Source organism: Mesocricetus auratus, unplaced genomic scaffold, assembly GCF_017639785.1.
Source record: "Mesocricetus auratus isolate SY011 unplaced genomic scaffold, BCM_Maur_2.0 Super-Scaffold_100022, whole genome shotgun sequence".
Taxonomy (NCBI): domain Eukaryota; kingdom Metazoa; phylum Chordata; class Mammalia; order Rodentia; family Cricetidae; genus Mesocricetus; species Mesocricetus auratus.
Genome location: NW_024429203.1, coordinates 24,453,556 through 24,923,555, shown reverse-complemented (window position 1 = coordinate 24,923,555; position 470,000 = coordinate 24,453,556). Strand labels below are relative to the sequence as shown.

At 45.2% G+C, this 470,000-nt stretch overlaps 11 protein-coding genes and 1 pseudogene across 29 annotated transcripts in view; 6 read left to right on the top strand and 6 right to left on the bottom strand.

The window, feature by feature from the left end:
• Positions 1 to 5,536: 5,536 nt before the first annotated feature.
• Positions 5,537 to 7,914, bottom strand: Apoa4 (apolipoprotein A4). Its single transcript, XM_005069280.4, has 3 exons — positions 7,759 to 7,914; positions 7,384 to 7,510; positions 5,537 to 6,687 (listed from the first exon to the last, which is right to left on the bottom strand). Exons 1-3 carry the CDS (start codon positions 7,805 to 7,807, stop codon positions 5,700 to 5,702), a joined length of 1,164 nt encoding a protein of 387 aa, XP_005069337.2. The 5' UTR covers positions 7,808 to 7,914; the 3' UTR covers positions 5,537 to 5,699.
• Positions 7,915 to 9,629: 1,715 nt separating this feature from the next.
• On the top strand, positions 9,630 to 15,588 carry Apoc3 (apolipoprotein C3). Of its 3 annotated transcripts, none has more exons than XM_040729730.1 (4): positions 9,630 to 9,706; positions 14,071 to 14,138; positions 14,261 to 14,384; positions 15,303 to 15,588. In XM_040729730.1, exons 2-4 carry the CDS (start codon positions 14,084 to 14,086, stop codon positions 15,421 to 15,423), a joined length of 300 nt encoding a protein of 99 aa, XP_040585664.1. In that variant the 5' UTR covers positions 9,630 to 9,706; positions 14,071 to 14,083; the 3' UTR covers positions 15,424 to 15,588. The 3 variants fall into 3 exon arrangements, with proteins under 3 accessions (XP_040585664.1, XP_040585663.1, XP_005069336.1); XM_040729729.1 differs by lacking the exon at positions 9,630 to 9,706 and adding an exon at positions 12,924 to 12,984; XM_005069279.4 differs by lacking the exon at positions 9,630 to 9,706 and adding an exon at positions 13,396 to 13,515.
• A 2,626-nt stretch (positions 15,589 to 18,214) lies between these two features.
• Positions 18,215 to 19,926, bottom strand: Apoa1 (apolipoprotein A1). Its single transcript, NM_001281657.1, has 4 exons — positions 19,897 to 19,926; positions 19,659 to 19,720; positions 19,318 to 19,471; positions 18,215 to 18,873 (listed from the first exon to the last, which is right to left on the bottom strand). Exons 2-4 carry the CDS (start codon positions 19,699 to 19,701, stop codon positions 18,276 to 18,278), a joined length of 795 nt encoding a protein of 264 aa, NP_001268586.1. The 5' UTR covers positions 19,702 to 19,720; positions 19,897 to 19,926; the 3' UTR covers positions 18,215 to 18,275.
• A 4,617-nt stretch (positions 19,927 to 24,543) lies between these two features.
• Positions 24,544 to 250,028, bottom strand: Sik3 (SIK family kinase 3). Its single transcript, XM_013112888.3, is given in 26 exon segments — positions 24,544 to 26,593; positions 27,417 to 27,587; positions 28,948 to 29,080; positions 29,662 to 29,825; positions 37,904 to 38,799; positions 39,581 to 39,920; positions 40,639 to 40,748; positions 41,161 to 41,243; positions 41,530 to 41,655; positions 42,266 to 42,416; positions 45,952 to 46,095; positions 48,282 to 48,352; positions 51,507 to 51,662; positions 51,905 to 52,058; positions 54,394 to 54,503; positions 54,618 to 54,695; positions 54,945 to 55,088; positions 55,330 to 55,440; positions 55,922 to 56,040; positions 73,075 to 73,198; positions 73,756 to 73,880; positions 101,540 to 101,701; positions 130,899 to 130,911; positions 130,913 to 130,963; positions 133,977 to 134,093; positions 249,741 to 250,028. Coding segments are annotated over 25 exon segments (4,113 nt in total). The 5' UTR covers positions 250,014 to 250,028; the 3' UTR covers positions 24,544 to 26,593; positions 27,417 to 27,429.
• Positions 93,871 to 95,390, bottom strand: LOC106021076 (annotated as a pseudogene).
• Positions 250,029 to 288,786: 38,758 nt separating the features above from the next.
• Pafah1b2 (platelet activating factor acetylhydrolase 1b catalytic subunit 2) lies at positions 288,787 to 307,098 on the top strand. 2 transcript variants are annotated; one of them, XR_005870242.1, is made up of 7 exons: positions 288,787 to 288,938; positions 296,169 to 296,256; positions 297,744 to 297,833; positions 299,374 to 299,490; positions 300,873 to 300,995; positions 303,346 to 305,477; positions 306,473 to 307,098. XR_005870242.1 is itself a non-coding variant. In XM_040729732.1 (6 exons), exons 2-6 carry the CDS (start codon positions 296,176 to 296,178, stop codon positions 303,622 to 303,624), a joined length of 690 nt encoding a protein of 229 aa, XP_040585666.1. In that variant the 5' UTR covers positions 288,787 to 288,938; positions 296,169 to 296,175; the 3' UTR covers positions 303,625 to 307,098. The 2 variants fall into 2 exon arrangements, 1 of the variants encoding a protein (XP_040585666.1); XM_040729732.1 differs by having other exon boundaries at positions 303,346 to 307,098.
• A 9,545-nt stretch (positions 307,099 to 316,643) lies between these two features.
• Sidt2 (SID1 transmembrane family member 2) lies at positions 316,644 to 334,320 on the top strand. 4 transcript variants are annotated; one of them, XM_013112943.3, is made up of 28 exons: positions 316,644 to 317,143; positions 318,544 to 318,665; positions 318,899 to 319,063; positions 319,150 to 319,195; positions 319,948 to 320,049; positions 320,158 to 320,241; positions 322,153 to 322,252; positions 322,389 to 322,454; positions 324,277 to 324,370; positions 324,711 to 324,763; positions 325,080 to 325,091; positions 325,521 to 325,592; positions 325,758 to 325,829; positions 326,007 to 326,069; positions 326,838 to 326,956; positions 327,309 to 327,382; positions 327,472 to 327,538; positions 328,075 to 328,148; positions 328,284 to 328,407; positions 329,000 to 329,117; positions 329,626 to 329,762; positions 329,990 to 330,098; positions 330,272 to 330,348; positions 330,520 to 330,566; positions 330,794 to 330,899; positions 331,359 to 331,469; positions 332,780 to 332,893; positions 332,978 to 334,320. In XM_013112943.3, exons 1-28 carry the CDS (start codon positions 316,961 to 316,963, stop codon positions 333,038 to 333,040), a joined length of 2,574 nt encoding a protein of 857 aa, XP_012968397.1. In that variant the 5' UTR covers positions 316,644 to 316,960; the 3' UTR covers positions 333,041 to 334,320. The 4 variants fall into 4 exon arrangements, with proteins under 4 accessions (XP_012968397.1, XP_005069526.1, XP_012968399.1 ...); XM_005069469.4 differs by lacking the exon at positions 325,080 to 325,091; XM_013112945.3 differs by lacking the exon at positions 326,007 to 326,069 and having other exon boundaries at positions 316,645 to 317,143.
• A 1,661-nt stretch (positions 334,321 to 335,981) lies between these two features.
• Positions 335,982 to 341,686, top strand: Tagln (transgelin). 2 transcript variants are annotated; one of them, XM_013112934.3, is made up of 5 exons: positions 335,982 to 336,129; positions 339,834 to 340,035; positions 340,145 to 340,322; positions 340,694 to 340,796; positions 341,133 to 341,686. In XM_013112934.3, the coding sequence occupies exons 2-5, from the start codon at positions 339,856 to 339,858 to the stop codon at positions 341,275 to 341,277; spliced, it is 606 nt and encodes a 201-aa protein (XP_012968388.1). In that variant the 5' UTR covers positions 335,982 to 336,129; positions 339,834 to 339,855; the 3' UTR covers positions 341,278 to 341,686. The 2 variants fall into 2 exon arrangements, with proteins under 2 accessions (XP_012968388.1, XP_012968389.1); XM_013112935.3 differs by lacking the exon at positions 335,982 to 336,129 and adding an exon at positions 338,482 to 338,585.
• A 229-nt stretch (positions 341,687 to 341,915) lies between these two features.
• On the bottom strand, positions 341,916 to 366,264 carry Pcsk7 (proprotein convertase subtilisin/kexin type 7). The gene is given in 18 exon segments (XM_005069466.4): positions 341,916 to 343,171; positions 343,433 to 343,550; positions 343,808 to 343,901; positions 344,679 to 344,773; positions 345,465 to 345,621; positions 352,539 to 352,641; positions 353,241 to 353,348; positions 353,782 to 353,949; positions 356,315 to 356,415; positions 357,175 to 357,313; positions 358,175 to 358,229; positions 359,553 to 359,643; positions 361,477 to 361,642; positions 362,236 to 362,370; positions 362,997 to 363,425; positions 363,427 to 363,477; positions 364,055 to 364,176; positions 366,148 to 366,264. Coding segments are annotated over 16 exon segments (2,364 nt in total). The 5' UTR covers positions 363,466 to 363,477; positions 364,055 to 364,176; positions 366,148 to 366,264; the 3' UTR covers positions 341,916 to 342,805.
• Positions 366,265 to 366,381: 117 nt separating this feature from the next.
• Positions 366,382 to 399,070, top strand: Rnf214 (ring finger protein 214). Of its 5 annotated transcripts, none has more exons than XM_040730099.1 (15): positions 366,382 to 366,579; positions 368,306 to 368,419; positions 372,465 to 372,975; positions 373,728 to 373,787; positions 378,439 to 378,579; positions 382,563 to 382,702; positions 390,515 to 390,611; positions 390,848 to 390,936; positions 393,372 to 393,462; positions 393,664 to 393,762; positions 394,705 to 395,081; positions 395,207 to 395,339; positions 395,762 to 395,866; positions 396,152 to 396,247; positions 397,173 to 399,070. In XM_040730099.1, exons 1-15 carry the CDS (start codon positions 366,527 to 366,529, stop codon positions 397,236 to 397,238), a joined length of 2,172 nt encoding a protein of 723 aa, XP_040586033.1. In that variant the 5' UTR covers positions 366,382 to 366,526; the 3' UTR covers positions 397,239 to 399,070. The 5 variants fall into 5 exon arrangements, with proteins under 5 accessions (XP_040586033.1, XP_040586034.1, XP_040586035.1 ...); XM_040730100.1 differs by lacking the exon at positions 366,382 to 366,579 and adding an exon at positions 366,749 to 366,848; XM_040730101.1 differs by lacking the exon at positions 366,382 to 366,579 and having other exon boundaries at positions 372,465 to 372,510.
• A 1,018-nt stretch (positions 399,071 to 400,088) lies between these two features.
• On the bottom strand, positions 400,089 to 425,239 carry Bace1 (beta-secretase 1). Its single transcript, XM_040730103.1, has 9 exons — positions 424,509 to 425,239; positions 409,540 to 409,628; positions 407,481 to 407,697; positions 406,134 to 406,271; positions 405,107 to 405,241; positions 403,639 to 403,740; positions 403,038 to 403,187; positions 402,631 to 402,802; positions 400,089 to 402,026 (listed from the first exon to the last, which is right to left on the bottom strand). Exons 1-9 carry the CDS (start codon positions 424,767 to 424,769, stop codon positions 401,785 to 401,787), a joined length of 1,506 nt encoding a protein of 501 aa, XP_040586037.1. The 5' UTR covers positions 424,770 to 425,239; the 3' UTR covers positions 400,089 to 401,784.
• A 9,003-nt stretch (positions 425,240 to 434,242) lies between these two features.
• Cep164 (centrosomal protein 164) overlaps positions 434,243 to 470,000 on the top strand; it is a 66,763-nt gene continuing 31,005 nt past the window's right edge. For 5 of the 8 annotated variants that reach the window (XM_040729843.1, XM_040729845.1, XM_040729842.1 and 2 more), the window contains exons 1-8: positions 434,243 to 434,355; positions 439,246 to 439,364; positions 444,629 to 444,740; positions 454,746 to 454,950; positions 456,976 to 458,637; positions 461,630 to 461,785; positions 462,144 to 462,278; positions 463,606 to 463,683. In XM_040729843.1, the coding sequence (XP_040585777.1) occupies positions 439,283 to 439,364; positions 444,629 to 444,740; positions 454,746 to 454,950; positions 456,976 to 458,637; positions 461,630 to 461,785; positions 462,144 to 462,278; positions 463,606 to 463,683 (2,430 nt within the window). In that variant the 5' untranslated portion in view covers positions 434,243 to 434,355; positions 439,246 to 439,282. Of the gene's footprint in view, positions 434,447 to 439,245; positions 439,365 to 444,628; positions 444,741 to 454,745; positions 454,951 to 456,975; positions 458,638 to 461,629; positions 461,786 to 462,143; positions 462,279 to 463,605; positions 463,684 to 470,000 lie in introns of all 8 variants that reach the window. The other 3 variants (XM_040729847.1, XM_040729846.1, XM_040729840.1) reach the window with 2 other exon arrangements.

Below are 470,000 nucleotides of genomic sequence, written 5' to 3'. Positions count from 1 at the left end.
TTACAGATGGTTGTGAGCCACCATGTGGTTGCTGGGAATTGAACTCAGGACCTGTGGAAGAGCAGCCAGTGCTCTTAACCTCTGAACCATCTCTCCAGCCCTAGAAATTTATAAAATAAAAATGGGAACCCCACCATTCTCACAGGAGTCCTGGGACTCCTTTGGTTTCTGGACTCCTTTCTCCTATGGAAGCCTGATTCTGGACTCAGAAAATGACAAGGCAGAGCCCAAGCCTGCAGGAGCATCCCTGCTCATCTGTGGCTATTTTGCCATCACAGCTCAGTAGCTAACAGAAAAATTGTCAAGCTGGATATCCCATGTTCAAATCCCAATTCCACCCCTTGTGGAACTAACTGCCTTTGCCTCCTCTCTTCATCATTGATGTCACAGTCTGCTATAAGGATTACACAATCCATTTAGTGTATACTGTACTCCATTTAGTACAGATAATTGTCTTTCAAAAGCACCTCACATTAGTGAGCAATGAGCATTAGCTTCATCACCAAAGAAAGTCCCACAGCCCTTGCCACTGGACATTTCTTATTGGCCATCGTGGAAGGGCGGTTGGTTTTCTCTTTTTATCCATTTTTCCTTCTTCAACCCCTTCCCAAGGCCTGTTCAGGGGATTCAGGGAACAGTTCTTTCAAATCTCTTTCCTGCCACTTTCCAGGGTCTTCTGTTCAGCACCCAGCATGCACTATTTAATGATGCCCTTGACTGATGGATGCCAAGGTCCAGCAGTTCCGAGAGACTCTTCACCGCATTGGGCTGTCACATACAACTACACACAGTGTTCATCAGCTTTCCAAACACACAAGAGAAATCAGCCTAGCAAGAAAAAAGATTGATTCTGGTTAAGGGTCTCAGAGGTTTCAAGACCAGTTAGCCTGCTGCTTCTGGACCTGTGCGAGGTAGTGCATCTTAACGAGAGTGTGTGTTTAAAGGAAGTTGCTTACCTTGTATTGGCAGGGAAGCAAAGGAGAGCAGAAGGGGCCGGGTACTTATGTCCCTTCCAAGAACTGTGGCTCCTCCAGTGAATCTCCGCCTAAGTCCCAGCCCCTAAAGATCCCACCACCCCCAATAGTGCCATGGCCTAGTGGTCACACTAGATAGTTGTTTGAGGAACATCTCAAATCCAAACTGCAGCAATAGAGTTGTGTAGTGAGCAATTGTCAACATATTTTTAGCTTAAAATCCTTGGGATATATTAAGAAACCTAATTTGAGCCAGGCGGTGGTGGAACATACCTTTTGTCCCAGCACTTGGGAAGCAGAAGCAGGCAGATGTCTTTGAGTTCAAGGCCAACCTAATCTACAGAGTAAGTTCCAGGACAGGCTCAAAGGCTACACAGAGAAACCCTGTCTTAAAAAACAACAAAAAATTAATTTGCGTATTGTGATATATTCTTATAATCCCAGCCTTTAGGGCTGCCACAAGAAGGTCAGGAACTCAAGGCTAACCTGAGCTATGTGGCCAGATCATTACACCATTCCAAAATGTAATAACAGGGCTTGGAATATGGCTCAGTTGGTTGAGTGATTGCTTGGCATACACAGGGCTCTGAGTTCAGTGTTCAGCACTGGGTGGCTCAAATCTGTAATCCCAGAACTTGGAAGGTCTGAGTCACTCTCAGCTGTATGGTAAGTTCAAGGTCAGCCTGGGCTACAGAAGACTCTCTGTCTCTCTCTCTGTCTCTGTCTCTCTGTCTCTCTCTCTCTCTCACACACACACACACACACACATGCACAAAATAAATAAGCAAAAAGAAAATTAGTAAAACTAACCAGAGAGTCAGTGGTGTTGGTGCACATTTACAATTCTAGCATTTGGCACATGAAGCCAGAAGGAACAGGCATTCAAGGTCATGTTTGACTACATATCACACTTGCAACCAGCCTGGGATACATGAGACTCTGTTTCAAAAAACCAGAAACAAAAGCTTCCCCAGAGGGAAATCCCCAGCCACATCGAGGAACATTCAGAAATTGGGTAGCTGTTGTAGGAGACCCATTCAGACTACTCTAACAAAACACCATAGATAAGAACACAAGTTTCACAATAATAATAAGCAAATAAACCAAGTTTTCTTTTTTCCCCTTAAACCCACACATTTATCTCCCACAGTCCTAGAAATTAGGTACTCCAAAATACAGGCTCCTGAGATCCGGTGTCTGGTGAGGGCCACTTCCTGGCTTATAGATGGCGCTGTCTAGCTAAGTCTGACATCTTGAAGGAAGGAGGACTCTCCATGGGACCCCAGTCATAAGTAAGAATTCCAATCCTATTTTGTTGTTATGTTTTCTCTGTGTAGCTCTGACTGTCCTGGAACTTGCTCTGTAGACCAGGCTGACCTTGAACTCATAGAGATACACCTACCTCTACTGGGATTACAGACATGCACCACCACCACCACCCAGCTCTCTTATTTTTTTCTAAATTAATACAAATTATGTTTTGTTGCAAATTTCTAAAAACCATGGGAAATTTTTTAATGTAATATAATCTAACTACCCAAAATTCTATTTATAATTTTGAAGTTATTATATCTAATTTAATACCTGAGGCTTCTAAAGCACATGGGAATAACTGAGACTCATTAATTAGAGTTTCTATGGGTCAAATCAAAGCATAAAGGTATAGAGAAGTCATTCATATACATTCAAACCATACACACTCTGTGTAGATCACCAGTGAGAGGTTTGGGAGCGATTCACAGCACTCGTGCAAGCACATGCACACCCACGAACGTGCACACACCGCGCGCGAGCACACACACATACACACTAAACGTAGTTTAAAAATTAGAAGATGAGAATGTAAGATGTAGGCCTAAACTGGCTCTTGGAGATGATTGTTTTCTATTCTAGTGTCCTCAGAAGGACACAGACCCTATAGAAACTGTAGGTCTATTGAAGTCACATGCTTCCTGCTTCTCTCTGACCTTGTGTATGATGGCACTATTTTCTCAAATGTGCTTGCGTGTCTTTGCACCGATAGTGATATCTGGGCCCCTTTTCACCTGAGGAAGCCACAGATAGTCTTCTACAAGACACTTTCACTCTTGTGCTGGATCTGGGGCCCCACCTACTGGTTATTGGGGAGGGAAACTTGGTACTAGGTTGAAGATCAAGTTGCAGAAGTCCTTTATTGTCATTTCTGGCTGTGAGCCAGCTGAATCTTTGTGGGTATTTTCTTCATAGGACATTTGAAAAGACCTAGGAGTCACAGTTGACTTAACCATTTGTGATGGTCTCGTGGCAATGGGCAGAAAACTAAAAAACTAACTCCAAATAAAACCATTTAATCCTGGAGAGACCCAACCCCAAACTGCATTACAGGGGATGAAATAAACCAACCTAATATCGTCGTCGTCGTCGTCTTTTTGTTTATTTGTTTTTGTTTGAGACAGGTCTCACTGTGTAGCTCTGGCTGGTCTGGAATTTACTATGTAAACCAGGCTGGCCTGGAACTCACAGAGATCCATTTGCCTTTGTCTTCCGGGTGCTGGAATTAAAGGCGTGTTCCACCATACTTGGCCTAACATCATTGCATTGATGGTTGAAACACATTCTTTTCAGGGAGTTGCTGGGGTTCACCATCCAGTCTGCCCACCTAATCGGTGAGCTCCAGGCTAATGAGAGAGGAAGCACAGTTCTTGAGAGTAATACCAGAGGTTACCCTCTGACCTTTACACACACACACACACACACACACACACACACACACATACACACACACCCAAACACACACACACATGCATGTGTGCACACAGTGTGTGTGTGCGTTCATTACTACACATGCGTTTGAGGGGACAGGAGCACACAGCGTATTAAAGCAGCCAAAAGCAACGCTGTGACCAGGAAGCATTTGCCAGGTCAGGGACCTGTGAGACTGAAGGCCAAGAGTGACAACTTGCCTCAGGAGAAAGCAAGTGAGTGCATCTCATTCAGGGTAACTAGGACTGTGGTAGGACCTGGGAGTGTGTGGGACAGGCCTGTAGACAACAAGAAAACACTCAGGGGTTCCACTCAGTATTTGATAGTACAGGGTCTGGGAGAGGCAGAGCTCATCTAGATGACCTACAGGGCAGATCAGAAACTTTCAAAACAGCACAGAACACCAACTAGCCTTTGTTCTGGCTCCTTTTAGAGCCTCGCTGCTCCAAGAAAGCCTCTCATACAGGTCAGCAAGCCTCCTGGTGCTAGTCATCTGGTGTCTTCTCTAGTGCTCGTAGGTGGAAGCAGCTGTGACAGTTACCTGGGTAACAGGTTAGCAGGGGCCTGGGGAGCTTGAAGGGTCTGCCCATGCGTGGGTTTTGTGGCCTGGATCTGGAGGCTGGGGGGGTGTGTAGGAGAAGAGAACATTCCCTGGGGGTCCTCTACACTGGGGCAGCACGGCACACACCATTGCACGGAGGTTGTGTTAAGTACCTGACCCCGTGCACCTTCAGACTTTCTGAACAACTCCGGCCCAAGCATCCTTATTTCTCCTTTCCAAAAAAAGATTTTGTTACTTTCCCCCAAATCACCCAGCAGGCACCTAGGAAGCCAGGATTCAAACCCAGGCCTGGGTTTAAGACACACTGAGGAAACCTTGGGATGGAGGGATGGAGGGACGGAGGGGTGGAGGGAGAGGTCCAGGGCAGCTAGGGCTACCCATAGCATGTCCCAGGGCATTCCAGAACATCCTAAGGGAACTTTCCCCATTCTGAGGAGGAGGGGTGTGACTTGGAGACCCGAGTCAGAAGCTACAGCCAGTATATGAAACACTTTGGGAGGAATCCCTGGCCTAGCTCTACTCTGAGACTCCTTCCTTGGGTCTCCAAGGGCAGGGGAGAATCCATCCCATACACTGCAGCTGTCTATGACTGGCTGTGCCCATGAAACCGCTTAGCTCCTCTGAGCTCTCCATCTCTGGCCAGCAGTCACAAACTCTGTGCACAGACAGGCAGGCCATCCATCTGGAGACTCCTCCAGCACCTGTCCCAGACTCTCGCGTCCTGTGGTGTCTGTTACAGAGCTCTGGCATCAACAGGTTTAGCCAATAGGTGGAGAAATTTCCCTAGCATTTGCAGTGAGATAGAGCAGGGTGGCTTACTTTTATATAAATAAGTTCAAAGACACAAGCACGTACAAGAAGGGACTTGCTGTGCGGTGAACTCTTCAAAGGCAGGGACTGTCTTGCTGCCCTCCAGCTGTCCCTGTCAACATGAAACCCTGTCTCCGGGCACACAGTGCCACAAAAGCTGTTTGGACTTGTCTGGTGCTCTGAACTTTGACTAGAAACTCGAGGGCATTTGCTAACCGCTTGGTGGCTAAATGTCTGTAAGTGGGGCGTGTGTTGTGTTGTTTTGCTTTCTGATAGAGTGACAGTCCATTCTGTCGCTCACCAACCCCTGAGCTTCCAGCAAGTTCATTGCCTCCCATCCCCACAGTGTCACCCAGTCTCTACCAGATGCTGCCCTGCTTTGACTAGCTTTGTTCTCCTCCCCACCTCAGGCGGGCTCCCAAGGAATCACACAGCAACCGGATGGAGCTAATTTCTCAGTAGCTTTATTGAGTAGCGAGATGAGGCATCATCTTCTGCGGGACACGTGTCCTCAAGCATGTACAAGGAGTGCTTCGGGACAGATTGGCAGACAGGTGGTGGGGCAGGGCAGGTGTCTGCCGCTCTGACGGGTTGAGGGCACCAGGGACAGCTCAGCTCTCCACGGGGTTGGGCTGCATCTGCTCCTGGACTTGCTCGGGGAGGGGGAGGGCCAGGGGCTGGTCTGGGCTCTCCTTCTTCCCTAGGCTGCCCATAAAGGAGCTGACTTTTTCCCTCAGGTTCTTCTCCAGGAAGCTCAAGTGGCCTTGCACGTCCCCCGGATTGGAGCCCAGCTGCTGCCTGAACTGCTCCATCTGCTGCACCAGAGCCTTGTTGAACATCTCCCCCAAGGGCTCCACGGTGCGCCGGAACTCCTCCACCTGCTGGTCCAGCTGGCTGTTCAGGTCTTCCAGAGACTTCTGCAGCCCCTCGGTGTTGCCTCTCAGCTTGCTGTGCACGTCTTCCACCAGCGGGGCCAGTTTCTTCTGCAGCTGGTCGACCTTGGCGGAGACCTTGGTCTGAAGCTCCTCGGCGTTCTTCTTCATCTGGAAGGCCAGGCCCTCCAGCTGGTGGTTGAGTTTCTCCTGCGCACCTTCCGCGAGAGGGGCCAGGCTGCTGCGCAGATCCTCCAGGTTCTGGTCGATGGTGGCCTTCAGCTCGGTCACACGGGGGGTCAGGTGCCCCTTGAGCTCTTCCACATTCTGGTTAAACTTGTCCTTGAACTCGTTGGCATAGGGTGTCATTGAGGCCTGCAGGTTGTCCATGTTCTCCTGGACTGTGGTCTGCATGCGCTGCATGTAGGGGGTCAGCTGGTCCTTCAGTTCCTGGACCTGTGTGTTGACCTTGGCTTGCAGCCCTGTAGCATAGGGCATCAGGTGCTGCTGCAGCTTCTGCACGCTGTCCCCGAATGTCTGGCTCACTGTGTTGGCGTGGGGCATCATGCGGGTACGCAGGTCCTCTAGCTCCCTTTGAATCTCTTCCTTTACCTTTACTGCATCCTTGGTCAGGCGCTCGTTCATTTCTATGGCAAAGGGCAGCAGCTTCTTCTGCAGGTCATCTGCATATGTATTCATGTCCCCAAGTTTGTCCTGGAAGAGGGTGCTTCGGGGAAATGGTGGGGAGAATCGCCATTACACTTGGCATCAGAGACACTTGTAGCACACTCAGCTTTACAAACCTGCCTACGTCAGGAGTGTGTCTGTGGGAACCGAGACCTCCATCTCGTCCCTTTGGCCCTTCCTGGGGTGGGCCATGCTTTCAGGAAATCTACTAGGATTTATGTTACTTTGGGTTTTTATCTGCGAGGTTCCGGCTGAGCCTCAGCACCCTTATCTACCCATCATGTGACTCTTTTCCTTGTGGGTAAAGACTAGGACTGGACTTTAGCTCCCCCCTCCCCAAGCCCGGGGTCACATTGTGCAACTGTACGTCTTCCAGTGGCACAGGGTCTGATGTCCTTGCATGTGCTCGGAGGATCCCCAGACATCTTAACCTCCCTTCCTCTGATTGTGCAGGCACCTGTGCTTCTGGAAATCCCACTTCGTGGGATGTTGTCTCCTTTCTCTTTCTACCACAGACTTATAATGGGATTTGCCTATTTACCAAACTCTACACGAAAATAGGAAGAGACTACAGGATGGATCCCTGGGTTCAACTTCCCTGTGTACAGGAAGGGTCCAGATCCAGAGAAGCCAGATTCCCCTACTGAGGAAGGAAGGATCCTGAGTGCTGGTGTCCCATCTCTAAAGTCAGCTTTGGCTTCAGGAAAGCCTAGCTCTGCAGACCAAGCCCACTTACTTGAGCTGCTGGGTGATGTCTGACTTCTGGACTTGCTCCATAGCCTCCTTGGCGTTGTTGCTCAGCTGAGTGAAGAATTGCCACATCACAGTGGAAACCTGGTCCGCACTGACCTCAGCCCGGGTGCCTGGGCAGAGAACAGCAAGCAAGTCATGAACACGCACCTCTCTCCTGGCCCCTCAGCCTCAGCTATCAGCTCGATGATGCCGGAGTTGGGATAGCGCAACCCATTTCTCCGTCTCTGGGATAGCTCAGGGAGCACAGGAGCCAACAAAGGCAAACCCAAGGCCATCCTGAGTTGCCCACTAGTTCTAAAGCCGGCTTTCCATGCTGCCTTTCATATGTGGCAACAGCTGGAGAGCTGTGTCTACTTACTGGTGATAGCCACCAGGGCCAGGGTCACCACCACAGCCTTCAGGAACATCCTGGGCTCCTCACTGGGCTGCGACAGTCTCGGCTACACTGGATGCTTCCTGGAGTGAGAAGAAACGGTTCGCCTGTGTCGCTGTGGAACTGAGTGCAGGCAGAGCCAGCCCCACATTTAAAGCCCCTCCAGCTCCGTCTCCCCGCCTCCTCCCCAGTGTGACTCCACGTTGGAAGGTGACACACTCCCAGAAGTCTTCTTGGACTTTGGTGACCCTAAGACAACGTGGAAGCTGACGGCACACAGGCAGCAGGGGAAACAGCTTTGTTGGGCTGGCCCCACCCTGTACAGGAGGCTGGGACAGGTAGCCGGGATCTCCAGGAGGAACCAGCCTGGCAGTCAAGGGGAGTCCCTGAGGAGTACTAGGGCCTCGGGGCCCTGCTGGCAGCCCTGGGTCTGTGCCAGGCTGGGGGAACAAACTCCAGGTCTCCTCTACCTCAGTGAGACAGCCCCATCTCTGACAGCTGTCACCAACCCAAACTGTCTCAGAATGCCAGCACCAGGCCCATTCTGGGCTGCATCAAGCAGTGAGCTGCAGCTTAGGTGTCTGGGACCACTCTTGGGCAGGGAAGGATCAGAACCCGGGATTGAAGAGGCTAATCATAAGTGTGCTTTATGTCTCCTGCCTGTCAAGCTGAGTCGCCTCAGTCTAGTTATCTGAAGTCCCAAGCCTCAGTTTCTCCTTTGTATAATTTGTTACATTAAGTTATACAGTCCCTGTGAGATGGGCAGGGTAACCAAGAGTAAGTGCTGGAATAGTAACAAGGACTTTACCTGTGGATCAGAGCTAGGAAGATAGGAGAGAACGGCAGAGGGAGGTCTTTTCCTCAGAGGGTCACCAAGTGGGCTAAAGGTACCACTGAGAGAGTGAGACTGGCTGAGGCTTGATTGCTACCCACTGTCCCCAGTCACAGGCACGAGCCATGCGGAATGGCCACCCTCTCTCTGATAGAAGGTGACAGGCACAGCTGGGGAAAGTGAGTTTTTGATCTCCTACCAAGATTCCAAATGTGTCCACACATTCAGTTGCAGAAGACATCCAGAGAAAAGGTGCCAGACTATGGCCAGTGCGGGGCCTCTGTGGACCACATCAGGGACGTATGATGATGCCCATCATATTGTCCCATTCACTGCCATCCACAAGATATTTGTGAAACAAGAGCCATCAGAATAGACCACAATTGTGCCAGGTCTGATTTGTTGTGTTGCCATCCTTTCTTATTTTTATTTTTGGGTTTTTTTTTGAAACAGGTTTTCTTCTGTGAATTCAACGCTATGTAGGCAGAGACCATGTTATGCTCTTGTTTTTATTCGTTTGATTGTTCTTATATGACCCTGACTGTCCTGGAACTCACTTTGTAGACCAGGCTGACCTCGAACTTACAGAGATCTGCCTGCCTCAGCCTCCCAAGTTCTGGGAATAAAGACGTGCACCACCACTGTCTGGTCACCATCCATTTTTTTAATGTGCCCAAATTGGCTTGTCTCATGGACTGAAGACAGCTAGGTTCCCTCTATACTGCAATGCCCCACATGGTGTCCCCAAGTAGCCAGGAGTGAGGCTTTTTAAAACTTAACTTGTTTATTTACTAATATTTGGTGAGGTAGGTATGCGTGCATCACAGCACACCTGTGGACGTCAGAGGACGACTGAGGATTCCTATTCTCTCCTCCTGCCATGTGGGTTCCAGGGAACTGAATTGATGTCATCAGGCTTCGTGACTTTACCCACTGAGTCATCATGTTGGCCTCTCAGTGTTTTCTGAGTTCCAGCTCTGGAGTCTGACTCTCGAGGCTTGCGTCTGAGCTCTACCTAGTATGTAGTGCGTGGCCTTGGATGAGTCTCATGACCTCTCCGAGTCTCAGCTGTGAAGATTCTGGGAGATAATCTAGCACACAGTAGGTGCTCATTGAATATTAACCATGTTTTTCCTCTAAAGGCTTATCTCTCTGTACCACTGACTCGTTGGTCCCCATCTTGCTCTGCCAAATCAGGCCTGGTCCAGCTTGTGCTGGGCCCAAAGGTCAGAACTGATGGGGGTGAGTCACGTGGGATACCTCAGCTGCAGCTCCACCTCCTTCCTGGACCAGGTGCCACCAGCATGGGACAGGTCCAGAGGTGGTTGCCCGTTTGTACCCTCTCTGAGAAGACTATGTTACCTAAGCTCGTTCAAGAGTGGCTGCCAGTGATTGATTGACAGATATGCGTAGATATCCAAGTTGTCCATGGACACAGAACTTGGCTCTGAGCTAAGAGACTGGGACAGCATGTATACATGTGTGCCCAGCATTCATGTATGCATCAGCCGCAGCATGGAGGGTGTACTGCCTCCTGGCATGCCATAAATGAGTATATTGAGTTCTCCAAGACTGGGACATATGTCATATGCATCTGCAAGTAATCTGCATAGGGAGGGGGGCGGGCAAAGTGAGAACCCTCTGTCTCAGCTGTTGGTGAAGAGACCGCCTTATAGCCAGCTTCAACAGTTAGGGTATGTTGGACACAGAGGGTCAAGTGGTGTTGGCACTCACATCTCTGTCCTACCCTCAGTCCCTTTGCTTGTGTTCATTCAGAGCTCATGGCTGGTGAGACTGACAGTTATACACCATCTATAGCCACCCTTTATATCTGCCCAAACAGGAGCAGAGCAGAGCCCTGCACTTAGCCAAACAGAAGGGGAATGGCAGCCAAGCCTTCAAGATTTCTTCCCCACTGTGATGGTTAATTTTAACTGTCAATTTGACAGACCCTTGAATCACCTGAGAGAGGGGTCATTGGGTGAAGGGTCCTAGACTATACAGAATGGAGCTGAGAACTAGTATTTCATGGCTCTTGCCTTTTAATTGTAAATGTGACGTGACCAGCTGCTTCAAATTCCTGCCACCAAGGCTTTCCCAGGGTAAACCCTCGATGTGTGTTTGTCAGGATATTGCATCATAGCAACAGGAAAAGAAACTAAGATACTCATCCACTGCTGGTTCTTCCCTAGGCCTGGGTCTATAAGTCAAGGACAGTCTTCTCCCCGGAGGATTCTAGGCCAGAAAGTCACCAAATGGCCTCCTGAGGCCCAAGCTAGATGGCTGAGAGGGCACAAGTACTTTGGAAGGGGCGAAGTCCCAGGCCCCAGGTCCCAAGGCATCCTGCAGGTCAGCTCTGTGGGGTCCACACACCTAAGTTCTCCATGCAGCTCAGTATCACGTGGCTGGGGCTCTCTGCCAGCACATTTAGACTTTCCTTGGTTCAGTGGCCATGTCCTATAGAGGGACACTGGCAGGCTTCCCAGACCCTCCCTACTGGTGGAAAAGGACCCAGTTAGCCTGTCAGAGCATTCTCAGGCCAAGGACCAGGTACCACACCCCAGGTTGGGATCTGATTTCCATTGTGCCCTTTGCCTTGGAGCAAGAAGCAAGAGGAGGAAGGGCAGAGAAACCCCTGCCACCACACAGTGCCCAATCCGGGTACCTCTCCTCACCTTCCTTCCCTCCCTGGCTGTCACCAAGGGCTTTTCTCAGAGGAAGCTGAGGTAGAGATGGTGGCCAAAGACCAGCTCAGGTGCTGGGAACCAGTTTTTCCAAGGTGGGTTGTGTGTACTGAGTAGGCCTCTAGCTGACTGGGCCTTTGGTATTTAGCCATAAAATGGAGTTAGCAATGTCTACATCACAGGATTTGGACAACTTACATCTTAGCAGAAAACAAACTATTTTTTTTTGTTTTGAGACAGGGTCAGAGTATGTAGTCCAGGTTGATCCCAACACATGATTGCCCTACCCGTCCCAACACATGATTGTCCTACCTGTCTCCTGAGCACTGGACTCATAAGTAAACACTACCCCAGCCACCCCAGAAAACGGTCAAAAGAATGAATTTCTGATAGATGAGTTTCAAGTCTCAGGCAAAGATAAGGATTAAGAATTCAGATGGCAAAGCCAGGCTCCTTCCTGAGGCCACTCTTTCATACAGACAGGACACTGCCTGCTAAAAGCCCCATGTTTGCATGGGTACCTCTTCCTGTCTCTGGCTGGGCTGTCCATGTTCAGGAGATAGGGAGATTGTGAGTCAGTCCTTCTTTCCTGAGCCAGCTGCCGTAGGTTTCTCCACACTGGGAGATCAGTATTCTGTCCCCATTAACAGGGTAAACAAAGGCTCCTAGAGGTGCTACACTTCTGAGCACAGACTATGTGAGACAGTGTGTGTGTGTGTGTGTGTGTGTGTATCTTTCTCTCTGTCTCTGTCTCTGTCTGTCTGTCTGTCTGTCTGTCTGTCTGTCTGTCTCTCTCTGTGTGTGTGTGTGTGTGTGTGTGTGTGCAGGTAGCAGGTGGTGTGCACATGTGATATGTATGACTGTGGAAGCCAGGTATCAGTCTCAGGCATTCTTCAAGAGCTGTTCACCTTGCTTTATGAGACCGGGTTTCTCATTGGTATCTGGGGCTCACTAAAGAGGTTAGGCTGGATGGCCATCAGCTCTAGGTAGCTGGCTACCTGTCTGCCACCTATCTCCCTGTCCCCAGTGCCGGGATTATAAGTGAACCTTTTTTTTTTTTTCCGAGACAGGGTTTCTCTGTATTGTTTTGGAGCCTGTCCTGGAACTTGCTCTGTAGTCCAGGCTGGTCTCAAACTCACAGAGATCTGCCTGCCTCTGCCTCCCGAGTTCTGGAATTAAAGGTGTGCACCACCAACGCCCGGCTGTTACTAAGGTCTTTGCGCTTGCAAGATGAGCATTTTGCCCAGATGGCCTATTTCCCCAGTCCCAAAGGTATCATTTAAACCCAGGATTTCTTGACTCCAAAGTCTTTGCATCCAAAAGACAATGTCCTCCAGTGCTGCCTGTCTGGGCTGTGGCTCTCAGTACTAGTTCAGGGGACATCTTAGTTTCAAGAAATCTGAGGTCCCTCCTGGGAAGCTGTCTGCCCCACGGTACCCCTTCACCTTCTGTGTGAATGGCCTTTCTACACCTTGCTGCTTGCTCCCAGGTACTCAAGCCATAGGTTGTGTTGGGGTCAGATGTCATCCAGCCATGAGCCCTGTTCCCATCTCAGAATACTATCAGTGGGTCCAGAGGGCAAGACAAGGCACATGGAGGAGGGAGGAGCAAAGGCCTTGGGCTTAGCCTGATCTTTGTCCGTCTCTCACGAACGCCTGTCCAGGCACAGCAGAGGAGACTGCTGGGAGCACAGTGGTGGGTGGACGTCTGAGGTGGCGGTCTAGGGGGGCCATGTGACCTTCACTCTGCCACTGCCCATCTATGACCGCACCAGACTCCCCATTCCATTCTACACTTTCAAGAGGCCTCTGCCAAGAGCCTGTCACTGGCTCCAGGCTATTGTCTGGGCTTGGGGGTGAGGGGTGGGGGGCGGGGAGTCTGGAAGGTCAGTGTGAAGGGCTAAAACATGTCTTAGGCCTGAGGCTTGTCCCCTGAGCCTTTTCCCATCTTACCAGCCTCGTCTAGGGAAGCCAGTAGCTGAGCCCTTGGCTGTGGAGCTGGAGGTGAATACCATGGGCAATCTCAGAGGGATTTCTCAATTCCTCTGGCAGCTGGCTGCATGGCCTCCCTGCCTCAGGCTCTGGTCTGAACTGCTCATCAGGTGACCTTTGCCCAGCTCACTGGGCCTTCTGTGCCCGCTGTCCCATCCTGGGGCCCATATAAAACGGGTCAGGGCCCTCCCGAGTGCCTGCTCAGTTTATCCCTAGAAGCAGCTAGCTTCTCCAGGTAATGCCCCTGGGGAGGACAGGAAGGGAGGGAGGGAGGGAGGGGACAGAGAGCCAGAGGAAGCCTTTGCCACCCAGCTAGCTAGCGGATGGAAGTCTTGGGATCCATGAATAGCCTCCACCCTTGGGTTCCTGGTGGGTGAGGGAAGGCTAAAGGCTGAGGAAGGGGAGGCCAAAAGCCCCGCACTGGGTATTGTCAGAGCTGAAGGAATGGGTCACGCTGTCTCTTGGTTAGCATGCTTAGAGCTATTGGAAGCCTTTGTTATCGATGTCTACTTTAGACAGAAACAATGAGGTCTAGAGCGGAACAGAAACCTGATGTCAGCTAACACGTCGGGGGCCGAGGGTCGGTAGATGTCCCATTCTAAGAAGGGTTTCTACACGCCACCTTTCACCCTGCCTTGGGACCTGGATTTCCTATAGTTCCCTGTCTGAAAGCTGATATCAGTAGGAGAAAGGCTCGGGATTCATCCAAGAGCCCATGGCATTCTCCAGGGAAAGACCTCCGTGTGGCAGGTCCTCCCACAGCATCCCCTCACAAGACAATTTCCTTCAGGTGCGTTGGTGCCATGCAGCCCCGGACGCTCCTCATTGTTGCCCTCTTGGCACTCCTGGCATCTGCCCGTGAGTTTTTTGGGGGGTTGGGCCTGGGGTTTCTGTGGGAGCTGGTCTGGGGACCCTGCCCTGGTAAGTAGTGCCCGGGTAGGAGCTGAGAGCTGCCATGGCTCAACTCTGCTCTTTTGCAGGAGCTAATGAGGTAGAGGGGTCCTTGCTGCTGGGCTCTGTGCAGGGCTACATGGAACAGGCCACCAAGAAGGTCCAGGATGCGCTAACCAGCATGCAAAAGTCTGAGGTGGCTGTGCGGGCCAGGTATGCTCACTGGTCCTCTTTTCTGGTTCCCTCTCCCCTCACCCCTGCCCTAGTCCTGAGACTCCCACACAGGGACTGCGGCTCCCCAAGTTTACTCAGGTTCTAGGCCTGTCTCAGCCTCCGCTCTGTTATGGGGCCTTTGCTGGGTACTGTGACTGAGGTGAGAAGCAGAGCCTTTTTCTGTCTCCTCCACTTCTCAGAGCAGCCTGAGGTGCATAGAGTCCTTGCTGCAAGTTTTCTTCTCTAGAGGCTTGCTTGGGGAGGCCTACCTGCTCTAGTCTCAGCCCTGTGTTTCAGGGCTCCGCCCCAGGCCCGATCTGAGTTAGACATCTGCCCACTATGGGCTGTCACCCCTGCCCCCCCCAATGGCTTTGGCTGACATTTGATATTGACCTATGTAGCAAAAGATGTTGACAAATGTTCTTTGTCCCCAGGGCAGGATGTGGAGAGGGTATTATTTCTCCAACTTTGCAGATGAGAAACCTGGCTCAGAACAGTTAGGTGACCTGGCCTAGGTCATGCAACTCATGGGTCCTCCAGTAATTTTTCCAGTGAGAGGCTGCCCCCCTCTGCCCCACACATTCAGAGTCACCAAATGGGACACCTCCAGGATACTATTTTTATGGACTACAAAGGCAGACCTTAAGAATCAGCCCCCCAGTGCCCAGTGCCTCAGGCGTGAAAGGGAGTTTATTGGGGGGCAGCCATAAAGGTCTGTCTGATCCCACCTGGATGAAGGTGGGGTTTCTTAGGCTGCCCCTGTACCTCCTTTGCCATCTTGTCTGCGCAGGCGATTCTAGGGTGGTGCTAGGCGAAGTGGTTCTGATGACTTGGAGAGCTAGGAGGGCCCTGGGTGCGGGTACAGGGGAGCTTTTCACACACACCTCTATGGATGCCTCTTACTGCTTTAACCTCCAGGGACTGGATGGACGGTGGCTTCACCTCCCTGAAAAGCTACTGGAGCACATTTACTGACACGGTCTCCAGCCTCTGGGATTCTTCCCCCAAGGCCCTACCAGCCCCAGCTACTGAGCCTTGAGACCTCTACGTTCCAAATGTGCTTGTGTGTCCATCCTGCTGGCCTCTGGGCCTGGGTGGCCCCTGAAGGTTGTTTGAAAGGGAAAGTATTGTCATGTTTTCATCCCTCCCCAGAAGTCACCTAAACATGCTGCACCTAATAAAGCTGGACAAGAAGATGCCATGAGTGGGGGTGTCCCATGTACCATGATGTCTGGGCATGGGGATGTGTAGACCTGGGGCTGTATCTCCCCCCATCTCTTTACTTGTCTCTGGGACATTTCTTTCTTTGTAAGCAGAACTAGCTCTGCTTCCCTGCTTTGCCTTGATGTGTTTATGTAAGAGACCGAATCAGATAACAGTCTTGCAATCACAGTCTGTGGCTAACTGTCAAGTGTAGGACAGTGTGGACAATGGAGGACAATGAGTGTGGATTCTGACCAGCTAGTACTTTTATGTCATCTTCAGTGTTGAGGTCAGATGTGATCACAAAACCTGCGCAGCTGGCTCGCATGGTCCAGGCTGCCTGGTCCCTTGAAACATACTGGAAGGAAGGAGGGGAGATGGGAGCCTGGTTGGCTAAGTCTTGACCTCACTGTGGGTACCGTCTGCCCTTCCACAGCAAAAAGTGGGTACTGTCTGCCCTTCCACAGCAGGTTTGCTGTGGCCATGAAACAGCAGTGTTCAAAAGCATGTGACATGCACCTGCACAGCCCAGGAGCCTGATGAACAGTCTTCTTTGTGATAGCTAAACTAGCTAACCTTGTAGATGGAAATGGAGACCCAGTGTCCTCAGAATCCCAACAGGGTTGTTGACTGTGTTCCCACCATCCAGAAGCACTCACTTCAGAGAAATCCAGGGTCACAAAACAGGTCTCCCACACTAGCGAATAAAAGACCTATTCTGAAGGAGGTGGCGGGAATCCCTTGGTTTAAGAGCAAGCACACTGCAGGGCCAGCTGTCCATTTTCTCCTTTGTTGTCACGGGGAAAGGCTCCGCCAGGCATCAGAGGCTCTTTTCTGGACGTCACTGGTGTAACCAGCCACCTAGACTGTGTTCTCTCGGGAAACCCATCAGGGGCTTCTCTTCCTGACCACCCAGAGCCTGCAGTGCCAGTGTCCGAATCTGGAAAGCTTCCCACCCAAACCTGGCTCGATACCTGTCATAGCTCTGTGGGATTAGGGATTTAAAAGCCCACCCCCTCATCCAGGGGCTGATGGAGATGCATCGGGAAGACCACATGCATATGGGCTTGAGGAAGAGCCAGCCGAGTGAGAGGAAGGCGGTTGGTGTGCATACATCCTCACCCGTGTAGACATTACTGGTTGGTTACATTAATTTTTTTAAGTAATTGTGTGTGCCCGTGGCATGCTGGTCTAAATATCTGGGGCTTGGTACGTGGATTGCTTGCCTGGCATGCACAGAGCTCTGGGTTTGAGCCCCAGCACTGAATGAAGTTGGTGTGGTGCTACATCCTTGTAACTTGGGAGATGGAGGCTGGAAGAAGATGAAAAGTTAAAGATTTGCTGCACAATGAGTTTGAGGCCAGCCTTGGCCATCAGAGACACTGTCTTAAAATAAAATGAATAAGTAACTAAATAAGGACTGGGAGGATGGTTCAGGTGGTAAAGGCATTTGCTATACTAATCCCGGAGGCCTGAGTGCAGTCTTTGGGACTCACATGGAGAAAGAGAACTGACTCCTGCAAGATGTCCTCTGATCTCTGCATGTGTTCTGCAGCACACGAAAATCCACACATATTTAAAATAAATGTACTGACACTTTAAATTGTGTGTGTGTGTGTGTGTGTGTGCCTCCCAAGTACTGAATTCAGGTCATCTGGCTTGGTGGAAATTGCCTCTACCTAATGAGTCACCTTACCAGCCCAATGTAATAAAAGTTTTGTTTTGTGTTTCAAGACAGGGTTTCTCTATGTAGCCCTGGCTGTCCTGGCTCTGTAGACCATGCTGGCCTCAAACTCACTGAGATCCACTTGCCTCTGCCTCCCGAGTGCTGGGACTAAAGTCCTGTGACAGCACCGCTGGTAAAAAAAATTTTGTTTTGTTTTAAAGAACAACACATCCTGTCCCACCTTTCTTCGCTAAGTTCAGCGTCAGCTTCCCAGGCTGACACAGACCTAAGGACCATCATTCGCCATTTGGAGATGGATATGAAGGCCTCTCTAATAACTGTGGGGATCAGCATCATGAAGTGTTTTTTGCCCATCTGGCAGGTAGAGTGACTACAGCCAGTTGCCTTTCACAGTGGGCCAGTCTTTGGGTGGGGAGATGACTGTGTGGGAATCTTGCCGAGGGAAAAGGAGAAGTGTTTGCTGAGGGGTTTGGGATTTGTAAATGAGAGAGGATTAGGCTCCAGTCATTTTATCAGCACTTGGCCAATAATTCAAGTCTCTGCATCCTTAAGGTATCCTGGCTCTAGGGAGTGGAAGATGCCTGCAACCGTGGCCCAGGTGGACCCCACGTGGGAACACTTCCAGCACAGGAAACCTGTCCGCTCAAAGCCAGTTCTTTCCCCAGCCACTCCCAATCTGGGCTACAGCACTGGTGGTTTGAGCCTCTGTGGGGTACTTTTCAAGGGGCTCTCTGTTACTTTGCCTGGTCATCTATTTCCCTCCGAACCTTCTTAGGACAGGGATTCTGTCTCACACTCGTAACCATATGTGCCCAGCTTGAGTGAGTTTGGAGAGCTGAGGAGTCCTGTATGAAGGAATCCCCACTGCAACACCGAGTTCCCGAGTCCCTGGATGTTCCTTTAGTGCTCTCCCTGTGCTCCCCAAAGAAAGAAGCCATCCCACTTTGGAAAGGTTTATTCTAAGAAAGCCAATGTAGGGGTGGGGTATGAAGATGGGAGCCTCACTGGGCATTCAGCTTCTTGCTGGCTTCCTCGACCATACTCATTATTCTGGTCTTAAAGCTCTCAAACACGGGCATCAGGCCCTGGCGCAGGTCCTCCAGAGCGGGTTTGGCCTTCTCGCCGAACGCCTTCAGATGGTCAGCGGCCTTGGTGTGGTACTCAGCCAGGGTGGGGCTGTCCTTGAGTTGGGCCAGGCGCTCAGCCAGGCGGTCGCGCATTTGGTCGCTGTAGGGCGTCATCTTTGTGCGCAGAGCGTCAACGTGGTGGCGCATGCGGTCACGAAGATCCTCGCCCAGAGGGGTTAGCTTCTCCTGCAGCTCCTGCAGCTTCTGGCGCGCACCATCGCGCAGCTCGGCGCCCAGAGGCTCCATCTTCTGGCGGTAAAGAGCCACTTCCTCCTGCCACTTGGTCTGGAATTGGTCCAGATAGGGCTGCACCTTCGCCTTCACCTCCTCCAGGTCCTTGTTCATCTCCCGCCTCAGCCATTCTGTCTCCTTTTCCAGGTTATCCCAGAACTCCTGAGTCACTGGGCCCAGCTGTTCCTGCAGGCGACCAACGGTTGAGCCCAGGGTGTCCCAGTTCTCCAGGAGATTCAGGCTGAAGGAGGAGAGAGCAGCTGAGAACCGGCCCCAGGCATCCTGCACTGCCCCAGGTCTAGGTGCAGTCCTGGGTACCACCCATCTCCGAACATAGTTTCCTCGAACACGCACCCCTCTAACGCCCTACCCTTCCTCCACATCCCTCTGTACACATGGCCTGGGGTACCAAGGATGCCTGCCTGGCCAGTTCCCTTTCTGTGCTGGCTGACCGGTTACTAGAGGTAACCCAGGGGAAGGGACTTGCACACTCATAGGCAGAAAGAGGGGTTGTGGTTACCCACCACCCAGGTGAGTCCCGTCCCTGTTCCTCCATTGGACCCTGCCATGGTGCCCAGATGGTAGGAGAGCAGGTCAGTTACATCATCTTTTCACAGGCCTCTTTGCCCACCCGGGATGGACAACCCTTGCCCGGCTCCAGGCCCCAGGCTGGCTTCTCCCTTACTTCAGCTGCTTGCCCAGGGCGGAGGTTTCAAACTGAGACACATATTCTCTGCCGCTGTCTTTCACCGCATCCACATACACAGTGGCGAAATCCTTCACTCTGTCCCATGGGGTCTGGGGGTCATCTCGCTGCCAGAAGTGCCGAGCCTGGCTTCCTGGGGACGGAGGGGGAGACCCGAGTCAGGCCAGCTCTGGGCTGGGGTCTGAGCTGCAGTCGGGCTTGGAATCGGGGAGGAGACCAGAGAGAATTCTGTTCTCTGTGCCCAGGAAGGTAGGCCATGGAGGCGGAAGCAGAAGCCCACCGCTCCCGGATTGTTGCCTCCCCAGACTGGAGGCACCTACCGGTCAGGAAGAGCACAGCCACGGCCAGCACTACAGTTTTCATCCTGAACGGTGTGGGTGACCTGAGGGTTAGAATTGCCGAGCTGAAGGGGGGCTCTGTCACGGAGAAGTCCCACACTTGCACCCCACCTTTAAGCCATGGAAGGAGGAGGATCTAGAGCGGGAAAAGGTCCCAGAAACCCAGAGTGGGTGAGGCATTAGGGAGCCAGAGTAGCTTAGGGCAGGTAGCAGCACTTACCTCCCTGGAGTTCTCCAATAGTCTCTGAGTGCCCCACTCTTGTTCCCTGGCCTATTTATGTCTGGAGGCAGGGGCTGGGCAGGAAGGCTGATAAGCCCAACCCTGGCCCTGTCCCTGCTTACTAGTCCTGACGATGTGGAACTTAGAGTTCAAGGATCAGCTGTGTTCCTGAGGCTGGGCAAACAGAGTGGGCAAACAGGAAGCTGCGGGGGCTGCGGAGCTGGGATCAAGGGTTCAGGAGGAGGAAGCAGGGGAGTGGCGGCAGACTCAGGGGGTCCCCAGGGTTAAGACCTCTGCTCCATCCTCCTTCCTGTACGCCTGTGTTGCTGTTGTCCTCTGAGCCTGGAGTAGGGTTGGGGTAGGAACTTTGGGCTAGTACGCTCACATTCCGCCCCAAAGTTTTCTTGCATTACAAGAAGTTGGTCCTGGTTCCCCGGGTAGGGTATGCCTGTCTCAAGACGCCACATGCCTGATTGGCTTCCCATTCCTAAATCCAAGAACAGCCGAGGTACCAGGAAATTGCCTGGGAGAAATGCAGAGGGGCTCAGGATGAAGACCTGTTTGACACTTCAGAAGACATGAGGCCAGTATGGAGTAGTCAGCTCCTTCCTCCTCCCTCCCTCCCCCTCCCTTTCTTCCTTTTGGAGCCAAGGTCTTTCTGTGTAGCTCAAGCCTACCTCCCACTCAAGACATCCTGCTACATCCTTCCAAGCGCTAGAATATGGCACGAAGCCTAGATTTAAACTGTGTGTGAGGCTGGGCAGTGGTGGCACTCTCCCAGCACTTGGGAGGCAGAGGCAGGTGGATCTCTGTGAGTTCGAGGCCAGCCTGGTCTACAAATCAAGTTCCAGGACAGCCAGGACTGTTACCCTGTCTCAAAAAAAAAAAAAAAAAAAAGAAAGAAAGAAAGAAAGAAAGAAAGAAAGAAAGAAAAAAACGTGTGTATGTGTAAAAATTGCTGGGGATGGAAACCAAGGCCTGCACATGCTAGTCCAGGAGTCTATTATTGTTTCATCACAGACCTTAGCACTGCCAAGGTTTTTGTTATGTGTAGATGTTACACAGCCTCCTCTCCAAAGACAACCTCACCATCTGCCATGGCCACCAAAAGGGCTGGTGTAGTTCAACTATGCTACATCTCCCCAGAGTGCTAAGGGTCTAGGCTCAATTCCCAGTATGGATGATTTGGGGAGCTGAGTATGGTGGTCCATGTCTTCAATTCTTGCAAGAGGGTTCAAAACCAGCTATGGCTACATAGCAAGTTTGAGGTCAGCCTGGGCTACATGGGACTATCTTAAAACAACAAAAAACCCAGATCATCCAGGAAACTTCATCATGGAACCTGTGAATTTCTAAGCTAAAAGGAACTTTTGAGACCATCTGCTGGGGCCTCACCTGTGAAGTTGTTTCGAGATGGGGAGCTGGCGAATGTGAAAGGAATTTGCTGTGTCCCACATCTCCCAGCCTTGGAGGCAGGGCAGGGATGGACCTTGAGCCCAGGTCTCTGCACTTTGGATCCAGGGCAGGCATGTGCTCTGCCCATCTTCCTAGGAAACTCCCCAACTCTCTAGAAACCAGCCAGGAGTCTCTACCAGTTCTGGGAGTTTCTGGGTTCCAGGCCACTCCCATCCCAGGAGGCTTTGGAACCAGAGAGAACCTTGGTTTGAACCTGGGCTCTGCTACTATTCTCAGGGTGACCTGGGTGAGTTACATAACCTCCTACCCCTGGGTTCTTATCTGCTAGGTGAAGATAATGACAGGACACACCATGCCTTCGTTATGATCCCAGTCACTGTGTGAGAAGCAGAACGACAGGATGGAGAAGATGAGTGTACATTTCCTCATGCCAGGAACCCATGCCTGTTGGCTGACATGGAAAAATGCGATTAAGGGACTTGAGCCTGGGGTATCCATCCAGAGGGCACAGTAATCACAGAGGTTCTTTAACACGCAAGAGGAGGCTGGAGAACAGGAACAGGGTAGACGCTGTGAGTGCTGGCCACAGTGATGAGTCAAGGGGCATTGGATGCTGGCAGAGGTGAAGGCGCACATTTTTCTGAATGAAAACTCAGAAGCTTTCAGAGGGAACACCACTCTGCCATGTTTTTAGGCATGGTTTAAACTTCTCAACTCCGGAGCTCTAAGATACTTGTGCTAACCATGAAACTCGAACATGTGTACAAAACTGTTGAAAGGTAACCAGCATGTGTTCTGTGTCCCAGAATCCTCATTTTACTGCCATGGACACATTTGCATTACTAAGCCACATCCTGTGACCCTGGCTGCTGGCAACAGAAATGGGGCAAGGCAGGTGCCTGGCTTGCAGGCGCTGTGATGCAGGACATCTTTTCCAGGACGAAACCAGTCCCATATGTCTGTGGGAGCATGCAGAGGGAGGTGGCCTGCTTGAGAGAACGATGAAGGCTGCCCCAACAGGAGCAGCTTCCTAGATCTTTTCGGGGTTGGGGCAGGAATCTGAGCAGCTGACCTGTTGGCTTCCAGCCTGCTCTCCAGTATTACCTTTCCCTTTGGCTCATTACTGAAATCATGGTGGCTAACTGCTCAAGCCTAACATTTGCTCAGGTTGTCAACTGGATTTCAGCTAACTTGAGACATCTCGTAACTCTGGAGGCCAGGTTTTCTCCCTTGGTATTTTGCCTGTCAGAAAACTGCAGCTCAGAGCTGCTAAGGGCATTCTTGCCCCTCAGCCTTGAGATGGTGCCCCTGGGGCTGGAAGTCAGGTCTGGCTTCTAGTTCTCTCTGATGGTGGCTTCTTGACTTCTGAAGCCTTCATCTTCTTTTCAGGGACATGCCTGGCTCAGGGATTAGAATCCACAACATCAGAGTAGAGAACTCTGGAAAAACCTGTTACTGAGCAGTGTGTTCCTGTCTTGGTATGTAGCCCAGGCTGGTCTCAAACTTGGGGTGATCCTGCCTTGGCTTTCTGTGCTGAAGTTACAAGTGTATATCATCATGCCCACTTTCCTCCCCCACCCCCTCCATACTAACCTGCTAGTGTCAGTCACTTTATCACAAGACACAATTGGATTAAAGTAGTCTAAATAGTGCCTCACTATTCTGGACAGGAAGTCCTTCTGGGCAGATCAACAATAAAATGGGGTCATCATAAATTGAGACCTGGGTTGGCCACTGTTAGGTGTTGGGTGGCCAGGGTTGGTCCAGGGAGTGGAGACAATGCCCGACATTATGGTTTCTACCACCACCCTCACTCCCTCATCTTGGGAGTCTCCAAACTGACTTCTGAATTGGGCAAGTGCTGGCTTGGGATCCCCTAACACTCGTGGGAGTGTTGGCAGCTTCAGGAGCCATGAATGTAGCCCATTTCACAATGTCTGTCTCAACACAGCAGATCATCTGCACAGGGCAATGTAGGTACTCTGTCCTTGGCTGGGCCTGGCACCAGAGACTTGCCAAACATTCACTGGATGAATGGCACTGGTACACTAAAGGTTCTCAGACTGGCAAAGGGTCACAGGAAGGCACAGGCCTTCACTGGTGGCAGCCCCTTCTGGAATATGTACCCAGTAAGAAATGGTGTTGGCAGGAACGGGGAGCTGGGTCTGGGGTCTCCCTAAGCAGCTGAATTCCCAAGGTTTCTTGATTGACAGCCCTGTTACAGAGAGGGCACTGTCACCAACTCTGCATATTGCTCCTGCCTCCTGCTCAGGAGACTAAGGATTTTGTGGTTGAGTGGGTGGGGCCTGGCATCAGCACACAGTCAGTCAGAAAGTCTTCTTCCCTGAGCCCAGAGACGTCCAGGTTTACTTCCAGGAGAGTGAATCCTGTTGCCCTGGATACCCACCCTACCTCTAGCTGAAGGCACCTGGTGACTTTGCCAAGGCAGCACCTGTGGCCAAAGGTGTACTGACTACTTGGGAGTCCTTAGAGCCCATCACTGGCTCCAAGCACAGCTCACCTCAAGCAGCAGTGTGTACTTCAGGCTCTTGGGGGCTCGCCTGAGATGGCATCCTCTGCTCTCAACAATCCCATCGCCAACTCCTAAGTGCCCGCCTCAAAACATTTTTATCTGTAGGAGTGTATGGCGTCTGGATACGGACACCTGAGGAGTTGTCGGGTCCCTGGAACTGGAGCTCTGGGTGGTGTGAGCTGCAGGAAGTTGTGTTCTTTACCAGTCAACCATCCCCCAGCCTCCTCACCCTTTCTGAATGCTCCGTATCCCCAAAGTCAGAGCTGTCTTCTCACAGGACTTTAGCCCTCCCTGCTGTGCCCGGGACCTGCTGGGAATTCTGCCCTTTACTGGAACCCAGGAGCAGACAGAGGGAAACAGTAGGAAAAGCCCCTTTCTGGCCTGTGCTTGAGTAGCTCATGATTCCGCTGACTGAGGTCACCTCAACTATGTTCCATTCAGGGTCAACTCAAGGTTCTCCCTCCTGGAGACCCAACTCTGCAAACACAAATGTGTCCCTTCTGAGGGGTCAGAGTCCACGTGAATGTCTGGGGCACAGTGTGAGGCTGACTTGCAGGCTCAGAAGGCAAGGTGAGGGAGGACCATCACAGCCCCAACCCACAGCTGGGGATTTCTCCAGATAACTGTGTCCCTCCATCCCCACCCCATCTGCTTCCCTCAGCTAGACTCTCAACTGTAAGGCAAACAACATATCAGTGTTAGAACATAATAAGTTTTTATTTCCACAACCTCCTACTGTCCAACCAAGTTACTAAGTTGTAAATGTCCCACACAAACAAGGACAAAATGTCTTAGCAACTTGAACCTGGAGATTTTTGTTAAGCCTTTTTTTTTAAGTTTAACAGAAATGAAAAAGAAAAAATACTTCTTACATTTTCAAAGAACAGAAATAGCAAAGTATATTCATATACATTCAACATATTGCGCATATTGGTTACTACAATATAAAGCAATGGTGATCTTGAAAATAGATTGCAAGATGGCACGGTTAATAGGCTCACTGGTTTTCATTCTGGGTGGCTCTGGAGGGTGGCATCTGCTCTTCCATCAATCCAGTACCATGTAAACAGGTCAGGCTGAGCATTCGGAGCAGCAGGGCACGCCCAGGATATCAGAGTTGGACTGAAATTAGAAGCCAACAACGGTTCTTCAAGCTTTCTTGGGAAGTCAGACTTCTGGTGAGTAATTGATGACCCCATGTAGTGGATATTGGAGGATATGGGACCATGGAACAGGCCCCTAGCAAAGCTCTTGCATTGAAAACAAACCCACTCAAGGGACAGTGGGCTGAGAAGCAGGCTGCGGGTGTCAGTGGAGAAGGATAAGCTGGGTGGGGACCCTACTGGCAACATCCGGATGCCATGCTAGGCAACTGCTTCCTTCTGTGCAAATGCAGAGGCTGGAGACCTCTGGCTCTCAGAAATGAGGGCTAAGAGTCAGAACAGAGACCACTTCTCGCTGGCTTTGAGGACCAGGAGAGAACAAGACTTCGCTCAGCCCCCAGGCTGCAGAGGAGACTTTGGTTTCTATCAGCAGAGAGAGGAAGGTAAGGACGTAAACACTAGCTATTGCGTATGCACTGCTTCAGGTGGGGGGGGGGGCCACTGCATCCGTCGATGGCACAGAGGAGAGTGGCTCACAATGCCAATGCCAAGGAGAACGCTTCAAACAGAAGGCGCAAGCCACAGTTCAATAGCACAGAATCTGGTTAAACAATTCTCTTTTAAACAAAAATTATTTTGTCTTTATTAATAATAACAATAATAACAATAATATCAACATTTACCAAAAACAATTCCTACATGATCAAGAATTAAAATGTAGGGGCCGAAGATGCTAGGGAGAGGAGGAAGTTAAGGGACTCCATACAACCTCCTATTCTTGTCTGTGACAGAGGCTGAAAGGGAAGGGCATATATACACGCTCATATATATGCACACATGACTTTTTACCACGCAGCCGAGAGTAAGAATGGAGGCCACACAGACAGCACAGTGCACCACTGCGGGTGTTCACTCATAAGGGGGACCAGTTGGACGGTGGCTGGAGGGGAGCTGAGCCACACGCAGAGGGGCCCACACTGAGCTACGCTGGTTGGAACCTTCAGCATCAGGACCATTCATCCACACTGGGCTCTGATGGAATTTTGCTGGGCCAGATACAGTTCTGGTAGCGCCCAGCAGGAGACTGTGTCAGATTCCAGGTTTGGGTTTTTCTTTCTTTTCCTCTCCCTTTCTTAGCCACTGAGCTCCGGTCTAGCATTTGTTCCTGGCAGACTAGAGCAGAGGGAGAGAGGCTGCGGAAGAGAGGGTCCTGAGGTTCAGCCCCTGAGTACTAACCGCTGGCTCCTCTGCCTCAGAAATGGAAATGAGAAAACAAAATCAAGAGAAAGAGAGAGAGAGAGAGAGAGAGAGCTGAAGAAAGGAGGGGTGGGGGAGGAGAAGAAAATCATCCCCAAAGAAAAATTTCCAAAACAAAATACAAGCAAACCTCCAACACCAGAAACTCAAGCACACCAGATGCCGGTTCCCAGAAGGTGGAGAACATGGATTTCCTGTTTATTTCCTTGGTGCCTTGGTCATACAAACATAGCAAAAGTCCCTCCCAACCTAAGCGTCGGCCTCCTGGTGCCCAGGGTGGGGAAAGAAGCTGTACTGTTCTGGTGGAGACGCAGATGGCAAAGGGGCGCATCGCTGCTGGACACTGTTGGCTTAGGTCGGTCGCCTCCTCCTCAAGCTGCACACACACCTGGGAAGCAGACACAGGACTTTTTTGAAGAAGCGGGGCTCGAGTCTTCACGCGCACTCCCTACGGCTTTCTAATGGTACTGGAGCTGGAACTCAAGGTCCTGCGTGTGCCATGTGTGGCTCTACCAGCAACCCACATGCCCGAAGACCCTCAGTGAAGTCTTAGGTGTCACTGTATGAGCCTTGCCACACTGAGCCCTGCCATGCCCCTATCTGTGGCTTCACTTTCCTGGAGTCTTCCTATCTCCACAGAGACAGAACTACTAGGACCCTCCACACCTTTGTTAAGCCAGTCAGTCCACCTTTTCAGCATGGGTCTCAGACTACAGATCCTTTGTTTACTCCTAACGAAGTCCAGCTGGGGCAGTTCTGTGGCAGAGCGCTTGCCTAGCCCTGGGTTCTATGGTCAGCACCAAAAACGCCAACACACACAACAACAAAAACAATGAGCGAGGGAGCATGGCTGGATCTGTTCTTTGGATGGGTTTCACCCTTCAGGATAGAGTGTAAAGATTACTCCCTTTCTTAGTGTGCTGTCCAAAGGTCACTGGCCTCTGTCCTTTGCAGCTGTAGCTCACTGGATCTCATAAGAGACATACTATCTATAGCATGAGGTAGGCCACGTACCTTTTCTCTATAATAAAAACCTTAGCCCATCTCAAAACTAACTTAGAACTTAATGAAAAAACGAGGCAGATGGGAAGGCTGCAGGTTAAGAGTGACACTCAGGCTCGACCAGGTGCCACACAGGCAATGCACATGCTGAAGGGATCAGGGGCTGGCACTGGGCCACAGGGCTGGGTCCTGACCAGGGTGGCACTCACTCTCCGTATCCTGCTACACGCCGGCCTGCTCCATGCTGAAGGAGACCTCAGGGTGCTTGTGGCTGAGCAGGATGTCTGTAACACACGTAGATGGATAGCGAGAGGAGTTTACATGCTGGCTGCCATCACTCAGGCCTGGATGCTCGTGGCCTCCCAGACTCACCCCACACTCTGCAAGACCAAAAAGAACAAGTGAGACAGGAGAGGGGGGAGGGGGAGTGAGACAGGAGAGGGGGGAGGGGGAGTGAGACAGGAGAAGGGGGAGGGGGAGTGAGACAGGAGAGGGGGAGGGGGAGTGACACAGGAGAGGGGGAGGGGAGTGACACAGGAGAAGGGGGAGGGGGAGTGACACAGGAGAGGGGGAGGGGGAGTGAGACAGGAGAGGGGGAGGGGGAGTGAGACAGGAGAAGGGGGAGGGGGAGTGAGACAGGAGAGGGGGAGGGGGAGTGACACAGGAGAGGGGGAGGGGGAGTGACACAGGAGAAGGGGGAGGGGGAGTGACACAGGAGAAGGGAGAGGGGAGTGACACAGGAGAAGGGGGAGGGGGAGTGAGACAGGAGAAGGGGGAGGGGGAGTGAGACAGGAGAAGGGGGAGGGGGAGTGAGACAGGAGAAGGGGGAGGGGAGTGACACAGGAGAAGGGGGAGGGGGAGTGAGACAGGAGAAGGGGGAGGGGAGTGACACAGGAGAAGGGGGAGGGGGAGTGACACAGGAGAAGGGGGAGGGGGAGTGACACAGGAGAAGGGGGAGGGGGAGTGACACAGGAGAAGGGGGAGGGGGAGTGACACAGGAGAAGGGGGAGGGGGAGTGACACAGGAGAAGGGGGAGGGGGAGTGACACAGGAGAGGGAGGTACTTGTCTAGCAAACCCAGTCAGACTCCTGCTCTGACTCCACAGCAGGCCCTTCAGACTTGAGGGACACTTCCTGACCACCTTCCCCCTTTCCTTTCACAACCTTCATAAGCAGCTGGCATAAGAGGGAGAAGAGGAGAAACCCCTCAGAAGCCTTTTCTTGAGGCTGGTGGGAGGAAAACTAGTGAGTACCCAGAAGGAGCCAGGCCAGGACACTTTTTCCTGGGCATTGCACTCATAAACAAACCCGCGGGAGACCAGCATCCCTCAAGACACAAGTCAGGCTATGCATGCTACTCTCTTGATGTCTCCACAGATAAGAACTTGGGATCAGGAAGGTCAAGGCTCTGCCTGCAAAGCTTAGGAAGGGTGAACCTATCTATTACCAGGCCTCTATTTATGGTCTCTTGCCCTGGCTCTATAGAGACACAGAAATGTTCTACTAGGGTAAGAGGCCCTCTAGATGTGGAAAGAGCTGTGGTTGAAGGTGCCTCCTGTTGCAGCTTGGACTGGGGTGACTCTGTGCTGACAGAAGCCAGAGTCCCGTATACATGCACTCTCAGGGAGATGAGTGGTGAGTGACACTGTGTGTAGCACTTCACACGGTGAACCGTTTCCACAGAAGCCTGGAGCAGTCCCTCTGGGGAACTACCCAGGAGTATCGATGGGCAAGGCCTTACCTTCATCTTCGCCATCCTGAAACTGCTGGCTGCCCATGAGTGAAGACTGACTGAGAACGGCGTCTGCCATGCGGGCAGAGCTCAGTGCCTTTCCTGCCACCAGGCTCATTCCTGGCAAGGTATCCAGCTGCACCTGCAGAAAACAGCCAGGAGTGAGGTTGCCAGACAATCCCCTGCACGGCAGCTCAGGCCCTCAGGCACAGAGCTGCTGACTGCTTTCTGAGGGGCCAGCCCCGTTCTCGAGTGCCCTGTGTAACAAGGTGGCTGCTGGGCATGTGAAACATGCATGGCAGAAGAAGCAAATTCGCTATCTTGTGTGACTTCAACACTGTCACATCTCAACAGCCACAAACGGCTGGCTGATGGCTGATGGCATCTAGGCACCACTGTGGCTGGGTGTGTCCCCGCTGACTGGCTTTGCTGTGACAGGTCAATTCTCAAGAAAGCCAGAGACAGGGAAACAAGAAAAGGACCAAGAATTAAGGGTTCATAGGTTGAGGCATGGCTTTAAATTTCTGGGAGAGGTTAAGACCCCAGATATTAGCTTATTTGATTCCAAAGTCTAACATTTGGATGAAAGATTACTCTGGGATGCCACCAGAGCTAAGGCTTGTCTGTTAGGGAAAATCAAGAGATGCAGAAGGGGAAGTTCTGCTTGCAAATTAAGATTGGTACCACCATCCCACCTCTAAGCAGCAGGAGGGGCCAACATACATATGCATCATCACTGTTCTGGATCGTGTGGTGTCTCTGGAGGGTCCGAGACCTGAGAGGCTCACTGACTGAGGGCCGAGTTGGATACCCCAGCCCGTTGTGATCCGGCAGCTCCATTGCTTGTCCTGGAGAACTTCCATCCATGCGGCTCCCTATGATAGACTCTAGGAAACGGAGCACAACAGGGTGAGCAGGCCCATGGCTTTTCTCAGTGATGCCAACTCTCACGCAGCCCCTCGCAAGAGACAATAAATGTGAGGAAGACCATAACTGCCCAATTGTCAGCCAGCCAGCACCAGTGTTAGAGGAGCTGGGGCCAGCTTGACCATACCAGGTCCTACAGCAAATATGAGTTTCTTTAGGGTACTCCCTGCCCTAGGGGAAAACCCAGCTCTTTGGTATGAGCTGGGCCACACTCATCCTCTTTCCCTGCCTCTCTGCTGGCTGAGCTTGTGTTTGCTCCCCAATCGGCATACAGAGAGAACTCTTGAGTTGCCAGGGCTTCCAGCCTGAACTCCATGGATGCGGCTTCTGCCTTAGCACCACCCCGGGTCTCTCCTCCTGTTCCCACCGCCACTTCTAATGCTGCCCATGGTTCCTTCACCTTCCAGAAAAGCGCTAGCGCAGAGCTGTGCTTGACCTCACCCCCGTGGCTACTTTGACAACATCTAAGTCCATGGCTTCAGCTACACTGAGTCTATGTAAAGACATCCTATAACGGGACCAGCAAGATGCTCAGCGAAGAGGGAGACTTGCCAGCAAACTTGGTGATCTGAGTTCAATCCCCAGAACCCACCTAGTAAGACACATGATTCCACATGTGTGCTCATGCATATGCACACACACTAAATAAATGTGAAAAGAATTACTGAAATGCTTTCTTATGTTCCAGATCCATAGACCCAACTATTTTCTTGGATAGCTAACCAGTATGTAACACTTACGTCAAATTCCAAACTCGTCAACTTACCCAGAACCTGTTACTCCTTTAGACACCCTTGTTTGAGCCCCTTATTTCCCTCATCTTTAAGGGATAAGCTCTTGGAGTCACACTGGATTCCTTTTTTCCGGTCCCACAGTAGCCAGCGGTGGACACTTCAGTCCCCAGACTTTCTGCTTTCTGTCAAGGCCCATTACCTGTCGCCTAGATCGTTTTCTAACCACCACCCGTTACTACTCTATAAAGACTACGCTAATCTTTTTGTTTTTATCCCTACTCCTAATTTTATATGTGTGCACTTGTGTTATATGTATATAGTACATGCAAATGAGTCTAGGTGTGCATGTGTCTGTTACATGTATGTGGTGCATGCATTGTATATATGTAGTGCTACATCCTAGCTCTTGTTCAAAGATTTAAAACATTAGATTGAATTAGTTGTGTGCACATGGGTTTGCACATGCTATGGCTTGTATGAGGAGGTGAGAGGACAACTTTCAGGAGTTGATTCTCTCCTTCCATTGTAGGTTGCAGGGCTCAAACTCACGCCATCAGGATTTTACCCACTGAGCTATTTCACTGCTATCAATCAGGAGCAGGCAGCAAAGCCAGACAGTCCTGGCTCTTGGAATTTGGCATCCTTCTCCTTCTTCCAGACGCCTCTGTGTGTGTGTTTCCTGTCTGTTCTTTCCCACTTTGAACTGTTTAGATCTAAGAAATGAGGCCTCTCCAAACCCAAGCACCCGCCCAGCCTTTTTGAAGTCTTTCAGGCTCTGCTTTCCTGCTCTTAGCTCTCCTGCCTGGCTTCCTGAGTGATGCTCACAGCCTGAGAATGCCACCAGGACATTAAGAGCTATCACTTGGCAAATCAGGTGACCAGCTTTCTTGGGTGCCCGGTTTAGCGCTCCCTCCTCCTCCAAGTGGAGGTGGCACAGTGGCCATGAGCACAAGTCTGGGAGGGGGAGGGGAAGACTCAGCTTGACTCTGGCTTCATTGCTTCCAGCAGAGGTGGGAGGAGGAGGAGGAGCCAGGGAGTTGATCCTTCTAGACCTCTGCTTCTGCTAACAGGGCAAGGGACACTGGACAAGTTAGTTATCCAAACTTTAATTGTCCGAGTGATGATCATGAACCAGATCCAAGGATGAGAACACAGCTCAGCAGCAAAATGCTTGCTTAGTATATGTAGGACCTGTGTGTGATCCTTTAGCATCATAAAAAAATAAACCCACAACAGATGAAAATGAAGCATACTGATAGGAGTTGGAGAGCAGGTTTTTACTGGAAGGGTCGGCACCTCACATTCAGAAGCTGTGCTGGGAAGGGGTAGAGTGGGAACAGGGAGCTGCTGGGGTAAGGGTCTTGGCTGTGTGTTGAAGACCGGTCACTAGCATGTGGCACTAATAGGGAAAGTCAATAGAATGAAGTCAGGCTATGGCTGGTGAGATGGTTCAGCAGGTGAAGCACTTGCCATTAAGTCTCATGATCTGAGTTCAATCCCCAGGACCCCAGGTGGGAGAAGAGAACTGACCCTCCTCAATTGTTCAGAGCTGTATGCAAATTCTCTCTCTCTCTCTCTCTCTCTCTCTCTCTCTCTCTCTCTCTCTCTCTCTCTCTCTCTCTCTCTCTCTCTCTCTCTCTCTCTCTCTCTCTCTCTCTCCCCTCCCTTCTTCTGCACTCCCTCTCAGGGTGGCAAGATGGCTCTGTGGGTAAAAGGTACTTGCAATAACCCTGATGACCCGAGTTCCATCCCATCCCTGGAACCACAGCGTGAAAAGGGGAGAACAGATTCCCACATGTTGTCCTCTGACCTCCACATGAAGGCTATGGAACATAACCCACCTACCTGCAGTACACAAAACAAACAATAAAAAAATGTTCTTTAAAACATCAGGACACACCGGGCGGTGGTAGCGCACGCCTTTAATCCCAGCACTTGGGAGGCAGAGGCCAGTCTGATCTACAAGAGCTAGTTCCAGGACAGACTCCAAAGCCAGAGTAATCCTGTCTTGGAAAACCACACACACACACACACACACACACACACACAAAACCAAAAACAAAACAACAACAACAACAAAAACATTAGGACACTGGGATGTGTCCTTGACTGGGACTTGGGAGCCAGGTCCCCCTTTGTTCCCTCTCTGTTTCCCAGCCAGAATGAGGTGTAGCTTTGTTCCAACGCGTCATGCCTTGCCATGAAGTGTTGCCTCACCACAGGCCCCAAAGCAACGAGGACAAATTATAGTTGAAACCTGACAGATCTTTCCTCCTTATTAGCTGGTCTCTTCAGAGATTTGTCACAATGACAGGAAGCTACCACAGGCATAAAGGAAAGAATACAAGGGCCAAGAGTGAGGCAGCATAAGCAGGGTCCAGGACTATCACCACTAAAGTACACAAAGTGTGGCAGTCAGGGAGCCTCTCCTTTACCCTTAAGGCCCCTTATCTGACAGGTTAAGGGCTCCAAAACCCTGACACAAGTGGAACGTCTACGGTAAACATTAAGGGCTCCACAGGTAAAGGAATGAGTCTAGGAAGAGTGCTGAGCCTCAAAGTCCACAGATGAGACCTGCTGACCAGGGGCTGTAAAAAGACCAGCCCGCTGTCCAAGGGACAAGAGTCTCTGGCGGCCTTTATGCCATTTCAGGAGCTGGAAGAACAAGCAGGCTCACAGGGGTATATAAATAAAGCAGGACCATGCATTCCAATAACCAGGGGGATATAGAGGGGAGGGTGACTGTCTGAACAAGGAACAAAATGCACAAAGGGATCCAATGCACACCCCCACCCCTGGGGGGACTCTGGGGCAGTTTGCGTAACTGTTGAATCTGTCAATGTTGACTCGTCCTTACTATTTACTGGGTTTTAAGAGTAAATGAGAAACGGCATGTTTGCCTACCTCTAAAAGGCTCTAAGGGTTAACATCTTAATCCCTCCAAGGCTGTCAGCACGTTACCCTTCAGGCCTGAAGCTGACTGGGCTCGGAGAAGAGGATGTGGTTTTCTGAGTCTAAGTTGGTAACCTCGTTGTATAAGCTGGTTGTGCTATTGCATTTATTTACTTATGTAGTAAAAGCTGCAGGCCCCTGAAACAGTGCAGCAAGAGGGTGCACCCTATTTTCACTCCTCAGAGTAGAAGACAATGAGACTGTAGGCAGTAGAGGGCAGAGTTAGCCCTGAAACCTGTAACATTTGGAAGAAATTTCTGGCAAAGTGTGTGTGTGCTCAGTGCTCTGCCCAGGCTGGCCTCCTACTGACTGGTGGCAAACAGACATACAGGAAACAGGAAACCATGGACACAGGACAAGGGCATCTAAGTTCCCTAGACTAACATCAGTAAGCTTTGCTCATCCACCCTTAAGAAACACTAGTATTTCCAGAGTTCTGTGCCTGTGAACTATAGCACATTCCAGACCACTTCTGATACAGCTCTTCATGACTAGGGCCCGAGGACAGGCCCTCCAGCTTTTCCTCCCACACCCCCAAACCCCACAACACAGGCTCAGTAACTTGTATTCAATTTCTCTCCTACAACTCCATTGAGACATTCGAGAACCATCAGGTTCCTCTATCCAAACAGGGTGGCAAGGGTAAGGGTCTTGCCCTTCCTGTGGTCTCATGGAACACATTGTTAGAACCCTTTCTTTGCAAACGTCATGGTAAACGATCTGCAAAACTTCTCTATTCTTACTATGATTGTGCATGTATATAATATGTATGTCGGTGCCATGGAACATATGTGGAGGCCAGAAGATACATTTTTGGAGCTATTTCTCTTCTTCTGCTCTTACATGGGTTCTGGGATCACACACAAGTTGTTAGGCTTGCATGGTGAGTGCTTCCCCCACTGATCCCTCTCCCCAGCCCACTCTAAAGTCTGATAAAAACTGAAAATGTAGATGGGTGTGGTGGCATAAACCTGTAATGTCAGTACTTGGAAAGCTGAGTTAGGAGGATCATGAGTTTAAGGCCAGCCTGGGTTACACAGTGACACCCTGTCTTTAAAAAGAGGGGATGGGGAGGGAGAGAGAGGAAAAAGAAAAGACTGAGAAATTATAGGACAAGACAACTCCTACTGAAATGGGATTTTTCTTTTTGAAGGGAGGGTGTTTGTTTTTTGAGACATAGCTTCTCTGGGTAACCTTGGCTGCAATGGACCTCATTCTGTAGACCAATCAGAGATCCTCTGCCTCCTAAGTGCTGGGATTCAAAGTGTGTGCCACCACAGCCTGGCTTCTGAAATGGGATCTTAACACACCCTCTCAGGTGGGTGTGAGAGGGAAGCATGAACTGAGTCAAAAGCACCAAGCACAGAGCAGGGGTTCTACAAGGTTTCATTTAGCTTAGTATCCCTCACTACCGGAAGAACAAACAGAAGCGTGTTTACCGAGCAGACCCCAGTCAACTAGTGGCAGCAGCAGGACAGTGGATCTCCTCCAGAGAGGATTGCTTTGAACACACAGGCGGACCCCAACATGCACACTCAAAGGGGTTCTGAAGCAACGGCAGCAGCGTGCACTGGGCTTCACTAATTCATGAATGTCCTCCCTGCACCACTTCACTCTTCCGGGCCTAAACTCACATAACCACACATACCTGTGTGGCTTTGCTGGGGGCAGACATTAGAAAGGAGACCATAACATCTCTGATACAACAGCAGACAGGTGGGAGTAAAGGAAGCTTCTACAAAACTAATGTCAAAGGTCAGGGGTAAAGGTCAATGATAAATACTACCCAATAGGGTGAGAGCCACCCAGAGAAAAACTGGGGATAAGACTGTAGGGACAGGGCAACTTTGAACTTTGGGGCCAACAAGATATTTGTAGGGGACAGTGGCAGTGATGGTGGTGGCTGTGGACAGGGAGGAAGGAAAGGGGAGTCACAGTGGTTGGCTAGCTAGGAAGGGCAGATCTGACGATGAAGTAACTATAACATGCAGCATGGATGTGAAATGAAGCCTTTGACCAGGAAGAGATCTGGCCGGGACCAGTTGGCAGCCTGGAAATCACTTGGAAGTTGTTCTAACTGCCAGGAGAATGAAGCGGTGTGCCATGATTCTCATGGCAATATGAAGCTGGACCTAAACAAAACTCTGCCTCTTAGAAAAACTTTCCCCTTAGCTTCTCCTAACTCTTCCCTGTGCTACACCAAGCAAGCCTGGGTGCAGATGGGTCTGAGACAGTCACCTGGCTCTTTCCTGTGCTTCTTCCCCAAGCCCAAAGGGCAGAATCCTCTCTGTCCATGTGCTACTAAGCTTCTAAAAACCTTCCCATTCTTCTACACAGCCAGCCTCACCCTATTCTGGTGTTGCCATAGCATGTGCACTGACCATGCTCAGCCTCCTGTGGAAAGGAAGCAGCTAAAGAGGCATTGCTGACAATAGAGGACAGTGGGGGTGAGGCCTCTCCATCCTTCATGCACACAGGCATCGCAGAGGAAAAAAGCTGAAAAGAAGTCAGAGAAAGCGTCCTTGGAAGAACACGTCTATGCATTTAAACACATGGCAAGTGGGGGCTGGGGAGAGGGGCACTGTTCCCTCCAGTCTTACTCCTTCTTCAGTAACCCGTATATCAGAACATGTTCAGGAATTTGTTAGGGCGGTGACAGTAACAGTGCCACTTGTCCCAGGGGTAAGTTACACATCTCTTAAGTCTTGGCTGCTTCACTGGTAAAATGAGGACAATGGGCCATTGCACTGACTGAAATATGGGCCAGGTGAGGCTGAGTGGCATTGCTGGCTCACTCAGCACGTGTGAGGCCCTGGGTCTTGCTCCAGCATCACAGAGAGAAAGAATGACACAATGAACTGCATGTGAGCATGGGTGCATGGTGCAGGGGCAGCATGCTGACTCCTCACACAGACTCCTTCCCAGCGTGTCCACCAAGGCCATCCACTGCATCTACAACTACCCAGCAATAGGGAGTTTCCAGGCTTCTCAGACAGCCTAGGCTGTCAGTTTCCTGTAACAGTCTTCTACAGGGAGCTAAGCTTTGCTGTGATTTCTACCCCAATCTAGGTTCTGCTCCATAACACACATTTAACTAAGTGGAGTCTCTCCTTCCATCTGACAGGTCTGTTCCATCCCAACACTGCCAGGTGTCTCTCATCGTACATATGACCTGTTCAGAAAGTCCCACCCCAAATACGGCCACCAAAGAATACAACGTACATGTGAGAGCAGACCTCTAGGCTGGGTGACATAATCTTCTCCAGAGGCTAGGATTTTCTTTTGTTTGTTTTTTTGTGTTTCGAGACAGGGTTTCTCTGTGTAGTGTTGTAGACCAGGCTGGCCTGGAACTCAGAGATCTGCCTGCCTCTGCCCCGAGTGCTGGAATTAAAGGCGTGCACTACCACTGTCCAGCTCAGAGGTTAGGATTTAATTGTCATTTTATGCAACATATCTCCCTCTTCTCTGAGCATATGACAAATACATCTGAAGCCACAAAGTCTTCACATAACCTGCTCTGCACCACAGGGTTTAACTAGCCTCAGAGCTGAGTTGTGTGTGTTGCCTTTAAAAGACAGGGCAGAGATGCAGGCAGCTCCAGGGAGGGAATGAGGGAAGACATGCTCAGAGCTGCAACCCTGGATAAGTCCATCTTTCCCGTCTTTATTCCCTGCATGGTTGTGGTGAGGACGGGTGAAATGAAAGGCTGCCATGGGCAGGGGGGCGCGCCACGATAGTGTTCCTGGTTTTGCTAGGCAAACATGAGCATGCTAACAAAACTCCCTGATGAAAGCCCTCATCTTCAGATGACAATGAAGGCAGTCCTGATAGAGTTTACACTACACTGTCAGTTATCTGGTGCTCTATTTCTCATGAGCAGCATGTATAAACATATGCTTGAATCATCACAAATGCTACAGAGGGTGGGTGTTCATCATGCTTCCCTTTCACAGAAGAGAACGGCCAGAACCAAGAGTCTAGGGTTCTCACAGTGAGGCCAGGGCTGGGGGCTCTGACTCCCAGCCCCACAGTTTACACATTTTCTTAGTGCTGCTGGTCGTCTCTCCTGCGGCTTTCTGATGACAACAGGGCAAATCTGGATTCCAAGACACTTTGGTGTGAGCAGGCATGTCCTGGCCACTGGCCACTTTTATCACTTTATTTTATAAGCGGCCTCTTACCCACCAACAGCCACTTCCTACATGCTTCACTTCTCCTCGAAGTGGACCTGAGGGTCCTCTCAGGGCTCCTCCCACCCCGAGCACACAGTACTAGTGGAACCAAGCTAATGCCCCTACACACTTAAATTAGGGTAGACTTGCCCAAGACTTTCACTTTGAGAGGACTCTTACCTCGGCTGGGCACCTTATTTCTACTGAATGTGGCAGCTGGCTGGTGTCCGTAGGGATGAATCCCCAGCTCCCGGGCCTGACTCACAGTTCCCAGCAAAGACTCAGGGTCCCCAGGTCCACTGGTACTCAAGAGCAGAGGGCTATTGTGGCAACCTTTGGTCAGCGTGCTTGAGCTCTTGTCTGGGAAGCCTGCCTTGGCCCCCTCACACAAGCAGTCCTCTTCCATGCTCTCTGAATGCATTAGTGGCGGCTGATGGGCATACCCATGGGTGGGGGTGGGCGAGGGACCCTGTGAGATACATTCCTGTGCCCTGATCTGTAGGAGATGCTGAGGGCTGGCGTGGTGGTGATGGTGGTACGAGTCAGCATTTTGATAAGATAAAGCCTGGCGCTCTGTCATACTCTGTCCCCCAATACTAGGAGCTAGGCTCCCAGCATCCCCTTGGTTCATGTGCCTGAACAATTCATGGTATTCTTGTTGCTGCTGCTGCTGCTGTTGCTGTTGCTGTCGATGTTGTTGCTGCCTTTTAATGAGCTGTGCAAACTCTGCTGGAGGCAGCCGAATGTCCGAGTGGCCGGTGAGCGAATGACGGGGAGAAAGCAGTCCTTGAAGGATGTGGGGAACCTGCTGGTGTCTGGTATAGTCTGGCGGTGTAGGGGAGAGCAGGGCCTGCTGTAGTGCTGACGTGGTATAGTGTGGTGGCTGCTGATGTGCACTGGGAGGGAAAGTGGGGAACTGGTCAAGTGGAGGGACTTTCAGGGCTTGAGTTGCAGGAAACCCCACTCCTGTTGAAGGGCTGTAGCTGCTGGGGGATCCCCGGGACTGGTCCGAAAACAGATGAGGGTGTAAATGCGCCTGGTCGTAGTTAGCAGGAGAGAACCGATTCATGTTCAAGCTGCAGACACAAAAGGATGTGAGTACCAGGCATTGGAGTAATAACTACACCACCTTCCCTGGGGATAGTCACTAGCCTTCACTAGCATGAAGCTCCCATGGTACAGACCTGTGCTGTGACGGGGGGGGTTGTGCAGTCACCGCTATTTGTCCCCTTATTTGCTTACTCAAGTCTTTAAAGAGCCCTACGGCACTGGGCATGTAAACTGCAGTCTTGAAAGCAATAATCCAGCCTTGGTTTGTTTCTTGAATAGGGTCTCATGTAGCTCAGGCTAGCCTCTAACTTGCCACACAGTTGAAGAGGACCTTCAATTCCTCATCTTCCCGCCTTGACCTCTTGATGCTGGCGTTCTGGGTATGGGCTAGCACGGGTTTGTGTGGTGCTGAGGACGGAAGCCAGGGCTTTGTGTATGACAACCCACATTCTATCCGCAGAGCTGTACCCTCAGTCTAATCTAGCCTTTCTTAAACATAATCTGTCTCCCAGAGAACGACAGAGAAGAAAAGGGAGGGGAACTGCACCTCCCTACCTACATTCCTCTAACAGACCTTCCCTTCTTTGCAGGCCACCAGGAAGGCACACTGCCATTTTCTTCCCGTCTCACTAACAGTTTGGTTCATGAACAGTTTCCAAGCTCATCTCCAGCCCACCATGCTGCTTCTACAAAGGGTGACACAAGAGCACAGGCTCCTCACACATGTTCCTTCTCACTCACTCTGCTAAGGGGCTTCTTCCTCTCCAGATCACCTACACAGGGGCTGGGCAACACCTAGGAGCTTACCTGTGGGCCTCTGCGCTGTCCGCACTCAGCTGCTTGGACAAGGGCCGGTGCCCATAGCTGAAGGTAGCCATTAAGTTGTTACGGTGCTGCATCTGAATCTGACTGGCGCTGGGGTTGATGGCAATGCCCCGCCCAGCAGAGCCTGCAGTCGTCCCTGCCATGTTGCTGAGCATGTCAACTGGCTCTTGTAGCTGGATAGTTACCGGCTGTGACTGGCTAGGCTGCTGTATGCCCAAGCAGGTTAGTGCCACACTGGGAGGTGGGGAACAGTTCTCAGGCTGCTGCTGGAAGATTGCACCATGGGAGGGTAAGCCTTGAAACGGGGAGGGAGATGTAGCACCTGCAGAGAAAGGGATGGCAGGCCGCCCAGGTTACCTGCCAGCTGCAAGGAGGGAGCCCAGGAGGAGACTCACAGCACATGGCATCTAGATCAGCCTTCTTAAACCTCACTTTATAAGACAATACCAAGAACTGGCAGAAAAGCGATCTTACTCACCGGGTCCTTCCCATAGAACAATGACTCATAGGTCAGGTGGGTTCCCAATGAATTTGTATTTCTAACTATAGCTGCTCTACAGCTGGGTTTTGAGTAGCAGGGGCACATGCAGTGCTTCCCAAACATGAACACACACGAATGACCCTGGACATTGGTTAAATTGCACATTCTGATTTCAAAGACTCCCCCTTGATTAGAAGAACCTAGGGACAATACTAAAGCTTTTCCAGAATGCCAAGGATACTGACAAGGAACTGACTACGTGCTAGTCTCTAAAGAATCACACCCAGTAGGAGGACTGGAGAGGGTTTTAGGAGCTATATTAATAATGGTTACCCTGTATTTAAGGACTATTACATTAGTTACTGTCCCAGCTGATTAACAGCTGTTGTTACAGTTGTTACTGAGAAAGCACAGGAACACAGAAGTTAAGGAATTTACCAAGGTTTCCCAAACAAGAAACAAAACAAACAAACAAAAAACCCAACACACCAAGGCAAAAACCCAAGTCTTTTTCTGCATGGCATGTAATGGACCTATCTCCATGGCCAACGGCACTCACCGTGAGACGAGATCATGGCACTGCTGACAGGCGGAGGACTATTACTTGGCTGCCTGAAGAGATGGTTGTTGGGCTGGTTGGGGGGTGGGCTTGAAGGTTGAATCCTTAACCTTAAAAAATGGCAGAACAGATACATAAGCTTCCTGAGGTGACACAGCCATCTGGAGTTAACATTTAGCCATATGCTGCACACAAGTAGACTTTTAGTTTGGGGAATCCAACTGTGGTAGCAGGCCACCGCAAGCCTGCCCGCACTTCATTTGATTAGTCATCCTCTGCCACAAAGGCAGGGCTCCCTGACCTGGCCTGGCCTACAATGGATGTTAGCTTACTTTGTTCATGCTAAGGAAATAGCCAGGATTTTAGGAAGCCTCTTCAACTCTAAATCCGCTGTTCTGTTTTCCCAGAAGACTCTCCCAAAATGAATGCTCAGGTCAGTCCATTTTCCCCATGAGTCCTGCCTGCCCAGGGGGCCATGAGGTGCAGCCAATGACTTAGGAAGAGTAGGAGTGATTCATTTACCTCTGGAGCTGGGTGAGCAGGGCTGGCTGATTTTCACATGCAGCTTGAAGAGGTGGGGAAGGCTGAGGAGGACAAATAGAATCCTAAAATAGAAAGGGGGTGGGGGAGGAAGGCAGCATCATTAGCTGCAAAGTTCATCAGAGCTCTTCTTGATGAAGGGAAGGGAGGACATGCAAGGCACCATCTGTGATTCTGACTCTGGCTCCTCTGCTCTATCAAAGGCTTTAGCAGCTTTTACTCAAACATGTCACCCATAAACATACCTCACACTCCACTCTGCCCTGAGCCCTTTTCACAATGCGCAGGCTAATGAGCCCGAAAGCAAACTCCAAACACACCAGAGACAGCAAAGAGTCAGTGAGGACCTACTTGGATTTGCTGCTGGAGAATCTGATGGTGCTGCTCCTGCTGGTACAGCATATGCTGCTGCTGGGTCTTCTCCAGGGTTCTCTCATCCATCTGTCCCCCGTACATCTTCTGCAGCTGCTCACACTCCTGAAGGGAAAGCAGTGGGTATAGATGGGGCACAGCCAGCCCTACCCCATGCAGTGATCTCAGCAGAGGCAGCTCTGTCCCAAGGTCTCCTGGGCACAATGAGCCACAGAAGAACAGTGTCCTTGATGAGCGTGAACAGGGATCCTCACACTTGGCTCTATGGGAATGAGTGGGAACCACCAAGGACCAAATGCAAATACAAAGCACATGCCACTTGAGCTCTTGGTCCTTCATAGCAGTCTGGAAGCACGTTTCCTACCTCTGGGAGCCACACCTGATGTTAACACGGTACAGCAGCAGGGTCCACTGTGACCCAGTGCCCTGTGTAGCAAAGGAATACCAAGATTGCTTAGAAGTACCTTCCCTGTTGCTTCCCAGTGAAACCCAAACCAGAAATGCCTTTCCAATGAACTACAGAGACTAGAAACATTTTAGTCTCATTATGAGGGAAACAACTTTGACCCTGGGGAGGGCGGTCTATGAGGAACGTGCATTAGAAAGCTATACTGCTTTACACTAGAACACTTCAGTGCTGCTGACATGCAGGGCACAGAGAGTCACTGCCCTGGTCCTGGACACAGCTTTGTAACCCTGACCCTCCATAGATTACCTGCTGTAACTGTTTGATGCTGCTGTTGGTGCCCATTTTTTCCAGGTGAGCTTTGAAGGCCTGGATGCTCGCAGCCCCATCTGAGAACCGGCGCACGGGAGAGAAACGCTCCGTAGGGAGGTGCAGGGTGTTGGAGTCCTTGTAGGTGGAGCTGAATATATGGGAAGAGACAGTTAGCAGCTAGGACTCAGGTTGGAGGGCTTTGACCAATCACATAGGGACCACGTTCCAGATTAATAGAGACAGCAGTCTGCATGAGGAGTTCCACACATGGCACTCCCATGTCATTTCCTAAGGTGGCTGTTCCTCTTTAGAGGACTATGGACATTCATTTTCTACCTCTACTTACCTTAGGTCAGTGAGGTCCTAGGATCAATTACATCCAGTTCTTATAAACATACTAGAGCAGGGAACAATTCAGCAATATATCCAGGATTGGATATACCAGAGCTCTGGGTTTCAAAGTCATTCATTTATTTTCTATTATAGTTACATTTTGGGGGGCATATTTTGTACAAGCTTGGGTTTTAAAAACCAGATGCCTGTCTGGTATCTTCAGAAACTCAGAATTCACGATTTGATCCAGAGTTTCCTCCAGCAGTAACCTATGTATGGCTAGACTGAATCAAAGCCAATTCTGTGGTCAAAGGTCTGGTCTGGGACTCACAGTTCTGTTCTAGAAAGGGGAGGGTGGAGGCTGGGGCGGGGGAAGATAGAGACTTCTGATCCCAGGATAGAGACAGCACATTCCTCAGGAATGTGGGCCTCAAGATCCTGCACGTACCTTATGGACACACAGGAGACCTGCTACGGTGAGGAGCCCTCACACAGCAGCACCTGCCCAACCTCCTTGTCACAGAGGGGTCCCCACTGTTCAACCAGAACACAGCCAGTGTCTTATGGGGAGAAAGAAGAGTCATTGATGAGGAGCCAAAGGCAGCACTAGGCTGGCTAATACCTATGCTTGTTGCCTAGCCAGAAAGAGATGTTTATGAGCTGAGATAAGCAGGTTAAAGACTGCAGAGGCAGCGTCCCCACAGCTGATGGAAAGGGTCAGGGTGGCAGGTCTAGGGCAGAGATGACATTACACTGAGCTATGGGTGAGGTGACTGGTCACCTTGCCAGTTAGGACTGAAGCAGAGCCAAAGCCAAGAAAGCAGGTGAACAAGCAAGTTCAAATACAGCACAGACAGGGAAGGGCTGAGGAGAAACGATGACGGCAGCGAAGCCAAGAGAGTTCTGATGACAGGTGAAAGCCCTCGGTCTCCTTACTAATGGCGCCTCTGCTTCAGATTCCCCCAAAGCTTTAAGCAGTAGTGAGCTAGTGAAATGAGCATGAGCATCTATTTGTTTTAGTAACATGACAGACAAGTTAATCAGGGGTGGGGGATGAGCATCACAATCCGGAAGCTGCACTCGGGAAGGCAGCTTTTGGAAGCATGTTGTGTCTGTACTTCAGGCCTTTGGAATAAAAGAAAGCATCGGTATCACTCCTCCTAACATTTGACTCCTACACTTTCAGTATCTTCAGGCAACAGACAGGTTTCTGTCGCCAAGAGCTGTTCTTCAAGCAGTCTTTCTACACAAAATCATCCTTTCCCATTACAGCAAGAACATCCCAGGTTCCAGGTGTGGCACGGCTTTCTGGAAACTCAGGCTGTGAAGAGACTGGCCCCAGCTCATCCTGGCTCAGTAACTTCAGGGGAGTGGTTCCAAGAACCTGCCCTTGGCAGAGGCATGGGCAGTGTCAAGCACACTTGACTTTATTTTCATTAGCAACCACGTTCACTCAGGACAGCCTCACATAGGCTGCTATTTCCATTGTACCCTTCAAACAGAGATGCTGCCCCCAACTGGACAATCTGTCTTGTGTTAACTTTTAAATCACACACTTCCAGGGGTGAAAATGTTGACCAGCCCCTCTTCTGTCTCCATGGTGGACTTCACCTGGTATAACACAAAGAATAGATATATATTCTGTTCTTTTAATCATTTTCCAAAAAATGAAAGTATTTCAGTGACACAGACAGGCCACCCATATCATATCGTGCATTTTATGGCCTTAGAAGGCTTCTCTTTTCCCCTGAACTAACTTCAATCTCTTCTGTGTTTATACGGTGACTCCATCAAGACATGCTTGGTTTACACAAGTGCCCCACAGTACACAATCAGCCATTCAAACATTCAATTGTTTCCAACTCAGACCGTCTTGGCCCCAGAAATCCATGTAACACTACCAAGAGTGTGCTCATGGGAACAGACACAGAATTGTAGGAGGCCAGGACCTGGCAGTGACTGCAGTCACAATGCTCATCATACAGATGGACCTGCAGGCTGCTGTGATCTTCTTTTAAGAACAAATGTCAACAGAGCAGGGAGTCTGTGAGGACGGCTGGCTGGAAAGTGATCACAGTGTTTTCCTGGGGAGCACCGAGGATTAAAGCTAGACACTCAACGGCTAAAATCTACAAAACAGGCCTGGGGAGGACTGACAAATCAAGTACCAGAATAGAAGAGGAGGTGAGGAGCAAAAAAGGCATTTTTAGAACAAATGCAAGTGCAGAGTTATGAGCTGCCGAAGGGTGGGTCAGCTCACTAGCCAGCAAGCACTGAGGAGCTCTCCATGAGTGATGCGCAGTACCCAAGAGGTTTCCATCGGAGGGAATGTGCCATCACAATCGTACAAGAGAACCTTCATTTCTTCTGCTCCTAGTAGGACTTTTTCTTTCTAAATTGTTCATGGTCATTTATGGAAGTTGATTTTTGTTCTTCCAGAGTGCCAACGTGGCAGTAATGATGTTCTTGTCTGCTCAAATTCACCTGATGATGCCCAGTGAGTGAGAAGTACAATGAAAACACTGTATGGAGCTGACCAGTGTGAATAGTCACAAGTGTTCATTCATACTGGCATACACATATACCCAGTTTCCTCAGAACCCATGGTTGATAGCCTTCCCCACAGGGAGACTGCATTGCATGACCCCCACAAGAAGACTGGAAGGAACAGATCAAGTGATGGTTGCTAACCTAGGAAGTGTGGCCTGTGAGCTTGAGGACAGCATCAGAATGCTAAGACTGTCAGTCACCAAGGGAATCATGGAAGACAATCACCTCAGCTCTCTTGCTGCCAGGCTACCTTAGATGTGGAGATGTTTCCCTGGTCAGGATGGTGAAAGCTTGTTTTCCCTTCTTCAAGGGAATGATCTTAATAACAAAAGCCCAGTGAAGACCCTGTTGTCTTCAAATAATGATGTCCCACTCCTGTTCTACCATTCATTAGGGATGCACCTCCCTCTACAGCCAGCCTGATGTTCAGGGCTAACACCTTATGAAGTACCCTTTCTTTTGAAGGTGATGAATATTAGTCAGGTCTGTGGATGTTGCTACAAAGCCCTCATCTCTAGAGTTGCCTTCTGAGAGCATCACTCCCATGAAGGCCTACAGGAATCAGCTGCAGATGACAAATAGGTCTGCAAGGACATAGGATGGAAGGACCTTGGATTGCTCCAGAATCTGAGAGAAAACATTTGCCCTGTGCATTGCTTAGAGCCAGGAGCTGAGAAGATGTGAGTTAGGGATGGCAGGTGGCTTCTAGTTAAAGCCAGTCACCATGACCTGGAAACTAGTCATAAGGGTGCTGGTCCAATGAGCCTCAAGGAAGCTCACACTGCCATGTGGCTACTCACCGATGCTGGTCAGGTACCAGGTGAGGAGGCCAGACCCGGGAACGGAAAGATTGCTGTCCTAGCTGCCGTTGTAGGTCCGGAGGGATCTCAGCTGTCGGGCTGGTCATGGCCAGTGTGTGTCTTTTGGACCTATTTGCCAAGTACCTGCAACAAGCAGGGAGGACATTTCATAGTAAAAAAGACAAGAATGTTCCTGAGTAAGGAAGCAACAGAAGTTAGTCCGAGACACTCGGTAGGACAGTGCTGGGCACCAGAAGGGCTCCATGTCAAGCGGCCCCAGACAGGATGGAGGTGAAGTTTGTCTAACTGGACAACAGAAGTCAGCTTACCCCTGAGATGGCTGGCTTTTGAGGTTAAGAGTAGCCATTTAAGAGAAGAAAAGTGGATCTAGCTCACAAAGGCAACAGGATCAATTTCCTTACTTCATTCCAATTCAACAGAAGTTACTTTTTTTACATATTAATTTTTCTCCAAATGTCTAAACTACAAGTTAGAGGAAATGAACCCAAGGCCTGTTTCAAGGGAGGTAGTCACAAAGAGCCAGCTACATCTCTTGGTGTCAGAGGCCTCGGGTTCTGTGCTGTCTTCACTGCACGCCAAAGAAAATAGACTTATTTGAAGACATCTGAGTTCTTCCCTCATGTCTTGTGACCAAAACTCAATCACTGGAGAAGAAAAACTGATGTGGTCCATAGAGGACTAACTTAAGAGGATGAAGAAATAAAACCACTTGGGATATTCAGAGCTATTTTTCAGGAGGTAAAGAAGCAAGGTAAGGAAACAGAAGAGTCAGGCGCCAAAGAGTCAGGCTCAGTGATGCCTTTTGCTCTAAAGAGCTTCCAGACCTACATGGGTCAGCACTGTACGAGATCCAGGCCCTATGTCAGGCTGAGCTTCCACAGCCCTTCTACTCATCTTGGGCACACATAAGAGAAGCATGATTCCCTTCTGTCCATCAAAATGATGGACATTCTAGCCTTTCAATGTTGGTCTGAAGAGAAGGTGGGGACAGAGGAAGTGAGATCTAAGACAAGGAAGATAAAACAGGACTGTGTCTTTTCAAGGAGGAAGGCAGTACATAGTATAGTTCTTACTTTCTCCTTTCGTCAACACCAGCAGGGCTCACTTGCAACTCATATATCCTTGTATCAGCAAACCATACAAACAAGAGCTTCAGAGTGAGGCAGGGTCACCAGTTTTTCTTCTACTGGCTAGGCTGTGGAGGGAGCTGGAAACCCCTGTTCACTAGGGAACTTTGTTTTGTTTTGTTTTCTGCATAAGACAGCTTCTTTGAACAGGGGCTCTGATATGGACCTCATGAGCGTAGGAAGAGAGTCCTGGACAGCAACCATGAGATGAGGCTCTTGGCTTATTCCTGACTATATTGCCTATGTAAGCTAAAAGTCATTATCAGACTGTAATTCACTGTATGCAAACTTGCTAGAGATAGCCATCAGTGGTTAATGTCCATTGATTAAAACACCCAAAGTTTCCCCAAGAGCCCATGAAAACCATTTTATTTCAACTTTCCCTCAAGGGAAAACATATAATCTTGAAGAACACCCATATTTCTGGGAAAATACATGCTGGATTCTGGTGAAAACCCCTCCCCAGAAAATAAGAAAGACAACTCCACAAGGGGACATGCATGGAGCTGAAGACCATAGCTACTGGAACTGAGGTCAACGGACAGCACGACATGCCTGATGGTCACTGTTGTTCTCTGTGAATTAGGCATCGCTCAACAAGGTTCTACAAACAATGGATATTTACATCTGTCTCTGGCCCACATCCCACCCCACCCCGTTTTTTTTCCCTTTTCCAATTTCTCTTTGTTGGTACAACAAGGGAGTGGAAGAAACACACAGCAAACAACAGTACAGGAGGTATTCATTCATTCTCCTGGGAAGGAGGAGTCCATGCCAGAGGTCCATGGCCAGACTAGCTAGGATCACTGTCATCTCAAATCTCCAATTCCTTTTCAGTAAACAGTTCGTGGCAGGTAGGAGCAGGCTTTATGCCTTCTGAACACTATCAGAGCTGCGATATGAAGGCGGGGGACAAGGAAGGGAGGAGGGAGGAGAGAAAATGTTCTTAAGGTTATTGCTGTCACTTAAGGGGCTTCCAATGGCGCTTATAGAAATGAGATTTTCTGGGCAGTCTTCTGTTACTTCCGTGTGGGGAAGAACATGCCATCTGGCTTGAGCAAAGAGACCACACAAGTGTTGAAGCTGCACTGCACCACCTCCTTGGGCAGAAGTGACCTTTCGCTGGTTGCAGGGGGAGCCTGCCCAAGGACGTTCTGCAAGCACTGCCAGATGCCACATTACCTCTGCACAGCTTCCTGGTCTGGCTCCCCATCCGAACTCTCCTCATCCACAGGGGTAACTGCTGGCACTGCCTGCAGAGACAGGAGGGAAAGCTCAGGGTGGTAGCGTACTCTGGGATGCCTTCAATTCTCATAACTGGCCTGAGGCCAAGGCCTTGTTAATGTTCTTATTTCAAAGACTTTTCTAGAACCAATGGGTTAGAGAGAATTTTCATACATCTTATTTTCCAGTTCCATCATACTCAGGTGATATAAATTTGGATTTCTTCCCTTATCATCTCTGTTTGGTTGTTCATCTAATACTTGGATGCCTACTATAAGATGAACTGTGTTTTTGCATCTACAGTCTCTGCCTTTGTTTTATAGAGACAAGTGAACGACAACTCTAAGAGCATGATTGAGGTCTCTCAAGTCTTCTGTGGGGTGCTTGGGAATTAAAGAAGGTGCTTTGGAGGAAATAATGCCTGACCTGAGACCTGAGGAGTATACAGGAGCTAGTAGCCAGACAAAGAGCAAAAGGGTCATGAGCTGAGGAAGTGTCCAAGGGCCTGGGATACAGAGAAAACTGCCTACCTAAGTGCTGAGGAATTGACTGTGGCTCCATATTAGTGTCAATCCCAGAGTTTGGATGTCTGAACTCAAGAAAGCAGCGTGGTGTTTGAAAGTACACTGTCACATACCATATAATCAAATGCTTTAAAATACTCACCACCCTCCAAAACATACATGAAATGAGAAGCACCACACACACGTCACTGGAGCTGTCGGCTCCTCTGCATGAAGACAGGAAGGCTGTGCGCCTTTAAAAACTATTCTTGGCCCAGAGGCACATGTAAGCATCATCCATACCCTGGGCACTATATCAGCAATGGCTTTAATGACCAAACAGGGCATTTTAAAAACACTGCCTTCTGGGGCTGCAGAGATGGCTCAGTGGTTAAGAACACATACTGCTCTTCAGAGAGCCTAAATTTGGTTCCCAGCACCCACACTGGGTGGCTCACAACAACTTGTAACTCAAATTCCAGAGGCTCCTACACCTCTGACCTCTGGTGCCCCCCCCCATAATTAAAAACAAATATTTTTTAAAACTGGGTTAATTATAAAACAAAACAAAAAAACTTTTTGAAATAATCCCAACGTTTGAAGTTTCACACCATTTTCTTTAGTTCTAAGGGCAGAGTAAGGAGCTGGACAGGAAGTGGCTATAGCTGAGGCATAGGAAGGATGCTTAAAATGGCCTTGGATAGCACACAAATTTATTTTGGGACAGGCAGTGGTGAATCACTACAGGAATTTAAGCAGGGGCGCAGTGTTATAGGGTCTGTGTTTGGAAAGGTGAGGTCTCTTCAGGGTGGAAGAGGCAGTCAGTGGAAACCAGGAAGCCAGCCAGGTTCCACCTGGGAGTCCACTGTGTTAATCCAGGTGACTGGTGACTCACCATGACTTAAGACAAGCAGGGCAGAGATGGAGAGATGCAAGCTATTTAATCCATAGACATTAGATAACAGACAGCAGGGATAACAACTGTATAAAGATTTGTTAAAAAAATCCATGTTCCTAGCCTGTGTCGTCACCAGGACAGTAACAGTGCTGCTCTCTGTCACTGTAGGAGAAGACAAGTGTTACCGCATTAAGGTAAGCTTTGGAGCAGTTGCACTCAGATTGTGAGTACTTGTGCGGCAGTCATTAAACCTGTGGGGGAGACAACCCATACGCACATGTGTAGAACTCAGAAGAACACTCTGGGAGGAGAACTGGATGGCAAGTGGAATTATGGGAGTGGAGAGGCTCATTCAAAGAGAAGACACGAATGAGAAAGGGGCCTCAGGTCAGTCAACTCTGAGCAGAAAGGAAACCTAAAGAGAAGACTAGAAAGCAGAAGGTAAATCCAGGGTGGCCTTGCTTACAGGAGCCAAAAAAAAAAAAAAAAGTATTACAAAGAAGGGGGAAGAAAAGGTCACCAATGACTAATAGAATTGGGACATCCAAAAGCTAAAGATTAAAAATGCCCACTGGATTTATCAACAAGTGCCTGTAAGTGACCTTGGCAGCAACAACTCCAGTGGACAGAGTAAGTCACCCCACTTCCCACACTGCTGATCCTGATCCCTTCTAACCAATACTGGCCTTGCCCATTGAAAACCTCTGCCACCTAAGAGCCACGCCACTCACTCTGGCATTTAATCCTGCAGCCTCTTCTTCTTTTTTTTTAAGGCTGTGTCTTGGCCCTGGTTAGCCCGGGACTCACTACTTACACCAGGTTGACTGCAAACTCGCAGCGACCTTCATGTGCCCGCCTCCCAAGTGCTGGGATTACTAGCTTTGCACACTTTTTTATATTTCATGTGGGCTAGACTTACCTTTGATATCATAAACAATATGCTAACAGCCCTGATGCAGAACTATTTTCTGAACTGCAGTGCTACTGAAAGTGAGACCCACAGGCTCGCACAGCGCTCTGTGACCAAAAACACAATAAGGAAAGCACAGAGATCCAGAGTGAGCGTCAGTGTGCGTTCATGACAAGTTAGTATTTTATAAATTATTGATCCACAATGAATCACACAAGAACAAAAGTCACCAACTACTGTGATTTTAGGCAGTACTGCGCTAAACAGCTCATGAGGGCTGTGAAGATAATATTCAATCTGATGGAACTATGACAAGAAGATCACCAGAAATAAACAGAAACCAATGTGCTGAGTAAAACCTTTGTGTGTCACCGTCATACAAAAATGATGTGACTGAGACACTAATCATGTCATATGCCAATAAAAGTTAGGTGGTGGTGCTCAAAGCAGAGCTGGTGAGATGGTAATTTGAAAACTCATCTAAAAAGTGATTAATTCCATAGGCTGGTGAGCTGGCTTGGCGGGTGAGCACCTGCTGTGCAAGCCTGAAGACAGAAGTTTGATCCCTGGACCCCATGTGAAGGCCCAAGGAGAGAACTGACTCCCAAAAGTGCACTGCAGCACGTGCATACACCCTGCCAACTATTCTTCTTAAGACAGAATTCAAAAAGCAATTCATTCTAGAAAGCACTGTCACTTGAACTGCCTTCTGCTGGGGAAAGTCCTCTGAGATGTCTTTATGTGGTCCACTAGGGAAGAGGAGGTAAATCAGTGAAAAACACAGAACACTGGGAATTCAGGTACTTCAGCTGGGACTCACAGCATTCTTATGAGAAGCCTCCGAAAACGTCAGGCTATGTGTTGCTACTCACTGGTGTCATGGTGACAAGTGGGGAGGGTCCCCGTGGGCGTTTCAGCAGCTGCTGAGCATGCAGCTGGATGTTGGCTCCTCCATCTGATGCTCTCCGACCAAGAGGCCCCATTCCATTCAGCAGCTGTAGTGTAGGCGGCTGTAATAGAGACTGCTCCTGCCAGAAGAGTAGGCAGGACAGTGGTGAGATAGTAAAATATGGGAGCAAATAGCACCACCCTCATCTACTACAGTTAGATGGTGAATGGAACTGAAGAAATCTTCCATGGCCAGAGCTGTTTGCAAAAGGGAATTCCCCTCACTAAGGAAACACTCCGATATTAGGGATAGTCTTTTAAAGCCTCCCAAGAGAAGATCAAGTTTGTTTCCTGTGGGCAGGCTCTTTCCACAGCCAGGTACCTTGTACTCAAGCTGCCCAGTGGGCTGCAGACTCTGCATGGGCAACAGATTGTGCATGAAGTTCATGTTAGGGGCCACCTGCAGGAATGGAGCCTGTGGGTTCACTCCAGGAAAGCCAGGCAGGAGCTTCTGCAAATCTTCCATAACCTCCGTGCTGACAGGAAACAGGAAAAGAGAAGTGTGGTTATTCAAGTACTTAAGTCTCTGAAGTGATGCTATTACTATACCCAGCACAATTATTTTGTCTCTCTGTCTGTCTATTTAACTTTTCAATACCCCTCTCACAGGATTTCTTTGTGTAGCCCTGGCTGTCCTGGAACTCACTCGGTAGACCAGGCTGTCTTCAAACTCACAGAGCTCCATCTGCCTCTTTCTCCAGAGTGCTGGGATCAAATGTGTGCACAACCACCACCCAGCCTTTTCTATCTTTTTTGCATGTATACAAGCATATACATGCCTATTGTGTACTACAGTAAACATGTGTGCAGGTGTCCAAACATACGTATGTACATGAGTATGGAGGCAAAGGTGGGTTGTCTTCGACTACCATGCCCCACTTTTGTTTATTTTAAAGACAGGGTCTCTCACTGAACCTGGAACTCACTGACTTACTAGCCAGGCTGGCCATGAGATCTCCACCCTACAGAGCTGAAGTTACAACTGAGGCTGAACAGCTGGCTTCCCCATGGGTGCTGGGGTTCTGAATTTAGGTCTTGATGTTTGCCGGGCAAGCACCTTCCCCACCACTCACCAGGCTAAATAAAGCCCCCCACTTTACTTTTCTCCTAAATTTCTATTTCTGTCTCAGATCCTAAAGAACAGCAGAAGTCTGCTGTGTGGACTTTTACTCTGTCATTTTACTGGGGATTGCTACTCTTCATTGATCCTCTCAAAAACCAACAGAGGAGACAAAGGCCCAGCTCCCGCCCAGGCTTTTAAAGCCTGGAGGCAAACAGAAACTTTCTAGAGAGCACAGGTCATCCACTAAGACAATGGCTGCCTGAAGTAGCAACTGATTCACCAGGGAAAGAATGCAATTACTACTGTCAATGCTGACAGGACAGATAAGTACTGGATGTTCGGGGCTGTCATGCAGCAGACTTTAAATAAGAGATCTTTCCACTAATCACGACTCAGGACTCCACCCCTCAGTGGTGACACATTCTGTGGAACCAAAATGTTCCTTCTATTGCTTGTTTGATTGCAAGAACAAGGAACATAAAAGAAGCAAACCACCAGGATAGGCGTTGCTTCTGGAGATCCACTCAAGAGAGACATTTGTAAGAAAGTCAGCTGTGCCCTGAGCTGAACTCCCAGGAGAAGGCTTGCCACAACCTTCTCTTCCCTGCTCAGTGAAGAAAACATTCATCAGTGACACAGGCAATTGTTCATGCTGACAGGCCTCAATTGCAGAGTAGAAATGGGATGAGTTGCCCTGAGTCCATCTCCCCAACATAAGGGCCTCAGGGAACATTGTGACAGGAGGCTGTTGGGGAACACTTTGGGGAATGTGTTTTGGGGTTCTTGCTCATTTTGGGAACAGAGCAAGAGACTGAACCCTGGACTTTGCCTCTACTGCTGAGCTGTATCCCCACCACTGATGAGTTCTTTTTTTTTTTTTTTTCTTTTCCCCAGAGACAGGGTTTCTCTGTATAGCTTTGGAGCCTGTCATGGAACTCACTCTGTAGACCAGGCTGGCCTGGAACTCACAGAGATCCACCTGCCTCTGCTCCTAAGTGCTGGGATTAAAGACGTGTATCACCAATGCCCGTCGATCAGTTAAATTTTTTTTTTGTTTTTGGTTTTACGAGACAGGGTTTCTCTGAATTATTTTGGAGGCTGTCGGTCCAGCCTAGCCTCGAACTCACAGAGATCCGCCTGCCTCTGCCTCCTGAGTGCTGGGATTAAAGGCGTGCGCCACCACTGCCCGGCTGATCAGTTAATTTTTTAACTGTCCACATATATAAATTATGCCACATCACTTGTCTTCCCTTTGTAGGAGAGTCCTGATATAGAACATGAGGCAGACAACATCTCTAAAAGCTGGGCGACTGATTTATTTATTTATTTATTGAGACAGGGTCTCTTCATGTATTCTGACTGTCTTGGAACTTGATATATAGACCAGGCTGGCCTTGAACTCAGAGATCCTCCTACCTCTGCCTCCTGAGGGCTGGGACTAAAGGCATGCACTGCATTTTGCTAAATTTGCCTGAATTTTAAGGAATGTTTCTGGGTGACTTAGATCAGAAGAAGTCCACCAGCATCGGTAAATATTCTATCATACTCTTCCCCATGGCAACATGGCTGCTAAGAGTGACTTCAACTAATCAAATTGGCTGTGATCTACATGGTCCCTGATGTGTTAAAAATATGTCTTGACCACTTATTTAGACCATGAAGTAGGAGAAAATGTGTGACAGAGGCACTCAAAGCCGGATGGGACCTTTGTACCTTAGTACTGGACAGGATGTTGACCAGGTACTTACCGTGGGTCAGCCACTCCCACCGTGTGCCTCCTCATTGACAAATAACGAACCAAGGCTTCGGGAGAAGGCTCTTCACCCTCATCGCTGTCCAAGTTCACTGTCCCATCAGGCTGAGGTGGAAGGAAACACAAGTGATCAAAAATAAGAAGTAACTAGAAATAAGGAATTGTGGCTATGGGAAGGAAAGTGGTTTCAACTGACAGTCATCAGGCGTGGCTACTTGCCTCTATAATTTGGTTCTCTGGATTGATCAGCTGAACTTGGGGAACACTAATGTTCATAGCAGTGCCTGTCTGCTCCGTCTGAAAAGCAGTACATATGGATAAACAAACAATTGAGACACTAGAAGAAATAACAGCTTTTCAAATTAGTCTCTCCCCTTGCCCATCTTTCTAAGACACAGCTTTACTGTGTAGCTCAGGCTAGACTTGAATCCATCATTCTTCTGCCTTGAATTCCCAAGGGCTAGGGCTATGTTCAAAGCAGTCCTGATTGCTACCCATACCCTGGTATAACTTGTCCTCACCTAGGTCACTGGAGTCATTGCCCACCTGGATATTGACTGGTGCTTGAAATGTCATGGCTCTGGGCATGCTAGGAAGAGCTCCGAGGCGCAGAGTTTTATGTCTCTTGTGTCGATCGCACAACAGGCTGTAGATTGCACTATAGTGATCATAGGCATCTGATCTTAATGACTACCAAAGAGAAGGGAAAGAGTGAAAACTCCAATGAGATGTCACATCAGTGACCAGATGCCCCAGCAACACCAGCAGGGTGCAGAGCAGCTTCTTCCTTCCTTCCCAGACCCAGGAAGGACAGAGGAAGAGAACAAATGAAGGTGGAAAAGCCCAAGTGCTCAGGAAGGAGACAACGCAGGACAGGCAGGCAAGAGGAAAGGCCGCTTGTCTTACTTGCTCTCCACTCCCTCCTAGGTACCTGAATTGTGCGCTCCTTGTCCAGTCCCATGTCTTCCATGGCCAAGAGGACATCATCATTGAGGGGATCCATCTGCCTTTCTTCCTTCAGTTGCTGGCATTCAGCTATTAACTGTAACAGGGAACGATGCAAGCTGTCAAGTCCCCAGTTAACTACATCAACACGGTGTGAGATACATATTGACCAAGATGTTTTGTGCCCCCTTGCTGAGGATCCTCAGCGTCTCATACAAAAATCTAAACAAGATAGCTGACAAGAACCTCCTGTCTCCTTGAGCTCCTGGGGTATGTGTAATGATCATAATGGCGAGCAGCAGTATGCTACAGAAGCTGTTGAAACAAACACACTCAGACAAGAGAGGCATTGCGGTAGCAGGAACTGGGGCTGTACTGCCCCAGAAGTCAAAAGCAAGCTATGATTTAGGGACAAATGGTAAGGAATTAGTGCCGCCAGTTTCCACAGCCCAGCGGGCTCTTGCAGCTCCCTGCTGAATTCATATACCACTTCAGTTTTGCACAGGGGCTGGTTCCCAGTGCTCATCTCTTCAGGTCTTGGGCAGATTAAGTTCACTGAAGCAAGGGGCCCAGCTCACCCTGTCAAAGTTGGGATCTGCATCCCCCAGCTTCATCCACTTGTGCCTGCAGATCTGCTCCATTGACAGGCGCTTGTTCGGATCTAACACCAGCATGTGGCGGATCAAGTGCTCGCATTCTGCAACAGACAAACAGCCTGCCTTCAGACTCGTGAGGGGGCACTGGTGGAACTGAGGAGCTAGAAGCAAGAGCAGCTGGGAGATTCTCAGGTTCTCTGCTTCTAGTTATGCTTCTCTTCTGTCCCGATCCTTACCTATTTCATTGCTTACTCCAGAAGGAAACAGGTAAAGCAGAGAGAGAGAGAGATGGAGAAGAAAAAGAAATTCAAATGAAGCAGTATGGTCAATGCCTCCATTTACTCTGACGGGAAAAACATGGGCTGATGCACGAACTCTACTTACAACGTATGACTCCCTTTAATAGACTGAAAAATAGAACACTCTCTATAGAGATTCAATGTCTTAGAAGTTCTCAAATTGGTCAGCTCTAGCCTCCTATACATATTATCAGGTGCATATTAGTAACTTTGGGTTAGGTGTGCAATGTGACTCTTCAAAAGTCAGGGGATCTGGAGTTTCTCATGGCACAGGGGACATGGAGAGGGGGCATGGAAAGGAGGACATGCATAGGCCACCTCTGTCGCAAGCTGTGACACAGCTAGCCTTATATAGAACTTTCTTGATGTGAACTAACCATTACAGGAACATGAAGTGGAACTTACAATGATTGGGCCGGTGGATGGGTGTTTCTTTCTGGGAACTCATACTCCAGGTTATACTGGAGAGAGAACGAAGGGTTCAAAATCAGAAACCTATATTCTGATTTCAGAGTCACCCTCTTTGAGAAGTTTTTCATCTGTAAGCTGGAAGCTCTGATGACAACGTGGGAGCAGCATTATGGGGAAGATGGAGGGCACTGATAAGGCCAGGGTATTCATGCATTCTTCACAGCACTTTACAATGATTATCTCGGCCTCGCCGTAATCCTCAGAGCTTGTGCTATCATCCTTTCCACTTGGGAAATGGCCAAAATTAACAGGGTCCACAGTCACGTGGCTTTCAGATCAAACCAATAGTCTGGCTGTCCATCTGCATATATGCATGTGTACATGGGTACGTTTGCCTATGTGAGCACGCATGCAGGTCAGAGAGTAATTCTAGGATGTTTTCCTCAATTGTTTCCACCTTATTTTTTGAGACAGAGTCTCTCATAAACTCGAAGAACAGCAATTCAGCTAAACTAGCTGGCCAGTGCACTCCTGAGATCTTCATATCTCCACTCCCAGTGTTGGGGTTACAGATGTGTACCACCATGCTCATTTTTATGTGGTTGCTAGGGATCTAAACTAAGGTCTAATGCTCGCACAGCAAGCATTTTACCCAATGTATCATCTCCCCAGCCCTTTACCTGGTGCCCTTAACCACAACTGCTATGTTGCCTCAATTCCACAGAGCCAATGGGGTCCATTTACCTGAACCACCACTAATCCTTCACCCAAGCCACCACTGCTTTCTTAGACAGTCAGAAAAGGTTCCTAAGTGGTCACTCTGTTCCTGCTCTTCCTTCAGTCATAGCCTACTCTCCACTGGGATGATTTTAAAGCTAAGGCTAGACGGGCACCACCTTAGTAACTTGACAATTTCTTCCCATAGTCCTCAGAACAGATACCCACAGTCCTGTGCCTCCAAGGCTTGCATCTGATTTCCCACGTATGCAGCTCTCTCCACTGTTGAGTCTCCACGCCTGCTCCTCCTTAGGTGAAGACACACTCCTCAGGCCTTCTCATGGCAGCTCCCTTTCATACAGGTAAGAGCTGTCATTCCTCAGAAACTCTTCCCTGACCCCTGACACAGGCTCAGTTTCACTTTTCTTGACATGAATGATTTAAGGACTCATCTTGTTCATATTTGTACTTGCTTACTGTCTCTGTCACAATGCAAGGCAGGTGTCTTTTCTACTGCTATATGCAATATGGAATCTCCAGTACCAAAAGTGATTATTATAACAGGAGTAGAATATCTACTGAATATATGAATAAACATTTATTGAATATTCACCTTAGTCAGACAAGACTTTATCATGAAAATGCTTTTATATTTCATTTAATCTTCACAACAACCCTAAGTTAGGTACTATAAAGAGCCCCGTTTATAAATGACAAAATGAGATTTTGAAAAGTTAATGCACCCAACTACCACAAGGCTATGTTCTTGACTAACTTTAATGCATCTTCAGGTGGATGTAAATTCTATTTCATCGATTTTTCCAGATGAAATTCAACTCTGCAATTTCTATAGCATTTTTGGTATCATTATTGTCATGAAAGATATACTAAAAGTAATTTAAAAGAATTACTCTTAATTTTTAATGTATTATAACTTCAAAAATCCAATAAAGATGCTAAATAAAAATGTCAATTTATTTTTACTTTATGAGCAAAGGTATATTCATTCAAACACAGTTCAGATCAGAAATACTATGGTATCTACATTCTAAAATATGTCCAGAGTAGCAAGGCTAGGGCCCACAATGTAGCATCTATTACTGCAGACCATAAACCTTAATAGGTCATATAAGAGAAAAAAAAAAGGTGTTCTTAATTCACAAAGTTGCGTTAAGCTAAAGAGCTCGGTGAAGAGAGGCAAAGGCATGCCTTGGAAGGCATGAAGGCGTTGCTCAAGCCTCTAGATGGCAGTCTACGATCTTCCTTTGGTCATTCCACACAAACTTTGGTGCAAGACATCAAGGGACTAAGGCCAAATAATGTTTATAACAGGTTTGCTTTAAAACAGAGATTCCTTTTCTAGGCAATTTCCTTAAACAACATCAAACCAAAACAGAGCCTGTCATAAGTCCCAATGCAAACCTCAATTCCAGGATTTTGAAACTTCTTTTCAGTCATCCTTAACCTTATTTATTCAAAGAGACCATGAAGACTCACCAGAAAAAAATTCACAAAAATTTATGTACATAAACTTGCATAAATTTTTGATTGTTCAAGGAGCCAAAAAATGTTTGCATAGATTCCCTAGATGTCTGTAGGTCTCAGATTTGGGACCACTGTGGTTTTGTGTCAACGGCACAAGGTCAAGGGCGCAGGCAGCTTCTGTCTGTTACACGGAACAGACACTGGCAGAGGATCAGAAGCCTAACGCTTTTCATCTGTTGCAGAGGGAGAAACATAGCTGAACTCAGCATCAAGCCACATTTTCTTGGTGTCATATAACTCATGAAATTGAATTCAGATGAGATGTGAACACACTATTCTACACAGACTATGGAGAGAGGGCAAAATGAAGGCAATGGATGCTCTGGAATCAAATCTACAACCACAAGACGCTCAAATGAGCAGCCGGAGAATGAACCAGAGCACAGGGGTGAGCCGTCAGCCCTTCGAGATGCCAGCAAGTGCTCCACTGTGCAAATTGGCTCATCACTTGTCCCCTCTCAGAGGGCACAGCCTTTGCTGCTAAGACCCAGGCACTGGGGGAACACAGTGATAGAGCTGCTCGCACTAGAGAAGTGGCATCCTAACCTCTGCTGAGAATGCTCTTGGCTGCTCCACATACAACTCCAAGTGGTCTCTTCAGAAAAATCACTGCCTGTCCACGAAACTCAATCCTCCCGTGGAATGTTAACTAGAGAGTGCACAGTGCAGTCCTGGCAGTGCAGACAGACATTTGGATGACTGAAGAATGGACTTCCAAATGGCCCTCAAACCAGAATGGAGGCTGTCTGTAACTTTATCTGAGATGGCAACAAACATTTTTGTATTGAGAACTTTCTCAAGGAGACTTGAGAGAGCAAGAGAGTATGTGTGTAAAAAAAACCCTCTATATTCATTATAGACAAAATTCATTAAAGATTAATCTAATTTCCATGATAGAAGAATAAATGAAATAATTTAAGAATTTATGAGAAAGGCAGACATGGGCAGGAAGGGACATTTTGGGCTGTTTAAGTATCTGAGGGATGTTCCACAGACAAAGCTGGGGATAGATTCTGCTGTCTAATGATCTGAACGTGGAGTAATTAGTAGGTCACAATCCAATGCAGGAAGGGTTCCCAGCTGTACAGACAAGTGATCTAAGAAGCAGGGGTGGGGGTGAATGTGGTACAGTGCAGACAAGGCCACACCAAGGTCACAGCTACTTTTACTCATTTTACAGATCACTAATTCTGGGTAGCAAGGGTACAATGATGAATTCCTTAGTCACCTAACCATAACTCTGAAAACTCCTTAATGATGATAAAGGAGTGTTCTGTCTATGATGTAGAAACCCAGTTTTCACTGGAAACATGTATGAGGAGGTTGGCCTTTAAGATGTGGTTGAAAGACTCAAAGGCTTATGTTTAAGGAAGAATGGGAACCACTGAAGTGGTCAACTGTACCTTCCAGAATTGTATTTCACCAGTGTCATCAAAGTACCCAACAAGAATTGGGTCCCCAAAGTAGCAGGTGTAAGAAACACAGCTCAAGTGACTGTGACAAACCTTGCTAACAATTGTAATGCCCTAAGAAGCTCGCTATGGTGGTACAGACTTACAATCCCAGCCCATGGTATATAGTGTATATTGTCTCCAAACCAAAAACAACAAACTTGGAAGACAATGACTTATGCCTGTAATTCCAACATTTGGAGTCTCACAACCGCACATTCGAGGTCAGCCCGGGTTATTAGACAGTTCTGGAAGTTCTAGGACAAATGAGGCTACAGAGTGAGACTGTCTCAAAACAAACCAACAAAAATCCAAAATAAACAAAAATGAAAATAGCAAACACCTTAAAAAGTCACAACAGAATAGTAACCCCATGCTTCAAGCTGGAATGGGTAGAAAACCTTCATTTTACTAAAGATTTAGGTGTGCTGTGCAGGGTAAAAACAGGAAAGAGGTGAATGAAAAGTCAACAGGGCGATTCATTTAGAAATATTATCTGACAATATTAGCATATGCTGAATATTTATGATAGGCAAAGCCCTAAATTCCTTAAGCACTCAGTCTGAACTTCAACACCTAATATTATTATCTCTATTTTACAAGAAGCTGAAAATCAGAGAAATTAAGAAGCTTGGCCAAATAATAAAAGGGACGTCTGTTCATTTTTGTTGTTGCTGTTTTGTCTTTTATAAGTCAGATCCAGGCTAATCTTGAATTCATGATCCTCCTGCCTCAATTCCCCAAGCATGTGAATTTCTGGGGTTGTATATATTTTATTATTATTGTGTATGCAAGCATGCATGAACACCATGTCCTATGTGTAGAGGTCAGAGGAAATGGTAGGTTGAATGTAACTGGCTCCCATAATCTCATAGGGAATGGCACTATTAAGAGGTGTGGCTTTGTTGGAGTGGGAATGGCCTTGTTGGAGGAAGTGTGTCACTGTGGGGACAGGCTTTGAGGTTTCCTATGCTCAGGATGCCACCCAGAGTCTCAGTTGAGTTCCTGTTGCCTGCAAGATATAGGACTCTCAGCTATCAATCTGCCTACATGCTGCCATGCTCCTGTAATTATGATAATGAACTGAACCTCTGAAACTGTAAGCTACCCCAATTAAATGTTTTCCTGCTGGGCGGCGGTGGTGCATGCCTTTAATACCAGCACTTGGGAGGCAGAGGCAGGCGGATCTCTGTGAGTTTCAGACCAGCTTGGTCTACAAGAGCTAGTTCCAGGACAGCCTCCAAAGCCCCAGAGAAACCAGGTCTTGGACAACAAACAAAAAAAAGCCAATTAAATGTTTTACTTTATAAGAGTTTCTGTGGTCATGGTGTCTCTTCACAGCAACTAAGACAGAGGGAAATTTGTGAATTCAGTTCTCTTTTGCCTTTAAAGGAAGGAAGGTAGTTCAGGAAACAAACGAGTTACTAAGCTTGTGTTGCAAGGGCTAAACCTTTATCCACTGAACCACCTAGAGAATTCTTAATCTAAATACTACTTTTAAAAAACACATTATTAGTAACCAGGCAGTGATGATGCATGCCTTTAATCCTATTACTAGGCAGAGGCAAAGTGATCTCTGTGTTCAAGGCTAGCCTGGTCTACAGACTGAGTTCCAGGATAGCCTGAGCTATACAGAGACACCCTACCTCAAAAAGCTAACCAACCAACCAACCAACCAACCAACCAACCAACCAAAACCCATTATTAGTGTTTGAGGTAGCAGCCTGAATATCTTTAGTAAAACAAATCAAAACAATTGTCTTATCCAACAGATGATTTGCTGTGTGGTCCCCAAAGGCTGCATCACCACAGTCAGTCTCAAGCAGGCTCCAGATAGAGCAGTTGAAATCATGGTTGGAAAACTATGAATTAGATGAAAAAGAGCATGATGTGAGGGATGACAAGTGCATGAGTGAGATGTTGGAAACATCTCACACAAAAAGGGGTGAGGGTGGGGGGCTCAACCTGCTAATGATTTCAGTATTAGGATTAAAGGTGCTACTGAAGACTGGATTCTGGCAGACTCTGGGAGACCATGGCAGAGGGCTATGGTAACAGGTATTTGCCAATCATGGAGTCAGATGAAGAGAAGAAGCTCTGTGGGACTGGAGCATCAGAGTCTCTGGGCTGACCCATGAAGGAAACCTCTCACGTGGTGCCAATGTAGGGGCCTGGCAAAGTGCCGTTCTCTGCCTACAGCAGAGGGACACTCTCAAAGAAACAAAGTCTCGTAAGAGAAGACATCCGGGTGTCGGTGGGCATCGTATGAATGCAAGACACACCTAACCCAGGAAAGCCATGCTTCCTCCAAGCGTGTGCAAGGTGTCTTTCCAGTCAACAGTGCACACCCTCAAAGGTGATTCTCGAGTGTTTGCCCCAAAGTCTGTATTTTTGATAATTTTAGCACGCTTCTTAGCAATGTCTACTTCTTAGTGACAGAAAGCTCTATTTTTCTAAATCTCAAAATTTGCTCCAAAATAGGAACAAAAACTAATTGGCAGTAAAACTTCTAAAACATCCATTTCCGTGGACAATGAACAACTTTCAGAACTTGAACAGTTAAACTGCATTCCAGAGTCAGCATCTGAGTTGGCACACCGTTACTCATGCCCTCTGGCCCTCTGTCTGGACCAGGGATCAGAACAGGGAGAGCCAAGAAGAGGGCTGTGGGGCCTTGGCACAGAGCTACGTGACTGTCACAGGACTCCAGGGTACTTTATATGTTCTGCACTTACAGATGTTTGTGACTCAGAGGGATTCAGTAAAGATGACTGCCTTTTCAGAAAGGAAAACCACAAATAAAACATTCTCATATTCTCTCATAATCCCTCCCCCTCTTTCTCTCTGTCTCTTCCCCTCCACCTTGTCCTGTCTTTGAGACAATTTCTCACAATGAAGCCCAGGCTGGCACTGAACTTGCTAGGTTCCTGTCTCTGTCCTCCATGTGGTGGGACTACAGACATGTACCATCATACCTGGGTTTATAATTTTTCCTCTATGAACAGAAAATAAAGTCTTTAGAAAAAACTAAAAAGATTCTATCAATTTTTAAAAATAGCTTTGGGTTTTGGTTTTACCAAGATACCTTTTGGTAAGAACTTGGCTAGAGCTAGAAATCCCCACTCTGCTGTGGTCTGAGCCCTAGACGTGACTTTTATTACTCTGTTGAGGACATTCTGTCACTGCCAACTGCCAGGAGCAATGAAATCTATTTGACATGGTCCCCCTTTTAAAATCTAAGCAGAGAAGGAAAACAGTCTTCAAACAAGACATTTTTATGTATAAAACATTCATTCAATGTGCCAGCCACAGATCGGTCAGAGGTGTGTGAGATGAAGCCTTATCCAAGGTAGGAGCTATGTGGTTGCAATGGATAAAAGTACCTAATCCAAGCTGGGTATGGTGGCGCATGCCTTTAATCCCAGCACTTGGGAGATAGAGACAGGTAGACCTCTGTGAGTTCCAGGACAGTCATGGCAACAGAATAAGGCTACCTCGAAAAACAAACAAACAAACAAAAAAAAACAAAGTGTCTGATATCTAAAAGCCTGAGGGTGTGAATTCAATCCCCCAAAGCCCACAGTGGAAGGACAGAACCCCCAAAAGTTGTTCATTGAATACACATATGCATGCTCTCACACACACTCATACACACACAAATTGTAAAGATTCTGAATACTTTTACTTTATTATTAACCATTGTTACTGTTTTTAAAAATTTACTATTTTATGTCTGCAGAAGCTTTGTCTGCATGTATGTCTGCACACTTTGTACATGAAGTGCCTGTGGAAGCCAGGGGAAGGAGCTGGATCCCCTCTAGCTGGAGTTACAGATGGTAGTGAGTCATCTTTAGCTGTCTGAAATCAAACCTGGGTCCTCTGAAGTAGCAGCCAGTGTTCCTAACTGGAGTCATCTCTTCTGCCTCTTATTGTTTTGTGTTGCTTTTAATATGTACAAATTTTCACTATGGAGCAAAGGCTGACCTTGACTTCATAATCCTCCTGCCCCCACCTTCCCCCAAACCTGAGATTACAGACAGGCATGTGTCACCATAACAAGTTTATAATTTAAATTTTGATTTACTATTGCCCAAATAGAAATGCACACACATTTCTAAACCCAAAGATAAAAGGCTGGTCATTTAAAATAGTCTTTGGAATCTTGGAATTTCTGTAGTGACCTTACTACCAGCAGTAATTGTACTAAAATTTGATTAATTAAAAACAGAGATAGTTTAGCAGTTGAGAGCACTGGCTGCTCATGCAAAGGACCTAGGCTCTGTTCCCAGCACACACATGGCAGCTCACAATTACCCATAACTCCCCAGTTCCAGGGATTTGATGCTCTCATCTGGCCTCCAAGGGCTCCATGCATGCATGTAGTGCATATACATACATGCAGGCAAAAACCCACATAAAAAACAAAATAAAATATTCTAAAGGGATAGTACAGTATTAAGACAGTGTGTGGAGTTCTTTTTATCTCCTTTCATTTTTTTTGAAAAGTCAGGGACTATCTTCATTGTTTTCACTTCAATAAGCATTTATTAATTCCCAACTGTACATAGCAGCATTTAGGCTGCATAAAAAAATACTGCGTTAAATATAAATCTCATCAGCACTGGTTTCTGTAAGTGTAAACACAGTATTCTACAAAAAGAGAGTTCATGAAATTGTGATATCACTTTAAACACTTTAGTGGCTGAAGACAGAGCCAGAGGGAAATAGCTAAGAAGAACTGAAGGTGGAGACATCTGCCATCCTGAGGAGACAACAAGGAGGGCCTTGACTAATGAATCTCAACTTGTTAGACACACACCTATCTCTTCAGCCCCCCCCCCATGTCTTCAGTTTGTCCAGGTAGTTGGGCTGTTGATAGAGCTAAGATTTGGAAATTGGGAGATTCTGGTTAAGGGCTAAATATGCCCCAATTTAGCTGCAACACTATCTCTGAGAAGATCCCGGCTGGCCACACTGCTTGCTAGAGGTTGTCCATGTCTTAGCTCATGTGTGGAAGGGGACACTGTTCTTATCATTCAGGTGGGGCAGAATCCTGACTCGGTTTCACCCCAGAGCCTAACACCCAGTGCAGTAATTAAGTAGTTAAAGCTCGATCTCCCCCTCATCTGTGTGTGTGTGTGGTAAATAAGAGGACAGCTGGTGGTGGCAGCTCCCACGACATAGGTCTTGGAGAGTGACCTCAGGTCATCAGGACTGATCACAAGTGCCTTTACCCGCAGAGCCATCTCCTGGCCTGTCCTCAGTCCTTTCTTTGACAGTCACAGCCAGGTATGCATTTACTGAGAACTAAACAGACCTGAGAATACCTAGGTGCTCTCTGAAGCCAGACTGTTCAAAGCTTAGGTCTGGCACTTATTAAATGAGAACATCCCTTAGTTTTGCTAAGCCTTCATTTTTGTACCAATCAAATGACCCATCACTCAGCAAGCATATCTCATGGGATACAGTGAACCTGCTGAGACTTAGGTAGTTAAATAAACAGTGTATATAGTATACAGAAACCCAGTGTTAGTTATTACCCAACTCTGGAGTCAAGCTTCTACTTAGAATTTTCTTTCTTTGTTTTATTCTGTGTAGGATTCCTGTAATCCAGAAAACAGTTAATACTAAGCACAACACTATCAATTTTGCCCCTTGTTTTCTAGAAAGTTAGGTGGACTCTGGGAATGGTGCGAATACTGGTTTCCTCTGAAAGCAGGTCTAGTTCTGTTCTGTGTTTGAAACTACTCTCAAGCAATCACAGGTTGGCTCTGAAACTGGCATATAGATGAGGGTGACTTGTGATTTTCCTGCCTCTGCCTTCCAAGTGCGGGATCACAGGTATGTGGCACCACACCAAGCTCTCTGGCATGAGATGTGTTTCCTGTGTGAATGGAAACCAAAGCACCACAGTTTTTCCTCCCTAGAGAAAGCAGACCTCCAAAGATGCCCCTCTGCACTCACAGCCTGCCGGGCAATGACATCCATTCCCAGTCCCATTTCTCTCCATAAAGTGCTTTTCACCAAGGGAGATACTGTGTGGTTCTTGATGAGTAGGCTGGTGAGGCAGAGCTACTTTCCTCTAAGTGGAAGCTTGCTGAAGTAGCTGCAGGCCATATTCTCCATCAGAAGTGTTATGTAAGTGGGGTCTTGCATTCCCAGTGATGGAATGCTTATGCAATATTACAGTTAATTAAGTCCCAATGAAGTCTAATCAATAAGGACTCAAAGATATTGCCCACAAGAGATCTTGATGCACTCAGCATTGGTACAGTTTCTTCATAGTAAATTAATTTTCCTTCCGTTAAGTAAATGATCTGACTACATTTGCTCATAGGTGGTATTTAACAGGAGAATCAGGCAAAGCACAAAGCCATGGTTTTAAAATGTAGTTTTAGGGAGTGAATCTAGTCATCAAACGCTTAAGTTGTTGGCTTCCATCAGGGGGAAGAGTCAAATGAAGCCTCTGCTGACACTGGCCAAACCAGACCTCATCTTATATAAGCTCAGGAAACTGAGCTTCCCCCTCTAACCCGCATGTGGCTAAGGCTGAGATGTTACCCGAATGGCAAACTTTGGGTTAATCCAGGAAACTTCACTCAAAACAAAAAAACAAAAAACAAAAAAAACCACTGGCCCGCACTAAACGTGACTTAACAGAAACTCAGAGCCAACTTTATAGAACAGCAAAATAGGTTTGTTTTTCCTCCTGTGAGATGGTCTTGTTAGGTATCCCAGTCTAGCCTCCAACTTACTATATATAGCTCATGTGGCTTCAAACTCATTTGTGCTCCTCCTGTTTCAGCCTCCTGTGTGCTGCGATGACAGGCCTGAGCCAGCTGGCTCAAAACACCTTTTTCAAACTAAGCATCTAGTCATCTACACAATAACAAAAGAATATAAAACCACTCAATTTACTGAGTGAGTCAGACCACCAGTGAGCTACTTATCACTTTAATAATACAACCAAGTCTAAGGAAGATTCTATAGTTAAATTGTAAGATCATATTTCTTTCTTAACTTTTCTTTTGGGAGTGTGGGACATTGAGACAGGGTCTCTATTATGTAGCTCTGCCTGTCTTGGAACTTATAATGTAGAGCAGGTTGACTTTGAACACACAAAGATCTGTCTGCCTCTGTCTCCTAAGTACTGGATTAAAGGTGTGTACCATTGCTGGGGACATTGTGATTTCTTCTGTATTTCTTTCAAAACAGTCACTGAAAATGTATGTATGTCCTGCCAGATGCTGCTAGACTGTGGCTGTATAAAATGCAATCCTGCTTACTGTCCTAGAACTTGGGAAGAAGATATGTTCATGATATCCAAGGCAGTATCTAGAACAAATGACACTTAACAGTATATGATCTTAGCTGATCTTAGGATACCCAGGGAAGAATACTTGTGTCTAACTGACTTTGACCCACTGTGTGAAGACAACTTCATCCCACAGTTACTGGCAGAAAAGAGGCTTCAAATACTTGAACTAACAGTATCCATCTGCAGAGCCTGCTCTCCCACACAGCTGGAGACACTCTGAAACCCAACTGGGCCAGAAAAGGACAGTGGAGAGGGCCTTCTCAGTGTTTTGCATGCTAATGCAGAAAACTATGGCAGCCCTGTTGGAGTTCCATGTCTTTCCATAGACATCAGTAAGCGCAGCTGGAGACCGCAGGAAATGAGAAAGTCTTTGCTCAGAAGACAAGAACATCTATGATTCCATTTTCTTCTGTGACTCATCATATGGACAGCAAGTACCAGCCTCTGATGGGGCTTGGGATTCAGGTCTACGGTACAGGACAAGCCAAGCACACGCACATTGTCGAGGACAAGAATGATCGCATAGTAAGACAGCAATTGTCAAAAAAAAAAAAAAAAAAAAGACAGCAATTGTCAACTCCTTTCCGACATTGGTTCATTTCTCACTTTCAGTACTTAATCTTACAGAGCCTTTTATTCTGCTCAGGGAACTTTCTCTCTGGGATAAAGAGTGACAACATTTAGGACAACCACATTGCCGTTTCCAGTCTTTCAGCCTTCATGATAACTTACTGAGTGTGGTCTCAGCAGTTACTTGCCAGGAGCTACTCTCAGCAAGCTACTTGGGGAGATCTGATTGAGCAAGAACATTTGCCACGGCGTGAGAGGCTGGCTGGGGTAGAGGACGGAGGGAATCCAAACCTCTCACAGGAAATACTCTGGACACTGGAAAAACAGAGGAAGTGGTTTATTGATCCGCCCTTTTCTGCAACTGTGAGGCTGAGCACTACAGCAATGAGCAGTGGCTATGCTATGATGACCTGTGCAGCTTTAACAAGGCAACTCTTTCCTCTAAACTTCACCAGCAAGCAATAAAACAATACATGGTGACAACTCCACAGTATAGTTGCACACTATAAAGCAGAGGAAATACAGGAATACTGTACCTACTTCCACCTCCCAAGTGCTTGGGCTATAGACATGTACAATGTAATTTCTTGATACTGTCTGAGTGAGAGTATGCCCTCTGGAAAGGTTTTGTAGGCTGTATTTAATAAACCTGTGCATTAATTCCTTCCCTCTATATGTCTTTATGTATGCCTTCTAGACCTCAGACACAATCCCAAGGTCTGGGAGGACAGCAGTGAACAAAATCTAAACACTTGTCCCTGTCAACTGGCGGTGGAGTGGGAGGTGGGAAGAAGGCAAACGGCTTGTGGGGTTGTGACAAGCCTCAGACAGACAGAGGTGACAAGTGCTCAGACAGACAGACAGAGTTGTGAGAGCCCGCCTCAAAGGCCTGCCTGAGGGGAGGAGAGTGTGCCTGCTGAGTCAGAGAATGCAAGGCCTTCTTATGTCTAAAGCCTAGGGCCTGAGGTCAGAACAACAGAAACAGGATGGGGGTTAAGTGCTTCAGGGGGAGTTACAATTGTGCAAATTTCTTACTTTTCTTTCTAGTTTCTTTTCCGAGACAAGGTTTCACTCACAATGTAGACCAAGCTGGCCTTGAACTGATAACAATCCACTTGCCTCTGAGGCCTGGACTGGAAGGTGGCTGGAAGGTATGTACCACCATGCCATACCTGGCTTGATTTTAATCTTAAGACTAAGAGAAAGCCTTTGGACCACACGGAAGGACTTGCCTCTGACATAGACTTAGTAGGCAGTATGCAGTAAGTCCTGATGTGTGCCAGACACTACGGGAGATTATAAATAATTGTGGGAAAGATGTTTTGCTGCATATACTCTTAAATTCAGAGTCTGCTGTGGAAGGCATATAATGAAAGAATTACTTACAATGTAGTTTGACAAATGTCATAGTAAGACTAAGAAAGAAAAAAATAAATTGAAGATATCTAGATTCTTCTTTCTTTAATGTGTATGTATAAATCAGAGGACAATCTTGTATATCATCCTCAGAAATACCACCCACCTTTTCTGAGACAGGGTCTCTAACTGGTTTAGAGCTGAAGCAGGCTGCTCCCATATGGCCTTAGTCATGCTCCTTGGAGTTTACTCAAGTGAACTGAAAATGTGTGTCCATACAAAAATCTGCACAAGGATGTCACATCGACCTTAGTTGTAACTGTCAAAACTGGAAAGAAACCAAAACACTCGCCAGTGGGCGAAAAGATAAACTGTGGTATATCCAAACTCAGCATTAAGGGAAATGAGCTAGCAAGATGCAACAGACTTTATATACCTGTACATGTTCCTAAGGGAAAGGTCAATGCAAAAGGCCACACACAGTGTGTTTCCAATCATATCACATTCTGGATAAGTAAAAAACGTTTGATGGCAACGAAAGGACCAATGATTGCCAGTTGAGGGGCGGGGGAGGAACAGGAGAAGCACACAGGATCATCTTGGAGTTGAGGCCACTCTGTAGGATGATCCTGGTGGATAAATGTCTTTATACACTTGTCACAACCCAGGAACTCACAACTCCCACAATGAACCCTAATGTAAACTACAGGTTCTGAGTGACAGGGTTTTTGTTTTTTGTGCATGTGTGTCAAGTATAACAAGCATACCAATCTCTGTGTGTGTGTGTGTGTGTGTGTGTGTGTGTGTGTGTGTGTGTGTGTGTGTGTGTGTCAGGGTGGATAGCAGGGAGGCTGTGGGGAGAGGGCATATGGACACCTTCTGTCCCTTCATTTCAATTCTGCTATGAACACAAAGTGTTCTAGTTTTTTTTTTTTCCTAGTAGGGAATGGTAAAGTGCTAAATACTACTGAGCAGTCACTAAGACAGCGAGGAAAAACAGCTACTGTCAGGATACCCGACGACCATGGAGAGAGCCACCCAGTGCACACTTCTCTGCTCCCATCACTGTACAGTCAAGCTGGAAAAAGGTGAGGCTGGGTCCGTCTGTGTCTGTTCCTTCTGTTCCTCTCCTGTTACGCACACACCATCTGAGTGCCTGCTCCTGCCGCTCTAAAACCTCCAGTGAGCTCCATTGTTCTCAGTTCAACAGTCAGCTCTCTGCCCTCTGCCTCAGTTTCCCACAGCATCCCACTCCGTCTTTCCTGGGACATCTTCACTGCAAGCAGACTCTGGCTTTCCTCACTACCCACTCTTCCCACCCCTGTTCACTTTGCTAATCTCTAAAAATCCTCTTCCATGCCCAGACAGTGAGCTCATCTGGTAGCATTAGACATTATACATTGATGATTTTCAAATAGACAAATCTTAAGTTAGTAATCATTCCTAAACTCAACTGCTGACCAGAACCTCAATTTAAATGGCTAGTAGGCACCTCAAACCTGACATTTTTAAAACCCATTTCTTGAAAATTTTAAATATTTTCCCCGTTATTCTTATTCTTTCTGCTGCTCAGGTAAAAAAAAAAACCTTAGGGTTACCTGTAATTATTCTTTCTTTACATAAAATCCAATACCAAACATTATTGGAGACAGGCTGCCTGAGTTCAAATTCTAGGGCAGCCACTTATTAGCTGTGTTAGCTAGGGACAATTGTATAACCTCTCCTGACCTTGGTGTCATCTGTAAAGTGGGGGTGACAATCTTACGAAGCTCATAACACTGAAAGAGGCTAATGTTTGTAAAATGCTTTCAACATGCCTGCTGTGTAGTGTGCAGTAGTGTTTCCCGATCCCTCAATTCCTTAGTCTGAGAACAGCCAACCACAGCACTCATCCGTTCTCTTCTAAGTCTCCTACCAACCAGGCTCCCTTGCTACAAGTGCCTTCAATGGGTCTGCACAGCACTGCACAGCACCACACAGCAAAGCACAATGCATGGCGCTGCACTGCATTACATTACACAACACTGCACAGCACTGTATTAGACAACACAGTATAGCAGAATTCATGCACTGCATTATACCACACAGCACTGGATAGCATTACACTGCATTACATCTCACGGCGCTGTGTTACACAGCAAAGCATACTACATAGCACTGCGATGCATTACACTACAGAGCACTGCATCACACTGCATAACACTGCACAGCACTATACTACAATCTCCTTTCAACAAGCAGTATGGCAACTGCAGTGATTGTCTTTAAAAGCTACTACAAAATCTTCAATTTCTTTGAAATTTTTCGTAATGAAAATGTAGAAGAAACCCCCATAGGTCAGACCATATCATTATTCTGTTAAGAGCTTCTAATTCTTCCCCTTGTACCAGAGTAAAAGCAAACAAGTCTTTACATCTGCTGGTGAGGCCCTCATCTCTCAGACTTCTCTCTTTATCCTGAATTCTTTCAGGCACACCCTGAGTTGCTACCTCCCTGGGGTCTTTGGACTGCGGTCCTCTTGCATCTTCCCAACTGTTCGCCTTTGAATGATCTCCCTCCCACCATCCTAAAGGTTTCCACTTCATCTTCCCAGAGCATTTATCATACCTGACACACTACCTCCCAAGTCACCAGTTCTGAGATGACTCCGTTAAAGCTAGCCCACATTCCACCTACTTATCCTAAAGGTATACATGCTTTCCTTAAGAGGAAGTAGCCAGAGAAAGGGCACCACTTTCTACAGTGGCTCAGACATGACCTCTTACATGCATGGAATGGTGAAGAAAGAAAGGAAAAAAACCCCAAACCAAACAAACAGCCCCCGCCCCCAACCAAAGTCAAACCAGCATAGGTTCTGAGTTGTCAGGCAACCATAATAATCTGGGTTTCTGGTGTCTATTTTCAGTATTAAACCTTTTCCAAAGCTAATTATCCTACTGCCCACTAAAAAAACAATTTGAATCTGAAGGTAGACTACAGATAGAACTAGGAAATGAGACCACACCAGGACTAAGATGCAAATCCTGCTTTGTCCTGGGCATCCAAGGCCCAACAAAGGAGCTCTTGTACTTACTTCAGAGAAAGGGTGTGGGGGGAAGATGAAAAGAGAAATGTTGATCCACCACCACTAAGTGACGGGACCACTGACGAAACACATCAATTCATCTAATCCGTATACTTAGGGAAAACACAAAACTCTCAGTCAACTTACAGACCGAGAAAATGAACACTCAGACAAACTGGTACAGAACAGAGTCCAGATTCAAGCACAGGGAAGGCTCCCTGAGCCAAAGCTAGTTGCTTACCTTGCTCCTGTGGAACCTCGCCTCTCAGGGGAACTAGGGCAAACTACAATTGAAAAAGCACTCAAATGGCCCATTTACCCACCATCGCTACCCTTCTGAAATTACTTAACATGCCCGACTCTCCATGAACCCAGTCACAGCTTTGTGCTGGCAACTCCCTTACCTGTGGACATAAAAAATGGGATGCGGAATTTGCCACTCAGCACCCGGGCCCGCAGATTCTGCAGTGTGCTCCCATCAAATGGCAGGGCTCCACACACAAGCACGTAGAGGACGACTCCAAGACTCTGCGTCCCAACAGAGAGTACAGACAGTTAGTTCATCAGAGTGTATGTGAAGAACCAACTTTCGCTCTCTATAACATAATGTGGGTCACTATCAAGTCCCAACAGAGAGTACAGACAGTTAGCTCATCAGAGGAAACAAAAGAGGCCATCAGAGTGTATGTGAAGATGATGAAACCAACTTTCGCTCTTTATAACATAATATGGGTCACTATCAAGGTCAACAGTTTTCAGAGCAGTTAAGTCTTCTTTGCTTCCAGACATGAATTCTGGGTGAGATCCCCAAAGTTTCTCAGAACCCAGCTCTCAGAAAGAATAGTCCCTGTTCTTGGCACAGGTGTCATCCGCTCAGGCCCTTGCAAGGTTCTTCTGAAGATGCAAAACGAGTAGTTCAAATCCAAGGCTCATGTGAGTTGAGTACTAGAGGAGAGATTGCTGCGGATCGGGGGTTGCAAGTACACGTGAGGGCGCTCTCCACTCACACATGGCACTGTGTGTCCTCTAGCAGGACAGCTGTCATCTAGACAGGGGAACAGGGTGGTAAGAAGGGCAATACTTACCCAGATGTCCACTTTGGGCCCATCATACTCCTTCCCTTCGAAGAGTTCTGGTGCAGCATAGGGAGGGCTGCCACACCACGTCTTCAGCAACTGCCCGGGAGTGAAGAGATTGCTGAAGCCGAAGTCTAGAAAGGCAAATAGACAAGAGTCTTGTCATCAACCCAGCAAACACTAGTCTCTGCTCAGTGGAGCACAGGCCGTGTCATCAAGCTGAAATAGCAAATTCAGGACATAAGCCATCAGCCACCTGAGCTTGATGGAACTAGGGAACAGGTCAGGTGCAGCACGTGCCTGGCATGTGTGGGTCTGGGGAAGAAAGGGAAGGGAAAGATGAGAGGTGAAGGGAGAGAAGACCCATGCTGGGAAACTTTCTCAGTTGTACTGGACACAGAACACAGGCCCTCACCCACGACAGGGGAGAGTTAGACTCTACCCTGAACTACATACACCCCCTGAAGAAACTCTGGCCAGCTCAAGCATGCCAGGCATGGCTCTGCAGGCCTCTTCTCCCCATTCCCTCTGCCTTGCAAAAACAAACAAACAAAAAAGTTAGATTACATTCCTAAAGCTAGTCATCAAAGTTTATTCCTTTATTAGGTTACTTCCTCTTCCTGAGGCTGACGATCAAGGTCCAGCTATCAAAGTATTGTAGTCCAGCAATCAGAAGCCCCCTTTGGCTCAACTGATTAACATGTCCAATTAAAATTAAATACCTCATCCTAACATGGGTTTCCCCCTGAACCTTTATAGACTATCCCTTTCCTACAGGCCATGCCTGTCTCCTCTCCATACAGAGGCAGTACTTTGACCCTACAAATATCTACTCCATTTCCCTTTTCCCTCTATCTCCTGTCTTTGTCTCCTATTCCCTGCTCTCTGTCCCTCTGGGACAAACAAATCTCCTTTTGCTGAGAAACGGTCTTGGGTATCCTGGCCCGATACTCTTCCCCACTGATGCAGAAAGCTCTGCAGCCCGCCTCCCCCGCCTCCCAGGAGGGGGGAGGGGGAGAGTGGCTCTCCCCTGCTCACAGAATAGTCTTTATTGCAGTACAGTCATTAAAGTCCATCACAGCCAGCCCTACCCTGCATAGCTTTCCAACTTAGCCCTGACTAATCTCCATTACTAAGGGCTCACATCCTGTGTTTACATGTCTTTCTTTATACTACTTCCTGTCTGTGCCAGGCTGGCTCCTATCTTTCCCACCTTTAAAATGTCACTCATTTTCTAGGTCCAGTCAAATATCACTTCCTGTATGAAGCTTTAACTGATTTACAACAGAAAATACCGTGACAATGGCTTCCTCTGGGTTATCATAGCCTTTTGTTTATTCTCCTACGTTCCAATCACTACACCGTCTTATTCTATACTTAGCTGTATTACTGTGTTCAAGCCCTCTGCTGATTACTGACAGAGGGGGCAGTTCTATTTGTTCTTGTCTCTGTACAGTGTTTTTAATACACAGTAGAAACCTGAGAAAAGCTCACAAAAGTAAACTTCAGTAAAATCACTTTGTCAGTCCTCTCCTGAACATGTAGCTACCTTACACTGCCAGAACCTCATCCTCCTATGCATCTTACCTGAGGCAGTAAAGACAACTTACTCAGCACAAGAGGCTTGGGGTCAGGGTCTGATTCAACTCATTATAGCTGGAGAAACAAAACATCAATAGAAACAAACACCTCTTTGTGAAAATCTCTTACACCCCCTAACTTTTCTATACTCCCCTATGACACTGTCTTTTATTTTAGGTGTGTGAGTGTGTGTGTGTGTGTGTGTGTGTGTGTGTGTGTGTGTGTGTGTATGTGCGCGCGTGTGTCTGTGTATCTGTACTCCCCTATGACACTGTCTTTTATTTTAGGCGTGTGTGTATAGAGCTTTTAAAACACTCTACCTCCTTTGGAAAAATCTATTCTTTCTCTCTAGTTCCTTAAGAATTATGTGAGTTGTCCGAACAAGACTTGTACAATGACAACACCAATTGATATTCCAACATGGATAGAGGGAATCTTACAGGGTCCCACCTCTAGATTAAGATCTACAAGCAAAGCAGGGCTCTAGAAGTTGGGGTGCAGAGGCAGGCGGATCTCTGTGAATTCGAGATCAGCCTGGTCTACAAGAGCTAGTTCCAGGAGAGGCTCCAAAGCCACAGAGAAACTGTCTTAAAAAACAAAAAACAAACAAACAAAGAGAGCTTCAGGAAATAAAGAGCTAGGAAGAGAGGAAGGGTCAGCCTTCTCTTCTACAGGGATGAGGTAGAAGTCATCCAACACCAAGTCGTCAGAACTATACACATGTAAGCACAACTGCTCACACCACTAACAATTAAAGAGGAGGTGATAAATTTGAGAATGACTGGGGGGTCATGAAAGAGATTAAAGAGATGAGGGATGGGAAACATGATATAAATATAGTCCTTGTATTTAAAAAAATGTTTAAAAAAAGAGCTATTTATTGTTTTCTGACTCTTTCACGGTAACTAACAAGTCTTTAAGCACAGTGAGTGTATAAGAAATACTGCTTATGGCCTGGCATGGTGACTCATGCCTTTAATTCCTTTGGAGGCAGAGACAGACGTTTGTGTGAATTTGAGGTCAGCCTGGTCTACATTGTGAGTTCCAGGACTTCCAAGACTCAATCTCAACAGCAAATGCTGATTATGAATGAAATCACATTTAAAGTCCTACCAGCTGATACTTTTTGGAGAAAGAATCTCACTATGTGGTCCAGGCTAGACTAGATCTTGTTATGTAGCCCAATCTGGCCTCTAACTCATGATCTTCTTGTCTCCTGAGTGCTAGAACTAGGAGGATATACCAGATCTTTCTAATATCCAACTGTTGAAACACAACTTTATACACCACAATCTACACACAGTGAACATTGTTCAAACTTTTCATTAGAGAGTACAGATAAATCGCTCAAAATCAGACTGATGGCACAAGCCTGTAACCCCAGATAACTGAAGGCTAAAGCAGGAGGACGCCAAGTTTGAGGCCAGCTTGGACTGCTCAGTGAGGCCCTGTGTCAGAACAAAAAGAAAGAGAGGAATGGGCTCAAGTTGAGCGCCCGCTGGCATCACAAATAAACTGGGGGGAAACCTATGGTAACACTATGAAAGACAATTTAAACAGTTTAAGCACAAACCCAGCAGGCCCAGGCCCTCCCTTTTTCATGACATACACATTACTGTAAACTGAGGTTTTCTTTTGAGATACTGCCTTCCCTGCCAGTATCTCTTCACCTCACAGTCCTCTTCATCACTGCCGCGCACGTTGGTAAGCCAGAAGTCTGGCCAGTTCAACGTGCATTTGGCTTTAATGTAAGTTGTTTCTGAAGATTTAAATTATCCATGCAAAAGAAACATCAAATTATAAACACACGGGAACATTGGAACTCATTTTGAAAACCCGGTTCCTCTAATAAATACTTGAGGGGTTGAAAAAATGAACTGAGAAACTATCTGCTCTCCTTTCTCTTGGCTGCTTACCTTTGTGGACATTTTCATACACACTTCTAGCAGAAGGCTATTTTTGAGTACTGCTGGTGTCTTAGCAGAGTTGGGGGGCACTGGGATGTGCGGTAGAAAGCAGGGGTTGTACTGTTTATAGTACAGACAAGTGAAATAAATGGAAATATCAACCAAACCAATATGGAAGAGAAACGCTCATAACGAGAAATGAAGTGAAGAGTATAACAAGAATGGATTCTCACTGGCTTGGGTCAGAACTACCCAAACAGTAGATTTAACTACAGCAAAAGACTCAGAGATCATGTTTGATCTGTTACTTTGAACCCAGAAAGTCATTATTTCTCTTCAATAGGCTTTTGGAATGGCTTTTGTTTCTACTCCTCCTCATTAATGTTTAATACTCCTAACACGTCCACTACAAGACTCTACATAAGTTCTCCCATCTCTTTACTCATTCATTCAACATGGATATATGGAAAACTTCCAGTGCTGGACATAGCAACATAATCCCTACAGGTAAACCAAAAACACAAGGGGCAGGATCCCAGGGATGACTCAGAAAGGAAGTAGGGGGCTAGCAGGATAACTCAGCATGTAGGAGTGCTTCCTGTACAAACCAGAGTTCAAATCTGAAGCACTCACTAAAAGGCTGAGTGTAGCCAACTAGCCAACATGCACATGCTGGGGGGGTGGGGGGGGTTGAGGACCTGGGAACTGGCTGACTGCCAGTCCAGCTGCAGGTTCAGTGAGAAAGCCTGTCTTATGAGAATGAGGTGGAGAAGAGTGCACACGATGTGCTGGGTGCACACACACACGCAGAACCATATGAATACCACATCCACGCATGCACACAAAACTAATTAAAGATAGTTGATCTGGGGAGTCACAGGGGGGAAAGTGGACTGGAAACTCCGAATGGGGGCAGAAGGGAATCAAGGGCTGAAAACTCAGCTAGCTTGCTAAGTAAGTTTAAGGAGTCATGAAGGGACTGCCCTGGGTGTTGCACGAGGCCTGTGGTAGGAACCCTCCCTGCCCCCGCCCGAGTGCACAGCAGTACCATTGAGATGAGCTCAGCTGTAAACGCTGGGCCTCTGCTTCCCTTTCCTCCCTGCTCTCCCTTGAGATGTTCTGTAAGACAAGATAGAAGGACTTTGCTATAACGAACTATAATATAACCTTTGGTTTTGATACATTCTTACCACAGCTCTACTCACAAACTGTTCTTATTCTCCTAACAGACTTATTAAGGAATATAAAAAAGCCATTTCATAATTTCATCTAATTAAATGTATTGGCAGTGGCTTTGGTACATTCACAGTTGGGTTACTAGAGCCAACTGCAGAGAGTTTTATCACAGAGAGAAGCTCTGTGCTAACCAGTAGTACTGCCCTTCCCTCAACACCAGGCATTCACTCACTGTCCACCTCGCCATTCTGGACATTTTACACGGGTAAAATCATAGAAATTACGACCTTTTATGACTGCCTTCTCTCATTATCGTATTATTAATATTGTCATCATCATCATCATCATCATTATTATTTGGTTTTTCAAGACAGGGTTTCTCTGCTCTAGAGTCTGTCTTGGAACTCACTCTGTAGACCAGGCTGGCCTTGAACTCACAGAAACCCACCTGCCTCTGCCTCCTGAGTCTGAGATTAAAGGCATGAGTCACCGCAGCCCGGCTTGTAGTATTTTGAAGGTCTACCCATATTGTATCAGTATCTCATTAGTTTTTGTTGCTGTTGTTGTTGTTGTTGTTCTTGTTGCTAAGGACAAAGATATACCACATTTTGTTCATCCTGTCTTATACCAGTCTTCCATTGACAGAACAGAAAGTTAGGTTGTTCCAACTTCCTACCTACATAAATGATGCTGCTATGAACACTCTCATGATGTTTAAAGTTTTTATTTCTCTTATACACACACACACACCAAAAATTCCCATAGTTGGGTCATATGGGAAGTCTATTATTAGCTTTTAAAAAAATAATGAAACTTATATATTTTACATTCTGGCCACCAATTCACAGAGTCCCAATTCTTTGGGAATGCTTGTCACTGTTGTGTTTACAATTATTCTGTCCTAATGACATAAACTGTCTTCTTGTGGTTTAATTTGCATTTCGAGATAACTACTGACATGGCAGGGCTTTGGGTTTTTAAACAAGGACTTGCTCTAGCTCAGGCTGGCAGTCAATTTGTAATTTTACTACCTCGGCCTCCCTGGTGGTAGGAATTCCTAAGTAACAGAAAAGCACTTCTTGTTCATAAAGGAAGGGGAAAGTGGCAAAACTAATTATAGTAAAAAAAAAAAAGGGACTAGAAGGATGGCTCAGCAGTTAAGAGCACTCACTGTTTTTCCAGGTGCTGGGATGGGTTTTCAGTGACAATATGGTTCAAATTCCAGGTCCAGAGGATACAATGCCCTCTTCTGGCTTGTGTGGGTACTGAATGCAGTTGTACACATATTTACACCCAGGCACTCACACAAAATGAAGTAAATATTTTTAAAAATTATATTAAATCCATTCACTGAAAGACATGTTTATGAGCAACCCCAGGGTGAGTGAAGATATCTATACCATACAACAAAGAGACTTGTATACATACAAGCACAAAAGAGATTCCAAATCTCCTGACACTGAAGTCAAGACAGACATCCCAGCAGGGAGATGGGCAAAAGACTTAAAAAATCAACTGACATGGAAAAAAAAGCAACATGCACAAATGTTCAAACTAATAGAAAGAAAAATATCATAACGAAACTCTATCCTTCATATGATTAACACAAGCCCTTCAAAGGTAGTGCATGTCTTCAATTCAAGCACTCAGGAGGCCGAGGAAGATGGATGTCTGTGAGCTTGAGGCCAGCCTGGTCTACATAGTGAGGCCCTGTCTCAAAGAACTAAAAAAATCCCCCAAACAAACAAAAACAAAAAAGCCACATGATTAATACATGCTAATAAAAACTATGAGAGCGGGGCACAGTGAAGCATACTTTTAACCCAGCACTTGGGAGGCAGAGACAGGAATCTTTAAATTCAAGATCAGCCTGGTTTACAAAGCAAGTTCCAGGACAGCCAAGGTTACACAGTGAGACCATGCCTTAAAAGCATACACCACCACCTGCAAGGCCAGCCGTTACCCACTTGCCAGGCCAACAAAGACTAAAAATTGTGGTAAGACTCAGTACTGCAGAGAACAGATCATCTACATTTGGCATACTCCAAGTAGAAAGTGAAACAGGCTCAGCAGAAGCCTACACTTTCACTCCTAAGTCTGTGTTCTTGTATGTTTAACAAAGTACACTGATGTCAGAGAGTACGCCAGGATACTTAGGAACACCTACTACAGCTACTAGAACTCTGAACCAAAGGCATTCAAATCACTATGAACAGAAAAATAACTTGTGACATAGTCATATCATAGAATACTATATAAAAACTAACATGAACAAAAGAGAGCTATATAAACATGACAAGTCTCACAAACACAATGTTACATGAAATAAGACACAAGAACAACCAAAATGATTCCACTCTTCTATTCATATATAACTAAAAACTAGCAGGGCATGGTAGCACACATATATAATCCCCATAACCAAAAGCCTGAGGCCAACCTGGACTACATAGCAAACCCTGTCTCAAAATAAATGCTAACAAAGAACATTAGTTTCTTATTTATTTATTTATTTATGCATTTCCCTTCTTTCTTTTAGTTTGTCTAACTTAAGGTATCAAGTCAAATGGATATCCAGAAGAAAAAAGAAAGGAAAAATCTGGATATAATAATAATAATAATAATAATAATAATAATAATAAATAACAAAATTAGATAACAAAAAGTGGAAGAAATTTTGGCAAAACTTTTAGCTAGTCTTACATAACTTTTTTTTGTTATTGTTGGGTCTTCTTTTTTCTTCTGTTTTTTAAAGACAGGATTTCTCTGTGTAGCCTTGGCTGTCCTAACTTGCTCTGTAGACCAGGCTGTCCTCAAACTCACAGAGATACACCTGCCTCTACCTCCTAACTGCTGGAATTAAAGGCGTGCACCAACACTGGTGACATGTAAAGAAACAGAAGATGTCAACTACATACAGTGAAATCACACAACAAGCCACACAAATACTAAAGGAGGGAAAAGACTCAGCAGTTCACAAGGTCAAGTAAACTCGCTTGCAGTTTTAGAGTTTCTAATGATGAAGCCCAAAGAAAGTGGGAGGTGGGTGGCACTGAAGTCGAAGCCATAAAGGAGGTCCATATTCATACAGTAAATCATGCTACATTTGCTTGATGTACATTGCTATTCATGCAATATTAAGCAGTGATTTTATGGAGCATTCTGGAGAAGATAATTGATATAACATAAACGGAGAAGCAGCATTTGTACATATGCTGATTATATATAGAAACCATGCCCTAGGAAGAAATGGCAAACATCTTATCGATAATATTATATCCACAATGTCCTGAAATCTTTCATTTAAATTTCTAAAGGTATGTCCATTCAATCTATAGTTAATTATGTTCCTTTAAATATATATTGTGGTGATATTTAGTTTATGATCTAACAAATAAAGCTTACCTGAAAAATCAGACTGCAAAGCTAGCCACACTAGTTAGCCATAGAAGCTGGGCAGTAGTGGCACACGACTTTAATCCCAGCACTCAGGAGATAGAGGCAGATGGGCTACATGAGAGTAAATCAGTCTAATAGAGAAACAGAGTTCACACCTTTAATTCAGCACTAGGGAGGTGGAGACAGGAGTGATATGGCTGGGCAAAGAGAGGGGAGACAGGAACACAGGGCAGTTTTAGTGAGTCTGAGCAGCAGTGCAGTCTGGAGCAGTTTGAGGTTCAACGGATCCCCCTACAGTCTGAGCACAGGTAGACGTAAGAACTCTCTAGTGGCTGGCTGCTTTGCTTCTCTGATCTTCAGTTTTAACCCTGATATCTGTCTTTTGGTGGGATGTTAAAATATCACCTTTTGGGTGGAATGTTGAGCCTAGGTTGGTCAATTCTCAATCCTCCTGCCTTAATCTCCAAAGGCTGAGATTACATGTGTGTGTCTCATGCCCAACTTTAAGCATCGCCTGAACAATAAACGGAAACAGCAGCTCTTTGCAGAGAACTGACACTAGTGTCAACTTAAAAAGATGACACTCCTTACTGTTTACATAACAGCAATGGGAAAAGATTTACGGCCTACAGACTCAACCCAAGGTGATAAATGCCGTAAAACTTTATCAAAGAAACCGAAGTCATAACAGAGGAAAACAAAACATTAAGGGCTGGCAAGGTGACTTAATCAGTAAAGTGATTGCTGTGTAAGCACGAGGACCTGAGTCTGATTCCTCAGAGCTGTGTGTGGTGACAAATATTTCTAACTCCAGTGCTGGGGAGAGGGAGACAGGTGGATTAGAAAGCTTGCTGGCCAGGCAGTCCTGCTTAATCAGGGAGTCCCAGGTCCAAGTAAGAGACCCTGTTCCCAAGGGTGGCCGGTGGGACAGCACTTAAAAATTATAATGGCATGGATATTAGGATTCACCAGACCGGTATAACAGAAAACAGAAAACAGCATTTCCAAAGAGACAGACCCTGCTCTCTGCGACCCATGGGGCTTCTAACCCCGAAACTCTTCCTTTTAACCAGTCATATCCCCACCTGTGACCACACCCAAAAGGTGTGGTCAGTGCTACAGGTGTGGAAGCAGACCTATTACTACAATTCCTCTTTTAGTCTAAAGAAAAAGGTTGAGGCCAGGCGGTGGTGGCGCACGCCTTTAATCCCAGCACTAGGGAGGCAGACACAGGCAGATCTCTGTGAGTTCGAGACCAGCCTGGTCTATGAGAGCAAGTTCCAGGATAGTCTTTAAAGTCACAGAGAAACCCTGTCTCAAAACAAACAAATAAGCAAACAAAAAAACAAAAAACAAAACAATAAAAAAACAACAACAAAAAAGGGAAAAAGGTTTAGGCTTGATACAAAACTATATACAATGACCGCAAATATCGAGTATGCTCTAGGAGAAGGAAAGGTAAAAACAGACACAATTAAGACCTTCTATCAGTGAAGTAACACAGAGCAATTGGCAAGAACTACATGTCCAGTCACAGGGTAAAGGTATAGCAGGGATTACTATGAAGTTGTCCTAAATTGGAAAGTTTAAGACCTGTATTCTTATCTAAGAAGAGAGGACAATAACTATGACAGTCTAATCTTTAACTTCATCAGAGACCTGAGAAGGAGGATAACATTACTAGGGTAGGCAGGAAGTACAGGTGAGCGACTTCCAAAAGGTGCAGTGAAGACAGAAACGGCAGACTACCTGGAAAGTCACCCAAAGTCTCACAGCAGTGTAGGGGCCGCCAGCTTTGGCTAAGGCCTAGAGTATCTGACTGACCAACACAGGAGCAGGGAGGTAGAAAGACTGTTTTACCCTGACTTGGCAGGGTTCATCCATCTCTAAGTTTGTCTCCTGCAAGTATGTCCCAAATTAGCTGTCAAGGTGGGGGCAGTTCTTTGCCCAAAAGGCCAGTAGCTAAGGAGAGAACGAACTCCAGAAGGAGTGTCATTGGTGCCCACCATACTCCCAGGAATAGCTTGGTGCTGTCAGGAGCAATTGTATCTCATGTCAATGGAGTACTAATATTAAAACATTTCAATGCCATATTCTGTAGGTCTTTGAAGTTTTTGAAGATCAAATATCTACGTCTGACTAACCTCATAGGTATAAGAAACATAGGTAACTGTAATCTGTAATTTTCAGAAGCATAGTTGTACAATGGCTGAAGTTTCCCAAAATAATTTATCAAGGACAATGACTTAAAAAATGTAACTATATACACACCTAGATAGAGATATAAATCTCAATGACAGAACATGGCTTACACATGCGCACACATGAACATGTACACTTGAGTGTGAGTAAACAATAAAGAAGTTGCTTAAGTTAGATACTCTATAGAACAGAAGTCATATGGGTGGAGCAGTCTTCTTTATGTGGCCTATGGTCATTTAGTTCTCCTCCCCTAAGTAACTCAACATAATTTGCTAAGTCTCTTTTCCAACCCCCAACACCCCAGTTGGTTACCATTTGTCTGCAAGCTGAAATGGTAATTTAGTCCTTTTCCCATAACGCAAAGCAGAAGACTAATTTGAACCCTATGTTCATCCTCTAGGCTGATTTAACTACCAGAGGTTGTTATTGATTTTGAGCCTTGAAACTCTTTGTTCTAGGCAACGAGGAGCCTGCGGCTCTACACGGTAGTGATACTGTATCCTAAAAATAAGTGCATCATTAGCTGGGTATGTGAAATGTGGTAGAGAAAAGAGGAGAACTGGTGGCACTAATTTAAAAATTGGGGCAATTCTAAGAGCAAATTTTCTTGTTTGGTCCACCACTTCAGAGCAATAACACTGACTTCTTTTCTGGTTGATGAAGGAACAATCCAAAGCAGATGTAAACAGATGGGGCTGTAACCTTCCGTTAGTTCCAATGTTCTCAGCGCTCACAAAGCAGTGCGGTGCTGTGCAATCGACGGCCAAGCCTTCAGGAGACCGAGGCTTCCCTTCCTGACACAGTACCCAAGTAAGCAGCCTGGAAACCTGGGAATATATGCATGTCTCTAAGTGACACACAGTACATAAGTAAACGGCTTGGAAAATGGAGCGGGACAACAAAGTAAACTGGGAATATATGCATGTCTCTAAGTGACACACAGTACATAAGTAAACGGCTTGGAAAATGGAGCGGGACAACAAAGTAAACTGGGAATATATGCATGTCTCTAAGTGACACACAGTACATAAGTAAACGGCTTGGAAAATGGAGCGGGACAACAAAGTAAACTGGGAATATATGCATGTCTCTAAGTGACACACAGTACATAAGTAAACGGCTTGGAAAATGGAGCGGGACAACAAAGTAAACTGGGAATATATGCATGTCTCTAAGTGACCGGCCTCACTAGGAAGCACTGTGACAAGATCCTTCATTCTGTCGAATCTAGAAGCTTTGAGGACCACAATTACAACAGGGGCAAATAGCCCAAAGCAGCATTAATTCTGGCCCTTGTTTGATTTCTCAATGAGCCTACAGGGAAAGCAGGGTGAGCTTGCTGGAGATGACTCAAAAAAACAACAAAATAAAACAAAACAAAACAAAAAAAACTCCAAAAACAAATCAAAGACCAAAAGGAGTGGAAGAAACAATATAAATAAGAATTGGGGTGCTTCATAGGCTATTAACATGGAACATGGCACAGAAAGGAATTAATTCTGTAGGCCATGTAACCCAAGGCTTTGCTATTATTATTGTTATTATTTTGTGGACACAGCAACAGAAGGCTGTGTGGCTCTCAGGATCACAGCACTGATGAAGGATGAGTCTGCCATCTCCCAGGAATCAAGTACGCATTCACCCTGAAGACTTTTGGGAAGTCCTCAGTATTTAGTAATTGCTTTAACCCCTGGCTGAACTTCCTGACTAGAAGCTAATAAAGAAGTAATGGCAACAGCCTAGAGACTGGCAGCCTGAAAACACATTCAGGGAAAATCCCTTCAGGGAAAAATTAAAAATTCAAGTCATCATCTTCTTCTGGGGAGATTTGGACCAGCATTACATTGGCATTTACAGTGAAGAACTTACTGGGTTTTCCCAACATACATTAGCAGGTAGAGTCACTGACTTTGTTATTTTGAAAAAACATAAGCCAATCTCCTCTACTCTATCCCAGATAACACTAACCAATTCTTGTCATAAAAAAGCAAAATTGAAAAGTCTTGCCAACATCAGCTTCCATGTTAAACTCAATATTGAGCAGATTTTAAAAGGGGCTATAATTAGACACTTTATATAAGGCATGCAGACAATACCCACTGGAACTGTTAGAAATAGTAATGTGCAGTATCACAGTCACTGTTCTAAACCATACCAAATTAGACCCATGAAGGTTACTCACCCAGTGAATTCTAATCCTTGCGGAATAGCATATTACTCAAAGTTCTAGTCACCTTTTACAGGGTACACTGACTAAAGACCTCTTTAAAATTTAAAGAGAAATTAACGCTGACAAATGGAAACATAGTATTCAATACAGGATTTTTCAAATTAAAAATCAAGGGTCAGGCATGATAGCATATGCCTTTAATCTCAGCACTTAGGAAGCAGAGGCAAGTGGCTCTCTGTGAGTTGGAGGCCAGCTATGGCTTCTTAGTCAGACACGGTCTCAAAACAACAACAAAAATCCAACCAACAAACCAAACAAACAAACAAAAATAAGACATATATAGCTGGGCAGTGGGTGGTCCACGCCTTTAGTCCCAGCACTCAGGAGGCAGAGGCAGGCAGATTTCTGTGAGTTCAAGACCAGCCTGGTCTACAAGAGCTAGTTCCAGGACAGCCTCCAAAACCACAGAGAAACCCTGTCTTGAAAAAAACAAAAAACAAAAAACAAAAAAAGAAACATATAGGAGCAGTAAGACAGCTCTCAGTGAGTGAGCGTCCAAGCCTGCTAACTTGAGTTTGATCCCTGAAAATCATGGAGAAGTGAAAGGAGAGAAACAACTCAACAAAGCTGACCCTAGAAGTTTGCCTTGGCATGCACACCCACACATATACATCATGAACATGCATAATAATAAATTAAAAATCAAGACTTGACCTGATAAGAGTCTACATTTGGAGAAAGGAAGGTGGGAGGGCATTTGGGTACTTCTAAGGTATGGCCTGGGAGTTATAAGCAAACTCAGCCCACTCCCCTACCCCCCCCACAAAAAAATTAATGCTCTTAGGCCAAAGCTAACAGATTAACAACATCCACACGACTAGTGACATCAGAGCCATAACCCTGAGAGACATATGTGGCAATAAGAAAGTACTTCCAATGTCTGATGCTCCACCAATGTATCCTAAGAGCAAGATGGATCAGATAGACATGGTCCTTAATGTCCTGGAAATTAGTCTGTGGTGAGACAAACACCAACTAGAGAACTATAATCACCATTTGAGCTTTAAGATAACCTTCATGGGACAATTGGTATATAAGAGACAATGTGGCTTTCTTAATGATTCTGTCAAGAGCTCAGAGAAATCCTATGGCACATGCTTGCAGTGCTACCATGTGGGAGGCAGAGCCAGGAGGACTGCTACAAGTTTGTGGCCAGACCAGTCTATACACCAAATCCCAGACCAGCCTGGACTATAGAGTGAGACCCTGCCTCAAAACCAGAGGGAAGGAGAGAGGGCCGGGTCAGTGGTGGCACAAGCCTTTGATCCCAGCACTCCAGAGGCAAAAGCAGGCAGATCTCTTGAGAGTTCCAGGACAGCCTGGTCTATAGAGCAAGTTCCAGGACAGCCAGGGCTACACAGAGAAACCCTGTCTCAAGAAACCCAACAAAGAAAACCCACCCCCACCAAAAAAAAAAAGAAAAAAAGAAAGAAGAGTTCAGAAAATTTCTAATGTGATCTCATACACACACAAAATGGTTCTAGTAGAATAAAAGGAAAACTCCTTTACATTTAATTGTACAAAAAACTAGTGTTCTTCAACTCTTTGCCTCACATTCCTTGTTTTGTTTTGTTTTTATCCCAACACTTAAAAACATTTAGTTACTTAATAGGATGGGGGCAACACATGCTTTGGTGTGCACGTGCAAGTCAGAGGACAACTTGTGGGAGTCACTTCTCCCCTCTACCACATGAGCTCTAGTCTCACACTGCAATATCTGGAACTTATTATGTATACCAGGCTGGCCTTGACCTTGAGTTAATCTTGCTGCAGTAATCAATCTTACTGCCTCTGCCTGCCAAGTGTTTCAATTTCTGATGTGAGCTACCACACCCAGGTGCAAATTCCTTTTAAAACAAAGTATTGGTTTAAAATTTCCCAAGAAGGAAATTTTAAAAAGTTCTATTGTTTTTGCTTGCTTTATGATCAAGTAGTTAGGCCAGCCTGTAGGGCATGGAAATCTGTCTGAATTCTCCTACCTCTTCCTCAAGAAACCAAACAGTTGATTGAAGGGAACTTGGTATGGTGATATACACTTTTAATTCCAGAGACTGAGGAAACAGGACCTTGAATCTGAGGCTAGCCTCTGTCTCAAAAAAGAAAAATAAGTGATTGAAAAGTTCTTTATAAATTTCAAATCATGTCACCACTAACAGCACCCACACTAACAATGCTTGCTTACATTAACAATGCCCACACTAACTTACTTATGGAAAATATTAATTTCTATTTGATATATACTGCTTATTTTAGAAATTGCATATGCACTGAAGTTAATTAGTTAAAATGGATAAAATTTTAATGACCTCGCATTTAGAGTGAATATATTTGAACCAAAACCACCAAATCAGTTTATATGAATGATTTTCATGTTTTGTTTTCTCAAATGATAAGATGGATCAGCAAGCTTAGGGCTATTATGATAATCATTTATTATACTACACAATGAATGTACCATAGTATGTACATTTATAGATACATGAAAATGAATATATAAAATTTGAATATAGTATGCTACATCATGTGTCTAAGTTTTTAAAAATTTGACTTCTGAATCTTAGAAACATGTCTTGATGTGGTATATAGTAACTGTGATAAACAGGGTGATTCATAAATGTAATAAAGTATATCTTGAAGCATTGCATAATTAATTCCTTATTCTCATTAATTGGAATTTCAACATTAGTGTTCCTAATTCCTTATATAGACCGAGGGTCAATAACATATATATAAATTTAACAAAATACAAGGAAAATCTACCTCCTGATGAAAATTATTATAGCAATCAACTGCGTAAAACAAGCAATGAATGGGCTGAGTGATAAGACTGCTCATTAGGCCCCTGCCTGAAGGTAGACACAGTTAAATTACCCTCAGAGGTACTGAAATAACCGCATTCAAGGAGAGTAGGCTGACATAAAGAACTATTCCACTTATTAACTCCTAAAAAAAAATAGAAAAGGTAAGGGAAATCACTATCATGGGAGGTGGAGGGGGGTTAAGACAGGGTCTCATTTATTCCAGGCTGGTCTTGAACTGGCTATGTAGCAAATGATGTCCTCGACAGTTTCCATTTCCCAAGTTGGGATTATTATACGGGTGTGCCTGACCCCCTCTTCATTTCTCTCCCTTTGTGTGGCAAGTGTCAAACCCAGCACCCTGAACGTACTAGACCGATGCTCTACCACTGGCCTGCATCCCTAGCTCCTTACTGCTTTTTTTTTTTTTTTGAGCTATGACTCTCCAGGACCACTGAGAACCTGAAGACTCAGAAGGGGTCCTGTATGCTGTTGGAGGTGTTAAATTAATGGTGGGCTGTGTGCAGCCTGAGCAAAGAGCCAAAAGACCACACGTTCAAAACAAAAAGAAAACACCCAGGCCTACCATTAGCAAACTGGTCTTTTCTGTTCATCATGGAGGAAACACATAGAAATATTGTACTGGCTCTCTTAGGATTTTTAAGACAACTACAAAAAACGCATATTTCTAAACTCAAAAATGAGAACCAGGTTCTTCTGGTCTAATAGGGATTTCATGAGAAAGCAGTCATATACTTTTTTTTCTTACTCTTTTTTGTTATTGCTGCTGCTGCTGTTCTGAGACAAGTTCTCTCTACATAGCTCTAACTGCCCTCCAGCTGGAGGGCATCCCAAGTGCTGGGATTAAAGGTGTATGCCACCATGCCTGGTGATACCCTGTTATTCTTAAACATCCTAAAATGCCCACCATTCCTTTAGTCTTAATTGTCTTGCAAATTTTACACAGGCATCTTTTACATTAGCATGGAGGGGAATATTAATCCTTTTCCAGCATCAACTGTAGCAAGTGTCTTTTATTTTCTTTCAGTTATTCTTTGACTGCTTGAGGATTTCAAAACTGTCAAGTTCCTGCAAGCTTAATAAGCCTGAGATTTTCTCTTTTTGTTCCAGGTATCAGCATTATCTAGACTATGAAGTAACAGTTTGCATTTGACTATTCACATGGGTTTGCATTTGATGGGGAGTGCTCACATCCTCATTGACTTACACTTTATCAAATACTGTGGCCACAGAGACAAAGCAATGGGAAAGCTGGAGCTGTCCTTCCAGGATGGCGGAAACAAGCACAAGTACCCTGCCCTACCCTCAGCTTAGACCCTCAGGTGGGGCAGAGGAGGCAAAGGTCATGACCAGACTTCCATCCACAGCTTCTTGTTTTTGTCCAAGGTCTCAAAGCTAATTCCATCTTCTTGCTGCCTTTGGCATCCTTCTTTTTTCCTATTCTAAGGCCCCCTTTCCCTCATTTTCCAATTATCCCCCAAATAAGGGTCCTGCAGTTAATAGATTCCAGCACAGGAACCCCAAAGGCTCAAGAAAGGAAAAGGTGTAGCCGGGCGGTGGTGGCACAAGCCTTTAATCCCAGCACTCGGGAGGCAGAGGCAGGCGGATCTCTGTGAGTTCGAGGCCGGGCTGGACCGACAGCCTCCAAAACAATACAGAGAAACCCTGTCTCGTAAAACCAAAAAAAAAAAAAAAAAAAAAAAAAAAAAAGGAAAGGAAAAGGTGTAATGTGCATGAACCAGAGGTTTGCATAATATCTGTGGTTGGGGAAGACATTATCCTCTGCTTCTCCAATGTCTGTGTATGTACTCCTCAGGAGCACAAAACCTATAAGCTAACTAGAACACATCTTGTTGGAACATCAATGTCCTCCTACATTAAGCTGTTGATAAAGCAAATACAGACATGACATGGAGTAGAAGGCAGCATAAAGTGTGGATTAAGAGTTTGTGTAAAAGAGGTCATTTCAGGCTATCCTATCACTTGCCACACACCCAGCAGCTTGGGTTCTTTCCCTTCTTCTGTGTGGAGACCACAGAAAAAAGTTCTAACATGGCAGCTTCTGCACTGGCAAAGTAGCTACCATGAAGCCTTATTCTTGACCCTTGTCATTTTTGACCCCAGTCAGGGGTAAGTCACATTCCATGACCTCACTTACACCACAGAATTACAACTGACAAAAATACAAAAATGTTTCAATTTTAACTTTAGAGCCTTTTATACAAAACATATATATATATATATATATACATATATATATACATCCTTTTGAATTAAAAGAATGTTGATGTTTCATTTGTATAGTTCTAGTCTTAGGAGCCAGATTCAGGAGAGATAATTTTAATTTAAAAACAAATTTATGTATATGCATATATCTCTGTGGGGGTATGTGCATGGTGAGTGTAGTGCCCTCAGAGGCCAGAAGAGGGTTTCCAATTCCCTGGAGATGGAGTTATAGACAGTTCTAAACCACCCAAAACTAGTGCTGGCAACTGAACTTGGGTTATCTGCAAGAGTACTACATACCCTTAACCTCTAGGCCTTCCCTCTAGTCCCCAGAAGAGACATTTTTTTTCAGATTCTTTTACTGTTATTTGTATTATTATTTAAAATTAATTTACACCTGTTGTGTGCATATATGTGTACTTGTGGGAAGCCAAGAATGATTGATTTTTCAGCGCTGGAGTTACAAGGTTAGCCAGTTTTGTTATATGGGTGCTGGATCCAAACTCTAGTCCTCATGGCTGCATGGTAAGCATTCTTAACCAGTGAGCCATCTCGCTGGTCCCCAACTTTCCAACCACTCAGCATGTATCAGAGCTACTCAGCACCTTCTACATGGGTGTCACAGGCCATCCCAGGGACACAGCAACAGTCAGCTTCAATTATGACTTAGATTGAGGAAGCCACAATGGTCTTCTCTGGTTCCCAACTCTGCCTATCAACCTGAAAGGTGTGATTGGGTAACCCAAATAAAGAGTGTTGGGTCAGAGAATCAAGAATGAATTGATTGATGAACACAGCATAAACACTCTGTGGGGACAGCCAGGCAGTTCCAATCACAGTACAGTGTAAAAGTTCTCAGAAACCCAAGGTTTCCAACCATTCTTTGATGGTGTCTCAGAACTCTCTTATGGATTATAAAAGGTCAACAAAGAGTTCTGATTTCCCACTTTTTAAAAATGCCACTCTCACTGCACTGAGGCCCCAACTTTCCACTGCCCCTTAAACCTATGCACTCTGGAAATCCTTGCAAAGAGCTGACTTTTCTATAGCTACCCTGGAGGTCCTTGCTGTCTCCCGACTGCCAACTCAAACAATAACACAGGAGTGGAAACTGTCTCGTGGAGCCCATTCTGGGAGTCGGCATTTAAAGGGGAAAGTTTCCAACTTCCTTAAGTTAAAGAAAATAAGTTTCCACAATTTTCAAAATATTCTCATAACGTCTGAAATTTGAAAGGGCTTTTCTTTAGGGAGTAAGCCAGCTATGTTTAATGTTTTTCTTAGATATATATTTTAAGAAAACATAGAAATCTCTCTACTTAATCTTTGGGAAAATGACTTATATTGCTTTCAAGCAGCAGTGTGTTGACCACTAAACAAGAATGCTGTGAAGAAACGTATGCTTACTGTTGGTGGCTAAACATAATTCCTATTCCAAACAAACATTTGACAGGGAGTGTCTTCTCAATGGCTCAGATATCCAACTGCTGCCATGTCCTGGAAATTCTCCTTGCTTCCCCCTGTGTCTGTCACCCTTTTCTACCTTCCTGTGTCTGCTGCCACCATCCTCATGTAGGACCTTACCACTTTGCAGCATTTTTAAAGAGTCCTATTACCTTCCTGTCCTTTCTCCTCAATTCTTTTTCCCTATCCATCCTCAAGTTACCTTATTACATCTTAATAGGCAAGCACTTTCAAAAGATAGTGGAGAAAAATCTATTTCTTATTCATGGCTCCCATACCTTTTAAAAAGCATACTGCACATGCCCAGTGCATTCACTTGTGCCATGATACACGTGTGGAGGATGGAACTGTTGGGAGTAGGCTCTTTCTTTCTAACTTGCTTCTGAGGTAGTCTCTGTTCATTCTGCTGCTCTGTGAATTCCTAACAGGCTAGCCCACCCACTGGCTTCCCAGTGATCCTCCTGTTTCTGCCTCCCTTCTCACTATTGGAGTTCAAGGATCAAAGATAAGACCCATCCCATGGCTTGTCTGCAAATACACAAGAATACTCTAATGTACGCATGCCTCATGTTTTGCTTCCCAGAAGAACCTAAATAAAATCCCACCTCCTGCCATGTGCAACTGGCCCTTGCCATTTCTGTCACCTTAACTCCTTCCACTGCCATCTTTTTATCTCTAGCCATGCTGACCTTTTTCCTTACACTTGTCTCTTCCCTTTCAGCTTTTACATTGTCTTCCATCAGTTTGGAAGGCTTTGCCTGTCCTGATTAAGTCAGTATCTCTCCCACAAATCATCCTATCACATTACTCAGATTGCATCTTTCACAGTCCTTATTAAGAGCTAAGTGTCTCTCCTCATCAGAACGATAGTGAAAGGGACAGTTTCATCTGCTGCTGCATCCCTAGGATCTCAGTGCCTACAAAACAGGTACATCATCCACATTCGCTGTCTCAGCCTCTTCAAGTTTCCCTTCTACCCTGTTGATTGCACTATCCTCCAAGTCTTACTTCAAATGTTACATCTTGGGGGGGTATTTATGTCTTTATGATCATTAGCAAGAAATCTGAATCAAAAAAAAAAAAAGAAATCTGAATCAATAAAGCTACTGAGGGTATTTTTTTCTTTTCCTTTAGTGTGTCCCAGGCTTCTTTATATAAGAACAAAATGATGAGTGGCAGGCTCATGATCAATGGCATCACTGAACTTCATCTTCCCTCCATCACCTCCCTTATACTTCCTGTCCCATCCCACCTCCCACCCCCACTCTATGCTCCCAATCCCTCCTCAGTAAATGAAGAACTTAATCCCAAAGCCATGGTAGCACAACCTCCAGGTTCTCTTGGTCTATCTCCTTCCCCTTCCCTCTGGGCAGGGCTGGTGCCTCAGTTTGAATGCATGGGAGAGTCCAAAGCAGTGACAGGAACAGAAGGAAAGGCTTCATCCTCAGTAAAAGGGACCTAAGAGCAGCAGAGTGTGGTGAGTGTGAAGTGAGGGCTCCTGTAGCTTTAGGGCACCCAAAACGGGGTTCTGGTAGGAGAGGAAAGGACACAGGGTCCCTGGGAGAGGGGACCCTGCAGCCTCATACTCCTTCCTCTTTTTGGAAACAATCATGTCTGATCACTTGTCCTTATGGCGCTGGCTACAGAACCACACTGGGAACGCATCCTCTTCTAGCCCAAGCTGTTCAAGAATGATGATGATCTACTGTGGGTCGGCTTCGGGCACTGCAGGAACATGTTTCCCTCATGCAATTCTCGATGCTTCTCTGCTTTCGCTGGCGGGCCTGCACCAGGGTCTCTGCTCTGCACATCTCTGAAGGTCCTCGGCTTCTTCCAACCACTTCTCCAGTAGGGGCCACAGTTTACACATGTTCTTGAAGCTGAGTTGCAGGATCTCAAAGCCAGAGATAATTACCTAGCTAAACACCTTTCCAAAGATAACATGCTGGGTGAGCCCCATGTTAACCTGGGAGTACCCTAAGGCAATCCTCTTCTGCTTCAGGGGCTTGGCAAACCATTCTAGATCCTTCTGCAGAGCTTTCATGTCCTGGGACTCCTCAGGACTTGATTCTACCTCCTCCAACTTCACAGTTCTGAGGTGGACAGTACAGGGCCCAAGAGAGGGCCCCTCTGAGTGGCTCTCCACTCTGGCTTCTGCAGGCCTTCAGGATGCAGTCTCTAGGCTAACTTGGGGCATTAGGCCCAGTCCAACTTGAGGTCCACAGTTATGTTATCCCTCCACAGAACTCATATGGAGGAGGACCATAAGGAGATCCCCAACACCTCCAAGTCTGGCCCAACCTGTGGTCCTATTCCAGGCCCATCTGCAAGGCCTTGGAAGCTTAGCCATGTCTGAGGATCCACCTACCATGGCTCCAGCCCTCCCGACCTATCAGCCCCACAAGGTAGGGATGAGAAGGCAAAGTCTGAAGCCAGGTGTCTGGCCATGGGGAAGGTGGGCATGCCAAGCAGGGGGTCTGATTATTGAGGTTCTTCTACACAGTAGGTGTGTACTAATGAGGTGGTGTCAGGCAACAAGCAGAACATGCTTAGAGATCCTGGAGATTCCTAGTGTGCTAGAGTTTTATAGGCTTCAGCCTATGAAAGTGGTGATTTCAACACATCGTTAATGGGGTGACACATCACAATGTGCCACATGGAACTATAATTTGGTACCTGAAGCGATTAAACACTATCAGACAAGGATGTGGCTGTGTGCTGAAAGTCGGGCTGTGCTCCGTTCTGTCTGAACCCCACACATCTGAAACATGAAACACGAGGGTTAAAGGCTAAGAATCAACCCACTCAGGAGTCTGCATGGGTGCGACTCCTAAGACGTTCATTTTGAAAGTTAAACCCTCTGGAACATGAAGGGGTTCTAATGTTTTTCAAACACACTGTATTTATATATACAAAAGCAGTAAGTGACACACGTGAGAGGCCTTGTGTGGCACAAGTCTGGTATTACATAACTGACAGCGGTTTCAATGCTTGGGGCCCTAGTGGACCTCAGATCCTTGTGGGCAGGACTCACTTTTCACATTCTGTTTGCTTCTGAGCAACCTGAACGAGGAGCCACTTGAAACAATGGGGGAGGCCCCAGCTAACCCGACATATCTTTAGCTTCAGATTTTTGCAACTCTGCCTGAAGGTGCTGCAGCCTAACGAGGCGCCACTCACAACAAACAACACTGAAGAAGTCCTATGTTAGTCAGGTTTGTTATTGCCACTAAGAGGAACTTTTAAATTCTAAAACCAGGGAGAAAACAACTGTACAGCAAATTTCCCTTCTCTCTAGAAACAGATGTAGAAAAATTAATAGACATAAAAAACAGGGACGTGCCGGGCATTGGTGGCGCATGCCTTTAATCCCAGCACTCGGGAGGCAGAGGCAGGCGGATCTCTGTGAGTTCGAGACCAGCCTGGACTACCAAGGGAGTTCCAGGACAGCCTCCAAAGCCACAGAGAAACCCTGTCTCGAAAAAAACCAAAAAAAAAAAAAAAAAAACAAAAAAAAAAAAAACAGGGACGTATGAAGCCATGGTTGACTCTTCTGATAGCTCCCCATGAGTCTATCTTCACTCCACGGGCCCTCGTCCTTCACCAGGGCCAGTGCTAGACGAGCATGGACACTTAGGACACCATATGTCTTTATAGTATCAACTACTAAACATGTATTACCATAGTAACTCATTCAAAAAGTGAAGATAACACAAAACCAGAAAAACTTACTCATCTACAATGGACACAATCTTTCCTATTTATTTATTTATTTATTTATTTATTTATTTATTTATTTATTTGAGGTAGGATCCCACTCTGTAATCTTGCTGGTCTGGAATTCACTATGTAGCTAAGGCTAGCCTTGAATTCACAGCAAGCCTTCTACCTGTGCATCCAAGTGTAATAGTTATAGATATGATTAACTACATCCATGTGATACATGCTTTAAAAAAATTTAGGCTGGATGGTGGTGGCACATATCTTTAATATCACCACTAGGGAGGCAGAGGCAAGTGGATCTCCCAGTTCAAGGCCATTCTGGTCTACAAAGTGAGTGCCAAGTCAGCCAAGGCTACACAGACAAACCCTGTGTCAAACAAACAAACAAACAAAAAATATATATATAATATTTAATACACACACATTATTTTTAAAGTTAGGCATGTGGCACTCAGGAGGTAGAGGCAAGTAGGTCTCTGCGAGCTAGAGGCCATCCTGATCTACACAGAGCTAGGTTCACACAGTAAGACCTCCCTCAAAATTTTTCTTTTATAATTATTTATTGGGGAGGGCAACACATATGTAAAAGGTGTGTAGAGATCAAAGGACAATGTTCCAGGGTAAGTTTCCTCCTTCCATCAAGTGGATCCCCAGATGGAACTCAAGTCAATAAACTTGGCAGCAGGTACCTTTAGTGGACACCAGAGTGCTTTTAAAACCAAACCACTTGGATAAATATTGGCAAAAAAATGATAACTTCTTATATTTCTTAATTGGAATTTTCATTACTTCCAAATTAAGTTGCTTCTTAACATAAATGGTTTAAAGATGAAAGACTAGGGACCCTTTTCTTTGGTGGTACCAAGGACTGAACCTAGAACCTAATTCATGCTGGGTAAGCATACTGCAACTCAACATTCTCCACCCTTTTATTTTTTAAGACAGGGCTTTAATAAGTTGCCCAGTCTGACCTCAAACTCAAAATCCTCCTACCTTAGCCTTCCTAGTGACTAAGATTGTGGTTGTGCCCCCCAGGACTAATAACATCTTAATAAAATGAACCAAACACTCTTTTTTTTTGCAGGTAGAGATGGTGGCATATACCTACAATAAAGCTATCTGGGAGACTCTTGAGTTGGAGGCCAGCCTGAGCGATATAAAAAGACTTTTTATTACACACACACCAAAACAGACAACTCGTTTTCTCTCTGGTATGTGTCTCTTATAAACAGTGACTTCTTCCTAAGGTTTCTAATATGGTCTTAAAAGGTGACCATTGAAAAGACCATGGCTCTAATAGTTACTTGTAGCTCTTAAAATTAAAGTTGATTTCATTTCTTATCGACCATATCCTATCAAAACCACCTAGCCCACTAGTGGCTCCCACTAAAGGCATTTCTTGCAGTCGTCCATTAACTTCAAGGAAGATGTATCAGGTACAAATGAGAATTGTAATGCATGTGCAAAAGGAAAGAAAGGAGAGACAGAAAGAGACTGAGACTCAAGCAATGACTGAGAAACCACATAATGAGGGCATGCAAAAGAAAGAATGCATGAGCAGTCATTTAAAGATAAACATTAGACACTGTAGCAGACCATGAACTAGAGTCCCAATTTAGTCTTTGTTTTTCTCTGAAAACAAATACTAAAAATGTAAACACTTAAAACGAACTTTAAAATTGTGCCAAAGCATATGTGTTAAAACACAGAGAGTATGAGGCTGGCTGCCAATACCCCCCAGTAGTGTTCACTGACACACCAGCAGACACACTTTCATTGCGACTCCTTGAATTTGCTTTAACTACTGAAAAAATTTTAAAAATCACTTTGCCATAATATTTGGGTAATTTCCAGTTTCAATTATCAATAACCTCAGATTTTATTCTCAGTTTCTCTATGGAAAACTAAATGACACAGGAATGTTTCTTAATTTAATCAGAATGGATCTAAACTGAGAATCAAAAACTGAAGAAGCATAAAAATAACACAAAGCAAACAAAAACACACCTTAACCTTGGGCCATAAATACAGAATAAAACTATACGTTAAAGAGGGGCTTTAAGCTACTTTAATAATCCAAGGACCCTGGGGATGACACTGTGATAGGCTGGAATAAAGTCCTCCAAACACATCCATGTTACAATTACCCCATTCCTGTGAATGCATTACATTACACACTAAAAGGAGCTTTGTGCGCAAGTGATCAAATTAATAATTATAAACTTCAGAGGTGGTCTTGGATGTCTAGGAGGACCTGAAAGGATGACAGAACTCCTTACAGTATGGCAGAACCAGGAAGACAAGAGAAGCCTGATGGGAGAGTGCCTTGAAGGTGGGGCCTATACCAAGGAAGGCAGGTTGCCTCCCGAGGTAAAATAGGCCAGACTCTAGCTTTCCCTTTAGTCCTCCAGGAACCAGGCCTGCTCAGACCTACATGTTAGTTGCCCTTGAAAGGCACGTTTTGGACTTCCAGAACTGACTTAGAAAACCACTGTACCTGGAGTCATGGAGTGTGTGCTGATTTGTTACAATAAGCCAGTTGCTATGCATCCCAGGCTGCCCTCAAGGTGAAGAATCTCCTGCCTCAGTCTCTCGTATCACACTGAGTCCTGTGAGCTTTGGTAGAGTTCATCAACACTTTCACTGAAGCCACAAAACATAATTACAAACCAGGTGGTGGTGGTGCATGCCTTTAGTCCCAGCACTCGGGGGGCAGAAGCAGGCGGATCTCTGTGAGTTGGAAGCTATCCTGGTCTAGAAAGTGAGTTCTAGGACAGACTCCAAAGCTACACAGAGAAACCCTGTCTCTAAAAACAACACAAAACAAAACAAAAAATTACAAAAGAGTTGGAAATTGCCAGGTCTTTCCACATCCCCCAATTTTATGTGAACAGCCACAAATGACATAAAGACAAAGGAAAAGCATGGTTTTATGCTAAGCAACATCTTTTGACAGGCTGAGGCAGGATGATTGAGAGTGCCTGGCTTAATCTCAAACCAGAAGGAGAACCTTTGACTCCTGCCTGCTATGCCATGCCTGGCTCGACAAACTATGTGACAAACTATGTGACGTTATGAACAGGAGTGCAGCTACCAGTCTGAGATAAGGACAGTGCTAGGTGACATTAGATCACACAAGGCATGTCTACACCTAAAGACAGATGAGGTATGTCTACACCTAAAGACAGAAGAGGCATGTCTACACCTAAAGACAGATAATGTATGTCTATACCTAAACACAGATGAGGCATGCCTACACCTAAAGACAGAAGAGGTATGCCTACACCTAAAGACAGACGAGGCATGTCTACACCTAAGACATATGAGACATGTCTACACCTAAAGACAGACGAGGCATGTCTACACCTAAGACATATGAGACATGCCTACACCTAAGACATATGAGACATGTCTACACCTAAAGACAGATGAGGTATGTCTACACCTAAAGACAGATGAGGTATGTCTACACCTAAAGACAGCTGGCAGGTGCTTGCTCAGGTACTTTGACCAGGAAAAGGACACAATTCTGAACTCTCAACTCCTGCTCTGCTTAGAGGGAAATCTGAGGACAGCTTCTGACTCCTTGGCTTTTCAAGGCAATTATATTCTAACAATACTTCAATTTTCAGCATGAGTCACTCTGATTTTCCACTGGGAGATAAGCAACATACAATGTAATACTAGAAACTATCAAAGAACAAAAACTATCTATTTTTTTCTATTTATAGTTGTGCACTCACTTCCTTCTAATCAGTAGGAGATGAACTTGTATCTGTCAGGCAAATGCTGATAGGTCAGTACAGTATGTCACTAACAAAGAAATGTAGAGAAGTTAGGTGGGCAGGTGTGGACTACGAGATAAAAGGCTAGACTGAAGAAAAAAGGTTAAAACTAGCTAAGTAGTGAATTTATTTTAAGATCTGAATGCATGCATTTATATATGTGGAAGGAGAAAATGCTCAGAAAAAAATCTCAGTAGGTCCCTAAACCACCGTCTTACATCTTTAGAGAAAGAAAGGCTTTCAATAAACATTTTATTATGCTTTGGGGGCATTGTAAGATCTATTCTTACAAAACCCTGACAACTAGGGAACCTGCATAAGGCTAAAGTAGGCTCCCTGAATGTGGGTGTCAGTTAGGAGGCTTGGGGAGTCTATGGGGTCACTGGCAGTAGAACCAGTAATTATCCCTAATGCATGAACTGGCTTTCTGGAGCCCATTTCCTATGGAGGGATACCTTGCTCAGCCTAGATACAGTGGGGAGGGCCTTGGTCCTGGCTCAATGTAATGTGACAGATTTTGATGATTCTCCATGGGAGTTCTCACCCTCTCTGAGAAGTGGATGGAGGGTGGGGTTGGAAGATGGAGGGAGAGGAAACTGGGATTGGCATGAAAAATAAGATTTTTTTTTAAAGACATTTTTTAAAAATGCAGCCTGTAGGCACAGCCTATGTCCATGGTGGTACAAATCAACCTTGGCAATAGAAGCTGTGTATATAATTTTCCTTTCTACTTAAAAAATACTGTTTTAGTCTTCATTATTTACAAAGGATTTATCATAGTAACAGAACTCGAAATACTACTTCTTCCTTTCTTCCTAAAGACTTCCTGCTAATACTGTATTTTAAAATGTACTTTGAAAGTTTACTAATTTTCAGGCTATTAAAGCAAAGTCTGGGGTGGGAGTGTAGCTCAGTGGTATCCTTAGCATGTACAAACAAGAATTTAGTACCCAGCTCTAATTTTGTTTGTTTTGTTTTTCTGGGTTTTGTTTTTCAAGACAGGGATTCTCTGTGTAGCTTCGGCTGTTCTAAAACTAACTGTGTAAACCAGGTTGACTTCAAACTCAAGAGATCTGCCTGCCTCTTCCTCCAAAATGCCGGGAATTAGAGGCTTGCACCACCATCACCTGGCTCACTTTTTTTTTTTAAGTCTAAATTGTCCCTACTTTTACCATGCTTTTTTATTTAAATAAGGAGGTTACTCCCCAGCTTTAAGAACCTTAACTGAGAAGCTCCTCCGTCCTGTCTCCTGTCTTTACCACACACAGTCAGCACACAACTCACCTGCTATTTTGATATTCAGGTTGGCATCCAGAAGCAAATTTTCAGCTTTTAAATCACGATGAACGATATTCCGACAGTGACAAAAATACACAGCTGTGACAATCTGCTTGAATTTCCGCCGAGCTTCCTTCTCTGCCATTCTTCCATGGGCCACCAGGTGGTCTGTGGTGAACAAGAGCAGAGTCAGTACCTACTCAAGATGCTAGCATAATACCAGAGGCAGCTTAAGGTCAGGGAAGCAGCCATCTGGTAACAGAATTTAAAAGGAAATAGAGGCTGGAGAGATGGCTCAAAGGTTAATAGCACTTGCTGTTCTTCCAGAGGACCCAAGTTCAGTTCCCGGCACCCACATGGTGGCTCATAGCCATTTATAACTCCAGTTTCAGAAGATCTGATGCCTTCTTCGAACCTCCACAGGTACCAGGTATGCAGGTGGTACACACACATACACACTGCACTTATACACGTAAAATAAATATAAAACAAACCAACAAACAAAAGCTGAACAGACTAAAGGAGAACAAGGCAAATTCCTGTGCACATCCATAAAGACTCACCAACAGTAAGAGCCCAAACCACGCTAACCCTCAGCCTGTTGTGACGAGGGTGGGCAAGTGGCACGAGTACGCACTGTACCATCATAAGGAAAAAGTTTGCAGGGCTTAATGCTATTTATTTGTCAAGAATCATAACACTAACACCTTCCTTTCATAATCCCACTGCAAAAGATTACATGTGTATAAGCAAACATACACGATAAGCATCACAAACATTTCCTGTGTCGGAAGAGTGTCAAAAAGCAGTCATAGCAGTCAATCATCTCCAAACAGAGCAGACACATGGTGCAGGGAACTGGCTTTCTGTGGGGCCCTTTCCAGGCTGACATCTCCTGCTTTCTTAAAGTCCTATAATTGGACATGAAAACATGTTTCTCTGGTGACATATCAATATGTATATATAGTTTTATAACTGAATCGGCTGTTCTTAGAACTATGATACTAATTTTTACAAATAATATTAACTGAAAACCAAGAGGTTTCTACCAAGAAAAATGATCAACGGCCAAGTTGCTAAGATAGACGGGTGAGAGCAAACAACAAACAACAACCCTCCCTTGTGACAGACTCTGCAGTATTAGCGATCAGGCTGTTCTTGGGACTGAAAAGCCATTTGATTGCCCCACAGCCACTGTAGCAAGTTTTACACGGACATTCCTACAGAAAAGCACTAAGTTGATATTGAGCAGATGGAGCACACACCCTTAACCTAGCTGCGCGGCGTGACAGCTGCCCAGATTAAATGTCAACTGTGGAACTAGAGAGATGGCTCAGCACTTAAGAGTGTATACTGGCTGGGCGTGGTGTACATGCCTTTAATCCCAACATCTAGGAGGTAGAAGCAGAAGGATCTCTGTGGGTTCAAGACCAGTCTGGTCTACAGATCAAGCTCCAGCTGGGGTTGTTAACACTGAGAAATCCAGGGTCAGTTCCCAGTGCTCATGTTGGGCCATTCACAGCCACTTGTAATTCTAGCTCTAGAGATCTTATTTCTGGCCACACTGGGTACCCACACATATGTGGCATATACTTATGCACACAAACACACATAAACTAAAATACAGTAAATCTTAAAGAAATGTCACAGCATGTTCTGGTGGAAACTTCTGATAACCTTTTGTGAAAAGACCATATGACCCAGCTGAAAAAGGCCACGTTTGCCATCAGAATGTTACCATATAGATCCTGAGATCATAAAGAAGTGCAAAATTAAGCAATACAGATATACATACGACCACTTATTTATAGTAGTTCACTGAAATCACCCATCTCACTCACAGGACTAATGACAGTTATCTTTTTTAAAACTCACAAGAAAACAGAATCTGGAGTAACATACTATTAGTGGTGAAAACTGCAAAGACCATGAGCACAGAGAAGACAGGCAAGGACCAGGGAGAATCGTGAAAAGGCAGCTACATGGCAAATTTTGAAAGAATACAAATTTCATTTTGACAGCAAGGGACACAGTCTAGAGTGTAAACATGACACACACGTATACGTATGCACATGCACACACATATTCACACATTTATTGTAAGTACATAAATTACTAAGAAAGACGCCTCAAGTCAGGTGTGGCAAACCAGCCTATCATCCCAGTACTTGGGAGGCTGAGATGTGGGCATCTTGTTTAAGGCCAGCCTGCGCTACCAAGGAAGACTGATTGACATCACTAAAAATAGACAAACAATCCTTCAAAGAACTATTATAGTCTTTTGTTTACAAGATCTTTAAAGCTTTCCCCTTTAAAAAAAACCATCATAGTTACGTGCAACTTATGTATTGGGAAGGGGGGGTGAGAAGTCTCTAAGAAGGAAATGGGATGGACAGATGAGCTTATACTTGGATGTGTTTAGGCTTCTAGTGAGACCCATTAGGGGAACTTTTAACAACACAAAGTCCTAGACTGAGGACAGCAGCATAACACAGGCCACTCTGGAACTGGACATCCATCAGAGGCAGGATGCTAGGTTTGAAGCCATCACTCTCTAACAGTACCTGCTCCCCGCCCCCCTTCCCTAAAAGAGGCCTAATTATTCTAATAATATGTTTTAGTTGCTAAACTTGGTCTAATTAAAGAGCTTTGAGGAGACTGCTCTTCTTGAGAAACATAAGAATAAACTCCTCTGAAGGGTTACCATCAGAGAAGCTCATCTGGCCAAGCCACCCACTAATTAAAATGCCCAAGAGACATTCGTCTGGCAGTAAACACTAATTACCAAAACACATCAAAGCTTCTTAAACACGACAGAATGATTAATTTTGTGATTTCCAAAATAAGTGATTTTCTTTCATTAAAAAAAGCTTCTTTATAAGTGTCTAAGTACCTTATTTTTCTAAAATGATTGGAAAGTTCTCAAAAATGTTGTAGAGACCAGCTCGTGGAATGCAGCCGAGCTCTGATTTATCTTCACAATGACACATTGGTTGTCCCTGGACAAAACATTTACACTACCAATACCCCCAGCTCCCAACCTGCTAAATGGAGTTAACTTTCACATGAAACAGTGAAAAGGACAATGAAAAGCTCCTGCATCTGGGGACAAACTTGGACTTTGTTTAAGAGTTATCACATATAACAGAACTTGAATTTTCAAAGACAGCTTAAAACATTTTACATGGTTTTTTTTGTTTGTTTGTTTGGTTGGTTGGTTTTTCGAGACAGGGTTTCTCTGTATTGTTTTGGAGGCTGTCCTGGCACACACTCTGTAGACCAGGCTGGCCTCAAACTCACAGAGATCCTCCTGCCTCTGCCTCCCTAGTGCTGGGATTAAAGGCGTGCACCACTATCGCCTGGTCCATTTTACACGTTATGAAGGTTGACTCAGTACCATGCCAGGGATACTTAAGCATCTTGTTAATGGAGCTCCTAACTCTCTAACAGCCTGTGGCACTTCAGAGAACTACTCTTCAGGGTCCTGTGCGGAAGGCATTAGTGTCAACACACTGGGCAGAGTGGGACACACACCACACAGAACTGCAACTGCAGACACCCCCACACTATTGATATGACTGAGGGTAGGCACATTAGGCCTTCCTCTTGGACCAGCACTTGGCCCCCATGCTGCTCTTGCTGGTGCTCTGTGCTCCTCACCTTCAGCACTGTCTTAGGGACTCTGGTTCACTCACACCTTAGCCTCAGCTGTTATTTTCATCCACTGGACTCCCCCACCCATTAGTTTGCCCTCTGCCTAAGGTCAGGTGGGTGTGCCAGGAAACCAACAGCCTGCAGTTTCAGTAGCGGCAGAAATCTGCCTTTCAGTGGTCTGCTGACAAATGCTTGCTTATATTCCTATATGTTCAGTAGGCAGGAAGCAAAATCTCAAGTCCAGATGGGATATTTAACCTCTAGTGGAGAAATCCAGCATAGTAGCCCAGCCTACACTTATCCATAGTCCCAGCGTCTGAATCAACACTGGGTACTTTCACACAGTGGGTTCTGAATCCACTCAACAGTTGAAGAAAAACACAATCTGATCTTTGTCAGGATTCCAGCTATAAGGAACTCAGAAGGTCATTGTACTTCCTCCAGGCCTTTGGAGAACTAGGTCTCCTATGTCTTAGCTACCAATACCAGCTCTACAGACCGCTCATCTCAACTATCCCCAGGAGAGTCTAGATTCCTGTCCTTCCTCCCACCTAGGCAGACATCAAGGAGACACCTGCTATGTAAAGGCAGTCACGCTGACCCTTTTCACCACCAATTTATCACTTATAATTGAAATGCGTGACAGATTTAAAGTTTTCTTCTACGGCAGCATGGCTCCAGCCACTTAAAACACAAAATGCGGTGAGTCTCCATGTGGAATCTAGGTTCTCTTCCTCACTTACCAAGCATCCTAGGTCTCATGGCATTGGACTTCTTTATACTTTATACTTCATCTGCTCTGCCCCCATGAAGTTTTTCAAACGCTAATGACAGTCTGAGGCTCACACACCCTCTAAGGATGACAGAATAATGAATGAATTCTGCAGTTCAAAAAGCACTAGAGTACTAGCACATAAATGTGCCTCAGAATCCACTCTAATTTTGTCCCAGTCTACTGGGATGTGAGGAATACACACAGGTGGGTCTTTGCTTGCCTAGACCAGTTTTACTGGAGTCTTAGAGGCCACTAATGGGACAGTGGCAGGGAGCTAACATTTCTTAAAATAAGCCACTTTTCCACTCCATGCAGACTGTCCTCATTCATCTCCCACTTGGACCTGATGGAAACCATTGCAGGTCAAACAGTGGGCAGAAACTGCATTCCCCGGGATGAAAGGTGAGCCCAGGCTAGCCAAGGGGAAGGTATCTCTGCTGGTCTCGTGTGACTACCTGAAAACATGTCTGCCTATCCAGGCTAACCACAACCAGCAGCTTTTACCATGCCAGTTGGTTCTATCATTTCTTCTTCCTACACCCATGGAAACGACTTCCTGTTTATCAAACAAAAGCTTCTTTCCAAAAGAGCCAGGGCAAGCCAAAATAACTCAAGCTGCCCGCAAGCAGGTTAACACGAGAGCTCTCACTTTGCTATCCTATTGTCCTCTAACTTGAAGGTCAGGCTGCTTCAGGGCAGAGGAAGCGGGTTTGTTGCTCTGTTTCCTGGCTGAAACTCCAACGAGCACACAGCAGGCTTCTTGCCATGCTAGGGGTGCTTCTTGCAGTCTCTCCATCCTGCTAGTGGTCTAGATCAAGGACTTCTGTACCGATGTGCTTCTTCTCCCAAGCTCACCATCCAACCCATCAGCATAAGCTACTAACTCCACCTCCAACAGTATGCAGAATCCAGCTATTCCTCACTCCTGCCCCATCCTCTCTAAAGTCACAAATGGGGGTGAGCAGTCCCATCTAGTTCCCAATTATTGAGATCTTTTGATAGTACTCCTAAGTATCACCTGTAATTCTGCCCAGCTCCCTGGTCATAAAGAGGTCTCCTGTATCTTCACTCTCTCCTTCAATGACTAAATCTTACACAATTTTAGAATAGTGGCAAACCCAGAATCTGGCATGGGTATGATGTACACAGTTGTGTGTTGTTTTATCACACATGCAGATGTGTGGCTTTCGCACAGCAATCAAGCTGCGGAACTACTGCAGCTAAGTCTTTCTGAGAAGTAACTCCTTACTGAGGATGTCTATACAGATGCACACAAGTGTCAATAAGCCTGCTTTTGCTCCTGGCTCCAAAAGATACAGAGTTCTCCCTGCACGATGCTATCATGGTCAAACAAAGAGCAGTACTCTTGTCTTAGGGCCCATGTTCTTTCCTTTCCTTCTCCCAGTAATATGTGAATTTTCACAGCATTAGAGCTTCTCCCTAGTCCTCACCTGACTGCCCTTATGTGCTTGGGTGTTTTACTGACATATTTATCTGTGTACCATGTGCATGCCTAGTGGGCAGAAAGGGCATCAGACCCCCTGAGTTACAGAAGGTTGTGAGAAACTATGTGGTTGCTGGGAATTGAACACAGGACCTCTGGAAGAGCAGTCAGTGCTCTTAATCTCTGAGCCATCTCTTCAGCCCGACACCTCTATTCTTAGGAAAAAATACATGCAGTGTGCTGCTTTTGTTTGTGTAGGAAAGACGAGAAAATCAATGTTAAATGAATTCTAATTTCCGAGGGTACTCTGCTTTAGACAGGGAGTGCTCAACTCTAAATCCAAGACAGGTAGTGCTCAAGACAGGCATGAGATCTTGTTTGAAAGCAAAGAAGGTATCGAGAAGTCAACTTGATAAGGTCCCCAAGTGGAACAATTTGAGCAGCAAGAGGATAATGACACAGGATAGAGATGTAGCTCAGTGGTAGAGAGGAGAGAGAAAGGGAGATTCCTGAGGGAAAGAAAGAATAAAACCTCAGTGGACTAGAGCACACCAGACAAATTCAAGTCCGTAGATTCACAGTCTTACTAGAAAAGAAACAAAATCAACAAGAATGGGTCCCACTGGATATTCCTAGTGTACCAACTTGTTTGAAATTTGATACATGATCATTTACCTTATTATAATTTCTAAATAGGTTTTAAAGCAAAGTTCCTTAACAAATACAGAAAGCATGAAGGCATTACTACTTTGCAATTTTTGGAGGTGAATTTTGAGACAGAGTCTTACTATGTAGAGCCCAAGTAGATTGAAATCAAGCTTGCTAGGTAATCTAGTTTGGCCACAAACACCTGATTGCCCTTTTCCAACCTCTGTCATATTAGGACCGGCTGCTAGGGCCAGCCTCCACTTTGTGTCTTCTTCGCATATGAAATGATGTCTCTAGATGACCATGTAAGAGGTACATTTTGAACAGCTGGATAAAATCAAAAGAAAACTCTATAAGAAAGGGGTTACGGGAACATACCTAAACCTGCAGGTATTTCTGAATATCACTGAAAGTGGAAAACCAGCCAATATCCAATACCTAAAGTGAAGCGATGGAAGAGGCGTGAAGAATTTCTGCCTCTCAACCAGGGAATTAAACCCATATTTAACCAAATTGTAATTACAAGTGCCACTGTACAAGAAACAGAGCTAGGAGATTATGGTGTATGACACCAGCCAAATCCAAGATTTGGACACTTTACAAGACAGTCCAGCTTCTTAAGAAATGGACTACATAGGAAAACAAACAAACAAAAACTATGCAGCAAGTAGATTATAAAAGACATAGGTAACATTGTTATGTATCAAGTCCTAACATGCTATAAACAGGCTTAATGGACTATTCTGGTGAGAGTTTGGAAGACCAAAATACCAATTATATCATAATTTTAATAAACTATAAAAAGATATTCTGGATGCCTGTAGAAGGCTAAATATGCCTGGCTCAAATTACATAACAGTAGGCAATAACTGAATATCCACATTCACTATAAGCCATAACCAAGGGAAGCAGAATCTAAGAAAAGAGAAGTAGGTTAAGAGACAGAACAGAAAGCCAGGTTTGGTGGCTCACACCTTTAATCCCAGCACCCAGGAGGCAGCAGCAGAGGCAAGTGGATCTCTGAGTTCAAGGTCAGCCTGGTCTACAAATTCAGTTCTAGGACAGGCAGGGCTACAGAGAGGGAAAGGGAAACCTTGTCAGGATCTAGTCATCTTAAAGACAAATTCTAGGCAGTCTGTGATGGTTTCTGGAGTGGGTTAATTGATTTGGGAAGATAGTGAGTCAGCAGCAGAAAGCAGCGGAGAAGCAGTATTCATCACTTTGCTTTCTGACTGAGGATGTGGTATGACCAGCCCTCCTGCCCCACGGCCGTGTTTTTCCTGCCATGATATAAACCCTTCTCCCCTAAGTTCCTTTTCTGTATTTGCTACAAGAACAAGAAAAGTGAGCCAGGCATTGGTGGCGCACGTCTTTAATCCCAGCACTCGGGAGGCAGAGGCAGGCGGATCTCTGTGAGTTCGAGACCAACCAGGTCTACAAGAGCTAGTTCCAGGACAGCCTCTAAAGCCACAGAAAAACCCTGTCTCAAAAGGAAAAAAAAAAAAAAAACAAGAAAAGTGATTAATGCAGAAGATTGGTACCAGGAGTGGGGTTGCTATGATTTGTAATTGTGGGCTAGAGAAGCACTGGCATGCTGTGAACAGGCTCCATTGGCCATTCTGGTGGGAGTTTGGATGACCAGATTATCAAGACAAACAGAAGACAGTAGAGGCCTGGTCCTAAGTTTCATACAAGAATAAAGACTTGATTAGAAACTGAGCTAAAGGCCATTTTTATGATATCCTGACAGGGAATCTGGCTACATCCTCCATGTGATGAGAACCCAAGTGAAGCTGACCACAAGAGCAATGACTAATTTTTGACAGAGGAAATGTCAACACAGGATAGCATTCAGGCTGCGACACAGCTACTTCTTACAGCTCTCATTCAGTTCTACTATGAGAGAATTATAAAAAAACAAAGTAGAAAGACAAGAAAACATGCAAGTTGAGAGGAAAGAAGTAAGAGTTTCACCTTACAGACAAGGCAGGGTTTAGGACTGTTGAGGAGAATAACACTATTATAGCAATATGTACTGAGACTACAAGAGAGATGTCACAAGGCATTAGACACTGAAAATGAAAGACAAGAGCCTCAGCTGAGTATGTCACTAAAGGTACTCCTACTCCTTGAAAGCAGACCTCTGGGGAAGTGTTTCTCCAGGGTCAACACATAAAAGCTGATACAACTGTGGTCCAGGGAGCCAAGCTCCATTTTGAGTTGGTTTCAGACATTGGTGGTATTATCAACATAGCACTGATTTTTCAGGCATGGAAGACACAGGACTGGGGGGACGGGGGACAGGGGGCTGCCGAGGCAGGACATTTTATGTGGCAAGGTTAAGGGTTCCTGTAAAGAAAGCCATGAAAGGGCACTGTGTAAAGCTGTGAAGGGGGAGCCAAAGTTGCAATGGAGAGACACCAGGACACTGAAAAGCTGCAGGCTTCTAGTAGAGCCAGCCCAGGGGAGAGGCTGTGCGCCGTACATACAAAACAGCTGAAGGGCTACTCATGCCCTTTGAAGTTCAGGTGATCCCATCACCAGCCCCAGGCACGGGCCACATAGCTTTAAGATTTGGTGTTTTCCCTGCTGGGTTTAGGTCTGGCTTTGATCCAAGTGTTCTGTGCTACACTCCATTCTTTACTTTTGGAATGGGACTGTTTACTAGGTATGTAACTTGTTTATGACTTTGTAGGCGTGTGCAGTTAAGAAGCTGCCTTGGGTCTTATATGACACTAGGACTTTGGACTTTTCAACAGTGTAGAAAGGGCGAAAAAGACTCTGAGGACTTCAGAAGTTGGACTGAATATTTGACACTATGGATGGCTATGAATCTATAGGATGAAGGCATAGAAGGTTATGGTTTAAAGTGCTATGTTTGGATATCAAGTTGAGAAGGACTTTATTTACATTGATTATCAAATTGACAGGCTCTGGGATGACCTTGGAGACAAATTTCTGGGCATGTCTGTGAAGGGCTTTCTAAATTAAGCAAAGTGGAAAGTCCAGCCTGACTACAGATGGATCTGAGGACCAGCAAGTACCCCTATCTGCCCAGAGACTCTGGCGCAATGTGACAGGGCCTGTGCCTGCCACCCAGCCCTTGCCACGATAAAACGTAAATCAAGATAAGCCTTCCTCAAGTTGCCTCTTCTTGGGGATTTTGTTAGAGAAAGGAGTACTAACACAGAAGAGCAAAGGGGAAGAAAACTGAAGAACAAAAGCAAAGAATCTGTGAGAGCTACACTGGGGGTGGAGCAGGAAGGGAGTTTGAGGCTATCCTGAGCTACATAAGGAGACCCTGTCTCAGAAACAAACTAACCAAGTTTTTGGTTTTTTTTTTTTTTTAATCAACATGGACATGCTACTCAGGTCCCTGGGCCACGACCCTACCTATACATGTACAATGTAAGACTGGGAGGTAGGGGCTAGCAGAGAGCAACTGCCAGGAGCCTGAGAGCCATTAGAGGTTCCACTGTCACCAAAAGATCCCGGAGATCTGGTTCAAGTCAAAAGGAGCAGCTTCGGGAAATATTCCAGAAAGATATACCCTTGGAGTAATGGCAAAATGAAAATGGAACCACCCTAACAAGGCCTAAATTGAGGGACAACCAGTTAAACATGGCTGGCCTTCTTTAATTGCCCGGCAGAACAAAGTGCACTAGTGAGGGCAACAGTCCAGAGTCACTGCAGTGATCGCCCTTCCTGCCCTACACTCAGTGAAAAGTTACAATGGGAGAAGCAGAACCAGCCATGGTCAGCAGGGGGAGTGCTGGCTGTCAGGCCTCGTGACTGGAGTCCAGTGACAATACTAACACAGTCAGGGGGACCAGCTCCTACAGGCTGTCCTCTGATCTCACATGCCTGCGGTGGTACATGCACACACAAAATAAATGAGATGAATATTTACAAAGTCACTAACAGCAGAACCTGAGATGATTCAGACATTTGGAATTAACAGGCAAAGCTCAACTATGATTGCTACATTATTCATGAGATGACCAAAGGGATAAAAAGAATCTTGAAGGTAAGATATACAACTAATAAGATTGCAAAATATCTTAAGAGTTATTAGGAGCTGAATGTGAGAGCACATGCCTGTGGTCCCCAGCACTTGGGAGCATAAGGAAAAGGATTCAGTATTCAAGGCCAGTCTGGGCTACATAGTGAGCCTGTCTCAAAATCAGAAAAGAAAAGAAAATGGTATTAGCGCCCTTAAGATAGGTATTATAATTAAGTTGTTAAAAAAACATTATGTATAAAAAACCACTAAGTAATTTATGCTTAAAATAATATACTACTTTAATGTGATTCAAAATATTTAAAATTGGGAAATATTTAAAATATTTAAAGTTGGGGGAAAAGAAGAAACACAATCAGCAAAATGACGATAACCGTAAAACTGGGTGATGAGGACATCCGGTTTACCATAGGACTCTTTCCCTTTACATGTAGTTAAAAATGCTTAAACAGTGAAAAGGGGTTCTATTTGTGTATCTATGCTCACTAGTATAACAGCATCACGCAAGCGCCAAACTGTGGAAATTCCAGCACTACACAGATGAGATGTGCCATTGAGAATCCTGACACATGGACATCATGTTAAATGAGATAAGCTGGACCTAAAAGGACACTATTTGATTCCACTTACACAAAGACCCTGGAGTAGTTAAACTCAAAATAAAAGGAAGTGTGAAGCTTGGGAGGGGCTGTGGGGTGGCAAACAGGAAGTCACTGATTAATAGCTATAGAGCTTCCATCCTACAGAAGGCAAAGCTTACAGGTGACAGACAGCACAACAGTATCATAATTAATGTTACCGAAAATGATTAAAATAATTCTGTGGCCAGGCGATGGTGGCGCACGTCTTTAGTCCCAGCATTCAGGAGGCAGAGGCAGGTGGATCTTTGTGAGTTCAAGACCAGCCTGATCCACAAGAGCTAGTTCCAGGACAGCCTCCAAAGCCACAGAGAAGCCCTGTCTCGAAACCCCCTGCCTCCCCAAAGGAAAAATAATAATAAAAATAAAATAATTCTATGTACTGAATATTTTACAGCTTTTTAAAAACTGGAATGGCAACTGAAATTATCTTCAGGACATCAAAGTTTGAAGATATACTGAGATGTGATGTATTAATTCCAAACACAAAATTAAAATATCTTTTCAGAAGTCAAATATTCCTAAAGGTTATGATTAAATATCTTTTTATGTCCTTATTACTAGGGCAAGGAAAACTACATTTTCCTAAAGCGGTTAAAAAAATAGTCTGGAAAACCCTCAGAAAAAGTATGTATACACATATATATATATGCACATATATACATGTGTATGATTGTATGCATACAAACAGAAAAAATCCTTTGGAACCTACATATACTAAATTCAGCAAAAAATATTTGGCTTGGGCATGGTGGCACATACTGGAAATCATAGCCCTCAGAAGGCTAAGGCAGGAGGGATGGTAAATTCAAGTGCAGCCTAGGGTACACAGTGAGACCTTGTCTCAAAAAAAGACAAATGGGGACTAAAGAGATGGCTCAGTCAGTAAAGTGCGCCATGTGCAAGCATGACAACCTCAGCACCTATGTAAAATGTTGATACATGCCTGCAATCCTACCCCTGGGATGGTAGAGACAGGGAGACCCTTAGAGCTCATTAGCCACCCACTCTGCTAAATTAGTGAGTTCCAGGTCCAGTGAAAGACCTTATTTCAAAATAAAGAGTAGAGAGGAACACCCACCATTCATCTCTGGTCTCTGTGTGAGCACATGTACACTCGGTACAAATAACATCCTGATCAGAAACTGTGTGATGCTCTAAGTAAAGTGTCGACAAAGCACGGTGCCCCCCCAAGCATCTTGGACATATTACAAAAGAAAAAAAAAACTAGCTATGTATGATATTAAGAAAATAAAAATACAGAATAATGATTGAGAAATTAATTGAGGAGGAAATGGTTGTTGTCTGACTCAGAGTGACCAGATAAAACTCAATGGTGTGGTTATTTGCATACATTGTAAAAATAGTAGTTTTGTTTATAAGGAATGAGGTTAAAATAACACATTTTTAATAAGTGACATCAAGCTAGCATGTGCTCAGATGCTTATGTTAATGTCCCTGAAAAATCTAAGAGGTAACAAAAGTTCTCAGTGGAACACTGACCTTATTATCTAGTATAGAATGGGTTTATGACTCGGTCTTTCCCACTGCCTGCTCTACTGGCAGTTTTTGAATGCTCCATGGCATAAATAAATTGGTTTGTGGGAATTCCTGGGTTTCATGCATGTTGACACCATTGGGAAATGTTATCTTGAGATAGTGAGAGTGTTCCTAATAAATCATTTACATTTCAACAGACTCCTCTTGAATTAGTAATTTGCCTTAAATGTCTAAGAGTTCAGCTGGCACCCAATGAGCTTGACTTGGTAAGGTGCTAGGTTTAACAGTATGTGATCTCAAATAGGAAGTATGAGGAAATATAGCTCAAGAAATCATATTGGGGAAGTTTTGAATTATGAGTTTAGTGATCTACAACAACAGCTTACCAACACTGTTTGACACATTAGGCAGAACTACACTGTCATGGTCGCCCTTTTTCAATGCAGTGCTAAGTTGCCATAGTCATTTCCGTAAGTCAGCCAAATGAGTAAGCAGCATATCCTGAATGACCCACTCCAATGCTTCTAAGTCAAACCCCTACTACGTTTCCTTTTCTCTCAACTAGAAAATACAATACATGCCCATCCCCTAAGTCAAAAAGTCACATAACTAAGGTAAATGAATTGAAAGATATGATAGTTCCATGCTTGACTGGGAATACCTGCTATGAGTTAGACACAGCGTTAAACAATAAAAGCGTGTCAAGATGGCAATACTGTCAACCAATCTATTTTCATTCATATATTCCTCTTTCATTCAGTACGTAGTTATTGGGCTTCTAGTGTCTGTCAAATTAAAATTACAAAGTCCTGGCTTGGGATAAGGCAAAGTAGCATATCACTCAGCGGCACCTGCAAGGCCTTATGTTGAATCTCTAGAACCACAAATAAAAAGACAAAATCCTTACTCTCAAGATACATTTGGGGGTGGGCAGTTGTGGTGCATGCGTTTAATCCAGCACTTGGGAGGCAAAGGCAGGCAGATCTGATACCAGCCTGATCTATAGAGCGAGTTCTAGGACAGCCAGGGCTACACAGAGAAACCCTGTCTGGAAAAACCAAAGCCAAAACTTAAAAGTAACTTTAAAAAAAAAAAGATAAATTTGGCAAGCTCAGATGTAAGCATATGAGAGTCAGTTAGATGGTTCAGTAGGTTGTGGATCAATCCCTGGAACCCACACAAAGGTGGCAGGAGAGAAAAGATTCCATAAAGTTTGCCTCTGACCTCCAGGTGCACCCGTGGCATTCATACACGAACATGCGTATGTACACATACACGGCATAAAAAGAGCTGTATGCTAAGTAGTAAATGCATGACTGAGTATATGGATGAATGCCAACTGGTTATAAGAACTCAGAAAAAAATTAAAGCAGAGGAGTTTGAGGCCGGGCTGGACCAATAGCCTCCAAAACAATACAGAGAAACCATGTCTCGTAAAAACCAAAAATAGAAGCGGCGGTTCTTCCAGCAGCATCAGGTAAACAGGCCGGCTTCCCGGCCTGTGCTCCAGTGCCTGCAGATCGCCTGGGACCTGCACAGAGCTCCCAATCCCGGCGGGAGCCAAGCACCCAGACCCCAGGTCTTCTCTCCCACCAACGAGACCAGGAAACCAGAGGACCCAGGGAGACCAGGGGAGTAGCTGTTCTGGATCAAGTACAACAGGACCCAGCATAGGGTCCAGGGGACCAGGTAAGAGGATAAGCACCCCAGATTCCTGTTCTTCTTCTCCACCCACGGGACCAGCATTCAGACAAGGAATAGAAGAACCAACAGATTATTGGACTTGCTAGCACCCACCAAAAGGGAACTCTGGTCCCCAGACCAGTAAGGAGCTCTTTCTGCACCCACTAGAAGAAGAGATGGGAAAGAGACAATACAAAAACACAGTCAGCAACAGAAAAACAAATATGACACCGCCAGATTCTAGAGACTCCACACCAGCAAGACCCCAACATTCCAATGCGGACGAAGCAGAAGAGAACGACCTTAAAAGCACTTTCATGAAAATGATAGAGGCCCTAAAAGAGGATATTGGAAAATCCCTCAAAGAAATGGAAGAAAAACAAACCAAAAAATGCAAGAATTGGAAGAAAAAACAAACCAAAAAAGGCAGAAAATGGAAGAAGAGATGAAGCAAAAAATGCAAGAAATGGAAGAAAAAACAAAGCAAAAAATGCAAGAATTGGAAGAAGAATCATACCAAAAAAGGCAGGAAATGGAAGAAGAAACAAAGCAAAAAATGCAAGAAATGGTAGAAAAAACAAAGCAAAAAATGAAAAAAATGGAAGAAGAAACAAACCAAAAGAGGCAGGAAATGGAAGAAGAAACAAAGCACAAAATGCGAGAAATGGAACAAAAAACAAACCAAAAAATGCAAGAAATGGAAGAAAGAACAAACCAAAAAATTCATAAAAGGCAACAAACAGACGAACAGATAAACAGAAAATTGCAAGAAGCAATGCAAACACTGCAAGGGTTGAAAACTGAAATAGAGTCATTAAAAAAAACACAATCTGAAGAAAGGCAGAAAATAGAAAAGCTGGACAAACAGACAGGCACTACCAATACAAGCATTACCAACAGAATAGAAGAGATGGAAGAGAGAATCTCAAGTGTTGAAGATACGCTAGGAGAAATGGATTTATCAACCAAAGAAAACCTTAAATCCAACAAATCCTTAACACAAAACATCCAGAAAATATGGGACACCATGAAAAGACCAAACCTAAGAATAATAGGTATAGAAGAAGGAGAAGAAATCCAGCTCAAAGGGGCAGAAGGCATATTCAACAAAATCATAGAAGAAAACTTTCCCAACCTTAAGAAAGACATGCCAATGAAGGTACAAGAAGCCTACAGAACACCAAATAGAGTGGACCACAAAAAAAATCCCCTCGCCACATAATAATCAAGACCCCAAACATACAGAATAAAGAAAGAATATTAAGAGCAGCTAAGGAAAAAGGTCAAGTAACATATAAAGGCAGACCTATCAGAATTACACCTGATTTCTCCATGGAAACGCTGAAAGCCAGAAGGTCCTGGATAGATATTCTACCTACACTAAGAGACTACGGATGCCAGCCCAGACTACTATACCCGGCAAAGCTCTCAATCACTATAGACGGAGAAAACAAGATATTCCATGACAAAACTAGATTCAAGCAATATGTGTCCACTAACCCAGCCTTACAGAAAATTTTGGAAGGAAAACTCCAACCCAAGGAAGCTAACTACAACCAGAAAAACATAAGCATTAGAGAATCTCTCTCTACCAACAGCCAAAAGAACAAAGGGGTGAAACTCCACACATAATTCCACCAACAACAACCATCGCAAATCGAAGAAGGATGAGCAATCATTGGTCATTAATATCCCTCAATATTAATGGCCTTAACTCACCCATAAAAAGACACAGACTAGCAGATTGGATTCGAAGACAGAACCCTTCCTTCTGCTGCATACAGGAAACACACCTCACCCTTAAAGACAGACATTACCTGAGAATTAAAGGTTGGGAAAAAATTTTTCAATCGAATGGACCCAAGAAACAAGCCGGGGTAGCAATCCTAATATCTAACAAACTAGACTTTAAAATAAAATCAATCAAAAGAGATGAAGGAGGTCATTACATACTCATCACAGGTGAAACCCACCAAGATGAAGTGTCTATCCTGAACACTTATGCCCCCAATACAAAGGCATCCACATTCGTTAAAGAAACATTATTAGAACTTAAATCTCATCTAAAGCCCCACACAGTTATAGTGGGAGATTTCAACACACCACTCTCACCACTAGACAGGAATACCAAACAGAAACTCAACAAAGAAGCAAAAGGGCTAATAGAAGTAATGACCCAACTGGGATTAACAGATATCTATAGAACATTTCATCCACATAAAAAAGAATATACCTTCTTCTCACCACCACATGGAACCTTCTCAAAAATCGACCACATACTTGGCAACATATCAAACCTCAACAGCTACAAAAAAATTGGAATAACTCCATGCATCTTATCATGCTTTAAAATTAGAATTCAACAACAACACAAATTGCAGAAAACCTACAAACTCATGGAAATTGAATAATGCTCAACTGCACCATCCCTGGGTCAAAGAGGAAATAAAAAAAGAAATTAAAGACTTCCTCGAATTCAATGAGAATGAAGACACAACATACCCAAACCTATGGGATACTTTGAAAGCAATGCTACGGGGGAAGTTCATAGCGCTAAATGCTCACATGAAGAAACAGGAGAACAGTTATACCAGAGAATTAACATCACAGCTGAAAGCTCTAGAACACAAAGAAGCACACTCCCCCAGGAGGAGTAGACGCCAGGAAATAATCAAATTGAGGGCTGAAATCAATAAAGTAGAAACCAGGAAAACAATACAAAGAATCAACGCAACGAAGAGTTGGTTCTTTGAGAAAATCAACAAGATAGACAAACCTTTGTCCAAACTTACCAAACAGCAGAGAGTGAACACGCAAATTAACAAAATTAGAAATGAAAAGGGGGACATAACAACAGACTCTGAGGAAATCCAGAGAATCATTAGGTCATACTTTGAAAACCTGTACTCCACAAAATTCGAAAATTTAAAGGAAATGGATGACTTCCTGGACAGCTATCAATTGCCAAAACTAAATCAAGAACAGATAAGCAATTTAAATAGACCTATAACCCCTATGGAAATAGAAGCTGTCATCAAAAGTCTCCCAACCAAAAAAAGCCCAGGTCCAGATGGCCTCAGTGCAGAATTCTACCAGAAATTCAAAGAACAGCTTATACCAATTCTTCTCAAAGTGTTCCACACAATAGAAGCAGAAGGGTCTTTGCCAAACTCTTTCTATGAGGCTTCAATAACCTTGATCCCCAAGCCACACAAAGATACAACTAAGAAAGAGAATTTCAGACCAATATCCCTCATGAACATTGATGCAAAAATACTCAATAAAATACTGGCAAATCGGATCCAAGAACACATCAAAACAATCATTCACCACGATCAAGTAGGTTTCATCCCAGGAATGCAGGGATGGTTCAACATACGAAAATCCATCAACGTAAACCACCATATAAACAAGCTGAAAAACAAAAATCACATGATCATCTCACTAGATGCTGAAAAAGCCTTTGACAAAATCCAACACCCCTTCATGATAAAGGTCTTGGAGAGATCTGGGATAACAGGGACATACTTAAACATAATAAAAGCTATATACAGTAAACCAACAGCCAACATCAAACTAAATGGACAGAAACTCAACGCAATTCCTCTAAAATCAGGAACAAAACAAGGCTGTCCACTCTCTCCATACCTTTTCAACATGGTACTTGAAGTTCTAGCTATTGCCATACGACAACAAAGGGGGATCAAGGGGATACAAATTGGGAAGGAAGAGGTCAAACTTTCACTGTTTGCAGACAATATGATAGTTTACATCAATGACCCAAAGAACTCTACCAGGGAACTCTTACAGCTGATTAACACCTTCAGCAAAGTGGCAGGCTACAAGATCAACTCAAGAAAATCAGTAGCCCTACTATATACAGATGATAAAAGGGCTGAAAGAGAAATCAGAGAAACATCACCCTTTACAATTGCCACAAACAACATAAAATACCTTGGGGTAACGCTAACCAAACAAGTGAAAGACCTGTATTGTAAGAACTTTGAATCTTTAAAGAAAGAAATTAAAGAAGCCCTCAGAAAATGGAAAGACCTCCCATGCTCTTGGATAGACAGGATCAATGTAGTAAAAATGGCAATCCTGCCAAAAGCAATCTACAGATTCAATGCAATCCCCATTAAAATCCCAGCACAGTTCTTCACAGACCTTGAAAGAACAATAATCAATTTTGTATGGAAAAACAAAAGACCCAGGATAGCCAAAACAACCCTGTTCAACAAGGCAACGTCCGGAGGCATCACCATCCCTGACCTCAAGCTCTATTATAGAGCTATAGTCCTGAAAACAGCTTGGTATTGGCACAAAAATAGACAGGTAGACCAATGGAATCGAATTGAAAATCCGGGTATTAACCCACACACGTATGAACATCTGATCTTTGACAAAGAAGCTAAAAATATACAATGGAATAAAGAAAGCATCTTCAACAAATGGTGCTGGCATAATTGGAGACTGGCATGTAGAAGAATGCAGATCGACCCATGTCTATCGCCATGCACAAAACTTAAGTCCAAATGGATCAAAGACCTCAACATAAATCCAGCCACACTGAACCTCTTAGAAGAGAAAGTGGGTGGTACCCTTGAACGAATTGGTACAGGAGACAGCTTCCTGAACATAACACCAGTAGCACAGGCAGTAAGATCAACAATTAATAAATGGGACCTACTGAAACTGAGAAGCTTCTGTAAGGCAAAGGACACAGTCAGCAAGACAAAAAGGCAGCCCACAGAATGGGAAAAAATATTCACTAATTCCACATCTGACAGAGGGTTGATCTCCAAAATTTACAAAGAACTCAAGAAGCAAGTCTCCAAAACACCAAAGGACCCTATTAAAAAGTGGGCTGCAGAACTAAATAGAGAGTTTTCAATAGAGGAGTCTAAAATGGCTGAGAGGCACTTGAGAAAGTGCTCAACATCCTTAGCCATCCGGGAAATGCAAATCAAAACAACTCTCAGATACCATCTCACCCCTGTCAGAATGGCTAAAATCAAAAACACCAATGACAATTTATGCTGGAGAGGATGTGGTGAAAGGGGGACACTCCTCCATTGCTGGTGGGAGTGCCAACTGGTTCAGCCACTTTGGAAATCAGTGTGGAGATTCCTCAGAAAAATGGGAATAAACCTACCACAAGACCCAGCAACTCCACTCTTAGGCATATATCCAAAAGATGCCCATTCATACAACAAAGATGTCTGTTCCACTATGTTCATAGCAGCTTTATTTGTAATTGCCAGAACGTGGAAGCAACCTAGATGTCCCTCACCTGAAGAGTGGATAGAGAAAATGTGGTACATCTACACAATGGAGTACTATTCAGCAGAAAAAAATAATGGAATCATGAGATTCGCAGGCAAATGGATGACACTAGAAGAAACCATCCTGAGTGAGGTAACCCAGTCACAAAAAGAGAAACATGGCATGTACTCTCTCATATATGGATTTTAGACATAGATCTGGGGAGTGCCAGCCTACAATCCTATGGCCAGAGAGTCTGGGAAACAGAAACTTTATTTAGTGGCTGATCGAAGAAGAGGCAGACTCCCTTGGTTAAGTACTGAGCTGAACTCAAGAAAGCCAGTAACAGAGAGGGAGGACTGATGATCAAAGGGATTAAGACTGGGCTGGTTTAACCCCCAGAAACAGCTGACCAGACAAAGGTTAACTCTTGAATCCCAGGCATCAGCCTGGGAATCCAGCATGGGACTGATCAAGACCCCCTGAATCTGGGTGTCAGTGAAGAGGCCTAGGGAATCTATTGAGCATTGGGCAGCAGATCAGTACCCATCCCAAGTATACACACGGACTTTGGACTCCCATAGAACAATGTGAGGTGCACTCTCACCCTGAACTCTTGGGGAAGGGTCTAGGCCCTGCCCTATATGAAATGACACACTATGCACACCCCCATGGAGGGCCTCACCCTCCCTGGAGAAATGAGGGGCTAACGGGGGGGGAGGGGAGGCACAGGAGGAAGGGAGGGAATGGGAGAGGGACCTGGAACTGACTTGTGAAGCAACCTTGTTTCTTATCTAAATTTAAACTGGAAAATAAATTTTAAAAAAAAACAACAACAAACCAGATAATTACAGCCCCACGAGTCTCTCAGCTTGTTATACTATGATGACTTCATTAAAACATGTTTCAAAACTATGGCACTGAGAGGACAATTGTGCCTACTAGAAAAGGTGAAAAAGCGTCTTAGAAGACTTTTTTTAAATATTCCATCTTTTAGCTCAGAAAATATATCTTTGTCATATACAAAATGTGCTTGTTAAAAAGTTATACTCCAGTTCTTCCCTGCTAATTAGCACTTTGCATTAAGTGCATTTGAAATGTTAATTTCTAACTTAATCTCCAAAATAGTTGTATTCAATAAGTAGGAAATAAAAAAACAAAAACAAAAATAAATAAATAAATAAATGCCTCTGTAAGTAAACTTTTAACAAATTTGGGGTCAGTTATATTTGCTTCATGACCAAATAAAATAAGTATTTGAATAAAAAAAAATTAAAGCAGAAATGATACAGAATAGTACTTCAGGAGGAAAAACTGAGGTTTAGATGAAACCGTCTCTAATGAGATAATGCAGGAAAGAATCTGAAACAAGGGAGGGGGTTCAGAAACAAATGATGCCATTCTTACAGGGGTGCACACTCAACAGCCAAATGTAGAGGAGAGTCTAAGGAGAAGGAGAGTATTAGAAGAAGATCCTAGAGATGGGGTTAGTGTTCTGAGCAAGCTGCAGAAGGAGCTGGGTCAGAAGACAGCACTAGCAGAGATGCCAAGTGTAATCCAGTCCCCAGTCCCCTAGACAAGGTCAGCACCCACATAGCTAGTGAGACCGACAGTGTTGAGCTTTATCTTAATAACTTAACAGAATATATATAAAAAAAAACCTCACCGCGTAAACAATAAAGAAATAGCAATGAAATCTGTTCTTTTCTATTTCTCAAACATACTAAGTCTGAGGAGTTCAGAGAGCACTTTACACATGGCACGCTACAACTCAAAAGCTAAACTACTAGGGCCAAAGTGAAATATTTTTAGTTCTTTCAAATAGGATTTATTTAAATATGAAAGTATCGCACGCTCTGTGCAGTCAGAATGTGCCCTTGCCCAGTGAAGCTGCTGAGCAACAGCAACACCTGACCAGCAGTTAACACATAGGGACCATAGTCTTAGATATTACCTGACCTTCTTATGCCCAACACACTGGTTTTCAAATTCATCCAGACCTCCAGCCTTTTGTATTCTAAGGATGATCATTTACCCTGATCACACTTGTATAACTTTTTTCCACTGAAGTGTAAGACCAAATCCAAACATTATTTTATGACTAATGGCCTCAATATTTGTGCACATGCATGTCATGAGCTGCTATACATCTGTTTTATCCCAATTACACAGGTAAATGTTGAAGCCTGTTGAAAAGTGCCAATCACTTAGTCTTCTGCAGATGATTTATTCATGGCTTTCAGCACGTAGGATCTTTAATCAACTCTTTTTTTTAAGACTTTTATTTATTATGTATACAGTGTTGTGCCTACATGTATGCCTGCATACCAGAAAAAAATCAGCAGATCTCACTCTAGGTGGTTGTGAACCACCATGTAGTTGCTGGGAACTGAACTCAGGACCTCTGGAAGAGCAGTCAGTGCTCTTAATCTCTGAGCCATCGCTCCAGCCTCCATAATTAACTCTTTCAACTACTTATCACTACCTTCCTCTTTTGAAACAACAGCTAACTCCAGTTTGAAACACATCATACACTTAATTCTCATATTCTCCTACCTAAAAAATTATCTGGAACCATATGTCCTCTACTTCTTCATACACAGATACTTCCTTAACAACTATGCCCATCTCTCAGCCATGGCCTACTTAACCCCCATGAAGCCTACTGTACACATTATGGTTTTCATCCAGCTACTAACAGACAAATATTCCCCCACATACCTTCAACCCTGACCTCTAGTACCCCGTTTAAGCAAATAAAAACAGTGCAAATGTTACTTGCCTCTTAAATTCAGAGGGTCTGAGATTTTATCTTAAGTGAAAGCTGATCATTTTAACATCTGCATAGGTGTTGGCAGAAGGTATGGGAGCCCTCACCTTCAGGGTCAGCGACAAAGGGTTTCAAGACAGAGCAAATACCACAAAGTCAACTTGCTTTAGTTTAGAGGCCTAGTTCACACAGGACACTACAAATATGGTACCTCAACATACGTGCGAGTGCGCACACACACCACACACACACACACACACACACACACACACACATACACAGTGTGCGTTACTGGGAGAAAAACACTAAGGTTAGAGAACTCAGATATGATCTTTTACAATAACACCAGTGCACTTCCAACCTGCTTGCTTTTTGTTTGCTTGCTTCTTGAGACAGGGATCTAACTGTTTAGGTGAGGCCGGGCAGTGGTGGCGCACGCCTTTAATCCCAGTACTCGGGAGGCAGAGGCAGGTGGATCTCTGTGAGTTCGAGGCCGGGCTGGACCGACAGCCTCCAAAACAATACAGAGAAGCCCTGTCTCGTAAAAACAAAACAAAACAAACAAACAAAAAAAACTGTTTAGGTCAGGATGACTCAGAACTGAATCTTCCTGCCTCAGTCTCCTGAACACTGAGATACAAGTCTGTGCCTGGCTAACAAGACCTTAGTTTGAGATCCTGAGAGTGCTGCTATCTGTCCAAGTATATACAAGTATTCTTGAAAGGAAAGGCTGCAGCAAAAGCCGCTGGTGCCTTGCTAGGAGACATTAAGAAACGTGAGGTGTGCACGGCGCATTCATCCAGTGACTCTGCTTCCTGTTCACACTGTCCTCTTGCTTTTGAGCTATACTCAAAACACTAGTCTTACGCCATGCCTGCAAACAGGCTGCCATGAATAGAGCTTTAACTCTGATGTCCATGGCTCCTACATAGCACTATTACCATCCCTGTCGCTAGTACTATTCAGTTAATATTTGTAAACCAATCAAGCCAGTATATTTCTGGAACCATCATTTCGTCATTTGTAGTGACCCCTTAAGCAAATGCAGTTTTTCTCCCCATACCTCCTTTGTGCTCTTGCACATACGTATGTGGTAGCGATGTATCATCTACATGTCACTTCATACAACTGCTTCTTAAAAACGTTCACATCTCTTCTTTTGTAATCACAAAACTACCTTTTCTTTCATATCTTAATCTTGTGGGTAGACTTACGTGACCATCTAGAAATACTTGCTTTCAGCCTTTATTACTTCCTGTCTTTGTAAGGGGGACTGACCTGTCAGCACAGTTTCTCTGGTTTTTGCCTCTTGGAAAAATATTTTACCTTCTTTTTGAAAGTCCATTTTGTGGGAAAATGGGGTTTTGTGGACACACTTTTATTTGACTATTACCCTAACGCCCTGTGAGTGCCATCATTTCAGCTAGGCAGTCAGACGTTTGACTTTCAGGGCTTTTCTTTAAGGTGGTGCCATTTCCCTTCAGTCTTTTCTCCCCGTGCTTGTCTACATCAGTTAGTTCTCCCTGTGATGTGTTTTTGTGGGCCTTTCTATGTAGCTACACTTGTGAGGGTCTTGGACACGTGGGCTGTTTTTGAAACATCTGCTAGGTTCAGAGCCACCTTTCCATACAGTTTTGGCTTCTGTCTCTACACACTCCTGATATTCCCACTGTGCACACAGGAAGCTCCTGACTATCTCCAGTCCTGAGGCTGCTTTTCACTCCTCTCATCTCTGTACCTCAGAGTGGGCAATCTTACCCATCTATCCTCGAGTCTGTTTCTTCTTTCTGCCAGTTCAAATCTGCTGCTGAATCTTTCTAATGGTTTATTTAGTTCCCAACCCCATAATTATTTTTTTTCAAAATAATGTCTCCTGCTGGTTTTCTCTATCTAAATTGACATTATATCTTCATTTACCATTGTTGCTTCAACTGTGACTTCCTCTATTTCTGTGGACATCATTATGTTTCTTTAAAGGTGTTTCTTCTGGTAAATCTAACATCTGATCAGTCTAACAGCCATTTTTAATGACCTGCATTTTGTCCAATAATTGTGCATGCTTTGATGTGTCTTGGTTTTTGTTGTTTTAGTTGAACATTGGCATTCTAGATGACATAATGTAGCACCTGTGGTTTCTTATGCCCCTCTCACTTATTACTGTTCTTTGTTCATTTCTATCACCTGGAGTTGACTCCTTCATGCTCTTCGGATTTGGGTCTTCACTTCTGGGAGAAGCAGCTTCAGTGTATCTGGGATCTCAGTAGGTTGAACCGAGTTCTCCACGTCGCTTTTCTTAACCAAACCCAGCTGTTAAACTCCATTAATTGCTAGCTGATTGTTCTATTGTTTTATACCATGCTCTGGGTCATGAGTTGCTCTACAAACAATGCAATCAAAAACAAAAAACAAAACAAAAAAAGCAACAAACTCCCCCAACTCCTGACTCAGGTAGCTCTTTTGAGATGTCTTACTCTGTGGGACTTTTGTGTGGACGATCATGTTGAAAGCTGAGGTTCCATCAAGAATCTCCTCTTGGGTGCCTCACAGTACAAGTTCTACCGTTACTGAAGGTGTGGCAGTGAACTCCACTCTCACTTGCAAATAAAGGCATGTCCTTTGAGAAAGTGTTGGGATCTATCTACTTTATGGTCTTGTTTTCTCCCCCCAGGAAAACCTCTGAGTTAGTGCCTTGAGTTTTGCCTTAGCTTGGATTTCTATTGCTTCAAGTAAACACTATAACCAAAAAGCAAGTTGGGGACTAAAAGGCTTATTTGGCTTACACTTACATATTGTTGTTCATCAGTGAAGGAAGTCAGGACAGGAACTCAAAAAGGGCAGGATCCTGTAAGCAGGAGCTGATGCAGAGGCCATGGAGTGGTGCTGATTACTGACTTGCTCCCTATGGCTTATTCAGCCTCCTTTCTTATAGAACCCAGGACCAGCAGCCCAGGGATGGCCCCATCTACCATGGGCTGGACCCTTCCCTATTGATCACCAAATGAGAAAATGCCTTACAGCTGGATCTCATCAAGGCATTTCCTCAACTGAGACTCCTTCCTCTGATGACTCTAACTTGTATCAAGTTGACACATAAAACCAGCCAGTAAAAGCTAGATATGGGGTCAAGGGCAAACTTCTGAGTGACACTCCAAGAGTTGAGAGCTCTATGAAAAGAAAATGGGAGGGCAGCCTGATATGATCTCAACCTGACTCCCTGGCATAGAACCAGTCTTACGATCCAAGAAGAGTGATGTGCTTTTCTGGACAGAAGGGAGCCCCTACTTCAACTGCACTCTTGGGGACACAGTTTCCCAACAGGTAATAGGAAAGATGGCAAACGTTCTGCTCGTTTAGGTGGAAATTGCACCTCAGGCCCTCCCTCCCAAATCCCACCTGCTCAGAAAGCCCACCAAGAGGCAGACCTCCCCTATAGAGTATTTAAGACCTAGGCCCTAGACCTGTCACGTGATTTTTCTCAAGGGAGTCGATTTGCTCTGTTTATTAAACCTGGTCTTATTAATTTGGCTTATTGCGTTGGCGGAGAATCCCCCACCTCCAAACCAGGTATTTGAAAAAACCTATCACTGCTCTTCCTGGGAAGACAACCATCTATCTAGATGCTGGTACTAAGATCTGGCTGAATGTCTAGACTGAAATCTATCTCCACCTTACTGAACCTGTGTATATGCATTAGACTCTATTTTCTTACTGAATTTTCATAGATGTTCTTGGACAAATGTTTCTTCATTTGCTCCTTGTCTATAGGATCACTTCTATAGCCTTTTAAAAATACTTCTCATCAGTTTCACGTGGCAGCAGATGAGAATTCTGTATGAACTTATGACACAAGACCTCTCCCATTTGGTCTTTAAAAGGAAGCATATGCCAGGGTTCTCTACATGCTGACTCATTACACTCACCCCCACCCCCCATTTTTGGAAGTCAAACCTAGGGACTTACATAGGCAGGACTTGAAATTTTGCTATACCATTAGGTCCCATTTCATCTTGACAACTGTAGACCTCACTCTTTGGAGACTATGGGACTCAGTCCAAGAATCATTTGGTACCTTGCCTCAAGCAAAAGAACAAATAGGCAGCTCCCCCACTCCCTGCACCACCACCCTGTCCTCACCTATGCTGACATGGAATCTAGGGTCTCCCACGTGCCAGGCATACACACTGCCACCCAACCACACCTCCAGCCCTCAACACCTCACTTCTCCACTAAGTGCCTCTTTCTTATTTTTTACACAGATAGAAAATCAGAGCTTTATTCTTGTGCAGTCTCCTTGCTTGTGTGGTTTTGGGTTTGTAGCTCTAGTAACCAAACCTGGGCCTTGGCACAGGCTAGCCAAGCTGTTCTGTCACACAAGCCTGTGTGAGAATTTAGTGATTTCTTTGGGTAATCCATCATTTTCTTCTTAAACTACTCATTAAAAAGTCTTGTAATGGCGGGGCTGGAGAGATGGCTCAGAGATTAAGAACACTGGCTGTTCTTCCAGAGGACCTGAGTTCAATCCCCAGCAACCACATGGTGGCTCACATTCTGGCACCCTCTCTTGGCCTGCGGGCATAAAGACAGATGCTGTATACTTGATAGAGATAGATAGATAGATAGATAGATAGATAGATAGATAGATAGATAGATAGATGATAGGTAAACAAATCTAAAAGAAAAAGTTAGGGAAAAAAGTCTAGTAATGGGCCAAGAAGGTGGTTCAGAGGGTAAGAGCTTGCCTTGACAACCTGATGAGCAGTTCACATCCTGGACCATGTAACAAGTGAGGTGCTACAGTGTCTGAAACCTCAGTGCCTCTACACTGAGATGGGAGGCAGAGACCACAGAATCACCCAGATGCTTAGAGGACAGGCAGCCCGGGAGACAGGAACGTGATAGAGAGAGGAGAGACTGCCACAAAACCAGGTGGAGGACAGGAAGCAACTCCTAAAAGCTATACTCTGACCTCCACATATGTTCCATGGCATGCATACACATGTACGTACACACACCCACACACCAATACTAATAATGTAAATTAATAATATATTTACTCATGTAATTGTATGGTAGGTGTAATAGTTTCTTTTTGAAAATACCAAAGTGTATTCTGCTGGCTAATGCATTGAGTCCCACAAAGAGTCAATAATCAAAGGACTGTTACCTTTCCTTTTATGATCTGCTTCCCCCAAAAGCAGGGCACACATACCAGGCTTGCATTAAGCATTAATATCAAGAGCATTAAGATGCCCCAGTCTATCTTACTCTAAGATCATCAATGTTGCTCTATGAATAAATGCCTTACTCCAACATGGCTAACAGGCAGCTCGGGGACTTCGGAGGTGCTTGGCTTTTGTGTACATTTGTGACCTGAATTAAAGCTTTACTGTAACACATGCCTGGGATGTCAGATAACAGTTCACTCCCCAACAACACTAGGCAATCTCTCTTTCTACAGGCAGTCTGACACACTTCTATTCTCTGCTCTATGGACGCGCATAAACAGGAAGCCATCTGTGCACTTCGATACTCCTGCATGAAGGTCTACAGTTCGGGTTCTTCTAGTCTAAGACTCACGTAGACCTCCACATCTGTCTTCTGCTACATTTCTTTATGGAGGGGGAAATTAGTGTCTTGATATGGAGCCAACACCTCCAAAGTAACTTATTGGAATATAATTATCACACACACTAAAAACCTATACTATCTTCTTAACATACAGTGTTATTACTCTAAGATTTTAATGCACTAATCTCTTTGAAATGATGTATCTCTTTCAACACTATATTTGGATGAAAAGTTTTAGCCCATTGTTATTAACATGACATAAAATAAGCATAAACATAGTACTTTAAAAATAAGACTAAGAAACACTTGATAGTCCTTCAAAAGGAAGTAACAGGAATGACAGTGATACCTGAAAAAAAAAGTTGCTTGGGGTTTCTTGAGACAGGATTTCTCCATGTAGGTCTGGCTGATCTGGAACTCACTATATACTTTAGGCTGGCTTAGAATTCACAAAGATTCCCCCACCTTTGCATTCAGAGTGCTGGAATTAAAGATGTATACCTCCATTTCTGGCCTATCCTTCACATGCTTAATTTTCTGAGTTAAGTTTAGCATATACACATATATGCTACAACTACTGCATTAAATTTAACATTTGTATGTGCCCATTTGCACGTGCACACACACACCATATAATCTCTAGTAGGAATGCCTATTTTAAAAGTGATACCATACATTTTAAATTAGTATTGGCTCTTACAAAAGGCATATGACTTTAAGTTTGGAAATTTGCTCTTCACCTCCACGTGGCAATATTTATCACTGTGACCACAGAGAATTCTTTCCTCAGTTTTTACTAACTCCAAGTCAGATTTGCCAGGAACAAAATCTCTCTAAGATCAAGTGTAACAAGACAGCAGCTACAGGAGGCAAACCCACCATTGGGACTGTGTGCACACCGCAAGGGACAGATTTCAGGGTTATATTTAAACAGGGTTAGGAACTCTCAAGGTGCTTCTTCACACCAGGGGGGCCCCACACATGTGGATCTCATCACCCTTGGCAACCTCAGCTACAGCCTGGAAACAGGAAAGACCCTCAGTCACATTATCAGCAGGAATGTTTGGTTTTGAGATATTTTATCTCAACTGTTAACATCCAACTAAAGCAAACAAAACACCTTTGCTAAAAAAAAAACAAAAAACAAATAACTAGCTGAATAAAAAACTCAAATTGGGGGGTTACTGGGGTGCGGGGGAGGAGGGAAGGGAGAGGGAGCTGGGATTGACATGTGAAGCAAGCTTGTTTCTAACTTTAAAAAAAAAGCCTGAAATTGTGTGACCATGCCAACAGGCAGCATCAAGAGGCAGCAGAGCAAGTGACAGAGAGCCAGGACAGCGGTTTCAGGTTTGCAGGGTGCGCTCAAGAGTTGTTTAAAGGATGCAGTGAAGGTGCTTACCAAATATTTCCCCCTCCGCTAGCATATTCCGTCACCAGATAAATCATCCGCTCTGTCTCCATGACCTGTACAAAGGCAGAAAAATGACGGTGACACAGGTTGACAGACTGGTCCAGGAAGAGAACCAATGAGCCTGTCACGTTAACAGCCCTGTTTAAAGTGGGGAGGGAACAGGGAAACTGGGATTCTGTGGGTTCTGAAACCCAGGAGACATTTACTGCCTCAGAGGCACAGCCCTCTGGGTCCCCTGGTCTCTGATCCAATAAGCTGAAGCTGCTAAGAACTGAAAAAAAGTTCAGTTTCACCATCATTGCAGTTCAAACTGCCCCTCCCCCACCCCCAGCCCAGGGGAAGAGGTAAGAGCCTTAGTGAGAACACTGGGACTCTTTAAGGACCGCCCAGAAACCACAGAGGACTTGATTTTTAAATGGAAATACCAACTTTCCTTTCCATGGACCATTTGTTCAAAGAAGGGGGGAATCCCATTAAAAAATGCCATGCCTTTCAATAATGAAATTCATTCACTCATACTTTGTCCAGTCTCCATTTTGCTGCTTTTAAAATTTTCACAATCAGCCGGGCAGTGGTGGCACACACCTTTAGTCCCACCACTTGGGAGACAGAAGCAGGTGGATCTCTGTGAGTTCAAGGCCAGCCTGGTCCACAGAATGGATTCCAGGACAACCAGGGCTGTTCCTCTTTGCCGGACCCTTTTAAGTCATATATGGATCTATGTCAGGATCCACTGTACACATTTTAAGCACCCAGGGCATAAAAGGAAAGCCTGGGGCTTCTACCACTTGTCTTCACCTCACTCCTGGGAGACACTCAGCACTGGGCACCTCTCCTGAGGATGTCAAGTGACACAAGTGAGTGTGGCCACTGGGAGTGGATCTTTTTTGTTGTTGTTGTTGTTGTTTGTTTTTTTGTTTTTCGAGACAGGGTTTCCCTGTGGCTTTGGAGGCTGTCCTGGAACTCGCTCGGTAGACCAGGCTGGTCTCGAACTCACAGTGATCCGCCTGCCTCTGCCTCCCAAGTGATGGGATTAAAGGCGTGTGCCACCAACGCCCGGCTGGGAGTGGATCTAAGTGGTCACAATTTATTAAAAAAGGCAAGAAGCAACTTTCATGGTTTACACCAATATGTCCAAAAAAATCATCATTTCAATGATCTTAAAAAAATTAGGCTGCTTCAGTTTTTACATTAAAATTAACTAATTTAAAATAAATTAAGTTTAATTCCTCGGTTACTTTGGTTACCTGATTCTAGCCACAAGCTACACAATAGACCTAACCTTTACTACACTGTAGTTCATTAATTACACTTCTTGTCAGCTGCTTTCTTTTTCATCTGTAAACAATAACACCACATATGTATAGTGTTAGAACACACACACACACATACACACACCTTGCTTTGTGTGTGTATGTATACGTGTGTCATTTGTTGGTTGGTTGGAGGGGTTGTTTTGTAAGAGAGGGTCTTACTATACACACTAAGCTGGCCTAGAACTCACTACATAGTGCACCCTAGCCTTGATCCTCCTGCATTAGTCTCCCAAGTATTGTGACTACAGACATGTGGCACCAAGCCTGGGTCTGTCCCTTCCTTTTAATGGCTTTATAATACTCCATTATATGAATATATATTAAGTTCATTTTCCAGTAAAACAGCTTTTGTGTCCTTTTATAAAAGTCTTTATAAATTGGTGGTATCAACCCACGAGACCTGTCTCTGTAGTTAACTTACATGACAAAAAATATCCGATATTAAATATATTGCAGGTGTTCAGAGGAAAAGATATTATATTGTGTGCTTTCTTTATATTCCTCCCCTCTCCTTACTCTCATTAGCTGCAAATGTTCTTTCAAAACAGTGTCTCCTGTAAATTATATATATCTGAGTTAGAGACCAGCTTGAGCTACAGAGTAAAGCTGTGTTACAAAACAAGCAAAACAAAATAAACAAGAGGGAAAACACTCAATTTATTTACTCTACCAAGATAGGCAGGGAGCAAAGGACAGATACGGACCACTCACTGTGCAGGTCTTCAGACAGCACCAGGGAGGTCTTTACCTTCACTTCTTACAGAAGGTAGCTGTTGCCCAATGTCATTTACTAAGATGTGTTTCAACCAGCCTGACTGACTGAACTCACTTCATCATGAGGGCAACTGGTGCCAGAGAGGAGGCCTACAGCTGCTGGCTTAGCCACACATGCCTCATTTCATGTTTTCTTTTCCATAAAAATCAGCAGGCTATGCAAGTCTGCCCATTGTGCCAGCAGTATTGTGGCGGCAGGATGCTTCTCCAGCCTGACACACACCTGAGTCAGGAAGCGTCTGCTGCACACTCACAGTAACGAACACAGCGAGTGGGTGGCCACTTCCCTCAACTCTGGAGATGACTGCTTAGCTGCAGAGCTGTGAGCAAGGGCTGGCTGCATGAACGCAGCACACTGCAATCTGAGAAACCCCACCTCTCTTCAAAGTATCTCTTCCTCCAGCCCGCTAAAGCAAAGTCCTCCCTTCTCATCAGTCTGAAATTCCATGCAATAGAGTCATTACTTTGCCATAAGGCTAGCAAGTCATTTTGATGATGGCACAAGGCAAGCTTGCTTCTTAGGAAGATAAGAAAACTGCAACAGAAAGCTCTTCCATGGCATGGTGTTTACCTCCAGATTATCAAAAACAATTAAGACTGCCTAGGAGAACTAAGCCCTGAACTTTCTAGAGAACAGAAGGGAGGGCGGTGATTAAGCTAAGTCGTCATTCTTGAGATATCCTTCACCACCATAATTCATAATTTTAAACTAACATTTAAATAATCACATGAGGAGATAACATGTTCTCTGTTGCTTTTGAGTTTCCATGCTACTGAAGAACTCTAATCCAAATAAGGAAACTTTTCAGCCTTTGACTCATTCTATGTAATGCTTGGGGAGAATCAAAAGACAGATACAAAGGACCTGTAAGGGGTCAGGAAGAGCTCCCCAGGAAACAGTCAGGGTAATGGCACCCACATTTTCTCAACAGGGGGCTTGGACCAGTAGGCCACTCTGGGACTGTGGTCCTCGTACCTGGTAAAGCCTGATGATATGTGGGTGGCAAAGCATCTTCATTATCTGAACTTCCCGGAAAATCTTCTTCAAGTTTTCTTCATCCAGCTGGGTCTTATCTATGATTTTAATAGCAACCTGGCAACAGAGGAGAAAATGCATGGATACGTTATTAAAAGCAGTTTACTCCGGAAAATTGAATTCACTTTAAACCACTATATTCTATAAAACACAACCGCTAACATTGTGTTTTTAGGATGTCAAGGAAGAAAATGGTCTAACTCTTTTTAAAGGCAGGATATGGATTCCAATCAAATTGGTCTCAGAGGACAGGCTCCAAGAGCCAATGGATCTTCTGCACTTCTGAAGCTGCCTACACAGTAAAAGCCAGGACAGAACACTTCATCACAGCAGAGATGTGGCCATGGCTGGCTCAAATCACACTTCCATGAGTGGAGGGTGGGACTTCTTGTGAAGACAAAGCATGTGTGACAGGTCTGAGATGACAGTAAGGTACCACCAGGAGAAGATCAAGCAGGGTGGCAGTGGTTATGTGCCAGTCACAGGTCTCACTGCCTTATATGTACAACTACCTTAAACCTCCTAACACTCATGATTGTGAACCTTCTTTCATTAATATGGAAACTAAGGCGCAGACAGTAAGGAGTAAGCAGTGGACCCAACATTTAGTCATTAACAAGTATGCAGCAGATAAATGTGATCTGCCTTGGGAAAGAAACCCTTAACATTAATACCATATGAGTCCGAAGATCTTTCTATGCTCCCAATACACTGCCCCAGCACAACCCCTTTTTCTATCTGACCCATTATTCTCATGATACCTGGCAGCATATAGTTTCTTGAAACAATCTTGCAACGTAGCCTAGGCTGCCCTAGAACTCACTATGTAGCCAAAACGGGTCTCAAATTCAATCTGTTTTACACCAGCCCCTTGGGTAGTGATATTATATGAGTCACTCACCATGTGACACAACAGAGACATTTTAAAGTAGAATAAAAGATGACAGACTGTTTCAATCTACTAATTTTTTTAATGCTTTGAGAGGTCATTCTACATAACTCTCTACATACATATAACTCACTCTGTACACCAGGCTGGCCTTGACCTCACAGAGATCCATCTGCCTTGTCTCCCAAGTACTGGAATTAAAGGCGTGAACCAAAACCACCTGGCAGTTTCAATTACTTAATCAATACATAAGCAATCTAGTAAAATGTTTAGATGGGGCAATGAAGACCATGTGGACCTATACATGATCAGTTAGCTGTGTACACAGATGCCGGGCAAAAAGGTGACTTTGTTTGCAGTTTTTCATATTTTCAGACTGAAGACTATGGAGGAGGACTTCAGCGTGCTCATGGCCTGCTGGTGGAATGTGAGGAATGACCTGGGTGCCCCAAAAGCTCCCATGCCTAATGGGCACAGCTCTGACTTGCAGGACTTGGAATCTACTATGGGAAAAAGATGCTCGACAGAAAAGATACAGCGGCTGAGCAGAGAACAACATATTCCACCCAGGAGAGAAGAGAACACAGGAGGATTCACTCAGAAGACAGACAAGGGAAGGGACTAGGACAGGTGTCGGTCTTTAACATGAAGGAATGGAATCACCCACACATCCTGGCAGCTCTTTGATCTCTAAGTCTGAGATCATGACTTTTGACCACCGGCATATCTATTGGTTATTTGTGCCAACTCATAGGCACAGCTCCACCAGCTGGTCCGGGGCCTTCACCTGCTTCTCTTGAAACAGCTCCCCAAATAGTATCATAACAAACAGTACTTCTTTACAGAATATCTACACAGCATCAAATTCTGCCCTGCTCCTCAGGGAAATGAGACAAAGACTCCACAAAACACCTCAAGGAGAAGCTTTGCCCAGCACTGGATACAGGATCACAAGCAAGGGCAAAAAGAAGCCAAGTTGCTTGAATCAAAAAGTTTAGAACATCGAGCAAGTTATTTTAATTCTTGTAACTCCTTCTCTGTAAAATGTGGGCACAGGGGCAGGAATTTCCCTGAGGGGATGCTGGGAATTAACTAAGGTCATGCACACAACCTGCTTAAGAGTGCCTGACCCATGACAGACATATATGGGATTGGTATCCCAGTTTCATGCTCTCTAGCTTCAGTTACCAACTAACTATAGTATAGTCTAGGAACAGTAAATGGAAAACTGCACAACCACAAGGCACTGTACCAAGCTTGAGGATTTTTGCACAATCATCTGTGTCCTACCTTGGGGCATAAATCATCTCTCCACCAAGCACATCAGTGTCATACATGCTATCCACCTATTACTCAGTCACCAACTCAGTTATCAGATCGGGAGCTGAAGCATCACTCAGCTTATGCTCAGGTAGTCCTTGTTTTACTGATCGGAGCAACACAAAATACAAGAGCAGCAATGCTGGCAAGTGAGCAGTTCTGATGTATCAAAAGGAAGCTGGAAGGTACTTCCTTCGCCTTCTCACATTAATTAGAGAGAACCTGGCATGATGGTGCGTGCCTATAATCCTATAAACTATGGAGGGTCGCAAGTGTGAGGCCAGCCTGGGCTACATAGTAAGACTCTGTCTCCAGAAACAAACAAGTGGTGTGGTGGTAGCACACGTCCTTTGTCCCAGCATTCAGAGGCCGAGGCAGGCAGGTCTCTGTGAGTGCAAGGTCTACAGAGCAAGTTCTAGGACAGCCAGGGCTACAAAGAGAAACCCTGTCTTGAAAAGCAAAACAAAACAAAGCAAGATAGGAAGAAACAAACAAAAATGGAAAAGAAAGCATATATAGTTTCTAAGATCCCCAGTACAATCAAATTTCAAGGTAAAGAGCATATTTACATAACTTTTATTATAGTGTACTGTTACAATTACTCTATTTTATTAGTGAGAAAGAAGGGGGCTAGCACTGTCTGTGGCTCCAGGCACCCCCTTGGGTTCTTGAAGTCTATCACTTACAGATGGGGGGTATCTATTCTATAAAGTTACTGATGTTACTTCAAAATTTCTGGAATCTAGCCTTAAGCTTTGAGCATTCCAAGTCATGGATTAGATTGGCTTCTCTAAACAACATAATTCTGAATTTAAAACATCAATTCATTCGTTAGAGGACAAACCAGTGGCCAAAAAGTAAACTAGCTAACAATCTGTAGGCAATATTCAGAGCCACCTGACCCGCTGCCAGCTGCTGTGGAAAGAACACAGCTGGGGGGTGAATTCCACTCAGGAAAGTCGCCCTGAACCACAGGATGGAAGACAAGCAAGGCCTAACCTGATGGCTGTGCCCAAGAGAGCACTGTGTAGTTCACAGCAGGCCAGGCTCCCCTGGTCCCCCTTACCAAGGGGCACTAGCCCCTGCAACACTCAAGGATTGCTGGGCAATGGCAAACCTGCTTGTCCCAACAAGTTCCTGAGACACACAAGAATAACCGTAGCTACAGGCTGGAAAAAGAATGGTTCTCGACAGCCAGAAGAGGAACAACAGAAAAACACCAATTCAGGGAGCAGTGCTGGCATGAAGGCAGGATGATTTTGAGAACACTGGAACAGCATAATGAACACGGATTCTCACAGCTACAGACTTATTGGGGGCTACATAATAGCTTACAGTACACGTAGGCTGCTTAAAAAATGATCCTTATCTATAACTAAAGTAAATCTGCAGGTTGACTAACAAGCTTCCAAAGAGTATATTGTATGTATGTACACAGGTGTTTGGTCTGGATGCATGGCAGTGTACCATGTGTGTGCCTGATGCTGCTGGAAACCAGAAGAGGGAGTTGGATGACAGTTACAGAGGGCTGTGAGCTGCCCTATGGGTGCTGGGAATCGAACCTGGGTCTTCAGAAAGTGCAGCAAGTGCTCTTAACTGCTGAGCTATCTCTCCAGGCCCTGAGTATGTTTTTAGAGACTGTAGCTGGTCATACATTTACATGTGCACATGAAAACCATTAACAAGAAGCTAACACAGAGCACATGGCTATTCCCTGGGTTGGCCTGCTCTACACAGACTCCTCTTGAAAAGAATATGACTTTGTGAATTGACACTGTAATATTAATTAGGCATGGCATCGAATCAAATATGTTGCTAAATAGATACAGATTGTGAAAGTCCTGAAAAATTTCCCTCCACAACATACTTCCTTTCAACGAATTCTTTTTAAATTGGCATCTGGTAAGAAAAAAAAAATCAGCTTATGCCAAAGTCAGAGCTTTTGCACTCACTATAGAGGGGGAGAGCCATTACCGCCTTGTTCTCACTTCTGAAACCACAGCCTCCTTGCCTTGACTCTTACCTCAGTTTTGCAACACAGCAATGCACATACAGAATGAAGATGAAAAAAAGTAGTGGTTTCTTCCCCCAAAGCCAACTCATTCTCTTGCATATTCCGACAGCACTTTCTGAGGGAAGATATGGTGGCAGAAGGCAAACCAATGAGCCAGGAAAAAAGTTCAGTGCTAAGATCAAAAACAACCACCTTTCCCCATTACCATTCCCCAGCAAAAACCCCTGCTGGGGGTTTCAGTGAAATGCTATGACAAACGCACAGCTTTAAAAGAAAAAAAACATCATGTAGGGGGAAAACTCAAAAATTCTTCCAAAAAGAGAAGGTGTGGTCCCTTTGACTAGTCAGCAAATGCTGGCATAGCTGGGGGTGGGGGTGGGGATGCTTCTAAGAGGAGCATCACCTTGCTCTAGACAAAGGGGCATTCTTTTAAGGGAAAACGCTGCCTCTCTCATTGAAATGTCTTAAAACTTGGAGAGGAGAATTTCTGCCACTGAGTTTTCTCAGTGGACCCATGTTTTTGTATTAACATAGAAGCAAATTTTTTTGTCTGTTTCTAGGGCAAATCTTACCTACTCTAGATTGTTCTCAACTCAGCTCTAGAATGACTGAATGGTCTAGCTCTGTCTAGTATTGTACAATAGTCACATGATATGTGGCTACACATCATTTGAATGTGGTCAATGTATACAATGAAGATACAAATATATACCATTTATCGCATTAGTATTACCAAAGGACTGTAAACTCACTAACAAAATTTTCTATTGATTATAAGTAGAAATAAGATTTTAGATATTAAATAGAATATACTACTCAAATTAACTTTGTTTCTTTTAACTTTTTTGTTTTGTTTTGTTTCGTTTTGTTTTCCAAGACAGGGTTTCTCTGTGCAGCTTTGTAGACCAGGCTGGTCTCCAACTCACAGAGATCTGCCTACCTGTCCCCCACCCCCACCTCCCACACCCCCTCCCGAGTGCTGGGATTAAAGGCATGTGACACCATTACCTGGCTTCTTTTAACTTTTTAAAAATGTGAGTACTGCCAAGCTTGGTGCCAAAGGCCTGAATTCCAACTACCTGGGAGACTGAGGCAGGAGGATTGCAGTTCCATGGACAATTGGTGAGGTCTGGGAATGCTGCCCAATGACAGAAGGTTTGTATAACAAGAACAAGGCCTGGGTTCAATTTTCTATATTTCAAAAAAGGAAGGGAAGGAGAAAATTTCAAATGATATACACTCCTCATTCTATTGGATAGCACTAGTCTAGATGATGTAAAATGCTAATTAATCTATAGGAGACATTCTACTAAAATGATTTCTAAAAGACTCCACTACCCATGTCACAGAGAATTGGCCAAAGGCCCGGCAGTTAATGTTCAAACAATGCTTTGGGGGGATTCTAAAGTCATCTCTACCCGCTCACTTGAACTCTCCTAAGAAAATGTTGGCTGAATGTCTGGCTGTGCTGCACTATACAAGTTCCTTGGCAGCTATTCTAAGAGTTTCTAGAGAACGAAAGTGCAGCCTAAAACAGCAGGTCTCAGCTTTCAGGTTTCAGGACTTAAATCATTGAGAAAGCCAGGCATGGTGGTATATACCTATAATCCCAGAATGCCGTTGGCAGAGGCAGAAGGATCACTGCAAGTCTGAGACCAGTCTGATCTACATAATGAGTGCGAGGCTAGCTAGGACTACATAGTGACACCCTCCCTCCAAAAGAGATTTTGTGCTATTACCAAAAAGAAAAAAATTATTGACGAACTTCAAAAAAGGTTTGTTATATATATACTTTCTCTATTCACTAACAAATCAAATTAAAATCAGAGATTAAAACCAACATTTTAAGAATGTGAGTTATAAGCATATATTCCCTTAACCATGGGAACAAACTACTAGTCACAGGACAGTATTCTCTGGAAATCTCCATTTTATAATTGTGGGGTTTTTGTTGTTGTTGTTGTTGTTGTTGTTTTGTTTTGTTTTGTTTTTCGAGACAGGGTTTCTCTGTATTGTCTTGGAGGCTGTCCTGGAACTCGCTTTGTAGACCAGGCTGGCCTCGAACTCAGAGATTCGCCTGCCTCTGCCTCCCAAGGGCTGGGATTAAAGGCGTGTGCTACCAACACCCGGCTTCCATTTCATAACTGTGGAGGATAAAACTAAAAAATGAAAATAGATTTTTATGAAGACCTTTTATCCTGGGGACACAAGGACAGAGCCTTAGAAGCTCTGCCAGCCCCAGACCCGTGGAGAACTACCACTAACTATGGCATCATCATATGCAATAAATTCATCATTCCTCTGTGCATCTGAAACAAATCAATCTTTGGGAAAACGTGAAAACTAGTCACTTTTTCCCCTGGTAGGGCTGAACTCCTTTAAAGGTCCAACTGGGGACTAGTGACCTAGAAAAGGAATTGTAAAACCTTTCAATTGATGAAGAAGAAACAAAACTTTTCTCTTAAACCCAGCTACAAAATAGAATGACCATTGGGAAAAACAACTTAAAGAAACCACCAATTTCACAAGCTGAAATCTTAAACCAAACCTGGCAGGCACTAAGTGGCTGTGATTAATGCTGTGTCAGTCATATGACCAGTCAGGATATAGGCTGGTCACATTCCTGGGACAAGCCTAACCTCTGTACTCAAACAAACTTCTTAACTGAAGTCCCTACTTTACTTTTAAAGAAATAGACAAGCCAAGAAGTAATGGGTAAAGGAAAACTGAATATGTGAACAGAAATGCCTCTTCATTCATTTTACACACCAGTCACAACTGCTTCTTGGAAAATGTGCAGCTGGCAAGCCTAATGGCTAGGGGTCGAGAGTATGAGCTAATTCCACCAGAGAGGACTCAACATTGCCCACACACAGTAGTGAGTCAGCTATCATCTAAAACACCCAGCATTTAGAGGTATACAGCTGAGCTTCCATTTTGCTGTACTTCTCTGGACTGTCCTGAATGGTGATTTAGGATTTCTGCAAGATAAAGAATGGAGAATTTATTGAAAGTCATCAAATACACCATGAAACTTGGTTGTTTATGCATAATTAATAAAGTAGTATATGAAACAAAGGATAAATTTTGGTGATTACTCAAAACTCAAAGCAGTGAAGGAGAAACTTCAAAGATAAAAAAATGATTTTTCAGTTCCAATAATTTCTATGTGGTTACCATTTAAAATGCAGAAGGCAGAAGCCCTGCAATTGTCCCCATCATTACAGGTGACTCGCTCAGGCACACAGACCTGAGTACTACTATGATTAACTAGTATTTACAAAGTGCTGACAATGTACTGTATGCTTATAGAATGTTGATATAAAATAGCCCTTGGTCTGAAGGATTACCACTTCAATGGGTCAGACAAAAAGATACTTTTAAAAACTGAGTGGAAGAAAAGATGGAGCTAACAATAAACTGAAGAACAGGTAAGTATCAGAACTCAGCTTTCCATTTTCTGGTATTTACTTTAGATTAACAAGCAGTGAGAGTTTTGAAGGGAGATGTTGAGGCTGGCATCAAAGGCTCAATTCAAGAGCTCGGCACTGCTGGCACGGATGTCCTTGCTGACATAGTTCACTGGAGGAGCTTGTCTAGCAGAACCAGAGCATCCTAAAGCCCTAATGCAGAGAAGGAGGAGGGGACTAAAGAGTAGAAGGCAATCAGAAGGTCCTTGGATAAAGCCCATGGCCTCCTGCCTGCAAGACAAGGGCTCTACCACTGAGTCTGGCCCCCTGTCCAAGAGATCTTAGAAAAGAGAGAAAGGTTAAGGATAGGAAACTAGAGGGACGGTAAAAGCAAAATGAGGCAACAAGGACGTTCCATCAGTTCCAAGTGGCAACCCAAGAACGGTGTGGAAGACAGCGGCATTAGCCAGTGTTAAGGAGACTCCAAAATGAAAGAAAAACAAGAAGGATTTAACTGTTACAGTGAGAAAATAAGCTAAGAGATTACATTTTTGCCCCAAAGAAGAAAGATTAGACGTGTGGAGAACTTGGCAATGTGCTTTGGAACAAGTCAGGGAGGAGGCAGGAAGCTGAATGAAGCTCAAGGTGGGTGCTCTTAATGAAGTACATGTTACTCTTTCCTGGGGTGCCAACAAGTGGGTAAAAATAACAAACTCATGGAGGACCTTGCTCTTCCCAAGAACAGCATTTGTCAACCAGGTTAGACTCGTTGTTCTTACACTGTTCAGGAGGTAAGCCACAGCACCTAGAACTCGGACTTCTCAAAGCCCAGCTGAAAGCAACTTAAACCCAACTATCATGACTTAACTTCTTAAGCCTACCTACCCTATGGTGGTTTGTCATGCTGGACAGGTATCCTGATAACCATTCAACAGCAATGCTGCTCTTGGAGAACCAAACAATGGTTCACATGTTAAACCCTCGCAATATATTAATACACCCAAGGCCTAAGAACACAGCCTGCGTGCAAGGACAGGAGTCTCAGTGGACCAAGGGAACAAAATAACAGTTTTAAAACTGTTTTAAATTCCTCTTTTTTTGATGGGGGATGGTATTTCCCAATTACCTTCCTCATTTCTGAAGGTCTCATTGGCATGCACATGTAGATGATAAAGCAGGACATCTTTGTCAAGCCACACGCTCCCCATCTGGGTGGTTGTGAGATTGGGCTGGTCAAGAGCTGAAAAGCTAGCCTGAAAAGCTAGTCTCCTGGAGCCCATTAGGAACAAGGTAACAACCACCTTCTAGGTAGTTTTCCTTGTCATGGTTGCATGCTACCACAGCTGGCAGAGAATAAACTTCTAGAACTTCATCAAAATCGTAATGCAGTGAGAACATTTTACATCCCCCCCCCAGTTTCAAAATGCTCCTTTAATTTCATAGTCAAGTTTCTCAAGTAAAGTGAATTTCACTCCCAAAACAAATGTTAGCATTTCATGTGGTGAATGGTGCCATTTACGTAACCTAAGTCAATTCCTGGAAAATTTGGGAAACATTAATTAACTCTCAAGTTTCTGATGTTTATGTAAAGATAAGAAGGGACACAGAGATAAGAACACTTCCACGGAGAAATCTGCTAAGTGGTGTCACTATCCTATGCATCAGACAGAACCACACCATAGTGGAAGTAGCTACTTGAACTGAATGTGTAACACAGCAGTTAGCATCCAAGGCTTTCCCTTAGCAAACTACATGCCTCTCAAATGCCCCTCTGCCACCCTGCTGAAAGGACACTAAAGTCTAAGCCTAGAATTGCAGACAGCTGCTAAAAGAGCAAAGACTTCACTTAAAGGGAATTACCATACATACAGACTGACCAACTAAAATATTGAATATAGCTAGTAGTAACGATGAGGTTAAAAAAAGTAAAAACATTTACAATTTAAGCAAAAAAAAAAAAACAACAGCTATACCATTAATCCTTCTTTATAGTGTATGACAGTGCTAGTTTAAAATCAAATAGGCCTCTTAGCTCATTGCCAAAGAGACCTATAATGTACACTTGTGAAGGGTCTGTATTAAAGAAGTGACACAGCACATGGACCACCATAGAGGGGCTGGAGAGATGGTCCAGTGGTTACGAGTGCTTGCTCTTGTAAACATCAGGGTTTTGTTCCCAGAATCCACCTAACTACTCACAATCATCTGTAACTCCAGTTCCAGAGAATCAGATGCCCTCATGCACATGGTACACATAATTATATGAAGGTAAAATATTCGCACATTGCCAAAGAAACCTACTATTTCTGATGTCTAAAGACATAGTCAACATGGGTATATCAAGGAATAGGAGCTTAGGGGTAGAGCACTCCCCAAACATTCACAAGGAAACAGATTCAATTTCAAGCACTTCCAAAATGAGTAATCAACTAATTATTATAGGAAGTAAGTATGATGGTCCATTCAGTAATACCACTACTCAGGAAGCTAAAACTAGAGAACTGAATAAGACCAAGGCTAAAGAGGACTACACAGAGAGACTCAATTCAAAATGACAAGCAAAGCCAGGAAAGGGGGCTCAAACCTTTAACCCACCCAGGACTCATGAGGCAGAGGCAAGTAGATCTCTCTGAGTTCATGGCCAGTCTGTTCTAGGACAAACACAGTGAAAGCCATCTCAAAAAACAAAACAACAACAACAAAACTTGTTGATAACAACACAATAAATTAGATAATCAAACTAAGATGGAAACAGAATCACAATTCCTAGGCAGCCACAGCAGTCAATGGGGTGACTACTGTTCTAACTGATTCGTTAATATGTATAATGAATGGTGTACTTTTCTATCCCAACTGCCTCTTAGAAAAAAAAGATTGACTTACTCATACCATTGAACACATTAAAAAAGGATAATTAACAATGAAAACATTTTAAAAGGTTTGTTCATCCTCGTTTTTTCCAAAGCCATAGTGTTATTGGGAAAACAGCCAAATACTTTCAGATCAGCACACAATGGCTTCATCTACAAGCAGCACATTCAGAGAAATTTCTGGTGTGTGCAGAGGGACAGACAAGACTGGCTGGAATCATGGAGGAAGAAAAAGATACAGGAAGCTCTGGTCTTCAGATTCCCAAACCTCCGCTTTTTAACCAAAAGATGAAGCAAGTTTGGGTTTTCTTTGTCCTCTGGTTCTTCCAAAGTAGGTCAGGTCTGTGTATAATTCCACAGTCTCACATTACCATACAAAAGGAAGGGTTGTCTATGCACGAAGAGTCATAACCAGCAGCAGACAGGCAAAGACAGTGTCTCAACTCATGATCTAAAAATCAATCAATAAACGAAGAAAGTCTTGTTTATTTCAAGATGAGAAAGATAAAGACACCTGATTTCTAAGGCTCCAACCACTGGCAGAACTTAAACTAGTGGTTAGCATGTTCCCCAACTTAGTAAGGATGATATAAAGAAAAAATTCAAATTATTTTACTGGAGGATTTTATGTACAATCAACCATAGAACTTTTCAGCATGCTAAAAGTTGTGGCTACAAATCACCATAGTCCTAAAGGGACAACAGCCAAACTGATACCCCACAGGAGAAATGGAGGTTATGGCTTCTAGCTGGCACGAGCAGGAAGCAATGGAACAGGCCATTCAGTGTTCTTCATCTCATACAGAGTGACCTTTCGAGCTTAGCCTGCTTAATAACACAGTGGTCCATGAAGGGAAAATCCACATGGAAGCAGATTCCCAACTGCAGCTTCCCCTAAAGGCAGCATGCATTTCCAGATTCTCCAGACTGTTCACTTCCTTCTGCATCCCAACAGAACTTGGCAGAGGTTAGAATTTGCTTTGTATAAACTCTGGACCCAGATCTGGAAGCTAGCAAAGCATGCAGTTTGGAAAAACGGCTGCTGTGTGTGCTGACCTGGATTCACTAGCTTAGAATATATACGGTTTCAAAAGTATGTCTTGTGCTGATGAAGGAAAAGAAACCAGAAAAGGGCACATGTCACACACATCCCAGGGCAGGCTTTCAAATCCTCTGAGATCACCCTTCACTCTATACCAACAAAATACCAGGACCGTGATGCAATCTGTGGTTTCTCCTCAAGATTTTAAAACGTTACTAGCTTTGGATACAAAACTTAAGAAAGCTCTACCTTGCCATACACTCCTACCTTTGGACTTCTGTGGGCATAGACTCCCAAGAAACAGAGACTGCTCTCTGAACGAGGGGCCTGCAAAAACTTCTTTTCATTTACTCTCAATTTATCTCCATAGCAAAGAGTCTACAACAAGTTTCCATGGAATGGCAGTTTTGTGTTTACAGTGCTAATGAGGCTCATCTGTGCTGTACTTAATGTTATATCTAACAATTATTTTTTAAATTATTTAATGTGTGTGGGTGCTGTGTCTGCACACACATCTGTGCACCACATACAAACCTGGAGTCAGATGCAGTCAGAAGAGGACATCCAATCCTCTGGAACTAGAGTCACAGATGGCTGTGAGCTAGCATATGGGTGCTGAGAATTGAACCCAAGTCATCAGAAGACCAAGCAGTGCTCTTACCCTCTCTAGCTTCATATTTATATTCTCTTTGCTAAAGAAAAAAATGACAGAAATCATAACAAAGTCAAAAACAAGTGCAAGCCAGGGGTGATGGTGAACAACTGTAACTCCAGCACTTGGGAGGCAAGTGGAGGCAGGAGGATCCTAAATTCAAGGTCATTCTCAGCTACAAAGTGAATTAGGGGCCATCCTGGTCTACATAATAAATCGCAGGCCAGCCAGAGCTCTATAGTGAGACCTGTTTAAAATGAACAAAATAATAATAATAATAATAATAACAACAACAGCAATGTCAAGTAGTAGCATAATTAATTCAAGGCCAGGCCTTTAATCCCAGCACTTGGGAGGCAAAAGCAGGGTCTCTGTGAGTTTGAGGCCAGCCTGATCCACAGAGGGAGTTCCAGGACAGTCAATGCTGTTACACAGAGAAACCCTGTCCTGAAAAAAAAAATTAATAAAAGGAAGAAAAAAGAGAAGACAGGGAGGGGAAAGAGGAGAAAAAATGAAGATCTTTGAGACATTTAACTTGGTAAGACACTACCAGCTTGAAAAAATTAAGCCTGGAAGAGGCAGTCACTAATCACTGTGCAGTTCAGATAATGGGAATCTAGCCCACAAACAACGACGTGGCTCCCTCATAGGTAAACGGGCATTCACATAAGCCATTCAGAGCCTAGAAATTAATTGACATAAGCCAATGACAGCCTAGAAATTAATTGATCTCATAAGTGGAATTAACTTGTAAATCAAAAAGATGCCTATTGTCTATCAGGACATAAGGATGCTGGCCAGTGTGGAGACTCACTGTAACTGTGTATCAGGACATAAGGATGCTGGCCAGTGTGGAGACTCACTGTAACTGTGTATCAGGACATAAGGATGCTGGCCAGTGTGGACGCTCACTGTAACTCCATCTGATTTACAAACATTTCTCAGAAAAGAATCTTCACATATGCCAACAATAAAAAGAAAAAAGAAAAAAGAAAATAAGCCTAAATTTATGATACTAAGAAGCCTTTTTTCTGAAGTGCATTTATTTAGGTCAGTAGAAAAGAGTCATAAATACTATAACACAGTCATGGCCAACAAGTAGAACTATGGATTTAAAAGAGGTCCCCACCTCCCCTAATGGAAACTGAAGAGCTTACTATAGAGAACCCCGATCTAGTACTCCATACACGGGTTTTAAGAAAAAAAGTCAGCCTATAATTTCAGTCAAGTGCCTATAAAAGTTAAGGTCATAACTGGTCTGAGTGTCACTGAAGCCATCAGTCATCCTGACGGGAGAAAGGGTGTTTAGTGTTTGTTTTGTTGTTATTTTAACATTTTAGATATACAAAGTTTTTCTGTCCACCCTTCCCTCTTTCAGCTATGTTTCAAAATTACATCCTAAATTTCTCCTTTGCAATGGTCAGGTCGGCAAGTCTCAATGGCACTCACGGGACAGCAAGAGAACAGGACCCAGACATGAGCTAAGAGAACGAAGTTGGAATCCCAACTCCACAGCTCGCTTTCTCATCTGTTTAACAACAACTTACATAAGGTTGCTGAGTCTAGACATATACAGTGCCACACAATAGTTACAGAGAAGGTGAACCAGCTGTTCTTACCAGTGCTGCTGCTGACATTATCATTGTCATTACAATTATACACAGACCTGGCTATATCCCTGCCCTATTTTCTGGAAATTTCAAAGTCTGTCACCTTTGTCTTCTTTTTGATGTATTTGAGATAAGGTCTTTCTAACTAGCCCTGACTGGCTTGGAGCTCATGGCAATCTCCGTGTCTCAGCTGCTGCAACACCAGCTTGTTACCTTCTTTAAGGCAGCCTCAACCTCAGACTTCTAACTGTGAAAGATGATCCAGCTTTGTTCCTAAAACTGAAAATCTACATGAAGAACTCTGGCCACTTCACGCACGCGACCGCGTGCCTCTCTCTCTCTCTCTCTCTCTCTCTCTCTCTCTCTCTCTCTCTCTCTCTCTCTCTCTGTGTGTGTGTGTGTGTGTGTGTGTGTGTCTGTATGTGTGTGTGTGTGTTTATACACTAAGATTTGTCTTGTCTCTTTAATCTAAAAAGTAGGTGTTTCCTCAGGTATGTAATAACTGCCCTTAAAGAATTAGTCACAAGCTATTGTCACTAGCTACTGTCATTTTCCTCCTCAAAGGGAATAGCAATTTCCAAAGAGCATTGCAGAGGATGGCAACTGTTCTCATTTCAGGCTAGTGACTACCAACACTCATGCAACTATAAAGTGCTACTGGTTTGACTGGATTTCTCTCCTCTCAAGCACAAAAGTCTACTCACCTGAAATAAAGACAAAAAAGTTCTCAAAAATAAATGACTGACAGATGATAGATAGACAACCTTTTATAACCACTAGTTAAAATTCACAGAAACAAAGTTCAATGGCAATTGTCAATGGCTAGGGAGGGAGGATGGGAGGACCGTTTATGTTTTGCAAGATGAAAACAGTTCTAGACACTGATTACACAATATGAATTTACATAACATTCTGAAGTATACAGTTAAAAGTGGTTAAGACGGGCCAGCAAGATGACTCAACAGGTAAAGGTGTCTGCCACCAAGCCTGGCAACCGAAGTTCATTCTCTGGAACCCATGCGGTAGAGGGAGACAGTTAACTCAAGTAAGTCCTTATGTTTGTGCGGGAGGAACTTTACCTACTCTTCCATCTTCCCAGACACCGCTAGTTTGTCCATTTGACTAGCTCACACAAACTCATGACCAGCAGCATCTAAGGGAAACATATCTGTCCTATGTCTTTATAAAAAAGTAGTCCATTGCAGAGGCACATGGTTAGGGTTATAGTTGAGCTTACATATAAGATAACAAGTACAGCATCTGCCAGCTCCACCCAGCAAAAATAAGCAGAGAGATAATCCTTCAGTGTTGCCACAGCGAATGAATACGAAAGTGCACTGCATCCTTGCTTGGGCAGAGGTATGGAGGAGAGTCAACAATGAGTAGGAACCCTCTTGGCGTCTAAACAAAACTCACCAAACAAAATCCATGTTGTAGGAAAAACGTTGCTTGACATGCAAATATTTATAAAAATTACGGTTTGGATAAATATCATCTATTTTTAGGAAAGAAAATATGCAATAAAACTAGAACAGCAGCAAACTAAAGTGCAGGGAGAGACCCTTGTAAGCCACATCAACCAAAGTAGAGTGTGTACTTCTGAGCAAGGTTCCTTCTCCAACTGAAGATGTCAAAGAATCATTATGTAGAGGGTACAGTATGTTGAGACAAACATCAACAGATATTTGGCTACAGTCCCAGAACATATCAGGACAGATCCATCCTCTCTTTCTATCATGTGACTCACATTGTCAGGCTTGGTGACAGGTGCTTTAACTTGAGGAGTCATCCTGCTGCCCTGACATAAGTTTTAAAAACAGAAATCTCAGTACAACTCTAAAGTAGCCTGATAAACAGATAGATGATAGAGATAATCTCAGATTGACTTTGCTACACAATAACTTACATTGTCTATACTTTGTAATTTGTTAAAGAACCCAAGCAACCAGTTGTGGTGGTGCAGACCTGTAATCTTAGCACCTGAGAGGCAGAAGCAGAAGGATAGAGTTCAAGTCGAGTCTCAGCTATATAGCTAGCTGAGTTCAAGGCCAGCACAAGGCTCCTGAGAAACCTGCTGGGTGGTGGTAGTGGTAGGGAATTGAAGACAGGAAGGGGTTGGGGAGAGAGAAGAGAGTGGAGTGAGGGAAAGGGAGGGAAGAGTTGGGAGAGGGAGGGATGGAGGGGGGAAGAAGGAAGGGAGAAGACAGAAGGGAGGGAAGGAGAGAAGGGGTAAGAGGGAGGACTAGGGAGAGGACAAGAACAAGTACTCTTTATGGCTAAAACTCTATTATAACTGACCTAGAAAGACAGGATTCTTAGCTCTGAAAGTGCTTTCTTTCTGTCCTAGCCTTCTAAGCAGTGGACAGAAACAGATATTTAAGAAAACATGTCTATTCCTTCGGTGTGCTTTCAAAGCAGCAGTGGAAATGCTCAAGAACAGTGAATATGGAGCAGGAGAGAGGCTGCACAGACGTCAGCAAACTCCGGAGGAGGCCACGTTGCCTAAGAAACCAAACAGTGAGGAATAAGAGGAAAAAGCATGAGTTGGAAAAGCTCTGAAATGCTTTTGAGGAGCACACTGCTATCCCTCATCCGGAAAGACACAGCAAGAAGACAAATTGTCACAAACAACAAAGCAACCTAGGGCACACTGACTGCTAATAACTGACCTTTTAAACTGCCGTGGGCAAGTCACAAATCCAAGATCAATCTGTGACAGCAAAAACATAGACTTTGCATATGAGTTTTTGAGTATTACTCTTTGTAGGCAGCCTACATCGGCTGAGAATTTAAACAGGAACAAATAGTATGTTTAATGGTATAAATATATTTTTAGTTGTGACCCTAGCCTTTAACAGCTGAGCCATCTCTCCAGTCCAATGGTATAAATATAAAAACCATTCTTGTTGATAATATACTCTATAAAGCAATAATGTCCTTCAGAGCAGGGATGTTTTCTTCCCTAAATAATTATCCAGCACATATCAACGCTATGTGCTTTGATAATGCTATATACACTTGCTTGTTTACAAAACTAAAACTTTAACAAGTCAGGCATGTTGGCTCAAGTCTGTAATACTGAAGCAGGAAGAATGCCCCAAGTTTGAGACTAGCTTGGGCTACAGAGCATGCTCTAGGCCACCCTGAGATACAATGCTAGCCCTTGTCTTGAAAAATAAGTAAGTAAACCAAAACATTAAAACAGAAAAATTTTGTTCAGTAAGCACAGAAGATAATCTTTTGATTCTCTAGTAGGGCTTCATTACATAAAATAAACATAAAGAAAATAAAAACAAGATCATCTCAAATACAGCTGTAATTTTATGATCAAGAAAATATTAATACCTCATACAACTTTTCTCAAAACTAGTGACATAAAAAGAAACAAGTCAAGCCAGGTGGTGGTGGCAGCATACACCTTTAATCCCAGAGAAAGAGGTGGGCGGATCTCTGTGAATTAGACCCCAGCCTGGTATACAGAGTGAGTTCCAGGACAGCCAGGACTACAGAGAGATACCTGGTCTTGAAAAAAGAAGAAAAAACAAGTCAAACAGGACAAAAACACAGCATCCCTCCACCCTTGTCAAAGAAAGACTAAACAAGGTGCCCGCTCTGTTCTGATGTAGTTAAAGAAAAAATGTAAACAAAATTGAAGCTTCCAGTACCAGATCCACCAAGCAACTTTACAAGCATCTGAAGTATAAAACTTAACGAAACTAGATTCTGAGGATGCGGTCGGTTGCCATTATTATTAAGGTGCCTCTTCGGGATATCTTCACTCCTCAGACAGCCGTGGTTTTGCCCTGTTGACAGCTAACTAATCCTGCAGCAGGCAGAGGTGTGCTGAACAAAATAGTGATGAGGTCTTCAGCCAGTTCATCTGGGGCTGTAATGGGCACGCAGTCTTCTGGCTGGGCAAACCAGACACAGGTAAGCAGAAGACACTGGACAGCAGACTGATTCATGTGTGGCAATTATTCATGCAACAAATACCAAAGCTCTAACTGCATGTCCACATGTATACACTGCATGCTACAGAACACCACAGTGGGCTGGAAAACAAATGTGTCACCGAGCTTACGGTGATACAAACACTTCAGAAAAGGGGTAACCCGTATGCTTTGGGAAAGGAACCGCTCATTTCTGGTTGGTATTGTTTTGGTTTAGAATAGGTTTAAGGGGCTGGAGAGATGGCTCAGCAGTTTAGAGCACTTGTTCTGACTTAGGGCCTGGGGCTCGAATCCCAAGACTCACATAATGACTTAAAACCATCCTAATTCTAGTTCCAGGGGATCTGACAACCTTTTCTGACCTCCACAGCACCAGGCATGCAATTAGTGTACAGATATTTATGCAGGTAAAACATTCATACATAGGAAACAAAATAAATCAATCTTTTTAAAAAATAGCTTAGGTTAGCACATTCTCTGTCACACATACACATATCTACACTCAACTAGATAAAATCTAAAATAGTTAAAGTAAAATAAAAACAAGTAGAAGTTTAAAACATATCAACAAATGAGATAAAGAAAATATAAGATATGGGCATATTAACATGAGAAAAAAGATCCTTAATTTTTTTTTTGAAGAAATAGACAGATTATCACATTAAAAGAATGGACTATTTGGTGTGAATTTAGAAGAGCAAAAGATGGCACCCCATCAGGGCAGTAGGGAAAGACTGGGGCCTAAAAGGGTACAAGTAAATCAGGGATGGTGGAGCATGTTTGTAACCCTAGCATAGGAAGCCGAGGCAGGAGGACTGCCACAATTTGAGGACAGTGTGATCTACATAACAAGTACCTAGTCAGATAGGGCTACCTAGTCAGACCTTGTCCAAAAGGGGGAAAAAAGGTTACAGCACACCTGACCATGCAGGTAACACCAGTGTGGAGCTATAGTCAGCAGGGCCAATCCACATTCTTGCGTTGTCTGTCTCTTCTTAAGCAGGCGGTCGGGCAGGTGAGACAGAGACAGAGATGCACACAGGCAGGCAGGCAGGCAGGCAGGCAGGCAGGCAGGCAGGCAGACAGACAGACAGACAGACAGACACACACACACACACACACACGCACGCACACACGCACACACACACACCCTCAGCTCTGCTGCAATCCAACTCTAGTTCCCAAATGGAAGACACCTGTCCTTTTCTGACTGTAACTTCAATTCTTTTAAAAACATTAATTTGTAATATGTGATTCCTCTCAGCTCAGAGCTAACCAGTCACAAACAGGTTCCCCCTCTACCTGCCCACTACTGATCCAAATGAACGCCTGTTTTGCATGGGTTTGAAGTTTAACACATCAGTATGTCTCATTGAATCAGAAAGAGTAAATTTCTGTGAGGCAAGTTAGCTCTCTCAGCCTTCAGTTGAAAAAAAAAAACACTTGAGCTGAAGAAACAATTGATAAAATGAACAGTTTTCCATAATCTAGTAATCTGTTTTTTATGTGCACCTGTGTGTGCTCATGTGTGTGGAAACAGATGCATGTACATGTGTGGAGGATAGAGGACAACCTTGGGTGTCTCTCAACGTCATTTTTGAGATAGTCTCTCACTGGCCTAGAACACACTAAACACACCAAGGCTGGTCAGCCATCAAGCCATTGGGATCGCCATCTCCATTTTCCCACAACCAGGATTACAAGTACATACCACTACACCACTGTACCCTTAAAAAACATGGGCCCCAAGGCTCCAACTCAGCTCCTCAAAGCCATTAACCATCTGAGTCATCCCCAGTCCTCTAGACATAACATTAATAAAAATCATCACTTCATTCTTTGTTTTAGTGGTATCTTCCCCCAAATCCCACCAACAGCCATGGCTAACAGTCTAAAATAAGGCAATGTAAGACCTTCACCCTCACATCCCACAGCAGTATCCTGCCTGCTAGGTCCTTAGTGCAGACTCTTCTCATACACAACTCACTGAAAGCTGAACACCAAATCATCATTTAGGTCTCTGGTGTGCATGTGTTTTCTCTGAAGTTTATTGGTTGTTTTGTTCTTGTGTTCTGGGAAACAGTCTTGCTATGAAACTCCAAATGGCTTCAGAATTGGGTGTTTCATGTCCCAGATAGCCTGGACTGCAGAAGTGAGCTACCACATCTGACTCTAGACTATTTTTTAAACATTTATTTCTTCTTGAATGAGCAATTTGCTTGCATGGATGTCTGTATACCATGTGGGTGCCTGGTGCTTATGGAGGCCAGATGAGAATGCTGGGTCCCTGGAACTGGAGTAACAAATGATTGTGAACCATCATGGAGGTGCTGGGAATTGAACCAAAGTCAAGTCCTCTGGAAAAGCCTAAGTGCTCTTAAACACTGAGCCATGTCTCTGGGCCTGCATTATTTACTTGAGGTTTTTTTAGATTTATTTATTTTATTATCTTATGTACATGTATGTGTATCATGTGTGTGTCCAGAGCCCTTGAAGGTCAGAAGGGGATTTCACATCACCTAGGACTGGAGTTACAAACAATTGTGAGCTGCCATGTGGGTTGAACCTGGATCCTCTGCAAGAGCATCAAGTAAGGCAACTCTCCAATTCCAAGCCCAGTATTTTTTTAAATTATAAAGAAAATGTAACCATATTATAGAAAATTTATAAAATCTACATCTTTTTAAAAGCATTAATTTTCCATTCATAGTTTATAACCATGGAGACTTCAGTCAGCACTCCATCCATAGTCTGGTTCAAAGTTTTCTTCCACATCATCCCAATCTCTTCCAACTACATCAACATGGCAGCACCTAACCCTGACCTCTTGAAGATATCTGGCTTTTCCCTATGCATGTATCTACCCAGACAAAACTGAAGCTATGCTATATACACGTACCATTATAGAATGTGGTTTTTATCACTAAGAATGCATAGTTTAGCTTCCAAAGTCTTTAAATACTTTCCTGCAACATTTAAAAAACATTCCACAGTTTAACACTATCTACAACTGGATGTTTTTCTTTCTCCTATTCCCCCTTTAAAAAAAAAAAAAGGTTGCAATAAATACTCTTATGGCTATATTCTTGTTTTGACTTATTTCTATTAGGCAAACTCTTAGAAATAAAACTAAGAATAATGATTATATTTTAAAAGTTTTTAAATCACTACTAAACCAATTTATATTACAAATACACCTATACTGGGCATATTCACTGGGGCAGTGTGCTTGCCCAGCACAGGGCAGGACTTAGGATTTACTGACTCTACAAAAGAAAACAAAAACACAAAAAAAGAAGTCAGATGTGGTAGCTCACACTTATAATCCCAGCATTCAAGAGGACTGTTATGAGTTCAAGGCCAGCCATGGTTGGCTAATTAATGAGGTTAGTCAAGCCAGAGCTACATAGTCAAGACCCTATTTCTAAAGCAAGCAAGCAAACAAAAAAGAAAGGCACACCTAGTATATACACATCAATGTTATTATCTTTTTAAAGTATAAAATTTTAAAAAATAGATTTGCCCCTTTGGCAAATAAAAAAGTAAAATGTGGCTATAACTAACATTTATTATGAATGACATGCAAATAAGGTAACATTCTCATATATTACATATGCATAGTGATATGTATCTAATCTAATTAGGTGTGTATTAGATGTATAATTTTTCAGAATTTACTATCAGGTCACATTTGGTTCAATGGTATGATCACTAAATCTTTACAGTCTTACATAAAAACAAAGCCCACTGTGAAATGACATATTCTGTCTTTTCCCGAACTTAATGTTGAGTTAGGTAACAGCACTATAGATCAGGGTCCAGCAAAGAAGGCACTGACAACACCTTCTATCTGCAATTACCTGTGTGTTGTTAGAGTTTATAAGTCAGCTCAACCCACTTGGGATTTGCTTGTTTTTTAACTACTCTCTTTGACTTTCCTTTTAAAATTCTTAAGTGCATTTTAATGCACAGTTCTGTCATAGAGCCAAGAAATAATAAAATAGGGAGACTATCAACTCTCCCTAATGCTGTCAAATTACTAAAACATTAATGATGGAGCATCATATTAAAGTGACATACCTTATAAAATTAATATCAGATCCCATTAAGTCACAACTACTTCATCTCTTGCCCCCCCCCCCCCAAGCAACCTGGAAGCAGAGTAGCTCTCAGGCTTGAGATTTTTTTTCCCTACTTGTCTAACTCATTCAGATATTGCTAAGGCCAGCTCCAAAGTGATTGCCTAGTTTTTAATGAATGCATTCTTAAAGATTATTGAAGTGTTCACTAATGCCAGCCAGTATAGCTGGGGGCAGATAATCAGCTCAATGAGACCACTAGTCACAGACACCAGGTTACAGCAGCATGAGGAATCCACAACAGGTTGCTTAGCAACAGTTTCCAAAAGCACACCCATAAAGAGAGCCAGAGTCACCTTCTCCAGAGAACCCTAGGTGAGATCTACTCACAAAACAGTGCACACAGACTTCAACATAGCTCAACTAAACAAGGACCTATGTGTGTGGGATTACTGCTGTCTCTCTTCCAGAGATAAACCTGAACACAGAAGGACAGACAACCCTTTCTCTCCTCTGATGTTCATGACATTTAACTACACTACTATGCAAATCAGCATTCTAACTAATAACTTCCAGGTAGTCATTCAATGTATAAGGAGTAATTGGGAACTGGCTATGTCTTCCCACCCTAACTACAACCTTCTTTCTAGGCAATTTCTAATGGATAACTGACCTTACTGCCAAGGGCCTTTACCTTCAATCCTATTCCTAGACTAATCATGATCGCTAACAACTTCAGTTTTGACCTAACCTTTCATATATCCCTTTGATTTCTCTGGCCCCATCCTGCCCTATATTGTTGGCTCTTTACTCTATATGAATTACGCCAGGTATGTCTTCACAGTTGCAACAGGACTAATTCTTGCCCCATAGAATTATAAGGCACAGGGCCAGTGAGACAGCAAATAAACCTGATGACCTGTGACCTGTGTTCAAACCCCAGCAAGAGTCCATGGTAGAAAGAGAACTAAATCTCCAAAGTTGTCATCACCACCCGGCTCAGAGCCATGTTTCTTTTTTTTTTGGTGGGGGGGGGTTTCGAGACAGGGTTTCTCTGTATTGTCTTGGAGGCTGTCCTGGAACTCGCTTTGTAGACCAGTCTGGCCTCGAACTCACAGAGATTCACCTGCCTCTGCCTCCCGAGTGTTGGAATTAAAGGCGTGCGCCACCAAAGCCCGGCCAGAGCCATGTTTCTAAGAGTAATTTTTTTTTCTTTTTTTTTTTTTCTTTTTCTTTTTTTTTTTAGTGGTTTGGTTACAGCCTTAACTAAGGTTCCCTGATCCTCTGGAATGTGCTTTCCTCTGCAACAGTCTTATCTGTAGATACCCACTATCTCACAATGCAAACTCCGGTGGATACTTGTCCACTCCCATCACACTGGCTCTCTGGCTGAACCAGACAGCAGGAACCACTCTCCCCTTCCTTCTGCTCCAACAAAGCCTCTCTTTCCACGAGAGCTTCCTTATTACCCACTCTGTTTCCTCTCTTTCCCAGTCCTCCTCCCACCACACCCTGTTCTCTCCCCTGCCGCTTTTTCTTCCACAATCAAGCTAGCAGTGTTTTCCTTCATCTCTTCCAGCCACACCCAGAAGCACTGTCTCAGCTCCCCCAAATCCCACCCCTACATCCTACACAGCTGTGCACAGCTCACTTCTGCCTAACCTTTCTTTCCTAAAAAGGTTCTCTTGACATCTAGATTAAGACCTATGAGCTGTCATAAATGCACCTAAAGTGAGAACTGCCTGTGCTTATCACGTCTGTAAGCTTCCTGAAGCCTATAACTGTATCTCTGTCATCCTGTGAAACCAGGGTATAAACTCTGAGTTTTTTCAATAAAGTTAATAAAATTAATAAATACCTGAGTGTAATTCCCATAACTAAAGTCCTGGGGGAATGGGAAACCCAGGCTGACACAATGCAAGGCAAGCACTTCATCTCTGACCTATAGCTGCAGTCTGAGGTGACTGAATGATTTCAATGGTCTCCAAACAATGAATGTAACAGTCTCCCCACCTACCCCCTCCATTCTCCTATTTATTAGGACAAATGTTAGAGAGAAAAAACAACAACAATAACAAACAAAAAACAGGTGGGGTGGCACACACCTTTAATCCCAGCACTCAGGAGGCAGATGCAGGGGGATCTCTGTGAGTTTGAGGCCAGCCTGGTCTACAGAGTGAGTTGTAGGACAGCTAGAGTTACACAAAGAAACCTTGTCTCGAAAAACCGTTGATGATGATAATGATGATGATGACAACGACGACAATGATGACAAATTTCCCTCTTATCTACTTCCTTTCTGAAAGGTGAGCTGAGTTCTGAGGACATGGCTACACAGGCAAAGTACTTGCATAACATGAGGGCCTGAGTTCAGATCCCCAAGACCCATGTAAAAGCTAGGTGGGGCAGTTAACAGCGAGGCGTATTAGAATGCTTTCACAACCTGAGGCTGGAGAGTTAGAGACAGTGTTCAACGAACAGCCAGCCTGATCTACAAAACCAAGCTGGAGAAACCAAGGAAGACAACTGACACCAGCATGTGCCTCCATATGTACACTCGAGAGCACATGCTCGCTCTCTCTCTCTCTCTCTCTCTCTCTCTCTCTCTCTCTCTCTCTCTCTCTCTCTCTCTCTCTCTCTCTCTCTACACACACACACACACACACACACACACACACACACACACACACGATACTGTCTATAGGAACAAATTCTAACTTCCTAGTATAGAATACAATGCTTCAACTTCACTATGCTGTCTTTCCTGGGCTAAACTGTAATGTCCTCTCTCAATGTTTCCCCACTGTCCTTATGCTTTGGCCTTAACAAGCTGCTTATAGTTCTTCAAACATCAAGTTTTTATGAAACTGTCTTTGTATCTACCCTAAATTCCCTCTTGCATTTTTAATACTGTCTTTAAATATTAGAGTAATTCTCAGATTGATCTTCACTTGGAAAAATGAAATAAAGCACTGTAGTTAATTTTAACAACTTTCCCAGAAAAACACACACCTACATTTACACACCTAAGTTGGCCTCTGAGCATTCCATCCTGACAATAGCTTCACCAATCCACAAGAAGTGCATTTTAGTAATCCATGACTTCTCTCTTTTCTTTCTCTCTTTCTTCCTTCCTTTCTTTTCTTAAAGCAACATTCTGGAATAACAGCAAAGCTCCTAGGAAATATACTTTAATCTAAGAGTAGTAAGCAGAATTTCAAACATGTCACCAGCAGTTCTTCCATGGAGAGCACGGAGGAGGAGGGCTTGTCACCTGACAACATCTTCCATGTGAAAATTCAGCAGAAAGAAACAGTCCTGGAACCAGAGCTCTCTACCCCCAAGTGAACTCCACTGTGAAATGAGCAGTAGCTGTTTTTCCTCTTCTGAGATCCAACATGCGCACGCCTCGCAGGTAGCCAGGCCTGATGGAGCATGACCGGCCGGCATGAAAAGCAACCAGTGTTCATTCACCTTAAGCACCCATGGCTGTCAAACAAATGCTCCCTTTGTAGTTGCCAGCACAATAACCACCACCAAGAACAGGAACAAGAGCGGGGTAAGGGAGGCATCTGTCCCTTTCCTGTGATACAGCTCTCTGTAAGTGAAGCCTCCTGTGATGAGAGATTCCCGTTGACTTTTATCAAGAAGCTGACTGGCTTTACAGAGCATCAGCCAAGCTACATGTGCCCAGTCCTCCCTTGCTCTGTTCAAGGAGACTGCGAAGTAGGAACACAGAAGAAAGCTTTGGTGCAGGGCAAATAGGAGTTTGTAATTCAAGATCTACCACTAAAGGTTTTACATACTATGGCCTAAACACAATTCTCTCCTATGTAAAACGGGGAGGGGGGCATTAAAAATGGCTCTGTAGTTTTTTTTCTAGAGAATTATATAAATAATATATTCAATGTAATGCTTGGCATATGCCACACAGTTATTTCACTTTTGTTATTGTAGTTAGTCAACTTACTTTAGGTGGGACCAATATCAAATACCATATACAAATAGATACCATTCACGAGATTTTAAAGGCAGGGATATATTATCTACTTACAGCCAGTAGTAAAGTGGTGGAAACAGAATGCTCCTCATTTTGGAAGCAGAGCATTGATGAAAAGTATACTTTAACATAAAATGCTGGACCACTAAGATGGCTCAAGAGGTAAAGACCCCTGACAGCAAGCCTAACGACCTGAGTTCAATCCCTAGAATCCGCAATGCAGAAGGAGAGAAATGACTGTAGCAAGTTGGTTTCTCACTTCATTTGGGTGTATGCAACACATGACACACACATAAATACAATTTTTTTCCTTTCAAACTTTTTTAATTTTAAGGAAATGTTGAAATGTAAGCCCCAATTCTTCTGTAGAGAATAAACAGCAAACGAATTACACTGCTAGTCTGCAGGATGGCGGCAGAATGCCATCGTAAGATATGCATTAGAAAACATCTCCAAATACCATCCTGTCATCCACTGATTAGAAACAGAACTGGCGGAATACAACCATAAGTCTACAGAGTCTGAACCAAGATGGAAGCTAACACTAAGCAAGTCAGTCCACTGAACCTACATTAAGGGACAGATGTTGAGAGTCGCTAACTGGACACTGGAAAACACTGAGGAAAATATATTTTACAATGAATCCTTATAATGATGTAACAGGAACACTTCAAAAATAGATGCTAAATAGATGGCACTCTGAGGCCCTGGGCCAGATATGGTAACTCATATCCAACTAGACCGACATGGACGAAAGTTTTGGTTGTGTTGTATCTTTTCTGTAAACTGTAACACTGCTAGCTGAGGAGTGGGAAGACATGGAATTCTCTGGCCAACACTGTCCAAAGTCCCTTTCCTCTTACTGAGCTCTGTCTCCTGTCTGAAAGCAGCAGCAATGGTAGCAGCCTCCAGTCAAGGTTCCAATTGACATAAAAATAAAACAACAATCCTGACTTAGGGTTTTTATTGCTGTGAAGAAACACCATGACCACGGCAACTCTTATAAAGGAAACATTTAATCGGGGTGGCTTGTTTACAGTTTCAGAGGTTTATCCATTATCATCATGGAGGCATGGCGGCGGGTAGGCAGATGTGGCACTGGAGTAGTATCTGAGAGTCCTACATCTTGCTGCCAACAGGAAACCAACTGAGACACTGAACGGTATCCTGAGCAAAGGAAACCCCAAAGCCCACCCTCACAGTGACACACTTCCTCAACAAAGCCTACTCCAACAAAGCCACACCTTCTAATAGTGCCACTCTCTATGAAGATTATGGGGGGCAATTATATTCAAATACCACAGGTCCTAACACAGGCACATTAGGGTCCAACTCTTTGCTTTTCTCCTCTTCTTAAAGGATTTACCATAGAGTTGTGGGAATACTTCTCCCTGTCTGTCAATAAATTGACACAGACTAACTCTGCTCCAATTCCTACCTCCTCTCCTCAAGGATCCCACCAGGAAAAACAACACATACATACATACATACACACACACACACACACACACACACACACACACACACACACATACACACACACACACACACACACACATACACACACACACACACACACACACACACACACACAAACTAAGATAAAGGGCTAAGACATGATTTTAAAAAAGAAAAAAAAAAGGAGGCTGGCAAACCATTCAGATCAGATTTCTAGACAAAGCTCATTGTGACAAAACTTGGGCCTGGGAATGCCCACTGGAGACACCTGGGCCAGATGTACTCACTGCCACTACTAAAGAAACTCAATTCCCCAGTCACCATTTAGCTAAGTGAATGGCAAAGTCAGGTTGGATTTGAACTCAAAGCCCTTTTCCATCCATTCAATGTGTTTTCCTATGCAATGTTTCTAATTCAATGTTTTCTCTGAAATCAATATTTGTTTTTATTTTGTTTTCTTTCTGAGACAGGGTCTCCGGTAACCCAGGCTGGCCTCCAACTCACTATGCTGTAGAGGAGGACCCTGAACTTCAAATCCTCTTGCCTTTATCTCTTCAGTGCTAAAGTTACATGTATGTGCTGCCACAACTAGCTTATGTGCTGTGGGGGATCCAACCCAGGGCTTTGTGCATGCTAAGTGAACACACTACAAACTGTTCCATTAGTTATCTCTCTGCTCCTTTGTTACTGTACATACAGAGTGCAAAAACAAAGTGAACATAGGAGCCAGCTCAGGAAACAAAACATTAGCAGCTAATGTTTACCAGAGCTCCATTTTACTGAAGGCATAGTTTAGACCCAGCACTATCAAATCTTAAGCTGTATTGTCTCTTTTAATTTTTATATCAATCCTACAAGTAGCAATTATTGTAAGCATCCTCCTACAAATAAGGAAATTGAACACTCAAACGTGAAATAACTACATATGGTAGTTATCTTAGTAAAGGTTATTATTGCTGTGATGAAAGACCAAGACCAAAATCAACTTGGGGAGGAAAGGGTTTATTTTACTCACAGTTCCATAGAACAGTTCATCATCAAACACAGTGAGAACAGGAACACACACAGGGCCAGAACCTGGAGGCAGGAGATGATGCAGACGCCATGGAGGGTGCTGTTTACAGGAGTGCTACTCCTGACTTGCTCAGCCTGCTTTCATTACAGAACCCAGGACAATCTAAGCCAGGGATGGTGCCACCCACAGTGGTCTGGGCCCTCTCCCATCAATCACTAATTAAGAAAATGTATAACAGGCTTGTCTACAACCTGATCTTACGGAGACATTTTTCTCAATTGAAGCTTCCTCTTCTAATGACTCTAGCTTGTGTCAAGTTGACATAAAACTATGCAGGACAGTCAGTCACACAGTTAGTAAATGACATATCTAGAATGTGAATTCAAGCTGATCCCAGAGCCTATGCAGCTACTTAGAAGAAAAAAAAATTAAGTAATAAAAAAATTAAAACAAATTACTAGAAAAGCAGCCCATCTGGTAACATCTTCTAAATGTCCATCAAATCAAGGTAGCTTTCTGTACAGTTTGCTGTGGTTTTGCCAAGCATAGCAAACCAGTCGGTACCTGATCTTAATGGTCAGAGGGAGCAAGGCAGGGCACTGCTCTATTGTGGGTCCAGGTTTAGTTTGCAGAACAAAGGCCAAAAGAGGTTCTTCTTATTAACACACAACAGACCACAACCAAAAATGCCTGCTTTCTTCTGCTCAATTTGCCTTTCAGAGATGTGTTCCTTGGTCAACAAACTCAATAATTAGAAAATCACCACAGTAAACAAGATCACTTAGAAATTCTAATGCACCTCAGAAAGTATGGTGATCATCAACACAACCCTTTCCAGACCAGGCAGGGAGATGACAAGGCACATGGCCCTCCACACACTCATGAGCCAGTATCCTAGGGAACTGTAACTCTGGTCTGACTGCAGAATTATATGGGTTAATGGTGGAAGGGGAGTAAAAGTGTCCAAATGAAAGATTTTAGTGTAACCCAGACACGGTTATATACACCCAGCACTCAGAAGGCAGAATCAGGACCACTATGCACACTCAACCTGGGCTACACACCTGGTCTCACATTTAAAATAAATGAATGAATGAATGAATCTTCAACCTTGTAAGCAAGAAGATAAAATGAAAATGCCTATTGTCCCTACATTATGGAAATCTGTTGCTAAAACTCTTAACTTTAAGATCCTATTTTCTGCCTGGTGTAGTGACGCACAAATTTAATCCCAGTACTTGGGAGATGGAGGCAGGAGGATCAGGAGTTTACGGTCATCCTTGTTACACAGTACATTCAAAACCAGTCTGGGTTACATGAGACCGTCCTGTCTCAAACAAACAAAGAAAAAAATCTGCTCCCAAGTCCTATCACAGTGTGGCTCTTTCAAACCTGACAGTGCGCTAGGTGGAACAGTAAGTTCACAGCATATCAGAGCTACGTTCAGAAAACAAGGGAGTTCTCATGGCAACAAGGAGAATAAAAACCCAGAACAGGGACACTCCTCTCATGCAGACGCCATAACCACAGCATAACGGTAGATGAGATGAGTTTTTAGATGCTGTAGAGTATTGAAGCAGAGTCAATGAGGGTTGAAAGGTCTTGTAGTTCTGTTTTTATCAAGAGTCACACCTTGGGAACAAGCCAGTTCCCAAGACCATCTCAAAGAACAGCTACAACATCTTAGAGGCAGCTGTAACTGATACTAGCAAGTTCTGCCTTCTGTAGTATTTGACAGTGTCTCTTAAAAATCAGGATTTCTTCAAACTACCAAATAATTCAATTTAAAAAATGGTGTACAGATCCAAACAGAACTCTCAACAGAACAATTTCAAATGTGGGAAAGACACTTAAGGAAATGTTCAACATCCTTAGTCATCAGTGAAATGCAAATCAAAACCACTCTGAGATTCCATCTCAGAATGGCTGAGATCAAAAACACCAATGACAGCTTATGGTGGAGAGGATGTGGAAAAAGGGGAACGGTCCTCTATTGTTGGCAGGAGTGGAAACTGTACAGCTGCTGTGGAAATCAGTATGGCAATTTCTCAGAAAATTAGGGATCAACCTACCTCAAGACCCTGCAATACCAATGTTGGGCATATACCCAAAGGAGGCACATTCACACCACAAAGATATGTTCATAGGAACATTATTTGTAATAGCCATATCTTGGAAACAACCTAAATGCTCCTCAACTGAAGAATGGATAAAGAAAATGTGGTATATTTACACAAATGGAGTACTACTCAGTGGTAAGAAACAATGGCATCCTAAATTTTGTAGTCAAATGCACAGAACTAGAAAAAAAACCATTCTGAGTGAGGTAACCCAAAACCAAAAGACAAATATAGTATGTACTCATTCATAAGTGGATAGCAGACATAAAGCAAAAGATATCCAGCCTATAATCCACAACCCCAGAGAAGCTAGAACCCTTTTCCAAAAACAGATAGAAGCATATGCAGAAATCCACAACTAACCATTGGGCCAAGCTCCTGGAGTACAACTGAAGTAAGGAACAAAGGAGTCAAGACCATGATAGGGAAACCTACAGAATCAGCTGATCTGAGCTAGTAAGAAATCACTAACTCAGTCAGGTATGTCAAATGGGGAATCTGCATAAAGCCAAACTAGACTCCCTTAATATAGGTGACAGTGGTGTAGCTGGGGTAATATATGAGGCAACTGGCAGTGGGTCCAAGATTTAACACTAATGCACAAACTGACTTAGTGGAGCCCATTCTATATGGAAAGATACCTTGTTCAGCCTAGACACAGGAGTGTGGAGGTGGAGAGATGCCTTGGTCCTGCCTCAACAAGATGATGGGACAGACTTAGTAGATTTCCTAGGGGAGTCCTTACCCTCTCCATGGAGCAGATGGGAGGAGGGGAGAAGTGGGGGCAGCGGGAGGAGAGGACGAAGGGGGAACTGATTTTGGAATATAAAAAGTAAATTAATAAAAAAAAAGTCAAGATTTCTGCCAGGCATTGGTGGCACACACCTTAATCCCAGCAGTCAGGAGGCAGGTAAAGCAATTTGAGGCCAGTCTGGAATACAAAGCTAGTTCCATGACAGCCAGGGCTATACAGAGAAACCTTGACTTGAAAAGCCAAAAAAGAAAGAAAAAAGAGAGAGAGAGAAATCAGAATTTCTAGGGAATTCCATGTGCCTATAATAGTTTGATCATAGTTTAGAATGCTTTTTCCACATGCCTCATAAATTTCTAGTTTTCAATTTCTCTTTGTATAAGGTATACATGTGTTTTGCATACATAAGCAGGGGTACGGTGTGTAGAAGCCAGAGTGTCTTCCTCTACAGCAAGACTGGGTCTCTGTCTTAGTTGGGGTTTCTACTTCTGTGAAGAAACACTATAACCATGGCAACTCTTATAAAGGAAAAACATTTAATTGGGGTGACTTGCTTACAGTTTCAGAGGTTTAATCCACTATCACCATGGTGCAAAATGGTGGCATTCAGGCAGACATGGTGCTGGAGAAGTAGCTGAGAGTCCTACATCTTGACTCACTGCCGGAAGTGGTCTGAGATACTGAGTGTGGCTTCAGCATAAATGAACCCTCAAAGCCCGCCTCCACAGTGACACACTTCCTCCAACAAAGCCACACCTTCCATTAATGCCACTCCCTTTAGGGACCATTTCCTTTCAAACCACCAGTTTCTCATTGAATCTACAGCTCACCAATTGCCTATATTAGCTGACCAGCAAGCCTCAAGGATGCCCCAGTCCCTGCCCCCTCCACCTTTTCCGTTTCTCTGCCCCTCTGCACAATGAGATTACAGGTGGGTATCACACTGCAGATTTTTACAAGGGTGTTGGATATTTGAGCTTGGGTCTTCATGTTTGCACATGAAGTGAGCTATTTCCCAGGCCTAACTTTGCATTTTCTGGTCAGTCCTCTAACTTATTCTCCCTCATGGAGAGATTCATTTTCACAATACGAATGTCTGCTGCAACTCTGGTCCTAATTCTCTTACTTTAATGGTAGGAAGTACTGCCCTTATTATAATTTATGAATGGGAAAACTAGGCATCAAGTGGTTCGGAAATGAGCTGTAGGTTACACAGGGCAGTAAGAGGCCCTAGGAGAATCATGAATGGTTCAGCAGACCTGTATCTTTCAGACTTTCAGCTTCAAGTCTGACCTACTTGTGTTTGAATCTAGTGACTGACATTTACTGACTCAAGTTTGGGTTTTAACCATTAATGTTAATCTACTCATCTCTAAAATGGAATAACATCTGATTCATGGTATTTAGTTCATACCAAAGAACTTATTTATATTACTATTAGTTGCTGCTTTTGATAATAGAAAGTACCATGGAATATGCCATTTATATAAGCAACAAGTTGAGTCCAAGAAAGAAGGCAAGAAATGGAGTATCTGGCATGTTACACACTCCATACAAAGGAATGAAGGGTGACCCACTAAAATAGACACTATTGTAACTATAGACAAACATCACACTCTCCATGAGGCTTAAGAAAAGGCCTGAAACTAAGGCTATTAAGTGTAGGGAAAGAAGTGGCTTCAGTGGTCATTTGCTTATAGGCCACAGCCTTGGCCTAGAGGGACAGATTCCATATCAAGTCCAAAACGGAACTCAGGTAAATTGAATGGGCACTGTGGCAGCCTGAGGCCATGACTTACACAGTTGCCTTAAAAATTCTCCAGAGCCTCCTCAAGACAAAGGTTCTCTCTACCATGGAGGAAAGTGGTTAAGGAGTGCAAGCAAGAAGTGTGCAGAGCAGAACTCACAAGCCCCACAGCAATCTGAAGTGACGAATAAGGGGAGGGGAGGACTCCTGCCAATGAAACACTGACCACAGGTGGTCGTAACATTCTCCCTTACGTGGTCACAGACAACAAAACACACAGCTCACACACTGTTCTCTCTTAATGGAAACAGCAAGCTTCACAGAAAAGCCCTTGTCACATATTAATCTTGTGGCCCATTACATGGATGCCATAAAGGAAAGTGAACTCATATCCTAGCCAAGCCACCAGTGGCAGAGCAATCCTATTAAACCACAGAAAGCATCTGGAAATGCAAAGTCAAGGCTCAAAACTGGGTCATCATGATGGGCGGTGGTGGCACACGCCTTTAATCCCAGCACTTGGGAGGCAGAGACAGGTGGATCTCTGTGAGTTTGAGGCCAGCCTGGACTACAGAAGTAGTTCCAGGTCAGCCAAACCTGTTACATAGAAAAACCCTGTCTCAAAAAAAAAAAAAGAAAGAAAGAAAGAAGTTGGGTTATCACCCACAACTCACCATTGTCTCACCTACTAACTCACAGTGAGCCCCCAGCACATGCTCTCCTGTATGAGTCATAGCTTTCCACTAATGCAAAAGGATCAGAACATGCTGGTAAATGAAGGCTCTGCAATAAACCTTAAGATGTAGTTAAACCAATGAGCTCTCTCCACCAAAACCCACTCTTCAAGGGACACACCATGAAAAGCGCTTGTGTATGGCAAGGGAGCCTTGACACAGTCTTCACGACTGCCCAGCCATGGCCCTGGTGACACTATGGTGTGGACACAGAGGCTTGTAGAGGTGAGTAATTTTGTTTTTCCAGAATTCCGGTATTAGGTGAACTTGGAATAAGAATCCTCTGTAACCAAGGTATTTTATCTTCCTCACTAAAAAAATGCACACTGACACTATCTAATTTTGTTAACTTCTCAATCATCAGGATATCATTTTTGGGAAATATGTGATAAAAAGACACCTGGCAAACGAAAATTCAGTTCTGAAAACTGGGAGGCACTGAGGGTATGGTGTAACTCAAGCACAGAACACTCAACATGCCGAAGGCTCAATCCTCACAAGTGCCAAATGTTAATTAATTACATTTAAATTATTGTTTAATTAGTGTCAAATGATTTAATTAATTAAAACAGGGAGGGAGGTAAACCTGTTTTAAAAAAAAAAACCTAACTGAAGAAAAGTCCTGAATGACTACCGTGAAATTTGGATTTACTCCAAAATAAGCAGAACTAAGAGAAGGGTTAGCCTCCACATTTGCCAGGCTAAACACACAAGCATGTATGTGTGAGCTAGGTTTTTTCTCCCCTTAGTTTCATTTCCACAAAGACCCCCAATGATGGTTAATAGCCATCTGAGCTGTTTAGAAACAAGAGGCCTTGCACATTTTAAATGTGCTACAATTCTAACTTAGGGCTTCCTGATCCCAAATTCACACTGTGCTATGACTTTGAAAAGTGACAGATGAGTTGTTGTGAAACAGAGAGGTAAGGGGAGAAAGGAAGGAGTGGGAGGGACAGACTGAGTGTGTTAGTGCTCTCCTGCTTTTCCAGCACTTGGGAGGTAAGGGCAAAAGGGTCAGGAGTTCAGGAGGTTAGCCTGGGATACAAGGGACCCTACCTCAAAAGCAAAATAAATTGAATAAATCAACAAAACAAAACAAACAACAAGAATTAAAACAATACACTGAAGTTGAGGTTTGTGGGTTCTGCTTGTTTTCCAAGCAGAGAGTTTCAGTCTCTCAAGTGATAGCAGCACAGTTCCGAGTCACCATGCCTGGCTGGTTACAGTTTCTTAAGAAAACAAGGACAGCCATGTCTGGAGGCACGCACCTATAGTCCCCCTACTACAGAGCCTGGGACAAAAAAAGATCCCCTGCTCAGGAGTTCCAGGCCAGCCTGGGCAGCAGAACAAGACACTTATCACATTGTTAAAAAGAGGAGAGAGGGGGAAGAAGAAGGAGGGAGTATGTCACCACTCTAGTGGGAAACAAACTGGTTATGCAGTCCTTTACAGCTAAATGAGGAAGAATTTAGAAATTCTGTATATGAAAGAGCAGTATAGATTTCCGGGTTTAGCTACTTAGCCTTAGTAAAATTACTTAATCTCTCCAAATCTGTTTCTTCAGCTGTCAGAGAGAGGAAACTGTTTAGATAGCTCACAATGAGGTTAAAATTACAAAATGCATGTAAGAGCTCTTCATGAGTGAATTTAACTCAAAACACACAGTATCACCAGCAAGCATTATGCAATACTGTTTTAGGTAAGGGTAAAGAAGACAGAAAACACCATAGGATGTGAGAATGTACTTTTTACTGAAAACTGCCCAAAGTAACTCTATGTTACTCATTTTCCTTCTGCTATGACAAAATACCTGAGGTAAGCAATTTAAAGAGGAAAGATTATTTAAGCTCAAAGTGTTATGGCTTGTGTTGAGTAGAAAGGTGGTAGGAGCGTGTGGCAAAGCAAAGCACCCAAGAAGAAGGAAAGGGAGAGGGGAAGAGGCTGCTTAACAAGACCTATCTTCTTCAAAGTCATGCAGCAGTGATCCCATCCTCCAGCAGGACCCACCCACCTGCCGCAGTTGCCACCTGCACCATTGCATTCGATAACAAATCCACCAATGGACTAATCCACTGACTACTACATCAGAGCACTGTGATGTATCTCTGTCCACTGCTAAGTATGGCTGGGCCTATGACACATGGGCTTTTTTTCTTGGGGGGGCCTTCATATTTAAACCATACCCACTAAAAACTGTGATAAAATATGAGGAAAAATGAGAAAAAAATCAAATTCCAAACAAGAATAACAGTGTCACTATGTATGCATATGTGTGTGTGGATGCATGCATTAGTACATACATGTCCATAGGTGGCTGGCCCATGCAAGCACAGTAGAGGTTTACACCATGTGTCTTCTGTTACTCTCCACTCTCTCAATGAACCTAGAACTTGTTCTTTTGGCTAGACAGGCTGGCTAGTGAGTACATGATCTGCCTGCGTTCTACTGCTCCCTCCTCCCAGTCCTGAGATTACAGACACTGCCACACGGGGCTTCTAAGTGGATGCTAGGTATCTGAGCCATCTCTCCAGCTTAAGTGCACCACTCTAAAATACTGTCCACTTCATTCCAAGTTGATCACTTCTTCCCTCCCTGCTGGGGGTCACTGTCAGGGCCCCATGCATGCTAGGCTGGCACTGAGCCCTAGGTTAATATTTTTGATACCAGGAACAAATCATAATCATCTTCATAAGATACCTTAGCAGTGACGCAATGCTGCAGGATGAGTGTCCACTGCCCCACAAGGCAGCGAATGCTGCCAGAAAAGTGGCCAAGAGAAACAAACGCTCAGGTCGTATGGCACCGAGAAGAGATGTCTGCATGATCAAAACTAAAGTGTGTGACACTTTAAAAGAAACAAACACATCTCAGAATGTGATAAATGAGTTGGATACCAGACATCACAGTGCAAGTTGTAATTTTACAAAGGAAGAAAAATGAAGCTCCAGTGACCCACTCAAGGTCATGATGGAAAGTAGTGGTTCTAGGAATAAATCATTGCTAAGTAAATTCAAAATAAACATCTCATAATTTAACAGAGCTTGTTCAACTAACAAATCAGTAGAAACCAAAACCTCATTTTCTGCCAATATTTAAACTTAAAGTCAATTTGTTCTTATCAGATTGCAAAAGAAAGGTTTTGGTCCCAATGTCAAATTCATTCTCATTTTGTTAAGAATTAATCAGTAAGGTTTAACATTGGGGAAGCCAACAGTAAATATTGCAGTTACAAAACTGTCTAAATGATAATGACATTTTCCAAGTGAATAGCATAACACTTTAATTTCTGAGGCTCAGAGAGAGATGTTGGGAGGGGAAAGGATGAAACCAACCTAAGGAAGAATTCATACTAAACCAAGTATCAACTCCCTTTTACGCAAAAGAAGACGGGAATATCTGAGATTTAGTCTGGCAGTCCAAACATAGATCTGGATTAATGCAAACAGTAAGTAACTGTGAATACTAAAAACCACTAAGGGTCACAAAGTAACACTGAGACACCACCAAGCTTAAGACTACACAACAGGCTTCTATCCCTTTAAAATCCTTTCAAAGAATAAAGAAAAGACCAGGGGTGCTGGCACATGTCTATTATACCAGCACCAAGGAGGGGGAGGTGAAGGAGGAGGACCCTAAGAACAAGGTCATCCTGAGCTACACAGTGAGACCCTGTCCCAAAATGAAAGAGAAAGGGATGCTATTTTTGTTATGTAACTGGGATTTACCCCTCGAACAGACTGAACCAACTACATAGAAGCCTCCAAAGCCCCATACAAGTCCAAATGCAGTGATATTATAGATCAGTGGCCTCACATAAGGCATGATGATGTACCACTTCCCTGGTACAACACAGGGACTAAATGAAGTCTTTGGGAATTTCATGTCATATTGCCATTCCTTTGTACTCTCTTGTTATCATTTTACTGTGACCTTGCTTCCTACTCAAGACACACCACTTCCCCAGTACTAGTAAGTAACACCCACTAACCTGTCCTTATACTAGTAATGGGGTTTTAGGCTTCACCTGGAAGGCTAATCACCAAATCTTCCCTAATAATATTTTTCTAAATACATATGGTTAATATTAATAAATATTTTGTTTAGCATCACAAAAGGAGTTTTTTTTTATTTGCTTTAAAACTAAATGTTTTGTTTTGGTTTTTTTGAGACAGAGTATTACTAATGAGCCCAGGCTAGCTTCAAACTGCTAGTAATTCCATGAGCATTTCCTGGATTAAATGAGTCACCATATGAACGAAGTAAGTTCTTCTTAGTAATTAGAGCTGGTGTATGGTTCACTCCTGTAACCCCATCACTCAGCACAGGAAGATCAGAGTTCAAGGTTATCCTCAGCTCCACAGCAAGTTCAAGGCCAGCCCAAGCTACCTGAGACTCTGTCTACAAAAACACAAACAAACAAAAAAGGCATGGAAGTTGGGGGCTAGAAATATCGCTCAGTGGTAGAGTTTGCCTGCATCCAGGTCTAGAAATCACCAAAAACAAACCTGGGCTGTAAAGCAAACCAGTCTTTGCTCTTGAATCTTTCCTCATAGAAAAAATAATAATAAAACACATTACTGGTATTAATGAGTCATGGGGGTGGGGGTGCGTCATTTTTACCTGATAGGGAATGTAGTTCAAAGCTATATTTTCCCCCAGGAAAGGCCCTGCCTCAACCACATCAATAACTAGCTAAAACAACACACACACACACACACACACACACACACACACACACACACACACGCAGGGAGGGAGGGAGAGAGAGAGAGAGAGAGAGAGAGAGAGAGAGAGAGAGAGAGAGAGAGAGAGAGAGAGAGAGAGAGAGAGAGAGAGAGAGAGAGAGAGGAGAAAAATAGCAAGGATCTGACTAGTGAGTTAGATCAAAGTGTATATCCATTTGTTCAGAAAGGTGAGTATAAGAGCCAACATAGATGGTTCCCAACGAGCACACATCTTTAAAAGCACCTGAATCACCAAGCGTTTAGTAGTTTTATACTAAAAGAGACAAGTCTTCAGATTCGAGGAGGAAAATAAGCATTAAACCTTCAGAACTATTTGTACAAATGAAAATCCTAAGTTCACAGAGAAAGAGTAGTATTGTCCAAAGGGCAACCACTTAGTACAGATTTGTTCAGTCACTGTGGTCAGAGCATGGGGACAGAACATCACTCTTTACACAGACCTCTGCAAACATTAACCAAAGCCAATAGCAGCTTGGAGAGGTAAAAGATGCTTTGCAAACAGGGAAATGTCGCATGAGGGTTCAAAAAAAATGAGGACCTGACTAGCCCTATATGCTCTCCGCCTACTACTTAATATTCAGACTACAAAAACAAACAAACAAACAAACAACCTACTAGCAACATGGAGAGATGGATCAGTGGACGGTGATGGTCCAAGACTTTAATCCCAGCACTTGGAAGGCAGAGGCAGGAAGATCTCTGTGAGCTTGAGATCAGCCTGGTCTACAAGAGCTAGTTCCAGGACAGCCTCCAAAGCTACACAAGGAAACCCTATCATAAAAAACAAAACAAACAAACAAACAAAAGATGTGAATAAATACATCTCTGTCATGAAATGAGAAGTAAAGAGAGGCAGGGCCAGTGAGACGGCTCAGTGGGTGACGGCACTTGCTGCCAAGCCTGCAGACTTGAGTTAGATCCCAGAGGCCCACATGATAGGAGAGAATTAACCATCCCATATTGCCCTCCTGACCTGCACACACATATTCTGGCACAAGCTCACCCATATACATACATGCACACAAAATAAATAAATCAAGTAATTTTTTTAATGAAGTCTAGAGTGCCAATGTGGCCCAGGCTGCTGCTCTTTTCAACAACCTAAGATGCATTTCGGCAGTTTCACTCATCCAAAGGGCATGGCAAAACAGTAAAATTAAGTACCTCCATGGAGGAAAAAAGAATGGGGAAAATATTATTAAGATTCAGTACAAATGATGAAGGGAAAGACACACTCAAAGCATAGCCAGAACTAATGGAAAGCTTTTGGAAAATATCACCAATGTACTAACTTTGTTTCAGAACATCAGAAGTTCTTATAAAAACTTGTTTTTCTAAGTTCATGTATATTCATTATGTGATTCACTTGGTGGGAGCATACAGTCATCCAGATGCAGGGCAAAGGATACAGCTTGTAGCTCAATCTTACCCATCAGACTTAAAGGTTATGGTAGCATTTCTTGAAAACGTATTAGTCACTGCTGCTAACTATACATCTTTACAGAGAATATGAAAAACGAGGCGGGCTAGTAGTACACAGGTTTGTCACCAGGAATAGCTAGAAAAGTCAAGCCACGTTAGGAAATAACATGGAACTCTGTTCACATCTGCATGCTTCATCACCCGGGAAATTTCACATCAGAGACCATAAGCAAGAATTATGGTATGGACTACTTGTCTCAAAGTGATTCACCCTGACCTATCTTCACTGTCTGAACATGAGATGAGATAAGGCAACAATAAAGCAACCGGTCAACAATGCAACCAAGGTATCACCAAACCAAGTAAATTAACCCGGCAACTGGTGGCATGTCTACTCAAAGATCCAAGTCATTTTCCTTCTTCAGTGAAAAAAAACTGCATTCCACACGTGTAGCCTGCAGTCCAGGATCCTTCTCAGTACTTGTAGCACTTAATGTGTGGGCATTTGCTATCTCGGGGGCAGCTGCTATTATTAGCCCCGCTGCCTTTACCATTCTAGCACGTGCATTTAGAGGAGGGAACGGCTATCTACAGCTGGGCAGACAAGGAGCTGTGGGAGGATTCAAACTCCATTCCTATGGCTTCCACTCCTCAACTTTGCCTCAAAGTCAATCCCTTTCTCACCTTTCACCCTGATTTTGACTCATCCTTCATCTACTCAAGACATTAATTATTAAATACCATTTATAATCCTGGAGGCAATAAAAAGCATACACAGTTCCTGTTTAGGTGGTCTGAGGTGGAGTGTTATAATCTGGCACAGTGGTCAAGGGACACTTTAGCCATAGTGGGGAACTGAGAAGTAGGGACAGGGTGAGGCACTCTTGCAGTGGAGACCCCTTTCCACAGGTTACAGTGTCATAGGAGCTTGAATGTGACAGGCAGCTGGCAAGTGGAGACCTGGGATGAGCAGTGGCCTGGGGCCAGAAAAGAATCACCTAACATCCAGAGGAAACCGTCCTGGCACAACCTGCAGCCACCCATGGCACAGCAGAGATCAGGCAGCAAACAGCAGGAGCCAGCAGAGTCCAGGCACACAAACTCAATGCTAAGGATAGCAAGCTTTCTTTCACATATGATATCGGACAGTGAATATGAGTAAATGCTAAAATCCAGGATTCAAAAATACAAACTGGCTTAAGTGGGCGAGATAAAACAGGGATATGAGACCAGAAATAGGCAAACCAGTTAGACTCCAACGCAGCAGTACATGAAATGTGAGGGCCTAAATTACAAACGGTAAAAGGGGGAGGTAACAAATTAGGGTGCTATTTTGGAAATAGAATCTTAACACATGGTAACTGACAAGAAGTGCTGAGCAAAATTCAAAGGGAAGTGTAGGCTACCTCCCAGACTTTCTGCTTCAAACACAGAAAGGGCATGCAGTCCTCGGGGAAAGTGGAGACGTTGGTAAACTTCACTCACTTAAATTTGTACCACGTGGTTGAAGGCAAAGGTGTCTAATACATAATCTGAAACTTCTGATTATGTTCACTTCTGAAGAAAAAAAGATGCGGCTGTAAACTGTAGTTGAAGACTACATTCTGACTAGCAAGAGAGGATTCTTATAAACACATACAGGGGGCTGAGAAAAGCAGCACGGGGAACCCAAACACGCACCGAGTAAGGAGGGATGATGCCAGCACAGGGCAGGCTAAAGACACGGAGGAGAGATGAAGGCCTGGGAGCCTACCCTTCCCTCTTCCACGGCACATATACACATTTCCCCAAGTCAGGTCAACTGAACGCATCTCTATGCGTGGTGGTAATGACATGGTGAACACAAAGCCTCTGGGATCCTGTGCCCATGAACACAGTGACGCCACATCTCAGAATCTATTCTAAACATTCAGGAACCCTGACAGCGACTTTACATGCAAAATGATTCCTCGGAATATCATTTATAATAGTTACAAAAGAGAAAAGTCTTAAATGCACAGAGAAATAGTTGAATAAGTTATAGTAAAACCATACAATAAAGATATGAGCTGTTTAAAATGATATTCATAGGTAGTTTTTTTTAAAGATTTATTTATTATGTATACAGCATTCTCCTTGCATATATGCCTGCAGGTCAGACAGGGCACCAGATCTCATTACAAATGGTTGTGAGCCACCATGTGGTTGCTGGGAATTGAACTCAGGACCTCTGGAAGAGCAGTCAGTGCTCTTAACCTCTGAGCCATCTCTCCAGCCCCATAGGTAGTTTTAAGTACTTACAATGCTGAAAGAAAACCCAGCACACCCAGTTAAATATATAAAATAAGAATGCAGGAACTACAGAGATGGCTTAGGGGTTCAAGTGCTTATGCACAAGCATGAGGACGCTGAGTTTGGATCCCCAGCAGCCATGAAAAACCCAGTGTAGCAGCAACTGTCTGTAGCACCAGCACTGGAGACATGAAGGGCCCAGGGGCTTGCTGGCCAGCTAGTCGAGCCAAAACAGCCAGCTCGAGGTTCAGGGAGAGACCTCACCTCAAAACATAAGGTGGAGAGCAATAGAGGAGGATACCCAACCTGTGGCCTCCACACATGCTTGCACGGACAAGCTCATCCGCACACTTGTAAACACTCTCTTACACGGTATACACAAAGGCAGGCAGGCAGGCAAACAGAAAATACAATAACTGACAAGTACTGGTATCTCATTCGACTCTGTATGTTTTCAGCTTTCTTTTTGCATTTATTAAAAGTAACTGTGTGCACATACCACTTTTCTCCCCATGCTTATGAGCCACCTGTATATCCTCTCAGGTAAAATATCTTCTTCACCTTTGCCAGTTTCTAACTAGCTTTCTTACTTGGAGCTTGGAATTCTTTATTCCAGAGGCAGCAGACCCTGTCTAATTGCAGGGCACTGTCTTTTAAGAACATTCCATCCCTCACCAAAATCCAAAAGCATGCAAGCCCCTTCCTTATCCAACATGCACCCTGCATACATCCTCCATATTAATTATCCTCAGTTCTGCTGGATGTGAGTGAGAGGTGACTCCTCAGATTAGGAACCCATAGGACAATGGCCCAGCTGCACCGTTCTTTTACTGAACTTGGCAAGTACTTTCTCTCATGGTGTGGTCAGTTATGTCATCTTGTTAGCACTTGTTAGCACAAGAGCCTGTAGCCCTGTTGGTCTGGCTTTGGTATGTAGCCCAGGCTGGCCTCGACCTCCTGACCCCCTCCTACCTCAGCCTCCAGAGTGCTGAGATCACAGCATATTAAGCATAGTTTTTAACACAGCAAAAGGTTTTCATTTTATGAAACCCAGCGGGTCACTTTTTCCTTTTGTGGATCATGATTTTTTGGTGTCAATTCTAAGAATTCTTTCCTTGCTCCAGTTTGCAAAAAAATTTCTCCTACTTTCTTTTCCCAGAAATTTTTAGCTTTACACTTTACATTTAACCCTTTGATCTATTTTGAGTTGATTTTTTATATAAGATGTGAAGTTTAGCTAAGAACTCATGTTTCTACCTATGGATGCCCAACTTCTGCTCCACTGTTTGTTCACAAGACAATTTCCCCTCATCAAGTTGCTTTTCACCTTTGTCAAAAGTCATCTGGGAGAAAAGCAACCATTTCAAGCCTAACAGAATGGCACCTACCATAATTCCAAGTACTTGGGAGGCTGAGGAAGGAAGACGAAATTGAGGCCAACTTGGGCAACACAGCAGGGCTCAATCTCAATTAAAGGGAAGACAGCAGCCAGGGCTACACAGAGAAACCCTGTCTTGAAAATAAAATATGGGGGTGGGACAGGGAGAAAAGTAATTATCTTGGCAGTGGATAATAGACAGAGCAGTTTTTTCAGGTATTATAACCCTTTGTAGATATAATAAAAGTGTATCTTAGAAGATATTATATGTACAAGTTCTGCCTCCAAAACTCTACTGTTGACCAGGCAGTGGTGGCACACGCCTTTGATCCCAGCACTTGGAGGGCAGACACAGTCAGATCTCTGTGACTTCATGGCCAGCCTGGTCTACAGAATGAATTCCCGAACAGCCAGGGTTACACAGAGAAACCCTGTCTGAAAAAACCAAAAGAACAAACAAAACACACATAGATATCCTTGTTTCAATCCAATCCTAGAAAAAAATCATTTAGACTTTTGTCATTAAATATGATGCCAACTGTAAGGTTTTCTGTACCTGTTTTTTATAAATCAGGAAGTTGAAGCCCGGGGCTGGTAAGGTGGCTCGGCAAGAGGACTTGATTTCAGATTCCCCAGAACCCACATTAAAAAGCCAGGTCTGTAACCCCAGAACTGAGGAATGGAGGATACCTGAGGAGTCCTAGGCTTGCTGATCCACTAATCTACCCAACTAGTTAGCTCCAGGTTCCATGAGCAACCTTGTCTCAGAAAATAATGTGGAGAACAATAGAGGACACCCAACATTGACCTCTGACCTCCATCCACACACTCATATAATATGCATGTGCACTCACACACACACACACAAAGGTTGAAAACCCTCTGATGTTACATATCAAAAAAATCTGTCAAGGGGGCTGCATGGTGGTACATGTCTTTAATCCCAGCTCTATCTAGGAAAGCAGAGACAAGAAGAGCTGGATAAGTGTAAGACCAGCCTGGTCTGCATAGTGAGTTCAGGGCAGCCAGAGACCAAATTGTAAGACCCAATCAAAACAAACATACGAAAATCAAAACAAAACAAAAAATCAAAATCTATCACAGGGGAGAGATGGCACAATGGTTAAGACTGCTCTTGCAGAGGACACAGCCTAGTTCCCCATATCCACATGGTGACTCACAACCATCTGTAAGGTTTGGCCTCCAGACACCAGGTACATATGAGATAAAGAGACATACAAGCAGACAAAACACACCTACCGTTAAAAAGAAAAGGCAATCTGTTGTTTTCTTCTGTAATATATTTATATTTTAAAGCCATTCTATTAACCCTACCAGAAGCATAAGCACCTCCCTATTAACATATTGAATACCATCATCTACACATCTATTTTTTACCGTTTTGTTTGCATGTATGTATGTACGTACCTACGTATGTATGCATGCATGCATGCATACCACATGCATGACAATTCCCCATAGAGATCAGAAGAGAACATCAGATAACCTGGAACTGAAGTTGCAGATGGTTTTGAGACACCACAATGTGGATGCTGGGAATTAAACCCAGGTCCTCTACAAGAGCAACCCAGTGCTCTTAACTCCTGAGTCACCTATCTCTCAAGCCCCTAACAATATTAAATTTAGCAATGAAATTTCCACCATACATTTCCTAAGAAAACAGTTTGATTATAAAGACAAGACAGGGGCTAGAGAGATGGCTCAGCAGTTAAGAGCACTCTCTGCTCTTCCAGAGGTCCTGATTTCAATTCCCAGCACCCACATGGCAGCTCACAACTGTCTATAACTCCAGTTCCAGGGGATCTAACACTTTCACACATATATGCAGGCAGGAAAACATCAATTCATATAAAATAAAAATAAATATATCTTTAAAAAGATAAAGACAAGACAATAATTTTGTTTTGAAAAGTCAATTTGACAGTCGGGTAAACCTTAGCAAATACAATAATGGCAGAGGCAATGCAACAAACTGCTTATATATTCTTACTGCAGCTGGGACATATACAAAGTAAACAAACTTACTGGAACAGTGGATATAGCTCAGCAGGAAAACACTTGCCTACCAAGTATGAGACCATAAGTTTGATCTTTAGTGTTTGCATGCTTGTATGTACATGTACACACACACACACACACACACACACACACACGGTGGGGGGTGAGAGGGGGGAGGGAGAGAGAGAGAGAGAAAGAAAGAGAGAGAGAGAGAGAGAGAGAGAGAGAGAGAGAGAGAGAGAGAGAGAGAGAGAGAGAGAGAGAGAGAGAGAGAGAGAGAGCTAGGCATGATGACACATGCCTGTAATCTCACTCATTTGGAGGTTAAAGCAGACAAAATGATCATGAGTATTAAGCCAGCCTAGGCTACATAGAGAAGGAGGTCAACAGACCAAAGTCACCATTGGACTGTGTGCTTTTCTGTTTGAAAAAAGAAAAGAAACACCAAGAAGATTCAGTTCCCTCAATGTGAATTAAAATAGTCCCGGCTGTCCTGGAATTCACTCTGTAGACCAGGCTGGCCTCTGACACAGAAATCTGCCTGCCTCTGCCTCCCATGTTCTGAGATTTAAAACTCAGATGGACAGAGTTTTATTCTAGCCAGTAGAGAGATTATTACAAAATAGGAATATTACATGACAGAATTCAATAAAATGCTAAATCTACTCATCCAAGAAAAAAGATCCTTGAACATTTCAAAATAATATGGGGTGCTAGTGCATTGAGCATACACTCAGAATTTAGTAAACACTTGTTCATGAATATTTTATTTTGATTTCTCTTAAGCCTAGAAACTACTGTTACACATTGATTTATTAAATAAACAATACGTATGGTGTGGTGTGTGCCCACCACCACAGCTTGGCTCGTTGTTTTCTAATTCTCAAGTAATCCATTTAAATAAAAATGGAGTTTTTGTTCTGTTCCTTACTTTGGGTAGTAGAAAACTAGCTGAAAATGAGCAAATGCTCCTTTCAAATTCTAACATCTGCAGTCCAAGATGGAATCATTTGTCTGCCTTCTATACATTTCTTCTGCTACTGGGTTTTTCTGTTTTCTATTTTAATTTTGAGACGTGAGAAGGGTATCATTTCACAATGTAGGCCTAGTAACCAAGATGGCAGGCATTAGGTACCACAAGTAGATGTCTTCAAATCTTCCCATTAACCAAGATTCTACCAAGAGTCTGATGGGCGCATTTAAAATATTGTCTCTCACATGATGCTGTAAAGACAGGTGGAGGTTCCGATGAAAAGGTGCACACATGCTCGCTCTTCTCTGCAGAGGCAGGCTACAAAGAAAGTAAATGCATGCTCACAACACTGGTCTGCCTTACAGAAATCCTTATTGTCCTTGCTTATTCTAGCCAGGCCAAGGCACAAATTAAGGCATTTTTATTTTTAAATACAATTTTCAAGATACTTAGAACTACTTCCTCTTATAGAAGAATACATCTTTTTTGGTTTTTCAAGACAGGGTTTCTCTGCAGCTTTGGAAACTGTCCTTGAACTTGCTCTGTAGACCAGGCTGGTCTCAAACTCAGAGAGATCTGCCTGTCTCTGCCTCCTGGGTGCTGGGATTAAAGGAGTTCGCCACCTCCACCTGGCTGAAAGAGCCCATCTTATAGACAACTGAAAACAATAAGTGTCCATCATTTCTAACATAATTTAGGTTACAATTTCCCATCTCTGGCCTAGAATTTAGTAAACACTTGTTCATGAATATTTTATTTTGATTTCTCTTAAGCCTAGAAACTACTGTTACACATTGATTTATTAAATAAACAATACGTATAATCCTGACTAATCCTGTTGGTCTTGACTGTCCTGTCCTACACTCCAAAACCTTGTTTTCTACCCTAGTTTTATCTTGTTTCAACCTGGAATACAACCACACACACTCCAAAATGAAGGCTGGTGGGAGGAGATGAAAGGATTGGCCTCACATTTCTGAGCAGCCAAACATAAGGTTCATGTCTCTTGGTTCCTCATTCAAATCTTACTTTAAGCTTTAAGACTGGATGTAGTAGTGCACACCTTTAATCTCAGCACTCAGGTGACAAACTGGTAGTTGTCTGTGGAGTTTAAGGGCAGCCTGGGCTACATAGAGAGACCCAGTTTCAAAAAATAAAAATAAGAAAGAAAACAACTGACTTTACATAAGAAGCACTATTACAGCTAGAGAAATGGTTCAGTGGTAAAGAGTACTTGATGCTCTTGCACACGACCTGGGTATGGCTCTCAGGACCCACACACTGGCTCACAACCATTGTAATCCCAGTGCCAGGACAGCCAGCGCCCTCTTCTGACCTCCTCAAGCACCAGGCAAGCAGGCAAAACACTCCTCATATACATGAACTACATAATTCTAAAAACTAAATCATTCTTAAATTTAGTGCTCATCTTATACCATGCATCATATAAGGAGGGAAAAACTAATCACAGCAAGCATCAGTAGAGAGATTATTACAAAATAGGAATATTACATGACAGAATTCAATAAAATGCTAAATCTACTCATCCAAGAAAAAAGATCCTTGAACATTTCAAAATAATATGGGGTGCTAGTGCATTGAGCATACACTCAGAATACAAATGTCACTATATAAGTTGACTGGATCTGTGGCCACAAACCCGACTTCAAAAGTACACTGGTTCTGTGAACTTGAACAAGTTCCTTATACTCCCTGAGACCTAGTCTCCTTCCATATAAAATGACACTAATAAAACTTCATCGCTGGGATATTTTCTGACATAGAAGATATGCATATAATAAGATGTGTATGTTAGCATATCATTTGGTGAATTTTTATCAACACTTGGACCCATTTGACCAGTTCTCCAATCAAGGTGTAAATATTTCCCTCCTATATATATCTTTCCACTCAATTCTAGTCAGTGGCCCAGAGAAATGCACCACTGATTAGTTTTGCCTGTTCTACAACTCAGCGGAATGAGGAATCATCTACTATTTGGTGTCTGCCTGCCTTCTTTTTCTTTTTCTTTTTTTCTGGTTTTTCGAAACAGGGTTTCTCTGTATTGTTTTGAGGGTTGTACTGGAACTCGCTCTGTAGACCAGCCTGCCTCTGCCTCCTGAGTGCTGGCATTAAAGGCGTGCGCCACCAACGCCCTGCTTGCCTTCTTTTATTCTGCCTGGAACATTTTTGAGATTCAGTTTTTTCTAAGTAGTATTTTATTGTTTTCCGTTTGAGGGCTGAACTCAACGGTTTGTTTGTTTGTTTGTTTGTTTTCAAACAGTAGGAAGGCATACCATTAAAATCTGTTGATTAGAAGTATTCATTATGTGGGCTATGGGCTATGTCACCTTTAATATTAACACATGAAGTACTAAATACACACATTTCAAAGCCTGGGTAGCCTTATGGTTATTGAATTTGTCTTTCTCACACATAAGAAATATAGATACCTTTTAATTGCAAGAAATACAGAATCTTCACAACTAAAACTACATTTCTCTACCCACCTAGCCAGGAGGTTCTGTGCTGAGCTCACTCCAGTTGTCGCATCTGCTGGGCTGTGGCCTCAGTGTCTTACACATAAGCCCCTGACACAGATTCTGCATGTTTGACCTCAAAAGACTCTATCCAAGCCCAGCACTGTTGTCAGACAACCTGGCAATAGGCTAATGCTGCTCTACGTGACACAACACTGTTTCGTGGGATGGGTGATAAGACACAATTTTAAAAGCTCATCTGAAAACTTTTGTTTAAGACAAGGTTTCACTACGTAGCCCAGGCTGACCTCCCAAATGCTGGCTGGGATTAAAGGCATCCACCTGGCTAATTTTTTTTTTTTTTTAGATACAGTCTCTTTATGTTGGCCAGGTTGGCCCAAAATTGCTGGGGCTACAGGTGCATATCACCATGCCCAACTCAATCATTCCTCATTCATCATGTGCACAACATATGTGCCTTTCTAGACTCTAAGACCCATTCTTTCAGAACAAGAGAAAAAAAATAAACTGCGAAGTCCTAGGTTTTTAATTCCCAGTACCATAAAAGCAGCCCAGCAGTTCATAATCCCAGCACTTGGGAGGTAAATGCAGGATTGCACTTTCAAGGTCATCCTCTAGTACATACCAAGTTCAAAGCTAGCCTGGGATAAACAGAACTGTATGGATGGATGGACAGATGGAAAGAGGGAGGGAGGAAAACATGGTAGGGAAAAAAGAAAGAAAATGAAAGGAAAAAGCAAAAAAAAAAAATAACAGATAAAGTTTATCATAATAACATGAACAATATGCAACCTTTTCCTGAAAGTTAAGATACTGGGGAATGGAAATATTCTCAAAGAATCTCAAGGAAAAAAAATACTCAAAAGGAATTGTGGAACTAGGGTGCTAATTAAGCCATATGTGAGAACAGCAATCCGAACTCTTGGTATGTGTGTCTGTCTTGAGCTGAAATTGAAGCTGGGCCTCAGGAACCCAGGGTTATGTGACATTCTGAAAACTGTTGTCCAAGGCTGTGGGTTTTTTGTTTGTTTGTTTTGTTTTTTCCTTCTTTTAATTTTGCTACACAGTCTCACTAAGTAGCTCAGGCTGACCTTGAACTTTCTACCTGTTTGTCTCAGCCTCCTGAATAGTTGGGCTTCAGGACCTATACCTCCAGATCAGCCTTTAGTTTGGTTTACAGAGAAATCAGAGCCCTTGAGAGATGGTGTCAAAATCAAGCTACAACATGGTAATCTTCATGGGAGATAGTTTAGGAAATAACTCATGGTTTATTTTTCCTCCATAATTTGTTAGAGGAAAAAAAGAAAAAGAAAAAATATCCAAATAAACCTTCTTCAAGAACTCAAAACAGTATTTTTAAAACAGCTTTATTAAGCATAAGTGTAGATTTTTCTTGCACAAGAATGAGCACATTTACTGTAATTATTCCATCACACAATTTGCCCTGATCATATGGCTAGCTTCTCTAGAACTTGTCATCAAATCAAAGGCAGTACTAAAAGTACACTAAACGACCTACAAAACAGAAAAAGTCTAAATGCTCAAGGCCTGAAGACAGGCTTGGATTCCCCTGGGACTGAAGTTACAGGCAGTTACAGGCCTCACAAGGATGATAGGAAGTGAACACTAGCCCATTGTAAGAGCACCAAGTGTTCTTAACCACTAAACCATCTCTACAGCCCCATGTTTCCAGTTTTTCCAAATTTAGAGGACCGGGCAGTGGTGGTCCACAACTTTAATCCCAGCAGAGGCAGGTGGATCTCTGTGAGTTCGAGGCAAGCCTGGTCTACAGAGTGAGTTCTAGAACAGCCAGGGATACACAGAGAAGCCCTGTCTCGAAAAAAATAATGAATGAATAAATAAATATATAAATAAATAAAATGGATAAACTGACAGATAGATATTTAGTGGTACAGCATGGTGGCACACACCTTTAGTCCCAGCACTCAGGTGGTAGAAGCAGGTAGATCTCTGAGTTTGAAGGTCAGCCTGATAATATAGGAGTTGCAGGACACTCAGGACTACATAGGGAGACCTTGACTTAAAACCAACAACAAGAACAAAAATTAGTGGTACAAATCAAACCGAAGTAAAAAACAGTGTTATTCACACTATACACACCCCCACCACACACAACAAAAATAGAAATAAATTTGTAAGCTACAAATTTAGGTGGTTCCTGGGTTCCTGGTCTAAAGTCATAAACTTGATTGTAACCAAGAAGAAACAACAGGACAACAGTATTTTTTTCAAAGCCAAAGGAAAAGAAAGAATGACTGAAAAATCTGAGATTCTGAGTTCTTATATAATGTTCTGAACTTTAGAGTCTAAAGTTGTCCTCATGCCATTTAACAGGCAAGGAAGCCTGCCCAAGTAAACCTGAGTAATTCTGCATAATACACTAACAATAGGTCTTGCCGTCAAGCAGCTTACATTAACAATAAAAGTCAACCACAGAGATAGCAAAGCAAAGCAAGATCAAGGGCCACATGACTCAGGGGGGAAATTAGGATGTTTGAGTTGGAAGCAGAGAGCCATAACCAAGGACCACAATAAGCCTAAAAAACTTCACCAAAAGGTGGGCAGCAACTTAAACAGATTAACAGGAATTGGTGGGAGGATGAGTCTGTGTCCTGCCCCCACACAAAGGCCTGTCCTCCCTGCCTGACTCTGGCACAGCTGTTGGCAAAGGATCTGAATCGGATTCCTTCCATCCGCATTAAGCAATACACATGAATAAGATGAAAAACTCAGAGCAATTCTGGGTTCCTGCCACTCCCAAATGGCAAGCAAGGGAGCATGAGATCTAAACTGAGCAAAGCAAACCTCAGAGCCTCAGCTAGGGCACTGTAAACGGAATGTCTAATGGAAGTCTAGTTAAACCAAACAACACCTAGCTCAGAATCAGCCTCCTGTGTAAGTGAGCTAACTGCCCAGATGAAGAAGCATCTTCCAAGGCAAAAACAAAAACAAAACAATGACAGTCCAGCAACAGAAGTGCATGTGCGAGTGCACACAAACACACAAACCAACAGAGGCACCACAGAGCCAGTGATCTGACTCAAAGACTGGCCGGTCTCCTTGCCAGCAGACAAATCAGTTCCTATGTAGATCAGATCACTTCTCCTCTATTTTCACCTGGTTTATCAAACGCAACACATCAAGAAACCATAAAACTGTACCACTTCAGAAGTTCTCAGTTTTCTGGTGTCTCTTTTTTGTTTTGTGTTCTGATGGGCCAGGGGCTGTTTAGTCTGATTCCTGACTTCAAAGCAAGCTATAATCATTCATACTAGGTATGTGAATTTACATATTAGACAATATTTTTAAAAGCAGATAGCCTGCCTGTCTAGGGACTCACCTTATGGTATTCTTGACCTTCTGGGTCTGAACACAAGTTATTCCCTGCCTCCAAGCAGCCATCATGTTTTCTTGGCTTCTGTTGAACCCACTAACCAAACAAAAAAAACATTCAAACTCTAATGATTAATACCCAAATCACAAACCTGGCTCCAAACTAAAGTAAGTAACTTGAAGATTCTCCATTTGCATGACTCCTCTCATGGGTGTTAATAATCCTACATTTCTTTCCTATAGATGAATCTGAGCTCAGAGTCCTCGAACTGTCTCTCGGAGCTATACTTAGTGTACTAGAAGGGAGGGCTCTGGGACTTGAGTATGTCCTTGAAAGGGCTGGGTATGTGTGAATGTGGGCACATATGCCATGGTACACATCATCATCATCATCACAATAGTCAACTTTAAAACTAAGGAAATAAAAGGTGAACATTATAAAATAACACTCTGTGATCCTTTTAAAGATACCTACCTCCAACTTCATTACAAACATCAAAAATAAAGTCCACAAAGGTGTAGTCATCCAGGACCAGCTCTGCAGGAGAGCAGCTAGCTATGAGGGATGATGAGTGTAGCATTGTAAACTTAAGTGCTTAGCCAGTCGGTAGTGGTTCATGCTTTTAATCCCAGCACTAGGAAGGCAGAGGCTGGTGGATCTTTTGAGCCCAGCCTGGTCTACTGAGTGAGTTCCAGGACAGCCAGGGCTACACAGAGAAACCCTGTCTCAAAACAAACGTAAGTGCTTTCTGTTTTCAAACTACAATTTTAACTTAGATTATTGTTTTCAAGATACCTCATTTAACACTACAATTTTTTAGGGTTTTTTTCCCAAAATATTTTAAGAGGTGCTAAGTCATAAGTTGTTTGCTTTTCAACAGAGGTGAGCAACATATAAAAACCAGTGACCCCAGTAGCTGCAGCTGAGTAATATCCAATGTTGCCTACAGCAAGCATAACTGGAACAACAGGAAAAATGAAACCTGGTGCTTTGGGCTCCAACCTAGTGCTCATGTTTTAGCTGTGAAACAGAAACAACAGTGAGTGACCATCTTCTACAAACTGGAAGATCTTTAACATGATGAGAAACAGGGCCAGAGAGATGGCTCATCTGTTAAGGGCACCAACTACTCTTGCAGAGGACTCAAGTCCAGCTCCCAGCGCCTTCATCATGAAGCTAATAACCATCTTTAATTCCAGCTCCAGGAAACCTGATGCCCTCTTTTGGCCTCTGTTGGAACCTGCTTGCACACAGACACACATACAATTAAAAATCAAAAAAAAAATAAAATAAAATACTTTAAGGTACGTTAATAGAAAAAGAAATGCATGCATATATGTATAAAATTTTAAATTAAATACATGTATATATAATTTAGCTAATTAAAACCTCATTGTCAAAACTTCAAGGGTATATTTTAAATGACTAATTTTACATTAAATACACTCTACAGTAATGAGTAACATATGTTGAGTTCTTTTTGTTTGGGGCGGTGTCACTTTTGAGACAGAGTTTCTCTGTGTAGCTGGCTGTCCTGGAACTGGTTCTTTGGACCAAGATGGTCTTGAACTCAGAGATATGTTGGTTTCATTCTTAATACACAGTAGGCATTTTACTACATGCTCTATATGATTACATTTAATACTCACAAGGACACTAAAGAAGTGAGTAGTTGATATTATTTTACAGAAGAGTAAGTAATGGGGATGTCCTGTATGCTGTGAATATATGTTTCTGTTATTGGCTGATGAGTAAAGCTGTTTCAGCCAATGGACAGGCAAGATTTAGCCAGGCAGGAAATGCAAACAGGAATAGAGAAAGGTAGTAGATGGAGTCAAAGAGATACCATGTAGCTCTCTAGGAAGCAAGAGGCCTAGACATCAACAGTAAGCCAAGACCACTTAGATATACAGATTAGTAGAGGAGGGTTAATAATTAGAGAGAGCTAGCCAATAAGAAGCCTGAGCCATTGGTCAAACAGTTTATAATTAACATAACCCTCTGTGTTTATTTGGAACTAAATGGCTGCAGTACCGGCCGGGGATGGGACAGAAACTTCCACCTACAAGTAACATTTAGAACTGTGTCTGTCACTCAGTAAACAGAAATGCAAGCTAACAATATTACTCTGTGTGAGCCAATAACTAAGCTAGGAGCTGGGTGTAATAGCAGCATACTGCCTTTCTTCTGAACCACTGATATGTGAATGAATAACCACAAGCCCATCTGTTAATAACAATGCAGTACCCATAGATAATTCGACAAAAAGTAGTCAAGAAGGAAATGTTAGTTTAGGTAAAGAGATGAAGAAAGATCTCCTAAAAAAGGTATCTGTGAGATAATAAGTAGGTAGGGGAAACTAAGTACAGAATATTGAAAGTCAGCTGAAGTGCAAAATCGTCATGGAAGAACAGTGGTGAATGAAAGAACCTAAAAAAAGTGTAGCAAAGGGAGTAAGGTAAGAACTCTGGCTGCTCTTGTAGAGAACTCGGGTGTGGTTCCCAGCACACACATGGCAGCTCACAACTACCTGTAACTCCAGTTTCAGGGGATCCATTGTCCTCTTCTGATCTCTGTGAGTTGTTGTGGAATATTATTTTAATTAGACAAAGATGTGTTACATTTGTTTATGCTGCATTTGTTTAATGACGTAAGGATGTGTGTTTAATTATGTAAAGATGTGTTGCATTTGTTTCACCTCACTTGCCTATGGCACCTGATCAGTCTAATAAAAGGCTGAAGAGCCAATAGCTAGGCAGGAGAGGGATAAGCAGAGCTGTCAGGCAGAGAGAATAAGTGGAAGAAATCTAGGCCCAAGAAGAAAGGAAAAAGAGCGAAGAGAACAAGGGAGACACCCAGGGCCAGAAGCTAGGCAGACACCAGTCAGACATGAGAAGCAGAGGGAGGGAGGGAGGGAGGGAGGAAGGAAGATAAAAAAGCCCAGAGGTAAAACATAGATAGACAAACAGGTTAGTTATAAGAGCAAGTAGGACACGCGTAAGGTAAGGCCGGGCACTCATCACTTCTAATTCCCATCTTCCATCCTCTATTTCTCATCCTCATTATCTTCTTTAGTTCTCACAGATGTTTTTCTATTATCTTGAGCCTGTGACCTGCCCTTCTGAGCTGCTAATAACTGCCGTCAGGGATGACAGAGGCATGTATGCAAGCCCTCCATGTGCAAAGCCTGTCCACCCATCATGCACCTTTCCCACAGCCTCCAAGTTCTCGACAGCCACCCTGACTCCTGAAGCTCAAGTTTGTTTACAGACAGGTCCTGGGTGTTCTCACTTTGACTCTATACTAACAAGTCCATCTAAAGGTTAGAAAGGGACCACCCATCATGCACCTTTCCCACAGCCTCCAAGTTCTCGACAGCCACCCTGACTCCTGAAGCTCAAGTTTGTTTACAGACAGGTCCTGGGTGTTCTCACTTTGACTCTATACTAACAAGTCCATCTAAAGGTTAGAAAGGGAACGAAGTTAAAAAAACAGAATGGTATCTCACCCACCAACCATCTACTTGTGAACAATTTTTAAATGTCAGGACATGTATTACAAGTCGGTACATGGCACAGGCCTTTGCCCAAGCTCAGTGCCACAACCAAGAATCCAGACATCGTTAACACAGATGAATAATGTCAACAGAGATAAAGTTTACAACACCTTTGGAGAGCTTTACCTCTGAAGACTCCCTCCTCCATCCTGCCTGCCTGAATGCTTCCAACACTCACTTAAGACTCAGAGCTCTCTCATGTGAATGCTGACCCTGATTAAGGAAAGCCAGGTGGCTAAAATGCTAGAGGATGGAGCCCTGGCTTTTTCTGTTTGGTTAAGATGTGAAGTGCAGTAGCATAAAGAAAAATAGAAGACTCAGTCAATGATGGCATATAAATAAGCTAATTAAGATAAATTCTTTAAATTGTTTACTTAGTGACCGCCGCCAAATTCTATAAGAAAAATAAGTGTTGCTGTAATTATGCCGCTTTGTATTTCATTAGCTACCACAGCAGAAGATTATGTATTGTGCAATAATTATATTCGTTGAGCCAATAAAATCAAAAGCTGCTGTCAGAGAGCTGAGTTTATATGCCCTTACAAGAGTCTTTCCCCCTTTCAAAACTAAGGTAGGCCTAGAAGAGTTCCTAAAACAATCCCCACCCTTTTTTTACTTCATTGGTTTCTCCAATCTATGGAGAAATGGTTTCTGAATCAGCAAAGCGCTTCCCACAACCTCACCAGACAATTAGGAAGCCACTTCAGAGATGAAGGGTGGGAAGCTCCAATTCTAAGAGAAAAACTACAAGAAAACTGCCCACTTCTAAATGGCAGCTCTTTCTCCAAGTCAACATTACAATCTATAGTTTGTCCTGTAAGTCAAGCTCCACTGCCGTATAAAGTTAACCTGTCTCTCCACTCAGTGAGGTTTAAACAGAATTTTCAAAAATACTGAAATCCACAGTAGGCCATGCCTTAAATCCCAGCACTTGATAGGCACAGCAGGAGAACAGCCAGTCTACATAGGGAGTCCCAAGACAGCCAAGGCTACATAGAGAACCTTGGCCTCCAAATCCAAGTTATAGTCTTCTGAACTTCAATCATATTTTATAATCATATTATGTTTGCTTTCTATCAGCCACCTCAATATCATGTGAAACAAAAGCCAATGTAAAAACTGTTTTGGGCCCCTTCTTAACCTCGGAGTTTAGTGTCCTGCTTGGCACACCAGTTCTTAATTATTAGTTGACTTGAAGGTTACTTTCATAGTAGAAGACTTCTGGCTCAATAGGATACTTAAGTCAAATGAGGATAGCAAGCTTTGGAAATATCAATTACTGGGATGGACAAGAAGCCACAGGTCCTGAATCTAGTTTTTAGCAAGGTTGTTGTCAGTGACTAACAACCACAATAACAACAACAGATGCCTGAGGAATTCTAGTTCTAGGATTCTTTCTTTCTAATTTGTTTTCTGTGTTTCGTTTTGAGACAAGATGGTGATGATGAAATCTATCAAACTGCTTCTAAAGACTCAGTATTTATAAAAGCCCATCTCAGTAGATCTGCCCCATCCTAATCCTAGCCACAGCAAAGCACAGTTACCCTATATTGCCAAGTCCTGCAGAGGCAAGATTGGAGTCCCAGTGACTAAATCTTAATTATGACTCACTTAGACAAGCCAAGACACACTACTAAACAAGCAAACTGCTGACTTGAGATTGAATGATACAAAACACAACAAAGTCGGCCAGCAAACAGTGCTCCCTCCTAGGGATCAAAAGATTAGAAGGCTAGTCACTTAAAGATAAACCTCTTCACACCACATTTCAATCAGCTGGGGGGGGGGGGAGTCATGTGACATGCTAATTCACACCTGTAAAACCAGCACAGAGGCTAACCTGAGCTACACAATGAGTCCCAAAGCTGTGAGGCTACAGAGTGAAAATCTTGTGTGTGTGTGTGGGGGGGGGAAGATGCCTGGTGGTGGTAGCTCCAGCCTTGAATCCCAGCAACAGCAGACAGCTCTTTGAGTTTCGAGGCCAGCCTGGTCTACAGAGGAGTTCCAAACCCTGTCTCCAAAACCCAAAACAGAAACAAAAAGAAAAGGGTCAGGTATGATGACACACACCTTTAGTCCCAGCACTGGGAAGACAGACAAATGGACTCTGAATTGGAGATCAGAGAGTTCCAAGCCAGCCAGACCCTGTTTCAAAGACAGGTGGGTTTGGCTCAGCAGTTAAGAGCACCTGCCGCTCTTGAAGAGATCCTAGGTTCAGTTCTCCTATCCCAAGGGACTTGATGCCTTTTTCTGGCCCCTGTGGATAACAAGCACACATGTAGTGCACATAAACACATACAAGCAAAATACTCAACATACATAAAATAAAAACACATCTTTGAAACAGGATATTTAGGCTGGAGAAATGTCTCAGTGACTAATGTTCTTCCAAAGGACCCAGCCTTGATTTCTGCCATCCATATGACTATTCCTCCAGTGCCCAAGGAAATGATGACTTCTTCTGACTTCCATGGGCAACAGGCACACATGTGATGTCAGACATACATGCAAGCAAAACTCCCATATGAATAAAAATAAATGAATTATAAAAATAAAACTTAGGGTCTTGGTAGATCAGGCATTCAAGGCCCTACATTCAATTCCAAACACACACCCAAAAAATTGTTACTGCCAAATTTAAGTTTTGGGACCAGCAAGATGGCTCAGTGGGGAAAGGTTTGAACCCTGGAACCCATATGATGGCAGGAGTGAACTGAAGTGACTAAGTGACTAAGTGAGTCAACCAGCTCATGAAGGCTATTACTACATACACTAAGTAAAACAATTTTAAGCCTGGCGGCGTCGGTGGTAGTAATAGTGATGGTGGTGGTGGTGGTGGTGGTGGTGGTGGTGGTGGTGGTGGTGGTGGTGGTGGTGCACACCTTTAATCCCAGCACTTGGGAGGCAGAGGCAGGTTTAAGGGCAGCTCTGAGTTTAAGGGCAGCCTGGTCTCACAGCAAGTTCCAGGCCAACCAGGCCACAGTAGTGAGACCTGTCTCAAAAAGGGAGCAAGTAAAAAAGTGACCTGATAGCCTGGCGTTGGTGGTGCATGCCTTCAATGCCAGCACTCGGGAGGCAGAGGCAGGTGGATCTCTGTGAGTTCGAGTCCAGCCTGGACTACAGAGTGAGTTCCAGGACAGCCTCCAAATACAGAGAAACAAAACAAAACAAAAAAAAACAAAAACAAAAAACAAAAAAAAAGTGACCTGATAGGATAATAAAGAAAAATGTTATCTGCAAATCAGCCACAAGAGTCACTCAGCTACCTTTCTTGTCCTCAAACAATGAGACAGTGTTTGATAAGAAGCCTAGCAGAGGAGTTCTGGTTCCAAAGGTGACAGCTGGTCATGTGAGGTGACCATGAGTGGACTCTGCCCACCTCAGCTCTTCTGAAGGGTCCAAAGGCAGATCAGAAGCAAAGCCTTCTGTCTAAAAACAGTTTGGGGAAAGACTGTTAATCTATAACCAAATATCTACTTCCTGGCGGGAAAATGTCTGTTCAGCAGCCAAGGAGCATTAAGAATGAGAGTGACATGTGGCCACCCCCTTCCTGGCCTCCCAAGTCCACATGGGTTTGTGGTTATTCTTGTACTACAAGAGTATCGCTTTCAGAGCTAGAGCCTGCTAAGCCCCCAGGAAAGCCACTCTGGTGGAGCTGTGCTGGGAGTTTCCCTTGAGCTCCACAAGGCACAGCCCCAGACAACAGTGAAAGGCAACAGCTCTGAGTTCCCACCTCTGCCCTGTAAAAACCACAGCCAGGAGCTATCTGCAACCCATGAGCCGTTCTGATCTCCTACTAGAACCTTGCAAATGACTTTCACTGGAGGCACTGGTCAGAGCCTAAAATCAGGGTTCTTGGTCACTAATTCTGTTGTAAAATTTATCTAATTCTAACAGTAAGTGAAATTTCCCTCCACACCCCCACTAAAAAGGAGAGTGGGAGACCCATAACACTTTGCCCAGCCATATAGCCAACTATCTTGACCACTGCAGATTTCCTGAGAAACTGAACTAATTTATACACGCTGCCTTAAGCATCTGCCCCATGACTCTGGTATCTGTTCCCTAAAGGTGACACCTGACATTCCTAAAACCAGTCCATGTAAAAATACACACACCAAAACCAATCAAACTGGAGGTTTAAATAATCAACCCTGCCCGTCTTAGTGATGTACCCTTTTATCCCAGCACTCAGTAGGCACAGGCAGGTGGATCTCTTTGAGTTTGAGACCAGCCTGGTCTACATAATGAACCCCAGGGCAGGCAGGGTATATAACAAGATCCTGTCTCCAAAATAAAAAGCATTTTTCTGATGCAAAGGAACTAGAATCCAAAATGGTAAGTGATTAGGTCAAGATCACACAACAGATTAAGAGTAAGAGATGAGAATCAGTCTCCTGTCATGATGACAGCCCCAGACAAGAAGAGAGACCCACTATTCACCAGTGCAAGTGTAGGGGCACTTCCCCTCCATCTATCTGTCTTTTAGAATGCACAATCCCTCTCTGTTCTTCACAATGGGCTTTGTGGTAACAGGCACTAAGTTATATTCAAGGGTCATTTACCAAGCATGACACAACACTACGGCAGAATGCCCAAGTTAGGCAAGCAGCAAAAGACTAGGAGACAATAAAGGCTTTATTTGAGCCAATGACATATTTTCACTTTACCATTCAACACAAAAACTACCGGCGTGCAGAAATTCTTCACCCTAAATCAAGTGTGGTGGTGCTATGAATATTTTAGGGTTAATATCTACGGTTCTTCTCTAGGAGCTTAAACTGGTACAAAAGATAGTTTCATTTCCATGTCAACATAGGTCTACTTTAAAACTGACATCAAGCCCAGCATGGAGGCACTCACCGCAGTAATCCCAGCACTTGGAAGATTGGGGAAAGAAGATCATTAAGCCCAAGGCCAGCTTGGGCTACTTAGCAATATGCTTCAGAAACAAAAAAGCCAAGTGTAGCGATACTGGTCTGTAATCCCAGCATTTGGGAAGCAAAGACAAGAAGGGGTATGAATTGCACAAAAAGGAAGACGAAGAATAGGGAAAGGAGGTGGGAAAGGAACTGTAGATCATCCTCCATTACACAGGAGATCCTTTCCTTTAAAAATAAATAATAAATCTAAAAAAGGGAAACTATCACTAATTTTAATTAAATGCTATCATTTAATCTGGGTAATTTGACATCCATTACCCTCTGGTATTCATGCTCCCTATTCACTTTACAATACTACATAGCTTATCTTAGTTAGCTTTTGGTTGTCATGATAAAACAAAGACCAAAAGCAACCTGGAGAGGAAAGGGTTCATTTCATCTTACACTTCAGGGTAAAAGTCCATCACTGAGGGTCGGGCCAGGAGGCAGAGGCCATGGAGGAATGCTGCTTACTGGGTTACTCTCCCGGGCTGAACTCTCTTTCTTAAGGATTAAACCCAGAGTCTCAAGAGCATATTAGGCAAGGACTCTACAAAGTGAGCCACCTTATGAGCCTCAGCTACCATTCTTACACTGTGAGGACAATCTGTACAGGGTGGCACCATCATTGTGGGCTAGACCCTCCCACTAAACCAGCAATCTAGACAATGCCCCATAGATGTGCCCCCACTGGACAACTTAATAGAAGCATTTCCTCAATTGAGGGTCTCTCTTCCCAGTTATGTATGGATTTATGTCAAACTGACAGAAACTATGACTATGTAGTATCATTAGCTTTTCCCCAGAAATTGTATTTTTATTCTATTTCTTTCAAAGTATTTAGTTTAAGGGACTGGTCATGTAGCTTAGTGGTAGAGTTCTTTCTTGGGCCCCGGGACTTGTTCCCCAATATCACAAAAACAAGCCAAGTATTTATTTAATTTTAAATAAATTTCGGGGCTGGAGAGATGGCTCAGAGATTAAGATTAAATAAATTTCATTCCAATTTACCTGTAATGAGAACAAACATTTTTTTTTATTTAAACTATTTCTTCTAGACTGAGTTACTATTGTTGCTATTAATACTATATACTTTAAAAGGTCAATGTAGATGTGTTGCAAATTTTGACAGTTAAAACCACACTGAGCCGGGCGTTGGTGGCACACGCCTTTAATCCCAGCACTCGGGAGGCAGAGGCAGGCGGATCTCTGTGAGTTCGAGACCAGCCTGGACTACCAAGTGAGTTCCAGGACAGCCTCCAAAGCCACAGAGAAACCCTGTCTCAAAAAACCAAAACAAAACAAAACAAAACAAAACAAAAAAAACCACACTGAATTACCTTGGAAAAGTTGTTCGGGCATGGTGGCGCCTGTTTGTGATCCAAGCACTTGGGGTCACCTTAGTTTAAGGGCAGTGTTGGCTACAGAGAGAATTCCAGTCCAGTTGAGCTACAGAGCAAAGATGAGGCTGCAGAGATGGCTCAGTGGGTGAAACCACTTAGCACTCTTGCAAAGGATGGGGATTTGATTCCCAGCACCTATGTGGTTCACAATTATCAATATATCCAGTTTGAGGGTCTGACATCATCTTTGACTTTGAGGACACCAGGCACACATATGCACATACATACATAGAGTCAAAACACTCATAGGCATAAAATACAATCCTGTTAAAAATTGTTTATAAAAGCTTGGCAGTGGTGGCGCACACCTTTAGTCCCAGCACTCGGGAGGCTGAGGCAGGCCGATCTCTGTCAGTTTGAGACCAGCCTGGTCTACAAGAGCTAGTTCCAGGACAGCCTCCAAAGCCACAGAAAAACCCTGTCTTGAAACCCCACCCCACCCCCAAAAAAAAGTTTATAAAAAACAAAGGCATAAATTAGAGTCATTAAATATTTAACCCCACAGACAGAAAACCCGCTAAAACTTTCTCTGTAATTCATTAGGTCAACATATTTCTCCATTATCTACTAAGAAAGATCTATGAGGAACAAGCCCAGGACCAAGGCCAGAACCTTTGGCCTACTCACTTTAATTGTCAGAACCTGTTTTCTTTAATACACTATGATTCTCTGGAGTTACTAAATTTGCCTGGAATAGGAAATGTTTCAACTACTTAACACTAAAATATTTAGTAAAAGTTGACTCCATCCATTCCCTAAATACCTTCTTGTTCAGAGTGAGTTGGCAGAAGGTGTGTAACATGTACAAAAGATCTTTCCAAAGTTGGCTTACCCATGTGCAAGGCAGATATTTAGACATTTATTCCATTGGTATTGGATCCTCCACCTCAACTCTGCCCAATGGGGTTATAGGCTCTGACACCAGCTTGAAGTCAGACTGAGTTACTCCCTCCTCTGTTCACCCTTCCCTCACTTGGACTCACTAAGAAGTCTTCTACTCAGGGTCCATCATGCCAAGAACAGTTCTGAACACATCACCATTTGCAAGGGGAATGTGTTAGAACCCAGGGCTTCAATCATGCTCACCAAGTGCTCTGACGCCCGTCTGTATGTCTGTTCCTAAATGTTTACACAGAATTCACATAGTATAAAGCTATCCTTTAGGGGTGTGTGATTCCCCTTAAAAGATAATTCAGAGTTATGCACCACCACCTAATCCCAAAATATTTTCATCACCTCAGAAAGCAACCCTATGTCTGCTGGCAATCATTCTCACTCCTACCTGTCTCAGGCCCTGACAATCCCTATTGTTTTATATCTCTATGGACTTGTCTGTTTGGGACATGTCATTCAAATGGGATTATACAATACGTGGTTTTCTGTGTCTACCTTCCAATATTAATATGTTTTGAGGCGGTGTGGCATTAACAATAGTCCACTCCTTTTTATGGCTAAACAATATTCCATTCTGTAGAAATGTCACATTTTCCTTATTCATAAATTGCTGGACATGAGTTTTTTTCTTTTCTTGGTTATTATAATTCATAGTTATGAGCATGTATGTAGGAGGTGAAGAGATAACTCCGGGAGTAAAAAATGTGTTCATGAGGACCTGAGTTCAAATCTCCTGATCCATGTAAAAACTGGACAGGTATTACAAGCATCTATAATCCTAGTGGGCTCCTACAGAGACAAGAGGCAGAAACAGAATTCTTGGAAACTCCCAGGTCAACTAGACTTGTCTATTAAGCCAAAAGAACAACAAAGAGAATCTATATCAAAGAAGGGGAAAGACAAGGGCCCACACCCTAGGTTGCCCTGTAACCTCTGATATGTGCACAATGGCATTGACACACATGAATGCATGCACACACACACACATCTCATTCAATCTTACACATTCAGCACAGTATTTGATTTTTTTTTTACACTATTTGATTTTTTTGTTTTCTTTTTTGGTTTTTCGAGACAGGGTTTCTTTGTGGCTTTGGAGGCTGTCCTGGAACTAGCTCTTGCAGACCAGGCTGGTCTCAAACTAATAGAGATTCACCAGCCTCTGTCTCTGCCTCTGCCTCCCAAGTACTGGGACTAAAGGCTTGCACCACCGCTGCATAGCAATATTTGATTTTTTTAATTTCTTGGTTTATCCTTAAGAGTGAAACTGTTCAATCAATAGCAACTGTGTATTTTTTTAAGGACTTGGCAATTATGTCTAGAGTGGCTGACATTAGTTCCCCTTCCCACCAGCAATTCTCCACCATCCCTTAAAAACAAAATAAAACAAACAAACAGAAAACTTAAAGGCTAGGAATATGGGTCAGTGTATAGCCCCTACTAGGAAGCAAGGCCCTGGGCTCAATCTCTAGGAGCTGAAATACAAACAAAAAACACCTTGCTTTTTCCTTGAGCTTCCTGTACATGTTCTCTTTCTTCTGGTTTTTAGGAATGCTGGGGATCAAATCAAGCCCTCACACATGCTGGGCAAGTACCCTGTAACTGAGCTGCATTCCCCAGGCCTTAATGTGTTTTGGAATCTTTTCTTCCTTCATTCCTTCACTTCTTGTTTTGTTTTGTTTTTCGGGACAGGGTTTCTCTGTAGTTTTGGAGCTTGTCCTGGAACTCACCCTATAGATCAGACTGACCTCAAACTCACAAAGATCCGCCTGCCTCTCTCTGCCTTCCGAGTGCTGGGATTAAAGGTCTGTACCACCACCTCCTGGCTTCTTCCTTCCCTTCTTTTGCTGTTGTTTTGAGGCAGGGTCTACCTCAAGCCCAAACTTGCCCGAATTGCAAAGATCCTCTTGCCTTAAGTTTCTTCCTTTATTTTTTTATTTATCGGTTGTTTCAATGGTGTTTTGCTTGCATGTATATTTGTGTGAGAGTGTCAGATCTCCTGGAACTAGAGTTACAAAAAGTCGTGAGCTGCCATGTGGGTGCTGGGAACTGAGTCTGGGTCCTCTGGAAGAGCAGCCAGTGCTCTTAACTCATAAGCCATCTCTCTAGCCTCTTGCCTTAGCTTCTTGAGAGCAGGAAGTAGAGGCATGTACACTATCATGTATGTACCACCATCATGTATGTACCACCATCATGTATGTACCACCATCATGTATGTACCACCATGCTTGGTTCTTATTTTATAAAAACATCTACTGGGAAGAACAATAGCATTGATAGAAATGGTATAGATATTGAGATGCACTTAACCAACAGACTACATGAGGGTTCTATTCCCTCCATTACTCGATGGCATTACACATTCATTCAACCCTTTCAAACACTTCTTTTAAAATTCTGCTGAAGATCAGTTGATGCCAGCCTTCTGAGGTCATTTAGCCCTAGCCCTTACCTTTAAAGATCAGACACCATATTACCCAGACTGATCAACACTCTAACATGAGTCCATATGAGTGCTGTCCATGCAGTCAACAAATCCAATCCAATGGAAGGGAGAAGGGAGAGGAGGTAAGGGGGAGGGAAAAAGAAGTATAGATTTCTTTTCACCACAAAAATATTCTTCAAAATAGAGTCTGATTTATTTTCCTTTACTTACTTTATGTTTTTCTATACAGAGTATACAAGCTCAAGCTGGTCTTAAACTCTTGATCCTTCTGCCTCAGCCTCCTTAGTGCTGGGATTACAGGCATGTGAACACATGGAGCTTTAAGACGAATATTATACAATAATTATACAAAATGCTACCACTGGGACCTGGGGCAAGGGTACACAGAACTCTGTATATGATTTCTGCAATTTCCTCTGATTCTATAATTATCTCAAAGTAATAGTTTGTTGAAAATGATTATGAAAGGAGAGGCTTAGATTAGGCATGATGGTGCACACCTTTAACCCCAGGCACTAGGGAGGCAAAGGCAGGCAGGTTTCTGCAAGTTTGAGGCTGACCCGTCCTACACAATGATGTCCAGGCCAGCCAGGGGTGGGGGTGGGGCATTTAAAAAAGGAAAATATTCTAGGAAGGTCCAAAAAGAGAATGCAATTCACACTGTAGACATTACAACTGGCCCAGCTAACTCGCACTGTTCACTCCAGAACACTATGGGAAATAAAGTAGGAAAGGCAACTGGAACCCAACTGTGAAAATCAGCTTTATGTGTGGACTTGATGAGCTGAGAAACCTCCATAGAGCAGGTAAAGCATCATTTCCTGCATGTCTCTTTCTAGAACAGATTAGCATTCCCATCAGTACCCTAAAGTAAGACTCAGCCTCAGCAATGTGGGGAGCATCAGAGCAGAGAGAGGAAAGAATAAACTGCATGTGTGTTCACATGTATTGGTGTGTGTGTGTGTGTGTGTGTGTGTGTGTGTGTGTGTGTGTGTGTGTGTGTGTGTGTGTGTGGTTAGTGGTGGTGGTAGTGGTGGTGGTTCTCTTCTCCGGAGAACTTGACAGAACCCCAGAATGTCAAGCTAAGCAATTCTAAGCTCTGAGAGGGCTTTATTTTATAATGCAAGAGAAAAACCAAAGCAGGGCTTTAAGTAGATTAATATGGGAATAAGAGACAAGATATACGCAAGGGAAAGACCTCAAGGCAAAAAGACCAGTTATTATTTCAATAGGCCAAGCATGGTGTGGTGTTAAGTGTTGGCAGTAAAACCAGACCACAGGGGCTTAATGACTTAATATTCTGCAATCCTTTACAAAAAGCCTGTGTCTAGTACTCATTCTGAGCTCTGTACCATGATAATGATAAAGAAATATCTGTCCTTACTGGATGTGGAAGCAGACAGAATTCCAGCATCAGGGACAGCCTAGGCTATATACCAATAATCCAACTCATAAACACAAAACACAAAAGAAATTCCTTAAAAAGAAATCTCTTTTCTGAATTCCTAAAGATACAAAAGGCTTTTAGGCTGCAATCTTCAGTAGATTTAGAAGAATAAATTGAAGGGCCAGTAAGATGGTTTAGCAGGTAAACTTAGTGATGTCACAGTCCACTGGGGAAAATACATTGAGAAAGATCCTCTGGAATTCAAGGTGGTAAGTGCTGTCACAAAGGCTTCCAAGAAGGACTCTGAGACTGGCATGGCAGACCCTTTTAAAAGCACATTTCAATCCTTAGTTTTTTCAGAAGTCATGGAGGCTGGTTTTGAACTTACTGTGCAGCTGAGGATGGCCTTGAGCTCCGTGCTGCTATCTCCACCTTCTAAAGGTTGGGCTACAAATGGGGGGAGGGATGTACCACACCCAGCTGACCTGCTTTGTGTAAATACTGAGCCAAGGAAGCTAAGCAAGTGTTGTAGCTGTATCTGCACTACTAAGGAAGACAGTCTGACTCCAGACTGCATACTTGCCTTAATTCCTCACTAGCTTGCCACCTAGGAAAAACGGATTACTGTTGTCTCAGAGGGCAGCTAGGAATAAAAAGAGAAGAGAGTAGGTAGCATATTTGAAGACCCACCACCAAAGGATGACCAGGAATTACTCAGATAGGCAAGGCACTTGGGGTAGAAGGCTGGGCACTTATCACTAAAGTGGTTCAGTATAAGCACTCACAAAAGCAGAGAGTGGGAAGATGGCTCAGTGGTTAAGAGCACTGACTGCTCTTCCAGAAGACTGAAATTCGATTCTCAGCACCCACCATCTGTGACTCGGATGCCCTTCTGTAGACTCCACAGACACTCATACAAGAAAAAAACACACCTAGATATAAAGAAACATTTGAAAATAGAAAGACTCTTACTACAGAGATATTTGCTCATCTGTGTACATGTTGTTTTATTTATAATAGCCAGACTTTGGACACCGTCTATATGCCAACCAACTAATGAATGGGTAATGAAGGTGTAGTATATTTGCATAATGGAATATGATTTGGCCATTAAGAATCAAAGTATGATATTTGCAGGTAAGTGGATGGAGCTCAAAATAATCATCCTGAATGAGGTAACCTAGACCCAGAAAGAAAACACAGCATATTTCCTCTTATATGTGGATGTTAGCTTTAAAGCTTTAAATGTGTGTGTCTCATTCAAAATATACAATGTTAGGCAGCTAGTAAGGGATCAGACAAAGAGGGATTATCTTCAAAGGAAGAGGAAATAGTGTATACTGTTATGAACTAGAATAGGAAGAGTAAATTAAACAGGAAGGAGTAGGGAGGGCAGATTAAAGGAAGAAAGATGGGGGTGGGACACTACACTAAGGGCCCTTTGAAAGCCATATGGAAGGAAACCTACTACTCTAGGAGCTTCCTAAAATATACGAAAGGGATTTAAGAGGAGTCATATAATGGGGGAAGCAATGCCCCAACTAGACAACATGTGCCAACAAGTAAATTCTCCAGTGCCAGGAATGGATTATATCTTGTTGAGTTGCTGGCCAAAAGCATCCCATAGACAACTACCCCCAGACATCATAGGATATTGCACCCAAGTAAGAGCTTCACCCCCACTGATCAGCTTTCATGGTGCTAGAAGGTTCTTTGTATGCTTCCAAAAGAAAAGTAATCAACAATCCGCAATATCAATAACAATAAACCCTGTAAGCTAAAGCAAGATATACCAGTACAATGGTGGCACCAATGTTATGGAAGTAACCAACCATTTTATGACTGGATTTAAGATCTACCCCATGAGATGGAACCCATACTCAACACTGATAAAGCGGCCAAGAAACTGAGACTAGATAGGTCATAGGCCCAAGGCGGTAAATGATTACAGTTATTCTGCTAACTAAACATAGCAATAAAATAATTATCCCTGTAGAGCAGTGCATCACCTGACACTCATCAGGGGAGCTTCTCGTAGTCGATAGTAATCAATACAGAGATTCACAACCGTACAGTGTGCAATGAGTGACAAACTATGGCACATTCCGTCCTAAATGTGCATCACACTTTCTCCCCTCAGAGCTCAGGGTCCTACGTGAAAGAGGCGGCAAAAGACTGATCTCCAAAGCCTTCCCACCAACATCTGCACTTCCTCTAACATCAAGGGACCTCACTCATCATCACAGACCTCTACTGTGGAGCTTCCCAGAGAATAACTTGTACATGGAGCACCTAAGGCTTGGAATTAGACCTTCCTTTCCAAAGTCTTCTTTCAACATTAGTATCCAACTCAACATCAGTACCTGGACCTCACTGTGAAACACCTGATCTATTAAGTCAATGTGAAACTCAGTTCACATTACTCTGTAAGCACTGAACGGTGGAAACCTTTCCTTTGCGTGGAAATTATATGAAATTACACTTCAACTATCTCCAGATTTCTACCGTAAGCAACAATCTAAATGTTACCCAAAACACCAGGTCCCACCAATATTAACAGGTGGGGCCTTTAAAACAGAATAAAGACCCTGAAGACACAAGTTCATTCCCTGGGACACCCCCACACACACACCGCCATGGTGGGAGAAAGGTACCAACTCCTGCCATTTGTGCTCTGACCCCATGATCACAAGAAAGCTATCCAAGGCACAATTAATTAATTAATCAATGCAATAAAAAATTTAATAGAGCCAGGCATAGTGGTCCACACCTTTAATCCCAATACTCAGCAGAAACAGCCAGATCTCTGAGGTTCAAGGTCAACTACGTATCTAGTTCCAGGCCCGTCAGGGATAATTTTTCAAAAACAAACAACAAAGGATGCTATGTATCCTTACCTAGTTTCTCTAAATGTGTCATCTAACAAAATGATGTAAATATCATGCTTTAATTTTTTTATTAAAAATAAAAACTTAGCTGGGGAGAAGCTAAATGGTAGAATGGTAGATAGCATTTGCCTAGCATGCTCAAGACCCCATGTTAGGTCCCTGACAACACACACACACACACACACACACACACACACACACACACACACACACACACACACGTATCATAATGATATGTATATAACATATACTCCCCTTTGTGTATTTAAGTGCCCTTTAAGTGGCCACTGAAGTTTTTTGACACTTAGCTGCTAAAAGTTGTTACCTCCAGCAAAATAAAAGACCAAAGGAAAGGAAGTGCATATACTAATTGTTCTTACTGGCAAAGTACATACATACATTACACTTCTGAAGGTAAATAAGCAGAGAGGTTATATTTTAAAATACATAGGGATTTCAACCCAAGGGATGTTGGAAGCAGAAAGGCAAACAGGAAAAATCACACTGAAATCCCTACTTAAATAAGCAGAATGGGCCAAGCAGTGGTGGTGCACGCCTTTAGTTCCAGCACTCAGGAGGCAGAGGCAAGCAGATCTCTGTGAGTTTGAGACCAGCCTGGTCTACAAGAGCTAGTTCCAGGACAGCCTCCAAAGACACAGAGAAACCCTGTCTCAAAGAACTTTAAAAAAAAAAAAAGGCAGAATGGGAGGATGCGATTTTTCCAGTAACATGAACTCCCACAACCTGTCCAGACACTCACTAGGGAGTCAAAATATACAGGATGACTTCAGACCCCAAGGGCTGAAGCCTATCAAGGAAGGTGGGCAGTAACAACAGAAACATAATCACCATGACAGTATAGAACAGGGTCTCTGAGATTTGAATGACTGGGTTCAAATCCCAACTCTGCCACCAAACAGCTATGTGACTGGACAAGGGACTTCACATTCTTTGTTCAAATGACCTCACCTATTAAATAAGAGCACTTTAAGTTCAACTATTTATTCACCGATGCCAACTCATTCAGTTGCCAGGAAAACTAGCCAAGTTCCTATGTGTAAGCACTTTTAGCACAATCACTGTCACAAAATAAAGATTCAAATGCCTGCTGTTAATTCTTGTTCACCTCTAGCCGGCGATGGTGGCGCACGCCTTTAGTTCCAGCTCTCAGGAGGCAGAGACAGGCGGATGTGAGTTCAAGACCAACCTGGTCTACAAGAGTTTGTTCCTGGGGAAAGGTCTAGGCCCTGCCATATATGAAATGACAGACTATGGACACCCCTATGGAAGGCCTCACCCTCCCTGGGGAAATGAGGGGATAATGGGGGGTTGGGGGAAGGCACAGGAGGAGGGGAGGGAAAGGGAGAGGGACCTGGAACTGACTTGTCAAGCAACCTTGTTTCTTATCTAAATTTAAACTGAAAAATAAATAAAAATAAAATAAAAAAGAGTTTGTTCTAGGACAGCCTCCAAAGCCACAGAGAAACCCTGTCTCGAAAAACCAAAATAAATAAATGAAATAAAATAAAATAAAATAAAAATTCTTGTTCACCTCACTATTATATCAAAGGAGTTGAGAAACTGGCACCTAAGTTCCAAACACGAAATCAAATACAAACCAAACATGTAAAGAGAAAACATGTCTGGCAGAGAGTATATATGAAAGCACTAAGCCGAGAAGGAGCATGGCATGTTAAGGATGCAGGGAAGGCCAGGGACACTGAGGCACTGAGAGGAAGAAGATGAGGCTGGATGACCTAGCAGACCTGTTAAGCGTGTCTTTCCATCAAAACAGTGAAGGGTTTATCACAAAAAACAATATAATACAATGATTGTATTTTCTTTCTTTTTTTTTAAGGTCATTCTGCTAAAATGTGAAGCCAGCTGTGACCAAGGGAGATGACACACGTCTAAAGAAAATGGGTATAGATTTAGTAAAATCACAATCTGGTGACAAAAATGAAATGAAATCAACTATACAGACAAATGAGAAGTGTCCTAAAGAGAATAAATAGCAAGCACAGATGTTGCAAGAGACCATGAATCAGTAATAACAAATTAATATGATTAAATCATTTCTTTGGGCCTAGAGGGGGGGGACACAGAAAAAGGGCAGCATTGTTCATCCACAGCTGGAGATCTGCAAGGCACGTAAGAGAGAAGAACAGAGATGCAGGAGACACTCATGACTCACTGAGAGTGACCAACTATGGTGTCCATATGTGACAAAGTAGTGCCAGGAAGAATGTCACCAACTGGGAATCACGTGAAATTCCAGTGGCTGGTGGCTCCAATGAACTCAGACTCTATTAGTAAATGTCAGAACTGGAGAAGCAGCAAAATGCATTGAGAGTACAATGCACAGGTCTTTCTTTTTCTTTTCCTTTTCCTTTTTTTGGGGGGGGCAGGGGGCATTTTGGGGTTGTTGTTATTGTTGTTGTTGTTGTTGTTTTGGAGACAGGGTTTCCCTGTGTAGCCCTGGCTGTCCTGGAACTCTGTAGACCAGGCTGGCCTCAAACTCACACAGATCCACCTGCCTCTGCCTTCCAAGTGCTGGGGTTAAATGCATGTGTCAACACACCAAGAAGGTATTTTCTTTTTTTAAAAAACAAAAATTTGTGTGTGTGTGTCTGTGCACATTCAAGTAAAGGAGCCCCAACTCCAGAAGAGGGTGTCAGAACCCTGGAACTACAGTTCCACACCAGTGTCTCTTGTGGTTTTCTTCCTGGGGTGGAGTTTGGGACTAAATTACTAGAGAGAAATTGGAAGACATGGCTCAGACAAGAATGGTCAAGTCAGGGGCAGTACATGGGAATGACATGGGACACCTGTTACCCCATCAATCTGGAGGAAGACTGAGGGACCAAGTGCAGCCTGGGCTACTAAGCTACACAGAGACCCTAACTAAAGGGGAAAAAGATCATGTTAGAATGATATCAGGATGTGGACAAGTGATGCCCACGGTCAACAAAGACCAATGGGTCAAAAACAGAAGGGGAAAACACAGCATAAGATGTCCATTTCATTATTTTTTTTTTTTTGGAGACAAGATCTCACTATGTACCTCTGACTGTCCTAGAACTTAATATGTAAACCAGGTTGGTTTTGAACTCAAAGAGATCAGCCTGTCTCTGCCTCCCAAGGCCTGGGGTTAAAGGTGCTCACCATTACACTCAGCTTCATTAATTCTTCAATATGACACCATAGCAATGTTTTTAAAGTGCCCAGGGGAAAAAAAAAAAAAACCCTGATGTGTTACTTAGGAAAAAAACAGCTTTCATCCCCTGTTCCCAAAATCCAATGGAGAAGTCCCTCCATGGGGGGGGTGGTGGGGGGGAGAGACCAGTGTCTTAGTTTCTTCCCCTATTCCCATGATAAAACACCCCGAGAAGAGCACCTAAGGGGAGAAAGGGTTGATCCTGGCTCCGTTCAGGCTACAGTCCCCGGTAGTAGGGAAGGGAAGGCAGCAGGAGCTTGAAGCAGCTGCCCACTTTCTCCATCTTAAACAGTCCAGGACCCCTTGCCTAGGAAATATTCCTACCCACAGTCAAGATGGATCTTTCATGTCAATAACCACAGCCAAAATAACCTCAAAAGGCGTGCCCAGAGGCCCATGTCCCAGGTGATTGATTCTACATCTGTCAGGTTTACAATTAACACTAACCACCACACCTGAGGATCATTTGTCACAACTAAAAAGTAAACATCACATATAATGATAAAAACCAAAGGCTAGACAAACCCCAGGCCAGGAGAAAAATCTTTCTGTATAACCTATTTGATGAAAGACTAGTATTCACAAAACTACACAAAGACATCTTAAAACTCAACAATAAGAGGGGCATTGGAGGTGCAAGACTTTGATCCCAGCACTCAGGAGGCAAAGGCAGGCAGATCTTTGTGAGTTCAAGCCCATCGTGGTCTACAGAGCAAGCTCCAGGACAGGCTCCAAAGCTAGAGAAACCCTGTCTTGAAAAACCAAAAAACAAACAAACTCAGCAATAATAAGAACAAAAAAATTTTGCAAATGAGATCCTAAAGGTCCCTTAGCTGTAAAGGTGCTCCCTGTGAAGTTTGGTGGCTTGAGTTCAACTCCCAGAACCCACATAGCTAAGGAGAAAACTGACTCCCATCGTCCTCTGATTTCCTCAGTTGCCATGGTACTCAAGAGGCACACACATGTCACTCATGCATAGGAGAGATAGAGGGAGGGGAAGTGAGGGTAGGGCATTGAGAACAAGAACTAGAGGGAGCATTGTTAGTGCATGCTTGTAGAGGCTGAGGAAGAGCATGAGTTTGAGGCCAGACTGAATCACAAAAATGGGCAAAAGATTTAAACAGATGCATAAACAAACACTAAATACACAAAGCAGACTGAAGCATGGAAATGTTGTTGAAGATGAGAAATCGGAGGATGGATGCTGCTGGTGGGAGGAGGGGGGATAAAAAGACGGCACAGCCTTTCTCATAAGAAGGCACCAGGCATTAATGGCGCAAGCCTTTAGTCCCAGCACTCTGGAGGCAGAGGCAGGCAGATCTCTGTGAGTTCGAGACCAGCCTGGTCTACAAGAGCTAGTTCCAGAACAGCCTCCAAGGCCACAGAGAAACCCTGTCTCAAAAAAAAAAAAAAAAAAAAAAAAAGAAAGAAAGAAAGAAAGAAAGAAAGAAAGAAACCAGCAGGTGTCACACAATTAACCATCCATTTATCATAGGGTCCAGCAACTGTGTCCTCAGTATTTATTCAAAAAAGCTGAAAAGCCATGTACAGACAAAAATTTATACACAAATTTTAAAAGTGTTTCATTCACAACTGATAAAGCCTGGAAGCAAACATGAAGGCCTTAGGTAAACAAATGGAAAACAATGTGGAGAGCATCTATAGAAACAGGGTGGGGATGCCAAGAAGGAATTCAGAAAACACAGGGGAACGTCAACATGTGTCATGTCACCAAGTCAAAGCCTATCTAGAAAGGCTGTATTCTACAGGATTCCAGTAAGACATTCTGCTGAAGTCAAAGTCAAGGACAGTTAAGATCAGCAGTTGTCAGGGATGAGGAGAAAAAAGAAATAAATAAAGCACAAGGGATGGTTCAGAACAGTGAAAACTGTTCTGTATGACACTGTGATGTGAGTACAGGAAGACTAAGCAATCCAGGCCAGCATTAAAGTCATTACCATTTGAGTTACAGAGGAGCAAACTGTCTGCTATCAGTAAGATAGCAGTGAGAGGCTGAGAGTGCAGATGCACTTGGGCTTTGTATGGTCCCCCTGCTAACTGGACGTGCCCTTTGGGGCCTGCATGAACTTCTGCAACTTTCCATTTCCTCGATGTCAACTGGGGATGATGGACATGGAATTGTTAGGAAAAAATGAATTCTAACATGTAAGTGTTGGAAACAGAGTGACTGGGGCAAAGAGTTTAGGGTGATGCCGGGCGTTGGTGGTGCACGCCTTTAACCCCAGCACTCGGGAGGCAGAGGCAGGCGGATCTCTGTGAGTTCGAGACCAGACTGGTCTACAAAGTGAGTTCCAGGACAATCTCCAAAACTACAGAGAAACCCTGTCTCGAAAAACAAAAAAAAAAAAAAAAAAAAAAAAAGTTTAGGGTGACATCACCCTCTGTTACTCAAAGGTCTGTGAACCTAATAAACCAGCACTAGAAAGGCACATATGCATCTAAGCTTAAGTGACATCCCTGGGTCATTTCAGCAACCCACAGTTCCAGGAGAGTAAGGGCTACACAGAAAAACTCTGTCTCAAACAAGACAAGCAAAAAGCGGGGCTGGATGTTAGTTGAGGCATCTGTACTGGCCTGTCCTTGGGGTTCTGACAGGATATGCCCTCAGTTGCAGCCACTAAGAGCACCACCTGTGCATATTCACTACGTTCCCTTTTAAAAGGGCCCTGCCCACCTCCCATCCTTCTCTTTTGTCTGTTCCCCTCTCTTTCCCTCTCTCACTCCCCCTCTTTCCTCTCTCCAGCTGTTCCTGTCTCCAGGAGGCCGGTCTCCCCACTTCCCTTTCCCCCTTTCATGATCCCTTTCCCTAATTAAAAACTCCTCTCCTTGAACACTGTGGCAAAGCATCTTTCTCAGGGGAGAGTCTGAGGGGAACACACTTTTAATTCCAGCACTCAGAAGGCAGAATCAGGTGGTTTTCTGGGAGTTCAAGGTCAGCCTGGTCTACACAGTGAGTTCCAGGACAGCCAGGGCCACAAAAAGAAACCCAGGGGTGGGTGGGTTACATAAAAAGAAAAAAAAAATGAAGTACAGGCACACAAAAAAGTACCCACATGGTGGCTCACAACTCCAGATCTAGGGGATCCGTTGCCCTCTTCTGAATCCCATGGGCTCCAAGCACTTGCAGGCAAAACATCCGTGCACATAAAATAAAATTAAGTTAAATTAAATTAAATATTTCTTAAAGCTAAAAGAGAAATGGAGGGGCTGGAGAGATGGCTCAGTGGTTAAAAGCACTGACTGCTCTTTCAGAGGACCTGGGTTCAATTCCCAGCACTCACATGGCAGCTCACAACTGTCTGTAATTCCAGTTCCAGGAGACCTGACACCCATGGCAAAGCACCAACGCATATAAAAATTAAAAAAAAAAAAATGGGAATGAAAGAACAAAGCTTATTTTTGGATATACATACAAAGAAACAATTTCAAAAGCAGCACTAGAATAAAATAAAACCCCAAATGCCAGGCAATGATGGAACAGGAGGCAGGGAGATCCAGCCTGGTCTACACAGTGAGTTCCAATACAGCCAGGGCTATACAGAGAAACCTTGTCACAAAAAAAACATAGATAGCATAGATAGATAGACAGACAAACAGACCAACCAACCGACCAATCGGTCCCCAAACAGCTACCTATAAATATTTTATAGTTTGTGTATACCAGAAAAATAGGAGGAATACAAGCCAAACTGCTAATAGCAGTTAACTCTAGAGAAGGATGCTGTACTGCAGTTAGGATCTGCCTGTATTTCCCTTGTTAATGACTGTATACAACACTTTCCATAAGTTCTTATTTGTCTTTAATTTAAAAAGATAAGCTCTTAGTGCTATAGTATATGCATACATATAAGCATGATGTAATCACATTTTCAGAAAAACAGAAAAGCTAATATCTCAGAAGTACATCCTCAGTAGGCAACATGTGCCTCATAACTTCCTTGGCAATTACTTGACCCCAAATATTATGACATAAAACTGGGCGTTGATGGCGCACGCCTTTAATCCCAGCACTTGGGAGGCAGAGGCAGGTGGATCTCTGTGAATTCGAGAACAGCCTGGTCTACAGAGTGAGTTCCAGGACAACCTCCAAAACAGTACAGAGAAACCCTGTCTCCAAAAAAAAAAAAAAAACCACACACACACACACACACACACACACAAATATTATGACATTTAGAAAATATACTCTCGTGTCATCAAAATTTTCCTAAGAATTCTTAAAATAAGACATGTCAACTTTGTCCTTTCCAAATGGACCATCAGATTCAGATTCCAATGGCCAGTCCCAATTCAAGGTAAACTAACTAGACCTGTCAAGATATTTAACAACATAACACAAAATATTGGCCCAAAATAGAGCCCATATGTCCAAAATATGCTCGACAATAACAGTCAGCAACTGTTTAAACGTCATTAAAGGAAATATAGCAACTTAAAATTCATTTTAGTTTCATTCTGAATCATTTCTCAGTCACTAACTTGGAAAGAAAAAATTTGAGTTTGTCACTTCTGGCTAAAACCAAACCATTAAGTAAGCATGGGTAACCCTCTATGGTCTCAAGAAAACCACCAGTAGCCAATGCTCATGGGGACTGCTATGGGTTTGAGGCAGCTTAAGTTACATAGTTTCAGGGTAGCCTGGGCTAAAGAGTCTTTCTCTGTATGTATGCCTGTCTTTCTCTAAGTGCTTCTCCAATACACACACACACACACTCACACACACACTCTCACACACATTCCCACACACACTCTCACTCAACACACTCACACACACTCTCACACACTCTCACTCAACACACTCACACACACGACACACTCACACACACAACACACACTCACACACACACTTCCAGAAGAAAGACTTGTCTAGGAAAAGGTTCATACAAGCAATGGAAAGTCTTGTAGACACAACTCAGCTACCAATGTAATTCCTGACACCAACATGGAAATTACTGAAGTTCCTATAACTAAAACATGTAAGATAAGATTAACAACAGAAACATACGTGGCTCTAATTTGGTTTTTTGTTCCTTTCATGGGTTACACTATTAAGAGTTTGATGACTCAGAAACTACAATAACAAGTTTCCTATATTGTGCACTTGGAAACTCGGCTATTCTAATGAATGGCAGGACTGTAGAGGGGGATTTTGTTCCTTACAGTCAACACAGTATATCCCACATAGGTCTGCCCAACACTGTCTTCAGAATGTCAGCACACTGTGACTTCAGGAAAGTGGCAGGCAAAACTTTCTAGTTGTTGAAGTGCCCTTTCCTCTCTGTAAGTGAGCTCCAACAGGTTCAAACTAACACAATTGGTGCCCATGTCTCAGAAGATGTAAGCTACAGTGAGGTTAAAATGAATAAGCGTGTCATCCACCCCCACCCCCACCCCCCACCAAACACATAATTCCTTACCTCACACCACACACATAGCAGGCATTTGTACCACCTCCAATCCCAGAGTGCCATGCTACGAACCACTGCACACCATTCTCACCAGACCAACCTAGAGTTCACTGCCAGGTGACAGCCCTCATTGGCCCCCACCCCTCACCCTGATGTCTACTTTCACTTTTTCAGAAGGTCAACAACCTCCCTTTCCCGGTTTGCAAAGAAGGCTGTGTTTAAAAAAAAAAAATCAGGAGATCCATGCAAGCCTTCAACTTTCTTTTTCAAACTACAGGCAGCTGGGCATGGTGGCACATGCCTTTAATCTCAGCCACACCCTCAAACCACAAGAACTTTCTTTAAATGTCTCATTTTGGGTCAGGTGTGATGGTACACACATTTAATCCCAGCACTGCTGATGCACATGCAGGCAGCTCTCTATGAGTTGAAAGCCAACCTAGTCTACAGAGAGTTCCAGACTAGCAAAGGCTACATAGTAAAACTGTCTTTTAAAAAAAAAAAAAAAGTGGCCTGGTAGTGGTAGCTCACACCTTTAATCCCAGCACTCAGAAGGCAGAGGCAGGTGGATCTCTGAGTTTGAGGCCAGCCTGGTCTATAAAGTGAGTTCCAGAACAGCCAGGGTTGCACAGGAAGAAAACCTGTCTGGAAAAGCAAAGTGTTTCCCCTTGAAAGACAAAGACAATTTTGTATAGAAAGGTATACCACTAATAACAAATTAGATACTCCACAGCTCATATTCAATCAGAAAAAAATCACCTCTTCAGACACATTGACACCTTATTACACGTACGTATAGTAGCAAAAAAAAAAAATCTAGGAAGGGTAAGTCTATAGGAGAACAGCATTCAATATTCATGGACTGGCAAGGTTACAGTGGTATTTACCTATAATCCCAGCACTTTAATCCCAGGCAGGGCACAGGCAATCAGATCTCTGAGTTCAGGGTCAGCCTCTACTACACAGTGAGATCTTATCTCAAAATTCATAAACTAGGGGATGATGGGGGAAGTCCTTTTGTGTATATATCTGTCTTATTGGTTGAAGAATAAAGCATTGTTGGCCAACAGGGAAGCAAAATAGGTGGGACTAAGAGTCGAGGAGGATTCTGGGAAACAGAGGCATAGTCAGTCATGATTTAGGATGCCAGAGGAGTAAGAGTTCCGGACCCTTTCTCTGGTAAGAGAAGACCATGTAGAAATAGTAAGATTAGCAGTTATGGGTTAATAATTAAGATAGAGCTAGCCAATAAGAAACCATAGAAAACAGCCAACAGCTTCATAATTAATATAGCGGCCTGTATGTTCATTTGGGACTGATGCAGCTCAGGGACCAGGCTGGTGAGAAAGAATCACTTTACAAGGGGGCAATCAAGGTGGCTCACTGGATAAAGGCACTTGTCACCAGGCCTAATGACCTAATAGGTTTGATCCCTGGGACCCATATGGTACAGGAAGAGAATCAACACGTGCCCTTTGACATATATACAAATAATAATGCAATAAATTTTTGTTTGTTTTTTCAAGACAGGGTTTCTCTGTATAACAGTCCTGGCTGTTCAACCTGATTAAAGGTGTGTGCCACCATGCCAGGTTTTTAATAAGATTTTTTTTTTAAGGTACAGTCTTTTAAAAGAATTCAGAGTAAACCAGACAGTGGTGGCACCTGCCTTTAATCCCAGCACTAGGGAGATAGAGTAAGGCCAGCCTGGTCTACAGAGTGAGTTCCAGGTCAGGTTCCAAAGCTATACAGAGAAATCCTGTCTCGGAAGGAAGGAAGAAGGAAGGAAGGAAGGAAGGAAGGAAGGAAGGAGGGAGGGAGGGAGGGAGGGAGGGAGGGAGGGAGGGAGGGAGGGAGGGAGGGAGGGAGGGAGGGAGGGAGGGAGGGAGGGAGGAAGGAAGGATTCAGAGTGATTAAGAAAAAGACAACTAAAACTAAGTCAAAATTCTTAGATACAAACTAGCCTGAAATATAATTATCACTAAGAATCGAGTAATTGGCCGGGCGTTGGTGGTGCACGCCTTTAACCCCAGCACTCGGGAGGCAGAGGCAGGCGGATCTCTGTGAGTTTGAGACCAGCCTGGTCTACAGAGCTATTTCCAGGACAGCCTCCAAAGCCACAGAGAAACACTGCCTCAAAAAACCAAAAAAAAAAAAAAAAAAGAATCGAGTAATTTTGAATAACAATTGAGGGACAGCAGCATAATCTACTGGCATACTGTGCACCTAGAATATAGAAGACTCTAGATTTAATCTTTTTTTTCTAAATTTTCCTTTTTTATTATTGCTTCCCTCCATTCTTTTTTTTTTTTTTTTTTTTTTTTTTTTTTGGTTTTACAAGACAGGGTTTCTCTGTATTGTTTTTGAGGCCGTCGGTCCAGCCTGGCCTCAAACTCACAGAGATTCGCCTGCCTCTGCCTCCCGAGTGCTGGGATTAAAGGTGTGCGCCACCACTGCCCGGCCCCTCCATTCTTTTTATTATTTTTTAATTATATGTGTCTGTGAGTATATTACATGAGACTGAAGTTGCCCACAGAACCCAGAAGAGGGTGTCAGAACCTCTGGAGGAGTTACAGGCAGTTGTGAGTCATCGGACGTGGGTGCCAGGAGCATCACTCAGATCTTCTGTAAGAGGAGTACACAATACTTAACCTCTGCTCCATCCTTCCATTCCTAATTCTTTTCTGCACTGAGATTGCTGACTCAAAGCCATCTTTTTAACAGAGATTAGCTCTGCAGTTTTTCTGCTCCTCTACAGTATTTAACCCCAGATCACACTTCTCTGCTACTGATAAACACTGACATAGGCTGGAGTTATAGTCCAGCATTGATGTGATTTCAACATCTGAGAAAGGGCCTCACTGTACAGCCCAGGCTAGCCTTGAACGCACACTGGTCCTCTTGCCCCTGCCCCAAAATGCTAGAATTACAACATTACCCTGCCACACCGGGCTTTTTGTTGTTGCTGTTGTTTCATCTTTACTAATTGGCCTTACAGATTTTATCCCATGAGCCAACCCTTCTTCCGGGTCTGGTCATTAAGTTGTTATTCTTTTTTTTCTTTTTCTTTCTTTCTTTTTTGGCAGTGTTTGGTTTTAGAGACAGGGTTTCTCTGTCTAACAGCCCTGGCTGTCCTGGAACTCACTCTGTAGACCAAGCTGGCCTCAAACTCACAGAAATCAGCCTGACTCTGCCTCCCATGTGCTGGGATTAAACATGTGTGTCCCCACCTCCCGGCTTAACCGGTTATTCTTAAACAGCTTGGTTTAACAGGATTTAGAAGCTCTCAGGGTGGACAGACTTCAGCTCCTGGTAATCTGTTCCCGGCAGTTTGTCCAAAAGTGTACATTTCACAGCTCATTCCTTATCTTTCTTAGTGGGCTCCTTCCTCAGAGCCACAAGCTAGCATCTGTGTCACAGGACACCATGGCTAAAACACTGGCCCTGGGGCTTCTTCCCTTTGCTGCCTAGAGACTTTCTGACACAGTGGCTAACACTCTCTTCTGGAGAGTCTAACAGATGATTCTGCAAACTCTTCTGGTTACCAGAAAACGGGCACAGAAGTATCTGCTTACCCAGGAGTACTCCCCTTCTATTAGTAGTAGTAGTAGTATTAGTATTAGTAGTTTTACAATAACTAAGTCAAAACTGCTAAGCCAACCATGCTGCTCCCCAAACAGACCTGCCCCTTATTCAACAGAAGGCAGTCAACTATGGTCAACACACCCTACTTTATAGAAAAAACCCTTGATTCTGATCACACAGCTCTTCTATTCTTCACCCATAGCATCAGCAACAACTTCTGTGGTCATGGGCTTCTCACAGAAAGCACAAAGCTTGCATTCATCTCTGCTTCGAGAGTTTCTGACAGCCAGAAGGTGGGAAGGAGATCGACAGCTTCAATTTTTTTTAATTTACCTATTTTGTTCTGTGTGTTTGAGTATGTATTACCTATACGTGTGTGCGTCATGTGCATGCCTGGTGCCCACAGAGACCAGAAGAGGGCATCTAATCCCTACAGCTGGAGTGACACAGTTGTGAGCTGACAAGTGAGTGCTGAGAACCTGAGTTTAACCCCCACAGACCCCATGTGTCTCAGAAAAAAAGAACTGGCTCTTGCAAGTTGTCAAGATACATACATACTCTCTTTGGCACACATATGTGCACATGCCAGCACACACACACAATTTTCTTAAAAATTAAAACACGATCAAGCATGGGTAGGGAATCTGTGTACATGAGCCTGTCATGAGAAACAATATGCAATGGCAGTTTCTTTTTTCTCTCTTTCTCCCCAACTTCCCCAAAAGCACTCTTCTGTATAACAGTCCTAGCTGTCCTAGAACTCAGAGATCCATCTGCCCCTGCCTCGTGAGTACAGCAGCTTCTTTAAAATATGAGCATAAACCTTCCAACTATATGACCTACCCATCCCACTCTAAGATATTTCCCTAGAGTAAATGAGAATAAGCTGAGAGAAGAGGAAATACACCTCTATACAAAACTGTTTATGTTCAAGGCAGCTTTATTTATGATAGCTGAAGACTAGAAAGAATCCAGACGCTCATCAATAGGTGAGTAGCTAAGTGGCCATGGCAGCTACACTCCCTAACATTATTCAGCAGTGAAACAAAACTTCCATACAGATGAGAACAATGAATGAGTCAGAAGCACAGGAAGCTGGAAAAAATTCTAGAAGACAAACCAATCTATGATGACAGCAGTGAATGAAGCACAGAGGGAATGAATGAAAACAAAGATTTTTGGTAATAATTGTTCTCTATCTTGAGATGTCACCATTAAATAGGCCTGTATGTTTATAAAATATCCATATGTGTGCTTGACATGGTTCAATGTTATTGAATGTAAATTATACCAATCAAATTAAGAATATTAAGACAGCCAGGCATGGTGGCACACATCTGTAGCCCCAGCACTTGACAGGCTGAAGCAGGAAGCATCCCAGTGCAAAGCCACAAAAAAGAAAAGGTAAAGAAAATGCATACTCCCTGGTGGGGAAGGGAGAATGAAAAGAAAGCAAGAAACACTTAAGGTCAGCAATATGGAAGAGAAGGACAAGTAAGAGAAGCTGAAAGTCCAATTTCATTTGAGCCCATACCTGCTGCTGACTCCATCACACTTCATTAATCTCTGAGCACCTCAGTTTCGTGTATTTTCACAACAGAAGTATTAACTGTGAGACCAGAGGAACCCATTCAGACACTACAGAGGTAAGCTGTTTAAAAAACTTAAAGACTGCAGTCAAGTTCTATCTTCTATACCAAAGAACATGCTACTAGGAATATACAAGGGCATCAATCAGATTAGACTGACATCTCAAGAGTCTCCCTACAGCTGCAAGATTAAGTCAGAATGCCTCAGCTATCCATGTCCTTCATAAGCTGTCACCATCCCATCCACAGTAAACTGTACTGCTCACCAATCTAAGGCCCCTGCCCTTTTATTAAAATTACTTATTTATAAATTTATAAAATTATTTAGTGTAGTCAGAACTAGGGGCAGTCTAATCTTTCCTAACACCATGCTGAGGGAAAGATGCCTTTGCGTTCTATAATTAAACTAATGTGTTTCTATGAGAGCAGAAGACTGTGTGTATAGTAGCGCTGAATCTGAGCTGAGGAGCTTCTGGAATGTTCGTTCATTGGTGCACACTGTTTTCTGAATCAGTACTGCACTTGAGTCCTGACAGAAAACAGTGCTGGCAGAATTGGCTCCCATTCGTTTTGCTTTTGATTCAAAAACCCTTGTATTCCATGTTTCATGGTTCCCAAGTTCAGTTATGTGGGCAGTGACACACAGCTTAAAAAACTGTGGCCTACGTGACCTGCCCAAAATGTCTACCTGGTCTTCTTTTTGTTTGTGAGAACAAGATGTTCACAGGCTAAATGTCCCTCGAGTCAGGCGAGCCAAAACTGGTAGGAGACAAGACAGCTGCCAGTAACCACCAGACAACCTCCACTGCGATGTCATCTGCATGTACAACACATACTCTGGTGTCACAAAAACTATCTTTAAAAAAGAGTAAAGAATAGAAGTGTCCAGATTCCTGAAAAATCAGAGAGAGCATTCCTCCCTTTATTATTCATCAATCCCTTCTCTCAGGGTAAGAACTGAAAAGTTTAGATTAGAGTTAATCCCGATTCTGCTATCAGCTAAAGTTCTTCACTGTTCTACTGGTGTTCCATCTTGTTACTGCCCCACAGTTCCTAGAGGAGAAGGGACCTAGTCTGAGGTAGAAATCAGAAACAATCCCATCTAGAGAAAGGAAGAAGGAAGAGTATATATGGCAAGTTTTTTTTATTTTGCTTTTTTTTAATGAGCAGTTGTGTTTTACATTTGTATGTCTATGTGAGGGTGTCAGGTCCACTAGAACTGGAATTGCAGACAGCTGTGAGCCGCCATGTGGGTGCTGGGAATTGAATCCGGGTCCTCTGGAAGAGCACTCATTGCTCCCGACAGCTGAGCCATCTCTTCAGCCTCCCCCCACCCCCACCCCATCTCCCCTGCGACAAGTTTTTAAATATTTTGTCTTCATGGCCTTTCTGTTTCTTATGGAACTTTTCAAATACACACACACACACAGTAAATAAGATAAAAATAACATGCTAGGGGTGGCGCACACCTTTAACTCTAGTACTCAGGAGGCAGAGACAGAAGTAACTCTGAGTTAGAGGCCAGCCTGGTCCAGGACAGCCAGGGATACACAGAGAAGCCCTGTCTTGAAAACAGAAAAAGCCATGAGCCTCCCATAGCGTCAGCACCCTTGCTCACTATCAATACGTGTGCAGCCAGTCCGTCCTAGTTTACTCCTGACCACTCCCTTCCTTATGGAGATTTCCTACCACCACCCCCACTTCAGTGTACACTGCATCTTTTCATGCAGCAGGGTTATCCCACCTAGAGAGAAAGCCAGACATCTAGTCAGTGTCAGATGTCCCAAAATGTCAGGGAACTTTTTAGAAACGATTTAGGATTACTTCAGGGCGGAAGTGCTTCCCCTCCTTCGCAGTCCATGGTGTTTTACCCTTTGATTTCACACACTTAGTGAAATTTCTAGGTGTGGATCAAAGGGCATCTTCTTCCTTCCAATTAAAGAAAACACCCCTCAGCCGGGCATTGGTGGCATATGCCTTTAGTCCCAGCACTCAGGAGGCAGAGGCAGGCAGATCTCTGTGAGTTCGAGACCAGCCTGGTCTACAAGAGCGAGTTCCAGGACAGCCTCCAAAGCCACAGAGAAACCCTGTCTCGGGAAAAAAAAAAAAAAGAAAGAAAGAAAGAAAAACACCCCTCACATTCCCAGCACTGCTGTCTGCCATTCCCCAAGGGCTCTGGCACATTCCAAAGAGCATGTGCTCCAGTCACATGGCTGCTTCCTTCACGCTCAAGCTGCTGCATTCACCTGCTACTCAGGGGCTTTCATCCCTAACATTATATGCATGGTATTCACACTGGCCACTATAGGCTTTCAATATTTCATTTTATGTTATTACTTTTGTCAATCTTCCATTTCAAACGAGTTACTTTTTTTCCTTAAACATTCCTGAACTAACACATAGTGATGAATGGGTATACAAGCCAAAAGAAATCAGGGCAAATTGCTGAGAGAGAGGAAGAGAGAGAGTATCTGTCTATGCCTTCTAGTTGGTGGGATTAAAGGCATGCACTACCACTCTAGTTATATTTTGTCTTAGTCACAAGGAGAATGAGTTAAAAAAAACTAGGCGACAATCACCACAAATAAAACAAATCACTTGAGAACAACATAAATGTAGATAGTGTTAAGTATCTGTAGATTTCCAGCATAAAGGAACAGACACAGGTGTACAAGTGAAGGAAAGTTTTTCTCTGATTATTTTGGGTGCTGGGGAACTGAACTAAGCACAAGGTTTACCACTGAACTACATTTCCAGCCCCTAGAAGGAATTCTTTTCGGACAGATAGACTCTGATAACTACATCTAAGCCCCAGAAGCCAGTAACTACAGGATTTCAGCAGGACAAACTGAATGGAAACCTAATTACCCACTTCCTTGGGCTTAGTACTGGAGATGACAACAAGAAACAAATACCTCTGCCCTTGAGGAATGTATACTCAAGTTGATATAATACACTGGAGCAGTTAGTCCATGATACGAGACATTTTACAAATAAGCACTGAACTGTGTTAATCAGGTTTAAAGTAGTACAGTCCAAAAGAGCAAGAGTCAACAAGTGCTAAGTAAGAGAAAGGGAACGATACAAAAAGTGTTTGTAGGGGCTGGAAGGATGGTTCCCAGGTCCAGGGCACTTGCTTTCTTCCAGAAGTCCATGTGGTCAGCTTACAACTGTCTATACTCCAACTCCAGAGGGTCTGACACCCTCTCCCAGCCACCAAGGACGCCTGCAAATACTTGCAGATAGCGACACAGAGACATACAAATACATGTGAATAAAATAATTAGTAGAAAATAACCATAAGGAAAAAGAATAAGAGAAGGAGGGGGCTACACCACATGAAGAACAGACTTGGAAGTGGAAGGCAGTGTTGAGACAGGAGGAACTAGCTCCAGAAAGCAAAGATTATGTCTACGTTCTTGACCCTAATGTCTGAGGCAGTGCCTGGAACACGATGATATTCAGAAATGTGTGGCAGAAAGCCAGAGGCAATGGCATACACTTGTAACCCAGAACTTGGGAGGCCTAGGCAGGAAGACCTCAAGCTCAGGTCAGCCTGGGCTACATGGTGAAACTCTGCCTCAAAAAAAAAAAAACAATGGCCGGGCATTGGTGGCACACGCCTTTAATGCCAGCACTCGGGAGGCAGATGCAGGTGGATGTCTTTGAGTTCGAGGCCAGCCTGGTCTACAGAGCAAGTTCCAGGACAATACAGAGAAACCCTGTCTCGAGAAACAAACAAAAAAAAACAACGAAAAGCATTAACTACTAAAATGAATATGTACAGGAATCCCCCCTTAGGTTCCATTGTCACTAATTTTACATTGCCACTTTTAAACAAATTTTATTTATTTTTTTATTGTATGTCCATGGTGTTTTGACTACATGCATGTCTTTATGTGCCTGGTGCTCACAGAGGCCAGAAGATGTCCGATCCCCTGGAACTGGAGTTACAGATTGTTGTGAGCCACAATATGGGAAAGGAACTCAGATCCTCTAAAAGAGCAGTCTCTCCCTAGACTGCCACTTTTTAAAGACCATTAACTACAAGTGTAAACAGCATTTTCAGACATGGCTATTCATCTTTGTAATGTCACTGGGTTTCATTTCTCCAGGAGAGAACCAACACTAACTAATACGGATGAATGTGTTTGCTAGCAGCCATTAGGACTGGGTTATCGCTAAGGTCAGTCAGTCTCTGGTGGTTGTGTAATAAAATGGTTTAGACACAATTGCAACAATTAAGGCAAGAGACAGGAGAATGTAACCTAGCAGAAAAGGCTATGACTAATGCTGAAACAGTTTCCAAGTGATTACTTCATCAAAACATCAACCTCCCATATTAACACTGGCCTACACTGGTCCTTCAAAATATATCAAAGGTGTTACCCAAAAGTATTCAAGATCGCAGGGTAATGCTAAAATTGGGGCAGAAAAGTTGAGAGGCACCTAATATTTTAGGCCAAATAATGTTCAGTCAAATAGACCCTTCCTTCCTCCAGCTTCAGAATGGAGGGAATTCATGGTTATGGTTTCCGTATATACGGATGTACAGTAAATAACACCTCCTAAAAATCTCAGGGTCCACACTACCGCCACCTCAGATGAGCTGTACAACTTCTATGCAGAAGGTCTTGGGGACAGAACTAAACTTATAATAAAACCACAACTTTTAAAAATATTTGACATTTTTACCTGTACGGTGATATTCCACAGCTTTAATCCCAGCACTAGAGAGGCAAAGGCAGGCAGATCTGAGTTCGAAGCCAACCTCATCTATAGAGTGAGTTCCAGGACAGCCAGGAATGTTACACAGAGAAACCCTGTCTTGAAAAACCAAATATAAAAAGAGAAAAAAGAAAAAGAGAAAAACCAAATGTGTGTGTGTGTGCGCACACATGCGCGCGAGCGCGTGTATACATGTTTGCATGTGGGCAGTTGTGCATGTCCATGTCGTAGTATACATGCAGAAGTAAGAGGGCAAGTTTCAGGCAGGAGTTGGTTTTCTCTTATGTAGGTTCCTGGGGACTGAACTCAGATTATCAGACTTGGTGGTCTGTCCCTTTACCACGAAGCCATCTCACCAGCCCTACCCTACCCCTATAATATATACATATTCAATACCCCCATTAGTCATTTTTCTTGGCGTTTCTTCTAGTCTTTCAGTTCAAATCATCCACAGCAGGCAAGCTGTCTGGCTATACAGTGGTGCCTTTGTAGAGAACAGTGATGAGATAGATTCTGGTTAGGTACAGCTGAAACTGGAATTCCAGTGCTCAGCTCTGGCCCTTCGAACTACCTGATATCAGTAAGAGAGCAAGCAGGAGCTTAGAGTCCTACACACCCACTTACACCTCTCAGCTCTACTACTTAAAAACACAAGGATCTGAACAAGTACAACTCGAACACCTGCATCCCTCCATGGAAATTGGACACTCTCACCCTGCAATGTTGAGGGCCTAGGAGAAATAACATAAGAGCAGAGAACAGGGTGAGACTTGGCAGATAGTAGTAACACTGATGACCAGGCTTCCAAATAGTATTAACTGTACAAAGACAGCAAGAGTCAGCTTCTTTCTTCATCTCCAGACTCAGCTGGAAGGTGAGTTACCTTATAGAATCCAAGAGGAAGAAGGCTGTTTTGAGGCCCAAACTCACACAACAACCAAGCCCTGTGATTAGCATGTTATCTCCTCCCTAACCTTGGGGCTTCTAAGAAAATCCTGTTTTCCCTGTTAGCTGAATTCCTCGTTTATGGCCTCAGGCCAAATGCATTCCCTGGACAAATCCTTGAATGCTATTTGGCCTACAGTCTTCTAGGGAGGGCTGAAAATCCCAGATTTCTCAAGAGCTTCCAAGTTTTGGCTTAAGATACTCTGTACTCCCAGGCAGCAGTGGAGCCTTGAAGTTCTTCCAAGCCCACATACCTTTGTGTCCCTGTCACAGGCAGATGCCCAGTCTTCTCCTGCTTAGCAAGCAGGACCCTGGTTTCTAGGGTGACAGGTGCAACCCTCCCTCTCTCAAAGCCTACCCTTCTCCCACTTCTTCCTCCCAGATACACAGCAGGAGCTATGCTCCAGGGCACACAGAGAGATAATCAAACCTAGTTTACTGACTGGTTCCCCTATACTCCTGAGAGGTAAGCTTCCTTCTATACAGAGTGCTGCTTTAGGTTCAGGCAAGAACTTGAGGGGTAGAGCACTTGCCTGGTACACATGCTGGGACCTGGGTATGATACCCAATTATTGTAAAAATAAAAATAATATAAAATTCTGTGTTTACCTCATAGGACCAGAGACGGGCTAAAATAAGAGTCTTTGTGAACATGTTACATGGAATGACTTAATCAATACACCAAACAGAGAAACATCCTCTAAGGCTTGGGGTGTGGCTTAGTTGGTAGAGTGCTTGTCTAACAGGCACAAGGTCATGGATTTGATCCCCAACTGGCATAAACCCCTACATTCCCAGCACTCAGGAGGTAGACGGAAGAAGATTCAAATGTTCATTCACATCATCCTCATCTATAAAGTAAATCAGAGGCCAGCCTGGGCTTCAGGAGTCTATCTCAAAAAACAAAAAAATTAATCTGGCCTTTTTTTTTTTTAATCAGCAATAGACCGAAAGTAACTCAACGGTTTTTCTAGGTAAGGTTTCTCTGTGTAACAGCCCTGGCTGTCCTGGAACTCCTTTGTAGACCAGTGGCAAACCATGTCCTTTCTTGTAAAAGGAAAGTGGAAAGAAGCTGGGCTTGGTGGCATCTTTAATCCCAGCAGAATCGGGTAGATCTCTGTGAATTCAAGGCCAGCCTGGTCTACAAACTGAGCTCCAGGAGAGAGAGAGAACTACTCACACAGCAGATGGAGAAATCCTCAAAATACAAGGAGGGAAGATACAGATTTACACTGGGTGTGAATCTTCTACCTTAACAAAGGCAATCATAGTTATGTCCACTTGTACACACATGGAATATCTCAGGAGAGCTGGGGTGTGCTCGTGCTTGACAGCCCCTGTGTTCAATCTCTAACCTCAGAAAAAGAAAAACATCACTACAGGTGGACCTCTGTGAACTCAATGCCAGCCTGGTCTACAGAGTGGAGTTCCAGGAAAACCTCCAAAACAATACAGAGAAACCCTGTCTCGAAAAACCAAAAAGATAAAAAGTTTGTTGGTGGTGGTGGAGGTGTTTGAAAGGAAAAGGAAGAAAAGCAACACACTTAAGACACTGATGACAGACATACGCTGACTCTGGAAGGCAACCCTAAGGGCTTCGAGGAACATGGCACCATACTTCTCCCCTGCCACTGCCACTCTTCTGTACCCTCTAAACCTTTGAACCCTTATTTCCATAAATGGTGTAGGAAAATCATCTCTCTGCACAACTAAACGCCTGAGAAGCAGGCTGAGGCAGTAGTGAGGATGACAGCACATCTGACAACTCATTTCCTGGGCCAACTTCAACATCACGCTTACAGCCACCCAAAACAAACTATGTTCCCTTCCATGATCTCACTCCATCAAGTGACTGCAGTTAATTTATTCCTTCTAGTCAAACTTCCTGACTTGCTAATTACGTGTCTGTGTGTGATGCATTTCCACACTCAACGTTATTTATAACTCTTAAAGCTTAGTTAGAAGGGGCCTCTGAACTACCACTTCCTACCTTCAGGACATGGGGGGTTGCATCCAAGGCTAACTTTTCCAAACAAAATAGGCAATTATTCCTCTTAATCAGACTCGTAACTTGAACTTCAAGGATTAGATGTGTATAATATAGAATATCCCCTATCTAAAGAGAAGAATTTCTTCCAATCTGGCAGGACATTCCTCCAAACTTGGCTGAATAACTTTTACATGGGGGTAAATAAACTTTCCCAAGGCAGGGGTTGGAGAGCTTGCTTACTGGTTAAGATCACAGCTGCTCTTGCAGAGGACCATGGATCAGTTCCTAGCACCCACATGGTGGCTCACAACCATCTGTAACTCCATTTCCAGGGGATCAGATACTCTCTTCTGGCCTCCAATGGGCACCAGGCATGTAAGTGGTACAGGCAGGCATACATACATACACTTAGACACATAAAATAAAACTAAATATATCTTTTTTTCTACTTTCCAAAAGCCACATTCTCCAAACATAAATTTTAGATGACATCACTTGTAACAGCTCTAATCACAGTGAAGCGACACCCCCAGGCCCGGAGAGACCCACTGCTCAGGAGAGCAGCCAACGCGCCTCTGTTCTGGCTCCCCTATGGTAAGCGGGTTATTTTTGAAGCAAGCCTATGAAGCAGCACTTTGTTGACTGGACTTCATCCTCTGAATATTCCTTTCACATTCAACCTCAGTCCTCTCCCTCTCTGGCACTGAGCTCCAAAACCTCAATGGAATACATAATGAAACTCCGGGTTACTTTAGGGCAAGAAGGTTAAGCCTACAAAAGCTTTCTAATTGGAAAGCCTCTTCCATGAAAGCATATAGAGATTTGCTGGCTCTTCTTTCTCCTTTTCTGCTGTTCCAACAGGTATCTGCTTTTTCTGGAGCCAAGCACAAACGCTGGCCACGCAGCTCCAGTAGAGACAGGAGTGCTCTGCAAGCACAGTCCATCTCAAGGGCAACAAATAACAGGAGATATCAAACATCTACCAACACGGTACCGGCTCACCGGTGTGCTTAGGACAGTAAACTATCGGAAGGTCTCACTTAAGACTGGTGTTGAGAAAAACTGAAAACTGCAGGAAAAGGAGGCCCATTCTCTCCCTGTAGAACTGCAAAGGAAGACTCTGTCACATAAAACCTCTCTACTCCAGAGTTATTTTCAGTGGCACTTAATTAACTCCAGGGTGGAGACTAAGGGTCCCAAACAAGACTACTTGAGTTATTTTTCTCCTTTAATAATTCTGAAATCCAAGGTTAGGCTTATTAAGGAAAAGTCTGGAAGCCTGTTAAAACTTGTTGTTTTTAAATAAAATGAGTAATCACGCAGAAACACACTTGTAAACTTCAGGTTATTTTAGAATTAATGGAACTGCATGGAGGTACTCTAGAACATTCCAATCCCCCCCCAAAAAAAAACCAAGAATGTTATCACAAAAAGCATGCCACTTTCAATTAGCTCTGTTCTCCAGACTTTCAGTAACAAGCTTCACCTCTAACCTTTCTAAGGGAACCCTGAAATTGGCTTCTTCTGCAGGAGAGCGATACTACAGAGTCCAAGAGAGTGCTCAAGTTCACAGTTTAGGAGTTTCTAATGTTTTACAGAGAAAAAGTGGCTACACCAAAGAAAATGTGATTAGGAATGCTTCCTGAACTCCACTGGAATCTACCCAGTGAATCATTCCAATACCTCGTGTCTCAGGAAGGGAACATGTCATTGCACAAGGTGGGAAAACAAGGTCACTAAAGTGAACTTTTAACTTTTTTAAGGGAGGTGAGCGGGTGAGACAAGACCTCACTATACAGCCTCCACTGACCTGGAACTCAAGCACAGACCAGACAGGGTTTGCATTTGCAGCAATCCTCCTGCTGGAATTCCAGCATTCACCATCTTGCCCAATCCCTGTGTAACACTGTAAGCTGATGAACTTTCAGCTACCTCCTCTGTAGACAACTAGGTGCCAATACAATTACCTTAATGCTTTTCCTGCCTCCCCCTCCCCACCTCTCTCTCCATTAAAAAATGAGGGAGCTGGAGAGATGGCTCAGCAGTTAAGAGCACTGACTATTCTATCAGAGGTCCTGAGTTCAATTCCCAGCACCCACACCGCAGCTCACAACTGTCTGTGACTCTAGTTCCAGGGGATCTGATGCCCTCACACATACATACAAGCAAAACACCAATGCACATAAAATAAAATCATTTTTTAAAAAGAAAAAAAAAAGGAAAAACAACTTTTCTTCTAGAAGCCCCCAAGGTAATGAAAGAAGTTTTTGTTTTGATTTAAGACTGATGTTATTTTCAGCCGGGCGGTGGTGGCGCACGCCTTTAATCCCAGCACTCGGGAGGCAGAGGCAGGTGGATCTCTGTGAGTTCGAGGCCAGGCTGGACCGACAGCCTCCAAAACAGTACAGAGAAACCCTGTCTTGTAAAAAACCAAAAAAATAAATAAATAAGTAAAAAGACTCATGTTATTTTCATTTAAACATGATTTAATATTATGTTTGTAAGGAGTTATCTGTGTACATGAGCACAGGTGCCATATGCCAGAAGAGAAAGTAAGATCCTGGAAGCTCAAGATACAATTATTTGGGAATTACCCTATGTGAGCACTAGAGACTGAATTTTTTCTTCTTTTTCAAGACAGGGTCTTACTATGTAACCCTGGCTATCCTGGAGCTCACTATATAGCCCAGGCTGGCCTAAACTCAACAGAGATCTACGTGCCTCTGCCCACTGAGTGCTGGGATGAAAGGTGTCCACCGCCACATCCACTTAGTTGTGAAAGAGCAGTAAGTGATCTTAGCTATCCAGCCACCTCTCTAGCACCGTGGTGACTCTTAAAGACAATTAAGAGCTAGAAGCTCGAGCTGCTGCATGGCTGGCAGAATGCTTGCCTGGCATGCACAACGGGTTGGATCCCCAGCACCACAGAACTGTGTGGCACACACCTGCGATCCCAGGACTTCAGAGGGTAGAGAGACAGGAAGGTCAAAAGTTCAGGGTCATCAGTAGCTTCGAGTTGAGTTCAAGGTCAGCCTGATCTACATGACACCCTGTCTCAAACAAACAAAAGTAGATGAAGCCAGAGTAAGTATATGATAGAAAGTTCTTCAGAAACCACAGTGGAACTAAACTGGAAGTTCCCTCTCCGATGGTCTGCTTTCCTAGTGCTCAAAGATCTATGCAGGCTGCTGAAGGAAAGCCATTAGCTGTCTTAACCAGCTGTGACCCCTACAAACAATAATCAAAGCTGCCAGACAAGACATGTCCTCTGGCACAATAATGGCATGACTGTTAAGGTAATCAACCATTTTCTAATTGGATTTGAGGCCCACTGAACAAGAAAATCAATTCCTAGTGATCAAAGCCCAGGCCTGAGAAGTTCATAAGCACTGCAGCGGGAGACCTACTATTACTTTGCTAAATGGGCATGGTGTCACACTGCCTTCTAAATGTTTATACCCAGACTAGGGCATCTCTCAGCCTTAGTCACAGACTCCTCCCTTTGAAGTGGGCTGTTGTTATGGCAAAGGTTCATAAGTGGTCAGAGAATAAGTGATTGTAGGTTGCTCGATACCATCCCCTCCAAGACTCAAGGAACATGGTGGAAGAGGAAGAAGAATGTAAGAACCAAGGATACGGAGTGGTGTGAAACACTATCCTATGGACAATGACAAGCCTCTTGCCATGAACTCACAATAGCAGTTGCTACCTGTACAAGACCTGCACAAGGTTGAGACCATCAAGGTTCTATCATGGGCTGGGTGGTGATGGTGCACACCTTCAATCCCAGCACTAGAGAGACAGAGGCAAGCGGATCTCTGTAAATTCAAGGTCAGCACGGTCTACAAAGTGAGTTCAAGGAGAACCAGAGTTGTTACACAAAGAAACCCTGTCTTGAAAAAGAAAAAAGATTCCATCATGGGTTAGGGAGCCTTACCTCTCCCCCAAGAGCTATTGGCAGTTAATGGTTGCCAGAGGTCATATTCCTTGGTAGTGTAGCCACTAGTAAATTGTCCTTGCTCAAGATACCTCATTCAAGCTCCAATAAGCAACCCTAATTAAATGCAGTAGGCTAGAGACATAATAACAAAAAAGACAGGAAAACAGGAGAGGAACTTGTTATAAGGAAGAAAGGTTTTAGTGAGAGGGGAGACAGAGGACAACAAAACAGGGATAATGCAACACACACACACACACACAGATACATAAAATTGTGAAAAAATAAAAATTTAAGTACAAGGGGCTGGAGAGAAGGCACAACAGTAGGAGCACTTGGCTGTTCTTCAAGAGGACCTGAGTTCCATTCCCAGGACCTACATGCCAACTCACAACTGCCTATATCTCCAGGTCCAAGTAGTATGACACCCTCTTCTGGCTTCCATGGGCACTAGGCACACACATGGGCACAGACATACATACAGGTAAACATCCACTCCCATAAAACAACAACAAAAAGAAAACCATTTTTTTTTTTATTTAAGTGCATAATATAGATTGGTTTTTTGAGACAGGGGTTCTCTGTGTAGCACTGCTTGCCCTTGAACTAGATCTGCAGGCCAGGTTGACCTTGAACTCACTGAAATCCACCTGCCTCTGCCTACCTACTGCTGGGATTGAAAGGCATGTGCCGCCGGGCGGTGGTGGTGCACGCCTTTAATCCCAGCACTCGGGAGGCAGAGGTAGGCGGATCTCTGTGAGTTCGAGGCCAGCCTGGTCTATTGAGCCAGTTCCAGGACAGGCTCCAAAACAATACAGAGAAACCCTGTCTTGAAAAAAAAAAAAAAAAAGGCATGTGCTATCACCACCCAGCTATATAATTTTTAAGAAAACTTCTTCAGCAAGTAACATCCCCAAAATCATTTCTACTGTATAGGCTGACTCAGAATAGATTAATGGTTCATGAGTATGTTAAGTAGCGTCTCCTATGCGCTGGCAAAAAGAAGTATTAGTAAGGGAGGTTGCAGTACTTCCCACCCTGTGGTATACTATATTTAAGGATGCTTAAGAACAGCCCACCAAGTGTCCTTTTAAACTTAACATTATCAAAGCAAGTAAAGAGAACATATCAGCGGGGGTGAAGACTTGTAACAACACACTGCTTCTTTTCACTTGGACAATACTGGGGATTGAATTTAGGGTACCAAAAGTGCCAGAAGAGCTCTACCTCTGAGCATCAGTCCTAACTAATGTTGCTTTTTCACGAAGGAAAAAACTAAGTGTAGTGACTGACACCATAACACCAGCACTCAATGATTATCCCAACATCAGGGTCAGATGGGACTATACTGTGAGTTCTAAACTAGTCTAGGCTACAAGTGGGACCTTGTCTCAAAATAAATATTTAAGAAACCAGATGTCGTGACACATGCCTATAATCTCAGTACTTGGGAGGTGGTGTTTAGAGGATCATAATTCAGGTCAGCCTCAGCTTGGAAAGAGTTTGAGGCCATCCTACCACAAGAACATGTGTCTCCCTCAAAAAGAAAAAGCGGCTGGATGGTGGTGGCACACGCCTTTAATCCCAGCTCTCGGGAGGCTGAAGCAGGCAGATCTCTGTGAGTTTGAGACCAGCCTGGTCTACAAGAGCGAGTTCCAGGACAGCCTCCAAAGCTACAGAGAAACCCTGTCCCGAAAAACCAAAAAGAAAGGAAAAGAAAAAGAGTTTCCTTTTAAAAACTTAAAATCTTAAGAACAAGTATACAGCTGCAATCCCAGTACTTGGGAGACTGAGGCTGCAGGATTTCGAATCAGAAGTCAGCCTGGGCCACACAGGAATCCACAGTCGGCTTGAGCTCTGGAAAAAAAGCCAGCAAGACAGCTAAGGGGGGGACGGGCACTTGCTGCACAAACCAGCCTGCGTTCAATCCCTAGATGCCATGTAAAGTAAAGGTGGAAGGAGAGAACCAACTCACAGAATTGTCCTCTGACTACATGTGCACCATGGTACCCATGGTACATGCCCCCAAACATCTTGTATATTATACACACACACACAAATAATAATAATAATTAACAATAAATTTTAAAGACCCAGTCTCAAAGGGGGGGTTCTGATTATAAAGTTTTTTCTAAAGAAGGGATCATCAGTTTTCTTTGTTACATATTTTATAAAATTTTATTATGTTGTAAGACATGTATCATACAATAAGATAAAGTTTTGACATCTTTGAGAATTAAAAAAAAAGCCCGGCGTTGGTGGCACACGCCTTTAATCCCAGCACTCGGGAGGCAGAGGCAGGCGGATCTCTGTGAGTTCGAGGCCAGCCTGGTCTACAAAGTGAGTTCCAGGACAGCCTCCAAAGCTACAGAGAAACCCTGTCTCAAAAAACCAAAAAAAAAAAAAAAAAATGCCCTGGAGAAATAATTGAAAGAAAATAAGAAATTAGTAGATCATGGTGGTGCATGCCATTAATCCCAGCACTCAGGAGGCAGAGGCAGGCAGATCTCTGAGTTGGAAGCCAGTCTGATCTATAGAAAAACTTCCAGGATAGCCAGGGCTACACAGAAAAACTCTGTCTTGAAAAACAAACAAAAAGAAAGAAAAGGAAAGGAAAATAGGAAGTCAGTCCAATGAACATACAGAAAAAATGATCACTTTACACATAATTTCAGAGTTCAACCAGCTGTACAAATAAGAGAACAGAGTCAAAATGAAAAATTCCTGTGCTGCAGGTAAAATTACTACAAAGTTGAAGACAGTTCACAAAATAGAGGAAAATATTGGTTAATCATATATTTGATATGGAATATGTACCTAGAACATACAAAGAACCATAAATCAAATACAGTGCACACAGAACACATCTGCAACCCAGCAATGGAGAGGCTAAGGCAGGAGCATCATGGGTGTGTAACCACCCTGGGCTACATGCTAAGACTCCCAAAATGACAACAAAATTAACATTTTTAAAAAAGAAGAACTTTTATAACCCAACAAGGAAGACACCTCAATTTTTAAATGGGAAAAGGATGTAAACTGACATTTCTCCAAAGGAGACTCACAGAACCTTCCTTCGAATGTGAACAGATGCTCCCTGCCATTAGTCATGAAGCATGCAAATCCACAGCACAATGGGACGCCACCTCATATTCAGCAGATGACTAAAACCAAAGCAAGAGACTACACTTTCATGGAGAGAAACTAGAACCCCCATACACTCTGGAAAGCACTTGGCAGTAAGTTCTTCGTGAAGTCACCAAATGACCAAGCAATTCTACTATGAAGTAAACAACTCCACACACACAAAAAAAGAATATGTACATGAATATTCATAATAACATTATTTATAATAGGCTAAAAAGTAAAAATATCACAACATGCAATCCATACAAGGATAAACAAAATGTGGTATATCTATACGGAGGACTACTATTCAGCCATGAAAAGGAATAAAATTCCAGAAAAGGCTGGGTGGCTCAACTTGACAAAACTGCTACATGAAAAAGAGCAGATAAAAAAGGTTAATAATCATATGATTCCATTTATATGAAATGCCCAGAAGAGGCAAATCTACAGAGGTGACTGGTAGTCTCTTAAGGTTGAGGAAAAGAGGTTGAAGAAATGAACAGTGGTTCTTCTTTGAAAGAGAATAAAGTCCCGAGTGTAGAGACGATGGCTGCACAACTGTGAAGGTTTTGAAACTTAAACTGAATGAGTTATGAGGTATGCGAACCATACCTGAAGAAGCAGCTGGTGGTGCACTAATGAAAAAGCATGGATGCTCTGCAACCTTAAGTGGTTTTCCCAAAGTCAAGCCACCATGGAGTGACAAGTGCGGCTGAAAACATCCCAACACCCACCGAGCTGTCTATTACTACATACGTTCTTAAGCAACTCTACAAGCCAAAAAGGTGCCCCCCAAAGAGCTGGAAAAACAAAGTATGGTACTAGTGTAAGAAAAGAGAGAGAGAGCCTGGTGGTGGTGGTGGTGGTGGTGGTGGTGGCGGTGGTGCACACCTTTAACCCTAGCACTCAGAAGGCAGAGGCAGGTGGATCTCTGAGGTTGAAAACAGCCCAGTCTATAAAGCTAGTTAGTTCCAGGACAGCCAGGGTCTCACAGAGAAATCCTGTTTCAGAAAAGAAGAGAAAAGAAAAGAAAAAAAGAGAAGAGGAGAGAGTATGGGAAGGGAGGGGACAGAAAAGAAAGAGAAGAAATTTTTGTTGTTGTTTTTTCGAGGCAGGGTTTCTCTATAGCTTTGGAGCCTGTCCTGGACCTTGAACTTGCTCTGTAGACCAGGCTGGTCTCGAACTCACAGAGATCTGCCTGTCGCTGCCTCCCAAGTGCTGGGACTAAAGGCATGTGCCACCACTGCCCAGTTGAAAGACAAGAAATTTAAACACAGCTGAAATGTGGTTTCTAAAATCTAGGGCTGGCAAAATGACTCAATGGGTAAAGGTGCTTACAGATAATCCTGAGGACCTGAGTTTGATCCCTGAGACCCACATGGTGAAAAGAGAGAACCAATTCCTGAAAGATCCTCTGACCTCCACACATGTGCCAAAGCCCATGGCACCACCACATACCAAAAAAACAAACAAACAAATCTTTTTAGAAAAAAATAATGTAGTGTATCTCCAAAAGTGAATTTGTGGCCTCAACTGAACATCTATTGACACATGGTAGATGCTGTGATTCAGGGTAGCCACCCACCCTTCACTGATGGTGCAATTAGAGCAGGCAGGCCACTGGTTGTAGCCGACTCAAAAGGAAGTCGATGAACTCAGAGGAGCCAGTGGGCTCAAATCACTGGCTCCTCTTCTATGTGTCAGGGCTCATGAGCAGCAAGCTCCAAACAAGTGATTTTCTTCCTCAGCATTGTAACAGTCTTTAAAGAGAGCCGAAAATACCATCTCAACATTTAATTGCCTCCCAGAATTACTACATCACAGAAGCTATTTAGGTTCAATATGTAAAGCCCTAATTCTGTAGCTGACGGGGACACAAAGATCACGGCTAGATACAACTACCTCATTGGGCTAGGGAAACTGTGGCTGTTAAATCAGAAGTGGAAAGGAAGCCAAGAACACACAATTGCTAAAAACGTTATTTCACAGGTTTAAAAAAAAGTGAGCTACTCATGTATTGTCAGAACATTGCTTATGCAACACAGAACATTTTGACAGAAGGAAAGGACAACAGGAGGCAGGAAGCAGAGACAGAAGTAAGGAATCCTGCAGGTGCCCAAGCCATCCAAAGAAACACAAGCTCTGCTTCTGCCTTCCACAACAAAAACAAGTCTGTTTCCCACAGCATCCAAGGAAGACTGCCTGCCAGAGACAGAAAACAAGTCACTACATGAAAATGTCAACTTGTTCCATGGAACACTACATTGGCAGCGAACAGATGTAAACCTTGTCATCTAGAGACTTGGGGCTGCTTCCTTCCCAGTTTTTTTGGGGGGGTGTTGCTTTAGGGGGTGTTTGTTTTTCAAGACAGGGTTTCTCTGTGTAACAGCCTTGGCTGTCCTGGAACTCACTTTGTAGACCAGGTCAGCCTCGAACTCACAAAGATCCATCTGCCTCTGCCTCCTGAGTGCTGGGATTAAAGGCGTGTGCCGCCACCACCTGGCTATCCTTCCCAGTTTTTTAACATCATGGTCCACTATCAAATTCAGTTCCAATTCATGCACATCCTAACATAAATAGACAAAAACACCACTTGAAAGTACACAGGATAGGAAGTCTATAAAATATTTTGTTCTCAAACTCCTAGCAGCTTTAGCTTATTTATAATTTTACATTAATTCAAGTAAAAGCACATACATGTATAAAAATGCTATAAATGAAAACCACTATTTTACATGCTGAGTTGACATTTTAAGCTCAATTGTTATTTCAGGGAAGACAGTACCATCTTACATGTATTGCAACTTGGGGTGATAAAGGTGCTCACCAATTAAAGAAAAATTTAACTAATTCAGATGCTTGCATGACAAACTAAATGATACTTCCCTTTCTCTGTGTACAACTACTGAGGCCCACAGCATACACTGTCCCCAACCATCAGCTACAACCTTGTATACTTGGTACTTCTGTTGACAGTGATGCCTAGAGGCTTAATAGTAATTATTTTCCTGTGCTGGGGTGGAACCCATGGCCTCACACATGACAGACACACACTCTACTATTGAGTCAATACTGAACCCCTAGTTCTACTGTTGTCATACCTCTTCGTACTAATTGCTCTTGGTATTGTAGTGATGTTACTTAAGTAAATATCGTATAAACTGATGAAAATTAGGGAGAAAAAATGGACATGCTTCTGTAAAAAGTAAGCATTCAACTTGAAAAAATTTAATAACATCACATTAGATATGGATGAGACATGGGCAAGAGACTGGAGAAAGACTATAAAAATCAAGGACTGCCGGGCGTTGGTGGCGTACGCCTTTAATCCCAGCACTCGGGAGGCAGAGGCAGGCGGATCTCTGTAAGTTCGAGACCAGCCTGGACTACCAAGGGAGTTCCAGGACAGCCTCCAAAGCCACAGAGAAACCCTGTCTCGAAAAAAACCAAAAAAAAAAAAAAAAAAAATCAAGGACTAAACTCATACCACTTTTAACAATGCCCTAAGTTTTCCTTCAAAAACAAAGCAAAATTGGAAATCATAATGAATTATAGGTGTGCTTAATGGAAAGATGAAGAAATGCCAATCAGAGCAAAAAAAAAAAAATCCCTTGGCCCCACAGCCAAACATAAGTCAATGTGTTTTTTAAACCTACTGCAAGGAGAAAAGGAGGCAAGGAAAGCTACAGAGGGTTAAACAAAGAAAGCACTTGGGCTGGAAAGATGTCTCAGTGGCTAAGAGTGCTTCCTGCTCTATCAGAGGACCAGGGTTCAGACCCTAGCACCTATACTGGGTGGCTCTGTGACCAAAAGATCTGACGCCCTCTCCTTACCTCAAACAAAATTTAAAAAAATTTTTTTTGGTTTTACGAGACAGGATTTCTCTGTATTGTTTTGGAGACTGTCGGTCCAGCCCAGCCTCAAACTCACAGAGATCCGCACAAAATAAATATTTTAAGCACTTTTTTAAACTTAAGTGATGCCAGTGGCTGAGACTGTAGATCAGTGGTAGAGCACGTGCTTGCATTTGCAAGGCTCCGGATTTGGTCCCCGACCTACACATACATGGAGCAGGGTGTTACATCAAGGACAATATATGGATTCTGTGCATACCTAATTCAAAACAAGTGAGTAATAAAAAATAAAATTAATACATAAGCCAAAGCTGGATACAGTGGTCCATACCTATAGGCTAAGGCAGGAGAGTTTGGGTTTGAGGTCAACTTAGGCTACCGAATGAGAACTTGTCTCAAAAGTAAATAAGTAGCAAGAAAGGACAAAAAGGTTCAGGTGACCAACAAATGGCCTGTCACTGTGACCCTCTCTTTCTCCTTCAATAGCTTCTTCAGTGCTATTCATGTCCCTTTGTGAGTGGAGGGGACAGAAGGATGATTCACAGGCAGCAAGGGAAAGGTCAGGTATACGAGGCTGGCTCCGGGAAAGGCAGCTTAGAAGCTAAAGAGGAAGCAGATCACCCCTCTTCTGAGCTGTACCACATGGGAGGTGCAAGAGACCCCCAGGCCGACACAGGCAGAGGGGCCAGGTGAGGCAGCCAGACAGTGCCACTGGCTGGCAGAGGGAGGCCCTTCTCACCACTGGTGAGGTTAACTAACCCTGGTGCAATCTTTCTGGAAAGCAATGAGGCAATATAAGTATCCGCTATCTCACAAACGTGTGCCCTCTGGCCCAGTAATTTCACTTTTAACAATCTATCTAAGGCAAAAGGTCTAAAATATTCCAAAGATTCAGATGCCAAAGCAGTTGCCACAGAAGATTTATGAAATGAAAACCCTTAAATTGTGCAAAAGGCTCAAAAAAAAAAAAAGTGCCGCAAAAACAGTAGTCACATCACCAAAACTCTGTGAAAATTGATGCTTACCAATAGCTGGGGCGGGAGCACAACGGTAGAAACCGGACCCTAGCTCCCCTCAATCCACAGGCTGGCAGGAGTGTTTTACAGTACCGATAACTACCACCTCCGGGTGGCAGGGTTATGGATGACATTTCCCCGTCTGCTTCTTCCTAATTTCCTGGATTTTCCCAAAGTTGTTCCATGAGCACAATGCTATTTTTATGAACAGGAAAAGGGGGAAGGTGGTAGAAGAGCGGCAATAAAAATAGACCGTGTGCTTGAGGTAAAGGAATTTATCATGCCTAATTTGGCTTCTCTTCCTTCCTCCATTAGGTTCAAGCTACCTGTATTCAAATGCTACTTTAACTCAACCCCTTGTCTACCCTGAGAAGAATAAAATTAACTTCTTGTACCAATAGCTGGTACTTTTTCCATACAGATGATACAAGGAACATCAGTTGAATTAATCCATTGAAGGTCAAGCCCAATTAAAGTAACCTCATGACCAGTGATGGAAAACTGAGGATTTCTTTTTTCCTTTTTTCATTGGATCACATAGTTATAAAGAAAAGAACAAGAAGTCTGCAGGAAGAACCCACAGCCTGACACTGTGGTGTCTTCAAAGGAGGAGAAGCACCTCAAAGCAGAAGGGGAAAGCTGGAGAAACCGGCTGACCACGCTGACCATATGTGGGGTGTAAACTAAGGGAAGTAAGCCCCACCCCACGAGGCTTCCATTTAAAACAGGGGATGTTGTTCAGGGTTAGTGTTTGCCAAGCATTCACAAAGTCCTGGATTTGACCCTGAGCATCACAAACAGCATCATATAACACAAGGAATTTTGCTTGGAGTGGTGACATATGCATATAGTACCAGCTTTCAGGAGCCTGGATGGAGGGGATCACATGAACCTAGAAGTTCAAGAACACTCTGGGCAACATAGAAAGACACTATCTTCAAATAGTCCAAGAGTTATTAAGAAAGACTCCATCAGGGCCAGACACAGGACTGAACAAGTAAAGGTGGTTCCACTCCAGGATCACATGGTAGAAGATTTTAACATGGTGAGCATGCACACACATACACAAATTGTAAATGAAAATTATAACTTTAAAAACTCAAATAGCTGGAGGGGGTGGAGCACACCTTTAAACTCAGCACTTGGGAAGCAGAGGCAGATGGATCTCTGTGAGTCTGAGGGCAGGCTGGTCTACAAAGAGAGTTTCAGGACAACCAGAGAAACCTTGTCTTGAAAGACAAAAAAAATTTTTAAAATAAAACAAACCCCAAGTCTTATTTTTCCACATTTATTTTGTTTTTGTTTTTCAAGACAGTGTTTCTCTGTGTAGCTTTGGAGGCTGTCCTGGAACTTACTCTGTAGATCAGGCTGGCCTAGAATGCACAGAGATTATCCTGCCTCTGCTTCCTGAGTGCTGGGATTTAAACTGTAGCCACCACCACCTGGCCACATATTTTTTTAAGATTCATTTTTTAATTATTTTTATTTATGTGTATGGAGTGGAGAATATATGTGCACATGAGTGCAGGTGCCCACAGAGGCCAGAGACATCAGATCCCCCTGGAACTAGAGTTATATTAACGGACGGCTGTAAGATATTTGACATGGGTGCTGAGAACTGAACTCTGGCCCTCTGTAAGATTACAGAGCCACTGCTAAAGTCCTTCCACACATTTAATCATTCAATGAGCACTTAAACTGCATTGCCCACTTGTAGTGGAATAATCTTTTTGTAAACTGTGAAGATGTGTCACTCTGATTGGTTTAATAAAAAGCAGGATTTTGAGGCACAGAGGATGCTGGGAAGAGGAAGGATGCAGTTGTCAGTGAGATGGAGAGGGAATAGCAAGAGCAGTAGAGTGTTCCACTGGAAGCTCCACCGTAGCAACTGCCTCCCCCTCCAAACCCTGCCCTGAGGACCGCCTGCCTGCCAAGTGTCGGTTCTCCCCACCCCCACCTCACCCCCAGCTCCTCAAGACCTCACACACAGGGTATTTAAGCTCAGGTCGCTAGACCTGCCATGTGATTTCTCCTTCCCCTGAGATCACCCAGGAATGCTCTGCTCAGATTAAAACCTGGTCTTATTAATTAAGCTTGATTTAGCTTACTGCAGTGGCAAAGAAACACACTACCGGGGATTCAAAAATACATATCACAAAGTAAAGGTAACAGAGCCACACAAAAGAACATATATTAAAAAATATGGGTTAACTTAAGTTAGAAGAGCTAGTTAGAAGCAAGCCTAAGCGGACAGCCTCCAAAACAATACAGAGAAACCCTGTCTCGCAAAACCAAAAAAAAAAAAAAAAAAAGAAACATGCCAGCTGGGCATTGGTGACGCACGCCTTTAATCCCAGCACTTGGTAGGCAGAGGCAGGCGGATCTCCATGAGTTCAAGGCCAGCCTGGTCTACAGAGCTAGTTCCAGGACAGTCTCCAAAACAATACAGAGAAACCCTGTCTTGAAAAACCAAAAAAAAGAAACATGCCTAAGCAATTGACCAAGCTTTTATAATTAATAATAAGTCTCCATGTCATTATTGAGGAGCCAATGGTCCCAATGGAAAAAATCCAACTACAAGTACTAGGTATATAATCATATAATCATATAAAATTATTAAACTAGCTGGGCATTGGTGGTGCACGCCTTTAATCCCAGCACTCGGGAGGCAGAGGCAGGAGGATCTTTGTGAGTTCGAGTCCAGCTTAGTCTACAAGAGCTAGTTCCAGGACAGCCTCCAAAGCCACAGAGAAACCCTGTCTCGGGGAAAAAAAAAAAGAGGAACTCTAGATAAATGATTGTTGGCCCTCACCTGTATCATCAGGGTATGTATCTGACTGACCAGTTCTCTTAATGACTTGGGGCTACGTAGTGAGAAGCTGTCTCTCAAGAAAAAAAGAGGAAGGAAGGGAGGGGGAGAGAGAAGGGGAGGGGGAAAGAGGCAAGGAGAAGCATGGGAACCTAGACATTCACATTTGCAAGGAGCTATGAGAAAGGACTCAAGGCTGGCCAGCAGGTGCGAGTGCTGAAATTGGGCAGAACTTCTTTTTGGGGGCAGGGTTTGAGACGGGGTTTCTCTGTATAGCTTTGGAGCCTGTCCTGGAACTAGTTCTGCAGACCAGGCTGACCTCGAACTCACAGAGATCTGCCTGCCTCTGCTTCCCAAGTGCTGGGATTAAAGGCATGAACCACCAACGCCCATCTTGGGCAGAACTTCTTAATCAAAACCTAAATTTAACTTGAACTAGCCAAAATTCCCATCTGAGTAAGCCCTGCCCACACAGACAAGTCTAAAGAAGCAGTGGGGTCACTCCTCCTTCCTATTGATTCTCTGGGAAATGTGGTAAAGTACACAATCTGATTCCTCCTTTTTCTTTTAGACCTGTCTCCTATAGTCTGGATTAGCCTGCAGTCCACTAGTTGAGGCTGATCTCCAACTGCTTATCTCCCCACCTCCAATTCCAAAGCGCTGGGACTACAGGTATGTAGTACCACACCCAGCTGACTCCTACCTCTTTGAAAAGCTTAATTCTGAGAGGCAGAGTCCTTGTCTACCAGGGGTCACACACTTGCTAAATTGTAATATGTTCCTAAAATAACATCAAGAATGCTCATCCAACAGTTCTGTGCTGGCTGATTGGATTCTACTCTGAACAGATCTAAACACAGGTCTTTCCAGTTCATTCATCACAGACTGCTGAGCCTTCACAATGACGTTGCCTTGGCTATTTGTTTAGCAATGATTTATTATGCAAGAACAAAAGCCCAGGAGACTGTATATAATTTTCAGCCTGTGGATGCCATCATAAGTCATCCACAGGGCACTCCAACTCAACCAGTACACCAGTAAGGGAGTTACTCTATATTAGGAGAGGCTAGAGAACCACTGATGGGTGTGAGAAAGTCACACAGAAAACAGGTAAAGCTCAGGCCATAAATCATATCAGTTATGTATCTAGTTGTAAGATAGTGCATGGTAACTGACTGGTATGTACGGCCTGGCCAGTGAGGTACGACCAGCTAAGAAAGCCTGCTTTGGCAAGGGGATCTCTATGAGTTCGAGTTCAGCCTGGTCTACAGAGTGAGTGCCATAATAGACTACACAGAGAAACCCTGTCTGGAAAAACAAAAAGAAAGAGAGAGAGAGAGAGAGAGAGAGGGAGGGAGGGAGGGAGGGAGGGAGGGAGGGAGGGAGGGAGGGAGGGAGGGAGGGAGGGAGGCAAGGGAGGAAGGAAGGAAGGAAGGAAGGAAGGAAGGAAGGAAGGAAGGAAGGAAGGAAGGAAGGAAGGAAGGAAGGAAGGAAGGAAAGAAAGAAGCCTCCTTCACTGGAAGGTCAAGCCAGCCTGAGACTAGCTGTGTTCCCTAGGAGTGCCCTCAATACAGTGGCACAAATAAAAACTATGTTGTACACAAGTTTCTGGTCATCCTCCTATATTTATGTCCTTCCCTTCTTGATTCCCTTTGCATTTGCCATGAAGAGGGGGCACTGAGCTGGACATTAGTGGCACACACCTTTAGTCCCAGCATTTGGGAGGCAGAGGCAGGCAGATCTCCCAGTCTACAGAGCGAGGTCCATAACAGCCAGAGCTGCAAAGAGAAACCCTGTCTCAAAAAAAAAAAAATTGACTACCTCCCTTGCCTCAAAAAACTAAGAGGCATAAAAGGTTTTTTTTTTCCCCGCTTAACCTTAAAATAATCAGCATGGAATTTTGTTGTTTTTTTTTTCTTTTTTTTTAAATTTAGATAAGAAACAAGGTTGCTTCACAAGTCAGTTCCAGGTCCCTCTCCCTTTCCCTCCCCTCCTCCCGTGCCCTCCCCCATCCCCCCCCCCCCGTTATCCCCTCGTTTCCCCAGGGAGGGTGAGGCCCTCCATGGGGGTGTCCATAGTCTGTCATTTCATATAGGGCAGGGCCTAGACCCTTCCCCAAGAGTTCAGGGTGAGAGTGCACCTCACATTGTTCTATGGGAGTCCAAAGTCCGTGTGTATACTTGGGATGGGTACTGATCTGCTGCCCAAGGCTCAATAGATTACCTAGGCCTCCTCACTGACACCCAGATTCAGGGGGTCTTGATCAGTCCCATGCTGGCTTCCCAGGCTGATGCCTGGGCAGCATGGAATTTTGAAAAGACACCAACAAAGGTTATCTGTGCTTGGATATGCTGCAATCTGATGTCAACTCCTGGTCACAGCCAATTTCATAATGCATAGAAGAAGACCTATAGAATCTGGCCTGTCCCCCTGCCTGTCTGACTCCTCCCTACCACTAAAGCCTTTGGGTCTAATCTATGGGTGGTCCTTTCTGGCTCCAGGGTCTCTGCACTTGCCTTTCCTTTTGTTTAGAATGCTTTGTCTTCTCAGTCTTTTGAAGCTGGATTTTCCTCATCATCAGCTAAAGAAGCATCTTGCTTTCCATGACCTATCTGAAGCTGCATCCTTCCCCATAGTCTCCAGCCCATTCATTTTCTCCCTTTTAATGGGATTTTGGTTGTTTGCTGTTGTGCAGGATTCTTGCCTATCTCCATCCATCTGAAAGTAAATTCTAGAGACTGGAGAGATGGCTCAGCAGTTAAGAGCACTGGCTGCTCTTCCAGAGGACCCGGTTCAATTCTCAACAACCACATGGCAGCTCACAACTGTCTGAAACTCTAGTTACATAGAATCTGATACCTTCACACCAATGCACATAAATAAAATTAAATTTAAAAAAAAAGAATGTAAGTAAATTCTAGCTAAGTGTGGCAGAGCATGCCTTTAATGCCAGCACTGGGGGCAAATTGATCTCTATGAGTTCTAGGCCAGCCTCAGCTACATATACCTTGTTTCAAAATAAAGAAATTGAGTAAGTTTCAGGATACAGATGGGTGTTTGTTTGTTTGTTTGTTTGTTTGTTTGTTTGGTGTGCATGTCCTTCTCAGTATTGTATTCCAAAACTAGAACCCATCAAACAGCCTGCATGGATAAATAAATAGGTATGGGGAAGATTCCACTAATAGCAGAAATGTCTTAGGTACCTCAATCTCAGAGCCCCTTGCGTACAAAGAACATTTCTTTCATTTTCAAAACATTGACTTTGTCCTCTTTTATGCCATGCACCAAAACACACTAGCCAGACTGATGCTTGGGAAATGAACCAGCACTTCTGGCTCAGAGACAACTGGTCTGGGCGCCTCTGGCTTGAGCCAGATCTATGACTTTCTAGGGAGTTGGCACCAAAGTCAGAATGTTAAAATAAACATCTTTGATGCTGAAGTAGAATATTGGTGCTCTGGCTCTGCAAACATAGTCCTAACTGGCCTCACCACCTCACAAAGGTTCAAGCAAAGGAGTAACCCCATCACAAGGAGACCAAAATGAACTCAGTCACCTGTCAGTAGTCACCTCTAGATTGTCCAGGGATGGAGCTGTCATCCTTAATGTAAGGCATGCAAAGCTGCTTTCCATTTCTTTTGTTCTATTTACTAGTGACTCTGCTCCCGCTTCTCCTACTTTTTTTTTTTTTTTTTTGGTTTTTCAAGACAGGGTTTCTCTGTGGCTTTGGAGGCTGTCCTGGAACTCACTCTGTAGACCAGGCTGGCCTCGAACTCACAGACACCCGCTTGCCTCTGCCTCCCGAGTGCTGGGAATAAAAGCATGCACCACCACTGCCAGGATGTTCCCACTTTCTAAAGGGCACACACATGAGCTCATCTGCCTTATTAAAGTCTTCTTTAAAGGTAAAAGTCAGGCTTTGAGTCCTCGCAAACTGAGTGTGAGGTGAAATACACCCTTCACAAATGCACGTGCACACAGCCTTAGGAATGAGGACTTAGGGCAAAATGTTTTCTCCACGACACACCTAGATTTTCAAATTCCTCAATGGTAAAGCACATGCCTGGTATATGTGAGGATGGTATACTTGCTATACATGAGGATTTACCATCCTCAATGGTGAAACACTTGCCTGGCATACATGAGGTCCCGGATTGGAAGCCCAGCAAAGGCGACATCATGCCACAAAGCGAACTCTTCTAAGTAGTAAGATGTGTACATAAATGCAAAGTGCAAATCCTTTTGTTTGGGGGTGGTAGATAATGATTTTGTTTGTGTCTCTGTTTGTGACAAGGTTTATGAAATTCACACTGGCCTTGAACTTGATTCAAACTCATGACCCTGTTCTTAGCCTCCCAAGTGCTGGGATTATAGGTATATATCACTACACCCATCTACAAAAACTACATTGGGGGGAACCAAAACAACAACAAAAACCTGTTCCATCATCAGCATAACAAAAATTAATGATGAAAATTTGAGCCACATGAGGGGCTCCATGTAATTCCAGCATGCCAGAGAAGACAGGAGGATGGTGAGTTGAAGGTCAGACTGGGCTACATAAGACCCTGCCTCAAAAAAATAAAAATAATACTAAAGGATTGGAGAGATGGCTCAGTGGTTAAGAACACAGGATGTTCTTCCAGGGAACCAGGGTTTGATTCTCAAAACCTATAAGGCTGGTGGTGGCTCACAACAGTTCCAGGGGAAGTGACGTCTTCTTCTGGTCTCCAGGGGCATCAGTTGCAAGTGGTACAGAGGCAGCCAAGCCAGCAAAACACCTGTACACATTAGTTAGTTAATTTGTTCATTAATTAGTTCAATTGAAAAAGCCGTGTGGTAGCAAAAACCGGTAATCCAACACAGAGAAACTAAAGCAGGAGAGGTTTCAAACTCAAGGACTCAGTGGGGTACACAGTGAGTTTCTGGCCAGCCTGAGCTACGGAGAGAATCTGGGGGAAATAAAACAAAAGGGTTGAGGATATATACACTCAGTGGTGAAAAATACTTGTGTAATTGTGTTCAATCACCAGCAGTCAAATAAATATTTTAGACGCCCCAAAGCAAAAGCCAATGTTTTTCTCAGATAAGTCATGCGCCATCATCACCGCCACTACTACTACCACCACCGCTGGGCCACAGATAAAAGTCCCTTGTTTAAAAATAAATAAATAGCCCGGCGGTGGTAGCACACACCTTTAATCCCAGCACTCGGGAGGCAGAGACAGGCAGATCTCTGTGAGTTCCAGACCAGCCTGGTCTACAAGAGGTAGTTCCAGGACAGCCTCCAAAGCCACAGAGAAACCCTGTCTCGAAACACCAAAATAAATAAATAAATGTCAGTAAAATAAAATGAAATGTAATGAAAAACTTTTTTTTTTGGTTTTTCCAGACAGGGTTTCTCTGTATTGTTCTGGAGGCTGTACTGGAACTTGCTCTGTAGACCAGCCCGGCCTCGAACTCACAGAGATCCACCTGCCTCTGCCTCCCGAGTGCTGGGATTAAAGGTGTGCCAACACCTAGTGAAAAACTATTCTGATTGAATGTCATAGCCCATATAGGTTCATGCCTATAATTCCAACACCAGGGGAGTCTGGGGCAAGAGGGTCACCAAGAATTTCAGAGCAGCTTGGACTCCAGAGTGTTACACCGAGGAACTTTAAAGCAGCACTTGAAATCGTAGTAGACTGGTTTTTTTTCTTGCACAAAAGCATAACATGCAGCTTGTGTCTGCCTATCCGGAACCAACGGCACTTTTGGTCAAGAGCTCTTCCCAGGGTGTAAAATGCAAAAAAAAGGGGGGGGGGCAGGGTACTAGCCAGCCTTACTCATTTTATCGACTACAGCACCCGATGAGAACGATGACAACATTTCTTACCTATTTCTTAAGTGCCAAACACTGCATGGACAGCATTACACATAGCAGTTAATCTTCCCAACACTCAAAACTGGTAAGGTTGAGTGCTACTGTCATCCCATTGTAGATGAAGAAATGCAAGCACGAAAAGGTTTGGCCTGTCAGTATTCAGGGCCCAGCACAGCAGGGGATTCAGACCAGGCAGTGTTAGGCAAAACTGAAGCTCTTACCAAGAACCAGTGACAGGAGACGAAAGGATACAGGCTGAAATAACAACTCACCAACATTTTGGCCAAAAGCTTTTCTAGTCATGTGTAGTTTTTTGTTTTTGTTTTTTTTTTTTGGTTTTTTTTTTTGGTTTTTACGAGACAGGGTTTCTCTGTTTTGGAGGCTGTCGGTCCAGCCTGACCTGGAACTCACAGAGATCCGCCTGCCTCTGCCTCCCGAGTGCTGGGATTAAAGGCGTGCGCCACCACCGCCCGGCCATGTGTAGTTTTTAAATACACACAGAAGTAGCTGGCTATTCCTTGTTCCAGCCATCCAACTAGCTTGAAGATACAATTAGGCACAGGAAATAGGCTATAAGTAATGGAGGGGGGGGGGGAATCTATGTTAAACAAACAAAAATTTCCCTTAATATTTTATAGTGTTCTACCAAAAGAACAGAGAACCTAGGGCTATGTGTCTCAAAAAAGAAAAAAAAAAAAAAAAAAGAAAGGAAAGGAAAGCAAAGCAGGCAGGACAAAGGAAGACAGGGTGAGCCACTGACCAAAGCCTGTCGCTCCCATGAGCCCTTCTGCAGTGATGCTCACTCAAGCACTGCAGAGCTACTGGCAGCGTCAAGTCTCAGCTCCTGGAAGCCATACTGCAAAGGTACTCTACAGCCACATAGAACGAGAGCACCTTTTCTCTGCATTATTCTATGCGCCTTTTGGGTCCTACTCTGGGAAGTTGGAGTTAACGGAGGATTTGGACAGGGGCCAGCTTCACTTATTGTTGGACGGAGTGCAGTAGCTTAGTCAATAAATGAAGTTTGCTTTAGCTTCTTAGTCCTTGGAATGGGTCACATAGGAAGGGGGGGCATAAATAGTTCTCTGATATACAGAAAATGCCCCCTACCAACACAGGCATCATCGGAATTACCTGGGTCTGATTTTGATACACCACTAGAAGAAAAACTCAGACCATTCAGTGACAAAAAGGAGGAAAGGAAACAGAAAGGGTAAAAAAAATCATACACCTTCAAAAAGGGAAAAAAATAACCTATTGTAGTGGAAAGAGATGGGAAGAAAAACAATCGTTTGCCTCCATTTGACCTGACTGCAGCAGAAAAACACTGCAGGGCACAGGGAGAAAAGTCTATCTCCCTTAGTAACACACGCAGCAGCTCCCGCAACTCCTAGTACCTAGGCACCTTCCTTGCCATTATATAACCGAACCATGGCCTTAATAGGCCATCATACTGCCTGTCAGCAACTGCTGGGCACATCTCAGCTGTCAGGGTTGAAGGACCCCTTCCAAAATGAATTCAGGTAAGCAGGGAGCGGGCCAAAATATGCCCATGGTTCACCCTGAGCACGTGACAGCTCCTTGAGAACTGAGCTTCACTCATGTCGTCGCCCGAGTCATTTAAGTAGCAAAAAGATAGGGCACTTGGAACTGGAGCTAGGAAATTGCATGCTGCTACAGAAGCACAAACAAATGCTGGTGTGGTCTCTGCCACACATGCAACTCATTGTCCCAGCCATTTCAGCCTCATTCAATATTTCCATACATAGGAATTGCATAACTGCACGCCACAAACGATCAAAGATAAAAACCCACATAAACAGTGACACCCGTCTATAAACAAGTCAATGCTGTAAAGGCTGCAGTCCTAGAGGATACTAAGGTCTCAGAGAAAACTCTACACACACACACACACACACACACACACACACACACACACTAGAAAGCAGCCAGACCAACCATAATTAGGCACTGGCTTTGCTGACTACTGAAGACAGAAATGTCCCTTTTATATATAAAGCCAAGAATCAACTGTTTGCAATTACGTTTACAAGACACTCAACCAAGCCTGTCATAGATTTTTTTAAATCAATATTTTGGTATATCTAAGAGCAGAAAGATTCAAAATTCTTTAAATCACAGAAAACATAGCCAGACAACCAATTAAGTTTGTGGAGTCTATTTCCCAGAGGTCAGAGCAAAATAATTACAGAAGCAGAGGGAGGAGGAGGGGCAACAAGGGCTGAGGCGTATTGTTTGTAAACACAGTTTGGCTTGGTCCACAGTAAACAGGACTCCACGCACTGTATGGGGTAAGGAGATGCAGCCTCAAACTACAGCTGTGGGGCTGAGGGATTGCAACAGGAGAGGCACGCTTCAGTATGTCACTTGGCTCTGAAGACTCGAGGCCCTCTGGTAAAAACTGACAAAAAAGGCTTCAAGGGGTCCCACCAGAGGAAGTGAAACTGACCAATCACTCCTCCACAGCCACCCACCCAGTCACCCTAGGAAGAAGGGCCCCTTGTAGTCTTTGACAGAGAAGAGAGGCGAGGGAAGGAACTTCAGGTTGCAAATAAGCAGGACACAAGGCCCAGATAGGGAGTGACTGCCATAAAAGCCAAAACAAGGTAGGCGAAGATAACCAGCGGCTAGGGTGAAGAGGTGAAGGGAGCTGGTGTGTTCTGGGTAGGAAGCTGCACAAGCTAAGCTGTAAAGGGTTTTCATTAGCCAGGCTAAAGAAAAACTCAAGCTACTGTTTTAAGCATAATGAATGACTACATTAAAAATATCCACTCAAGTGAGGTATTGAGCAAAGAATAATTAGGAATTCAAATGGGCTTTGTGGGTACCATCAAAACTCAAGGATTCCTCAGTACTCTCAAAGAAGGCTATGTAAAAGTGCTACCAATGTTTCCTTAAAAAAAAAAGTGTGTATATACATACATGGCTTCCTAATTGACCTTGGCCAATTTCACTACTACAGCTCCTCAAATCCCTTGGGAACCGAAGGGCCCAAATGAGTGTAATTCTTTAGTGTCAATCCCACGGTCCCCTTCCCTACTGAAAAGCCCACCCTGAGCTCTACAAAGCCCACAATTCCAGACCCTCTGACAACTAAAAATAACCAGCAAAGCATCTACCCTAAATTGTTTAACCCTTGGTTAGCTAGTGCCACCCAGACCCTTTGAGACATCTATTCCTGGGTCCCTTCCATTTTCCCCTTATTTCCCCGTTTCCTTCACTGCCTCCTCCAATAATCAAGTGTGCTCCTCAGGCTTCCAAATGACACCATCAATCAGTCTTAAATAATCAAACGTGAATCCCTATCTCTGCCATGGGTGCCAGGTCCTTCTTATCTCGTACCCACCGCACACACTGAGTCCGTGCCCCAGCCGTCCCGCTGCCTCTGGGAAGCCTGAGGTGGCCAGTTTGAGCGTCTCCCCCCATCCTGTGGTCCACATTGCATATGCCCCTGCCCTCATTTTCTGATGGTTTCCTAATTGCTGGTTCCGGAGTCTTCCTGGCGTGCAGTCCGCCGGCCCCCGGAGAGTTCCAACGCCTCCTTTCCAGTCACCCCCCTAGCACCCTGCGCACAGCCCTGGGGACCCTTTAGGTGCCCAGCTGCTCAGTTCCTCCCCCCTCTGCTGTGAGGTTCCTGCCTTCTCCCGCCGCCACCGCTGCTGACCCTGACCCGAGCCCCCGGGAATCGCGTACTTCCCTGGCCCGGCTTCCCTGCAACGCCCCCCCGGGCAGCGCAGCCCGCAACCGCGCGGTCCCCAGAGCCATTACCTTGGCCTTGGTGACGAGGTGCGTGGCCCGCTTGACCACAGCGAAGTTGCCCTTGCCGATGGTGCGGTCGATCTCGTAGTAGCCGATGCGAGCGGGCATCGGCCCGCGGGAGGCCGGGGCTGTGGGACGCGGCTGGCCGGCGGCCGGGGGCACAGTGGCGGGGGCTGCCGGGGGCCCCGCGGCGGGCGGAGGCAGCAGGCGGCCGGCCGGCCCGGCTCCCCCTGCTCCGGCCACGGCAACCCCACCAGCTCCGCTCGCCGCCGCCGCCGCCATCTTGTTGTGCAGTGAAACCTCCGGGGCCGCGGGGAGCCGGCCGGGGGGGAGGGGGCGCGGGGGGGCCGAAAGAGGGGGGTTGCCGACAGACGTCACTCCGGGAGGCGGGGCTCCCGCGCCGCCGGGCGCCCGGCGCCATGGCAACCGCGCGTCACGTGCGGACGCGCGTCACTGCCCGGAGCCATGGCAACCGTGACCTCACCGAGCGAACTCGACCTTCCCGCGTGGGTCCCTGTTCCTGAGGCGCTGGCTCCCGAGTGCCCCCATCTGGGGACAGGCAGTGAAAACGTCCAGGGTTTGCAGTAACCGCGCCTAGCGAGGTAGGGATACACGATGAGACACCCCAGAACACAGAACCCCCGACGGCCCCTGGGTCGCCGATGGGATCCCTGCTCTGACCTGTGTCCCAGTTCAGTCACCACCAAACCTCCCTTAAAAGGATTTCCTCATCACCAAAAATACCATCCTTGTCCCACTTTAGCCCTGGAGGCCACAGAGGCAGGAATAGCTACAGTATTTAAGCAACTGTAACCAAGTTGGTGGCAAGGCAGGGGAATTGTTCAGCAAAACTCTTATAAAACTCTTATAGCTCACCTTGTACAATCAATCTACGACTAGTCATCGAACACAGAAGAATGGGGAAGTTTTAGAGTTTGCATATTCAAGGCCGATAAACCTAGCCCAAAAACGCATTCCAGTCACTGGGTGGGTGAGGATCAGAAAAGGCACGTCATTTTCTTTCCTGCACCTCCCTCTCCACCCTCCTTACCCACCCCCACCCCGTCTCAGAACAGCTCTATAGCCAGTGTTTGTCAGAATTTCTGCACTCCTTTTCTGTCGTGGGTTAGTACTGGTGAAGCGCTGATGAGCCGTGCCTCAAGAGCCATGTCATGTTTAAAGATGAGCAATGAGTTAAGCAAAATGAGTAAATAATATAAATTCCATCCCTACTAATGACTCTCCAAGGACATTAAAGGTGATCAAATTAATAACCCCAGCAATAAAACTCATATCCTCTTTCTTCCCTCCAGTTATCTGACATTCTGAATTCTGGGCTGTTCCCAAGCCTCCCCCTCCTTCTTCCTTATTAAATAGATTGATTTAGCTGCCTCTGGTGGGGATAGGAAATTGGGCTGTAAAGGAGAGACAGCCTTTGGCCTGTTAGGAAAGGAAGAAAAAGGCTGTGAACATTCCTCTGTAAAGTGTATCCCATGTATCCAGGGCTGACCTACCTACACCTAGGCACACTCCATGGCACAGAAGTATTGTCCGGTCACTACCTGTACAAAATTAAAAACTGACATCCAAGAGGCTGTGGAGAGAGGGGAACACTCCTCCACTGCTGGTGGGAGTGTCAGCTCGTACAGCCACTTTGGAAATCAGTATGGAGATTCCTCAGAAAAATGGGAATAAGCCTACCACAAGACCCAGCAATTCCACTCTTAGGCATATACCCAAAAGATGCACATTCATACAACAAGGATGTCTGTTCCACTATGTTCATAGCAGCATTATTTGTAATAGCCAGAACCTGGAAGCAACCTAGATGCCCCTCAACCAAAGAGTGGATAGAGAAAATGTGATAAATTTACACAATGGAGTACTATTCAGCAGAAAAAAAAATGGAACCCTGAAACTTGCAGGCAAATGGATAGCACTAGAAGAAACCATCCTGAGCGAGGTAACCCAGTCATAAAAAGAGAAACATGGCATGTACTCTCTCATATATGAATTTTAGACATAGATCTGGGGAGTGACAGCCTACAATCCCACGGCCACAGAGTCTGGGAAACAGAACCTTCATCCAATGACTGGTGGAAGCAGAGGCAGACTCCCACAGCTTAACTCTGAGCTGAACTCAAGGAACCCAGTGACAGAGAGTGAGGACTGATGAGCAAAGGGCTTAAGACTGGGCTGATTTAACCCCCAGAAACAGCTGACCTGGGGCGGTGGCAGTGCACACCTTTAATCCCAGCACTCGGGAGGCAGAGGCAGGCAGATCTCTGTGAGTTCGAGGCCGGCCTGGACCAACAGCCTCCAAAACAATACAGAGGAATCCTGTCTTGTAAAACCAAAAAAAAAAGCCGGGCGTTGGTGGCGCACTCCTTTAATCCCAGCACTTGGGAGGCAAAGGCAGGCAGATCTCTGTGAGTTCGAGGCCGGCCTGGACCAACAGCCTCCAAAACAATACAGAGGAATCCTGTCTTGTAAAACCAAAAAAAAAAAAAAAAAAGCCGGGCGTTGGTGGCGCACTCCTTTAATCCCAGCACTTGGGAGGCAAAGGCAGGCAGATTTCTGTGAGTTCAAGGCCAGCCTGGTCTACAGAGCGAGTTCCAGGACAGCCTCCAAAACAATACAGAGAAACCCTATCTCGAAAAACCAAAAAAAGAAAAAAAAAAAGAAAGAAAAGAAAAGAAACAGCTGACCTGACAAGGGTTAGCTCTTGAATCCCAGACTGATGGCTGGGAATCCAGCATGAGACTGATCAAGACCCCCTGAATGTGGGTGTCATTGGGTGTCCTAGTGAGGAGGCCTAGGTAATCTATTGAGCCTTGGGTAGTAGATCAGTATTTATCTCTGGCATACAAATGGACTTGGGGTGCCCACCCAACAATGAGAGATGCACTCTCAGTCTGGACTCTTGGGGGAGGGTCTAGGCCCTGCCCTGGATGAAATAACAGACTATGTACACCCCCATGGAGGGACTCACCCTCCCTAGGTAAAGGAGGGGGTATTGGGGGCTGGTGGGAGGGCATGGGAGGAGGGGAGGAAAAGGGAGAGGGACCTGGGATTGACATGTGAAGCAACCTTGTTTCTAATTTAAATTTAAAAATAAAAATAAAAAAACCTGACATCCAGGTCACTAGGTATGTGAGAAGGGAAATATATACTTACTCCCTCTGACCAGAGGACATTTGCTAATGCTCTGATTCCCCCATCTGACATGAGTAATGGCTGGGACTAGGATGGGACAGAGGGGTCATCCCACAATTGCCTTGGATCAGTTCCCTGGTGGCTGTTTCAAATTGCCAACACAGTTAACACTAATTGGCTCCTTTACAAGCCAATAAAGACAGGAAGGAAGTAGACCTTGCTTCGTAGGCCACTTAAACCTATCCATCAAGCGAGATCACTCAATCCCAGATGAGTGATTTGGTGTGGCCAGCTGCCCTTACCACTTCATGGCCCTTACCTGCCTCTATTGAAGCCAATAACTTTGGAGTTGGGCCTAGAATGAGCTTATTATCTCCTTAGGGTCTGGAGTGGTTCTGTTGGTGAAGCAAAGAAAAACAGTCTTTCTCTACAAAGCCTTAGAATTAGTATTGAAACCACTCTTGTCAGTGAGTGTGCACTGGATATGTAGACCAGGCTGGCCTCAAACTCTCATAGATGGCCTGCCTCTGCCTCCCGAGTGCTGGGATTAAAGGCCTTCAGTCACCACACCCAGCTGAACAAGATCTCATTTAGCTCAGGCTAACTTCAGACTCCCTGTGTACCTAAGGAGGATCTTAAAGTGTGATCCTCCTGCTTCTACCTCCCAAGTGCTGGGATTACAGGTGTGCACCTATCTGACTGTTACATGCTGGATTACAGGTGTGCACCTATCTGACTGTTACATGCTGGGATTACAGGTGTGCACCTATCTGACTGTTACATGCTGGATTACAGGTGTGCACCTATCTGACTGTTACATGCTGGGATTACAGGTGTGCACCCCTCTGACTGTTAAGTGCTGGATTACAGGTGTGCACCTATCTGACTGTTACATGCTGGGATTACAGGTGTGCACCTATCTGACTGTTACATGCTGGGATTACAGGTGTGCACCTATCTGACTGTTAAGTGCTGGATTACAGGTGTGCACCCCTCTGACTGTTAAGTGCTGGATTACAGGTGTGCACCCCTCTGACTGTTAAGTGCTGGATTACAGGTGTGCACCCCTCTGACTGTTAAGTGCTGGATTACAGGTGTGCACCTATCTGACTGTTAAGTGCTGGATTACAGGTGTGCACCTATCTGACTGTTACATGCTGGGATTACAGGTGTGCACCTATCTGACTGTTACATGCTGGGATTACAGGTGTGCACTTATCTGACTGTTAAGTGCTGGATTACAGGTGTGCACCCCTCTGACTGTTAAGTGCTGGATTACAGGTGTGCACCCCTCTGACTGTTACATGCTGGATTACAGGTGTGCACCCCTCTGACTGTTAAGTGCTGGATTACAGGTGTGCACCCCTCTGACTGTTAAGTGCTGGATTACAGGTGTGCACCCCTCTGACTGTTAAGTGCTGGATTACAGGTGTGCACCCCTCTGACTGTTAAGTGCTGGATTACAGGTGTGCACCCTCTGACTGTTAAGTGCTGGATTACAGGTGTGCACCCCTCTGACTGTTAAGTGCTGGATTACAGGTGTGCACCCCTCTGACTGTTAAGTGCTGGATTACAGGTGTGCACCCCTCTGACTGTTAAGTGCTGGATTACAGGTGTGCACCCCTCTGACTGTTAAGTGCTGGATTACAGGTGTGCACCCCTCTGACTGTTAAGTGCTGGATTACAGGTGTGCATTTATCTGACTGTTACATGCTGGATTACAGGTGTGCACCTATCTGACTGTTAAGTGCTGGATTACAGGTGTGCACCTATCTGACTGTTAAGTGCTGGATTACAGGTGTGCACCCCTCTGACTGTTAAGTGCTGGATTACAGGTGTGCACCTATCTGACTGTTAAGTGCTGGATTACAGGTGTGCATTTATCTGACTGTTATGTGCTGGGTTACAGGTGTGCACCTATCTGACTGTTAAGTGCTGGATTACAGGTGTGCACCTATCTGACTGTTATGTGGTGCTGGGGCTCAAACTCAGGACTTTGTGCGTGCTCTTCCATGCGGTCAGTCTCACCAGCTGAGCTGCATCCCCAGCCTATTCATAGTCTAATTCTTCCACTCTTTCCACCCTCTCACCCCTGCCACCACACCTCACCTCCACTGGCATCCCTGTCCCCACCAAGAAAGCACTGAGGAGGAGCCAGGCCTTGGTGGTGCACGCCTTTAATCCCAGCACTCGGGAGGCAGAGGCAGGAGGATCACTGTGAGTTCGAGACCAGCCTGGTCTACCGAGCGAGTTCCAGGACAGCCTCCAAAGCCACAGGGAAACCCTGTCTCGAAAAACCAAAAAAAAAAAAAAAGCACTGAGGAGGACCTAGAAAAATGGAGCATTGCTTCAGTTTCCAAGAGACCTACCTTGCTGGTTCCCTAGCAGTATGTATAGGATAGCCAGATACCGTGTCATGTATGTTCCTTGCCTTTATGGAATGGGGCCAGAAGGTGGGTGAGAAGAAAACAGAATAGTGAGCAAGTTCATCAAAGGTAACCAAAGAAAAAGAAACATAAAAAAAAAGAAACATAGTTTAGGTGAAGAATATTGAGTACCAAAGAGTGAGTTAACATTGGGAGGTAAATCACCATTAACAATTGGGAGAGTGGGGGCATTGCTATGGTGGAATACATGTTTGGTGTGCTCAGAGACCTGGAATATAATAACAACAATAATTTGCCAGGCATTGTATTGCACAGTGTACACAAACAGAATCACTTCAGACTCACAAGTGAGTGGATGGGGCAGTGGTGCCACATGCCTTTAATCCCAGTACTCAAGAGGCAGAGGCAGGCGAATAGAGCTCTGAGTTCCAGGCCAGCCTGGTCTCAGAGCAAGTTCCAGGACAGCCAGTACTATACAGAGATGCCCTGTCTCGAATAAATAAATAAATACAACAACAACCTCTGGAGAGACTTTATATTATTATCTGAATTCTGCAGATAAGTAAAATGAGAAATAGGGGGGTTAGGGGAACTAGGGAATTGTCCAAGGTCCCAGAGCAAGAAAGTGGTAAGAAGTGGAATCAGACTCAGGCAGTTCCTGAGGCTGTGAGGAGCTTTTTTCCAGATGTTATACCCTTATGAAGGAAGAAGCCAGAAGCATCTTTCTGAAGTCAGGGGGACTGAGCTAGCATTCAACCTAGGGGAACGGTTTCCATTTGGAATGCATCCCAAAGGCTCATGTGTTCGTCTTGGCCCCCAACTTGACATTATTGGGAGGCTGTGGAATCTTTATTAAGTGATGGGGCCTGGCAGGAGATCTTTAAGCCACTGCAGAGTGAGTCTCTAGAAGGGATCGTGGGTTAGGGAACTGGCCTCCCCGTCGTCTCTCTGTGAGCAGCTTCACTCGGCCGTAAGCTCCCTCTGTGATGTGCTTCCCTTGACACATGCCTCGTAGAAACTGAGCCCAGGGAAACCTTTTCTCTTCAGACACCCAGTGTTCTATGTATTTGTTACAGTAATTGAACACTGATTAAAACAGCAGTGGAGAAGAGGAGTTGAAGGTTTCTAGAAGCAAGAGAGAGGGTTTTCTAAGTATCTGAGCAGCAGACCACACAGCTCAGCAGAGGGCCTGTGAGAGTTTTGCTTATAAAACACCCCCACTCCCATCCCACCCCCACCCATGGACCTGCTCTTCACAAGGAAAGAACATCACTGCCCTCATGAACTGTCCCAGTAGGGGTGTGTTCCTGCTCCTTGCAGAGGGCTGACTTGGGTTGCTGAACGCTCAGAGACACGGATGGCATTTCATAGTAGGATAGAGAGAGAGCCACAATCAGCTACCTTCAAGGACAAAAATGAACCTTTCCCCAGTGTGATGTCATTCTGCTGATTGCCAAATCCTGAGAAGCCCAAACCAAGGCATTCCTGATGGAGGTGATAGAACAGAACCTGTGAGATGGCTCGTGGGCTCACCCAGGGAAAAGTTCATGCCGCACTAACCTCATAACCCGAGTTCCATACCAGTGATCCTTGCAAATGAGCCAGATGTGGTGGCATGAGCCTGCCTGGCTTGGGATCCCAGCACTCCTACAGTGAAATAATAGGTGAAGACAGGAGAACCACCTGGAGGCTTAAGGGTCACTTGGAGGACAGATTGTGACCGGAACAAGAGACATACTGCCTCAGCTGGGTGAAAGGAGAGAACTGCCTCCTAAAAGTTGTCCTCTGACCTCCACCCTGTGCCATGGTATGTATAGGATATGCGTATGTTCCCAAGCATGCATGAATGCACGTGCATAAGTATATATATACATATTAATAAAATCATAACGGGGGGCCCATGGAGATGGCTTGGGGTGAAGGTGCTTGCTGCCAAGCCTGATGATCTCCATTTGATCCCTGGGATCCATTATGGTAAAAGGAGGGAACCAACTCCTGCAAGTTGTTCTCTGACCGCCACATGTACCATGGCATGCATGGGACACACACACACACACATAAATGTAATTGAAAAAATGGGGGCTGGGAATATAACTCTATAGTACAGTGCTTGCCTAGCATAAACGAGACCCCAAGTTTAATTCATAGCATCTTAAAAAGAAAAGGACATGGGGGCTGGAGAAATGGCTCAGAGGCTAAGAGCGCTGACTGCTCTTCCAGAGGTCCTGAGTTCAATTCCCAGCAGCCACATGGTGGCTCTAGCCATCTGTAATAATGCCCTCTTCTGGCCTGCAGGCACACATGCAGACAGAACACTGTATACATAACAAATAAATAAATAAAAAGAAAAGGACATTCCTGCTTCTATAAGTGGCACAAAATCTGAGGACCTGTACCAGGTATGCTCCACAATCTGAGCCCTTGGGAAGCTGAGACAGGAGGGTTGCCACATGTTCAGGGCCAGCTGACACTGCATAGTAAGACCTTGCAAGGGCTTGAGAGATGGCTCAGAGGTTAAGAGCACTGACTGCTCTTCCAGAGGTCCTGAGTTCAATTCCCAGCAACCACATAGTGGCTCACAACCATCGGTAATGAGATCTGGTGCCCTCTTCTGGCCTGGAGGCATACATGCAGACAGAACACTGTATACATAATAAAAAGTTTAACTTAAAAAAAAAACCCTGCAAAAACAAAAAAATGACTTTAAAAATTTTATTCAGCCAGGTGGTGGTGGTGCACACCTTTAGTCCCAGCACTCGGGAGGCAGAGGCAGGAGGGTCTCTGTGAGCTTAAGACCATCATGGTCTACAAGAACTAGTTCCAGGATGGCCTCCAAAACCACAGAGAAACCCTGTCTCAAAAAAACAAAACAAAAAGTATGCATATGATTATTTTTTCTGCAAGTATGTATATGTATGTACCCCATGTGCCTGCAGAAGAGTTACAGATGGTTATGAGCCACCACCATGGGAGTGCCAGAAGCCAAACTCAGGTCCTCTGCAAGAGATGAGCCAACTGTTTGGAGACAGGTTCTCACAAGGAAGCCCTGGTTTATTCATTATAAACCAGGCTGGCCCCAAACTCACAGATATTGACTATTTTTGCCTCTATGCACTGGGATTAAAGGCTAACCCCACCACACCTAGCATGCTTGGCCATTTTTAAAGATCAACTTAGCCTCTGTTCAAGGCAGTTTACCAGAAACTGGAAAGAAAACTGTATCCTTGCCATATTATCTCATGGATTTTCAGAGCTCTGAGACCTTAAGGCGGGTCCAGTCTCTGATCATCTCTGGAAGCAACCGACATAGGGACAGGTAGTTGACATGCACACTTTATTCAGAAAGTCCACATGTCAAACACAATATCGATGAGTGTTTTTACTCTGCTAACTTTGAAACAAGGAACTTATTACCTGACCCACTATACCTACCTAACTTAAAAAAAAAAAGTTTTGGGCTGGAGAGATGGCTCAGAGGTTAAGAGCACTGCTTGCTCTTCCAGGGGTCCCGATTTCAATGCCCAGCAACCACATCGTGGCTTACAACCATCTATAGTGAGATCTGGTGCCCTCTTCTGGTGAGCTGACATACGTGTAGGCAGAACACTGTGTACATAATAAATAAATCTTTTTTAAAAAGTTTTATAGTATAAATATTTCAGAGTTGATCAAATGAGGAAACCTCAGCATAAGGTGCACACATGTTTGTGGGAAAAAGTAATCCTGGATAGATTTTTTTCTCCTCTACTGAATACTCCATGGTATTTTATGTAAAACCAAAGTTGGGAGCTAGAGAGTGTACCTCAGTGAGAAGACTGCTTTTGCATGAGTAAGGGCCAGATCTATATACCCCCAGCACTGCAAAAGCAACCACCAACAAGGAAAACCCCAAAGGTTGGTTTATTTATTTACTAGAGGAAGACGCTGAACCTGAACAAATACAGTCACATGTAAATGTAGAAAACCAGTAAGGCATACTGACACACCCCTGTAAGCACTCCGTTCTGAAAGTTGAGGCATGACTGCTTGAACCTTGGGCAGGACAGGGAAACAGACCTTGGTGGTGGCAAGCACCTTTAATCCCAGCACTGGGGAGGCAGAGGCAGATGGATCTCTGAGTTCGAGGCCAGCCTGGTCTGCAGAGCAAGTTCCAGGACAAGCCCGGACTCCACAAAGAAACTCTGTCTCGAAAAACAACCTTTTTTATCCTTTGTAATTTTCCTCTTTTGCCCAAATGAAAAGTGTACTGCTTATGAACTGGAGAGATAGCTCACTGGTTAAGAGCACTGACTGATATTCCAGAGGACCTGGGTTCAGTTTCCAGCACCCACATGGAAGTTAGCAACTGTCTGTGACTCCAAAATCTGACATCCTCACACAGGCATACGTATAGCCAAAATAACAATGCACATAAAATAAATAAGTTATAGTTAAAAAAGAAAAGTATACTACTTAACAATACTTAAATTTTTTAATGGTTTTTCGAGACAGGGTTTCTCTGTATTGTTTTGGAGGCTGTCCTGGAACTCACTCTGTAGACCAGGCTGGCCTCAAACTCACATAGATCCGCCTGCCCCTGACTCCCAAGTGCTAGGATTAAAGGCATGTGCCACCAACGCCGGGCAATACTTAATATTTTAATGTTTTTTATTTTGTTTTTGGCTCTGTGTGTGTGTGTGTGTGTGTGTGTGTGTGTGTGTGTGTGTGTGTGTGTTTGTGTGTACATTCGTGTGTGGAGGCCAGAGGGCATTGCTAGGTATCTTCCTCAGTGCCTCTTTCTGCCTTATTGTGTGAGACAGGTCCCTTGCAGAACCTGGAGCTTGCTGATTCGACTGGCTAGCCAACAAGCTACCTCAAATTTAGGATTACAGCTTTGTACAGGTGTGCACCATCTGACTGTTATGTGCTGGATTACTCAAGCCTGGTTGGTATCCTTGCATATCAAGGACTTTGCTGAATAAGCCATGTCCCCAGTCCTGTGGAGGGTTGGTTGGTTTGTTTTGAGGCAAAGTCTCACATAGCCCAAGTTTGCCTTGAGCTTACTATGTAGCCAAGATGACCTCCTTTCCAAGTGCCCAGCTAGAGTCTTTTGTATTTAGATCCTTTCTTTTAAATATAAAAGCGTACTTAAGATTCTAGGAAATCAGAACATTTCACAGAAAATAAGGGCATACTTAGGAGTTTTCCTTTGTGTTTCTGGCTCTGAACCTAGTTCTGGTATGCAGTACCTGCCTTGGGAATTAATTGCCTCTGGGTCCTAAGTATTCCTGTCCAAACCTTCACCTGTTTTCCCAGCTAAGATTGATGCTTGACTTTTTGCACTTACAGCTTTTACTCTGATTTTCTACCAGCGCTTCCAGCTGATGGCCAAGCACATTTTCTGCTGCGAAGACTAGCTTCTGTAGGAGCTGAGATGTCTCTGCTTCATTTCAGGCCCCAGTAAAACTCGAAACGCAGAGACACCTGCTGGCGGGAGCCTAAAGTACATGTTACCTTTTTCTGTTTTACTAAGGCCCTCTAGCTCCTTCTGTTTAGACTTCAGGCAAAACCGCAAGTCCACGTCAGGAGCCAGAAAGTTGGAATCCAAATGCAAACTGACTGCAGGAAGCAGAATTTCTTTATGGCCAGAAAGAAGGTTGAGTGGAGGTTAGGGAGACAGATAATGGGTGAAGCCCTTGCCACACAGGCGTAAGAGCCTGAATTCAAGGAGCGTGGGGGTTCACCCCCTTAATCCCAGCATTCAGGAGGTGGAGGCAGCTGAATCTCTGTGAGTTTGAGGCCTGTGGAGAACTGAAGAGGGTATAAGGTTTCCTAGAGCTGGAGTTACAAACAGCTGTGAACCGCCTAATATGGATGATGGGGAACATGCTTGGGTTCTCTGAAAGAGCAGTGTCTCTCCAAACCATCTTTCCAGCACTTTCCATTTCTTTTAGCTCCTTATTCCTACTCCCTCAGTAGCTTAGGCTGCCTGGCTCAAGGTTACTCCTTTCTTCTTCAGCCTCTCTAGTGCTGGGATTACAGGCACCCGAGCCATCCCACCCGGCTTCTTTTTCTTCCTTCTTAACTGCTCTTCTTGAGAGTTTCGTTGTTGTTTTGACTTATTAGGGCTGGAATCCATGGCTTTATAGGTGTTAGGCAATAGTCCTGCCACAGAGCTACATTTTCAGTCCTATTGAATTAATTTTAAGTTATATTAAAGGTTCGAGCTGGTGAGATTGCTGGGGGTAAAGGCTTCAACCACAAAGTCTGAGGAACTGAGTAAGGTCCCAGTAGGATCCGTGTAGTAGGAGAACCTACTCTGAAAGTTGTCCTTTGACTTCCACATATGCAAACATAGTAGGTACAAGAATGCACCAAAAAAGGAAAAATTGTGTGGGGCTTGGTGGCACATGCTTTTAATGCCAGCACCCAGAGGCAGAGGCAATTGGATCTCCGTGAGTTCAAGACCAGCCTGGTCAACATGAGTTCCAAGTCAGTTAGAGCTACACAGTAATATGCTGTCTCAAACAAACAGAGCAAGGACTGGAGAGATGGTTGTAAGTCTATTTTCAGAGCATCTGATACACACATACAGGCAGAAAACCAAAGCACATAAAAATAAATAAACCATTCAAGAAAAAGGTACTCCCTTAAAAAAGTACTGCAATGGTAGGATGTGCTGAGACTTGGTAAATGTGGCCTCCAGCTCACAGAGACCCTCCTGCCTCTGCCTCTAGAGTGCTAGGATTAAAGGTGAGTGCCACCACCATCAATCCCACTGCTGCCGCCACCACATCAGCAGCACCACCTGACTGTTAAATCAGTTTTCACAGGTGAGATCTACTTTACTGACTCCCAAACACCAAGGATTCCTTGTTTGGCAGAGTCCAGAGTGTCAGGGCAGCTCACTCTCATTACCCTGCAGCCAGGCCCCAAACTGCTACCTCAACTTTCAGTTTCCATCTGCCTGCTCGATCCACCCTTCCCACCCAGCCACAGGCTCCTTAGCAAAGTTTTGTCTTACTCCTGAACTTGCATTGTTGAAAATTTTGCCTCTCCTTCAAAATATAAGTATTCGCCGTTTTTCCTTTCTCAATAGCTCAGGAGTTTTGTCACTTCAGAACCAAATTAACTAAGTTCAAAAACCGCTGGCTCCACAAGTCATTAGCTGTGTGACCTTGAGAAAATAAGATAACTTCGATGGGCCTCAGGTTCCAACTATAAACAGAAACATTAACACCATAGGATTGTTGGGGAGAGTAAATAAATCACCATTACTATTGCCAAAAGTCAATTTTTTTTTTTTTTTTGGTTTTTCGAGACAGGGTTTTTCCAGACAGCTTTGGAGGCTGTCCTGGAACTCACTTTGTAGACCAAGCTGGCCTCGAACTCACAGAGATCTGCCTGCCTCTGCCTCCCGAGTGCTGGGATTAACGGCGTGTGCCACCAACTCCCGGCGCCAAAAGTCAAAATTATGACATAGTTTTTGCATGTACATGCCCTCATGTGGAGACCAGAGGTTGTCACTGGGTGTCCTCCTCAATTGCTCTCTTCCCTGCATTAACATATGGAGACAGGGTCTTGATTGAACCTGGATCCCCACAGTTAACTAGTCAGCTTGCCCTGGAAATCCCTAGCTCAGCATCCCAAGCACTGGGTTTAAAGACAGGCTCCATGTCCACCCCACGTTTTCATGGGCTTGGTGACAAGCACTTTGCCAACTCAGCTACCTCCTCAGCCCCAACAAATATTCTTTCAAAACATTAAAGCATTTACTTTTTAAAAATCCTAATTACTTTTATTTTCAATGTATTTGTGTGTGTGTGTGTGTGATTCTGTCTGATGGTAGGTCTCTAGGTCAGATGACGACTCTGTGTTCTCTCCTTCAATCCTTTGGTGGGTTATAGGGATCTAACACAGGTTGCCAGACTTTCTTGGCAAGCTCCTTTACCCACTGAACCATCTCACTGGTCTTTGATGACTTTTCTCTTTCATTTTCCGAAGAGGAGAATGCCTCATAAAAATGAAACAAGTGTTCCAATAAGCCTAGCAAAGGAGGTTAGTTACATAGAGAGAAAAGGCTGAAGAAAGCAAAAATAAAACAGGCAAACTAGTCATATATTTGCCTTGTAAGACATGACAAAGAGACTGAACAGTAGAAATATAACTGATGACTGACGTCAGGTTACCCTTTTCCAAAAGAATGAAGGAAAACAGAAGTTTGTTATCAAGCTTACAACTGGCCTTTTTGGGAACTTTCACTCCTAACCTGATTTCTCAGAAGGTCAGATGGCAACTGAGTTTCAACTTGAGCATTAGTATGAATGGCCCATTTTTATTTGTATAAAATTGGTACATAATGATAATTGATCCATGTATACAACATCTGTCTGGGCCTACTATAGAACCTTTGTCCTAAACAATGACTTCAGATATTTTTCTTTTCTGAAAGGAAATTTCAGATGTACCCCTGGCTGACCTGGAATTGGCTATGTAGACCAGGCTGGCCTCCAGCTCACTTTCTAAGTACATGTGCCTTCACACCCAGCTTCCACTTTTATTTTCTTTATTTTTTATTATTTTGAGACAGAGTCATAAGCCCACGTGCCCTCAAACTTGAGCTCTTATGCCTCAGCCACTTGTATTAGGGTTATAGATGCCACCATACCAGGTTTTACAATCTTATTATTAATGATAAATAATAGGGGCTGGAGAGATGGCTCAAAGGTTAAGAGCACTGGCTGCTCTTCCAGAGGTCCTGAGCTCAATTCCCAGCAACCACATGGTGGCTCACAACCATTTGTAATGAGATCTGGTGCCCTCTTCTGGCTTGCAGGCATACATGTAGGCAGTATACTATATACATAATAAATAAATCTTTAAAAATTATTTTTAAAAATAATAAATAATAAAAATCTTGTACCAAAAAATGATATCATAAAGAAAGTGAAAAGAGAACCTGGTGATGGTGGCACATTCCCTTAATCCCAGCACTCGGTAGGCAGAGGCAGGCAGATCTCTGTGAGTTTGAGGCCAGCTTGGTCTACAGAGTGAGTTCCAGAACAGTCAAGGCTACACAGAGAAACCATGTTTTGAAAAACAAACAAGCAAAAAAAAAGCAGAGATATTGTAATTTTATTATGTGTGTTCATTCGGAGCCTCTGGCTCACCCCTGAATGGCCCAGGAAGCCTCATTCCTGTGCCACACCACCCTAGAATTTATAATTAATATAAGCCCTTGTGTGGTAATTTGGGAAGTGGCTGCCAGGTATTTGGGAACAGGCAGTCAGACAGGAAGCGCCCACTTACAATTTATTTATTTATTTATTTATTGAGACAGGTTTTCTCCCCATAACTCTGGCTGGCCTAGAACTCACTCTGTAGACCAGGCTGGCATCAAACTCAGAGATCCACCTACCTCTACCTTCCAAATGCTGGGATTAAAGGTGTGCACCACCACCACTTGACTCTCTTCTTCTTTTAATAGCTCATCCAGCTGGTCGGTGGTGGCAAATGTCTTTAATCCCAGCACTTGGGGGGCAGAGGCAGAGGCAGGTAGATCTCTATGAGAAACCTGTCTCAAAAAATCAAGCAATCAATCGATCAATCAATGAAACAATGACAAAAAAAAAACTTCACTGAGTTCTGTTTGGACTATCCATATATTCCTGCGTGTGAGACTATTCACTGAAGCAGAGTTAACAAACCAGGGACTTCACTCTTAAATAAAATTGACTGCCGCTCCTCCAGAACCCATCAACTCTCAATATCTCCTCAGTTAGGGGTGGAGGCTCATGAACACCTCCCTCCTCCATGCTAGAATGCTGACTGCCTTGATATGCTGGGAGTTCATGAGTACAGCAGTCCTATCATGTCCAGAAGACACTTTTTCTGAAGTTCTCTTCAACTTCTGACTCTTAATTTTTTATTAATTTTTGTAAATTTTTATTTTTGTTTTTTTGAGACAGGGTTTCCCTGTTTGTAGCTCTGGCCAACATGCTCTGCAGACTAGGTTGGCCTCAAACTCACAGAGAGCCTCTTGCCTCTACCTCCAAAGTGCTGGGATTAAAGGTGTGTGCCACCGCTGCCTGACAATTTTTTACTCCATCTACCATGACGGTTCCTAAGCTCACGCTCGCTCTCTCTCTCTCTCTCTCTCTCTCTCTCTCTCTCTCTCTCTCTCTCTCTCTCTCTCTCTCTCTCTCTCTCTGTGTGTGTGTGTGTGTGTGTGTGTGTGTGATGTTCATCTGTGTGTGGTTGAATACTCCACTGACACTTGTTCTCTGTAATTTGAGCACTTGTGAGTTTTTTTGTGTTAACTACTATTTGCATAAAGAAACTTCTCTAGAGAAATCTGAGAGTGGTACTAATTTATAAATAGAGATATGAATTTAGATGGCAGTTTGGTACAATGTTCATTTAGCAGAATAATAATATTAGGCTCCCCAATTATGGGTTCTTAGCCAGATTTGTAGCACCAGGCATGTCTGTACTCCTATGGAGTGGCCTTAAATACAAGCAGAGAGCAATTGGTTACTACTGTAACATTTGTGTCACAATTGAACCCCAGGGCATATTGTTGCCCTGCCAGCCATTACTGTAGTTCACAGGATTCACATCTAGGTAAAAGCACTGCTACCGCCCCACCACCCCAAAAGCCTACATATCATCTTCTACCATTGTGAAAGTTAGCCAACAGGAAGGATGCTTCCTGGTCAGCACCAATGTGATTTCTTCAAGGCCTGTGACCAATGTGTGTGGTGTCACATTGTGTCAGCAATAGTATCTTATTATCAAGTTCTCATGGGCATCTAAGAATAGTGTCAATAGCCTGTATTGTTTTGGGGGTATCAGGACACCTCTGACTACGAACTTGAGGTGTGGTACCCTATAACTGGCACTGGGCTTTTGGCTGGGCAACCTATGGCTTCTGGGAGGAGCATAATCCCCAGTGCAGGTGTTGGGGTACCCCGAATTGAGGAGGGGTCCCCAAGCTGGATTCATCACCCCAAGAATCAAGAGTCCACGCACCAATTGATGCAACACGCAAGAGGCTTTAATTAGGCATCTGCAGATGGGCCTCTCGGTCAGCTTTTAGACCGATTGGCCCCGAGGTTCAGTTACAATCAGCTTTTAAAGACAAAAACCACAAGCTTTTGGGAGGGGTCCCTATCTCGTGACGGGGGAAGGGGGTACGTAACTCCCGACCCAGGGAAGTAGATGTCTTCCTGACCTACATGTTGTAAATTCCTCAAACCTTGGCATGAGTTAATCATCTCTCCCTAAGTAAATGGTGGTTATCTCTCCTTGTTTCCCACAAATCTTGTTTGCCCATCTCTGACACCCTGGTCAGTTCTTCACAGATGGTCGGCAGCCCGTAATTGGTCTTTTGTGGATTTACAGCCCTTCTGCAATTAAGGTTGCTAAACCATACATTCCATTCTGTGGTATGGCCGGTTCCTGGGATGGGGTCCTTTGTTCACTTCCCAAGTTCTCTAGTGGGGTGCCCTCCCTGTTTAAGCTTATATTTTATTTCTATAAATTCGGGGTCTTTCACGGGGTAATTGCAATTGTGTGTGTGTGTCTTATAAAATAATAGATTTCCACATTAAACATCTCAGTATGAGTTGTTCCTCCTCTCCCCTACTCTCCCATCCCTCTCTTCTTTTCCCATTCCTTTTTTTCCCCCCTGGTTCTTCAAGACAGGGTTTCTCTGTGTAGCCTTGACCATCCTGGAACTCACTCTGTAGACCAGGCTGACCTTGAATTCACAGAGATCCCCCTCTCTCTACCTCCTGAATGCTGTGATTAAACGCATGGACCACCAGGGCCTGGCTCCTTTTCCATTCTTATTCAGCAATTTTCCTGAACAAAAGCTCTCAAAACTACAAGCCAGTGCTCCATCTGCAGTGGATTAATGGGCTATACTCTGGTCCACTCTGGTCCCATTTTTCCTGGTGAAGGGCTCTAGTCTTTTACACTTCTCCTGCATTCCCTCTACTTTGCTAAACCATTTGATTATCTTCCTAAAGCTAGCCACCAAGGTCCATTCCCTCACTTGTCCACTTCTCCACCCAAGGCTGGCTACTGAGGCTTAGCTATCAAAGTGTTGAAGTTCAGCAACCAACAGCTCCCTTCTGGCTATTCTAATTAACTTGCCCAGTCATAATGAACTCATTCTAACTCGGGTTTTCCCTTTACAAAGTGCCATATGCCTAAGGGCAATGTCTGTCTCCTTTCTATCCAGACACAGTCCTCTTGTCTCCCTAGGACAAATGTCCCTTCCCCCTCTTCCTTGTTGCTTTCCCCTTCCCCCTCTTTCTTTATCTCCTGTCTTTGTCCCTTAACCCTGCCCGCTGTCACTCTGGGGCAAATACATCTCCTTTGTAAACTTGGTCTTGGGGGTCTTGTGCTGACACAGTCCTTACACTTGGGAAACCAGCACTTCCACCCTAGAGTCTGGGAAGAGCCCCAACACCCCCATCCCCACCCCATCATGAGCCATGGCCATGTCTTCTCTTTCTTGCCTATCCCTTATTGATAGACCTCAAGGGGCTGCCACTATCTTCCTGTTTTGGAGTCAGTCTTGGGGAACTATTTTCCGAGGCTGTGTTTTTCTAGTGTCTGATTAACTTGAGGGGAAGAGTGGAATTTCTTTGCTGTTAAGGCTGATGTCTCAGCCGGGCATTGATGACGCATGCCTTTAATCCCAGCACTTGGAAGGCAGAGGCAGGTGGATCTCTGTGAGTTCGAGGCCAGGCTGGTCTACAGAGTGAGTTCTGGGACAGCCTCTAAAACAATACAGAGAAAGCCTGTCTCAAAAAAAAAAAAAGGCAGAGATGCAGCTACACACCCAGCTGTTCAGAGCCACCTGTCAGACCTCTTCCTGAATGGGACTGGAAGTGTGAATTGGGGAAAGAACTAGAATGAGCTAGTATGGCTTACCTCCCTAGTCCTGGAGGAGACAGACTAGAAAAATAGTGGAATGAAGTTAAGTGGGTTTCCACAGAAGACAAGGCAGCATGCCTACATACAGTGCATCAAAAATAGTGGGAAAGGAGAACCTTAAAACAAGTCAGGTGTGATGTTCCACGAACACCTTTGATCCCAGCGCTTGGGAGGCAGAGGCAGGCAGATGTGAGTTCAAGACCAGTCTGGTCTACAGGGTGAGTTCCAGAACAGCCAGGACTACACAGAGAAACCCAGTCTTGAAAAAGCCAAACAAAAAGGCCTAGCAACAAGTGATGGCACACATCTGCAATCCCAGCACTCGAGAGGTCGAGGCAGGATTATTAGAAGTCCGAGGTTGGGCTGGGAGGACGGTGGCCTGTTGTGGAGAGGCACCTGCTGTCCTGACGCTGTGGAGGCAGAGACAGGGCCATCGCTGGAACTCACACTCAGAGGAGTAAAAGAGATTTTCTTTTCGGTCCTACTACAGACTCCCACACGCAGAAGACTCTTGATGGAGCAGAGGGAGAGCCCCAGAGAAAAGGAGCATTGTTGTGGTAGTGCCAGCCTGCAGAGGTGCCAATATCCAGCGAGTACCACATCACAATAGCCGTGTATGCATTGTTCTCAGCAGAGTGGTGACAGTCCCTAGCAGGAACTACTCTTCCAGATAGCCTGCGAGGAAGCTGTTTGAACAGTGTCTCAGGGCAGCAGTGACTCCAGACTGTGTACCATGGATGTTTGGGGAAGGAAGCATGCCACATAGCCTATGATACTACTAGACCACTGAGGGAGAAAAGAGCAAAGGTCCCTAATGTACAATGTCATTTCAAATCACTAAAAGTTATGTTGTAATTTTAAAAATTGGTGCAAGAAAGAAAGATGCTATTTTGTTGGGGGAAAGGGATCATAAAAAAGGGAAAGGGGAGGAGGAGACTGTCCTCTTGGGGAAAGGAGCATCAGGAGAGAGGAAAGAGAGGCGGGGTGGGGGGCAGACAGGGAGAGAAGGAGAGAGAGGAAGATGGGAGGTGGGCAGGGCCCTTTTAAAAGGGAATATAGTCAGTGTGCACAGGTGGTGCTCTTAGTGGCTGCACCTAAGGATGTCCTGTCAGAACTCCAAGGACAGGCCAGTACAGATGCCTGAACAGTAACATTCCTCCCTTTTTATTTATTATAAAAATATGAGGCGCTAGAAAGAGGTAGTGGGTGAGGCGAGGATGAGAACGTTGTGTTCTCGAAACTACTTTCTGCTGACCTAAGGGGCATCGTTCATCTTTGGGAGATCTGGGAAATCTGGGGGGCTGGCCTCGTCCTAGAGTAGCTGGCTGTCCAGGCTCTGTGGAACTGTCAGGCACCTCCTGGAGCTGGCAAAATGCTGCTCTTGGTGGATCCAAATCGACTCCCTGGGGCTTAGAGCACCTGATCCTTTCCCATCCCCACAGCATCACTACACGTGTCTGGCAGTCTCGTGCCTCCAGCTCTGTGCCAACAGCAGATAGTCCTACAACAACAGCTGATTGGGAATGATTAGGAGGTCTCCAAAACATGTCCCAATGGGAGCAAGGAAGTATAGATGCTGACACAGCTCCCATGAGTGAGGCAGAGAAGTAAGACCCAAGGCTCTGCGATTCCTAGCATCCCAGGAATTCAGACAGGCACAGACCACCCAGTGAGTCGTTATGCAAAAGGTGGAGGCCAAGGGCTCTGAGCCAGAGAGAAACACAGATGCCTGGTACCGGGACTGTGCTTGAGAATGGAAGACAACTCCACGGGAATGCTCAGAAGTGGATAACCCCACCAGAGACCCAATTGTTGGTACTGAATGGAAGGCAAAGCCATCAGCAAACGAGAAAGCAGATTTGTTGCAGGTAGAAAAGAGAGCAGATCTATTACAGGTGGAGCAGGTGGGTAGGGTCCCAATGTGAAGAGATTACAAATTGCTGGGAAGCAGATTTTTGGTAAGCTTATTCCCCACGGGTGAGACAGAACAAGATTCAATGGCTTTTATCAATGAGTATCCATCAAGAAAGGCACAAGCTGCATCGGTGATCCATCAATTAATTAAGGGGTGGGGGCCGAAGGATTGGAGGGTCCAAGAAACGAGATAGGCACAAGCAAAGGGTGGGGCCAAGGACTCAGATGAGTACAAGAGAGCTGCTGCTCCCTTGCATCAGGACCCAACGAGACCAAAAAGGTGAGAAACCAGATGAGGAGTCCTCACTCGTGGAAACAGCCAGAGGTGGGGAAAGGGAGGGGCTCACCAATCATGCCAGTTTTGGATGGAAGGACCTAGCAATATGGAGAAGTGAGGCTGTCGTATGTAGACTGGGTTCCAGGATCCCAGCATGCCTCAAACTTTCTGTGGGCAGGAGGCAACATCAAGAGAACCTCTTGATCAGGGAACCAATGTTGTAATTTTTAAGAAAGTGTTGCTCAAGAGAAAGATTAGAATTGCTGGCATCACACCGAAGGTAGTAACCAAATCTTTAAATTAACTTCTTCTTGGCCTCTTTGTTGTTGTTTGTTTGTTTTAAGATTTATTTACTTATTTAGAATACAGTGTTCTGTCTGCATGTACGCCTGCAGGCCAGCAGAGAACACCAGATCTCATTACAGATGGTTGTGAGCTACCATGTGGGTGCTGGGAATTGAACTCAGGTACTCTGGAAGAGCAGCCAGTGCTCTTAACCACTGAGCCACCTCCCCAGCCCTTCTTGGCCTCTTTTTAAAAGTTGATTAATTAATTAATTGGGAGGCACCCATATACCATGGTACCCGTGTGTAAGTCAGAGGATGGCTTCAGAAATCAATTCTCCCCTCCCACTATGTGTTAAGGGCAGTGTTTTTTGTTTCTGTCACTGTACTATGTATTTCAGGCAGCTATTCTCCTGTCTCTACTTCTCATTTCACTATAGGATTTTTTTTTTTCTAGACAGGATTTCTCTGTGTAGCTTTGGAGTCTGTCCTGGAACCTGCTCTGTAGACCAGGCTGGCCTCGAACTCACAGAGATCCTCCTGCCTGTGCCTCCCAAGTGCTGGGATTAAAAGTGTGTGCTACCACTGCCCAATGTCATTGCACTATAGGAGTGCTGGGACTCCAGATGCATGCCACTGCACATAGCTTTTCCTTGGGGCATACTGTGTTGAACGTGGGTCATTAGACTTGCACAGAAAGCCTGTTCACCTGCTGAGCCATCTTGCTGGTCTCTCATGGCTTATCTTATTTTGTCAACCCGAGCACACAAAGGAATTCCCAGACAGCCAACAAAATATTGTTTCAAAATGTGTGCCTAGAAGGGTGTTTCCAAATGAGAGATGCTTATTTCCTTCCACCATGTAAATCCTGGCAATTGAAATCAGTTGTCAGGCTTGGTACCTGGAACCTTTACTCACCAGGCTGGCTGATCCAGGTATTTCCAAATGGATTAGCATTTAGGTCAGCAGACTGAGAAAGATTTGCCTTGTCATGGTGTGTGGACTTTTTGCAAACAGTTAAGACAGCAGAATGCAGAGGAAGGTGTATTTGTCCTGTCTGCTCGAGCCGTGCCATCCTTTCTGCCTGCCCTCAGCTACTGGCGTTCCTGGTTCTCAAGCCTTCACGCGTGACCTGGAACTACACCTCCAGCTCTCCCAGGCCTCAAGTTTGCAGATAACAGGTGGTGCTTGACCTCCATAAGCTCATGAGCCAATCATTCATGAATCTGTATGCATATTTCCCACTGGTTCTGCCCCCCTCAAATGTATGTGAGTGCTGCCATGTAGTGTATGGGAATGTGTATGTAAATACACACATGCTTGGAGGCCAGAGAGGACATTGGTGGCCCCTTCTCTGTCCTTCCGATCTTATTACTTTGGAACAGGTTCTCTCATTAAGCCTAGAACTAGGTTGATGGCCAGTGCTCCCCGGCAATCCTCCTGTCTCAACCTTACACAGTACTGGAGTTACTGTGTAGCCACAGCCAGCTTTTTCAGTGCTGAGATCCCAGCTCAGGTCCTCATGCTTGCTCTTACTCATTAAGCCATCTCTCCATGCCCCACCCTCCTTGAAACAGGGCTTCATGTAACCCAGTCTAGCCTCAAATTCAATATGTAACAGAGGATACAACTCCTGATCCTCCTGCCTCAGTCTCACAAGTGCTAGGATTACAGGTATGCACCACCACTTCCAGGCTCCTCCTCCTCCTTTTCCAAACAGGGTTTCTCTGTCTAACCAGCCCTGGCTGTTCTGGAACTTGCTGTGTAGACCAAGCTAGTCTGAAACTCCTCTGCTTGGGATTAAAGGTGTGTGCCACCATTATCCAATGGAGGGTGCTTCTTGTATCACAGTTGTTTTTTGTTGTTGTTGTTGTTGTTTTGGAGGCAGGATTTCTCTGTGTAGCCTTGGAACTGCTCTTTAGACCAGGCTGGCCTGAAGCTCAGAGATCTGCCTGCCTCTGCCTCCAGAGTGCTGGAATCAAGGATGTGCACCACCACCGACTGGCACATCATAGGTCTTAGACTAGTAAACACTCAACTGTTAATTCCTTAAGGGGCTTTGTCACTACAGGAAACATTGAGTTTCCCCGGCAAGGTGTTCTGACAGTCCCTACCTCAGAACAGTTCTACTTCTACTTAAAAAAAAATGGAAATAAATAAATAAATGGATGAGTAAACTTTCTTTGTGTTTTGCCTTGTACTAAGTGTTCAGTGGAAACAGAACTCAAGTACTCAACTCACTCCCTAGTGAATAGGTTTTCAGAGTCTTTATGCCACCCAAGAAAAGACAGAAAAGGTCAGTGAGACAGTTTCTCAGGGAAAGGTGCTTGTCACCAAGCCTGATGACCTGAGTGGCAGGAGGGAACTAACTCCTAAAAGTTGTCCTCTGACCTCCACATACATGCATATCCATAGACACACACACACACAAGCATGCACGCACACAAATGTTATAGGAAAGTCAGAAGCAGGTGGTTTCTGGAGAGGCAAAGACCCAGTTTCTCCATGGCCTGTTCCCACAAAGATCCCTGCAAAGGTGGTTGCCAGGGTCTCTCAGGGAACTTAGAGCAGTAACTCTCAAGTGATCTGGTGGTTGCCTAAGCAACACTCTGTCTTCTGTGAAAGCAAGAGACAGGTACTCTCTTTACATCTTTCATACTCTGGGGAGAGGGGAGGGAGAAAACTCATCTATCCTAGGTCTGAATTCATTTTAAAGATGCCCTTACAGTTTCCTTAGGTGGAGGATCACATAGAGAGACATCACTGGTGATCTAATTTCAAAGCAAATAAATAAAATACAATTAATAAGGATGAAAGTTTCCAGGTGGCAGGTGTGGTAGTTCAAGCCTGTCACCCCATCCTCAAGATGAAAGAGGTTTGCCATGTTTCAAGATCAGCTTGGGCTATACAGTAGTGAGTTTCAAGCCAGTTTGGACTAGAGAGCAAAACCATTTCTAAAACAAAGAAAAGTCTCAAACAAAAATTGTGCATAGCTGTAAGCTTGTTATTTGAATGTCAACAAAGCCACAGAACCCAGGGGTTCTTAGTCTCTGGTGTCTGTAAAAAGCACCGGGGTGGGAGGTATGCTTTGCTCCAGCAATTTTCTTTTGCTTCTCCAGTGCTAACATTGAACCCAGGGCCTAGTGCATGCTAGCAGGAAAGTGCTCTGCCACTGGGCTACAGCCCAGCCCTTCTAATTTTAAGGCAGAGTCCCTAAATTAAATAGACCTGGGTGACTTGAACTTGCATTCCTCTTGCATTGTCCTCCAAAATAGCTGGGATCAAAGGGGTGTGTCACACACCTGGTTTAGTAATTCTAAGCCAATAACTGAATAAAGGCAAATAAACAACCCCCCCCCAGAACTGAGTATAGACAAAACAAACAAACAAACGAAGCAGCCTTACTCCCATTCTTCCCTCCTCTGTCAAGATTCAGAAAGCAACTTTTTAGCTCCAGCTTTGGAGCCTCCACTTGACTTGCTAAAATGATTGGGTCAAAACTAGGAATTTCATAAAAAGAAAGAGCTGGAAGACTTGGCTGCTCTCTGGGATGCTGGCCCTTTTCCTGGCAAACTCCTTTCTATCACCACCTACCCTTTCTGAGATTAGGGCAGTGGTTTTCAAGGGTGACCTCTCTGCGGATCATGTATCAAATATTTACAGTAGCAAAATTACAGTTATGAAGTAGCAACAAAGATAATTTTATGGCTGGAGTCACCACATGAGTTGTTTTAAAGGCTCCCAGCATTAGGAAAGTTAAGAGCTGCTAGGTTAGGGGATGTTTTGAATTAGAGCAAGAAGGGTCTTACCAGCTGTGGGATAGCTACACACTGAGCTGGAGACCCTAGACGTGGTGAAGTAGAGAAAGTCAGAGCTTCACCTTGTCTTCAGGAGCCCATCCCCAGAGGGGAAGAAGGAGAATTTAGACCCTCCAGTGTTGTCTTCTGATTCCCACCAGTGTACCAAGGTGCGCACACATGCGCACGCATACACACACACACACACACACACACACACACACAGAGTAATAAAAAATACAAATTTAAAAAATATTCCAGGGCTAGAGAGATGATGGCTCAGTGGTTAAGAAAACTGGCTGCTCTTCCAGAGGACCTGAGTTCAATTCCTAGCAATCACAAGGTATTTCACAACTGCCAGTACCTAGACATACATACAAGCAAGAAACCAATATACATTAAATAAAATAAATAAATTTAAAAATATTCCATTATCTTAGCCCTTTCTCTAACAGTATCATCAAGACTCTACACTCTCTTCCTATACAGGCTCCCACAAGAATTTGTTTGTTTTAGGTGACTATAAGACAGGCTTGTGCTATGGAACTCAGACTCATTTTGCCCCTATACTGCCTTGGCCTCCTGAACACAGGGAATGCAGCATACATCATCACTTCACCTGGCTGTTGTTCCAGTTCTTTTGATAGACTTTGTTAATTATCTATTTTAAGCTTGCAGAAAAACAACATAAAATATTCCTATGTATCCCTGTCCCTCACTTCACCACCATAATTTCTTTCTTTTCTCCTCCTCCTCCTTCTCCTTCTTCTTTTGGTTTTCCAAGACAGGGTTTCCCTGTGTAGCTTTGCAGCCTGTCCTGAAACTAACTCTTGTACACCAGGCTGATCTCAAACTCACAGAGATCCTCCTGCCTCTGCCTCCCAAGTGCTGGGATTAAAGGCGTGCACCACCACCACATGGCCCATAATTTTCTCTCTCTCTCTCTGTCTCTCTGTCTCTGTCTCTGTCTCTCTCTCTCTTGTTTTGTTCTGTGTAGCTGTGGCTGTCTTGGAACTCACTTTGTAGATCAGGCTGACTTCGAATTCAAAGAGATCTGCCTGCCTCTGCCTCTGCCTCCAGGGTGCTGAGATTAAAGGTATGTTCCTGGCACCACCATCATGTCATTATTAAAATCTTCCTAGTATTAATGGTGTACATTTATTACAATTGTTGAGACAATACTGACATTTCACGCTTATGGTAAGTGTCACATGTTTATGTCTCACCATTTTACCCAGGCTGGCCTCAATTCCTAGACTTAAGCAATGCTCTTGTCTTCAGCCTCCTAAGTAGCTGAGCCTACAAGCATGCAATTGAACGCATCTTGATACTTTATTAGTAGTAGTTTTATGTTTAAATAAAATTTTATCTAAAAATTTAAAAGGTTAAAGTGTGATATTCTCAACTTCAGATGCTTCCCCCGGCCCCCACCAGTGCTGAGGATAAAACTTTAATCCAGGCAGGTGGAGAGAGGGCAGGGGAGAAGGGCTGAGTATCACTGTAGAAAGAAAATGGAAGTCTCACCAGGAAGTGGTGGTGCACACCTTTAGTCCCAGCACTTAGGAGGCAGGGGCAGGTAAATCTCTGTGAGTTCAAGGCCAGCCTGGTCTACAGAGTGAGTTCCAGGACAGCCAGAGCTACACAGAGAAACCCTGTCTCGAAAAACCAAAAAAAAGAGAGAGAGAGAGAGAGAATAACAACTTGATGCTAACCTGAGTTGAGAGATAGCTGGTTTAAGTAGTTTATTTATTTTTTAAATTTATTTATTATGGGGGGCTGGAGAGATGGCTCAGGGGTTAAGAACACTGCCTGGCCAGGCGGTGGTGGCGCACGCCTTTAATCCCAGCACTCGGGAGGCAGAGACAGGTGGATCCCTGTTCTTCCAGAGGTCCTGAGTTCAATTCCCAGCAACCACATGGTGTCTCACAACCATCTGTATGAGATCTTGTGCCCTCTTCTGGCATGCATACATGCAGGCAGAACACTGTATATGTAATAAATAAAATCCTTTAAAAATTTATTAAAAAAATTTTTTTATTATGTATACAGTGTTCTGCCTACATGTATACCTGCAGGCCAGAGAGGGCACCAGATCTCATTTCAGATGGTCATGAGCCACCATGTGGCCGCTGGGAATTGAACTCAGGACCTCTGGAAGAGCAGGCAGTGCTCCCATCCTCTGAGCCATCTCTCCAGCCCGAAGTTTATTTTTTAATTTGTATTATTTTTAGTTTTGAGATAGGCTTTCTCTGTGTAGCCCTGGCTGTCCTAGTACTCACTCTGTAGACCAGGCTGGTCTCAAACTCACAGATTTGCCTACCTCTGCCTCTGCCTCCAGAGTGTTGTGATTAAATGCCTGTGCCATCACATCTCTGGCTTAAGTAGAAGTTTATTTAACAAATCAATACATACATCCCAGAGAGATGGAAACTGATTGTCCCAGAGCAGGAGGTCAGCAGCACAGTGGCTTCCATGTTTGGGATTTTAAAGGAGTTTTTATGAATATTTATGAGATGGGTGTCTTATACATGGCTGGTGTAAGATGAATCTTTTCCCTCCCAACCCAGGGTAGATGGGATCTTTCTTGTAGAGTATTTCTCCCCATGATCCTCTAGGAAAACTCACTAGAGAATACAGACCTTTGTTAGTACGTATCTATGGTTGATGGGAGAGTGCCCCAGTGCCTTAGTTTCTGATGGAGTGGCAACAACCTATCTGCAGCTTCAAGGCCATTTAGCCACAAAGGGGTGTTGAACAGCAGCCTCCAAGATGCAGCAGTAGTTCTCTCAATGACCTCATATCTGTCTCCTTTTTGAGTTGCTCAAGGTCTTGGAGTGAGCTCATGGTTGTCAATCAGTTACGGTTATTGAGGCTTTAAGAGGCAGCTGGGCCCCAAGTTTCACAGTACACTGGCTGGTATATAGTTTTAATCACAACACTGGCCTGCAGAGGCAGGCAGATCTGTGAGTTGGGACCAGTCTGGTCTACAAAGCGAATTCCAGGCTGGCTGCACAAACAGCAAGCAGGACTTAGGCTGTTTGAAGGATGGCCTCCCAGGTCTGCCACTCATGTATCTCTTCTACCTAAAAGTCTCCCGTCTTCTCTAACCTAAACACTAGTTTTTTTTTTTTCATATTGATAGTTTTACTTTTGCAGTATAATTAGAATCTTTTTTTTTTTTTTTTTTTGGTGTTTCGAGACATGGTTTCTCTGTGGCTTTGGAAGCTGTCCTGGTACTAGCTCTTGTAGACCAGGCTGGTCTCGAACTCACAGAGATCCTCCTGTCTCTGCCTCCCAAGTGCTAGGCTTAAAGCTGAGTGCCACCATGTCCAGTCCACCACTATGTCCTTTTATGTTTAATACAGCACATTTCTCTTTAGCATTCAGTATTATCACAGTAGAAGAACATTTTGTGGGGCTAAAGAGATGGCTTGATAGGTAAGAACTTTTGCTGAGCAAAGATGAGGACTGACTTGAGGGGTTTTGTTTTTTTTTTTTGGTATTTATGAGACAGGGTTTCTCTGTATTGTTTTGGAGGCTGTCGGGAGGGGTTTTGTTTTTGTTTTTTTTTATTTTTGTTTTGTTGTTTTTGGTTTTTTCAAGACAAGATTTTTTCTGCATAGCCTTGGCTGGCCTGGAACTTGCTTCGTAAACCAGGCTGACCTTAAACTCACAGAGATCCACCTGTTTATGCCTTCAGAGTGCTGGGATTTTTTTTTTTTTTTTTTTTTGGTTTTTCGAGACAGGGTTTCTCTGTGGCTTTGGAGGCTGTCCTGGAACTAGCTCTTGTAGACCAGGCTGGCCTCGAACTCACAAGAGATCCACCTGCCTCTGCCTCCCATGTGCTGGGATTAAAGGCGTGCGCCACCAACGCCCGGCCGAGTGCTGGGATTAAAGGAGTGTGCCACCACTGCTCCGATGAGACCTGAATTTTTATTCCAGCACACATATAAAAAGTCAGAAGTGACCACATGTGCCTGCAAACCCAGTGCTATGGGGGGCTTGCTGGGGACTAGACTAGCTCTGGGTTCAGTAAGAGACCCTGTGTCAAAAGAATAAGGTGGGAGTGACAGACCAGGACACCAGTGTCCTCTTCTGGCCTCCATACCTTGCATATCTGTTCAAACATGCATGTGAATATACTACACACACCCTCAAACACATATACACATACATATATACCACACCCCTTCACACCATCATCCACCCCCACAGCCCCACCCCCACACCCAGTGAATACATTTTCAAAAAAGAACATCTTGATTACTTCCTCGTTTTGGCAGTTATGAATAAAGCTGTTATAAACATCCATGTGTGTGTTTTTATGTGTACATAAATTTAAAACTCATTTGCATAATTACAGAGGCAAGTGACTGTGTTTCACACAGTGACACTTCATTTTGGGTCTTGAAAAGTGACTAAATTGGTTTACATTTTTACCAGTGAAAAATGGGAGTTCCCGATCTTCCACACTCTTCCCAGTCTTACCAGTTTGGAGGGTTGGCCAAATAATAATTGTGCAGTGATATCTCATTGTTGTGTCTTTTCATTTTAGTACTAGAGTTGAACCCAGGGCCTAGTACATGCTAAGCAAGTGCTCCATATCTGAGATACCCCCAATTATTTTCCTTCCTCCCTTTCCTTGCTCCCTTCCTCCCTCTGTCACTCTTTCTTTTTTGGACACAGGGTCTCATAGAGTCCAGGTTCCTATCACACTTGATATATTCAAGGACAACCTTGAAGGCTTGCCTGTCTCCTGAGTGTGGTGTAGACATGGGCCATCATGCCTACTTATATGGTGTTAGGGTTTGAACTCAGGTCTTTATCCATGCTAGGCAAGCACTCTACCAGCTGAGCTATGTCCCAGCCCTTGACCTTAATTTAACCTTTTGATGCTCCTGCCTCAGCCTCCAGAGTAGCTGGATTTGCCTGCTCATTCATTTATGCATTTTATGTGAGTAGTAGAAACTGAGCTCGTCATCTGGAAAAGCGATACACGTTCTTACCTGCTGAACCATCTCTCCAGCTACTCTTGCTTGGAACTACCATTCACACCTCTCAATTCTATCTGCACACACTGGAACTGGCCAACCTGGATTCAGCCTCAGTTTGAAACAGAGCCCTTTATATTCATGTGCTGCCTGCTCTCCCTACATCACAGGCTCTTCACTGTCCCCTACATAACCATACAGTAATACTACCCATAGAAAAAATTACATATTGTGTAGACAGAGGCTGTGGGAACACCAGACCTTGAGCAGAGACCCACTTCCCCTTCTGCCTGGGAGTAGGCAGCTGTAAGACAATGTTTAGTAAAAACATGTTTACTAAAAACGATACAATAAGTTCCTGGCCACTTCCCCTTCTGCCTGGGAGTAGGCAGCTGTAAGACAATGTTTAGTAAAAACATGTTTACTAAAAACGATACAATAAGTTCCTGGGAAAGGCCTTCCCACGGAAACCGCCCTGACCTCGACCTTGTCCAAAGACTAACCGCACCTTCAAAAACCCACACACATCCACCTCTGGGGGCAGAGCAGAACCAGCCAGGGTAGAGGAGAGAGCAGAAGCTTCTCTGGTGGGAGCTTTTCTTAGGAAGTTTTTCTTGAACCTTTTTGGAGCCTGTTTAAAGTTCTCTTTATATCATTGAACGAGTCTCTGTGTTTTCAATACCCGACACCCTCCGCACGTTCTCGGACACAGGCCGCGCAGCAGACGTGACAATTGGAGGTCCCACTGAGATCGTGAAAGCGAGGTAAGTGGACGGGGTTAAGAAACTATGGGGAATAGTTCCGGGAAGCTAGAATCATTACAGTATCAACTAAAAAAGTTACTTAAAGAACATGGGACTGCAGTCAAGTCTAAAACCCTAGAAGGCTTTCTAAAATCGATCGAACGAGCCAGTCCATGGTTCATTACTGGGGGAAGCTTAAATATTCCAGATTGGGAGGAGGTTCGCCGTGATCTTCATAGACTTTTACGAAAAGAGGGATCTGAGTCCTTACCCCCTACGACATTCTCCTTATGGAGATTAGTGAGGGGAACACTTTTGACAGATAAGGTTCGTCACCACCAGGTAGTTCAGGACACAAAAGAGGCTTTTTTAGAGTTACAAGAGACTGAGACTCAAGCCTCCTTGAGTTCAGGGGCAGAGAGTGATGATGAAGAGACCGTGACTGAAACTAGAGGCTCCATTGTTAGTGAGGATGAGGAGGAGTCTCTTAGTAACAACAAAAAAATGGGTAGAGATCTCCGGGCGCGACCCAAAAAGAAGGACTCCGGTCAGAATCGGTTATATCCTTCTCTATCAGACCTAGAAAATGGAAATAGCTCAGACTCAGACTCGTCACAGTCTGAAAAGGAACGGTTACTTGCTGAGATCGCGGCCCTTAAAAAAGAACTAAAAAGATTCTAATTAAGGAAAGACAGGACAGGGAGAGAAACCCTTCCCCATACTCTGAAAAAAGGGACTCCTCCTATGAGATAACCCAGTCCTTCTCAGACCTGGAGGGAAGACCCAGAGGAGGGGTCCAATGGTGCCCGGTGGTGGCCCCAGTAATGGAAGTTCCAGATCCGAACAATTCTGGACAGGTCATTCGGCATCATAACCCTTTAAATTTTAAGGATATAAAACAACTTAAAGAGGCAACTTTAAATTATGGAGCACAGGCTCCCTTTACACTTTCCTTAATGGAATCTTTTGCGTCTCTTAATTTGACACCTGGCGATTGGCAGCAGCTTTGCAGAGCAGCTCTGTCGGGGGGAGATTATTTGATTTGGAGAGGTGAGTTTCAGGAAAGATGCAGCCAGACAGCCCAAAGGAATGCACAGGCCGGACAGCCCCAGAGAAATGTGGAGATGCTTACCGGGAGTGGTCAATACGCCACCATTCAGCAACAAATACAATATGACATCGCAGTCTATGCCCAAGTGGCAGCAGCGGCCCAAGGGGCTTGGAAAGCATTGCCTTCCAAGGGAGGAGGGGATCATCTGTCCAAAATCCTTCAAGGACCTTCCGAACCTTTTCAAGACTTCGTAGACCGTCTCAGTCAGGTAGCAGAAAGAATATTTGGGGGCATTGGGCCTGCGATGCCAGTCATAAAGCAGATGGCATTTGAAAATGCAAATAAATATTGTAAGGAAGCCCTTCGCCCCTATCGCAATAAAAGTCTAAATGACTATATCCGGATCTGTAGGGACATTGATGGGAACTTCATCCAGGGCCAAGTGTTAGCTGCTGCTATTCGGCCCCAAGTGGGGAAAGAAAGACCTACTCTGGGAGGGAGAAAAACATGTTTTAGCTGCGGTAGGGAGGGACACTTCCGTAGAGAGTGCCCTCAAAATAGTACTGCGGGTCTCAAGAGACCTGGTTTATGCCCCCGTTGTCGAAGGGGATATCATTGGGCCAATAACTGCTACTCTAAAACTGACCGGGAGGGAAATTTCCTTTCTGCTAATAATAATCAGGGAAACGGGAGGAGGGCCCCGCCCCAGGGCCCCAAAACCAATGTGTACGGGGCAATGACCCCTGCTCTGGGCAGTGGCAGGACTCATTTTCTCCCCCAGAGCAACCCCTTCATATCTCAGACCTCCTTAGAGCCACCTCGGGGAGTGCAGGATTGGACCTCGCTCCCTCTGCCCGGGCAATCCTAACACCGGAAATGGGGATCCAGGCCCTCCCTACTGGGGTGCATGGGCCATTGCCCCCAGGCACGGTCGGACTACTTTTGGGACGGTCCAGTACTATTCTTCGAGGCATCCAGGTACACCCCGGTGTTATAGACCAGGATAGTGAGGGGGAGATTAAAATAATGACATCAGTGGGCAGTGGGGTTGTTGCCATCCCTGCAGGAGAACAGATTGCTCAGATACTCCTTCTCCCTACAGCTCCTTGTGAGGCTAGAAAAATTAAAGAGAAAAGGGGCAACCAAGGTTTTGGAAGTACCGGCCCGGCAGCATTTTGGGTAGCCACTATGGAGAACCGCCCCCAGCTTACATTAAAGATAGAAGGCAAGTCCTTTAGGGGCGTCTTAGATTCTGGGGCAGATTTCTCTGTCCTCTCAGATAAATTCTGGCCCCCCGCCTGGCCGAAAGAGGAAGGGACAGTGACCCTCCAGGGAATAGGACAGGCTGTGCCCCAAAAAAGCCTCAGAATCTTAAAGTGGCAAGACTCTGAAGGCCACACAGGGCTTTTCCAGCCATATGTTTTGCCTGGCCTCCCTATTAACCTCTGGGGACGGGACCTCATGCAAGAAATGGGAGTGATCCTCACCACCCAGGAACCCAAGTCCAAAAGCAGGGGCCCCCAGATGACGCAAGGGAGGGGCTGGAGTTGTTCTTTTACATAGATTTCAATTAAGGAAGCTTCATTGCAACAGACTAATCATGACCTAGGGAAAAAGGATGACTGAAAGATGCATGTATGTTCTGAATGTATGGTGTGGCCACACCGGTATGTATGAAATGTGATTGTGAATGCGTGAGTGTAAACTGCTTATATGCTTAAAAGGATACTTAAATCCCTTCAAAAATAGTTAAGAAGCTACCTAGATTGCTTTAAATATAGCCAAAAGGAACATTCAGCCAGTCTGTTAATGTTTTAACAGAAAAATTTAAGATACAAATGAGGCCTTGTCAGCTAGTGAGAGCTCTACAGGTTAGATTGGGAAAGACTACTCACAGACTTCCAATAATTTTCAAAAGTTATTTGGACACAGTATAGTTTACAATCTTTGAGTGATTTTCAGAAGTTTTTGGGAAATATTTAATGGATATGTCCTTTTTAATGGGCATCTACAAATAATCTAAGTAGTAATCCCAATTTACCTAGATAGTCAACCAAGGAGGGTAGACAAATCCTTCTACTGTTATGGTCCAGCTTCAACAGTTCAAAAAAAAAACAAACTTTTTTTTAGAAAATAAAAAAGGGGGAATAATGTCCCCAGTCCCCACATGACTCATCAAATAATACACTCCTCATTTAAAAATTTTATAATGTGAATGCCAGTGAGCTTCAGACAGATTCTGGCATGATGGAACTTGAGCAACCATTGCTCAGGTCAAATGGAGACATCCATACACTAGACAGTGGAGAAGACCCTAATTTGGGGTCGAGGGCATGTTTGTGTTTTCTTGCAGGAAAAGAATAAAGCTTCGGCAACTGTCAGACCATTTAGTGAGATGCATGGAGCAGAGAAAAACTGGACCTGAGACCATGGGAGCCTACCTAAGCCAGTTTGAGTGAGATCTCCTAAATCAGTGTTCCTGATTCTTGATGTCATCGAATCTAGAGCCCAAGAAAGAAAGAAAACAGTTGGTTCGAGATTTCCAGTTTCTCAACAGACCTGCTGCATCAACCTTCCGGACCCATGAGTTTTCATCGTGAAGCCAACAGAGAAAAAAGGACCCATTTAAAGCATTTGGACATTGGTATGGACTATGATGAGTGGCAAAAGCCTCTTTTCAGTATTTGAACAGGACATGGTCACTTGAAATATCAGACTTGATGGTTCCTATTTCTGGAATCACGACTAGGCCAGTGTATTTTTCTGGAGAAATGCAACTTGTCCTAATGTGACAACTATTGTTCATATTTTTCATAATGCTACATGTGTAACATCAATGATTGTGCCCAATGTATCTGTGCAAGTGCACTTTCTAAATGCTTTCCTGAGCAGATCTTAAAACGATTGGAAACTTTATCAAATTGTAAATGTAAATCACATGCGGGTTACCCTTGTAACAGACGAAGGCTGGTAGAATGTTATGGCCCAGATCTGGTGATGGGTATGGTAATGGAGAGGCGCTATGTCAATGGGGGTCCTGGAAATGGTGGCAGTGGCGGTAGGCATTCTGGCTTTATGCCGAGCTCAAACGTGCCTTGTTCCAGAGGCAAGAGATCCGTAACCAAGTATTGCTTAGCTTAGCCCATGGCAATCCCGATAGCCATGAAAGTTGGTTACAGATGATTTAAGGTTGGGGTATCTCCGATGACGGGCAACCTGTGGGGAAGACCCCTCCCACCTAAAACAGGGGTTCAAGGTCCCCCAAAGACGGGAGAGGGAGGGTGACCCTACTTGACCTAAGCCAGGAGTGCCTCATTTGAAAATAAAAAGGGGTGAATTGTGGGAACACCAGACCTTGAGCAGAGACCCACTTCCCCTTCTGCCTGGGAGTAGGCAGCTGTAAGACAATGTTTAGTAAAAACATGTTTACTAAAAACGATACAATAAGTTCCTGGCCACTTCCCCTTCTGCCTGGGAGTAGGCAGCTGTAAGACAATGTTTAGTAAAAACATGTTTACTAAAAACGATACAATAAGTTCCTGGGAAAGGCCTTCCCACGGAAACCGCCCTGACCTCGACCTTGTCCAAAGACTAACCGCACCTTCAAAAACCCACACACATCCACCTCTGGAGTCAGAGCAGAACCAGCCAGGGTAGAGGAGAGAGCAGAAGCTTCTCTGGTGGGAGCCTTTCTTAGGAGGTTCTCTTGAACCTTTTTGGAGCCTGTTTAAAGTTTTCTTTATATCGTTGAACGAGTCTCTGTGTTGTCAATCCCCGACACCCTCCGCACGTTCTTGGACACAGGCCACGCAGCAGACGTGACAAGAGGCCAAAGGACTCTCTCAGTTCAAGGCCAGATTGTTCTACATAGCAGGTTGTGAGCCAGCTATGGCTATGTAGTAAGACCTTGTATCAAGAAATAAAAACAGATGACCAAACAAATTATATATTTATTATTTAGGGAGCAAGACATGACACAAATAAATGATTGCCATATTTTTGTTTGTTTGTTTGTTTTTCCAGACAGGGTTTCTCTGTGGCTTTGGGGGCTGTCCTGGAACTAGCCAGGGTGTTGTGCCGCCACCACCTGTCTTAATTGCTACCTTTTATTGTTACAAGATAGACATTTGTGGCTGGCCATTGGTGGTGCATGTGTTTAATCCCAGCACTTTGGAGGCAGAGGCAGGAGGATCTCAGTGAGTATGAGGCCAGCCTGGCCTGGAAAGCAAGTTCCAGAGCAGCTAGGACTGTTACACAGAAAAACCTTGTCTTGAAAAAATAAATGAGTGAATGATTAAATAATAAATAAATAAAAGTCAATAAATAAAGTGAACTTTCTACCTTGGTCTCCTCAGTGCTTGCAACTACAGGTGTATAACCACCAGACCTAGGCTTCATTGACATTATATTCAAGGTTGCTGGACAATGGAAGCAAAGCACAAAGCCCAGATGCCTAAATACCTGTATATTTTAGCCTGTCATTAGACTTGTCACTCCTCAACCACACTTGCACACATCTGAAATGATTACTTAAAATTCTACTTTATTGGGAAATTATATGCTATGAGTTTTTTATTATATTGGGATTTTCTTTGCAAATTGTTGTTTGAAACAGGGGCTATGTAACAGCCCTGGTTGTCCTAGAACTTACCCTGTAGACCAGGCTGGCCTCGAACTCAGATATCCACCTGCCTCTGCCTTCTTAGTGCTGGAATTAAATAAGTGTGCCACCACCACCCAGCATTTTTTAAAAAATTATGTGTACATGTGTGTCTGTGTGTGTATGCATATGAAAGCACTTGCCCACGGAGACCAGAAGAGGGCATTAGATCCCCTGGGGTTGGAATTACAGAGAGTTGTAAATTGTGGATTATGGGTGCTGGGAACCCGACTTGGGTCCTTTACAAGAACAGTAGGTACTCTTAACCACTGAGTCATCCTTCTAGCCCCAGGATTTTCTAATACAGGCTGTCTCCCTGAGTTCAATCTCTATTTATTTTTTGGTATAAATAAATAAATGAGCTTTAAGAGCTTGAATTTTTCCTAGGACTGGGAATATAGTTCAGTTGGTAGTTTTAGTCTAAGATGTACAAAGCCCTGGACTTGACTCTAAGCACTGTGTGAGATCAAGCATGGCAGCCCTCAGGAAGTGAGGAAAGCAGGGGAATCATAAGTTCACAGCTGCTTTGTGAATCAGAGGCTATCCTGGGCTATATTCTCTGTCCCAAGAAAGAACAAGCAAGCAATCTAGGTTTTTCATGAATACACGATCCTGTCAAAAAATGTGTGTGTGTGGAGGGGGATTCAGGACCTTAGTGTGTCGTAGGGTCTCTCTCTCTCTCTCTCTCTTTTTTTTTTTGGGTTTTTCGAGACAGGGTTTCTCTATTGTTTTGGAGGGTCTCTCTTGATAAAACACCATGAGTAAAAGCAAAGTGGAGAAGAAAGGGCTTCCTTGCCTTAGAGCTTCCAGATAGCAGCCTGTCAAGGAGGGAGTCAGGGCAGGACAGGAGGCAGGGACTGAAGCCAAAGCCATAGAATGCTGTTCACTAGCTTGTTCTGTCTGCTCTCTTTTTCTTTCTTTTGTGCTGGTTTTATTTTTAGTTTTATATACTAACCCCAGTTCCCCTATCTCTCCTCTTCCACTCCCCCCACTTTCCCCTCATCTGTTCCTCAGAGAGGGCAAGGCCTGCCATGGGGAGTCAATTCTGTCGCATCACCATGTTGAGGCAGGACCAGGCCCACCCCCTAAGTTGAGTAAGGTGTATCTCCATTGGAAGTGGGCTCCAGAAAGTCAGTTTATGCACTAGGGATAGCTCCTGGTCCCACTGCCATTGGCCCCACAAACTGCCCAAGCCTCCCATTCTCACCTGCACTCGGGAGCCTAGTTCAGTCCTATGCAGGTTCCCCAGCTGTCAGCTTGGAGTCAATGAGCTCCCACTAGCTTGGGTCAGCTGTTTCTGCGGGTTTCCCCATCATGGTCTTGACCTCTTTGCTCATATCTGCTTGCTTTCTTATACAGCTCAGGACCACCTGCCCAGGAATGGCACCACCCACAGCGAACCGAGCATCCCCCATCAATTATTAATCTAGAAAACACCCCCCACGCACACACAGACTGCCCACATGCCAATCTGATGGAGGCATTTTTTTTTATTGAAGTTCTTCTCAAATAGCCCTAGATTGTGTCAAGCTGACAGAAATAACCAGGACATAAGAGTGTATCATTGGAGACTAATTCAAGCTATTATCAATGTATTTGTAGACTGTTAATTATTTAAGTTCCCAGACACTAATTCTTTTGAGCAAAACACTTAAAACAGCATAAAGTTTTCTTTATATCCTTGAACGAGTCTCTGTGTTGTCAATCCCCGACACCCTCCGCACGTTCTCGGACACAGGCCGCGCAGCAGACGTGACACTTGCTAGTGTAACATGTGTCTGGAATGTCTACAAGAGAGTTATGAGGTAAATTAGCAATGGCAAAATCCAGTCAGTATCGCCGGGCTTTGGTGGCACAAGCCTTTAATCCCAGCACTTGTGAGGCAGAGGAAGGTAGATCTCTGTGAGTTCGAGGACAACCTGGTCTACAGAGCTTGTTCCCGGACAGCTTCCAAAACAATACAGAGAAACCCTGTCTCAAAAAAACCCTCTCAAAAAAAAAAATCCATTCGGTATCATGAGAAAATGATTTTGGACTTGAGATTAATACGAATAGCATAAAACAATACTGGTAATTTGAAAATTTAGTATCTGGATAGCTTAGGCTCACAGGTTTCAACAACATTCTCAAATATTTTTACCATCACAGTCTGAAATTGTCTATCAGTTTCAGTCTTGGAATGCTCTGCTATTCATCTTAGGTTTGAATGACTCCTACCCATCATTAAAGAGCCGACCCTGGCAGGGCTCCAACCAAGTGTCTCTGCTAAAGATGACGCAATCTCTTGCCCCTCTTGGCGCTGACTGGTCCCTCACTTATCCAGCTGTTAGCTCCAATCTCAATATTGACTCTGTATGTACTAAATTGGGCGGATCTTTAAGGTAAAAGCCTTGGGGGCTCTGTCGTTCTAAGGGGTATCACCTTAGAGGTGGTGACCCATAATTTCAAATTTCATCATAGAAATAGAAATTCTGCTCGTAAATGTAGGGGACTGCTTCTTTTAACTTCGGGCCTATTTCTCCCCATTTTCTGCAATCTGGTTTATCCCGTGGGGGGAGGAAATCAGGTAGGATGGCTGAAAATGGAATGGCGTCAGCGTGAGGTCATGCTACAAGACACAGTTCCTAGGGCCATCTCGGGGGTGATTTCCATCACCGTTTCACCGCAGGAAGGCACAGCAAAGATGGAGCCTCAAGTCGCGCTCAAGTCGGGGATGGAAAGAGAACAAGGTCTGTAAATTGGCACGGAACGCTGGACACCTGAGCGCCAAGCGGAGAGCGCCGACTAAGAGCGAAAGTGAGGCGCGCCAGCTCGGCCGCTGTCCCCGGAGTACGGGGCGGGACTTCCGGAAGCCATTTGCCTGAGTGGCAGGGGGGCCGGAAGTGGAGACGCTGCTACTTGGTGCTGGGGCCGGAGGAGGGGACGCGCGCCGGAACGGGGCCGTAGGGACCAAGGGAACGACAGACGTGCCACACGCCAACGCCGCAGCCGCTGGGGGCCCGCACGGACCCTCTGCCTCTGTGAGTGCATCGCGGGGACCGCGGAACTGGGGCTTCGGCGTCGCGGGTGGGACGCGGGAGCGAGATGGTATTGTGAGGCCCGGCTCCCCTCCCCCACGCTGCCCCTCCCCCGCCGCGCCCCGCAGGCCCTCGGGGGCCCGGCGCGGTCTCCAGCCTTCAGGCGCTCCGGTCCCGCCCTGGTTGGTGGGTGCGTGGCCCGCGGGTCCCCTGGGCGGGCCTCCTGCCCCAGCTGTTGCCTTTTCCCTCCATCTCCGGGGTGGGACCACTAGGCCCCAAGCCTGTGACTCGGTTGTGTTTTTTTTTTTTTTAACGGATCATGCCCTTTTCGTCGACAACTGTCTCATTAGAAACGCCTCTGTTGCCTTTGCTTAAACATCCCAAAGACCTGTGTCAGGACTCTGAACGGATGGTTAGAGAGCTATCCTTAAGAGTCACCCACTTCCTTCGGCGAAGAGGCCGAGACGTTGGTGATTTGGCCGATGGCCTACCGGCTAGGTAAATCTTGTCAGTGGATAGGTTTCTTGACGGTGTGTTTCCCCTCCCCGTGGTCCATGTCCGTTTAGCGGGCCAGAGCCTGAGGTCTACAGGTTTGATTGACTCTTGGAGAGTGACTCATTACTCTGCTTTCCATAGCTCCCAGGCCGACGTTGCCTTACATCACATTTATATACGGACCTTAAGAAAATCCAAAGCTTTAAGCATTTGATGTCTTTGACGAGCGTGGTTACGGACAAAGGAAAGAGCACCTGGACGCTGGGAGCAAGTCCTTAGAGCTTCATTTTCTACAGCTTTAAGTTGGGTGGAGAGAGTGGACCAGAGGGGAAAAATGTGGAGAAAGAGGAAAGAGAAAAGACAGGCTTCTCTTTGCCTTGAATGGGCCTTGTGTCTGTCTTTAGGTTCCTTCCCTGGGCACATTGTTCTGATTTTAGAGGTTGCCTCTTTGTGGAATGGTAGGAGAGGTAATCATTGTGCATTAATTTGTTGGCATGAACACTTGATGATAAATTATGGATGTGCTGGAGGCGCTCACCAGAGACTGAGGAAGGGTATTCTGAGGAGGCTTGCTTTCCTCTTCAGAATAACCCTGCAGATGCTCTGAAGCAAAATGAAAAGCCTCGGGCCCTAATGGAAGTACTCTAAATCTTTTCATTCTCATTTCAAAGGTCTCTGTTAGTTTCATGGTTCACACACAAAATCCAAGTTGAGCTTGAGAATTTGTCATTGTTGGGACTGGCTTCCACATTACGTATGTAGGAAGTCTGATGCTGTGTCGTGGTGTAAATTAAGTGGAAAAAGTGGAAAGGTTAGGATTAGGATTGCTTCCTTTTCCCAGGGAATTTTGAAGGGCAGCTAAAGATCCTCTGCAAAATAGTGTTTCATGGAAATTTACAAAATTATCCACCTTTTACTTCCCTGATGTTTGCTGCGTAAAGAGATTATTATGAATCAATAAGGTGAAGTGGGAGGTGTTGGTTTTTCTTTTTTTGTACTACTAGGAATTGAACACCGCTATTGGGAAGTGGAGTTATAGATAGCTGTGAGCTGCACTATGGTTGCTGGGAATCAAACATGGGACCTCTAGAAGAGCAGTAAGTGCTCTTTTTTTTTTTTTTTTTTTTTTTTGGTTTTTCGAGACAGGGTTTCTCTGTGGCTTTGGAGGCTGTCCTGGAACTCGCTGTGTAGACCAGGCTGGCCTCGAACTCTCAGAGATCTGCCTGCCTCTGCCTCTCGAGTGCTGGGAACAGTAAGTGCTCTTAACGGATGAGCCATCTCTCCAGTCTCCTCCCACCTCTCATTTGTTTGTTTGTTCTTTGAGACAGGGTTTCTCTGCATGCCTCTGTCTTGGAACTAGCTCTGTAGACCAGGCCAGCCTCCTGCTCACTGAAATCTGCCTGCCTCTGTCTCCCAAGCACTGGGATTCAAGGTGTAACACTGCTCCTCTGAGGGTACTGTGGTAGGAAATTAATTGCCTTCTACTTGGTTCAGGAATCCTTGCAATTCAGATATTTTTGCAATGTCCATAAGTACTCTTTGAATGATTCATGATTCATTCTTCATTTTAAATTTTTCTCTACTTTTTAAATCTTTGTTTATTTTCATGTGTATGAATATGTTGCCTGCATGTATGCGTGTATGTATGTATGCACATCACATGTGTGCAATGTCAACTGAGGCCAGAAGAAGGCCCAGATCCCCTGAAGCTGGAGTCAGGGATGGTTGTGACTCACCGTGTGGGTGCTGAGAGTTGAACGCTGGTTCTCTGCAAGAACAGTGCTCTCAACCACTGAGTCATCTTCTGTTCCCCTAGATTTAAAAGTTGTGTGTGTGATCTATGTGTTGGAGGGGATGCATACATGCCACAGAAAGCACAATGGTCAGGGAACAACTTTGTGGAGTTGAGGGGATTAAATTCAGGTCATTAGATTAAATTTAGGTCAAGTGCTTTACCAGCTTACAGCTGAGCCATCTTGCCAGCCTGATTATTTTTTGTTGTAATGAACATAATAGTTTATATTATCTGACTTCCAAATGCCTAAACTTTGGGTTTTTGAGACAGGTTTTCTCTGTGTGACCCTGGCTGTCCTGGAACTGCTCTGTAGACCAGGCTGGCCTCAAATTCAGAGATCCACCTGCTTCTGCTGAAATTAAAAGTGTTTGCCACCATGCCTGGCTTGGCTAGACCTTGTGATTGTTCTTTCTAGCCTAGCCTATAAAGAGGAGATGGCAAGAGTTTATGGCTCAGTTTTCCATTTCTGGGTTTTAAAAATGTTACCAAACTGCAGGCTTCTGTCGAACAGTGGAAGTTACTTTGTATTGAAAGGTGTTGGATTTGGCAAAATAATACAGGATCCAAGTGTCTACAGGCACAAAGTAATTGCACTCAGGTACTCTGCCTTTGTATCCATCCATGTTCAAGGGACTATCTAGTTTGGAATGTTTTTTGGTGTTTGGAGACAGGGTTTCTCTGTATTGTTTTGGAAGTTGTCCTGCAACTCGCTCTGTAGACCAGGCTGGCCTCGAACTCACAGAGATCTGCCTGCCTCTGCCTCCTGAGTGCTGGGATTAAAGGCGTGCACCACCAACGCCTGGCCTGGTATGGTTTTCAGTCTTCTCCCAGTTACTTTGGGCATGCAGATTTTGTTCCTCAGTTTCTCCTTCCATGTACCTTCGTTTTGCCTTGGGAAAGAAAAGCAACTTATCACTGGGTTATGTTATTACACACCTGTGATCTCAGCATCTGGAAAACAGACAAGGACTGCTCCAAGTCCAAGCAGCTGGGGCTGCACAGGGAGACATCAAACAGAATCTAAGATTTGGTGTTCAGATGGAAATGCTTTGCTCGATGTTTGTGTGGTAATAATAAAAAACAAATAAATGAAACAGCTTGGTAAGGTAAAAGTTTTATCTGCAACCTATTTCTGTAATATAACTTCATTCAAGCATAATGGGCTGAGTGCCAGATAGATGGCTCATTCAGAGTGCTTGCTATAAAGGCTAGCTATCTGAATTTGACTCCAGGGCCCCTCTTTTTTTTTATTGTTTAAGGCAGGGTTTCTCTGTGTAGCCTTGGCTGTCCTAGAACTCACTCTATAGACCAGGTTGGCATTGAACTCACAGAGATCTGCCTGCCTCTGCTTCCCAAGCCCTGGGTATGCACCACCGTCTGGCTAAATGTGAATTTTGAAAAAAGTAGGGAGTCTGGAGAGATGGCTTAGAGGTTAAGAGCTCTGGCTAGTCTTCTAGAGGTCCTGAGTTCAATTCCCAGCAACCACATGGTGGCTTACAACCATCTACAATGAGAGCCCATACCCTCCTCTGGAATGCATATGCATAATAAGTAAATACATCTTTAAAAAAATTTAAAAAGTAGTGATGGGCCTTAGTTTGCTTAACAGGAATAGATTAGGGCTCAGTGGTAGAGTGCTCATCCAACATGTGAGGTTCTGGGTTTAATCCCCAGTGCCACAGAATGGAACAAGTCCACCATCCCACAAACAGCAATAGTAAATTGGCCATTCCTAATCCAGAGATCTGGAGTGCAGTGCTCCAGATATGGGATTTTATTTTTATTTTTTGAGAAAATCACATAGTACCACAAGTGGTAAATCCCATATCTGACTTCATATGATGGATCACAGTGAACCTGTAGACACACTAGCAGTATTGTGTAGTATCTTCACCCTGTCTGTAAGGTGTACCTGTAATATAAGTGAACCTGGAACTTGGTACTTAGATATGGATCCAATTCTCAAAGTATCACATGTGTATGCAAATATGCCCCTACCCCCAAATGCAATCCCGAATATCCCAGAGATCTATGACCTGTATAAGACTTCTGTTTCAAATCCTACTTTTCCTATTTAACAGTTTTGCCGAAGAACAGATTCCTTAGATATTTGACCTTTTGTTTTGTTTGTTGAGACATGGTCTCTCCAGGTAGCCCTGGCTATCCTGGAACAGTCTATGTAGACCAAGCTGCACTCCTCGAACTCACAGATTTGCCTGCCTCAAGTGCTGGAATTAAAGACCTGTACTCGTAACACAGGGTCTTGTAGCTAGGAAGTTCTTTCTTTTGTTTTTAGATTTATTATGTATACAGTATTCTGTCTGCAGGTAACCCTGCAGGCCAGAAGAGGGCACCAGATCTCACTACTGATAGTTGTGAGCCACCATGTGGTTGCTGGGAATTGAACTCAGGACCTCTGGAAGAGCAGCCAGTGCTCTTAATCTCTGAGCTATCTCCCCATCCCTTGTGTTTGTTTTTTTGAGACAGGATCTCACTAACTTGACAGCCTGGAATTCAATACATAGACCAGGTGACCCCAGACTTAGAGATTCCTTCCCTCTACCTCTAGAAGCCATTATGTTTGGCTTAACCTTTGTTTTTGAGAAAGGATCTCATGTATCCCAGGCTGGCCATTATGTAGCTACAGTTAACCTTGAATTTCTGATCTCCCTTCTTCGTGAGTGCTAGGATTATGGATATGCACCTGGTTTGATATGATTTAGTATGGTGCTAGGAGTTGAACCAGGGCTTCAGGCATGGCTAGGCAAGCATGCTACTAGCCAAGCTTTATCCCTAGCACCTAGTTTTGTCTGTGTGTGTTTCTGTGTGTGCATATGTATGTAGTATAGAGGTCAGACATCAAACTTTGGGTGTTCCTTAGTTAATATTCACCACCACCACAACCCCTTTTTGAGATCCTCTTGCCTCTGCCTCCCAAGTGCTGGGATTAAAGGTGTATGCCACCACTACCTGGTCCCGGCTCTCTCTTTTTTAACAAGAATTCTGGTGGTTGAATTTGAGTCTCTCCATCCTCCCCAGTCTTGTCTTATTAGTACTTTAATTACTATATAGTTACTTGTGTGATACATTAGTAGCTAGTGAATTCTAATTGTTGCTGTAGTCGAGTTTAGTTAAAAATATTTTATGTTTATGGGTGTTTTACTTGTGTATATATATTTGTGTATCATGTTCATGCTAGTGCCCAGGAGGCCAGAAATTAGTGTTGGATACCCAAGAACTTGTGCCACAATGCCTGACTCTGTAATTTTTTTTTTTTTTTTTTTTTTTTTTGGTTTTTCCAGACAGGGTTTCTCTGTGGCTTTGGAGGCTGTCCTGGAACTCGCTTGGTAGTCCAGGCTGGTCTCGAACTCACAGAGATCCACCTGCCTCTGCCTCCCGAGTGCTGGGATTAAAGGCGTGTGCCACCAACGCCCGGCTGGTCTGTAAATTTTTTTAAGCATTCATATGTATGTATGTGAATGCTAGTGCCACTGTGTCTGTGTGTAGATCAGAGCACAGTTTTACAGAATTGGTTCCCTCTTTTCATCATGTGAATTTTAGAGATGTATCTCAAGTTGCCAGACTTTCATGACAAGTACTTTTACTCTCTGAGTCATTTGACTGGCTCCTGTAGTCCTTTTTTTTTTTTTTTTTTTTTTTTGGTTTTTTGAGATAGGGTTTCTCTGTAGCTTTGGAGGCTGTCCTGGAACTAGCTCTTGTAGACCAGGTTGGTCTCAAAGTCACAGCGATCCTCCTGCCTCTGCCTCCCGAGTGCTGGGACTAAAGGCATGCGCCACCACTGCCCAGCCTGTAGTCATTTTTTTCTTTTTTCTTTTTGTCTGTGTGTCTGTATGTATTCTGTTTGTGTGGAGTTGCCTGTGGAGGCTGGCAGTGATTGTCATATCCATTGGAGTTGGAATTACACTCCACATGGGTGTTAGAGTCCAAACTCAAGTCCTCTGCAAGAGCAGCAAGTGTTCTTAACCACTGAGCCAACTCTCCAGCCCATCTTATAGTCATTCTTTAGTGTGTAATTCTAACAGCTGTAATGTAGATTTCATTGTTCTGTAAGTGTCTAATTTGGTGCTTTCTATAACCTGTAATCATGAAAACTAACATAGGATCGGTGTCGGGTAAAGTGTATATTTGGAGCAGAGTTTGTACCTTTGGTTGAAAGTGAGATGATTTTTCTGTGTAGCTCTGACTGGCTCGCTGTCCTGGAATTCTCTCCGTAGCTCAGGCTGGCCTCAAACTCACAGAGATCTGTCTACCTCTGCCTCCAGAGTGCTCGAATTAAAGGTGTGTGCCACCATTGCCCAGTGAGTTTGTTCATTTAATCTTAGTCACAGAGCAGAGAGAGAAGTGATGGGGTTTCATATAAGTGATATGAAAATGTCTAAAGTTCGGTGATAATATTTTGGAGACTTAAGCAATCATGTCCTAGAATTCATCTCTGCTGAAAATCAACCCTGCTTTAGTACCTAGACAAAACCCATGATAAAATAAATGTTGTTTTAACCTGACAGTAGGTGCTGGAAAGATGACTCAGTAGCTAAGAACACTGGCTGCTTTTCCAGAAGACCCAATTTAATTGCTGTCACCCACATAGCACTTAACAATCTTCTGTAACTCCAATTCCAGGGTATCTGACTCCCCTCTTCTGGCTTTTTTGGGCACTACACATATGCTATGCACAAACAAACCAATATACATACAACAAAAATAAATCTTTTTAAAAATATAGCAAGGTTGTGGTGCACACATTCAATCCTAGAACTTGAGAGGCAGGGGCAGCGGAATCTGTTGAATTTGAGGCCAGCCTGGTCTACATAGTAAGTTCTGGGACAACTAGAGCTATATAGTGAGACCCTGTCTCAAAAAGCCGACAGTATTATTTTAATGTGCTTGTTAATAAACGAAACATGATGGACATTTCTCCTCAGGTGTAGAATGAGCCAAGGAGACTCGAACCCAGCAGCTATCCCACATGCAGCGGAAGATATTCAGGGAGATGACAGGTGGATGTCTCAGGTAAAGGGTGATGCGTATGGATTACTTGCGTGGATGGATCACTTTGTTTTGTGTGTGTGCACGTATATGTGTGTCTGTGCACAAGTTAGCATATGTCTGCATGCATGTGATGGGGAGAAGAGATCTGGTGTTTTCCGCAGTTGGTGGTTATTCACCTTACCTTTTGAGCCAGTGTCTCTCACTGAAGCCTGGAGCTGGTCAGTGTACCTCAGGGATCCTCCTATCTCTTCCCCAGTGCTGGGGCCTGGGTTGGTTTGTTTGTTTGGTTTTTATTTTAGTATGGTTTCATAAAAGAACGTTCTCACTTATAAATGGTTGCTGAAATACTTAAACGTCATATGTAGTAGAGAGGTGGCTCAGTGGTTAAGAACGTTCACTACATAATTATGAGGCATAGAGTTCAGATCCAGCACCCATGTTGGGAGGTTTACAAAACACCTGAATGTAGCTTCAGGGGATACAATGCCCTCTTGTGGCTTCCTCAGTCACTTACATGCATGTGCAAACCTAAGTAAAGTAAAATTTTCAAAAAAATTAAAAGAATGGTTTAGTTCACACCTAACCCCCCCCCCATAGTTGGGAGGTAGAGGCAGAAGGATACAGGAGTTCAAGGCTAGCCTGGGGTATTCGAAACAGTTTAAAACAAAAACAAAATCTGGGCGTGGTGGCATACACATTAACTACCAACACATTCAGGCAGATGCAAGTGAATCTCTTGAGTTTGAGACTGTATAGTGAGATTTTGTCTCAAAAACTTAAATGGTGTAACAAATACGTAGCTTTATAGAGATAAAACAAATCTAGAAAATGTCATAATATGGTTACATAGGTCTATAATTCAGCACAGACACACAGAGGGGAGAAATTGCTGCAAATTTTGAGGTCAGCCTGGTCCACATGACAAGTTTCTGGTGAGACGCTGTCCTGAAAGGGTGTTTTTCTTTAGTTTTAAATTGTGTGTGTCTGTGTCTATCTGTGTGTGTCTCTGGATCAGAGGGCAACTTACAGTTGGTTCTCTCCGTTTACTATTTGAATAGTTCAAACAGGTTTGCCTGTAAGAGCCTTTACCTACTCCTGAGTCATCTTGATGGCTCCCAAAATGCTCCTTTTTTTTTCTAATTTGAGGAAAAGGTAGGTGTTACTTTGTTTTGTTTAATTATATGAAACATTTTGATATTCTAGATTTGGTAGAATTGTGATTTTCTTGAATCTAAACCTAATAAAATAGTCAGTATGGCAAGGGTAGAAATTAATTTCCAGTTAACTATAGAAAAAAAGAATAAGCTTTAGGATACACTGAAAAGGATGGGTGGCTTGGGTGGTTTGCTTGCTTGCTTATTTGTTTTATAATGTTGGGGTTGAACTCTGGGTCTTGCCCATAAAGAATGTTTTACAGTACCTAGTTGTACAGCTGTTCTTTTTTAGGCCAACAAATTGCAGAAGGAAAGAAATGCCGATTTCTTATTTTTCTTTCTTCTACAAACCAGCATAATAGGTTTGTTTTGGACTGTAAAGACAAAGAGCCGGATGTGCTGTTTGTGGGAGACTCCATGGTACAGTTGATGCAGCAGTATGAGGTAAATTGGAGGATATTCTTGGCCTAGTATATGACCGCTGATAACTTACAGACTTTCATTCTAAACTGACCTCATAGGCTTAGAATTCAGAGATTCTCTAGTGCCATGCACAAGGGAAAGATTCTACCTAGTGGGGTTATTGGTGTAGTGTTACTTGTAACTAAACTCCCATTTTTTGCTCTTGACTTCCAAGAAACTTGATGTTTGCTGTATTGACTGGTGGTGATGTCTTATTCTTATTTCTATTTTCTTTGTCCTGCTCATAATTCTCACTTAATTTGTTTTCTACCATTTTTTTTAAAAGATTTATTTATTATGTATACAGTATTCTGTCTGCATGTATGTCCACAGGCCAGAAGAGGGCACCAGATCTCATTACAGATGGTTGTGAACCACCATGTGGTTGCTGGGAATTGAACTCAGGTCTTCTGGAAGAGCAGTCAGTGCTCTTAACCTCTGAGCCATCTGTCCAGCCCCTTCTACTTCTACCACTTTCTGACACGTGTTTGGTGTATGTGTGTGTATGTGTGTGTGTTTTTTTTTTTTTTTTTAGAGAAAAGGTTTCTCTGTTTAGTCTTAGCTGTCCTGGAACTCACTCTGTAGTCCAAGGTAGCTTCAGACTTCAAGATCTGCCTGCCTCCCAAGTGTGAAGATTAAAGGAGTGTATCACCACTGCCTTGCAACTTACTGTATATTTTTGTAATAAGCTTTTCCAAATCTTTTCAGGGTAGGGCATTCTTCCAAAGAAACTTAAAAAGACAACAGATTTCTTTTCTTTTTGGTTCCAACACGGTTAAGTTTCTTCAACTTCTCTTTTTTTTTTTTTTTTTTTAAGAAATACTTGAATTCGCCGGGCGGTGGTGGCGCATGCCTTTAATCCCAGCACTCGGGAGGCAGAGGCAGGCGGATCTCTGTGAGTTCGAGACCAGCCTGGACTACCAAGGGAGTTCCAGGACAGCCTCCAAAGCCACAGAGAAACCCTGTCTCGAAAAACAAACAAACAAACAAAAGAAATAGTTGAACTCATGAAAAAATGTTTATTGGGCTGACAGCTTGATTTAGGCTGTTGATATTTCAGTGGGCATTAGAATGTGCTGTGCAGGTTCTTGAGTGCTGCTCTGCTACATTAGGCGAGGCCTCTAAGGAGCAGGTGAGAGTTGGGATGGGGGGAAGGGAGGAGAACAGGAGGAGAGGACAGAGGGGGAGCTGGAATTGGAATGTAAAAAATAAGTTAAAAATACATGAATGAATAAAAGAAAAAAAGAATTGATTGCATCACTACAGGTGGTGGTGGCGCATGCCTTTGATCCCAGCACTTGGGAACCAGAGGCTGGTGGATCTCTGAGTTCAAGGCCAGCCTGGCCTACAAAGGGAGTTCCAGGACAGCTAGAGTTACATACAGAGAAACCTTGTCTCAGAAAACCAAAAAAAAAAAAGATGATGATGATGTTAGTTTTAGGTGTATTAAATCATGTTGCAGTTGGAAAACTTTTATTTCCGGTGATTTTTAGTTTAACTAAGTCAAGTTTTTTGTCTTTAGATATGGCGAGAGCTGTTTTCCCCACTTCATGCACTAAATTTTGGAATTGGGGGAGACACAACACGACATGTTTTGTGGAGACTAAAGAATGGGGAACTGGAGAACATTAAGCCTAAGGTGATGAAACATACTTTGAAGAGTGTGATTAATTTTGAGTCTTTCAAATGCAGTTGTTTGAAGTGATGAAAAATTGCTTCTTTAAAGGCCTCTTTCATGCTTGTTTTTTGCTTCATGCTTGTTTACAGGAAAACATTACTGCTTAGGAACATACTGGGGCACTGACTTTTAAAGAACCCAGTCTGTTGTTTGGCTGGGTTGTATTGGGATTGTTGTGACGTGTTAGTTGTAGGCATCGATGTGATGCTCAGTAGGTTTGTGGGATGTGTGGGCCTGGGCAATAAGGTGGGGAGCAGAGCCATGACTCACTTTAGGAAGTGCTGAGCATATAAACAAATATATAGCCAGTTCTCTGAGTTATTTTGAAAAAATGTTTGGGACAGATGTGATCAAATGAATCTGTAATACCTTATCATATTATAAACATCTGCAGTTGGTGCACTGCATATACATTTTTCAACCCCTAAAGAGAAAACAAAGAAGAAACAAAGGAGAGTCACTAATGAAAGTTGCTTTCACCGGGCATGGTGGTATGTGACTTTAAACATGTGCAGAGGAAGCATTGTTAAAACTACATCCAGCCTCCATCCCAGTAACTCCTTTCTTGAGTGCGCCTATGTATTTATAGCCTTTGCACTCCTGGGTGCTTCTGCTACTGCATAGTACATTTCTAACTAGGGAAAAGTCTTCACTGTGATAGGAATCAGTTCCTTAAATCCCACTTCACTATCTTTACCAGGAATATTTCATTTTTATGCAGTTAAATTCACTGTTCTTTTCTGTGTAATTAATGAATTATGAAACTCTTGTTTCTTACTGGTATAATTTTGGCACTTAAATATTTATACAATTTATCTTGGAATATAATATTAGGCATAAGTCTGTGGTAGGTTTTTTGGAATTTGATTACATTTATTTATTTCATGTGTATGTATGCATGTGCCTGCCACAGTACATGTTGTTTGGATATTGAACTCAGATTGGTAGGCCTGGCAACCCATGTCTTTACCCACAGAACCATTTCACTTTCAGTTTCAGTTTCCCAATTGAAATTACCCAACATCCTCTGAGAAGATCAGTTTTCTTTTGAAATATTTCTAAAGTTTTTATTACTTTTTTATTTATTTTGCTTGTGTCTTCACATGCACACTGGAGTGAACATACTGTGCACTATGGAGGTCAGAGGACATTTATGGGAGTGGATTGCTTCTTTGTACGATGTGGGTCCTAATGGCTTCATGGAAAATCCCTTTACATGTTGAAAGCCTTCTCACCTGTTCTGATTCTCTGATTTTTTTTAAAAATAAGCTTTTCGTTTAAATGTTTTATGTTCTTTTATTCCTTAGTCTTTATCTTCTCTCCTTTTTCATCCCTCATTATAGGTCATTGTTGTCTGGGTAGGAACAAACAACCATGAAAACACAGCAGAAGAAGTAGCAGGTGGAATTGAGGCTATTGTACAACTTATAAATACAAGGCAGCCACAGGCTAAAATCATTGTGCTGGTAAGTAGTCTTTCTGGGTGGAGATTTTTATATCTTTAGATCTACTGGGAAATATTTGTTAAAATGGTGTCTCTCATCAATACAGAGTCTCTAAGTGGAAGCAGTTTCTGATAGTTGTTTGTAAGGGCAGGATGGTTAGGAGGAAAGGTCATGGAAGGATGTATTTGCTATTACTATTAGGTTGGGTTTTATCTTGTAGGTGCTGTGAATTTGAGACTAGCTTGTTCTACAAGAGCTAGTTCCAGAACAGACTCCAAAGCTACACAGGAAACCCTGTCTCAAAAAACTAAAATAATAATGATGATGATGATAATTTATTTGTATTTTATGTATATCAGTGTTTTACCTGCATGTATGTCCATGTGAGGATGTCAGATCCCCTGGAATAGGAGTTATAGACAATTTTGAACTTCCATGTGGATGCTGGGAATTGAATAAGCAGTGCTCTTAACCACTGAACCATCTCTCCAGCCCTTTAACTCCTACTTTTTAGGGCCCCAATTGTTAGGATCATAGGCATGTGCCTAGTTCTTGAGTTTGCACTTAACAATAATAAGCTCTGCTTTGAGACTGACCTCATCATTTGAAATGTCTTAGTATAGCAAGTATAGAGGGCGATGTAACAAATTGAGAATTCTCTCTGACTTTTGGGAAACTATAAAATCATAAGTAAATTGGCAACCAAAGCCCCCAAGGTTTTACTGAAAGAACTAGAGTAAATATGTATATGAGTATACTTTGAATATATGTTTGTTTTTTGTAAGGTAAAAGTCACCGTAAGGCCGGGCAGTATTGACACACACCTTTAGTCCCAGCACTAGGGAGGCAGAGGCAGGCTGGTCTCTGAAATTGAAGCCAGTCTGGACTACAGAGCTGGACAGTTTCAGGACAACTAGGGCTACACAGAGAAACCCTGTCTAGAAAAAAACAAAACCAACCAACCAACCAAATAGCTCACAGTAAGGACTGGCACTGTAACGCATGGTGGAGCTCATGAGGCTGTAGGTTCAATCCCCAGTACTACCAGTAATGACAAGTAAGTAAAAGTAAAGGACTCACAGTAAATCTGTTGTTTTCTGGGTTTTGGGTTTTTTTTTTTTTTTTTTTTTTTTTTTCGAGACAGGGTTTCTCTGGCTTTGGAGCCTGTCCTGTAACTAGCTCTTGTAGACCAGGCTGGTCTCTAACTCACAGAGATCCGCCTGCCTCTGCCTCCCGAGTGCTGGGATTAAAGGTGTACATGCTGCTGCTGCTGCTGCTGCCACCGCCGCCTGGATCTCCAATTCTCTTTCTTATAATATAGTGTAGCTTTCTTTGACATTGATAGTATATCTAAGCTACATTCTTCTGACAAGGTATATGGAGAAAGAATTGAAAGGAGGACACATTGGCTTTGGGAGAACCAGTGGGAGATATTTTAGTAATTGGGATGAATATCATTAAGTTCCTAAGCAATAGTAATGTGTATTATCCTGGACATCTTTGTCATCTTAAAGAAAAGATGATGAATTGCTCTTGGACATGCTGAAGCTCTAAAAAAGATCATGGCTAACGTGTTCAGAGTGGTGGGCTGGAGAGATGGCTTAGTGGTTAAGAGCCCTTGCTGTTCTTCAGAGGACCCACATGATGACTCCCAACCGTCTGTAACACCCTTTTCTGTCCTCTGTGGGTACTAGGTACAGATGTGGTACATAGACACCTATGGAGTCGAAACATTCATACATATAAAATAATTTTAAAGCTGGGCGTTGGTGACGCACACCTTTAATCCCAGCACTTAGGAGGCAGAGGCAGGTGGATCTCTGTGAGTTCAAGGCCAGCCTGGTCTACAGAGCTAGTTCCAGGACAGTCTCCAAAACAATACAGAGAAACCCTGTCTTGAAAAACCAAGAAAAAAAAAAAAACAATTTTAAAATGTTCAGGATGGGGAATAATGGGTCCTGGAGAGTATCAGAATCAGGATGAGGAAGACACTCAAAAAAAACAAAAAGAACAGACAGATCAGCTTTAAATAGAACTACTAAAGTCAGGGCTAGAGAGATGGCTCAGTAGCTTAAATCACTGGTTGCTCTTCCAGAGGTCCCAGTTTCAGTCACCAGGACACGAACGGCAGCTCACACCAGTCTGTAATTCTAGTTCCAGGACTTTGTCATCCTCACACAGACCATACGCCAATAAACATAAAATAAAAATAAATTGTATTTAAAAAGAAAAGACAAACTGCCAAAAGTGCGTATTTTAGAAGTCTGGAGTGTGAGTGTCAGATGGAACAGATGTTCCATGAATACTGGAAGTTGTTAGGAAGTAAAGGAAACAACTCTCTCTGTTAATGCTCTTGTGTGCTCTGCTGCAGGGTCTGTTACCTCGAGGTGAGAAGCCCAATCCTTTAAGACAAAAGAATGCCAAGGTGAACCAGCTTCTCAAAGTTTCCCTGCCAAAGCTTGCCAACGTGCAGCTCCTGGATACAGATGGGGGCTTTGTGCACTCGGACGGTGCCATCTCCTGCCACGACATGTTTGATTTTCTTCATCTCACAGGAGGGGGCTATGCAAAGATCTGCAAACCCCTCCATGAACTGATCATGCAGTTGCTGGAGGAAACACCAGAGGAGAAGCAAACCACCATTGCTTGACTGGCCCTATCAGTGTTAACAGCATCCCAGCTTCCTCAGATCAGTTACACCACTGGCACTACAGAATCCTTTCTTAAGGCACTTTGCATTGTACAATGTTCCTGGATGCTTGTATCTAATGTTTGAAGGGGAGGAGGGATTTAAATTGGCCCTGTATATAAAGGTTTGTTTGGCACAGGAGAAAAATTAGCCAAGGAGAATTCATTGGAAACCAGAAGGGGACTTTTTAGTTGTATATGACACATTTGTTGACCTATCACTGTTTTCCTAGGACAACATCAAGCATGAGTACAATATGAAGATTCTTGGCCCTTTTTTCTATGGATTATGTCATATGTGATAATTATCACATCTACTTGGCTTTAAACTTATTTTTGGTCCAGTTTTAAGATTCATGAGTTAGTGTGTTGTGTTGTTTTGTTTGATTCATGTATCCTCAGCATTTTTGTTAACATATAGCATCAGATTAAACATGCTTGTCACTCAAATATGGAAGATGCTATAGTTACAAGTGGGTTTGTTCTCATTCTGGCAGTGAAAAGTTCTGGGGACTGTGGGGTATTGTTTGTATGCTGCTGAATATCATGTCTGTAACAGACCCGTGCATGCAGCCTTATACTGCTTCCCCTTCATCTCTTTGCAGGTGGGCTATTTACATTGGAAGCGTTTAACTCGGTTTTGATCTATGAGTTGCACTGCTGTCAGGATGATCTTACTGATGTATAGCTCATTCTGTGTGGTGTTCTGTGATGTAGGGTCTGTATAGTGTTACTCACTCCTACCCCCGTCACCTGTTAATGGTTTCCTTTGTTTTGAGCATTTGGGGTGGGGATCTGAATTGTTTCCTATTCCATAATGCCTGATGTTATTTCAAGTTTTATATTCTCTTAAGGTGTATATGTTTGTTTTCATTTTATATATATATAGAGACCTATATATATATATACATATATATATATTTTACAGTACTGGAATCAAACCCAGGGCCTAGCACATACTAAGCAAGTGCTCTGCCACTGAAGTAATCCCTAGTCTTGTTTGTTTGTTTGTTTGTTTTTAATTGGTTTAATTCTTAAATTCTATCAGTAAAAAAAAAATTGGCTTTTTCCATGACAAACAGTGAAGCTGCTCTCAAAATAGATGTGCTTTCTTTTTTGGGTTTTTTGAAGGTTTTTTTTTTTTCCTCTGTGTAGTCCTGCCTGTCCTGGAACCCTCTCTGTTTACCAGGCTGGCCTTAAAACTCAGAGATCAGCCTGCCTCTGCCTCACCGGTGGTAGGATCAAAGGCATGTGCCACCATGCCCCACTTTGGATATACTAGTTTTATTCCACCATTTTAGTAAAGATGAACTAGTTTTGTTTTTTGGTTTTGTGTAGTTATGGGTAGCCTGGAACTTACTATGTAGACTAGGCTGACCTGGAACTCACAGAGATCTGCCTGCCCCTGCCTCCTGAGAACTGAGATTAAAGGCATACATCACCATGCAGGTGGCTCATTTAACTTTTAAGGTTCTTTATATATTGTGTGTTTGTTGAGATTTCAAGAGAGCTCTTTACACAAACTTGAGCTACACAAACTGCCACTTACTTGAGAGAACAGTAGATTGTTGGTTGTCCAATATGCCTATGGACCCTGTACAAACTGAATCAACAAACATTTTAAACTGGATCAGGTTGGGGATTGAAGTAACCCACTAAATGTGCTTAATGGTTACATTCAGGAGCTGTGATCTTGGCTTTGTTTATGTTCTGCTTTCAAAGCAGCTGTCAGGGCTGTTAGAGGAGTTACTGGTTTGTGCTGACACCTGCACCTGACTGAGAAGGATAGAAGTTGGGATGGCGTTTTTTTTCCTGGTGAGTCTCTTTGTAGGAATTTATTTTAATGCATAGTCTTGTGAATGTATCATGTCTTCATTAGTAACAGGAAAATACACATGGTGTTTACTAAAATTGTTTACTACATTCAAATTCCCTTTTATTTTTTTAGTAGTCCAAGTTCTTGAGTTTTTCAAGATGTTGTTTTCTGAACTGAGGTATAATTTTAGGAAGGAGATCTAATTAAGCCAGAATTTTGTGTATAAAACAAACATTTTTCTATCCAGGTGTTTCTGTGTTCCTCAGAGAGTGGGAGTATGGTTTAAATGAATCTATTAGGTCACTCCTGCAGCATGCGCTCATAGCTTCTCTTGACCAAGAATAAACTAGTCCTTTGAGCTGGCCTTCAGCTCCTGCATATGTGTATAAACCTCAGATGTTACTACATTTTATATCTACCAGAGCTATTCAAGCAATAGTATTTGAACCATTAGCCTTTTAAATAAAACTCTGCCCTATTGCTAACATGCAGATACCGAGTTCACTGTCATTTCTTGCCAGGTTTATTTATGCTGTTTTAGAGGGGAAAAGTGTTTACCAGTTTTTCTTCAGTTGATATCCCAGACCCAGATTGCTTCAATGACAGAACCAGTTAGTCTTTGTAATTTTTTTTTAAGATGTGAACTGAATGCAGTGTCCACATGAAATGTCCTAGTTTGTCATTGTGATTAAGGGGCCAGGCAGCTAGCACAGATAATGCTTTGTTCCTTTTTTTGGTAGGTGGGGTGGTGGTTTTCTTAGGCAGAGTCTACATGTACTCTGGCTGCCCTGGAGTTTTCAGTGATCCTCCTGTCTCTGTCTCCCTGGCACTGGAATTATAGGCCTACTTCTCCATCCCTCCCTGGCCTTTTCTGTTCCTTTCCCAACATTTTTCTTCCCTTTCAGACAGGTTCTCAATATAGTACAGCCTGGTTTGAATTTACCATGTAGCTATGGATGCCCTTGAACTCAGTCCTTCTGCTTCTATCTTCCAGGTGCTGGGGGTCACGGCTCTAATGTGGCAGGTTGGAGATACCCTGCCAAAGGGATGCTCTGATGCAAGTGGCTTGACTGCATTGTAGATTACCTTGACAGTGCTCTGGCAACTGTCATGTCTGGTAGGGCTGTTGAGGACCTTTATCTAATCCTGATTGTCCAGTCAAAATTCTTCACCCAGGAAAGTAAGTTTTGAGTAGCTCATGCCCTACCCATAAGAATTGTATCTATCATTGTTAAACAAACAAACAAACAAAAAAAACTCCCAAATTTCTGTTTGTATTTTTAACCTAACCACTTATAGTTGTGTTTTCAACCTAACCCCTTGCTTAAGCTGAGACCTGTCTGTGCTGAGATGTACAAACACTGCCAGGGTTATATTTATTACAGTGGTGATGAAACTAGACACTTACAGAAGGGATCATGGCCAGTTCCTGACTCTCAAGTGGTGTGAGAGCAGTGAGTGGAGACTTGCTTATGGTCTTCCTCTTCAGGACCACTGCAGAAGGCTGCCTGAACTTCCCCCGGGGAGCTTGTGACTATGTTTTGGTAAAGGCTTCTTGTCTAGAATCCATTCTGTTCAGTGCTTATTTAATATAAAAGTCAACATTTCACTGCAAAGTTACTGATGTCTTTCTGTCTCTTTTATCGTAGTTTAGAGTTCAATGAAAAAAGCAGGGGTGGGTTTTCCTGCCTTGTAAACAAAGTGGATTCTTTGTTCATCTTCTGTTCCCTGGAACTGAATGTACCAAACTTGACTCCACCTCTCCAGGGTAGGATGTAGGATGGGTGAGTAGTTATTAGTACCCCTGAGTAGAGGATGTTGTAGCCTGGTCACCATCCCCTTAGATAGCCCTGTCTAGAACTCAGGAATCTGCCTGCCACGCATCTTACATGCTGAGATTAAAGGCGTTCCCTACTGGGGGCTGACTGTTCTTCCAGAGGTCCTGAGTTCAATTCCCGGCAACCACCTTGAATGAAATCTGGTGCCCTCTGCTGGTATGCAGGCAGAAGATTGTATACACAATAAATAAATAAAATATTAAAAAAAGAAAAAAAAGGTGTTCCCTACCAGAGCCTTACAGATAACTAATAAACCATAAACTGACCTTTGACCCTGTTTTGTAAATTCAGTGTTTACAATTTATTCACAGAATATCCCATGTGGCATTATTTGTCCATTCTTCACTCTGACAGTTACCACGATTTTAATTCTTGGAGCAGTGCCTCCGGTTGCCTGCAGCTTACACTCAGATGACTTGCTCTTCTGGGATCCTGTACCTTCTAGGGAGAAATGCTTCAGGTATCTTCTATCCCAGATGTTTTGTGTGGGTATAGCCCAGTATACCTATTGGTTAAGAGGCCAGGGCTACACAGAGAAACCTTGTCTTGAAAACAAAAAACAAAAAGAGGCCTAGAAATTGAGTGTTACATCCTATCTAAGGTAATCCTAACATAAATAGTTGAGCCCAGTTTTGAGGTAGTTTTTCCCTGACCTTCTTGCCTTTGTGTTACTCATTGCTCTAGGTTCCCAGGAAATGAAATCATCTTGAATCTAGTTGCCCTCAGGTGAATGTCCTAGGATTGAGCTGTCTTCCCCTGGGTGAGGCAGCAGCTGCTTTAGTCTTTGTGCTGCCCGTGTCTCCCTTTCAGTTCTAGCTTTTGTGAGGTCACAGCAGTCAACAGATTTACTTTACTTATAGAGTATTGTCTGGCCATCTGACTTCCCACCCTCAATCAGCACTAAAATGAAACCATTGTAAAACAAGAATTTGTACTCATGTACCTATGGGGTTGCAGAGGCTACAGAGCTCTGTGTTAGCATATCGGTAAAGTCAGATTTAGAGGAAGATACTACTTAGATAAATGAATTTAAAATGTAAAATAACAATTCCCTGCATAGCTAATCCTTCCATTATCCAGAAAGATGATTTGTTTATTGTTTCTCTTGTAACTCAGGCTGTTTTGAAACTCATTGAGTAGATGAGGAAGATCTTGAACTCATCTTGCTTCTATTTTCCAAGTGCTGAGGTTACAGTGTTCACCACCACATCTAGCCAAAAGGATAGCTCCAAAGTAGGCAGTTTGCCAGATTCCAATACATGAAGGAGGAGACCTCAGACAAACTCTTATTCAGACCTTCAGAAAACATGACTTCCTCCTTTGACCATCTTATAGATAAGGCTAGAGCAATTTTTCATATAGCTTAGTATGAATGTGTGCTGTAGACTGCCTTATCAGAACTGAGTGAGTGTCCCCAGTCCCAGTATGACACATCATGATGCCAGTACAGGACATGAACCTTGAACATAGCCTTATTTCCCACCCCATGACTCCCAAGCTGAAATTGTGTTCCAAGCATTCTGTGGAGCTATGAGACTAAACCATGGTACCTATCCTAATGGCACAGCACACCGTAGTAGTTGCCGCTGGAGTATATGGCTAAAAATTTCTATGGCATACTCACTATCACTGCCACAGTGGTGCTGCTGCATTGAAAAGCATGCTACAGATTATAAAAGGCAGAGATACTAAGTCAAGGTGCTACAACAAAGTTCCTCTCCACCCAAGCTTAGAGCTCTTGTCTTTGTCAGTTGCCTAAAAGACTATCTTAGATTATTTTTAGATAAGGTCTCCTGATGTCTTTCAGGCTGGCCTTGAACTTGCTCTCCTCTACCTCAGCCTGCCAAGTAGGTGGAATTGCAGACCTGGGCCACTGGGCTTAGCTTGATCACATTTTTACATGGTCATTCTGAATCAACAATCTTCAGCGTTTGACTGAACAGTGTTTCTCTTAGATGCCACTGTGATCTCATGTAGTTATTTTCTGGTTCATTTAAACTTAACTCCTTTCTAAACACAATTTTTTTTGTTTGTTGTTTTTAGACAGGTTCTTGCTAGCTAGCCCTGACTGGGGTTCAAACTGACCACCTTGCCTCAGCCTCCTAGGTGCTAAGATTACAGATATGTACCACTGTGCCTGGCTTACATGAACAGGTTTTACACGCTGAGCAAACTTTGTCAGCACACTAGTGAAATCAAGTACAGCAGCATGCTTTTGACAGCTACTGGCTTATAAGGTCACAAGACTCTCCCATTCTTGTTTGAGCCTTCATGCCAGTACCATATAACTTACATGTATGGCTGCTCCAAGGTGAACTGCTGTCTGGAATATGTTCCCGTCCTCCTTGCTGGCTAGTGCCTCATCTTTCACCCAATAGGGACACCTGGAGTGTTTGCTGATTTCTCCTGTTTGTAGCTCAAGTCTATGTTCACATGATGTCCTCTATAAAACTGTAAAAAAGGGTAGTTGGTTTTTTTGTTCGTTTGTTTGTTGGTTGGTTGGTTTTTCTTTGTTTTTTAAACTACATACATTTTCAAGTGTATGCATATGCCACAGTGACCTCTGGAGGTTGGACACAGCCTGTGGGAGTTGGTTCTCTCCTTACCATGTGGGTTCTGGCTATGGGTTTGGCAAATCACCTTTATCTGCTGAGCTATTTCCCAGGCCTACATAAATACAGAAGGTACTTTAAGCCTCTCTCTGCTTAGTGACAAGTATAGGACAGGCACTGAATAAATAGAATGAATGAATGGGAATTCTTTCACTGTCTTCTGGCTTATAACTCAGAATTCAGACAGGAGCACAAATCTTTTTACTTCTGTGAAACAATAGAGATTATTTTTGCTAGTGATAAATGAGGGAGAAATAGAAATAAAATTTACTTGGATAAGGGCATTCTGCAGCCAAGCCTGGTCTGAGTTCCATTCCCAGGACCCACATGGGAAAGAGTGGACTGATTCCTGCAGGTTGTCCTTTGGAACACCTTGTCACACATAAGCTCCTCCTCTTCAACACACTGATAAACATTTTTAAAAGCAGACGCTGGGCATGGTGGCTCATGCCTATAATCTCAACACTCAAAAATCAGCAGGAACACTTGGTGGCGCACACATTTAATCCCAGCTCTTGAGAGGCAGAGATAGGTGCATCTCTGAGTTTGAAACCAGTGTGATCTACATAGTGAACTCCGGGATAGCCAGAACTACATAAAGAGACCCTCAAAAACACAATCTGTGACAGAAGGATTGCCATGGTCTTGAGCCAGTCTGAGCTATATAGTGAGTTCTGCGCCAGCCTGGACTGCAGAATAGACCCTGCCTCACCAAAAGAAAAAAGGGAAGGGGGGCTTCTCATGGTGGTACAAGCCTGTAATCCCCAGCCCTCAGGAAGTAGAGGCAGGAGAATCAAGAGGCAGGAGTTCAAGACCAATTTAGGCTGCTTGAGATCCTATTTAAAACAAGCACACCACAAACCACCCAAAACAAAAGCAGAAAGATTCAACACATGCATAATAACAAAATTTCTAAAACTTTAATTGTTTGATTAGCACTGAGTGATGAAGCTGGGTATTGGTGGTGCATAGCTTTAATTCCAGCACTTGGAACTCTGCATTTGAGGCCAACCTGGTCTACATAAGGAGTGCCTCTATATGAAGTCCAGGCCAGCCAAAGCTTCGCAGTGAGACCCTGTCTTAAAAAAAAAAAATATAGAAGTGGCTCAGCTGGTTTGGAAGTATTAGGAATGAGGAAGTCACCTGTCAGGCTGCAGACCAGTTCCTGAAAAATGTGAGAGGCGAGCAGTGGAGGGGTGCCACTGAGAATGGTGGGGCTAGGGCTGCAGGTTCACTGTCACCGGTAGATGGGTAAGAGACTGGCAGAGCTCCTTAGCAGCACCCTGACTTGTCAGCCCAAGGCGCAGGCTTTCTGTAGGTGGAAGAGAGCTGCTGATCTCTTGTCCTCGGGAGACACAGATTTGAACTGATCTATTATTTATCTGATCGTGTCCTGCAACCTGATGCCCAGTCAGCCTTCCCTAGAAAGCTTTTAAGGTCCTGTCATATGGCCAGAGGGAACCAGATACAGGGCCTGGGTGACTCACTGTGAATGGTGAGAGCTGTAGGAAATGGAAAGTGACAGCTCTTTCTCTGGCAGAAAGCCCTGCCTGTTTGCTCAAAGCTATTCGCCCTAATTTCCCTTGCCAATTTAAAAAATTCCTCCCCTCGCCGGGCGTTGGTGGCACACGCCTTTAATCCCAGCACTCGGGAGGCAGAGGCAGGCGGATCTCTGTGAGTTCGAGGCCAGGCTGGACCGACAGCCTCCAAAACAGAGAAACCCTGTCTCGTAAAACCAAAAAAAAAAAAAAAAAAAAAATTCCTCCCCTCACCCACATACCCATCCAGTACTGGAGATTGAATCTAGACTCCTCAAGCATATCAGACAAGTGCTCTACCACCAAGCTACATACATCTTAGGCCCTTTTCATGCTCTGACACAGGTCTTGTTAAACTATTTAAGCAGGCCTTGAACCGGTGGGCCTCCTGCCTTGGCCTCTTGATTAGCTGGGATCATAGGTCTGTGCCACGAAGCCAAGCTGCTCCTTCTGGTCTTTAGGCAATAGTTTAACATACCTGCAGAGCTGGATGTGCTGGCACATCACTTGGGAAGCAGAAGCAGGTGGATCTCTGAGTTCAAGGCCAGCCTGGCCTACAAAGTTCCAGGATAGGCAGGACTACACGAGAAACCCTGTCTCAGAAAAAAAAGGGTGGGGGTGGGGGGAAGGAATATGCATGCAGGCATTCTGGACCACCTACAGTATTAAGAACAGTAGAGATGAGATTTAGCTCTTGAACATTGGGAATTTATTTGCCCAAGGCGTGCAGTGCAAGATTTTATCTGGAACTTTCTGATATCAGAGGCTTCATCTGGGTGTTGAGGCTATCTCTATTTAGCTCACATTTGTCTTAAAGTCATAACCTTCCAGTCTGGCTCTAGAATGCGGCAATTATAAGACAGTGTCATAACTCCCATCAGCCTTGCCTCTTTTGGCAATTCAAAGGATATAACCTAGAGCCCCACATGTGCTAGGCAAGTTCTCGAATTCAAATTCTTTTTCTAGAGCTTGGAAGATAATAAAGTGCTTGCCCCTTTAGTCTCCAGCACTCATGTAAAAGCATGGTGGTAAGCACTCATGATCCCATGGCTGCAGTCCCTGGGTAGGAGGATCCCTGGGTAGGAGGGTCCCTGGGTAGGAGGGTCCCTGGGTAGGAGGATCCCTGGGTAGGAGGATCCCTGGGGCACACTGGCCAGTCAGCCTGGCCTACTTGGTGAATTTTAAACCAGCAAGTGACCCTTTCTCAAATAAATGGTATAAGTAACCTAAAGAATGGTATCCAAGGTTGACCACTAGTTTTCACATGCACATATTTACGCACACACGCATAAATCCTTTTCCTGTGAAGCTATATGAGAGATTTGAGACTCCTCAGAATGGCAGAGTAAGTCTTGTTTAACTGAGTCCTAGCCTGATGTAAAACCATTTTCATAGCCCTTGAGGGAAAGGGAACCAGACACAAGGGTGGTCCTGGGAAGGGACAGAACTTGAGTGATGGGAGAAAGTGCTGAAGCAGAACTCTTTTCATAGTCCCAGGGAACAGGGAACTTCAAGTATGCTTCCTTCAGAGTCTTGGTTTTGCAACCTTTTTCTCTGGGTTAAAGTTACAACATTGCTCAATTCCAAAGTCTGTTTTCATTTTGCCAGCCACCAATAGACATGACTGCATCCCCATAGGTTCCTAAATTATGTGCCTGATTGGATTCAGTTAAGCCATCTGCCAGGGCCATGCCAGGTTAGGAACCTTGTGAATGGTTCCTTTTCTTCTGTGCTCAGGAAAGATGGCTCTGTGATCTGACTTTCCCTTTAGGGTTAAGATTGGCCTGAGCGTTTGTTGATTTGGCTTTGGTTTTTAGAGACTGGGTTCCTTGTTGCTGAGGCTAGTCTAGAACTCCTTTCAAGGCTAGGATTAGAGGTATGTGTCAGCATGCCGAGCTGGTTTTCGTATAACATGGCAGAGACTGTAGTAGCTGAACCTGCACAGAAGACCAGGACTCTTTCATGAGCCCTCCACAGGTTCCCTGTGTGTCAGCCCACAAGTCTGGCTTTGAAACCCTGCCCTGCCTTTTATGCTAACTGCTGCAGCCCACAAGCAGGCCTTTTCCCGGCTTCTACAGGCTTCAGAAAAGATCTATTCATTCATAACAGGTCCCTCCCTAGAGGGAAGGGCAGAAGCAGAGGAAAGTTCTGGGCTTGCTGCCCTTGTTCTGGGTGTGGGTAACCAGGGTCTTGCCCATTCAAAGGTTAAGCCCCTGAGACCTTGACCTAGGGAAGGATCCCTTCTGAAAGAGCCAAGTGTGGTGGCGAGTGCCTGGAATCCCAGCACTTTGAAAGCTTGAGACAGGAGGACTACCATGTTTTTGAGGACTGTCTGTCTAGCCTGCACAGTGGGTGCTGAGCCAGCCAGGGTCACATAGAGAGACCCTGTCTTAACATGCCTCCCACCCTTCCTCCACCCAGGGGGAAAAAAGTTACTAGAAGAAGGAAACCAAGCAGGAATGTGGGTAGGTTACAATTGTGTGCCCAGAGGCATTCTCCAACTTTTTTTGCAAAAGCTCTTGAGTCTCAGCCCCAGATGTGCATTTATCATTAGGATCTCTAACAGGGTCTTACCCTTGAATTCACCATCCTCCTGCTTCTGCCTCATAGTGGCTAGTGTCCTGAACCACCATACCTGGCACCATCCAAGGGTCCCATTTAGAATGCTGCTTCCTTGACCTCCACCCACAGCCCAAGTTAGCACACTTAAAGCACTAACCAGTGAATAGCAAAGACTCGGATCTTGAAGCCCCTGTTCTTCTCAGCCCCCAGGGTAGGTCCTGGCCTATAGTAAACCATTTAAATGATCCCTGGCTGGGAGTAAGCCCTGAGGTCAGTGTCAAAGTGTTTCTTGTAGTTTCCAGTATTTATTGGCAAGATGAGCAGGGTCACAACGAGAAAGGACGTGAAACCCAGCCGATACAAGGAAATCCCATACTGATTCTCCAAATGGGACAGTCAGTTGCTTGGAGAGCTTGCTGTGAAGTAACTCTTGTTAGTCTAAGGGTCCTCAGACCCAGGCCTGTTGGGATGTGCTGGCATGAGCACAGAAACAAGGTGTAAAACCTCAGAGCAGAGCTAGGGGCTCAGCATGGTGGCAGAACATATGGTTAGCATGCATGAATCAGTCCCTGAACTTAATTCTTACCCTTACTCCTGCCCTCCACTCCTCAAAAAAAGGGTGAGCATAGTGAGCTACTAGTGAACTCTCTGGACTTTACTTGACCCATTTGTACAATGGCAAATTGTTCTGTTGTTGATTCAGCTTGTTATATTATTCAGGTTAACCTGAATATTCCTGAGCGTCTCGAATAGCTGGGATTTGTTGTTGCCCCCGCTGTGGTCTAGTTCTTCAAGCATGCTGCACTTGAACAAGCCAGCTATAATTCTGCTTGTTTGTCCACTAATTTGGAAGACTTCTTGGGACATAGTATGTGCTTATTAAATATTGGTGGGAATGAATATTTATAGCTGCTCACTGGAAGAGTGCTCCTGTAGGAAGACAGTACCAGATGTCCAGACTGGTATAATTTTGCCAGTGGACAGTGATCTGATGAGGTGGCATTGTCCTACTTGCTTTCAGCCAGGACAGCTTCAGGACTGGCCATATTTCTTTTTCTTTAAACACATAATTTGTCTAAAGAAATACAATACATATAATTGTAGGAAGTTATTTACTTCTGATATTGGGGGCAGAACTTGTGTATGTTATAAGTATCTCTATTTGTGTATATGTGTCAGTTACATTTACTACAGCAAGCATGCGAAGGTCTGATGACAACTAGCAGAGTCAGATTTCTCCTTTCTCCTTTCACCATAAGGGTCCCAGGGATGGAACTTGGGTCTTCAGGCATCATGACAAGAACCAGCATCCTCTGAACTCCTCATCCACTCTTTACACATTAAAAATTTTAATTTATTTTTCATTTATATTTTTATTGTTAAAGATTTATTTATTTATTACATATACAGTGTTCTGCCTACATGACAGAAGAGGACACCAGATTGAATTGTAGATGGTTGTGAGCTACCATGTGGTTGCTGGGAATCGAACTCAGGTCCTCTGGAAGAACAATCAGTGCTCTTAATCTCTGAGCCATCTCTCCAGCCCCTTATTTTTCAATTTTAAAATTTTCATTTTCTTGTTTTTGGTTTTTCAAGACAGGGTTTCTCTGTGTAACAGCTCTGGCTGTCCTGGAACTTGCTTTGTATACCAGGCTGGCCTCGAATTGCTGCCCACATATTTTGTTAGTATTTATTCCTAGGATACGGTCCCAGGAGTGGGATGACTGGATTAAAGAATATAAAGCTCTTTTAAATCTCTAGAAACACAGCGCCAAAATATTTCCTTGAAAATTTTTTGCCAAGTGACACTAAAGGTCAGAATCTTTCTGTGGGCCTTGTAAAAACAAACAGGCACGTGGTGACGGTACACAAAATCCCAGCACTCAGGAAGTGGAGGCAGGTGGATCTCTGTGCGTTCAAGGCCAGCTTGAGCAAATTCCAGGACAGTCAGGACTACACAAAGAAACCCTATCTCGAAAAACAAAACCAAACCAGCCTTTTCAGAGAAGGGAAATAGCCCACAGGTTGGAGGTCATCCTAGTCCTGGCAACAGTGCTCCTGTAGTGGGAGGGGAGAGGCAACTCAGCTTCCATTTAGTGGGCAGGTGGTTCTTCAGTTTTTATGAATCAGGGAGCAAAAAACAAAAACAAAACAAACAAACAAACAAAAACCAAACCAAAATATCGAAGTTGGGGTTAATGGTTGGGGGGGGGGAGATTCCCGCTTGAGTAAAGAACATCTGTCAACAAGCCCCAGCACGCTGTGAATCTCGCCTGCAATGCCAATACTAGGCGATAGGCGGGAGGAGGATCACAAGTTCAAGGCCCTCAAGCTTACACAATCGGTTCTAGGCCAGCCCAGGCTATCTGGGCTATGTAAGATCCATTCTCAAACAAAACAAATACCCGAGGACCACAAAACCAAGAATCCAACACCCAGTAATTCTTCAATAAAAGAATCACTCCAGACACTCGCAGGTCGGCGAAGAAGACGGCGACTGCAGCGTGGGAAGCAGACGCGGCCTGGCCCTTTAAACCCGCGTCGGTTTTCCCTGACGTCAGCGGGCGGGCGCAGCCCTGCTGTTTACCGCGGCGCGGCGCCTGGTGGCCCAGAGTTCTGCGCCTCGTCCGCCGCCCTTAAAGGGCCCGCGTCCGGGAAGCCTCCGGTCCAGGGCCACCGCCGCCTCCGCTCTCCCGGCGCGAGCAGACGCCCGGTCTCCGGCCGGGCCGGGCCGGGCCGGGCCGGGGTTGCGGGTCCCCGCCCACGCGAACTGAGGTCCGCGTGAGGCCCAGGAGCGGCTCCAGGGAGTGGACGCGTCCTATCTCTGGCCGGGGTTAAAGTTCTGGTCCCGGTGAGATGCTGGAAGCTGCTGCGGCAGCCGCAACGCGCCGGGTCGCCGTCCTGTCGCCAACCCCCGCCGCTCCGGGCCATGTTCGCCCGGCGTCTGTGCTTGTGCGTGCTCCTGGTGGTCGCCGTCGAGAGCCACCTGGGGGCTCTGGGGCCCAAGAACGTCTCGCAGAAAGACGCAGAGTTTGAGCGCACCTACGCGGACGACGTCAACAGCGAGCTGCTCAACATCTACACCTTCAACCACACCGTGACCCGCAACCGGGTGAGCGCGGGGTCCCCCCTGCCACAGGGCGGCTGAGAGGGTGGGTGCCCAGCCTGGCCCTGATGCCACTCCTGCCCCCTCTCCGCCAGCCTCCGAGCCACCCTCCCCGTGCCCGGGCCTTGTTTCCACCAGCTTTCCCTGCAGTTTCAGCTGGGCAGCTTGGGACGTTCCCTGCCACCAGCTGTGATCCCGGCAGGTCTACCCTGCTCCCTACCCTGGCTCGCAACCTGAAGCTGTGTGAGGTTGGGGTGAGAGGGGAAACTGGCTTCTACCCGGCTTGCTCAGACAACAGGGAGGTGAAGGAGGCAGAACTTGCCTCACTCAGAAAGCCAGCTGGCCTTGTAAGTTGACGATGACAGAGATAAGGTCCTTCGCAAGCAGAGTGGCAAGAGAAAAGGGAGTTTGTTTCAAGCTCAGAACTGTCTGACTTCTTACTCATTTCTCCCAGTAGTGAAAGTAGAAGGCAGGCTTAGCTGGGCCCAGGCAGAGCGCAGCCTGGGAGAAATGCTCGCTGCCTGACTGTGTGGCCTCCTGCCCAGCTAGCTCTCTTGCTCTCTCTCCAAGACCAGATCTGGATTGACTGGGAAGCAGTGGGGTTTAGAACGAGGCATCTGGGGTTTTCTTGGGGATGGGGAGTAGGAGTTTGGTTTCTGGCAAGCCAGGATCTACATCAGAATCCATTCCCTGAACTTTGACCTCTTTTTCAGCCCAGTATCCAGCGGTCTTCCTAGAAGTGGCCCCCTGCCCCATGGGGGGAAATGCTAACCCTAGGTTTGGTTTCAACAGCCTAGGAACCAGTAACATTCTTGTGATTTGTCGCTTTCAAACTCTCACTCTCCTGTGTGGCTTCATCCACAGCAAAGAATGGGTTATTTAGAGGGGAGAATTGAGGTTCCAACATAAAGCCACTTCACAGCTTAGCCCTTGGTCAGAAATAGAGATGCACTCTTCACACTGTTCCTGCCTGCCCCTCCCTGCAGGGCTCTGGCCTCCAGAGCAGTCCTGGAACCGGAGCTTCTTGCTGGTTTCCTAGTTCACAAAGAGGAAGACTGAGGACAGACACTTCTTGCTCTCCTCTGTCAGTGTGTGCACAGGCACGTGTGTGTACACGTGTGCAAGTCCATGCGTGTGCTGGTGGGCTATCTCGGAACCTCCTAAGGGCTCTTCTGCGTATCCTGCAGTTGTCTCAGACCCGCTGCTCCACAAACCCACATCTTCCGAGAGCCAGCAAGCCTCCCCAAGCCTCATCCCTCAGTGCCAGCCCCTTCTAGAGACAGAGCTTATTGCCACACAAGGAGAAGCATAGTGGTGTCCTGGCTGGCCAGGATGGATGGATAGCACAGGGCATGCAGTCTGTAGAATCATGTGTTTGAGTGAGAGCACTTACTTGTCATCTGCAGACTGAGGGCGTGCGAGTGTCTGTGAACATCCTGAACAAGCAGAAAGGGGCGCCTTTGCTGTTCGTGGTCCGCCAGAAAGAGGCTGTTGTATCCTTCCAGGTGCCCCTAATCCTGCGAGGGCTGTGAGTAGGACCTGGGGATGAAGGGAGGGGCGGCCTAGCCAGGCCTTGCAGGGAGCCTCACCCAGAAGAGCCTTTTGTTTCTCCTCCCTTCTCCCCGAGCCGTGTCATGAGGCCAACTTGGTTAGCCCAGGGCTTGGGAGGTATGGGGACCTGATAGAAAGAATTGGAACCTCATTTCCCTACAGTGCCAGGCTGGCTGGGGCTAGTCACACCCTCTCTGTGTTGGACCATAGGTATCAGCGTAAGTACCTCTACCAAAAAGTTGAGCGAACTCTGTGTCAGCCCCCCACCAAGAATGAGTCAGAGGTCCAGTTTTTCTATGTGGATGTGTCCACCCTGTCACCAGTCAACACCACTTACCAACTCCGAGTCAACCGCGTGGACAATTTTGTACTCAGGTAATCGGGGTAGAATGAAGGCACCATAAAACCCGAGTTTTCTTTCAATGAGTTGGGAGTGACTGGACTTCTTCTTTGCCCTTTAGGACTGGGGAGCCATTTACCTTCAATACCACTGCAGCCCAGCCCCAGGTAAAATCCCTTGTCTCTTAGCTTGGCATGGTGGCGCATGCCTTTAATTCCAGCATTCAGGAGGCAGAGGCAGGTGGATCTCTGAGTTTAAAGCCAGCTTGGTCTACTTAGAGAGTTCCAAGCCAGCCAGGACTACACAGAAACCCCATCTCAAGACAGTAACAACATGGGCTGGAGAGATGGCTCAGAGGTTAAGAGCACTGACTGCTCTTCCAGAGGTCCTGAGTTCAATTCCCATCATCCATATGGTGGCTCACAACCGTCTACAGTGAGATTTGGTGCCCTCTTCTGGCCTGCATACATGCAGGCAGAGCGCTGTGTATATAATAAATAAACAAATCTTAAAAAAAAAGACAGTAACAACAACAAAAAGAAAATTGGGGGCAGACTTGAACATGAGAACGTTGGGATTACTAGGACCAAAGTTAATCCTAATCCAGTCTCTGTGGAGGAGCTCTTGGAGCAACTGTATGGACAGACGGCAAGGACAGTGCAATGATAGGGTCTGGGTGTTGTCTTTCCCACTCTGCCTCTCAGGCACTGCCCTGTGTGCCCAGCTGAGGAGTAGGAGATCAGAGCTCAGGGTTCTGCAGGAGTGGGCTACTCATGGTCAAGGCTCTGCTCTCCAGGTAGCTTCATTGCCTGAGCCAAGAAGGTCCTGGCGTCTCCTTTGTAGGAGACTGATCCCTTCTGAGGGGCAAAGAGAGCACGCTCCTGAGAGAGCACTCTCCCCACCCTTCCTGTGTTCTCAGTACTTCAAATATGAGTTTCCTGATGGTGTAGACTCTGTAATCGTCAAGGTGACATCCAAGAAGGCCTTCCCCTGCTCAGTCATCTCCATCCAGGATGTCCTGGTAAGTTGTCTCTCATTTTATCTTCCACCAGAAAGTAATTGGGATATTATAAAAAGGGGCCAGAGCCCTGTTCCCTATCCATCTGCCTCTTCCTTCCTTCTCCTGTAGTGCCCGGTCTATGATCTAGACAACAACGTAGCCTTCATCGGCATGTACCAGACTATGACTAAGAAGGCAGCCATCACTGTGCAGGTAGGAAATGTCCTTGGCCTGAGACATGGAGCTGGCTGATGAGCTGGAGGCGTCTCCATACCTTGCACTTGTCTTTCTACCCATTCCTGCCTTACACGGGGGCTTCCTAAACTTTCCCACTGTTAACTTTGTGCGTGAGAAACTTCTCCACTGAGCCATCTCACTGGCTCTTAATTTTGTTTTTTGATTTTTTTTCTTTAATCTGCAAGGGATTTTATTGGGAAGCAATGTGGGAGTACAGGCCAGATCTGCTACAAGAGAACGTAGAGGTTTACTCAGAAGCAGCATTCTTATTTCGTCATTGTCAATGTTGAGGGTGCCACTTTGTATAAGTGTACAGAACAAAGTGGCAGAAGCATATTTAGGGTCATCTTAGGTATTGTTGAATTCTTGCTTTAGCAACACCTATACTAAAATTGGAATGGGATCTGGAGAGATGGCTCAGCAGTTAGGAGCACTGGCTGTTCTTCCTGAGGACCCAGGTTCAATTCCCAATACCCACATAGCAGCTCACAACTGTCTGTAACTGCAGTTCCAAGGGATCTGACACCATTATACCAATGCACATAAAATAAATTAGAAATAAATAAAATTGGGCCGGGCGTTGGTGGCGCACGCCTTTAATCCCAGCACTCGGGAGGCAGAGGCAGGCGGATCTCTGTGAGTTCGAGGCCAGCCTGGTCTACAGAGCGAGTTCCAGGACAGCCTCCAAAGCCACAGAGAAACCCTGTCTCGAAAAACCAAAAAAAAAAAAAAAGAAAGAAATAAAATTGGAACTGTTTAGTGATTAGCATGGCCCCGGAGCAAAGATAACATGCAAATTCGCGAAGCATTCCATATTTTTTTCAGCATTCCATACTTTAAAAAAAGAAATTGTTGAACATCTTATCCTAATCCTAAGTCAGAAGTCATCGAGTCCTTTAGCAACGCAAAACAGTTTTTTTTTGTTGTTGTTTTGTTTTTGTTTTTGTTTTTTCGAGATAGGGTTTCTCTGTGGCTTTGGAGGCTGTCCTGAATCTAGCTCTTGTAGACCAGGCTGGTCTGGAACTCACAGAGATCCGCCTGCCTCTGCTTCCCGAGTGCTGGGATTAAAGTTGCGTGCCACCACGACCCAGCTGCAAAACAGTTTTGTAAACCAAACACCCTACCTAACACAATCCAGTCCTAAGATGTACTGATTATTCTCACGTGTTTGTCTTCTTTTCTGTTACTAAATCATTATGTTTCTACCAGAGCAGAAAACTTGGTGTGTGCAGGGAACACATGCAATTCAGAGTGTACAATAATAGTCCAGCATCCAACCTGGGTTTCAGACAGTGTTCCTGGACTTGATGTGGTGTGATAGCATGCATGGTACAAAGTACACATGTGTGTTCAGAACCAAGGCTAGGTGACGTCACTCGGTAAAGGGGTGAGTGCTTTTAGTGAGTACTTGGATGCAGGATGTACTTGATTTTGAATAATTTTTGGTTGTCACACATTCAGAAGCCTCTTAGTGTTCCTGGATTCTTCACCACCCCCATACTCCATTTCTGCAGTTTTGGGTTCTCTGATACATGTGAGTGGAGCCATCTCTTCTGGCTGGGGCCCCAGACAATCTGTGTGGGCCACATGCTCATTCATTTGTTCACCTGGCTAGAGTATAGGTACAGGTTTAGGCTCGAGCCCTAACTTCACAAAGATAATGGCAGTATCTCTCCTGTGGGTATAGCTCAGTGGTAGAGCATCTGCCTGCTGTTTGAGAGGCCATGTATTACACCCTCACTCAGCATCACAGAAACGTGAGGGAGGGGGATCTTTGCAAGAACTGTGTAAATTATGCATAGGAAGAAGCTTACAGCATCTGGTCCAAAGTTCAGATTCAGAGAAATGACAATGGTCATCACTGTCTTTGTCCTCTTCCTTCTACAGCGTAAAGACTTCCCCAGCAACAGCTTTTATGTGGTCGTGGTTGTGAAGACCGAGGACCAGGCCTGTGGGGGGTCCTTGCCCTTCTATCCTTTTGTGGAAGGTATGTTTCATGCACTGCCTAGGGATGGGTCAGGCTCAGTGGCTTCGAAGGAGACATGAGTTTGGGGCCCTAGATTCTCTGAGGCTAACCCTATCCAAACAACCATTTCTTTTCCATTTTGACATTTTACTTCCAGATGAACCAGTGGATCAAGGGCATCGTCAGAAAACCCTATCAGTACTGGTTTCTCAAGCTGTCACATGTAAGTGTGGGTATCTGAAAAAGATGGACAAACGTCCCTGCTTCTTCCTCAGATCCAGGAAAGCGTGTGCTCTTTGAATGGGAAGGGCAGCAAGGACCCTCCTACCCAGCAGGCACTGGGATGGAAAGGAGTGTTCTGAGCAGGTGCCCAGCCAGAGAAATTCAGATGGTAGATCCCAGTGTAATATGGGACAGGGTCCACAGCCAAACTCAAGAGCATTTACTCCCTGCCGCTTAGCAGCGGAATCTCCGTCCCGTCAGTTATAGGTTTAGCCTGAATTAGAATATTGGGCTCTTAGTCAGTGCTCAGCAGTGTCTGTTGAGTTTTTAAATGGGGTCCTTTCTAAACTGAAGAATATAAGATCAAGATAAGGAACTTGGCACAGTGGCACACTTCTCTTTACACCCAGCAGTTGGGAGGTAGAAACAGGAAGATCAGCTCAGACTCATCCTTGGTTATATCATGAGTTGAAAGCGAGTTTGAACATGAGACCTTGTCTCAAAAAACCAAAACACAATAAACAGCAATGAAAACAACTGGGGCTGAACCTGGCAGTGGTGGCGCATGCCTTTAATCCCAGCACTTGGGAGGCAGAGGCAGGAGGATCTCCGTGAGTTCGAGGCCAGCCAGGTCTACAGAGAGAGTTCCAGGACAGCCTCCAAAGCTACAGAGAAACCCTGTTTTGAAAAACCAAAAAAACGAACAAGAAACGCAGACTAACAACTGGGGCTGGAGAAATGGCTCAGCTCTTACAAGCACTGACTGCTCTAACAGAGGGCCCAAGTTCTAATCCACAGCATCCACATGCCGCTCACTATCTGTAACTCTAGTTCCATGGGATCTGATCTACTCTTTTGGCCTTGATAGGTACCCATGTGATGGTGCACTTACACATGCAAGCGAAGTATTCACACATAACAAACAAAAATAAATGCATCTTTTTTTTTTTCCTTTTTGGTTTTTCGAGACAGGGTTTCTCTGTATTATTTTAGAGGTTGTTCTGGAACTCACTCTGTAGACCAGGCTGGCCTAGAACTCACAGAAATCCAACTGCCTCTGCCTCCCGAGTGCTGGAATTAAAGGCATGCGCCACCAACGCCCGGCAATAAATGTATCTTTTTAAAAAGGAATTGAAGGCTGGGTGGTAGTGGTGCATTCTTAAATCCCAGCACTCGGGAAGCAGAGGCAGGCAGATTTCTGTGAGTTCCAGACCAGCCTGGTCTACAAGAGCTAGTTCCAGGACAACCTGCAAAGTCACAGAGAAACCCTGTCTCAAAAAACAACAACAACAAAAACAAACAAACAAACAAACCCAAGAAATTCTAAACCCAGAATACACACTAAGTAAGTAAATGAAGACCAAAATAAGGGATTGTGCTAGAAGGGAGAGCCACCTCTCCTGTGGCGTATTTACTCGATACTAATTGAGCCGTTGTGGATGCTAGAACTACAGCTCTTAAGAAGCCCTGAGGTGGGGGCCAGGAGGGCTCTGTAGGGTTCTGAGAGCTGGGATGAGCAAAGGACGGGTCACTCTGGGAATGTTCAGCAGAGAAGGCCACCTGAAGGCCCCACCTCTGAGCTGGAGTTGGACGCCAATGTGGCGTTTTGTAGAAGTAGGAGAGAAAGTTCTAGGAAACAATATGAGTAGATGGGCTCATGCCAGTGTTTGGTGTATTGAGCAATAGCAAGGTGTTCATGCTGGCTGGGCATTGCCTTCAGGAGAAGAGGAACCAGATGCCCATGGCCCCTGGGCATCCAGAGGCAGCGTGGGAAGTGCTGCTGTGTTGTCACTGGCTCACCTTCTTCCTCTTTCCCTCCATAGCGGAGGCATATGTTGGTGGGATGCTCTTTTGCCTGGGCATATTTCTCTCCTTCTACCTGCTGACGGTGCTCCTGGCCTGTTGGGAGAACTGGAGGTGAGCCGGGACTGCTGGGCTGTTGCTGCTCTAAAGCGGTTGGACGGGGGCACGGGAGAGAGAATGTGGTGGGATCCCAGCTGGCCCTAGGGTAGTCTTAAATTGTCTTCAGGGGTGGGCAAGACAGGTACTTGTTGGGATCTGTGGTCCATGGACTATTTCTTTGTAAACATGCTTGTCCCATCATTCCTTCCCAAGCTAGGGACTTCCCAAGCTTTTATTCCCCGGTGTGGGAAAAACCCAGGATTCAGGGTTTATATGGATCGAGAGGATAGAAGGAAGGTTAGGCTAGCCTAAGTCGGTCCTCATCCTGCCTCGTTTGTCCTCTGAATCCCTGCAGGCAGAGGAAGAAGACTCTGCTGGTGGCCATCGACCGAGCCTGCCCAGAAAGTGGTATCTCCAGGGGACAGGGAGTGGGTGGATCTGTTGTGGGGAGATGGGGAGCAGGACTGGGGAAGGGAAGGGTCAGAGGAGGGCAGGTCGGTGGCTTCTTCATGTTCAGCCTGAGAGTAACGTTTCACAAGAGGAAACAGCCTGGGGTCTTGGCTCACCCCTTCATAGACAATCTGGAAACTGCCCTCTGGTTTGAACTGGTGGCTGGCCTGCCTCAGGCAGTGCAGCTCAGTCTCAGGTGGTTAACTTTCCATTCTCTCTCTTTCCCCCATCACTTCTCTCTGTGCCTTCCCTCCTGCTTGGACCTCTCTCTCAGCTTCTCTCCTTGGTAAGCTCCAGGTGCTATGGGCAGAGGAGCTGCTGTCCGGGGGAGGAAGGTGAAGCATAATCTAGGGAGGGATTTAGGCTCTAGATGTCATTTTCCTTGGTGGCTTAGATATGCTTCCTTGACCATCGCCTCTCAATTTCTTTCTTTTTTTTAATTAAAATTCTTTTTAGACAAGATCTCATTCATAGCAGTCTTGTCTTAGCTAGGCAAGTGCTAGGATTATAGATACGGGCTGCCATGTCCAGCTTGTTGCCACTTTTAGGACACGGGGTGGCATGTCTGCTTGGAATGATGTAGTTGTGGGGTGAGGTGTGTTGGGATCTGCGTGCGTTCTTACTGCTGGCATGGCTCCTCTGTGGCTTTCTCTTTCCCCGGCTCTAGGCTTCCCTTTGCCCACAGGCCTAAGTGGATCTTGACTTCTCATTGCAGGTCATCATCGGGTCTTGGCCGAGTCCTTTCCTGGCAGCGCCCCTTATGAGGGTTACAACTATGGCTCCTTTGGTATGTGTCAGAGTCAGGACTGTATTTGCCCATGCCCAGCCACAGCTTCTCCTGCCTCCTCCTGTTGGCCATGCCCTTGCAGCTGCTCAGGGCTCTCTAGGAAAAGATCTGGAGTCTCGTTCTGAGGCCACTCCCACCTGCCTCACCACCTATCCCCACCTGCAGAAAATGCATCTGGATCCACTGATGGGCTGGCTGAGAGCACGGGCTCAGGGGACGTCTCTTACGGTTACCAGGGTGAGTGGGCCAGGTAGTGGGGTGTGCTGCAGGGCTGCTGTTGACTAGGTGAAACTTCCTGGGGGGCGGTGCCTCTCTGCCAGATGCTGGAGCCAGGGAAGGGCTGCTCTTCTGCCCCTTGTTCCTCTCTTTCCTACTTGGCCTCAGTTCCCCTGTAACTTTCCCTTTCCTTTGAAGGGCACGACCAGTTCAAGCGGCGCCTTCCCTCTGGCCAGATGCGGCAGCTGTGCATTGCCATGGGTAGATGTGGGGAGGGGGTAGGGCTGCCCTGCCAATCAATTCCTGCCAGGATGGTCGCTCAGTGGAGCTGGCCATCCCTGGGGCCAGAAAGATGCTTAGTGCATGGCTTCCCTATCAAGTGCCACCAGTGCCAGCCCATGTGTCTTCTGAGGTAGACAGGCACTGGCCACCAGTAAGATGTCCTAGTTCACTGTCTTCTTGTCAGTGTCCTTCCTGCCTGGCTTGCTGGCCAAGGGATCCTGGGGTCTGGGTATCACCTTCTGGCCTTTCGGGGCTTTGACCAGTGAGGTAACAGGAGGAGGTTTGTGAAGGCAGGAGATGAAGACAAGGATGGGTGCTTTTTCTCCTGCCATTTCCTATAGCTAGGGCTTTAACCCAAGGGTGGCCATGGCGTGTCTTCTCAGAACTCCACAGAACTGGGCACCTTTTAATCTGCATGATTGGCTAAGTTCAGTCCTGTACTTGTGTCTGGGGTCCACTCAGTGTCGTGGCCTGGAAAGCCCTAGCTCAGGGACCAGAGCCAGGGGTGGAGCAGGGCTGGAGTCATTCCTGTTCAGTGGTCTCTGGCAGAGCTCCCCATTGGTTCCTACTGAGTTAGGAGTGCATCTCCTCCCGGCATCTGAGCTACCAGCCCTACTGCTCTGAGCCTTGACCCACAATTCACCTCTTCCCCGTTGTTGGATAATTCTGATAGTTGCTTCTGATGGGTGGGGGCAGACCCAGTGTTTGGTCCTACTGGCCCACACCCTTTTTCTTTGCCGTTCCTAGACCGCTCCTTTGACCCAGTGGGTGCTCGACCACGATTGGATTCCATGAGCTCTGTGGAAGAGGATGACTATGACACATTGACGGACATTGATTCAGACAAAAATGTCATTCGCACCAAGGTTTGACATACATGGCCTGGCGATGGTCAGGGGTTTCTGGAGGAAGGGACCCTATGTTGAGGCCACACCCAGCTTGTTAGTTGTGTCTCTGGCTTGTTAGAGAAGCGAAGGGAAAGAGATGATCTGGGGCAGATAGGATGAGCTCTAGGAGAAGTCAGCCTGACTTCTAGTTCCTTCCAGACTAATTGGGCAAGCCCTCTTGACCTAATTAGCCACAGAAGTGGGGAGCTCCAGAACCTTGTCGACTGAATTGTGGCTTGTCTGAGGGAAGCCCCACGCATCTACCCTAACCTGGGTGGCAGGCATTCCCTCAGGTGCTGGGTAAGTGAGGCTCATTCCTGCTTCTCCTCAGCAATATCTCTGTGTGGCTGATCTGGCACGAAAGGACAAACGTGTTTTGCGGAAAAAGTACCAGATTTACTTCTGGTGAGTGGGCTACACAGACAGGGAGTCCTGTAACTACAGGGTAGCTTCTTGGGTCCTACCCACCTTACCACAGCCCTCCCACCCCTCAGGAACATAGCCACCATTGCGGTCTTCTACGCCCTTCCTGTGGTGCAGCTGGTCATCACCTACCAGACGGTGAGAGGGCGAGGGTTGGAGCATCTGTCTATGATTGCCTCACCCTATAGAACCATTGCAGGCAGAGGCTGCTGTGAACATAGGTCATAGGTCAAGGAGCCAGCTTTCAGATCCCAATTCTGCTTTTGCTGTGAGACACTGGGTTTCTGAGCAGTTTCTTCATCTGTAGATTGGGGGCAAAATGAACCTGGGGTGGGGTCTACAAAATGAAGGTCACAGGACTTTGTGTCTCCCCCCCTTACTGTGAGACGCATATATAAAGAGGACAATGGCAGGTGTCTGTGCCACCTAAAGTGCCCGCGCGCACACACACACACACACACACACACACACACACACACACACACACACACACACACACACACACACACACACACACACACACACACACACACCAAGCAAGCAAGCCTGGGTACTGTGTTCACATGTCAGCAGGGCTGGTACTGTTCTTGATATGCCGGTTGGAGGAAGGGTGTATGACACGGGTTCCTTGCTGACTCAGGCATGTTGATAGCTTTGCACACCCGTCCCCACAGGTGGTGAATGTTACAGGGAACCAGGACATCTGCTACTACAACTTCCTCTGTGCCCACCCACTGGGCAACCTCAGGTGGGGATTGTGCTGGCCTAGGAGTGGGTAGGGAAGGCAGCAGTGATCAGCGCAGGGTGGGGCCTTGTGAGACCTGCTGGCAGCAGAAAGGGAAGGCCCTGAGTGTAAGCTAAGTGCCTGACTTGTGGCTTCTAGCGCCTTCAACAACATCCTCAGCAACCTGGGGTACATCCTGCTGGGGCTGCTCTTCCTGCTCATCATTCTGCAGCGAGAGATCAATCACAACCGGGCCCTGATGCGAAATGACCTCTATGCTCTGGTAAGCCAGCCACTGACCACCAAGGCCTCCACCTGACAAGCTGACATTGTCTAATCCAACTCTACTTGTCTATCCTGCCCCTGCCATGTCCGGTTCTGCTCTACCTCGCCCAAGTCTGCCCTGCCCTGTCCAGATCTGCCCTGTCCTGTTTTGCTCTGCCCTGTCCTGCCCAGGTCTGCCCTGCCCAGGTGTGCTTTGTTCTGCCCTGCCCTGCCCCGCCCCGCCCTGCCCTGCCCTGCCCAGGTCTGCCCAGGTCTGCTCTACCCTGCCCCGCCCTGCCTTGCCCTACCCTGCCCCGCCCTGCCCTGCTCCTGCCCCGCCCTGCCCAGGTCTGCCCAGGTCTGCTCTACCCTGCCCCGCCCTGCCCTACCCTGCCCCGCCCTGCCCTGCCCAGGTCTGCCCAGGTCTGCTCTACCCTGCCCCGCCCTGCTTTCCCTTCTCTGCTCAGCTGTTCTACCCTGCCCTGCCTTGCACAGCCCGCCCTGCTACCCACTCACCGCATAGCCCAGTGCCTTTCCTCCTCCCTTCCGCTTGGGTCTCCTGTCAGGGCCCTCCTCCCACCTCACTTCATCTCCTCTCTGTCTCCCTGCAGGAGTGTGGGATCCCCAAACACTTTGGTTTATTCTATGCCATGGGCACAGCGCTGATGATGGAGGGACTGCTGAGTGCCTGTTACCACGTCTGCCCCAACTATACCAACTTCCAGTTTGGTGAGTGTTGTCTCCTGTCTGGTGGAACCTCTACCGTCCCAGGTCACCAGCTGGTAGGAGCCTTGCAGGCTGGCCTCTGAGTGCAGCTTCCCATACTAGAAAGATGGCCAGGTAAACCAGGCAGTGGTGGCGCACACCTTTAATCCCACATCTCTGTAAGTTCCAGGACAGTCAGGGCTACACAGAAACCCTGCTTTGAAAAAAACAAAGAAAGAAAGAGAAGATGGCCATTTGTCCTGCCTCCTCTCCAGTCATTCCTACAGAGACTGAAAAGACAAAACCCACAGGAAACTCTTCCTGACTTCAGGGTGTTCATATACCAAGACCCTCAAACTAAGTTGTCCTTAACCTCGGGGAGGCTAAAAAGTGGTATGATTCAGGGGGCAGTTAAGGGGCTAAAACACTGACCCTCCAACTTGCTCATAGCATTCCAAGGCTTGTCCGGGCTGGGAGTTCTGTGTGGAGTCCCTCTGGGTGTCTCTTTAGCTCACGCCCTGTTCCTACCCAGACACCTCATTCATGTACATGATTGCTGGCCTCTGCATGCTGAAGCTCTACCAGAAGCGGCACCCAGACATCAACGCCAGCGCCTACAGTGCATATGCCTGCTTGGCCATTGTCATCTTCTTCTCCGTTCTGGGCGTGGTGAGGGCCTGGTCTACTCTACATGCCCCATGGGAAAGGCACATGCATGCACACTTGTCCTGTCCTCCACTGCTAAAGAGGTCCTGCTTCTCCCCTAAGGGGCCATCCCAGGTCCCTCATAATTACAGCCTAACCTAACAGCCTGTCTTGTAAGAATGCAGACAAAGGAGGGCATGGGAACAGCTGCCCTCAGCAGCCCTCACCCCACATTGGGGGCTTCCCCATAGGTCTTTGGCAAAGGGAACACGGCCTTCTGGATCGTCTTCTCTGTCATCCATATCATTTCCACCCTGCTCCTTAGCACACAGCTCTACTACATGGGCCGCTGGAAGCTGGGTAAGGTCATGCCCAGGGCAGGGTGTATGAGGGTGTGGGGGACCTTGGGTACCTGGACACACAAGGGACCTTTGATGTCTTGGGTGGGGCTGGAGGAGTGGCTGGGTGGGAAATTGAGAGGACTCCTTGACACTGCTATGCTGTGAAGTACCTGGCTCCTCTCAACCATGCAGACTCTGGAATCTTCCGCCGCATCCTCCACGTGCTCTACACAGACTGCATACGGCAGTGCAGTGGGCCTCTTTATACGGTACCTGCCCAGCTCTCTAACCCCTACCTCCTCTGACCCCCTCCTCCCTATGGGACCAAGGTGTGTCAGAGAACACAGGGTAGTGTGGGGACAGGCTGACTTGAGTCTTCTGCCACTTGTCTCCCTGTCTCTCTTCCCCCTCTCAGTCCCTGTGTCTCTGCTTCCCTTCAGGACCGCATGGTACTTCTGGTCATGGGCAACATTATCAACTGGTCTCTGTGAGTGTGACCATTGGCTGTGGAGTCAGCTGGGGACAGTCAGCCACAAGCTGACTTAGGGGACTAGAGACAATTTTGAAGTGTTGCACATAAAGAATGGGGGCTAAAGAGCAAGGCGTCAGTCCCTGGGCATCTAGAACACAGTGAGCCTCCAATATGATGATGAGGCTTGGTGGGGTGTGGGCAGAAGTGAGCCTCCTCCTCCCCCGACTCACTCTCCCTTCCAGGGCTGCGTATGGACTCATCATGCGCCCCAATGACTTTGCCTCCTACTTGCTGGCAATTGGCATCTGCAACCTGCTGCTTTATTTCGCCTTCTACATCATTATGAAGGTGAATGGGAAAGGCTGAGCTGCTTCAGTCATAGAGACAGTGGGTCACTGAGAGGAGAGAGCCGTTCTGTTCCTGTGTCTATGACAGGGAGGTTTGGGGGGTGGCTTGAGTCTCTTGTATGTACCCTTGGGAGCCACCTGCTAAGCAAGAGCTCTGCCACCGAGCCATGCCCCAGCCTGAGTTCACTGAACCTGTGACGGACCAGGCTTCTGAGGTGCCTCCCAGTGGCCTTCCATGTTGTACAGTGTGAGGGATTGCCCGCCCACACAGTGCCTTTGTTGGCTCAGGGATATGGGTGTGTGGACACCTAGTATTAGGGTGGATATTGGACAAAGACACAAGGCTGCCAGAATGAGACTTGGTTGGGTTCTGTGGTTGAGCCCTGTAAATCTGGGAGGGACCCGGGTAAGAACACGAAGGTGGGCAGAGGCCTGGCTGACAAGCGCATGCTCTCCCTAGCTCCGCAGTGGAGAGAGGATCAAGCTTATCCCCTTGCTCTGCATCATCTGCACCTCTGTGGTCTGGGGTTTTGCACTTTTCTTCTTCTTCCAGGGACTCAGCACGTGGCAGGTAAGTAGTACCTCCAGGCTTGTAGCAAGCCAACCTATGCAAGTTTTCCACCTGTGCCCAGGCCTTTCCTAGTGACTTCTTTCTAAGTCCCCCTGATCAGCGTGTCAGCATGGAAAGCTGGGCCTGCTACCACAAAGGCAGCTGAGTCTCAGAGAGGTCAAGTGATGTCCCCCAGGGCATAGAGCCAGTGTGTGACAAATGTGGTTTTCTTATTGCCTCAAAGGACACCTGGTGTGCATCAGTCTATCAATCTGTGATAGAAATGAACATGTCATGCCAGGCAGTGGTGGCGTACGCCTTTAATGCCAGCACTCGGGAGGCAGAGGCAGGTGGATCTCTGTGAGTTCGAGGCCAGCCTGGTCTACAGAGTGAGTTCCAGGACAGCCAGGGCCACAAAGAGAAACCCTGTCCAGAAAAACAAACTAGGAATATAACATGGCCTCTGCCTATACAGCATTGAATTCAGTCTAGTTCAAAAGAGACACTTACAGCTCATGTCTGTTTTTTTATTTAGGGCCAAGTATCAAAACTGTGCCCTTGCACATGCTGAGTACGTGCTTTGCCACTAAGCCACACCCCCATATCTAGTTCTTGTTTGACATGAAAGACAGAAGCAAGCAAGGTAGTGGAGTGTGCAGGAGAGAGAAGGGTGAGGCTTCTGAGTTAGGCGACCTGGGAGAGTTTTCTGGAGGAAGCAGGCTCTGTTCTTGGTCATAGTCTCGTGGATAAAGCTATGTAACCCAGGCACTGTCACCTGAGCAATCACAGAGGTTGGAATGACCAAGGCAACTTTGATGTGCAAGAACACACTGATTTGGGAGCTTGGCAAAGACCCGAGCACAGCATGGGGTCAGACTTGTCTCGGTCTGTGTCCTCAGCACAGGCTGTTCCAGACATAGGGTCAGAAAATGTTTGTGGCATAGAGGTGTGGGTAGAGCAGGGAGGATCTGGAGTGTCAGCCATGGCCACTGTTGTCTGGGAACAGGGCAGGGCCTGGTATAGTACTTGGGGTAAAACTGCCCTGAGGTCACTTGAGCAAGGCCAAGCCCCAGCAGGCAGTGAGCTGGGGCTTCTGAGTGGAAGCTGTGTGGTAATCCCAGCTCTTGCTCATGCTATAAAGAGAAGACTGAAGGAATGAGCTCCTGGGTATTAGAGAAAACTTTTGTTAACAGTAGGGGGTGAATGAGGCTCGAGCCAGAGCAGGGTGCTTCCTGCCAGGGAGGGGGGATGCCGTGGAGTGGGGCAGGGGTGGGTTTGGACCTGGCCTCTCCAGAGCAGTCAGTAGGCTGCTGGCCCTGTCCCTCTGCCAGAAAACCCCCGCAGAGTCCAGGGAACACAACCGTGACTGCATCCTGCTTGACTTCTTTGATGACCACGACATCTGGCACTTCCTGTCCTCCATTGCCATGTTTGGGTCCTTCCTGGTATGTGCGATGTACCTGGCCTGAAGGTGGAGGGGAGGTAGGCGGCCCCTCCTTCCCTGTGCCTGACCCTCCGTCCACCCTCAGGTTTTGCTGACATTGGATGATGACTTGGACACCGTACAGCGGGACAAGATCTATGTCTTCTAGTAGCGTCCTAGGACCCAGGCTTCACCTCATGGAGCCCTGAGCTCCTCTGCATCACCTGCCAGGTGCCACCATAGCACCAAGGGTGTGAGTCCCAGCTCTGCTGCCCAGGCTGCCCAGTGTTGGATCGCACGGCAGGACTTGGAGAATCCAGCCCAGGCCTGACTCAGGACAGTTGCTTGTGGCACTGAGCCTTGCAGTTGCCTCTGCTGTGGAAGAGGCCTGCTCCCCATTCCCCAAACACTGGCCAAATTGCTGCTTTCTTCTCAGTGTTGGGTCCTCCCCAGGACCCTTGTCCGTCCATCCGTCTCGTCTGTCCACTGGCTGTCCGTTTGTTCCTTTGAAGAAGGAAGGCGGGAGGGCAATGCCCTATCCCATTTCATTCTCCCTCCTCTCAGCGTAGGACCCCCAGCCTGCCCTTGCTCTCATGCTCTGCTCTAGAACCCTGGTCTGGTGCCTGATTCTCTGTCCAGCACCAGGACCCCAGTTCTCTCTGGGTCTACAGCTGGCTCTATCACTGCCCACTCTGGCCTGCCAGGATGGATGCAGGTAGGAGACTTTGGGGGCTGGTGTCAGGTTTATGGTGCTAAGGCCTGCAAGGGCCTAGGTACAACCCTGCCCCCTCTGCCCTGAGCTTGGAGCTGGCTCCTGAGCAGTGAGTCAGTCCAGCTGGAGTCTGATCTAGGGGCTGAACTCGGAAGTCACTTCTCATCCCACCAGCCGCCAGAGTGATGCCAGCACTAGGGTTGTTGGGAAGTGGCAACTCCCTGTCCCCTTGCATACCCACAGTCCTGCCAAGCCCCAGCTGGGGACCTCTCAGTGCCATCGACACTGCCCAAGAATGTCCAGAGGCCATGGAGGAATGGTGCCAAGCACACAGCCCCAGTGCCTGTTTTAGAAAGGGAGGGACATGCCAGGTCCCTGTTTGTCCCTGGCCCTGCCTCACTATAGGACTCAGGGCTGGCTTCTGAGTTTCTGTCCAGTATTCAGCCGAGTTCTGTGTTAGTCACATGGGCCTAAGAGCCTTGGTGTTTACATGGGGTCACCCAGCTCTAGGCCCTGGCCATTCTGGTCCGTTTCACTCCACCAAGTCCATTCCAGATGCCAAGGGGGTTGGGATCCTGGAATGTATTTCATTCTGTCCACCATGTTTTTATAGCTCTCTGGCTGGGAGAAGAGGCAGGTCTGGTTCTTTGTTAAATAGCTCTGTTCTAAGTCTCCATGCTATGGTTGCAATTCTGTCTCTATGAATGAGTGCATTCAATAAAGACAACCAGACCTGGGCTCTGGGCTCTTATTCTTTGGTTGGGTGGTACAGGAGTCTCTCTGAATTTGAGGCCATCCTGGTGAACATAACAAGTCCCAGGACAGCCACAGCTACACAGAGAAACCCTGTCTCAAAACAAAACAAAAAGGCTGTTCAGGATCCAAGAGGATGGAATTACTATTTAGATCTCAGCAAGGGAGGGTGGGATTTGGAGATCCTGTCTGGTGAAGTCAGGACATAACCAGTGTCCAGGAGTGCCCCGGATGGCAAGTGTGGTCTTCTCTGGGGGATCTCCAGCTTACTGTTTGAGTCTCCCTTCAGATGCCACTAGGGGGTGCTGTAGCTCTGTGCAGCATGCTACTAGCTCAAGTTAGCCAGGCAGGCTCTAGTAGGTGGAGCTTCTGACGTTGAGCCTCCCCTGCCTGCTGGGGGGCTAACTCTGTCTGAGGATCCTTCCCCCCCTTTCTTCCTCTCTATCCCTTTCGTGAAATTACCAGAATTGGGGGCGGAACACAGAGTCTCCACTAAAGTCTTACCTTTTAAAAAAAAGTTACACTATTTATGGACTGTGTGTGACTGTGTCTGTGGCATAGCATATATATGCAGGTCAGAGGAGACTTGACTCTATTTCCACTGTCTGGACTATGGAGCTTGGACTCCGGTCATCACTTGACAGCAAGTATCTTTAACCACTGAGCCCAGTCTCGCCATTCTTCCCCTGTCCCCTCGCAAGACTGCTTGTGGCTAGATACAAGGAAGACGTGAGTGAGGGTCCTTTCTGGGATGATAAAATCTTCCAGGATAGGGTCTGTTTTGAGTAGAGGGAGAATGACCCTGCTTTCTAGTCCTCTGGCCCTAGTATCTCTAGGGCCTCAAACACCCTATTGTCACTGCTCTGGATGGGGCCAACAGGGTTCACTTGCTGCTGAGCTCTCAGAGCCCACCCCCAAAGGGTGTGGCATCCTCTCCAGCTCCCACACCAGAGGACAGGAGTGCCCAGGTTCTGCCACTCAGTGCCCTTGGGAAGACCACTCTGAACCTCAGTTTTCCCAACTGTCAAATGGGGTAGAAACTCCAACCTGGAGTGTAAAGGAAGGCAAATTTTTTTCTTGTTTTTATTTTTTTATTTTAAAAACGATTCTATTTTACTAAAATATCAAGCCCCCATTCCTTCACCCTCCCATCCTCCCATGCCCCCCACCGACTCCCACCCGCTCCCCAAGGATAGTGAGGCCTAAGGAAGGCATTTGTATAGTAGTGCCTGGCACACAGCCAATCTGCAGTCAAAACTAGTTTTCATACCAACTGGAGTTTAAAGCCCTGGAACAGGGTGGATTTGTCCCCTGCAAGTTTGAGGGATCCCTAGCCCCCTAGGACATTCCTCTGTGAGGCCAGGCTCTTTAGAGCACCTTTTCTTTTCACTCTCATTGGACAGAGAGCTAAGAGCAGATCCAAGTCGGAGTAGCAAGGAAGGCTTTCAGGGTCCTGTCCATAAAAGGCTTTTCCCGCCACCCTCAGCACCGCCCCTCCCGCCCCAGCAGCATCTCCAAAGCATGCAGAGAATGTCTCCGGTTGCCCCCGGCAGACTGCTCCAACTTGATGTCTTTCCCCAAATATGGAGCCTGTGTGGAGTATGTGGGGCGGCCGGGGGTGGGGAGCCCAGTGGGCTTCCTTAGGCAGGAGGGGCGCTAGCGGGGGCCGGCTGAGAGGTGACATCACTGCCTTGGCGCCCTTTAAACCCCTCACCCAGCCGGCGCCCCAGCCCGTCTGCCCCAGCCCAGGCACTGACACTACTCTCCTTCAAGCCCAGGAACGACCAAGCCTTGTAAGTGCGTGAGTGACAGGAGCAGTAGGGGGGTGTGTGTCATCAGACAGAGCTGGGGTCTCTGGCAGCTGGGGCTCCCCTAGTCTCTGGCTTGGTGGGTGGAATAGGGTCCCCAGAGTCCCTTATCTGTTTCAAAGTAGTCAAAAAGTCTGGCTAAAATTCCCAGGGTGATCTGGGGAGGGGGAGTCAATGGGGGAAATTGTTGGGGTGAGAGGGAGGCTCCTATTTCAGCAGCTGGGCTGGCTCCATCTCAGGATGTCCAAGAAGGTGAGTTTACTTGTCCTGGAGAGCAATGACCCACTGCTGGTCCCCAGGACTTACGCAGCCTAGAGGAGCCAGGAGATAACCCTGAGATGGTGGAGGTCTAGAGATTTTGCTTATTTGTTTGCAGTGCTGGGGATAAAATCCAGGGTATCATGCCTGCCAGACATGCAATCTACCACTGAGCGACAGCCCTAACCCCACAGAAGTTAAATGCTTCAGAGGAGGCTGAGATAGGACCTGCTTTCCCGTGGGCAGCTCTGTTCACTGCAGAGGGGTGACATGTAGAGGAGCTTTGGAGCTATGTCTGAGCAGGCCTGGGACCCCTAGCCTTTGCAAAGGGCCTTGGTGGTTCCACTTGGGGCTATTTAAAGGGTGGCAGTGAGATCTTGCCACATGTATGCAGTAGGATGCTCTTCTGGCTCCCTGGAGTTTAGGTGTGCCCTCAGGGATGCAGAGATGCCCACTCTTAACTGCTGTTTTGTGGTGATGAGGGCTGGAGTACTGTAGTTGGGTATACCCCTGGTTCTGCTTGTTCTTCTGGGTGCCTGCTAGTTGGAGGCCCCTTTCCACTGCCTATGCTCCCCATTTGCCTGCCAGAGAGGAAGGAGGACTGGCAGGAGCCATGGCCACAGGCATCTAAGGTGAGCACCATGAAGGTGTTGTGTTCTGCAGCCACTGTCTAGAAATACCCTGATGGGCTGTCAAACCTCCATCTTCCTACCCTTCTCCTCTCCCCACTGCCTCCCAGAGGAGAACCTGAGGGGATTTCCCCCCTCTTATTAGTGTTTTGTAGTTAGCGTACAAAGTAATGGGTTTTATTATGGCGTTTACACCCCTGACACACACACCCACACCCCCTCCCACACACACCATTGTATTTTATTATTTGCTTTCATGTCCTCACTTGGCTGCTTCTCCTCAAAGTGACTTCTTGGGACTTTCTACTTCAGATTTTCCACCAGGAGAGACAGGGAAGGAGGACGGTGAGGGGTTGGATTGAGTGGGTGGGGGGGGTAGGGGGCACATGTAACCCTAAGCCCACTTACAGATGTGGCTGGCTGCAGTGTGTACTCTTGGACCTGCAGTTCATACCGTCTGTTCAGAACTCCCTGGGGACTTGAACGTGCATGTGTGGACACCCTTCTCCCATGCTCCTCCCCCTCTAGTGCCCAGCCTGGGTAGGTGGCAGGTGAAGATACAAATGGTAGGGAATGGATGGTAGGTCAGGCACTTGTACCTGCCTGGGGCAATGGGAGAGAGGCTGAGTGGAGGCCTGGGGAAGGAGCGCTGCAGTCGCCTGGCTCCCTTTGTTTGGTGGCTTTGGTGGTTCTTTGTTCCAGCAGTTCCTGGAGAGGACACACACTGGGTATGGGAGGGACATAGCTGTTTACAGCTTCCCAACAGAAGCCAGTCCTTGAAGTCCTCCAGCTCCAGGTGGAAGACGGTGCTCCAAAAGCCATGTCCGTTGTGAGGACCCCGCCCCACTTCATCTCAGGGAAGTGGGGTGCCACTGGCTGGCACTTATATGAGTTTTTCTTTTTCTCTCAAACTTGGCGATGGGCTCAGATAATGCTTTGGAGAAGGGGGTGGGGAGTGGGGAGCAGATCACTGGTTAAGGTAACCTCCCACCCCACCATCTCAAAGAGCTCTGTAAAGCTGCAAGCAAGCCGGGCGTTGGTGGCGCACGCCTTTAATCCCAGCACTCGGGAGGCAGAGGCAGGCGGATCTCTGTGAGTTCGAGACCAGCCTGGACTACCAAGCGAGTTCCAGGACAGCCTCCAAAGCCACAGAGAAACCCTGTCTCAAAAAACCAAAAAAAAAAAAAAAAAAAAAAAAGCTGCAAGCAGTGTGTAGCTCGCAGACAGCATCTTCCAGCTCTCTGAGAGTTACATATTGCTCCCCAATGTCTCCAGGGCGGGGAGGGGGAAAAAGTCTCAACTTTCATGGGAAGGAGGTGGGAGGCTGGCCAACTGTCTGTTCATACTATTTTCCTTCCAGCCTGTCCTCTCTGAAGCCAGGGGTTGGCTTGGAAAGCTTTTCAGACACTGTAACAGATGGCATCCCACTTAGGGTGTCCCCTGTTGACAGGGTCTGGCTCCAGCCCTCAGTGTGTCTGTCCAGGGACCTGCCTGCCTGCTCTGCCCCTGCGGCCTTCCTCCTCCTCCACGTCTGGGTCCTCTGAGTGCTGCCAGGTATAGATAGGCCTTTGGGGCAGCAGCTGACAAACAGGGCAGGCTTCCCATGCTCTATGTGGCAGACTCTTGGCCCTGGGATATCTCAGGAGTCATCTGACTGCAGGATTCTGACTGGTTCCTCTAACTGCTGCAACAGCCAGAGCTTGTCGACATGGGTACACCAGTGCTCTTTCATTTAGGGCTCCTTGAGAATGCAGCTGCTTTGTGAGAACCCCTGGACATTGGTGGCTTTATCTGGTGGTTTTGTCAGCTGCAGCATGGGGGATGAACTTTGCTCTTCCAGCTTCTGGGTCAGAGGGTAAAGACTTGGTGGAAAATGATATCTAGACAAAGATACATGCTGGCTTAATTTGGGGGGACAATGTAGCTTCTGGAAGGCCTCTCTAGTGCCTTTCTTGCTAGTCTTGGCAAAGAATGCTCTAGCTAGGCAGACCAGGTGACGCAGGGCTTTAATTTCAGCTACTCTAAGGGCTAAAGTAGGAGTATCCCCAGTTCAAGATCAACCTCCTGGGCTAAGTAAGACATTGCCTTAAAACTATGAAAGCCAGGGGTTGCTAAAATAGTCCATAGGCCAAATGCAGCCTGCTGTCTGTTTTTACAAACAAAACTGTATTGGCACACATTGGTCATACGTCATCTAGGCTGTTTTCACACAATAGTAAAATATTTACTCTCTGGTCTTTTATATAAAAAGTTGATAGGCCAGGCGGTGGTGGCACACGTTTTTAATCCCAGCACTTGGGAGGCAGAGGCAGGCGGATCTCTGCAAGACCAGCCTGGTCTACAGAGCGAGTTCCAGGATAGGCTCCAAAACAATACAGAGAAACCCTGTCTCAACAACAACAACAAAAACCACCAAAAAAGTTGATAGACTGCCAGGTGGTGGTAGTGCACACCTTTAATCCCAGCACTTGGGAGGCAGAGGCAGGAGGTTCTCTGTGAGTTCAAAGCTAGCCTGGTCTACAAAGCAAGTTCCAGAACAGCCAGGACTAGACAGAGAAACCCTGTGCCGAAAACAAAAACAAACAAAGTTGACAGACCCTAGCTGTAGCCTGCCAAATATCTAGTATCTTGTTTTTTTGTGGTTCACCTTCAGCGAAGCCTTTGCAGTGAGTGGACAAACCTGGTCTATCTAGGTAATGCAGTGGTTTAGGGTGGCTGGGAACCCCTCACAGGGCTAAAGGCCTGCTTAGTCCAAGTGAAGCCAAGCTATTCCCCGACCCTTTGGTTTTCTCTTCTCCGCAGTCTGCTTTAGTTGTACCTCAACATGGCCAACAAGGGTCCATCCTATGGCATGAGCCGTGAAGTGCAGTCCAAAATTGAGAAGAAGTATGATGAGGAGCTGGAGGAGCGACTAGTGGAGTGGATTGTAATGCAGTTAGGCCCTGATGTGGGTCGCCCAGATCGTGGGCGTCTGGGCTTCCAGGTGTGGCTGAAGAATGGCGTGGTGAGTTGCACCCCGTGAAGGGGTTCTGGGGATGTGTGTACTACCCTGCAAGCTGTGGGGCAGATCCCCTGAGCTAACTTAACGTCCAGCTGTGTTCTGTGCCTGGCAGATTCTGAGCAAGCTGGTGAACAGCCTGTATCCTGAAGGATCCAAGCCAGTGAAGGTACCTGATAATCCACCTTCCATGGTCTTCAAGCAGATGGAGCAGGTGGCTCAATTCTTGAAGGCAGCGGAGGACTATGGAGTCACGAAGACTGACATGTTCCAGACTGTTGACCTCTTTGAAGGTACAGAGGAAATACAGCTGGAGCCAGTGGAGAGCAAAATTCTCAGGCAGGGAGAGGGAATATCAAGATGTCACAACTAGCTGTTGATGTGTGCATAGCAGGAACATAACAGGGTATGCTGAGAGCACATTTCAGGGGGACCAGCTTGGTGGTACAGCATTTTCCTAGTATGCTCAAGGGCCTGTACTGGATCCTAGACGAGTACACAAAAAAATATACCACACCACACTCCCAAGAGTTTAGTGTAGGGTCTCCTGAAGCCTCTTTTGATTTGGGACACTTGCTCTTTGTTTGACCATTTTTGAGTCAGCAGACCTTGCCTATACGGTCATGAGGTCCTGAAGTTGGTTCCCTGGTTACTCTTCTCATAGGCAAAGACATGGCAGCAGTGCAGAGGACTCTAATGGCTTTGGGCAGCTTGGCCGTGACCAAGAATGATGGACACTACCGTGGAGATCCCAACTGGTTTATGAAGTATGTGGCCAGTGGGCCCCTGATCCTAAGCTTTGGTCTCTCTGTGAGGTGGGGGGTGGCTTGGGCTGGTCAGCCATGGGTAAAAATCAGGTGCAGCAGGGCCAGGACGGTCCCAAGTAAGGCTTGGACGGGGGAAATGGGGTCTTACTTCTGGACTCCTGCCTTTTACCAGCATGTGCTCCAGCAGGCTCCCTACCTCCTGGGACCAGCCAAACTCAGAAAAGAAAGTGAAGACAAACAGAAAAAGAATGGGCTGAACAAGGTAGCAACAGGGATCAGAAAACAGTTGAGAACACTAAGTTCTAAGAAGTCTGATCCTGGTTCCTCTTCTTCTAGGAAAGCCCAGGAGCATAAGAGGGAGTTCACAGAGAGTCAACTGCAGGAGGGGAAGCACGTCATTGGCCTTCAGATGGGCAGCAACAGAGGAGCCTCACAGGCTGGCATGACAGGCTATGGCCGACCCCGGCAGATCATCAGTTAGAAGGGGAAGGCCAGCCCTGAACCTGCCTTTCCAAGATACCTGGCTGCAGCATCCTGCTTAGCCTCACCCACGCCTATGTAGGTTCTTAGCCCTGACAGCTTGGAGGCTGTTACTGGGCAAAGATGACTGTACATGGGCAGCCCCCACCTGTCCCCAGCCTCAGCCCAGCTTCTCACCCCAGAGCCACCACCCCTGGCCCCTGTTCCCAGTTGCACCCCCACCTCTACTGTCTCTCCCATCCTGGAGTAAGCAGGGAGAAGTGGGCTAGGGTAGCCTGGGTGTCGGCCAGCCCACTGTCCTTGGTAGCAAATGCCCTTTGAAGGAGACCCCGCCCAGCCTCTCCATCTTTTCCTGGAATATTTTTTGGGTTGAAATTCAACAAGGAAAAATATATATACATATACATCCATCTTTTCTCAGGCCTGGCTGGCAGTTTGTCACTTCCGTTACTATTCCAGGAAAGCTGAGCAGGGGGCAGGGGGCACCTGGGGTTCATGTCACTGAAGACTGGATGATTTTTTCAGGCCCCACAGACCCAGAGGTTTGCAGGAAGTGGGCTATGGGGAACAGGAGTAACCTGCTACCTGCGATATCTTTGGGGAGGCAGAAGGGAGGAAATGTGGGAAGCCGTGGAATTGTTTGGCTTTTTATACTTCTGGGTTTTATTTTGGAAAAGCTGTGCAGAAAAAAATTTGACAAAATATTGCTGTGGAAAGTAAAAATCAAAAATCAAATCTTAAGCATTAAAAAATTCTGATCAACAATCAGCTCAGAAGATGGGAAGGGGTGAAGGCCAAGAATGGAGGAAAGTCAGGCAGACGGCTGGCCTTGGAACGAAGGCCATTTCCCTGAGCGCTTTGCAGAAGAAGACAGGGTAGCCACAGAAGTAGCTCCCAAGTTGTCTTTGACAACATTAACGTCTCAGGTCTCTGCAGTCCTGCCAACCAACGTCCCCAATGAGGCAGCAGGGGTGCTGGGGGCCATGTGCCTCAGTTCTCCCGGGAGCACCACCATTCCTTCAGCACGAAGGGAGAGTGGTGGTGAAGGCGCCAGGCAGGCTTGAGGTTGGCATCGGACCAGGTGCACAGCACAGGGTAATGAAGGCAGCTGCTTTCAGGGTAGGCATGTCCAGGGTCTTGACAGCCTCTCCTCTGGGCCCTCTGTACAGTTGTGTTGAGTGCGCTCCTGGGTACACAGGCACCTGATAACTCATGAATGGGTGGAGGTCCTGGTGGCCTGAGTCACTGAGCAGCCTCAGAGGGGTGAGATCAAGGGCTGCCTGGTGTGGGTGCCAATCCCTTGTCTGAGGCTTAACAGCAAAGGTCATGTAGAGGAACCTATGGTCACCAGTCCTCAAGCACTGCTCTTAAGATGGCCCTCACCCTGAGGTTGCCAAGAATGCTTCAGAGGCCTTGCGTTCCAGATGTCACTGTCAGGACCATTTTCTCTCCTGAGCATACATGATTGGAAGCCTCATCACCAATTTTAGAAAGAGCCTGTTGCAAATGGAGGACTTGGGGTCCTGGGGTCAGCAGATCTGTCCATCCTTCCCCTGTAGCAGGTCTGGGGGTTGGTGCTGATGACAGTCCAGGACACTCTTACTGCTCTGGGACAGATTCCAGTCCCCTTCACTGAGCAGCTCTGAGGTCAGGAAGGTAGAGGTGGCAGTACAGCTCCCATTCTCTGAATCTACTCCATCCTGGTCCTTGCTGTTGCATAGAGGCACTGATTCTAGCTCTGTCCCCACCTCCCTGGAGTTCTGGTTCTGTTGGGGCCAGGGGCAGTGTCCACTCCTGCAACCTTGGGTGGAAGCCATGTTCCTCTGGCTCAAGTATACTTCTAGCATGTAATAAATGGTCCAGAAGACAGTGAAGCATCCAACCAGCACCAGGGTCTAGGGAAAAGCCAAACACTGACAGTGTGAGTGACCAGCTCTAGCCTAGGGAGTCTCTCCCTTCTGGGGACCACCTTCCCAACCACTGCTCTAGCCTTCCTCACATACAGATGCTGTCCTCAAGGAGGGAGTTAAAAGGCTAGGAGTGACACTAGGGACCCATGTCTTCAAATCTCTCATTCCCCAGTTCACCTGGGGTAATACCAAGGACAAAATCTGGGACAGTCCTGTCAGCTACAGCTGGGGTTTTGGTCTCTGTACCTTGAGCGTGTTAGGGGTAATGGTGTAACCATCCTCCTCAGGAATTTTCAGCCCAGGTGGGCAAGGCAGAGTGAAGCCATCATGCAGGTATTTTCCACTCATAGCACTTTCTAACAGACTACAGGAAAGAAAAGACAAGGATACACTACTAACATGGCATCCATACCATCTGCCCTCTATCTTGTAGCTGAAGAGTAAAGGAAGCCCCAAAGCAGAGAGAGTAGAAGTACCCCAGGTTCCCAGTCCATGACTCTTGTCACTGACCTAAGCCTGAAGCACAGTTGGGTTCAGACTGTTGGGCTCCCCTGCTGGCACCTCTCCCCCACCCCTCAAGAGCCATGTCCCTCTCTCCTTTGATGGTATAGCCATACCTACCTTTGTCTGTCCTTGATGTCTACTGGACTCCACATGGAGCCATACAGGGTCAGCTGCCACTGCTGGAGGACACCCACCTGGAGTGGCTCATCTCCTAGGGCAGTAAGTGGGTAGCCATGAGCTGTGTGCACTGTTGGCCATGCAGAACTGCAGAGTCTGGCCCACCCAGCCACCCAAGGGGATTCAGACCACACAGTCTGCCATAGCTTGTGACTCCCAGATTCCCAGGGTTCTCCAGAAGTACCTCTAGGGCACCCTAGGGAAAGAACAGAAAGGCTGAAGGCACATGGGAAGCAGTGTTTTGCCTCTGCCTCCCAGACTCTGGGGTTTCATCTGGGGTTTTCCTTCAAAGGAAAAAAATGTCCTTCTATCAAATTACAGGTTCAAAAGCAGCCAGTCAAGTGAATACCTAACCTGACTGGAGGCTGGACTCCATTTCCAATCTCCATGTTGACCCTGCAGATAGTCAGTATTCTCACTATTGTGACCTTCACTGCTACCATGATCCTATATATGCCCCTTCAAGCCTAAGGACCTCAGTTTTTCTAAAAAGTAAAATGGTGAAAATTTGTCCTGCCCTTACCTGCCTATCAGGGCTGGCCGAAGGATGGTTATATGTGAAAGGGCTTGAAATGTGGTTTCAACAAGGAATATTTGTTGCTATCCTGAGGAAAAATGGATCAGTCACTTCTCCAAGGAAGATAGAGGCAGTATAAATGAGCATTTCGGAAATGCCTACTTTTAGGACAGGACATAGTTCTTGGCATGTACCATCTTCACCAACAGCAACCCTACCTATTGCCCACAGAACACTGCCTGTGGGGAGTGTGAGACTCACGGGGACAAGGTAGTGTAAGACAAGGGGGCTCACCTACATCCCTGATAGCCAGTCTGTAGATGCCTCTTGCTCTTTCCCCCCAGCACCGTACGGTGGAAAAGGTCCAGTCATTGAAGCCATTAGGATCCCTGGGAAAGAGCAAAGCGGAACACATGGATGGCCTGGCACAGACAGTTAACTTTATCCCAGAAACATGAAAGGAACGATAAACATTTGGGAGGGCACTATGAAGTCCTTAAGTGCCACCCTGTCCTTGGGATCTTGGGGTATGAGGAATTATGTCCTTGTCTTCAGTAAAGGACATCATGGAGAAGGCACAGGCCCGGAAATTGCAGATTCAAGTCTCTTTTCTTTCTCTTAGACACGTCTCACTATAAAGCCCTAGCTGCTCTTGAACTCTTCCCTCTTCCACCCTTGCAACTTGAGGTTGGTATGGTACATGCTGGCCCTTTTTCCACCTTGCAGGCCACTGAGCCCATCATGCTGAACAAATATCTACAAGAGAGCCATACCTTCAGCTGTTTGCTTTTGAAACTGGGAGTTTCTAGATAGCCCAGGCTGGTGTCAAACTCATGATCTTATCAGCCTCCCCAGAGCTACAACTATACCCACACAATTACACTTAGCTTTCCAAAGGATTAGAGGGAACCCATGCAGAATATAATGCCAAGTATGATATAAACACTTGAATAAATCATGGCCCATGGCTTCCAGCTGCTAAGGACAAGTGGTGTACTTTCATAGGATAGGGTTAGCATCTTCTTAAGAAAAGCCCTTATTATGAAGAGAGGTCAGGAGGCTATGGGCTGATGTACATACGAGTCCATGCTGCGGGGCGCGCCGATCAAAGACATCATGCCACTGGGACAAAACAGTTTCAGTTCTAAGCTGCCACGTCTCGGGTGAGTGATGGAGACTGTCACTGCCACATGTTCCAGAGTCTTCAGCCCCGACACCTCCAGGTCCATCCTGCTGACTGTAGGAAGTCAGGCTTGGCAGCTGGGAAGCCAGCCCATAAACACTTACGCCCTCATTTCATTCCAACATACACAAAGGAACACATGTACTGGAGCCACACACAGACACCGTTGGCACAGTGCAGACTAGCAAATGGAATGCAGTGCTACAAACAAGTCCCCATCTAGCTTAGAGTCCAGCTAGGGAGTCAACAGGGCCAAAATGATGTAAGGACCCCATCATTCATCCATCTAAAACCCACCCACTATGCACCTCCCATATTTTAGGTACAGTATGAGATGTATAAAATACAAAGAGAAGTGTATATAGTCCTTTCTTTTATCTGCAAATAGAAAATGATACATGATATGCATATGTGGGGCATATTAGATGAGTTGAGGCACATCTCAGGAAGACATACTGAAAACAAGGAAATCAACTCAGACTAGCACAGGGAAATAGCAAGCAGCGCAGTGGTGGCACATGCCTTTAATTCCAGCACTCAGGAGGCAGAGGCAGGTGGATCTCTCTGAGTTCGAGACCAGCCTAGTCCACAAGAGCTAGTTCCAGGACAGCCTCCAAAGCCACTGTCTTGAAACCCCCCCCCAAAAAAGTTACTAGAATGGATACACTTCAAAGAAGTTATGCAGAACAAAAAAGCTAATCTCAAAAGGATATATGCTGCATAACTAAACTTTACGACCTTCTCTAAGTAACACACCTGCTGCAGAGATAAAGAACAGATGTTCTCAGGACTTAGGGATGGGAAAAGGGTTCATGTGGCCATAAAGAGTCCTGCGATAGCACACTTTAGGTCCTGACTTTGGTAGTCGTTACAAAAGTACACACATGATCAATCACAGAGACACACACACACACACACACACACACACACACACACACACACACACACACACACACATTGAATGCATGCTAAACTGGTAAAACTGATTATGTTCTATGGATTGTGCCTGTATCAGGTGCTCGACTTTGATACTGTATAATAATTACATGACATTAACATAGAGGAAAGGTACGTGAGTTTTACTTGCTCATTATTTTGTAACTTTCTACAAATCTACAATTATTTCAACTAACAAACTAGGAGACTCAACTGGGGACTAAGAAATTAGACTGCAATGAGATAGAATTCTTTCTAAAGTATCTCTTCTCGCATTATTTTTTTCCCAACACATAAGACAAAGAGTGACACCTCAATTTTACAAATAAGGAAGAGAGAGAAGCACTGAGAAGTATGGGAAAGGGAAGCCAAGATGAGAAGGCCTTTACTTTTTTGTTTTTTTAGACAGAATTTCTCTGTGTAGCCCTTGCTGTCTTGGAACTCGCTCTGTAGGCCATGGTTGACTTCAACATGGTTTAGTAACTGCCATTATGGGTGTGCTTATTACAGAAGCAATACAAACTAGCCAAAGGCATGTTAGAAAAGGAGATGAACAAAAGTAAAAATGAAAGGCACCCATACTCCTGTAAGGCACTGGTTCCTATCCACCTTGCCTGTCTGCATATATAAGCCTAAGTGTACTCTGATGGATCTCATTTGTCCTACCCTGTCTGAAAATGGCCCTTCCATTCCTCTTTCCTGATTCTCTAATATCCCATAGCTCTCTCACCAACACGGCTTACATCTCTAGTCCCTTTGCTTTCTTGTCCTTTTTATACACTATTTGGCAGGAATCAAACCCAGCCCAGTTATCCATCTCCTTGGCTGGATCTCTGTGCTTATGTCTTTCCTACTACAACAAAAAACAGACATGCATAAAGTCCTTTTCTCATTCTTCACTTCCCTCTGTCTACTAGTCAAAAAGCACAGGCTCAGGGCTCAGTGGTTAAAAGCAGTGGCTACTCTTCCAGAGACATAGGTTCAATTCTCAGTACTCACAGGTTTGCTAACAATTGTCTAGAACTCCAATACCAGGGGTTTCAGTGCCCTCTTCTAGCCTCTGAGGCACCAGGAACACAGGGGGGGCATAGATATACAAACAGGCAAAGCACTCATACACGTAAAAATAAAAAACAAACAAACAAACAAAAATCAATCAACCAACCAAAACACTAACAGCAGGACTCTAGAGCTATCCACTGGGCTCAAATCCTAGGTGTTACTTCCTAGCATTGAAAACTGAGTTAGCTGCTTTATCTCTAGTAACAGGACCTGGTCCTAGGGTTGTTAGTATAGCTCAAGTGTACAGAACAACACCTAGCAAGTATTAAGGCTATGTAAGTGTTACATATTGTTACTCCTTTACTGCCAGACTTCTTGAGAAAGCTTTCTATTTACACTACTGTTTCTTCCTTCCTAATCTTTCTTTGCATTTTTGTATCAAAAAATCACAGCATGCATTTTCCTTTCGTGGTTTCAAGGTTTGGACCCAAGGCCTGTTGTATGCTAAGTGCTCCACCAGAGTTTTATCCTAACCCCTTTTTTTTTAATTAAAAAAATTTAAAATTTTATGTGCATTACTGTTTTGCCTGCATATATCTATGTGGATGTTGGATCCCTTGGAACTAGAATTACAGACAGTTGTGAGCTGCCATGTGGGTGCTGGGAATTAAACCCAGGTCCTCTGGAAGAACAGCCACTGCTCTTAACCATTGAGTCATCTCTCCAGCCCTCCTAAGCCCTTTTTATTGTTTTACTTTAAAAAAATTATTATGTATAATGTTCTGCCTGCATTTATGCCAGAAGGCAAGAGGGCACTGGATCTCATTAAGAATGGCTGTGAGCCACCATGTGGTTGCTGGGAATTGAACTCAGGACCTCTGGAAGAGCAGCCAGTGCTTTTAACCACTGAGCCACCTCTCCAGTCCCTTATTGTTTGATTTTTATTTTAGTGGTTTTAAAAAAGATTTAGCAGGACTAGAGAGATGGCTCAGTGGTTAAGAGGACTGACTATTGTTCCAGAGAACCTGGGTTCAATTCCCAGCACCCACATGGTGGCTCACACTGTCTACAAATTCAATTCCAGGGTACCTAACACCCATGGCAAAGCACCAATGCACATAAAATAAAAATAAATAAAAAGATTTAGCTTGGTGGCATGCCAGGCATAGTGGCACACACTTTGACTCCCAGCAGTTGGGAAGCAGAGGAAGGTGGATCTCTGAGTCTGAGGTCAGCCTGGTCTATAAATCGAGTTCCAGGACAGTCAGGGCTAACAGAGAAATCCTGTCTCAAAAAAAAAAAAAAAAAAAAAGAAAGAAAGAAAGAAAGGAAAAGAAAAGAAGATGTGTGGCAGTGGTGGTAGCGCACACCTTTAATCCTAGCTCTTGGGAGGCAGAGGCAGGTGGATCTCTGTGAGTTTGAGGCCAGCCTGGTCTACAGGGTGAGTCCAGGACAGCTAGGACTGCTATACAGAGAAACCCTGTCTCAAAAAATCAGGAAAGAAAAGGTATTTATGTATGTGTATGAGTATTTGCCTATAGGTATGTACACCACATGCATGCCTGGTACACATGGAGGCCAAAAGAGGGCACCAGATTCCCTAACTTGAAGTTACAGACTGTTACTAGCTGTCACGTGTGTTCTGGGAACCAAATATGGGTTTTTTACAAGGGTAGTCAGTGCTCTTATATGCTGAGCCATTTCCCCAACTCCTAAAAAATATGTATATATGTCTGTATGTTGGTGTGTGAATTTAAGTGCCCATGGAGACCAGAAAGGTCACCTGGTTGCTGGAGTTACAGGTTGCTGTTAAGATGCTCAACATGGGTTCTGGGAACCAAACTCAGGTCCTCTGCAAAAGCAGCACCTGCACTTAACCATAGAGCCATCTCTCTAACCACTATTGCTGTTATTTTGAGACAGGGTCTTGATAAGTTCAGGGAGATTGGCTTTCAATTTGTTATGTAGCACTGGCAAGAACTTGGATTCTTCCTGCCTCAGACTTCTGGGATTATGCCACCACAGCAAGCTGCACACAGTTTTAAATGTCATTTGGTTCTAGAGTATTTGTCATGACAAAGAACAATTCCCTTACACTTTCACAATGAATGAATATCTTAAATTATCAACACATGGCCAATAGACCTGTTTCTTGGATGACTTCCATTTCTTCCCATTCCTGGGATTCCCAAAGCATGGATCATTTCACCAGTAAGGATTTCTGTATCTATCTGTAGGGAAGCAGTCCAGTTCTTCCTCATTGCCCTTACTCCAGACATTGGGGGCCACGGATTTTCAAAGACCTTGCAGCCTTCAAGATAAAGTATAGGTGCAGGCTAGACAGTGGTATCGCACACCTTTATCCTAGCATGTGGGAGGTAGAGGAGGGTGCATGTCTGAGTTCAAAGCCAGCCTGGTCTACAAAGTGAGTTCCAGGACAGCCAGGGCTACACAAAGAAACCCCACCTCAAAATAAATAAATAAATAAAAAGTATAGTGCTAACCCATGGCACATGCAGCACACTTGCCACTCCAGCTCTGGGTCTTCCTTTTCCTTTTGTTCCAGCCTTTCTGCCCTCTATTGGCTCCCTGAAGACACCCATGCATGACAGGGATTTCAGAACCAGTGTGAGCTCCTTTTCTCTGGATCCTCAGTGGAAAGATGTCAGCCTGTTTTGCTCTAGAGTTTCACTGCTCCATATGATAGTGTAGGCACACGAAGTTGCTTAAATTAAAAATTCATCGCAACTAAATGCAATTAAAGTTCAGTTCCTTGCCTGGCATGGTAGCATATGCCTTTAACCCCAGCAACTTGGGAGGCAGAGACAGGTGGATCTTATGAGTTTGAGTCGACAGAGTGAGTTCCAGGACAGCCAGGGCAACACAGAGAAACCCTGTCTAGGAAAAAAAAGTTCAGTGCCTTGGTTACAGTAGCCACATTTGAAATGTTTGACTGGCTCAATGGCTGCACACATCTCCATTATGGCTAAAAGTCCTGCTTAACAATCTCTGAGCCCTTTAAAGTTGTTTCACCTCTTCTGGTACTGTCTGGATGCTCAGTTCCTTCTGCCTGCCTCCTTTCCCCCCCTTTAAAAACAGCGTCTCTCTTTGCAGCCCTGGCTGGCCTGAAACTCACTATATAAACCAAGTTGAACTTGCAGTGATCCTCCTGTCCTCTGATACCTGAGTGCTAGGATCACAGACAGGTATCATCATGCTCAGCTTCCCTCTGCCTCCAGTTTGCTTCCAGCCCCAGACCCAGAGGTCTACATTATCTGTGGCTGTAAGGGCTATAAGGCATCTAGATCAATTGTGGCTGTCAGGGATGAGGTGTCTGGACCATCTCAGATTGTAGGGGATGGGGTGTCTAGACTGGGGCCGAGTTGCTCAGTTCTGTACCATGTGAATTTCACTTCTTCAACCACCAAACCAGCTTTCAGGCTCACACCTCCTGTTCTTTTTTGTTCTATCTATTGAGGGCTGAATATAACTCAGGGCAAGAAGTCTGAAGTGGGCAGGTCTACTTACCACCCTGGTGAAGGACTCCACTAGCCAGACTCCTGGGTCTTTACCTCCCTCTTCCGCATCCTGCTCTCTTCACTTCCCTACATCTCTCTCTTTCTATCAGAACGTCTATCCCTTCTATGGTTCTAGTGACCAATAAGCAACTGCCAGATGCCTTATGACCTATGGAAGATTATAGACTTAAGGGCATCATTCCCTGGATAACAGGAATGAGAGGGTAACAAAGCTGGAGAGGTCTCTGTCCCTCCAAGTCCACTTGCTCATCTGACAGAAGTGACAGGAAACAGCCCTGGATGGAGTAAAGGTTAAATGGCCCACAAACCCCCAGACAGTGTGTGAGGGCCAGGGGCTTCCCAGAACTACATTCCTGCCCTTCCAAAGGAAGGACTTCCCCCATCAAGCATGCCTTTTAGGGAAAAGTGTATTCCCTAGGCCCCAGGTCTCCTTCTATGTATAGGGAAAGTGGCAAGAGTGGGGTATGCTTAGGGAGAAAGGCATTCTTCCTTTCTCATTGAAGCCTCCATGGAGAGAGACTGCCCTACCCTCCCTCCCAAGGTCCCTCCTTTTGTCATTCCTTCTCCTAGACACCATGTCTCTGGTTTGAGCACTTTCAAGGGGCACAGGAAAAATAAGGACAGAGTTCTGACATTAGTAAGAAACACAACACATCTCAATATTCACAAAAAGTAGCAAATAACTCTGTCAAAAATTCTCAAGGGAAAAAAATTGGCCCATGAGGGTAAGGATAGGAACAGCTGGGGAAGGTGCACATAGAGAGGCTGGGGTATAGCTTAGTGGTTGAGTATGTGCTTAGCACTTATGAGGCACTGGTTCTATTACAAGTACCAAAACAATAATTACAGTGTAGGCAAAGGGCCACTGAGCAAAACATCTGGATCTAGCTTCCCATTTCTCTTGGGTTTCCACCTCTGTGTTCAACATATAACCACATCCCCTGGCTCAGAAGATGCCCTTCATTCCTTCACACAGAGACCTCCTAATGGGAAGCCATGGAGATAAGAGCACAGGATAGTAGGCAACCCTAGGCCAGGGTACCTATGCTTATGCCTCTGTCCCACCTCTAAGAGATGGCATCTGACTTTCTCTGGAGGAACCAAAGTCTCATATTCTTCTCCTTCATGCTGAGGGAGGGATAGGGCCATCTGGCAAGATATTAGCATGAAAGTCAGGGGAACTGCTTTCAACTCCTGCTGGGGCTCCCAGAGTCTCACTCCCACTCTACCCACTGCTTTCCTAGGCCATTGCTCATAGCTCCTTTTTACTACTAGGAACTCAGGAGAAAGGTCTTGTTAAGCAGCCAGGGGGCCAGCCAACTCAGAAGCAGCAACATGCCCTAAAATGGTCAAAGAAAACTCCACAGGTTTGGCTGCAGCTCAGCTCCTGAAGGAAGGGGGAGAACTGGGCAGGCAGGATGAGCTTAGCAGAACTTCCCCATCACCCGCCTCAAGCCCTAGACCTAAGATTAACTCCTTGTGCTGAAGGCTTACCATTCCATAGCACCTCCAGAGAATGGGGGGACCGAGGAACAGCCTTATTTTCTTTCAGCACAGGGCTGACATAGGAGGCTAAGTAAGGGACAGATGTCCAGATCTGTTCAAGGAAAGTAAGGGACAGCAGTTAACAAACAAAGCTTATTGTAATTCCATTCTTACACACAGACACACACACACACCCTCAGTAAGATCTTTATCTAACTCACTGGCTTTTTTTTTTTTTTAATGAAACAGGGTCTCTGTATAGCTTTGGAAGCTGTCCTGGCACTCACCCTGTAGACCAGGCTAGCCTCAAACTCACAGAGATCCGCCTGCCTCTGAGTCCCGCGTGCTGGGACTAAAGGCATGCACCACCACCGCCCAGCATGTAGCTTTTCTGTTATTCTTTCTACTCTTTCACTAGAGGTTCCTTCTGTACCCCAAATGCTCCTGACTATACAAAGTTAAGGAATCAGAGGAAATGGCATGTCTAGAATGGAAGGGGAGAACCAGAACCACCGAAAGCCCAGATCCCATTCAAGGCTCTGCTACTCTAACAGCTTGAGAACTTCTGGTTTTACTGATAAGATGGCCATGAGCCAGGATGAGGGCTAAAGTGACCAAGGGCCTGTAAAATGCCAGGCAGTGTTTAGGTATCAAGTAGCCTTCCCTCAGTCTCTCTATGCAGGGTGTCCTGCTGGCTGACATCTCATTCACCTTGGCTGCATTGACGAGTCTCCAAGCGTTGAGCAGGCCAAAACCATGCTGATGGCTGTGGCTGAAGCCAGCCTCATTGGTGAGCCAGTCTGCATGACGATCTTCATACTGAAAGAGCAGAGGGTCTGGTGAATCTCCCGAATTCCCTTCTCTCCACTCACCTGCCAGCTGATCCAGTCCAGACCTTCCCACTGAGGTGACTAGGAGTGGATTTCCTCAAAATTTGAGACCAAAGGTCAAAGACCCATGATCTCACTACCTGAGTGGCTTGCTTCTGGAAAGGGGGCCAAGAGGACCAGCTCCCAAGTGAGAGTGCCCTGTCAGCTCATCTGAGGTAAACGGCCTGAACAGAAGAGGGGGGAGTGAGCTGCTCTGTGACATGATAGAGTCCTCACACCTCACACCAGTCTTTACATCCCCACCACAAAGGTGTTTCACGTGTCCCACCCAGCATCTGAGACATTTTGAGTCTGGAGTCTCCTGATAGTACAACCCAGGAATGGGGTGGGGCTGGCCCTTGTTAGCTGTTGTCAACTCTAACCTGGGTGGCTGTGAAGACAATGATGTGCTGGATGTCCCGCCATGTGAGGCAGGGCCGCACCTGCAGCATGAGGGCTATCATGCCAGCTGCCAGGGGAGCTGCGGCTGAGGTCCCTGTGTGGCCCTCTGTGCAGCCAGTGCCCTTCTGAAGGTCCCAGTCAGTGGTTACCTGAAAGTGGAACAAGGAGTGGTAGGTTAGACACTGGAGGAGGGAACAGGACAGTCCTCCAGACAGGTGGCCCTGGCCTTCAAGAGTTGTGACTTTCCTTATACAGAGGGCAGACATAGGAGACCTTTCAGCTTGGGATCTCTAGATGATGGAAACCTCAGAGTGACTGTAAGAAAAGGAGATGGGGCATGTGAGAGGATGTGGGTACACAAGTTTCCTGATTCGTGCTCCTCTAATTCTTCCTTTATCATTTCATCCCCAAATTCTCTATCTAACTATCCATAACCCAACTAGGCAGAGAATTGACCTGAACTGCTACTGGGCCCTAGCTGGAACCGGGACAATAAATGGTGACAACATGTTCCCCAAGAAGATTATTGCAGCTTTGCTTGAAGCCTGCAGCAGTATGAGTATCTCCATGGCTTATCAGCCACGTACTATAAGCCAACTGGTCAGCTACAGGACAAGCCGCTTTCCTGCTCTGCTTAGTGTCTGACTGGGTCTCTGTGAGCCCCTCTTTTTCTACTCATGTTTCTCAAATGAGACATAGAAGTCTGGAAAAGACTGTATCTATCTGATATTAATTTCTTTTCATGTCCCATCAACAGAAGTGCATCAAACGTTTAGCTGAGCAAGCCCTGCTAAACCCGCTCCCCCACATAAAGCCAGGATGGGCTAGAACTTCTTTCTTTCGAACTTCTCTTCTGGGTCAGATACCAGGATACCATCTTCCTCCAGGAGCTGCCTTTTCCCATTGTACTCCTGGTGCCCCTTCCCAGCTGATATAGCAGCTGCCAAAAGATGTAATTTTCACTCAGACACTGTGCACTCTCAAAGGAAAGGGAAAAGCACTCCAAGTTGTAGTCTCAACGAGAAAGGAAGTCTGGTTGGTGCCAGGGAGCAGATTGATTTTTTCCTGTTAAGGAAGCAGCCTCACAGTGATGTCTAGAGTACAGATGTGAAGTCTGTGAACTTGCCCATAATGGCAAGAACATCACTCAGCACTAGGAATATCTAGGGAAGCTCCCTGGGCAGAAAGCCAGATGGTGGGAAGCCTATTCCCCTGGCCCTTACCCTCAGAGGCACAACTCCATCCAGCTGCCTGGTCACACAAACATGAGGTTGCCAAAGCAAGGGCATTCCAAAGATGGGAACTTGGCTGAATAAACTCACTTTTCAAATCCAGACGAATTACAGTTCAGATGGAAGGAGGGGGTGAGGGTGAGACACTGAGCTGAGTTGAGAGTGCAAGTTAGGCTATGTTGAGCAACAATGACTCTGCTAGAGCCTTCCAAGGTCCCTCATGGGGGCAGGGGTGGGTGGGTCCCAGAGCTTTGCCAGGTGGTAAAGAGCAGAAGAAGTTCCTGCTCTTCCTAACACAGGCTAGTGGCACCCCAGGCTGCCTGCAAGCTTCTTGCTTTTCGCTTTAGTCTGCTCCCTTCTCTGTTTTCCCTCGGGTGGGGGTCAACTGGCATAGAGCCTTGGAACATTGTGTTGACCAGAAGTCATTTCCTGGCATAACAAACTTTTCATTTTGGAAATGAACTTGACCCTGTGTGAAGATGAAGCTGCTTAATTCCCAGTGGCCCCAAAGACCTCCCAACTGGCCACTGGCAAAATCTGACAAGCATCTGGCTACTGTCCAGCTCTGGCCTGGAGTCTTCTATTCTTACTTGACACTGTTAGTGGCAACAGGAACATACAGAGTGCTCTAGGACTGTGGTCCAGAGGTCTGATTTACATAGGCTGGGCTACAGCCCAGCAGAGGTCCTAGATTCCTTCAAGAGCTGTGTGGGCTACAGAAGCTCCATCACCCTGCTACATTCTGAGGCTTTGGCTTTAATCACAGCTCTAGGGAAGGATGGGGTCACACTGACACAAGCTAGTTCCAACTTGCTATCTTGTGCATCCCTGAGACGAGCATTGCCTTTATTCCTAAGGTGAACATGGTAGTCAATATTTATCAAAGGACTGAACAGCACTGCAGTGATGCCCTCAGTCCACAAAAGGCAGTAAAGCCCAAATTCTACCACAGGGATCCTATTGCCAAGTTAAAAAGTTTAAGATCAAAACCACTAATGCAAGAGGATCAGAAATTCAAGGCCTTCTCAGCTACATAGTGAATTCAAGGCTAGCCTAGGTTATACAAGATCCTAACACAAGAACAGGGTGGAAAAAAACATGTTTTATCAGGTATACTGAAGCATATGTAACCTCAACACGTGAAAGGCCAAGGCCAATCTGAACCATATTATGAATTTCAAGCCAGCCTCAGCTACAGAGTGAGCCCTTGTCTTGAACCGTCTCCCCCCACCTCATAGATGCAGGAGAGAAACCTTGTCAGAAGGGCCCTCAAAGCACTCACAATGCTCCGAAGCATCTTGTCTCCACCACTGAAGGTAACTGCTAGCATGGAGGCACACTCCTCTGCATAAAAAGGCATTCGTCCCTCCTCATCAACAGCACCTGGAATGAAAAAGTGAGACAGAGGCTCACATAAGGAATGGGTCCTATAGTTAGCACCTGATTTTAGAGCTGCCTTCATCATGAAGGGATGGGTTTGTCCTGAGTTGAAAGAACCACCACAGTGATCATCTGCATATAGGCAAGTAGCCTCAAATGGCAGAGGGAATTCTTGCACTATACCACTGTTCCACAGGCTGCAGGCAAAATCAATGGCCTCCCATCTCAGTACTTAGTCACTTGTTTTTAGTATGTCTAAGATCTACTGAGAGCCACATTAGAGTCATGTGGAGAAGGCCACAACCTGGAAGGGGTAGCAAGGAGGCAGTGAGCAGTGGTAGAAAGGGTGGGAACACTCCCTTGGGATCTAGGGATTCACTACTAGACTGAGCCAAGGAGCGTAGTAAGTCAGGTAGAAAGTAAGCAAATAATAATAAAAATGGAATGACAAACTCTATGATTGGGAGCACAAGTCAAAAGTCCTTAATTCGGGTTAAAGGGTCGTCAGAGGCAGCTTCAAGCCAGCAGCCATGGAAAGAGACAGGAGTGGAGGTCAAACCCATCCTAATGAAGTGGAGATAAGTGGGTGATTTCTGGGGAGCGGTTGAACATGTCCCAGAGAAGCTTTGAGAATCTGCAGGAGCTGGGCTAGTCCTGTCTGATTGCCAAGATATGATCACGGTTACACACTTAGATAAATAGAGTGAAGCGAGATTCAAAATATACCCACTGAGCCCATTCCCACAGTCTCTAGATCACTACCTATTGTGACAGTGTAGATGGAGTTGGCATAGCCATCATAGTTGCAGTTGTCATTGTGCTGGCCCCCGTTACCACTGGCAACCACAAAGATACTCCCAAAGCCTTGGCGACCAGCTATCACTCCATGTTGTAAGGCAGCCTGAAAAACAAAAATGTCAAGCTATTAGTCAAGGAGCTAATAGAAAGACTTATACCTATTGGACCAGCCACTCTTCTCCCACTTCTAGAAAGAAAAGAAAAATGGAAAGGGCATTGGGCAAAGGGGAAGGAGATTTAGACACACATGTAAGGTAGGAGAAAGCTAAGAGTTAATCAGTGTTTGACAGATATAGTCTGCTGATCAGATGACAGAGCAGGGTGAGGGACAGATACCCAGAAGGAGATCCTAGAGAAACAAGCTGGACGCTGTTCCATTCCTTTCTCTGAGAACCAGTGTTCCACTGGCTCCACTCTGAGCAAGGCACATGCTTCTTTTTTTTTTTTTTTTTTTTTGAGACAGGGTTTCCCTGCATTGTTTTGGAGGCTGTCCTGGAACTCGCTCTGTAGACCAGGCTGGCCTCGAACTCACAGAGATCCGCCTGCCTCTGCCTCCCGAGTGCTGGGATTAAAGGCGTGCGCCACCAACGCCCGGCTGGCACATGCTTCTTGAAAGGATGGATGGTGGGGCTGGAGAGATGGCTCAGAGGTTAAGAGCACTGACTGTTCTTCCAGAGGTCCTGAGTTCAATTCCCAGCAACCACATGGTGGCTCACAACCACCTTGAATGAGATCTGGTGCCCTCTGCTGGCATGCAAGCAGAAGATTGTATACATAATAAATAGAAAGAAAGAAAGAAAGAAAGAAAGAAAGAAAGAAAGAAAGAAAGGATGGATGGCATAGCTGTGCTAAATGGTGGAATCTGGGCACTATAATGAGGGTGGGGTGGGAACAGGGTTTGACTGGTGGTTCTTCTAGAACAGAGAGGATGTCAAGTTGCCCAGTCTTCATGCACCTCAGTTACCTTCCCGAGCTGGTGAGGACCATCCACTGTCTTCCCATCATCATCTGGACCCCAGCTGTTGAAATACACAAAGGGAATGGTGGAACAAAGTTATAGCTACCCAGCTAGGGTCTCCCTATTTTGCCAAGTCACTCTCCTACCTGAAGCTTTCTCATCTCCCAAGGAACCCCATGACTACAAGATACATGGTATCAAAGGTCCATTTTCTTCCAAAGTGAAAAATGGAAGTGTATGCTATAGCTCTTCTTTTATTTGGAAACGTCCCCAACTTAGGATGACTTTATCCTGTCTACCCTTCCTCAGGTCCCAGGAAGCAGGAGTACATAGTGGAATAGGGAAAGGGCCATTCCTGAGGTCTACAGATCTACTACTAGTCTTGATGAGAAGTTCAGATTGCTTAAGCTTTTTAATCTTTTTTTTAAATCAATTACATTGTATTTTATGTGAGTGTTCTGCCTGAATGTGTACAAGTGTAGAGTGCCCGAGGAGGCCAGGTGTCAGATACCTTCAGACTGGAGTGACAGATGATTGTGAGACACCATGTGAATGTTAGGAACCAAAACCAGGTCCTTTGCAAGAGCATCAAGTGCTCTTAGTCACCAACATCTCTCCTGCTCCAAGTTGTCCTCCCCTCCCTGGATGTTGTTGAGACAGGGTCTGTCTATATAGTCCTGGCTGTCCTAAACTCATGTAGACCAGGCTGTTTCAAATTCAGAGATCTACCTGCCTCTGCTTCCTAGGTGCTGGGATTAAAGGTGTGTGCTACCATGCCTGGCAAGTTCCTGGTTCTTAAGGTGAGTAGGGCCTATGAGATGCCTCAGCAGTAAAGGTGCCTGCTGTGCAAACCTAGTGACTAAGTTTGATTCCTGGAGCCACACAAAAGTAGAAGGAGAAAAGTGTCTACACAAAGTAGTCCTCTGATCATGGCATGCAAACCCTCCCCACTAATAATAATCATAAATTAAACTTAAAGGAATTTAAGAAAGGTACAAGTTTGGGGGAAGAATAGGCACTATCAATATGAATGGGGCCACCCTAAATTACTCTTACTCAGCCACTTGATCCATAGTCTAAAGCTTCGTGTGCATTTCTGAAGGTGGCACTGAAATTCAGCTTACTTTTTTCTAAGAGCCTTGTGAGTTTACACAATGCATGCATGTTGGGACACTCTTTGTGGCAATGAGATTACTGGAGTGACAGGGGTTTGACACTGAGTACCCAGAGGCTGGGGATCTGGATAAATGAGGGAAACAGCCTTATTAGCTCAGTCCAAGAAGGGACCCCCTGCTAGGGCAGAGGCAGCCTGTTTTGCTATGCTTTTGATGAAGATCCGTTCCAGGCTCTCCAGGCTCTCCCCCTCACCTGTAGCTCTCCTTACCTGCAGCTGTAGATGTCATTGATCTGATAGTGCTTGTTGAATGCCACAGCCTCCATACTGTCTGTGAGTGGTCCATCCAGTACACGGATACCTAGGCATTGAAGGTATACCAGCTCCTCACTGATGCTTGTCCAACAAGAAACTAGAAATAGTGCACATCTCCCAAGTGGGGTGCTAGGTGGTAAGGAGCTATGTAAAAGACTTACTCGCCCTTGTTTTTTTTGTTTGTTTGTTTCTCTGTGTAGTCCTAGCTGTTCTGGAACTCACAGGGCACCTGTCTCTGCCTTCCGAATACTGGGATTAAAGGCATGCGCCACCACCACCTGGCTCCCTATATGTTCTTTTGTGTGTGCATGTTTCATGGCTATGCATATGTGGGGGTGTTACATATGTACACATATGTGTTTGTGGAGGTAAAAGGTCTATTTCAGGTATCATTCTTCAGAACTCTTGTTGTTTTTGACACAGGGTCTCTCATACAGACCCAGGGTTTGACAATTAAGTTAGGCTGGCTGGCCAGTGAGCCCCAGGGGTTCATCTGTCTCTGTCTTCCCAGTGCTGGAATTACAAAAACACCCAGTCATTTCCAGCTTTTTACATGGGTGCTAGGGATTGAACTCAGGTCCTCAGGCTTGCATGACAAGCACTTTTTTTTTTTTTTTTTTGGTTTTTCGAGACAGGGTTTCTCTGTGGCTTTGGAGGCTGTCCTGGAACTAGCTCTTGTAGACCAGGCTGGCCTTGAACTCACAGAGATTCGCCTGCTTCTGCCTCCCAAGTGCTGGGATTAAAGGCGCGCGCCACCAACGCCTGGCGCATGACAAGCACTTTACAGAGCTACATACCAACCCCTCTTTTGTTGTCTGGGTCCTTAAACAAAAATGTTCTGTTTTTCTTAAAGACAGGGTCTCAAAAAGTGCAGGCTTGCCTTAAAGTAACAGAGGATGAATCCCAGATACTCCTGCCTTTATGTCCCAAAGTCTGGGATTTTGGACTGGCAGGTATATACCACATGCCTAGCTTTCAAAATTGTCTTTTTACTATCGTGCGTAAACTCAGATCTACTAGTCCTGAGAGATGGGAAGCACTAGGCTAGAATGGAGGTAATCCAAGATATCCCCTTAGCTTGGCGTTTCACATGAAACACCAAGCTTGTACTCGACACAGCAAAGGGATAAAGTGAATAGCAATCATTATCTTTGACATCCCAGTTATGCTCAAGTTCTCCCTCTAAAATGGAGTGGGATACATTGTGGTGACAAGGTAAGGACAAATGGAAATTTCAGAAGGGGTTTGGACACTGAAGGTTTCTGGCCTCTTCTAGTCTCATTTGCAGAATGCTGAGGCCCCCTGTTGGGCAACGTGAGGGTTACAGTCAGGCTTTCGATAGGATTCAAGGGTAGTGCTAATCCTTTCCCCCATTAACAAGACTGAGAGATGACTGAGAGATGAAAGAACCATAGAACTAGGCTCTTGAGAGAATGGAGAGCAGGGGTCTGGAGAGGTACGACTGAGAGAGCAGCCTCCACACATGTGGAATTGTGGAGGCAAACTGATGAGAAGGCACTTCACGAAATAGGAAAACACTAGCATAGTCAGGGCATGGGAGTTGTTTCAGTGATGTGGGTCACTGTTGAGTACAGACGTGATCAGAAACAGGTGCAGCTTGGGACCTCCAATCCACAACACGAGCATTTCCATGTTTACCTGTTTTATACTGTTAAATAAATATTGTTGCTATAAAAAGCCCATTAGAAATACCATGGTCCTGAAAGGTCAATGAATTAATTAACCTGTTGCACTCTTACTCCTTGTTCTAAGATACAGACACTGAGGATGGGAGAAGGAGATTTCAGAATGGGCAAGAGGGTAGAGAATGACCATTGTGTCCCAGGAGCTTACCAAGGATATGGGAAACATGAATTACCTGCTATTCTGCTCCCATAGGCCACACCCACTGCACAGAAACTGTTGTTGGGCACAGCTGCAATTTCTCCTGCACACCTGGTCCCATGGTGGTTACCATTCTCCGCATCAGGGTGAGGCATAGGATCTGGGTCATTAGAGTTGAGGTCATAGCTACCCTCTGGGCTCTGAAACATTGAGGAGCCAACAAGTGGTCACTTACTGGTTAGAATGGTCAGTTTCTAAATGTCAGAGAGAACAAGGAACTGGGAGTTTCCACCTCTAAGTTAGAGTTAGCAAGTCCATCACCTTGAGTAAACAAGGGTTATGACATAAGAGCCAGGGACACGGGGGAAAAACTGAGAAGGGCCAAAGCTTTTAGCAAACCTCTCTTGCCTGTATAGGACTCTGCCCACTGCTTGGGGGAAACCCAGTGATAAAAGGGATTTCAGATTCTCTAAGAGAAACACTTAGCCAGTTTTCAGAACCTCTGAAGAGAGAAAGGAATAGGTGCCTATAAGGCCACTCCCTGCTCCCCCAGGGCGGGCATAGCCACAACAGGAAGCAGGAAGCACTGCCTGGAATTGCTCTTGCTATAGACTAAAGTCACCTTCTGGGCCGTAACTGCCAGTCTGGACAGCTAACTGAGAAGGTGGAACAACACTAGCCCCCTCCCAGGCTACCTGGCTTGGCCCAGCCCTTTCTGGGAAAGGGAACAGAGTGAGGTAACACCAAAGAGAAGGAGCAACGTGGCAGCAAGGGGTCATTCCAGGCCACTCACATAGTTGGGTGCAATGTCCTGGATGGTGTGCTCCACTCCATCGTCCACCACCACCACTGTCACCCCTCGCCCAGTTACATTTCGCTCCCACACACCTGTCACATTGATGTCTCTGCCTGGGCTCCGTCGATTGTTCTGTAGGAGAGATAGAGAAATCCAGGAATACACAGGTTGGCTCAAAGGGACAAGTTAAAGCTATCCCCTCCCTTGGCTTCTACCAAAAAGCCAAACAGAGGCTATAGACCAACAGGTTAAGTGGGGAACAGAGCCCAGAATGGTCCATTAGAGTCCTGTCCCTCCCTCCATTCCTTGGTCTCTAAGAAGGTTTGGCATCACTTGTGGATGACTCGGGGTGAAATGGTTGCTAGGGCTAAGTGGTAATTATTACACAATAAGATTAGCAGTTAGCCTATATGGGGTCTATCACGTGTAAGACTTTTCTAGGTGCTTCACGTTTATACTCATTCTTATGGTAACTCTATGAGGTATGTACAACTACAGTCTCCATTTCATAGGGGCAGCACAGGGAGGTGAAGCAGCTCAGCCAAAGGGACACACTAGAAATTAGAGGATTAACACAGGGGCTCAGGAAGAGTAGCCACAGCGAGTGCAAACACACTCAGCACTGCACTGCTCTTCAGAGCAGACAGAGAAGGTATTCGCAGTCCAAAGACATGCCCCCCCAGTCAAAGCACAAGGCAGCAGGAGAAAGGCTCCCCGAGCACACTAGAGCAGAGCCTGTCTATCTGCGCTGTACTTACCAGGTGCCACTGCTGAGGGTACTTGGGATCATTGAAGTGGATGCTGCGCTTGGCCCGCTTCAGCAGCCTCTGCTCTGAGTGCCAGCGTACAGCTTCATGCCGGGCCAACACAGCCTCTGCCTGCTGCCGCATGGCCTCCACCTCCATGGCTTGCCTGAGTCCAGCTGGCTGGACGAGGAGGTAGTGCCCCTGCAGCTCTCCAATGCGCCCAGCATTCACCAGCCCTGCTGCCTGGGCCAGGGCGTCTGCCTGTTGCATCAGACTCTCTTCCTTCCTCTCTCCTTCTAGGCTGTCCAGATGCACGGCCCAGCTTAGCCCCCCTGCACCCAAGTTGTCAAGCCCACTTGCCTCTGACAGGCCCATGACCCAGGGAACCATAAAGAGGAGTCCAGCTAATTCCAGCCAGAGGCAGATGGGCAGGCCCAGGGGGGGCATCCAAGTGTGGGACTCTCTGCCTCCCTTTCGGCATCAGAACAGCAGGCTGCAGACAAAGGGAAAGGACATCAGCAAAGACGAGCCAGCACAGCAGGAATCTCAGAGAGTGACCATGGTCTGTCAGTGTGTTCCCCTTGGAAAGCACAACCCACATCCTTCAAGGGATTAGTCATTGATATTCATATTCTCTCTCCCTCCCCCTGCAAATTACATTTGCCTCTAATCAAAATGTTACTCAAGCTGGAGTATGAGCCAGGGCTAACCCCAGTGGATGATTTCCCATGGCACAATGGACTGTCTCTGCTGCCCCAATAGCCTGGCATTACCCAGGTGCTCATGGGCTTCAGGATGCTCACTCGGTATTCAAAGTACACATCACTCTCATGACGGACAGTTTCAGGACCCCACCTCCCTCTTTTTTGACAGGATCTCACCATATAGCTCTGGCTGTCCTGGAACTCACTCTGTAGATCAGGCTGGCCTCAAACTCACAGAGATCCGCCCGCCTCTGCCTGGGATTACAGGTGTGTGCCAGCACACCCAGCTCTACCTCTCTCTTATTTAGAGACAACATAAATCTTCCCCAGCTGATTTCTGACTTCCACAATGGGGCCCATTCCTACCTGGGCTCTCTGTGAAGTTTAGGTCCTGGTCTGGGTAACCACGTCACATTCATTTTGTGAAACTGGAGGAAAGGTGTCACCTTCACTGTGAGGAGTGTTGACTGGGAAGACAAGCTGCAGACCTATGGGCCCCAAGAACCGGGGGTGAAAGAAGTATCCCACCAAAGCCAGCAAAACAGGAGGATAGTGAAGGCTAGGACTGACCAGTGACCAACGCTAAGTGTCATTTCCAGGGACCTAAAACTAGCCCAGACTGGAAGAAAGCTGTCACAACCTGGCCACATCGGTACAAAACCCAGATACCTCACTTCTTGACCTAGCATGCCATTCTTTTCTCATCTTCTCTTCTTAAATCTCAGCAGGACTTAAACGCTAGCATCTCCTGTTACCAGGAAACTGGCAATCCAGCCCCCAGCAGCCCAGCTGGGGAAATCAGGTAAAAAGCTGACAATAAAACTTATTGGGCATAAATGCATGTGGGTAGCTGGGAGAATGGAAATGACTGGCAAGAAGGACTAAAGAATCAAAAAAGAAAAAAGAAAAGAAAAGAAAAGAAAAAAGAAGCTTGGCAGTGGTGGTGCACACCTATAATCCCAGCACTGGGGAGGCGGAGGCAGGGGGATCTCTGTGAATTCGAGACCAGCCTGATCTACAGAGCTAGTTCCAGGACAGGCTCCAAAGCCACAGAGAAACCCTGTCTCGGAAAAAATAAAATAAAAATGAAGGACTAAAGAGCTGTCCCTGTCACACCAAGTTGACTTTTCAGTGAGGGCACATACTCCATCCTGACATTAATCACTCTAAGGACAACGGCTGAATTAAAATTAGTGAGCAACTATGGGGGAAGAGACATGGCACTTGTGGGTCCTGAGCTCCTTTAAAAGTCACTTCTGTCTACTGAGCCCACCCCAGAGAGGTCTTAGTACCCAGACACACACTCAGATGGGGCCAACTTAAGACATTCTAGAAGAGGTATTCTGTCTTTCAAGAGACTCCTCGGAAAGATAGAGAAGTTATTCCACCAATCACTCTTCTCCCAGATTTTTCCATTATGTAGCTTATCCCCTTTCCTCGACTGCTTTTATTTTAATTTTTTATATTTAAATTAGAAACAAGTTTGCTTGATATGTCAATCCCAGCTCCCTCTCCCTCCCCTCCTCCCCCACCCCCCTAGCCTTCCCAGTCCCCTACTCATCTCCTCTCCCCTTCCCAGGGAGGGTGAGGCCTTCCATGTGGGATCTTCAAAGTCTGTCACATCATCCCAGCAGGGCCTAGGCTCTCCCCCATGTGTCCAGGATGAGAGCATCCCTCCATGTGGAATGGGCTCCCAAAGTCCATTTGTACGTTGCTTTTATTTTTTTTAAACAGGATTTCTTTATATAAACAGCTAAGGACTCATGACCCTCTAGCTTGTTTCTCTTTAATGCTGTGATTACATGTGTGGGTCACCATGCCCTCAAGTTCCCGGGCAGATTCTCTTACATTCCTCCCTGGCCCTGAGTTGCTTCGATTATCCCAGGATACCTAGTCTGCATACAAGTAAATCCAGAATCCGGTTACATAGCAGTCATTCACCCAGGCAGGCTCTTACAGTCGCTGTAGATTTTCGGAAGAGAACCCGAGCTTTTCCTGTCGTCCAGGGCACAGCCACACTTATTCTCAAGCTTCCGGGCAAGAACTCATAAGCACTTTCTGAGAGCAGACCCTATCTCCCTCAACCGCTAGGCCTATCAAAATAGCATTTAGTTATCAAGGGAGAAGGGCATCTCTCCTGTTCAAGATTCTATTCTTTAGCCACTGTCCTTCAAGCTCCTTCACCCTGCTCTAAGCAACCAGGTCAAGCACAGAATGTTATTTTCACCGGTGGCCCGCCCCTTCCAGCGGCCTCGGTTGCTCTGTGCAATGCGCCCCTCTCTCATTAGGACCTATGCAAGTCGGAACCTAAGAGCCGGAGGCCCCGTCCTGCTCGGGTCGCCTACGCCAGGTCCCAAGGTGCCCTCAGCGCAGCTCCTCCCCCGCATATGCCGATCGCTCCAGTCCAGGGTCACCCGGATTTCCGAGGTCCAGCCCGCTACCCCTACTCCCCAACTCACCCGCAGCAGCCGCCGCCGCCTCCTCCTCCTCCTCCTCAGCCGCCGCCGCTGCCTCCCTGCGGAAACTCGCGGCTTCCCGGGAGCCGGAGGAGCCACTGACAGCAACATCACTTCCGCCTGGCGCCGCAGCCAATCAGCGGCTGGGCTCGCGACCTCTCGCCCCGCCGCGGGCCGAGCGCCGGGCGCTCGGCCAACGCCCGCCGACGGCTTCCGCCACAGGCCCGTGAGGGCTGTGCGGGCTTCGGCGCCCCGCGTCCTCCAGTCCTCGGCCACAGGAGCCCTCCGCAAGAGGGCCCTCGTCCTTCATGGCGTCCCCTGAAAGGACCATCTCGGTTCCGACCTCTAAACACCCCTCGTGGCTCTTCTCCCTCGGACGGCCATGGCCTTGACTCTCCCCCGTAACCTCCTCAGAGCGGCTTTCGCCTCCACCGGGTGGGTCGCAGTCTCTCTGGCCCGCGCTCCCTCAGGCTCGGCTGTGTCCCAGGGTTCTCCCGCGGCGGCCCCGTTGCCCGGGCGCCGCCCGTGTCTGCCGCCAGAGGGCGCCGTCGGCGGCGGCGCGCACTCCTCGGGGCCGCTCCTCTCGCTGCCCGGGCCTCGCCCCCTGCGCTCGCGCCGCCGGAAGTGGGAGGTGCGGCGCGCGGGCCGGCGCTCGACCCCTCCCCCAGGCTCGGCCGCCCCCTCCCCCCTCTCCGCCCGCTCAGGTGCGTCCCTTCCCTCCCCCCGCCTTTGCTCCCCGGGGGCGCGGCGCGGGAGGTGTGTGCGGGGCGGCGCGCGGGCCGGGGCGGCGGGATTGGGGGGCGCGGCGGGGGGCGGGGAGGGGGCGACGGGGACGGGGGCGGGAGCCCGGCCTGGGTGTGGGACGGGGGCTGGCGGCCGGTGAGAACCGAGGGGCAGGGGTGGAGGTGTCGCTGCCCCGTGCTAGCGGCCGGCCTAGCGGCCGTCTCCTGTAAAGAGTGGCGGCGACCACCCGGCGCTGCTTCCCCCCATTGTCCCCTTCTGCGTCGCCTCCTGGCTGGCGACTGCCACCGGGTTGCGGGATTCCCTTGGGCATACTGGACTCTGCAGCCAGATGTACGACCCCCCCCCCCACTCCTCTCGCTTTGGGTTTCACGTATGACCCTTGCCTTAAACCTTAAGGTTTTCGTTTACCGGAACCGGTGACCCAGACCTTGCTCCCTGCTGGAGGGAGTGATCGCGACCCTATTGGAGGCAGAATGTTTGCATCCGAGACAGCAATGGCGTTTCAGGGCCCATTTTCACCCAGGAGCTTTTTATTATGAGAGGAAACTGAGGCACTGGGATGTGACTGTTGACTCAGCCTGGCTCAGTGTCTGCTCTTATGCCCTCTTCTGTGTTCAGAGGTATTCCTGTGATACTGTCAAAATCAAAACAGGAATGTGGACTAATTCTCCCTTCATCACCTAGTTTTTCTTCTCACTGTAGAAGGCCGAGTTTATTCTGCAGCAAAAAGGACGCTCTTAAAAATAAAAATAAAAAAGCTCCCTGTCAGTTTCTCTACTTGAGTTACCATGTTTTCCAGCATCTCCTCTTCTTCCTGGAGTAACCAAGTAGCAACCTGTTTTGCCACGATGATAACTCGATAGTGTGTTCTTGGCAGATACCAGACTGTTGCCATCCACAGGGAAGGAATACTGACAGGGTCAAAAAGGCACCCATGGACATGGTCCAGTATAGGTATGACTCGTTCTTGGAAACACCTCCCCAAAAACCCTACACTTAAATTAATAGAGAATTTTTTTTTTGGCTGGAACAGCCAGAAAGTGATTTTTTAAACATTGATTCTGGGCCAAAAAGGTCATCTTTTATAGATGGCAGTAGACAAGGTGGACCATTTGGAAAATTCGTATCATTGTCATCTGTTTTAAATGACAGCACTTCTGTCAAGAGAGAAGAGAAAAGGTTTGTAAAGACTCCTAGATATTTATGTACATATGACTGCTCCTGAGGGTTGGTGCTGGCTGGTACTTAAGGTGTGAAGTGGCATTTTTTTATTGCCCTCCTGCAGAATACTCTTTTAGGTGTTTATTTTCTGAGCCTAAGTTCTTGGTGTTTGGAGGAACAGATACAGTGGGCATTCTGCAGAAGAAGGTTTTCCACTTTGTAACTTGTATCGTGTCCTTTGTTTCTGAATGTCCAGAGTGCAGATGGCGGCCTCTGAGGTAGCTGGCGTTGGGGCCCGTGCCCCTAGTCCTTCAGAATCCTCTACTTTATGTGCTTCCAAGACAGATGATGCTCTCCCAGATGGCCTAAGGTAATGTGCAGACTCACAAGGAGAAGGCTTATTTGGATAAGGGACTTGGAGATGGGCTTCGACCAGCTAGCTGTGGCCTTTCCTCCTCAGCACTCTAATGACACTCCTGCAGATTAAGTATTTTTTCCTCCTCTAGATTAATTTTTTTTAAAGTGGGGACTTCTTGGTCTTTGTATGGTAAAGGAACTGGCATTTGGGCAGGCATGCTGGGTTAGAACATGTGTCCACACATCATAATACATATATTTCTTTGATGTGTCCTATACAACCTATATGTTCATTTAACCATCCTTGTGTGTCATGCTTATTTTTTTCTTTCTTTTTTTAGACAAGGTCTCACTTTGCAGCCCTGGCTGGCCTGGAATTCACTATGTAGACCAGGTTCACCTCAAACTCAGAGCAATTCACCTGCCTCTGCTTCCTTAGTACTGGGATTAAAGGGATACACCACTATGTGTGGCCATATTCATATTTTTAAAAATGATTATTCATTGTGTGTTATGCATGCTGGGAATGGGGGAGGTGTGTGTACACTGGGAGGCCAGATGACAGCTTTGGGGAATAGGTTCTTCTCTTCTTATTGTATGGGTTCCAGGGATCAAACTCAGGTTACCTGGCTTTTGTGGAAAGCACCTTTACCCACTGAGCCATTTTGTCAGCCTCCATACTCACTTATAAGTTACTTGGTTATAAGGAGATATATGTACAAAATTTAAACCAAAACACAGATTATATGTGTATCTACCCATCTTGATATCTTTGTTAATGTATCTTACTGCTTAATGTGTGTATTATGACTCTTATTAAAATGTATTGTTCTTTTTTTCTCCCATCCATATTTGTTTTTTAAATTTTTCTTTTTGAGATAGGGTCTCACTATGTAGCTCTGGCTGACCTGGAGCTGGCTGTGTAGGCCAGAGGTTGACCAGGCCAGAGGCTGACCTTGAACTCACAGAGTTCATCTGATTCTGCCTCCCAAGTGTGTAAATGTAGTGTTTATGTGTAGCATAGATGGATACCATAGTTTTCATGTGAAGACCAGGGAAATCTGCCAGAATCTTTCTGCTCTTTTACTGTGTGGGTCTAGGGGAATCCAGCGCAGGTCAGGCTTGGTAGGATAGTGCTTTCACACAATGAGCCATCTCACTGGCCTCAAAACTCTTGGTTGTTTTTTGAGGCAGGGTCTTCTGTAGCTCAGGCTGACCTCAAACTCACTGTATAGTCGAGTCTAATCCTGTCTCTACCTCCCAGTTGTGTGGGTCACCACACTAGGCTCTCTCCTCCAGAGTCTTACAAGCAGGAGTTGTAATTACCCAACCTTGTCTCTTGAGAGTACGTAATACATTGTTGTGTGCGATACTGAACTAAATTGACTAGAGAACCTGGGGCCTAATACAATAGGCATGTACATTAACACATTCAACTCTCATATAAGTCCCAGAAGACAGGTGTTAATGTTCCTATAGCAGTGAGGAAACAGACCTGGAGAGGTTAGTGACTTACCCAAAGGTACAAAACTCTGCTGGAGTCAGAGTTTGAACTCATGAACTCTGACTTAAGAATGCTCAATAAATATTTGTTCTTAAAAAAAAGCTATTTGAACGAGGTATGATGGCACATAACTGTAGTAAGAGATGATTGTTAGTGAATGAGTAATAGGGAAATGTTATATAAGCCTACCATAAAGTTGGATCTTCTGCTTGTATTAGTTTTCTAAATTAAAGCAGCCATGTCTTTACTACTAGTAGTAATAGCAGCCAAAGGTTACTGAGTGATCTGTTAGGTGGACAATACTATTTCTGTTTTAGAAATAAAATAACTTGTCTAGAGGCAAACAGTAAATTGTAGAGTTTGGATTTAAATCCAGGTACTGTATTTGCCCAGGTTTATAATTAAGTTCCCTGCCCCCATTCCACGGTTGGCTCTCAACAAGAATCACTGAGTATTTGCTGGGGGAGGGAAAGACATTTTCTTCACTGGCCTTGCCCCTCCTATAATTAACCCTTTATCCATACTCCTGTATTAAACTTATTGGTCCACAAAAAAATAAAAAATAAAAGTTAGCCAGGCAATGGTGGCGTATGCTTTTAATCCTAGCACTCAGGAGGCAGAAGCAGATGGATCTCTTGTTTGAGACCAGCCTGGTCTACAGAGTGAGTTCCAGGCAGCCAGGACTACACAGAGAAACCCTGTCTTGAAAAACAAAAACAAAACAAACATTTAAAAAACTATTGAGTGTGTTTGTAAAGATGTCTGTGTCACAGTCAGTTGTTCTGAGGGAAGAGTACTTTACCTGAAGTCTGTGTTGGTGCCAGCTTGGGATGCTTAAAGGGTAAGCTGACAGTTACACATCGTACAGAAGAAGAGGAAAAGCAGCAAAGGAATTTGACAGAGTTTTTAAAAAGTATTATTATTATTATTGAGATAGGGGTTCTCTGTGTAGCCCTGGCTATCCTGGAACTCTCTCTGTAGACCAGGTTGGCCTCAAACTCAGAGATCCTCTCTCTGTCTCCTGAACACTGGGATTAAAGACATGTATCACCATACTCAGCTAATTTATTTTTATTTTATGTGCATTGATATTTTGCTCACATGTATGTCTGTGTGAGGGTGTCAGATCCCTAGGAACTGGAGTTACACATAGTTGTGAGCTGCCATGTGGTTGCTGGGAATTGAACCTAGGTTATCTGGAAGAACAGCCAATGCTTTTAACTGCTGAGCCATCCTTCAGCCCCTTATTTGATCTAGACTTCACTTCTGGCTGTGAATGTTGGATGTCTCTGTAATTATGTTTGGATCTCTGGAAAAAGTCCTGCATTGGCCAAGTGTGATGGTGCACACCTTTAATCTCAACACTCAAGAGACAGGCAAGAGGGTCTCCAAGAGTTCAATACCAGTCTGGTCCATTTAAATATGTGTTCCAGGCCAGGCAGGCCTATATAGTAAGACCTTGTCTTGAAAAAACAAAACAAAAAATCAGAGCCTCCTAAGTGCTGGGATTAAAGACATGGCTGCCTGGCAAAATAGTGGCTTTGTTCAAAGATCTATGTGACATGTTTTGAAAGGACACTTAACTATTTGTAATTTATTTTTAGTTGTGTGGGGGAGGGAGGCTTAAGAACAACTTTAGGAGTTTTCCTCTTCCACTTTGTGTTTCAGAGACTGGATTCAGATCATCAGGGCTTTCACAGCAAACACTTACACACTGAGCTATCTTGCTGTACCAGGCCTGAGGTTAGAATAAAAACAATGTTTTGTCAAGTGTGGTGGTGCACACCTCTAATCCCAGTACTTAAAGCAAGTAGATACCTTCAAGACCAGTCAGTGAAACCCTGTTTCAAATCAATCAATGTATTTATTAAAATAGTATTTGTAACCAAGTTAGTACATGTACCTACTATAATTAGCATTGTACTGTTTTTTTCCCTGTTCACAGAATTTACTGTCACTCAGAATTTACTTTTAGATCTTCAGGGTCACTTGTGTTTAGGTACATACTATAGGCCATCCCTAGAACTTTCAAGTTCCTGCCCTCCCTCCAGCTGTACTACTTGTACATGGGGCAGAAATTGGTGGATAGAGACTAGTTTCTTCTCATGATGGAGAGGGTTTATAGGATCTACTTTTGTTCTAGTTGCTGTGTTGGGGATGTGGCTCAGTGGTTGAGCATTGTCTGGCATGTATAAGGCCCTGGGTTTGATTCCAAGTACTGAAAAATAAAGTATTATATTTGATCTTCCAAATGTTGAGTAAAGAAAAAAATTCCTTCTTTTTTTTGGATTTTCGAGACAGGGTTTTTCTGTATTGTTTTGGAGGCTGTCCTGGAACTTGCTCTGTAGATCAGGCTGGCCTCAAACTCACAGAGATCCGCCAGCCTCAGCCTCTCAAGTGCTGGGATTAAAGGCATGCACCACCAACACTTGGCAAAAATGTCCTTTTTTTTGTGGTGCTAGGAGCAGAATCCAAAGTCTAAGGCATGCTAGTCAGGTGACATACCACTAAGCTACAACCTTATCCCAGAATCATTGTTTTTTTTTTTTTATAGCCCCAAAGACTCTGCCCAGAAACAGAAGAACTCGTCTCCACCGAGTGTAAGTAGCCAAATGATAAACAAGGAGAGTAACAGAAATGCCCATTTGGAACACCCAGAGCAGAATCCTGGTTCATCAGCAAGTGATACTTCAGCAGCGCACCAGGAGGTTTTAGGAGAAAACTTGGTAGCCACAGCCCTTTGCCTTTCTGGCAGTGGGTCTCAGTCTGATTTGAAGGACTTGACCAGCCCGGCAGGAGAGGAGGGGGACACGAGCCTCCGGGAGAGCCTCCATCCAGTCACTCGGTCTCATAAGGCAGGGTGCCACTCAAAACAACTTGCCTCCAGGAATTGCTCTGAAGAGAGAGCCCCAGCAGCCTCCATCCTAAAGGAAGGTAGCAGGGACGCAGGCTTGGATTTCCGACCTGTAGTGCTTCCTGCAAATGGGGTTGAAGGAGTCAGAGTGGATCAGGATGATGATCAGGATAGCTCTTCCCCGAAGCTTTCTCAGAACATTGCTGTACAGGTCAAGTATCAAGTTTCTACTACTAAAATGGAATTGGGGGAGGTGAGGGTCGGAGCCATTTCTTCTTATGTGGTGGAGAACTGCTCTGTGCCATTTTTTGTTAGCAGTCATCATACTGTTTGCATATAGAGCTATGCAATAGCTTCATTCTGCTGTTCCATGAACAAGAAAGCCAGTGTCTAATTTTATAGCATGTAGGAACTATTATAACCTCCATATAATCTCTTTGGATGAAAACTTGATTGGTGTATATCCTTGGCATTCAAACTTTTTTCTTCTCCCCCCTCCCCTCAGCCAGGGTTTCTCTGGTAGCCCTGGCTGTCACAGAACTCTCTTTGTAGACCAGGCTGGCCTTAAACTTACAGAGATCTGCCTGCCTCTGCCTCCCACATGCTGGGATTAAAGCTGTGTGGTACCGCTGCCTGGCTAGCACTCGTACTTTTCGTCTCTGTCCTTACATTAGGAGTCCTTGCTAATCGTCTGTTCTACATCGAGAAGTACCGTGATTCCTGCTTTCTGGTGCTGGTGTGCTTTGTTGTGGGAAGAAATAGATTGCAGGAAGCGGTTGTTCTCTTAGATTTGTGGCTTTCCCTTAGGCAGATTTAGACTGTTTTGTGGGGTCAGTGAAGATTGTATTAAATGGTCATGTCTGTTTGCTTTGTTCTTTGTTGCTAGTTTCTAGGTGGAAGGTCTAGAATAATTGTTTGTGTTAAAGTGACTTAAAGTCTTGAATGTAATTTTTTTTTTTTTAGACTGACTTTAAGACAACAGATTCAGAGGTAAACACAGATCAAGATATTGAAAAGAATCTGGTAAGTGCATACTTAAAATGTCATTGCCACATAAAGCCATTGGAACACAGGATGTAGAGCCTTGTCATCTTGGTTGGGAAAAGTGCACATCTTTATACAGTCCCTGACAGTGGGAATGGACTGCCTCACCCAGCCTGTTACATTTTAGAAATATCTCTTATGCCAGTCCTACTCTGAGCAGAGGACAGGACCTCTGCAGTTCTTGCTGCATTTCTTGTTTGGGTTTAGTAATGGAATTTGTTTTCTGTTTACTATTCTCTCTCTCTCTCTCTCTCTCCCTCCCTCCCTCCCTCCCTCCCTCCCTCCCTCCCTCCCTCTCTCTCTCTCTCTCTCTCTCTCTCTCTCTCTCTCTCTCTCTCGTTTTCGAGACAGGGTTTCTCTGTGTTGTTTTGGAGTCTGTCCTGGAACTCGCTCTGTAGACTAGGCTGGCCTTGAATTCAGAGGTCGGCCTGCCTCTGCCTCCTGAGGGCTTGGATTAAAGTATATGCCATCACTAGTAGCTTAATGCCCATTCTTAACTCTCAAGCTTAAACCTTTTCCAGATGAAGCATCCCCATGTTTTTAGCAGTATTCTTTTTTTTAAAGTTTTAAAAAAATTTTTTATTATGTATGCATATAGTGTTCTATGCTTGGACACCAGAAGAGGGCACCAGATCTCATTACGGATGGTTGTGAGCCACCATGTGGTTGCTGGGAATTGAACTCAGGTCCTCTGGAAGAGCAGGCAGTGCTCTTAACCTCTGAGCCATCTCTCCAGCCCCTTTAGCAGTATTCTTTCCTTCCTATGGTAATTTTCCTTTTGTCCTGGTTACTTTACCATGACATACTCCATCTTTATTAGTTTTATAAAATTAATTTTTACTTATTTAATAATTTTTGAGATAGGATGTCTTAGTTATGGTTTCTATTGCTGCAACAAAACACCATGGCTAAAAAGCAAGTTTTGGGGAGGGAAGGACTTATCTGGCTCACACTTCAGCATTACTGTTCCTTACTGCAGGAAGTCAGGACAGGAACTCAAACAGGGCAGGAACCTAGAGGCAGGAGCTGATGTAGAGGCCATGGAGGGTGCTGCTTACTGCCTTGCTCCTCATGGCTTGCTCAGCCTGCTTCCTTATAGAACCCAGGACCACCTGCTCAGTGCTAACACCACCTGCCATGGGCTGGACGCTCTCCCATTGATCACTAATTGAGAAAATGCCTTATAGCTGGATCTCATGGAGGCATTTCCTCAACTGATGCTCCTTATTCTGGTGACTCTAGCTTGTGTAAGTTGAGGCATAGAACCAGCCACTACATAGGGTCTCACTCTGACTAGCCTGGAACTAGATATATAGGCTGGGCTCACCTTGAACTTGAAGAGATCACCCTGCTTCTGCCTCCCAAGTGCTGGCATTAAAAGGCACACACCATCAAGCCTGGCCCCGTTGTTTCTTTAAAGCTGATCCTCACTGGATATGGTGGTTCACAAATATAATCTCAGCACTTGGTAGGTAGAGGAAGAAGATGAGGAGTTAAAGGCCACCTCAGCTGTGAAGTGAGTTTGAGGCCAGCCTTGATACACTAGATGCTGCCTGAAAAAGCTGGGTCTGCTATAATTAGTTCCCAATATACTGGGTTTGAGTCATTCAGTCTTACATTCTAGACTCTAGTAAGGTTTTTTTTGTTTTGTTTTGTTTTGTTTTGTTTTTTTTTTTTGGTTTTACGAGACAGGGTTTCTCTGTATTGTTTTGGAGGCTGTCGGTCCAGCCCAGCCTCGAACTCACAGAGATCCGCCTGCCTCTGCCTCCTGAGTGCTGGGATTAAAGGTGTGCGCCGCCACCGCCCGGCCCTAGACTCTAGTAAGTTTAAATTGTTTAGTAATTTTGTTACAATGTTAAGCTTCTGTCACTTTATCAATTCTTTGTCATATGTATTGCTTACTTATATATTTTCATTTTGTCCCTTGGTAGTGGTTTATTATTTTTTAGATGAGGTCCCACTATGTAGCTCAGACCAGCCTTGGCAGCTATAATCCTCCCACCCAGACTCCCAAGTGCTGTGGTTACAGGTGGTCGCCACCAGACTGATTGGTGTGAGGAATTTTATTTATTTTTATTTTGGAAAGGGTCTTATTTTACCTAGGCTGACCTTGAACTGACTCCTTAGTGGAGGCTGGACTCAAACTGTCTTCCTGCCTTTCCCTTCTGAGTACCAGGATTATCCATGCGCCACACCATACCTGGTTTTCTGCAGTACTGGGGATTTAGCCCCAGGCTTTGTGCATGCCAGTCAAGCATTTCACCAACTGAATTACATCTCTAACACACATTTGTTTTTTCACACAGGAGCTTGCTTTGGCAGTTATTTGTTGTTTGTAAAGTTTTGTTTGAAAAAAAAAAGATGATTACTGAGCAAGGGTGGCAACAGATGGTCTCTAAACTTTAGATAGACACTTATGAACTAGGAGGATCAGGAGTTCAAGGCCAGCCTTGGCTGTATGTTGAGTTCAAGACCAGTCTGGTTTCAAAAACCATATCTCAGGAAAAAACAAAACAACACCCCTTCCCCAAAAAATAGAATTTTAGGTAGAAGATACTTGTCTGTTAAAATAGTCCCCTTAGGCTAGTGAGATTGCTTAGTGGGTAAAAGTGCTTGCCTAAGACCATCCCCAGAGCTCATAAGAATGGAAGCAGCACCAGACTAGAAAGACAGCTTAGCAATTAATTAAAGCATCTACTGCTTTTCTAAAGCACCTACACAGATACTATACATGCAGGCAAAACATTCATACACCTAAAATAAACCTTAAAAATCTTTTAAAAACTGCAACAGAGAACCAGCTTCACAAAGTTGTCCTTTGGCTTCCACATATATGCTATAACACATGTGTACTATAATCACACATAAATCATATACCTATACACATACAATGATAATAAATAAATAAAATAAAAACATTTTTTAGGACTGGAGAGATGGCTCAGTGGTTAAAAGCACTGACTGCTCTTCCAGAGGACCTGGGTTCAACTCCCAGCATCCATATGGCAGCTCACAGCTGTTTATAACTCCAGTTCCAGGGGACCCAACACCCATGGCAAACTACCCATGTATATAAAACTAAAAATAAATAAATTTTGAAAAATTCTATTTAAAAAAAAACAAAAATTTTAAAACAAAGACCTTTTGATCTATCCCTGGTGTTTTGTGACTAAAGTTGCATCTTTTTTTTTTTTTAATTTTATTTCTTTGTTGTTTGTTTTGTTATTTTTGAGACAGGGCCTCTCTATGTATACCTAGGGATTAGAAGTCACACTCTGGCCAGAAGTGGTACTTATGCCTACCATCTCAGCACAGGAGAGTTGCTGTTTTGGAACTCACTATGTAGGTCAGGCTCTTTTATTTTTAATTCTGTTTGTGTATGTGTCTTTATGTGCATTTGTGTACACAAAAGTACAGTATTCGTGGAGACTAGAAGACGGTGTGAGTGCCCTAGAGCTGGAGTTACAGACAGATGTGAGCGGTCTGATGTGGGTGCTGGAAACAATACTCGGGTCTCCTGGAAGAGCAATTCATAACTGAGCAATCTGTGCAGCTGCTGCCTCCCTACTTTTTATTTTTTATTAAATAAAACAAGCTGTAGTTCATTCAGGTGGACCTCAAACTCTCAGCAATCCTGTCTTAGACTCTCCTGTGCTGAGATGATAGGCATTAGCCACCACTTCTGGCCAGAGTGCAACTTCTGATCCCCAGCTGCTGTGGGAGCTTGCTGAATTGCTCTGAGTGCCTGGTTTTCTAGATATTCTAGTGGGTCTGTCAGCTTCAGTGCTAATGGCTATCATGGCTTCCTATTCCTGGATTATTTTTAAGTGGTTATACAACTTTGTTTACTTTCTTACCTTCTTTCTCCTATAGCAAAGATTGACAAACTTTTTCTTTTTTCTTTTTCTTTTTTTTTTTTTTTTTTGTAAAGGATCATACAGGACATATGTTCTGTGGGCTCTATGGACTTTGTTGCAATCATTCCATTCTGCTGTTACAGTGGGAAGAAATCTGTGAGGCAGTGGGCATGTGCATTCCAATAAAACAGTAACTGATGAAAACAGAGTCTGGATTTGGCCGACATGCTATGAATTGCCAACCCTGCTTTAGCACACTGTTGAATGATGGCACATCTGAAGTTGTGCAAATGTTCTAAATCTGTACTATGTAGTGTGGTAGGTACTAGTGACAGGTAGCTTTTGACTCCTTGAAATGTGCCTGGACTCTTGAGGGCCTGTGTGTTTCTGTTTTATCATATTTGATTAACTTCAAGTTACACATAGAGTTATTAGCTATTGTATTGGACAGTTCAGCCAGTTGGGGATTGGGGATACAGTTCAGTTGAGGTTTTACTTACTAATTTATTTTTTCCAGTTTTCATAAGATAGTTTTCATGCAAGAAGCCCTGGTTCCTAGTACAGCATGAACTAGGCATGGTGGTGCACACCTGTATTTGCAACACATGAGAGATAGAAGAATCGGAAGTTTAAGATCATCTTCAGCAACATAACAAGATGGAGGCTAGCCTGAGCTATATAAGACCCTTTCTCACACAAGCAGATAACAAACAAAAAAACCCACAAATTTCTTGTGATTCAGTTGGGAATGAAACCCCTGTTGTTCTTAATAGGACAAAATGATGACAGAGAGAACCCTGTTGAAGGAGCGTTACCAAGAAGTACTGGACAAGCAGAGGCAGGTGGAAAATCAGCTTCAAGTGCAATTAAAGCAGCTTCAGCAAAGGAGAGAAGAGGAAATGAAGAATCACCAGGTAGTCTGCAGACACTGACATTTGGGGGATGCACCTCAGTTGTAGAGTGCTTGCCTAGCATATCAGCAACCTGGGTCCAATTCCCAGAATCACAAGAGAATAAGAAAGGAAGAAGAAATTACAACTCAGATAATCATGTGTATCTTCTCTCATATGCAAAACCCAGATTTAAAATTACATATTTATGACCATGAGTGATGGTATATGCCTTTAATCCCAGCATTCTGAAGGCAGACACAGGTGGAGATCTGTGAGTTTGAGGACAGCCTGGTCTATATAGCAAGTTCCAGTCCATATGTAGTAAGACAGTATCTCAAAAAAAAAAAATCTGCCCCCTCAAAAAAAGGTGTGTGTGTGTGTGTGTGTGTGTGGTGTGTGTGTATGCATGCATGCATGCACTTGCTACTCATGAGTAAAGTAACAGTCTCTGATCAAACTTTAAATATTTTTGCTTACCAAATTTTAATAAAACTAGGGCTAGAGGAATGGCTTAGCAGTTAAGAGTGCTTGGAGAGGACCTATGTATGGGCCTATAATTCTATCCTCATGGGATGCAATACCCTTTTTTGGACTCTGTGGACACTTGCACTCACATGTGTAATGAGAGGTTTTTTTCTCTTGTCCTGGCTGGTCTAGTGGCCCTTAAGCCTCAAATAAACACAAGGACACACAGACGCTATGTTAATTATAAAATTGTTGGCCAGTTGCTTGGGCTTCTTATTGGCTAGCTCTGTCTTAATTGTTAACCCAATTATTATTCTGTGCATTTCTATTAATCTGTGCATTTCCACGTGGTCTTGGCTTACCAGAGAATGCCTGGCTCATCCTATCCTCCCGGTGACTCCGACTGCCTACATTTCCCAGAATTCTCCTTGTCTCCTATTCCTGCCTATCTCCCTGCCTCTATTGGCCACAGTGGTTTATTCATTAACCAATAAGAGAAACATATATACAGACGGACATCCCCATCACACGTGCACTGACACACACATATAGACATAATTTTTTTGTCTGTTTTGGTTTTTCCAGACAGGGTTTCCCTGTGTATCCCTGGCTGTCCTGGAACTCACTCTATAGATCAGACTGGCTTCAAACTTAGAGAACCGCCTGCCTTTGCCTCCTAAGTGCTGGGATTAAAGGCGTGAGCCACCACTTCTACTTCCTAATCATAATTTTTTTTTTTTTTTTTTTGGTTTTTTGAGACAGGGTTTCTCTGTATTATTTTGGAGGCTGTCCTGGAACTCACTCTGTAGACCAGGCTGGCCATGAACTCACAGAGACCCACCTGCCTCTGCCTCCCGAGTGCTGGGATTAAAGGCGTGAGCCACCAACGCCCGGCTATCATAATTTTTTTTAATCGCCAAAAAACATTCATGTATAAAAAGAAGCATTGAGAACATCTTTTTCAGACTCTTCTATTTTAGTACAGAGAGAAAAAGATTATTTAATGTTTTGTTGACATTATTGAGTAGTAAACACTTAATCTCCTATCTTATGATAAAATGTAGTTTCATTTAAGTTAAATCTCTGGTGCAGAGGCAGAAAGATTAGGAGTTCAAGGTCATCTTCAGCTACATAATGAGGCAGTTTGGACTATAGGGCTATCTCAACCACCTACCATTCCCCTGCCCCCCCTCCATTAGATTAAGTTGGAAAAGTAGATTCAAAAAAGTTTCAGTCAATCCAATAAAATGGTTAGACAGCCTGGAAATACCCATATGATTTAGTTATATCTATAGCTGTTGACATAGTGTGGTTATGCTGAGCAGAAAAAAAACCAAGATGCAAAATGAATACAAAATGGCCTCAAAAAACAAGGCCTCACTAGAAATGGGGAAATGGGCCCTGAGCTGACTTTCCAGGACCACCCAAAAGTCAATGAACAAAAATGTGAAAATATAACACAAAGCATTTAACACATTGATCACTGTTACAGAGTTGTGTGAAACAGGGTAATTGTATTGTTTGCTTTTTTTTTTTTTTTTTTTTTTTGGTTTTTTTGAGACAGGGTTTGTCTGTGGCTTTGGAAGCTGTCATGGAACTAGCTCTTGTAGACCAGGCTGGCCTCGAACTCACAGAGATCCACCTGCTTCTGCCTCCCAAGTGCTGGGATTAAAGGCGTGCGCCACCAACGTCCGGCTTGTTTGACTTCTTATAAATGTGTGAAAACATACATGTATTTGTTCCTATTGTCATATAGTAATACAGCAGATGTCTTAGTTAGAGTTACTATTGTTGTAATGAAACATCATGACCAAAAAGCAAGTTAGAGAAGAAAGGGTTTATTTGGCTTACCTTTCCACATCACTGTTCATCATCAAGGAAGTCAGGACAGAAACTCAAACAGGGCAGGAGCTGATGCAAAGACCATAGAGGGTGCTGCTTGCTGCCTTGCTCCACATCAGTCTGCTTTCTTACAGAACCCAGGACCACCAGCCCAGGTATGGCAGCACCCACAATAGGCTGGGCCCTTCCCCATCACTTACTATGAAAATGCCTTATATGCTTGCCTACAGCCTGATGTCATGGAGGCATTTTCTTAATTTAGGTTCCCTCCTCTCAGATGACTTTAGCCTGTCTCAAGTTGACATAAAACTATCCATCACAGCAAGCAAACAGAAGATTCCACCTCCAGTTCAGAACTATAATAAATCAAGAGCATATTTATTGGATGGGGCAAATTCTCACCTGAAGCAAAAATGCCTGTCTCAACATCCTCAACAGATGTTTGTTCAGTCTTTATCTGAGCTTTGCTATATAAGCCACTATATTCCTTTTAAAAATAAATTTGCGTGTGTGTGTGTGTGTGTCTGTCTGTCTGTGTGTGTGTGTGTAAGCCAGAGGCCAACCTTGAGATATTATTCCTTAGGCTCTTTCTACTTTGTATTTTGAGATAGAATTTCTCATTTGGGCATAGAAATAGGCCGACTGTCCAGCAAGCTCCAGGATCCCCTCGTTTCTTCCTTTCTAGAGCTGGGAGTACAAGGGCATGCCACCACGCCTGACTGTTTTATGTGGGTCCTAGGAATTGAACTCGTCATTATTTCTATATGGCAAGTACTTTAATGATTGAGGTCTTTCTAGTTTCACCTTCCATTTTATTAAAAATTATTTGATTTATGCATACGGGTGTTTGCCTTTATGTATGTCTGTGTACCACTTGTGTCCAGTGCCCTGGGAGGCCAGAAAATGGCATCAGATCCCCTGGAACTGGGGTTACAGACAGCTGTGAGCCAGTGTGTGGGTGTTGGGTATCAAACCTGGGTCCTCTGGAAAAGTAGCCAGAGCTCTTAACTGCTAAGCCATCTCTCCAGCCCCCACATTCCATTTTTCAATGATTCTTAGAACTATCCTGTTGAGTTGAAGTCCGTGTTCATATAATTTTCTTCTAGAGGCTTGGCTTTTACATCAGTAACTTATGGAATTGATTCTATCAGTTCTGCTTGATTCCAATAAGTCAGCATAAGAATTTATAGTCACTGAAATAAACCATCACGGTGGGACCAGTGGATCAACAACATCTGCTCTAGAAGCTGAGAGAGGATGATTGCAGCAAGTTTGAGGCCAACCTGGGCTGCTATGTAGGAAGTCAAGACCAGTCTAGGATACATAGTAAAACCATGTTTCAGAAGACCAAAAACACTGAGCAGGGTAATAACATATTTGTAATCCAAGTAAGTGGAAGTGGATGCAAGGGGATCAGGAGTTCAAGGCCAGCTTTGTCCATATATTGAGTTTAAGCCCCACCTGGGTTATGTAAGACCCTATCTCAAAAACCAAACCAGAACAAAAACACTATCAGGGCTGGCTGGATGTGTAGCTCGGTGATAGAGTGCTTGCCTATCATGTACCAGGCTCTTGTTTAGAACCTTAACACCACACACACAGAAAATAAACTTTCAGATTCAAACAAACAAAAACCTAAAACACCAAAACTAACATTTCTTTCTTTATTTGTGTGACTGTCATTGTGTGGCATTTAGGAGATACTAAAGGCTATTCAGGATGTGACCATAAAGCGGGAAGAAACCAAGAAGAAGATAGAGAAAGAAAAAAAGGAGTTTTTGCAAAAAGAACAGGACCTGAAAGCAGAAATTGAGAAACTCTGTGAGAAGGGCAGAAGGTAAAGTAGATCCTATGCGCACATGTATTTGTGCATAGGGGCCAGGCCTTGTTTTCATTTGAGAAATACACGTCTGAATTCTCCAGTGACTTCATAATTCTCAGTACCCTTTATTACACAAAATAAGGAAGTTCAGAGAGTCCGTACTGCTCTGAAATGATAATTAAGTGCTGGGGATATAGCAAAGTGGTGTCTCATCCTGGGCTCAGTCCCTAGCACATCTTCTTCTCAAAAAAGAAGTCACACTATTAACTAGCTGTGTTCCAAGTATGATCATAATTTTTATTTCTACTTTGTAACCTGTGTGTATGTGTCTGTTTATGTCTGTCTGTACTCTAGAATTACTACACAGAAGTATTGCAATAGGAACTCAGGTTGTTATATATGCATAGCAAATATTTTACTATGAGCATCTCCACAGCCCCATGATCAAGATTTCTATGTTATTCTAAACCTGTTTCCTTTGCTTTATATCCTGAGGGTCATTTTTTTTCTTCAGAACTTCTGGTTGTGGTAATGTATTGAATGGTTTTGCTGTTCGGCACCATGAGTAGTACCCTATGCACCCTTTGTGAAAGAATTATCTGGTGATCATATCCTCTTTCTAATATTGTAACAAGAGCAAGGTGGGCCTTAAATCTGATTGAACTCTCAATTTTCCAAATTGCTTGAAAATTCACAATTGTGAATCCTATGATGTTATTTAAAGGCTGCTGACATTCATGTTATTCATTATTTTATTCATTGAGGAAAAACTTGGCTTTTGTAAATATGTAAGATGCTAAGTCAAAAATAAGAAGCAAGCTCACTTACGGATTCATTTTCCAAAGTGAGAGACCTTAACTGTGGCACCTCCACATTCAAAAGAATATTAGGGAGAGGTCTGGAAGGCAGCCAGTTCTGTTGAGAATCTGGTGAATGATTAGGAGGTGAGTCACAATGATCATTCTCAAACAGTTATGTAGAATCTTTTCAGAGCCAAACATTGTCTTTCACATGTTGCTAGTGATCATAACAGCTAATACCCCACTTATGGCAGCATTGGCTCTGCCACAGTTTTCACAGCTGATCAGGGAAGATGAGATACAGGCATGGATATGTAGCAACTCATCACAGATATCTTAAAGAGCAGAGATAAGTCTAACCCCGTGACAAATTTACTTTGACTGTGGACTCGACACTTTTTTTGTTGTTTGTTTGTTTTTGTTTTTCAAGATAGGATTTCTCTGTGTAGCTTTGGAGCCTGTCCTGGAACTTGCTTTGTAGATCAGAATGGCCTCGAACTCACAAAGATCCACCCGCCTCTGCCCCCCGAGTGTGGGCAGAATGCACTACCACTGCCTGGCTGACTCTATACTCTTCATATACCTCTGACTGACGTCTCTTCCCTCTGATTAACAGCTATAAGTAATTAATGCTTACAGTGTTATTGCTCGTGATCTTGAAGTTTCATGTTTGTTGTTTGTTTGAGGTAGATCCTCAATATGTTGCTCAGGGTAGCCTGGAACTTACCATCTTTCTGCCCTCCTTATCACTTGCTTGAATTACAGTCTCAAATTCACTATGTCCTGGACCCTTATATATTAATAATTAATAAGGGCTATAAATAATATTTTTGTATTTATTTTGTTTATTAATATTCACTGAGCCAGAAATTAAGGCAAAAATATATTTACATGCTGATTTGTCTTAAGGTAACATAAATCTTATGTGTTAACATAAATAGCATGTTTTTTCATGAAAAATTGTTTTACAGGTTTCTTATGCTGTGAAGTGATACTATGACCACAGAAATTCTTATAATTTAATTGGGGTGGCTGGCTTACAGTTTCAGAGGCTTAGTCCATTATCATCATGGTGAGGAGCATGAAGGTGTGCAGGCAGACATGGTGCTGGAGAGGGAGACTGGGCGGTGTCATAAACATAGGAAACCTCAAAGCCCCCACAGTGATACACTTTCTCCAACAAGGCCATACCCACTCCAACAAAGCCACACCTCCTAATAGTGCCATTCCCTATGAGATTATGGGAGCCAGTTACATTCAAACTACCACAAAAGATTAAATCGGTTTATTTAGAAGAATAACATTGTTTAGATGCTTATAAATCTCTTTAGTGAAAAAAATCCATAATTTTTCTGAATTTAATTGATTGCAAATGTTTTTGTTGAAGTCTGGAGAAAATTGCAGTACATAGATGAGCTAGAAGAGCAGCTTCTAAGTATAATTGTGGGTGTTCATTGATATCCTAAAGGTTTTCCTATAATCTGTTAAAAGTTAGCTTTGAAGTGGAACCAGAAACTACCCTGATAAACTTTTGAACTGCTATAACTGCAGTATCAAATCTGTTAGGGTGTGTGTGTGGTTGGATGGCATGGTTGTTGTTAGGGTTAGGGTAAGCGCCTCACACATGCTGTGATGTATGTGTGTGAATATATCATTGGGCTATATTCCCAGCCTACTTTTGTTATTTTGAGACAGGTTGTGTGTTGACAAGGCTGGCTTTAAACTTGATTGTGTAACCCAGGCAAACATTGAACTTGAGAACCCCCAGCTTCAGCCTCCAGAGTTGCTGGTGTTACAACCTTGTGCCACCAGGCCTGCCTAAAATCTGATGGTTTATCTTATTGTTTTTTGAGACAGTGTCTTACTTTGAAGTCCTGGCTGGCTTGGAACTTGCTATGTAGACTGGGCTGGCCTCAAACTTGTAGCATGCCTGCCTCTGCCTCCAGAGTGCTAGGACTATAGGCATGTCCTACAATACCTTGAAGCTTGAATGGATCTTTTACCTATTTGTCAAAGGGAAGAAAGGCTTTTCCTGTACCTTTTTAGGGTTAGCAAATTAAATTCCCAGATCAATAAGAATAAAAAAAACAGTTTGTCTGTGCAATGTATACATGTAGAAGACCTACTAGAGACCAGTAACTTAAAGGTGTTAGAATTTGAGGTTCTGTGTCCTCTTCTTAGGCAAAGATAAGAGGGAAGAAAAATACTTATAGAAAAACATTTTTTTTGTTTTTGTTTTTTTGAGACAGGATTTCTTTGTGTAGCTTTGGAGCCTGTTGTGGAACTAGCTCTTGTAGACCTGGCTGCCCTCAAAGAGATCCACCTGCCTCTGCCTTCCAAGTGCTGGGACTGAAGGCATGCACCACTAGTGCCTGGCCATAGGAAAACATTTTATTTTATTTTTTTTATTTTTGGTTTTTCAAGACAGGCTTTCTCTGTGTGACAGTTAGCTTTCCTAGAACTTATTCTGTAGAGCAGGCTGCTCTCGAACTCAAAGAGATCTGCCTGCCTCTGCCTCCTGAGTACTGGGATTAAAGGCATGCACTGCCTCCTGAGTACTGGGATTAAAGGCATGCACCACCTCCTGGTGGGAAAACAATTCTTTTGTGGGGGAGGGTTGTGTTACTTAGCGTTGCTATTGCTGTGATGAAACACCATGACCAAAAGCAGCTTGGAGAGGAAAGGGCTTATTTCACTCGCAGTTATATATCATTCATCATCAAAAGCAGTGATGGCAGGGACTCAAGCAGGGGAGGAACCTGGAGGCAGGAGCTGATGCAGAGGCCATGCTGCTTACAGGCTTGTTCCCATGGCTTGCTCTGCCTGCTGTCTTAATAGGACCCAGGACCGCCAACCCAGGGATGGCACCACCCACAAGGCATTTACTCAATTGAAACTACATCCTTTTAAAATAACTCTAGCTTGTGTCAGGTTGACATAAATTAGCCACCACTGTGTGTGTGTGTGTGTAAGAGAGAGACAGACAGTCAGAGAGAGAGAGAGAGAGAGAGAGAGAGAGAGAGAGAGAGAGAGAGAGAGAGAGAGAGAGAGAGAGAGAGAGAGACAGGGAGGAGAGGAGAGAGTGCAAGCTTGGCTATCATTCCAGGAACATCACCCACCTCCTTTGAGAGAGGGTCTCGTTGGCCTAGAGTTCAATACTTAGGCTAGACTGCCTGGCCAGTGAACCCCAGGGATCTGCTGTCTCCACTTCCCAATGTTGGCATCACAACTGTGTACTCCCATCATGCTCAGCACTTTTATGTGGGTTCTGCAGATGAAACTCAGATCTTTGAACTTTCAAGGCAAGTACTTTACCAGCTGAGTCATCCCTATAGACCTTAAATGATTCCCTGGAAAGTGGTGAGAAAGAGACTTAGTGAACATTTTGTGGAAATAAAATGAGCTTTTAGTAGATGAGAATGTCTGTGAACTGGGGAGGTGGTTTAGTCAGTAAAGTGCCTACTAGGCAAGCAAGCATGAAGACCTGAGTTGAGATTTTCAGCGGCTACTAAGAGCCAGGGGTGTATGGCAGTACATATCTGTAACCTCAGCACTTGGGATGGGAGGCAATGAGACAAGAAGGTCCCTGGATTGGTTAGTCGGTCTGGCCAAATTGATAAGCTCCAGTGTTTCCTTTGCAAACACAAGGTATGGATCTCCAGTACCCATGTGAAACGTTGGCACTGTCATTATCATCCCACACTGGGGGTTCAGAGAGAGGCAGATCCCTGGAGCTATCCAGCTAACTATCCTAGTTAATCTTAGAGATGTAGGTTTAGTCAAGAGACCCTGTCTCAAAAAATAACATAGAGGGAAGTAGAGACACCTGCTGTCTACCTCTGGTCTCCACATGTACTGGAAGCTTTCTACAAGGGGAGGCTTGTTAGATGGTTCCTATCCTTCCTCTGGGAGAAGATCACCGTGAGCAGTTCATGACAGCTTTGCTCTCTACAAGTGGCTGCTTTGACTCTTATAAGGGAAATTCCAAGAGCTCCCCTCCCCACACTGCAACTCTGGAATCTCAGTGTCTTCTTAAAATAATCTTTATACCCATTGAGTGGATCCCATAGTTGATTTGATAACACAATGCATAATTTATTAAATATTGGCCCAACATTTTATAGATCTTCCAAGTGTTGATACAGTATTTTATACAAAAAATTAAAATCTGGGCCTGCAGTGTGGTTGAACACTTAAGAGCACTTGCAGCTCTTGGAGACAACCCAGGTTCAGTTCCCAGCTCCCACATAGGGTGGTTCATGACTGCCTATAGCTCCAGCTCCCAGGAATCCAGTGCCCTCTTCTGGCCTCCATGGACATCCTCACACACATACCATGCATAGAGACACATACATATATGAAAAAATAAAGCTTAAAAACCAAACAGCTCCTTCACCAAAAGAGAAAATGGCTGAAACCTGAAGAATACAGAAGCATGTATTTATTAGTCACAAGAGTGAAGAGACGGTCACATGTCATGTATTCTCAGGAAAACTCCTGTGTCAGTTCATCAAAGGATGAAAAAGATAAATACCATTTATCTGTCCTTTCCTTTTTATTTATTTGTCTATTATTTTGGCTTTTTCATGACCGAGTTTCTCTGTTTAGCCATGGCAGTCCTGTAATTCTTTAGACCAGACTGGCCTCAAACTCAGACATCCACCTGTTTCTGCTTCCTGAGTGCTGGAATTAAAGGGGTGTGCTGCTACTACCCTTTCTTCCCTCCCTCAGTCCCTCCCTCAGTCCGTCCCTCCCTCCCTCCCTCCCTCCCTCCCTCCCTCCCTCAGTCCCTCCCTCTCTCTGTCCCTCCCTCCCTCTCTCCCTCCCTCCCTTCTTTCAGTCTCACACATTTAAGTGTAAAGTTGTGGCTCCTTGGAGTAGGTCTCAGATGTGTTTGGGGACTCTGGCTGCACTCTGAAAGGTGCGCTCTCTCCCCAGGGCCTCTGGCGCCATCTCTGTGTTAATGTCTGTTTCTTACTGCTGGGGTTTTGTGCCCTTGCTCTTTGCACATTTGGCTTGTTCTGCCCACATTTTCCTTGTCCCTTTTACTCACCACACAAACCTGGAAGAGCATCTGGGTTATATCTGTAAGTTTTAAAATGTCTAGCACATTGAGACTACAGTTGTTGAATCAATGAAGAATTCATCCCAGTAATGTTTTTCTTTAATCATTCTATATATGGTTTCACTGTTTCAAGAAACCGATTTTAAGCCTGGCATGGTGGTGTTTTGAGGCTATATTCTCAGCACTTAGGAGATGGAGGCAGGAGGATCAGGATTACAAGATCAGTCTCCTACATTTAATGAAAGGCAGAACTGTGTCAGAGTACGCATGCACACTACAAAGAAAGAAGAGATTTCATAAATTGTCTTAAGCTCAGGAAATACACCTTTGAACATCACAACTGACTGTATCTACTTAAGTCTCCACTGGTTTTGGTTCTGCTTTGTTTTCTTGTCCTTACCTAGAGTGTATCATAATTCTGCAAGAATGGCCTTTGGCTGAGGACTCAGAGATCCTAATTCTTGTCTCTCCTCTGTCAGAGAATACATATTTCGTGGGACACTTAGCTTCTGGGTCTTTATTCCAAGGGAGCCATCTTCCTACAGCCACTTGTCAGGCAGAAAATGATGTTTTGTTTTTGAGTCAGATTCTCATGTAGCCCTGGCTATATAGACCAGACTGACCTCAAACTCAGGCTCTTACCTCTGCCTTCCAAGTTCTGGGATTAAAGGTATATGCTTCTGTGGCTGGCTAGAAGAAAAAACCAAGATACAGTTGTATTTTAGTTTCTCTGAAGAAAGTTGTTCTAACATCCAAATGATAGCAGGCATTTATGAAGCTCTTACTATTTGCTAGAGACCATCTTAGGCATTTTGGATACATTAACTCATTTAGTCTGCACCATGGTGCTATGGAAAGTGGATTCCTGTGCCTACACACACACACACACACACACACACACACACACACACTTCATATTCTAGGAAAACAAGGCATAGAAATTCTCATTGGGCAAGCAGTACAGAGTAGTGAGACTAGGATGGACTAGGTGACCTCAGTCCCAGAACCTGAGGCTTACCCAGCTTATCTTCCTCTCACATCTAATTGTATCACTTTGTCATTAACCTGCATTAGTACACACACAGAGATGTGGTTGTGGCATTATTTATAATTGTGAAATTGAAAATAACAAGGAAGGCGCTGGAGAATGGCTCTGCAGTCAAGAGCACTGGTTGCTCTTCCAGAGGACTGACATGGCACCTCTGTTACTCCAGTCTCAGGAGATCTGCCACCCTATTCTGGCCTCCAAAGACACTTCGTGCACATGCCACACAGGCAAAACATCTATACACACTGGTATGCACACACCCACAGTGAAGAGTAAAGTTCACATAGTCATCTAGATTTAAAAAAATAATAAGAAGAAAATTCTTTTTTTTTTTTTTTTTTTTTTTAGACAGGGTTTCTCTATGTATCTCTGGCTGTCCTGGAACTCACTTTGTAGACCAGGCTGGCCTTGAACTCACAGAGATCCACCTGCCTCTGCCTCTTGAGTGCTAGGATTAAAGGTATGTGCCACCATGGCCTGGCAACAAGGAAATTCTTCATTCAGTAATGATAGACCTGCATAATGGGTAGCCATTTTGTTGTATATTTTTAAAAAGCTTAATTTTTGTTTTTAATTTATTTATTATTATTATTTGGTAGTCTAGGTTGGTCTGGAACTCAAAGAAATCTATCTGCCTTAGCCTTCCAAGAACTAGGATTATAGGCATGAACTACCATGCCCAGCTAGGTTTGGGTTCTAAGAGATACTCCTTTCCTGCACTAGGTAACATTGTTTGAACAAGTGGAGAAGTGAGTGTTTCCTGTTTAGACTACCCTACACATCATTTGTCTGTCTCTGGAGTGTCTTCATGTAGCAGTCCCCACAGAACCAGTCAGGCTTTCCTTTTGTTTTGGTGTTGCTCAGCAGACTTTTATTTCCTTCCATAATCTTGTTTTTGGCTTCTCACTGTACAGAGAAGTGTGGGAAATGGAACTGGATAGACTCAAGACCCAGGATGGTGAAATCAACCGGAATATTATGGAAGAGACAGAGCGGGCCTGGAAGGCTGAGGTAGGAAGCGACAGTGTCTCCAAAGACTTGGTCTTGTGCTCCCACGTGCTCCACAGTTTTGATACAGCACTAAAAGGCTGGAGGCATTTGTTTTAACTACAGATGGTTTGTGTTTATAAAACTTTCTCTCTCTCTCTCTCTCTCTCTCCTGTCCACCCCTTCCCGCTCTGTGTGCATGCGCGTGTATGCGCACAAACATGTACATACATGGATCTACAATTGCATGGGTTCCTTAGATCCTGTCCCTGGAGAGCCGGAAGGAGTTGCTGGTCTTGAAACTGGAAGAAGCAGAGAAAGAAGCAGAGCTGCATCTGACTTACCTCAAGTAGGTGCCTCCCTGGGGCCTAGGCTAGCAGACCTGACTCACATTTGTCTTCATAGAGCTCTAAGACTGGCTCTGTGTGTATATGTACGACTGTTAAGATTTCTCTTCCACTTCCTGCACTTTCTCAGTCTTCCCTCTTTATTGTACTTCTGTTGGGTAAATACAATATGCTAAAACATCAAAGCATAAGATATGTCTTTGGAGCCTTGTTTCTTCCATGGTTGTTTCTCCTTTATCTGCCACAGGACTTGGAGGATTCCTGTAGCATTTTTGAGCAGACAAGGACCCTCACTGTGGTTGATTCTTTCTTTTTTTTTTTTTTCCCTCCCCCGATTCTTTCTTTTTTTTTTTTTTTTTCCTTGGTTTTTCGAGACAGGGTTTCTGGAGCCTGTCCTGGAACTTGCTTGGTAGACCAGACTTGGTCTCAAACTCACAGAGATCCACCTGCCTCTGCCTCCCCAGTGCTGGGATTAAAGGCGTGCACCACCACTGCCCGGCTCCCCAATTCTTTCTTAAATATTTGGCTTAAAAGATGATGACATGGCCGGGCGTTGGTGGCACACGCCTTTAATCCCAGCACTCGGGAGGCAGAGGCAGGCGGATCTCTGCGAGTTCGAGACCAGCCTGGACTACCAAGTGAGTTCCAGGACAGCCTCCAAAGCCACAGAGAAACCCTGTCTCGAAAAACCAAAAAAAAAAAAGATGATGACATGAACCAGGCTTGGTGGTACTTTGCTGTAATTCCAGTACTTAAGAGTCCAAGGCAGCAGGATTGAAAATTCCAGGCTAGGGAGGGCAACATGGGATACCCTGTCTCAAACAGAAAGGTGAAGCAGTTTCCCTTGAGTTTCCCTAGCACTTGCTCCCACCTCTTCTTTCAAGGACCACTATCCAGCAACTGTGTCTCATGGTGTAACTGGAGTTTAAGATAAAAGCCTAGGCTCTGTCAGCCCTAGCAGACTGTGCTCAGTCATTCATCCCAGTATACCAGTTAAGGAAATCAGTAATGGTGAAAAGCAGAAAACATGTAATCAGTGTTGCCACATTGGAAAGAACAGATAAAGAATCACAGAGATGACAAAACTATCTTTGGAATACCAACATGAGCTTTGGGTTGATCTGTTTATATGTTTTTAAAGAGACTATATTTTTGTTTATGTGTGTATGTTTGAATGTTAGTATGCACATGTGTACAGGTACCCCCAGACAGGTGCCCGGAGTATCAGATCCCCCACAGTTGGAGTTATAAGCAGTAGTGTGATGCTCAGTGTGGATGCTAGAAACCAGACTTCCTCTGCAAACACTATTAACTGCTGAGCCATCATCCCTCTAGTCCTAGGGTTTTAAGATGGGATTTTGTGCAGTCCAGACTGGCTTGAAACACTTGATCCTTCTGCTCTACCTTCAGAATGTTTGCTTTACAGACGCACACCACCACATGACACAGAACTTCAGGTTTAAATAGAGGAAATGGGACAAGGGGCAGGAGAGGTAAATAATTAACCGGTCTGGCTCAAGATGTAGTCTTACGGATATTTGTCTCGGTTCTTGTTCTGTGAGATGATGTGAAGAAGTCCTGTTATTAGCTGTCACCACTTGAGGGCCTTGGTCTGGTTCCCACAAGATAACCACTCCTACTCATGGATGATTATCGTCATCTGGAGGGTGGCTGTTCCTTGGAAGTCTTGTTCTTCCTGGAATTGAAAGTGACTGCAATTTTAGGACAGTTGTCTTTGTGTCATCATCATCCAAAGGGGAGGGTATAGATTAGATAAGCAATGAAGAGTATGGAGAGTCAAGCATACCCTGCCCCAAAGGAGGAGAACACACAACATGGAGGCAGAAGTGCTGGGCTGCCATCTTTCAGTTACTTTGAGAGATCAAGTATGAAACCAATGCTTTTTACTATTTCCTTTTTTTTTTTTTTTTTTTTTTTTTTTGGTTTTTCAAAACAGGGTTTCTTTGTGGCTTCTTCATGTGCTACCAATGCCGGGCCCACAAACTATTTCTAAGTATGTACTTTATGTGAATTAAGGATTGACTGTTTAAAAAAAAAAGTTGGGTGGTGGTGGCACAAGGCTTTAATCCCAGCACACAGGAGGCAGAGGCAGGCGGGTCTCTGTGAGTTCGAGGTCAGCCTGGTCTACAGAGTGAGTGCCAGAACAGGCTCCAAAGCTACACAGAGAAACCCTGTTTCGAAAAACAACAACAACAACAAAAACAACAACAAAACAAAACAAAAAGAATTGTTGTTGCCCAGGAGGTGGTAATCCCAGCATTCAGGAGGATCTCTGTGAGTTCCAGGACAGCCTGGTCTATAAGAGCTAGTTCTAGGACAGCCATGGTTACACAAAGAAACCCAGTCTCAAAACAAAACAACAAAAAAAATTTTGATTGTTGTTCTTTGAATCCTGTAAATTCTTTGTTCTTGAAAGGTCAACTCCTCCAACACTAGAGACAGTTCGTTCCAAACAGGAGTGGGAGACAAGACTGAATGGAGTTCGGATAATGAAAAAGAATGTTCGGGTAAGTGTAGTTAGCAGTGATGGTTCAGTCAGCCCCGGTTTGTGCTTATACTCTCCTGACAGTAGGTTGGTGGGTAGCCTTTGACTGCTGCGCAGAGCTTGCCCCACTTGTGCGGTGCCCCTGAGAGCAGGCCATGTGCTTTCTCTGGAGGTTTGCCCTGCCTGGCTGTAAAGGACAGTCCTTTTCTTCCTTTTGTTCCAGGATCAGTTTAATAGTCACATCCAGCTAGTGAGGAATGGAGCCAAGCTAAGCAGCCTTCCTCAGATTCCTACCCCAACTTTGCCTCCGCCCCCCTCAGAGGTAAGAGTGCTAACTGTAAGGAGTTCACTTTCTGTGTTTTGTAGACAAAAGCAGAGAGTGGTCTACTTGTTCTTTTTATGAGAATGTCAGGGTATCCCTGTTTAGTGCAGGAGTGTAAGAGCTGCTCATTGATCTCTGACCCAGTTTTCTCTCCTAGAATACTTTTGTTTGTTTGTTTTTGTTTTTCAAGACAGGGTTTCTCTGTGTAATCTTGGCTATTCTGGAACTCACTCTGTAGACCAGGCTGGCCCTCAACTCACAGATTCACCTGTCCTCCTTCTGAGTGCTGGGATTAAAGGCTTATGCCACTATCTCCTGGCTCCTAAAAAATTTTTTTGTGTTAGTTTATTTATGTGTGAGTGTATGCTTATATATGTGCATGCAGGTATGTGTGTGTGTGTGTGTGTGTGTGTGTGTGTGTGTGTGTGTGTGTGTGTGTGTGTGTGTGTGTGTGTGTTCATTCCCATGCACTTAGGCCAGAGATCAATTTTAGGTTACTCTAACTTTTATGATTTTTTTTTTTTTGAGATAGGCTCTTAGTATGTATCCTTGGCTAGCTTGGAACTCATGTAGACCTGGCTGTCCTCAAATTCAGAGATCTGCCTGCCTCTTCCTCTTTAAGTGCTGGAATTAAAGACGTGTTTCACCACACCCAGCTTGTCTACCTTATTTCTTGAAACAGGGTCTCTCACTGAAGCTAGAGCTCAGGGATTGGCAAAACTGGCTGGCCAATATAGGGATCTGCTTGTCTCTGTTCCCACAGCATTAGGGTTACAGATACATGCCTCTCTTTAGGGTTTTATGTGGCTATTGGGATGTGAACTCAGGACTTTATGCTTGCAAGGCAGGTACTTTACCAACTGAACCATCTCCTTATCCCTTGCTCCAGTTCCTAATCTTTTCTCCCCATCTCTTTTGTCCTCCACTTCTTCCCCTTTGCAGGCAGATTTCATGCTTCAAGTATTTCAGCCCAGTCCCTCTCTGACCCCTCGGATGCCCTTTTCTATTGGGCAGGTCACAATGCCTATGGTTATGCCCAGTGCAGATCCTCGTTCTTTGTCTTTTCCAATCTTGAATCCTGCCCTTTCCCAGTCCAACCAACCATCCCCACCTCTTCCTGGCTCACATGGGAGAAATAGCCCTGGCTTGGGGTCTCTGGTCAGCCCTCATGGTCCACACATGCCTCCTGCTGCCTCCATCCCGCCTCCCCCAGGCTTGGGCGGTATTAAGGCTTCTACTGAAACTCCCCGGCCCCAACCAGTAGACAAACTGGAGAAGATCCTGGAGAAGCTGCTGACTCGGTTCCCACAGTGCAATAAGTAAGTATTGTTAAGGATCAGTTGAGGTATCTGCCAGAAAAATACTTGTGGTTTGAAATAGGGAGGTTATGTGGATGTTCCCCATAAAGATTGATCTTCTTTCTCTCAACATGGTTCTTTCTCAGGGCCCAGATGACCAACATTCTTCAGCAAATCAAGACAGCACGTACCACCATGGCAGGCCTGACCATGGAGGAATTAATCCAGCTGGTTGCTGCACGGCTGGCAGAGCATGAACGGGTGACATCCAGCACTCAGGTAAGAGGAGCTACAGGGAGAGAATTTAGACCTACTGAGAGGTTGAGGAAGAAGCCAACTTCAGAAAAACTGGGAGAAGCATCAGAGCAAGGGGTATCTGGTTTGTTCTTTTCATAGTTAAAAACGAATGATTTCTTTTTGTGGTTTTTGTTTGTTTTAAATTTTATTATTGTGTGTGTATGTGTGTGTGTTTGTATGTGAGAGAGATGTGTTTTCACGGGTACATGTGTGGAATTCAAGAACAACTTGTGGGAGTCCATCTTCTTCTATCATGTGAGTTCCAGGAATTGAACTCAGGTCATTAGGGTTGCGTGCAAGCACCTTTACCCACTGAGCCATCCTGCTGGCCCCAGTTTTTTTTTTAATACATGCTCTGTTGCTCAGACTCTCTTCCCTCACTCTGAAATTATTTCTACCCACAGCCACTTGGTCGGATCCGGGCTTTGTACCCTGCTCCTCTGGCCCAAATCAGTACCCCAATGTTCTTGCCTTCTGCCCAAGTTTCATACCCTGGAAGGTCTTCACATGTAAGACTCTTTTCTTTTACCACTGGGATGTGGAGAAGCACAGGGTGAGGAGGGAGTGGGTTACAGGTAAGAATGGTAAAGGAAACCATTATCTCCACAGCAGAGTTGTTTGCAGCCCTATTGGGAACATGCTGCAAGTACTTTAGGCAAGAATCTAGGTTAGGACTCGTATTTCTTTTGCTGAGGAATAGTTTTGCTCCGTGGAACTAACAGATGGAGTCATGGGCATAGCAGGCAAGATGACCTGGAGTTTGGCTAGCTGTGACCAGCTTTCTTGTCCCACAGGCTCCACCCACCTGTAAGCTGTGTCTGATGTGTCAGAAACTTGTCCAGCCCAGTGAGCTGCACCCGATGGCTTGTTCCCATGCACTGCACAAGGAGGTAAGCATTGCTTATCATTCTTGTACTCTGTTCTGACAGCTAAGGTCATTTTTTTGGAGTATTTTACTATTTTAATTCATTACCATCATTGATATTTAGTCATAAAGTTTTTAGTCATTTGTGAACTCACCATCAGTAGAGTTCAGAATGCCAGTTCAGAATGTTATAGCTTTTTATCCCATTCTCTGTAGGTTACTAATAAGCAATTCATAGTTAAACACTGATAATCTCTTTTCTTGGGTATGCTTTGTTTTAGCTGAGAGGAGTGGTAGACCTGACTGTGAGATCAGTAACTCCATTAGCACAGTAGTTTGAAGGCCTGTGTATTATCTTCATTGACATACTCACAAGTGACTCCTGCTAACAGCAGCGTGGTTCCTTCTTAACCAGTTTGTTTTGTTCGTTTTGTTTTTCCAAGAAGTAAAAACAATATTAACATCTAAATTCTTTTAGCTCCCTGTGTAGGTAAGGATGACCTTGAACTTCTGATCCTCTTGCCCCCATCTCCTAAGATTATATAGGTGTGTCACCATAGTTGGTGTATGTAGTGTTATAAATCAAACCCAGGGCTTTCGGCATGCTTGATAGGCACTCAGCCCAGCACCTACATTCTAGATAAGAAAAAGTCCCAAAGGCACACACTCATGCATGGAGTAAATATATATTTTTTTAATGGTGGAAAAAGACACCTGTGGTTGACCCTAGCTTCCACGAACATATGCACATGCATTAACATGTTTTCATACTAACAAGTGCATACAACACATAACACTCAGAGAGAGACCACTGAAATAGCCGTGCTAGTCCGTCTGGCCCTTGTGAGAATTTTTGAGTGTTAGATCTGGTGATCTTTAATGGCACTCTCTGCTAACTTTACTTTGGTTTCCCAGACAAGTCTGAGGTATATGTGTCTCTTTCTTTCCAGTGTATCAAATTCTGGGCCCAGACCAACACAAATGATACTTGTCCCTTTTGCCCAACTCTTAAATGATGGACCCGACTGGGGAGGAAGAAGAGAAGAAACTGATGTGAACAGGAAACGCGGGTTCAAGATTTCTAAAACTCTATATTTATACAGTGACATATACTCATGCTGTGTACATTTTTATTATATAGGTAATGTGTGTATAGAAAGTCTGTATTCAAATGTTCGTAATGAAAGTATGTATATAGTGCAGATACACCTTGTTCCCCCTCATCTTGCAGTTCTTTTGGGGGTTGCAGACTGTAGGGAATATGATGTTTAATTTGGCCTTGAAATCATGATCCCTGCATAGGACTGTTGTCTAACCCATCTAGAAAGCTGCTGTTGCTCTAAGGCCATCCTGCTTGGTTTGGCTCAGTCTTTAGTCCATTTTTGTAAGGCTCATGTATGCAGAATTGAAGCCTGGTGCTCACCTGCTGTCCAACCAGATGCCTTGCTTTGCAGGGGCCTCCAGAAGGCTTGGTGTTGTTTTAGCCACTCCATTCCAATGATAAAATGTTATTGATTGAGGGGAAAAAATGTAACTCTGATAGTTTGATTTTTCATTGAACATTTTACTGTGTTAATGCTCATTATTTATACATTGATATCAGGTATACAGGATATTCTGTTTTATGTCAGAAAAATCCACAGTCCAAGAACAACATAATCAAGTCCCATTCTCCCACCATCTTCTGTCTACTCCATTTCCTGGATAGAAAAGCACAATTCATGGATTTTCCTCTGGGCCTAGCCACTATCCCCTGTTGCCACTGGCTTGGCCTCCACTAAGCACTGACAGGCCAGCCTTGCAAAGTGCTCACCCTTCCCATTCCTCTGGTCTTCTAATCTAGCTATTCTCTCTCCCACAAAGGTTAAGGCAGTTGGTTCACAACCAAGTTGTTTGGTGACCTTGGATGAGCTCCAGACAGGCACTGGGGTGAGATGTCTGTGCAAAAGTATTTGCAGAATAATCATGGGATGTTGGATTTTTCATTTGTGAAGCAAGAAATCTATGGAGGACACATTCCCTGTCTAGGATAAAATGGAGACAAAGTGAGATGAAGGGGGTGGGACTTGACAGTCACAAGCCATGTTTTGTAGACTCCCATCTGGAGTGAGATGGTTTCCACCTCTGCTTATTGAGTACTTCTGTTTTTTATGCCTGGACAACTGTGGCTTAGAGAACCTTGAGTCCTTTTCAATCTTTATCTTTACTCCTATAGTAAATGGCATTAATTACCTTCCCTTTTAGAATTACACAAGTGTTAATCAAGGGAAAAGAAACTGGATCTGGGGGAAGGGCAACATTATGTTACCAACAATTGATGTTTTCCCATTCTGGGACTGGGAAATGCTTGTTGAATCTAGTAATTTGTATTAGGATAGCAAAGACTTTCTCCTTTCTGAGCTAACTAAATTCTCTCTCTTTTTTTTTTCTTCCTTGCCTATGAGCTCATGGATGAATTCTTTTCTCTTGCCTTATTTGTCCAGGTTGATTGACAAATATATTTAGGGAACTGGACTTCCCAGGATTACCTTGGCATCTTAAAAGGGAAATGGAATGGCCTGAGTACTCAACCTTTTAGAGGTCAGGTGACCTGCTGTCTTTGGTTAATTAAGTACGTCTGTCTTCTTGTCTCCAGTTTGGTACTGTCTTGAACAGAAAAGATGACAAGATGGAAGACAACTTTCTTTGTTTTTTTTCCTGTGGGGGATTCATTTTCTGTCTTATAATTGTAAGATTGTTCTCTCCCTTCAACTGTGCAGCAGCCTGGCACTAGCTGTGTAGTACCTTTCAGTGTCCCCTGAAAACTGTAAATTGGAAGTGAGTATAAAGAATATTGTGTCTAGCCAAACATAATGGCACAGCCTGTAATCATGATATTTGGGAGATGAATACAGAAGGATTGGGAGTCCAAGGCTATCCTGGGCTACTCGAGACCCTATCTCAACACCCCCACTCCAAAAGCCCCACACAGACACACATACATACATACACACATATATATGGTTTCCATCAAGGAGTGGTGGTACACACCTATAATCCCAGCACTCAGGAGGCAGAGGCAGAAAAGTTGCTACAAGTTTGAAGCCAGCTGGTCTACATAATGAGATGCTATCTCAGAAAAAATTCTTTTTAAATTACTTGTCTTTTCCAAAAAAATCTTTGAAGCCAGAAGACGAGAGAGAAAAAAAAAAGCAGGAACGAGTAGCAAGCCCCAAGAAGGCTACATTTTGGCGAGTGGGTCCCTGCAGCTGGAGCCTCGTCAGTGTGGCTCTATTCCTTGCAGAGAAACAGTCAGAAAAACTCCCAAAGTTTGCATCCCTGTTCCCCATCACCTCTGCCCACTGGGCCTCAATGGTACAATCCATGTAGACTAGTGGCAAAAAGCCCACATGCAGGATGGAGATAGGCCAGTAATTTTTCAGGAGACTTTAAAAATAGAGCTGTATAATACATATTTTTACAAGCAAGAAGCTGTTGTCAAGATTTTTTTTCTGTTTTACACATCATAGTTCATAGATTTATGTTACAAAGGAATTAACCATCAAAGGAAAAATAAATGCAAATTTCCCCCTTTAAAAAAAAATGAACACCAGTTACTAGGGTAAATAACAACTAGGTTGAGTGTTTTTTTCCCCTGGAAAAAGATGGGAAAAAACCAGTTTTTCCCAACATGGGTAGAAATTATAAAGCAAAATGTGGCATTTTCATTTCATGGTAGTGATTTTGGAAGCTTATTTACACTGTAAGTTCTGAGCTGGAAGTGGACAGTTTCCACTCTTCCTGGTAGTCTTTGTGGTTGTGGGGTGTTCCCACTTAGCCAGAGCAGCACCAGTACAAGGGTAATGAAGAGGACCCAGCTGAAAAACTGTGACTCAGTATTCTTATTTTATTGGTTTATGGCTTGTGGGCAGCTGGCTGGGGCCAGCAACTCCAGAGGCCCTGCGTGTATCTCCCTTTTCCCCCATCAGCTAATTCCATGCTTGGTAGGTCCCCTACCTGAAAGCAGTATGTAGAGCATATAGGGATAGGATGCAGCAGGTGTCCCAGGAAAATTCAGCTCTTCCCGCTAACACTGGTTTCATGTCTGTTGTGTTAGAACTGACAGGGAAGAAATGAGTGTGGCCCCCACTACCTAGCCCAAGAACCAGCCTGGGTACCCATGTCCTATTGGGAGGGGCAGCAGAGAGCAGGACAGAAAACTGCTCAATCAGGAAAGGTGGAGAAGGAGAGAAGGAAGCCCTGAGGCTGCCCTCCTTTCTCCAGGCAGCCTAGATACTGAAGGGAATGACACAGTCAAAAAGCTCCCTACTTCTTACATTCATGGTTTAATACTAGCCAATGTATGATGATGCCTTAGTCAAATAAATAGAGGGACTGCTGGAGAGGAAAAGAAAGTATGAACTCACTCAGTACACCATAAAGATCCTACCACTTTGTACCATTGGGCAAGAAAAATAAAATAAAAACAAAATCCAGCCAGAGGCAAAGGCATCAGCCCTATACCTGCTGAATGAATCTTCAGAATTCTGCCTTTGTGAAACAGGTAGGAGAATTCTCCTATCTGTTCCTTTTAGCACCTCAATTGGAGTGAACCTATGCCAGGAAGACAGTTCCCAGCCCTGCAGTGTTCTGTTGTCCCATAGGGCACCTGGAACCTTGGAGTTGGGACATTTCGGTGCCACCTAGCGTGTAGAAGAAGCAGGTAGAGACAGGTGGAATTAACAAGGTAGGAATTCACCTGTCCAGTGGGACTGTCTCATGGGCACTGTTCCTTGTGAAGACAGCTTTAAACAGAGCTCTTTGGCTAATAAGCCCTTTCCCCCTATCTCATTTCGGTTCAGGCTGCAACCCCAGACACATTGGGGAATGACATCTCTCTTAGTCTAAATGGGCTTCTGTCTTGGAGATGAGTTTAAATTTGGGACTAAAAAGTGATAATATTTCTGCCTTTCCTTGCTTTGCTACCAACTCCTTCCTCTGTCTCTGTCTTGTCTCTCCTATCTTGACTGCCCCCAGGAGTACAAACATTGCATCACATTGGTTTTGTTTAACTCAAGAAGCAGTCTTTGCACCAGTGAAGGCTTGATTCTGCAGTCCCTATCACTAAAGCAGCTGAATAACTGCATTTCCTTCTGCTGATTTCAGCCAACAGGGAAATGAGATTGGCCCTTTCTCTGCCAGGGTACCACGGGGACACATGCCAGGTAGCCTGGTTATAACACCAGAACTTCTGGAAGGACAGAAAGAATACATTGGGTTGGAGAATCTAAAGGGTGCTGGGCAGAGGGTCAGAGCTGAAGCTTCAAGCAGCAGAATTCCAACTCAAGGTTGAGGTGACCAAGGGTATTCCTGCCACCAGAATGCTGCTTTCTTCCCTCTTCTGTTTCCTACAGCTGCAAGCCCTGTAACCCACCTTTGCCAGCTTTCCCTTTTCTTTCAGAGCAGAAGCATTTGGCAGGTTGGTTAGGGTCCTGAGGTGCTCTGTGTTTCCAACTTGTGTGACCAAAGGGAACCACCCAGATGTGGTCCAGGGAAATCTCTGTCATCTGCTCACAGGCCTCCTTATTTCAGCAGGGAGATGTCATCAGCAAAGTCATCATGCTGATGGCGCAGGCAGCGCAGGCAGCGCCACTGACATACCATGAGGCAGAGTGGCAACATGAAGAGGGCGCAGATGGCAGCCATGACATAGGCTATGGTCATAAGTGTCGACTCATCTGTTTGGGGAATGTTGTAGCCACAGTCTTCCATGTCTGGTGTAACAAAAGGACCTTCCACTGCTGCCGTCCTGAACTCATCGTGCACTGGATAAAGAGTAGAGATGAACCAGTAGCTCTTATTGTCATAGAGCAGTTTGGGTTATTCAATTAAAACTGCTTCCTGACAAGGACCCCTTGGGATCCACCCAAGTGAGGCTGTGCAGAGCCCTTCCTGGAAAGAGTGAGCAGTGGAAAAGGGGCCAGTGCTGGGGGAGATCTGTTTCTCTTTCCAGGACCCTGGAAACTGCAAGGCTTTCTCATTTTCCCATCCAGTAGAAGTGATACCAAAAAGTCAACAGTTCTGAGTTGACTAAAATCCAGCTCCTTTCACACCTAGCAGACTTAACCCATCACTATGAAAATCCAACCAGCCTTGCCACCTGCCTGTGGTAGCATTCAGCCTCACTTTGGGCAGCCTTGTAGCTGGGGTTTCTAAGTGCTTGTGAAGCTCTGGCTGTTACGGGTTTCCAATAGTGCTTTCCCTGTCAGACAGGGGTCACCAGAGCAAGCCTCAGCCCTAGCTTTCACAATTAATTAGCCAGAGGCAACAGTTACTACCTTCCAAACAGAAAGGGACCTGGGTATCCTAGCTGCTGACAAGGAGAACATAACAAGACTGACCCCACACCCTCCTCACTGATGCTCTCACCATGGCAAGCACTGACAGCAAAGCCAATTCGCTTTCGGGCCCGGTCAAAGACCACATAGAAGCCTTCCATGATGACAGCTCCCATAACAGTGCCTGTGGATGACTGTGAGATGGCGAACTTGTAACAGTCATCTTGGGACGTGGCCACATCTTCTACCGGCCGTAGGTATTGCTAGGGATAGAGTCACAGAGTGAGATCATGTCATCTAATTTTGTCCTCCCACCTTTCTCTGCCTTCTAGCCATCTGCATGCACTTAACTCTTCCTCAAGCCCTGAGATGTTGACTTTTCCAAGACCCCTTTACCACTAGACATTCATTTTGTCTTTGAAGTTGTAGAAAGCCATGTCTCTTTACTGCACACACTTTGTCTTCTTGGCATCCCACTGCCTCAGCTTGGGGACATACCTGAGGAAGAATGGTGACGCGGAAGGACTGGTTGGTGGCCTCACCCATGAGGTAAAGTGAGATGACTGGGAAAATGTTCCAAGGGGTAGTGCCTGCTTGCCAGCACACCAGCTGCTCCCCTAGCCAAAAGCCGTCAGGGAACTTCTCCGTCTGTTGACAAGAGAGGAATGTGAGGAATCAGCCTGTCTCACCACCTCTCCTCTTGTGTTCATAATTGCAGTGACAGTACCACTATTCGTTTTTCTAGGGAAATTGCCAGAGTGGCAGAGGTAAACTAGACTAAGGATCGGGAGGAGAAAGTGGGACACTGGGCTTATAAATTTGTGTTAGGGCTACTGAGGATGGCAGCTCACACTGCCTATGGGTCCCAGAATTTGGAAGACTGAGGCATGAAGATGTCAAGGCCCACCTGCATTATAATCATGACCCATCTCAAAAAAAAAAAAAAAAAGAAAGAAAAGAAAGGTACCAGCTGAGCCAACAGACCAACACCAGTTTCTAAGTGCTCTGAGTGGAAGGATCTGTGTATAGACATCTTTGGTGCTTGCTGAGGATGTGACTGTCACTGACTCTGACACCATTTTGTTTTGAGTCCACTGACCGAGGAGGCTGCCTTGATGGATTTGACTGCAGCTTCAAACACTTTCTTAGGCAAACGAAGGTTGGTGGTGCCACTGTCCACGATGCTCTTATCATAGTTGTACTGAGAAGGAGAACATAGGGTCAAAAGAGCTTTTCTGAGGCAGAGTTGGGAGGGTTGAATCTAATAACGAGGCTTCCTGCTAGGGTTGGCATCTTAGCTTTATATACCTCCTTGGGCAAAGTTACTCTGTGTACCTGTTTCCTTGTCTCTAAATTGAAGATAACAACAGTATCTACCTCAAAGGTTATCATAAGGATTAACTAAGTCAACACACTGAAAGTAGTCCCTAGCAGATCCCAGGCACTTGGTGAGTATTAACTTCATTATCTTGTGTGGGTAGGTGTTCTCCAAATCTAAACAAAATGCCTTGTGTGGTGGTCTAACTTCTTCCAGTACTTTTATGTAGTTATTCTCATTTAACACATAACAATCTAGAGAAGGTTGGTTCAGCATGCACGAAGTCCTGGGTTTGAATCCTAGTACTGCATGGTGGTGTATGCCTGTAGAGCACTTGAGAGTCAGAGACAGGAGGACCAGAAGTTCAGGCTATGTAGCAAGTCTAAGGCCAGCATCTGCTACATGAGACCCTACCTCAAAAAGCCAAAAAAGTGGACCATTGAGCTATCTTAACAGGTAAGAGTGCCAAATATGACCTGAGCTCAATCCCAGGGAGACCCATATGGTGGGAGAATTAGTTACTGAAAATTGTCCTCTAACCTCCACACACAAGCTGTGGCACATGTGCCCCCCCAAAAAAAAATGTAAAAGAAAGAATCTAGGGAAGCTGGCGGTGGTGGCGCACGCCTTTAATCCCAGCACTTGGGAGGCAGAGGCAGGCAGATCTCTGTGAGTTCGAGGCCAGCCTGGTCTACAAGAGCTAGTTCCAGGAAAGCCTCCAAAGCTACAGAGAAACCCTGTCTCGAAAAACAAAAAACCAAACAAAAAAAGAATCTAGGGAAAGAGACCCCCAAATGTTGGCATTTGGAGCATGTGAAGCGTAGGGACTAACACTTTATATGCTAGCTTGGACTTTCACAGTCTCTGAGAAAGTTTGTTTTTACCTCTGCTTCACAGATGAGGAGACTGACACACAGGAGGCACGTAGAAACAGCAGGGCTAGAGTCAGATCTGTCCTACCTTGGACCTCACAGACTTGCCCGAGGCCATGAAAGACAGTGACTAGAGTCCAGACAGGAATTAGTTCCATGTTTTCATTACTACATTGTAAGCTACATGGTCCAGGCTCTGTGACTGTTCTGCCAGGCTCTGCCCTTCACCTCAGGGACTGCTGTGTGATGGCTAAGCTTTTGACTTGGTTCAGTCCTGACAGGTCCTGTGCCTCCACCCTCTCCTCCCAACCTCTTGACTCTCTCACACTGTGGGGCTAACCCTTTACTCTCACTTGAATCCCCTTCCATTTTATTACCTCCTTGCAGTCCATTTTCAAATCTTGACCATTGATTTCCACACGTACAATGATCACTTCATAATACCACTCCCGCCTGATGGGTGTGTACCAAAGACTGCCAGTGTATAGCGAGTGGTCGATACCGCCAATTATCTAAGAGAAAAAGAGACAGATACCTGTGTCCTAGTCCTAGCACAGGAGGAGAGCAGGTCACCCGAAACTAAACAAGATCAGTCATTTCTTGGGGTGTCAAGATTCTTTCCACACCACCCTTTCTATCTCCCTTTCTAATCCCATCATGCCCTATGCACGGTAATTTTTAGTGTCTTAAGTGTGTTCAGGAGAAGAGATACTTCAGTATTATTTGTATTAAAATCTAATAGCCCTTGACAGAAAGTTATTGAAACATAAAATAGCAGCCAGGCTGCAGTGGTAATCCCAGCACTTGGGAGGCAGAGTTAGGTGGATCTTTGTGAGTTCAAGGCCAGTCTGGTCTACAAAGTGAGTTCCAGGACAGGCTCAAAAACTACACAGACTCTGTCACCAAAACAAAACAAAAAAACCTAAGCTAACACAATAAGTGTAGAATGAATTATTTGCTGCTTTCATGAGTTTTATTTTTTTTGCTTGTTGGAGAATCCCTTGTTACTGTCCTAATTAATAAATGGACTTGAACTGAGTCTGGTGGCATATACCTGTTATCCTAGCACTTGGAAAATGGAAAGAGGAGATGCTACAAATCTTGGGCCAACATGGTCTACACAGTGAGCTCTGGGTCAGCTGAACTACAGACAGTATTTCTTACAAGCTTAAATCCTTGTATATCTGTCTTCAGACTATTAGACAACAATTTAACAGGTCTAATTTTTATTTCCTTTGAAATGTACCTAATTGTTTCTGATCCTTCCCGTGAGTGACTTGGCTCCTTTCAAGAAAAGAAAGAGACAACCGGAAAAAGGTGGGAAGTAGGCTTGGGAGTATAAAGGGGTTTCTTGATCCTGGCCCCGAGGACAAGGACCCATGGCCCGTCTGAGAACCTACTCACCATGCTCCCTCCCACTGAGGCTAGTGCCTCAGTCTGGTTGAGGGGGAAGCCAGCGCCACAGAGCTGCAGGGAAAAGACATTGGGAATGTGGGTCTGCTTCACCAGTGAGTCAAAGAAGGGTTCCAGGGAGTCGTCAGGCTGTAGCAGAAAGACACAGGAGTAAATCATTGTGCAGGGGCCCTAACCGACAGAGGTCAGCTTCCTGCCTATACTCAGGGGCAAGGGCAAAACTTGGGGATATTCCTCAGGAAAGATCAACTTGAGGTACTGAGATCTAGCTGAGCAAGGGTAAGACATTGTGGGGCAAATAGACCAGTGTTAGCCTTAGAACTTTCCATCCATCCCCATATGGTCAAATTATTTCATATTTGGGGACAGTCTCCTGTACCCTTCCATGACAATCCCAACTCCTGCCTTGTTTACAGCCCTTCAAACAAACAAACTGTTCCTCTTCCTTTGTGGTCTCTCTCTCTCTCTCTCTCTCTCTCTCTCTCTCTCTCTCTCTCTCTCTCTCTCTCTCTCTCTCTCTCTCTCTCTCTCTCTCCCCCTCTCCCTCTCCCTCTCCCTCTCTCCTCTCTCTGTCTCCTCTGTGTGTGTGTATGTGTATAGTGTGTATGTGTGCGTGCATATACACATACATATAGAAACCAAAAGACAACCTTGGATATTCTTCAGAATCTATGTACCTTTTAAAAGTATGTGTTTTATAGCATGGATGTGAAGATAAGAGGACAATGGGCAGGAATCAGTTTTCTCCTTCTGCCACATGGTTCTCAGGTTTGGTGGCAAGGGTTCTAATCCAACAAGCCACCTCATAGCCCTAACTCATTTTGTTTTACAATTTATTGTTTTATGGGTATGGGTATTTTGCTTTCCTGCCTGTATGCCTATGTACCATGCATGTACTTGGTGCCTGCAGAGGCCAGAAGAAGGCATTAAATCCCCTGGAGCTGACATGTGGGTGCTAAGAATCAAACCTGAGTCCCTTGGAAGAGCAGCAAGTGCTCTTAGCTGCTTAGCCATCTCTCCAGCTGCATCCTACCCTGCTTTCTAAGGCAGGGTCTCTCACTAGTAGGCCAACAAGTCCCAGGATTTACTTGACTCTGCCTTTCTAGAGTTGGGATTACAAGTGTGCACTATTACACCCAGTTCTTTCTAAAAATGTAGGTTGTGGGGATTAAGATCAGGTTCTCAATACTGCTAGGTAAGCACTATACTCACTAAGTCATCTCTCCAGTTCCATGTTTACCCTTTCATCCTTGTCCCTTCTCTCCTGACTCCTTCCTTGTGTGGCATGCAGTGAACAATGTGCAGGCAACAGTGTATAGATCCAGGTGTGGTTCTCACCCTGGCAATCTCAGCATAGGCCAGCCCTAGGATGCCCTCCCAGTTGGAACCATTGATGAAGAACTTGTCCGACTCAGTGATGGCAGCGATGTTGGCACGCACAGTGACGTTGGGGCCATGAGGGATGCTCACCAGGTCAGTGCCCAGCTCCCCCTCCCACTTGCCCTGGGTGTAGGGCACATACACACCCTTTCGAAGGTCTCGGTATGTGCTGGACCTGTAAAAAGACAGAAATCTGTGTCTGCAAAGCTACAACAATGGGTATGTGTCATCAAAAATATTCCCAAATGTTCCCTTACCCCCACAGTACTCTAGAATCTGCTCAGCAGAACTGCCCTAGACTTATCACCCAGAAATGAATGTAAGGCAACTCTTCAGATAGACGAGGCAAGCTCTAGCTGAAGCTTGCTCTCCTGTTTCCATAGTTCATATTGTTAGACCTGAAACTCAGGCTTATGAAGAACAAGATGGGCTTTTGTGCATTGTGCCTGCTGCTACTGCAGAGACAGCTATTGGACATCTCCTCCCCCACCCTAGTTCCAGCATGCTCCCAGAGAAAAGGAGCCATTGACTCTCTTGCTGCCTTGGGGCTCAGTGGTACCACCTGCGTGATGGAGAAACAACCAGCAGGGACTGTGGAGGTCATGTAAGGACTTCCAGAGAAGATTGGAACAAGCATCTCTGCGGAGTAGACAAGTGATGGACACCATGAGAGGAATTGTACTCATTGCTAAGGGATGCCCTCACCTGTGTTTTAATCATGTAATTAACCAAGACTGGCCAATGATGGGACTGCATGAAGACTTGGAATGAAATGTCCTTCACTGAGCTTACTCACACTCCTTCCTCAACTATGTTCTTAGGGAAAAAAGAACAGCAGTTTGTACTTTCCTGCAAGCTCAAGGTTAGGATGTAAGTTAGAGGCCATACTTTCCTCATGTCTTCACACAGACATGTCTCAAGCACTGGATCTCCCTCACCACATCCTCATTCTGCATTGATAAGAGGCCATCTACATCACCCTCCACTGTCTCTCTCCCCTTTTACCAATCTAGGCTACTTTCCACCACTAAGCGATGACATTTAGGATGCTACCAGAAGAGGGATTCAGTGAGGACCATGAAAGAGTCTTCCCTTCATACTTTTTGGCTTCTTAAAACTCAAGAGTAAAGTTTTTGGTTATGTGGTGTATTCACATGAGTGTGCACAGATGAACAAGGGGTGTCTTCTGTTGCTCTCCATTTTAGTTTTTGAGACAATGTCTCTCTCTGAAGTTGGCTATTTCAGCAAGGCTGGCCAGAAAGCTTCCAGATCTGCCCATCTTAGCCTGCCAATGCTGGGGTTACACAGCTATGCCTGGCTTCTATGTGGATGCTAGGAACTTGAAGGCAGTCCTCTTGTTTTCACAGTAAGTTCTCCCTAGCTTCCCTATTTTTTTTTTTGAGAGTTGCTATATAGACTACACAGTCTCAGCAATCCTCTAAATGTTGGGATTACTGGTATATACTGTCATGCCCAGCTCCTTTACATGCTGAAATCATGCATAACAATTCAGAGTGGCCCCTGGGTGAGAACATGGTGAAAGACACTAATCACTGTAACCTGTTCAGCCTTCTAAACTGTAAGATTAGCCCTCTTTTTTTTGTGATAGGGTTTCTCTGTGTAACCCTGGCTGGCCTGTAACTCACTAGGTAGACCAGGCTGGCCTTGAATCCAGAGATGTGCCATCTCTGCCTCCTGAGGACTGGGATTACAGGTGTGCACCACCATGCCTTGCTAGCTTACCCATTTGTCCATACAGAGGATGAAATGGTTCTTGTTCTGCTCTGGGAGTCTTGAGGCTGCTCCATCCTTTCCCTCCCATGGGAAGCTGTCCCATGTCAGTATGGGAGGACTTCCTGACTGCCCTCAGCCCACCCTTTCCCATACTATGTCTTTTTTCCCAGCCCTAGCTGCCTCCTTTTGCTTCCCCCTTCCTAGTAGGAAGAAAGGCTCTTGTTCTTACACCCTCTCTCACTCCTTGGAAAATCCCCCACTCCCACCCATCCCTAGGACTTACAGCTGCCTCTGGTAGTATCGATGCAGGAAAGGGTGTGGGGCAGCCCCCACTGCAAAGTTACTACTGCCCGTGTCCACCAGGATGTTGAGCTGTCAGAGAAAGAGAGAAAAGACATTGCAGACAGATGGTTCTGGACATGCTGGCCTGTGGTCCCACTGGAACTTTGCATAGAAGACTAGCCAGGCTGACACCACTGGAACCAAGGCCACAGACAGAATTTGGGGGTCCTACTGAGCCTCAGAGATTCTACTTGCTTCTGTCTGTGTAATGCTAGTGTTCCCTATGCCATCTGAGCTACTCCATTTCTCTCTGCTATCAAGTGGCCTCTGCTATAACTGATCCACTACCATGTTCAGCACTCACTGCTTCCCTTTCCCTGGCTTCCCAGGATGAAGCCTGGGTCATCTCTCTGGTTGTGAGAGATGCTATTCTAGGAGTTGGCACTGGCAAGGAAAGATTGGGGGGGTGACACATTGGCACTCTGATGTACAGGATCCCATGCCCGATAATGTGGTTTCTCGTCTGTCTGAGGTACTTAAGCTTATATGTGCTTATATTGTCAGAGAGAATGGGGATCCAGGAGTCCCATGCTAAGGACAGATGGACAAGTGTGTCTATGTTCCTTGCTATGCAACTGTTTCTCCTAGCATCTTGTCTATCCTGCTCCCTGCTCCTCACTTTGTACCTGAGTCCTCTTAGTAAACTGAATGATATTCTTTTTCTTTCTAAAGAGGCTTGAACCATTCTCCTTAAAGTGTAAAAACCAAAGAAAAGCCGGGCGTTGGTGGCACACGCCTTTAATCCCAGCACTCGGGAGGCAGAGGCAGGCGGATCTCTGTGAGTTCGAGACCAGCCTGGTCTACCAAGCGAGTTCCAGGACAGCCTCCAAAGCCACAGGGAAACCCTGTCTCGAAAAACAAAAACAAAAACAAAATATTAAAACTCATGTATCTTCATTTGCTTTTAGTTATTCATGCTCATCACTGATTGTTAACGAAATAATAAAGTAAAAAATTCCTGACAGCCTCTTCTATTTGGTCATCTTGGTAAGGATTGTTTAGGAGTTTTGTTTGTTGTTTTGTTTAATTGTTTTTCCAAGGGGCTGGAGAGATGGCTCAGTGCTTAAGAACATTGGCTGTTCTTCCAGAGGACCAGGGTTCAATTGTTTTTCCAAGTTGGAAATAGCTGCTAATTCAAACTGGTTGAAGTCACTGACCCCTTCATCTGGAATTGACAAAAATGTACAGTAGGCAACCTTTTGATATCACAGAGCTAAGACCCCTGCCTACAAATCATGTCAATGTATGCATCCTATGAATAGTCAAGGTTTATGCATGTGCAAACCATTCAATACTTCACCTTTCCTCTCCTCTAGTCACTTGTCACCATGACTTGTCTTAGCTTTCCATTATGGTGACACAATAAAGAGGAAAGCTGTAAAAACTTATTTTGGGTTCATGGTTTCTCTTCTGTTTTTTTGAAAGACAGGTCTCCTATTACCCAGCCTGGCTTTTGAACTCACTCCTTAACTGAGAATGACTTTGATCTCTGTATTCTACCTGTACCTCCAGAGTGCTGAGCTAAAGGTCCAGGTGCTTCAGTCTATGGTCACTAGGCCACATTTCTTTGGTTTGTGTCAACATAGTACATCATGTGACAAAGGAAACCTCTTCATCTCATAGCGGCCTAGAAGCAAAGGAAGTTGAAGGAGCCAGAGTTGTAATGTTTCCTCCTAGAGAAACCTCCAGTTACCCTTCTTCCTCCTAACACCAAGCTGAAAATGCATCAGCCTTTGGGGTACTGTTTAGATTCAAGCTATAGCAGCCCTGATTCTTTACCACACAAACATCCTTCAACCTTACCCTATCTGGAGGCAAATTTTAGTCTGAAGGTTCCCCATCTTCCTATTTAGGCACCTCAAAGATAAATTATCTTTGTAAAAGAAGCCACTGCGGTGATTAGCATAGAGTCTAGAGTGTATAGCAGGCTTGGTATGGTAAGGGTCCAGTGGCCTGACCCCTCCCCTCAGCCACATCAAACCATTGTTAGTAAGTGCGCTATATCCTAGGAGTAGAGAAAAGGCAGGGCCCTGTCCTTAGGAAAAAGCCAGCAGTCTGTCATTGGAATCTGACTTCCCCACCCCAGCACCTCTGCTTCTCCTCTAACTCAGCTTCTCCCCTAGCCTCAGGCCTTCACTTCCTTTCTCAGTGAAGTCAACAGAGCTCTGACAGTCACCTCAAGCAGGTCACCATGCTCCTCCAATCTTGTTTTGTCCTGTCTACCAAGACCTTCCCCATCTACTCCATGATCGGCAAGCAGCACCCATGCGACTGTGGGGACTACTTCCAATGCCTGACCTTCCCCAACCTTCAGACCCTGCCTCAGACTCCCAGTTCCCACTCCTGCCTGGGTCCCCATATCCCTCGCTGCTCCCTTCTTCCCACCTCTACTCCCATGCCTCTCCCTGGTCTCTGGGCAACCATCAGTTAACAGTGGTTGTGCTTTCAGAGAAAATCAATAGAGCTGAGAGACTCTACACATCAGATTTCAACCACCTGGGTTAATGGTTAAAAGGCCTCATTCCCCCCTCCAGAGGACCCCTTTCCCTACGTTAGGGGCTTAGCTCCTAGCACCAGAAATGGGTTTCCTCCCGAAACAGCCCTGTAGCCTGTGCATGGGAGGGACTACTTGGAATGTGTGCACAGGCCAGCTCTGGCAGATCGGCAACATCTTTACACTAAAATGGAGCCTTTATCCAGGGACCCTGTTGACAAGGCCTTTTCCTGTTTCTTCAGGCTGCTCCCTTCTCTACCACAAGGTACAAATCCTCTCATTGCCTTCCAGTCCCAGTCTTACTCTTTCATCTGAGGAAGGTCTCTCTCAGACAACCAGAGCTAAGTCCAAGAAAGAACAACCTTCCTCACTCCAGTCCCCACACATGACCTAGTCCAGGGCTTCAGACTCCACTTTCTCTTGCTTCTCCCTCTCCACAAGAAGATGGGAAGCCAGAGGAAACCACTGAGACTCCCTCTGCAGCAGTGTCTGGCTGTTCCTCCCACATGGTCTTGATGCTGAGAAGTGATTTCTGGGCCTGTCTTTCAACAGCTGTAACTGAGCCCCCGGGCAGCTCTTGGCTTGGTGTAGGCCCGGGGCAGAGGAACTGGGCTATCCGGTTCTCCCATTGCCAAACAAGACAGAGGTGGGGAATAGCTGTGGACTCCTCATCGCTTATCTCCCAGGCCCAGGGCCCACCCAGTCTTTTCTCCACCCGTTGTTCTAGTCCTCCTGGGCCTGAGGCTGCCCCAGCCACTCCTGCCCTCAGGCCTCAGTTTTTATCTGGGCTGGGGAGGCGATACTCCCCTCCTTGCTCCTTTGCTGGGCACCTACTCTAGATCCCCTGTCTTTTAGGCAGATTCAACCAGCATGTCTGAATTCTTCCCATTGGCCTTTACAAATGCCGAGTCTCTTCATTAAAAACAACACAAACCCTCCCGAATCTCACACCCGCCTCCAGCTACCCTCTCTTCACAACCTAAGCTCTCAGCCAAGCTGTCTTCATTTTCTTCACCTCCCACTCTTTCTCAACCCATTCTAAACCTGGGTTTGCCTCTATCCCGCCACTATGAAACAGCCCTTACTACAGTTACCAATGATTCCACAGGAGCGAACACGAGCGTTTAAAGACATTACTCCCCATGGCACCTCTCAGGTCCTCGCTTACCTCCCTCACACAGATCCTCTCCCTCACAGATATTCTCTCTCTCAGGCTCACACCCCCAGCTTAGCTTTGGCTTTTTTCCCCAGTACTCTTTCCCATAAGCACCTCCAAGCAGGAATGACCAAAGCTGACCTCAACCCGTTCCTCTTCAGTGTTCCCTTTATTAGTAAGTGGTGGCACCATCCAATCTGTTCCTTAAGGCAACCACCTGAGACTCCATCAAACTCCTTCTTCCTATCTGTCTGTCTCTAGTGCTCCCAGTCACCATCCTTCAAAGTTTCTGTGTCTCTGTTTCTTCCCATCTCCTCGCCCACCCTTTGTCCCAGCTAGTATCATCTTACCGCGGGATATCACAGGATTTCTCGATCTCAACTCATATATCATATATATATAACATTGTATATATGATATGTAATGATATATATGCATGCATACTGTGTGTGTGCAGGAGGACAAGGAAGCCAGAATAGGGTGCTAGATTTCCTGAACTGGATGTACAGATGGCTGTGAACTTGAGTGCTTGGAACTGAACCCTCTCCACAAGCGCAGCATGTGCTCTTAGGCCACTGAACCATCACTCCAGCCCCCAATCTCAACATGTCTGCTGTTGACCTCATCATTCGGTCTCCTGTACTGTGGCCTGAGCAACCTTCCCAAGGTAAAGGTGACCGAGTTTCCCTCCTAAGAGACAGCAGATTCCTCTCACTACTAAAATTAAAATGTTTAGCTTGCACACTTCAGGGCTTTTCCAAACCACCCCGCCTGCATACTAAGCCTCAGGCAGGCCTCCAAGCCCCGCCCCACCACACCGGCTGATGCCTGCCACTGGCCTACCCACAGAGGGAGTGACACTGGCTGCAGCTCTGCCTGGATCATCCTCTTCTTGTCCTTCTTCCTCATCTTTAAGGCTCAGCATAAATGGGGCTTCCTGGGCAGGAAGGCTGGGGCTATAACCTTAACTCTATGCTTCCTCACCATTAGCCTCTGACTCTCACCTCCCGTGTCTAAGAGCTTTAACTCCTCAGTGTAGCATTAGTTGGGTGTCCTGGTGCCCGGCCCTGGCAATAGGTCGGTCTGCCTGCCTGCCTGCCTGCCTGCCTGCCTGCGTCTATCTCTCTGTGTCTGTCTGTCTCTGTCTCTCCTAGTTTTTGAAACAATTTCTTTGTGTAGCCTTATCTGTCCTGGAACTTGCTCTTGTAGACCAGGTTGGCCTTGAACTCACAGAGATCCACCTGCTTCTGCCTCCCAATACTGGGATTAAAGATGTGGCTACCACTGCCAAGCAATAGGTGTTTCTTGAAAAAAGTCCCACCAGAAGCTATTTAGTTTTATGATCTGCCTTCCTTTCTTTACCCATCTGTTGGGAAAGTCCTGTTATTTGCCTGTTATTTGTCAATAAAGTACTGTTGAGCCTATAGGAATTTAGATAGGTGGGGCTAGGAGTCCAGGAGAATGCTGGGAAGGAGAAACACAAGAGAGTCGACATGTAACCGCATGGGGTAGGAAGCCTGGGACTATTCTCCGGTAAGAAACATACTTAGATTAACAATTATGGGGTAATTACTTAAGTCAGAGCTAGCCAGTAAGAAATAAGCAAGGCCAACAGCTTCATAATGAATATAGCCTCTTGTGTGTTTATTTGGGGACTACAAAGTGGCAGAGCCCAGGCGGCTGGCGGGTGATAAACCAAAGCGGCTAGCAAAGAAAAAGCTTCTCTTAACACCCATCCCCTTGGCTTGATATGAGAGGCTGGGTTTAGGCCACCTGTATTGTAGCCTTGTCCTTCCTTGTTGCCTGGCCTAGGGAGACCTAGGAGTCCCATGCCCAGGAGAATTAGTTTGGGGTCAGGACTAGGTCAGTGCCAATCACATAAAAACAAATGTGCTCCTGGGGGCCTCTGAGAGAAGGCGGCTTCTAGGGAAGAGCTAACAAGCCCCACAGGGAGAGGCACACCTGCCCAGGCTCGCTCTGCTGTGCTCAGCCATAGATCTTAGCTGACACAGCAAATGTGAGGCTGGCAAATTTAAGGTGGGTTCATGATTCCTCCGATCCCATAGAGCTTGACCCCCACATCCAGGGATGAAACCTGGATGAAAGGGGCCTTCCAGAGCCTCTGTCCCTGGCCTGGACAGATAGGTTGTTTTTTACTTGTAAATAATACTAGATTATTAAGAATCATCAGTGTAGGCTTGTGGTTGGCTCAGGGCTAGAGACTCGCCTAGCGTGCCCGGGGCCCAGGTTCTATCCTCAGTATGGCAAAAGAGTAAAACAAACACCTCCCTTGTCCCATAAGCTTTCCTGGCAGCCTATCCCAGGCTCTGCAGCCTTAAGCCTCCAGGGCAGAGGTTCTACCTCCAAGTCTTCCTTCCAAAGAAGACATCTGCTTTCTTCTGTGTGCACTTCCAAACTGAGAGTTGGTTAGCAAGAACAAACCTTTGGTGTAAAGCTGACATGGGGACGGGGGCTTTCTTCCATTTTGAAAAGAAGGGAACAGATGCAGGGGAGTGTGAGCAATGTGGCCATCTTACAAACCCAGTACCAGCCTCTACTGGCTCTAACTAACCCTTAAGTGTGGCCTTTCATCTTCTTGACTTTCTGGTCCCTCCCGTCTGGAAAGGAAGTGTGTGGTAGATGATTCTGTACAAGTCTTTGTGTGACTCCCTCCACAGTGACTCTGGGCTTGGCCAGTAGGACATCAGAAAAAGAAAGTAGAGGCTAATTGAGGCTCATGCACACAATCTTGTATCCTAACCAGTGAGTCTGTGTAGCAGCCCAAGTTTTGCTTCCTTAGAGACATCCTGGAGCCACAAACCTAGCAGGTTGGGGAAATTTAGCCTCTAGCTGACCTGTCAGCAGTATATAGTCCCATGAGTGGCTTCAAACAGGAGGACCTCAAGCCAACCCACAGAATCCTGAAAAATAACTTGAATTTTAGGCTACGGCAATTTGGCGGTTTGTTGCCCAGTGTTAGGCAACCTATCTGAATGAAATCCTGGGACCCTTGACATTGAAGGGCTACTGACTAACCCGGGTCACTCCCAAGGAGGGGTCACTCCCAAGGAGCCACTCTCCCCTTCCTCACTGTACCTCTTGTGACATTTCTGAAGAGTGTGATGACCTCGCCTTTCCTTAGCTTGGCATGTTCTCCTGTAGCGTGCCTGACACCTGTTCAAGCTTTAAGTCATAGTCAGATACCCTGTCTCCCAAGGGTCTGCCCAGATGAAGCTCCTCTTCCTGCAGGTCCTCAGCACCACCTGGCTTCTCCGGATATCAATGTCACTTAATCAATGATTCACTGCCTGCGTATCCCAAGATGCTCCCAGGAGTGGAGCGCCTACTGCTACCTAACTATTCCCTGGCACCAGCAAGTGTTCACACCACTTTATTTTTTGAGACAGGGTCTTTCTCTGTAGAAAAAGCATGCCTGGAACTTTCTATGTAGTTCAGAACGCCCTCAGGCTCATGGCAATCCTTCCGCCCACAAGTAAGTGTTAGAATTACAAGCCTGCACCACTGTACCTGGCTGACTTCTTATACTGACACTGGTTCTCATTTCCTGCAGTTGGTTCCCTAGAGCTCTATAGATGACAGGTATTATTCTCAAACCCAGGGCCTTAGCAGATCACCTGAGTGGCAGCCCACCATGCCCATGCACATAGCCTGAATCTCCTCTGGGACTCTGAGTTTCTTTTTTTTTTTTTTTTTTCGAGACAGGGTTTCTCTGTGGCTTTGGAGGTTGTCCTGGAACTCGCTTGGTAGTCCAGGCTGGTCTCGAACTCACAGAGATCCGCTTGTCTCTGCCTCCCGAGTGCTGGGATTAAAGGCGTGCGCCACCAACGCCTGGCGACTCTGTGTTTCCTCCCTCTGGCATACGCTCAGTTTCCTGCTGGTCCTTGAGTCATGCTCACCCACTAGGGAAAGCTAGCACTCATCTCCTCTGCTCCCTGGCAAAGTCTCCACAGGCCTTGAAAAGGAATTAGTGGTGGGGGTCACTGACCCTGAGGGGACAGACATCCTCAGCAAAAGGCAGCCATGCTTGCCACAGGGGGATTACAGTGGGCAGCGGAGAGGGCAGCCACAGGATGACTGAAGTCCAGGAGGTCTGAGAGGACAGCCTAGGAGCCCCCACTCATTGGGTCACAGTGCTCTTGAGACTAATGACTCAGCATCCGCTCTCTAACACCCACCTCACTCGCCCTCCAAAGAACCAGCAGGACAACGTGGACCAACATCAATGGATGACCTTCACCCTCGAGGACTCCTGCTAGGAGAACCTCGTTCTGGAACTGGAAAAACAGCCTGACTTTTGCCCAGGCACTCCAGAGACAGACAGAGAGAGAGAAAAAACAAAACAACAACTACAAAAAAAAAAAAAAAAAAAAAACCAGAAAAACAAAAGACAGAGACTCGAGTCGTGGGAGCTTCCCTGGGAGAGCTCTTCCTGAATTTCAACTACAATTTTCTACTTTGCTTTTTGCTAGAAATGCTCAGTCAGAGGGCATCTTTCTCAACACTTCCCTCTCCCAAATGAGTCTTTCTTTAACTGGGAGGGTAGAGGGGTCCTGTAGCCCAGCCCAGGAAGGTCACCATTTCTGATGGTTTTCTCCTTTCTGTGTCTATACCTAATACTTCTTCCCCAAAGAACAAGGTCATTTGTTGACTCTGTGGGGTGACACCCAGGTCCACCTGTTAAGTCCCAGCTCCATCAGTTTCCAGATGCCCATGCCAGTTGTTGCTGGGGTCACCCATAAGGATGGTTCACCAGCATCTGCAAGTCAATCAACACGCTCAAGACTATAAAATGGAAATTAACCCAATGCTAGTACTTAGAACTAAAGATATGAACTTGTGGTAACTTCACAAAACCCTCTCAATCTCTTTTAGCCCTAGTTTCCTTATTACCAAAACGAGCACACTAATACCTATGCCTCATTATAAGACTAGAAAAGTAACTATGGGAGCCAGGCACAGTGCCCCCTGCCAATAATCAATCCCAGGAGGTTGAGGTAAAGGATTATTGCAAATTCTAGGTCAGCATGGGCAGTATAGTGAGTTATAGTAAAGTCTGGGGTACAAGTAAGACTGTCTCACTGGGCTCCCCAGGCCCCAAAAAGGAAGGGAAATAAATATGTATGGAACTTGGGAAACTGTATCAGGTTTTAAAAGCTTGCTCCTTTGCCAGTCACCTATATAAACAAGCTGAGAGGTTAGGGAAAAGGGACCAAGGCTTTCCCTTGCCCTTTCTCTCGCCCCTTAACTCCCAGGGACTGAACAAGGCTGGTTCAATTGCACTATGACTGCTAGCATCCTGAGACCTTCCCTCCTTTCTCCCTGCTCACCGCCACCTCCCTCGCCTGGCCCTTGTCTCCAAACAGATGCTCGTCTCACACACTACCCTGTCCAAGCCCTCCTCCACACTGAAGTTGTTTTCCTGGAACCAAAATTAGATACCACCATCCCTCTCTCATAGCCCTATGAGGTCTGCCAGCTGCTTCCAGAACAAGGCCCCAATTCCACACAGCTCCCAGCCTCTCACCACAGCTCACGCACCTCTTCCTGAGGCGTCCCTTCCCACCTCTTTCCACAATGCAGGGCTGCACACCTACACCCTATCGGAAGTAGCCATTTTGCTCTGTGCACTTCCTAGACTCACCGTTCTCGGATGCTTTTTTTTTTTTTTTTTCAGGCTGACTGACTTTTATTAGTAATATAAGGACATTTTAAGTACTGTTTAAAATATTACTGAGTAACAATTATCCCCAAGAGTGTATGCATCTTTAGCTAATTCAATTCCTGGTGAGTGGTAATTTTATTTAGCTTAAAGGAAATATATGTTCAAACATTTCAATTTAAAATGATTGTGCTTCCCTGTTGTTTATTTTTTTTTTTTTTTCATTTTTATTTTTATTTTTTTTATATTAATATTTTTTTTTATTTTCCATTTTAAATTTAGATAAGAAACAAGGTTGCTTCACAAGTCAGTACGAGGTCCCTCTCCCTTTCCCTCCCCTCCTCCTGTGCCCTCCCCCTCGGATGCTTTATATATTCGTGTTTCGCACCAAGTCGCAAGCTCTCCACAACAGGTGCTCAATAAATATTTATCATACTGAGTTGACTGTCGCCAAGTTTTCCTTCCCAACAAATTATTCTTTTGTGTTAGGTCAACAATGCTTATCCTATCACAATGAGATACATGTTTTCATTTTAAGTGAAAATGAGGTAGGATAGAAACTGGGGAAATTAATGAGGTGTGGTTCACGCCTGGGATCTCAGCACCAAGGAGGCAGAGCCAGGAGTGCATACACACACATTTGAAGGCCAGGGATCAGCCATACATTAAAACAAAAACAAAAACAAAAACAGGTCTCTCTTTGATTTGGAACTAGCTGAGTAGCCTAAGGTAGCTGGCTGGCCAGTGAGTCTCAGGGATCTGCCTGGCTCTGTCTCCCCAGTGCTGGGATTACAAACACATGCCACCATGCACAGCTTTTCTTAATGTAGGTCCTAGGCTCTGAACTCAAGTTCTCAAGCACTTTACTGGCTGATTTATCTCCATAACCCCCACTCTCCTTTTTAAAAAGTATATATATGTCTCTCTCAGTAGTACTGTACTTATAGCTACAGTGAAACCTTTTCCTTCTATGTAGCTGAGGCTAGCTATATTTTCACTTCTGGTCCTCCTGCCTCTACCTCCCAAGTGCTGGGCATTCTATTGTGCCCCAGTTCCATATATGTTTAAAACCTTTTGTTAATAATAAACCTCAGTTTTGGACTGGGGTTGCAACTTGTTTGGCAGAGTACATGAATCCCTGGGTTTGATTCCCAGCATCCTATAAATCAGGTATGTTGGTGTACACTTATAACCCTACTAGAAAGGTGGAAGCAAGAGGATCAGAAGTTCAAGATTGTCCTTACCTACACAATGAGCTTGAAGCCAGCCCACATCAGTTTATAGTGGGGTTGAACCCAAGACCTCACACATGCTAGCAGGTACTGTGCTACTAAACTGTATTCCTAGCCCACCCTCACCTACCTACCTTCCTTCCTTCCTTCCTTCCTTCCTTCCTTCCTTCCTTCCTTCCTTTTTTCTTTTCTTTCTTTTGAGACAGAGTTTCTCTGTATAGCTTTGGAGCCTGTCCTGGAACTCACTCTGTGGACCAAGCTGGCCTTGAACTCACAGAGATCCGCCTGCCTTTGCCTCCCGAGTGCTGGGATTAAAGGCGTGTGCCACCATGCTTGGCTGTTTTTCTTTCTTTCTTAAGACAGGGTCTTGTTAATTTATACAAACTGCCACAAGGTAAGTCTGAACTTGTGATCCTGCTGCTGCAGCCTTGAGGAGCTGGGATTGTAGAGTGGAGTCACCAAGTCCAGTTAACAGCTCTGTTTATTCATTCAGAAGATTTCTGAGCTGGAGATTATCATATATATTGGAATATGAACTTTTGGGCTTGTGAGACGGCTCAGTGGGTGAAACAGCCAAGCTTGGCAAGCTATCTGACTTCAGTTTGGAACCCACATGGCAGAAGGGAAGAACTGACTCCTATCAGTTTTCCACTGACCTCTGCATGCAGGTTGTGGTGTGTGCACACATACGCTAAGTAGTTAATAAATAAATGTAGAAGAAAAATGTGAGCGTTAAGTTGTGTGGTGCTGGGGAATGAACACAGGGTCACCTGCAAGCTAGGCTGTGTGCTACCACGGAGCTACATCCCTAGTCCCAAGGGCTCAAAGCTTGATGAAGGAAACAAAAGTAGCTCTAGTACACTACACAGCTGTAACAGAGACATCACAGAGAGGGAGGCCCTCAATAGGCTATCCAAGAAAATAGTATTGTAGGAGGAACAAAGAGCCACCTGACCAATGACTTCACTTTCCGAGCCTATTTCTTCTTTTGAAAGCTGTGAATAATGTAGAGCTTTTATATATATTGCAGAAAAACAAAGAACAAACAAACAAACAAAAAACAGAATAAGCTGGGCTTGGTGGCACACTCCCTTAATGCCAGCGTTAGAGAGGCAAGGGCAGGTGGATCTTTGTGAGTTCAGCATTTTGGGGGCCAGCGTGTTCCACATAGTAAATTCGTGTCAGCCAGGGCTAGATAGTGAGGCCCTGCCTCAAAAAACAAGCAAACAAACATAACAAAATAAGAAGCTGGGTGTGATGGCAGACACGTTTGTCCTACCACTCTGCAGGCTTAGGCAGAAGGCCCATGAGTTGTGTCTCGCCAGAGCTCCATAGAAAGGTGGGAGAGATGTAGCAAAGCAAACAAACCAAGAGATGCAGACGGAATAAAAATAAAACGAAATCCAAAAAACGTGTATACGCCAAACCGTGCCTTCCTGCCCTCTATTTTCTTCCACCAGAAGTCTCTTTCTTTCAACATGCCATGTCAGAAACACAAAGTCACCCCCGACACCTTCTTCTTTACCCTTCACATGATGTCACAAGCGCTGCTCATCTACGTTGTGACATTCCTTGCATCTTGGTCTCCCCTCTCCCTCCCTCTCAGCACAGCCTCAGGCCGCCTTCTCCACAGACTTTACGTCTGAGCCCTTGTGAGCTTCCTGACCCGGGAAGCTTTGTATCCCGTTCTTCCTGAAACTCAGACATCTGATTGCTCGCTTGCTTTGTATCATTTTCCACTATAATTTTGATTTCAATTTTCCCCTCAGAGCTGAAGTTCAAACCATATAGCTTGACATTTAAGGGTTTTTTTTTGACATTTTGGTTCAGTTTTATTTATCCAAATTGATCTGGTCTCAGCATCAACCTGTAATACCAACTGGCTTGGCTTTGTCTTGTCTCCTGAACACGCATGCATAAGCTCTAAGGCACCACTCACCCTCCCATTCATCTCTGGTCTCTTGCAGTCTGTGGGCTACAGTGGGGAAGCAGGCAAGACGCCATCATGGTGTGGTGGGAGAGGTGCCAGGTCCTGACTGGGAATGGCCTCGTTCCTTCCCATCCTCCAGGACCACACTCAGTGCACACCTACTCCATGAAGTACCTGAGTCAAGTTTACCTTCCACATCATTCTTTGTACTTCCATATATCAGTGCCTCTCAAGCTTAAGACACCCAGAAATTTTGCCTCTCAGGGCCCGGGTGAGGCCATGAGAATTTACACCCTTAACAGGTTCTATAGAGTCTACAGACCATCCCCTTTATCGAGGCAACGAATGACCTTAAAGGAGTACTTATATTCCACTTCCATTTTAAGCCGTTAGTGCAGAAGGGGTGTCTTCCATCTCTTTGTAGATCAGACCCCGAAGCATGGAAGGCACCCCTCCAAGTCCTGCATTTCCTCATTCACAGAACCCTGCCATCCCGCTCCCATTTCATGTTCTCGTAGCCCCATCAGGTAAGAAGAATGCTCTTCCTTCCCGCGGACTGCCAGGAGAGGAACAAAATAGAGCAGAGGCTGGCTAGACTAGGGTCTGGGGCAGAGCCATGTGCAACCGCAGGGTGCCTCAACTCAGGTTGCCCACTGCTGGCTAGTCAGAAGCAGGGAGTTACTGACTAGCCCCAGTCAACTACTGCTTGCCAAGGTCTGGACTGGAGCACCTACACTGCATCTCAGGGGACCAGGGAAGCACAGCAACTGGTACCCCAGTTCAAATGCATTCAACATGTTGGCCCAGATTTTATGCCTCATTGCATAGTACAGAAGAGCCAGAGGTGGCCGAGCCAGATGAGGAGGAGGTAATGTTTATCAGAGGTCAGTTAACTCAGTGCTTTCTTCTCCCCTGATACGGTTTCATTTAATCCTCACAATTATCTTGCAAAGGAGCCCTCATTTCCCACATTTTAAAGACAAGGCAATAGCCAATGGGAGGTTATATAAGTTGCCTAAGGCCACATAGCTAGGAAAAGAGAAAACTGTGAGTGGTAGGCAGAGCCCAGATTCCTGGCCTGTCTGATCCCGAAGTCCTTGCTGGTGGTGTCACAGATCTGTGCAGTTGCAGAGCACAGCACTAGAGTCCCAGGTCTCCACACGTCCCCTTCAGCGACACGTTGCCTTCTGTTGGTTCAGAATGAATTCTGCCTGTCTTAGCTTCCATACTCAGATTCCATACTCTTTCCTGTGAGGGGTGAGTGCAGGAGACCAGGACAGCAGAACCCCCAAAGCAAGCCTGAGTGTCATGGACCCAATAAGGCTGGCTCCTGTCAGGTAGCAAGAAAGGGGTTTGTGGTTCTCCCATATCTGACTGACTGAGTTAAAAGAAGTCCCTGACCCCAACACACTCCCCCCTTTCCACACCCTCCATGGACAAGCTTTGTGGGCACAGACGGGAGCCACTGAGGATCGCTCACAGACACACACAGGATCAGATTCAAGGTGACACACAGAAGCATATGCAGAATCACATTGCCATCAGTACACAGACTGGCCCACAGAGGCGGCAGATGCACTCAGAGGTCAGCCAGGAACCCCACATGGAAGGTAGCTGACTCAAACCTACACTCCCAGTCAGCACAGGCAGAGGTTGAGACCTCCACAAGCCACCTTGGAGGCACCTTGACAATTGCTGGGAAAATACAGGGGCAGTGGAAAGTGCTTTCTCCATGGCTGCTTACCCTCCACCTCGGAACCCTTCTCTTGCAAGAGAGCTCTGGCTTCTTTCCTAGGCTTATCATTCCTCAGACTCAGTTCAGCTCCCCTCTGGCCATGTTCTGAGGCATGGGTTGGGGAGAGGCTAGCGTGTAGAGAGTGGGAGTGGGGGTAGGAGAGGAGGAAGGGACTGGGGAAGCCAGAGTCTATTGGGACTTGGAGGCTTACATGGATGTCAGCAAGCTCTCCCTTTGCTGGCTTGTGGCAGTTAGGAACTGATTTATCCAAATGGTGCCAGGATTCTTGGGTTCTCAGAAGATGACAGTGGGGGGCCTTAGATTCCCCCCAGACACTAGAGAAGGGGAGAGTTGGGTGATGGGATATGAGAGACTCCAGTTTGGCCAGAGCCAGAGGGGTGCTGACACCTGTTACAGAGTCCCTGGGCCTGGCCCTTCCCCAGGGTCAGGTGCCACCACTGAAGTGCTTTTCTTGGGGGGCAAGAATGGGGCAATGAGAGGCCAGTCAGCCCTGTACTGGGACACCGAAGACTACTCCCTACCTGACCCTGAAGGAATAGCTTGGGAAGGGGCCTGTCCTGCAGCACCCACCGAGCGAAACATCTTAGGGCAGCCTGTTTTATCCCTACTCTGTCACTCCTCTATCATGCAGGAAGGAGGGCTACCGGGCCTGACCACCTTACCGTTTGTGGGGGGCTGCCCACGGTCATCTCTACGTAGTAGCCTTGGCCAGACTTGCCCCTCAGGTTGTCCACCATCTCCACAAAGCTGCCTCTCCGGTTAGGTTCCTCGGATTCCTCATCGGTCTCCCGGGGCAGCCTCAGGCCTAGGGGTGGCCCTGCCAGGCCGCTGCGAAGGGGCAACCGGATGCCAAGATGGGTGCCCTGGGCAGGTAGCATTCCCGAGCCCACCCACAGCAGAAACCAGCGCAACGCCGAGGCCATGGTGAGCCCGGGCCTTGTGGCTCCGGTTGATGACTGTCTCTGTAGCCTGCCCCAAAGTCTGGGTGGCGGTGGCTTCTCTTAGGAAAGCGGCCTTGGAGGCATCAGGACTGCAGAGCCTGCAGGCCCCTCACTCAGATCCTGGTCCAGGCAGTGGTGAGTGGGCAGGAGGAATCCGCAGCGCACTAGAGGAGAGCGGTGGCGATTCGGGACCCAGCTACATCTGGACGGCGACTGCCAGCCTCAGCGGGGAGGTCGGTCCCCTCGGGGGGCTGGGAGGAGCTGGCATGGCGATCTGAGCTCGCAGCTTTCGGGGGTCTTCCAGGTGGGGTCCCCAGCGAGAGAACAGACAGGAGCTCCCGGCTCTTGCAGCCGCGTCCGCTGCTCAGGCCACCATAATCCTGCTCCCGCTTCCCAGCACCCAGGAAGGCTGGGGAGGCGGAAAGACTTGTGGCGGTGGCTGTCAAAGCCAAAGGGTTTTTGCTTTTCCCTGGGATCGCTGGGAAGTGTAGTCTTCCCATGGCAGGCAGCCCAGCTTCCGGGGCTGAGAGGGGTCTGTGATGCCCTCTGCCGAGATGGAGTTTACTCTGCAGGATTCTGGTGGGAGCGCGTACTCAGTGCTGGCAGGGCCAGAAGAAACAAATACTATACTTCGCATCTGCTAGTCCTTCTTTCATTATTTATTTATTTATTCATTCTTTTATTCTTTCTTTTTTGGATACAGGTCCTGTAAACACACCGTGCAGTATAGACTAGCCACGACTTTGGCAATCCTCCTGCCTCAGCTTCTTGAATCAACATTGAGTGCCCTCCGTATGCCAGGCACTTTGCCTTACACACAGACAGAAAAAAGATGCACAGTTCCCAAAAGAGATTCCACCAGGGAGAACTGATTTTTTTTTTTTCACAGTGTGTTGTTAGGATTTGGGGTTGCCAGCCATGGTAGCGCACACCTTTTTTTTTTTTTTTTTTTTTTTTTTTGGTTTTTCGAGACAGGGTTTCCCTGTGGCTTTGGAGGCTGTCCTGGAACTTGCTCGGTAGACCAGGCTGGTCTCGAACTCACAGTGATCCGCCTGCCTCTGCCTCCCGAGTGCTGGGATTAAAGGCGTGCGCCACCAACGCCCGGCTAGCGCATGCCTTTAATCCCAGCACTCGGGAGGCAGAGGCAGGTGGGTTTGAGGCCAGACTGGTCTACAGAGTGAATTCCTGGATAGACTCCAAAACCCTGTCTCGAAAAAGAACAAGCAAGCACGCAAACAAACAAACAAACAAAAGAATTTGAGGTATAAACCGGATGTTGCTGCCTTTAATCCCAGCAGTGGCAGGAGACTGCGAATTCAAGAGCAATTTGGTCTACATAGGTAGTTCCAAAAAGACATCCAGGACTACAGAGAAACCATGCCGCAAAAAAAAACCAAACAAGTTGGGGCAGTGGTGGTACATGATTTTAATCTTGCACTCCCGAGGCAAAGGCAAGAGGAGCTCTGTGAGTTCCAGGCCAGCCTGGTCTACAGAGTGAGTTCCAGGACAACCAGAGCTATTACACAGGGAAACCCTGTCTTGAAAAAACAAACAAACAAACCCAAACCAAAACAAAGAAAACAAACAAAAAATTGGAATATATATATGAAATATAGATGAGGTGGCATTTAAAATTGAAAATATTTTCAGGAGCAGAGACTAGAGGAGCAAGATTAAGGGACGGGAGCATGCCACAACCCATCAGGTTCCAACAGAGAGACCTGCAGCCTGTTTTGTCTAGAACATTTGACCTGCCACAGTTAGGGGGTGGCTGTCTCTTCCATGTCACCATTTGTGCCTTTGATGGTTTCTTGCCATGAATCCTCAGGACCCATCTGATCACTTCTCATCAGTCAGACTAATTGCTTCTGAAAGTTTTCAGGTATTAGCACTCCAAGACATCAGAGCTTAAGACGAAAAGCTGCGGAGCTATGACAGCTTGAAGAAGGAAAACGATGTGATTACGCCATCATATTATTTATCAGAAGTGGAAAGTGTCAGGTTTCAAGCCTGGACAAATGGCTGAGGTGCTTATGTAACACATCAAAGCAGACCTGACTGCCGGGTTCTCCCTGCATCCCTCAGTCCCTTGCCTGTTTCAGGGCCCTCCTGACTGGTGGCTATCCTGAACTCTCCACCCTGGAGGGCTAGGCTGCTCTTCCCTATATGATCCGACCATTTTGGTTACCTCCTTTCTTTGTACCTTTGGGCCTCCTGGTTCCTGCACCTGGTTCCATTCTCTCCCTTCTTCTTTTCCCCCTGCTCACATGACTCAGGGTCATGTCATGTCCACTCTGGATTCTCCCGAATGTCCCTGCCTCTGATTATGCTCTCCCACACATCTTTGATGAACTTTCTCCTCTACCATACCTGGGATTGGTAACATTCCTTTCCTTTATTTTAGGGTAGGAAGGGTTTGAGACAGGGTTTCTCTGTGTAATAGTCCTGGAACTCACTTTGTACAGCAGGCTGGTCTCAAACTCATGGAGATTTGCCTGCCTGTCTTCAGAGTGTTCCTCCACCACCTGGCTCTTTCTTTTTGTTACTTTTTCTTTCATTCAGAAAGCCCTTGATAAAATTTAGCAGTCAGGCCAGGCTTTGGTGGTGCATGCCTTTAATCCCAGCACTCGGGAGGCAGAGGCAGGCATATCTCTATGAGTTAGAGGCAAGCCTGGTCTACAGAGCGAGTTCGAGGCCAGCCTCCAAAACAATATAGAGAAACCCTGTCTTGTAAAACCAAAAAAAAAAAAATAGCAGTCTCATAAAAAAATAAACAGCCCAGGGCTACACAGTGAAACCCTGTCTTGAGAGGTTTCCTTATTTATTTCTTTAGTGATTTATTTTGGCTTTTCGAGACAGGGTTTCTCTGTACAATAGTCCTCTGTGTAATAGTCCTGGAACTCACTTTGTAGACCACTCTGGCCTCGAACTCAAAGATCTACCTGCCTCTGCCTCCTGAGTGCTGGGATTAAGGTGTGTGCTACCACCGCCTGGTAAAAGGAAACTTCTTTTTTTTTTTTTTTTTTTTTTGGTTTTTCGAGACAGGGTTTCTTTGTGGCTTTGGAGGCTGTCCTGGAACTCACTTGGTAGTCCAGGCTGGCCTCGAACTCACAGAGATCCGCCTGCCTCTGCCTCCCGAGTGCTGGGATTAAAGGCGTGCGCCACCAACGCCCGGCCAAAAGGAAACTTCTTAAATAAGGTAGCTGAGGGCTGGAGTGGGGTTCAGTGGCATATAATTATAGCAAGTGAAAGATCCTAAGTTCAACTTCCAGTAAAAACTATCAATGAAGTTAATCGGGGAAAGGGAGGGTCTTATTCTCATTTACTCTCACTCTCTTTCTAAGATCTCCTTCTGTAGTCCAGGCTGGCCTGGAACTCATTCTATAGCCCTGGGTGGTCTCATTCAGCAACTCTCCAGCTTCTGCCTCCCAAGTACTGGCATTTCAGGGAAGCCATCATGCCAAACATTGTCAGTCCTCTTACCCACAGAGTGTATCTATATCAGCCCTGCCAACTCAGTAAGCTGAGAAAATTTTATCTCAGCCTTGGGAGGTACAGACAAGAGGATGTGGAGTTCATGACCAGCCTTGGTTACATATATAAAGAAGGGAATATAGTACGGTCTATGTCCCTGGGTATATGGCACACTTTGGCAAGAAGATTTGGAGTTCAAAACCAGCATGGGCTATAGAACCAATTCAAGACTGATTTAGCAAGACTCTGTCTTGGGAGGGGGGGAGGCTCAATGCCAAAAAGCCTGACTTTGAGCACCAGCACTGAAAACAATACCAATGAATAGATTAATGCATATGTGGAAATGGAGTGTGCATAAAGATAGCTTTCATATCAGAAAAAAGAAAGAAAGCTTCCTTAGGGCAGCTGGAGAGATGGCTCAGAGGCTGCTCTTCCAGAGGTCCTAAGTTCAATTCCCAGGAACCACATGGTGGCTCACAAATATCTATAATGAGATCTGGTGACCTCTTCTGGCCCATGTAGGCAATGCAGGCAGAACACTATACATAATAGATAGATAAACCTTAAAAAAACAAAACTTATGGGAAAAAACAATTGGACAGGTTCCCCTTAAATATGACATGTCTGCAGACTCAGAAGCAGCATCTTCTATCTCCCACTTATTATCTGGGAGACTGTCTCCTTACTTCACCTTTCTGTTTCAAAGTCCCTCATCTGGGAACCAGGGTAACAGTGACATGAGCCTTGTAATAACTGAGAGAAGGTGGACAGGGTGACACACACCTATAATCTCAGTACTAGGAGGCTCTCCATTGCTCTAGGCCAGCCTGGTCTATCTTGGTCTGTGTACAAAGCAAGTCATAAACCAGAAAGAGCTATTTAGTGAGATCCTGTGTCAGAAAAACAAAAGGCAAAACCTTAATGAGGTTATTTGTGTAAAGCACTTAAATGGGGTGTGGCATACTGTGAACACTCAAGTGAAGTCTAGCTGTCAGTAATGTTACCACAACTACTGAGAAAACAAAAGTGGTATTTATAAAGACAAAACACAAGCCACATACTAGGAATCATTTGCTGCACTATGGGGAGACAAAGGGTTAATGACTACTGTACACAAGGAGCCCCAACAAAGCAATGAAACTGTCCAAACAAGGTGGCAGAGAAATGAACAGATTATGGAAAAGTAGCTCACACAAGAAATTCAAATGGCCAACATTCATGTAATATAAACTTTATTAATAGTGAAAAATGAACATTGAAACTCATTACTAATAGTGTGATAGCATACACTTTGGTGATAGCAAACACTTTGGAGGTAAAAGTAGGAAGATGGAGAGTTCAGGGCCAAGATGGGCAATACAAGACCCTGTTGCAGAGATGACTCAGTGGTTAAGAGCATTCACTGCTCTTGTAAAGAACAGGAGTTCAATTCCCAGTTTCCACATCAGGTGGCCCATAACTCTCTGTAACTCCAGCTCCAGGGCTATCCAACATTCTGGCCTTAATGGGCACCATCATTCTCTTGCACAAACCCACAAACAGACCGCACACGTGCACATAATTAAAAATAAAAGGTAAAAGGAAAAATTAGTGGTGGTGGTGGTGGTGGCACACACCTTTAATCCCGGTATTAGGGAGTTGAGACCAGCCTGTTCTACACCATGAGTTTCAGGACAGCCAGGGCTTACACAGAGAAACCCTGTTTTGAAAAAACAAAAACAAACAAACAAAAAACAAACCAAAAAGAAAAAACAACAAAACAGAACTCCAAGCACAACCAAACCAAACCAAATAAAAACCCAATAATATTTAAGTATCACTTTCCCCCCTTTCTTCCTCCTCTTTCCTCTCCCTCCCCTCTCTTCCTCTATGACTGGTAATATGTTGGTGAAGGTATTGATTAGACAGTAATTTTTGTCCCCCAAGACAAAGTTTCTCTTTTTAATACCCTTGGCTGTCCCGGAACTTACCTTGTAGACCAGGTTGGCCTGGAACTCACAGAGATCTGCCTCTGCACCTCCTCTTCCCCTCCACTGGGAATACTGCCCTTCCCTGCCCTGCCCTGCCCTAGCCCTGCCCTTGCCCTGCCCTAGCCCTGCCCTGCCCTGCCCTGCCCTATCCCTGCCCTAGTCCTGCCTTGCCCTGCCCTAGCCCTGCCCTGCCCTAGCCCTGCCCTAGCCCTGCCCTAGCCCTGCCCTAGCCCTGCCCTGCCCTGCCCTAGCCCTGCCCCGCCCTAGTCCTGACCTGTCCTTGGTTAAGGGTGCAGATTGCTCTGAGTGGTGGCAGCTGCCAATGCTCGTCTTTAATCCCAGCACTCAGGAGGCAGAGGCAGGTGGATCTCTTTGAGCTTGAGGCCAGCCTGGTCTACAAAGCTACACAGAGAAACCCTGTCTAGAAGAATAAAAACAAAACAAAAACAAAAAAGATAGCTTGCTAGTACAGGCTGTAATTCTAGCTTCTCATTTCAGTGAGTGAAGCTGTAAACATACTACTGGTTTGTCAGCTGATGTGTCAATTTTGCAATTCCCTGCTTAGCTTCTTTTTAAAAAAAACATAATTCTTTATTGATTCTTTGGGAATTTCACATCATGTACACCAATCCTGCTCACCTCCTAGTCTCTCCATACATGCCCCTCACCCCTGTAGTATGCCCCCCAAATTAATTACAAACAAAACCAACTAACCAATTCACCAACCAACCCACCAACCAATCAACCAACCAACCAACCAACAAACCAACCAACCAACCAACCAACCAAACAAACAAACAAACAAGCAAAAACCCACCTTGCTCTTCTGTCTTTCCAACACCTCTTCATTCATTCTAGTGGCATCCAGAGCTGCAGTGTGACACATATATACCCTTTTGTCCAATCAGCCCCACCCAAGAAATGTTCATTGCAATGAGTCATTGGTCTGGTTCAAGGCCTCTGGCAGATTATCATCATCACTGGACCCTCACCAAAGCTCCTCTCTGATGCCCTGCTGTTGCCTGGAGTCATGTAGACCCTGCAGCTATTGCTCTGTAGTGCCAGTGCCTTCACGAGCTCCGGCATGTCATAGATGGGGTAGATGTTAGGGTGGGCCAACCCAAGGCCCAGGGTGTGGGTCACAGTGACACCTGAGCTGGGGGATACTAGGGGAAGGGGCAGATTTTCTAGGTCTCGCAGACCTGTGGTGAGTGGTGGGGCCATCTCTCCCAAGTGTAGGGACCAGATTCCCATGAAGGGCGGGACCAGTTCTCTTGATGCAGTGAGGGGCAGGGCCAGCTATCCCAGGGCCATGAGGGGCAGGACCAGCTCAACATGGACCTCAGATTTTAACACTGCATGGCTCTTATTACCCCCTGTGGTAACATGGGCCATGGACACAATCACAGATCCCAGCTATGGCAGAAACACAGACCCAGATATGCCCTCGGCAGCAGCCAGGCCCAGAAGACACCATGGCCCCATGTAGCAGCTCAGGTTACCCAGATCGGCATGACTCCAGTGGCGGGACAGAGACACCAACATGGCCACATGTTGTGGCCCGGGCCACTGGCATCCACGGGGTTTTTAGAGATTCCATGGGTCATGGACATCAACGTAGAACCCAGCTGTGGTAGGACCACAGACCCAGTCATGGTCCTCAGTAGCAGCCTGGGCTTGGATGTCACCACGGCCCCAGATGGCAGCATAAGCCACTCAGATTGGCATGGGCTCCCGTGGCAGCATGGCTTTTGGACACCAACATGGTGTCGACCCAGATCCCTATCATCAATATTGCCTTGGATGGTATCAGGAGTCATGGACATCAACATAGACCCTGGCTGTGGCAGGATCACAGACAAGACCCTCAGCAGCAGCCCTGGACTGGCCTACACCACGGCTCCAGGTAGCAGCTTAGGCCATTCAGATTGGTGTGGCCCTGGTGGCAGCATGACCCTCTGGTGACAACCTGGCCACAGGTTCCTGTTTACCTTCTTAATTTGTTGCCCAGTGGCATTTGTTTAAATGGTTTGTATTTCTGAATACCAATCTTGGGAAAAACTGAATAAAACACAAATTGTTCATCCACAGCATATAAGGGTATTTTTTGAGGACTATTTTCTAACTCTTTCTGTGAGAGAGAAAAAGTTTTTGTTTGTTTGCTTGTTTTTCGGAGACAGGGTTTCTCTGTGTAACTGCTCTAGCCATCCTGGAACTCACTCTGTAGACCAGGCTGGCCTTGAATTCACAGATATGCCTCTGCCTCCCAACTGCTGGGATTAAAGGAGTGTGACACCATGTCTGGCAAAAAAAAAATCATCTTTTGTTTTGTTTTATTTTTTTCAAGACAGTTTCTCTGTGTAACATCCCTGGCTGTCCTGGGACTAGCTCCGCAGAGCAGGACCTCACAGAGATCCATCTGTCTGCCTCTGCCTCCCGAATGCTGGGATTAACGATGTATGCCACCACCACACCCTAGAAAAATGTTGTAAGGAACAACAATTAAGAGGGCTTTTTGGCATACCTCAGGCTGGCCTGGAATGTAATTTTTCTTTCTTTTCATTGATCTTGTTTTATTTATTTATTTATTTATTTTATTGGTTTTTGAGACAGGGTTTCTCTGTGGCTTTGAAGGCTGTCCTGGAACTATCTCGTAGAGCAGGCTGGTCTCGAACTCACAGAGAGCCACCTGCCTCTGCCTCCCGCATGCTGGGATTAAAGGCATATGCCACCAACTCCCAACTCTATTTTGTTTTATTTTTTAAGTGTGTGTGTGTGTGTGTGTGTGTGTACACAAGTGCCTACCCATTCCAGAGGCATGGGATCTTCTTGGAGCTGGAGTTATGGGTAGTTGAGAGCCATCTGACATGAGTGTTGAGAACTGAACTTGGGTCTATTAGAAGAGAAACAAAGGTTCTTAAACACTTAGCCATCTTTTCAGCCCAGCTTTTTTGTTTTTTCTTTATTTTTTTGAGACAGCATCTCCATATAGAGCACCACAACTGAGTATGTAGGCCAGGCAGGCCTTGAACTCAATAGAGACCCTCTTTCCTGAGTGCTGGGGTTAAAGGCGTGCCCCGCCATGCCGAGCTTCTTCTCTGAAGAAATATTTCACTAGTTTATGCGTTTGAGTGTTTTGCCTGGTGCTGGTAGAGACCAGAAGAGGGCGTTGGATCCTCTGGAGCTGGAGTTACAGCGCTGTGAGCTTCCATGTGGATGCTGGGAATCAAGCTCTGGTTCTCTGGAAAAGCAATGTTGGTAACTACTGAGCTAACTTTCCAGCGTATACCCCAAGTTGGCGCACAACTGCTTATAACTCCAGTTCTAGAGGCTCTAATGCCCTCTTATGACTTCCACCAGCACTAGGCATGCACCAGGTGTGCAGACAAATGTAGAAAAAACACCCATACACTTTTTTTTTCCAGACAGGGTCTCACTGTATAGTCTCAGCTGGCTTGGAGCTCACTGTGCAGACAAGGTTACCCTCAAACTTCCAGAGTGTATCCCGAGTGCTAGACCTAAACGCTTGTGCCACCAGTGTGTCCCACACACACACTAGAAGGAAAAAGTAGCCAGCTCTCTTAACAACCAAGCCATCTCTCCAGTCCCTTCATAGTTTTTTTGTTAAAGGCCTAGTCAGTGGGTTGACTATTGGCAATCACTGTTGTTCCCCAGATTTTACTCACACTTTATAAAAATGATAGTCTTTGAACGATGGATAATTCACACTTCTATTACTATTAGGAATGCTCCCTTCCTACCGCGGAAGAAATTATCTTATTTACATTCGGGTCTCTCTTTTAACCTCTTGATGGTGATGGTGATGGTGATGGTGGTGGTGGAATTGGTTTCATCCACTATCTTGAACTACAACTTCCATGAAGCAACCGGCAAAGCCTGCGTGATTTGACGGGACCTTCAACCAATCCAATGCCAGGGCTCGTAGCCAGCGACCTATTGGCTCTTGGTAGAGGCGGGACTCCCAGTTGCTAGGCTGGTGTCTTTCCGGAAGTGGTTGCCGGTCGCTGCAGGGCAACACCCCGGCGTCCCTGGAAGCGGGGGCCGGGGTGGTGCTGGGTAGGCGGCGCCGGGCCATCGTCCCGGGAACCCCGGGGTGGGGACAGGTGAGACCTCGGAACCCGCCTTGGTGGCGTGGCGGGCATGGAGTTTGCAGGGAGCTGAGGTGCTGCGAGGTGTTGCTGCGAGGGAACTGAGGTGGGAGAGGAGAGCCCTCGAGCTTGCGCGGCCTGGTTTTCTAACCTCTCCTGAATCTACTCCCCCCTCACCCTTCCCCACTCCACCACGCTCCTCCTCTCATAACCCACTCCTGGAATGTCCCAAGCTCAACTAAGCTCTTGGCATCTTTTGACCAGCTGGGCAAGAAGGGAGGTTTTGGGTTTTCTTTGCACTGATTTAGGAATCTCCTCCTGGAACCGCTGCCCTCTTCTTGGCCTGGGTGATTCGCTCAGCCCTCTGCAGGCCCCTGCTTGCTTCTCATCTGACTTCAGCTCTGGGGATTGCGCTCAGAGTTTTAGTTACCGGTCTGATACCTCCTTCTCGAGCTCAGACCTGCTTATGGATCGTCTCCAACCTTCCCTGGACTCCAGATCAAAATCTGTTGGCGTGTTTCTTGTCTCAGTTCAGAACTTCCCCAGCCATTTAGCCCAGTCTGCACTGGGCATTCATTCTGGTGTCTGCAGCACGCATCTGTTTGGCACGGCTCCGATTCTAGACAGTCTGCTATGGGGTTGCTTCATGGCTAAGGCATAAAATCAGAACGCACTGGCTGAAATCTTCTTTGCTTTCTCTCTTCTCTCCCTTCACCTAGACCGTAAGACCTGTTTTCTGAGTTCTCCTACCCTCCGGATTGGCCCCTTCTTTTCATTCAGGGAGCCACAGCCTTGGTTCATAATTTCTGGTTTGTGCTTTCAGAATCACGGCTTCTGTTCTTGCTCCTCTCTGATTAGTTCCTTGGAAGATGTCAGTCTCATCGCTTTGGCCTCCTTTATGAAATTCCTCTGACAGTCCCTTATGAAGTCCTGCATACAGCTCCGGCCCTCCCAGGCCAGTGGTAGCTGCTCCTTGCCTTCCATTCTAGCAGTCTCTTTATTTGAAAAGTAGGGATAGTAACCCTTATCTAGCTGAGAGGATGGGGTGAGATTAACAGTAAATACACAGTTAGTCTAAGATTTTGTTGTCATAATTAATCCTGGCCCTTCCAAGCACATGTGCCCTTCCCCATATATGTGGTTGTTGCTTTGTGGTACTAGGGCTTGAACTCAGGACTTTGCACGTGCTGGGCAAGCACTCTATAGCCCTAGTCGCTACCCTTTCCCACCAAGCCACTTTGCTTTTGTTCATGGCGGTCCTTCTGCTTTGAGGGGCTGGTGAGACCGCTCAATGGTAAAGTTCTTCCTCTGCAAGCATGAGAGCCTGGGTTCAGTCCCTTGTAAAAAGCCAGGCCTGGTGGTTACTGCTGGTCACATAGAGACAGGTGGATCCCTGGGACTGGAGTTACCGGTGGTTGTGAGCTGGGAACGGGACTTAGGTCCTCTGGAAGGGCGCCAAGTGCTCTCAGCTGCTCACATCTCTGCAGCCCCAGCTGCTCTTGAGTTCTGTCCTTCTCTTCTGGCCTCCCCTTTCAGTCTGTTCTGGAAACTCTCAGTTCGTTATGACAAAGGCCAAATCTTTGGCATGGCTTTGCTTCCCCCTCCCAGAGACAGCTCTGTTGCTTTCCTGCATGGTGGTTTTCCCTCAGGGCGTGGCTTGTGTGCGTGTGCGTGCGCGTGTGCTGCTACTTCTGTTGTTAGTACTTGTTTAGTACTTGCTTCCTTCTCTGTCACTAAATACCAGTTCATCCTCCAGGTTTCAGCACAGGCACCGTTAATCAGGCTCAGACTCAGGCTCATATCTTACTCCGTATGAAATGATGCTCTTATGTTTTCATCTCTCTTCGCATCCCCCCCCGTGTGTGTGTGTGTGTGTGTGTGTGTGTGTGTGTGTGTGTGCCTGTACAACTTGAAGTATTTTTTTCCCTTCCACCATGTGGGTCTTGGGAATTGAACACAGGCTGTTAGGCTTGGTGGGAAGTACCCAGTGAGTCATCTTGCCAGCCTCCTCCCCCATCCTCTTTCCTCTCCTCTCCTCTCCTCTCCTCTCCTCTCCTCTCCTCTCCTCTCCTCTCCTCTCCTCTCCTCTCCTCTCCTCTCCTCTCCTCTCCTCTCCTCTCCTCTCTCCTTTCCTTTCCTTCCCTTCCCTTCCCTTCCCTACTTTTTCCCTTCCTTTCTTTCTTGAGATAGGGCCTTAAATAGTTTTGGCTGTCCTTGAACTCTTGTAGTTGAGGATGACTTTGAATTCGGGAATCTGTTCACACCTCCTTGTGCTGAGATGATGGGCAGGCTTGCATCTCTGTGCTTAGTTTAGTACTGACACTCTTATCTGGGACTGTCTGGCTAAACAGTAGTTTCTTGGGAGAGTGGTGACTGAATCTGTTTAATGCCGTTATGTGTCTAGTGCCTAGAGGGAAACTTGATAGGTGCTCAACCGACGTTTTTTCCATCTCATGAGCTGTCAGTGAGGCGGAGCTCTGTGTGCACACTTCCCTGGCCTTGCTTCTCGTTGCCTCTTGCTTGGCCTTTCCTTGCCGCATTTCTCTGAAGCCAGGAAAGGTATAATAGGATAGCCAAACATAACTTGTCTGTTTTTCTGGTAGAAGAGTTCTCTGAAACTTGGAAAATCCATGAATTCAGATTTTTCCAGTTTCTTCTTGGCCTGTAGGTACTTAAAATATGGGTACTTTTGTTAATAGTCAAGTGTCCTGGTTTGCTTTCTACTGCTGTGAAAAACACCATGACTGAAGCAACTTGGGGAGTCTTACAGCTTAAAGTGCATCATGAAGGGATGTCAGGGGAGGAACTCAAGCAGGAGCAGGGGCATGAACCATGGAAGAACGATGTTTGCTTTACTGGTTCACTCTTCATGGCTCAGCTACCGGTTACTTTTTTTTTTTTTTTTTGATAGGGTCTCTCTATGTAGCCCTGGTCTTCATAGCCCTGGCTGTTCTGTAGACCAGGCTTCGCCTATCTACGCCTCCCTGTTGCTGATACTAGAGGCATGCGCCAGCACACCTGGCTTCAGCTACCTTTCTTATACAACCTAGGACCATGTGCCCAGGGCTGGTACAGAACACAGTGGGCTGGGCCCTCCCACATCAATCATCAGTCAAGATAATCCCCAGACATGCCCACAGGCCAGTCTGCTGGGGGCACCTCCTCAATTGAGGGCTTTTCTTCTTAGGCAACTCTAGTTTGTGTTAAGTTGACAAAAACTAAACAGCACTTGAGGCTTGTTCTTTTGCTGGGAGGATATCAGTTGTTCCTGGTTGTCGTTATCTGCAGATAGGATGTAGGGATAAGCCACACTTCTCGGATGCAGAATTTCTCAGGTCGATACAGCACTCATGTGGCTCTGTGTCTGGTAAGCGCTTGTTCACCTGGTGTTTGGGTCACTGTCGAGTCCTCTCAGTCTGCGGCCCCTTCCTTTTCTCTTCACCTGTTCTTTCTAATTAAGAGGATTAACAGTTCAGGTGACCCCATTTGTGCCCTGCTTTCTGTCCATCTCTGTTCTCATTGTAAGAGTGAGTGGCAGTCAGGCCCTCCCTATCTCTCAGTGTAGAGGCATGGGTGTAATGTCTGGAGGGTGGGCTGGCTTCTGAGGTGGGAAGTATTTTCTGTCAGCTTAGGTATTGCAGGGGATCCCCCCCCTTTAGAACAGACATGATGGGAACAAGCAGGGCAGAGTCTGATTTTCTTGGACTGAAGAAGAGATCAGTGTCATGATCACAGAGGGCCATAGTCACAGATCTTAGTGGATTCTGTGTTGCTTGTCAGGGATCTGTCTCTAAGGGTCTGGGATAAATTCGGAGTTACCAGCTTCAGCCATTACTGAACATTCCACTTCAGGCCTGGCCAGTCGTGGGGAGAAGAGGAATGTCTTTTTGCTGGAAGAGGGCATTGCATGCTCGTTGTCCCAGGTGGAATAGTCAAGTTTCTGAAGAAGTGGGCAGGAGAGGCCAGGACCTGCTGTGTTGGTCTTACCTGGGGTGGCTGACTCAGGTGGGGAGTGCTGTGACAGCCTGTTAGTTTCTGTTTCAGTAGTTTTCAGCATGGGAGCTGCTGTGGGGAAGGTTAATAGAACTCTGGGGTCCAGAACTAGAGACTAGGGGCAGGAAGAGAGGGACAATCCCAGCATTGTATGAGGGTCTCCAGACTGCCAACAAGCAAATAAAATACAGTATGCAAAGAGAGCAACACTAGTTTGTCGGCTAAGAACTCAGTGCCACGGCATCCCTGGACTGGAAACTTTGGCTTCAAAGTAGACTCTGTGAAGTCAGCTGGATTGATAGGTTGTGCCTTAAACAACAGGGTCCATTTCCTTACGGTTCTGGAGGCTGGAAGTAACAGATAAAGATCCTCCCTAATTCCTGCCTTGTACATGGCTACCATCCTGCTTTGTCTTCATTTGATGGAGTGAGAACTCTGATTTCTCTCACTTTGCTTAGAAGGACACTAATCCTGTCAGGCCAGGGCCCCACCCTTATGACCCCACTTAATGTTGATTATGTCTTACAGACCCTATTTCTTATAAAGTCAGATCACAAGTGTTTTGGAAGGACACAGGCCCCTCCATTGGGATTCCTCTCTTTCCTTCCTCGTCTGTTCTCCTAATAAGCCCTGTCCTTGTCCCTTTTCCACCCCTGCTTCTTCTACCCTAGTTTAAGCCCTCACTAACTTTTACTGGGACAGAAGCCTTCTCAAGCGCCTTCCTTGACACCAGTTTCTTGTTTCTCCAATTCAGCCATGACAGGCTTACCAGAGTTCCTGTCCTAAATAAAAGGCCACCCTTCTGCAGGCCAGCTCCTCAGCCATGTTGGTTTGCAGGTGTGATCCAGATGCTCTATGCCTCAACTCAATATTTCCCTTCCAGGCCAGCTCACTGACTTTCTCTTTGGACAGGGTTTCTGGGATCTAGATAGTTCTGCCAGCCTGAATCATGGCTAGACGACCCATCCTCTTAGGTGACCAGCTGGTTCTGGAGGAAGATTCTGATGAGACCTACATTCCCAGTGAGCAAGGTAAGAGGCTTGTGGTAGATTGTAATCGTCCTTTGAGGACAGAGATTATATTTGATTTACTTAAACACATTTTAAAAAATTAGCCTATGTATATGGGTGATTTGCCTGCTATGTATATTACATGTGCACAATGCCTGCAGAGGCAGGAAGAGGGCATCAAATACCCTGAACCTGGAGTTACAGATGGTTATGAGCCACCATATAGGTGCTTGGAATTGAACCTCGGTCCTCTGGAAGAGCAGCCAGTGCTCTTGACCACTAAGCCCAACTCCCTGATTTGCTTTAGTTCTTCCTATACAGTGTTAGTTCCAGGCACAGGGCTGCTCAGTATATTTGTGTTAGATCAGGGGTTGGCAAACTATAGCCTTTGGGCTCATGTTGGCACCTAGCCTATTTTTTGTCAATAAAAATTTATTGGAAGACAGCCATGCTTATTTTACATCCTCTGTGATTGTCATCATGCTGTGATAGCAGTGTCAAATAATTGTGACAGATTTATGCCCTCCAAAGCCTACTGTATGTACTGTCCACCTCTCTACAGATCATGATGTTGCAGTATAGTGGATATTGTGAAATATGACATGTAAATCCAGTTTTCTTAGGCTAAGCCAAGACTGGCATGGTGACATTCCCTGTAATCCCAGCATTTAAGGGGCTGAGTCAGGAGGATTGCTACAAGTTAAAGGCCAGGACTACAGAATGAGTTTGAGGTCAGCTTGAGCTTCATAGTCTCAAAAACAACAAGGTTATGACTCAGTTGGTAGAGTACTCACCTAGCATGCAAGAAGCCCTGGGTTCTGTTGTAGCATCTCACGAATCCAGGTGTGGAGGTACATCTTTCAGGAAGTAAGTGTGTGTGTGTGTGTGTGTGTGTGTGTGTGTGTGTGTGAGTGTGTAGGATAGCAAAGGAGGATCTCCAGTTTGTTGCCATGTCGCTAAGCAGTGAGTTTATAAGATCCTTTCTTAAAATAAAAACAACAAAAAGAAAAAAAGTAGCATTATTTATTTATATTACTTTGGTCTAGTCTATGTTTTAAAAACTTTGTTATTAATTTCCTTTTCAAACCAAGCTGAGTATAGGGATGACTGCCTTAACCTTTAATTCCAACACTCAGGAGGCAGAGACAGATGGATCTCTGAGTTCCAGGCCAGCCTGGTCTATAAAGTGAGTTCCAGATCAGCCTGGTCTACAGAGTAAGTTTTACGCCAGACAGGGCTACACAGTGAGACCCTCTCTCAAGCAATCATAACAAAACCCAAAAGGCAGCTCCCTCCCCACTGTAACTCCGTTAGTTGGGTCTTGTCCTTTTCCCCGGCTGTGGGTCAGGTTCAGGAGGTTCCTGTAGTTCCACACTGCTGATTGGTAGAGCTGGGCCACTCCAGCCCTTGAAGTGCTTTGCTGCTCATGGATTGAAATTTGCTTTGACATTTTGAAGATACAAGTTATGCCTCCAGCTCAGGTGGTTCGTGGATGGTGGAGAAGGGTAAGAACATGTGCCCCCCAGTCTAGGATCCCACTTATCTTTGATTTGCTTCTAGCCTATTGTGATTGCTGATTGCCGTGTAAGTTCTAAAGTTGAATATATTCATTATTTTTATTTGTTAATTCATTTTTTAAACATTTACGTATTGGAGGGTGGCATGGTGTGTACATCACAGTAAGGTGGAGGTCGGAGGACAGTTTGTTCACCATGAGGATTACAGGAGTCCTGGAACTCACTTTGTAGACCAGGCTGGCCTCAAACTCACAGAGATCCGCCTGCCTCTGCCTCCCGAGTGCTGGGATTAAAGGCGTGCGCCACCAACGCCCGGCTCCACTTCTTGTTTTTGAGATCCAATTTGTAACAGTCCTGCTTCAGACTCCCAAGGCCTGGGATTACAGATATGCGTCACCACCAAACTGTACTTTTATTGCTCATTCTCTGGTACAAGAGAGGGGATCCAGACACAAAGGACACACTTTACAGTGGAGCTATATTCTCACCCCATACTCTGAATTAAAAAGAAAAAACAATTCTTTGTAGATTTGCTTATTTTTATGTGTATGTTTTGTCTGCATATATGTCTCTGTACCACGAGTATGTCTGCTACCCACAGAGACCAGAAGAGGGTGCTGGATCCCCTTAAACTGGATTTACAGACAGTTGTGATTCATTGTGTGCATGCTGGGAATTGAACCCCGGTACTCTGGAAGTACAGCCAGTGCTCTTAACCACTGAGCTATCTCTCCAGCTTAGATTTTGCAATTTTTATGTTGTCTATCAGTCTGATGGTGAATGGCCTCTGAGTTATGCATTTACTTAGAAAAGTCTTCTCCACCTAAAGGAGAACTGATTTCTCTCCTGTTCCCCCACCATTAACGGGACAGCTCATCTGTCTACTGCCCTTGCTATTGCCGTGTGTGTTTGTGTGTGTCTCTTCTCCCATTGGGCTATCTAGCCACATGCCAGTGTCCCACTCTGAATTTTTGAGGCTCTATCAGATTCTAATAGTCGGGCTAAAACACCCTTGTAATTTTTCCAGTTTTCTTGGCCATTTTTTTTGTTTTATTGCCCCATGACTAGTATTATCTTGTCAAGTTCTGGGTGGGGCAGTGTATGGGAGGACTGTTGGTACCTGGGGGTGTGGTGACGGATATTGGATTGATTCAGAGGGGACTGTCATCTTTATAAAGTGTAAATGTCATATTCCTGTCTGGGTCTTTTTCATGTTAATCTTCAATGACTTCAAATTTGCTTTGTTTTTACATTTATTTATCATATGTGTGTATACTACATACGGCATGTGTGTGAAGGTCAGGCTTGGTTACAAATGTCTGAAGTTTTCTTTACTCTTTTTTTTAAGTCAGTTGCAGTCTGAAGCTTAAGCTGTGTATATGTGAGCATATTCATCCCTTCCTTCCCTCCTTCCTTCCTTCCTTCCTTCCTTCCTTCCTTCCTTCCTTCCTTCCTCCCCTTCACCTCCTCCCTCCCTCCTTCCTTCTCTCCCTACCTCCTTCCCCTGGCTGGCCTTAGTCTCACTATGTAGCCCAGGTTGGTCTTGGACCCCTAAACCTGTGCCTTTATCTCCTAAGTGCTGGACCATCACAAGCCGCTTCATTGTTTCTGGAATTCAAGATGTGTATCCTTCACCTCTTCCAAATTGCTAAATGCTCCAAAATCTGCCTTTTGGATTGGATGAGATGTTTCTGATGAGGGATGTAACCTGTAAAGTCCATGCAAATACTCCAAAACTGGAAAGGGATTGAAATCTGCAGCATTTTTGGGCAAGGGATGCTTGATTTTTTTTTTTTTTTTTGGTTTTTCGAGACAGGGTTTCTCTGTGGCTTTGGAGGCTGTCCTGGAACTCGCTTGGTAGTCCAGGCAGGCCTCGAACTCACAGAGATCTGCCTGCTTCTGCCTCCCGAGTGCTGGGATTAAAGGCGTGCGCCACCAAGGCATTGCTGGGATGCTTGATTTCTATCTCATTCAGAACCACTGGCTGTCCTGGAACTTGCTATGTAGATCAGACTGGTCTAAAACTCACAGAGCTCCTCCTGCCTCTGTGTCCTGAGTGCCTGGATTCATTTTTCTTATTTACTAGACAGGGTCTTGCTGGCCTGAGACCGGCAGTGATCCCATCACCTCCACCTCTGGAGCATCAGGGGTACAGGCATGTGCTGTCGCGCCTGGTTTTCCTAGGGATTTTTTTCTTTTTTATAAAACTCTTCTGCTACGGTCTAGCTTCTGGTACGCTAGCCTGAGCCACACCATTGTCTCTGCCTCTGTGACTTCCTGCTCAGCTCTGTTCTCATTTCTGCATTGTGTGGTCTGTGTCCTGCCTACCAGCAGTAATCTTACAGGGAGAAATGATTGTTTCCTGGCTGGATCCAGTGCCCTTATACATATTCGGTATCCTTGGTGAGGCTTAGGGTTGTTTGTGACATGGCTCTCCCACCTTGCCAGTCTGGCAGTCTCCAAATGGGCGAAGCTGTATCTTGTCACTGTCTGTGGTGTTGGCTCCATTGTGCAGAACTAAAAAAGGTGAAGTTATTCAGTAAGTCATTCCCTGGCCAGTTAAGTGCCAACTGGCCCTTTGGAAAAAGTGTTATTTCCTAGTCCCCAGGTATGTCACCCTCTATTTCTCCACAGAGATGACTTGTATTGGTGATATCTGGCTGGCCTGGACTAGATTCAAGCCTGGGTATTTATTTTGTCATTCCGGTGGCCACTAGTGACATGTTCCAGTGGACACGTCATCTATTTTTTCCCCCAGATTGCTCTTAGAACAGTACCTCATCTCTTCTGGCCTCCAAACCTCTGGCAAAGGTCTCTCCTAACTGTCTGATTCCGAAAGGAGAGCAGAAATGGAGTCTGAAATATATAGCACAATTGAGTAAGAAGCAATCCCTTTTAGAAGAGGGGTCACTAGCGGGGAAAGAGGCCACCTGCGTATCATCTACTCTCAGCTGGGGACCTTCCTGTCCCTCAGAGAACTAGGCACTGCCTTCTGTCTGCTGCAGTGGCACATGGTACGTGCCACTGTCACAGCACACACTATCTATTTCATGATCTGTGCTTGCAAGGTCCTTGAAGATCTCAGTCTTCTGTAGTTGATGGAACTCACTTGGGCATTGAGGGTCAGCTACCTCGGGCCAGCTCTTGTACATCTTCTGAGAGCTTATAAGGCTGCCCTCGTAAATCTTCTGAGAGCTTATAAGGCTGCCCTCGTCCTGCATAGTTCAGGCTGTGGCCTGGGTCCTTCCTGAGGCCTCCCCATTGTGAGGTTCCGGCTGTGGCCTGAGTCCTTCCTGAGGGCCTCCTCACTGTGCAATCTTGGTTTTGTTACTCTCTCCCTTTGTGAACTGTGGCTTCAGATTATATTTGTGGGAATGTGGTGGTGGTAGCATGACTTGATTCAGATGCCATTTATAAATAGTGATGTAAGGAAACCGTTCTGAATGCTTGTTTATTAAAGCTTTTTGAGATGGTCTCAAGTAGCCCAGCTGGCCTGGAGCTCAATGTGGAGCTGAGGATGACCTTGAACTCTTGATTCTCCTGCTCCTTCCCAAGTGCTGGGATTACGGTTGTGTACAGCCACAGCCAGCTTTAGTTCTGTATATTTATTGTTTATATTTAGAGAAGCCATATTTTATCATTGAAGAAAACTTGGAGAGTGAAGAAAAACCCAGAAAAGAACTGACTCAATTTTGCTTCTTTCCATGCCTTCCCCTCCTCCTCTCTCACCCTCCCACCCTCTCCTTGGCCCTTCTCCTCTTTTTACAGAAATCCTTGACTTTGCCAGAGTGATTGGCATTGACCCCATCAAGGAACCAGAGCTGATGTGGCTGGCGAGGGAGGGTATTGAGGCTCCATTACCCAAGGGCTGGAAACCATGGTAAGTCCTTACAGTAGCTCACTAACTTGGCCTGTCAGAGACAGAGACTTGACTCTGGAATTCAGGAGAGAGAGAGAGAGGAGAGAGAGAGAGAGAGAGAGAGAGAGAGAGAGAGAGAGAGAGAGAGAGCATGTGTATGAGTGTAGATTTGATGTATACTGCCATGCTTGTCTTATGTGTATAGATATTTTATCTGCATATATGTGCGTGCACGCCATGTATGGGCTTGGTTCCTGCAGAAGTCTGAAGAGGACATCAGATTCCTTGTAATTGTAGTTATAAATGGCTGTGAGCTACCATATGGATGCTGGGAATTAAACACTGTCCTCTGCAAGGACAGCAAGAGCTCTTAACTGCTGAGCCATCTCTCTAGCCCCCCTATTTTGTTTTTATTTCTGTTTTTATAGGTTTATTTTTAATTGTTCTGGCTAGTTTTATATCAACTTGACACAAGCTAGAGTCATCTGAGGGGAAGGAGCTCAATGGAGAAAAAGCCTCCATAAAATAGGGCTGTAGGCGAGCCTGTAGGGCATTTTCTTAATTAGTGATTTGTGCAGGTGGGTCCAGCCCATAGTGGGACTGGTGGTCCTGGGTTCTATTTTCTCCTTCTTTTCCTTCCTTCTTTCCTTCCTTCCTTCCTTCCTTCTGTTTTTTCGAGATAGGGTTTCTCTGTATAACAGCTCTGGCTGTCCTGGAATTTGCTCTGTAAGACCAGGCTGACCTGGAACTCACAGATTCACCTGCCTCTGCCTCCCAAGTGATGGGATTAAAGGTGTGGGCCACCACCTCCTGGCCATGTGTTCTAATTTCATATAGCAGGTTGAGTATACCATAAGCAAAAAGTCAGTAAGTAGCACCCTCCATTGCCTCTGCATCAGCTCCTGCCTCCAGGTTCCTGCCCTGTTTGAGTGCCTGCCTTGGCTTTCCTCAGTAGACTGTGACTTGGGATATGTAACTCAGATAAACCCTTTCCTCCCAAGTTGCTTTTGGTCTGGTGTTTCATCACAGCAATAATAACCCTAAGACATTATGTGTATGTGTGTGGGTATATGCATGTTAGTGCAGTTGCACACAGAGACCAGGCCAGAAGAGGGCATTGGAGCCTCTGGAGCTGGAGTTATAGAAAAAGTTGTGAGCTGCCTGATGTGGGTCCTGGGAAATGAAATCAGATCCTCTGAAACAGCAGTACACAATTTTAACCATTGAGCCATCTCTCCAGCTCTTTGGCTGTTTTGTTTGTATGACAGGCACTTTACCTGAGCCATTTCCCCAAACCCTGGAGATTAGTTTTAATGATCAGGGGCAAGTCTGCCATTTCTCTGCAGGTTGCCTGTAACGAGCATTCTTCCTGCCAGCCTGGTCCCAAATGAACTGCATCAGTCCCAAATGAACACGCAGGATGCTATATTAATTATGAAGCTGTTGGCCGTTTGCTATGGTTTCTTATTGGCTAGCTCTGACTTAATTATTAACCTATAACTGCAAATCTGAGTATTTCTATATGGCCTTCTCTTACTGGAGAAAGGGTCCGGACCGCTTACTCCTTTGGCGTCCTACATGGTGACTGACTGTGCCTCCATTTCCCAGAATCCTCCATCTCTCCTAGTCTCACCTAGCTTGCTTCCCTATTTGCCAACAGTGCTTTATTCATCAACCAATAAGACAAACATATACACAGAAGGACTTCCCCCATCAGTAACCTCTTGATACAGGACTGAGTGGGCTCACTTGAAGGTCCCTGGGATAGGATCAGAATGTCCCTCTAGACCATAGAGCTGCCACCCTGGCTCGGTCCACTGGTATCTGGGTTGGTCGCATTGAGGAGGAGTCTTTGTTGGTCCTTACACACAGATAGAATGTTAAAAGTGAAAGCTATGGGATTTGGGGAGATTGCTCCGTGTAGGCAGTTTCTGTCCCAGGAGCTGTTTCCCAAATAACCAACACTTAGACTTACTGTTTCTTATAAATGCTTGGCCAATAGCTTAGACTTGTTACTAGCTAACTCTTGCATTTAAATTAACCCATATTTCTTATCTATGCTCTGCCATGTGGCTTGGTACTTTTTCTCAGTACAGTATGCTCATCTTACTGCCTCTGCTGGTGACTCCTGATTCCGCCTTTCTTTTTCCCATCATCCTTAGTTTGGTCATCCTGCCTATACTTCTTTCCTGGCTACTGGCCAATCAGCATTTTATTAAACCAATTTGAGTGACAGATCTACAGTATACAAGAGGATTATTCCACAGCAGCTCAGTCTGTAAAGTGCTTGCTTTGCAGCCATGAGGTTCTGAGTTTGGTCCCCGGAACTCATGTGCGAAAAGCTAAGCATGGTGGTGCTGGCTTGTCATCCCAGCATAGGGAAGTGTAGGTAGGCACTTCCTGGGGCTTGCTAGCTAGCTAGGATATCCTACCTGATGAGCTCTGGGCCAGTAAGAGACTCTTGAGTAGCAATGCCTGCGTTTGTTCTCTGGTGACCACAGGCGCGTGCAGAAATATGAGTACACATGAAAATGCACTTACCCAGAAAAAGTGATGGCTCATGTCTTCAGTATGTCTAAAATAGATGCTGAGGCCAGAGGGTTTGTAGTGAGGCCACACAGGTTTGACCATAGATTTCTGTCTCCCTTAGTTATCCTAGAATTTGTGTAGCATATTCTTTTTTCTTTAAATTATTATTGTGTAAACCATACATGTGTATATGTGTGTGCTTGTGTATAACTTTGTGGATTTGGTACTCCCCTTTCACCTTTATGTGGGTTCCAAGATTGCACTAAGGCTACGAGGTGTCATAGTTAGGGTTTCTATTGCTGTGAAGAGACACCATGACCATGGCAGCTCTTTTTTTTTTTTTTTTTTTTTTTTTTTTGAGACAGGGTTTCTCTGTATTGCTTTGGAGGCTGTCCTGGAACTCGCTCTGTAGACCAGGCAGGCCTCGAACTCACAGAGATCTGCCTGCTTCTGCCTCCCGAGTGCTTGGACTAAAGACGTGTGCCACCAACGCCTGGCTCCATGGCAACTCTTAAGGAAAACATTTAATTGGGGATAGCTTATGGTTTCAGAGGCTCAGTCAGTTATTGTCATGGTGGAAGCATGGCAGTATAGGCAGACATGGTGCTGGAGAAGGAGCTGAGAGCTCTACATTTGGATCTGCAGATGTAGATACAGGAAGAGACTGCCACGCGTGGCTCGAACATCTGAGACCTCAAATTCTGCCCCCAGTGACACACCTACTCCAGCAAGGCCCATACATCCTAATGGTGCCACTCTCTGTGAGCCTATGGGGGCCATTTTCTTTGAAACCACCAGGGTTTCCACTCCCTGGTCCCCATAGGCTTGTAGCCATATCATAATGCAGAAATGCAGTAAGTTCAACTTTAAAAGTCCCCATAGTTGGCTGCTGAGGAGATGGTTCAGAGGTTAAGAGCACTGGTTGCTCTTCCAGAGGTTCTGAGTTCCATTCCCAGCAACCACATGGTGGCTCACAACCATCTATAATGAGATCTGGTGCCTGTTTCTCATATAAAGTTATATATGCAGACAGAGCACTCATACACATAAGATAAATAAATAAATCTTTAAAAAAAGTCCCCATAGTCTATAAAAGTACAAAATCTCTTCTGAGATTTATACAGTCTCTCTCTTTTTAAAAAAGATTTATTATGTATATAGTGTTCTGCCTGCATGTACCCCTTAAGGCCAGAAGAGGGCACCAGATCTCATTACAGGTGGTTGTGAGCCACCATGTGGTTGCTGGGAATTGAACTCAGGACTTCTGGAAGAACAGGCAGTGCTCTTAACTGCTGAGCCAACTCTCCAGCCCCTCATGTAGTCTCTTAACTATAATCCCTTAAAAAATCAAAATAAAAAAAGCAGATCACATACTTCCAACATGTAATGGCACAGGATATACCTTTCCAAAACGGAGGAAAGGTGACATAATGAGGAAATACTGGACCAAAGCAGGACCAAAAACTAGCTGGGCAAACTCTAAATTCTGCATTTTCATATCTGATGTCATGTCTCCAACTTCATTCAGCTTTGTTGACTGTAACACACTTCTCTCTCTTGGACTGGTTCCATTCACTGTTAGCAGCTCTCCTTCACAGGTAAACCACGGCCCTGACATCTTCAACATTTTGGGTTCTCCAAGACAATCCAGGCTCAGTTTCATGAGCTTCATGAAATGGCTTTTGTAGGCCTCCATGCAGGGGCACCCTTGACATACTCCTGGCTTCAGGAGCTTCCCTTAGTCATGGAGGGAGGGTCCACAACCCCTTTTTCTATCCTTGACTCTACACGCAGAACTGCATAGCTGAAGCTGCGAAGTCCTGCTGTTTGCTGGGGCTGGAACATGGCACTCTTGTTTAATTACATCTTCACTAACTTTCTGTTTTTGATGGTTTCCTTCAACTTGTTCTGTAGATTAGGCTGGCTTTGAATTTAGGGGATCCACCAGCCTCTGCCTTCTGAGTGCTGGGATTAAAGGCATGCACCACCCCACCAACCTGGGTCCTAAGCTTTTCTTTAATTCCTTTTCACAAATTGGAAACCTAGCTGGATGGGGTCTTGCTCTGAGGTCACTACTCCCTTTATTTTACTTAGCATCAGGCTTTTCTTTCATCTGGGTACACTTCCTGGTATCCCTTTACTCCTCAAATTGTACATTTTATATTTTTCCTTTCTCAGCTTGCTCCTTTTCATTATAAATCTATATGAGTGGATGATAATAATCATAGAACAGTCTATACTGGACTGTTTTGAGACTTCCTCTGCTAATGCAATTAATCCAGAAACTCTTCAGTGTAGCTCAGGCATTCTTTTCGAGCAAGGGTAAAAAGCAGCCACATTCTTAGCCTAAATATCAGAAGAATGGTCTCTAGGCCACATACAAATATTCTTCTCTTCTGAAACCTCTTGACCCTCACAGTTCAATTCCCCGTCAGCACCACTGTCTTCCATGTTCCTACTAGGATGGCCCATTAAGCCCCATTTAAAGTATTCAACTGCTTTTCTAATCCAAAGTCCGAAAGTTCACATTCCTTCAAACAACAGCATGACCAGGCCTATCACAGCAATACCCCAGTCCCTGGGACCAACTTCTGACTTAGTTTCTATTGCTGTGAAGAGACACCATGACCATGGCAACTCTTACAAGGGAAATGTTTAATTGGGGTGGCTTACAGTTCCAGAGGTTTAGTCCATTATCATCAGGGTGGGAAGCATGGTGGTGTGCAGGCAGACATGGTTCTGGAGGAGGAGCTGAGAGTTCTACATTTGAATCTGCCGATGTAGACACAGGAAGAGACTGCCACACGGGGTGTGGCTTGAGCATCTGAGATCTCAAATCCTGCCCCCAGTGACACACCTCCTCCAATAATGCCACACCTACTCCAGCAAGGCCACACCTCCTAATAGTGCCACTGCCTGTGAGCCTATGTGGGCCCTTTTCTTTCAAGCCACTGCACCACTGAGCCATCTTTCGTATCACCTCTTCTAGGCTTCATGTCCATGGGCTCTGTTAAATTCCTTTAAACTGTGGATTATGAAAGAACTCATTCAGGTTATCTCTGAGAAGCAGAGGTTTACAGGAAGAAGACAGTGCCCCAGGAGCTGAAGCTGAAAAAGCCAGGGCCAGAGCCTCCAGCCCACATCTCCCATGGGCAGCAGCATCCCCACCCACAGTGACACTGTTCGGTGCTGCGTGTCTGCTCCGCCCTCTCTTCACTGCCTCTCTCAGCACATGTGCAGAGCTGCAAACTAAGTCCACATCTCACCCAGGGTAGGGTTTCCACTTTATTCTAAACTGGTCCTGAGGCATCCTAGGTGTCTTCTCTCAGCTGGGAAGGAAGGTGCATTTGGTGGGCTAGGTAACTGGTCCGTTCTTACCCAAGCTGTTTCACGGGTTGACTGGACTTCAGAATGGCTGCGCTTACCCACCTTACTCTCCTCAGCTGAAGGCGCAGACTCTTCTCAGTTTCCTCACTCGACAGGCTCCTTGTTCTGTTGGTCTTTTAGCAGCCTCTCCTTGGACCATCTCCAGGTTCACATCTTCTGGGAAATCTGTTAGTGCTTCCGACAGTATTTCTGTGCTGAGAACTCGGGCTTGTGTTGGAAAGCTAGCCCTTTCTGTTCTGTCCCAGTGCCCTTTCTGATGGAGGGTGGGGGTGGGGGACTGTCTGGTTTAGGGCCAGTTGCCTTCATGTACCTGCTAGTGTGGTTGACACTCTCTTGTCCTACAGGGAAAACAAGAACTATTTTTCATTTTCTAAAATAACGTAAGTCATTAAAAGTTATTTGTACAAGTCATCTTTTACCCCATTCTCTTTCCCAAGCCTAATTACTATCAATTGATAATTCCTTCTAGAACTTTTAGCACACATACACACATTCCACTTGTGGTTTTATTGTTTTAATCATAACTGTTACATTGTATACACTGTTGTTCTGTCAGTATAATATGTAGGTCTATCTCATTTTTCTCTTGAGACAATTTTGTTATGTCGCCTAGGATGGTCTTAAACTTGTGCTCCTTCTGCCTCCGTCCTCTGAGTGCTTGGATTACAGGTGTGTACCACCTTGTCTCATTTTTTCCCTCTGAGGTAAGGACTTGTGGGTCTCAGGTTCGCCTGTACCTTATGCGGTAGCTGAGGATGACCCAGAACTCCTGATTCTCTTGCATGTGCTGGGATTAGAGGTGTGCACCACTATGCTGGTGGCTTTTTAAGACAAGGTTTTACTGTGTAGCCTAAGCTGGCTGTGAACCTGTAACCCTCCTTCCTCAGCCTCCTGAATGTTGGGATGACAGGCATGGGCCACCACACTTGGTTTACCTGAGTGTTACAGTTTTCATTTTGTTGTTGTGATAAAACACCTTAGCCAAAAGCAACTTAGGGAGGGAGGGTGTACTTTAGTTCATAGTTCTAGCTCACAGTCCATCGTGTTGAGAAGGTCAGGGGCAAGACCTTGAGGCAACTGGTCACCTCATATCTGTGATCAAGCACAGAGAGACATGGCCTGTATGGCTCACTAACCAGCCATTTTCTCTGCTGTTGTTTGCTTTGAGACAGGGTCTCAATGTGTAATCCTGGCTGGTCTAGAACTCACTGTGCACACCAGACTGCCTGTGAACTCCCAGCCTCTGTCTCTGGAGTGCTGGGATTAAAGGCATGCCTTACCATGTTCTATTCTTCTCTACTCTTATACAACCTAAAGCCCCAAATCAGGGACTGATACTCAATGGGCTGGGTCCGTTAACAAGACAGCCCCCCACAGACGTGCCCATGGCCCAACCAGATATAGGAAATTCCCCAGTTGAGACTATTCCTGGGTGATTCTAGGTTGTGGTAGGTTGATGTTTACTAACTAATCATTACACTACTCACCTTCTTGTCTTCTTCAGGTGTATACGTCCCCATACTAGACACGACACATCTTATGTGTGTATGTGCTAATGTCTGGGACACAGGACATCGTACATGCTACCAGAGCACTCTGTACCTGGACTGTGTCCCCACTTCATGTGTGCCGCATTCTAAAAAACACAGAAAGACAAAAACCCAAAAACTTAACTCATACTGAAGAGCCTTTAGATGTTTTCGAGACGAACCATGCATAAAAGAGTCTGTTTCTGGGGCTGGAGATGTGTCAAGGTGGTTAATTGCACTGGCTACTCTTTTCCGAAGACTCAGGTTTAATTCCCAGCACCTACATGGTGACTCACAACAGTCTTTAACTCTAGTCCCCAAGGGCACCAGTCACAAATGTGATGCACAGAAAACCATACAGACAGAACACCCATCGACACTGGGAAAAAATGAGTTTCTGTATTCCCTGCCGTCCGCCGTTGAGGTACTCATGTTTTGTGAGTTTCTGTATTCCCTGCCGTCTGCCGTTGAGGCACTCATCATGTTTTGTTCTGTTCCCTCTTGATCACACGGCTTTATAACAAGTCTTGAAATCTTTTAGGGTAGGTATTCCAACCTTGTTTCCATTTTCTTTTTAGTGTTATTATTTTAATGTCTGTGGGTATTTTGCATGCATATATGTCTGTGTACCGCATGCATGCTTGGTATCTGAGAAGCCAGAAGAGGGATTTGGATCCCTTGTAACTAGAGTTACAGGTGGCTGTGAGTCACTGTGTGGATGCTGGGAATTGAACCTGGGTCCCTTGCAAGAGCACCAGGGCTCTTAATGCCGAGCCACCTCTCCAACCCCTTGTCCCTATTCAAAGTCTCTCAGTTCTTTGCATTGCCATGTAAATTTGAACATTATCCCGTCACTTTACTGTTTTGATTGGGACTGCACATAAATCAATTTGGGGAGAATAGGCATCTTAAATGATATTGAACCTTCCAGCCCATGAACATTGTCTGTTACCATTTATTTAGGTTTCCTTTAATATCTCTAAGAAATGTTTAATGGATTTTGTGTACATGTATTGCCTCTCTTTATCAGATTTATCCCTAAGTAGCTCATATTTGATGCTTCTGTAAGTGCTGTATTTTTAGTTTCCAATTGTTGGCTGCTTTTATAGAGAAGTAAAATTGGTTTCTGTATATTGATCTTGCACTGTACAACCTTGCTAAAATCAATTATGTCAGGCCTAGTAGCTCTATTTATTTTTTTTAAGATTCCATAGGATTTTCTACAGAAGTGACTGTGTCTCCTAGGAATAAAGGTATTTTTGCCTCCTCCTTTCTAATCTCATTGCCTTTCCTTTCTGGTGTGTACCTCGGTGACCAGAGCCTTTAGCATCACTAAGTAGAGGCAGTGATGGAGGATGTCTTTGCTTTGTTCCTGATCTTAGGGTGAAAACTTTTGGTTGTTCATCATTAGGTAGTTGCTAGCTGTGGGCTTCCTGTGGATGACCTTTGTCAGGAGAGTTTGTGCTGTTGCTGGGACTTTGAAGAAAGGTGGATGGATTTTACCCAGTGCTTTTCTACATCTATTGATAAGATTAGGTAGTTTTCTCTTTAATCTTTTCTTATAGCCAAATTTATTGATTGATTTTCAAATATTTTTATCAATTATTTTTAATTGCATTTATTTATTTACTTTTTGTGTGTAGGGGCGTGGGCATGTCACAGCACTTATAAGTATGGATGTCAGAGAACAGCTTGTGGGAGTTGATCCTATCCTTCCACCATGTGGGATCCTGGAAGGGAACTCAGGTCCTCAGACTTGGCCATAAGCACCTTCACCAGCTGACCCCTGTTTTCAAACGTTAAGCCAAATTTCACATTCCTGGGGTAACTCCACTTGGTCATGATGTATGATCCTCTTTATATTTTATGCGATTTGATCTTCTAAAATTGCATGAAGTGTTATTGCATCTGTGTCCATGGGGGAAGCTGATCTATAGTATCATTTCCTCCTAATGTCTTTATCTTGTTTGTGCTATGTTACTGTCCTCATAGAATGAGAATTTCTTCCTCTTCAGGTTTGTGAACACTGCTGTCATTTCTGCTTTAAATATTTGATAGAATTTACCATTGCAATCATCTGGGCCTAGAATTTTCTTTGTGGGAAAAGTTTTAACTTCAAATCCAGTTCTGAAAAGAGAAAGCTGTGTGTTGGATAAGTACACAAAAGCCAAAGCAAAGGCAGGAGGATTGCTGTAAATTCAAGGCCAGCCCAGGCCAATCTACATAGGTAGTTCTAGTCCAGCTAGGACTCCTTAATAAGACCCTTTCTCATCCTTGCCCCCATGAGATATAGAATATTCAGGCTAGTTCTTTGCTCAGGAGGCAGAGGCAGGCAGATCTCTGTGAGTTTGAGGCCAGCTTGGTCTACAAGAGCTAGTTCCAGGACAGCCTCCAAAGCCATAGAGAAACCCTGTCTCGAAAAAACCAAAAAAAAAAAAAAAAAAAAAAAAAAGGAAAGAAAAGAAATAACTATCCATTGCTATAAGTGATTTTATATATTACAGTGTTTGTTCTTTTTTTAAGAATTATATTTTAGCTGAACCTTAGAAGGGACTAACCTCTGAATTCTGCTCACTCCTAGCCAGAACATCACAGGTGACCTTTACTATTTCAACTTTGACACTGGGCAGTCCATTTGGGACCATCCATGTGATGAGCATTATCGGAAGCTGGTAATCCAAGAGCGGGAGAAGTGGTTGGCTCCCGGGGCCGTTAAGAAGAAAGACAAGAGAAAGAAAAAGGAAAAGAAAAACAAGAAGGACAAAGAGACCTCCAAAAGTCCTCTGGTGAGTCAGCCTTGAGGCCAGCTTCTATGCAGGGCTGTAGCCCAAGGGGTGTGGGGATCCTCCAGGAGCTAAAACAATAGTGAATTCTTGACAGGACATTGTCTAATTTTACCTGGTGGATTTTTTTCTTTCAGCTTCTAGCAGTTGTTACTTCTTTAAGTAATTTCTTCTCTCTCCTTGGGGAGCACATGTTACACAACAGGGTTAGTGACAGTGTGAGCGCGGGAGAGCAAGGACCGTGTTTGCATTTGATGAAGTGGCGCTGTTTCCCACCTGGGAACAGGGAGGTAGGAACAGTGGCATTGTTGTCAGTGCCTTCAGGTTTTAAAAGAAAAGTCGAGCGTGATGGCACATGCCTGTAGTACTAGTACTTGGAAGGTGGAGGCTGGAGGGTCATGATTTTGAGGTCAGCCTGTAATTGATACACATGTGCCATCAGCTTTACTGACGCCATCAGTGGTCTTTGTGGCCAGTGACCTTGGCTTGTGGAGGGTAGCAGCAGTTAAACCGCATCGTACTCAGTGTGGTCTCCAGTAGCTTTTGTGCTGCGTTCAGAGGACTCTGTCCAGTGTTCATTTGTGGCTCAGCATGGGACGTAGGAGGTGGAAGTTATCACCCTTGCTTCAGGAAGAGCTGAGTGAGAGCCTGTGGTTCAGAACAGACTTTGTCCCCTTCATGCAGGTATGGGGCTGGCAGCCTGAGGAAGCAGCTTGGTTCAACCCTGTGAGGAGCACTGAGGGGAGCATTGAGGGGAGTTTGGTGGGGAGCATTGGGAAGACTCAACTGTCAGTGGTCCAGTTGTTCTGTCCTTTTGATTTTGTGACCCACCTGGTGCTCCACCCCTCCCCCCACCCCCGTGTGGAGGCTTCCTAGGGCCACACACATGCTGGGCAGGTGTTCTCCCAGTGAGCTGCATCTCCAGCCCTGTTTTCTTCTTTCCTAAAGTGTCAGTTCTGGCCTTGACAGTTGTTACGTCATTCGGTCCTTTATCGTGTTCAGGTTCTGCTCTGAATCCCCTTGCCTCCTCCCAGCTTTATGCACAGTTCTGAGAAAGAGGGTGAGGAGCTTGTTCCTACAGAATAATGAAGACAGGTGCTTTCCAAATAGAACCTTGGAATTTTCTAATATTATTATGTATTTGAAAAGCAGAATAACCTGAAATGATATTTTGGCATCTGACAGGCTCCAGCCTGGCTTAAGGTGGAGTTGAATGACAGACTTGGCTCTGGATGTACGTCTGAGTCCCAGAAGCTCCTTGTTAGAAAGGACCCCTCTGTGTTTCAGGAGAGGATCCTTCAGTGGAATTCTTAGGGCTCAGGCCAGGCACCTCAAGCTTGAGTTTGTCCAGTGGTCTGGCCCCTCTGGAAACGTGTGCTCCCAGCTGGCTGGTTAGTGTATTTGCAGAGGGTAGTTGATTATCTTAAGACTTTCTGGTAGCCCCAAGATTCTGAGACTGCGTGTCTTTTATGCAGTGCCAATCTGTGCTGGTGGTAGAAGGCACTGGACTGAGTTTCCCAGGCTTCCTCTCTTCTCTTCCTCTTGGGACATTTCTGGGAGTCCTTGATAGGCTTTATAGAATTTAACCAATCATGAACCTGAGGGCTAGAGGACACTTAAGGACCAATCACATGGTTTTGACTAGTGGAGTAAAGCGCTGCTCTGTAGAGACCAGCTTCAAAACAAATAGCTACTCTGGTTTCTCAGGGGCCATGGTTCTCTTCCCTGTCACTCATATTGTAGCCTTCACACTATGGTAGCATCCTGGGAATGGAGTTCCTAGGGCTCTATAGAGCAAACTTTATAGGCTATTAATATGGTTGTTGTTGTTTTTCCTCTCTATAGGGGGAGCTAGAACCTAGAAAGGGGCATATATTTAACGTAAGAGAGTTTAGGCCTTTCTTTTCTGTCTTATTTCTGCTTTATCTTAAAGAGGGTGGTTTTCTGCTCTGGGTCTTGGGCTGAGGTAGCAAGAATCTATGAGAAGGTCAGTTCTTGTTTTCTTTGCATGTTTATATACCCATCTAGGAAACACAGCCTGAGCAGGGATTTCCGCCTTCTTCCTCCTTTCTCCGAGGCCTGTCCCCTCTCCCAGCACCTGGGCTTGCTGATCTGGACCTAGACCAAGAGGTGCAGGCTAGAAGTGAGGCCTCCTTTAAGAAAGGGAGGAGCGTGTGCATGGTGGGTGACACTCCGTGGCCTCCCGTGGGTGCCCTTCCTGGCAAGCTGCAGCCACTCTCCAAAGGCCAAGCTCCTCGGACCCACCAGATCTTTGCTGATGTGGAGAAAATCTTAGGCAGGCCTCCGGTCCAATGCAAGACAGACTTAGGAGACCCTCAGAGTCTGGAGTCAGCCCAGAAAGCAACAGAGAAGTTCTACCTGGGATTTTCAGACCCTGAAATAGAAAAGCTGGACTTGAGGATCAGGCAGCAGAAACCTGGTCCCGGGGGTGCTCATACCACCGAACCACTCCAGAATGGGCAGGAGGTGTTAGAATACAGAGTCCAGACTCCTGTCCACTCTAAGCTTTCCGAAACCTCCAAAGGCCTGCAGCTGAAAGGGGAGCATCACAGTCACAGCATAGCCACTCTGAGCTGCACTGGCCCTGGAGGGGACAAAGGTCAGAGCCCCATTCCCTTGCGATCCTCTGAGGAGGAGCCCTCCCTGTCCCTTTGCTCATCTGACCACACGCTGCCCGCCAGGAAGGGCAAGCTGTTTTTACTAGAGAACAGCCCAGCAGAGGACTTGAGCTGGCATGGAGTTCCTAGGGAAGGTGGGGACCTGGGCAGGGGGAGGTGGAGGAGAGAGCCTCCAGAACTATGGATGGGGCAGGTCTCTAAGCTCGTCAACAAGGACACCACAGAGAGCTGCAAGGAAATGGAGCCTGCTACTTCCAAGGTTCCAGAGGCCTCAGCTGAAGATTCACCACAGGGTCCCTCCCTGATGCCGCCCGATACATTGGCATCAGAAGCAGTTTCCGAGCCCCCTCCAGGGGACCCTGCCAGTAAAGGGAGGCACCATCCGTCTGTGTCTCCAGAGTTTCCCAACGAAGACAGGAAGCCTACTGTGCCAGGGACTGACTCGAACAGCAGTAGTAGAGGGGGCAGCAGCCCGGCCTCGCCTCTTGGCTCACAGGTCCTAGGTGAGGTAAACAACTTCCCCTGGGACCTGCAGAGTCCCCAGGGGTGTGTTCCTGTCATGGGTCAGTCGGGCTCAGAGCCTAGAGATGTGCGTTTCTGCCCTTTCCTGGTGCCTCAGTTGTCCCATGTGCAGAGCTCTGCTGAGGAGCAGTCAGAGAGTGAGGACTACTCTGAGGATCAGAGGTTCTACCAGCACATCCTGCAGATGGTCAAGATCTCCAGGCGGCCGGAGGGCCTGGAGCTGCCTGAGAACATGCAGGAAATGCCGTGCAAAGACGTCACCGGCATGGTCTGTTGCATGGCCACCGAGTCTTCCAGGATGTCTAGTGAGGGTGATCACAAGGCCATCAAAGCTCAGGAGAGGGACTTGGGCTTACTGGCTTGGGGGCCAGAGCTGCTGGAACATTCTCCAGAAGTGGTCTCTGCCTCTGCCGGGCAGGAGGCCTCTCAGCCAGCACAGTGCCAGCCAAGCAGTGGCCTCAGGCAGGTCCAGCCGAGTTCCGACACCAGGCTTGCTGCAGAGCTGAGCAAGATGCAGATTCTCAACCAGGTAGGCTTCTTAGAAAGTGGGGCCTAAGGTCTGGGGCCCCTGAGCTCATCAGGGAGGGAATAGGTAGAACTGTGCTTGCTCTGAAGCCCTCAGGTCTGTTTCCTTGATGCTAACCCACCTTCAGTAACTGAGGATCCCTTAACTTCCCAAGTGGCCACCTGATGAGATGACCTGGATTTCAGGTTTGTCCTACTCCATCACCTGCAGGCTAGAGCTGAGGGTACCTGTGGGTTCTTTTCCTTAGGTGGAGCCATGCTCATGGGCAGTTCACATGCTTTGAAGTGATTTCTTCTGAGGGTGGGCAAGGTGATACTGATGCTGGCCCTTATCTAGAATCCAGGCACTTTCTGGGATTTGGGAAGTCTTTCCCACCAGCTGATTCTCGAGAAGAGTCCTTCAGAGTAGGTATTCGTCCCCAAAGCTTTGCCCTTTCCCTTCTTGGAGCACCAGGGTCGTCAACATCAGTGCTCTTGGGAAGGACTAAGCCCACAGCCTGCTGCTGCCATGCAGCCCGCTGCTTCTGCTCCTTGCCTTCCAGGTCCCCAGAAAAGCATTACTAACCTGTGTCAGGTGGCGTGGACCCTGTTTGTGACTTCACTTCCCTACCGGGGTTTTCTAAAGGGCGGGGCTTGCCTTGCCATTCTTTCACTTTGTCCCTTTCAAGAGTCACCCCATTTTTCATTCAGAAATCAGGTCGGATGAGCCACAGGGCTCAATCTGAATTCCCTAGGTGTTCCTCTGTGGCCCAGCTGTGACTTTACCCAGTTGTCCCCTCTAGTCCCTAATTGCCGATGTGCACTGGTTCTCTGTTAGTTCTAATAACTAGTGTAGTACTATAAATACTGGATAAGCCACAGATTATCCTGAAAGTTTTAATTAGCCCAATGGCATCAAGTTTATCTGCTCTGAAGGACAATGGCATGCACAGCCCCATGCTCAGAGTTAATGGCCATCTATAGATGGTGATCAGCTGGGAGCCAAGGATGTATAATTTCCCTGCTAACCACTGATTCAGTAAAGGCCCAAGAGAACAAAGGCCTCAGCACGCCTGTCTCCCTCCCTCAAATCCCCAGCACGTTAGCAAATTAGCCATGTTAGGAGTCTGTAATTTTCTATAAATACAGTGTGGGAAGGCTTTTGCTTGCTGATATGCTTGGACTGGTGGAAGGGCTGAGCAGGCGGGGCAGGCTCAGCGTCCAGTGCTTCTTCCTACCGTAGCCATAGGCCATATGAACTACTCTCTCTCTCTCTGAGAGAATCCGGAGCGCAGTCCCGCTCTGCCCCACTAGGCCTGTGACTTTGGACAGCATTCTTGACCACACTCACCTTCATTTGCTCAAGTGGGGTCTCTGCATAATGGTTGGGCCCATCCTAGGTGATACGTGACAATGAGCAGGGCCTAGTATTCAGCCTCACTGGCCAGTCTGTGTATTGGTATCTCTTCCCTCTGACAAAGATGTTCTGCACAGGTCAGGTCAGATGACTGGCCCTTTGCAGAGGTAAGGGGTATCTTACCTCATTTCTCAGCCAAGACTCAGGTATCCTCTCAGTGCAGAGATAGGCCCTGCTGAGACTTGCCTGTGCCAGACTGGCCAAGAGGGTGGTGACTCTAACCTTCGGATCCCCTTTTCTTGGGGGTCTCTCTCTCTCTCTCTCTCTCTCTCTCTCTCTCTCTCTCTCTCCTCTCCTCTCCTCTCCCTCTCTCTTTCAAGACCAGGCAGTCCTCAAACTCATCTGCCTCTGCCTCCCGAATGCTGGACTAAAGGCATGCCCCACCTATGTATGGTAAATTTGATAAAAGTTTTGAAGAGTGTTGTAATGTGTCCCCAGTATACTATGCTGATCTATTTTTTTAGTTTTTTTCATTCCATGTGCATTGGTGTTTACCTGCATGTATGTTTGTGGAACTGGAGTTAGAGACAGTTGTGAGCTGCCATGTGGATGCTGAGAATTGAACCTGGTTCTTTGGAAGAGAAGCCAGTGCTCTTAACCACTGAGCCAGCTCTCCAGCCCCTGATCTCTTTTTGAGGATTTTATTTTTTTAACTGTGTGCCTGTGAATGTGTCAGTGTGTGTGTTCATGTGAGTGCAAATTCTTGTGGAAGCCAGGAAAGGGTGTCAGAGATTGTCCAGAACGGGAGTTGCAGGCAGTAGGTTATGGGGATTTGAATGAATTCAGATCCTCTGAAGAGCGTCAGACTCTCTTAACCAGTGAGCAGTCTCTCCTGTGCTGGCCTCTAACTGGTTAGGCCAGATGATCGATTCCATAATATCGCTCCAGCCCTAGGCTCCTTGTTGTGTCTGTCATCTCATTTGAGTTTCTTAGCAGACCCCGTAGGTCAAGCATGGACCCACTTCATCTTGCAGATGAAGGAACTGGGAATGTGGGAGGCTGTGAGTAGCCTGAGGGTTCCTACATTCGAACCCAGCCTGGATTTTTAGTCCAGTCCTCGTTGGCATGAAGGTAGCCTTCACTTGGATCTCCCGAGAACAGGGGAAAGCAAGTCAAAGAGAATGACAGAGTGTGTGTTTATGTACCGCAGCCTTCGGTGTGCACAGCCCTACACGCAGGCCTGCACTTTCTTCTGGTGTGTGTGTCTGTCTTTGTCAGTAACATGTTGAGACTGCTTTTTCTTGAATCATCAGTTTTAAGCGTCAACTGTAGAGACTTGTAGTAGCTGGGGTTTATCTCTGCCCTCCCCCAGTCCTGTTCACTTGTTATGTGGCTCCTGAAAGGGGAGCAGAGCCCCCAGTGTTAGCATTTGCCAGATGTGAGCTAGCAGACAAGTTAAAAAGAATCAGGAAACTGGTCTGCAAGTCTCACCCAGTTGGCACATGGTATTTCTGGATGTTGTGTTTCATTAGCAGCCACCGAGCGGAGGCGGTTTAAATTGGAACAGGCAGGATTTAGATGCTTTATTTTTATATCTGCCTCCAACACCCTGAGAGTTGTGGTTTCTGGGGTCTGTAACAAAATGTGTTCTGTTGCCCAGGTCCTGGGTTCCCCCTTAGCCCCAGTCCAAGCCCCTCTTTGGAACCTGGCTCCCTTACGAGGCCTTGGGGATGCCCCACCCTCTGCTCTTCGTGGATCTCAGAGTATGAGCCTGGGGAGCTCGGCAGATTCTGGGCAGATCGGGGAACCCACACTGGTGAGTCCTGCTTCTGCTGTGCATATACTTTGTTACTGTGGGACCTTTGGGTGTCATATTGGGAACTGTGTCTTGTCCCTGAGACACAAGCTGTGTCTCCAGAGTGTTCCAGCTAGTCTGAGAAGAGTCACTCTGGTGGTGGGGGTGGACTGGGCTGTAGGCCACCTGTGCTGATCTCCCCATCCATGGGACAAGGGCAGTGGGAGTTGGAAAGGGAGTAAGCAGTGTGAGTTAGACTGCAGATTTATGGAATAGTGGGACTTGACTGGGGGCCCGTCTAGGTATGAATTAAGGGAGCATGCCAGGGTCATTCTGAAGGTCTTTTTGGTAAGTCTCTTGTTCCCTTTGTGTTTTGGAGCCTCCACAGGGTCTCAAGACTGCTGCTTGTGCAAAGGGTTTCTTGGGTTCTGCCCACGAGGGCAGGCGAGCTCTCAGTCTCTTGGCTTTAGGGGAAGAAACCAATGAGGAGGACGAGGAGGAGAGTGACAACCAGGTAAAGCTGACATCCCCTTTCTGACCTCAAAACCCTCTGGGTGTATATATATTTAAATTGTGGTAAAGCTCTCACACACACAGGTAAGATTTTGACTTACTTTAACTTTGCAGTAATTCAGGGATATTAATTTTTTTCATAATGTTGTTTACTATCACTACTGTCCATTTTCAGAACTTGTTTATAATCCCAGATTCTGGCCACCAAACAGTAAATCCTTCCAAATTTTTCTTCCAGCCCTGGTAACCTCTAAATCTATTTTTTTTTTTTGGCTCATGCATTTGCCAGTTCTAGATGTTTTATGTGAGCAAAATCACAGTGTTTTTCTTTGATGTCTGGCACCTTTTCACTCAGTGTGCTGCAGTGAGTATGTAAACACTCATTTTGAAGCCTGTTGTGTGTATGCACCATGTTCTGTTTATGCGCTCATCTGTTGGTGGGTACATGGATTTGCTCTATCTTTGGCTAACCTCCCAGCCATTTTAAAAATAAATAAAAGCATATTTTTTCCACCCATCAATTCCTTTCTTGACCAGTCTATATGCCTCTTAGGCCTGAGTTGGAGAACATAACATACTTGCTTGGCCTTGTGCTCACTGGAGAAAAGGCTACTTAGAGTGACCTTAGTGGAGGGCCTGCCCTGGAGTCTTCCAAAGCCTTGCCAGGGCACCCCCATTCTCCTCTGCATGGCATTCATGTTGAGCTGGCCAATTTTTTAGACTTATCACTTTTTTTTTGTTTGTTTTTGGTCAACTTGACACAAACTAGAGTTATCTGAAAAGAGGGAACTCTGATTGACAAAATGCTTCCATAAGATTGGCCTGTGAAGCATTTTATTGGTTAGTGATTAATTGTGTGCCCAGCATGTTGTGGGAAGTGCTATGAACAGGAGATCCTGGGTTGTATACGAATACAGGCTGAACAGTTGGGGGGTGGTGGCGCACGCCTTTAGTCCAAGCCGCTTGGGAGGCAGAGGCAGGTGTATCTCTGTGAGTTTGAGGCCAGCCTGGTCTACAAGAGTGAGTTCCAGGACAGCCAGGGCTACACAAAGAAGCCTTGTTTCGAAAAACCACAAATAAATGAATAAATAAATAAATAAATAAATAAATAAATAAATAAATAATGCAGGCTGAGCGAGCTAGGAAGAGCAAACCAGAAAGTAGCACTTCTCCGTGGCCTCTGTCCTGGTTCTTGCTTCTAGTCCCTTCAGTAACTATGACCTGAGAGTTGTAAACCCTATCGTCCCCACATTGATTTTGGTCATGAACTCTCACACAGTAACAGAAACCCTAACTAAGACAGTGCTCACAGTTATCTTTGCTTGCAGAGTGTCAGAAACTCCAATGAACTTCTCAAGAACCTGCATCTGGACCTCGGTGCCCTGGGAGGTGACTTTGAGTATGAGGTAAGAGCCTGAGAACCCTGTTGGTAAATGCTTCACCTGGACCTTACCTTTGTTCCTTCCAAAGCGTTGCTGTCTGCAGAGCGTATTTGGAAAAGGAACTGGTCCATTTGGGTATGTTGTTTGAAATGTTTTTTACTCTTTTGGCTTTTTGGTTTTTTTTTTTTGAGGGGTCCACCACCCAGCTCCCAAATAAATCACACACGGAGTCTTATTCTGACTTATAAATGCCCAGCCTTGGCTTGGCTTGTTTCTAGCCAGCTTTTCTTATCTTAAATTAACCCATCTCCCTTTTCCCTCTGGGCTTTTTTCTTTCTTACTTCTGTATTTCTTACTTTCCTTCCTACTTCATCCTCATCTCCTTGTTCTCTCTTTGCTCCTGGCTTCCTCCTTTCTCCGGTTCATCCTCTCTGCATGCCAGCCCCGCCCATCCTTGCTCCTGCCTGCTATTAGCCATTCAGCTCTTTATTAGGACCATCAGGTGTTTTAGACAGGCACAGTAACACAGCTTCACAGAGTTAAACAAATGCAGAATAAACAAAAGCCACACACCTGAAAATAATTTACTGCCACATGGGTCTGTTCAAGATTTCTTGGATTCAGGGAATCCATTCTCTCAGCTGTCACATGGCCAGTTCTTGGTGAAGCGCCTGCACCAGCAGGTACTTTGAGCATAATGAGATGCGTATGCTTATGGCCCTCTCCTCCCTGTATACTACACAGGAAAGAGATTTTGTGCCCAGATACCAGGCAAAGTTGGCGGAAGAGATGACATTGCCCTGGGTTTGGAAGGGAAGCTAAGTTTTAGACGGGGATGAAGAGCCTGAGCAAAGATTTGAGGGCGGACAAAAGCATGTGTGTGGGAACAGCTTCCGGAGCACGCTTCCAAAACCCCACCTATTTCTGAAGGCTGACCTATGCTGCCTCCAGTTTGTTTTTCATGGAGAGCACACAGGCATCATACGGAAACCTTTCGTGCAGGTTTTGGAGCCTGGACGTAGAAATTAGTGTCTGATTTATTAATTTTTAAATTTTTTTACTTCCCACTCCCTGATTTATTAATTTTTAAGCAATAAATAGTTCTCTAAATTTTCCTCAAATATTTGTTATAAGCAATGAATCATGAAGTTTCACATTAGAATCATGAAGACATTTAAATACTGATCACAAGGTCTAAGCCTCATACAGGCCTTATATGTTATATTGTCATTAGTGGCTTTCATACCTTTAAGACAAAATCATTTTTTTTTTTTTTTTTTGGTTTTTCGAGACAGGGTTTCTCTGTATTGTTTTGGAGGCTCTCCTGGAACTCGCTTTGTAGACCAGGATGGCCCGAACTCACAGAGATCCGCCTGCCTCTGCCTCCCGAGTGCTGGGATTAAAGGCGTGTGCCACCAATGCCCGGCTAAGACAAAATTATTTTTATATCATTAGTATAACCACAAACCTAGCCAGAGGAGCAAAGGTGCTTCCATCACAAATTGTAGTTGGTTTCATAATTATCCCTATTCTTTGTGCGTATGTGACTGTGTGTGTGTGTGTGTGTGTGTGTGTGTGTTGCACATGTATATTTGCTGGATCATATGCTCAGGTGCACTTGGAGGCCTGGGGTGGACATTGGGTATTCTGCTCTATCACTCACTGCCTAATCATTCATTCCCTCAGTGTAGGGTCTCTCACTGAGCCTGGCACTAGCCTGGCAGGCAGCATGTCCCTGTGATCCTCCTGTGGCCACGCCTGACTTTTTCATGGGTGCTCATGCTTGCACAGCAAGCTCTCTTACCCTCTGAGAAATCTCCCTCAGCCTCCCTTATTTTTAAAATTGCGTTTTAACTTATTTATTTGCATATGTGTGTGTGTCACAGAGTACATGTGAAGGGTGGAGGACACCTTTGAGGAATCAGTTTTCTCCTTCCATGAGGTTCCTGGGGATTGAACTCAGGTTGTCAAACTTGGCAGCAAGTGCCTTTACCCATGAACTGTCTTACTGGCCCAATCTCTTATTATTTCTGACTCATATTTCTTGGTATTCACCACTGCTTGGAGGGCAGGGTACTGTCAAAGTCCACACGCTGGCTGACAGGTTCTGGATGGTAGTTGAGACCTCCTGTAGGTGCATCTCTCAAGGGGACCCTACTCTATCTTTGGGGTAGGACCCATTTCATAGTAAAGCTTTGCTTGTTATCCCAGGATCTGTTCAGCCTTTTGGTTCTGCACAGTCAGCTATGTTTTGATTGTGCCTTTAACACTTTCTGCCAAATGTAGCACTTTTCCCGACTGCCCCATCTGTATCTGCAATCTGATACGCATCTGCTTTGAAATTGTTCCTTCTGAGTGTAGGGGGTCTGCTTGAGGAAAGAGGTTTGTTTGGTTCTCTACAGGAGGACTTTGTTTTCTTCTCAACCACCGTTAGCCAGTGCTGACTGACTGGTGGACTCAGAGAAGTTCCTCAGTTTGCACCTGGGTGGGTGTCTGTGACTAGGAGAAGGGGTGTCATGAAGGCTTCCATGTTTGGAGAAAGAGGGTGATTTCCAGGGGATCAGGCACACTGAGGGTGTAGATGCTGCATAGTTTATGTCTGTACCCAGCACCTAGCCCACTCCCTGGGACACAGGAAGTGCTCGGGGTGGTGTTTTGTCCTTCCCTTGGCTTTCTTGATTTCTGGGTACAGTAGGTTATTTGTTCTTTGCAGTCAGCTGGGGGATTGAAATTCCACTGTAGTTTGGTCATGCTTACTTCTTAATGGATTACAGGTGTCAACCATGAAAGACAATTTTCTCCTTGACATGTTACGAACTTCCGAAGTTTTCCCCTTGCTGGTGTGGGGAGCAGGAGCTTTGAAAACACTTTAATGGCTTGCTTGGCACCACAGTGAGGTAGGGAAAGTCTGGAGTAGGTGATGCTTAGACACCTCATGTACCTGTCTGCGGTTCTCTGCCACATGGGGTATTGTAGTCCTATGTCCTAACCTCCGTAGGTATTAGGTTTTTTCCCTTGGGTGAGATGTTAGTGGTGGAGATCAGTGAAGGCTTCTAGGCAGGCAAAGCTGCCTCCACTTGGGCACTGACCTTTGAAATGGTGCTACCCCACCCCCACCTGGGTCTTGCAGTTAGCTCTCTGCAGCTGCTTCCTTCTGCCCAGTGTCACCAAGCAGTCATTTGCTCTTCCTTCCACAAGAGGGCAGCAGGATGGCAAGAATGCTGCTCTGTCAGAGTCTACTCCCTCTTCTGCTTTCCAACCTAAACCCATTGCTAGTCTATTAGACTGAAAGGTTCATGGAGCCCACACCAAGAAGGCTTCTGAGGGAGAGGGGGAGGCAGAGGGTGGTGAGGAGGTGGTATGTGGTCGTGTGGTGCTGATGAAAAGCCATCAGCTATCAAAAGAGAGGGAGGGAGCCTCAGCTTAGAAATCACGGGATGATGTCAGTGTGATTGGAAAGTGCTAACTACACCCGGGGAGCTGTGCAAAGAACTGAGACCAACTGAATGGGCACCAGACCTGGAAAATAACCCTGAGCGATGGTTGGCTTAGCGGGAGGCTCCCCAGAACAGTATGAATGCATGGCCATGCTGTCGAGGTAACCTTCCCGCAGGCCCTGTGATTCCCCTCCCTCCATCCTGTGTGGATCATGGGAACCCAAGTGCCTTTGTGCTCTGGGCAGGTGAGGGGGTAGGACTGCAACCTGGGGAGCCTCATGATTTTTGAAAAGTGCTAAATATTCAAGAACTGATTCAGACAGACGCTCTCTTCACCCCCTTCTTGTGCAGATGGCAAAATCTTGAAATGTGCCTTGAGATGCAGGTCTTGAGACTGTGGTAGGAGGTTGGGGAGTTGAGCATGGAGAGGCCCAGAGCAGAGCTGTGCACCCACAGAGCCTGGAGCAGGAGACTGTACAGAGATGTCTGCGGTCTGCATACTGGCTGGGAGCTTCAGAACCTAGGCCCGGGGACAGCCAAGGATGGGCTGGGTGAACAGGGACAGTGTGGAGTCAGATGAGATTCTTATATTCCTGCATCTTTTTGTAGATGATAGACAGCCAGTGTTTAATTTCCCCTGCTTTCTCTATGCATTTCTGGCTGTCCTATGGATGTGTAGTCAGTAGATGTGGATGCAGACCAAGGCTGCTTGTTTTGTTTTATTTATTTATTTATTTATTTATTTATTTATTTATTTATTGGTTTTTCGAGACAGGGTTTCTCTGTATTGTTTTGGAGGCTGTCCTGGAACTCGCTCTGTAGACCAGACTGGCCTCAAACTCACAGAGATCTGCCTGTCTCTGCCTCTGGAGAGCTGGGATTAAAGGCATGCACTACCTGGCCACCCTCTGAGTTTTATGACTTACTTTCTTTTTCATCATTTTGAATAGTTAAGAGTTAACATTACATTTCATAAGCACCGTAGCAAAATAGTCTAACCCACATATGACTATTACATCTCCATTTGGGATTGGAAGAAGGGAAGCCTCAACTCCTACCGTTGTCCACACGTGTCAGTGTTGTCCCCTCCCCCCCACCTGGCCAAGAGTTCTCTGTGTGGTAGTTCTGGCTGTCCTGGAACTTGCTCTGTAGAGGAGGCTGGCTTCGAACTCAGAGATTCACCTGTCTCTGCCTCCGGTGTGCTGGGATTGCCACCACTGCCCCACAACACATGCATTCTTCAAAAATAAAAACAAAACAACCTTATTCAAGACTTTGAACATCCTATGTAACAGAAACTAGTAAGGAAAATAAACAAACTCACAGCTGTTATAGCTGTTGTGGCAGAGACCCAGGGTTCAGGGACCAAAGAGACCAAGGAAAGCTTCCTGAGAGAGGTGATGCTGTGAAGACCAGTGGTGGCTTGTCAGGGGATGGGGAGTATTTGTGTCAGGAATGTGTGACTTGGTGGTAGAGCACAGGCAGCAGGTGTGAGGTCTGACATCTCCGAAAACTAACGAGAGTGTGCATAGCAGAGCAGAGAAATAGCAGTGTTCAAGCACAGGCAGGAGGGGATGTAAGATATGGCAGGGATGAACTGTGAGAAGAAACAGGAAGGGCTGTCTGGTGTCTGACACTTCCTCTGTCTGTCTCCCAGGCCACAGTTTGTTGCTAGGTAACCCCTTAGGACTAGGTTTCAGCCCCGTATTGAAGGAGGAGGACAGGAGAGCCTTCCTTACCTCCAGGATGAGCCTGACTAGCATGGACTGGTCCCATTTGATGAATGGCTCATGCTGAATAGACACCCTTCACCCCCCTGTAAGCGCCACTCTCTTCCTTGGGGCCACAGAGCCTGGTAGGCCAGTTGTGGAGCTCTGCTGAGTGTGGGTGGTGTGGTCCCAGCTTGAATGAAGCCACTTTCCTGAAGAGAAGGGTGGTGCTGGCTACTGTCCGCTTCTCCACTTCACCTTCTGCTGTTCTTCCAGGAACAGGCTGGGGATGGACAGCAGTCACACCTGCTCCCAGTGCGACTTAGGCTCAAACCCACAAACAGGCCCACGTGGGACATGCCACTTTTCTCTGTTAGCATAGTGTCCCACAGGCAGGATCTGTTTGGTCATCTCCTGTCCCCTAAGGCACACTGAAGCTCTCAGAGGATGAATATGGGGTCTCATTATCATAGAAAATTAGTGATCATTTCTGGGGCACTGGCAGTGTAGACAGGCATAATTCTAAGTTCTTTACCTCACTTAATGAGTGTTAACTCATTTAACCCTCCAAGTGGTCCTGTAAGGTGGGCACTCCTTGAATCTCTGTATTTAAAAGGAAGTTATGGGTAGGCACAATAATTTGCTTGAGATGGCATCTCCTGACTCCCTTTACCATTTCTTGGGAGCCTGGACTGGGCTGTCAGTCAGCTGCCAGATCTGCAATAGCTCTGTCTTTGGCTTCAACAGACATTGCACTAGGACAGCAGCAGACGCCGTGCAGAGGCCTTCTCCTTCGAGCTGCCCACTTGCCTTGTGATGCTTGGCTTTCCACTACCAGAGTGAAATATCTAAATTAACCCTTATGGCATATTAAGAAAAGGCTTATATCTGCCAGCAGTTTTAAACGTGAAGGCGTGACTGATTACCTCCCTCCTTTCAGGTCTGTGGTGAGGCAGCCCATCGTGGCAGGAGCATGTGGGCCTAGCAGAGATGTTCACACCATAAGCCAAGGAGCAAAGAGATGTAACCAGAGACCTCAGTTAGGACTCATGTCCTAAAAGTCCTACCCCTTCTCAGCAATGCCACCCTAGGGCAAGCCTCCACCACATAGGTCTTTTGGGGGACACTTCGACCCAAACTATAGCACTTAATATGCTCCTTGTTTTAATCTTCAGGATAGGAAATCGGGAAGTCT

Coding starts and splice junctions, on each gene's coding strand:
- Apoc3 (XM_040729730.1), top strand. CDS start 14,084: ATGCAGCCCCGGACGCTCCTCATTGTTGCCCTCTTGGCACTCCTGGCA. Junction 14,139..14,260: donor GGCACTCCTGGCATCTGCCC/GTGAGTTTTTTG, acceptor GCTCTTTTGCAG/GAGCTAATGAGGTAGAGGGG. Junction 14,385..15,302: donor GAGGTGGCTGTGCGGGCCAG/GTATGCTCACTG, acceptor TTTAACCTCCAG/GGACTGGATGGACGGTGGCT.
- Rnf214 (XM_040730099.1), top strand. CDS start 366,527: ATGGCCTTGACTCTCCCCCGTAACCTCCTCAGAGCGGCTTTCGCCTCC. Junction 393,463..393,663: donor TAATGAAAAAGAATGTTCGG/GTAAGTGTAGTT, acceptor CTTTTGTTCCAG/GATCAGTTTAATAGTCACAT. Junction 395,082..395,206: donor CGGTTCCCACAGTGCAATAA/GTAAGTATTGTT, acceptor GTTCTTTCTCAG/GGCCCAGATGACCAACATTC.
- Tagln (XM_013112934.3), top strand. CDS start 339,856: ATGGCCAACAAGGGTCCATCCTATGGCATGAGCCGTGAAGTGCAGTCC. Junction 340,036..340,144: donor TGTGGCTGAAGAATGGCGTG/GTGAGTTGCACC, acceptor TGTGCCTGGCAG/ATTCTGAGCAAGCTGGTGAA. Junction 340,323..340,693: donor GACTGTTGACCTCTTTGAAG/GTACAGAGGAAA, acceptor CTCTTCTCATAG/GCAAAGACATGGCAGCAGTG.
- Apoa1 (NM_001281657.1), bottom strand. CDS start 19,701: ATGAAAACTGTAGTGCTGGCCGTGGCTGTGCTCTTCCTGACCG. Junction 19,472..19,658: donor GGCTGTGCTCTTCCTGACCG/GTAGGTGCCTCC, acceptor CTCCGTCCCCAG/GAAGCCAGGCTCGGCACTTC. Junction 18,874..19,317: donor GCCCTGGGCAAGCAGCTGAA/GTAAGGGAGAAG, acceptor CTCCTCCTTCAG/CCTGAATCTCCTGGAGAACT.
- Pafah1b2 (XM_040729732.1), top strand. CDS start 296,176: ATGAGCCAAGGAGACTCGAACCCAGCAGCTATCCCACATGCAGCGGAA. Junction 297,834..299,373: donor AGTTGATGCAGCAGTATGAG/GTAAATTGGAGG, acceptor TTTTGTCTTTAG/ATATGGCGAGAGCTGTTTTC. Junction 299,491..300,872: donor TGGAGAACATTAAGCCTAAG/GTGATGAAACAT, acceptor CCCTCATTATAG/GTCATTGTTGTCTGGGTAGG.
- Apoa4 (XM_005069280.4), bottom strand. CDS start 7,807: ATGTTCCTGAAGGCTGTGGTGGTGACCCTGGCCCTGGTGGCTATCACC. Junction 7,511..7,758: donor GGCCCTGGTGGCTATCACCA/GTAAGTAGACAC, acceptor TTCTCTGCCCAG/GCACCCGGGCTGAGGTCAGT. Junction 6,688..7,383: donor GACATCACCCAGCAGCTCAA/GTAAGTGGGCTT, acceptor ATTTCCCCGAAG/CACCCTCTTCCAGGACAAAC.
- Sidt2 (XM_013112943.3), top strand. CDS start 316,961: ATGTTCGCCCGGCGTCTGTGCTTGTGCGTGCTCCTGGTGGTCGCCGTC. Junction 318,666..318,898: donor CCCCTAATCCTGCGAGGGCT/GTGAGTAGGACC, acceptor GTTGGACCATAG/GTATCAGCGTAAGTACCTCT. Junction 329,118..329,625: donor CTATACCAACTTCCAGTTTG/GTGAGTGTTGTC, acceptor GTTCCTACCCAG/ACACCTCATTCATGTACATG.
- Bace1 (XM_040730103.1), bottom strand. CDS start 424,769: ATGGCCTCGGCGTTGCGCTGGTTTCTGCTGTGGGTGGGCTCGGGAATG. Junction 403,741..405,106: donor TGAAAATGGACTGCAAGGAG/GTAATAAAATGG, acceptor TCTCCTTCTCAG/TACAACTATGATAAGAGCAT. Junction 402,803..403,037: donor GCGTCACCATTCTTCCTCAG/GTATGTCCCCAA, acceptor CTCTATCCCTAG/CAATACCTACGGCCGGTAGA.